This window comes from Brachyhypopomus gauderio, chromosome 1, assembly GCF_052324685.1.
Source record: "Brachyhypopomus gauderio isolate BG-103 chromosome 1, BGAUD_0.2, whole genome shotgun sequence".
NCBI lineage: Eukaryota > Metazoa > Chordata > Actinopteri > Gymnotiformes > Hypopomidae > Brachyhypopomus > Brachyhypopomus gauderio.
In genome coordinates, this window is record NC_135211.1 from 10,773,785 (window position 1) to 11,350,500 (window position 576,716).

Below are 576,716 nucleotides of genomic sequence, written 5' to 3' on the forward strand. Positions count from 1 at the left end.
TGTGTGTGTGTGTGTGTGTGTGTGTGTGTGTGTGTGTCAGGATGGGGGCACTACCTTGTCTTCAACATTCTCCTTGATTTGAGACATCTGCTGCAGTTCTTTGTCCAGTGCTCGGAGCTGCCTGTGATAACAGAGAGTAGTCAGACCAGTCACAACAACAAGAGGACTGCGGTACCCACACACAAGAGAGGACTGCGGTCCCCACACACAAGAGAGGACTGCGGTCCCCACACACAAGAGAGGACTGCGGTCCCCACACACAAGAGAGGACTGCGGTCCCCACACACAAGAGAGGACTGCGGTACCCACACACAAGAGAGGACTGCGGTACCCACACACAAGAGAGGACTGCGGTACCCACACACAAGAGAGGACTGCGGTACCCACACACAAGAGAGGACTGCGGTCCCCACACACAAGAGAGGACTGCGGTACCCACACACAGCCAAATATTTTCACATGGTTCAGAGAACACACAACCTGACCGGCATGCAACCGATGGAGGCTGTGCAGTTTTGGTTTTAATATCTCTTAAAATTTTTGTTGAACAAAATGAAACTTGTACTTACTTCATTGTTTCATGCCTGTCCGGGTGTTGCTGGATTACCTTTGCAAGTGCATCATATTCTAAAATCAAGACAATTAGACAAAGAATATACATTGAATTATGAATCTAACTGTAATTTTGTTAGAAATACTGGTCATTTTAAGAAGTGCCAGTGTCCATTTAGCCAGATTCTGCTGTCTGGAGCCACCAGACCTTGTCGGTTCTTCCGTATCCTCTTGGCCCTCTGGATCTCTTTCTTGCACTCTGCTATTTTCTCGTGTGCAGCTGATATGCTTTGCTCTGCATGAAAGGAAAAGACGCGCCATGTTGACGTATTACCAACACATGCACACGTCTCAAAGTCATGGCAAAGACACCCAGCAATGCTGAGGAAACATTCAAAAGAAACGTTGGTTCACCTTACCTATGTCTGTGTAAATTTTTTCATAGTTTTCCATTTCTTTCAGGTTCATGTCGTGCACCAGCAAAGTCTTCCCCATAGAGAATTCGCACTGTGCCAGACTGCCCAACATCCTCTGGTACTGGGTGAAGCTGAAAGAAGGCACTATCTGTGAGCACAGGCTCATAACATTTATATATACAGAAAAAAAAAGGCTGAGGATTCTGTGATGACTTTTGGAAGTCTACTGCTGAAAAATGTGTCATCTGTGTTTGAATAGTGTTAAAACGTGTTCCAAGTGTGGATGTGTTTTCTGAGTATGCGGTTGTTACCGGCACTTATTTTGGTACAATAAAATTCATTTCCCCATATGAAAAGCTAAAATCGAATCATTTATAGGATGTCATAGTGCTCTAGGTACTTTCACATTAGGTTTACAGCTAGCTGGCTTAGAAAGATGCATCATAAAGCCAATGTCTCCCAGATGGGAAATTACCCTTCATCTGGAGTCACACTAGAGTGACACCACTTGGTGAAGCTCTTCAGGAGCAGGTTAATACGCCGGTCGTCTCCAGCTCCATCGCCATCGATAAGGAGACGTTTCCGTATGACCTCATCTGGAGAGGAACATCCATGGTATCTTATTATTAAATCAATGCTTCATATACAAGTTCATATACAAAAAAAGTTAATACCAAAGCACTTAATTCTTTACAGGGTTTCAGTTCAGCTAAGCCAATCTGCATGTTACTCAGCCTGCATGACAATAATATTTATAAAAGGAAAACTAAATGGAAACTACAGCTACTCTTGAAGGGTGACCTATAAGAGAGCATTCAAGTACGAGTAGTACCAAGTACTGATACGTATTATTAGTAGGCATACAGTCACTCGGCCTTGCAAAAACGCTCCAAATCTGTCAGCTTCTGAGGGCATCTCTGGGACAGAGCCCTCTTCAGGTCATCCCAGATATAAAAACGCATCCCACACATCTTCAACTGAATTTAGACTTTGACTCTGCCCGGTCCATTACAAAACGTAGATCTCTTGATGTGAGAGAGTCCTCTGGGTAATGGTCGTCTTGAAAGATGAAGTTTCTCTTCAGCATTTAGCAGATGCCCTTTTAGTGTTTGGAACTTTTGGATCCTGTCTGTCATTGCTGTGTTCCATGGTCTATCGAATACCTTGTAAATGGTTTTGCACCCCTCGCCTGACTGATACCTTACAAGGAGAGGCATAGAGGCCCAATGAGAGGGTTCACACTCATGCAACCACATAATTTGTTAATATTCTTGTTACAGAATTCTGCGCTTGTGTCACATTAAAAGACAGAAATTACTTTGAAGTAACTTATCATCTTGGTCTGATTTTTACATTACGTTAACCTGCCATTTAAAAATTGTTGTGCATGTTTTTAAATATGTAATTATTATTATTCAGACTTAGAAGCTGTAGTATTAATCAACCAAAGACGAGTTGGCAGTTTCCAGAAACAAGCATTAATAGAAGAGTACAAGAGTTAAATCTGTTATATCTGGCATCAATGTGACGGCATATCAACAAGGCTCTGATCTCGCTCACGACCGACATTTTGTAATTTATAAATATCTTCAAATTTTGTAATCACAATTATATGTCTGAATTCAGAGGTTTACCTTCATTAGCTAGTGAAACAGTTGCCCGGCTAGTCGTTATGCTACGTTGTCTTGCTTTTGTGACCTTAGCAAGCCCACCTGGGGTTAGCAAGCTAGCTATTATGCCTGCGCTTTAGTACCCTACTAGAAGATAAGATTAAATTAACCAACGTATTCACATAATTTAAGAAATTAAAGAATACAGAGGAGACTGGAGTAAGACGCGTTAACTAGCCACAGTGTTTCAGACCATTTAGTGCGTTTACTTCGTTACCGAGCTAGCTAAATTCTATTACCTTCCCTTATCGCCTAGCTAGAAATATTTCAGTTTTTAGTGACCCAGCACCCACTTCTTCACTTAATTCGTACAGACTGGAACAGCTTTTGTTGTGATTTACCTAAACACGATGAACTGATAATTGGAATAAATAAAAAAAACTTAAATAATCGTTAGCGACAAAAATCTTACCATCAGTTATAGTGCCCATCCGTCCCACTGCAGCTAGCTGCTCTACGCGCTGTGAAGTTTCGGCAAAACTTTATTGCGTCTCTCGCGTGAGAACAACAGAGAGCCAGAACGGCGCCCCGCCTCCACATCTGACCACGCTGGCCGGGCGAGGGAAGATCACACAAGATCCACCTGTTTCATTTGCTACCGAATGTATCGTGATTCCTTCTCCTTATTGCGAGACTTGAACACGTTATTTCTGTGTCTCATAAGCATGAATGAAAAAACGAGATCGATTCCAATTCGGTGAAAGTAAGAGGCAGTGTGCGATGACAGGCAGGCCGGCAGCGACGCGCATGCGTGCTGGGGGAGTGACGCTCCTGTCCCAGAATGCTGCCTGGTAAACAGACATGGACGCACCTGGCGAAGACCTCCACAGTCACTGAACACTGCTCTCGCTCTCTTCTTTTAATCCATCTTGTTTTTCAGTCTACTCTATAGTGTATATATTGATTCGGTTTGGAGCCTTTCTCTGATCTCTTGGGTTCAGGACGTAGGTAAGGCAACACAGATGACAACGATATTAGGCGCTAATGGCTGTTCTGCAAGATAGTCAGTTTCATGCTACCAGGCTAACGTTATGGCACAAATAGCTTCAGTAGCACAGTTAGCAAGGAAGCTAACTTGCCACCGCACCCCCCCCCCCCCGAATGTCAGTAACATTTTATTAAGGTGACGTAATTTTTCGCTAAGTTTCATTTGTGCCCTTAGCGCTTTGACATATCTGTCACGTTTAGTCGTGTGATTAGTTTAGTCCTACTTTGTTTATATTCTGTTTCTGTTTTGCCATTTTTGGTTTCACTCTTTAAGTGCACTTGTTCATTTGAGAGTGTTCTGGAACTTGAAAACCATTGACCCATCATCATCAGGCTGAAGATACTGTTCATTTTTTAGTGTCATATAATTTATTAGAGCCTTTATAAGTATTTGATACAAATCTTGCATATCATAGCTAACTTTCACACAGGATGTTTTCATGTTTAGACTTTTTATACACTGATAATTATGCTGTTGTTTATATTTTTTATCAAGCTGCTTATTATACCAAATTTAATTTCAAGCATTTTTACAGTGACTTTTAACTGAAGAGAACAACTTTTTATACTTCATCCTCTCCTAAAAATGTATTCATGGTAGGATATTAATGACGGAAAACATGACATTAAAACAATTGCTGGATAAAACTTTGCTGCCACAAAAAAAGGGTTGCACTAGCATCTCAGCTCTTACCATTAGCACAGTTCACACAAAATGTCGTTTTTACTCTGGGACATAACCTTAACCTACAACACATAGGATAGCTATATGATTCTTTTACATTTTAAATTCATAACTTTTTCCTCTATGTTTTGTAATTGTTTCACTTTATATTTTATATTTAATTGTGAATTTATGTTTCACAATTACCATGTAGACATTTAGTCACTCAAAAAAATGTTGTTGGTATTCAGCTCATTACCCGACTGAAGCATGAAACGCTGTAAAAGGCCAGAGAGTTCAGAGCTTCTGTTTGTCTGGGCGACAGATCAGCACCCTGGCACACATGGGGTTCTCGGGCTGTTAACCAGGGACAGTGCTTATTGGGTTACCCTAGCGACGGGTTGCCCCCTAGGAAGCTCATCTACCAGTTACTGCAGACCTGAAAGAGTGGCCTCGTGCCAAGGAGAGTCTCCCACAGACAGACGTGTGGCTAACTTCCTAAATGGTGACTACTGCATGCAGGCTATGAAAACAAAACCATCGTCTTTCTCCCTCCGCTTGTGCTGCCTGCTGGCAGGTCCTGCCGTCGGCGTGCTGGGCCGACCCGAATCACCGCCGCTGATGACGATCTGCTGACTGCGCAGCTGAATTCCGGTTTTCACTTTTGACCAGGTATGAGATCTTCAGCGCACTTCACTCAAGTTCCGGGGATTTTAACACCAGCATTTTGGACACCAGAACTACTACTATCAGAACTACTGAGTAATCACAGGAAAAGGAAACTGGTAGCAACACTATGCACGAGGCAGCTGCAAAATATACAGATATTTATTTTTCAGGTTTTATACAGTATAATTGGAAATATTACTAGACACATGATAAAAAATGTAAAAGTCTATTTTATCAAGGAACAGTTGTGCATGACATCGAACTGAATGAAAGTATATCTATCCAGCTTTATCTGGACCACTTTTAATTCATTGAACAAAGTTTTTTGTTTTACATATATTTTCAATAATACATTATTGATGCCCTGCACACAGGTGTAATGATGAATACTGAAGTACAATTTTTCCTCTGCCTTATTATGAGAGTGTTCATGAAATCTGATCTTGTCTTCACAGTTGTCATTTGTTCATGTTCAGGTTTCAGTATGGAGTACCAGCATCTTCATTACTTAGTTTTCCATTTTTACTTTTTTATATACATAGATCACATAGTTGAACACTGATCAAGTTACACTTAAAGTCATCCTGACCGACGCTTCAGCGAGTTGTAAATCTGCAAATAGATTTGATATTTAATTGCATTTAAGCCCTTGTCCTACTCTGTTTAGTGAATTGAATCCTTTACTTCCTGTAATAGCTCTCTGGGGAAAATCACTGCAGATGTAGTTCAGGTGCTTTTTTCTGCAATTCCCAAATGGGGCTTTAATAGATGAGGGAGACTGGCAGAGATCAGCAGTGCATATTTCTCTGACTGATGCATGGGGCTAGATGGCCAGCCAGCTCTTCATCATCATCATCACACTTGCTGTTATACTGAAGCTGTTGGCACTGCAGCCTTCTACTTTATTGCTGATACTTAAATCACTGTAAAAAGTTTTTTTTAATGAAGGATTTCCTCCCATTGCATTTAAGACAATGTTCTTTTGCATGATGTGAGAAAGAGCACTGACCTAACACCAGCTTCTGGTTTTCCTCACAGCTGTATTCATTAGACCATCAAATACAAAAACAGATCTTGGATCAGTATTGTATAGTGTAATGAGTCACATTTAAGTAGCTCTATTCTGTCTTGCACATGAGCTTTGATAATGTAACTGTGATGGCTCTTACATGATGAAATGGGTGATGCAGCCATTCTTTAGTAACCGGTCTCCACTTTTTTAGCACACAGATTATGTACAGTCACGTAGTCCTTTACGAACTACGGTCTCGCAGGTTCACAGTTTGGCACTGCACATTTTCTTTTGTTCTAAAACAGCTAATTCAACTTGCTAGTAGCGGTAGTATTATCACAGGAAGTGTGCAGTGCTGCCCACTTCTAGCACTGTGACACTGGCATGGGAGCTCAGGGATAGAGCTTTAATCTGCATAAAGCAGCAGCTACGATAATGAATGTATTATTATACTAGTAGGAATATATTCAAATAGAAGAGAAGTGCTTTAGTAAACTAGCTTAACCCGCATCTGAAGACATGATGCATAGGAGAACATCACACACCACTCACTTCCACATTTACACTGCAGATATGCTACTGTTATCATGCCACTTCATTGCAAGTCCTATGTTGTCTTTGTGGTCAGTTTTACACACAACCACACCCTGAAAAGAGAGTGTAGGTTGGCACATTTACCGGGGCTCCAGAAAGAGGTTCTCATTTTTGGAGTGTATGTGTTATGTAAATATGTCAAGCCTGTCATGCACTATGGGGTTACCGTACTGTTTCATTCACTTTTAATCTTTCTCAAGGATTACTTGGAACTCTGAGAAGTGCCATTCCTGCTAAAAGTTCATCTTTGTCCACAGTGTTGGTGGTGATCCTCTAAAGAAAATGGTGTGTAATTCTAGATCAGAATTTAACAATAATAATCCATGCAGAAGCCATAATTTAATATTAGAGTTCTTACAGTTTGGAGAAATATACCCCATTGTCCATAGGCAAAGTGAACAGCTGCTGAGTGAGTCAGAGAAGTTAAGTGCAAAATGGTAACTAGACTGCTGTTATCAACACTGCTAGTTTTTCTCAACTGGAACCAGTGCATGCACATAACTTCATAAAAGCTTGTTCACTCATCTGATAAAGGTATCATCAGGTTGCTCACACACCATAAGTGTGTGCTGGGTGAGCACCAAAAAAAAAAAGTTGAATGTATCCTGAATTTGGAGGGAAATGCAATTAAGGTTCAAGAAAATAACACCTTTTTCTAGAGCAGTTAGCATGTCCCTATGAGCTGAGTCATCACATTTCCTGGTGATTCCTCCCAGTGCTTCAGTACGGACACATGAACCGCTCGTGTGTTTTCAGCAGCTGTAGGCCTCAGTCTGCTGTTCTCACACTAGCACAGATCAAAAGACCCTGATCCACTTGTAAAGTACACATGCCAAATCATTTGGGCTACAGTAGTGATGAAGGTGAAGAAGTAGATTGCCATGGCTCTAAGGTGTTTGGGATCTTGTGTGCGTAGTCTTCATCAGTGTCATGGGCTGTGAGCCCAGCTTCACACTGGATATGCACACAGGTAATCAGGTGGGTTGGAGAACTGATCAGAAGTGCTTATACACTCCATGCTTTACTCCACTGAGCATACTCACTTCCTGATTATTAGCTAAAGCTCTGTAGTTTGCTGTTAAACATGCGGTATGCTGGATACAGTCATTAACAGGCTTTTATTACACGATGCACACAGGACTATTGCTCTGCCTCTTTACATATCTAACACACATTAAACATTTTGTTAATGACCTGTCTGCTCTGGAGAGCAGTTCTCCCAAGTAACTCGGCGTTAGTAAGCAAATAAATGAAACGTGAACACCGCTTTAACACGATGACAGCTCTACCCTATGGGTTCGCGTGTGTGCCCCATATTCTCGTCAATCGAGTGAAGTTTTTCATTCCTCCGTAACTTTTTTTTTTTTTTGCACCTCCTAAATCTGCGGCGGCCAGGCTGTACGACGCCGCGTTGTAGTGCGCACAACTCCGTACAAGAGCAAGCGAGTACAAACCCGAGGCGCCTCTAGTGCCCGCGCCACGCGCACGGAGAATAGGCGTAGGCGAACGCACGCGACTCCCCCGTCGAGGCTGTCCCTCGATGTGCGCGCGCGACGCGGCCGCGTTCTCCGCCGTCGACGCTCAACTGCTGTCTCGTTGCGCCGTAGCGGAAAGAATGTCGGAAAGGGCCGATGATGACGTCAGGGGGGAGCAGCGCAAGGCGGCCAGGCTGGTGAAGCAGCCGCTCCAGCGGGGAGAGGACTCCACAGCAATGGCGACGGTTGCGGAGCGCAGGTCCCTTCCTAGTCCCGAGGTAATACTGGGGCAGGCTTGGAGCAACTGGGTCGACGCTGTGAAACTCCACGGGAACGACGGTGAGTGGCCGGCGACGATCGTTTGAAATCGACAATAGTCGGGTTTTTAATGCGAGCTTTTCCTGATTGCGTGCAGTTTAGAAATAACGAGCGACACTGCTAGGTAGCAACAGCACGACCGAGCAAGTGTAACTATTTACCTGACGCGTTTGAAATCGCCCCTGTAGGTGCAGAATCGGAAGAAAGTTTCAAAGAGTGCGGGAAAAATCGAGAAGCCATGCGTCTGTGCAGAGACGGTGAGTAGTGAACCTCTCCCCGGGCAGCGGTGTGTTTGTTTAGGTGCTGTATTCACTTTACGCGCACCGGCTGAAATCCGGACGGACTAACCCAAGTGGATAAGACTTTCACACGGCTGCATCTGCCCCAGGGCCCATGTGCAGTTCAGGAGAACGGAGTGCCATTCACAGGCGGAGGTTTGACGTTTTCTACGTGGTAGTTATCAGCCTGCTGCCTGCTGTGTGACACATGAACATGTGTTGGTGTCTCTCTGACATACAGACAGCTGCACAGGGACAAAGTACTTCTTTCGAAAAAAAAAAGTTAGGTTCTCCTTTAACCCTCACGAGTCTTGTTTTTCTGTTTAATTTATGTGCCTGACGGAATGAAAAATGTGTATCATGCCACACAGATCACAGTGATTATGACAGTGATTGTGTCTAAAAAGGGCCACAAGTGTGTTTTTTTAGCTTTGCATTTCCTGCAGCTGTTATGAGATCGAAATAAATAAGTGGAAGCAAACATCAGAGAGGCTTTGCTCACCTGACTCATGGTTCCAAAAGTCTGGGCTGATGACACTTGTGCAAAACTTGACAAAATGTGGTTAGAAATACCTCAAGCCCACGGGCCAAATCGGTAAGATGATACACTTGGAAAATCGTTCTAACACCAGAGGCAGAAGTGAAACATGTTGTTTTTCTTTTATGATTTTTCTTTATTTTTTCTTAACCATACATGTTTGTGGCCTTATTCTGTAGTCACAGTAATTCTCTGTAATTAATATGCTCTTTTGAGATTAAGGAAAAAGCAATTCAGGTGTTGCAGACCAATATTAGTCTTAACCCTAGCGTAAACAAGATAGTAAATCACAGTTGACATATCAAGAGTGAAATTAACAGTGTTGCAAACTTATTGCATATTTGTTGCGTCTTTATGCAAACAACTAGTAAATGACCTCTGCTCTGTGACTAGGAAATCGGATCTGAGTGCAGCTTGTTGGAGCTAACTGATCAATCTTCCTTTCCTTTCTGCTGACCTCAGATCAGCGTGCCAGCAGTAATCCCTGCTGCGTATGGGGTAGTGGCACATGCAAGTCCTGACATTACCAGTCTGTCTCACTTGACCATCCTAATAACGGCTTATTAAACCAAATTAATGATGTTTGCACATTGCTGGTTTTGTCTGAAGCAGACATCAGGTGTCCGCTTTCGTGACCTTGTGCGAGACAGGAGGTGAACCCTACACTCATGTGAGTGTGTCCGAGGCTGGCTTGGGCTTTCTGGGTCACACGGTGCACTTTGGACTTGTGAGAATCCCTTATCTAAGCGCACACCACAGACGCACAGAGAAGCTAGTGTGTGTGCATGACAGACGTGTGTCTGGCCAGGGACACCAGATCAGTCTGAGAGGGCAGGACTTGTCCAGAGGGGCAGCTTCCCAGCCACCAGCTTAAGTTCATTCCAAACGGGACACGGGCGGCATTTGTGGTGGTATTGATCTGTGACGCGAATTTACTTATCTTGAGTGAAAACCACTGAGGTTTAGTCTTGCTGCGAATAAGGTTGCCAAACGTGTGTGTGTGTGTGTAGTGCACTGATCTGTATATGCCTTAATTGTGACGAGGGTGAAAGTTTTGATTCCCCTTAATTGTTAAGTGGGTGACAACGTTTTGCTTTCATGCGTTTGCCAGGAGTGTTTACATTTGAATGTTAGGATGGAGAACAGCCAACATGCCACACCCAGTGCCTCTATGAGCACGCTCTCTGATCAGTTGCCATTCTTACAGTCTGACATTTGATAGTTTGTTGTCAGTCAGAAACAACTGATGGATTCTGTCCTCTGTTGATAGACATTTTTGTCCTCTCTAAGGAAAGAAGAGAGAAGAGCTCTGGGTGTTCTTGTGGTTAGTGAGAGTTCTGGGTGTTCTTTGTCCTCATGGGCAGGACTCTGAGCAATTCGTCCTAACCATGTTAAGAGAAAACTCAGCTCAGCCCAAAACCCAGCTCAGCTAACAGCAACAACATGTTGAATACAGGACTACAGTAATATGGCCAAGTCTCCATCACTGTTAATATGTCTGAATCCAGTCTGGTGTCTAGCATTGATAGCTGAAGTGTGAACTCATTATTGCACTGTTAAATACTCATCAAGGGTAAATACACACATCTATGACTTATTCAGTGAAATGTTACAAGGCGTACCTTAATCTGCATGTGATCGTTGGCTCAAATAAGACAACATTGTGACAGTCTTTGTCCATTTTGTAAGAAACATTTAAGGATGAGACACACCCGATTGTGGAGTGGAGAGCCCAGCAGTCTGGCCTGTCCTTCCACTCTTTATTAATGGTCAGTCAGACCATTTATTAATGGTCAGAAAAGTCTTCCAAAATGATGCAGGTCAGACTGAGCAGTCATGTACTAATAGAACAGGGAGCAAAAAAAACTTTATTTTAGATAGGTGCGATATGTCTGTAATGAAGGAAGATGCAGTCTAAAAGTCACTTCTGTCAAAGTACTCATAGTTTTTGTGGGTTTTTTGTCTTAATAGGTACTTATGATGTGTTTCGGGGGAAGGGGGGTGTGCTGCCTGTTGTGGTCACCCTGTGTTTTTGTGTGCGTGGTGCTGAATACACAGCCAGAATAAGATGTTTCCATGACACGTGCCGTGGTCGTAATCCGCCTGTAGTTCTTAGTCAGGAAACCAGCGTGCTTGCATTTGTTGTTCTGGTCAGCCTGGCTGAGCCACAGAGGGGTCACTCATGATGCTGCTCTACCATGACTCGGTTTTAACACCCGTCTTGGAATGACCATTCCTCTGTATGCACATACAACTAGTCTGTGGACACACACACACACACAAAACTTTGCGCTTCTGTACAGTCATCGGTGGAACATGACTAAAGACTGGTGTGTGTAGAGAGGTGGAGACGCCCACACACAAACACACACTTGCCCACACACTCACAACTAGAGTGGTATATGCACAGGGGGTTCCACAGACGGACATGCCTAGACCATTCATCAGTGACGCAGAAGATGATGGTGAAATGATCAGCTCACAGCCTTCCTCTTTCCTTCTTTCTTGTACACTCTTCTTTTTTTCTCCTTTATCTACTCTCCCTCCCTCCCTACAATATCCTGCATGTTCTTTTCCCCCTCTCCTCTCTCCACCTTTCTCTCTGCCTCTCTCCTCCCTCTCCCCCTCACCTTGCTGCCTCTCTCTCTCTCTCTCTCTCTCTCTCTCTCTCTCTCTCTCTGTCTGTCTCTTTTGCGTACTGGCCTGTTCCACATTCCTAAGCTTCTGGCTCTGTGCCGTTGTGCCCAATATCCCGGGAATCACTAAATTTCCCTAAACACCCTTGATAATATTATTTTTTGTTTTGAGCCGCCTGGACCTCCTCAGGATGATAGCGTGCCTTTTTGGGAGGGATGTTGAGCCAGTGTCTTTCTTATGGGCTGCTTGGACTGAAATTGCCCAAGTACCCTTGATCTCTGAACGAGAAGCCATCTTCATCAGGCCTTCACATCTGCTGAGCTGCCCTGTTACTCATCCTCCTCAGAGGAGGACGCCGGAGGTGCAGCGTCATGACGCATGTTTTCACCCGGAGAGGTTCATCCAGCCCATTTAAGAGCTTCTCTCGTGATGCCTGCAGCATCAGTGGTACCCGTGGTCCTCCGCCGCCCCCCACAGACCCCCCACCTCCCCTCTGAAGCCTGATTAGTGCACAAGAGTCTTGCTAAGCCGCTTGATTTGCTACAAGTGCCACTCCAGAACATGTGAAGTGTGTTGAGTGTGAGCAGGGAGTTGAGTCGTGCACGTGTGCACGTCTGCCCAGCACCGGGGCCGTTTTCCCAGCCTCCTCTGCTGTTGGCGATGGGAGACGTCATGGTAACGCTCGTTAATGGTTGGGGTCCGCCTTCACGCCTGTGATCAAAACTCCACAGCAACAGCTGGTGTGTGGAGCAGCAAGGCTGTCCTAAACAAACAAACAAACAATACTGCCCACTTGACTGTGTTTACCTGCTACATCATGCTGAAGCTTACCGTCACGCCTGGTTGGCTGCCGGCGGGGCGAGGAGGGGCCTCATGACACCGTGTGTGTGTGTGTGTGTGTGCGCGTGTGTGTGTGCGCGTGTGTGTGTGCGCGTGTGTGTGTGTGTGTGTGTGTGTGTGCGCGTGTGTGTGTGTGTGTGTGTGTGTGTGTGTGTGTGTGTGTGTGTGTGTGTGCGCGTGTGTGTGTCATGGGCCTTGGCCTCCACTGTGCCTTTGCCTCTCTGTCTCCATTAGCGGGGCTAATTAACCCCCCCGTGCCCCTAAGCACACGACATCATCGGAGTCTGCTCTGGGCTTGTTCTTGGTAGATAGATAAGGTCATTGCCAGTGCTCCCTTCCGAACGCTTAGAGATACATTCTAATTTACTTCCAAAGCAATGTTCCAAAATTAATAGAACATAATATAAAATTACCAAGGTGCAATATGTTTTCATATCGGCTTGCATTGGACTGAATTTTTAAAGTACGTTTTAAAAGCGTTGTATTTGTAGACTGATATCTGCGCTGTCAGGGCCGTGATGGACGCTGTCATGGAGCTCTGGGGAAGGTGTAGCATCACTCTCCGTGTCCCCATCATGCTGTGAAACCCCAAGCTCATCTATGGCCTCGTAACCTGGCAACTCCTCTTCCAGGCTCAGTGTCACTGCCCGACCGATTTGAATATTTCCCTCCTGTTCGCATGTCCTGCCGTGTTCAGGGTTTGGTGGTAAATGCTTCTTTGTGTGAACCGGGCAAGGCGAAGGTCACAGAGCTCTGGCCATGTTGTTCTATTAATGAAATGTTTAAAATGGATAAAGTGTGTGCGGGCAGGGAGGGCCACACGCTGCCTAGGCCGGCACTTCTGGAGCAGTGCATGCTGGGAACAATTGCCTTTTTATCTACTCCTTTCTTTTTCTTTTTTTATGTCTTTCATCTATTTTTGGCTTGGTTATTTGAGCGGTGTTGTCAGACCTTTTTCTCTTTTTAACAGAGCATAAGCTCTGTTGTCACATTTGGGGCAGATGCTGAAGTGTGTGATGAGTGTGTGAGGAGTGTCGTCTGGCCTGTGTGTGTGTGTATGAATGCTGAGCACAGCTAGATTCAGGTTGGAGCCTACAGATGTCTCACACCTTACAACACTTACTGATTCGCTCCCCCCCCCTCTCCTCTCTCTCTCTCTCTCTCTTTGTGGTGTGGTGTTGGACAGTGCACTGTTGAGGTCTTTCCAGTGCCAGGCTTAAAGTCTGGCAGAATTTTTACTAAAGTGTATTTCTGGTTCTTGAGTTTGCGTGCATGTTGACATTTTGAGATTAGTCACAACCTTTTAAAAATAACTATGATTTATTTGATGGCTTGTTTGCATATTGTTGCCTTTTGCAACATTGGTTTTGGAAAAACTCAAATCGCAATAACCAGTGAAACAAAAGCTGCCCTGGAAGTGTGTGTGTGTGTGTGTGTGTGTGTGTGTGTGTGTGTGTGTGTGTGAGAGAGAGAGAACCAGGCCTACTCCTGCTCATGATTTGTGGTTTCCTCCATCCATCGTTTTGTTGAAGTCAGCACAATTGGTTTTCTGGACTGGCATAGTACTTCTAGTACTTAGAAGTTGCCAGATCTTCACTAACTCTGGAGAATGTGCTTGTCTGTGAATAGAGATATAGGGATGACGTAAACACTCCTGACCCCCCCATGATGGAGTCTGTCCCAGCAGCCTTGAAACCGCTGCCTCACACTCATCTGTCTGCATCTCGGAAGGTTCCGGAAAGCCATGTGGTGGAAATGTTATCTAACAGCTTGAACATGTAAAGCCAAAGAGATTGAACCATGACCTGCTAACTGTGTGTGTGCGCGTGTGTGTGTGCGCGTGTGTGTGTGCGCGTGTGTGCGTGTGTTTTCCCCACAGATATGCCCATTTTTGGCCAATGTCCTGCTCAGGATGACTTTTACCTGGTAATGTGCAGTCACTGCAGTCAGGTAATCAAACCCCAGGCCTTCCAAGCACACTATGGTAAGCCTCCCTCACCACCTACACCCCTATACACTCCTCACCACCTACACCCCTATACACTCCTCACCACCTACACCCCTATACACTCCTCACCACCTACACTCCCATACACTCCTCACCACCTACACCCCTATACACTCCTCACCATCTACACTCCCATACACCCCACATCACCACTGACTACAGTACTGAGAGTGATCCAGATGGGATAGAGAGAGAATGAGAGAATATGAACTTGTCTTTCATTTCCACTTTGTGTTTACAATACTTCAGTATTGTAATATTTGATGTGTTTACTTTGCTTCTGTGGGTCTTTGCCTCTCTGTCTAATCCAGCTCAGTTTAACACAATCATCTGCAAAAAACCTGTTCAGACATAACAAAAAACAAAGTGCGTCACACGGAGTGTGTGTGTTGTGTCTGAGCCCGCGTCCACACAGCTGCCACACATCCTCTGACCAGCAGCGCCATGCTAGCAATGCTGGTGTCCGGCAACACCAGAAGACCTGCGTGACTCAGCAACACGCCTCCTCCATCCCTGCTGGTGCTGTTGGTGTTTATACGTAGTGAAACGTTCCTGCTGTTCCGGCCGTCTGATTGGGCTTGTCGCTCCGTCCGAGTGTCCAAACACCTCCGTGTCCCTCCCTGGTGCTGTCCTGGTGGCCAAACACCTCTGTGTTCGGCTTGCCGGCCCACGGTTACTCCCCCCTGACCAGGGCCTGCTGAGAAAGGTGGCTTAGGAAATGGGTGGGGTGGCCATGGCGACATCAGTCCCTCCTAAGCTCTTGGGTGTGGTTGTCGGCCTCTTCAGTTACACGTTTCAGCCGCCAGTTCTGTGGGCTTGCCATTGTGCGGTGAACTTTGGCGAGGCGGTGAAGGGCGTTTTAAAGCCGGGCAGCAGGTGTGGGTCACTCCAGTCTGAGAGGCTTAGCATCGTGCCTCACTGGAGTCTGACACACCTGCTTCAGCCCATCAGCCCATCAAGCCGAGTCGGAGAAAACGCTGTAGCGTACCATCTCCATCACACACCCGCAGGCCTGTCCTTCTCCACCCAAAATTGGCCACAAGGGGGCGGCACTGTGTCACACATGTCGCGTGGCTGCATCCCTTTGGTGCTTTGTAGTCAAGGTCGAAAAAGTAAATAACTGACTGATATGGCAGTTTGTGGAAAGGCGGAAGGCGTCCCCGGACGGAGTTCCTTGTCCAAACCTCCGTAGCTGCTCTCTTTCTGTCTGAGCCTGCCGGTATGGTATGAGTCATGAGCTGAACATGGTTCTTAGATCTTCCCTATTGTGCTTGACTTTAACTTTAAGGGGGAAAATGGTTTCAAAGCGTGTGGGCAGATCACTGCACTGACTTTGTGTCTGTGTGAGTATCAGGAGCGCTGCTGTGTCTGAGTCACAGCTGCAGTACAAACACAGCCCATTTGTGTTTGGCTGTGCCTAAAGACGGCTTGTTAGGATCTGCTTGCAGACGTCTGGACGATCAGTTCTGGGGATGCGGTTAGAGCCGTCTCATCTTTGCTTCATGTTACATCTGTGAGCTTGAGGAAGCTTTTGTGTCTTAAGCACTGTTGTCCTCCAGTGAGATACGGCCTTGTGCGTAAAGGCCCAGCTGCTATTGCCTTAGTACTCAGCATTAATAACCAATTAACCAGCTAGCCAACCGGCAAACAAATTACTTAATTGAATGAACTTGCTTTACGTGGAATCTGTTAATGTTGTTAATTAGCTTGCGGTCTCATCCGTTTGTCAGGTGTCTAGCTGGAGTCTGGCTGGGGGTGTCGAGGGCTCGTACAGTGGGTGGGGTCGCAAGGTCGTGTGCGTGTGGTGTCCTTTCGCTGGCCCAGATTGCACGGCAGCAGGGAAGCAGCTGGCTACGTCTGCTCTGATCCTGTGACCTCATTGGGTCTTTGTTGATCAGGCATATGAATGTACTCTTTTTTTTTAAGAGATATATTTTGGAACTGTGAGAAAAGTGAGCCTAAGGATTTATGTTTGACTTGCGTTTGTGTGTGTGTGCATGCACGCATGTGCCTGTGTGGACTGGACGAGATCCGCTTCTGAGACCGTCGGTGCGCATCAGTCCAGGCTCTTCTCTTCCTGATGTCTTGTTTGGAGTTTTCTTACCTCAGTTTTTCTCTCCTTCAGTGGAGACCTAGAAGACTCGTCACCTTGTCTTAGTGCAGAGTGTGTTCAGCCTGAGCAAGTAATATTGGGCGGAAGCAGCAAGGCGTGATGTGTGTGTGTGTGTGTGTGTGTGTGTGTGTGTGTGTGTGTCTGTTTGTCTGTCTGTCTGTGCACACACCGCTGACGGCTGAGCTGAGAGAGGCCAGAGCTTGTGTGTGTGTGTGGGAGAGTGTGTGTTAGCACACTAGTTTACCCCTGCAGTCAGGAGTGTTTGGCAGACAGCCCAGACCTGCTGGAGGTTGCGGAGTGTTGGAGCGGAGGTGGATATTAACACCACACGCCACCCAGAATGCCCTGCTGAACAGCTGCTGGTGCTGGGGCCGCTGACGGAACCTGCTTCTCTTTGTTTACTTTAAGACCTAGTTTTGTTTCCTCATTAAGCTTCATCATGGATTGAATCAGAATACTCTTTAGTCTAGACTGTGCTTTCTCTGAGGACCACTCGGTCTTACTGCGGGTGTGAAATGCTCCGCGCGGTTACAGTTAAGCAGTCACCTGTTTTGACCTGTGAAGTACAGAGAATGTACAGTCCTCTCTCTACACTGTTTAACCCACTTTGTGAAATTCATAGAATTCTGTGGGGTTTTTTTCTGCTGTGAGACAAATTGCTTTACATGTTCCCTGCCACTGCAAACAAAAACCATAAGCACTCGACACTCTGACGTGTGTGTGTGCGTGTGTGTGCGCACACATGTTTATTTTCAGTGTCTTAATGTGCTTCAGTTCACTTCCCAAGTCCTTTTAGCTTTTCAGTCATGGGGGCAGTCATGGCCTGGCGGTTAGGGAACTGGTCTTGTGACCGGAGGGTCGTGGGTTCGATTCCCAGACAGGCCATGACTGAGGTGCCCTTGAGCAAGGCACCTAACCCCAACTGCTCTCCGGGCGCCGGGCTAGGGCTGCCCACCGCTCTGGGCACGTGTGATCCACAGCCCCCTAGTGATCAATAGTGTGTGTGTTTTCTGACTGCACAGATGGGTTAAAAGCGGAGGACAAATTTCGATTGGGGTGTAAAAATCACAATTGACAAAATATGGCACATTTCATTTTTCATTTTCACTTCATTGGTGCCTGGACTTAAGGTCAATGCCACCTTCGTAGGTTTTGTGCCCTTTGCCTCCATCTTGATTCTCAACATTAGTCCCTGTTCTCCCACTGACTTTCTACAGCTTACCTACATTAGTGCCTGATTAATACCGGTCAGTACGTGCTGTATAAGAAAACATAATGTGATACTCTTTTGAACTTAAAAAAACAATACATCCTTTGGACAGCAGGGGGGGTCAATAACGAATTTGGCATCGTTTGCTGTTGTGTTCAAGCCGTAGAACAGGGATGGGCAACTTCCATGATAGAGGGCCAAAAATTTTTCAGCACTATTATTGGAGGGCCACATGACCACGCACTTCAAATAATTGGATATGAAAGATACTACAAATTATTCTCAATAAGAACACATTTTAAATGAATTCAGATCTGTTTATTGCACCAACATGCATCTATTTTCTGCATATAAATGCATTAACATGTCCTTAATAAGCAACAAAGACAAAACATTTGCTTAATAAAAAAGTGCAAAAAGGAATTTGAACTCCTTCATATCAAAGAACTGTAAAGCCTGGTTTATACTTTCGCAAGTGACCGTAGTGCGTGACTCCGCCCACCTCGCGCGACCCTGTGCGATCGGTGGAAGCGTTTATACTTTCCGCGTGCAGAGTTCTCCGAAACGATATGTGGTAGTATAAAGAAACACCCCTCAAAAACAGGGCAAGGAACATTTACCTGACAAACTTTAATGTTGCTTTGTGTTTCAGGTTTGAAAATGCTGGAATTTAGGCTAAAGTACTTGAAAATGCTTGAAATTGTAACTACTTCGTTTCTTGTAATTCCAGGGCGAAACATGAGAGAACCTGAAAAAGTTAAGATTGGATGTTTTGAAAATAAACCACCATTAAATAATGTGATTAAAAGCGAATTATTATTGGCCCATCCCTGCCGTAGAACAACCATGTGACACTTGCTGGAGGTGAACCTGCCTACTGCTACTGTCTCATCAGAATAAAAAGGCTTGTTAATGCACAAGCGATATTTGACTGGTAGTAATATGTATTGTATTTGAAACTCATTTACATGTAGCAGTAGCTTCCTTGCTAGCTTCCACACTGTTAGCTCTATGTACTGTTATTTATGCAGATGCTAGTTTTAGTGCTAGCTTTACATATATTTGTAAAACTTGACATTCTCATTAAGTTCTATATATGATATATAAGTTCTAATGTAAGTTCTAATATGATATGGTATTTGACAGAAATTCCAAAATTCATCTTGCATCTCAGCAGCTTATTATATATATAATATTAGGGTGGGCATAGATTTTTTTTAAATCTAGATTCATCTCACTGAAATCTTGAAATTAATCTAGATTCATCTATATTAAAATGGCTCATATGCGTGCTACCCAAGTAATGACTAAAAGTCAGTTTTTGAGATAGGGTTTCTTAATACAGAGGGTGCATTAGACCAGGGGCTCATCTCCTGTTTCCAAAATGCATCAATGACTGCTTGAGAAAGCTGTTCTACTTTGATACTTGAAGAAAAGAAACATGCTCAATAAAATGTAGGCTACTCGTGTTCAACGGTTTATTCAGTTAAACATGAAAATAGTACTGTATGCCTACAAACTTTAAGAGGGCATATTCAGTCAAACATGAATTTGTAAGCCTACATACTGTATATTAAAAGGGGTTGATAACATGTTTATTCAGCTAAACATGAGATTTGAAATGTAAGCCAACATTTCGTACAAGGGTTCGATAACCTGTTTTCGGTGGCAGCGACTCTTCTCCTGGGCTACATCAGTGCTTGACCCAGCGTCAGCAGCATTAGCAAACGGGTGCTTTGCATTTAAATGGTACTTCAGACTGGTAGAACCTCCTACAATAAACTAATTACTCTTTGCATAAGGTGCAAACAACTTTAGTTTTGTCAATGTCTCCATTAGGAAGCTTCTTAAAAATGAATTTTCCATGAAGCAAACCTGGCAGCTTCGTGGCTGCATCCATGTAAGCACACGTGCGATTTGTTGTGGTAATTCACAGGTTTGAAAACTGTGCAATTTGGTTAGGAATACACCTGAGCTAAACTATCAAGGTGAAAGTCATCATAGTTTGCTTATCTATTTTGACCCAGTTCCCAAGCCAACTTTAAAAATAGATTAATGGCGATAATTTTTCTATCGCCCGATAAGATTATATATATATGTGTGTGTGTGTATGTATATGTATGTGTATGTATCTGCCCGGAGACCAAGGCTCAAGTAAACTATATCACAGAGACAAAATGTTGAGGGAAAAACGGCCACCTGAGGAAACGTTATTAGGAAAAAAAGCACGGGGAGATGGTGGCAATCCAGGACGACAAACATTTGTCAAGACACTCCAGCCATAGGCAGGTGATCCAAGAGCTCCAAACTTTGACAGAACAGTCGTGGAAATAACAGCTCAGCTTGTTGGTAAAAACTGGAAGAGGGTGCATGTGGTGTTGAATGTGAAAGATGTTTGATGCTCATCAGGAGAGTGTATTGAGATGAGGTTCATCACTACATTGGAGGATCTTTTTCTCGGAGAAGGAGGTGCTGCCATTTTTAGACTGTGGCTCCAGTATGTTAAAGGAAACGGGTCTGGTTCCCGTGGCAGATGTGAGCCGCTGTGCATATCTTCTGTGAGCTGGCAGTTCACAAGGGAGTTCAACTACAGAGGATCAGCTGGCTAAACTCAAACATCTGTGTTTGAACCCCACAGGAATTGCCCCACAATGCCGTTCAGAGTTTGGCTCACCTAGAATGCTTTGCTCAGGCAGCCGTAAGCTGGAGTTCCATCTTGTGGTTGAAGCATAAGGTAGGACAGGGGAGAACTCTCACAGCACATGTAGGAGATTATGGACATTATACCTGCGCACCCTCTGCTGAGACATCATTTCAGATGTAGCTGATACACTGAGCCTGTTCAGGGAGGTCAGTCAAAGTTGATTTTATTTATATAGTGCTTTGTACAAGATATGTTGTCACAAAGCATATTTTCAAATGTGTGAGTCCAGATCCCTAATGAGCGAGCCAGGGGCGACAGTGACAAGGAAAAACTCCCTAGACGGGGCTTAGGAGGACCAAGACTCAAAAGGGAACCAATCCTCCATTGGGCAGCTCAGCTTGTAGCAGTCCATTTTATAGTTCTTTTTCTAGTCCAAGCAGTCCCTCCAGTGTGGATGTTGGTCAGGGACGGCATTGGCATGTCTGCTGGCAGGATCGGCGTGTCCACAGGCAAGCTATGACATTTTATAGGTGCTTTATGGAATTGTCTTTGTACGAACATGTAACAAAATGCTGGTTAAATATGTACACATTGAATTAATCATCCATACATCCAGCAGCCTTATCTATAGGAGCATAACTAAAGGGATGGGCCTGGAGGTGACCACAGCCATGAGGGATCTCTGAGCCACTGCTTTCCACCCAAATCATCACAAACTAGAGGGCTTGATTAAATAGGTGAGTCTTAAGACTAGATTTAAAGATTGGAACCATTTTTGAATCACTGATTGGAGCTTGAAGGAGAAGAATGCAATGAGCTCACCCAGATATTGTGGAACAAGACCATTTAGCACTTTTTAGGTCAACAAACAAATATTACAGTCAATTTATTTAACCGGGATCCAGTGCAATTCCAAGAGAGTAGGGCTAATGGGATTGAATGTTCAGCCTGAAAATGTTCCACAGTGATTGAGAAGGAGGGGGCTGTCATTTACATTTACGGCATTTAGTAGACGCTCTTATCCAGAGCGACTTACAAAGTGCTTTGCTTCTGATCACAGAATACATCCTAGGTAATAGTACGGATAGGCCAGAATTCAAGACACCATTGAGTCAGACTACTACTACACTACAGGAGTCCTGTCCTTGAAGCCATCTTGATCCTGGAGATAAAGACTGAAGGACAAATTTGGAGAGCACCAAAGACTGGCTGGACCAGGAAGCACTGACCATCACACCATCTGAGAGACCTCCACAGGCAGAAGAGAAACTGAGGACCAGACGTGTTTTGGGCATTCTGGACATCCTCAGTAGCCCCGGGGGCGGACACACCTGAGGGAATTACCGAAGAGCTTCACTGCTGTGGTCTTCAGCTGGACACATGCTGTGCACGACTGGTTTGGTAGTGACTGAAATACAGGATCAGGTTGAATTTTGGCCATTTGATGTGATTTGATTTGGCCATTTTCAGACATTTCATGTGCAGCGTGACTTCCCATGGGAACAGCAGTTGAGTGATTTGATATACAGACAGATTTCTAAAGTTTGAGACGTTGGTCTCATGCTGATTTATTAGTCAAGTGTGTGATTTGGTCCCGCTGTAACAAACTGATATTGGAATATTAATCTGTGATTCTTTCATTTTAGCCACCTCACATAAAACCTGCCTGTGTAATACAATACAGAGTCGAAAAGGATTTCATGACATGGCACAAGTCAGCAAAGATGTGCGCTTTCTTACTCATGTACAGTGTACTACACTTTACTCTCAGGGGAGCCTACAGGTACGAAAGGTCTTCACACCGTGTTTCAGGATTTAAGAGTATTGGCCAGACATGACCCCAACATGCGTAATCCGTATTGGTCCGGCTTTAAAGAGATTGAACAGGCAGGAAAACACCAGCGTTTGGAGTGGTGGCCGCTGAACCGGGTCCAGTTCACACACCTGTCAGCCCCGGCTGTGTTGGGGCTGTCAGCATGATCTGTTCCCTGGGAGTGCGTTATTAACACTGCTGGGAACATTTATGGTGGCACAAGGAGCTCTTTCACTGGGCAAACTGCAGGGACACTGTGCTTCTTACATTACCGTTTTAACCAGAGGTGTCAATTCCAGGTTCAGAAAGTAAAAGTCCTCACCAGGATTTTGCTCAAGCTTGCTAGATTTTCTAATTAGTGCAATCCAGGTAAATTAGTGGAATCAACACAATCCAGGAAGCCTGAGCAAAATCCTGGTGAGGACTTTTACTTTCTGAACCTGGAATTGACACCTCTGGTTTTAACCACGTTTAGGTTGGTACTATTACATTTACATTTAGGGCATTTAGCAGATGCTTTTATCCAGTGTAACTTACAAAGTGCGCACTAGTGATCACTAGGAGGCTGTACCCTAGTCCAGTGCCAGGGGATCAGTTGGGGTTAAGTGTCTTACTCAAGGGCACTTCAGTCATGGCCTAGGCCCTAGGGCCTGGGAATCGAACCCACAACCCTCCAGTCACAAGATCAGTTCCCCAACCACCACTCAGCCAAGAACTTTATGACGACAGTTAATCCTCTCAAAGCATTTCATATTCATACTACACTAGGATAAACTATCACAGACTTTCCATTTTTGCAGACTTGCATTCTCTTCCTGAGCGGTGTGTCAAGGCTTTTATACATGGTGTGCAGGAGCACACTAAGAGGTGGTGCCACCTAGTGGTTTACTATTGCATGTGCAGGATATATGTTTACCTATAAAATTAAGGGGCTTACAGTGGCATTATTGTGTTGGCTTAATATTTACTCTGTATTTATTAATGCTCAAAGGAATTGGTTAAAATACCTACAGTGCTACTGTAATTATTTAAGTTAATAACTTTGAAGTGTGTTCGCTTCAAGAAGTGTTGGGAGTGTTGATAATTGTTGCTAGTATCTACACTGATGATAGATGGATCTGTAGTCCGAGTGCACAAAACCATATTGGGAATATCTCTGTTTACGTGGAAGTGAGAACCGTACCTCTCCTGCATAGCCAAGCGTAACAATTACATCAACGACTCGCTCGAGCTCCTGCTGCATCATGAGACTGACCTGAGACTGCTGTCCGCAGACTGACCTGAGACTGCTGTCCGCAGACTGACCTGAGACTGCTGTCCACAGAGAGATGCAGTGGGGAAGTAACATTGCAAAATATAGATTTTTATAATCGGTAACATAAATTTATCATCACACCATCGAGTGCAGATTTGAGAATATGTCTAATATAATATAAATATAATAAAAATAAGTAATATAAAATATAAGTGCAAAATTATGGCAAATGTAATTGTTTTATTTATTTCATTTGTAAATAATGTAAATGTAAATGTGCCATATTTTGTCAATTGTGATTTTTCACCATTTTAGGGCTTGAATTGTGGTACAAATGGAGTGCCTTATTGTCTGGAGCAGCCCCTGTACCCGAGTGAGGGGCATAGTGTTTAGTGTTTGGTGCTCGTCATGCACATGTACAGAGATTTTAAATGAGGAAGTTGTGCATCCATAATGATCCATTAACTTTGACTAGAGGATCCTGCCACATTCATGTAAATTCCTGTATCGAACTGATGTAGAGTGTTAAAACACGTTCTGTACCTCAGCTGTAGAAATAACGCAGGATCAGTTGGAACTGGATGTGTTTGTTTTTCCCCATGAAGTGGAGAATAATGTGAGATATAATGTTTCTGCTTTAAAGTCAAACTAAGGTCAGATCATGGGTTTTTGTTTTGTTTAGTTTTGTTGATTAAGGTGTCTTCATGCTGCATTAAATATTTTAAAAAGCATTTTCACCTAAACAAACAAAACAGCTGAAGTGCCTAGTCACACATACTGAGGGGTGATGTTTTTATTTTTTAGTGTTTGAGGTCTAAAGTATATCTGCTTCCTGGTGATTTGAAAGGTGTAACTGCATGTCACGCTTCTTCCAGAGAGAAGACATGGCTCCGTCAGCAAGCTCTCGTCCTCCGCCGCCTATTCCCTCCCTGGCTTCTCCTCCCGGGGGCGGAGTGGAGGTGGGGCTGCAGCCGGGCCCCTGGGGGCCTCTTCCGGCGGGAGCAACAGTGCCCCCTCAGCCAAAGAGAAGCTGCCTCACCGGAAGTCCCACTTCCCCTTGAAGATGCTTCACAATGACATGTGAGTACTGTGGGCTTGTGAGGAGCTGTGGGGGTGTGAGGAGCTGTGTCAGGAACAGGGACGGCGAGACTCCCCAGAGTGCAGAAGTGCTCTCTGCGGGGGTGTCCGCTGGCTTTGCCCACCTCCGCACTGCCAGGCAGGTCGTCTGCCTTGGATGAAAATGGATCGTATCTGCTATTAGGAAGAAGTTACTTACTAGCTCACATGTCCTGTTAAGCTGAATCACTTGAAGCATTTTGCTTTAAGGATTCCATTAAGATCCCTGAGGGATTGCTTGAGTGGTTCATTCAGCCGTTTTGTGTAAGCTTCTCCCAAGTGGCGCTGGTGGGACCTTCACCCTGCCAACTTTTGCCCACACCCGATTCAAACCTTCAGCCAATTACCGAGTGTGGCGGAGGCAGGGCAGTGCAGACTGGGCCCTCTGGTTCTGAGCAGCTCACAGCAGGATTGTGGCTGTAGCAGAACTGGGTCAGTCCAGCTTGAGTTGTACAGACGGACCCTGACGTTGGACACGACATCCTTTCTCTCAACGTTCTGCTTTGTTTAGTCTCACAGAGCCGTATGTACATGCACACACGCCTAAGCATGACCAATTGTCTCCGTCATTTCTTCCAACCCAGCTTGACCCCAGCCATCAAAGTGGAGAAGATCCATCTGAAGATGGACTACCCGTCCTCCAAACCTGCCCACGTACCTGCCTCGCCCGCATCGGCGTCCTCCATTACTGTGAGCTCCTCCCCCACAAAGCCAGGCCTTAACACCCCCTCAGTACCAAAGGCTCAGCTGCTGACGCTGGCTCACCTGCCCAACGGAAAGGGCCACCCGGCCTCCCTCGACAAGAAGCAGGACGGGGGCTCCAGCCTGAGCAGCAAGCGACTGTACAGGAGACCGCTGGGTGAGACCTGGGGCAGGAACCGGCCTTTTGTTTGGGGGGGGGGGGGGGGGGGGGGGTTCTTGTCTGACTGAGTGCCATGTTCTGGTTTCTTTCCTGTTAGAACGCGAGTTTAATCCTGATGTCCATTGTGGAGTTTTGGATATGGGAGCCCGTAAGCCATGCACAAGATCCTTAACATGCAAGGTGATACAACCAGCACACACACACACACACGCACACACACACACACGTCACATGCAAACAATTTACAAATCATTCTCATGGATCGTCTGTTGCTTTCATGTTAAATGCTCAGAACTGCAGTACATGTTGGCTTCGTATTACTTTTATACCTCTACCACCGTCACAAACTGAACTCACCAGTTACGAGTAGCTCTTTAAAATCTTTGTTTCTGAAGTGTGCAGTGAGTAGCACAGTTGTAAAGTCTCTGTTGTGGACTGTGATTGAGGCAGACACGAGGCGCCAGTCTGTGGGGCCCATAGGTGCAGGGGTGTTGTGTACATGGCCGTGGGGGTTTTTCACTACATGGCCGTGAGGGGGAAATACTGATTGACTTGTCAGTTGCGTCTTCAACGCTTAGCTGGTACTGATCAGGGGCTACTGTATGATTTGAAGAGCTCCTCCACAGAGAGCTCCACCTCAGCAGAACCTGGCCTGATGCATACTGCGTTTGAAATGTGTCCTGCGGTGAATAAAACCCACACTGGTTGACCCCTGATGTACTGCGGTCATGCACTGCACTACGTCACTGTGATCACAGTGATCTGCATTGAATCAAGTGAACTGCAATGAATCGAGTTGTAAGAGCCTGTTTACCAGTCAGAGGTCAGACCTGCAGACACACCCAGAGCGTTCTGTGCATTCCTAGCAGCATGTTGGAAAGATGTGCTTTGACGTTCTTGACATTCACTACTCATTGGCACATTATTACATTTGCACATTCTGTGTTATGCTTGTGCAGCGTTGTGTTGTGATTCATTTGATGGTTTGTGAAATATAACAACATCCTGCAGAAGCTCACTGGCTCTCTGCCTCCACAGACACATTCCTTAAGTCAGAGGAGGGCGGTGCCTGGGCGGAGCTTCGACGCCCTGCTGGCGGAGCACAGGGGTCGCACGCGCGATAGGGAGCTGCAGCACAGGGCTGAGCCCTCCCTGCAGGCCCCGCCTCTCAGGGACTTGCCGCCGCCCTCTTCCCGCCTCCTGCCCCATGGCAACAGCGTTGCCGCAGACTCCCCCAAGCCTTCCGCTCTCAGCAAACCCAAACCTCACAATCACAGTCTTCCACGGTGAGTTGCCCCGCCCTCGCCGTCCCGATCAAAAGCCGCAGGTAATTTGAAGCTATACGTTTGTAATGTCTCCTGAGATGCGGTAGACTGATGGCTGGACCGCCCTGTTTCTGCCCCAGGGTGAACAGTAGCAGCTACGGTGGGCTGGGTGACCCGGCTGTGGCACACGAGCTGAGCCAGCACCCTCACACCGCCCCCACGCCTGACGGGGTGGGCCACCCGTCCAGCGATGAGGGCGAGCCCGAGGACAGAGAGGACCCTGTGGAGAAACTGGACTGCCACTACTCAGGCCATCACCCGCGACCCACTGCAGTAAGGAAAATGGAAATCCCCAGTCTGGCTCCCAGCATGCAGTGGTAGTTTGTGATTGGCTATGCTGATTGCCTTGCGTGTCGATGATGATGAGGATGAACGCTTTTCCTTCCACCAGTACTGCACTTTCGGGAGCCTGCAGCTCAGCAGGAGCTGGTTCGCGTTTGACCGCCGCTGGAATCGTGTACGCTGCGCGCTGGCGGCCATGATGGACAAACACGTCAACTCGCTGATGTGGAAGTGAGTCTTCATCATCCTCCTCATCCTCTTTCTGCACACTAAGGTCCTCGGGAGTCATCCATCATGGGCCAAAACTGAGCAGGGCAGCGTCTGAGTGTCTGTCCTGCCGTCAGCTCGTCCACGTTTAGATTTTTTAAAGATTATTGTGCATAATTATCAGATAATATCTAGTACATTTGATTTGAAGTAATATCGATGAATGAATACTATTTTTGAAAATAATAAAGAATAAATAAAATATGAGTGATGAATGAATAAATCACTGTACTTTAACTTTATCCACAAAAGCATGCAGTCTTTCTCATCCTGCGTGTGATTTTAATCCTGTAGGAAAATCCCTCTGGTACAGGAAAATTCGTCCTCGTCAGCGGTCCCATTATCTCAACGGTCAAGCGCAAACTCGCTCTCTTCTTCCTTCTCTTCTGGCTTCCTTAGCCCCTCCCCTCCACTGCCCTATGGCCAATCGTACGAGAGCAAGCCTGTGCTGTCATACGGGACCACACTGAACGCCCGGGCAACGCCCCAGAGGGCGGGAGAGCAGCCGGCCTACGGCGGCAGCAGCAACTCATCCAGACAAGTGTCCTCATCATCACCCCAGATGCCTTCGGCCCACTCCTCCTCACTGCCCTCCGCACAGGGCTCCAGCAAGCCCAACAAGTCCCGCTCTGGAACCAAGTCCTTCCGGGTCAGAGAACCCTCGCCGGCGAGCTCAAACAGCGGCGCGGTGAGCGTGAGCGGCAGCGCGGGGGCCACCGCGCTCGGCTCAGGAAAGAAACGCAAGAACAGCTCTCAGCTGATGCCACACGGCACCTACAACACTGAGCCTTCCTCCTCCTCCTCCTCTTCCTCCTTCAGGAAGAACTGCGCAGTGAACTCGGGCACCTCAGGGAGCAGTGGCGGCTTCCACTCCTCGCTCTCCTCCGCCACTCCCTCACCGGCTCCGCCCACCTCTGCCTTTTCCACCTCCTCCTCGCCCCACGCCGCCAGCCTCCCCCTGGGCCGCCCCGGCTCTCTGAGCCTCCGGCAGGACGTGTCGTCCCGCGCGCTGGCCCCGTCCGGCCCTGCCGAGCCCATCAAGCGCATGAGCGTGGTGATGAACAGCAGCGACTCCACGCTGTCGCTCGGCCCGTTCGTGCACCAGGGCAGCGAGCACCACGGCCGCGCCGACGGCCCCCGCCTGGACAGCAAGAGGAGGAGGAGCTCGCCCGCCACCAGCAGCTCAGCCGGGGCAGGCACCTGCACAGGTAGCGCCACACACGTCACACAGGACTTCACCAGGGCTCAAAGCACACGGACACTCACTGCAGGAAGATGGGGTACCTGTTAGCATGAATTTGGTGTAAGGTTTGCACCAGCCGACTGGCTCATGCTAGCACTCCCCATTATTAGCTTCATCAACATGACTATAATCTTTTCAGCAAACATTTCTGTTTTTTTTGTTTTGTTTTTTTTTTAAGGGTGAATGAACACACAGCACAAAGCTCTCTCGAGAGTAGTTTTCTTAAAGCTGAAGTGGTTGCCCTGATTAGAGCTGTTATGGTATATTTAACAAACTCCGTCGATTTGTTTGGGAGCAGAGTCTGAATTTGGTTTTACGGCACGTTGTGACTGCTCACAAAAAACATTGTCACTCCCCGGTTATAAATGACACACACTTCAGCCTCTTCTGGTTGGATTGGCTTTGCTCTGTGGCGCCTGTGTCTGGACTCCTTTGATTGGTTGCTGGCCTGTGTTGTGTGTGAGCCCAGTGATGAGGTCATCTCTGGCTTTGACAGCATCGACGGTAGGCGGGGGAGGGGTGCTGCCCCCAGGCAGACCCAAAATGGCCAAGTCTCCAGCCATCAACAACATCCATGGCAGACACACGCGACCGATGCCAGGACCACCGGGCCTTCCCAACAGTTCGCTAATACATCAGGTGCGTCTCTGATTGCTGATCTGTCTGTACACATCACTTTTGTGTCTCTGCTAAGGTGCCTATACCCTGCAGCCCAACAATATCCAGGCCATAGTAGTTCTGTGGTCAGACACTAGCAAGAGAGAAAAGGCCATTAGATTGCAAACACCCTACATGTTGATGTGTGATTCAGCAATAATGCAGGATTTGAACCACCGATCTGTTTTGCTCCCTGTTGCAGCCGAAGGCACGCCCCTGACACAGGTGGGCCGGCTCTGGGGGTGTGGAGCGGCGTCCCGGAGGTCCGCGGGCCCTCTCAGCACCCGCCACGCCGCACAGCACCAGGCCGCCATCTCCTTCTCCTCTGACTCTCATCTTCCCACAATCCTCAGGGCGGAGAGTGCACTGGGAGACTCGGTGACGGCTGGCTGCTCCACCCACAGGGGTGCAGAGGGCCGGTGGATGCATGCAGCACTCCTAGTGGTAGGCCCCACTCCACAAGGTGGAGGTGTTGGATGGAGCTGCTGGAGGGGGATTATGTAGAGGTACTTATAAGGGCTGGTATGGGCAGCCCACAGAAATAATACATTGAGGCATTGGAGGAACTTAATGGGTGATGTAAGCAAACAGAATTTCTGCTGATTTCTTCCGCATGTGTGGGGTGTGTGCGCACGTGAACGTGCGTTTCAGTTTGCGTGTGTGTGCGTGCGTGTGTGTGTGTGTGTGTGTGTGTGTGTGTGTGTGTGTGTGTGTGTGTGTATGTATGTATGTATGTATGTATGTATGGGTCTGGTTGGGTGATATTCGAATACTGGAAATGGAATTCTATGCCACCTGAACTCCTACGTGCTTGTAGAGGGGGGAAAATGACCAGGAGTGTGTGTAAAAACACACCATGTCTAGCTGTACATGTTTTAATTATTTATTTCCTAATGGGTGGAATTAAAACACAATCCAGAGAGACTGAGGAACTGCTCAGTAGAATAACCTAAATCCCACATATAATGGAGTATGGAAGTCTTAATGATTCTTAAGAAAACATTTTTTTTTTATGCAGATCAAGTAGCAGATCTCTGGAGCATAGAGAACATCTCCGCAGTTGTGCTTCTACCAGCAAAATTGTAGTGGTTTAGCCCCAACTCAAGTCATTTCTCCTGGACTGTGGAACGCTGCTGTGCTGGCCACCCATTCACCCTCACCCTAACCTTCACCCTCACCCTAACCTTCTCCCTCTCCCTAACCTTCACCCTCACCCTAACCTTCTCCCTCGCCCTAACCTTCTCCCTCACTCCTTCACCCTCACCCTAACCTTCACCCTCACCCTAACCTTCTCCCTCACTCCTTCACCCTCACTCCTTCACCCTCACCCTAACCTTCACCCTCACCCTAACCTTCACCCTCGCCCTAACCTTCACCCTCGCCCTAACCTTCACCCTCGCCCTAACCTTCACCCTCGCCCTAACCTTCACCCTCGCCCTAACCTTCTCCCTCGCCCTAACCTTCTCCCTCACTCCTTCGCCCTAACCATAACACTTCACCCTCTCCCTAACCTTCACCCTCTCCCTAACCTTCACCCTCTCCCTAACCTTCACCCTCTCCCTAACCTTCACCCTCTCCCTAACCTTCACCCTCTCCCTAACCTTCACCCTCGCCCTAACCTTCACCCTCGCCCTAACCTTTTCCCTCGCCCTAACCTTTTCCCTCGCCCTAACCTTCACCCTCTCCCTCACTCCTTCGCCCTCACCCTAACCTTCATCCTCACCCGTTCACCCTAACTATAACCCTTGCCAATTCTAGGCCATACTTAATTTCTTTCAAGCAAACTTCGTTATCTTCCTGATGACTTTTCACACTTTTTAAATCAGTCTTGATAAAACAGTTTTGCTCCGATGGTAATGTTTGCCTTGGAAAAGACCATTGTTAGTCTTACAACATTCAGCAGCTTTGAATGTCAGTCTTTGCTGATAGCCTGTGTCAAGCATCCTATCAATTTCTATAAATACTTTAGAAAATAATTATGGAGGTTAGGGGAAAGTGTCAGATCCCCAGCTGCAGGAGTTGCAGCATTTGCGACAAAGCAACACCAGACGCTCGGGTCAGACCCACACTAACGTGGGGATCTATAGACCTGCATATGCCACACCTTTGTTTAGTAATGCGAAGTTCCTTCCTACAGGAGTTGAGCTGCTGATTCAGTAGTTATTGATGGAGGCTTCAAAGACCTGGGCATGTCTGCGAATGCGCGCGTTCAAACACACACACAAGCATCTCATGTAAATTGAGCAGATTGCACCCTGCTTGCGTTCATTGACTGTTAAGATCACTATTAGTAGTGTCTTTACAGTGGGTCACAGTGCATATTGTCGGTGACAACAGAGAACTGCACAACACGAGACACAGTACTGTGAGAAATGCCACAAACTCATAGCTAGCTCATTGATTTTAGCCAAACATGTCATGCGCTGATTAAGGTATTCAGAAGCAATCTCTGCTGTCTTGTATTGAATAACCACTATTCTTTCTATGGCCACTCATAATGGCTGATCCTGTCGGCGGCATGTGCTTTAACTCAGCTGATAGTTTTAACGGGATTTTACCCCCACACCCCCCTGCACTTACTCACCATGACCTGGCAATAGAGCCTCTGGCATTTGGGGGGGAGAGGACAGGGCAGCTTTGGGAGGGGGGGTGTTTTAACCAGTGCAGTTGCCGAGGAGATGTGAGCTTCAGTTCACCTTTCCAACTCCAGTAACGTCCAAACTCCACAGATGTCAGACAGCGATTGTTGCTGAGAGGCGAGAACATTTTTTTCTATCTTTGGCTTTTTTCTATCAAAGAATCTTGGTCAACCCTATTTCAGAGTACATATTTTGTTAAAAGAATTGTACATATTAAGATGTATTTTTGCACAGGCGTTTTCTTACACATGATTTTTGGTACAATTGAGATTCTTGTTATTTATTTAGTGAATGGATCAACTTTTAAGATTATTTGAAGTGGTTCACTGCCAAGCCCATAATGCAATACACCTCTTCCTAGCAAAATGGAGCTTTTATTTAATCCATACGAAGGAATGTGGCCACCATAGTGAAGAGTTGTATGAGATGCAGATGTAATTATTAATGATCATTTTTAAATATGTTGCCCCACCCCCCAATCAATTATGATCAGAAAGTATGCTCAAGATGTCATGTGACACGAGATTTAGTCTGTTTTGCATATTTCAGTGAAGCAAAAATATTATTTACATATGCCTGTAAGGTAGCCCAGTTGCCTATAAGGTAGCCCAGTTGCCTGTAAGGTAGCCCAGTCACGTAGAGACCCAGGGAGATGGAGTTGAGAACTTCATAACAGAAGACGTGGGAGCTGAATACAGACCTTCCTTGCACCTTCGTTGCCAAACACATAGAAGTGCTGCTTTGTAGTTGTGGATTATTTTGCAGCGTTGTGAATAATGACATGAGGAAGAAGTGCCTGCATCAGCCTGTCTGAACGCTCAGCCTGTCTGTTCAGTAGACGTCTGGTTTCATGTTACTTGAATAGGTTTATACCTGGTTTTAGAGGCTTGCTTTTTAAACTTGCCTACAAGTCCAACAGGAGGCGCTCTTCCTGCTCACCTTCTGCAGACACCTGCTTCATGACGAAGACAGAAGACTGACAGCTCGTTGTGACAGCTGCTGTGCGAAAAGCATGTCAGTTTTATTTTTATTTTGAAAATGTAATTTCAAATTTGAAAGATTTTTAATGAACATTGGGTCCCTGTAAATGCAATCTTTTAAATCCAAATTAATGTTCTGTTTACCTTTACAAAACTCTGACTCCAGTTTTCTTATGAGAACTTTGAATATGTTTAAAAGAAGCACAGATTTGGAATGTGAATCTTAAGAACAGCTTTGGTTTCAGTTTTGTTCGAAAAGCATCTACATGAAACATAGCAAATGATGTACAAGTGTGTATATTTGAGTTTTTATCTACATAATCAGAACCTTTTCAGCTGGTTTTTTGTGTGTTGGCTGCTATGTAATTCATGAACAAACATAGTAGGTTAGATTTACCTAATATTTAAAGAAAAGATTGTATAGTCTATTTGTTTTGTAACAGGTTTTCTGTAAATAAAAGTAATTTATACAGTTATTTATAAAAAAAAGAAGCACCCGGTTCTCGTCCTTATTTTGACATGCTTCTTGAACAAATTAACACAAACTACACCAAAGGGGGGAAAAAAACAACAACTTGAATTCCATCGGGGGGAATAGAAAATGTGTGGAAATGCAGAATAGACCAGGGGTGACCAATACGTTGATCGCGATCTACTGGTCGATCGCAAAGGAAGTGTGGGTAGATCGCATGACATTAAAAAGTAGGGGATGAATGACAGGCTATTGTCCATCTGCACTGACATTTGTCTTTTGATTGACATACAGGGTAGCCAATCTGACCTCTGAACTTCTGACCACCTACGCATGCGCGTTAAGCCGCGCTAATTTGTTACTTTGCTGCGTATGTAACGGGTGTGTGTGTCGTGAGTCCTGTGATCGTCATCTACACAGTCTTGACACACCCGTAATACTTCTGTGCTGTGTTCTGGGTGTCCGTAGTAAGCAAAGGGGAAGAATGAACTCGGAGGCTATCAGTGCTGGTAACTATTGCTGCTTTACTTCAAGGATCTCCTCTCAGCTCGTAACCCACGGACTGAGTTACCGTTACTTTAAGGACAGTGTACATAGTTCTCTTCAGATTAGAGGAATGGAATACCATTTAACACAAAATATAATTGATGCAAATGCCCAACTAAAAGGAACACAGTATGAACTAATACAATACACCACTTATGAGACAACACAGAGTTTTAACATATCTGTACGCAAAGAAATAATAAACAATCATTGAAGACGATGTGTACAGCGAGTTTTTTCCACACAAGCGAGCCATCGGCAGACACACTCATGTACCGAGGCCTACAGCTCCCTCCTAGCAGATAACGCACATGGAAAATTAGCTCGAGCACATGTCCGACAGAAAAACTAGAAAAGCAGCGCTTTCCCCTCTATTTACTGATAATAATAATAATAATACATTTTATTTAGTATAGCGCTTTTCAGGACACCCAAAGACGCTTTACAGTACAAAATTATAAGCAGCATAATGACTGTACAATACATTACAATATAGAACAACATTATAAGAAACAAAGAGAATTAATACTAGATAAAACAAATAAGAAAAAGATAAATGTGTAGCATCATAAATTAAAAGCGGATCTGAAGAGGTGAGTTTTTAAAAGAGATTTAAAAGTGGAAAGGTCAGAAGAATCACGGTTGTGTTTGGGGAGAGAGTTCCATAGAGTGGGTGCAGACACTGAAATGGCCCTATCACCCCAGGTACATTTGGTCCTGGACAAAACGTATGTATGACATATGGTATGGACAAAAGGTTTGCATCAGAGGAGCGAAGAGACCCGAGAGGGAGTATAGTGATGGAGCAGATTATTGATGTAGGGAGGTGCCTGATTATGGAGAGCTTTATAAGTAAATAAAATAATTTTATATTGAATACGTTGTGTGACAGGGAGCCAGTGTAGTTGTTGAAGAACAGGTGTGATGTGTTCACGGGAGCGTGACTGGGTGAGAAGACGTGCAGCTGAGTTCTGAATGTACTGAAGTTTATTTAGGATTTTGTTTGGTGTACCATAGAAAATGCTATTACAATAGTCAATTCGTGACGTAATAAAAGCATGGATCAGAGTTTCAGCAGCAGAGAAATTGAGTGATGGACGAAGGCGAGCAATATATAAATGAAAAAAAGCAGTTTTAGTGACTTGCTTTATATGCTGTTCAAATGATAAATGACTGTCAAAAATAACACCAAGATTACGGATGTGTGAGGAAGGGTACAATGTAGAGTTGTCTATGGTCAAGCAGATGTTTTGTATGTTTTTTGTGAGGGATTTGGGACCTATTACGACCATGTCAGATTTATCACAATTTAATTTGAGAAAGTTGGTTTCCATCCATAATTTTATTTCAGTGAGGCAATTTGACAGTGTGGCAAGAGTTATAGTGGAGACTGATTTGGTGGAAATATAAAGCTGAATATCATCGGCATAGCAGTGGAAATGTAGACCATGTTTCCGTATGATGTCACCTAAGGGGAGCATGTAAAGAACAAACAGAAGAGGACCAAGGACAGAACCCTGGGGAACACCTTGGGACAATAGAGCAATATGTGATCTGCAGTTGTTGATACATACAAACTGTTCACGGTTTGTGAGATATGATCTTAGCCATGCAAGGGCAGTACCAGTGATGTTGGTAGAGAATTATAGGTGAGAAAGAAGAACAGAGTGGTTAATAGTGTCAAAGGCCGCAGTTAAATCGAGGAGAATGAGAATACTAAGATTTCCAGAATCAGAGGAAAGAAGAAGGTTGTTTGTAACCTTGATAAAGGCTGATTCGGTGCTGTGTTGGGAGCGAAAACCGGACTGAAATAGTTCAAACACTATGTGACATTAAGTAATAATTAAGCTGAGAGGCAACTACCCGTTCTAATATTTTAGATAGAAATGGAAGATTAGAAATATGGCGAAAATTACTCAAGTTATCTGAATCCAGCCCTGGTTTCTTAAGGACTGGAGTGAGAGCAGCAATTTTAAGGGACTGAGGTACTGAACCAGAACAAAGGGAAGAGTTTATTATATCTGATACAACTGATAATATAACTGGAAAACAATCCTTGACCAGTTTTGTTGGAGCAGGATCAAGAATACAGGTAGAGCTTCGTATTTTTGTCATGATCTCAGACAGCTCAGCCTGAGATACAGGTAAGAACTGGGAGAGAGACTGAGTGGTAGATTGAAGTGTGATCAACGGAAGGACAGGAGGAACAGAAGGGATGTTCAAGGAACTGTAGATAGTCTCAATCCTTGTCTGGAAGCAGGGCCGGAGTGGGCCCCCTTTTCAGCCCGGGAGTTTAGTGCCCAAATCCGGCCCAAAATTATTTTTCCCTCCCAATTGGCCCAAACTAAAGATTGACATGAGCCGGCCCATCGGGAATCCTCCCGATTAGCCACTCAGGCTCTGTCTAGAAGAATGACATGAATGAGTTGCATTTACCAACTGTAAATGTATTTGAGATATTATCTATTGGTTTGAGAGGTTTGTTTATTGTAGAAAAAAGGTCTTTGGGACTAGTAGAATCAGCATGAATAAGGTCAGAATAATATGTAGTCCGGGCTATATTGAGAGCATCTTTATAGAGTTTAAGATAACTAGAGTAAGCCTGATGATGTACTGTTAGGCCAGATTTCTTATAAAGTCTCTCAAGCTGGCGCTTTCGAATTTTCATTTGACGAAGCTCTGGTGTGTACCAAGGTGAAGAGTGGGTAAATGAAACCTCTTTGGTTTTAAGGGGAGCCAGCTGATCAAGACAGGACGAAAAAGTGTCATTATAATAATCAAGAAGAACTGATGGATTATTAGATGAGGTAGGGGAGACAGACATATGACTGATTAGAGAGTCTGAGAGAGCAGAAGGGAAGATTTGTTTAAGATTCCGGTATGAAATTTTACGTTTAGATTTAATAATAGGTGAAGGAATGTCAATATCAAATGTGACTGTCAGATGACACGAAACACCAAGTTGATGGTTGGAGAGCTGGTTGATTATGACACCTGTTGAGCAGACAAGGTCCAAAGTATGGCCTTTAGTGAGAGTTGGAAATTTAACATGCTGCGTAAAGTTAAAACATTGTATGAGATCCAGAAACTCAACAGCAAACTTACAGTCTGGTTCATCAATATGAATATTAAAATCACCCATAACAAGAACAGAAGAGGACAGTGCACTTAGATGAGTGAGAAAGTCAGAGAAGTCAGCTAGAAAGGAAGCGTTAGGCTTGGGAGGTCGGTAGATAAGAGCAATAACCAGAGGAGTACAGCCGGACAGTTTAAAGGCAAGGTGTTCAAATTTTTACATTTACATTTATGGCATTTAGCAGACGCTCTTATCCAGAGCGACTTACAAAAGTGCTATGTAGTTGCTTGGAATCTCCAAGGTAGAATAGATAGTCCTGAACACAAGGTACTCTAAGCTGGAAAAACCACTAGACGAAAGTCAAATGATACCTAACAATTATACCTGAATATACACATCCCCTGAGGAAAAAGACAGTAAACAATTCCTATAACCCAATTATGTACAATACCTGAGGAAAGAGACGATAAAGTACAATAGACAAAGCATAATTATGCAAAGTGCACTTGAAAGAGGTGGGTCTTCAGTCGGCGTCTGAAGACAGCAAGTGACTCCGATGTTCGGACACACAAGGGAAGTTCATTCCACCACCTTGGAGCCAGGACAGAGAAAAGTCTGGATGCTTGTCTCCCATGTGTCCTGGATGATGGAGGGTCAAGACGAGACATACTTGAGGCGCGGAGGGCTCTAGGTATGCATCTGGGTTTTACCATGGCCATCAAGTAAGGAGGAGCTGGACCATTCTTTGCTTTGTAGGCCAGCACCAGGGTTTTATATTTGATGCGGGCAGCTACCGGAAGCCAGTGGAGGGAGGACAGCAAGGGAGTGACATGGCTGAACTTGGGAAGGTTGAAGACCAACCGAGCTGCAGCGTTCTGGATCAGTTGCAGGGGTTTGATGGCATGCATAGGAAGACCAGCCAGTAGGGAGTTGCAGTAGTCCAGTCTTGAGATAACAAGGGACTGGACAAGGACCTGAGTGGCCTCCCTAGAGAGAAATGGCCGAATCCTCCGAATGTTGTGAAGGGCAAATGAGAGGGCAGCAGGAATAGAAATTGACGTAGTTTTAATATCAGTCCGATGGATTACAGCAACACCACCTCCTCGCCATTCCGTACGAGGTTTATCCATATATGAATACCCCATAGGAGTTGCCAGGTTTAATAGGTAATAGTCCAAAGGTTTTTGCCCTATTTCAGTGAGACTAAGAAAATCAATTTTACTGTCATATATAAAATCATTTAAGACAAGGCTTTTAGTGTTTAGTGACCGAATATTAAGCAAAGCCATTTTCAAGTTATAATGCTGTACGGTTTTTTGTGATGACCGTAGGAGAGGACGAAGATTTGCAGAATTTGCAGACGTCTTGTGATGTCGACGTAGAGAAGCAGGCGTACAGTATGACCAAATTGATGGAATAATATTTGGAGATGCCACGTTAGAAGTAATCCAGCGGCCAAGAGCCCTGTTTGGAGGTGGCCGTTGGCAGCCATTACAGTCAGTGAAATCCAAATGTAGCAAAGTAACAGGCAGGGCTCTCAAGTCTCACGCATTGAGCGTGTGACACACGCATTTGACCGTCTTCACACGCCACACTTCCGATTTCACACGGCGAGAAAAAAAAATCTAGTTTATTTACCTCTGATCCATATGTCGCCCTCCACTGGCGATCGATCGCGATATACAAACCCCAACCGAACTCTGTTTCATATAAGTTTTTACTCTTATATAACAAACATAAAATATGCGTCACACAGTATTTCGAATGATTTAACATCAAACTAGTTTTAGAGTTATTTCAGGCCTTACAAAACACCTTTATATGGAGAACATGAAAAAACACGGACCTCCTCTCAGCTCGTAACCCGCGGACTGAGAGGCTAAGTGGAAAAGCAGTTGCATCTAGCTTTCTCTTAAAGAGACAGTACAGGTATTAGACAAACCTGGTCTGAAATGAAATTATGATGTTGCAGTGCGTTTACCAGGATTTGGTGGAGTTTCATCACATTGTAGTGTAGTTTAGTAGTGTTACTTTTGATTGGGTTACATTCACCCCTCCTGAAATCCACAAATATCCTGATAAATTGAATGGAGCACTGACCACAAACCAGCAAGAGACTAGTAAGATAAGATAGACTTTTATTATCCCACATGGGGAAATTGTGGTGTTACAGCAGCTTAGAGAGCATACAAAAAACGAGTTAGAAAAAATTACTTCGCAAGTTTAAAGAATATTGCACAAAGTTCCGATAAATTATAATGGGTTACGAAAAAAGAAAATTGTATACATTATTTACAAATTAGTCTTCTGTTTATGTTTTGGGGCAGTGCTGGTTGTATAGTCTGACAGCAGAAGGAAGAAATGAGCTTCGATGTCTTTCCTTTGAGCAACGTGGATGGAGAAGTCTGTTGCTGAAAGAGCTGCCATGAACATGACAGTGCAAGTAAAAGTGAAGACCTAGTTCACGTCGACTTAATAGTCACCCCCTACAAGGGTTAGGAGAAGATCGAGATTGATCAGGTCACGAGATCCCCTCAGAACAGTATGATGCCTGTTACACCACACCAGACTTGGCTCTACTAATCATAAGTCACCTTACTTATGGACAAGAAAAAAAGAGAATGTCACCTACTTGAGGATAACCCATTTAAATAATCAAAATCAGATTAATAACTAAACACAAAATGCTTGCTCTTCTGCAAGGGTTTCTGAACCATTGAGTCAATTAATCTATTAACAGACTTTACCAGTCTACGTGTTCTTATAGAACACTTTATCTGTGGAACTGAATCAGTGGGAACGGAGTCATCTGGTAAGGCTGAAGTGTCTGGGTATGCATGCATGTTGACACCTGTATCTGCGGCTACAGCAGAAAGTCTGGACAGGGTCGAGCTCCCATGAGACCAGATGCTGGATCATCCATGCTGGTTGTAACTGAATGATTTTCAAAAGGTGAAGTGAAACTCAGACATCCCACATGGCGTCTCACCAGTACCATCTTGTGAGTTACGCGTCACGGTCAGATCGGATGAATCTGATTCAGGACCTGAGAATGAAACATCACCACTTTCTTCCAGGACTGAATCGCCACCAGAGTCATCTTGATCAGCATTCTGAGCATCCTGGAGCTGGACAGGTAAAGGCAAGAAATTGACTTCCAACAGTAAATTCCGGTGTACGACCCTCATTCGTCCAGAAACATCCTTGACCCGGTATACATGAATGTCAGGATTAACTCCAACGACTCTACACTCCATCTTCCCATTTATCAGCCAATTTGTTCTTACCACGCTCAGTCCTATTAGCTACCAGGACATGGTCACCTAGTTTGAGAGAGATGGTGTGTGATTTTGCGACGCCTGCTAGGCGGAGGAGCTCTGCTATCAGGTTACTCTCAAAGTTCGTGCCCTGATCTGAATGGATTCTCTCAGGAAACCCATAAACACAGAAAACATTGTCCCATAACTTTTTAGCAACCTGATTGGCAGTTTGGTTGGTACAAGGAAATGCGTGGGCCAGTTTGCTGAAGTGATCCGTGACCACCAGGACACCGACGGATCGCTGTTTACTATCTTCCGCCGACCAAAAGTCAATGCACACCATTTCCATAGGGGCAGATGTCCGTATGTTCTCTAGCTGTGCGCGTGCGGTGGGTTGGTTTTCCCAACCACACACCTTCGGCAGCAACGAACATATTCCCGTATGTCCCTCTCAATGTCGGGCCAGTTGAAGCGTTGCCTTGCCAGACTTAGGGTTCAATCGTGGCCCTGATGACCAGCTAAGTCATGGATGCCCAACAAAGCCTTATCCTTGAGTTCTTGCGGTAACACAAACTGAAACTGCTTCTGTTTGGCAACTGGATCTTTCGACACCCTGTATAGGATGCTATTGCGAATCTCAAGACGGTTCCACTGTTTGAACAACTTCAGGGTCGCCTCTCTGTTGTCTGGATGGCCTCTTTTTCTCACTCACGAAGGGGAACACCTTGAATGCAGCAATCAACCTGCTGACTTGACTGAAGCACCGGTTCTGAGAGCGCTGGTGAGGCGGCTTGACCATCAGCCAGTTGCTGAACAGACTGTGCCACTGAAATAGCTTTACATTCTGCGGCGAAGGACCAGTCTGAATGCACTCCGTACAAAGCGTGGACCTCTGCACTGTCAAAAGACATTATGGATGGGGAGCTCCGCGCTGCTTGGTGGTCACAATGAACCTGGGTCTGACAGGTGATCTTAAAGACATCCTGCACCGCATGCTCTTGGATTCCACAGGCTTCATTCAAAAGCGTGTAGTAAGGCTTGGTTAGCAGGAAGGTGAGCGGATTGTTATCAGTCCAGATGGTGAACTCATGGCCCTTGAGCCAGTGACTGAACTTCTCGCACACGCTCCACTTTAAAGCCAGGAATTCCAGACAGTGAGTTGGGTACTTCCTCTGTGCTGCGTTCAATGTCTTGCTGGCAAATGCAACCGGTCTGGCTTTGGTCTCTCCTTCCGGTACCTGCGACAGTACGGCACCGAGTCCGTCCAGAGATGTGTCGACTGAAAGTATGAAAGGCCTATCAAAATTTGGATGTGCGAGTACAGTGCATTCCACCAGTGATTTCTTCAGTTCCTGGAAGGCTTTGGTACAATCATCCGACCAATCTGCAGGGGTAAGTTTGCGGAACGTGCCCTGGAGCTTTCGAGCCCTGCCAGCTTTTCCCCTTCTCTTTTGCCCTCCGGTCAGAACAAACAAAGGTTTGGCAATGGCGGAACACTGTGGGATAAAGTGCTGATAGTAGAACACCATGCCGAGGAAGGACTTTATCCTGCGGGCAAATGGTGTAGATCAGTCATCCTCCATCATGTTGCGCACTGCTAGCTTTGTGATGACATCCACCTTCGCAGGGTCAACTGACACACCTCCACTGTTGATAATATGACCAAGGAACCTCACCTGCCTCTGCATGAGATAACACTTACCTGGCAGGGATGAGATACTTACCTGGCAGGGGTGAGACCATGATCAGGAAGGTGGTTCGCCCAAGGTGAGGCTCAGCCATTGCACTCAGTCTGTGCTGACCCTTGCGAATTCCCTAAATGCGGGAATATCGACTGCATAATTTCTGGTAGTGGGGGACTGCGTTTGCGCGCTGCCCTGATATTTTGGGGCAGTCATGGCCTGGTGGTAGGGAACTGGACTTGTGACCGGAGGGTCGTGGGTTCGATTCCCAGACCTGAGGCCATGACTGAGGTGCCCTTGAGCAAGGCACCTAACCCCAACTGGGTTGGTTGGGCAGCTAGGGCTGCCCACCGCTCTGGGCACATGTGATCCACAGCCCCCTAGCAATCACTAGTGTGTGTGTGTGTGTGTTCTGACTGCACAGATGGGCTAAGCTGTACTGAACTGTTGACTTAGACTGGGCAGTAAAACAGCTCACTGAAAGCATGGACCCTTTGAGTGGCTTGGAAGACTAACCTGCATCCGTGAGGCTATTTACCGCGGCTTTGTTCGAACAAGGCTTCCACATAATTGTCATCATCGAGGGTTTCATGAATTTCGCTCACACCGCCCCTCTCCAGATGCAAGCCAATCAGTTTAACTGCTGGCTGTGGGTTGAATCATTACTGCTGGGTGCTGGACCGTATGGAGCACTCCACATGGGACAATTCTTCTTCCAGTGGCCCGGGGACAAGCATCTCAAGCACAGGTTTTCATGTCAGCAATGAGCAAGCGTGGAATCACTAGTGGCACCACATGTTCTGCAGGCTCTATTAGACACCGCTGGAGAAGTGTGACCCGGTCCGGGTGCCTGAGACTGGATCTGAGTTTGTTGCATAACCAGTTTTTCTAACAGACTCACCAAACTTTTCATGCAGTCATTGTCAGTGGCACTATGGATGGGCTGCATCTGGGCAGTGGGAGGTGGCAGGGGCATACCAGAGCCAAGTTCGTGTGCCGGTGGCAAGGAAGACTGTGTATGAACCACATGGTCAGTGATGCTATGGTTCTGTAACTGTGCAGCATCTAGTGTTGCACGGTATACCGATACTAGAGTAGTATCGTGATACTTCGTCATTAAAAATGGTACAATACCCTATTTGCTTAGTATCGGTGCTATAGGACTGAGTGTGTTTTTTTTTTAAAGAGCAGTATTTCCAAAGAGTGCCACACGGGGCAGTGTGCGCGTACAGCAGTGCAGCGCTTGCCTCCTCTCTGCAGAATAAGAAGAAAACGTGTAGGATGGCTGCTAATTCAAGCAATGTTGCGGACCGCCCTCAGCTTGTTGAAAAACTACACGCACAAAGCAAAATATGGAATTCTTTTGCATACATTTCAGACAGTCATGGCAACCCCGTGGACACATCAAAACCGGTCTGCAAACGGTGCTTTAAAGCTGTACCAACCAAAGGAGCCAACACCTCCAACTTAGCAAAGCATCTCTCTGACAGACACACGGATTTATTCAAAGAACGTCAGGTCAGTAATTATGATATAACAATTGCATCAAGTCAGAGGAGTTTGAGTGTTTTTCTGTCAGGCTTTTTCATTATGTGGTTTAGGGCAGTGATGACTGAGTTAACTGGATTGGATTTTTTTCATATAACTACCAATGTGGCTAACTGCTAACGTTATGTTTACCCAAACTTCCATGCTGCTAAATATCAAGCGTTCACAAGTAGATCAGCACCAGTTAAGCCATCATTTTAAATTGTACTGGTGATTCCAATGCTGGCATGAACATTTCTATTTCTAATAAAGGCAACTGCAATAGACGTGTATTGAGTGTTCTTAAATGGATTAGTAAATGAGATTTGGTTGCAAATATAAAGTTAACGATCAAAGAAGGTGGGTAGGAATGCGTTACATTTACTCCGTTACATTTACTCAAGTAGCTTTTTGGACAAAATTGTACTTGTGAGAGTAGTTGTAATATGAAAGACTTCTAAAGAGTAAATATGTGGTGAGAAAAACCTTGAATTTTACTCCGTTACAATCGGATAAAAAAAACTAAAGAAATGTTATCTATTATTCCATTACTTTTCCTGATGTTCTAGTTTTTTGCTGTGGTATCATTTCAGTATCAATATCGAGATATTTAGGCAGGTATTGTATCAAAAGTCATAATTTTGTTATCGTGACAACACTAGCAGCATCACATGCCTTTTTGTCCTGCATATACTCATCTAGTCGCTCCTGAATTTCGGAAGCAAGCCACTTCTCCGCTGCCTTGAACTTGAAAATCCTGGAAAGAGACTCATCAGGACAATGTTTAAGGAACATCATGCTAACTTCCCAGCTTGGATCATCAAGGTTGCGCCCTTGCCGTTTCAAGCACTCCTCTGCCACATCTACAGTTTTATTGAGCCGAATCCAGTATTTCATAGCGTCCTCCCTTTTGTAAGGCAATGTATTATAGAAGTCAGCTAATGGCATATTTGAATAGGTCAAGTCACTGAAATGTCTTAGAATATCAAAAGTCACGGAGGGGTTCTGGAAGTCATCAGTAGCTAGGTTGCGTAGCTTGATCTTCACTACATCGCCTGCCTTGCCCATCAATCTGGCCAGAATCTCCTGAGAATGCTCTTGCAAGGGATAGCACGTTTATTCAGGTACAGCATCATGAGGCTTTCCCACTCCTGGACTGAATATTTATCTGTACTGTCACCTCTAAAGATTGGGGGTTCTTTGATGTCTGGTTGCATTATAAGCCTAATGTTAGACAGCGTTACCTCTGGCTCCTGCTTCGGATTTTCATTATGTCACTGCTGCCCATACCGTTACCCTTTAGCTGAGCGGTAATCGATTTTCCCAATTCTTCAGCCAACTGAGTAATTAGGGAGCTTAAATCTGTGCATTGGTCAGTCCGACTTGGCATAACTCGATCAACATAACGAGTGGACGTTAATGCTGGTGTATCTAACTCAATTCTTTGTCCCGGTGTTCTCAAATTACATTGGTCAGTCTGACTTGGCATAACTCGATCAACATAACGAGTGGACGTTAATGCTGGTGTATCTAACTCAATTCTTTGTCCCGGTGTTCTCAAATTACATTGGTCAGTCTGACTTGGCATAACTCGATCAACATAACGAGTGGACGTTAATGCTGGTGTATATAACTCAATTCTCTGCCCAGATGTTCTCAAATCACAGGGCTGGTTGAAAAAACCCCTCCCTATTCCCAGCAGAATACTAGAGTCAAAATCTACACTACCATTAACATCACCGCTTGCACCATATGTTCCGCTCCCAGCCATTGTGACTTTTGCAAAAAAAATTAATGTTTACCTATACAACCAGAGCAAGAAATAATGTAAAAAAATAAAAAACAGTCCAAAAATAAAACCTTGCTTAAAACTTAATAAGACCAGAAAGACATAGAAAAAAAATGTGTTGCATATGCGAACAAAAATGTATTGGATAGTCTATAGTCCCATGAGTGAAGCAAACCTCGGCGAACAAGCTGGCGTTGTTCTCTGTGTCACTCCATCCGGGTCACGGCACCATTGTAACGGGTGTGTGTGTCATGAGTCCTGTGATCGTCATCTACACAGTCCTGACACACGCGTAATACTTCTGCGTTGTGTTCTGGGTGTCCGCAGTAAACGAAGGGGAAGAATGAACTCGGAGGCTATCAGTGCTGGTAACTATTGCTACTTTACTTCAAGGGTCTCCTCTCAGCTCGTAACCCGCGGACTGAGTTACCTACACAGTTCTCTTCAGATTAGGGGAGTGGAATAAAATGTAAATGCCCAACTAACAGGAATACTTCTAGGGCAAGGAAATACAGTATGAACTAATACAATACACCACTTATGAGACAACAGAGTTTTAACATACCTGTAAGCAAAGAAACAATAAACAATCATTGAAGACAATGTGTACAGCGAGTTTTTTTCCACACAGGCGAGCCGTCGGCAGACACACTCATGTACCGAGGCCTACAGCTCCCTCCTAGCAGATAACGCACATGGAAAATTAGCTCGAGCATGTCCGACAGAAAAACTAGAAAAGCAGCGCTTTCCCCTCTATTTACTCTTATATGACAAACATAAAATATGCATCACACAGTATTTCGAATGATTAACATCAAACTAGTTTTAGAATAATTTCAGGCCTTACAAAACACCTTTGAAAAGGTGAAAAAACACTGACCTCCTCTCAGCTCGTAACCCGCGGACTGAGAGGCTAAGCGGAAAAGCCGTTGCGGCTAGCTTTCTCTTATAGAGACAGTACAGGTATTAGGCAAACTGGTCTGAAATGAAATTAGGATGTTGCAGTGCGTTTACCAGGATTTGGTGGAGTTTCATCACATTGTAGTGTAGTGTAGTAGTGTTACTTTTCTCATAAGTGTGTTTCCCTCATCTGTCAGTGTGCCGTTGCTATTCCAAAGAAGGGAAATGTGGAGCGGTATTTTCAGACTGTTCATAAAAACATTGACTTTCTGTTCTGTTCATAAAAACATGACATTGACTTTCCTCCGAAAAGCGAGCTGAGAAAGGTGAAACAACTAAAATCCCAGTTGTCCGCACACCAGTCACACCAAGACGGAGAGATGATAAAAGAGGCATTTGTTGAAGCCACTAATTCCTTGTTCCGAGACTTTAAAAACAAATATGAAATATTATCTTCAATAAAAGCTCTCCAGCTATCGAGTAATACAGTCACACGGCGCTCTGAAGCTATGGCCGAGGATTTGACCCAGCAACTTTGGAAGGACATTGCGGACTGCGAGTGTTTCTCGCTACAATTAGCGATACTTTAAAATACTTTATAAATATAAATAAATACTTTATTTTTCCTAAAAGGAAAAGGAAAGAAGGAATACACAATATTAAATAGTAAATAATAAATAATGATAATATAGAAGAAATACATTTGTTTTGCATCTTTATTGTAGGTAGATTATTTTGACTTGATTATCTTATGAGTAGCTCGCAAGCTGAAAAAGTGTGGGCGCCCCTGGAACAGACTATGTCCAGATCTCACACAGTGCAGCAGGAACGTCACACCAACAAAACACAACTGCGGGAGCACAGTGCTTCCTCCTGGAGTCCAGACTCCACCTGCTGGTATAACAGCAGCACTTCCACAGTCTGTCTCAACGAACGAGCTTTTCGTCATTATTCAAGGAGCGGATTTTTTTGCTGTCATTTTGGGTGTAGATGGAGTGTGTAGGCTTCAATAGTTTGGTGTGTTTAACAATCTCACCATTTAGCAGTGCTGCACACTATGCATAAATACTCTACCAGCTATATTAACATAGTGAAGGCAAAGTTTTCCTTGAAAAGATTTTATTATATACTGTACATAAAACAAAATGTGAGATCTGCTGGCTCCCAGACAACATACTTGAACATCCAGCGAAGTACAACCCGCTCAAAAGACAGCGGCTACATGTTGATGACCCGAGAGAGTTTCTGCACTCTATTTAAGAGGAGATCACCTTTCTTTATGGTTTCCTGATACTGCCAGTTCTTACTGTCGGGCCTGCGGAGACAGCAGAGAGGACGAAACATCAGACACAATGCCATGGTGAGTCGTTACACTTTTTCATTGGAACATCGTGAGAAGCTCAGATGCCCTTTACCTGTTGGTTTCCACAATCTCGTTCACCTTGTCGATCTTGCAGTGTAAACGGCCTGCAGCAATGAAGCGAGACAGTTCCCTGAGGGAGAGGAGAAAGAAGAAGAACGGGTTTAGGGTTTAGAGAAAAGGTCAGTCTGAACGACTTCCACAAGCAGAAGACTACCAGTGTCTGTAGAGCATCCCAGCCACGCTGCTGGGGGAGCCGGACCCTACACATGCTAATGTACAATGACAGGCTTCATCAGGACTGGGAAACAAGCCTTTTCCAACACGACAGAAAGAGCGCCACATACTGGTCGATGAACTCTGTGCTGACGCCGAAGGCCTCGGCCATGTAGCCCAGGGTGAGGGAGCGGTAGGACTCCAGCAGTTGGCTGTAGGCCAGGATCCTCATCTCACGCACGTAGTAACGGTAGTGCGGGGCGAATAGCCAGTCCTTCTTCATCTCCTGCTCCACGTGAGCTAGAGCAGCACAGGAACACGGGTCAGTAACATACATCTGGATAGGTTGCAATCATACACAATCTCACATTAATTCCATGTCAAACTACATAGTCCATTCATGGTAGTATGTATTTTTCAATTTTCAACATGTTGGGAGGGTGACATGCTTTGGAGTCGGCTCACTAAAGGGACAAGCTATGTCCATTTTCTTCAGTCCTAGACCACTACAGTGCAGGAGTCTTGCTTCAACTAATCAGCTAATTATCCAACCCTTCATAAGGAATGGGGGAGTAGAGAGATAAAGGACACTGAATTGCTATTGTCCTGTGGGTCTAGTAGTAAAGAGTACTTGGCCAAACGGCATGGATAAATACTGCACTCACCAAGAGACTGAAAGAAGATGGAGTATCGGCACTCATAGAGAGAGAAAAGGTACTGACGTACGTTGGGCAGACTGTGCAACACCTCCAAGATCTCTGCACCTTTGATCACCTAGGACCCGCAAGAATTCAGCGCAGTTTAGAATCATGCCCTCACAGATGAAGTCAATGGCTTCAATGGAATTGTTACTAAGAGCTGCAAGGCCTAGCAAAGTTCATGCATAACAACGCTGAATTATCACAACCTATTAGCGTAATATACATATGGTCAGAGATTGTGTAGGTGTGTGAGGTCTTGAATCTCTAACCTTCTCTCTCAGGTCAGGCCTTTTCAGGGCGATCATACACACATAGACTGTGTATGTGACAAAGGTCTTGTAGTCCATTAGCTCATAGGAGGTGAAGGTGGACACGGTGTCGAGGAACAGCTCGGCCGCCTGCTTGAAGTCTCTGATGGCCACACAGTACAGGCCTTGATAGACCTTCAGACGGTTCCGCCTGTCCCAGTCACCCCCCTCCTCGATAAGGCTGTCGAGCAGATTTTAAAAGGTTGTGAGAGAAGCCCTAGATACCCTACAATTTTACTTGATTTGTGCCAAAAAATACATTTGAAACCACCAGTGCAAATACATTTACGGTGTTGTGATTTCCACGGGGCTTTACCTTTTGGCTTTCTCTGTATTACGAGTGATGAGATCATTGTCCATGTAGAAAAGTCCAATCCTTAGCAGGTAAAATACAATATCTAAGCGGTGCCCCAGAGCAACTGTCTTGTCGTATGTTTTCCTGAAGGCAGTCAGAGCTCCATCCTGTGCAAGGATGGGCACGAAAAGAGAAGGTTGTTATCTGGACATTGAAATATAGTTAAATATGGATTCCGCCGAGCTCTCTTGGAACCGTGGGTATACCACTGCACATGTTTCACGCACCTTGTCCCCGATCCTAATCAGATACTCCGCCTTCGCCATCATGGCATCCCGGATCTCGCTCTCCCCCAGGTTCTTCTCCGCGTCCTCCAGAACGGCGCCCAGGCGCTTCAGCTCCTCCTCGTTGGCCTTCTTCATTTTGCTGAGCAGGTCGTTGTCCGCTGACCACTTCAGCTCTTTGCACAATGTCTCGTAGTATGGTGCCATATCTGTAAAAAAGTGATAAACTCGCTATATTGCGTATGGACAATACAACAGCGTAGCCTAGTCACTGAACAAATGATGAGCTAAGCTAACCTCACCCTAGCTGTGCAGCTACCACTGCGGTTCAGTTAGCCAGGCAGCTACGGCGCGATTTCAAACGACGTGCTTTAGTTATCCGACCTAGTTATATGTAATAGATCCACATGTATAGCTATTGCTCACCGAAGAGATCAGATAGTGCACAAATAAGCGGACGGTTAGTTCCAGCGACCGCGAGTCAAATTCAAACCCATTACAACTAGCTAGCTTAGCTAGCTAACAACTCCGATGCTAACTGAAGTAGCCTGTGTTAACCAGTTCATTCAGCGTGCTCGGTGGATTAGTTCGCCACCGTAACGACCAGAGCAGCTGTCTGCATTTTGGATTAACTACACTCTCCGTGTCGGTACACCCGTCTAACCGCCGTGTCGGGACTCGGTTACTCACTGTTCTCTCGGATCGCCTCCATCAGCTCCGTTTTAACGTTAGCATCTTGTCTGTGGCCATCGAGGGTCAGCAAAAATTTTAACTGTGCTATTCTTAGATCGGGGTTTTTAGGTAAACCCTCTTCTTCCAAGTTTTCCAAAGGCATTTTTATTAATGTTTTTAGCGAATAAGAAAAACACTTATGTTGGAGAGAACTGACACTGACAACAGCCAACGATGACTACGGAGAAATCTAAACAAAAAAAAACGCTTGACATCTACTTCCGCTACCCGCAAATCAACGAATATTGGAAAAGCGCGTTCAAGAAACATGCTGCCAGAGGAAGCTCTGCTGCCATCTACTGGTCCGGTTTATGTGCGAAACCTTTGACTAACCCCAAATCCCTTAGCGCACATTCTGATTTGTTCCATTGTTTATAACTAAACTACTTTCACCTCTGTAAGGTTTCTATTTTCTCCGTATCCTGTGCCTTCAGGAAACACTGTGAAGTCAGCCCTCAAATCCCTCCGCCACTTCTCGGTGCTCTGGTTTATCTTTCTTCGGGCCACAGCGTGCATTAAATCTCAGTAAGAAAGATACAGAGTCAATAAGTAGTAACAGTATATATATGTAGATATATATGTCTGTATATATGTAGATTCCCGCCCCAAAACAGGAGACTTGACAGGTATGTCAATAACCAATCTTCCAGTGCCAGGACCACAGGACAAGTGTCATGGGACTGATAGTCTAGGACTCACTGAACATGAGCCATCCATTTAGTGCTGTGGATTATTGAGCTCTATGCTACCTCTGCCCAGGATGGAAAGGGGACCACACTGACCTCTGAGATGTTCACCTTCATAATGACAGACTACACTGACCTGAAGTGTTAATTTCTGTAAAGAAGGACCACACCGACCTCTGAGGTGTTCACCATTGTAATGAAGGACCACACCAACCTCTGAGGTGTTCACCATTGTAATGAAAGACCACACCAGACCTCTGAGGTGTTCACCATTGTAATGAAAGACCACACCAGACCTCAATAATCCACAGCACTAAATGGATGGACCTCAATAATCCACAGCACTAAATGGATGGCTCCTGTTCAGTGAGTCCTAGACTATCAGTCCCATGACACTTGTCCTGTGGTCCTGGCACTGGAAGATTGGTTATTGACATACCTGTCAAGTCTCCTGTTTTGGGCGGGAATCTACCGTATTTTATCCCTCTTTCCCGTCATCCTTCTGTATTAATATTTTCCCATATTATAATTTAATAATTTTTAAAAAGTATTCAAGTGCCTCTCCAAAATGAATTATGTTGCTAGGCTCGCGAAAATGGCAACCTGCCATTCTCGCGAGGTTAGTGCTGACAGTGGGAACAACAAACCCGAAAAACAAATCAGAGATGGATGAATAACGAGACGTTCCTACCAAAAAAAGTGAAGACTTCATGTAAAATATAAGGGGTCCCGGGCCTTGGTTGGGCTGGTGGGAATGCTTGCAGCAGCCAGCGGAAATTTCCCTTATATTTAAATCAAAAACTTGACAGGTATGGTTATGGAGCATGTCTGAGAGAATACCCAGCACTGGTTGCAGTCATTTACCAACAGAACGCCTATGCAAATCAAACGGTCCCAGTCCAGATCTCACCCACACCCCCTTACAAGGGTCCTTCTCACATGTCGGACCTGCCATGCCGTCTCCCTAAACAAAAATCTCCAGTTCCCAAAATCCCATGCTTCAGACCACGCCTGCCAGCACCCAACCATTCTGATACAGAGGTTTTGCTCTGGGTGCACAGCATTAATGTAATGATGAGCAATCAGGATGTGGATGCAGATCCTTAGAAGAGTGAGTAACGTAGTCACCTGAACTGACTAGGGTCATATAGCCAACATGCATATGGGATATGGGGGAATACAGGAGTGGACCCTGGGCCAGAGTCACGGGGTACAGACAAAGAAGAAAAAGAAACCAGGCCAGGAGGAACAGAAACAGAACTGGGAGACAAGTCATGAACAGACACAAGACAAGAAGGATCAGAAACAGAAGCAGATGTGGGTCCTGACACGGGAGTCGACACTGAAGCAACAATGAACAGGAGGACCCCGATAGGCAACTAACAATGATGTCCAAAAGGAGGATGAGGGAAACAAGAACATAAAACAGACTAGCAAAAGAAAGAGGAACAGGAACAAAGACCAACACCAGGATGGACATACTTACAAGAACAGGAACTTGAGATACAGGAACACAACCAGGACCAAAAGAAGCAACAAAGACAAAGGTAAGTATGTGCATCACAATGGAAAATGGTACAGGGATAAAATAGGAAACAAACTTAGGAACAGACATTGGAACATGCACAGTAATTACAACACTAGACACGGCGACAGGAACAGGCACAGAAACTGAAACAGGAGCCAAAACAAAACCAGGAATAGGGGCAGGAAAACAGTAATAGACAAGGGATTAGTGAGGGCAAAAGCATGGTACATAGAAGCTGTCTTAGGTTACTTGAAAGTTACTGGAGATGCTGGGGAGCCATGGTCACTGGAACATCTGGGGTAGCTCTCTGGATGGTCTCTAGAACACTTGGGATGGCCGACGAGACCAACTGTATGGCCTTAGAAACATTCAGGAGACTGGATATATGACGTCAGGAACACTCAGGGTGGCTGGTGAGATGGCTTCTGGAACATTTGGAGTGAGACAGGTTCTGGAGACTTCTGAATGGTCTCAGGAGCAGGCCAGCAGAGTAAACTCTGGAGCTCTGATCCACACCAGGAGTAGGTACTAGCTGAACGGCAATGAAAACCAGGAAGTACAAACCAGAAACAGACACTAGGGTGGGGTAAGAGTGACCGTTAACAAGCTTTTCCCTGTTTATGCATCATTTTGATGAGTAAAAATTTGGGGGGGTTTGGTTCCCTGAATATGAGCCTCTGCCTGTTTGTTAGCTATTGCACTCAGATTTGAATTCTTCTGGGTTTGCCTCATGCAACAAAGATCATTATGGATATTACCTATGTGCTACCTTACAATTTGTTAAAATTTGATGACTGTTTGGGGAGAAACTATTGAACAATCAAAATGTTATTTTGACTTGCAATATTTGCTTTGTTTGAAAAAACAGTGGGACCAAATCACCTCAGTGTTGAGCAGCTAGCAGATGAATTATATTCATATAATATACTGCAATATATAGCATATAGCAATAATTAATTGTGAAATGTAGTCAGCATGTGCTGTTCAGTAACTGGATACACATGTGGACTGTCTGAATAAAGGTAGGTCCACCTACTGTCAGAATATGTTACTTATTATATTTGGATTACAGCTTAATCATCACTGAGATGGGCATGAGGCCAGTTTGTAGTTTATACAAGCTTAGTCAGCAACTGGTTTTACCCAGTGTACAAACAGAGGAATAACTATGGCCTAATTAATCCAGCAGTGCTTCTTATTGTGATAAAAAATCTCATAATTGGCCTTGTCATGGAACAGCATGCTACATATTTAAACTGCAAATTAGGCCATAACCAGTAGTGCCTGTAAAATATTGATAAGGTATAAAGTTTTTCAAAGTCCCTGCACGGAGTCCAGTTGGAAGCCAAACCTCAGTGCTGTATGTGTGGTGTAAATCAATGGATGTTGGGTATCTTCCATACATATAGAGGGTGAGATGAAGCTTTCTTCATTATCAAGAAGAAAACTACTGAAGAGATTCTTAATGTATGTTAATTTTTTTATTTATTTTGGTAGGCTTTATAAACATTATGAGGGAAATATAATTCAATAAAAGCATAAATGTGACATTTGAATAAATGAACAATTGCATCACTTACATTAATGTACATTGTATAAATAAACTTTAGAATGAGGAAACTGGTAAACCAGAAGACTTAAGAGGATCTTCTGTCTTCAAAATTCCAGAATGCAACAATTGTTGTTTCATTAGATTAACAAAGGCAGACAACAGCTGATTTCACATTTGGTCTGTTTTGAAAGCAGTTGTTCTTGCATACTTGTCTTCAAACAGTTATCTGGGAACCAGTGCACACTCGAGAAAAGCTAACTGGCGGTCTGAGTGCTGTGGGAGCAGAGCTGGAGCAGAAAGAACTCAAAACGCTACCCTGAAAACTACTCCTCAGCAGTGTGCAGTGAATGATTTCAAATGTTTTTCCTTAATTTACATCTTACATTGATGAGTTACATAGCTGTGACTCTACAGACATGAACAGTCAAAATACTTCCAATGAACAAAATAATAACTACATGAAAGTCATTTCATAGCAGCCATAATTACTAACATCTGTCAGTTCTCTAAATTATCAGCTATGAGTTTGTGTGTGGTTTTAATGATTTTTCCAGTTTCTCTAAATCTTTATCTTTATCCTTTACCTTATTGATCGATTCTTGTGTGTGCTGTGTGCACATATGGTACCGGTAATTGTAATAGTGATTACTCTCATTAACCAAACACCGGTAAGCAGTTTTTATTAATAAGACTAATTATTGCACTGTTTTATAATGTTGTCGTTGCATTTCTTAACACAATAAAGTTCACTTTCAGTGGACAGGAAGTTATTTCCCAGCATACTCCATCGTCATGGACACGAGAAGTGTCCTACCAGCTCCAGCAGGTGATTCTTCTTAGTTTTGCTGGTATGAGTTTCTGTGGGGGGGGTTGAGTCTCTGTGGGGGGTTGGTTTCACCGTGCTTTCATGGCTGATTTGTCTGTTGTCATTTTTATCATTCTGGCCCTGTGTTGCTTCCCTGTCTTTGAGGAGATCTTGAAGAAAGCTGTTACTAGATCTGTGTCAGTGGTAATACTGGGAAATCCTTCTGGAGAGCTGCTGGGTACTCTATACTGCCAAAACAGATAAGGATCCTGAGTATCTGGGTGTACAATAGCTCCTGGAAGGAAGGGGGGTTGGTATTTGCCTCTACTTTACACCTGTTGTATCTCAGCTAGCCTAGTAACATATCTCCTGTAAATTTTCACGACTGTTTAATTTCTTACTCTGCAAAATGTATTCCATATCTGGTCTAGAACATTAAAGACCAACGTGGCAGAATTGACGCCCAGAAACAAAAAAAATAAAATAAAATAACAAAGAAATAGCTAGAACAAAAAAAAAAAAAAAACACAGGGCTTAATAACCTATTACGTAAAGAAATGAAACAGACAGGCACAACTCTACCCTGTCTCCCTAACAGACAACCAGAAGAAAACAGAAAGCAAAATAAAAGAGCATCGAGTTCTGTTCTCCTTTACCACGTTGTTGTACCCAAACAAATGACTAAACTATGTACAAGCTATATACAAATGTAAATGTGCCATATTTTGTCAATTGTGATTTTTCACCACAATCGAAATTTGTCCTCCGCTTTTTACCCATCTGTGCAGTTAGAACACACACACACACACACACACACACCAAAACACACTAGTGATTACTAGGGGACTGTGGATCACACGTGTCCAGAGCGGTGGGCAGCCCTAGCCCGGCGCCCAGGGAGCAGTAGGGGTTAGGTGCCTTGCTGAACGGCACCTCAGTCATGGCAATCGAACCCACGACCCTCCGGTCACAAGACCAGTTACCTACCACCAGGCCATGACTGCCTTGATATACAGACATATACGTTATAAACACATACATTATATACACACTCTGGTGGTCAGAACCCAGAGAGGACACAGCAGGACCATTAACCGTTTAACAAAGCCAAAGTCAAAAGTCCTAAGCAGCAACACAATTCCCCAGACACCTCAATGAACTCTAATGCTCTCAAAGGTCTGCCACGTCCTCTTTCCACTCTCGCCTCTCTTTTGGATGCACAGCCTCTTTTATGTATCCCCAAGTTGTTAAACTGATCACACCAATCTGAGCATGAGGAACACTCACCACAGGCCATTACAGGTTGACCCTGACCCTCCCTCATCATCACAGATCGGCCCTGATTCTCATCATCACAGATCTTCCCTGATCTTCTCTCTTCATCCATGATCCAGCATTTCCCACAAAGCTCATGTCCATTGAATGCACACCCCACTTTACATGTTACTCCCTAATTCACCTCCCACTTTACCTGTTACTCCCTAATTCACACCCCACTTTACCTGTTACTCCCTAATTCACACCCCACTTTACCTGTTACTCCCTAATTCACCTCCCACTTTACCTGTTACTCCCTAATTCACACCCCACTTTACCTGTTACTCCCTAATTCACCTCCCACTTTACCCATTACATTTGCATTTCAACTGCAAGCTGGGCAGTTGAACACTGTCACTGCTGAGAACATGTACTTCACACTTTAATGTATCTCTGATGTTGTTACATAACTCCTATAATTGCATACCTGACCTGGCTACCTCAATGGACTGATCACTCATTCTATATAAATATTCTTACATATTTACTGGTACCATAGTATGGCCATTAAGCCTTTGCACATACTGTGTAATTTTCAGTCATGCAACTACTGTCTGTGTATGTCTTACTTTCTCATTATCTGCTCATGTAACTATCCTGGAGCCCAGCAGTGGTATATAATGACAAAGCTGAATTTAATAACCTTGGAATGCACATGGAATGAACATGACATTTGCTTTATATGTGCATATATATGCTTTATATGTCATATAATGTGCATATTAATGGATCATCTAACTTAAGAAACATGATTGCATAGCTGGTGAAGGTCATCCACCCAAATCATCCTGATTGTCAAGATATTTTACGTGCTAAATAAAAATATGAATTATACTAGAAAAACATTGTCAACTTACATACAGTACGTGCACATCTAAAATCCAGGGAAAATGTGTACAACTCATCAGCAATAAACAGTAATGACAATAGTAATAGTGGTAGACACACAGATGCAGGAGGATCCAGTAGCAGAAGGTTTTATTATAATCCTGGAGCAGGGTATTTGAGTGCTGAGCATTTGCAAGACCGAGTGTCAGTGGGGGTTGTCCAGGTAGTAGTCCATCCAGCTCAGGGTTGTGATGGCGAGGCAGAGTCCAGGAGGTACAGAGGGGTCAGGCTAAGGCTAGGTCGCACAGGTAAGCACGGTCCGATAACCAAGGCGACAGACTTGCTACTCGCTCAGGATGGGTTCCTGGAAAGGCAATAATTCACAATCAGGAAGTGGAAGCGGCAGGTAACATGGGAGGTGTGGAGGGTTAAATTCAGGTGAGCTTGATCGGCACTGAGGTGATGTGGACAGGTGTGGGCGTGATAATGGGTGGAACTTGTAGATTGCACGAAATAAAGATAAAATATCTATTGAATTATCCGCTCTTACAAGGGGATTGCCCTTCTACTGAAAGCAATTATGACATATTAAACCTAAGTAAAAAATTAATCTTGTTGATGTAAATGCTTAACAGAGTCCAACATGCATCTAGTCAGAATTAATCATCACTTATACAGACGTTCAGTGCGACGAACATGGGAGGCTTGTTACGACAACTGGTAGGTATACTATAATCTTATTTTCAAATGAAAGTTAAGTCCAAAGATAATATGTTTGTATGAAGCCTGTAGTGAATGTGATTTGCCTACATAAAAATTTTTGGAATTTAGCAACAAGGAAAACAACAAAGGACTTGACTAACAAAAAGACCAGAGGGAGGTTACTATTTATTTATGAAATAAATAGTTGTAATTCTGTATTACACTGTTCCAGTTGCACAATATATAGAGCTTCCTCTTGCTAATAAGCTACTAATATCAGAGTTCTACCATTGTATTGAAGATACGATAACAATGTGATGTTTGGATAATGTATGCACAGAGGTGAGATGAGATTGAGGTACTACACAGTGAATTGAAATTCACAATAAATAGTTTTTTTTTTTGGTCTGCTAATGTTTAACTTGCATTTAATATGTTCAGCATTTAGCAGTTGCTCTTATCCAGAGTGCTTTGTCATCTTTTCATAGAACATATTCCAGTTACAGTGGGTTAGAGTGCAAGATATCACTGAACTAGAATATTGCTGAAATACAATGCTGTTACCTAGAAGGGCAAAATAAGCATAAACTCTGTACCAGACAATACATGCAGTGGCAAACAATTCCAACAATTCCAACAATACCAGACAATACCAGACAATACCAGGCAATACCAGACAATACCAGACAATACCAGACAATACCAGGCAATACCAGACAATACCAACAATATCAGATAATACCAAAATATACCAACAATGGCAAACAATACCAAACAATCAGTGGAGATTCTAGACCATCCAAACTGAACTGGGGCGGACTGGAACCAGTCTGTTAGAGGGTCTATGTCCCTGAAAATGTTAGCTTAATTAGCTAAAATCACTAAGTTGCCAATGCTGCTGCCTATTTATTGTCAATGACAAAATGATGTGTCACACCACATCTCATTTAGGGGGCCTTAGGGGGGCCAAGGATGTTGTGGCACCCCCTAGAACCACCTCTGCAAACAATACCAACAATGCCAGGCAATACCAAACAATACATACTAGAGTTTGTTACTCAGTACAGGTGCAGGATCAACAGTCATTTAAATATTCAAGAGATAGATAAGTCTTCAGTCTGTTTAGAATAACCAAAACAACTGAAGTCGAATCACAAGCAAAAATGACTAACAAAATAAATGATAAACAGTACTTCATTAATATGTAAAAACGTGCTTGTGATCTTCTGCTTCTCTTTGCTAAAAATAACTGATATGTAGTAATAAATGTCCTAAGTAACATGAACAGATTGATTTGTAGTAATAAATGCCCTACCTAACATGAACTGACTGATTTGTAGTAATAAATGCCCTACCTAACATGAACTGATTAATTTATAGTAATAAATGCCCTACCTAACATGAACTAATTGATTTGTAGTAATAAATGCCCTACCTAACATAAACTGATTGATTTGTAATAATAAATGTCCTACCTAATATGAACTGATAAATTCATAGTAATAAATGCCCTACTTAACATGAACTGATTGATTTGTAATAATAAATGCCCTACCTAACATGAACTGATTAATTCATAGTAATAAATGCCCTACCTAACATGAACTGATTGATTTGTAATAATAAATGCCCTACCTAACATGAACTGACTGATTATGCTAATAAATGTCTTGTTTGACTGCTGCAGGTCCAGGGCAAGGCTCTGCTCTTTATTGTCGTTCTTGGGCTTGGAGGTTCCTTCCAGCTTGGAAGCCAAATTACTCTGATTAGCTCCCCATCTATGGTAAGATTATCACTGAGTACACTCCTTTCATAAGCACTGTGCTACCTTTGAACATTGTTAATGACAGTTGCTCTTTAATTAAAAAGAAAGATATACAACCCCTGGCAAAATATGGAATCACCAATCTGGGATGAGCACTCATTCTGACATTTTATTCTGTAGAACAAACTCAGATCAAAAACATGATGCAATAATAAGGTCATTCCTAAGTGCAACTTGTTGGCTATCAGGAACAAAAACATTGTGGAAACAAAGTAAATGTTACTTTTATTGTGCAAGCACAGAGAAATATGGAATCACTCAATTCAGAGGAAAAAAATATGGCATCATGAAAAACAGATAAACAAGACATCATTCAAAATACATCACTGGTATTTAGTTGCAGCACCTTTGGCTTTTATAACAGCTTGCAGTCTCTGAAGCATGGACTTGATGAGTGACAAACAATATTCTTCATCAATTTGGTGCCAACTCTCTTTGATAGCAGTTGCCAGATCAGCTTTGCAGGTCGGAGCCTTCTTGTGGACCATTTTTTTCAATTTCCACCACAGGTTTTCAATTGGGTTGAGATCTGGACTATTTGCAGTCCATGACATCGACTGAATGTGTCTTTCTCCAAGGAATGCCTTCACTGTTTTTGCCCTATGGCACGATGCATTGTCATCTTGGAAAATTATGTCATCATCTCCAAACATTGGTTCAATTGAAGGGATGAGAAAACTGTCCAAAATGTCAATATAAACACGTGCATTGATAGAAGAATTGAATTGATGGGCAGTCATGGCCTGGTGGTTAGAGAACTGGTCTTGTGACTGGAGGGTCGCAGGTTCGATTCCCAGACCTGAGGCCATGACTGAGTTGCCCCTGAGCAAGGCCCTAACCCTCAATTGCTCACTTGTATAAAAATGAGATTAAAATGTCGCTCTGGATAAGGGTGTCTGCCAAATGTCGTAAATGTAAGAATTAACCACAGTCATCTCCCCAGTGCAGCCCCGTATCATCAAGGACTGTGGAAATTTGGTCGTTTCTTCAGGCAGTCCTCTTTATAAATCTCACTGTAACGGCACCAAACAAAAGTTCCAGCATCATTACCAGATTCTTGACTCATCACTGAAGATAACTTTCATCCAGTCATCCACAGTCCATGATTGCCTCTCCTTAGCCCATTGCAGTCTTGTTCTTTTCTGTTTAGGTGTCAATGATGGTTTTCCTTTAGCTTTCCTGTATTGTAATCCCATTTCCTTTAGGCGATTTCTCATGGTTCGGTCACATACATTGGCTCCAGCTTCCTCCCATTTATGCTTCATCTGTTTAGTTGTACTTTTTCGGTTTTCAAGACAAATTGCTTTTGGAAATTGAAAGTATGGAAATTGACTGGGTGTGTCCTTATTTTCTACCTCCAATTGGAGTGATTCCATATTTTTTTCCCTGTGCTTGCTCAATAAAAGTAACATTTACTTTGTTTCCACAATGTTTTTTTTTTGTTTGTTTTTTTCTTTTAGTGTTTCTGAAAGCCAACAAGTTGCACTTTGGAATGACCTTATTATTGCATCATATTTTGATCTGAGTTTATTCTACAGAATATAATGTCTGAATGAGAGTTCATCCCAGACTGGTGATTCCATACTTTTTGCCAGAGGTTGTATTAGATATATTGCTGAGTATAGCTATTAAAGTGCAAAATGATTAGTAAAATGTGATTAGTAATCATACTAGTCAGAAGATCAAAAACAGCTCATCTTGTCTCTTTTTGAACTGGTCCACAGTTCATTAAGACATTCATAAACAGCAGCTGGACGGAGCGGTATGGTGATGCTCCAGGAGAGAGTACTGCCAGAATCATCTGGTCTGCTGTGGTGGCCTCATATGCTTTAGGTGGGCTCTTTGGCTCCCTCAGTGTCCGGTCTGTCACCTACTACCTGGGCAGGTGAATATTTCTCTTGTTTCTGTTTTGCTAAGCAGTACATACACATGGTAGGCTAAATGATGATCTCTCAATGGAACTGTGATTAATAAAGACTAACAGTCTTAATCTTGTCAGTACCTGTCAGTACTTCTGAATGTGTTATTACACAAACAAGGGAAGCCTAGTTTTGCTGGACCACTATCATCCAATGCACTGCAAATTTCAAGCAAGTGTCAGCAAAAAACTTGAACGGTATTCCTTATGGCTAGGTGTACAGACCTGCTATCCTGCAAGCAAAACTGCTGCATAGACTGATAGTAGTCCATTTAGTGTTATGCAGTACATATGCAGTCACAGCAAACAATAAATAATTGAGATCCTTTGCGAAATGGAGATGTTAACCTTAGTTAACATTTATCTAAGCTTAGTGTTATTCTTGAGAGAGCAAGATACTCTTTTATTGTCCTAAAATAATTCACATTGTTAAAATCAGCTAATAAATATGCATTTTGACTTGATAATCAAGATTCATATACCAAGTACTTAGTGTCACGGAACAGATCCGGACCCCTCCCTGTGGGCGTGTGTTTGCGTCGTCTGCGTCCTGCCGTCTGCGTCTGTGGCTCCTCGTGGGTGTGGTTGTGTCTGCGTGTGTTCATCCGTCCCACCTGTGGCTCGTCTCGTAATCACTTGGGGCTCATGTGGTCTGTCTATTTAATGTGCGTTCGCGCAGTGTTGTGTGCTTATCGTTGTCTTAGTTTGCTCGTTGTGTGTGTATGTTCGTTCATTGTGCAAATAAAAGCGAGTTACGTTGGCTGCTGCAGAAAGGATCCGTGTCTCGTCCTTCCGCCCACACCCAGCGTTACACTTAGTGGTAGGCCTATATATATTTTTTCATACTGGCAAAGCAGAACATGTTCTTAACTAGATAAATAATAATAACTAACCTTCATTACCATTATTATTGCAAGTCTCTCATGGAGGACTTTTAAGGCTTTATTATTTGGTGTAAAAGATTAAATGAAAGGGAGAACACACAAACACAACAGTGTAACAGAACAACCTGGGGTCGGGTCATCGCCTAGGCTAAACTTCAGCCACTAGAGGGAGACATGGCTTCACAGTAATCAGGACTAATTAGAAACACCTGGCTTTGCTAATAATGAATCGCACATAAACTCTCGTGCTATAACAAAAGGCCTGTGTGTTATGTAGTGAGACTTCAATGTCTTTCTCTTACCTCTTGAGTTTCTTTATACCCTAATGTAATTTTCCTTTTTGGTTAGGAAAGCCAATTTTGAGCAGTTTTTTGACTAGTTTTTAATTAGACATCACAGAACACACTCCTCGGAGGATACAAGGGAGGAAAATACTGAAGAAACTGGGAGTGGGGAAAGACATTACAACAAAAGCAACAAGAAACAAACAAACACAGAACAGAAAAGGTGGAACATGGCTATTTATCAAATAAAGGAGTGCTTCTTATCAACCCCATTACAGTGAAAGTATGTAATAGATAAAGCAAACCTTGCCCCCCCCTTGTTTTATCTACAACATACTGTAATGGGACTGATAAGATTTATAATATATAATGCACAATATTAATTATTCCACATTACACCATGCAAGAAAATTTCCCCATTGATAAAGATAAAACATCTCCAACAGTTGGACGGATATTTTCTCATGAGCAGAGGTGTCAATTCCAGGTTCAGAAAGTAAAAGTTCTCACCAGGATTTTGCACAAGCTTGCTAGATTTTCTAATTAGTGCGATCCAGGTAAAATTAGTGGAATCAACACAATCCAGGAAGCCTGAGCAAAATCCTGGTGAGGACTTTTAAGTGGCCATTTTGTCTAGCTCTAAGAGCCAGCCTTGAATGCATGGTCAGTTGTAGTATGTCCACAAAACTGTTGTTGCTATTATTGGGCTTTTGATGCATGGGTGGTTTTTAATTGTGATGAATAAATGGTAAGTGTGAAAAATGGTAAATCCTTATATCTTTGCATAGGGATTTTTCTACATGTATCTGCAAGTGGTCTGTCTGTTTGGAGTTTTCCATTGAATTTTGTATTGTAGTTGATTAGCATGAAAGTAACACTCATTTGGAGCTTGAAGCCTCCATGGGTCTTGGTATTCTGCCGACTCCTTGGACAGTTGCTGCTCACTCTCAGTCCTCCATGAAAAAGTCATCAAGTAAACCCAGCGATGTGGATCCATGTTAAGGATCACTATGAATTGACACTGAGACCCTTTCCACTTTGTTATAGACATCAAGCCTTTTCCAAGATGACACCAGTGTGTTTGTCAGCTCGCCATCTGTCTTTGTTTGCTCTGTGTTTTAATGTGGTGTGTGTCTTTCTCTATGGTGGCAGTGCTTACAGTGTGCTCGCTTGCTCTGTCCTCAAGATGATGTTCATTTCAAATGACTTTTTTACCACCCATGGGTGGACATGTTGTTTTTAATGGTGACCTTTTTTGGAGCATTGCCCATTGGACTGTGGGTTCCTCAGTGCAACATAGAATGTGGGTAGAGGTGGAGGGGTTGCAGTAGATTTTAAACACTGCCTCTGATGTAAAATGCTAAAGGAGGGAATGTTCAAGTTTTGAAGTTATGGTTTTTAAGGTTCAGTCTATTTTTGCATTACAGTTGTTATCACAGAATTTTGGGATGTTCTGGCCTTGATTGTACTCATGTCAGATAGAATTTTCCTTGTGGGTGATTTTAATATACATCTTTGCTGTTCTGATAAATATTAAGAGTAATGACTTTTGCCAGGTTTTTGGAATCATGTACTTGATCTGTTTTTTCTGCTGGCTAAGTAAGTTTGAGACTGTGTCAGTATTGGAGCTTTCAGACTTAGTGCTGAACCAACCACACCACTAGATGTCATAAGTGATAAAGGAGACATTTGAGATACTAGGACCATTTGTCCTGAACATCATCAGTGTGTCCCTACTACTGGCATGGTTCCTGCTCATTTAAAATATGCTGTAGTTACTCCTCTGCTTAAAAAGTGGAATCTTGATACTCAGCGCCGGTTCTGGACTGCTTTGCTTGGGGGGCAGTAAAATATGAGAGGGCATGTTGATATTCATATTTTTGAAGCCAGAAATATATTCAAGGCTTGATTTGTGCATGAATGATGACGGCCAAACTATTGATACTGGCTTAAAGTGATGTATTACGTAAAGAAATAAAAATGCATGTTTTCGAACTTAAACTTAAAACCCAATGATTAAAAAATACATGTTAATTATGTAAATGGAGAAAAAAGATTATCTAATTGTATTCCATTTCAATACACCCCCTTAATTAAATTTCCATTACTAATAGAACAACTCTATTTTTTGAAAGGCTTTAATGCAAATTTAAGTCAAAGCTGACAAATGTACCTACACACACTGAGAATATTCTAACGTGGAAATAGGAATGAGTGAGAATATTTATATTATTGGGAAATTAAAATATAAAGAAAACAAAAGAATACAAATTCTGTAAAAAAAAAGGGGGGGGGGATATTCGTCACATTTCTATTTTGAAAAAGAAATATGAAAGTACATAAAAAAGTTATTTTTTGACGTGTGGAGGAAGAGGTACCTAATGCAACATAGTAATCACGCCCAGTTAGGTACGATCTAAACCAGTCTAAGACTAAGCCACTAAGGCCTACCCAGCTCTGCAGTTGATCAAGAAGTATTTCATGATCAACAGTGTCAAAAGCAGCACTTAAATCTAGCAGAAAAAGGACTGAGAGTTTGCCTGCATCCTTATTCAATCTCAAGTCATTTACTACCTTAACTAGGGCTGTTTCAGTGCTGTGAAGAGCTCTGAAACCAGACTGAAAAATGTCATTTATTTGATTTACTTTGACATAATCATTCAACTGGATTGATACAACTTTCTCGATGATTTTCCTAAGAAAGGAAAGGTTAGATATAGGTCGATAATTATTGAGAATAGTGGGATCAAGATTTCTGTTCTTTAATAGTGGTTTAACCATTGCAGTTTTTAAAATCTCAGGGAATTCTCCCAATTGCAGAGACTGATTAACAATCGTTACAACTTCCTTAACAAATGAGCTCAGAACCTGCTTGAAAAAGCATGTAAGTAAAGGGTCCAGTTCACATGTAGAGGATTTTAGTGATGAAATCACATCTAGTAGTGTTACTATGTCAACTTCTTGGAAATAAGACATATTAAAGTTAGGCTGAGTAACTGAAATAAGGGTTGATAATCTATTAGTGCTTGTTGCTATGTTCTGCCTTATACTAGTAATACTGGACACACATTACAGTGCATGAAATGTTTCTGGACCTCATGTGATTTACTTTTACCTGTTCTTTTTTACTTTTACCTGTACTTTTACCTGCCTTACATGAATCCTCTGTTGTGTCTGCTTAGCTATTTGTGAGTTGGACCTATGCTTTTGACTGGCACCAAGAAAAGGAGCGTATAACCAACATAGTGCTCAGAAGTTATTCAAAATGTATTCAGCCTAAATACATGCTGAGCACATTCACCTCTGTAGGAATGTAACCCAGTTAGCATGGTTGAACATGCAGTGAGGTTTCATAGGCCTAATATAAAATTACTTTTAGTGAGAAAAGTATGAATTATGCTTTTTTATTTATAAAGAAGATATAAAAATTATATGGTTGAATTCTCTACTTATGCAACATAATCTCTCACTTACAGAAAGAGAGCGATGATCTGGAACAATGTGATTAACATTGTAGCTTCAGTCATCATGTGGACAAGCAAAGCTGCAAACTCGTTTGAGATGATCATGGTGTCTCGCTTCCTGTTTGGATTTGCTTCAGGTAACCTCTCTCTCTCTCTCTCTTTCTCTCTCTCTCACTCCCTCCCTCCCCCCTCTCTCACTTGATACACAGTCTCCTGGACTCAATGATCTTCTTTGTTCTTGATCATAAAGGCGTAGGTGGGAACATCCATGTTTTCTACCTGGGAGAGAGCTCACCCAAGGAGATCAGAGGGATGGTGACCCTTACGGTTGCTACATTTGTAGCCATTGGAAAGCTCACAGCACAGATCGCAGGCCTCAGGTAAAATACAACTTTTACTATGGAAAATGAGTACCTATGTAATGCAAGAGGTGTCATGGAGTGAGTTAGGAGATGGAGATTCTATATGCTGGGGAAGAGCGCGATTTATTTAGAGCCTTGGTCATGGCCCACTGTCATATAGCCAACATGTAAATTCATATTAATACTAAACCAAAATGAAAACCAGGCAAAAACCAAAATACACAGAACTTACACGAGAATACAAATAACCAGCAAATAAACACAGACATACACAGAGCTTAAACAGACAAGAAATAACTAGACACACATGAGAACAATAAACATAGGCGGAGTTAAAGGACCAGGGCATAGCAGCACGAATGACCACAAACATATGTGGCCAAGAGAAAACACGATCACACAACAACAAGGAAACACGACACAAGATATGACAACCTACTGTATGTCGATATGTGACAACCTACTGTAGCACCCAGTGAAGGGTAAATTGAACTTTCTAACAAAACTCACGCAGCTTCAGTATTCCTTGATTATTCATTATTATACATTACTCATATGTACTAAAATGCTGTGACACTGTCCAATGTGCTGTCCCCACAGTGAGCTCCTGGGCCGGGAGGAGTTCTGGAATATTCTGCTGTGTGTTCCAGCATTTTTCTCCCTGATTCAGATGGTAACGTTGCCTTTCTTCCCTGAAGCACCAAGATACTTACTGATAGAGAAAGGGGACACTGAACAATGCAGAAAAGGTACAAATCTACATACATCAGTTTATCATGCCTTTATAAATGTTTATATAGTACTGTGCCAATGTTTTAGGTGAGTGTGGAAAGCAGCGAAGTAGTAAAAACAAAATCAAAGTGTTAATAGTTTATTTTGTCAACAAAATATTGCAGCGCTGCAGTGTCTGTGGGGACCTGGAGAGTATGAGCAGGAGATTGAGGAGATGTTGAAGGAGCAGGCGGCTCTGAAAGGAGACCACAACAAGACTCTACAGGAGCTGCTGAGGGACAAGAATGTACGCTGGCAGCTCCTCACTCTGGTGGTCCTCAGTGAAGGCCTCCAGTTCAGTGGCATATTTGGGGTAAATAATCTTTTCTGCGGCCAAGGGCGATGATTTCATATAATTCAATATTTCACCTGTATTTTGTAACATAAGAACTTTCCCATGATGCTCTGCTCCCACAGATCAGCGTGTTCTCATTCAGCATCTTCCAGGAAGCAGGGATTCCAGTGGACAAGATCCGTTATGTCACCCTGGGAGTGGGGATGTCAGAAATCTTTACCAACATCACATGTGTGAGTTCCAGTTCTAGAAGCTAAGAGAGAGGATGTGTGTGTATATGACATCCATTGAAACCCAGTATATTAGATTGCATTACTATTGACTGTATGTATGCATCATATTGTGGCGATGGTGAGCAATGAGGCAGAGAGTAAGCCATTGCTCATGCTTTTTCTTTTATTAAAGACACCTCGCTTACATCAAACTGGTGTAAGGGGAAAGAAAGGGAGCTGCCCCGCTAGGAGGGCAGAGGGGAGGAGGAGCACTCACACACACAATACACATTCAGGGTGGCATTAACGAACCGCACGCTGCCCTCTGGGGCCTTATTGACCCCGCCCAGAGGTCACTTATTGGCAGATGCTACAACATGCAGTCTGCTGTTTGAAGACAAGTGTGAGGTGTGAATGTCAATGTATGTGTATTAAAGTGTGTTGTACATATGATGTATTATTGTGTGTTGTGCACAGGGTCTGCTGATTGACCAGGTAGGGAGGAGAGTGCTGCTTTGGGCAGGTTATGGAGCTATGGCGATCATTATGGCTTTGATCACTATCACGCTTCTTCTAAAGGTGACTGTCCAGCAGCCAGACACAGTCATATACCCTTTAGACTCTAACTACACACTTTCACGTTCATGACTAAATGAAAAAGCATGACGTTTTCTCAAATCATGTGAATGTTCAGGATGCTCATTCATCACTCATTCACAGTGTTCATCAGTGGACATTCCAGAGTGTTAATGTAACACACCAACAGTGTGGATCTGTTTTATCTCTGTTCTTTCTCATGTGCTTAGGAATACTCGTTTTGGATTCCATACGCCAATGCGGGGCTCATATTTCTGTTTATGCTCTGTTACGGAGGAGGGCCAGGTCAATTGACATATATTAAAACTCATACCATTTATGAAATTCAAACCATTCACTGATGAATAAATAATTACATTTGACTTCATTAAGTAAATATGATTCATTTATGTCTCCCACAGCTGCTGTACGGCCATCACTCACCCATGAGATGTTTGTTCAGACATATCGACCCGCTGCGTCAGCGTTCAATGGCATTCTCATGTGGGCAAACTTTTTTGCGTTTGGATTCATTTTCCCCTTCCTTCTAGTAAGTTTGCTCAATCAGCCCAATATTAATATAACTGCGCTCTATAATTCTGTTCATTATAGATTACCAGAAATACAATCCACCTGCAGATGGGTCTGTTTATCCAGTTGCTTCATAATTATTTGCACTTTTGGATGTAATAACATAAGCAAAGAATCCTTATCACAGGCATCACCGTGTTATTTAAGACCAAAGTGAGCAGATTCAGACACATCAAGTCCTGTAGGGACGTGTCCAGTAACAATTACTCAAACCTTTGGAAATTTCAGAAGAAACTTAGAATTCAATTTGACTTGCGTCTTCTCAGTCAAATGGCTCAGTTCTTAGAGACCTGTACTCTGCCTCATTGATTGAGCAACTTATTATCCATAGTATACAGTATGTAAGTAGGACATATGGGACATAGTACATAGGACATAGTAGGATTATGAATAATTAGGAATAGTAATTATCATCAATAACTAACACAAACACCATGAATATTCATCAAGGTTCTGTTTTTCATTCTTGCATGTAATGCAGTCACATAACAATTTCCTGTAAATCTGTGATTCATGTGAGAGCAACAATCCTCCCAGCAGCAGGGTGTTTACTATCTTCAGTGACCACCATTTTATGTTTAACTCAGCAAGATATCTAGCAAACTAGGTAAGGCACTGAGGCGTTGAGACCTCTTACACACGTGAGCCATCAGACAATTAACAAAAATGCATAATGTCCTAGAACAAACATTCTAGGACACTACGCTTGGCAGGCCGGCAATAGATAATATGGTGTAGCACAAACAGTAGGACAGCATGTGGTTTATCAAGCTATCAGATGATGCAAGGTCCATCATTTTGAATACTGTGAAGCTATTTTCACTAGGGGTGGGACGCGATTAAAAAAAAAAAATCGAATTAATCGGAAGCTTTGTAATTAATTAATCGAAATAATCGCATTTTAATCGCATTTCAGTATTTAACATGAGAAATATTAATTTAAGTTTGAATGATGAATGAATCAATGAACATAATCATAAACTTCAACATCTTGTTTATTTTTCCACCAGTTCTTACGTACGAGGTTAAGAAGTACCTGGCGCTAAGAACGTTTTGGGAAACTCACCCCTGGACGGTAGTTCGTAACTTGCATCAGTTGACGCAATTCGCAGCGCTTCTTGTAAGCATTTATCTTCGACCACAGAGAGCGAACAACACAAATAATATGACACGTCATGTATAAACGCGTGTGGAGTCGCGCGCTACGGCCACTCGCGAACGTTTAATCCAGTCTTAATGGTCTAATGAAGGTAATTTATAAACCAGGACATTTCCTCACTTAAAAAAAACCCCGGGACGCCCGGGACAGGATGTGAATTACGGACGTTTGGTCAATCGTACTAGGAATACATTTAGCAGCTAAGTTATCATTACTGACCTGCGCGTTAAGCTGGGCGTACACTGTGCGATTTTTTACCCATTTTCAGCCGATTTTTCATTCGTTTCGGCTCAATCGCGTGTCGTGCATTGTATAGTTTACACAGGTAAACGAGGAGCGATTCACACCTCACGACCAACTCCCGATCAGAAATCGCAGCGTCGCAAGAACATCAAACATGTTTGAAATTCAAATCGCTCCTCGTGAGAGTATCGCAGTGTTGAAGCAGCTCCACGAGCCGACTCTCCCAGTTTGAGCTGGAGCTGAGTACATGATTTAAAATATTGCACAGTGTACGCCCAGCTTTAGCCGCAACATGTTTTGCGTTGAGGTGGTAACGAAGGGTGGAAGTGCTCCTGTGATAAGCGAACTACTCCTTCCTACATAAAGTGCAAATAACACTATTTGTGTTTGTACTTCTATTTCAGACCTGGGCAAATCACGGCCCGCGGGCCACATCAGGCCCGTTGTGCGTCCCTGTCCGGCCCGCGAGAGGCCAATCATAAATGAAACAAATATCTATGTCGTGCGTGCAATACAACTGTGACGCTTTTATTTTGAAAGCGCTACGTTTGTGTTAATTCCGTGTGGACGTACCTGCGTGTGTGTGTGTGAGCTGTGCGAGAACACTGTAGGTGATCAGCGACAAGTTAAGGCTGAATTTATACTTTCGGGAGTGAACGTTGCACCTCGCGCGAACCTCCGCAAACGGCGGAAAATTTACGTGACGAATTTTAATTGTGCATTGTGTTCCAGGTTTGAAAAGTGCTGGAATTTAGGCTAAAGTACTTGAAAATGCTTGAATATGTAACTGTTTTTCGATTCACAACAAATAGCTGACTGAACAGGAGGTTATTCCAGAAACCGGGTAAGTAAACTCAGAGTTAACGAAAGCTCAGGTTTTCCATTCCAGAAACCGAGCTTAAGAGAGAACCTGAGTCAGCTGGGAAATATTAAAATGGACCTTGAAAGTGCCGTAGAAGTGCTTTAAAGCTAGGTTTAAGCCTGGTTTATACTTGACGCGTGCCAGGGTCCGCGCGCCGAAAATGACGTAATTACGGTGGCCTCGCGCGCTGTCGATTCGCGAGGTCGGGCACCTCTCGAATTTTGTAACTTCGCGCGCGCGCCGCGCTTCAGCGCAATGAACAAAGTCATGTTTGCAGGGTTCATACACCTTTACAAGGTGGAATATACGTCACTTTCAAGGTCCATTTCAATATTTCCCAGCACGTTAAACTTAATTAAGTTAAATATTTATACATATATTCGAAGTGATCCGAAATAATTCGCTTTTTTATCACATTATTTAATTATTGTTTATTTTCAAAACGCCCAATCTGTCTTCACGTTCTCTCATGTTTCGTCCTGGAATTACAAGAGGCTCGTATTTGTTAACGTAATACAAGAAAACTGTTCATTCAGATGGCTATTTGTTGTGAAACGAAGTAGTTACAATTTCAAACATTTTCAAGTATTTAGCCTAAATTCCAGCACTTTTCAAATCTGAAACAAAAAGCAACATTAAAATTGGTCAGGTAAATGTTCCTTCCCCTGTTTTTGAGGGGTGTTTCTTTATACCAATACACATCGTTTCGGAGAACACTGCACAGAATGTGACGCGGAGGTGGGCGGGGCCACTGTGATGTCGTCATTATTGTTTGTGTGGCCCTCTGACACAATTCAGGTTTCTCATGTGGCCCCTTGTAAAAATTAATTGCCCACCCCTGTTCTATTTGGAAGTTTCTTATATTTAAATCTCCCATCCACCAGCGTAGCCTCTTCAGTCATCTCCATCATGATCTTATTGTGCGTCCATATAATCTGTATGTCTGGAACTCGTGCACTGAGGAACATTCCACGGTGCAAAAGTGTCTCATGCGTTAAATGCGTTAAAATGCGTTAATTTTTTTAGTGTGTTAATTTTCCTGTAATTAATTAATCGAAATTAATGCGTTAAAGTCCCACCACTAATTTTCACATAATCTGCATACTAAAACACTCAGGCACCAGGAACAAAATAAACAGTATTGTAACCTGGTGTTTCAGTTGCAACTGTCCAACCACAGGAAAGCTACACTGGTCAAAAGTTAACATGCTCTCATGTTCCTCAGGCCGGGCTGAAGTCCTTCACCTTCCTCCTCTTCTCATTCGTGGGTGTGGCGGCATCTCTTTTCTTCTTCTTCATCCTACCAGAAACAAAAGGCAAAACTCCACTGGAAATCTCAGAGGACTTTAAAAATATCAGAGTATGTGGCATTTTGGCTGATGCCAAGCTTGAAGACAATGCACTGGCAACAACAGGTTACAAAACAGTGGAGACGTGAAATTGTGTCTCTTACAGTGCATTTTAAAATTCAAATTTAATTAAAAGCCTCCAGTTTATAGTTAATCTTTAAGTTAAGACATGGCAGTGGAATTCTTCCCCACTAAGTTTATAAGCTCATTTTATCTTCATGGCTCAAGTCAGAAACTGCAAGTCAGAAACCCAAGCTAGTCATAATGAAAGACTGAACCCATCAAATCAAGGTTTTGTGCATGTCAAATCTTTGCAGCAATTTCTACTAAAAAGACTCATTAACAGTAGTTTAGGCAATTGTTGAGATCGTGAGTACCTTTATGTTTAGTCTAATGGGTTGGTTTGTGAATGCACTTATCTGACTATAATACATCTGCTTTGTCACATGAATATCCTGTCTTCTGATTTAAGAAAGTTTGCAAGTGTGCATTTAAACTGGGAAACTGAACTGTGAAGTGCACTAACTGTAATCTGTCGTAACATCATAAGAATTATGTCTATATTTTTTATTTTCATCACTATACTTTTATTTGTACTATATTTGTACTTATTTTACTATATTGTACTACATTGTTTGAGTGATGTTTTGATTTGTGGTTTGCATCTGTTAAAGGATATTAAAAGGCCTGTATTGTCACAGATGCTCCAAGTTGATAAGTTCACTAGACTTTACATGCACTATAATTGCTATAAAAATCAGTAGTAACAATAGATACATGGTCCATCTTTTCAGAAAACACTATCCAGATGACGAAGCAGTTTCCCCTGTGACCCACCATATAGAGACCTAAAAAGAAGTTGTGCATCTGCAGTTAGTGAACACCTTCTAGTTTGTTCAATGTACAGTATAATAATTAACTACAATTATATATAATTAGTAATGCTTAGTAATGGAAAAATAGTGTAATTACAGTAGCCAATCACAATGCCTTAATGGCGGATTGGGCATAACGTTATAGTTCAATTAAAGTGTTGTCAATTTTGTGCAATAGGCATAACAAATTATTTCATAGTTAACTAATTAGTATGGTAGTAATGGAGCTTTCAATGATAACATTGGAAATCAATACCAACTGGAATCCCAGGAATCATTAAAACATGGAATTTTGAAAGCCCTTGGAATAAATGTGAGATGAGCTGCTATATAATTTGCGTATCAACCAGTTAATCTCCTGTGTTTAACATCACATTTTAAATCCTTGTAAAAAATGTTGCTAAGTCCCTAGAGTTATGGTTAAGGCCCAAGAGTTAGGGTTAGGATAAAGTCCCTATAGGGTTAGGGTTAAGGTCCTAGGAGAGGGGGCAGGAGTGAATACTGGCAGATCCTATGTTCAGGTTTCATGAGGTTATCCATTTCTGCAGCATGAGGGGGTAAATAAAGCTTCTCCAGTTTTTATTTAATCACATTAATTATTCAGTGATTTTTATATGTAGATATACAGTTGTAACTTTATCTTGTAACTTTAAAAATGTATCAAATAAACTTGATTCTCCAGGACTGCAACCAAGGACAGAATATTTAACTTTCCTAATAAAAGTCCTAAAATTTGTACCTAGAAGGACCGTCACTAGTTAATTCCATTAATGAAAATGGCTTTTTCCAGAGGTTTTAACTAATGAAGGATCAAGTGCCATCACCCATTCGTCCTCATGGACCACAGCAGGAGTTGTCTACAGCATGTCTTGCAAGAGATGTAAACAGGTTTATGTTGGAGAATCCAAGAGAAGAAATGCTGAGACTTGCTCAGTTTATTGAACACCTTGAGACCATCAGGATTAAGGATATGTCGTTTCCAATAGAAAGGGATTTTAAAATGAATGGACAATGTATTAACAACATCTGTTTGCATAGCCAGATGTTGCTATGGCAGTACAGAAATTACAAAATTCAAAGAAAAAGAACTGATCTACACTTTGGAACTTTGGAACCCCATGGAATGAATGTGATAATTTAAACATGTAAGTGTTTAAATATAGTTTATATATAAACTGGTTCCTCCTCCTGTCTGCATGTGTGTGTGTTTGTGTCCCAATTTTGGCATGAAAACTACATTGACAATACATAAGATCTCATCTTCATATAAGATGGACCAAAAAGAATCTTTCTGAAAATGCTTTATTTCCACTTAAAGTTAAACAAATTGCAGATGCTTTACTAATATAAAGAAATCCAATTTAAAAATGAAAATCACACTGCACTGCACACAAACTCTGACATGACACACAGATGGAGATGTTCTCCAGGTAAGCGACAGGTGTGCACCCAGCTCTCCTCAAAAAGAAAAAGTGATTCATCAGACCAGCCCACCTTCTTCCACTCTGATGCTCAGCAGCTGTCCATTCTTGGACCATTTTGGTAAGTACTAGCCATTTTATACCAGGAACACCCACAAGACCTGTTCTTTATGAGATGCCATGACTCAGTCGTCTAGCAATCGCTGCCTGGCCTCTGTAAAAGTCTCTCAGATTCTTATCTTTGCCCATCTCTGCTATCGGCTCATCAACTTCCAGAACTGACTTTTCACTTATTGCCTTAACTAATTAATATAATAATTAATATCCGAACCACTGACATAATGTAATGATATAATCAGTGTCATTCACATAACCTGTCAGTGATTTTAATGTTCTAGCTGATTGATGTATAGATGAATAGAATTCAGAGAAGAATGCAATATACTCCAGTAATAAATGTATAAACAAATGAATATGATTTATCAGTTCAGACAGAATATCGAGACGTTCAATACGTACAAAAAAGATTTATTAGCTTAACACTGCGCAAGTAGCACTCACTAATATATAGCATATAGCACATTGAATGAAATGAGGAGAGACTGACAAAGACGAGCACAGGACATCGCTTTAAGGGCGTACTCACACTAAGCTCTGTGATCTGTGCCCGGGCCCGGATCAGTTAACCGTGCTCGGGCCCGCTTGAAGAGGTGGGCCAGGGCACGATTCATGTGGACTCGGGCACGGTTCGCTTCTAGTGTGAGCGCTATCCGTGCCCGGGCCCGCTTGGTGCCTCGTCTGATTGGTTCATTTCGCTGGAACTCAAACATGACGTCAGTGATGCGATGCTCACTTTAAACAGTCATAGCGGCAAAGCGATTAGCAGACAATCGTTGTGTTAAATTATCGATAAATCTGTGCTTGCACCGTGTTTCTGCACTCCCAAAACGACTCCAAAAATACAATAAAAAGAGAATCGTGAACTCCAGTGTTGTGCGAGCATGCTTTTTTTCCAAATAAAGCGGCGTTGTGATGACGTAAGCGTGCTCGGGCCGGGTTGCTGAAGCCAGTGTGAGTGCAGGCCGGAGTGGGGAGGGGGGATAACCGGGCCCCAGCACGGAACGAGCAAACCGTGCCTAGTGTGAGTACGCCCTAATGCACATTATATAGGTTGGAAAAATACAGACCCAAGTGACAACACGAGCCACAGGTGAGATGGATGAACACACGCACATTAAACCACACACAAAAGAAACACATACATAGACGTAACCAGACGTGGACTACACATATGTTACACTTCTGAAAATGATGGGCCAACTCATCCCAGGTGCAACATATTTATTTTGTCTGCTCAACAGAGAAAACGGCAGGTTACCACTCGGTGCGTTCGCTACTGACTGGCCGACTACTACTGTCGGTCAGAGCGACAGTTACACAAGACATGTATTGTAAATAGGCCTGTCACGATAACAAAATTTTCAGAACTATATATTGTCCCAGAAATTATTGCGATAAACGATAATATTGTCATTTTAAAGTGCCATTATAAATTTTTTTCTTGCTTCTGGGCTCCCCAAAGGAGCTTTAAGACAATGTGCCACAATAATAATATAGTAGCATAATAATACAATTACACCAGTTGGCAGTAATGTATTGTAAAGCTCATGTATGGGTTCATATTTGAGCTTGACCACATATCTGTGGTGGCAGAGTAAAATGAGATGTCTAATCTAATTCAGAACACGTGACTTCATTATATAAGGTTGGAATGGCAGTTTGGGAGATAAAGGTTTTCTTTGGCAGTTCATACTGCATGTTAAATCTTTGCAGCATGTTTATAAATGTTTTCTGACTGTATTTAACGGCAGCATCTCTTTGGCTATATAGCGAGTTAAGTCTGGTTTAAGCCTGGTTTAAACTTGACGCATCGCGAGCCGAGCGAGGGTCTGCGCGGCGAAAATTACGTAATCGCTGTGGCCTCGCGCACTGTCGATTCGCGAGGTCGTGCGCCTCTCGAATTTTGTAACTTCGCGCTCGCGCGCCGCAGCGCAATGAACAAAGTCATGTTTGCGGAGTTCATATTCGGGCTATGCGGAGTTTAATTTATAAAGCATTTGTACGTCACTTTAAAGGTCCATTTCAATATTTCCCAGCACGTTAAACTTAATTAAGTTAAATATTTATATATATACTCAAAATAATTCGCTTTTTATCACATCATTTAAGGGTTGTTTATTTTCAAAACGCCCAATCTTAGAACGTCTTCACGTTCTCTCATGTTTCATCCTGGAATTACAAGAGGCTCGTATTTGTTAACTGTTGAGTCAGTCAGATATTTATTGTGAAACGAAGTAGTTACAATTTCAAGTATTTTCAAGTACTTTAGCCTTAATTTCAGCACTTTTCAAACCTGAAACACAAAGCAACATTAAAATTTGTCAGGTAAATGTTCCTTCCACTGTTTTTGAGGGGATTTCCTTTATACTACCACATATCGTTTCGAACAACAACGCTTTCACCGTTCGCGGAGGTTCGCGCGAGGTGAGCGGAGTCGCGCGCTACGGTCACTATAATAAACAACCATTAAATAATGTGATAAAAAGCGAATTATTTTGAGTCCTATTAGCCTCAAATACGTTCACGAGCTAACACATCTCCACCTGTGTGCGTGGAGGCACTGTTATTGACGTTATTGAAATCTAACGTAGTTGCGGTTTATTCTCATGTAAACAAATTTGAGCGGAAACCCAATGGTCAATTATCGACATCAGCAAAAATGATCGCGGTTAAAAAAATTATCGTACGATAAGTCGATAATGTAATTATCGCGACAGGCCTAATTGTAAATGCAAATAATAAAACAGTATTATTTTAACAATTTGCATTATCATCAATTCAATCAATAATCATCAATTACATTAATGTCTCTGCACTTTTACAGTTTTATGTCTACAAACATCGCTATCATGAACTCACTTAATAACCAGAATGTAGTTTACTGTATAAACCAGTATCAGTATAAACTCTTATCCCGGTTTACCGTGTCCTTAACCGCCATCTTAAATCAGTTTTAACCTCTTTAGTACTCTTATGAATTGCATCTTCAAACGAACTCCGTTTAAATTAAATGAACAACAAGTATTTTACATTTCCGCCAGTAAACAGAAAATATATATAGTGCAGTTTTAAACTAAACACAGCTATATCGTTAGCACGGATGCTAATCCCGGCCAACTAACTTAACTAGTTCAGGTATAGGCCCTTTTCACACTTCCGCATTTTTTCTTCCGGAAGCTCTCGTTGCAGGGTAAAGTTACTTCCGTTACACATTAAACAATGGCAGAGTCCAATAACAAGAGCTTTTGCAGTGCACCAGGGTGCTCGATCTCGAAGCAAAAACAGTCGTATCTCAGTTTCTATGGTTTTCCGGCTGACGACGAGCAGAAAAGAAAATGGGTTTGTGCAATTAGGAGGGATGAAGGGGAAAACTTTGTGATACGGAGCATCTTTGTGTGTAGCCAGCATTTCACTGCTGCAGACTACATAGCAGGAAGCTCGCGGCTAAAAGTTGGTGCTGTTCCCTGTTACTGTCCCCAGTACTGTTACTGTTCCCAGTACTGTTACTGTTCCCAGCCGGTTTCAGTGGAACAGTTGCTGTCCGCGTTTGAAAGATCAAGCTCTCGGCTGGGAGTACACGTACGTCCGCTAGCATCTAGCTGTTACCCGCTAGCATCTAACCCCGGTTCGCTAGCTTCTAGCTCCGGTTCACTAGCTTCTAGCTCCGGTTCGCTAGCTTCTAGCTCCGGTCCGATAGCATCTAGCCCCGGTTCGCTAGCATCTAGCCCCGGTTCGCTAGCATCTAGCTCCGGTTCGCTAGCATCTAGCTCCGGTTCGCTAGCTTTTAGCCCCGGTTCGCTAGCTTTTAGCCCCGGTTCGCTAGCTTCTAGCCATCATCCGATAGCTTCTAGCCCCGGTTCGCTACCTTCTAGTCCCGGTTCGCTAGCTTCTAGCCGTCATCCGATAGCTTCTAGCCCCGGTTCGCTAGCTTCTAGCCCCGGTTTGCTAGCTTCTAGCCGTGATCCGATAGCTTCTAGCCGTGATCCGATAGCTTCTAGCCGTGATCCGATAGCTTCTAGCTGTGATCCGATAGCTTCTAGCCCCGATCCGATAGCATCTAGCTAGAAAAGAGCAAGCTCTCGGCTGGCAGTACACCACGAACATCTACTAGTCGAGAGTTTGCTCTTTCAAATGCGGACAGCAACTGTTCCACTGAAACGGCTCTGAAACTAGTTGTGATCCGCTAGCATCCAGCTCTGCTCGGTAGCATCCAGCTCTGACCATCACTTTGCTGTCGACTATATTGGACACTGAATAAACAATAACACGTAATAACTTGGTGCGTGTCATGAACTTTATTGATACTGATGTAAACCAAACAATCAATAGCTGACGTCCCTTGGCTTGCTAAAGCTGGGCGTACACTGTACGATATTTTAAATCGTGTACTCAGCTCCAGCTCAAACTACGACTAAATCGCAGGGAGAGTCGGCTCGTGGAGCTGCTTCAACAGTGCGATACTGTCACGAGGAGCGATTTGAATTTCAAACATGTTTGATATTCTTGCGACGCTGTGATTTCTGATCGGGAGTTGGTCGTGAGGTGTGAATCGCTCCTCGTTTACCTGTGTAAACTACACGATGCACGACACGATTGAGCCGAAACTCGGCCCGATCGCAAAAATAGTTGCACGAGTGAAAAATCGGCTGAAAATGGGCCAAAAATCGCACAGTGTACGCCCAGCTTAACCTAGCTAGATATTGTTAACTAAAGCTGTCAGTATCATTTGTAATATTATAATATATATCATAATAATATAGACTGTTTTACCACTCCGTAGGATGACTAATGGAACTAGCTATACCTTAAATAATAGTTAGTTACCTAGCTAGTGCTAGCTGGTGTTAGCTTACCCTGGTATAAGTGAATAAATTATTCTACAAACAATTTGTAGCCTCTATTTAACTTGGAACCGTTCGTTGTTGAATGTTCTCCAACGATACTGGAAACGTATTTAAAATTCAGTCTCGGCAGCGACGACAGGGATGAAGTAAACACACGCTCCATGCTGAGGTGAATTGACAACAACTATCTTCTGTGAGTACCGGAACTTGTTTTACCCGGCGGTGACGTATTTCCGTTTTGTTGTGAAAAGGGCCTATACGACCATGTGCGCTCCACAGCCTAGCATTAGCCTGTCCGATCATACCATTAGCTTTAGCTTACAAACATAAACCCACTCTGCAGCCTGTTACCACAACTGCCTCGGACCAAGAGTCCACCATTTACACTGCACAAGAATCATCTCATATTCGCTCTCATTTTATATAATTTAGCCTACCACCCAGCTTACTTGCACAACAGAGAAAACGGCAGGTTACCACTCGGTGCGTTCGCTACTGACTGGCCGACTCTTCTGTCGGTCAGAGCGGCAGTTAGTGGTGAATATGGTACCGAGCACCCTCTACTGGTGAAATATATTAAACTGTTAAATTAAAGAAAAGGTACCGAGCCCGGGAGGGGACATGGGTAAAAAATAAAAATTAAACGAGGGAACGTTTTTACCGAGCCCGGGAGGGGACATGGGTAAAAAATAAAAATTAAACGAGGGAACGTTTATACATATACTCGAAATTATTCAAAATAATTCGCTTGTAATCACATTTGTTTAATGGTTGTTTATTTTCAAAACGCCCAATCTGAACGTCTTCACCTTCTCTCATGTTTCGTCCTGGAATTACAAGAGGCTTGTATTTGTTAACCTAATACAAGAGAACTGTTCAGTTAGACCGATATTTGTTGTGAAACGAAGTAGTTACAATTTCAAGCATTTAAAGTAGCCTATTCAAACCTGAAACACAAAGCAACATTAAAATTCGTCATAAATGTTCATTAAAATGCTTAGAATTCGCTTCAGATGCCGTTTACTGATTGTGATTCCCCGCTGTGCAAGGGAAGCTACAATGTCCTCATGACGCATAAGCAAATAAGACCTAATAAACGTATCTCTGTTCATTGTGGCATAAATCTAAACAATCAAAGTATATACAGTTTCAGAGAACTGTTACTGCCTCTCTCCTTGTATCTGCAATGTATGCGCTTAGGCCAGTAGGGTTTGCAAATGAATGAATGAAAACGTGCGCACGATTAAAACAAAACGTGCGCACGAATTGTTAATCGTGCGCACGAATTACTAAACCGTGAGCACGAGTTTAATTAAAACTAATAAATTCGTGCTAATAAATCGTGAGCACGAATTACAGAAAACGTGCGCTCGAATGGTAAAACGTTCCCTCGTTTAATTTTTATTTTTTACCCATGTCCCCTCCCGGGCTCGGTAGTACCGAATGACCTTGGACATCAAAATTAAATAGGGGGCTACTATTTCCATGTATACTACTATTCAATAGTGCCACACATACACCCATGACATCTTACCCATGATGATGTTGTCATGATGATGTAGGCGGATGATTTGTTAAACCAAGGTAGAAAATTAATCTTACTCTAAATAGAGTTCAATGTACACTTGGTTGGTGTGAATCATAACTAATACAAACGTTCAATTGGAGAGACATGAAGAGCTTAAAGCAGCTGGTAAGCTCATTTTAATTCAATAACATTTTCACATACTAGTCATTAACACAAATGTGAGGAGTACTATACACATCTGTATTCATTTTGACTCAAGCTTGTTTAAATCAAACCTTAAGTCATAGTGAATCGTAGTTAAGACATGATACGAGAATGCATATCTCATAAGCTTTCTTAAAATTATGGGTTATAAAGTAGCTCAGATATCTTTACATAATTTTAAAAAATGATTCTGCTTACAATAAGTGATTTTATTTATTTTATTTGAATAATCAATAAAATTCATCTTATCAAATGGCTACAAAGTAATGTCCTTGGTAATATTAACAGACTGATTTGTAATAAATGTCTTGGTTTGACTGCAGGTACAGGGCAGGGCTCTGCTTTTTATCATAGTTCTTGGGCTTGGTGGAACCTTCCAGAATGGCAGCCACATTACTCTGATTAGCTCTCCATCTCTGGTGAGTTTATTACTCAGAACACTCATTTAATGCCACCCCACATTCAAAGTTCCAAAATATGGCTGCTGCACCTGATACACATTTATGAGCAGAAATACAAGTGGAAAATGCAAGTGTTTAAGCTCCTTCTGGGGACTTAAAGGAGAGACTGACTTTTTTGCCATTTGGGCTGTATGTTAGTGTAAAGTTGTTGGTATAATAAGTCATTTAGTCGTGTTGTACTGGTCCACAGTTCATTAAGGATTTCATAAACAGCAGCTGGACACAGCGGTATGGTGGCGCTCCAGGAGAGAACTCAGCCAGAATGGTCTGGTCTGCTGTGGTGTCCTCATATGCTTTAGGTGGACTCTTTGGTGCCATCAGTGTCCGGTGGGTCACCAACTACCTGGGCAGGTGAGCATTTCTCTAATTTCTTGTTTTGCTAATCAGTACTTAATTAATTCTGTGTATTGTTTCACTGAGATGATATATTTTGAAAGGTTGGCAGCATTACCAACATAGTTGTGCTTACAGTACACTGAGGTTGAATATGTTGAGTCAAATCTCAAATAACTTTACATCTATTATTGCCAGTCAACTTAGATATGGATATGCTGTAACATAAATGCACTAAATGAACATTTTATTAGAGACACCTTTCATGATTGAAGCTTAAGGTGAAAAGAGAGCCTGTGGATCAGTAGTGTAGTCCTAAATCTCCCAATCCTAAAATCTCAGTATAGTAAATCAAGGTCCTGTGTCAGGCCCCTCCTACAGTATGACCTATCTGGCCCTGTCTGAGTCAGCTACTGCCTGTATTTTGTCCTGTGAAGTCTAACTGAGCTTACCTAACAGCGGTATATGAGCCTGGGTCAGGAACCCAGTGAGATAATCACCGGCATGTCCGCTGGGGTACTCATTTACCTAAAGTAGGACTAAATGTTCAGGGGGAAGAACTTTTCAAATACAAACTGATGCATTACCAATACCATGTGTAAGAGTTTGTGCCAATGAGAAAAACGAAGAAAAACCTCTATTAGCATCCAACATTTCTTGCATTAGGTAATATACATAAACACTCCCTCACAGAAAGAGGGCCATGCTCTGGAACAATGTGATCAACATTGTAGCTTCAGCCATCATGTGCACATGCAGAGCTGCAAACTCGTTTGAGATGATCATGCTGTCTCGATTCCTGTTTGGGTTTACATCAGGTAATCTCTCTCTCTCTCTCTCTCTCTCTCTCTCTCTCTCTCTCTCTCTCTCTCTCTCTCTCACTCTCTCTCTCTCTCTACACACACACACACACACACACACACACACACACACACACACACACACACACACACACACACACACACACACTCCTGGTATAAACAATATTGTAATTACAAGCATATATAGCTCTAATCCAGTAGCCAGTATGGAATATACAGTCTCATCACATGAAAGATGTCTGAATGTATAATAGGAAATCTTTAAGACCATAAATGTTTTTCAAACTGGAAGTGTCCCAGCTCTCAGAGGCTTTATCCATTCTTGTTCATGAAGGGTTAAGTAGGAACATCCATGTTCTCTACCTGGGAGAGAGCTCACCCAAGGAGATCAGAGGGGTGGTAACTCTTACAGCTACAGCTTTTTTGGCCACTGGAAAACTGTCCGGGCATATCGCTGGACTGAGGTGATGTTGGTTTTATTATGGAAAATTAAAACTTATTATAGTATGTCATGCTTATCTGCAAGTCTTACCTGCAGAATATATATTCTAATGTCTCTTTCATGACCCAGTAAAATCCATTCAGTAGACTGACTATTCCTCTTTACAGTTTTTGACGACTGCTAACGTGCATTTCCCAATACTTGTGATACATTGTCAAAACTCTAAACACAGCAACACATTGACCTCACACAAATAGCCAAATAATTAATATCGTGTTCAAAAGCACATTTTCCTAACTAAATAACAACTCTGCATTTCACAATGCAAACAACTTTGTTAAAATACAGCAAACCTGGTTCAGTATCCAATCATTCTTTCAACCACTAGCACATATTCTCTTTTCGAGATGAACATAGTCGATCACTGCACAACCACTGTAAAAAAACTAACATTTGATGGCAATACAGAAACAGTATTACATGTAATATTTTACCCTCTCCCAGCAAACAACAGACATTTTACAGTAACATCTGTTGTTTTCTTAGTCAGTTCATGTTTACTGTAATCCGTTTCATTTGGACTTTTTTTCAAATGTACATTTTTGGCAACATACTGTCTACACAATGAGTGATATTTACTGTTAGGTACTATATGGAATGTAGATTAGACAAAAAAATGAGTCAGTAACAGTTTTGCAGTAAAGGGTATATTTTACTGTATTAGGGACATTACTGTGAATTGTGGCCTAACCCAAAAAATAATTATCGTAATTGTAAACATAATTAGCCATGGTCCCACACATACAAAAAAATACACATATACAAAAAAAGCCACACAAGGGGGAAAAACAGAATACAAAACTGAACAGTCTTGTTAGGTCTAATCTAAACGGCCTTCAGCAGTTGGCCACATGTTTTCATCCACATCACATCTGATGTTGGCCCTTGCCATGGACCTGGGAAAGAAAAGCTTGGTATGCCTTATTCACCCCTGGCAGTCTTCAGCTGAAATGTCTCTGCAGCCGGGATCCATTGCATGCAGCAGGGACATTTGGTCATGGGGCCGATGATCATACACCTTCCACCTCCAGACTGAAAAAAGTTCCTTAGTGGGGTTGAGGAAAGGCGAGTAGGGCGGGAGGAAAAGGGACATCACTCTTTGTGATGACATGAGAATGACAAAATGCTACATCGTCCCATCACAAATGTCCTCGTGTTTCCTCTCACCTGTTCCCTTTCTGCTTCTGGAACAAGTTGTTGGTAGAGTTCATTCAAAAACGAAAGAAGGAGGTCACTGTTATAGGGACCAATCTGGCATTTGTGAAGGACCAAACCAGCACTTGAGATTGCAGGACAAATTGTTATATTTGCTCCTCTCTGACCCGGTACATTACTGTACTTCATTTTATACTTTATATATATATATATATATATATATATATATATATATATATATATATATATATATATATATATATATATATATATATATATATATATTATACCAGGGGTCACCAACGTGGTGCCCGCGGGCACCATGTCGCCCGCGAGGACGTTATGAGTCGCCCGCGGGCTTGTTTTAAAAACAGCTCACTATATTGCCATGCACCAAAGCGCTGCATCGTTTATGTTTTTGCTGCTATTAGCGATTGTCCGCGGTTGCTAGCGGTCTTCCCGCTTAGCATTTGACACGCGCACATGAACCCAATCCCCCCCCCCCCGCTCAACAACTTTCGTTCGCCGCCACCCCCCCCCCCCCCCCGCTCAACAACTTTCTCTCTGGTAGCCCTCCGCAATAATTGGTATCCAAGAAGTAGCTCCCAACTTCAAAAAGGTTGGTGACCCCTGTTTTATACTATACTTCATTTATCTATATGTGCAAAAAATGTGTACAACAGTAATAACTTTTCAGCTGCCTTTGTTTTTGCAGAACTTGGCATTTTATACGATATTTAAGGTTTTGAACCTTAGGCTTTCATTTTTGGCATGCTGTGTACAAGCAATTGTAAATAAGACAAAAACGATCCAGAATTTTGTTATTGGATAACCTTGTGTGTATAGAAAATTTAAGCATTATGAAAACATGTAAAATGACAGCATTTTGTGCCATAACAACATGAATTGAACTAATAGTATAGCCACTGAAAACTGATGTTGTGTTCACTGTGTTTGGAATTTTGAAAATGTGACTACAGATTGGACAAACGCACATTAGCAGTCGTCAAAAACTGTAATATACACTACTTATATATGCTAAAATGCTGTAACACTGTCCATTGTGCTACCCCCACAGTGAGCTCCTGGGCCGGGAGGAATTCTGGAATATTCTGCTCTGTGTTCCAGCATTTTTCTCCCTGATTCAGATGGTAACGTTGCCTTTCTTCCCTGAAGCACCAAGATACTTACTGATAGAGAAAGAGGACACTGACCAGTGTAGAAAAGGTACAAATCTACACACATCAATTTACCATGCCTGTATAAATGTTTATATAAATGTTTGTTAAATGTTTAGGGGGTCTGGTAATAGAACCCACAACCGAGGGATATTAACCCTCTGGTCACAAGGCCAGGTCTCTAACCACCAGTGTGTGTGTGTGTGTGTGTGTGTGTGTGTGTGTGTGTGTGTGTGTGCGTGTGTGTGTGTGTGTGTGTGTGTGTGTGTGTGTGTGTGTGTGTGTGTGTGTGTGTGTGTGTGCGTGTGTGTGTGTTTGTGCGTGTGTGTGTGTGCGTTTGTGTGTGTGTGTGTGTGTGTGTGTGTGTGTGTGTGTGTGTGTGTGTGTGTGTGTGTGTGTGTTGCAGCGCTGCAGTGTCTGTGGGGACCTGGAGAGTATGAGAAGGAGATTGAGGAGATGTTGGAGGAGCAGGCGTCTCTGAAAGGAGAGCGGAGTAAGACTCTACAGGAGCTGCTGAGGGACAAGAGTGTACGCTGGCAGCTCCTCACTCTGCTGGTCCTCATTGAAGGCATCCAATTCTGTGGCATTTCAGGGGTAAACCACAAAAATTAAACATTACAGTATTTAGTTAATCAGTCATAGTCATAGTGGTGGTAATCATTTACTGACTGTTATGTCACAGTTCACAGTTACTGTCTTCTGGCATACAACATCCAGCATTCAACCCATTAAATCCTTCTCCATCCACATTCCCGCTCTTATATAATTTTTGTTTTTTAAATGCAACATAGTGTCACCTCTGAATGATACAGGAAGTCTGAAATGGCACGCAACTCTTGGGTTTTGAGTGTGATGCAGATTGTGTTATATTTATTTGTTACATTTTGAATTTCAATAGCAATTAACCATATTAAGAACAGTACAACTATATTAAGACCAATACAATCATATTAAGAACAATGCTAAATGAGTTGTGAGTGGTGCAGCTAGTTGACAGTAGTGCCACTTTCAACCTAAAAGTGTTAGGGTCACACTCACTTGCTCACTGTTATTCACTGTGATGAGTTAGTATATGTATGAAACTCAGAACAAAAAGCACCGTATATTAGTTTTCAATACGTAATATTCCTGTAAGAGTAATGTTACTTCTTTCCAATGATGCTCTGCTCCCACAGATCAGCATGTTCTCATTCAGCATCTTCCAGGAAGCAGGGATTCCAGTGGACAAGATCCGTTATGTCACCCTGGGAGTGGGGATGTCAGAAATCCTCACTAACATCATGTGTGTGAGTTCTAGAATTTCTCAGAGAATCCTGAACTTGTATGATGAGAGTTTTTTTGTGCTGACAACAATCCCGAATGGTGTCATAATTATAAGAGCAGCAAACATCAATGCTGGTAACAAAGCATCATGGAAGTAGACAGCATGGAAGTAGGCAGCCTTACTCAGGTATGGCTTACTCAGGTATCTGAGAGTTAGGCACGTGTGTCTGCTCACCAATCTTTGATCTTTGACTATCAACTTGGAAATTGTGGAAGATATTAACTACTGCTGAAGAACAAAACTAACTCTAACTTTACCAGTGAAAACAGGAGGCAATTTGACTTTTTGGCGACAAAGCAGTAGAGCAAATTGAAACAAACAAACTTACATGGGCAACACAGATGACAGGTATACTTTATCCTTGGATTGTATAATGTTTGCATGTGGCATACACCACCACATGTGTAGTGCACAGGGTCTGATGATTGACGACAACTGTGAGAGGTGAGTGTATTATTATTATTATTATATGGTGTATTATTGTGTGTTGTGCACAGGGTCTGCTGATTGACCGGGTAGGGAGGAGAGTGTTGCTTTGGGCAGGTTATGGAGCCATGGCGATCATTATGGCTTTGATCACTATCATGCTTCTTCTAAAGGTGACTGTCCAGCAGCAAAACATTATATTATACAGTATGCCCTGTAAAATCTAACAGCCACACTTATCCATATGTTTTTAAGATATTCTGACTTAAAATTTCACATATGACTTTTGTAAGTTGCTCTGGATAAGAGCGTCTGCTAAATGCCATAAATGTAAATGTAAATATAAATATGACATGTCATTATATTCCACTACAAGCCAACAATTTTGAAAGGAAAATCTAGTCCAGTGTATCCCACTATGTTTAAAGGGAATGTTTGCCTTTTTATCAGTTTATTCAAAGTGTTTTGTAAAGTTTTCGTTGCTAACATGACTGAAGTAAGACACGCGTTGAGACCAGGGTTTCATTTGTGTATTTAATTCAGGACACAAGGACAGACTACCAATTGACAAACTCTTAACGTGGTAACCAGATCAACTGGGCATTTAGATAAACCACGTAATATTGTGGCCGGTAACAAACTCATTACGCAGTGACAGGATCAACATTTGGATAAACCACGTAACAGCAAAGGACTCAGTAGAATCTGGTAATTCGCAAGTAGGAGAGAGAGAGAAGGGAGAGAACATGAGGACTTTGATAACAATAACAATGCAGAGTATTAACCATGCAATTCAAAATAAAACTATCCACCCGGGCATAGGATCTTAATAGTGAAATACTGACAAACGGGGGGTGGGGCTATTAAAGAATGAACAAACACGGGGAACGACCAAACATAACAGAGCCGCGAACTAGAAAAGAAATGTCTCACCAAAAGCAATAACTAACCCACAGGAAAACACATACCTAATACAAAAAAACCACTACAACAATAGAATGTATAATAATAAGAGATAGAGAAGACTGATAATAAAGATTGAAACAGAGACTAGAATAAACCTACAAAAACAAGAACGCGGACAAAAAGAACTCAAAACAACCTGGAAACGTGGAGAGCATGAAACCAAATAATTTAAGAGGCAATAGGGTACAGGTGAAACATATAACACAAAGGGCTGGAACTATGCGGTGAAAGAAAACAATAAAACAGACGAAAAGACGGAAGTGGGGGCGGCACAGCGGAGTAATGCGTTACATCCCAGCAGGCATTTCAACGTTGAATCAACATTGAATCAGCGTCACATGTGATGGTTGAATCAACGTTGGATTTGGTGTCGATTTTGAAAAGTGAATCAACGTTGATATGCCAACGTCATATCAACGTCATACATTCAACCTTGAATGTGACGCTGTGGTGACGGAGGAAGAAAGAGACACTACCAGCGTCTTACGGTGCACACAGAACATTTATTTCATCCACACAACGCAAAGCCCAGCACAAACGGTGCAAGCACGCTGACGCTAGTGCTTACACAGGCATGAACTTTAGACAAAGACGAGCACAAGACACTGCGTGAACGCACATTAAATAGGTGAATTACACGGACCCACGTGACCTCGAGACAAGGCACAGGTGTAACAAACGAACACGCTCACAGACGACCCACGCCCACGGAAGTACAAACATGGACATAACGACACGCAGACAACGTAACGGCACGCCCACAGGGAAGGGTCCGGAGCTGTTCCGTGACATTGAATAAACCACAAAACTCACGTTCATGATGCTCAAAATTGCATGGGAGGGAGGAAAAAAAACAACTGTATGCCATAATGAAAAAAGAACAATTTTATTTTTTTATTCTCTCTGTAAATTTCTTCTCGGAGAACCACCACACAACCTCTCCGGTGCATACTTGAGGTATTTAGCCATCATGTCCATTGCCTCCTGTTGTGTGATTTTGTGCGTGCTGAGAACATTGTCTAAAGAGGAAAAGCAAACACCATAAATACTGTACATCCTGTATACAGTGCCAACTATTTTTAACGAACGAACATCTAAATTTGTAAAAATATAGATTTTTTATCCACTCGTTTCTAATTGCTCATGCTAACTAGTCAGGCATCCTCACCTAGCCAGGAAAGCTAATCAGCTAGCGTTACTGGGGTCGCCTGTTTAGTAACTATGTGTAATTAATAATATTATGCTCCTCAGGTATTGACTAAACTTTGACTTTACTTACCGTAACTTAACTTTAAAAGATGCCAAGTGAGCAAAAATGCCAAACGTACGCCACACCAACGTACGCCAGGCCAAGCAGCCAAGGTCGCCGGGTCTGGAACAGAAAAAATGCCTTGATATTAATATATGATAAGATATAATACCGTGCATATTATGTAAGAAGAACAAATAAAAAGGACATACATACCTTTATATTTCACGCCCTCCGCCTGCATTACTGGTGACACTGCCAGAATCCCTCGAGTGATCACACAAGACTCACAGTTCTGCCTGATGTCGAATACTGTCTCCTGCTCTATTTAAACTAGTTGATTTGTCATTGCGAAGTTTTGTTTCTGCTTTCAAACTATTTCATTGCCTGATGTTGTCTTCCTTGTTAATACCTGCCTGTTTTTGATGACGTTTTTGGACGAATTAATAAATAAATAAAAACTATATTTATAATTATAATAATTATAATTAATACCTCTTTCAAAACCCTCATCCTGTCACGTTGAGGACCCCGGCCCCTCCCTATTGGGCGTGTGTTTACGGGGTCCACGTGCATTGTCTGCGTCTGTGGATTTCCGTGGTTATAGCTATGTCGTGTGATAATCTGTCTCACCTGTGACTCCTCTCGTAATCATGTGGGGCTAATGTGGTTTGTCTATTTAATGTGCGCTCGCGCAGTGTCCTGTGCTCGTCGTTGTCTAATGTTTACACGTCTCTGTATTTATTCAATGTTTCACGTGCGCTATACGCGCTTATCCGTTATAAAAGTAAAGTGTCGTTTGTTGCCAAAAAGGATTGTGTGTCTCGTCCTTGACGTCGCACCCATCGTCACACATCCAATGCCAAAGAGTTGTTTGTACTTTTTTGAACTTGAAATGGTAATACAAAGGCAGGTTTAAGATATTACGTTGATTCACTGTTATTAGTTCAACGTTTGCGCAATCATTTAACATTAAACGTTGTTTCAACGTTGAAACGACAACAGACAGTATTTCAACCATATTTCAACCACATTTCAACATTGAAGGTCGGTCGTGTGCCAGCTGGGATGTTTGTTCTATAACTGTTGAGATTTGTCGTCAGGTTGTCATGTATAGCTACCAATTCATGTTATAGCCACTTATAGTGAAAGCAAACTGGGTCAAATGTAGACACTGCACTTACTTTATATATATATATATATATATATTACCTACATTGGGTCTCTTTTTTAAACTGTGTCCAGAAAACTGTTTATTCATACATAAATTCATGTATTCATTCTTCTTTACTGTATACCTAGGACTACGCTTCCTGGATCACACACAGTACAGTTGGCTTCATATTTCTCTTCATGATTTTTTATGGAGGAGGACCAGGTAAGATATTCCAAACATTAAAGCACAGGTACAATTTATTAATGTTTTATTAATGTAAATATGTCAATGAAGTCATGAAATCAAAAGGAATGATTGTCCTTGGCAGTTGGGGTCACAATGTCACTCATCCATGAGATGTTTGACCAGTCATATCGGTCTGCTGCATTTGTGATCAGTGGATTTCTCGCATGGGCAAACGTTTCCATATTTGGATTCATTTTCCCCTTCCTTCTAGTAAGTTTATTACGTAACCACAGTAACAGCACAACTGCACATCAACATCCCATTATGACTATAGGCAATAAGGGAACTGGTGTATGTATTAGTAGTCCTGCATGGACATACACAACATACAGACTGATACACTTACTCAAGCCCTTGGAAATGGATTTCTCATAAAGGCAAACTTCCATTATGAGATTAATTTTCTCTTTCTTTCTTTAAGTTTTTTACATTCTAACAATGTTAGTATAATTCCACTTTAATATTGTATCATTGCTAATGGCTAGGAAACTGATGGGTGCTTTAGACATACACATACACAACATACATACAACTAATGTATGTACTCATGTACTCATGTATCTCATGTATCCATTAGGCACCACCCATAAGTTACTAATCTTGCACACCAAATGTAAACTTTAAACTTAGAATAGTTGCACTAACTCAGTCAGACACGTCTAACCCCATGTGAGTTCATCTAATAATGTTTTTATACTTTTTGAGTTCAAATTTATGTAGAGAGTTCTTAGGGAATACTAATACTACTGTTAAACTGCTAAATATTCATATAGACAAACAAAAAATTCTAAGAGAAAAAAAATACTACAGAGAAAATAATACTTTTACAGATTTTTACACATTTATTGTTAAGGTTTTTTTTTCCCCACCACCACCCCCTCTCTTCGGAGGACTATTGATACTTTATTGTTTATTCAATGATAAAAACATATATAAATTTTTAGGGATGCACCGAAAATTCGGCCACCGAAAATTTTCGGCCGAAATGGCTTAAATTTGCATTTTCGGTTTTCGGCCGAAATACTTTCATCACCGAAACAACACGGCCGAAACAATGTGCTGTGATGACGCAAGCAAAAATCGCCTGCACGTGTTTATTTGGATAAAGCTAGCAAAAACGTTTTCCAGTGATGGCGCCAAGGCAAAGGACATTACACCAAAAATTATGGAACTCGTTGCCTTAAGCTGGGCGTACACTGTGCGATTTTTGGCCCATTTTCAGCCGATTTTTCACTCGTGCGACTATTTTTCGATCGGGCCGAGTTTCGGCTCAATCGCGTGTCGTGCATCGTATAGTTTACACAGGTAAACGAGGAGCGATTCACACCTCACGACCAACTCCCGATCAGAAATCGCAGCGTCGCAAGAATATCAAACATGTTTGAAATTCAAATCGCTCCTCGTGAGATCGCATGAGAGCGTCGGGTCGTATAGTGTGAGCATATGAATCGTGAGCTGTGAATTAAACCCTGCGATTTAGTCGTACAGTTTGAGCTGGAGCTGAGTACACGATTTAAAATATCGTACAGTGTACGCCCAGCTTTAGACGATCAGCCGTTCTCTGTCATAGGGATTTCGTAGGCTAATAGAGCACATTGAGCCCCGTTATGTTTTGCCGAGCAGACGACATCTCAGAAGTGTGTTTACCTGAGCTGTTTAATGTTGTTGCAACTCACGTCACGTTTTTATGAGAGAATTTATATTTATCTTTCAGGCCAGTCAGTTATAATTAAATTTAACTCGTATAAAATACATATATTTATCCTCTCAGATAAAAACGGTCTGCAAGCGAGTTAAATTTAATTAGTGGTCGGCCGTTGGCAGCGGTATCGCCGTTAACGGCCCACCACTAATTTTACTTTATAATATGCATTACTGTAATGTCAGTGCTAAATAAATATTTTCAAATCAAATTTTGTAGTTGATTTATTCTTTGAATAGCAATGCCTTGATTTTAGTGAGGTTAGCCATAAATCCAATGTTGCTAATAATTGGCATAATGTATTTCGGTGTTTCGGTTTTCGGCCTTGGTTTCCTCATTTTCGGTTTTCGGTTTCGGCTAAGAATTTTCATTTCGGTGCATCCGTATAAATTTTATACATTTTAAATGTGGGGGGGAGGGGGGGTGTAAAGGGGGACAGAAACAAAAGGAAGAGGGGGTTAAACATATATACAGATATATAATATGGTATAATGCAATATAGTATAATATAATATAACATAATATAATACAATAATATATAATATACCCTATTGCTTATCAGAAGATAGGAATGTACTAGAATCATAAACTTGTGATTTATTTGCTACAGTTGAATTTGCTTATGTTGTGATGTAATATTTGTGTTAGTTGTGTCTAGATTAAGTCTATATCTGTATTTATTGTAGGCTCTAAGTGTGTATCTGGGGGGATATAATATATTACAAGATTTTTCCAGTGATTGATGTTTATGTTATTTTTTGTTTTCCAATTTATGAGGATGACTTTTTTGGCAATGACTAGCGACATTAGGATTGTTCTATTGTTTTGTGGTGTTGTGTTAATGGTTGATATGTCTCCTAGCAGGCATAATGAAGGTGTTGGGTGAATTTGGGTATTTAGTGCTTGAGATAGATGAGTAGTGACTTCATTCCCAAACTGGTTAACTGGAGTGCAGTGCCACATAGCATGGATATAATTATCAACAGTGTTCTGATTGCAGTGTTTACAGTTTGGTGAGTTTGTGAATCCCGTTTTATACATTTTGTATGTGGTATAATGCAGTGATTCTCAACTGGTGGGTCGCGACCCAAAAGTGGGTCGCGGACACGTTCTGGGTGGGTCGCGGACAGCTTGTTAAAAAAAGTACTCTTCTGATTTTGTACTCGTCTTTTATCTTGAAAAAAGACAGAGGCACATGCCACAGCTCCAGATTGCGACTAAAATGGTCGTTGTATTTTAAAAGTTAACCGATATGCTGTAGTTCCCACTCTCGTGTTCGCTCTGCCCATTAACAAAAGCGGGAATCACCAGCATGACTCGCAAAGCAGCGGAGCCGAGCTGAAACTTTAGCACTAAGCGTTAGCTTGATGAAAATAGCGAAGCCAAAATTATTGGATTTTTTCACACAGTCTACATTTCTGTCGGACCATAAGAGGACACACTCCTTTATAACTGTACATAGTTTTAAGTAAATTTTAATGGGATCAAAAGTCACTCATACTAGGAAACTTGGTAAAGTTCGTTTCACGTTTGCATATTCGGAATTATTTCTTCAATACCTTTAAGTTAAAAGTGCCAAAATATGCAAATTTCTATTTCTGGCACCCAAGACAAACATCTACAACTTTGTTTACGTCAGGAATATATGTATTTTAAAACATGTTATTTTAAATATACTGCTGTCACCGCTGCAACATCTAAGGCACCGTCTACAAATGACCTTAACACGGACGCAAGTGGAGGTCGTAAAGGCCCCAGAGCACTGCGCACTCCGTTTTTTGCAATAATTTCAATAACTTTTAAACGGTCCATCTAAGACCACCAAAGTAGTTGGATTACATTAAGTTCATCTTTAGTAACAACCTACAACTAAAATATGGGTATTTATACCTTGCACCAATGTGTGGTGGTAAGTTTTTGTCAAATATTTCAATAGCTTTTAAATGGGCCACCATAATTCCACAAAACAAGGTTGTTGATTAGGATGCACTTAATGTACTATAACTTGTTTTATGCTCTTATGATGGACATTTTAAAAGTTATTGAAACATTTGACAAAATGTGCACTTAATATTTATACAACTTGTTTTTATCTTATGAAGAATCATTTAAAAATTATTTAAATCTTTGAAGAAAAATAGAGTGCGCAGTGCTCTGGGGCCTTTACGACCGCCACTTTCGTCCATGTTAAGGTCATTTGTAGACGGTAATAGTAGAACATTTAAAATGAGAACATGAAGCCAACTTAACCACAGTTACAAGGAAGAGAAAGACATCAGGCATGTTGGACGACAGAGATCCTAAATAACAGCTGATCTGATGTGTGTTGCAATGTTTATTAGTTTGTATATTATTATGGAGCCTAGAAAAAGTTATTGGTGTCTCATTTTTTCTTTTGGGACCAACTGGCTCCTTGAGTATTTTTTTTGTCTGGAGCCCAGCATGAGAACCATATTGTTGCCATGGTAACCACCAATTGTTTACCCTTTTAATTTGTTATAACCAGAGGTTATAACATTTGTACTGTATAAAACTGGGTCGCGACTTAATGACAATGAGAAAATGTGGGTCCCGGGCTGAGACCAGTTGAGAACCCCTGGTATAATGTACTCCGTGGATAACTTTATACTGGATTAGTTGTAAATTAGTATTTGTGATAATGCTATAGTTATTATTACATATCTGTATCCAGAAGTTGGTATTAAGAGTTGTTGATAAATCTTCTTCCCATTGCTTGTACGGTAGGCTAATGTTAAGATATAATTGAGATATAATTGTATATATTTTGGATAATGTTTTATTTGCTGTAGTAATGTTAAGAAGTTCTGAGATTGGTGTAGGGAGGGCTAGAGTATTTGGCTTGATTTTTGAACTGATGAGCAGTGATGGCATAGTTACCTTGAAAAAGTAATCCGATTACTGATTACTGATTACTCCTTTTAAAAGTAACTTAGTTGGGTTACTGATTACTTTATTTTAAAAGTAACTACGTTAGATTACTTTAGTAGTTCAGCAGCAAAATAAAATTTTCCAATACTCACTTTATTGGAAGAGCATTTTTTAACAGTAACAATGTATTGAAGCAGGTTCGGTAACCGAGGCAGAAACTGCTTAATCCAAAAATCCAGAGGAGGGAAACTTTATTGATAACGCAACCCTGACGTGCGCAGGCTCCGCCCCCCAGTGTCACTTAAAGGGCTAAGACACCTTGAGTGGCCAAGTGTCTGTCCGTTAGGGAATTCACCGTGAGCAGTAGTAGTCGCTATTGCGCGGTATTATTTGTAAATTTATTTGTTAACGTAATACAAGCGAACTTTTCAGTCAGACAGCTACTAGTTGTGAAACTAAATACCATTACAATTTCAAGCATTTTAAATTAGGCTACGTTAGTCAAAATTCCAGCACTTTTCAAACCTGAAACACAAAGCAACATTAAAATTCTTCAGGTAAATGTTCCTTCCCCTGTTTTGGAGGGGTGTTTCTTTATACTACCACATATTGTTACGGGAGGACACTGCACAGAATGACTTGTAAAACGTGCTCGCGCTCTCACAGGGTCGCGCGCAGCGTGCGGAGTCGAGCGCTACGGTCAGACACAAAAGTAGAACTGAGTCAAGAAGAAAGCAAAAATATATATTTTTACTAGGGAAAATAAAAATAGTAACGCACAGTTACGTGGATAAGTAACTTTAATCTGATTACTGGACTGGAAATAGTAGCGCGTTATATTACTCGTTACCGAAAAACTGGTAAGATTAGAGTAACGCGTTACTAAGTACTGACATCACTGACTGATGAGTGATCTTAACTGGTGATATTGTAAGAACTGAGTTCTTTCGATTGTTAAGGTATTTTTACATAATCATTTGAGATTTCTGAATGTTTCTGCACAGCTATAACCCCAGGAATAAAGATATAATTGAACATGGGGTTGCTGTTCTAGTTATACATGGTATAGAAGAGCTCAGCCAATCAAAAGCTCAGGATAAACCCCAGGGATAAACCACATACATAAACCCAAGGGACAAATCCCAGTGAAAAACCCCAGGAATAAAGAGATCATTGAACATGGGGTTGCTGTAGCTATACATGGTACAGAAGAGCTCAGCCATTGAAAAGCTAATACTTTGCTGTCTTGTGTTCCTCAGGCTGAGCTGAAGTCCCTCACTTTCCTCCTCTTCTCGTGTGTGTGTTTGGCTGCATCTGTCTTCTTCTTCTTCATCCTACCGGAAACAAAAGGCAAAACTCCACTGGAGATCTCGGAGGACTTTAGAAATATCAGAGTATGTGGTTCTCCAAACAAAGACATATGCTTGGAGTCAAAGCTGTAAAAACAAACTTTTAAACACTTCACATGTGGAAAACAACAGTACAGATGTGAAATGGTAGCTTGTTTGTTTCTGACTACACTTAATATGCTAAGCAGTTTGATATTAATTGTGATGTAAATTGTGTAAGAAGAGTTCTACTTCCAGTTTGTTGTAGCTATTGTATAGTTCACAGATCAGCTCACAGTCAAGCAGAGAGTGCAGGTCACATGGAGACATGGCACTGATACCAACTAGCACAGTTGTTATGGTTACATTTTTGTGCATAGTAACAGAAAAAGTACCTGCAAGAGCCATCTGAATGTTTTTTTTATGTATTGGTGCCTGTGTCCCACATTCCACTGACAGTATTATGGAAAATGCACTGATGTCTTAGGCAGATGTTAACACATTTGTGTCTTTGCCTATATGGACTAGATTATGGACATCTGATTTTGCATTTAAAAATGGTCCAAAAAAAAGTGATCGTTCTTTTAGTTAATCTACCATTTCTAATGGAAAATATTTTTTGTAGATTTAGAAAGCTTATGACGTCAAATAGTTTAGACACTAAAGTGTTTTAACATAAACAGTACAGATTTTTTTATACATTAACAGCACCAACAAAATTTTGGATAGAATGTATGAATATACTATTTATATTAAAAAAGTTCAGTGAGAAATCTCTGAGAGAAAGCAGAGAAAATATACTGTTGGGTAAATGTATCGTACAGTTTTATTGCTTTGTTGCCCCAATGAACTTTTATGTGTATGTAGCCTTAAGCTTAAAGAAAATGTATATATTACTACCAATGGCAACCAACTCTTAACACAAGGAAACCCCAACCACCCCACCCCACCCACCAAGCTAAAACTTTCACACAGTTATTTGAAGTGTACATATTTGGTTGATGTATCCTGACTTTACATATTAGCTGCCCAATAGAGGACACTAATAAAAATAAATAGATAAAAGCATGTCTCCTCTTCCTAAGCACAGCTACCGTCCTATTCTAAAAATGTGATTTGAAGGGGGAGCTGGGGGAAGGGGGAACCATATAAACTCCTCCCTTTAACCATATGTAGTATTAATAGAGTACTTGGAGAATATAATTGTCTACATGATTTTACCGAAAAGCAAGCAGTGTCAAAGATAGCATTGTGTCCTTGAGCACTGCAAAAATAAGTTATGTCTATGACAAGGATGAAAGGCTCGTCACTGGACTCACTGTCTGATTTGTATTTGATGCTGTGAGGGATACTGTGATGCTTCAGGAACTTTGAAGATCTTGGAAGTTCGACCTTGGTAGCAATCTTTTGGCTTTTGTCCAACTCTCCTTATCTCACTTCGTGAAGTTCTGTTTAATCATCTCTTAGGGCGTGACCATCATAGCTATGATTGGTCAGTTACAATGCTGACTGTCCTACCTACCTACTTATATTCATATGGATGAATATACTGATTGTAACACACCACACAGTCCTTGGCCTTTTTTTAAGTAGTCTCATTTGAAAAAGACTCATCATACGATTTGTTCCTCCAAATATTCCCCATCCAATTTAAGGAAGCATATAGAGGTAAGATAATTTTTTTGGCCTACTGGTCATTTATCTTAATGAGAAATCTATCAATATCTTGCAGCAAAATGTTTCTTTATGTATGTTAAAATAAGTCTGATGTTGTATCCATGGTTAGTTAGCAAGCTAGCTAAGTAGGCTATTGCTAGTACTCAACCGAAAAATGCCTTATAAACATTTGAATATAGCACTTTACGATAGAAAACAAATTATATTTAGTAGGTTTTACATGCAGAGCATGGTGCTAAAATAGTTAACAGGTAGCTGCTAGTTGATATGTCTTAAATTTTGTGCTTTTGCATATGCTAAAACTAAAGTATTCTGCAATACCTAAATTATTCTGTACCCTATTTGGCTGGTGCAGTAAAATACAGGAAATGTTTATTTTATTCATCAAATAGAAGGAGATTGATATCTGGATTTGCAATTGCAAATAAATCTTAAACAAAATTGCTTGTTCGCAAAAAGTTACTTCATAGCCACTTGGTCCTAGCAAATAGAAATTACATGTCTTCTGTGTTTACTGCTTATGACAATAAAAAGAAACTAACACTATAATCATAGAATTAATCATTTTAAAATGTTTGTGTACAAAGAGTTGAGCCTGTCCACATAAATTAGTTGATTATGCAAGAGTCATTGTATAGAGATAACAGGATATTAGGATATTAAAGCCTTATTGCTAGAGCCTAACTGATGGAACGTTATCAATACTTAAGTACATTTGAAGGCCAAATGTATGTAAAAGAAAAAAAGTACGTTTGTACTTTTACTCAAGTAGAAGTCTAAAGGGAGGACTTTTACTCAAGTATGTGGTTTGTGTACTTCGTCCACCACTGGTTAGTGCCCTTCATTGGCCTGTTAGTGTTCTGTGCTCTTTCTGATATTTCCCCCGGAAGCCCTCATTTTGTCCTTGGTCCTACTTTGTTTACTAAAAAGTCTCCTTTAATTATATAATCCATTCATAATCATATTGTCACTGTGTGAGTAATGGCAGGATGCGGAGATGAGAATCCAACAACACATATGGTTTTATTTAACAATAAAGCCATTACTGCACGAGTAGTAAACACTTAACATAATGACTCACAAAGACAAGCATGGGATATGACTATCACACACAATATATTGTCACGGTGAGGGGGCCGGGTTGCGCGCCCTCTGGTGGCGACGTCACGGCCGCCCTCGCCGCTGCAGTTGCGTACCTCGTGGAGAGGTTACTGGACTCGAGGCGCAGAAGAGGTGGCTTACAGTACCTGGTGGACTGGGTCGGATACGGACCGGAGGAGCGCTCCTGGATACCGGCCTCTCAAGTGGTAGGCCCCTCCCTTATCGCCGACTTCCACAGGGAACATCCAGACCGGCCAGCTCCGCGGCGACGGGGAAGACCGCGTGGGAGTCGACGGGAGGGGTCCTTGGGGGAGGGCTCTGTCACGGTGAGGGGGCCGGGTCGCCACCAGAGGGCGCGCAACCCGGCCAGCAGCCGATCCCAGCACACACCCCCGCGCACGCAGCCACTCCCACAGTCGCAATCACCATCATACTGAGCACCTGTTTCTTGTTTACTTTGCACTTCTTAAGCCCGCAGGTCGTCTGGTCCAGTGCTGCACATTGCCGCTACACGAGCGTCTCTGGTTGACTGCACGTCCCTACCGTGTGTGTACGAGCGTCACCTTGCATCCACTGTGTATGCGCTACGAGCTTTACCTTGCATCTCCAGTGTATGCGTTACGAGCCTTACATTGCGTCTACAGTGTATGCGCTACGAGCTTTACCTTGCATCTACAGTGTATGCGCTACAAGCTTTACCTTGCATCTGCAGTGTATGCGCTACGAGCTTTACCGTGCATTACGTACTACGAGTGTTACTGGTTGCCATGGATAATAAACCACCTTCTGTCCAACCCACGTCTCCGGCTGCCTCTGTCCCGACGCCCCCGGCGTCACATATATACTAAACACATAACATATTATGTGACACATTAGACTGACAAGATGGGTAAACACTTGCATAAACCACACCCACAGGAAGTACATATATGGACAGGGACTACACACACCCTAAAGGAGGGGTCCGGGCTGTAATGTGACACATATAATGGTCATTTGGTCTTTTATTCTTTTTCTTTTGATTTACGCTAGTTAGCATTAGAATTAGCTACTCTACTGAGCCAAATAACCCCACATATTATCCTTTGTAATGTTTATAATTGTGATATTAATCATTCAATAAATACGTATGGACATTTATTCATTCAATTGATTGATTGTGATAGTAAATATATACTTTGGTTCATGGTATTAGGTCATGGTGCAGAACCAGAACTTCATGCTTCTGTAAAGAGACTGATATAACACTATTCCACCTGTTCCCATTATCAAAATATATTTCCCCAAGAGTTCAATGTGGTGCTCCATATCATAATTCATAATTAATCAATATTCCTATACCTGCATTTTGAGTACACAGCAAGCAAGATGGGTTATAGTTTGCAATGAGTTCACTCAGATATTCTGGTGTAACGGCGAGGGTGTTAGAAAGAATCTTTTATTAGAATAATGACAAGTGGTAACATTCACATAAGTGCATGAAGTGCACAGTCACGACATTCAACGACTCAGACAAAGACGAGCACGGAACACCATGTAAACACACATTAAATAGATGAACAACACTAGCCTCGCGTTATTTAAAACATTTTACATTCTACAGCATCAAAACTGTAGGCTTATACAACTTATGTGAACAAACTACATGTAATATTATAAATTGCACACCAATTTGTTAATAACAAATAAGAGGTATTTAGACATAAAGTAGGCAGGGCTGTTTGTCAATGGTTGTATTGTACTGAAAAGTCCCAAATATCTAACCTTTAATTAAATAACACAATATTTAAATAAATATTAACAGTGGTCGAATACTGGGTAGACCATCTCTTTGTAACGCGGGGGTGCGGGAGGAATGACAAGGCACAGACTCCAGCTCTCACACTCACGCGTCACTTTAATGAGCATCTTGGAACAGCGCACATATAACATAAACACAGACGTCTGACACTCCGACACGCGTTGTTCACACTTAACATATAGCGCGTAAAGCACACGGAGAACATGAAACAGACGTGGTAACGTGTAAACAAAGACGAGCACGGGACACTGCGCGAACGCACACTAAATAGACAGACCACATAATCCCCACGTAATGACGAGACGAGCCACAGGTGAAACTGATTAACACATGGACACAACCACAACCATGAAGATACACAGACGCAGACTACATGAACACACGCCCAGAGGGGTGGGGTCGGGAGCTGTACCGTGACACTCTTTTAATGTGATAAAAATTATTTCAAATCATTTCGACCATATGTGTATTTGTATAAATATGTGTTGTGGAAATTTTCTGAAAATGAATGAGGACTAATGACTAATGATGAGTGGTTAAATGATTAATTTATTACAAATATATAAATATATATAAATAGGACAAAGACAGACACAGACATGAGAGTCTCATTCAAGCATGACAACTCTAAAAGCAAGGGGGCAGTCCCCCTGCTTATATACAATCTTAAACACAATTCAGCAGTTCTAACAAGCAGGTTATCTTTAGCACAGCATGTTCCAAAACATGGGCGCCCAGCAGGCTACTTTGTCTCACATATGTGTATCTCCTAATATGGACTTCCCTAGAGTTAGCGGAAGCAACTGATGTATCAGTTGAACACAGAGAAAGCTAAATGACCCAAGTATAGTAGCCTAGTGACTACCAGTTAACAGAGTGCTCTTACCCTCTGCACTCCCCTTGACCTGGGTCACAGTATAGCACACATATGCATAATATGAACTAAACATGGCTACACTGAGTCACACTACGTCATTATTGTAGTCCTTCTGCTTAGTCAGAATGACGTACTAAATCATAAAGTTCATAATGATCTCTTATAATAACTAAACATCATCTAATCAATCATTTCTGTCATAATATGGTACTTAATTAAGCAAAAGGTGCTGGAAAATATTGACAATGGACCTTGAAAGTGCCGTACAAGTGCTTGAATTCCACCTTGTAAAGTGCATAACACAGCGCTGAAGAGTGGAATTGAGAGGTGCACGAGCTCGATACACCACAGCCGAGCCACCGCGAGTGTGTCATTTTTGCCACACGGACCCTCGCACCAGTCACGACGCATCAAGTATAAGCAGTTTTATGGGTGGTGCAGCGAATTGCTCGTTACCACCAGCCGCGACAACTTTTGTTCGACAGCATTTGCAGTAAGTGACTGTTCCACATCCGATCTTTAAAACCCTATGTACTTCCTGACAACAGACACGGCTACTTTCTTTGGCAAAAGTTCCATTGGGGCATCATCTTTTGAAATGAAATGTGCCATTTTTGTCAATTGTGATTTTTTCATTGCATTCAAAATTTGTCCTCCGCATTTACCCATCTGTGCAATTAGAACACACACACAAACAAACACTAGTGATTACTAGGGGGCTATGGTGCACACATGCCCAGAATGGTGGGCAGCCCTAGCCTGGCGCACGGGGAGCAGTTGGGGTTAGGTGCCTTGCTCAAGGGCCTGCCCATCAAGGGCCTCAGTCATGGCCTCAGGCCTGGGAATCGAACCCACAACCCTTCGGTCACAAGACCAGTTCCCTACCACAGGACCATGACTGCCCCATTTACTTCAATGTTTGGTAGAATCTGTGTTTCAGAACGTCCCTCGTTTTCAGCAAGCTAGATTTGCGCTGTGTTGCATTTGTGCTTAGTGGCACAGCAATAAAAAGCGTCCCTTGAGAAACAATTAACAACCGTGCTGCGTTCCGGACACGTTTAGGCTATTTAAAGGCTTCTTGCCCTTCTTTGGCTTGTTCTTACTTTTATATCCTGGCATTGTCTTGTGTCTCTGGTGGCTCATCGTTCTGTAACGATGGCGCTGGCGAGAACGACGAGACACGAATCCAACGTAGCAGTAAACGTTACTTTATTCACACTTAACATATAGCGCGTAAAGCACACGGAGAACATGAAACAGACGTGGTAACGTGTAAACATTAGACGAGCACAGGACACTGCACGAGCGCACATTAAATAGACAAACCACATTAGCCCCACGTGATTGAGACAAGTCACAGGTGAGACATATATCACACGACATAACCCTAACCACGGAGATCCACTGACGCAGACAATGCACGTGGACAACGTATACACACGCCCAAAAGGGAGGGGCCGGGGTCCTCACCGTGACAACTACATTTAAAGATAATATAATATAATTCAATCCCATTGTCTAACACAATGATTGTTACTAGTTTAAAAACTAGTGTAATTCCCTTTGTCTCTTACCAGGTTATGTTTAGTATATTTTGGTGAATCGCTTTGAGACATACTGTATCATTTATGTCACCCATGATAAAAACGCTTACTTATCACTAGGTATTCACTGCTTATATCACGGGTAAAGAGCAAAATGCTCTTTAAATGTAGCTAGCTATTTAGACAGAAACTAAGGTTTAAAAACCCTTATTTAAAAATCCCATTTAACACAACTTACTTTCTATCTAAATAGCTAGCTAGCGGACATAATTAATAAAGCTCTAAAAATATAGGTAGCTAGCATCGCAATGGGCTTTCCGGGCCACCGTAAATAAGGGCATTTGGTGTTATTGCCAATAACTGATATGTAACACGAGTAAGTAAATGATTGATTTGTAGTAATAAACACCCTAAGTAACATGAACTGATTGATTGTGCTAATAAATGTCTTGTTTGACTGCTGCAGGTCCAGGGCAAGGCTCTGCTCTTTATTGTCATTCTTGGGCTTGGAGGTTCCTTCCAGCGTGGAAGTCATCTTACCCTGATTAGCTCCCCATCTCTGGTGAGATAATCACTCAGTTTTAACGTTTTAACGAGGACTCTGCCACCGTTAAAATCTAACAAACATTTTATTGGGGCTGAGCACAATGCTTTAATAGAAGAAAAAGGAAATTTATACAGCACAGCAAATAAAAATGGTGGATGAAATGCCTCATGGATGAAACTATTAACTGGAAGATAATGACATGTCCTGCATCTATGCTAAAACAGATAAAAGCTAGGTCTGAAATGCAAGCAAAAGATTGACTAAAATGTATCCATCATGCTAATTTGGTCAGAATAGCTAATCCTATGGTGAGGATAATAATAAAAACAGTGAACTACAAAGCTGGCATCAACGCAGCATTATGAATGAAGGTGGCCTCACTCAGGGCGAGAGTCTTTCAGGCCTGGATGGCTGTCCACTGGTGCTGGCAGGAATATGTGGTATTTTGAGGTCCAAAATGAAACCACGCATACTTTTTGAAATTATACCAAGCTCTGTCAGTGACCCAGCTGTACCAACATTTTGTTGAAATTTTGCGACTATGTATGAGCAGATCTGTTCCAGAACTGCTATCCACTTGATTGAATAAGCAAGCACCTTGTAGACTTAAGCAGGCGTGTGCGCTAGCCGATCTTCTCGAAAAATAGAACTAACCCTAACTCTACAAATGAAAAAGGGAGGCAAGATAACTTTTGTGACAACACAGAGCAAGTTAAGTCAGTATAAATGTACTCACACTCGCACTAAACAGATGTCAGGCTTTAAAGAGTGTAAATACTTAATTTATCAATAAAAGTATTGATCCGAGGGTGTTTGCAAGAAGAGAGAAACTAGCCGTCATGCTTATGAATATTCAAAGTTAAGGCATTTCTGTCACGGTGAGGCGGCCCCCTACCGGCCGCCTCCGTCCACAGCGGCTGTTGTTGTTGTCTGGTGACGTCATGTGCGTCCTTCAGGTGGGCGGAGCCCGTGATCCGTCTCACCTGAGGGTCGTTTGTTTGCCTATATATGTCTTGTCTTTGTACCAGTTGACTGCTGGTCATTATATCCTTAATTTGGAGATAGTGCACGGGTTTTAGGTTTGCACACTTTCTATTAAACCATCATTTTTCCCTGAGACTTGGCGTGATCGCTTCCTTTTCGTTGCTCACCCCCGCCCGTCACAGAATGACCAGCCACCTTTCGGAAGCCGCCGAGTCTCTTTTTCTTTCTCCTTCGTTCGTGGTCATGTCTCGTGGTAAGTGTTTGTCTGCGTGGTGTTTTGTGAAGAGTTCCGCCGTGCTTTTGTGTTGTGTGTGCACGGCGAGGACCAGGGCTGTCTGCTCTGGGAAAAACTCTTCGTGTTTGTTGTCTGTTTGTTTGAAGAGCTCCGCCGTGCCCGTGTTGTGTGTGTGGCACGGCGAGGACCAGGGCAGTCTCCCTGGGTATGCTCTTCGTCTTGTGTGGTGTCTGTGTACGTATGAATGGTAACGTTGGTCAGTGTGCGTCGCTCGTTTGTGTTTGTGTGACGCGGGTACCGCTCATCACCGTCGCCTCGCTCCCCCGTCGTCTTGTGTTTAATGTGGGGGAGCGACTGCGAACCCGAGCGGCGCGTCAGTGTCTACCGAGCGTGCACGTATGGATCCCGTTCCGTTCGTTGTTTGTGCACAGTGTCACGTAGGGCAACGCCCCCTCTCGTAGCTGTCACTCTGGGTTCCCTCATGTCCGTGTTCCCTGCCTGTTTGTCCCACCCTGCTCGTTTGTCTTCGTGTTTCCTTGTTTGTTGCCACGCCCCAGTGTCATTGCCATCACCTGTCCTTAGTTAGTTTCTATGTATAAAGTCCCAGTATTTCCCCAGTCCAGTATCCGTGATTTTGTCTACTTTGTCCATGCTGTTTCTCCGTGCTTTGTTTATTTTGTCATTCCGTCGGTTCAATCAATCAATCAATCAAAGTTTATTTATATAGCGCTTTTCACAACACATGTTGTCACAAAGCGCCTTACAGGATTTAAAAGGTTAACAATACTACGGGTCCAGAACCCTAATGAGCAAGCCAAGGGCGACAGTGGCGAGGAAAAACTCTGTCAAACTCTTGTTCTGTCAACCTGTTTGATCCCTAGTCCGTAAGTCTTCCCTGTTCTTGTCTCAAGATGTCAGTTCGTGTTTCGTGTCTGGATTACTTGCCTGTTATGACCCCTGCCTGTTCCATCGACTTCGATTATGGTATTCCCTGTATTAAATCTCGCTCATCTCAGCGATTGTGTCTGTCTCCTCACTCCGTGGCGCGAGCCTCGTTACATAATCACGGATCCAACCAGGACACAGCGAGAGAGCGAGACTCCGGTGAGTTTAGTTGCTGTAACGAGTTGTTGGCTGCTTCCGTGCAGTTTAACTCTCATGTGTTACAGCGCGAACGAGCCGGAGACAGGAATACCCCTGGCGCTGTGGGAACACGGAAGTCTCGACGCGCACCCACGAAAGCCCAGACACTTTCGGTTTCGTCTGGCTTTCGCGTCGAGACTCCTGTTGAGCGCTACGTGTCTGCCCGGCTTGATCACTATAGGGAGGAGAACCCTGTAATACAAGTCGCGGGCAGACGGATTGAGTGCACAGACAGGCATTTGCTTAACCCTCGGTTGGCTCTCGATGGCTTCTGCGAGCTCCCGACGCCTCAGAGGAGGCGGAGCCATCGCAGAGAGAGCCACCGAGGGGCTTGTGTGTCTATGTGTTCTTCCAGGCTCAACCCGGACCCCGTGGAAGAGGACCTCCCTCCGCTGATCCCGAAAGCCGCTCCCCGAAGGCCCCCCAAGAATTTTTTGGGGGGACGCAGTAGCCACTCGCCCCAGGAGTGGCCGGCTCAGAACCCGGAGGACGTCAGCGCGGCGGACACGCCCCCCGATGACGTCAGTATGGCGGACACGCCCCCCGATGACGTCAGTATGGCGGACACGCCCCCCGAGGACGTCAGTGCAGCAAATCCGCCCCCCGAGGATCCCGAGGAGGTCGTCCACGCCAGTTCCCGTTCCCGCTGCCCATCGGCAGTCCACGCCAGTTCCAGTTCCCGCTGCCCGTCGGCAGTCCACGCCAGTTCCAGTTCCCGCTGCCCGTCGGCAGTCCACGCCAGTTCCAGTTCCCACTGCCCGTCGGCAGTCCGCGCCAGTTCCAGTTCCCGCTGCCCATCGGCAGTCCGCACCGGCTGCCGTCCCCACGACCCAGGAGAGGTCGTCCACGCCGGCTGCCGTCCCCGCGACCCAGGAGAGGTCGTCCACGCCGGCTGCCGTCCCCGCGACCCAGGAGAGGTCGTCCACGCCGGCTGCCGTCCCCGCGACCCAGGAGAGGTCGTCCACGCCGGCTGCTGTCCCCACGACCCAGGAGAGGTCGTCCACGCCGGCTGCCGTCCCCACGACCCAGGAGAGGTCGTCCACGCCGGCTGCCGTCCCCACGACCCAGGAGAGGTCGTCCACGCCGGCTGCTGTCCCCACGACCCAGGAGAGGTCGTCCACGCCGGCGCCTGTACCCGCTGCCCGCCGCCCGGCCGCGCCTGTACCCGCTGCCCGCCGCCCGGCCGCGCCTGTTCCCGATGCCCGCCAGCGGACCCCGCCTGTTCCCGCTGCCCGCCAGCGGACCCCGCCTGTTCCCGCTGCCCGCCAGCGGACCCCGCCTGTTCCCGCTGCCCGTCTGCCGGCTCCTGTTCCCGCTGCCCGTCTGCCGGCTCCTGTTCCCGCTGCCCGTCTGCCGGCTCCTGTTCCCGCTGCCCGCCGCCCGGCCGCGCCTGTGCCCGCCGCCCGGCCGCGCCTGTGCCCGCCGCCCGGCCGCGCCTGTGCCCGCCGCCCGGCCGCGCCTGTGCCCGCCACCCGGCCGCGCCTGTGCCCGCTGCCCGCCGCCCGGCCGCTCCTGTCCCCCAAGAGACTGTGCTGCCCCCTGTTGGGCATGGACTCCGTGTACTGTCTGCTCCGCCCTGTGTTCCTGCTCCTGTGCCCGGGTTCCCCATGTTCCCCAGTCCTGTCCCTGGTTTTGTTTTGGTTCCTGTCCCTGTGGTTGTGTCTGTCAAGGTCTGTGTTCCTGTTCCCGTGTCTGTTTCTGGTGGTGTCGTCTCTGTCCCGGTCCCCGTGTCTGTTCCCCAAGTTGTTACCCACCTTGTTCCTGTCCCCGTCACCATCGTCCAAGCCGTGTTTGCCTCAGTGTGTACCTCTGCCCTGTCCCCTGGCCCCGCTCCAGTGTCTGTCCCCGGTCCTGTCCTGTCCGGCCCTGCTCCTGTGCCTCGCCCTGGCCCTGTCCGGTCTCCCTGTGTCCCGTGTCATGCCTTGTCCCGGCCCAGCACTTGGCCTGTCTCCCTGTCTCCAGTCCCTGCCATGTCCCGGGTCCCTCGTCCCTCGTTACACACAGTTTTGTTTGTCTAGTATTTGTGTGTGTGTTTTGTCCTAGCGTGTTGTCAACTGTTACATGTAATTCCACGCATGCTCCTCCCCTTAAATGTGTGTTTGGGGGGGGACCGGCTGTGGTCCCGTGCCATGGGGTGTGGCACGGAGGGCGTCTCTCCCGAGGGAGGCCCTAAATAGGGTAGGGCGCGTTTGTGTTTCGTGTTTGTATAGATGTATGTGTGTGGTGTGTGTGTGTGTGTGTGTGTGTGTGTGAGGTTGTGTTCTTTGTGCAGGTGCTTCTCCTTGGCAGTGTTCCTGGACCTTGTGGGGGTCTCCACCTGGCAGGAGCCCCCTTGTGTTGTGGGGTGACCGGAGCCCGGTCGTGAAGAGCCCCTCCCTAGAGGGCTGGGGCCCCCGGATGTTTGGGGACCATGGGGCTCCGGTCTGAAAAGCTCCTGCTGGGGATGGAGATCCTCCCTCCTGCCCGGGGTGACCAGGAGGCCCTTGGGGCTGCTCCCTAGCCCGCGTCGGGGGTGCTCTGGGCCTCGGTCTCTGGCGCTCCTGGGTTGGGTGGAGGAGTCCACCTTGAGATGAGAGGCCCCGGGAGGGGTTGGCTCCCCAGGAGGCTGGGGTGACCCCTAGCAGAAGGCAGGGGTCAGCTCTGGGAGGAGGTAGGTCCAGGAGGTGAAGTAGAATCCAACGTAGCAGTAAACGTTACTTTATTCACACTTAACATATAGCGCGTAAAGCGCACGGAGAACACGAAACAGACGCGGTAACGTGTAAACATTAGACAACGACAAGCACAGGACACTGCGCGAGTGCACATTAAATAGACAAACTACATTAGCCCCACGTGATTACGAGACAAGTCACAGGTGAGACATATATCACACGACATAACCCTAACCACGGAGATCCACTGACGCAGACAATGCACGTGGACAACGTATGCACACGCCCAAAAGGGAGGGGCCGGGGTCCTCACCGTGACAGATGCCCCCTCCAAGGGCACTACCCATCCCGGGGTGCCAACAGGACCGAGTGCCCCGAACCCACGACGATGGGTGGATCCGACGCGCTCAGTCCTGCGTCTGGGAGGTGACTGCCCCTGGCGAAGCGTCCGTCATGAATCGCCTAGCACACCCCCCCTGGGAAGACGGGGGAAAAAACGTTAGACACATTAAACGGTACATTTACAAACATACACACAGGAACACTTACACACAGAGGAACAAACGGGAAAAAGGGATTCGGTACACATACGGGAAAACAGACGAAAACTGGGACGGACACACATGACAGTGGCGCCAGGCTGCGCGCCAGGTGCAGCGCGGCTGGCCGACGCGCCAGGTGCAGCGCGGTTGGTCCCACCCCTCGGTGGGCCGTACGGGAATCCCTCTTCACCCGGGGATCTCCCTCTGGACCTGGCAGTGGGAGTGGCTTCCTCTGCTTCAATCTCCTCCTCACTGCCACGGCTCCAGCTCATGGGCTGCCACCCCGGGAACAGTCCATCTCGCTGGCTGGGGAGCGCTCGGGGGATGAGCCCGCTTCTGGACACCTCCTCCCCTTCACCGTCCTGGCGGACAGTTCCGAGGGGGGAGGGCTCTCCTCCTCCTCCTCAGTATAGGAGCCCTCTTCCTCAGGGTATGCGGAGCACTCCGACGGAGGGTATTCCTCCTCGTCGTACTCCTCCCCGCCTTCCTTCATAGTGGTAGAGGGACCTACGGGCGGAGGGAGGTAGTCCTCTTCCTCGGACTCCTCCTCCTCCCCGTAGTCGACGGTGGACGCGTCTTCTAGCGACGGGGGGGGGGGGGGGGTAGTCCTCTCCTTCTCCACCGTAGTCCATGGCGGAGGCGTCGTCTAGCGACGGAGGGTAGTCCTCTCCCTCTCCACCATAGTCCACCGTGGAGGCGTCGTCTAGGGATGGAGGGTAGACCTCCTCCTCGTCCTCCTGCTCCTCCACCTCGCTAGGAGAGTCCCCCTCCCCGAACTCGCTCTTGGGGGTCCTCTCCGTTGAGCAGAGTTCGAGGTGACCTACCCCCAGGGGCGAGGGGTCTCGGGATGGAGAGGGGTGTTGCTGTCTCCACCATCGCTCCGCAGCTTCGCGGAAGCTCTCCGCCTGCTCAGCGCTGCTGGCTTCTCGAGCCTGACGCAGCATGGCTCAGCAGAACGTGTCCTCTTCCAGCTGCACCAGTGTCAGCGGTACTTCGCGGCGCGGGAGAGAGGATGAAGAGCGGTGATGCCGCTTGCTGGGCTTCTTGCCCTTCTTTGGCTTGTTCTTACTTTTATATCCTGGCATTGTCTTGTGTCTCTGGTGGCTCATCGTTCTGTAACGATGGCGCTGGCGAGAACGACGAGACACGAATCCAACGTAGCAGTAAACGTTACTTTATTCACACTTAACATATAGCGCGTAAAGCACACGGAGAACATGAATCACGTGGGGCTAGTAATAAACACCCTAAGTAACATGAACTGATTGATTGTGCTAATAAATGTCTTGTTTGATTGCTGCAGGTCCAGGGCAAGGCTCTGCTCTTTATTGTCATTCTTGGGCTTGGAGGTTCCTTCCAGCGTGGAAGTCATCTTACCCTGATTAGCTCCCCATCTCTGGTGAGATAATCACTCAGTTTTAACGTTTTAACGAGGACTCTGCCACCGTTAAAATCTAACAAACTTTTTATTGGGGCTGAGCACAATGCTTTAATAGAAGAAAAAGGAAATTTATACAGCACAGCAAATAAAAATGGTGGATGAAATGCCTCATGGATGAAACTATTAACTGGAAGATAATGACATGTCCTGCATCTATGCTAAAACAGATAAAAGCTAGGTCTGAAATGCAAGCAAAAGATTGACTAAAATGTATCCATCATGCTAATTTGGTCAGAATAGCTAATCCTATGGTGAGGATAATAATAAAAACAGTGAACTACAAAGCTGGCATCAACGCAGCATTATGAATGAAGGTGGCCTCACTCAGGGCGAGAGTCTTTCAGGCCTGGATGGCTGTCCACTGGTGCTGGCAGGAATATGTGGTATTTTGAGGTCCAAAATGAAACCACGCATACTTTTTGAAATTATACCAAGCTCTGTCAGTGACCCAACTGTACCAACATTTTGTTGAAATTTTGCGACTATGTATGAGCAGATCTGTTCCAGAACTGCTATCCACTTGATTGAATAAGCAAGCACCTTGTAGACTTAAGCAGGCGTGTGCGCTAGCCGATCTTCTCGAAAAATAGAACTAACCCTAACTCTACAAATGAAAAAGGGAGGCAAGATAACTTTTGTGACAACACAGAGCAAGTTAAGTCAGTATAAATGTACTCACACTCGCACTAAACAGATGTCAGGCTTTAAAGAGTGTAAATACTTAATTTATCAATAAAAGTATTGATCCGAGGGTGTTTGCAAGAAGAGAGAAACTAGCCGTCATGCTTATGAATATTCAAAGTTAAGGCATTTCTGTCACGGTGAGGCGGCCCCCTACCGGCCGCCTCCGTCCACAGCGGCTGTTGTTGTTGTCTGGTGACGTCATGTGCGTCCTTCAGGTGGGCGGAGCCCGTGATCCGTCTCACCTGAGGGTCGTTTGTTTGCCTATATATGTCTTGTCTTTGTACCAGTTGACTGCTGGTCATTATATCCTTAATTTGGAGATAGTGCACGGGTTTTAGGTTTGCACACTTTCTATTAAACCATCATTTTTCCCTGAGACTTGGCGTGATCGCTTCCTTTTCGTTGCTCACCCCCGCCCGTCACAGAATGACCAGCCACCTTTCGGAAGCCGCCGAGTCTCTTTTTCTTTCTCCTTCATTCGTGGTCATGTCTCGTGGTAAGTGTTTGTCTGCGTGGTGTTTTGTGAAGAGTTCCGCCGTGCTTTTGTGTTGTGTGTGCACGGCGAGGACCAGGGCTGTCTGCTCTGGGAAAAACTCTTCGTGTTTGTTGTCTGTTTGTTTGAAGAGCTCCGCCGTGCCCGTGTTGTGTGTGTGGCACGGCGAGGACCAGGGCAGTCTCCCTGGGTATGCTCTTCGTCTTGTGTGGTGTCTGTGTACGTATGAATGGTAACGTTGGTCAGTGTGCGTCGCTCGTTTGTGTTTGTGTTGAATGTTTCATGTGTGACGTGGGTACCGCTCATCACCGTCGCCTTGCTCCCCCGTCGTCTTGTGTTTAATGTGGGGGAGCGACTGCGAACCCGAGCGGCGCGTCAGTGTCTACCGAGCGTGCACGTATGGATCCCGTTCCGTTCGTTTGTGCACAGTTTTGTTTGTCTAGTATTTGCGTGTGTGTTTTGTCCTAGCGTGTTGTCAACTGTTACATGTAATTCCACGCATGCTCCTCCCCTTAAATGTGTGTTTGTGGGGGGACCGGCTGTGGTCCCGTGCCATGGGGTGTGGCACGGAGGGCGTCTCTCCCGAGGGAGGCCCTGAATAGGGTAGGGCGCGTTTGTGTTTCGTGTTTGTATAGATGTATGTGTGTGATGTGTGTGTGTGTGTGTAAGGTTGTGTTCTTTGTGCAGGTGCTTCTCCTTGGCAGTGTTCCTGGACCTTGTGGGGGTCTCCACCTGGCAGGAGCCCCCTTGTGTTGTGGGGTGACCGGAGCCCGGTCGTGAAGAGCCCCTCCCTAGAGGGCTGGGGCCCCCGGATGTTTGGGGACCATGGGGCTCCGGTCTGAAAAGCTCCTGCTGGGGATGGAGATCCTCCCTCCTGCCCGGGGTGACCAGGAGGCCCTTGGGGCTGCTCCCTAGCCCGCGTCGGGGGTGCTCTGGGCCTCGGTCTCTGGCGCTCCTGGGTTGGGTGGAGGAGTCCACCTTGAGATGAGAGGCCCCGGGAGGGGTTGGCTCCCCAGGAGGCTGGGGTGACCCCTAGCAGAAGGCAGGGGTCAGCTCTGGGAGGAGGTAGGTCCAGGAGGTGAAGTAGCCACGCCTTGGAAAGGTAGCCTGCACACCCACACACACACGAGGGACGAGAGAGGAGCCGTAGCCCCTCGTCCTCACACCCATGGGGCTTACCAGCTGAATGCCGGTTAGGGCGTGAGGGCCCTGTGACCGACCGGGGCGTGGTTTTGTGTTGTTAACGGCCCGGTCGGTCCAGGGTCCCACCCGGGGAGGTGAGCTGTGTAATGTTTTGTTTTATGTTTCAGCTCCCGGACGGCAGGAGGTGTGTTCCTGCCTGTCTCTGCCTTCCTGCCCCTTCATGTTTTGTGTGCAGCCGCTGTGTGCCACACACCCAGTGGAGGGGAGTGCAGCTTGGTGGGGGGGTCTGTCACGGTGAGGCGGCCCCCTACCGGCCGCCTCCGTCCACAGCGGCTGTTGTTGTTGTCTGGTGACGTCATGTGCGTCCTTCAGGTGGGCGGAGCCCGTGATCCGTCTCACCTGAGGGTCGTTTGTTTGCCTATATATGTCTTGTCTTTGTACCAGTTGACTGCTGGTCATTATATCCTTAATTTGGAGATAGTGCACGGGTTTTAGGTTTGCACACTTTCTATTAAACCATCATTTTTCCCTGAGACTTGGCGTGATCGCTTCCTTTTCGTTGCTCACCCCCGCCCGTCACAATTTCCCTTCAGTTATGGACAAAGGAATGAAAGAACTAAGCCATAGACACATGGCAAGGATAGAAAAAAACTACATAACATATCAACAGACACTGAAAGTGTATACTGCAGGTGCCTCATTTAGGAAAAAAGATTAATTGGTTTATCAGGATAAATTAGCTAAGGCACTTTAGTAGCATTCACTCTTCCAAAATCATGTATGACTTAAAAGGCTTCCTTAATTCACCATACTGGGGCTGAAGATGTAATCAACTTTGTAGTAACAATATCCTTTCCTTTATTTGGTTTCTTTAGATTGGTCTTGAATAACTACTTCCTCTAGGAGGGGTTAGAGTCCAGTACCTAACCTCAGAATAGAATCATGGTCAATTTGGCATTCTTAGATATAGGCATGTTTGTCAATTGCAGAGAGATGGCAGTTGGTGGTTAAACCTTGGAGAGTCAGATAATGTTGGTTCCTCAAATTTATAAGGAACTGTCCTTCCTGGGGTTGTGATCTTTGGGTCCCCAGGTAGAAAACCTTTTTGCATTCTTACACACTACATGAACTTTAGTATCTTCAAACTTTACGAGGGGGTTGTCCTTCCTGTAATTGTGATCTGTGGGGCCTCAGAGCAAGGGATAAGAGCATCTTTTAAATGTCCTAAATATAAATGTAAACATAAATGTGTAATAACACCATGTAACAATTTTCAAAAAAAATTTTTTTCCCAGTTGTTAAGTGTGTTTTCCTGATTGTTTGTACCCTAAAGGAATAGAAAAACATTATTATTCCCTGTAAACTTTGCTTTTGTGGTCAGCACAATGATATTTTGAAATTTATCTATTTTTAAGGATTTTCGCCATATTTCAAGATACTTAAGAAGCTTCTGGAATTGTGAGAACTATCAAGAAGTTTCTAGAACTCTCCAGAATTATCTAGAACTTTCTGGGACTGTACAGAATGGTAGGTAGCTGTATAACTACAGTTATATAGGGCCACTATAGCCCTTCCTGAGAGACGGAGAGACATGATCTAATTGATTGGGATTGCATAGTAAGTGGGCAACAGCCATCACAGACAAAGGGGAATTGACCTAGATAGACAGGTGTGAATTCAATATCTATTCAGATTCTGATAACGACAGTATTCACACTTCACCCCAAACCCATTACATTAGGAGCTTAGGATGGACCACTACTTTCAAATGTATATATTACTCTGCTACCGGGTGATCAATCTTGCTCTGCTGAATCCTCAGTACACTCTTGTACTTTGATACTGCATGGAATAAAGATTGACCATTTTTATCGAGTTTGGAGGGACATCCTTTTCCCTTACAGTACACAGCAACTTAGTCAATTTAGATGACATCAAGAGGTTGCATACATCCAGCAGACGCATTTTGCTATGTAGGCCTATGTGGCCATTTTATAAAGACAAGAGTGAAAAAGTACTCTGCTGGTGTCAAATGGTGTCATTCCTGATGGGCCTCCAAGGTGGTTTTACTAAGTATCCTTGCTTTATTTGCCTTTGGGACAGCCGGGATACTAAAGCGCACTATCACAGGCGGGACTGGCCTCAGCGGACAGAGTTCACTGTGGGGAAGAACAATGTAAAGTGGGAGCCACTGGTGGACCCACGCAAGATGCTGATGCCACCACTACACATCAAGTTGGGGCTCATAAAACAATTTGTCAGGGCTCTAGATAAGGAGTCGAGTGCTTTCAATTACCTCCAAGATCTTTTCCCTAAGCTGTCTGAAGCAAATATCAAAGCTGGTGTCTTCGTCGGACCACAAATCAAGAAGATCATAGAGTGCAGTGAATTTCCCAAGAAGCTGAATAGGAAGGAGAGAGCGGCTTGGAACAGTTTTGTCACAGTGGTTCGCGGCTTCCTAGGCAATCATAAAGATGAAAACTATGTACTGGTTCAGACTCTGATAAAGAACTATGCTGCAATGGGCTGCAGGATGTCACTCAAAATCCACATCCTTGATGCTCATCTTGATAAGTTCAAAGAGAACATGGGAGTTTATTCAGAGGAGCAAGGCGAGCGCTTCCACCAAGACATTATGAACTTCGAACGCGGTTACCAAGGACAATATAACGAGAACATGAAGGGCGACTATACTTGGAGACTGATTCTTGAAACTGATTTGCAGTATAGTCATAAATCTCGGAAAACCACACACTTCTGAACAGTTTTTGGTAATCTGTGTAAATTTGCAATGCCTATAGTGTTCTTAGTCTGTCTGTATAAATGAGAAGATGCAAAATTGTCTGTTTCTATAATAAAAATTCATAATTATCGTTGCCGTGGTCACAAAAGCAAGGTTTATGATAAATGTAAGCAATTTTTAATTTGTTTTAGACATAAGCAATTGGAATATAACATTAAAAAGCTGGGAACAAAACTTGTGTTACATAGTGTAATCAGCTCATAGTCATTGTCACGGTACGGCGGCCCCCTACTGGTCGCCCCCGTCTACAGCAGCAGCTTGTCCTGTGGGTGTGGCGTTGTGTTCGTCCCTCAGGTGGGCGGAGCCCGCGATCCGTCTCACCTGAGGGTAGAGTCCTGCACCGGGTCGGGTACCCGCGGGTACCCACGGGTACGGTCAAATAGATGCTGAAACGAGTGGGTTTTACACATACCGAAATTTTACGGGTGGGTATGCGGGCGGGTAAGTTAAAATACGGGTGGGTATGCGGGCGGGTAAGTTAAATAAGTGGTCATTTTTAGTAGGCTTTTATTTGCTACGTAATGAACATAGTGTTACATTTTGCCTGATTAGTGCCTCCCGATGGTGGTGGCAAAGCTCAGGGGAGCTTACTTATACCGTAGCTCCGTTGGCCAGAGCGGGCTGAACTTTACTCTTCACCCGTTCTGGGGTAATACCCAAACTTCGGTTCTTTTCCAGCGGAAACATGAGCAGAGGCTGGTTATAACGCAGTACCGGTGTCACGTAGGGCAACGCCCCCTCTCGTAGCTGTCACTCTGGGTTCCCTCATGTCCGTGTTCCCTGCCTGTTTGTCCCGCCCTGCTCGTTTATTTTGATGATTCCTCGTTTGTAACCACGCCCCTGTGTCATTGTCATCACCTGTCCCTAGTTTAGTTCTGTGTATAAATGTTCCTGTGTCTCCCATGTCCGTATCGGTCTTTTTGTTCCTACCTGTTCGTTTGTATATGCCTGCTTGTGAGTTTACGCCGCCGTGTTATTTGTCTTCTGTGTGTTTTGCCTGTTCTCCCGTTCTTAGTCTGCCTTGTTGTTTCCCGTGCCCGTTACCATGTCTGTTCATGTTTTGTATCCTGATTGCCTGCCCGGTTTGACCCATGCCTGTTACATCGACGCTGCTTTTGGAATTTCCTGTAATAAATCTCGCTCTCCTCAGCGTTTGTGTCCGCCTACCTGTTCTGCGCTTCGCAGACCGTTACATAAAGACCGATCTCACAAGGACACAGCGAGGGAGCAAGACTCTGGTGAGTTTAATCGCTGCGATGAGATGTTGGCTGGTTCGGTCCAGTTCAACTCTCCGATATCACAGCGTGAACGAACCAGAGACAGAAATTCCCCTGGCGCTGTGGGAACACGGAGGTCTCGACGCGCACCAACGAAAGCCCAGTCACTTTCGGTTTCGACTGGCTTTCGCGTCGAGACTCCTGTTGAGCGCTACGTGTCTGCCCGGCTTGATCACTATAGGGAGGAGAAACCTGTAGTACAAGTCACGGGCAGACGGATTGAGTGCACAGACTGGCGTTTGCTTAACCCTCGGTTGGCTCTCGATGGCGTCTGCGAGCTCCCGACGCCTCAGAGGAGGCGGAGCCGTCGCAGAGAGAGCCACCGAGGGGCTTCTGTGTCTGTGTATTCTTCCAGGCTCACCCAGGACCCTGAGGAGGAGGACCTACCGCCGCTGATCCCGCCAGCTACACATCACGACACCCCCAAGTATTTTTTGGGGGGGAGTACAAGCCACGTTGGCTTGGCGGTCCCGCCCCCCGATGACGTCAGTATGGCGGTCCCGCCCCCCGATGATGTCAGTATGGCGGCTCCGCCCCCGATGACGTCAGTATGGCGGCTCCGCCCCCCGATGACGTCAGTATGGCGGCTCCGCCCCCCGAGGACGTCAGTATGGCGGCTCCGCCCCCCGAGGACGTCAGTATGGCGGCTCCGCTCCCCGAGGACGTCGGCTTGGCGGCTCCGCTCCCCGAGGACGTCGGCTTGGTGGCTCCGTCCCCCGAGGACGTCGGCTTGGTGGCTCCGCCCCCCGAGGACGTCGGCTTGGTGGCTCCGCCCCCCGAGGACGTCGGCTTGGTGGCTCCGCCCCCTGAGGACGTCAGCCCGGTGGTTCTGCCCCCTGAGGGTGTCTCATCCATGCCGGCTCCTGTCCTCGCGACCCAGGAAGGGTCATCCGCACCGGCTCCTGTTCCCGCTGCCCGCCTGCCGGCTCCTGTGCCCGCTGCCCGCCGCCCGGCCGCGCCTGTGCCCGCTGCCCGCCGCCCGGCCGCGCCTGTGCCCGCCTGCCGGCTCCTGTTCCCGCTGCCCGTCTGCCGGCTCCTGTGCCCGCTGCCCGCCGCCCGGCCGCGCCTGTGCCCGCTGCCCGCCGCCCGGCCGCGCCTGTGCCCGCCTGCCGGCTCCTGTTCCCGCTGCCCGTCTGCCGGCTCCTGTGCCCGCTGCCCGCCGCCCGGCCGCACCTGTGCCCGCTGCCCGCCGCCCGGCCGCGCCTGTGTCCCCAGAGACTGTGCTGCCCTCTATTGGGTCTGGACTCTTTGTGCCCCCTGCTCTGCCCCTGTCTCTTTGTCCATGTTCCCCTTGCTCCCATGTTCTGTCCCTGGTTTTGTGTTGGTCCCAGTTCCTGTGTGTGTACCTGTTCGTGTCCTCGTACCCGTCCCTGTGTCTGTGTCTGGTCGTTTCCTCCAGGTCCCTGTCCCCGTGTCTGTTTCCCAAGTCCTGACCCACTTTATTCCTGTCCCGGTCTCAGTAGTCCACGCCGTGTTTGCCTCTGTCCTTGTCTCTGCCCTGCCCCCTGGCCCCACTCCTGTGTCTGTTCCCAATCCTGTCCCGTCCAGCCCTGCTCCCGTGCCTCGCCCGGTCCCTGCCTGTGTTGCCATTCCCCGGCCCAGCTCATGGCCAGCCTCCATGTCCCCTGTCTTTGTCCCTGCCATGCCCCAGGCCCCATGTCCTGTTCTGCCCGGTCCTGTCCCTCTGGTCTGTCCTGTGTCTGCTGTTCCTGTCCCTCGCCGTGTGCCATAGTTCCCTGTCCTGTCCTGTCCTGGTCGGTGTCCCTGTCCTGTCTGCCCTTGCGTGCCCCACGGAGTGGCACGCTTTGAGGGGGGGTTCTGTCACGTAGGGCAACGCCCCCTCTCGTAGCTGTCACTCTGGGTTCCCTCATGTCCGTGTTCCCTGCCTGTTTGTCCCGCCCTGCTCGTTTATTTTGATGATTCCTCGTTTGTAACCACGCCCCTGTGTCATTGTCATCACCTGTCCCTAGTTTAGTTCTGTGTATAAATGTCCCTGTGTCTCCCATGTCCGTATCGGTCTTTTTGTTCCTACCTGTTCATTTGTATATGCCTGCTTGTGAGTTTACGCCGCCGTGTTATTTGTCTTCCGTGTGTTTTGCCTGTTCTCCCGTTCTTAGTCTGCCTTGTTGTTTCCCGTGCCCGTTACCATGTCTGTTCATGTTTCGTATCCTGATTGCCTGCCCGGTTTGACCCATGCCTGTTACATCGACGCTGCTTTTGGAATTTCCTGTAATAAATCTCGCTCTCCTCAGCGTTTGTGTCCGCCTACCTGTTCTGCGCTTCGCAGACCGTTACAACCGGGCATTTATTGTAGCTTGCTTGGTGGTTACAAAGCAAATGGGTGGCCGTGCTAGAACAAGGAAAAATGACGAGAGAGAACTTGGGGTTTAGGATTTGTGATCCAAGAGCGCAGAACGCAGCTCAAACCTGGGACTGTGGACGATATACTGTTCCTGCGCAGTAACCTAGGATAGATTTGTGAACCTATGCGATTTTATTTAGTTGTTATACTGGCATTTGTTCCCTCTCGTTTTGCAGTTGCTAATTTTAGATAGGAATAGCCATACTGTTCCTGCACAGCAACCATATTTTATTTTGTGTTGTACTGACGTTTTTTCAGAGGCGCATTGAAAAATAAAGTGCTCTATAGGAATACTTTCGATTTGTGTGATTTTTCACGGGCACGGGTGGGTAACGGGTAGAATATTAACGGGTCCGGGGGGGTACGGATTTAACTTTGAAATAGCCACGGGTTCGCGGGCGGGTGGGTGCTGTACTCTGCGGATATGGGTGGGTACGGGTCTCAAAAATCGGACCCGTGCAGGACTCTACCTGAGGGTCGTTTGTTCGTCTATATATGTCTTGTCTTTGTACCAGTTGACTGCTGGTTATTATATCCTTAATTCGGATCAGTTCACGGGTTTTGGTTTGCGCAATTTACATATTAAACCATCCTATTTCCCTGAGACTTGGCATGATCGCTTCCATTTATTTTCGCTCACCCTACCCGTCACAGTCATACAGTGACCATAGACAAACATAATCAGCTCATAGCCATGCTTTGACCATAGACAAACATAATCAGAAGAATGATAACAGACTTAATGCAGTCACAAGATGCCACCTTTGCCACCCGGACATGCGGTGAGCTACTTTGTGACAACTGTTGGAGTAAAAATGCAGCATTTGAATACATTTCAGTTTGCCTTTTGACACAGTTCATTAAGGAGTTCATAAACAGCAGCTGGACACAGCGGTATGGTGGCGCTCCAGGTTATTCGCTCACCCTACCCGTCACAGAATAACCAGCCACCCTTCGGAAGCCGCCAGTCTCCAGTCTCCTTTGCTTTCTCCTTCGTTCGTGGTCATGTCTCGTGGTAAGTGTTTGTCTGCGTGGTGTTTTGTGTGAAGAGCTTCGCTGTGCTTATGTGTTTTGTGTATGTGTGTAGCACGGCGAGGACCAGGGCAGTCTGCCCTGGGAAAGCTCTTCCTGTACATTGTCTGTCTGAAGAGTTTCGCCGTGCATTAGTGTTGTGAGTGGCACGGCGAAGACCGGGGCGTCTTCCCCGGGAAACTCTTCATGTTGTGTGAGTGTAAAGTGTGTACGTGTGAACGGGCGTCTGGATCAGTGTGCGTGCTCGTGGTGTTGAATGTTCAATGTTTTGTGTAAAGCGCGGAAGCCGCTCCTCACTGTCGCCTCGCTCCTCGTTGTGTTGTGTTTCATGTGGGGAGTGACTGCGAACATGAGCGGCGCGTCCGTTCGTCGTCTGTACACCGTTTTTGTCTAGTCTTTGCGTGTGTTGTTCTCGCGTGCCTGTGATATGTTGTATGTAATTCCACACATGCTCCTCCCCCTTGAGTGTGTGTTGGGGGTGGACCAGTGATGGTCCCGTACCACGGGGAGTGGCACGGAGGGCGTCGCTCCTGAGGGAGGCCCTGACCAGGAACGTGGGGGGTTCTCCTGAGCAGGTGGAGGTCCCCTGCTAAGACGGAGACCCCTCCCCCATTGTAAGGGGGATCAGGGCAGTGCGCGTCTATGTTTTGTGTTGGTGTGTGTGGGTGTGTGTGTGCATTTTGTGTTTTATGTGCAGGTGCTTCTCCCTGGCGGTGGATCGTGGCAGTCCTGGACCTTGTGGGGGTCTTCAGCTGGCAGGAGCCCCCTTATGTTGTGGGGTGACCGGAGCCCGGTCGGAAAGAGCCCCTCCCTAGAGGGCTGGGGCCCCCGGATGTTTGGGGACGATAGGGCTCTGGTCCGAAGAGCTCCTGCTGAAGATGGAGATCCTCCCTCCTGCTCGGGGTGACCAGGAGGCCATTGGGGGCTGTTCCCCAGCCCGCGATAAGGGTGCTCTGGGCCTCGGTCTCTGGCGCTCCTGGGTTTGGTGGAGGAGTCCACCTCGTAAAGTCAGGCCCTGGCTGGGGCTGACTCCCCAGGAGGCTGGGGTGGCCCCTAGCAGAAGGCAGGGGCCAGCTCCGGGAGGAGGTAGGTCCAGGAGGTGACTTAGCCACGCCCCAGGGAGGTAACCTGCACACATACACCCCGGACGGACACGGAGCCGTGGCCCGCCGTCCTCGCACCTGTGGGGCTATGCGGCTTAAGGCCGGTTAGGGCGTGAGGGCCCTGTGACCGACCGGGGCGTGGTTTTGTCTTGTGGACGGCCCAGTCGGTCCAGGGTCCCGCCCAGGTAGGCGAGCTAACCTGTGTTTGTGTTTTGTGTTTCAGCTCCGGGACTACAGGGGGTGTGTCCCTTGTCCCTGCCTGCCTGCCCCTTTGTTTTGTGTGCTGCTGCTGTAGGCCGCACAGCCGGTGGAGGGGAGTGCGGCTTGGAGGGGGGATCTGTCACGGTACGGCGGCCCCCTACTGGTCACCCCCGTCTACAGCAGCAGCTTGTCCTGTGGGTGTGGCGTTGTGTTCGTCCCTCAGGTGGGCGGAGCCCGCAATCCGTCTCACCTGAGGGTCGTTTGTTCGTCTATATATGTCTTGTCTTTGTACCAGTTGACTGCTGGTTATTATATCCTTAATTCGGATCAGTTCACGGGTTTTGGTTTGCGCACTTTACATATTAAACCATCCTATTTCCCTGAGACTTGGCGTGATCGCTTCCATTTATTTTCGCTCACCCTACCCGTCACAGTCATACAGTGACCATAGACAAACATAATCAGCTCATAGCCATGCTTTGACCATAGACAAACAATCAGTAGAATGATAACAGACTTAATGCAGTCACAAGATGCCACCTTTGCCACCCGGACATGCGGTGAGCTACTTTGTGACAACTGTTGGAGTAAAAATGCAGCATTTGAATACATTTCAGTTTGCCTTTTGACACAGTTCATTAAGGAGTTCATAAACAGCAGCTGGACACAGCGGTATGGTGGCGCTCCAGGAGAGAACTTGACCAGAATGGTCTGGTCTGCTGTGGTGTCCTCGTTTGCTTTAGGTGGACTCTTTGGTGCCATCAGTGTCCGGTGGGTCACCAACTACCTGGGCAGGTGAGAGTTCCTACGTTTCTTAAACTCGTTTCTTCTAGTTTATTGATCAGTGCTTAAAAGTGAGTTATGATGAGTAGGTTAAAAGGGTACGTTATAAGGGGCAGGTAGAATAACACTGTGTGCCTTATAATCATTGTTTCTCAATGTATCGCAAAGGTTATTAGTTACCGTAATTGTTAGCTAATTGTACAGTATGACAATAGAGTTCAGTAATAAAAATTGCAGAATAACTTTACTTGCAGAGCTGATGAAGTACTTCTGTCTGAAACATCCTGTTTCTTCTATGCATAAGTAAACACTCATTATAACTAATATAAACTCTTTTATTCACAGAAAGAGGGCCATGCTCTGGAACAATGTGATCAACATTGTAGCTTCAGCCATCATGTGCACATGCAGAGCTGCAAACTCGTTTGAGATTATCATGCTGTCTCGTTTCTTGTTTGGTTTAGCCACAGGTAACTCTCTACAGCTGACATAGCTAGAGACAGTCTTGTTCAATAACACTAATACAAGTGATGCAGTCTTTTCATATCCCACATATAATAATGTATAATAATCTTTTCATATCCCACATATATATGTGATATAATCATCGAAGATGGTGAACACTTTAATCTTTAATAATGGAAATACTGATCTTGATTAGGGTTCGGTGGGAACATCCATGTTCTCTACCTGGGAGAGAGCTCACCCAAGGAGATCAGAGGGGTCGTGACCCTTACTGTTGCTACGTTCATGGCCATTGGAAAGCTGACGGGACAGATCATGGGCCTGAGGTGAAGTATAATGTTAGTTAATGTTAGTACAATGCCGTTTCTGTTTATCCCCCTGTGGAGTTTAGTTTCAACTTTAACACTATCTAATGTGCTACCCACACAGTGAGCTCCTGGGCCGGGAGGAGTTCTGGAATATTCTGCTCTGTGTTCCAGCATTTTTCTCCCTGATTCAGATGCTAACGTTGCCTTTCTTCCCTGAAGCACCAAGATACTTACTGATAGAGAAAGAGGACACTGAACAATGTAGAAAAGGTACAAATCTACATACATAATTTTACCATGCCTGTTTTAAATGTTTATATAAATGTTTGTTAAATGTTTAGGGGGGTCTGGCAATCGAAACCACAACCATCTGGTCACAAGGCCAGGTCTCTAACCACCAGTGTGTGTGTGTTTGTGCGTGTGTGTGTTTGTGCGTGTGTGTGTGTTTGTGCGTGTGTGTGCGTTTGTGCGTGTGTTTGTGCATGTGTGTGTGTGTGTGTGTGTGTGTGTGCGTGTGTGTGTGTGTTGCAGCGCTGCAGTGTCTGTGGGGACCTGGAGAGTATGAGAAGGAGATTGAGGAGATGTTGGAGGAGCAGGCGTCTCTGAAAGGAGAGCGGAGTAAGACTCTACAGGAGCTGCTGAGGGACAAGAGTGTACGCTGGCAGCTCCTCACTCTGCTGGTCCTGAATGAAGGCATCCAACTCTGCGGCATTTCAGGGGTAAACTGCAAAAATTAAACATTACAGTATTTAGTTAAGCAGTCATAGTCGTAGTGGTGGTAATCATTTACTGACTGTTATGTCACAGGAATAAACATTTTCCCTCTGTGCATCTCTACATGCAATCACATGCTTTGCATGATTGGACTTCATATATTCTATTTATATTATTTTTTTAAATGCAACTCTTGGGTTTTGAATGTGAAGCAGTTTGTGCTATATTAATTTGTTACAGTTTGAATTTCAATAGCAGTGCTACCACATTACAAACAAAGCAACCATATTACGAACAATACAACCATAATATGAACAATGCAACCATATTAAGAATAATGCAAAATTAGTTGTGAGCAGTGCGGCTAGTTAGCAGTAGTGCCACTCTACTACAGGATTTAGGGGTGCCACTTTAAATCTAACAGTGTTAGTGGGCCTATATGTATGGAATTCTGAACAAAAAGCACCATATATTCGTTTTCAGTACGTTGAAATATTCCTCCCACAGATCAGCGTGTTTTCATTCAGCATCTTCCAGGAAGCAGGGATTCCAGTGGACAAGATCCGTTATGTCACCCTGGGAGTGGGGATGTCAGAAATCTTTACCAACATCACATGTGTGAGTTCTAGAATTTCTCCTGAACCTGAGAATCCTGAACTTGCGCCATTGTGTTTGTGTTGATCAACAGTTCAGAAGGTAATCAATAAAGAGCCAAAAAGATTGATTACAAAAATATTGATTCTGAGTAAGATGTTTGTGCACAGGGTCTGCTGATTGACCGGGTAGAGAGGAGAGTGCTTCTGTGGGCATGTTTTGGTGCTAAGGCAGCCCTCATGGCTTTGATCACCATCACGCTTCAACTAAAGGTGACCAAAACGGCTTCATTCAGTAGCCACACTGATACTCACATAATTTAAAGATGTTAAATATGTTGTTTAACTGACATTAGAAATATATTAGGCTAAAAGAGTCAGAGTTTGATCAAGTGCACCTCGTGTTTAAGACATTGACACCAGAGTTCATAGCTCCACAAAGATCCATGCCTCTGATTTTGATCTCTTGCCTTACTAGGACTACGCTTCCTGGATTCCATACAGCACTGTTGGATTCATATTTCTTTTTATCATCTTTTATGGAGCAGGACCAGGTAAGATAATACACAAATATCACAGGAATAATCCAATGAAAAACGTACACAATTTACAATTGCAGTCGATCAGCCTAGACAAGGTTGGTATTTCTGTTATCAGTTCAGCATTGAATCCGTAAGGTACATGTTGCTAGCAACCATTTCACCCAAATTGTTAAAATACACAACAAAATCTTCATATACTTGATACAAAACAGTATTAATCTCATCTCATCTAAAATGGCTTGGATAGTCCATATTTAAAAGTGGAACGATCATCAACTGGTCTGTGATTCCGGTTGCCCAGGATGGATGCTCCTGTAGTGTTATAGCATTCAGCATTGAGGTGAAGTCGTGTAATCTTCATGTAATATGCAGTAAGTCACCACCACCAAGCCTGTGTGACATTATTTAAAGACTGCACATGGTTTAATAACAAACATCAGGTGAACACGTCTTGGCTGTTGGACTATTTTTAAAATAAGTGGACAATTTTTGACAAAGTGGACAAATCATTGCTTCAGCCCCATCCACTGATGATAATGTGTGAATATCTTCACTTCAGTTATGTCATAAAGGACAAATGTGTCATGAATGTCTTTGACAGCTGGTGTAGCTCCACCCCTGAGCCACGAGATGTTTGTCCAGTCATATCGGTCCGCTGCATTTGTGGTCAGTGGATTTCTCGTATGGGCAAACTTTTCCATATTTGGATTAATTTCTCCCTTCCTTCTAGTAAGTTTATTACGTAACCACAGTAACAACACAACTGCATGTCAACATCCCATTATTACAGGCAATAAGGGAACTGGATGTATTCCTTAGTACTCCTGCACAGACACACTAGACAGACTGGTGTACTTATTCAAGCCCTTGAAAATTATTTACCCTACTGAATTCAGTAATGTTCAAAAAAACAAAGTAAAACCACCTCACAGCAGGATCGTTATTCTTTTACTAACTTCCAGAAGGCCAAAGGCAAAGCTCTACAACCCTGATTCAAGCAGGAGTTGATGAAACAGTTTACTTAGTGCAGCATACGGTGAAATAGGGAGTTTTTCCCCGCCACTGTCGCCTTTGGCTTGCTCATTAGGGATCTGGACCCATATGATTGTAAAGCTGCTTTGTGACAACGTGTGTTGTGAAAAGCGCTATATAAATAAATTTGACTTTGAATTTGACTTTGAAATCACATGCTAAAATACGACAGCAAGTAACTGTCTAGCCAAAATTCATAATTCTAGCTATAATGGTTCCTGCATATTCCATCTAATCATTATTTGGTGTCTTCTGAAAATTTGTATATGCACTTATGTATAAGGAAATGCAACAAAGTAAAAAAAAAAACAGCTGTGCAGACATACAAAAGCTCATACGTTGGATAAACTCCAGGGATAAAGTACAGACATAAACCTCAGGAATAAAGAGATAATTGAACATGGGGTTGCTGCAGTACAGGGGTGCCCATTATGTCGATCGCGAAGGAAGTGTGGGTAGATCGCATGACATTACAAAGTAGTGGATGAATGAAAGGCTATCGTCCATCTGCACTGACGGTTGTATTTTGATTGACATACATGGTAGCCAATCTGACGTGTGTGTTCCCCCCCGTCAACGATCGACACACATCGTGCCCATCCCCCGGTCAACGATCGACACACGCCACTAAAAAATAAATAAGTAGATCTTTCGGTCATCTTATAAGTAGATCGCAAGCTGAAAACTTGTGGGCACCCCTGCTGTAGTAGCTATACAGTATGTGGTACAGAAGAGCTCAACCATTGAAAATCTGATATGTTGCTGTCTTGTGTTCCTCAGGCTGAGCTGAAGTCCCTCACCTTCCTCCTCTTCTCGTTTGTGTTTGGCTGCATCTGTCTTCTTCTTCATCATCCTACCAGAAACAAAAGGCAAAACTCCACTTGAGATCTCAGAGGACTTTAGAAATATCAGAGTATGTGGCTCTCCAACCAAAGACATATGCTTGGAGTCAAAGCTGTGAAAACAACCTGCTAAACACTTCACATATGGAAAACAACTCGTTAAACACTACAGATATGGAATGGAACATTATACAGGCCTTCGTCACTTTTCCTCTTGTCCGTATATGCAGTGTAGGTATTCCAGTAGATGGCCATGAGATGTAAAGAAAAAAAATTATTGATACTAATGTTCTTAATCACTACGTTAGTATTAATGCTAGCCTATTAAAGAAACTCCAGAATGTGCATTGTATGAACACACACCCTGTTTACACCTGGCAATAACATGTCTTGGGTGATCTGATCACAAACGAATGCCGCTTACAACTGCATTTTGAATGCGTCTTAAGTGACCACTTATGAAAAGATCTGATTGCTTTCAGACAGAAATGTCCTATTCATCCTTACTCGTGTTCCAGTATGGGGTTTCCCAAACTTTTCAGTCATCTATTTGATTGCTAGGAATGAATTTAGGAATGAAAAGAGGCCTGAAAGAGACCTAGCAAAGAAAGCAGTGCTCTTCTGCAAGAGCATCTTTGTTGTCTTAAAGTAGTATGGTAAAAGGTACAGTTCATTCAGATTTCTTAATTTATTTATTAAGAATTAAAATAAAATCTCAAGGGATTCAGTTGTAGGTTGCAATGACATACATTGGCATAGCAATACTTAATTACTTTCTGTTAGTACAAAACAGAGAAAAACATTAATATTTTGTGTACTAGCCTGCCAAATCCTTACTGTTAAGACTGTACTGTATATAATAAAAATACATAGTATAGTATTAGTGTTTAGTTTACAGCAGGGATGCCCTATGTTCTTCTATGCCCTTATAGTCTAGTGCTTAACATACAAAGCGATTTCCAAACTCATTATTTTCATTTTCATAATTGTTGCATAATTATTTTCTGGCTTGGGAATTACGCTGAGAAGCTACAAATATGCAGGTGTTTATTTATTTATTTTTATTTTCAGTAAAATCGCTGTCGGACTAGCCTGAATGCATGAAGGACATGTTTGCTTATTTATAAGATTTAAATTGACATCAAAATGCTATGTAAGTACAGGCATGAACGTTGGAAAAAAAAAAACACTGAAGACAGTCCAGTCAAACTTTTGTGCATGTCAGATTTTTACAGATGTTGTAAACACTAACAATGGCTATATGATATGGCTATGCGATATTTACATGTTGTAGCCTACTATGTGCTGGTGTGTGCTTGACTCATACAGCTCTGATGTTGATGCTTGACAATAAACATACCGACTTTGTTAGGCAGTCCCTCTATTGCATGATGTTGCCATATTACAACAATTACTTTATCTTGGATTTAATGAAAGTCTAAATATAAAATCCATGTTACTATTTAATTGAGGGTGGGGGGACTTCTACTTTGACAAGAACACTAACTTTTAACTGTAATGTTTTGGTGAAAGCAACGGACGAGACAGAATCCTCTTTCCAGACGTTACGTTTATTACACTAATTGCGCAGACAGCGCACATAAAACACATTTACACTGAACGTGCATCACACAAACCCCTCCTTTTGGGTGTGTGTTTACGTCGTCTGCGTCTACTAGTCTGCGTCAGTGGATCTCCGTGGGTGCGGTTACGTCTTGTAATGATTCGTCTCACCTGTGGCTCGTCTCGTTATCACGTGGGGATTATGTGGTTTGTCTACTTAATGTTCGTTCGCGCAGTGTCCTGTGCTCGTCGTTGTCTGAGTGAAACACGTGTTTCAGTGTTTCATGTGCGCTGTCTGCGCTATTTGTTCTATTAAACGTTACGTCCGTTCAAGTCCAGAAGGATTCTCTGTCTCGATTTTTCGCCATGCTCCGGACGTGACAGAAGTAGGCTATTCTGAGACTTACAGTTGTATGCTTACAACTTTTTATTACATTTAAAATGAGAAAAAACACTTTTATTTACATTTTGTTATTCCCTAAGCCTAATTCTAACCCTAACATTTTTTAACTGCAACATTATCTTGATTATAAATATCACCACTGGAAAGCATAGGAATTGTAGACTGCATTTTGGCTGTATAGCCAGTTTACATATTGTAACGTATTGATCAGGCAGAGAGGGATCCAAATGCGAAAGAATACGGCTTTTATTGAAATGAGACACTGGTACAGAAACAGGCATGTGTATCACTAACACTGGGATCAGTAGCAACAGCGTTTTCTTGGTGTGGTCAGGATGGTCCAGGGTCATAATGGGGGAGCAGAAGTCAGGAGGTACAGAGGGACTAGGCAGGAGACAAGGTCGGGGACGTAATCGAGGGTCAGAACACAGGAGAGCAGACAGGTAATCGAAAGGCTTGGTATGCGGCATGTGTCGGCAATACTTCGCGACTAGGAAGTGGAATGTGGGCGTGTAAGTATAGATACAGGGGGTCGTGGTGATGAGCGTCAGGTGAGGCTGGTTAGGTGGAGATCAGGTGGCATTCCTTACAACATATGATGCTTTCTTCCTCAGAAATGGTGAAATCTTCTATGTTAGAGAGAAGGTGAACAGGATAGAGTTGCTCTTCCACAAGAACAGAATGAGGATGAACTAGTGAGCAGTGATGAGGAGTTGGTGTGAACCTGAATAAGAGTTGTAACAGGTTAGAGTCAAGTTCAGACACAGAGGCAGAACCAGAAGAAACAGGTAGAGGTATTTTATTTTAAAAGTAATAAATGTTTCATATATTATGACATTCTGTCACAATCATTTATATCATGATTCTTTATTTTACATTTCACCAGGTGGGCAAGTCATTTCTATGACTGCACATTCTTGCCATATGGCAACAATTTATCCCCCTAATTTTATTTTATTTTTAATTTCCATTAAAAAGCATTTTTACATAGTTAAAACACATTAAAACATTTTTATCATGGTTAAGTAATAAGTCGTGCAATAGAGGGTTAAGAAAATTATTGCATACATTGTTCTGAAAGATCAAGGGTGAAGGTCATCTGAATTTTCTCTGCCTCTGCATTTGTACTATATTGTATAATCAGGACTGTAACATTCTGCGTAGCGCAGTACGCAGTAGTACAAGAACAACAGACATTTTTTGGGGGAGATTCACATTTACATTCAGCACTTTTATTCAAAATAGAAGCTAGAACGGTAAGCAGTCTGTAAGGAGGAAATGAGGCTAAGGACCCTGGAGAATGTGTGGTAATATCATTACTGATGTCACGTTGAGGACCCCGGCCCCTCCCTTTTGGGCGTGTGTCAACGTTGTCCACGTGCTTTGTCTGCGTCAGTGGATATCCGTGGTTAGGGTTTTGTCGTGTGATTAATAAGTCTCACCTGTGAATCGTCTCGTGATCACGTGGGGCTAATGTGGTTTGTCTATTTAATGTGCGCTCGCGCAGTGTCCTGTGCTCGTCGTTGTCTACAGTCTGCATGTTGTGTGCTGTGTGTGAGTGTTTATCATGCGCTGATTGCGCAATACCTGTTGTTAAAAATAAAGTGACTGTGAGCGAACAACCGGACTCGTGTCTCGTCCGTCTCTCTGGCGCCACCGTCACAGAACGATGAGCCGTCTGAGACACCAGGAAGATGCCAGGCTATACGACTCGGCCGAAAAAGAGTCAGCACCCCAGTAAGCGGCATCACCGTGCTTCTTCCCCTCCACCGCGCCGAGACGCCGTCCCTACACCGGAGCAGCTGGAGTCGGACCGGGTGTGCTCGTTCATGCTACGCGGGGTTCAAGTGACCGAAGATCCCGCGTTAAAAGAGGAGCTCTACCAGGGAGTGGTGCGCATGTGGAGGAAGCGAAACCCCTCTCCTTCCCGCGCCCTCTCTCCTCAGAGGGTGGGCGCCTGCACAGTCGGCGCCACCGCGTCGACCCCGGAGGAGGAGTTTGGAGAGGGGGAGTCCGAGGAGGAGTCAGAAGAGGAGGAGTACCGCCCTCCACCTGTGGGCCCTTCTCCCAGCGCGGGCTTTATTTTACTCCGCTCCCACCATCGACTATGTTGGGGAGGGGGAAGAGGATGAGGAGTACCCTCAGTCCATCTGCGACGACACCACCGTCGACTATGCTGAGGATTACCCTCCGTCCATCTACGGTGAAGAGGAGGAGGAGTCAGAAGAGGAGGACTACCTCCCTCCGCCTGTAGGTCCCTCTCCCAGGGTACAGAAGGACGATGCGTCCACCGTGGATTACGGTGCAGAGGACTATTCCCCGTCCGTGAGGTCTGGTGTATCGGAGAGCGACCCCTACACGGAGGATGAGGAAGAGAGCCTTCCCTCCTCCGTGGGGACTGTAAAGGGGCGGAGGACTCCGGGGGAGAATGCGTCCTCCAGGTCTTCCAGGGCCAGCCCCATGGACTGTTCCTGGGGTGAGAGCCCGGCGGAGTCCATGGAGGGGATCCTGGAGGGTGAGGAGGAGAATATGGACACGGCGGAGGAGCTCCCTCGCGCTGCACCTGGCGCATACGACAGCCGTGCTGCACCGGGCGCGTACGACAGCCGTGCTGCACCGGGCGCGTACGACAGCCGCGCTGCACCGGGCACGTCCGCCCGCCGCGCTGCACCTGGCGCGTCCACCCGCCGCGCTGCACCCAGTGGAGGGTTCGCAGCGAAGGCAGGAGGGGGACTGCCCAACGCAGCGCCAGCAGCACCAGATCTCTCTCCCCTACTCGCTCTCCTCCTGGCGCGAAGCCTGGCGCCCATGTCGTGTGTGTGTGTGTTCCAGTGTTTGTCAGTCTTCCCCTTTGTGTACCTAACCCATTTTTCGCTCTTGTGCCACTATGTGTAAGCATGCCTGTGTGTGTGTTTGTGAATGTTCCGTTCAGTGTGTCTAACGTCTTTTCCCCCGTCTTCCCAGGGAGGGTGTGCTAGGCAATTTGTAACGGGCGCTTCGCCAAGGGCAGTCACCTCCCAGACGCAGGACTGAGCGCGTCGGATCCGCCCATCATCGTGGGTTCGGGGCACTCGGTCCTGTTGGCACCCCGGGACAGGTAGTGCCCTTGGAGGGGGCGTCTGTCACATTGAGGACCCCAGCCCCTCCCTTTTGGGCGTGTGTCAACGTTGTCCACGTGCTTTGTCTGCGTCAGTGGATATCCGTGGTTAGGGTTTTGTCGTGTGATTAATAAGTCTCACCTGTGAATCATCTCGTGATCACGTGGGGCTAATGTGGTTTGTCTATTTAATGTGCGCTCGCGCAGTGTCCTGTGCTCGTCGTTGTCTACAGTCTGCACGTTGTGTGCTGTGTGTGAGTGTTTATCGTGCGCTGATTGCGCAATACCTGTTGTTAAAAATAAAGTGACTGTGAGCGAACAACCGGACTCGTGTCTCGTCCGTCTCTCTGGCGCCACCGCCACAAGTGATATTATTACCAGAAATATGACTAACATGCCTTTTGCAAAAAATCGTAATAGTAATTGTTATGTTGTTACAATGTTATAATATTATTTTGTGTTGTTATCATGGCTGTTGGGAGGTTAAATATGTAAGATAAATCAGCTGGAAGATAATACTTTGAATTTCTCTCTCTGTCTGTCTGTCTGTCTCACTCTCATTAAATGTTAGATGTGTTTTAAACGTGGTGTAATTTGTATACTATCTTACCCTTCCTGTTTCTTAATAAACATTGTGTACAATGTAATGCACCAGACAAAATACACGTGTATATGTACATATATTACCAGGAGACATAGACAGTGTAGTTTAGTAATAGTTGAAGATGAACACTGTGTCCATATACACTCCACGGTGATTGTCCTGTTCCACTGATAGGATGAAGTTGTGACATTTTAATCCCATGTAAAAAATTAATCTTATTTCCATGAATGTTTAACACAGACAACCATAGATAACTTGAGTCATCACTGTTACACAGGCTTTCATTCAGACAGACATGGAGAGCATTTTAACACAACTGGTAAGAGTTTTATATAATTTAATATGACAAAAATGATAGAAATTTTTGAAGTTTCTTACGTGTCCACAGGCACCTACTCAGTACCTTTTCAGTTTTATTTATGGGATGATTAGGTCTGTTTGCTTAATACAATTAAGGTAATCTGATCTAATTTGGGGCTGCAAACATGCCAGTTTCTGCTGCTCTGGATGTGTCTACGTTGCACCAAAGTGCCTGTAGCACCTTGTGGAGAATTTCTGTAGTTTCGATCCAGGGCCTAGAGGGGCTTTATATGTTCATTAAATGTGGAGAGGGACTAGGAAAAGTATTGAAGCTCTGTAAGTCATCAGATTTGTCTGGGTTACAAATAACAGAGGACATTTTGACATGACATTTTGAGTTGTTAATTTTTTTATTCTGAAAGACTGACTCTTTTAAATTTAAAGATTTTTTGTGTAAGAAAATATTCTGTGTTTTGACTAACTGAAACTTGAGTTGTTAGTGCATGTGCTGTAGAAGCTCTATGTGATGTTGGGGACATGACGGGGAGCACAGACGTGTGCAGATGCAGGACGGCTTTTATAATGATCCTAATCAGAATACACAAGAGGTCAAATACAGAGAGCAGATGATCCAGAAAAACATAATCCAAAGAGTCACAAAATGGTCCAATATTGAAACAAGCAGGAGCAGAAATACCATAAGACAACATGTAATTACAATCCAAAAAATGTTGAGTATGCTTACTAAGTTTTGGCAATATACAAAATGTCACAAGGCAGAATCCAGGTATATACACTATATATACACTATATAGGTATATACACTATATAATGAATATAAGTATTCACTCACTGATCCAAATGATCAGAATCAGGTGTTCCAATCACTTTTGTGGTCACAGGTGTATAAAATTAAGCACCTAGGCATGCAGACTGTTTTTACAACCATTTGTGAAAGAATGGTTCGCTCTCTGGAGCTCAGTGAATTCTTGTGTGGAACTGTCATAGGATGCCACCTGTGCAACAAATCCAGTCGTGAAATTTCCTTGCTCCTAAATATTCCACAGTCAACTGTCAGCTGTATTATAAGAAAATTGAAGTGTTTGGGAACCACAGCAACTCAGCCACGAAGTGGTAGGACACGTAAACTGACGGAGTGGGATCAGCGGATGCTGAAGCGCATGGTGTGAAGAGGTCACCACTTTTCTGCAGATTAGCTCAAGAACAGTGCGCAGAGAGCTTCATGGAATGGATTTCCATGGTCAAGCAGCTGCATCCAAGCCATACATCACCAAGTACAATGCAAAGCATCGGATGCAGTGGTGTAAAGCACACTGCCACGGGATTTTAGAGCAGTGGAGGCACGTTTTCTGGAGTAACAAATCGCGCTTCTCCATCTCGCAATCTGATGGATGAGTCTGGGTTTGGCAGTTGCCAGGAGAACGGTACTTGCCTGACTGCATTGTGCCAAGCGTAAAGTTTGGTGGAGAGGGGATTATGGTGTGGGGTTGTTTTTCAGAACCTGGCCTTTGCCCCTTAGTTCCAGTGAAAGGAACTCTGAATGATTCAGCATACCAAGACATTTTGGACACTTCAATACTCCCAACTTTGTGGGAACAGTTTGGAGCTGGCCCCTTCCTCTTCCAACATGACTGTGCACAAAGCAAGGTCCATAAAGACATGGATGGCAGAGTCTGGTGTGAATGAACTTGACTGGCCTGCACAGAGTCCTCCCCTCAACACAATAGAACACCTTTGGGATGCATTAGAGTGGAGACTGAGAGCCAGGCCTTCTCGTCCAACATGTGACCTCACAAATGCGCTTCTGGAAGAATGGTCAAAAAACCCCATAAACATAGTCCTAAACATTGTGGACAGCCTTCCCAGAAGAGTTGAAGCTGTTCTATCTGCAAAGGGTGGACCGTTATATTGAACCTTATGGATTAGGAATGGAATGTGTGTGTCAATAAACCCTGGTCTCTCCAGCACTAGTGTCCGCCCCCTACCTCCACACTGTTACAGACTGATAGCTTACAAATAAACCTAGATCACATGAAAGTTAACATAAACACGAGAGTAGGAGTATCTTGGGGAAGGCAACACACATATGAAGCTAATGACATGAAACAACCACAGTAGACTTACAATAGAGGACGGAAACACACAGAAACCAAACCAATTACATAAAGACTAGAACCAACTGACAAGACAATGGGCGAGGAGACAGAAAAGGCGTGAATAACAGGAGGGAAGAAAAAAACAAGGAGACCGAAGCGAAGACGAAACTAAGGGAACATGAAAGCACGATACATAGGAGGGGGTGGAGCTAGATTTGGAGCTGACAATTTGTAGTAATAAATGTAATCTTAATGTAACTTAATGTAAGTAAACACCCTAAGTAACATGAACTGACTGATTGTGCTAATAAATGTCTTGTTTGACTGCTGCAGGTCCAGGGCAAGGCTCTGCTCTTTATTGTCGTTCTTGGGCTTGGAGGTTCCTTCCAGCTTGGAAGTCATCTTACCCTGATTAGCTCCCCATCTCTGGTGAGATAATCACTCAGTTTTAACCTGTAATGAGGACTCTGTCACTGTTAAATTCTAAGAAATGTTTTTATTCAGGCTGAGAAATATGTTTTAATAGAATGAGAAGGACATTTATAAATAACTGGTTAAACTAGAAATTAGTTTATATAGACATATATGATGATCTTAGATTACTGTATCATACTCTGATATGCGGGATCTATCATGGTGTAGACAGGAAGAGAAATGGAGTAGGGGTAATCCTGAAGGATGAGTTTAGTAAGAGTGTAGTGGAGGTAAAGAGTAAGTGACAGGGTTATCTGTGTAAAGTTGGAGATTGATGGGGTGATTATGAATGTCATCAGTCCTTATGCACCTCAGGTAGGTTGTGATTTGGAGGAGAAAGAGGAATTCTGGAGAGTTAGTTGAAGTTGTTTTGCAGGTTCCTAAAGAAGAGAGCGTGGTTATTGAAGCGGATTTAAATGGACATGTTGGTGGAGGGAAGAGTGGTGATGAGGAGGTGTTGGGTAGATATGGTGTTAATGAAAGGAATACGGAAGGACAAATGGTGGTAGATTTTGCTAAAAGGATAAAGATGGCTGTAGTTAAAGAAAAAGGAAGAGCACAGGGTAACGTATAAGAGTGGGGGAAGATGCACACAGGTAGACTATATCCTCTGTGGGAGACGAAACCTGAAAGAGGTTAGTGATTGCAAGGTGTTACCAGGGGAGAGTGTAGCTAAACAGCATAGGATGGTGATATGTAGGATGGTTTTGGGGTGAAGAGGAAGAGAGTGAGAGTGAAACATAAGATCAGGTGGTGGAAGTTAAAGGATGAGGACTGTGGTGTAAAATTCAGGGATGAGGTGAGGCAGGTACTGGGTAATGGTGGTGGTGTTCTGGATACCTGGGATGAGACTTCAAATGCAGTGAGGGATGTGGCTAGGAAGGTACTTGGTGTGACCTCAGGATAGAGGAAGATAGACAAGGAGTCGTGGTGGTGGAATGAGGAAGTTCAGGAAAGTTTGAGAGGAAAGCGGTTGGCTAAAAAGAATTGAGATTTTCAGCGAGATTAAGAAAGTAGACAGAGGTACAAGGAGATGTGTCGTAAGGCAAAGAGAGCAGAGGCAGAAGCTAAAGAGAAGGCATATAGCAAGCTGCATGTGATGTTGGACATTAAGGAAGGGGAAAAGGATCTGTACAGATTGTCCAGACAGAGAAACCGTGATGGGCAGGATGTGCAGCAGGTTAGCATGATAAAGGATAAAGATGGAAATGTGTTGTCTGGTGAGGAGAGTGTCTTGGAAAGGTGGAAGGAGTATTTTGAGGAACTGATGAATTAAGAGAATGAAAGGGAAAGTGTGATGTTCGTGGGTCGGCGAAGGACGAGACACAGAATCCCTCTTGACTGACGTCACTTTCAGTTTTATTAAACAAAAATTGCGCAATAGCGCACGAGCAACATATACTTCACACACACAGCAACGTGTAGACTCTAGACAACGACGAGCACAGGACACTGCGCGAGCGCACATTAAATAGACAAACCACATTAGCCCCACGTGATTATGAGACGAGTCACAGGTGAGACAGATTATCACACGACATAACCATAACCACGTAGATCCACTGACGCAGACGATGCACGTGGACAACGTAAACACACGCCCAAAAGGGAGGGGCCGGGGTCCTCAACGTGACAGACGCCCCCTCCAAGGGCACTACCCATCCCGGGGTGCCAACAGGGCCCAGTGCCCCAATCCACGACGATGGGCGGGTCCGACACGCTCAGTCCTGCGTCTGGGAGGTGACCACCCTCTGTGAAGCGTCCGCCACAGACCGCCTAGAACACCCTCCCTGGGAATACAGGGGAGAAGACATTAGACAAACACAACGGAACAGATACAAACACACAAACAGGCACGCTTACACACATAGGCACAAACGGGAAGAGGGGGTTTGGTAAACATACGGGCAGACTTACAAACACTGGCACACACACACACGAAACAGGCGCCAGGCTGCGCGCCAGGAGAAGAGCGATGAGGGGAGAGAGATCGGGAGCTGCAGGTGCTGCAGCGAACGGTCCTCCTCCAGCCTTTGCTGCGAAGCCTCCGCCCGGTGCAGCACGGCTGGCGGACGCGCCTGGTGCAGCGCGGCTGGCGGACTCTTCCCCCAGCTGGCCGTATGGTACGCCCACCTCGCTTTGCGACCGCCCTCTGGAGTCGACAGTGGGCGCGTCCACTTCCATTTCGGTCGCCTCGCTGCCCCGGCTCCAACTCATGGGCTGCTCCGGGTTACCACCCCGGGAGCAGTCCATCATCTCTCCTCCGGAGTGATCGGAGGACGGGGTCCACTTCCCTTTCTCCCTCCCGGCCGACAGTTCCGAGGGGGGAGGGCTCTTTTCTTCCTCCTCGGTATAGGAGCCCTCGGACGGAGGGTAATCCCCGTTCTCCTCCTCCTCCCCACCGTCCTCTACAGTGGGAGAGGGACTTACGGGCGGAGGGAGGTAGTCCTCTTCCTCTGAGTCCTCCTCCTCCTCTTCACCGTTGTCGATGGTGGTATCGTCGCTCACCGATGGGGAGTAGGCTTCCTCCCCTTCCCCACCGTAGTCAACGGTGGAGGCGTCACATAGCGACAGAGGGTAGGCTTCCACCTCGTCATCTTGCTCCTCCTTCCCACCATAGTCGACGGTGGAGGCGTCGCATAGCGACGGAGGGTAGGCTTCCACCTCGTCTTCCTGCTCCTCCTCCTCGGAGTCCTCCTCCCCGAACTCGCTCTCTGGGGTGGACTCGGTAGCACCAAAGACGCACGAGCCCACCCTCAGAGGCGAGAGGGCGCGGGCTAGAGGAGCGTGTTGTTCCCTCCATATACACATCGCGCCCTGGCGGAGGGCTTCTGCCATCTCGGGGTCCCTGTTCTCGAGCCCCCGGGCTGTGGCCAGCTGGTAGGCACACACCGGGTCCTCTTCCAGCTCCTCGACCGACGGTGTGGCCTCTTGGTCCGTGGAGGAGCCCTCCTCCACAGGCTCGCCCTCTGGCGTCCGTGTTGACCCGTAGAACTCGGGGACGCTTACACGCACGGGCGAGAGTCCCCGGGAAGGAGAGGGGTGCCTCTCCTCCCACACCCGCGCAGCTGTCCGGCGGTATTCTTCCGCCAACTCAGGTATGGAGGTCTCCCGAGCCGCGCACAGCAGGTATGAACACTGGGTCCTGCATAAGCTGCGCCAGAGTCGGCGGGGCTTTGCGGCGCGGGGGGGAGGAAGAAGAGCGGTGGTGCCGCTTGCTGGGGCGATGTGCCTTCTTAGGCCGGGTGGTGTAGCCTGGCATGTTGGTGTCTCTTCACGGCTCGTCGTTCTGTGACGTTCGTGGGTCGGCGAAGGACGAGACACAGAATCCCTCTTGACTGACATCACTTTCAGTTTTATTAAACAAAGATTGCGCAATAGCGCACGAGCAACTTCACACACACAGCAACGTGTAAACTCTAGACAACAACGAGCACAGGACACTGCGCGAGCGCACATTAAATAGACAAACCACATTAGCCCCACGTGATTACAAGACGAGTCACAGGTGAGACAGATTATCACACGACATAACCATAACCATGTAGATCTACTGACGCAGACGATGCACGTGGACAACGTAAACACACGCCCAAAAGGGAGGGGCCGGGGTCCTCAACGTGACAGAAAGAAGGTTAGAAGAGGTAGAGGTTGTGAATCAGAAAGTGCCCCAGGTGAGCAAGGAGAAAGTAAAGGCTGCAATTCGGAGAATGAAATGTGGTAAGGCAGTTGGACCAGATGATATTCCAGTGGAGGCATGGAAATGTTTGGGAGAGACAGCAGTGGAGTTTTTGTCTGGGTTATTTAACAGAATCTTGGAAGGTCAGAAGATACCTGTGGAGTGGAGACGAAGCATAATGGTGCCAATAAGGGTGACGTTCAGAGCTGTAGTAATTACAGGGGAATAAAGTTGATCAGTCACAGCCTGAAAATCTGGGAAAGAGTAGTGGACAGAGGTGGGACCAAGTCAGTGTTTTGCAAGTCTCAAGTAAGTCCAAGTCTTTATACCTCAAGTCCCGAGTCAAGTCTCAAGCAAAGACACTCAAGTCAAGTCAAGTCTCGAGTCAAGACAGGCATCAGTCAAGTCAAGTCCCAAGTCTGAAACTTGGAAGTCCTTTCGAGTCTTTTTTTTTTTTTTTTTTTTACCAATGTTGCAGGTATATTTTAAATGTAAATAATAGACATGCGTTCTTTTTAAAATCTGTATTCTCCTCAAATCTTGATAAAACATGTGCAACTGAAAACACGAAGTATTAAAAAAAATTAAAATTACACCTCTTTATTGCACAGTTCAATTTGTTAAACTTAGCTGCAAAAATATTCATACTTTAAACTACAATTTTCCAGAAATAAATATTCTGTGAAAAAGTCATAAGTAGAACTCCATGTTCAAATAAAAAGTGCTGATATTTTCACAGTACAATACAAAGAACCATAACAGCATTTTCCCTCTCTTCTCTTATCTGGTTTCTTGGAGAACATGTGTGAGTGACACAAGACAAACAAATATAAGAACTGAACAATTAACAGGAATCTGCAACTTTAGACATTTCAGTAAACTATTCTGCATTGCATTTCCTGGCCAAAAGTCTGTATGTCATTTGTGCACGATGAATGATGTCCCCATAGCTGAAAACTCGCTCCACTTTTGTCAATATATTTTTTTCTCGACGTAGATGTCTTCAAATACACAATCCATGCTGAGATAGAACTGGATATTATGATGGTGACAGAGAGAGGCTCTCTTCCCCGAGTTCAGATACAGAACCCAGGGTTGCCAACTCTCACGCATTGAGCGTGAGACACATGCATTTGACCGTCTTCACACGCTCTCACGCCACACGTCCGATTTCTCACGACGGAAAAAAATCTAGTTTATTTACCTCTGATCCACATCTATGATTCAATGAGTTACTAGTTCGCTCTGGCACCAACCCCTGGCGATCGATCGATCGCGATATAATACTTAATTTGTGTCCATTTTACACCCCGCCCGGTAAAAATTTACGTTCGCCAACCCCCCATTTGATTGGTTGTGCTGCAGCTCATGCACACACACGTACAGAGTATGGAAAAGCAGAGGACTGGTCTGCGTCAGAAGGACGGAAATGAAATTAATGGGGCGCACTTTATAAATATTAATATGCGTTTTAAAATTTAGATTTGGTGTAAAAAAAAATCAAGTCTTTGCAAGTAAACAGGTTCAAGTCCAATTCAAGTCCCAAGTTATTGGTGTAAAAGTCCAAGTCAAGTCTAAGTCTCTGAATATTTTTTCAAGTCAAGTCAAAAGTCTTAATATTAATGACTCGAGTCTGACTCGAGTCCAAGTCATGTGACTCGAGTCCCCACCTCTGGTAGTGGAAGCTAGGCTTAGAGGAGAGGTAGAGATCTGTGAGCAGCAGTATGGTTTCATGCCAGCTAAGTGCACCACAGATGCTATGTTTGTTTTGAGAGTGTTAATGGAGAAGTATAAGGAAGGACAGCAGGAGTTACATTGTGTGTTTGTTGATTTAGAGAAAGCTTATGATAGAGTACCGAGACAGGAGCTGTGGTATTGTATGAGGAAGTCAGGAGTAGCAGAAAAGTATGTGAGGGTAGTGCAGGATATGTATGCGAACTGTGTGACATGAGTGAGATGTGCGTAGGAATGACAGATGGATTTAAAGTGGGGGTAAGACTACATCAGGGATCAGCCCTGAGTCCCTTCCTGTTCGCATTTGTCATGGACAGACTGACGGACGAGGTTAGGCAGGAGTCCCCTTGGACTATGATGTTTGCTGATGACAATGTGATCTGTAGTGAGAGTAGAGAGCAGGTGGAGGTGAGCTTGGAAAGATGGAGATATGGTTTGGAGAGCAGGGGAATGAAAGAGAGCATGAGTAAAACAGAGTACATGTGTGTGAATGAGAGGGCAGACGGTGGGCAGGTCCAGTTACAAGGAGTTGATTTGGTGAAGGTTGACGAGTTTACCTACTTAGGGTCGAGGTTACAGAGTAATGGAGAAAGTGAAAGAGAGGTAAAGAAGAGAGTGCAGGCAGGGTGGTGTGGATGGCATAAAGTGTCTGGGGTGATCTGTGATAGAAGGGTGTCGGCTAGAATGAAAGGAAAGATCTATGGGACAGTAGTGAGACCTGCTATGTTGTATGGACTGGAGACAGTGGCACTGACAAAGAGACAGGTGAGGGAGATGGAGGTGTCTGAGATGAAGATGTTGAGATTCTCATTTGGAGTGACGAGGAAGGATAAGATCAGAAATGAGTTTATTAGAGGATCAGCACATGTAGCATGTTTTGGAGATAAAGTTAGAGAAGCAAGATTGAGATGGTTTGGTCATGTACAGAGGAGGGAGGAGAGGTATATTGGTACATATTGGTACATTGGTACAGAGGTATATTGGTACATATCAGAAGGCCATACTCAGTTCCTTGTGTCATGCTTTATGACTCCGGGTCCAGCACCAGATGGGTTTCAGTCACACATGTGTCACGTTGAGGACCCAGGCCCCTCCCTTTTGGGCGTGTGTATACGTGGTCCACGTGCTTTGTCTGCGTCTGTGAAACTCCGTGGTGAGGCCTATGTCACGTGATAATCTGTCTCAACTGTGAATCGTCTCGTAATCACATGGGGCTAATGTGGTCTGTCTATTTAATGTGCGCTCGCGCAGTGTCCTGTGCTCGTCGTTGTCTACAGTCTACATGTTGTGTGCGTTGTGTTGCTGTTTCTCGTGCGCTGTTGCGCAATATCTGTCTAAAATAAAAGTGACGTCTGTCGCCACAAGAGGGATCCGTGTCTCATCCTTCACCACGACCCCATCGTCACAACATGCAGTCATCGAATCCAGACTAGGAGTCATACAAACCCAGAAGACTTCTGTTGCTTATTGTGCAATTTCTTATTTGATTCCTTTGTGCTGTCCTGTGTCAACCAGAGGACAATAGGTCCCCCTCAGAGTCTTGGTTCCTCTCAAAATTTCTTCCTCATACTGTCATAGGGAGTTGCCTTTGGTTAGTTCAATGGGGACTTTATGACAGCTGTTACTGTAAAAAGCAGTATATAAATACATTTCATTTGGACTTTTTTTACTTTTGACAGTTCATTAAGGCGTTCATAAACAGCAGCTGGACACAGCGGTATGGTGGCCCTCCAGGAGAGAACTCAGCCAGAATGGTCTGGTCTGCTGTGGTGTCCTCGTTTGCTTTAGGTGGACTCTTTGGTGCCATCAGTGTCCGGTGGGTCACCAACTACCTGGGCAGGTGAGAGTTCCTATGTTTCTTGATCAGTGCTTAAAAGTGAAAGCAGTTATGATGAGTAGGTTAAAGGGGTAAGTTATAAGGGGCAAACAGAATAACACTGTGCGCCTTATAATCATTGTATCTCAATGTATTGCAAAGGTTATTAGTTAATTGCTAGCTAATTGTACAGTATAACAATAGAGTTCAGTAATAAAAATTGCAGAATACCTCAGTTTCCAGAGAAACATTTCAGACACTTTACTTGCAGAGCTGATGAAGTACTGTCTGAAACATCCTGTTTCTTCTATGCATAAGTAAACACTATAACTAATATAAATTCCGTTATTCACAGAAAGAGGGCCATGCTCTGGAACAATGTGATCAACATTGTAGCTTCAGCCATCATGTGCACATGCAGAGCTGCAAACTCGTTTGAGATGATCATGCTGTCTCGATTCCTGTTTGGTTTAGCCACAGGTAACTCTTTACAGCTGACATAGCTAGAGACAGTCTTGTTCAATAACACTAATACAAATGATGCTGTCACGCTACAGCCCCGAATCCCTCCCTTCGGGCGTGTGTTAATGTTGTCCATGTCTTTAGATGTACGTCCGTGGGTGTGGCTGGGTGTGTGTGTGTTCACTTGTCACTAATGTGTTTCACGCGGTGCTTGTTAGGCTACGTGTATATAGTGTGTGTGTTTGTATCGTTTGGTGCTCGTCTTTAATGTGACATTGTGTGTAGTAGACTGTTTCAGCACGCCATGAGCGTGTACTGCTGTTACGATACGCCGTGAGCGTGTCCAGCGTCAAGCCTAATAATCGTAGCCTTTGAATGCACCTCGTCTTTGCATCCTCGACTCCCTCGCACCCGTTACAGATGCAGTCTTTTCATATCCCAGATTTTATGATATAATCATCTAAGATAGTGAAAACTTTAATCTTTAATAATGGAAATACTAATACTAATACTACTACTACTACTACTACTACTACTACTACTAATAATAATAATAATAATAATAATAATAATAATAATAATAATAATAATAATGGATCTTGATTAGGGTTAGGTGGGAACATCCATGTTCTCTACCTGGGAGAGAGCTCACCCAAGGAGATCAGAGGGGTCGTGACCCTTACTGTTGCTACGTTCATGGCCATTGGAAAGCTGACGGGCCAGATCATGGGCCTGAGGTGAAGTATAATGTTAGTTAATGTTAGTATAATGCTGTTTATGTTTATCCCTCTGTGGAGTTTAGTTTCAACTTTAACACTATCTAATGTGCTACCCCCACAGTGAGCTCCTGGGCCGGGAGGAGTTCTGGAATATTCTGCTCTGTGTTCCAGCATTTTTCTCCCTGATTCAGATGGTAACGTTGCCTTTCTTCCCTGAAGCACCAAGATACTTACTGATAGAGAAAGAGGACACTGATCAATGTAGAAAAGGTACAAATCTACATACATAATTTTACCATGCCTGTTTTAAATGTTTATATAAATGTTTGTTAAATGTTTAGGGGGGTCTGGCAATCGAAACCACAACCATCTGGTCACAAGGCCAGGTCTCTAACCACCAGTGTGTGTGTGTGTGTGTGTGTGTGTGTGTTTGTGCGTGTGTTTGTGCGTGTGTGTTTGTGCGTGTGTGTGTGTGTGTGTGTGTGTGTGTGTGTGTGTGTGTGTGTGTGTGTGTGTGTGTGTGTGTGTGTGTGTGTGTGTTGCAGCGCTGCAGTGTCTGTGGGGACCTGGAGAGTATGAGAAGGAGATTGAGGAGATGTTGGAGGAGCAGGCGTCTCTGAAAGGAGAGCGGAGTAAGACTCTACAGGAGCTGCTGAGGGACAAGAGTGTACGCTGGCAGCTCCTCACTCTGCTGGTCCTCATTGAAGGCATCCAATTCTGTGGCATTTCAGGGGTAAACCGCAAAAATTAAATATTACAGTATTTAGTTAAGCAGTCATAGTCGTAGTGGTGGTAATCATTTACTGACTGTTATGTCACAGTTCACAGTTACTGTCTTCTGGCATACAACATCCAGCATTCAACCCATTAAATCCTTCTCCATCCACATTCCCGCTCTTATATAATTTTTGTTTTTTAAATGCAACATAGTGTCACCTCTGAATGATACAGGGAGTCTGAAATGGCACGCAACTCTTGGGTTTTGAGTGTGATGCAGGTTGTGTTATATTTATGTTACATTTTGAATTTCAATAGCAATTAACCATATTAAGAACAGTACAACTATATCAAGACCAATACAATCATATTAAGAACAATGCTAAATGAGTTGTGAGTGGTGCAGCTAGTTGACAATAGTACCACTTTCAACCTAAAAGTGTTAGGGTCACACTCACTTGCTCACTGTTATTCACTGTGATGAGTTAGTATATGTATGAAACTCAGAACAAAAAGCACCGTATATTAGTTTTCAATACGTAATATTCCTGTAAGAGTAATGTTACTTCTTTCCCATGATGCTCTGCTCCCACAGATCAGCATGTTCTCATTCAGCATCTTCCAGGAAGCAGGGATTCCAGTGGACAAGATCCGTTATGTCACCCTGGGAGTGGGGATGTCAGAAATCCTCACTAACATCATGTGTGTGAGTATAATTTCTCAGAGAATCCAGAATTTGCACAGTGTGTGTGTGTGTGTGTGTGTGTGTGTGTGTGTGTGTTGACCAACAGTACAGAAGGAAACCAATAAAAGGTTTTGGAGACAAAAAGATTACAAAAATATTGATTCTGAGTAAGATGTTTGTGCACAGGGTCTGCTGATTGACCGGGTAGGGAGGAGAGTGCTTCTGTGGGCATGTTTTGGTGCTAAGGCAGCCCTCATGGCTTTGATCACCATCACGCTTCAACTAAAGGTGACCAAAACAGCTTTCAGTAGTAGAGAGACAGACCAAAACCTTTTTGCAAATATTTTACAAATGTCTGAACATTTTAAAAAATGTAACTTACACTAGATATATGGGAGAAATAAATATTAAATTCGTTGCTTAGCTCCAGAATTTAACTTGCAGTATAAATTAATTAGGCTAAAAGAGTCAGAGTGTGGACAAGTGCACCTAAAATTGTGTTTAAGACATTGACTCCAGGATTCATAGTGCCACAAAGATCCATGCCTCTAATTTTGATCTATTTGATCTATTTCTTACTCTCTTGCCTCACTAGAACTACGCTTCCTGGATTCCATACAGCACTGTTGGCTACATATTTCTTTTTATCATCTTTTATGGAGGAGGACCAGGTAAGATTATATACAAATATCACAGTTCAGTGAAATGCATGCACAATTTACAACTGCAGTCAATCAGCCTTGACATGGTTGGTATTTCTGTTATCAGTTCAGCACTGAAGCCGCAAGGCTCATGCTGGTAGCAATAACCAGAATCCATTTTACCCAAATTGTTATAATACATGACCAAATCTTCATATACTTGATACAAAAGACGGTATTAAACTATATAATCTAATTTCATGTAAAATAGTTTGGACAGTCCACATTTAAAAGTGAAACAATCATCCATCAGTCTGTGATTCCAGTTGCCCAGGATGGATAGTGTTATAGCATTTAGCATTGAAGTGAAATCGTGTAATCTTCGTGTAATATGCAGTACGTCACCACCACCAAGCCTGTGTGACATTATTTAAAGACTGCATATGGTTTAATAACAGAAACATCAGGTGAACACGTCTTGGCTGTTAGACTATTTTTAAAGTAAGTGGACAATTTTTGACAAAGTGGACAAATCATTGCTTCAGCCCCATCCACTGATGATAATGTGTGAATATCTTCACTTCAATTATGTCAAAAAGGACAAACGTGTCATGAATGTCTTTGACAGCTGGTGTAGCTCCACCCCTGAGCCACGAGATGTTTGTCCAGTCATATCGGTCCGCTGCATTTGTGCTCAGTGGATTTATTATATGGGCAAACTCCTCCATATTTGGATTCATTTTCCCCTTCCTTCTAGTAAGTTTATTACATAACCACAGTAACAGCACATTTGATTATCTTTCCTTTTTATTGTTTTGGATCCTCCTAATTAAGGGATGTGTCAATGAAGCAGTTTACTTAGTGCAGCCAAAATTCATAATTATAGCTATATTGGTTCCGTCATACTCCATATAATCATTATACGATGCTTTTTGAATATTTCTTGTATGCAGTTATGTCTACGGAAATCACTATGCAACAAAGTAAAAAAAAAAACAGGATTATTTTAGCTGTGCAGACATACAAAAGTTCAGCCAATCAAAAACTCATACATTGGATAAACCCCAGGGATAAACCACAGGCATAAACCCCAGGAATTAAGAGATAATTAAACATGGGTTGCTGTAGTAGCTATACGTGGTACAGAAGAGCTCAGCCATTGAAAATCTGATATGTTGCTGTCTTGTGTTCCTCAGGCTGAGCTGAAGTCCCTCACTTTCCTCCTCTTCTCGTTTGTGTGTTTGGCTGCATCTGTCTTCTTCTTCTTCATCCTACCGGAAACAAAAGGCAAAACTCCACTGGAGATCTCGGAGGACTTTAGAAATATCAGAGTATGTGGTTCTCCAAACAAAGACATATGCTTGGAGTCAAAGCTGTAAAAACAAACTTTTACAGATGTGAAATATTTCTGACTGGACTTAATATGCTAAGTAGTTTGATATTAATTAGTGTAAAATACACTAATGAAAAAGTCTGCATTGGACATTTTTTCCTTTTTTGTAATTTGATAAATTATCTTCAATTATCTTTGGTGTGCTCCATTCTGTTCTGTACACAAGATAATATTTAACAACGGTGTGTGACGGCTGTGACGGTGCTTATGTGATGTTTATGTATAAATGTAGCATCTGTAGCCGCATGTGTGGTATGTTCGTTTATGTATAAATGTAGCATCTGTAGCCGCATGTGTGTTATGTTCGTTTATGTATAAATGCATCATCTGTAGCCGCATGTGTGGCAGAGTCCTGCACGGGTCCGTTTTTTGAGACCCGTACCCACCCGTACCCGCAGAGTACGCACCCGTACCCACCCGCGAACCCGTGGCTATTTCAAAGTTAAATCCGTACCCGCCCGGACCCGTTAATATTCTACCCGTTACCCACCCGTGCCCGTGAAAAATCACACAAATCGAAAGTATTCCTATAGAGCACTTTCTTTTTCAATGCGCCTCTGAAAAAACGTCAGTACAACACAAAATAAAATCTACGGTTGCTGTGCTAAGGTTGCTAAAAGTAGCAACTGGTAAAACGCAAGAAAAAAATGTATGTAGCCAACCAGTGCCATAACACAATACAAAACGAGAGGGAACAAATGCCAGTATAATAACTAAATAAAATCACATATGTTCACAGTGGTAGTATCTGCTGTGGCGGGAGCAGCACACTAAGTTCACTCTTGTCGTTTTTCCTTGTTCTAACACGGCCATCCATTTAGCTTTGTAACCACCAAGCAAGCTACAATAAATGCCCGGTACTGCGTTATAACCAGACTCTGCTCATGTTTCCGCTGGAAAAGAACCGAAGTTTGGGTATTACCCCAGAACGGGTGAAGAGTAAAGTTCAGCCCGCTCTGGCTAACGGAGCTCCGGTATAAGATCCCCCTGAGCTTCGCCACCACCATCGGGAGGCGCTAATCAGGCAAAAGGTAACACTATGTTCATTACGTAGCAAATAAAAGCCTACTAAAAATGACCACTTATTCACGAGCTACCCGTGCTACCCACCCGTATTTTAACTTACCCGCCCGCATACCCACCCGTAAAATTTCGGTATGTGTAAAACCCACCCGTTTCAGCATCTATTTGCCCGTACCCGCGGGTACCCGACCCGGTGCAGGACTCTAATGTGTGGTATGTTCGTTTATGTATAAATGTAGCATCTGTAGCCGCATGTGTGTTATGTTCGTTTATGTATAAATGTAGCATCTGTAGCCGCATGTGTGGTATGTTCGTTATTTCACAATTAACGAGCACATTCGGAGCGTCAACACCAGCGTCTGTGTCCGAGCTCCCCACATCGCGGCTACCCCGAAACACTCACTCCGGTTACCAAGCGGTATGTCTTCCTTTCAAGACGTTGGACTTGATCAGTTCGGCCATTAACGATCCTATAGCGCCAATTACGATTTTAATTGTCTCTAGACCAAGGACGGATTAAGGATAGTCTGGGCCCCTGGGCAAAGGGTTGCACAGGTTTTCACCACTGAGTGAGAGCGTGGGGGAGGGGTAGCCACTATCTACTACAAAAATGCTGTTTTGTGTGTGTGTGTGTGTGTGTGTGTGTGTGTGTGTGTGTGTGTGTGTGTGAGAGAGAGAGAGGGGGGCATGGAGAGGAAGACAGGGAAAAGGTTTTGAGTATATTAACAATGCTGTGTTAATGATATTAAATCAAGTTTAATTATTGTCAAGACCCCTTCACACTGCCTTGAAACATGTCAAACTGTCATTGAATGGTCATTGAATAAGAAGCTGAATAAAATGTTTTGCAATAAATAATCCTCAAACTAAATATCAGGGTTACACGCATATGCAGCCACAGCTACTACAACAAAACCCACTTGCTGTTTCATCATCTGTCACCAAACCAAAATTGTGCCACTCAGTAAAATTAGCTTGCAGTTCTGTTGTATGAAAAGGCACTTTTCATTTCATGCATTCCTTCAGAACTAGAGTGACCACTGGTCTCTTTACTGTTGTTTATTAAAGGGGAAACATGAAACTAGTCAAATGGCTTGTTGTTTTCACATAAGTGAAATCACCACCCTTGGCCAAATTCACTAAATTTAATCGATGTCAAAGATAGCATTCATCAGACAAATTGCTTGTCTTAAATTTAAATAATTTCCATCCATCCATCCATTATCTGAACCGCCTAATCGGGGTCGGGGTCACGGGGGGGCTGGAGCCAATCCCAGCAACTCCAGGCGATGGCAGGGTACACCATGGGCAGGTCGCCAGTCCACCGCATGGCCAACACACGCACGCACGCATGCACACCTACGGCCAATTTAGAGTGACCAATCAACCTAACACGCATGTCTTTGGACCGCGGGAGGAAACCGGAGTACCCAGAGAAAACCCACACAGGCACAGGGAGAACATGCAAACTTCACACAGAGCAGCCCAGACCGAGAATCAAACCCAGACCGCCTTGCTGTGAATCGAATTCAGAAACATTAAGTAAGGGCCTGAATTTGTAGGTCCCTAGAAAGTCAAGGAGCTATGGTAAACGACTTCTATGGAAGTCAAGGGTAGGGCCCCAAAGAGGCCCTGGTGTCAAAGTCCCTAATAGTCAGAGGATCCTTAAAATGGAGGGCCCTAGGAAATAAAAATATATTGTACCATAAATGTTGATAGGCATCGCAAAAAGTTTTTGTCCAGGGCCCTCCCAGGGCCCCCTGACCTCAAGGGCCCCTGGGCGCTGGCCCCACTGGCCCGGTCAGTAATCCAGCCATGCTAACTAGCAACTCACAGCTTTTTTAAAAGCTTATTGTTATTTGCATATTACAGTATTGATAATAGTAGAAGTGTAAGCTTTATAATAGTACATACTTACAGTACATTTACAATAAAACCAATTTATAGCTAAATAGTTATAGGTCAGCCTTTTTTTATTACATATTGTATCTGGTTCAACAATTTTGTGATTGTAGCATTATATAATCACTCCAGAGGCACAGCAACAATTGATGCTGATATTGTCAAACAAATTGACACAGAAAGACAATACTGGCGGGAAGTTTTGAAAAGAGTTGTTGCAGTCATCCAGTTTTTGGGGGAGAGGGGACTTGCTTTCAGGGGAGATGATGAGCTATTAGGATCAGCCCACAATGGTAATTTTTTAGCCAAATTTGACCCATTCCTAGCTGAGCACCTCCAAAGGTTTGGAGGTAAGGGAAAAGGTTCTGTGTCCTACTTATCATCAATAGTGTGTGAAGAATTTATCCATTTAATGGGACAGAGAACAAAGCAGGCAATTGTTAATGAGATCAAAGAATCAAAATACTTCTCTGTTATAGTTGACTCCACTCCAGACCTTGCTCATGTGGACCAACTTACTTTTATTTTCAGGTTTGTTAATAATGACGGACATGTAGTTGAGCATTTTCTAGCTTTTGAGCCTATTGAAAACCATAGTGGGGACAGTTTGGCAGAGTGTGTCGTTGCTATGGTGGAGAATCTGGGCCTAGACTTATCCAACTGTAGGGGCCAGTCATATGATAATGCAAGTAACATGTCGGGAAAGTACAATGGAGTCCATTTACAGTCAACCTTTCCAAATGTCTACATAGCACTTAGACTTTTTTTGACTGTGCCTATCACAAATTGTGAAGGGGAACCAAACTGGCAACTCTTTGCCCAGGGGCCCAGACTATCCTTAATCCATCCTTGCTAGTTAGCAACGTTACACTAGCCTTGAAAAAGGCTGTGAACCTTTCAAAGTTTAATATAGTAAATATAGTAATGTAATATTATATCATGTAATATAATATATTATATAAGCCTTTGAAAAGACTATGAAAAGAATGTAACAGAATATATGCAATATAGTATAGTATAATATAATGTAAAAATATTTATATATATTATAAAATAATATAATGCAGTATAAAGGGCAATGAGCCTTTAAAAAGGCTGTTGGTTGCTGATCTGGTAATAGCAAGGTAAAAGTTGTAGTAAAAGCACAGAGCAAGTTCACAAGCTGAACTGTCTGAATGTGAGGAGTTTTGATACTGGCAGGGGGTTTTATATAGATCTTGCATACTCACTTGGAAGTTCTCGCAACACCTGATTGGCTCAGCCCCCGTGGGAATTTAGGGCAATGTAACAATTTTTCACCACTGAGTGAGAGGGTGGGGGAGGGGTAGCCACTATCTACTACAAAAATGCTGTTTTGTGTGTGTGTGTGTGTGTGTGAGAGAGAGAGAGAGAGAGAGAGGCATGAAGAGGGAGACACGGGAAAGGTTTTGAGTATATAAAAAATGCTGTGTTAATGATATTAAATCAAGTTTAATTATTGTCAAGACCCCTTCACACTGCCTTGAAACATGTCAAGTCATGTCAAACTGTCATTGAATGGTCATTGAATAAGAAGCTGAATAAAATATGTTTTCCAATAAATAATCCTCAAACTAAATATCAGGGTTACACGCATACGCAGCCACAGCTCCTACAACAAAACCCACTTGCTGTTTCATCATCTGTCACCAAACCAAAATTGTGCTACTCAGTAAAATTTGCTTGCAGTTCTGTTGTATGAAAAGGCACTTTTCCTTTCATGCATTCCTTCAGAACTAGAGTGACCACTGGTCTCTTTACTGTTGTTTATTAAAGGGGAAGCATGAAACTAGTCAAATGGCTTGTTGTTTTCACATAAGTGAAATCAGACCCTTGGCCAAATTCACTAAATTTAATCGGTGTCAAAGATAGCATTCATCAGACAAATTGCTTGTCTTAAATTTAAATAATTGCAAAATTGCTAAATTAATTTGTGTCTCTGTGCTTAAGAGAAATCGAACATAATAATTTTGAAACAATACAAATTCAGAAACATTAAGTAAGGGCCTGAATTTGTAGGTCCCTAGAAAGTCAAGGAGCCATGGTAAACGACTTCTATGGAAGTCAAGGGCCCCATAGCAGGGGCCCTCGTGATCAAGAGCCCTCTAATGGTATGCCCTGCTCTTTTTTAGGGCCCCCTGGTAGGGGCTCTCATAACCAGGGCCCTCTAAAAATATGCCCGCCTCTTTCCTAGGACCCCTAATAGCCAGAAGTCGAAGTCAGAGCAGTGCCACAACGCCTCATCCATTTTCCTAAGGGGCCCAAAAGCATGGCTAGGGCCCCCAAAAGCATGGCTAGGGGCCCCAAAAGCATGGCTAGGGCCCCCAAGAGGCCCTGGGGTCAAAGTCCCTAATAGTCAGAGGATCCTTAAAATAGAAATGAAAATATATTGTACCATAAATGTTGATAGGCATCGCAAAAAGTTTTCGGCCAGGGCCCCCCCGGGGCCCCCTGACCTCAAGGGCCCCTGGGCGCTGGCCCCACTGGCCCGGTCAGTAATCCAGCCATGACAGAGACCTGGCTCAGTGTAGGTGAGTCAAGCCAACTTATCGAGCTCTGCCCTGCACATTGCACCTTTTACAGCACGCCCAGATGTACTGGACGAGGTGGTGGAGTGGCTGTGGTTTTTAATAACAAGTTTAGATGTCATGTTCATCGGCGCAGATGGAAATTCTGAAGTGAGGGGGACCAAGCTGTACAATATATATGTTTATGCTTGTAGATGCTAGATTTCGGATGGGGTCAATATAAATCTGGAGGGGACATGTCCCCCCCGTCCCCAGTGCCATCTGCGCCCCTGGTCATGTTGTTTAAGTTTTATCATATGCAAGTTTTGAGGTCCAGCTGTAAAAAAATTATTCATCTAAACCGACTCTTTGTGCTGTGTTATACAGACCCCCTAAACCAAATCAATCTTTTCTAGCTGATTTTTCAGATTTCTTGTCTATTGTCTTGCCAACGACTGATCGGTTACTGATACTGAGGGATTTTAATATACATGTTTGTTGCCCTACAAAGCCTATGGTAGAGGATTTTAATAATCTTCTTGATTATTTTAATCTTAATCAATGTGTAAATGGTCCTACTCATATTCAAGGCCATACTTTAGACCTAATTATTACTTCTGGGCTGGCTATACAAAATATTCAGATAGAGGATGCACCTTTTTCTGATCATAAGCCAGTGGTATTTAATGCGGTGCTACCCCCCAAAAAACGTGAACACTAAGGTGCATGGTCACACCTTTCGTCCAATAAATTCTCTTACTGTCTCCAAATTTTCACTAGCTTACTTGAAGAGTTCTGTAAATAGCATTATAGAGGCATCGGCTCCTAATGTAAATGTGGATGAACTAGTAGGTCTGTTTCATTAATCTTGTTCCACTATTCTTGACTCTGTTGCTCCCTTTAAAACCAGACAGATTAAATCTAAATCTCAACCATGGTTAAATAATTCCACCCAGGCCCTCAGACGTAAATGTAGATGTGCTGAAAGGAAATGTTAAAAGGATAAGCTGCAGGTCTCTTTGGACATTTTAAAACACTGTCTGACTGATTTTCAAAAAGGCTGTAAAAGCAGAGAGGAAAACATATTTTTCAGAAGTCATAGCAAAAAAATCACCTTAGACCTAAAGTTTTGTTTAATACCTTAAATGCTGTCCTAAAGGCACCACCCGTCACTCTTGTGGAATCGCCTGAAATTTGTGAGGATTTCTTGCAAGTCTTTATTGATAAGATTGATAACATCATGGCTAATATAGCCCCCCCCCCCCCCCCTCGGAAATGATAAACCAGTAGAGGTAGTAGGTTCTGCTGTTTTTTTCAGTTTGAACCTGTCTTTCTTTTGGATGTTAAAGATATGGTCTCTCAGATGAAACCCTCAGCATCTCCATGTGATATTATTCCTACCCGCCTTATTAAAAAGGCTTTTGATATAATAGGGCCAGGTATTGCAGTAATCCTAAATGCAAGCTTATCTTCGGGCATTGTTCCAGCCTGTTGTAAGCAAGCTGTCATTCAGCCAATTTTGAAAAAACAAAACCTAAATCCAAACATCCTCAGTAATTTTCGGCCAATCTCCAAATTAAGTTTTATTTCTAAATTACTTGAAAAATCAGTCTTTCAGCAAATAACATCATACCTATTAGAAAATGACATCTTTGAGGAATTTCAGTCTGGTTTTAAAGCACTTCATAGTACAGAGTCTGTGTTGCTAATGGGTGACAAATGACTTATTGTTAGCAACCAATTGAGGAAATTGTGCAGTTTTGTTTCTTTTAGACCTCAGTGCTGCGTTTGATACTGTCGACCATGGCATTTTGCTTAAACGCCTTGAGCATATGGTTGGCTTTCAAGGAACCGTCCTAGATTAGTTTAGATCTTACCTGAGTAATAGGACTTTTAGGATAAATGTGGGAAATTGTTATTCATCTACCGGCAGTCTGAGATGCGGAGTTCCACGGGGTTCTATTTTGGGGCCTGCCCTTTTTTCACTGTATATGCTTCCTCTTGGCAGTATTATTAGGAAACACAATATAGCATTCCATTGTTATGCTGATGATACCCAGCTTTACATGCCCTCCAAGCCTAATGATCTCACAGCTGTAACTCGGCTAAGTGAATACTTAAAGGAGATAAATTCATGGATGGCTATTAAAGCACAATCAAATGCGCTTACGTTATGTTACATGGTGTTATCTGACTTGTCCAGTATGGCAACTAAAGCTCCATTTAAACTTAATTCACTGTATGTGGTTTATTTGAACTATATGAGGTTTAGTTGTGTGGTGAAGTTGGCATTCAGACCACCGTATGATCTGACTTACACAAATAAACCTAATTCATGAAGATTCCTATAGAAGCTGGCTGCAGCCACCATCCAAACTATTTTAAAGGCTATTAATTGTACTACAGATGGTTTGTTTGGCTTTTGAGTGGCCATATGATTCTGATTTCCTGTGGAATAAGTTAATGTAACATGAATTAAAGAAATTAGAACCTCAAAAACCATAGCTTACGATAGTTTTAGCACTTGTATGAATACAGAAACAGACCACTGGACTCTAGAATAACCAGAGAGTTGGCGGTGTGTTTCACACACCTTGCACACATTATTTGAATATACATTTTATAGAGTTTAAAGCAAAGGTAAATAGTATCAGGAACTGCTCAGTACTCAGACAGTGTTAAGCTTCTTGTAAGAGGTTCTATAATGTGTTAATTAGAGCCAACAGTAAAATATTTGTTTGTAGCCTCTTCAGGGTATATTTCTATACTTCAATTAGTCTCCTCATGGTTGTGTTTTCTTTTAGTCCTCTGAGATTAATGAAAGTTTTTTTATTCATGGTTATAATTGTGTCACGGTACGGCGGCCCCCTACTGGTCGCCCCCGTCTACAGCAGCAGCTTGTCTTGTGGGTGTGGTGTTGTGTTCGTCCCTCAGGTGGGCGGAGCCCGCGATCCGTCTCACCTGAGGGTCGTTTGTTCGTCTATATATGTCTTGTCTTTGTACCAGTTGACTGCTGGTTATTATATCCTTAATTCGGATCAGTTCACGGGTTTTGGTTTGCGCACTTTACATATTAAACCATCCTATTTCCCTGAGACTTGGCGTGATCGCTTCCATTTATTTTCGCTCACCCTGCCCGTCACAGAATAACCAGCCACCTTCGGAAGCCGCCAGTCTCCTTTGCTTTTTCCTTCGTTCGTGGTCATGTCTCGTGGTAAGTGTTTGTCTGCGTGGTGTTGTATGTTTCATATGAGAGTGAGCTGGGTCGGTCTCCACTCGTCCCGCCGTGTTTAAATGTTCGTTTATCTAGTGTATTGTTTGAAACACGGCGAGGACTGGAGTCCGTTACCCCCGTAAAGCTCCTCTTTTATGGATGTGCGTTTCGTTTTTTTTGTCGTAATGTGTGTGTGTGTGGACAGCGGGACCGAGGCGTGCTGCACACACACGTTTGAATGTTGTGCGTGTGAGACGCGAGTGCCTCTCGGCATTGTCGCCTCGCTCTCTGTGTTGCGTTTGTATGTTGTGAGCGACTGCGAGCTGGGGAGACGCGTCCCTGTAAGCCGTGACGCGAGTATCACTCGCTTTTGTCGCCTCGCTCCCCATGTGTTCCGTGTTGGAATTGGGGAGCGACTGCGAGCCGGAGTGGTTGCGTCACCATTTACAGAGCGCGCGTGTGTTGGTCCTGTCCATTTGTCTTTTGTATTTAGTCTTTTCGTGTTCGTTTTGTTTTAGCGTGCTTGTGAACTGTTGTGTGTAATTCCACACATGCTCCTCCCCCTTGAATGCGTGTGTGGGGGTGGACCAGTGATGGTCCCGTGCCACGGAATATGGCACGGAGGGCGTAGCTCCTAAGGGAGGCCCTGACCAGGGAGTCGAGGGTGTTCTCCGGAGCCGGTAGGGGCCCCTCTCCTGATGCATCAGGTGAGTTGTTTGGTGTCCCCTCCTGCTGAGATGGAGACCCCTCCCCCCGGAAGCGGGGTGCCGAGATGGTCAGGGTAAGTGCGCGTATGTGTTTTGTGTTGGTGTGTGTGGGTGTGTGTGTGCTTTTTGTGTTTTATGTGCAGGTGCTTCTCCCTGGCGGTGGATCGTGGCAGTCCTGGACCTTGTGGGGGTCTCCAGCTGGCAGGAGCCCCCTTATGTTGTAGGGTGACCGGAGCCCGGTCGGAAAGAGCCCCTCCCTAGAGGGCTGGGGCCCCCGGATGTTTGGGGACGATAGGGCTCTGGTCCGAAGAGCTCCTGCTGAGGATGGAGATCCTCCCTCCTGCTCGGGGTGACCAGGAGGCCCTTGGGGGCTGTTCCCCAGCCCGCGATAAGGGTGCTCCGGGCCTCGGTCTCTGGCGCTCCTGGGTTTGGTGGAGGAGTCCACCTCGTAAAGTCAGGCTCCGGCTGGGGCTGACTCCCCAGGAGGCTGGGGTGGCCCCTAGCAGAAGGCAGGGGCCAGCTCCGGGAGGAGGTAGGTCCAGGAGGTGACTCAGCCACGCCCCAGGGAGGTAACCTGCACACATACACCCCAGACGGACATGGAGCCGTGGCCCGCCGTCCTCGCACCTGTGGGGCTATGCGGCTTAAGGCCGGTTAGGGCGTGAGGGCCCTGTGACCGACCGGGGCGTGGTTTTGTCTTGTGGACGGCCCAGTCGGTCCAGGGTCCCGCCCAGGTAGGTGAGCTAACCTGTGTTTGTTTTGTGTTTCAGCTCCGGGACTACAGGGGGTGTGTCCCTTGTCCCTGCCTGCCTGCCCCTTTGTTTTGTGTGCTGCTGCTGTAGGCCGCACAGCCGGTGGAGGGGAGTGCGGCTTGGAGGGGGGATCTGTCACGGTACGGCAGCCCCCTACTGGTCGCCCCCGTCTACAGCAGCAGCTTGTCCTGTGGGTGTGGTGTTGTGTTCGTCCCTCAGGTGGGCGGAGCCCGCGATCCGTCTCACCTGAGGGTCGTTTGTTCGTCTATATATGTCTTGTCTTTGTACCAGTTGACTGCTGGTTATTATATCCTTAATTCGGATCAGTTCACGGGTTTTGGTTTGCGCACTTTACATATTAAACCATCCTATTTCCCTGAGACTTGGCGTGATCGCTTCCATTTATTTTCGCTCACCCTGCCCGTCACAATTGTCCATAGTCATTTGCTGAGAAACAATCACAATCTTTCAGTTTTGGGTTTTTCTTTTTTGTACATTTCTTAAATGCCAGTTTTGGTAAAGATCTATGCACAAAGATGCATAGATTATTAGATTATTGATTTTTTTTGTTTGTTTGTTTTGTTTTGCTTAGTTTGAAGAAAGTTTACTTTAAAACACCATAGACAACATCACATCAGAGGTTCTTTGCTGACTTTTTTTATTCTGGAACAGAGATTAACATGATTGAAGAGTTTCTGGATGAATCAAATCCTAGAGCAGCGAGCAAGCATTGGGTAGGAGATTAAGACCAGTTACAGCACGAGCAGCTGCTGTCGAAGACCAGGCCGGCGGCGCAGTGCTCTGCGTAGGTCTTGCCCTGGTCACAGTTGTAGAACTGGTTCTTGTTGGTGGGGTCGGGGTACAGTCCGTTAGCCTTTCCAGCACAGAAACCACTGCCTCCACTTGGGCTGCTGCCACCACTGCTGCTTCCGCCACCACTGGGTGGTGGGGGAGGGGGTGGGGACTTGGTGGGTGTGACCGGTGCAATGGGTTGGCTCCGGGAAGTGCAGCCTGCAAACAGAAGGGTAGAAGAGAGATGAGTACCAGATGAGTTAACAGATCCTAGAGCTTTTGGGTTTGTTGGGGGTGTGTGTCCATGTGACTCACTCTGGCTAATTCCCAGACCACTCTTCAGGGTGTTGATCAGAGGGTATTTGCCCTGCTTGCAGAAGGTACCAGAGAAGTCATCCAGGTCCAGAGACCATACCATGGCACCACCAAAGTTGTTTTTCTTCAGCCAGTCAATCTGCAGGAAAATAAATGAACTACCTTGATGTCTATGTACTCTACATGCCTACTTGTGCACTTAGAAAATATCTTTGGACCAAAACATATTTAATCTAACCTTCAAAAATACCATAGTCATAGTCAAAAATATTCTTGAAAGCCAATTCAATGGAAATTATTTGTATGTAACAGTCAAAAATATTAACAGACTTCAAAATCTACCTGTAAGTAATTAGATTAATATTACTAGCACATGAATCCTTGAAGAGAGTCATTACCTTGATCTGGAAGCTTTTGATGTTGTCGTAGCCCACCCAGATGTTCTGGCTGTTGTAGGCATAAGGTACCTGCTGAGGGGCATCCCATGCCTGAGTAGCTCCCTGAGCCAGGAAAGTACAGATCTAGGAAGAGAAGAGTGCATTAAGCAGCAATCCGAACCTGCGTCTTCATCTTTCTTTATACCATGCAGGGCAGATATTTAGTGCTTTAGGGCTTGATCTCTTTGTGAGAGCCTAACCTCGTAGTAGGCCCAGAATCCAGACTGTCTGGAGTAAGGACCAGCGGGACCAGGTCCACTCGCAGGAGCTCCGACGCCAGTGTTGGAAGCGCTGGCCAGCCTGAAGGTGTGCCCATAGGTTGGGAACCCGACGAGCAGTTTCTCAGCGGGAGCGCCATTGCTCTTCCAGTAGTTCATGGCGTAGTCCTGAATGATCCAAGACAGGCATTAAAAAAGACCCTGGGAATCAGACAGAAATTGCTGTTGCCAAGGATTTGAGGTAAACATACCACATTGAAGTAGATGTATGCTCCCTGGTCAGCTGGTCCTTGGTACAGAGGGCTGTTCTCCCCTGTCTGCTGCTCCCAAGAGCCATGGAAGTCATAGGTCATGACATGGAAGTAGTCAAGAACCCTGTATGGAGAGGAGAGTGACTTTGTGAGGAATATGTAGTGGAAGGTATTGCTTGTGTGTCAGAATCACTGGACTGAATACGAACGCTCCAATCTGTGCGATCTGGTATCCAGAGTCGATGGTGCTTTTGCCAGCAGAGACGGCAGCAGTCAGCATGAGACGAGGGCGGTTGGTCTTTTTGCCCTCAGCCACAAAAGCAGCCATCATTTCCTAGCATAAAAAGACCCATTCAGCAGTGTCAAAAGGTGTGCCTGTGTGAAGGTCATTAGAATCTCACCATAATATCCAACTTATCAGAATGCCAAGGTCATCAAACAGGGCTTCAGTTGTATGAGTGAGTTCAGTTAAAGCTCTAAGCCTTATTTTGTACACTGTACAGAGGTGTCAATTCCAGGTTCAGAAAGTAAAAGTCCTCACCAGGATTTTGCTCAAGGTTGCTAGATTTTCTAATTACTGCAATCCAGGTAAACTTAGATTTTCTAATTACTTCAATCCAGGAAGCCTGATTTTTACTTTCTGAACCAGGAATTGACACCTCTGACACTGTATCATCATTGCAGTGTCTACCTGCACTAGTGTTGTGAAAAGTTGCTTGTCCTGAGGAGGGCTGCCACGAGAACCAGGGTACTCCCAGTCAATGTCCAGACCATCAAACTCGTACTGCCTCAAGAACTTGATCACGGAGTTGATGAAAATCTGGCGGGTAGCTGAGCTGGATACCATAGCAGAGAACCTGTGAGATACAAAGAGAGAGAGAGTCAGTGAAGTAATGAGGGATGAGCTGCTTTATACATCAGGTGGATCAAATCATAATAAGGGTTTAACATACTTGGCAGTCCCGAAATTCCAGCCACCAATAGCCAGAAGGGTCTTCAAGTTGCTGTTCCTATTAAAGATACAAAAGTGTCTAAGGTGTTTAATCACATCACTTGATGGTGAACACATAATTAAGGTTAAACTGGAATTTTCTTTTAAATGACCATTAGCTTTGGTCTGCAATTATGACTTATAGATTTGGTCAGAGAAACAATTTCATCTTAAATGTTGGATATCTGAGATGTAAATGTGAGTACTGGTTCTTCAGGGCCTGGAACTGTCCGTAAAGCTTCTCATCATCCCACTCGTAAGTCGCAAGCTGGTTGTTGTTCATTCCAGCAAAGGCATAGATTAAATGGTCACACAGGCAAGGGTCAACATTGGCGGGGAAGTATTTTCCCGCTCCAGGTCTGTACTGCCCCCAGTTGGTGAAGTAGCATGACATCAGGTAGGAGGATCCTAGTGCAGCATAATGAAAACTGGGAATTCATGTAAACTCACAGCAGGAATGAACTACAACAGGAACAGAAGTACAACTGAACAATCTTATGGTGGTTTCAATGAAATATCAGCTTACACGCCAAGGACCAGGCAGGGAATCAATACCATGCAATCTATGGTCAAGACTCATTCCTAACTCCTTTGGCTATATATCTTTCATATTAGTTCAAATGAAGTTAATAGACAATTACAGCGTCTACTGAATAATACGTATTAGGATTAGTGGCAGCAGGAAGAAGTAAGTGATATTTGATGGGTATTTTTAAGAGCTGTCTTACCTAGCTGTGCATGCAGCAGGAGAGCTAGTCCTGCAGATGAAAACATAATTTACATCAAAATCATAATTAACATCACAATTATCATTTACTTAACAATCATTTACATTTACAGCATCATCTTTGTTAAAATGGATGCAGAAATGAATTCTAGCTCACATAACTAAAATTGTCTGTGTGAAATACAAAAATGTTAACAAATCATAGAGTGTTGGGACCACTACAAAAAAAATCTGCTGTATGTTTTTTAAGTTCTTTGCCATATCCCAACCTAGCTAGCATACAGTCAAAGACAAGTGCATGTCTGAAAAAAAAACACATAATAAAATTTGTTTAGAGGTAAGAATTCACTTAAGCATTAGCATGAAGAAGCTTACATTATTCTATATTATACCGGATAATTTTTGTTCTTTGTTCAGCATTGGCCCAAAAAAGGACTATATCTATTTTATTCCGCGAAGCATATGCCAGTGTTTCCATATCCTGTTGCATCCTATTGTAGCTTACATTGCAAGAAACACATTACTGAAAAGCATGCAGGAAATCCAGCTTACCAACGCAGATCAGTAGCTTGCCCATGTTGCCTATGTGCAATGAATTGTGGTCCGCTTCACCTTTATATACGCTTTCCCCAATCGCTTGTCTTCTTCCCCTCTCCTTCAAATGTATTTACCCAGTCACAAATCCGATATCCATCAGCACTTTTAGAAAAACAAAGATGTTTGAACAAAGATAAGTTTGCAGAAATACCTCATGACTAGAAAGATAAACTTAATTTGCCCTTGTGTGAACGGAGCAAGCCATAAGTGATCTTTCAACAAACATTTTAAATACCAGCACTTATGTGTATCGAAGGTCACAAATGCATATTATTTTCTAGTTAATTTACCAAAAGTAAAAACTGGAGTAAAAAGGAGTAACAACTTTTTTAAATAAAAAACATAAAACAGTGAATTCAATATTCAGTTTCAGAGAAATTAAACGCAAAGAGCTAAAGCTTTTGATGATCAGATGAAAGATTCATCTAAAAGTATAAAAGTGAAATAACGTTTTTTTTAAAGAATTATTTTTAATGAGCATGATTTGATTTTAAAAGGCAAAAGTCTTTCACAATTTTTATGATTGATTATAAAGATGCTAAGCATGCAAAAAAAATTCAGAGACAGAAAATCCTGGGTATTAATTCATTTTACTGAATTTTAATGCAGTCCAATACTATGCTGTGCTATACTATGATATACTGTAATATAACTACGGTACAGGTCTTTATTAAGATCGGGTTATTCCACCATGAAGAAATCCAGTTTTTACTCATACACATGCCACACGACTGTTTGTAATGTTAGGTTTTCCATGACTCTCTACTCACAACCCCCACATTTCCTGGACCAATTGAGACATTGTAGCATGGAACCCATTGAACTGTTGCTAGGGGCACCTGTTCCGAAGAGGGCTAAGTCCTATCTGTTGTCACGGCCTGAAGACACGGCTATGGATTCTTATGTAGAAGATGTCCTGAGGAATGGCTTCATTCACCCATCTACTTCCCCCATCACGGCAGGGTTCTTGTTTATAAAAAAAGAAGGGAGGTATATTGACTATAGAATAAAATTACTTCAAAGTAGGCATATGCTCTTCCTCTTATTGCTGCTTCACAGGAATGGGAGCACAGATTCTTACCAAGTTAGACTAGAGAATCTAATCAGAATCCGAGAAGGCGAAGAATAGTAGACCATGTTTGTTACTGCAAGAGGACACTATTAGTATTTGGTGATGCCATATGGACCCGCTAATAGTCCGTCAGTGTTCCAAGCTTTAATGAATAAGATTTTCCATGATTTGACTGACAAGTTCATGCTTGCCTACACTGATGATATCCTTTTTTTCACCCACTCTCTCTCTGAACACATTCAACATGTAACAGCAGTTTTGGCTCTCGTGTGTCAACACCACCACCTGTATGCAAAGGGAGGGAAATGTGACTTTCACAAAGCATTAATTTTTCTGGGCTGCATTGTCTCCCGGGCGGATCTCCATGGACCCAGACAAGGTTTCTGCTTTGGTCAGTTCCCTAAGATATTTCAAAGAATGATGTCAATTTCTAGGCTTTGCCAACTTTTTCCAGAAATTCATCCATAACTTTGTAACCATTGCTGCCCCCCTAACTATCCTCCTTAACAAAAAAGAGAGGAGAGATGTCAACTGGATACATGACCAGGCATTCAACCGGCTCAGAGAAGCATTTATATCTGCCCCTGTTCTTCACTAACCTCTCCAATGTTTCCGCAGTAGGTGTTCTATCTATGGGAGCTGTTCTATCACAGCGGTAGGGGAAACCCTGTTATTTCTACACTAAGAGACTTCAACCGGCAGATCGTAATTATGATGTGGGAAACCGGGAACCTCTTGTTATAAAACTGGCATTAGAAGAGTGGTGACATTTGGCTGGAGGGAGTTTGACCTCAGTTCATTGTATACACAAGTCATAAGAACTTGGGAGTCCATAAAGAAGCTCTCTTCTTCTCACGCTTCTACTTTTCTGTTTCCTTCAGGACACGTTCCCGGAGCAGTTTGTCTGGCCACCCAAAAGTAACCCGCACCACTCACCTGTTAGCCCAGAAGTACTGAAAAAAAAAAAAAAAATGAAATGTGCCATATTTTGTCAATTGTGATTTTTACACCCCAATCGAAATTTGTCCTCCGCTTTTAACCCATCTGTGCAGTCAGAACACACACACACACACACACTAGTGATTACTAGGGGGCTGTGGATCACACGTGCCCAGAGCGGTGGGCAGCCCTAGCCCGGCGCCCGGGGAGCAGTTGGGGTTAGGTTCCTTGCTCAAGGACACCTCAGTCATGGCCTGTCTGGGAATCGAACCCACGACCCTCCGGTCACAAGTCCAGTTCCCTAACCGCCAGGCCATGACTGCCCCTAGGACAGGTAGGACTGGTAGCCCTCTCTTTTTGATGATGTCCGAGATGTCTTAACTTGTGCTGTTTGCACCCAATTCTGTACTCCCTGCACTCTACCTACAGGACAACAACATCATCTGCCCATTCCCCACCACCCGTGGACTCATATTACAGTGGATTTCATGACAGTTGCCTGTGTTTGAAGGTAATACAGTAATCATGGTGGTGTTCACTTATTTGTTTACTCATCTATATTTATTTGTTAATTGGATTTTCTTTTTCATTACTTGCTCTTTCATTTTCTTTCTGTTTGTTTCTTCACAATCAATGTTTATATTCAAGATATTAGAATCATCCATCCATGTAAGCAGTTTTGAGTTTTTACTGTTCGTATTAAACAGAAAATCACTCTGCACCTGTCACAGTGACAGTTCCGGACTCCTCCTTGTGGGCGTGTCATTACGTTGTCTGTGTGTAGTTATGTTCATGTTTGTAGTTCCGTGGGTGTGGGACGTTAGTGAACATGTTCGTTCGTCTCACCTGTGCCTTGTCTCGTGATCATAGGGGAATGTGTTCATGGACGAAATTTTGATTTCATAGGTGGGGGACACACAAATGGCTTGAGAACTGGGGAGCGGGGGGGGTTTGGGGGGATTAGATGTGTCAAACGTTGACGGGGGGGGGGGGGGTGGTGTGTGTGTGTCAAATGTTGATGGGTGGGGGGGGGGGGGGGGGGGGTGGTGGTTCAGCGTGAGAACTCGGAGCGGTCGTTTTCTGCATGGTCCTAGCGCTTTATTCGTTTAAATGTTTGTTTTTAACCGTAAAAACTGCATGGCACCAAAACTGGCTTTTGAAAAAATGGGGGGGACATGGATTCGTCGCTATTTAAATATTTGTTTTAACCGTAAAAACTGTAGGGGATCAAAACCGGCTTTTGACATGTCCCCTCCATCGCCCCCCCCCCCCCCCCCCCCCCCCCCCCCCCCAATACATCCATGAATGTGTTATTCACCTATTTAATGTGCGTTTGCGCAATGTCTCGTGCTCGTCTTTGTCTAAAGTTTGTGCTTGAGTGAGCTACGTGTTTAGTGTGCTTGCGCTACCGCGCTGGACTTCACTTTGTCACTTAAAATAAACGTATGTGTCAGCACCATTGTGCCTGCCTCCTCACATCATCACATAATACAGAAGAAATACATTTGTTTTGCATTTTTATAGTAGGTAGATCATTTTGACTTGGTCATCTTATAAGTAGCTCTCAAGCTGAAAAGGTGTGGGCACCTGTTTTAGACAGTATCTCATTGCATGGGACTGAATTAGTAAAGCTATTTAAATGTAGCTAACTTGCTAGATCATTTTACTTCTGGAACGTTGGGAGTTTTGAAGGGTTGTGGCTGTAATAAAAATCTGTAGCTCGATTGCTACAGCTCAGAAGCTACAGAGAGAAAGACAACAGCTCAAACGCTTCACAGCTGTAAGCGATAGACATCACCTTTGACATGCACATCCATTAGGCCACAGCATAAACTTACAGTTGCCTGGAGCAACCTGTGTTTTTGAGAGGAGCACTGGTAGTCATCCACATGCTCGTCGGAACATTGCAAAAATGTTTTGAATCAATATTCTATGCACCTTTCCCACCTCGCATCCCACTTTCAGTCTGACAAACAACATTCCGTGGAGAAGCTCTTCCAAATGCACTGTCCAGCCTTACAAGTGGTGACCTCGCTCCCATGTCTCTCTCTCAGATGTTCCCAGATGCAGTTAGGAAAAAGACCATAACAAGTGGAGAGGGAGAGTCTTTCACCTATCCAATTAAGAACCTCTTCATTTATTCCCCTGTTTAATAATCAACTCAAGTAATTTTGTCTTGGGGAAGAAACATCACACAACACTGTCAACTCAATGATTCAGGGGCCATCTGTAATTTTCTAGATAGTAACCTTGCACACCTAAACATACCCACAGTTCCAGTCCAACTGTGCTTACAAGTTAACGAGTGAAGTACTGACCATGCAGACTCCACAGCCACCTGACTCCGCTGCTCATTCTAACCTGGTGCCCAGGGCTAGACTGGTAATCTGGCGTACCGGTGGGCCGACAGTCCTCAGGGGCCGATGGATTTTTTTTCTTCCCTTTTTTTTTTAAGAGACCGACCCACTATTTAGAGGGGGCAGCCCATTGGCCCATCTTCAATATAGACAGTGGACTGAACCAATCAGGATTTAGGACGAAATAGCCCCACCCTTTCTCTGCATGGTCCGCTGTAACTCCCGCTATGTTCAGTGTTGAGCGTGTTGTTAAAGGAGAGGCAGCATGGAGCAACAGGAGCAGCAGAAAGGGGGAGCGGAGAAGTTACGTGAGAAGAAACATTCTCAATGTAGATGCTACAAAATGTGCAAAAATCACAGACATGTTCGCTACTCTAGCCTCTGTAGTTGAAGACAGCAGCAGCAGACAGGGAGAGCAGCAGCAGAGATGCAGGCTTGTGAAAGAGAAACCGAGGGACAGACTGAGAGGGGAAGTGTAGTATGTAAGCAGGTAGTAACGTTAGGATAACACAGGGACTTTATTAAATGACAATGATTAGCAGCCCCGTCGACAGGGTGGGACAACCGGGTCTGTTGTCCCGGGCCCCAGGGCCAGGGGGGCCCATCAAACAGCCCAGCAATTTATTTTTTATTTAAAGTCTATAATTTTTTATATAATCTTGAAATCTTTCATTAATATAAAATTCTGTACTCAAAATAAGCTCAATGGCTAAAATATATATGTTTTTTACCTATCTGCATATTTTCCATTAAGTGCCTCCTACTGAAAAATGGTTTGATCCAGCACCGACCGTAGCCGGCTGGTACCCGCCCAACAGCAGGAAATACAGTGGTGGATAGTTAAAGTAAATACAGAAATCTGGAGCGCAGAAAAGAAAGGAAAAACATTTACCTGACGAATTTTAAAGTTGCATTGTGTTCCAGGTTTGAAAAGTGCTGGAATTTAGGCTAAACTTGAACATGCTTGAAATTGTAACTACTTCATTTCACAACAAATATCTGTCTAACTGAACAGTTATCTTGTATTACGTTAACAAATACGAGCCTCTTGTAATTCCAGGACAAAACATGAGAGAACGTGAAGACGTTAAGATTGGGCGTTTTGAAAATAAACAACCATTAAATAAGGTGATAAAAAGCGAATTATTTCGAATCATTTCGAGTATATGTATACGTGCTGGGAAATATTGAAATGGACCTTTAAAGTGACGTACAAGTGCTTTAATTCCACCTTATAAAGGTGTATGAACCCTACAAACATGACTTTGTTCATTGCGCTGAAGCGCAGCGCGTGCGAAGTTACAAAAGTCGAGAGGTGCATGACCTCACGAATCAACAGCACGTGAGGCCCTTGCCTCGTAAATGATTACGTCATTTTCGCCGCGCGGACCCTCGCCCCGCTCGCGACGCGTCAAGTATAAACCAGTCAGCTGTCAGAAACAGCTTTGATGTGTGGCTATATTATATACTATATGACCTAACTCAAGGATTGTCTGCTACAGAGAAAATTCAAATGACGTAAGGCGGGGGCACATGAAACTTTCTTGTCCCGGGCCCCAGCAAGACTGTCAACGGGCCTGATGATTAGCAATGGTGATTGATTAGCAGGGGTGTAGTGGGGGAGAGGGTCGCGGGGGGACCACTTATTTTAACTGGATGTTGCTTCTGCTGAGACTGTTACGTCAAACTAGGTTTGACGCTAGGTTTATACATGATGCGTTAGTAATTCGCCAACTCCTGTTGATCGATCGCGACCACCCCCCCCTCCCCCTCAACAAAGGTGTGTTGAAAAGCTGCATAGTAGTTTAAATTTGTAGCCTCTATGCTGTGGTTCAACATGTTATAAAAAGCACTCAAACAAATAAAATTACAGATTTAAAAACTTATAAGCATGACTACAGTAAGTGTAAAAAAATATAAAAGTAATATTAGCAAAAGATATGCCCACACTGAATAAGAGTAAAACGGTGTCAAATGCTTTAAAGACATGTTTGCGTTGCATGAATTCATAAAGCAGCTTTGTTTGTAGCCAGATACAAATACATGTTATAGCTGTTTAAAGGAGGGAGCACCTTTAACCTGAAGAATTAGAATTGAGCTTTTAAATTGGAGAAATTCAGAAAATACATATTAGAGATGATTTCAATAAAATCATAAAAGTGATTGTGATATAATAATGCTAAGATTGAATCCAATTACTTTAATGAGTAATTTTTAATTTTTTATTTTTTCACATCGTACCCCACATACATAAATTACAAGACAGTTGTGCTCCGCTAATTAGGAGGGGCCAGTCTAAACCAAAAATGCCGGGACCGATTTTTTTGTCCCAGTCCAGCCCTGCTGGTGCCTGTGGCGTCACGGAATGTGCAGCCTAGAATAAGCAGTGCAGGTGGCGCTGAACTCTCAGCTGTCTCGGTAGCCCGGGTCGCTGCCTTTGGAAGGCAGTAACAGGAGCTTGGCGAACTCCCGTCCCTCCTGACCATCGTAGCCAGCTGCATCCTGCAGCCAGCAGGCGGGTCAGATCAGCACTACAGCCTCTCGGGCTACTAGCTGCGTACATTGCCTCATCGCAGCACCTGTACGCCGGTAACCCCGAACAATGTCAGAGGTTTGTGGTGCAGTGCAACTGTACTTTAATTATCAGTCGCACATGCCAGACCACGCCAAAGTGGCATTCATAATATCTCACCTCACGGGAAGGGCTCGCTGATCTGGGGCAGCTTTAGTATCTGGGTCCTCTCCATTGCTGCAGGTATTCCACGATCCTCCCTAGGTTAAGGTGTGCAGACAGTCCCTGTTCTGTCTCCGACAGGGCTCCCACACAGCAACAGAGTTTGCAATAGAATTCCAGACTTTGGCGGCTAAGTACTACAAGCCGAACTAGCCTGCAAACGAGGCAACCTCTCTGAATGAAATTGTGCAGTTGCCGATTATACAGTGCTGGCCAAAAGTATTGGCACCCCAGAAATTATGTCAGATAATGCTCCATTTCTTCCAGAAAATGATTGCAATCACAAATGCTTTGGTATTAATATCTTCATTTATTTTGCTTGCAATGAAAAAATACAAAAGAGAATGAAAAAAAAAGTCAAATCAATTATCATTTTACACAAAACTCCAAAAATGGGCCGGACAAAAGTATTTGCACCCTCAGCCTAATACTTGGTAGCACAACCTTTAGACAAAATAACTGCAAACAACTGCTTCCAGTAACCATCAATGAGTTTCTTACAATGCTCTGCTGGAATTTTAAACCATTCTTCTTTGGCAAACTGCTCCAGGTCCCTGAGATTTGAAGGGTGCCTTCTCCAAACTGCCATTTTGAGATCTCTCCACAGGTGTTCTATGGTCTGGACTCATTGCTGGCCACTTTAGCAGTCTCCAGTGCTTTCTCTCAAACCATTTTCTAGTGCTTTTTGAAGTGTGTTTTGGGTCATTGTCCTGCTGGAAGACCCATGACCTCTGAGGGAGACCCAGCTTTCTCACACTGGGCCCTACATTATGCTGCAAAATTTGTTGGTAGTCTTCAGACTTCATAATGCCATGCACACGGTCAAGCAGTCCAGTGCCAGAGGCAGCAAAGCAACCCCAAAACATCAGGGAACCTCCACCATGTTTGACTGTAGGGTCCGTGTTCTTTTCTTTGAAGGTCTTGTTTTTTTCCTGTAAATTCTATGTTGATGCCTTTTCCCAAAAAGCTCTACTTTTGTCTCATCTGACCAGAGAGCATTCTTCCAAAACGTTTTTGGCTTTCTCGGGTAAGTTTTGGCAAACTCCAGTCTGGCTTTTTTGTGTCTCTGGGTCAGAAGTGGGGTCTTACTGGGTATCCTACCATGGAGTCCCCTTTCATTCTGACGCAGACGGATGGTACGGGTTGACACTGTTGTACCCTCGGACTGCAAGGCAGCTTGAACTTGTTTGGATGTTAGTCAAGGTTCTTTAGCCACCTTCCGCACAATCTTTCGTTGAAATCTCTCATCAATTTTTCTTTTCCGTCCACATCTAGGGAGGTTAGCCACAGTGCCATGGGCTTTTAACTTCTTGATGACACTGCGCACGGTAGACACAGGAACATTCAAGTCTTTGGAGATGGACTTGTAGCCTTGAGATTGCCCATGTTTCCTTACAATTTTGCTTCTCAAGACTTCAGACAGTTCTTTGGTCTTCTTTCTTTTCTCCATGCTCAATGTGGTACACACAAGGACAGGACAGAGTTTGAGTCAACTTTAATCCATTTAAACTGGCTGCAAGTGTGATTTAGTTATTGCTACCACGTGTTATGTGCCACAGGTAAGTAACAGGTCCTGTTAATTACACAAATTAGAGAAGCGTCACATGATTTTCCAAAGGGTGCCAATACTTTTTGTCCACACCCTTTTTTATGTTTGGTGTGGAATTATATCCAATTTGGCTTTTTGACAATTCTTTTGGTGGTTTTCCATTGAAGACAAATTAAATAAACATTTTAATATCAAAGCATTTGTAATTACAATCATTTTCTGGGAGAAATGGAGCATTATCTGACAGAATTTCTGGGAATTTGGCCAGCACTGTATACGACTGTATAGTTTACTGTGAGACCGTGAACCTCTCCCAGGTAGACAGCTTGCACAGCGACTCAAGACAGCTACTCCAGTCACAGTTGTACAAGTCCTCATTTTTTGCCCTAAGGTATTGCGACTGCCCTGTCTGACTTTCAGGCTTACATCAATGAGGTCCTCGGGAGTTCCTGGGTAGATCTGTCATCGCTTATATTGATGACATTCTGGTCTATTTCCCCTCTGTGCATTCTGAGCACTCTGGGGGGCGTTGTCCGGGGTCTCTCTCTCCTGCCTGTGGGGGCGGGCATGCGTGGGTCACTGGGAAGTGCAGCCCTGGGGCTCCACTGCTCCTGGGGGGGCCGTGGGCGGGTGGGATTCCCGGGTCTTTCTCTGCCTACCTCTGGCCTCTGGGGGAATGTTGTCGCAACTTTCTACCCTTGCTGGTAAGTACATTCCGTACATTTATCCTATGTTGCACTTTTATGTTGCACATAAACACACACTCACATATACACATACATCACAGTCATTTGTGCTATATGTATTGGGTACACTTTCTGCTCTTCTTTGCAGTGGTCATTTGAGCTGGTTGTTTTTTTTTTTCTCCCTGCCCTTCAGTCTTTTCCCTTCTTATTCTTATTCTTATCTCTCCCCCTCTTTTCTTGGTCCACCTAACCCCAATAATTATCACTTTGCATATTGTTATCACTATATTATACAGAATTGTTATAATTGTCATTTGATCTGTACATAAAAACAAAGTTGTCCTCCAAAGATGGGGGGGTGGAGGTGGGCCATTTAAAAAAAAAAAAAAAAAGAAGTGAAGGATGTTGAGAACAGTCAGCGTCAACCCACAGACCAGCACCAAAGACCTACAACATCGTCTTGCTACTGATGGAGTCACTGTGCATCGTTCAACTATTCGGTGCACTTTACACAGGGAGATGCTGTATGGATGAGTGATGCAGAGGAAGCCTTTTCTCCACCCACATCACAAACAGAGCTGCTTGAGGTATGCTAAAGCACATTTGGACGAGCCAGCTTCATTTTGGAGTAAGGTGCTGTGGATTGATGAAAACAAACTTGTTATTTGGCCATAACAAGGGCCGTTATGCATGGAGGAAAAAGAACACATCACTCCAAGAAAAACACCTGCTACTTACAGTAAAATTTGGTGGTGGTTCCATCATGCTGTGGGGCTGTGTGGCCAGTACAGGGACTGGGAATCTTGTTAAAGTTGAGGGACGCATGGATTCCAATCAATATCAGCAGATTCTGCAGAACAATGTCCAGGAATCAGTGACGAAGCTGAAGCTGCACCGGACTGGATCTTCCAACAGGACAACGGCCCTAAACACTGCTCAACATCTACTAAGGCATTCAAGCAGAGGAACAAGTATAACATTCTGGAATGGCCATCTCAGTCTCCAGACCTGAATATAATTGAAAATCTGTGGTGTCGCTTAAAGAGAGCTGTCCATGCTCGTAAACCATCAAACCTGAATGAACTAGAGATGTTTTGTAAAGAAGAATGGTCTAAAATACCTTCAGCCACAATCTAGACACAAAATATTAAGTTAAGGTTTTTTTTTTGGTGCCCAAACTTATGCACCTGCCTATTTTTGTTTAGACAATTATTGCACACTTTCTGTAAATCATATAAACTTTATTTCACCTCTCAAATATCACTGTGTTTGTCCTTTATATGATATATTTAACTGAATTTTTTAATCCAAACTGTCACGGAACAGCTCCGGACCCTTCCCTGTGGGCGTGTGTCTACGTCGTCTGCATCTTGCCGTCTGCGTCTGTGGATCCTCGTGGGTGTGGTTGTGTCTGCGTGTGTTCATTCGTCCCACCTGTGGCCCGTCTCGTAATCACTCGGGGCTCATGTAGTTTGTCTATTTAATGTGCGTTCGCGCAGTGTCGTGTGCTTGTCGTTGTCTTTAGTTTGCACTTTGCATGTGTGTGTGAGTTTCTGTGTTTTCTGTGCGCGTATTGCGCAACACAACTTAAATAAAGCAGTGACGTTGGCTGCGTATGCAAGGATCCGTGTCTCGTCCTTCCCACTGCACCCCAGCGTTACACAAACATTCAATGATTTATAAAGGTAAATCAGGAAAATTAACAAGGGTGCCCAAACTTTCGCATCCCACTGTATAACACAAATAAATGAATGGCAACAGCCATGACATTTGACCGGTGTCGGCCAGAGGAGGATGGGTTCCCCCCCTGAGTCTTGGTTCCTCTTAAGGTTTCTTCCTCATGCAAAAAAAAACTAGGGAGTTTTTCCTTGCCACTGTCGCCCTTGGCTTGCTCACTGGGGGCTAGGACTCTGCACTTGTAAAGCTGCTTTGTGACAACAACTGTTGTAAAAAGCGCTATATAAATAAAATTTGATTGATTGATTGATTGATGACATCCATTTCAGTGTCGCCCTATATATTTATTTTTATTTCTTTTTATGTTGCAATCCTGACTAGCGAGCCGGGTTCATCTGGGTCATAACACTGTTCCTGTCAGTCCCTCCTTCTAATCTATTACTCCGCCCTCCTGTCCCACCTGTTTCAATTTGATTTCCTTTGTTTGTATGCCCTTTATAAGCCCTGTCTTTTCCTTTGTTCAGGGCTGATTATTGAATATATCAATGTATGACAATATTTGTACTGGTGTTTCTGTGACTCTGTACTCTGTGGGTCACTGTCTTTTTACTGCTTCTGTTTATTCCCTGCCGGTTCTGTAAGTTGTATCTACAGTCTCCATATTACTTATCCCCTCCTGTTTGTTCATTTCCTTTTGTTAGTTAGTTCTGTTCCATTTTTTACTACTGGAGTATTCCTGGTGGCTTGTTGACCCAGGACCGTCACCTCGACTCTCATTATGCCCTTAATAAACCTCCCTCTGCTCAGAGCATGCATCTGCCTCTTTGCTCAATGATGCCCACCACATTACAGCCTGGACACAGGCTGTCACTGACCTGCCTGTATCTGAAGGAAACACCACCATCCTGGTAGTGGTTGAACCTTTCTCCAAAATTTCAAGATTCATTCCCCTGCCAGGCCTTCTTACAGCAGCAGATACCGCAGGCCTGCTCTTTCGCCACATATTCTGTCAGTTCAGGCTCCCTGAAGACATCGTCACCCTCAAGCCAATGGACAGGCGGAGAGGGTGAACTAGGAGCTGGGTAGTTTCCTAAGAACTTACTGCAGTGTAGACCCGGACAATTGGTGCACGTATCTAGTATGGGCTGAATATGCCCAAAACTCTCCATCATGCCAGCATAGGGCTCTCAGCCTATGAGTGTGTTCTAGGTCACCAGCCATCACTCTACCCGTGGAATCCTCCCAGAATCCTCCCAGAACAGCCCGTCATTGAAGAATGCTTACTTCAGTGATGGCTTCAGTTTAAGAGACTGCTTTTCTTTTGTGTCGCTTATTGTGTGTAACTTCACTGATGGAAAGAAAAGACCACCTGACTCTGCTGCTTATTCTAACCTGACGCCAGAGTTGTCACAGAATAATTACGTGACTAAGTGATAAACATTTTAAAAAGTTATTTACTTATGTTTTCCATTCAAGGTTGCATATGTTGAAACATGGCTTATCTCGCATTTGAGTCATGCATTAGGTAAGTTAAGAGTAATTAAAAAGCAAATATTTAGTTACAGATATTAAATAACACAAGAGATCTCGCAGGAAAGCATTGAGACGTTACATTTTTACTCCTGACAGCAACTATTTTCTATTTTAAGTTACAAAATTCATAATACTTTGTGGAAATAATGAATAAAGGCAACAAAACTGTCATGTGTATGTCAATAACAATAACTACTTTCCCTAACCTCTAACTGACATGAGATTCCTCTAACTGACCCAGAGTCCTAGTTAGTAGGCTATCCATTCCTGAGAATTTACTCTAAACTTAACTAGTTATCCATTATTTTCCTGATTAGAATACATTGTACTGATGACTACTGGTGAAGTTTACTTCATAATGGGAGAGATTTTGCAGTGTTCTATGGATCATTATGGTCAACACATATTCATTATGTATTTATGTTCCAACCATATGTATTCACATATTTAAATACTTATTTATTTATAAAGATTAGGGCCATATTGTTTTGGGTTCTGCAGTTACTGGTGAATTTTTTTGCAACTTTGCACATCATTAACATTTTAAGACCCACACAGGATGCCTTTCACATTGCTGCACATCCTTTAACAACCAAGCTGACCCAGCTTTTATCTATTAGTAGGTAAACAGTGACTAAGCCGACTTCATGTTTGAATTATTAAGATATATTTGAAATATATTTAAAATGTCACACAGTTCATTCTCTGAACCTATTTATAACTGATGTGGCAGCCAACCTGGAACATTTACATTTACATTTACATTTACGGCATTTAGCAGACGGTCTTATCCAGAGCGACTTACAAAAGTGCTAAGTGTTTAGTCAGAATATGACTAAACTAAATGGTTCCAGAAAAAGGAACCATTTCTAACAGAGCTGAAAAATACTCTAATGCAGGCTGGTAACAAAATGCAAAATTTGAATGTCTATTATATCCTGATGTTGAATGTGTTTGTGTTGTTATTGTTTGTTTGTTGCTTTCTTAAAGCAATACTTTGTTAAGATGGAAATTAACAGGTGCAGAGGTTGGCATTCCTGATTCAGAAAGTAAAAGTCCTCACCAATATTTTGCTCAGGCTTCTTAGATTGATAAGATAAGATAAGATAAGATAAGATAAGATAAGATAAACCTTTATTAGTCCCGCAATGGGGAAATTCACAACTCCCAGCAGCAAAGTGACAGTAGTACAAAGTGACAGTAGTACAAAGTAACAGTAGTACAAAGTGACAGTAGTACAAAGGACAACTCCAAACTTACACGATACATATATACATATAGAATATAAGCAAAGGAACTATAAGCAAAAAGTGTATTATTATCGAGAGCAGTGCTGATTGTACAGTCTAACTGCAGCAGGGGTGAAGGATCTCCGGTAACGCTCTGTAACACACTTTGGGTGATGCAGTCGGTCACAGAAGGTGCTGCCCAGAGCTGATAAAGTCTCATACATGGGGTGGGATTCATTGTCTATAAGAGTTGCTAGTTTTTTTAGCATCCTCCTATCTCCCACCACATGTATCGTGTCCAAGGGTTCTCCCAGAACAGAACTGGCCTTTCTAATCAGTTTGTCCAGTCTGTTCCTGTCTGCATTAGTGATGCTACTGCCCCAGCACACTACACCATAAAAAAGGGCTGATGCCACCACAGTGTCAAAAAAGGTCTTAAGGAGTGGCCCCCGTACTCCAACGACCTTAGTCTTCTTAATAAATAGAGTCTGCTTTGACCTTTTTTTGTAAAGTGCAGCAGTGTTGTCCGACCAGTCCAGTTTTGTGTTTAGGTGAACTCCCAGGTACTCCCGAGTTTGATGTCCGTCGATGTTGATGTCCGTTCCATGGATGTTCACCGGTGTTGGGTGAGGGCGACTGCGCTTACGGAAGTGCACCACCAGCTCCTTAGTTTTCCCAGGATTTATCTGAAGGCGGTTAGCTTGGCACCAGTCTACAAAGTTCTGAATAACCAGTCTGTATTCTCGATCGTCCTCATCCTGTAAAGTGCTTTGTGACAACATGTGTTGTGAAAAGTGCTATACAAATATATTTGATTTGATTTGATTTGATTACTGATGAGACAGATAACAGCTGAGTCATCTGAGAACTTTTGGAGCTGACAGTTCTGTGTGCTATACCTAAAGTCTATAGTGTACAGGGTGAAAAGGAACGGTGCCAGGACAGTTCCTTGTGGGGCCCCTGTATTGCATACCACCAAGTCCGACACACAGTCCCACGACCTCGCATAATGTGGCCGATGTGTAAGATAGTCCAAAATCCAGTCAGACATGTGAAAGTCCACACCTTAAATCCAGCTTGTCCCTCAAAAGTTCAAGTTGGATGGTATTAAAAGCACTTGAGAAATCAAAAAACATGATCCTCACAAATGAGTTGTGTTGATTGAGTAAAGCTTTAGTAAAATCCTGGGAAGAAGTTTTACTTTCTGAACCTGGAATGCCCACCTCTGAACAGGAGTATATATATTAACTAGACAATGCATTTCCTGAAGGAAATACTATAGGGCTTGAAAAGGTGTGCCCTAGCCCCTCTGCTCCATCTGCCCCTGTGGAGTGGGTATGAGAGAGATGTATGCAGGGCCGGAGTGGGACACTTTTTCAGCCCGGGAGTTTCATGCCCAAATCCGGCCCAAAATTATTTTTCCCTCCCAATCGGCCCAAACTAGAGATTGACATGAGCCGGCCCATCGGGAATCCTCCCGAATCTCCCGATTAGCCACTCCGGCTCTGGATGTATGTATGTATGTGTGTGTGTGTGTGTGTGTGTGTGTGTGTGTGTGTGTGTGTGTGTGTGTGTGTGTGTGTGTGTGTGTGTGTGTGTGTGTCTGTGTGTCTGTGTGTCTGTGTGGCTGTGTGTCTGTGTGGAGTGGGTATGAGAGAGATGTATGTATGTGTGTGTGAGAGATGTGTGTGAAGTGGGAATGAGAGAGATGTGTGTGTGAGAGATGTGTTGCACCCTCCGAACAAACGATCGTAGTTCGGCAAATGATTAGATATCCCGGCGTGCCAGAAATAGGGTTGCCATCTTCCATCTAGGTCTGACAAAAAACAAGGACACTGTCATACTGAGCGAGTGTAATCTGTTGACGGGGGAGGGGGGGGTGTCGAATGTAAGTTGTTGAGCGCGGGGTGGCGAACGTAAACATAACGTAAAACGTTACCGGAGGGGTTTAAAATGGACACAGCGAGAAAAAAACAGATTTAAAGTGTGCAGAAACAGTCTGAATCATGGTTTGAACTAACCTAGTTTTTTTGCCGGGACCGAATATTAAAAAGACGAAAAACCGGGACAGTCCGGGAAAACCGGGACAGGCACGTGAAAACCGGGACAGTCCCGGGAAAACCGGGACAGGTGGCAACACTAGCCAGAAAGGACAAGTTTCTCTCCCATTTATAATTTAAATGGAGCTTCTAGGTGAAGGCGTAAGGATTTTACAGCAGTTTATCCAGGAGAGTTTTGATAATTTTTCATGCCTGCACACGCTCTAACTCACACTCTACTGTCAGGTGTAATTTGAAACCGCCATTTCATTTCAATGGGGGGCTTAAGAAATTGTAAACTTAAATTTATTAAAATCTATAAATCCTGTCGTCTCAAAAAATATCATAGCACAAGTCACAGCGACGAGAGCTTCGAAACGCATTTGAATGGAGTACGTTAAGCGGTTCGGACTGTATTAAAGGCACAAATGTGTGGAATAATAATAATAATAATAATAATAATAATAATAATAATAATAATAATAATAATAATAATAATAGTAATAATAATAAGTATGTGGGATAACAATATATAAATATGTAAATGTACATACCTCTGTGTTAATACTAAATAAATAAACCGGCTTGGTATACTAGCTCCAGCTCAGAAGGGGGCGCCAAGCACCAATTACTATCCGATTATCGCCATAATCCATCGCATCGAAGAGGAGACCAGTAAGGAAAATTGTTCGTTTACACGGAGTCTGCAAAATGAATAGTTTGGAGTATTTAAATACCTTTTTGACAGAACGTCTAATGACAGTCGCTGGAGAAATATTTCAGGTCTTTAAAGACACCGTGACTGAATATCAGGGTGAGATAGAACGAATTAGACACGAAAATCGCTGTCTAAGAGAGACGCTTGCTGAAATTGACGGTAATATCGTTCAGCAACGACCAGGTACAGTAGCTAAGTTAGCTAGCTAGCTTACTAACGTCAGATTATCTACAAAAATAAAATTAAAGATAAAATTGTTCTTTTTCACCCGTTGTTCGTAAAACCATACTTGTGCTCACGACCACTATTTTAACCAACCCCGTAATCCTTGTGCCGTTCATTACTTATTTATTTCCATACGTAGGCTGATTGTTTATGCTTATGTTGTTGTGTAATGGTAAATTGGCTCTACTGCTTTGTTTCCTATTCCACAGGTGCTCACATGAGCGATGCAGAGGGAGATAAGAAACGCCATTCAAGCCAGGGATCTCTGGACTCCGAGCACTCGTTAATACAGGTGAAGCTGGAGTTCGCTACTTTAGAGCAGGAGTGTGAACCGCAGCAGTCTTCAAGTGATCCTCACGTGTACACCTCTAATGTTACAAAGGGTGTTCGTGGCCCTGTGCCTGACCAGTGTTTCTCTGACAACACCGTTGTCCTGGATGACATGGAAGACAGCGGCCTACAGGTGAACTCGGCTGTCACAGTCAAGGTGGAACCGTGTGCATCCAACGCGATGTGCTCTGACAACACAAGCAGCGCTGAAGTACTGAGTGATGGTGGAACTGACCAAGCAAGGTTTGGACAGGACTCCTACTGCGACGGGGCATTTGATGAGGTTTCCCATCTAGCGTCTCACCTGCAAAGTCATGGGGACCTGTTTAGCTGTGAGGTGTGTGGTAAGTCCTTCAAGAAAAAAGGCACCCTTAAGACACACATGATAGTGCACCAGAAAGAGAGGCCCTATTGCTGCAGATTGTGTGGGAAATCTTATAGTTGTGCTAAAGTGCTGAATGTGCACCTCATAAGCCATACAGGTGAGAGACCCTTTGCTTGTGGTTATTGTGAAAAGCGTTTTAAGCTAAAGAGTCATCTGAAAGAACACGAGAGGATCCACACCGGTGAAAAACCTTTCAGCTGTCCGGTATGCAGGAAGTGTTTTACCAGATCGAATCCTGTGAAGATACACATTCGGAATCATCATCGTGAGCAATCACAGTTTCTGCTGAACCAGTAGATGAACACAGTGTTTTTACTGTAAGGATACAGTCTGTAAAAAAAAATCCAAACATTATTGTCATTTTCAGCTTTATTTTTCAGACTTTGCTTTTTGGGTTTGATGCTCTGGAAGTTCAGAGATTGACTGCTGGTACAAACAAAAATGGATTGTTTACCAACCCATGTCTATATAGCTAATTCTTAGTATTCCTATTATAGTATTGATCATATGACAAACACTAATTCCTTGTTCCACATGTGATTATTGTTTACTTACCTTTTATCTCAAGCAAATGTCAGAATCATTGGTTGCTTTTACTTCTCAGTCAGCTTACTAACAAAAACTACTGCACAAACTCAAAATTAGAGTGCAACTGCAGAAAATCACAGAGATCTTTTTTTCTGGATCTATCTATATTGGTTTTAAATCTTGACTACAGTTTTTAAAGCACTGAAAATTACATTCTGTATACTTAATGAACATTTAAAATATAGTATAAACATTTTACTGTATTATCTTTTTTCTTCCTTTTGAAATAGTTAAATTTTATGATAAATGTTCATAACTTGTAGAGTGCATTTTTTTCCCAATAAATAATATTCAAAGCAGAAAATGATTGATTGTTTACATATTTTTAGTATATTTTCATTTTGACAAACATGAATACAAAATATTAATCATTATTTTTATTGCCTGAAAAAAATTACATTTAAAATGTGCACTATGGATCAAAATGCACATAAAGAAACTCAATTGTCATTCCTTCTCAACACATTAAGTGCACAAAATGTAGCTTCTTGAGGACATCCTATATTTGACAGTAATGCAAATAAGGTGTATTACTAGCCATCAAAGGGCACTTATAAAAATAAATCCACCTACCTCACTGCCTACTGTCTAGTCTACTGTTATAGGCTTAATGATTGTTCAGTCTATTGTACAGTTTTGTAAGGGCATTGGGATCCTATGCATAAGACTATGAGCTCTCAGTTGGAAGGTTGGGGATTTGAATACGGTCGTGGCTGGGTCCTTGAGTAAGGCCCTTGCCCTTCTCAGCTCCAGGGGTGCTGTACAATGACCCTGTGCTGTGACCCTCATTTCCGAAAGAAGTAATGACAAGCACTTCATTGTTCTGTATATGTATATGATCAAATGAAGGTATTTCATCTGACCTATACAAAAAATCAATTGTTAAAAGAATATGTGGTAGGATTTTAATGATAATCTCTTTGCTCTCCAAATTGTATAATCTATTTTCAGGGTGCAGAGTGTATGATTAATAAAAATGTAAATATATATATTCATAAATAAATAATAAAATAAAAATATTTAATTAAGACAGAGTAATAAAACATGTATTGATTAAAACAAAACGAACAAAAAAAAATATTATGAAAAAAAAACAACAACCATGATAAATATAACGTGTGAAAACAGACTAGAGGTACAACTGGACCGGTCACATGACTTCTGACGTTTTATTTTATTTCCGCAAGCGTTAAATACCTTTGTTCATAACGTTAAATTATTTAAAATGAAGAGATTCACGTAAAAAAAATAAGGACAATACTATTAACTTTCTGGCAGATGGCAGTAATGTTCTAACATCACTGATCTTGTTAAAACAAAGAAAATACCAAAGAAGAAGACTCCCTACCCACGATTTTACCATGGCCTGCACTGAAAAAATGGCTCAGCTAGAGATGCTAAATTCATTTTTCTGTGAGCGTTTGATGGCAGTCGCTGCAGAGATATTCCAAGCAGTTAAGGACACTCTCTCTGAGTACCAAGATGAAATAAATCGCTCCAAACGGGAGAATGTCCATCTGAAAAAAATGCTAGCAGAAGTTAGCCTCAGCAGTGGATCAGGTAAGTCGTTTGCTCTGTTTTTTTAACGGTGACCTCAGTTCAATTGTTAATATATTTAACGAGATAAGTTGTATGTCTTAACTTAGCAGTATCAAGCTAAATATACGCAATATATTGTTAAATAATTATGTATAGTTTGACTTTAGTTAAGCAGTGTTGTGATTGAAACCTGCCTGACAATCCCCCAGTTCCGTTTTCATCAAATCATGAAGCTACAGAAGTGCAGTCCAGCCCGCGACATGCACTCCATCTTGTGCAGTTGAACAGTGACAACAGAACACTGGACTCAGAGGCTTCAGTTATACGAGTGAAGCTGGAGCTTAGCACCACACAGCGGGGTGTTGAACCACAGCGGGATGGTGAGCCACAGCTGCCGCTGAGTGACTCCTCATCATTCTGTATCCCTGGAGACACTGACAAGGCTCAGGAGGCACCAGGCTGCAAAACCATGGAGAAAGACAAGGATGAGGATCTATGCTTGAACTCGCGTGCCACAGTTAAATTGGAACGCTGTGACTTGCAGGCTCTGTGCATGGATGAGATGGACTCCTGTTTCCAGTCTGGAAGTGCGTGTCCAAGTCAGTTCCGGGTTACTGAAGATGATCAGGGACCCCACCCTTCCTCCCAGTGTGACTTTTCTCAGCTAACATCTCATTCGCAACGCACCACTGCAGAAAATTTTTTTAATTTTAAGGCTTGTGGCAAGCCAACGAGAAACAATGGCCGTGTTAAGACACATGTTTTAATGCATAATAAGGAAAGAACATTTTGCTGTGATCTGTGTGGAAAGTGCTACAGCGCTTCACATGGACTTAAAATCCATCTCCGAACGCACACTGGAGAGAGACCTTATCCCTGCAGGTTCTGCTGGAAGACTTTTAATCAGAAAACTCATGTGAATGAACATGAGAGGATTCACACTGGTGAAAAACCCTACAGCTGTTCTGTGTGTGGAAAATGTTTCAATCGAACTTATCAGGTCAAAGTACACATTCAAAATCACCATCCAGATCAAATAGGCCTAGCTAGTATTATCAAACATCAGCAATATACATGATTGTTTTGACAGCTCTCAGCCTAATATTTAATTTGTCCCAGTTAGTTCTAGTGGCTTCTTCCTGTACATGTCAAACCTTTTGAAAAAACATGTTTTATTATATCAGATTTGTCCTTTTGTACTTGGTCATATTTAGACTATTTTGGTCATTACTTCTAAAATATTTACCATGCGGTGTGTTCTTACCAAAGGCAGGTTGAGTTTGGGGTGTTCTTATTCAATCCTTTGAAACGTGCGACCGGAGACACGTGCATAACTTTCTGAGATGCAATTCATTCTTTGCTTTCATTAATGCACATGGCGTGATTTGCGTCCTCTTAAATTCCATCCTTATCTGGTATTTGTTTCATGTGGATGTAAGATTTATTTATAGTGAACACTGGACTTTTTCAGTATTGTCATATTTGAGCTTGTCACCATGATATTTTTCATTTTACTTTGTGTGTTTAAGTAAAAATTATTGATTAAATGGAATGTTTCTCTTATGTTGATAAACTGGAGATTACCAGAGTTCAAACAAATAGATATTTATCTTGTTTTTTTCAATAACTGTTATTAACAATTGTAGGTCATATAATCTTCAGTTTACACACATGATCAGCTTACCCTTTCAAATAATTTTTTTAATAAACCAAGTCATGATTTACAAACATGTGCAGACTGGAAAAAGAGTAAGGTTTTACTGAGAAATCAGATTACTGAGCTAAAATCCAGTTCTCTATCGGATTTCTTCATCTGATTTATGGGCCATATTCCAATCTAAGAAATCGGAGTGTGCTGTTTATACAATAATCGTATTACTGGAGAAACCCGATTATGATCAGATTATTAGCTGCATGTGAAACACATTGGGTGTATTCCAACAAAGATATGAAGAACTGAGTCCAAAACATTGTATACCTATCTGAGATGTTTACAACAGTGGAGCTTGCCAAAATGGAGGGTGTTGGGCATTCTGCAGTAAACATCCCATGAGTCTGACCAGTAGAGAAAAATATAGGAGCTTGATGGTAGTCATACTTCATGATGACTCTGTTCAGAACCTTGAATCAGTTTGGGAAATAATCGTTTTTTTTTTTTTAAAGCAACAAAGTAATCAGATTGTTATTTGGATATAGTATGTTTTATATACTTTATTTTACACATTATAATTAATACAGATAAGTTTGGATTAATTTAGTTACATTTTAATAGGTAATCAGTACAGTATACTATAACGGATTCTCCCAACCCCAATCATTTTCAGCGGTGATTCAATGATGTTTAGTTTAAAACATTTTACATGTACTAACTGCCTGCATGTTGTGATACTACTAGGTTTAGATAATCATTAACTATAAAATACAGCTTCATGGGTTCTTACGTACTGGTACAAATTTGCTATAGTTGTCCTAAAGCAAGAGGCGTGCCAACAGTGTAAAGGATGTGCTGTTACGATACGTCTGTTTGATCTGACGGGTTTAGGGATTTGGATGTTTGCTTGTTTAATATGGGACGGGGACTACGTCATGGAGGCCGCCATGTTTAACATTACGCGCTCGGCTGATCCAGAAGCGAATCTATTCCTAGTGGCGCACAATCGTGGTACTTCTGCCATGGATTCTAAGACTACAATTAGTCAGTTAGACTCTCTGAATGATTTTATACACAAACGACTGACGGCCATTGCCGGAGAAATATTTCAAGTTGTTACCGATACCCTCACTGCATTCCAGGAAGAAATGGACCGCTCGAAGCAGGAGAACGTTTACCTGAAGAAAATGCTAACCGACGTCGGCAACGATGCACCAGGTACGCTCGCGCACTCCTTATACAGCTAAACGTGCTAGCACGCTAGTTTTTTATATTGTTATCTTTGAATGAAATCAAATCAACATTCGCTTAACGACGATTGTCAGTAGGCGTTTCACTTAAATCCACGAATGAAATTTCTTCCCGGTCTGTCTGGCGAGCCTTGGCTCAATTTTCGTATCTAGCCATCCGGCTAGCTAACCTAGCAAGTTAGCTATAGTTCACGGCTTAGTGTTTAGTGTAGCGAGTGTTTTTCTCACCAGCTCGGGTACATTACAAATCTATTCGTCCGACTCAGAACGGCTGATAGCCAAGATGGAAACTGTATGATAGTTTTTTTAGTAGCTTTGCAATCTGTTAATTTGTTTACGTTTTTCAGACACACCGAATAAGCAAACGGATATATCTCCGCCCGAGCATCAGAAGTCCAGCCAAGGGCCACCGGACTCGGAGACCTCAGTGATACAAGTTAAATGGGAACTTAGCAGTGCTCCGCAGGATCCAGAGGCAGAGGAACAGTTATCCACTGCGTCTACACTCGACTCTGTGCTTGCTACCAGAGATCAAGCCCCACGTCACATTTTCTCAGGTAAAACGGATGACTTTGAAGGGACGGGTGATGATCGTACGTGTATGGACTCGTACGTTACAATAAAATTAGAGCGTTGCGACACCCTCGTGGTTTGCTCTGAAAAGTCACACTTAAGTGAAATCCAAAATGGAAATGGTGATCAGTTGGGAGTTATAAAAGATGAATGTAGTCTACAGCCCTCATCTCACTCTAATATCTCATCCACTGATGTTTCTCATCCACCACTTAATTTGCAAAACGATGTGACTCGAGCATTAATTCATTGTGGGCTTTGTGGCAAGAACTTCAAAGATGACAGGCTGTTGAAGAACCATGTATTAAAACATCATAAAGAGAAACCACACCACTGTGAATTTTGCGGGAAATGTTTCGCTTTTCCATATATTCTCAAAATGCACCTGAGGTCTCATACTGGAGAGAAACCATATCGCTGCAGTTTCTGTGGCAAGACTTTTAGTCACAAAGGTCATTTGAAGGACCACGAAAGGATACACACTGGTGAAAAACCTCACTGCTGCTCAGTATGCGGGAAACGTTTCCGCAGGACAAGTCACGCCAAATTGCACATGCAGAATTCTCATTTTAAGAAAACTGCACCAGCTGTTGAATCTACAAAACAAGGTGAATCATTGAAAGCTAAACAAGGATCCCAAGATGCTTGCTGCTGTAAGTTGTGTGGGAAACGCTTTGTTAACCAGCAAGCAGTTAGCATCCACTACAGGATTCATACAGGGGAGAGACCGTATCACTGCAGATTCTGTGATAAGACTTTCAGGCAGAAATCCCATGCAAAGGACCATGAGAGAACTCACACCGGTCAAAAAATCTATAACTGCTCAGCATGTGGACAGAGTTTTATGTGGTGGAATCAGGCTAAAACTCATATTAAAGAGCACAGAGATCAGATTGTGAAAATTATCAGAAAATAGGGGGGTTTGGGAGGGTGTGTCAAATTGTCATGCATTTGCTCAATTTAAAATACTTTTACTCCAGCACAATTGTACTGAAAACTGGAAATAGTATTTAGTGACCTACTTGGGTTTGTCCAACTTCTCCTTTGTCAGATCATTGGATTAATCTGGCTATTGATCTGGACAATGTTGAATTGCAGATATCTGATATATTTTGCTGAAAGTATTTAATTTAAAATAGAAAACCGACCTAAACAGTAATGTTCTAGGTTGGGGTCAGTCTTCAAGAACTCCACAGTTATTTCTGGATTTGTTATATTTGCACCATCTAACTATTGAGACACAAACATTGTCTGGTTGCAATCACCATAATTGAAAGTCTAACAATATATTATATAGCAGTGGTTCTATTTCTATAGGATATTTTGTTTCTAGGAAAATTGGACTAGTGTCTAACAAATGGTGCTCTTATTGTGTTTTGATACTGTTTGTGTCCCATAAATGTTAATTATATAATGCAGTCTTTTTTTCTTTTAAAAATGTGCATCTGTATATTCTGTTATGTTGCTGTTATTGCAGTGTCCACTAAATTTCACTTTTGGGCAAGGGATACAGTGATCGCTCACCACTTGTTGCTTCAGCTTTTGCGCCTTTACTCTTTCGTGGGTTTTTATAGGATATTAATGGGAAAAATTATTCACGGATATTCACTTTTTCACTGGGTTTCTGCGGAATTTGATTGGAGGAAAATATATACATTATGAATTTTTACATGAAAAAATCCCAAAATGTATAAAAATGTTACAAATATTAATTCTAACAATAAAGAAATGTTATAATAAAATAGTGCATATTTACTCTCAGAAACAAGAACCAGCATCGCTTGCCTGAGACGCCACAGTGTCTAATTTACTTTTCGTCTGAGCACAGTTTCCTCATTTCTGGGTCTATGTGCCTTCTACGCTCTCACTCGGCCATTTCACAAGGAGCATCGTTTGATCGTGGGTTGGAAGTTTTTTGTCTGCGGTGTTGTGATTTTGTTTTGTGGTTTTCTCGTTGAATACTGCAGTTAATTCAAGCCCTACCATGCCACCCAAACGTCCTGCAAGTTCTACGACTTCTGACCCGGAGCCTAAGCCTAAGCGCAAGATGTTGACGATCCAGGAAAAAATTACGCTACTCGACATGCTTAAGGAAGGGAGATCGAATGCAGCAGTTGGCCGCCATTACGGACTCAATGAGTCTACGGTACGCTATATAAAGAAGGGGGAGAAGAATATCAGGGCTATGGCGACTGTTACGTTCAGCAAGACTGCAAAGAGGGTAGTTACTCCACGTAATAAATTGATTGTGAAGATGGAGGCTGCATTAGCAATATGGATCCAAGATTGCAGAAAGAAGAACATTGCTCTGGACTCAAACACGATCAGGACGAAGGCCAAGGCTATCTATGACTGCATGTCAGAAAAAAGTGACTACCGCAAAGCCCTGAAAGAAGAAGAGGATGACGACAACAGTGAACCCCGACCATCAACATCATCTAGTTCTCCCACCCCCAAAATTGGATTTACTGCAAGCAAGGGGTGGTTTGAGAAATTTCAGAAGCGCCTTGGCTTGAAGAGCGTTTCGCTGCATGGAGAGGCTGCCGCTGTGGATAAAGATGCAGCCGACTATTATGTGAAGGACACGTTCCGTGAGATAATAGAAGGAGGGGGCTATGTACCAGAACAAGTCTTCAACATGGATGAAACCGACTTGTTCTGGAAGAGGATGCCGTCACGCACTTACATTATGAAGGAGGAAGCCCGAGCCTCAGATTATAAGGCTCAAAAAGATCGCGTGACCATGATAATGTGTGGCAATGCTGCTGGATTTATGATAAAGCCAGGGTTTATTTATAAATCCAAGAATCCCAGAGCCCTGAAGAACAAGAACATGTTGCCTGTGTATTGGATGCATAACCCGAAGGCGTGGATCACAAGAAAACTGATGAGGGACTGGTTCCATCAGTGCTTTCTCCCAGAGGTCAAGGATTATCTCAAAGACAAGGGCCTTGAGTTCAAAGTGCTTTTGTTGCTGGGCAATGCTGGCGGCCATGCTGTTGACATTACGTACGATGGAGTCCAGATAGAATTCTTGCCAACGAACACAACTTTGTTGATTCAGCCGATGGACCAAGGTGTTATTCGTGCCTTTAAGGCCCTATACATGAGAAATTCGTTACAGGACCTCGTGGAAGCAATGGATTTGAAGGAGGGCAATTTCCCGCTAAAGGCGTACTGGCGTGACTACACAATATTGTCGTGTCTAAAGAACATACAGAAGGCCCTCGTTGAAATGAAAAGTGAAATGCTGAACTCGTGCTGGAAAAGATTGTGGCCTGATGCAGTGCATGATTACAAGGGATTCTCTCCGGAAGAAATTCAACATTCTGCTCTCAAGAATTCTGTAATCCTTGCAAAACTACTCAGCGGAGAGGGTTTCAGTGATATGACTGCCGAAGACGGTAATGATCTGCTGGACACACACTGCCGGCCATTGTCAGACGAAGACCTGGACGAGTTGACCAAGTCAGCAAGTGACGAAGAGGAAGATAATCATGATGTTCGTAACTCATGAGAAGAAGTTCAATCCTCAGCGCCTTTAGCAGACGTCCCTGCTGCCGAAGCGTCCGAGGCCGAAGAAGCCCCATCTGACGAAGTGGTGCCTCAAGAAGCCCAGTAAGCTCTCCATTCATCATCATTGTTGGCAATCATTGCCGTCATTGTCGGAATTCATCGTCATCATCTGTAAATATTCATCATCATCATTCTACAATGCACAGGCTGGAGCTGTACTATGGTGAGTACCCATAAAAATTTGCATTGTGTGTGGGCAAGAGAGAGAGTGATTTGTTACTTTATTGTTTTATTATTGTTGTTGTTGTTCTATTATCACATGTTTGTACTTTTATTTATATTACAATGTACAATTTATTACGTTGTGTGTGACCGAGAGAGAGAGAGATTTTGTTGGTTTATTGTTCTATTACTGTACAGTATTTGTTCCTTTATTTACTGTACATATTATTACAATGACAATGTACAGTGTTATTATTAGCTGTGTTGTCATTTAACCAGACCACTGCGGTGATATTGTCTTATGTATATATGGTACCTACGTGTTTTTTATTTTTTTATTTTTTTAGGAATTCTAAACATTTTACAGTAAAGTAAGTGTAAAGGTACAATACATGCACAGAACAGTGTGGGAATGGTTATTAGGGGAATGGGAAAGGTTTATGTAGTGTAAATGTATGGGGAGGGTTTATAAAGCCTTAATATAGTGTATAAATACTTAAACATACTGTTTCTACTTTGAGGATGTTCGGTTATCTGGGGTGGTTCTGGAACGCATCTCCCACGATATACGAGGAATTACTGTAAATATTTCTTGGAATATTTTTTTTAATCAGAAATAAAGATACAAATCAACAAACATCACCTTTCTGATTTAGAGCGCCTTGGGTATCCTGAAAGGCGCTATATAAATTGAAACATTCATTCATTCTGCATCTTGATTATTGATGTACTGGACAATAACACTAATCTAAGAAGGCATATGCCAAAGTGAATAATTTGATACAATTTGATGCAGCTATTTGAACTCCTGGGCACATGTTTACTTATACTTACACAACTTATACTGTTGTGATGGCATTTAAAATAAAATTGATTTGTGAAAAATGAAGAATTGCATTGATTTGCTAAAGAGATTAATGAGTTAACAGTATATGATATTCTTGTAGCCCTAAGAACAACTGCTTGAGGTATGCACAAATAATTCTTTGCTTAACCCATTAAACCATTTAACCCAATTCAGATTGTGTTGGGCCAGACCCATTAGTCACAAGGCCAACTAACTTTAGACATGGTGCCAATCCATCGTAGGATATGCGCACGCACACACACCTGTACATGTACACGTTTGGTTTCCAGTCTCCTTGTCTACACGATGACCAAAAGCAGTGGAGATGAGCATATGCTGGCGTATGCTTCTTAATGCATAGTGCTGTCTACTATAGTCAAGCCATCAGGTACATTTTATTGGAACAGTCTGAGGGGAAAAGCCTGCAAGCAATCCAACCAGAAAACCATACTAAGTACAAACACACAAACCAAATGTTCTATATTTCAGTGTAATTTCACCTTAGATCAGATACATTAATGTTTAATTTGTTCTGCATTCTTAACAGATGCGCTGGGAAGTACTGCAGAGCAACAGGACCCTGTCCAGGGCCCACAAGACACAGATTCCTTACTAAGACAAGTGAAGCTGGAAACGTCCAGTGTTGGCGAGACTGCCATCCTGCAAAAATCGTTCCATGATACCTCTTTATGCACTGCTTCATTTGTAAGGACTACTCAAAGTCAAAGGTGTCCTCCCTCCTCAGTTAAAGCTCTCAGTGTTCAGAAGAAAAATCACAGTCCAGCCCTTCACTCAGCAGTCCTGAGTGAACAAGAGACTTGGAAACTGTCATGTGTTCACTCTGATATTCCTCACTCAACTGTGATGAGAAGTGGAGGTGACGGTCGTTTTCTGGCTTTGAAGAAGGAACCGGACTCCCATCTCTCTTCCAAATGTAACCAATCACTGATTGACTTTTCTCATCTGAAGCCTGGTTTACAGAGTCGTGCTACTGATAGGTTGTTTTTCTGTGAACTCTGTGGCAAACCTTTCCAAAATGAGCAGGTCTTGAAAACACATTTGGTAATGCATCAGAAAAAGAGATCTAATCACTGTGAACTGTGTGGAAAGTCCTACAGCACCACACATGCACTGAAAATCCACCTTAGAACTCACACAGGAGAGAGACCGTACAAGTGTCGGTTCTGTAACAAGACTTTTAGCCAGAAAGGCCACTTAAAGGGGCATGAAAGAATCCACACTGGTGAAAAAATATACAGCTGCTCAGCTTGTGGGAAGCATTTCACCTGGCTTAGTCAAGGAAAGGAGCACCTTCGTAGTCACCCTGGTCAGTTGGCTAGAGTTTTAAGAAAAGTAAGTTAAAGATTAAAAAAAGGATTTTGTTTGGTTTGTTCATTTGTAATCTGTTTTTAATGTGCCAGAATATTCTTACAGTATTTTTCTTTTTAGTCTTTCTCCTAGTGTTTGTTTTATTTATTTTTTATGAATTACTTAAAAGCTGTCTACCACAAATTTGTTTTTGAGTGACTAATAAAAATATATTATGCCTGCCTTTTTGTTTTATTTCTTCTATTATTTATTACTTTACCATGATTATCATTAGCTCAGTATAATTATATGTCAAAAATAAATGCCATTCTTGTAGATGTCTCCTTTCACAGCTGTCCTGAAATCCCATTATCCGTTTCCGTTGTCCGTTTCTGATATAGGAACTACTTTTGATGGTAAGTGGCCGCTATGTGGCACTTTATTTTGAGCTTGGTTTCCAATATACAGAAATATTCTAAATTTAACAGACTGTTGTAGGAAGCAGTATTTGCTTCCTACAACAGTAGGAATTCCTATTCTATTCCAAAATTGAATAGGAATGTTAATATGAATTAATATTAGCAATAGGAATGCAAATACTGCTGTTTTTTTTAAGTCGCTTTAAAAAAAAACATCGAATCTTTGCAGGTTCTGTAAGATGCTGTCCTTAGTTTTCTAAATGACACTAGAATGCTTTTAAATTACAACCAATGTACATTTTAAACAGGCATAGGTTATATCTGTTCTCACTATAGTTATTTGGAGCAAGCAACACTGGATAATTCTTTTCAGATAATGTTCGCTTTTTGTGGGGGTGTGTATTATATGATCTTCCATTAATGTCCAGTTGGTGGCGATAAGAAAAAAAATATTGTAGTTAAACCTGCCTTTTCATGGAAGAAGCGAGTGTTTTACCATGGCGTATATTGCCAAAATGTCTAACCTGGAGTCTTTTAATTCATTTTTGTGTGAACGATTGATGGTTGCTGCTGGAGAAATATTTCAAGCAGTTAAGGACACTTTCTCTGAATACCAAGAAGAAATAGATCGCTCCAAACAGGAAAATATTTATCTGAGGAAAATGCTAGCAGATGTTAGCATAAGCGGTGTCCCAGGTACATCCTTGTTAAATTCTTTTACTGTGTTCTGGTGGATAAGTCCAAAGCTGATGACAGTGTTTTACGCGCATGATGGTTATGTACACAATGTTATGGCATTCATAAACAATTATTTTAAGGGTAAGGCTGTCAGAAAATTTGCTTTAAAATCTTTACGTTCACATTTTTACATTTGTTCTAAATACATTTCTAGCTAATATTTCATTCTCTATCAGTATTCTTTTAAAATTATATCGATATACTACCTTAATGCATGAGGTTTTAATTAACACCCCGTTCTTCGCAGATTCACACCATTACTGTGCTGATGGAGATTATCCTCAGCACACACGGCAGGTCCCGCTCGACTCCGAGACCTCAGTTCTACAAGTGAAGCTGGAGCTTAGCACTGTGCAGCAGGAGACGAGGCCACAAGAGACCGTGAATAGTCTATCTGCAAGTCCCTCTCCCTATGCAGTGAGAGCTTGTAGTCAAGAGACTCGTCATTCTTTTCCTGCTCAAACTCTGGATGTTGATGAAAGCAATGTTGACTCAGCAGAAAGAGCAGAACTGTTTGACCCTCAGCTCACCTGTTCTGATAACTCCAACTCTGATGTGATACAGTCTGAAAGTGGGTGTGAGAATCAGTTGGTAGTAGTAAAAGATGAACCAGAACCCCAGTCCTCGTCCCAGTGTGAAGTACCCTGGAATGACTTGGCTCGGTTGGCATCTCACTTACACGGTACAGAAAGACAGTTTTATTGTCAAATCTGTGGCAAGGCTTTCAAAAGTGGTCGACTTTTGAAGACACACATGGTAGTGCACCAGAAAGAGAGGCCATATCGCTGCGAGTTGTGTGGAAAGTGCTACAGTTACCCTCATGTACTCAAAATCCATCTCAGAACTCATACAGGAGAGAGACCGTATCACTGCAAGTTTTGTGATAAGACATTCAACCAGAAGGGTCATGTAAAGGGTCATGAAAGAATTCACACCGGAGAAAAAATCTACAGCTGTTCAGCCTGCGGGAAACGTTTCACTTGGTTGAGTCAAGGAAAGGAGCACCTAAGGACACACCATGACCAAGTTGCTACTGTTATAAGAAAAATAAATAATTGTTAGTAATTGTGCATATATGACCTGCTGAAGCTGAATGAAATATTCTGGCCTTCCTACTTGTCTTCTTTTGGCCAACATTGTTTTATTGAAGACTTTTACCATAAACATGCTAATAAACATTTCATCAACCTTAAAGTTTTTGGTGCATATAAAGCTTTACTTCATGAGATAGCCAGACAAACATAAAATATACTGATCTGATGTTGGAGTTATTGCTGTACAAATTAAATTGGACTTTGAATGTTGTATTCTTTCCGTATTATTCTACATCGGCTGTACCTTCAATGATTTAACTATGATTTTAAAAATCCAAATTATGATCTAATTTGTGCAAATCGTATTAGTTTCTGGTGAATTCAGTGTAATGTGGATGTAAGTGATTGATTTTATATTTTTTAAAAATTATATAAAAAAAGTAAGGATGATACTGTTTCTAACATCTAACTAATGCTTCTGAGATGAGACTGCATGGTTCAGGTAAGCAGTTTAGACCAGAGCCGTCTTCTGTTCTCTTTAAAATCATTCTCCATGTGATCTCTTAAAATTGAAGCTTGACTGGGCATTAAATTAAAGTGGCAGTCAACGTCTGGCTGAACATGAATCAGGCCACAGCCTACATATGTTCTAACCGTTGACTCTTCTATTGTGATTTGTATTTTTTTTTCCAATCACATAAAGTAAAAAAACGCTCCAAATTCGACCGTAGGCCATGACAGCAATTACATTTTATTGTGGCATGAAAACAGTGCTGTTCTTTACTGAAATGCAATAAATAGATGCTTTGTTGTTCATTTTGCCATTTATTCTGCATGTTACTGTTGAATATGTGTGTTGCATTTCGCCTTTTCCACTGTTGTAACTAATTCAAATGGACAAATACCTCTGTGTGCAGGCTGTAGGAATGAGCTTTTCAGTACATCTGAATCAATTTTGTCAATTTTTAACAATGTATTTGTGATAAGAACACATTACTGGGTTCACAGTTGTTCTCCTTTTGCATTTATGATGTTTAATGTTTTGCCATTGGGTTGTAGCTAAATGCACTGAACAGGTAGCTTATCTATATAGCGGACAGTGTAGATTGATATTTCACAATGCAGCTGTTTAGCAAAAGATGAACACGGACTAACAGTATTCAAATGTTATAAGACTTTGATAGTTTTGCTGCAATTGAATTAAAAATGAATCATGAAAAAAGAAAAAAAATGCTGTCAAAAATGGAAATGAATGATTAAGGTTTGGCCACTTCTGTGTACCTAATTTAGACCATTACAACATTATTTGCTTTGCATTGTTACACTTATATTACTGACACTTGTAACTAATTATAGGCCTAATTGGTAGTACCTGACAGCCATAAATGAAAATTAAAGTAAATAGCCTTTAAGAATTAAACTAAAGCTGAAATGTCTGAGATTTTGGATCTCATCGCTGGGTGGCGGTACTTGTTGACTACGTTCTCCGTTACACAATGAAAAGAAGAAGAAACCTCTTATTTGCTAATGATGGAGTCCCACGCGAATATGGCAAAGCTTGAGTTTTTAAATTCGTTTTTCACTGAGCGGCTATTAGCGGTTGCTGGAGAAATCTTCCAAGTAGTTAAGGACACCATTATCGACTACCAGGAAGAAATCGATCGTGCAAAACAGGAAAATCATCATCTGAAGGAAATGCTTATGGAAAAATGCATCAACGATGGATCGGGTAATTCGTGCAAAACTTGTGTATTTGCCTCACTACAACCTACGATACATCCACTTCTTGAAATCGATTGAAGATGTTTATTGTTAACTCTTACGTTGAACAGAGCACGAATCACTTTCTGCAATTACAGACATTATGAATAATGTAACTACTTGAGAAATTTGTACATTTGCTGCTATTTATATTTTAATCACCTTTACCGGAAAATAGGCACTGTTAAACTCCAGCTGTCATTGATTGATGTAGATGTTTTGTTTGTTTTTACTAAAGGCAAATATGTGTCATTCATTGTGTTTGTTTGTAAATTCTAGTTTTCTATTGTCCATTCATTCTTTTACAGGTCATCACAGGAATATACAAGCAGTACACGAAGCAGCTGATTTTAGCCAGACTCCAGACTCTGAGTCCTCAATAATTAAAGTAAAGCTGGAACTTTGCACCGTGCAGCAGGATGCTGAGCCACGGGAATTCTTGTGCAACTCTCCCTCTCCGGTTTGTAATGGGGCACCGCAGCACTTTTCAGTAAAGACTATAAGTGATGAAAAAGAAGCTGATGTTCCTTCTAACAACTCGGGAGTCGCAGTCAAAGTGGAACCACCGGACTCGCGGGTCATATGTTCCGATAACTCGGGCTGTGATATGCAAGGCGAAGGCGTACCCGACAACCCTGCGGTAGGTTTCACGGATAGCCAAGGTCCCTCTGCTCGGTGTGGCGTGGAATCGGTTGATTTTTCTCAAGTCAACATTCACTTGCAAAGTCAAAACTCCGAAGGAGCATTTTGCTGCGAGTATTGCGGAAAGCATTTCAGAAATCGCGGGCAGCTGAAGCAGCACATGCCAGTCCATCAGAAAGAGAGGCCAAGACCGTACCGCTGCGACTTCTGTGGGAAGTGCTACAGTTACGCGCAAGTACTTGAAGTCCATCGCAGGACTCACACGGGGGAAAGACCATTTCATTGTAAATTTTGCGGGAGACGTTTTAATCAGAAAGGTCACTTAAAAGACCATGAGAGGATTCACACTGGTGAAAAACCTTTTAGCTGTTCAGTTTGTGGGAAACGTTTTATTCAGTCAAGCCAAGTCAGGAAACATATTCGTAACAATCATCAGGCTAAGTAACCACCGAAGAGTGATGTGTTAATGGATGAGGTTAAATATGTTGGTTCGTGTTCTTTTTGCACAAATACAATGAGTCTGTTGACTGCATTTTATGTGGGAGATTCCTGGAACGATTGTGGGGTTAAACGTTCATGGAGACAGGAATTATTTTCTGAGATTCAGTCATGTGGCAATTCAAGTGGTATGTGCACTTTAACACGTGCTGAGATACGTGATTGAACATTACAAGTGGTTTATCCATCTGCATTTGTGATCCCGTCATAAAAGGAGAGACGTGTACATCATATAGAGGTGGCTATAGTGAGAAAATAACACATACGCATTAAAATGCTTCCACTTGGCTATTTTGCCCAATGTAAACTTATATCAATACTTATCAGCAAATTAAAAAAAGTTAATGGTTGTGATGTTTCTAACTCACTTATTGAACCATTATTTGTAGGACACTAATGTTCCAGTAAAGGAAAAAAAATCATCAGTTGCAAAATTGATATTTTTAATGTGAAGTTATAAAAACAAGTTAAAAAGCAAAATTACATTTTACGGTAAGAATTTAAATGTTATAAATGAGTAATTAAACAAGGGAACTTTCCTATCGTTCGCCCTAGCGTTCGTTTTTTAGGAGTAGTTTTTTTAAATTCATAGCTAGAAACTTGTCAATTCATACTAGCAAATACAATTATATTATAATAACTTGCTGCCGTTTGCCGCTCTATCAGAAATGCAATTCACGAACTAGACAACGTTAGCGTCACTGTTGGCATAGTGCCTCAGGAATGGTTATCGCTGGCTAGCCTCATTTTAGCTTTGTCTAACGCTAGGAAACATGGAGACACTTGGCTTGTCTGGAATGAAATTCAGCAGTAAACCTGGCCTGTTGTGAATAGGTTTGGACAGCCCTGAATACAAATATGCAGGCTCTTTCAAATATGAAAAAAACTATATATTAAAAAGCATGATAAAGTTGGACGCTCAGTGGATAGGTAACATTATCTCATTAAGAGGTTTTTTTTTATTAAATAAACAAATCTCTAAAAACTATTGAAGAATGGGGACGTGACGTCAGCAGACACGAAAGACGCAATGCATTATAGGAGCTTAGGACACAGAAGCTACAGTAGCGACTGGTTAACCAAGAGGCTCAATTTTCTTTACTTTAATCCAGTACGAATTACGATGAAATGGTGAATGTTATCAAGTGCCACACACACGCATGCCATGCATGTACATTGTGAGCAGTCCACTTGGCCACTAGAACTGATGATCACTCATGGTTTGAGCGGAGGTTCCCTGAGGCGCTGAGAGTGCAAAACCTACAAAACAATTTGTCTAAACAATCAATACTACTACTACTAAAATAATTGTACACATTGTTATACTATATTATATACTATCAATACTACTATAATACTCAGTATATATAATGTATATACAGTATATAGAAATGTGTACAATCAATACTTCTACTACTATAATAATAATACATAATACATATTGTATATAGCCACTATCCTACAAGAATAATGGCTTAAAATCCCTCTGACCACTATGTATGTGTGTTTCACCTACCTTTGTGAGAATTACGGTTTTCTGGTCATTCACTCTGAAAATCTGAAGGTCCTGCCATTGATCTACTGGATTGGACGTCGCCTGTTGCCGCTATAGCTAGCGATGCGCCGCCCTCTGAGCCATTACTATGCATTGAGTCATGTCAGCAAAGCAGTGTAGTTCCTATGTGGGATGTGCATCCATCTGTCACAAAAATAGTCCTAGCGCCCTTATTTCTTATCCGATTTTTATAATATATAGCTTAAATTAAAGGTGAGAAAATTGCCGATGTTGTGATATGTAAAACTTTGTATTCTCCCAAGAGATGAATTTATAAGCAGTCTGGGAATTTTTCAATTTAGGTAAAAAAAATTTAAAAGCCCTGCATAAAGCCCCTTTCTTTCACCTGGCTAAAACTAAATAACACATGTATGTCATGTTTTTGATATTCAATCATAATTATGGTAAAAAGTTTTAAATAAATAACTTTGATAAGTTTTGATAATCACAATGATAATCACAATTGATGATAATCACAATTCTGATAATGAAAGTCAAATTTATGAGTTTATCTCTTTATTTGTCAACTCTCAAATCAAATCAAGGTTTATTTGTATAGCGCTTTTCACAACACATGTTGTCACAAAGCAGCTTTACAAGATTTACAAGGTTAACAATACTATGGGTCCAGAACCCTAATGAGCAAGCCAAAGGCGACAGTGGCGAGGAAAAACTCCCTATGACTCTCCCCGTTATAGCTGTAGTTTTCATAAATTCTTTAAGTGCAATACCTCTTATATATGTTCAAGTATAATATGAGATGGCATCAGTGTGGAGGAGCATCTTTGAGCACTACATGGCTAAATGTGGGTGAAATTAATTATGAAATTATGATAGAGAAAATAATGAGTTTGAATCTGAAATTTATGACAAAATTTGTCAATTTTTTTTACCTTCAAGTAGCAGAAAAGAGCTTACACAATTCAGTTTCCCACAAATACATAATTAGATAAATTGACATTTTCAAAATTTTCAAACTCATTTATTGCAGCCACTTCTCATTGGCTACAGAATTCCATCAACTTTAATAAAATATTTACTTTGCAGTTCAGATTTCCTGACAATAACAACACAACTTTGAAATCCAAATAAAAACAAAATCATTCTTCTCAGAACTTTACTGGCCTTTAAAAAGAACCAGTTTTGTGCACTTCTGATGCAGCTTCTGCTTCTGCAGCAAGGAAGAATGTATCCATAACTATCCATAATGTATCGAAGTATCCATAATTTATTAAATTAAACAATGTGTTTTTCTGTATAAAACATTACACCATATTTTGTGCTGTCCTTTAATGCTTACTGTGCAGTTTATGTACCTCTATATGACTGCAGCTGATGCTCCAGTTCAGAGTTTATCAGGTCTTTCTCTGAAAGCTGTTGCAGCAAAGTCTTGCAGAGAGACTTCACTCTTTTTTCTCTGTCTTTGGCATTTTTTGCCTTCTTCCTGAGCCTTTCCAAGTCTTCTCGTAGCTTGGATACCTGATTGCTGCAAACTGAATCTTGGTCATCATTTTGATAGGTATGTTCCTGCAAAAAATGACAGTATGATCAAGAATACTTGATCATTAGTTGTAAATGCCAAGCATAAAAGCAGCTCTCAGAAAGAGGTCTAATAAATGATAAAAATTGTTTGAAGTTCTAATTCTGGTGTCTGCCAATCTTTGATGCAGATCTGAGCACTGTCATGGATGGAGCAAATGTTAGTGATGGGCTAACCATTGCTCCATCTAGTTGCTGACAATAAAACACAACCCTTACCACACATATGTATGAAGTACCTGGCTCACTGCATTGAAGGGGTATCAGGGCACATGCACTGTTATGGCTCCTTCTCCTAGCTGGTAGCTTTTGCTGACAGAAATATGAAATAACATCCTTAAGTTGTATGATAACATGGATGACACCAGCAAAAATATTAATAGTTAAAAACACGGTAAAAATGTTAGGAATACTACCTGCAAATGGTGTGGAAGGTTGAAAATCTGCGGCACTGCTCCTTCTCTAACATGTGCCCTCTTCAGTGTACGGTTGATATCAGTGGGCAAGAAGTGAGCACGGCATATCCTTTCTGTAGATGACGGTCCTCTCAGATGTCGACACTTTTTGACCCACAAATTGTACAGCTGATATTTTCTTTGTTTGTTGGGAAATCTGTGTAGAAAAATGGCATTTATTTTTAAAAAACCTGTATTAACCTGAGGTGAGTTTCCCGAAATGTTCTTAGCGCTAAGTACTTCTTAACCTCATACGTTTCATACGAGGTTACGAAGTACTTAGCGCTACGAACGTTTCGGGAAACCCACCCCTGTTCATTTAAAAAATAATTATGACAAATTTAATTGACTTAAATTTTCATTTGGTTTCATTATTTATTCAGTTTGTGTGAGAGAGTATCTATGGGACATAATGCCAACTGGACTGAACATCGGTCCCAGTAATACAGATTTAGAGATAATTTTAATGAACATCGTATTTACAACATTATCCTAACATGATAACAATATTAATAACAACACATAATAATTTGTTGGAACAGAAAACTTGTTTTAAGAGGGTTTACTTGACATAGCTTTATCAAAATCAAGCTAGCATGGACAGTCAACATCCCTCATCTCCGCTATTATTTTTTTAAAATAAAAATTGTTTTACTGACCTGTGAAATGCGATACCCTTTGATCTTGTGATCTTGTTGTAGTTTTGACAATTTATGGCAAAACATTGAGTCCCTCGTTGGTTTTTCTTACGTGACTGCTAAATCTCATTTTTATGTCCATCCATGGATGCTCCTCAATGCACGACTCAATGCATAGCAATGGCACCTGTGCGGCGCATGCTAAGTCACGTGATGTCCAATCCAGTAATATAGATCAATGGGTCCTGCACCCATCTGTGAACTGTAGATGAGCTTCCAGAGATTTATCATTTTTGAACTGCTCAAACGTGTAGGCGCTCACGCCACTAACGAGGTAGCTAAACACGTCCGGAAATGTTCATTGCGGTAGCTCATTATAATCATTTGTTCATTGTGTTCATATGGATCAAGCCCATTAATGCCCTTTATTTTCTCAATATGTTTTTTTTTTGCTTCTGTATTTAGCTTGTCACGGTAAGCGATATCAACGACAGTCCATTCATTCTTAGACGCGAGTCCCAAGAAATGGCAGTCACTACCCAGCATGCAACGCGTCGTGACGTAGATTCCCAGACTCAAACCTACACTTTTCTCACATCTGAGATAACGAATAAACTAAGTGAAAACTATATTTACCTTTACTGAATGTAAACAGTGTGCTTCATAGACAAAGTCAGGAAATTTGTAAATTGACATTTCAACACGCAGGATACAGATTATGTAAAAGTGTTCTCTGAGTGATGCAGCAGAAGAACCACTTTTGGTTTATGTTGACAACAAAATATTCACTTACACTGCAACAAATTTACATTTATAAATGCATTAATTCTGCACAGGTTTTGAATAACTAGTGGGGGTTTAATGAACTATTATATATTTAATCTTTACACAACTTTCTGTGTTGTTTTAGGTAATCTGCATTGCAGCTCATGTATCCACAATAATGAGCAGCAATGCAGATGACCTAAAACAATCCAGCAAGTATAAAGATTAAATATATAATAGTTAATTAACTAGAATGGCATATATTAAATCTTGAGGCAGACAAACTGATATGACAGAAGTATATGATCAAACTGTTTATATCTCTCCCATATTCTGGATCCCTCTCAAAATACAGCTATAAACAAAATTATCACAACTAGCATATGACAAGTGACTCCAAACATTTCATGGTATAGTGATTAACAATGTTCAGGATGAAGATCAATTTGCATAAAACTTATTATTTCTTTTGTCAAAGTTAAAGTAATCACAGAGTCTAACATGGTAAGATTATTAACTACAAGTCCCAAAGTACTTTTGTCACGACCTCCGACCCAGCGGACTCCAATTCCCAGCATGCTCAACCACGACGGCGGAGATCCGCCTCCCCGGAGTATTAGCCAGCTGTAGCCTATTACGCTTGTTTTATATAAGACCAGTCATGAGTGTGCTACGTTGCGAAGTATTGCCGACATTCCATTGGAAGCGTACCAAGCCTTATTCGTGTATGATACCCTGGTTTGACCTGTATTGTGTGTTCCGTGTTCCCCTCTCTTGGATTAGCCCTCTGGTACCTCTGCTCGTTTGTATTGCTGTAGTGTATGAACCTGGACTGCCCCCGACCTCTCTTTGGATCTCCCTGTTATCATTAAATCTTACTTTATTGAACGTCTGCAAGCGTCTGTGTAGCGTCATGTTTCCAGCATCACAGAATACTTCGCCACCTCAACAGACGGCAGACTCCGACGGTGTGGCACGGGCTGTCGTTGCTCAAGGACAGCTCCTGGGACAGCATCAACAGCACTTCGGTGAGATCAGTACGTCCTTGGATAACATCTCAAGACAACAGGACGACTACCAACAGCAGTTGGCCAGTATGGCACAAAACATGCAGGAGATCACCTCACAGCTACAGAGGATGGCTGTTGCTGCACCTGATGCCCCAGCAGAGGTACCCACCGAGAATCCGGCCCCCGCCCTGTACTACACCGTTAGCAAACCCGACAAATACGACGGAAAACCGGAAGCCTGCCGTGGATTCTTGCTTCAATGTGAGATCTACTATAACAACAACCCCCCTAGCTCTGATCACAGAAAGATCGCCTTCTTTATCTCACGTCTCACCGGAGAGGCTTTGGAGTGGGCCACAGCCACTTGGGAGAATACGAGGGGGCTGACGTATGACCAGTTCATTACACAGTTCAAGGCGGTATTCGATCACCCTCATGGAGGAAGATCCTGCGGGGAACTGCTTCCCAAACTGAGACAGGGCAGGCGCTCAGTAGCGGTTTATGCGAGGGAATTCCGCACCATAGCAGCTGGTAGCGGATGGAACGAGGCGGCTCTCATGGTTACTTACCGTAACGGATTGAGAACGGAGGTCCTCCAGGAAGTGGCCTGTCGGGACGAAGGGCTCAACTTGGACCAGCTCATCACACTCACGATCCGAATCGATCATCTGCTAAACGAGCGTAGGAGCACCCAGTCCAGGCAGGTCGTCCCTTCCTCACCTGCTGTCACTCGGGAGACTGAGCACCACAGGGCGGACGAGCCTATGCAGTGCGACTCCTCTCGTCTCACTCCGGAGGAACGAAGAAGACGCTTTGAGGGCAACCTATGTTTGTATTGTGGGGAACCCGGGCATGTGGTGAGGAACTGTACCCAGACCACCAGAAACAAACCCGGCAGCCAACTCCGGTCCACCAGGGTGAGTGTTGACCAACCAGAGCTGTGCAAATCTCTCACACTACCAGTCGTCATACATTCGCCTGCTACTGCGTATGCTTCCACAGCGTTAATCGATTCAGGAGCCGAGGGAAACTTCATACGCGAGGCTCTCGCAGTGGATTTGGGGTTCACGCTTGAACCCCTCGTCCGAAAAATCTCTTTGTCCGCTCTGGATGGGGCGCCTGTAGGAGGGGGTTTTGTGTATAAGCAAACAGTACCCATTAAAGTTCAAGTTGGTGCATTTCACACGGAAGATATGTCGTTCTTTGTGGTTAGTTCATCTGTATTCCCCATTGTGTTAGGCCTGCCTTGGCTTCGCAAACATAACCCACAGGTTTCCTGGAAGACCCGAGAGCTAATCAAATGGTCCTCCTACTGCTTGGAGAATTGCATACACACCGCTTGTCTACGGCTCCTGTCCACTAGTATTGAAAGTCCCGAGACGGCGGAATCCAAGGCTTGTTCACTCCCACCAGAGTATCATGATCTGAAAGCAGTGTTCAGTAAGGAGAACGCTACTCACCTCCCCCCTCATCGACCTTACGACTGTGCCATCGACCTCTTGGAGGGAGTCTCCTTTCCTAAAGCGAGGATTTATCCCCTGTCCAGGGAGGAGGAGAGAACTATGGAGGAGTACGTTACTGAAGCCTTACAGCAGGGTTTTATTCGCCCTTCCACCTCGCCTATTGCATCAGGTTTCTTCTTTGTGCGAAAGAAAGACGGAGGACTCCGGCCTTGTATCGACTACCGAGGCGTCAATCTGATATCCAAGAGGTATCCGTATCCTCTACCACTCATTCCCGCAGCACTAGAACAACTCCGTGAGGCCAAGCTGTTTACAAAATTGGATCTCAGAAGCGCCTACAACCTTGTGCGAATAAAAAAGGGAGACGAGTGGAAGACCGCTTTTCACACCACCAGAGGGCACTACGAGTACACGGTGATGCCTTACGGCTTAAGTGTAGCCCCTTCGGTCTTTCAAGCTTTTATCAACGATGTGTTGCGAGCGTTCTTAGGGAAATGCGTTATCGCTTACATTGATGACATCTTAATATACTCCCCAGACATGAAGACACACATTGAACACGTGCGCCAGGTGCTACGTACCCTACTACAGAATCAACTATATGTCAAACTAGAAAAGTGTTTGTTTCACCAGTCATCAGTGTCGTTCCTAGGCTACGAAATCAGCTCAGGGGGCGTGACCATGGACGACAACAAGATCCAGGCTGTCCTTCAATGGCCCATACCACGTACGGTACGTCAATTACAAAGTTTTCTAGGGTTCGCAAATTTCTACCGACGTTTCATCCGCAGCTACAGCTCCGTGGCGGCGCCCCTCACTGCTCTGTTGAAAGGAAAACCCAAGCAGCTCCAGTGGACCGCGGAGGCAGAACAAGCCTATAGGAACCTCAAGCGTGCTTTCACTAGCTCACCTGTGCTGAAGCATCCTGACCCATCGGCTCCGTTCATAGTGGAAGTTGACGCCTCCAACGTGGGTGTGGGTGCAGTCCTGTCGCAACGGGTTGGTGAGTCTCGAATGCATCCAGTGGCATATTACTCTCACAAGTTGTCTGCGGCGGAGAGAAACTACGGCATCGGGGAACGTGAACTCCTGGCGATAAAGTTGGCGTTGGGGGAATGGCGTCACTGGTTGGAGGGAGCTGATCACCCATTTCGTGTCATTACTGACCACAAGAATCTGGAATACATACGCAACGTGCAGAAGCTGTCTCCACGTCAGGCGCGGTGGGCGCACTTTTTCGAGAGGTTTAACTTCACTATTACCTACCGTCCTGGGCAGAGGAATACAAAGGCAGACGCTCTGTCGCGTATGTACCAAGAGGAGGGGGAGGCTAGCGACGGTAAACCGGGAACCGTTATCCCGTCCGAGCTCATAGTCTCTTCTATACGTTGGGATATTGACGAGGAAATTACAGCACTACTGAAGGACACGGAAATACCTGCAGAATGTCCGCCAGAAAAAACCTATGTCCCCCCGGCATGTCGTGACCGGCTTTTGGCATGGGCCCACACATCTCCCACTACAGGTCACCCAGGGGAGACACGCACACATCAGCTCCTCACCCGGAGATATTGGTGGGAGAGCATGACCGCGGACGTGCACAGGTATGTCGCCTCATGTTCAACGTGTTCACAGTGCAAAACCCCGAAGTCTCTTCCAGCAGGCAAACTCCACCCCCTGCCCGTGCCGGTGAGACCCTGGACCCACTTGGGATTGGACTTCGTGACTGACCTGCCGGATTCGGAAGGCTACACCACCGTACTTACGGTGGTAGATAGATTCTCACGGGGAGTACGCTTCGTTCCCTTTCCCGGTATCCCAAGCGCTTTTCAAACCGCTGAGGCAGTATTCCAACACGTCTTTCGCAATTATGGAATCCCAGAGGACATAGTAACAGACCGGGGACCGCAATTCACCTCTCGAGTATGGTCGGCATTCCTAGAACGACTCGGAATCGCGGTGAGTCTCACTTCCGGATACCACCCTCAGTCTAACGGTCAGTGTGAGCGAATCAACCAGGAACTCGGGAAGTTCTTAAGGATGTTCTGTCTAAATAACCCTACTGATTGGTCTAGGTTTCTCCCGTGGGCAGAGATGGCCCAGAATTCGCTAACCAGCTCCGCTACAGGTCTTACGCCGTTCGAATGTTGTCTAGGTTACCAGCCGAACATGGCACCATGGACAGCGACACAATCCGACGTCCCCGCTGTTGACGACTGGATCACGCGTAGCGAGAAAGTCTGGGAGGAGACGCATCGACGCATCAACACGGTATTACAGCGCAACAAGGCGAAGGCTGATCGTCGGCGTGGTCCCAACCCGGACTATGAGGTGGGGGATCGGGTATGGTTATCCACGAGAGACATACGTCTGAGAGGTTACTGTCACAAGCTCAAACCCAGGTTCATAGGACCGTTCCGGATCACCAAGCGTGTCAACGAGGTGACATACAGAATCGAGCTTCCACCACACTACCGAATAAACAACTCCTTTCACGTGTCCCTGCTGAAACCTGCTACTACGGGTCCCCTGGACGAGGCTGCTATAGAGGACGTTCAGCCTATAACCATTGATTACGACGGTACTCCCGTCTACACCATACGTGCAATTCTAGACTCCAAACGTCGTGGTAATGTTCTGCATTATTTGATAGATTGGGAGGGATTCGGCTCGGAGGAACAGCGATGGGTGCCGGCTAAGGACGTCTGGGACAAAGGAATGGTGGCGGATTTCCACCGCCGGTATCCTGGGCGACCGGCGCCTCGCCCCCGGGGCCGCCCCAGGGGTACAGCGATCCTTCCCCCTCCTGCGGCTGGTGGGCGTCGCGGACGTCCTCGGCGCTCGGCCGTTCCGGCCGCCTCGGGGGAGGGTACTGTCACGACCTCCGACCCAGCGGACTCCAATTCCCAGCATGCTCAACCACGACGGCGGAGATCCGCCTCCCCGGAGTATTAGCCAGCTGTAGCCTATTACGCTTGTTTTATATAAGACCAGTCATGAGTGTGCTACGTTGCGAAGTATTGCCGACATTCCATTGGAAGCGTACCAAGCCTTATTCGTGTATGATACCCTGGTTTGACCTGTATTGTGTGTTCCGTGTTCCCCTCTCTTGGATTAGCCCTCTGGTACCTCTGCTCGTTTGTATTGCTGTAGTGTATGAACCTGGACTGCCCCCGACCTCTCTTTGGATCTCCCTGTTATCATTAAATCTTACTTTATTGAACGTCTGCAAGCGTCTGTGTAGCGTCATGTTTCCAGCATCACAACTTTTTTCTAACACTCAATAATTGTCTCTTTTTGTGCAGGTTGACTTGCAAGACAGGTGCCGCCTTCATCCAAAAAAAGGTATGAATTGAAAATACAAACGTTCCTTTAAATGGCTATGACAAAACAGACTGAATATGACAATGTTTTGTATGTTGTTTTATTGTGTACAATACATTATTTAATTTTTGGACAATTAAACAAAGAGCGAAAGAATGGGATGATAGAGACATACAGTCGATTCAGGCAACAGGGCGGGGGCAGAGCCCAAATTTAGAAAAAGAAAACAATACAACAGGTCTAGATGGCGATGATGACAACATAGAATTCATGGACTGTCAAAGTACTGTGTGTGACAGTGACTTTGGTTCCTGTAATAATGATTTACCTGAATTTAATTCTGGATCTGACTCTGAAACGGAGTGTGACTCTTTACAGGATGAACTTGCGAAATGGGCCCCACATTATGCACAATGCCGTAAATGCCCTGCTAGATGTCCTTGGCAAGCATCACCCAACTTTACCTAGATATGCTAGGACACTATTAGGTACAAGTGAATTTGCAATTCAGGAGAAAGCCAGTGGTCAGTACTGCTACTTTGGTGTGCTTCACTCAATAATGCACATTCTACAAAAAAACAAGTATTTATTGATCAGTGACAAACATTTGAAACTTCTAATCAACATTGATGGGCTGCCACTTTTCAAAAGTTCACCAACACAACTATGGCCTATTCCTGTAACTGTTGTAAACTTACCACACCATGAGCCTGTCACAATTGGACTGTTCTGTGGTGCAAGAAAGCCTGATTCAGCAAGTGAGTTTCTTGATGACCTCGTATCAGAGATAGTTTAACTGGAAGATGGGTTTGACTTTGAGGGAATCAGGCTACTCTTAAAGGTCTCCTCTGTGGTTTGTGATGCACCGGCACGTGGTTTTGTTAAGTGTGTAAAAGGTCACACGGTACCATGGGTGTGAGAAATGCACACAGGACGGAGTTTACATGGACAACAGAATGACATATCCAAGAACGGACATGCCACTCAGAACCGATGGAAGTTTAAAAAATAAGACAGATTCAGATCACCACCTTGGTATTTCACTTTTAGAAAGAACATCTTCAGGAATGGTCTCTGGGTTCCCTCTTGATTATATGCACCTTGTGTGCCTAGGTGTCATGCGGCGACTTCTTCACCTGTGGCTGAAGTTAGGTCCTCTCACTTGCAGGCTGTCTGGGTTTCAGCAAAACCTATTAACAGAACAACTGCTGGGTGCTCAGAGCTGCATGCCTCTAGATATGTGAAATCAAGTTTGTTTCTGCATTTGATTCTGATAATGGCAATATAACTAGACACATTGTATTGTATTGTAGTTTTCGCCCTTAGAAAATTCGACGTTTCCTATAACGATTTTCCAATAGTTTTTTCAAAGACATTTCTTTAGATTTATTTGTTAGTTATATGATCTCCATCTCAATATTGTTACAATGAAGATCAAATGTCCACATGTCAAATTATATTAACAAGACAATGGTTTTCATGTGTCCTAATTTTTCACAAAAAAGTACATTATCCAAAACATAATCAGATGTTATCCATAGTCAGATCGTTTTATACAAGCTAAGAATACACAGAGCAAAGTCCTGTTTTCTAGGCAGTGACTTTTTCCTTAAATTTCCATGTTAACAGCACCTACACCACAACAAGGGCAAACAAGGTGGAACATGCCCAATACGTACACATGGCCATCTCAGGACACAAGACAAGGCCAGGATGTTCTTCATCATACAAATGGTGAGTTTACCTTGAACTTTACAAGCCATATACACCCATGCATCTCCTTGTATCTATGCTTACTGTCTATAAACATATTTACAATCACTTCTTAGATTACTCAAATTCACATGTTTATTTAAACCTTGTACTGTAAACAGCACCCACTGCACAACAGGGACCCTCAAGGCGGTTCATCAATAACACAGGTCAACAGCATTTTTGGGGCCAAAGATATTTCAACGAATTTAGGGTAACTTTTGGGTGCTGATTCTGAATATGTCATCAGTTTTGCCAGATTGGCTCAAGTTTTTGAGATTTTTCGTGAAATGTGTAAAAAAAAACACACTATTTGTGGTGCCCAAGACTTGTCTTGGTCCCCAAGCATAACCCCAAAATAGGCCAAATACACTTTTTTATGAAGTCTGTTATGTTTCTTCTATGTTTTTGCAGTGTATATTCACCACAAATGTAACAGAATGTGTCTGGATCGTTATTACAACTTCTTCTTGGGCTATAAATGCTATATGCTAATGCTATATAAGTGCTATAAATATGATACCAAAAATCTCAAAAACTTGAGCCAATCTGGCAAAACTGATAGCATATTCAGAATCAGCACCCCAAAAATACCCCAAATTCATTAAAATATTTTGGGCATCAGTAAATATATTTTTTTTGTTGACCTGTGTAATCAGTGCACACGTAAGTTTGGTCTTTAAGACAAAGTAGTTTATAAATTGCTTACAATGAGTAAAAGGATAACTTCTATCTTATTTTTGCAGCTGTAGACAGAACAGAGGCACTGAGAGAGATGGACCTGAAGATTACTTACCTTACATCACTTGTTGAGTCTCTTGTCGGTGGCAGGCGAATTTTGTCCCCACAACAGGTCCAGGATGAGGAGGAAATGAATGTTTTCCCACTAAATTCAATGGAGGCCCTAGAAGATTTAGAGAAAAGACTGTTAGACAATGGGCTGAAGCAAAGGATGGTAAGTTAATTTATAGATGATTTCTCATTACAGTATTTCTCAGTCGATTTGGTTCATTTCTCAGATCAGAACTGAAATTTTCAAATCTGTTCATTCAGTCTCCACATCTCCTTGTCACTTGTGCACATCATAATTGCATTTCTCATTGTGTTTCACATTTTGCAAATGCTTTTGTACATTTTGCAAATGGACATGGAAAATTGTCTTTTGTTTTTTACATTATCAATTGCTTATGTTATGTTTATCAAAATGTGTTGTACGGATTGTCTGTTGAATTGTCTTACTCCCCAAAACATTTAGTCTTTAGGTCATCGCCTAGGTCATTACTTGCAAAAGTGCTGAACATGTTGTCATAATCTCTAAGACAAAATTGTACTTTTTTTTGTTGTCGTTACATTTTGGTAATTTTATCCTAACTTGATTAAATTATTTGCAGGTGAGCATTCAGTTACAGTAAGTAAGGGAATTTTCTGAAGGTTTAGATCAACCAATGGTCTCAACCACAGGTCAGAGGTGCGTCTCATGAACCTTTACTGTAATTGACAAACATTTATAGACGCTAAACACTACAGTAGCCTACCCCTCGCTGCAGAAGCAAAAGTCCAGGGGGTGGAGCTGGATCTAGATCCAACTCCTCCTCTTTTGGTCATTTAAATTCATCACATTTCAATTGGTCATTAAGCTAACATGTGTCGCTTACGTTTTCCGACCAGGAAATATAAATCCAATAAATTCACCCTTAAGACTTTTACCGTTTAAAGATCAAAATGTTCTTTAAATGTTTTATAAATTACACAATACACATTTTTTTAAGTTTACAAGGAATTGTAAAAGTGGACAGGAATAATGATCTATGCAGAATGGACAGTGGTATTTACTGCAACATGTAGTGCACTGCACAACTGAAAGCGTCTGCTTTTTTCAAAACCGTGATATGCATCTATAGTTGGATGGAAAAATATAAATAGCATTATATTAGTTGTTGTGAAGTTTTTCGGTGAACTGGTTAATGAGGATCATGGCCGTTACATGCATGCACTACTGAATAACAATCCCCCTTGAAGTGTCCATGCGGTACTGAACAGCACAACCATTATAAATTATAAGTAACTACAGCAAACACTAATTAATTTAACAGTTTATGTCCAATATGAAGAACACAACATACATAAGTATTTAATACATCTGTATTCTGTTTAGCTAACCCCTCATCTTCTAACATCAGTTTTTACCGTCACTTACTTAGGCACCTTGATTAGATAAACTTAACAGCGGTTGTTCGTGCAAACAGAAACAGTCAGATTTAGTATAATCACCAAAGGAAACTAGTTACTAGCATTAGCAAGATGAAAATTGGTTTATTATGAACTTACTTTCACATTCGTGATTGTTCACATATGAACGGCAAGTGAGTAAATAAGAATAGCAATTTAGGATGGCAACAGTGATTTGGAATGGCTAATCTGATACAACTCCTCCTGCGTAGTGCACGACGGTGGGAGGAGTTTTGCTTCTGCAGCGAGGGGTATCTCCAAATAAGGGCAACAATTGTGGACCATATTGTACATGTAAGTCATGGTTTTATAATGGCTGAATCTGGTCACTGGGTGCAGCTGAATATTGGAAGGACAAACAATATTGCTGTACAAAATTGATTCCAGGCCAATTTCTTTCTGTCAGTCTCCCACATACAGTCATGTGTAAATTTGTGTTCTGTGTAACTGTGTTTTGTGTGTAACATGTATTGTTTCATTTGATATACCACAGAATGTGCAGCATTCTTGAAATCAAAAGCTTAGTTTCCATCAGAATATATTTACAGTCTGCACTGACTGTGACTTATTGTTACACTGACAACATGGCTAAGTATTTTGACTGCCTTGTTCATAGGCGTTGGCAAACAGACTAGATATTCTGATGGCACTGACAAATTGACTGACCTAAATATTTGCTTTTGAGGCAAAAACAAAGAATTTTGAGTGAATTATGTGTTTTTGCCGGTATTTCATTGAGTTTTGCTGTTTTGAGAAATGCACTTGTTGTGATGCCAGTGTAAATCATGATGTGAGAAATGTACCAAATCGACTGAGAAAAACTGTGAATCAAATTTAGCTACCACCAACTCCCTATCTCCACAAATATGGACTTGTGCTAACGAGCCGCCCAATGGAGGATGGGTTCCCTTTTGAGTCTTGGTCCTCCCAAGATTTCTTCCTAATCCCCACCATCATAGGGAGTTTTTCTTTGCCACTATCACCTTTAGCTTGCTCATTAGGGAACTGGACCCATACGATTGTAAAGCTGCTTTGTGACAACATGTTTTGTAAAAAGCGCTATATATAGATATATATATTATATATATATTATATTACATTACACACACACACACACACACATATATATATATATATATATATATATATATATATATATATATATATATATATGCAGTTGGTGCAGTGAGATTGCTGTTTATCCATTTCTATTCTTATTGTGCATTATTTCAGACCAACACGCTGTCACTAAGTGGAGGCCACACAATAAAGAAAACGATATGGCGTATAGCCAGCAAGGTCTTCACCCAAAACCTGGCAAAAAGCCTTAACTGGTGTGGCAGGGGACACAAGCGAGGATTAAAACAGACAGCCTGTGGACAGCTTATTATTGGTGAGTATATTGGAAAGACTTACATGTTACATTATTAGCTTTAACATGAAGCGCATAGCATTTAAGGATGCTTATAGGTCATGTGGTTTTCATGCGTTTGACAGCGAAATGACCGGTAAATAACAACATCTTTGTATATTTTGGAAAATACTAGTCCCCCTACAATTAATTACTATGCTTGTAACCTAATACATTAAGCCTAGCCTAATACCAGATACAATAGATGATTTATTACATGCATGTGATGATGTAGACCTACACATCACCAATAGACATAATATATAGTACGTAGGGTTGCAACGGTATGAGATTTTCACGGTATGATAACCGTCTCAGAAAATACCGCGGTATCACGGTTATCACGGTATCACAGTTAGTTTGTATATTATTAAAAGATACACTGACCCTTAAAGTAATTACAACAAGTTTTTTTTTGTTCAATTAACTATTTATTGTAGAAACCTGGAACAATTGTATACAAAATGTCTCCTTAAAAAAAAAAAGTTGTACACATGTTTATATAAGTACTGCAAAATTTGAGAAACCTAAATCATGGATTTCAGTAAAATTATTTAAGTTTAAATAATTTAATATCTGATAAACTGAGCCTGGGTCAGTGTCTGATCAACAACTGTTGTAAACGTCCGTTTTACTGCCAAGTTGGAATATAACCAGATACTGCAGAAAGAGAGGATTTATTTCTGACATCATCACAATAGAGATTTCTATTTTAAGGCTTTCACACCGAGTCTGGTTTTAACATATGAAAAACAGGCACGTTAGTTTGAAAATGAACGCACGTAAATTAATGGCGTCTTTCACATCCAGTGAAAGCAAGGACCATAAAAAGCTAGGTTTATACTTTCACTAGTGACCGTAGCGCGCGACTCCGCACAGTTCTTTTGTATTACGTTAACAAATACGAGCCTCTTGTAATTCCAGGACGAAACATGAGAGAACGTGAAGACGTTAAGATTGGGCGTAAACAACCATTAAATAATGTGATGAAAAAGCGAATTATTTCGAGTATATGTATAAATATTTAACTTAATTAAGTTTAAGGTGCTGGGAAAGTGACGTACAAGTGCTTTAATTCCACCTTATAAAGATGTATGAACCCTGCAAACATGACTTTGTTCATTGCGCTGAGGCGCGGCGCGCGCAAAGTTACAAAATTGGAGAGGTGCACGACCTCGCGAATCGACAGCGCGCGAGACCCTCGCGCACGGGCGGAGCCACCGCGATTACATAATTTTCGCTGATTTTAGTTTAACTTTTTTTTGTTAAAAAATTTAAGTCTGATGCACTTTCTGCCATTCTCACCGCTATGTGCTGAGTAGCTGAACCGGAGCGGAGTTGCGCATGCGCGGGTCAGTTTCTCCGCTGGCTTGCTTTTTACCGGTAATAAGCAAACACACACGGTATGGTAACCGTGCATTTTAATACCCTGGTATACCGTGAAACCGGTTACCGCTGCAACCCTAATAGTACGATTATGCTTACCTATGTCCAGTCTGCACCCATTGGAATTGAGTTCAAAACTCAGGCTTTTACTTACCTGGGCAGGTGTAACCTCTACAGAAGAGGAGGGATGAACATAAACTGTGCAACACTGATTATATATGTATGTGCACATGTGAAATGGAAATCCTGTAAAAAAAAGAGTAATGTCATAACATGAGAAGATGTGACCAAAGATGTTTATTTAATTATGTATTAATAGCAATTAGAATGTCTTATATTCTTTGTCCCTATGTTACCCATAACATAAATGGAATATTCTGTTTTATCTGTTGTCATGAACTCGCGTTGTAAATATGTATATAGCTGTGGGTGTCTCTTGTATGGACTTATTCCAGGCCACAAGGCCCCTCGCCCGTCCCTACCCATAGAGTGTGACTCCCTACATCTGTACACTTAAGGAGTTTCGGGTCGCGCTTTATCACAATGCAGTTTAATTAATGTATTCAGGGTAATACAGCTGATAAATGTGTAGCCCTTATGCCTCTTTAACAACAATAGTAATAGGCCTAATATTCTACATTTTGACACACAGCTGCCGCAGTGAAGAACCCAGCACTACCAGCTCCAACGGAAGCAGAGGCCGAAAAATGCCTAAAGGACTACCTCCGCCTGGCACCAGCAAGACGCTAATCTTTAATTTGTTAATTACACATTTGTTGCATGTTGTTGATTTTTCTGTTAAATAAACATGTTAAAGGAAAATCCCTTTCACTTAATTTTGTTTTGGGGTAATATTTATTAATTACATAAAATAATATAGCATAATTTTTCCAGTCTAGATTTCTATTTGAGTCTTTGGGCTTCTTAATGGCTCATACGATCTCACTGCTTGTGTATTTCATAGCTTTAACTTAGGGAGGAAGAAAAATATAAAATCTAGCTTTAAATGTAATTCAATCTAAGAAGGTTTGATTTTAAATGGCACATTCAGGTATGTTCAGATGCTGCATTTTAGCTATAGGCTACTGTACATATAAGTCTCTGGAATGCAGCGTATGAACGTCATTTTGGCATCCAAGCCTGACGTTTAAAAGATGTACTGCAGATCATTAAACGCAGTATTAAATAGTCTATGAGTCGCAGGCGCGATGATGACGCAGCCAGGTAGGTCTGGAACACAGCTGCTGAAGGTCTTTCACAATCCACCAGAGACGTATCAGAGACGTATTGCCAATGAGCACAGGCTCTATTAAATACGTACTCCAGATGAACCGTGTTAAATCCAACAGACGTCTCTGAGATGTATGTGCTATCAGGGTCCCTGGCAATAAAAGCTGTATCCAGCTTCACTAACACTGTTAATGTAAATTTATTCTTGCCAGTTCCATGTGGATTCTATCCTCTATGCCACCTAACTCTCCCTAACATAGCAGCTCCATACTGACCTGCGACTAAGGCCACCCCCAGAAGGATGTGGCAGAACCTATAAACCCCTAGTACCTATCTCATAAAATCAGTAATTTTTCACCTGTCACCCATGCTGTCTGAGTTACTTACTTTCGTAAGCTTCAGCAACTACACCCTCAGATCGATTTACTTTGTGTGCAACATATCCAGGCCTCAGTACCACATAACACTACTACTACTTTTCATCTTACATTATTACTATTTTTAATACGGATTTATAATATTGCAATAATGATAATCTCTTGTGTCCACAGTTAATAAATAAAACCAGTTCTCCTGCACAGACTATATCCAATGGCAGTCCAGCATTCAGCCTTGACTCAACTGTGAATTATCAGGCTCACAAAGCCTCTCAACATATGCATTATGTATTCAGAACTGTGACTTTCAGTCAGTAATTGATGGCTTTATGCATCTTTAAAGCACCTATATACCTCTGCAGAATAGATAGTCTGGGTAGTTGTAACGTGGCTCGCGCCACGGAGCGAGGAGACGGACACAAATGCTGAGATGAGCGAGATTTAATGAAGGGAATACCAAAATCAGGGTCAAACAGGAATGCACTGGTCAAAGCCGAAAGGGAGTCCGAACACGAAACACTGAGCGACATGACTAGAGACTTAGAAAAACAAAACACGGGTAAAACGTAGAGTAACTGAAACAAACAGACAACAGGGCAGCAAACGGGGAGTACTCACGAGACAGGATAACGGGCAGGACACAGAGACAAAGCGCATAGCACAAGGCATAGACAAATAGCATGAACAACTGAATAGACAAAACCACGGATACCAGACTGGGGAATGACGGTACTTAAATACAATGACATTAAACGAGGGGGCAGGTGACGGTAATAACAAGGGGCGTGGTAATAAACAAGGAATCACGAAGACAAACGAGCGGGGCGGGATAAACAGGCACGGAAACACAGACACAAGGGAACCCGGAGTGACAGCCAAGGGAGGGGGCGAGGCCATACGTGACATTAATCATGATAGTTATCATGAAACCAATAAACCATCAAACATACACCATGCTGGTCAACCAAGTTTTGTTCAATCAGCTCAACCAGTTTTAGCTGGCCATGCTGTATTGTCAGCAGACAGTGTCACTATTTGTTCTCAGTTGGACAGATAATTTAGGGACAAATCAGAATTCCTGCGTATTCTTGCGTATAAAAATAAAATTATACCACAGTTAGTTCCGACCCTACAATGTGATTGGCTGAGAGGCGATCTAGGAGTGCCGATATTACATGTTATAGCACTGTAACCGAAGCTCTCCATGTATTACTCCGCCACAAACAGGTAACCTAGCAACGAAGCAGCGTTTACAAGCCAAACAGCGCAACTACAAACAAGCAGCAACATTATCAAAATGAATTACAGGGAGTTCGTTAAATCTATTGGCTTCGAAAGCATTTGTTTCGATCTGAAACTGGAGGATGAAGCTATAAATGACCAGCCTGATTCCTCCAATGAGCCAAGGTTTGTCACGCTTACAAACAATGATTTGGATGAGCTGGAAATTCAGAGAAACGAAGTTAATACCGTAAAACAAACGTCCTGGGCTCTTAATATATTTACATCCTGGTTAAAAAGCAATGACATTGCAGTCGATTTTAGTATTATCAACAAAAATGAAATGAATCAGCTTTTACGCCGTTTTTATGGATCCGTCAGAAACGTGAAGGGAGAGTTATATAGCATCAGCAGCTTCGTTGGTTTAAGAGCTGGACTGAACAGATACCTGAACGAACATCCGATCAGCCGTGGATGGACAATAATTGTTGTACTTTATTTTTAATAAATTCAACTTTATCAATAGTTGTTTTTGTGTATATTTACCTCTATAATATTTATTGGGTAAGGCTATTCCAGTGTTGTGTAAGTTTAGCAGCGAGCCATTGAATGGAACTATTTTAACTGGCGGAGTATTTTACCAAACAGGTCGTATTTTCTCATCCTCTTTTACTCAAAATCTTTCAATAAACAGCGATAATGGAACTGTGGTATAATCGCAATAATACACTCGAGGTTCGTGCTATAACGGGTAATATCGGCACTGCTGTGCTGATCTACGGCACTCGGCCTGCGGCCTCGTGCCTACGACCGCAGCACAGCAGTGCCGATATTACCCGTTATAGCACTCCCTCTCGTGTATTATTGCGTCAGTAAGTACACCAGCACTTTGGGTAGGTTTGGGTAGGACTTGTAGTTTCCTACATAAATAGAGAACCTCTACATTGTGGAAACCCACTGATCTACAATCAGAAATCTATTGTGTTTAACTAGCTAACCATCTAATTAGCTAAACTAGCAAACTCACTTTTGCTAATTAACAAAAACGATTCCACTATACTGCTAATGTAGCTATTTTCTTCCTTTACCAAACACTTAGCAATTTCAAATGTAACGCTAGTTAACTACTGATGATGAATCTGTCAACTTTGCATGATGGTCCATTATGGTGACAACCAATTACTCGCTTCTACATGGTGGGTCTACACACCTTTATGAATGGAGCATTTGTGTGTGGATCAGGTGCAGAAATGCAAAAGGAAAGTCTCAAAACCCAAAATACACAAGAGGAAATTACCAAAAAATAAAAAAAAACCAATCCACAAATGCAAACGCACCATTTTATGAACAAATTATATATATATATAATTTTACTTGCAAAATATGCAAGTAAATGTAAATGAAATGCATTTCGTTTCACATACAAATTATGATTATATATAAATGTATATAAACTAGAAATTAGTGTTTGAGTTAGTGAACAAATTTGTACAAATTTCAGGTTGTGAGACACAAACTGAAATGTATTTATTTGTGAACAGTGAAATGTATTTGTGATGTGTAATTTATGTATTTTCATTTACACATTTGTAAAGAGTGTTGAGAATAATTTCTCATCATACTACTTACTGGACACTAAACCGGGTTCGTTACTTATTGCTGGTTGCGCGAACCGTGTGAGTTATTTTCCCCAGTTCAAACAGACAGAGCATAATCTTAGGATAGTGACATCTAGTGGTTCAAACGTTAGACGTCGATGTTCTGCTGAATTAATTCGTTAGTTACAGGAATCCTAGCAAAAACGATTGGTTTGTCGAGCTGATCAATGCTTATCTATAGTTAGATAAGTAACAGAGATTTAGCAGCCATACATTACTATAAATGAAAAAAAAACAAACATGACGTTATTATATAACTGCGCTAAGATATATATTTCAATAGAGGTACATCTCAGTTACGGTGATATCATGATACTATTTAAAATATCTGGAGATTAAGGCATCGAGAAAATGTGTAGGCTATTTAACTTACGTTTTGAGAAGCTGCAATCATTTCTGACCTATAAAAAGTTATAGTTATTTATAACTATATAAAAAACTAATATTATTAGTTTTTAACTAATAATAATATAATAATAATAATAATAATAATAATAATAATAATAATATAATAGTTATAACTATTATAACTAATAACAGTTTACCTTTTCATCTCTGGAGTAGGCCTATCTCTTCCGATTCAAGCTTGATCCTGATCCTGCTGAGGTGTTCATACCGTCACCGAAGTCTAAGAAAGAAACTGTCACTGACTTGGTCCTAATCGTTTATGGTTACGTTTTTGAAGGATATACTTTTAAATAAGTTAACCCTCTACAGTACAGTGTTGCCCTCAGGGAACAGCATGTTTTCTTAAGCCTATTTGTTTGTTTAAATGATTTCAACCAATCAGAATGATCAAAATAATATTAAAGATCAGTCCAGTAAGGTGTGGGAGTCACTATGAAGTATCATTTGAAGGCTTCCTTTTCTGACACATGGAGCACATGGTGTGAAAAGAAGATTATTTGCTTTAGTAATCATATTTAAAATTAAATGAACTATAAATACAACATGTTCATGTGTATAAAGGTGTAAACAAGCACTTTGTCAGCTTTTTTTAATTTAGCATGTACAGAAATTAGGTTTATCTTTTCGTTGCCTCATGGCAACGTTATGCAAGACAAGGTATTTTCAGGGATGTATTTGCTGGTATTTTTCAGGGATGTATTTGCTAACCCTAAAATGTTATCACATTTTACATATTTTGTGCACTAGCTCTGAATATGTATTGATGTATTGATTAATTTTTATATTGTGGGTCCTTCTAGGAAAAAACAGCCTGTGTTGGAGATTTCCGGCTGCATGCAGTCAAATGGTATGACAACAGGTTTGTCACCATCCTCAGTACCTATAGGTGCACACCCTGTTCCAGTGTGGAGAGATGGGATAGAGGCCAAAAGCCTCTCAATCAAGGTCTCATGCCCTGCAGCAGTATACAAACCACATACAATCAACACATGGGAAGTGTTGACTTATTGGTTCATTGATTGCTATATATCACACCAACATCCGGTCAAAGAAATGGTACAACCTTGTCTTCAATTTGATAGATCTGGTAGTGGCCACATGTTGGCTCATCTACAGACGGGATTGTGCTGACAATGCAATGGTAAGAAGTGAACACATGCGTCTGTATGCCTTCGAGTCATAATTTAAAAAGTTGCCAGGAAGAGAGGGTGAACCAGTGGTGGGATTTCCCAACAATATGAGGAGAAGAGGAGAAGACAGGAACCCACAGCTCACATCCCTAACCAGGATGTCCGCTTGGACAATACCTCACACTGGCAAATAATGTGTGAAGGTGCAGGGTCCCTGGGTGCACAGGAACACCCAAAGTGATGTGCAAAAAGTATAACGTACATCTCTGTTTCACAGCAGAGAAGAACTGCTTTCTAAAGTTTCACACGGAGTGAAGTTTCATTACACAAAGTACATGATATGGCAATAAACTCTACAGTTTTTGTGGTTTTATGCTGCTCTCTGAGCACTGTTCTATGATATGTGGATTAAAATAATTGTTCTCTTCAATTTTGTACCATTATTGCACATCGTTGCCCGTAGGCAACAAAAAGAGATTGAGTGGAGGGGTTCTGAAGAAAAAAAACCTTTTATCAATACAATGCGTCAAAATGACCTAAAAATGATGTGGAATATTTTTTATCATGTGAAACTATCAAAACGTTTATCGATACAATATTTCATTATTTTAACCAAAGTACCAACTTTAATTCCCTATGCACAACAAGCTCTAAACACGTACACAAATGTGCATTCGTACACGGTACAAAACTTTTTAAGGTTTCGACGGATTTCTGCACGCTTTATTGCAATATATCCTAAAACAAATGCTACCAAAACTAGTTTTAAACCAAAGTGGAGAATTTTATAACCGTGTACTTTTCAAGTAGGTGGCGGTACATATCTTAGAGTCCACTGTCATGTCGTGGTTACGCTGAAGAAGAATGCTTCAAGGAACCGAGGTTCCTGACATCGGCCATACAGGGAACGCTAGCAGGAAAGCTAAAGATCTGTTGCGTTTCATACAAAATGTCTAAAATGGAGTACTTGAATTCTTTTTTTATTAACCGATTAATGGCGGTAGCCGGAGAGATATTCGAAGCAGTGAAAGACACTGTTTCTGAATACCAGGAAGAGACTGAGCGAACTAAACAAGAAAACCGTCGCCTGATGAGTATACTGAGTGAAATTAATGCTAATTTTAGCAAGGAGAGGCAAATACCAGGTAGTTGGCCACCTAGCTAACACGTTATCGTCTAAGTTACATAGCTAAGTAAAACGTATTAAACGACTGGCTTTCCGAAAATGTTTTATATAAATTATTCTAGCTAGCTTATTCTTGGCTAGCTAGCTAAGGTAACTAGCTATGGATTTAGAGTTGGATACACCAGCTAATTGGCTAATCGTAGGAAAATTCTTAGTAGAACTAGAGATGTTGGGAAACATAAATGACAGTGAATGTCTTCAGTGACCCTGCAACTTGACAGATGTGCAGTGTTCATGGCCATTTTCAGTGTCATTGCTTAGAGTCCAAATCCCTGAAGATATGTTGCATCTTGCAGATAGACCATCACTGATGTTTGCAGATACAGGCATTTTATGACCACGCATTTAAACTAATCTTTTTTTCTGTTTCTTTTCTATTAAGTGTATCAGTCATTGACTTTTACTTGTGTTCTTTGTTTACCTTAAGATGTACAAGAAAGCAATGCCAGTAGAGCTATTTCTGAGCAACAAAACATCAATCAAGGTCCACTGGGTTCAGATCCCTCACTAATACAGCTGAAACTGGAACTTGCCACTGTGAAGCAAGAAGCCGACCCGCACCCGAATGAAACACCCACAAGCATGTCTCCCTACGCAGAGAATGCCCATGGTGAGGCCTTAAAGTGTTTCTCAGTTAAACCAGCTGTTGAGGAAAAGGAGGAGGATGGTTTGCATACGAACAAAACAATCACAGTCAAATTAGAATGTTGTGACTCCCAGATCATCCCCCCTGATACCCCAGCTGCATTGCAGCGTCTTGGCCCAAGTGGAGATCCTATGGGAAATGTTGGTCTTCAGCATGGCCCTTGTCTTTGTCCTCATTGTGAGGAAACATTTGATGACTTGACATGTCTAACAACACACCTGCAGAGTCACACAGACACACTCTTTGATTGCAGGGTTTGTGGTAAGCCTTTCAGAGATTGCAAATGCTTAACAAAACATAAAAAGGTTTTACACAAACAAGGTAGGTTGTATCGATGCAAGTTGTGCGGGAAGTCATTCAGATACCCGAAATCACTTACTGTCCATCTTAGAACACACACAGGTGAAAGGCCATATTGCTGTAAGTTCTGTGGAAAAGGCTTCAGTCAGAAAGGTCACTGTAATGAACATGAGAGGATCCACACAGGTGAAAGGCCATACACTTGTCCAGTGTGTGGTAAAGGTTTTGTTCAGTCAACTCCCCTCAAGTCACACATTCGCAATTATCATCATGATCAGCTGCAATTATTAGAAGGACATATAAGTGAAAAAGCTAAAATAAGGGCACTCATGAAAAGAGGGCACTTCTCTCCAAATTTTCAATAAGCTCCTTTCAGGTGTGTTGATTAGCCCTGGTATATTCCCATTTGTGTCATTGTTCAGTGGTTCTGCATTAGTGGTTAGAGAAAGAGAGGGCATGTTTATTGCATTATAGTGACAGCCACTTTTCTAAAAGCAACAAACAGTGGATCAGTAAATAGTCTTTTACAATAATCATCTCAGTAGCTGGATTGTAAACACCTCACACTGATCTGAAGAGTACACACAGGCTTAAAAATGTAAGGAATGTGGAAATGAAAAGTGGGTTGTCAATTGTTAAAAATGAGTCAATCTGGAATGCCAAGTAATTTTTTTTCATATTTTTTAAAGTAATTACTTATTAAATATTTGTATCAGTAATTGTAATAGATTAAACATATTTGTATAAATGTTTGCATGTGTTCTTTTTCTATTTATTATGGACAGTGTGCCACTCCTTGTATATGTCATGTAGCTTTAAAGAGTTTGTTTTTATTTTACATTTTTTTTTATTTTGTCTTTCTTTTGAAAAAACATTTGATATTTTTAAAATGAAATTTAACCTTTATTTTTCAATTTGGTTACTTTAGAATGTGATTTCCTTTTTCATTTTGTGTTGCTATTATTTTGTCCACCTCTTTAGACACACAGACTAGCCATGCAGATGGAGTTCTTGAACAGCAAATCCCCTGCCAGGGGCCACAGGATTCAAAACCCTCACTACTGCAAGTGAAGCTGGAACTTGCAACCATAGAAGACAGAAAGGTGTCCCAACAGCAGTCGAGCTTAGGAATACATGATCAGGATCCAGCTGATTCAGGTGCATTCACTGCTCTGGATGCACATGGAAAAATCAGTGATGATGTACACGCAAATTCCTTTCTCTCACCTCAGTCAGCATCATGTGACTCTGAAGCCGGGTATCACAATAACACGAGCCTATCTGCAACTGTGCTCCAAAGTTTGGAAAGAAACCATTTTAATACTATGAACAGAAAACAAACATATGACCAATTTTCTGATGCGCCAGCACATTCACAAAGTCATTTATCCAAGGCGTTCGGCTGTAATGAGGCCTTCAGACGTGCTTCCTCAACAAATAAACATGTGGCTCTACACCACGAAGACAAGCAGTACTGCTGTGATGTGTGTGGAAAGTGTTACGGCTATGCCCGTGTACTCAAAGTTCACCTTAAAACCCATACTGCAGAGAGACCCTTTCACTGTGGCTCTTGTGGAAAAACATTCAAGCTGAAGAATCATTTGAAGGACCACGAGAGGACCCATACTGGAGATAAGCGTTATAGCTGCTCTGCATGTGGAATGAGTTTCATTTGGACAAATCAGGTCAAGGTGCACATTCGAAATCATCACAGAGAGCAGCCAGCTACGGTTATAAGCAAATCCGTCAGACGAGGAAAACACAATATTTTTTAATGCCAATTTAGTCTGTATTTGGGATTCTGGAAATGTTCAGTCGGACCTACTAATTATGTACTCCTTTTAAAAATATATTTTACTGTCTGAAATGTCATTGTTTTTAGTCATGCTCTGTCGTCTGCCCAGTTCATGGTCACGGCTGTGAACTGCCTGTTTATTATAAAATGGGAAAAAAATCTGCAGGCCTGCTTTGTTTCATGTTTTGATTATTTTGGCTGGCCAATAACATTGCACAAGATAATTGCATAACTAATAACATTTTATATTACTCTGTTTTATAGTATATCCTTTGTCTTTATTATCATAGTTTTGATGTGTAATTAGTTTACGTATTGTGAAGGTAACTGTAGGCCTAAGTGGGGCCCCTAACCCTCTACTGCATGGTGTTGCTTCAGGGTAACAAACCATTTTCCTCTTAATATCACATGCACAAAAGAATCAAAAATGTCTTTATGAAAAGGGAGGGCTTAATTGCAACCAGTCATTCACTTATATTTGGTCACCTGACTTTTATGGGGTTTTTTCAAACACATTTCCTGGACTTGAGGCTTGTGTGGCGGCCATATTTTTTGTGTTAGAAAATAGGTCATAAAAAGCATCAATTTGAAGGTTTTTGTCAATGAAAAAGATATGTTCATAATGTGAGGTAAGTTCTGATTACATTCTCTACTGAAGAGACTGCACTGGCTCTGGGCTCCCAAATAAGGAGCATCTAAGCTTAATGGATATCAAAACAGGTGGCAAACTTTCTCTGCAAACATCAAAATGTCTACAGCAAGACGGGAAGGCCTTCACTGAGTGTAGAGGCTGGCATTGATGAGAATTTGAGAAGAGGTCCGGCTGCGGCCATACCAACAGCCCCAGAGGCACATACAAGTTCCCTGAATGCAAGAGCATCAATAAGGTTCAATGCACCAAGTGTGGAGTGTTTCTGTGTTTCACAGCTATAACAAAAAAATCTTTTTTTCCCCTTTCATACACAGTAAGGTTCTACAGTCAAAATTTCCTTCACACCAGCTGATGAACAACACTTCATGTTGTTCATAAGCGGTTTTAAATCAACTGCAGAATTAAAAGTGTTTTTCAGTATTCAAAAGTTTAGGGGATATACTATATGAATTGAATTGCAAAATGTTTGTAATGTTTTTATATCGTTCATTTGTTGCAGTGTTCTTTTAGGTAACGTACCTACATTAAAAATAAAATAAATTACCTGGTTATGGGGTTAATGTAAATGTTTTTTTGGTTTCATATTTCTTATTATATGTTTCATGCTTTGTCACTTTTAATAATTAAATCAAACATGATGTTTTCATAAAAAAAATTTTGTAAAAAATTTAAATTTTCTAATTATTACCATTGTCGCACATTGTTGCCTCCAAGCAACCTACCCCAAAGTACCCCACCAAATATTTTGTAATAGGTTATAGTGGTGCATAATAAGTGACCAAATATTTTTTAAGCAAAGATTTTATAATGCATGCAGAGGGCTAAGTCTAGAAATTCCGGCGAGCAATGCTTACCAGTAGGTGGCGGTAATGCAATAAATGTATTTCCTTCCAACCTCCATAAAAAAGGAGGAAAAAAAGAGAAAAAAACCCAAGAAGAAGAAAAATCAACTTTCGCGGCGTGCTACAAAGAAGGAGCTCAGCGCTCAGTATGGCTAAGATTGACGCATTAAATTCATTCCTTATGGATCGTTTCAGCAGTATAGCAGGAGAAATTCTGCAGTTTGTTGAAGCAATCGTTTTGGAACAACAGGATGAGATAAAACGCACCAAAGAAGAGAATCGTAACCTGATGAACATGTTGGCAGAAGCTGGCGTCAACAAAGAAAATTCGGGAGCAGGTAATGTTTATCAGATAGCTAAGATGTAGTCTGCTCGGTGCATTTTATTTTTTAGATATTTAGATGGTGGTGTTAATTAGTGTGGCATTTTTTGTGAACTCTGACAAAAGAAATCCTTGTCTTGCAATATTGGCTCCATTCTCGCGTGTAATTTGGTAGCGAGCCAGATATCCTAGCCTGTTTGTTAGCTAACCTACCCTAGCATTACCAGCTCATTGAGAATGTTTGTTAAAACTGCAGCATGGAGTGTTTGAGAAGTTACTGAACACACACACTGTTGATTCCACAGCAGCGGACCTCTCACCATTTGCTCTGTCGGACTCTCCCCGACTACCCCCAGGCTGTGTAGACATCCTTTTAGGAGTACTACCTCGTTTAGATACATAAGAGACGAGAGACAGTTATCTGTTGAACTGGTAGCCACACTACCCCACTGCAGCTCGCTCACACACACACACTGAGCCAACAGTGTACCGAACGCAGAGGGGGAGGGGCTCCGCCTTTATTATAACCTTTTTAGTATAACCTTCCGCTTGACAAAGTAGTGTCAAGTTAACCACAGAAATAAATACAACAGTGACATACATTGCATTCAACACACACACACACAAACCCACTGGCGAAATGTTTGGCGACATGATGGCTTATACCCAGGGCTTAATTTATTTGAGGATCCGGGAACTCTTTCATTTTGAAGGGTGCGTTCTGGGAACCGTCTGCCTCGATCCGGTAACTTTCAAGCCTACTAATTATAAGTTATGAAGAAATCTGCGTTGAACCAATTAATTGAACAAATGATTCTATAAAAGACATTTTTTTAAACACAAGATCCACATTCAGGCTTCCTAAATCACATAAGAGCTCTCCTTTTTAGCGATGCCTTTAGGCGTCTTCCCTATAAAGCTAGTTATACTTTCGCGAGTGACATAGCGCGCGACTCTGCCCACCTCGCACGAACCTGCGCGAACGGCGGAGGCGTTTATACTTGCCGTGTCACATTCTATGCAGTGTTCTTCGTAACGATATGTGGTAGTATCAGGGTTGCCAACTCTCACGCATTGAGCGTGAGACACACGCATTTGACCGTTTTCACACTCTCACACGCCACACTTGCGATATCTCACGCCGAAAAAAAAAATCCAGTTTATTTACCTCTGATCCACATATATGATTCAATGAGTTACTAGTTCGCTCTTGCGCCAACCACCGGCAATCGATAGATCGCGATATAACACTTAATTTGTGTCCATTTTACGTTCGCCACCCCCCTCCTCCATGTTAAAATCTCACTCCAAGCGAACGTCAGAAGTTGGCAACCCTGTAGTATAAAGAAATACCAATTTTAATGTTTCTTTGTGTTACAGATTTGAAAAGTGCTGGAATTTAGGCTAAAGTACTTGAAAATGCACTTATGCACTTAAAACACTTATAAAACACACTTAAATCATTTAAAAGTAATTTATATATACGAATTGGCTTGTTATTTTGACATTTGTGCGCCTAAGCGTTGCGTTTTGTGTGCGATCCGCCGGTGACGTTGTTGGCCTCAGTGACCCCTTGTCTCATGCCGCTGTTTGCGTTCCGGCATCGTTTGATTTACAAATTAAGCACTGCTTATACCTACAGTACTTCTGTGCAACTACCAGCAACACCTTAAGTAATCCACTGCTGTTGACTTGTTGGATAAGTAGTAGTTATGGGTTGCTTCATCTTAAGTAACCCTGAATACTTACACTTCAGATGGATATCACTGGGGTTCAGCTCGTTCATGATAAGCATTTGAGTCACACACTCCAATTTGTGACACGCGAGTCTACACTGGCGACGTAGAAAACTATAATTAGTGGTTAAAAAGCACTGCAAAATCACATGTTGGTTCTTTAAAGAAATATTATAATTTTTTTTAGATCCTCAGATCAGCTTTTCGGAGGGATCACCTGTTGATCAACAGAGCTGCTGCTATGAAGCACTCGATGATTCATTAATACGAGTGAAACTGGAGCTTAGCACGCTTCAGCCTGAACCTGAACCACAGCAGCTGACTGAGGCACCAGCAGACGTTGCCCCGCACCTTAAGAAAACCAGCGCTGAAAAGCAACCACAGCGTTTCTCTACAAAGACAAAGCAGAGTGAAGACCTGCAGATGAACTCTTATCTCACCATCAACTTGGTGCCTTGTGATGCACAACTCATCCCTGACAAAAACTCAAATTCAGTGAGTACTGAAAGTGCGAGCGATGATTGTGACAAAGGTGTAAAAGAAAGTCTTCACTCTTGTCCCCATTGTAAGGAATCATTTACAGAGTTCTCAATGCTAATGTCTCATTTGGATAGTCATGAGGGTGCTCTGAGTCCTTTCTATTGCCACACCTGTGGCAGGTATTTTAAAAATCGTGTGACCCTGAAGAACCATATGATCGTGCACCAAAAATTAAGACGATTCCGCTGTAACTTTTGCGGCAAAGGCTTCCATCAAAAAGGCCATCTGAAGGAACATGAGAGAATCCACACAGGGGAGAAGCCATACAGCTGTTCACTTTGTGGCAAATGTTTCACCCAGTTCAATCATGTCAGGGGTCATGTTCGCAATCATCATCAGGATACAATTCATCAGTTAGAAACGTCACAAAAGAAAAGGTGAGCAGGATGTGAAAGCATGTAGTGATTTGCCATTTGGATTATTTCAAGGTGGCAAAATTTAGCTATTTTACCATTTAATCATTGCAATTGAAGTAATTGATGTAACTTCTTTAGTCATGACCAGATATGTGATGTGATAACACTATTGTAATATGTTGGATATAATGAAGGTTTTAACTGGATTAGAGCAGCAGTCCAAAGTAGATTTCTATGCTGATATATTTAAAGTATTTGTTGTATGCCTGCCATTTACAGCTTGAAATGTATGGGGAAAATGTTCATCCTATGGTTTATATAGATTAAGAATTTTGGTACCATGGAAATGTCATTTCAGTACAGAAATTTGTTTTAAACAAGAGTTTTCTTTGTCTCATGACAAAGGATAAATGTTTCCTTGTGTTAATCTCATAAAAAAAATGGAAACTGAACCAACAATCATAGCTTCCCTGTGTGGGCTAATTCATCTGTACATTTGTGAAAATGTTTAAACTTTGTTGTTGGAGAACCATTGTGAACCACCAATTATCTTTTTAATGCCTTAGGATATTTGTGGCAGTTTTGAAATCCTGTACTTGATATTGTAATCCAGTTTTCACATTCAATTAAATGTATATTTGAATTTGTCTGCTTTTTTGTGTGTCATGTAACATATCTGCAGTCTAACATTGTCAATGTTGTCGTGTACATCTAATAGTCTTAGACGTGGCGATTTGAACTTTTTCTCTTAAAAGAAAAGTAGAGACCTGTCTAATCTCTACTTTTATTTTGAAATACTGTACGTAATATGAAGTTCTTATACACGTTAAAGGGGGCGTTGAATGTTTCTGGAGTAGTTTGGCAAGCAAACAAGTAAATGACCGGTAAATGGAGAGAACTTTTCGGAATGCCCATATGTAATTTTTGGAAAGTTGTTTTTTTTTTTTAAGAACGTATAATGGCCACAGCCATTACTACATGATACGTCACATAGCTATCTACGTTTTGTCTTGATCTAAGATTTCTTATTTAGATGTGCAAGACGAAAATTACTTCAATGAAATGCTGGCGAAGATCAACTGCCAAAAATAGAACTAACGAGTTGTATTGCTAAATATTCGGCTAATCGTAGTAGCTCACTAGCTGGCTGACATCAGTTACGCAGAATCTCAGAAAGCTTGCGTTAATTACACCTAACTAGCTTAATATTTTTATTTAAACAATTGGTATAAGTAACTTTATTGTATGAGTATGGAACCAGAAGCAAAACGTCTTGGCTGCAAACCTAGACAGGAATCACTAACTGCATTTAGATGCCTGATTATCTCGATTATCCTGAGATTTGATTAACTGCGAAGCTTCTCATACCTCTGACTAGTAGCTCATTCGCTTAACACAATTCGTCACAAGGGGGCGCTGTTGGCGCTGAAATAGTTTTGATGTATGAGTGACGCTGTGTGATGGGAGTTAGGCTACCTCATTCGTAATGGACCGACACAAATCGCAGTTTTTCAGCCAGGCATCAGCACCCCTAACTACTTGGCAGGTTAAAGACAGAATACTGGAAACAGCTGGGCTCGCGGTTAAAGGGAAGGCCTGCAGCCATGATGGCTCTTTATAGATAACATTTCCTGTCTTGGTAGTTCGCACACAGGTCATGTTTTTTTTTTGCACGTTTGTTATTCTACATTTACATTTATGGAATTTAGCAAACGCTCTTATCCAGAGTGACTTACAAACCTTCAGAACCTTTTTTTTTTTTTACAAACCTTCAGAACCTTTTTCTTCATGTTAAAGCAGTACTCTCAGTCATGGTAGCTGTTCCTTCCACACTACACATGGAATCACTGTCTGTGGTCTAGGATCACTTAGCAGTCTCCCAGTTAAGTTAAAGAAGAAGGTATTCCAAACAGGCACCTATTCCCTATTAAAGCAGAGTTATGTGACTCCCAAGCTTTCTGCCTCAGTAACACGAGTTCATTTGCAGTTCAAACTGAACAAGTTCCTCTGGGATCCATGATGTGCAGTACAGATTGCTGAATACACTGCCTCACCAGTCTTGCACACAAAATGATATCAGAGAGAAAATTACTGCAATGCTTGTAAGAAATCTTGCCCAAATTACCCGTGTCTAGAGAAAGGCGTGGCTAATCACAGAAACGAGGGATGGCACGCCGGTCACCTTAGTGGCGGATGTTTAAAACATGCAGACAGTCTTGAGAATCTAATGAAATCAAATGTATTTATTTATATAGTGCTTTTTACAACAGTTGTTGTCACAAACCAGCTTTACAAGTGTCCAAGTCCAAGCCCCCAGTAAGCAAGCCAAGGGCGACAGTGGCAAGGAAAATCTCCCTAAGAGCATGAGGAAGAAACCTTGAGAGGAACCAAGATACTGTGGGGGAACCCGTCATCCTCTGGCCGACACCTGTCACCATGACAACAACAACAATTTAAAGAGCGAGCCAAAAAAAAGGAAAAGATGTGAGGGATAAAGTCCATCTTGGTGTAGATTTATAAAAACGAGTTCTTTATGTAATTCCTGTACAGTCCCAAACGTCTTGATGGTTGGTAATATTATACATGAGTCCTTTATGTAATTTAATTTCTGTTTAGTCCTATCCATCATCCTTTATCCATCATCCACACTGGTTTGTCAGGGCATTGGGTTGGTCCTCCATCATACCTGGTTAGGCAAGAGGTGGCCGGCCCAGGATGGATCTCTGAAAAGGCTCGTCTCTCCTCATCCCAGTGTTCCTCAAGTGAAAATAAGACAAAAGTTCTGCAGCAGACTCAACCATCAGTTTATTGTAACATGCAGAACTGTAGTTGTAATTTTCTTCACATATGTTCCTTTGATATGTCCGATGTGGTACGTGACTGGGCAGACTTTTAGTTTGGATCATTTTATATAGTGTGCTGTGTGTTGTCTGTTGATTATCTAAATGTAAATGTAAATGTGCCATATTTTGTCAATTGTGATTCTTACACCCCAATCTGTTACCACTGTCTGTCAAGTTAACAAATGTGAATCAAATTTCATAATGTTCAGATCTGATTGCAAACAAGACCAAGCACTCTCTGCATTTTGATTTTTATATACGCAGTATATTTGTAGTTTAAGCCTAGTCTGATGATCTAACATGAAACCCAGCAGTACCTCTCCACTGCAATTTAAATGATTTCCATGCTTTGCAGCTGTGACATGATTGGTTATTACCAATCACGATAATTTGATGTAGGTTGTGCTGGTAGCAGAGACATCGCTGAAGTATTTAGAGCAAAGGGACTTCAGGACCAGGATGAGTAAGTAGAAATTTTATGTGAGTAAAGACAGCAAGTGGACAACTTTTGTAATACAGATACACAAATCCACTACACCATTGATTAAACAAGTGTTCTTTTAGTTTCATTTTGTTCCAGGAATCTAATGTTTCCTGCTGAATAGGTGTTTCAAGATTTTACTGGTGTCTGCTTTATTACTATGACTTTATTTTTAATTATAGTCTTTTTAAATGCAGTACTGAGTAGTTAACCAATGACCCAATCCCTATGTGAATAACCTAATTATAAGTATTTCAGTAAGATATTGCTGTACCACTAGAGGGCAGCAACATTTAAAAGTCTGGTTTCCTTTCTCTGTATCTCTTTTTGGAATTTTTAGGGTTCACACACATAGTATGGTTTTATGTTTGTGTTTTCATTAAAGTCAAAAAGGGAATGGGTATTAAAACTTCCATTGGCTTAATGGAATCTCATCAAATTAGCTCGTAGGGGAAGTAATGATGCACAGATGATTATGATGATGGTTTCACTCAGAGATCATTGTCTGAGGCTAATGTTGTACAGTTCATGATGCATGATGCACATGATACAGTTGTTTGTGGGTTTCGCTATGAATGTCCTAAAATATCAGATATTTGGTCAGATTGTATATCTGTTAGGCCTTCAACAGGCATTCTGCTCGTCTTCTAAAGAGGCATTCTGGTCTCAAGCAAGATTGTGGCACACTACATAAATATATTATCAGTCACAAAAGGGAGATGTAACAGCCTTTTACGGGTGCAGGTGTAAATCGGAGAAAAGGCTGTTTGCACTTGGCCAGTAATGCTTGCTGGATGTGAAGATAGTCACTGTGACGTCTAACTGTATTATAATACAGGTCATGTGACGTCTAACTTCCCTGTGTTAGAATACAGGTCATGTGACATCTAACTTCCCTGTATTATAATACAGGTAATGTGGCAGGTCTGAATTGTCTGAAATTGTCTGGTGCTGCTGTTTAATGCATAGAGCAGTGATGACGTCATGGGTTAAAGTTCTCCGTCACTACGACGGATTTCCGTCATTTGATTTTTTTGGGGAAAAAATCCGTCAAATCATAATAAACAACACACGCGCGTGCTATCTGTTTTGTGGCCGAGATATGATTCTCACTGGCGCTCATCAGCGCTGGATGGATGACGGCGGTGTCATTTGATTGACTTGCGGTTCATTCCGCCTTCAGATTTGCGGATGTTACGTAGAAAAGTTTTTACCCCCCTCCTGCCTGGCGTGATCGTAGCGCGCGACTTTGTACACCTGCGCGAACGGCGGAGGCTATTTGCTGCGTCACATTCTTTTTGCAGTGTAGACCGAAGCAATATGTGGTAGTATAAAGAAACACCCCTCAAAACAGTGGAATGAACATTTACCTGACCAATTGTAATGTTGCATTAGTGCTGGAATTTAGGCTAAAGTACTTTAAAATGCTTGAAAATGCAACTACTTCGTTTCACACCAAATATCTGTCTGACTGAACAGTTATTACGTTAACAAATACGAGCCTCTTGTAATTCCAGGATGAAACAGGAGAGAACGTGAAGACGTTAAGATTGGGGAAAATAAACAACCATTAAATAATGTGATAAAAAGCAAATTATTTCGAATCATTTCGAGTATATGTTTAAATATTTAACTTAAATTTAACGTTGAGAACGCGTTGAAATGGACCTTGAAAGTGACGTACAAGTGCTTTAATTCCACCTTATAAAGGTGTATGAACCCGGCAAACATGACTTGGTTCACTGCGCTGAAGTGCTGTGCGCGCGAAGTTACAAAATTCGAGAGGTGCACGACTGCGAGGCTCTCGCGCACGGGTGGAGTCACCGCGATTAGGTCATTTTCGGCGTGCGGACCCTCGCGCTGCTCACGCCACTCGTGCTGCGTCAAGTATAAAGGCTTAAACCAGGCTGAACATGGATGGTGTTATTCTGTTTGTATTTAAAAGCTCTATCCAGTGGTGTTAAATTTTTTGTAACATACCTACTTAAAGCATGTAATCTTACGGCTTATGTTTTTGCGATGGTGAATCTGATAAAAACGAGAGCTTCATACCTCTCACCAGGATTCACTAAATTTGACTTGATCTTTAAATAATTTTCTGGAAGAGGACCCCCAGATAACTCCATTATATAAACATTTATGTACATTTATTGCTCAGGTGTTCATTCTCTCTTCTCTCCTTACACAGGCTGTTTAGATAAATATACTTTATAAATGTGTTTATTGTGTAGAATTAGGCAAAAGAGGCCGTGTCCCAACTACACCACATTTTCAGTAATTGCTGGCATTGTCTTTTGCCAGGAAAAATTTTTCAGTCAAATGAAAATTTCTTGCTTTAACCCATGGATGACGTACAGGTGGCATCTCTGCAGAGAATAATGTCTTTGAAGATATATGGGGATGGCATGGGAAATATTTTAGGGCTTTTTTCTGTCACTGCTGCCTGGAAAATGCATCTGAACAAAAGATCCCTCTAGCAGAGGTGTCAATTCCAGGTTCAGAAAGTAAAAGTCCTCACCAGGATCTTGCTCAAGTTAAATGTCACATGACTGGTGCCAGTCTGTTAGATGTCACATGACTGGTGCCTCTAGTCTGTTAGATGTCACATGACTGGTGCCTCTAATCTATTAGATGTCACATGACAGGTGCCTCTAGGCTGTTAGATGTCACATGACTGGTGCCTCTAGTCTGTTAGATGTCACATGACTGGTGCCTCTAGTCTGTTAGATGTAACTATTATCTTGTGACCTTCTCACCTTCTCTTGAGAAACCCCTCTCTGAGGCTTATGTGATATTGTTGTGTGTTTAATCTGCTTTCAATTTATCATCTGTATCTCATAATAACGTCATGAGAAAAAGCAAATGACTGCCTGACTTTCCCCTCTCTGTGAATATGTAATAAATCAGTGATCCCTCATAGACTGCAGGAGGAACATGAGCTGGTTGGTTATTTTTAATGGACACATTCCTGTAATTGGCATTTGCCATTTGTCTTACCTACCCTATAGTGAATTACGATGTGCTGTCAAATAAAAAGGACACCGTCTTCCATAATATGAATGTTATCGAGCCAGGAGCAGTAAGACTGTAATGGCAGGAGAAGTGTGTCTGCGTTCGCCTGTCACAGTGTTGGTGAAGGATGAGGTTGAGACCTCTTTCCAGGTAGTGTTTGTGTCCCACATCAGACTTGGTTCACATCTGAGACTGAGGAGGCTGAATATCTCCATTCATCTTCTTGCATTGCTTAATGAATTGATTTGACTGAAGTAGATATAGCATTGGCTGTCACAGACCCCAAAAGGCCATTTTATTGCAGGCCTATAAATGTGATACAGTGAAAAATTGAAACAGTGATCCACGTGGCTCTCAGTGTCCACTGGAGAATTTGTTATTTTCACTTCTTTTAAGGTTTCTCATGGAATATTTTGTGAATGTTTATGCCTTTCTTAGTTTTTGCTGATAATATGTTTAGTTAACAAGTCTGTTATCTGGACCAACTCATTGGGAGTCTGGACATGTGAATCTGCCGCCTTAAGGATGTTATGGTGGCATTATGATTTCATTATCATGGCTTTGAAGTAGATGATAAGTGATGAAACACACACACACACATCCAGTTGTGTGGTGGTTCTAGCTTGACCCAGATGGATTTGCCTTCCTTTTTCAAAGCATGTGCCTTCTTTATAGAACATGCCTACAGTCTTGTTCTCCGTAGGTCGCTTGACTTCCAGTTACACCGCCATGTATCAACAGGGCAAGCTAGCACTGCTGTGTTGGGTTAAAGGTTATAAAATGGTTATATGGTCTCAGTCTTTGCTCTACTCCTGTGTTCCATGTGGGTTTCTCAGGTTCTCCAGATGCATGATGACCCTCTGCAAGCTTCTCTGGCTGTTAGTCTGCTGTTTCTGCAGGGGCTTTGTGCTGTTTTGACAAAGGTCCAGTTTGGGGAGTGTGGTGCTCCTGTACCTTCCATGACAGGAAGTACTCTTTATTTACCCTTTATCTTTCAACACTGTGACCATTCATTCATACTGAAGATCACACTAATGTAGTATTGTCCTGCAGACCTTGGCTATCAGACTAAAGCTCAAACTAGCACTTGTCAAATTGTTGACTCAGACACTTCTGCAGAAATACAGAAAGAACGTTATGATGGAGCAACGTTATATAGCACCTTTCATACACATACAGCCAAAGTGTACGGAAAACACTGCCTGAAGATACTAAGCATGTCTGCACAGGATGGATGAAACACCACCCACCCTGACCATGGATGAAGCACCACCCACCCTGACCATGGGCTGTTATGTCCACCAAGCATGTTAAGTTATGTTAACAGTTAAGTTATGTTAACAAGCACCATTCTTCATGCATAACATTCAAATGAATCAGTGAGGGATCAATATTGAGAGATTTGGTGGATGATTACATGGAAAACAATGGGCTAATCATAAGGCAGTAATGAACACAGGGTCCAGAAAAATCTCGCCCGATTCAAAACCCTCTGCACAAATACTCTGTATCTGAATCTGAATAATACCAGAAAAATGTACTTGGCAGAGTATGTAAAGGGACTAGGGGATTTCCACAGCTCCTAGAAAAGACCACGTTTCACCTTATAAATCAGAAAGGAATTGATATGGGGTTTCTTCTGTAGGCAGAAGGATAGCAGAAGTTGTAGTCATTCTACTGCGTTGCAAGACTAGTATGACAGTTTTGTTGAAAGTTAATTCAACCCACATTCAGGGGTGTATTTACCCAGGAAGACCTGTTCCTGCATGAGCTATTTGTATTCCTCCTTTATAGTTATAACTCAAATGCTTTGGACCTGCCTGCTAAGCTCTCTGCATGACAAAACCAAATCTTTATTTCCACTGTGGGATTTATAAAAGTGCATAGCACTTAGTCACTCCTGACAGGTCTATGTGTCTGGCCTTATCGATGTGAGCTGTGAGTAAAACACGACTTTTCTTATGTTTCCTTGTTTGTAATTAGAAGGTTCAAGGCAATAATGTCTCTCTAGCGAGATGGTTCAAACAACCATGGCTCTCACCGCAACCTGGTGGCACACAGACATGACGGGTGTGATGTGCCTTTTTATTAGGAGCATGTACCTGGACTCCTTCAAGGCTGCCGTGTAACTGTGAGTACTGTGAAGTACACTATACACACCAAACTGAACCGAGCACCTCATCTTTCCTGATTGTTCTGGCACAAGAAATATGCCTGGACAGAGGACTTATTTAATATTACTGGTGATCCACGTGTGCATAAAAAACAAAAAACATGACACATGATGTCTTTTATCACAGGTTTAAGTGATGATTATACAGGGCCGGCGCCACGGGGGGTTGAGGGGGCGTTGCCCCCTCAGGCGAGGTGTCCCGCCCCCTCAATGTAAATAATAAGACCCATTTATTAATATTATATTATATATTATATAATATATATATATATATTATATATTATATAATAGACCCCCCCCCCGCTCAACAACTTATGTTTGCCACCCCGAAATTTTCTGACACCCACACCCCCCCCACTGTAAATGTTCTGGCGCCGGCCCTGTGATTATAGCAAATGATGTACAGAGGCCTATTTATTTGGGTATTAATTAAAGTGTTTATCCAAAGAAGATATCGGTGTTACTGGCACAGATGATGCTAACACCACTGAACAAATATCCTTGGATTGGAGGCCGTGAAGTTCATCTGTGCAGCCGCGAGAGAACTAATCAAACATCAGCAGAGCCATGCTTGAATGTTGCTAATACCACTGATCTGAAGAGGACTCTTTTATCTTACCACCTCAGATTTTTATTAGCAACACCAAGTTAAAACATGCACTAAACAAGTATTCTTATAAAGGCTTGTGGGCCTTAATCTGCAAAATCATCACTTAAATGTAAGACAAAGTTAAAACAACCACCTGAATCTGTGCAAAATGCAGCACACACTGAGCTCCATCTGCATCATAACTAAAAGATTAAAGACGCAGCATCCATGCTGAAACACAGATACCGTTTACCACAAACTTGGTGATGTTATTGTAATGTAGTTATTAATAGAATGCCATCTGTTATCAATACTCCAAATAATACTGTGTATCTTTATGAATGTAGTTTATTTAGTCTTTGGTTGTCTCTAGTCATTGATTATAGGGACCACTCTTCCAGAAATGATTTTATTGAAAATAGTGAAACCATAACTTTTAAATGCAATGGTTGCAGAAGCAACAGTAGCGGAAACTTTGCCAAGTGTGATGTCCTTTTTAAATGTCAGTGTGCATAGAACTCTAAGACACAATGCTACACATTGTCACAAGTGAAATAAATATCCCAAGCCTGTTTGTTTGTTTGCTGATGTTTTGAAAATTAAACTCAATGCATCATAGCAACGGGTCCAAAGTAAAGACTCCCAGCCTTCAGGAGGCATGCCTGCCAGTTCAGAGAGACATTCCAAGGAATCTAGAGATCATTTATGGAGCTGAAAGATGGCCACACTTGGACTTGCACCATGTCCTGCCAGCTGGTCTCATTCTTCTCGGCCTGCCGAGACCAAAACAAGCCAAGATGGTTGCTGGGAGAATCAAGTTTTAAAAGGCTGTTTGTGAAAATCTGCATATGGTGAGTGTAGTGTGAGGTAATGATGAAGATGCTGGTTGTCATTCTGAAGTGTTGACAGAGGACGAAAACATCCTGAAAATATGTTACATCAATAACTGATGATCATTGTTGATTATGTTCTCTTAACCAATTTATAAGCTATTCTTTGGGTAAAGGAATTTAGTATATTTGCCATATTTGTCATAAGTATAAGCCATGCTCTTCTGTTTTATACTTGTAGTGAGAGTAATCATTTGTAAACATATGCACAACCTTTTCGTTTCATATCTACGTGCACTTCATCTAGCTGCAATTCATCCACCTGCTCAGCACTGTAGCTTAGGAATCTACAGAAGCAAAATTTTGCCATACATAGATAAACCTAATCTCAACAAGACTTTAACTATAGATCTGAACAATCCGTATGTGCTTGGAGTATTGCTGTGCAGACATAAAAATAAATGTAAAATGATCCATCTGAAACTACCTAAGACCTCACAATGTCAAGAAAAAAGAATGAATTTTTTTTAGATCCAAAAATACATGTTAAAAATATCTGTGAAAATCAGGCTGGAAGAAGATGCCTAAATGGGAAGACAATAAATAACACCAAACCGGTCACCTAAAGTGGAAAAACATGAAATAGATTCTGGAATAGCGGATACTGATTCAAAAAGAAGAATTCAGGGTATGGATGACTCAAAGCAGTATGAGAAGGCAGGCCAGGGGCGGAGAAGATTAGAGCGAATTTTCTAACTGGGTGAGCTGAATTACCACAGCCTCATTAGAGCAGAGCCAGGGACGATGACACAAACCGCATACAGCCTCCTAACAAATGAAGCAGGAGCCATTAGTAACACAAAGGAAATGCTGACCATGAACACCAATTGAATGTCCACATTCATTTCCATGATGTAATCACTATCACACACATACTGACCACTACTGACAGTTCTAGCCATTTTGCATATTAAAGTTTTTGCATTAAGGAAGGTTTTTTGCATATATATTTGCATATATATTTGTCATATTTATTAGAAACTCTAAACACAACATTGTCACCTGATAGCTGAAAATGTGATTGGTCAGAGCTGGAAACCATACAACTCATTATAGAGTTGCTCTCAGAGCTCTGTGTGTCAGTCTGGACCGCTGATGCACCTCCTTTAGCCGGTGACTCAGAACGGACCTGCACACCTGGGTCACATGTCGAAAATCAATCGGAAATGTAACCCTGAAAGCCCATAACCATCCTGCCATGTGCTCAGAATGCAAATCAGAATGATCAGAATTACACAGCATGTTTCTTACTTCCATGTATTCCTATTTCCTGAACTTCCATGTTACAGCATGTATTTTGATAGTACTGCATAAACCGTTCTTTGGTTGTTAGGCAGGCAAAAACAGCTCTCATTTCAAGATCATTGTCATAAAAACGGGTGCATGGTGAAATAAGGTTGACTAACAGAGTGACTGGATCAGAAACATGCTGTGCCTCCACAAACCTCAAGGATTCTGGGTGCAACTCTTCCAAGCTTGTAGGTGGTGGAGGAAATGGCAAACCACTGTGACTGGGTCCAACACCAATCAAAAAGGGCACAGTAATGGGGGTGGAGAGACAGGAAATGTCCATGTGAGTGTGGTATGTAAGGGAACAAGCCTGATCAGCAGTCTGACTGCCTGCGGAAAGAAACAATCCCTGGGGCAGCCGGTTCTGGTTGGTAAGCCTTTGAACCGTCTGAAGGACGCACTGAAAGGTCTCATGGGATCCTCTCTGACTTCGTGAGACAGCGTTTGGTGTACAACTCTGGGGTGGGATGGGAGTTCAACCACAGTGATGTGTTGGGCTGTCCTCACCACCCACTGCAGAACTTTGCAGTCCAGAGCAGTGCAGTTCCCGTAGCAGGCGGTGATGTGGTTACCGTAGCAGGCAGTGGTTCAGCCTCACATTAGGAGAAGTGATGCTTTTCTTTGTTTTGTAACCCAGTGAAGGACATCAACTCTGCTTATCTATACAATGATGCAAGGACTCCTATAATATACTCTTAGGATATATACTCTTATGATATATACTTTTATGAAAGCATATATTGGTAGAACAATTTGTGTTATCAGAAATTATGTGATTGTGATTTGCATATACAAACATTTTCAAATGACAGACGGAAGATCTCAAGTACGAAGCAAAAATGTAAGTTGTAAATTGTTTCCATGAAGGTAAGATGTCTTATGTCTTATGTATGTTCTGACAGTTCCAAGCCTAACAGTTTAAACCTTTTTTTGTAATATGCTTGTTGTTGAATACCTTATGTGAGGATAAGGCCTTATATATGTTTGAGATTTGGGTCAAAGGTCCAAGATTATTTCACACGCTTCAACAAAGCTTTAGCAAAGCATGTAATTACATTGTTAAATACGAGAAAGCAAAAGTCTAGTGATCCTGCGCATGTTGCTTGGTGACAGTCTGAGTATGTGAGAGCAGCTTTGCAAGTTAAGGAACGTCTGAAATGAGAGTGCATGCATGAGGTTTGGCTGCTGTACAGCTGTGGACAGTCCTGCCCCAGTCCTGCGCCTCAATCTCCTGGGACAAAACTGTCCCCAGCACTCTGTCCGATGCATCTGTTTGCAAAGACAGTGGGAAAGAGAAATACAGTGACTGCAACCAAGGCCACCTGGTTAAAATCTTATTCACGCCGTCCCATCCACTGGACCGTGTTTCTTGAGCTCAGACAGCATGACATCTGAAAAATGAAACGTAAACCTAAGAGAATGGTCAGCCAGCCCTAGGAAGCAGGTCTCACCTTCTTTTTGGTCTAGGAAAGTTGTTTTCCTTATTGCTTCTGTATTGATTCTGATACTGTACTGTCAAATGATACTCCACCTATCAGATTGCACACTTCTGCAGGTTAGACTCATCTCAGTTAATTTAGGACAGTCCACAGGTGCTGAAAATGCCACTGCTAGTCAATACTATTATGATGTAATTGACAGTGGCATATGCACTCTGAGGTCTGCAGATTTTGCCTTTGAATGGTGCTGAGGTTTTTAAAAACCTCTTGTCCTAAACTCATCTCTCCACCATTGAACCACTATTGCCAGCACAACAGAAACTGGACCGATCCATGGTTTTAGGAAGCGGAGGTAGTAACATTTGTATTGCACTACCATATCTCATTGCTGACCTCCCTTATATTTTGTGTCATCCTTTGCCACTTGCTAAGTAATCTGGAGCTCAGTGCAGGGTGCAACACAAGCACTTTGTCTCTCAGTGTAAACTCAGGTAGACGGGTGCCTCTGATGTGTGAGATTGATATTCTTGAGCCTGCAGCAAATGATCCTGAGCTGACTGCCCTGAGATGAGTTTTGCTGAAAGGGCAAGAATGTATCGCATTCTAATTTCTGTTCTGAAAATCTCACTATTTTCTTGCATGATGCGTAAGACATCCTGAGGCTTCCACCCATACCCACCCGACTCTTTTGGGATTGCAACTTGGGAGATGATGCAACACTGTGTGCTTAGATTTTGTGGAGCAGTGCTACTTCAGATTGTATCTTGCGAAGAGCTTGCACTCTTGGGATGGCCAGTGGGATTAACCATTCCATCATAATGTACCTCAAATGCCTGGCTAATAGAAGTGGGCCAATAAGTGGTTTAGTGTTTTTCCTGTCCTAAATGTCCTGCCATGGGATTATTATGGGCTGTATTTCCCTGTGGCTCCTTTTTGCAACAGCAGGTGTGTAACATGCTCAACTATCTGAGTGTCCCAGTCTCCACTTCCAGCTACAACATCTGACCATACTCCCACACACGATCAGGCAGGACTCCAGCCCTGCAAGGACCCAGTCCAGAGTACCTGCGTCCGTGTGAGAGCACTCGTCCTGGAAACACTCCTGCAGGAGCCTCCTGGGGCTTTGTACCTCAGCCCTCATTGGCTTAATCTGGCAAACCTGTGGGTACAGAGGGAGCGAAGCAAACCATCACTAACTTGGGTTTTAAAATGGACAGTGATTTTAAATTGGACCGCCAAATCGGTGCAGCAGCTGGCAAAGGTAAAGACAATTATTTAGCACGAGCACTTTCAAACGGTAATCCATGCCTTCATTACGTCTCGGCTGGATTACTGTAATGCACATTATTTTGGAGTCAGCCAGTCCTCTCTCAAACGTCTTCAGTTAGTGCAAAACGCTGCTGCCCAACTTTTAACGGGATCACACAAGAGAGAGTACATAACTCCTTTTCTGGCCTCCCTCCACTGGTGCCTCTACCTGTGCATTTTAGAGTTCATTTTAAGATTCTTTAATTTGTTTTTAAATCTTTAAATGGACTCGTCCCGCCTTACCTCGCCGAGCTGCTCCATCCCCACACCACTGCTCGGTGCCTCAGGTCAGCTGATCAGCTGCCCCTGGAGGTGTCGAGGTCAAAGTGCAAGCTCAGAGGGGATAGAGCTTTTTCCATCGCTGCTCCTAGATTATGGAACAACCTACCACTGCCCCTTCACTGTCCATTTTTAAAACAAGTCTTAAAACCCACTTTTATTCACTGGTTTTTAACACAGCATGAGACTTTGTATGTTTTTTAGTTTTTACTGTTTTAGTTTTATTCTTTGATTTGTTCTATTAATTCCTTTTACAGTTTTATTTAATATTGTTTTATCCATTTTTTGCTATTAGTTGTTTTATATCTAAATGTTCTTTTCTTATGTACAGCAGTTTGTTTTTGGCTGCCATTCTTAAAGTGCTCTATAAATAAAGTTGAGTTGAGAATCCATGCAAATGTGGAGAACAGACAGAGAAGGCCAGAGGGGGGAAAAGAAGGAGGGGAAGAGAGGAAAAGATTGGTGTGTGAAATGACAAGCAGAATGAGAGAAGGAGAAGGGAAGGAATGGTGGGCTGGCCCTGAGTACACCAGGAGATGGTTCTCCACCAGCTGGACGGCCTCCTGCAGGGACTCAACACAGTCACCACTCTGCGGGACGGTACTTCTCACCACGTCGTGCTCCCACCATAGGCTGCAGCTCGGCTGGGATCTGGGCCTCCACAGAAAGCAGGTGCAACTAAGCCTCAATCTGGCCATCTGCCAGCAGTGGCTCCACATATGTCACGAGGTCATCCTGATGGGGTTGTCTTCAAGAGGAGCAGAGGCGACACAGATCATGTTCGGCAGTAGGCTTCAGAGAACTCGAAGGTTCCTCGGTTCGCTTCTTGGCAGTGGTCTGAAAGCAAAGGAGATGCTCCATTGGTAGGTCGACAAGTGCCTCACGTCGGGTGGGTTGCAGGCTAGCAATGGACTTGATAACTTCAAGGGTTTTGATAACTGGAGAAGACTCAATCGTCAAATGTCGTCCAAATCCCACATATTTTCCCTTGAAGGAGGGAATTTCCAGAACAGGTAGAGAGGAACATGATGGAAGATTCTTTAGTTTTTAACACAAAAGTGCTTATTGATTTTCATTGTACATTTCTGTTTTTTGCTTTAAGGTATAAATACTACATATTGTACATACATTTTCAAATGATAGAAAATTGAAATAAAAACGTTTTTTGGAATATGATGATCAATGCACGTTAGTGAAAAGTCTAATGTGAATGTAAGGCATTATGTATAGTCAAAGATTTATGTGAAGGGAAGACGTTATGGTTCAGAAGTTCAAGGGTTATTGAAAAAAGTTACTGAAGCTGTGACGGGCAGGGTGAGTCTCAGGGAAAAAGGATGGTTTAATTGAAAGTGTGCAAACCAAAAACCCGTGCAATAGATCCAAATCAAGGATATAATGACCAGCGGTTAACTGGTACAAAGACAAGACATATATAGGCAAACAAACGACCCTCTGGTGAGACAGATCATGGGCTCTGCCCACCTGAGGGACGCACACTACGCAACAAAACAACAACAACAGCCGCTGTGGACGGAGGTGACCGGTAGGGGGCCGCCTCACCGTGACAAAAGCATGTAAAAGCATTTTCAAATGAGAAAAGTAGTGATATTCTTCTCAAGGTATATGTTTATTTTTTCAATATGGGCAAAGTAATATATTAAAATAAACTATTTTTTGGAATATGCTTATGAATTAATATGTTGATAAAAATCAACATGTATTCTCAGAATATCGAGGTAAACCTGCAAATTAAACCTGTGATTTTCATTGTGAAATTGGAATTTTGTTGCTTTATTAAAGCATTAAAAAAAAAATTTTAGATGAGAAATATCCATATGCATCATCAGAGTTTTGCATCAATAGTGATATGATATTTGATATCTGTGACAACTGATGATACCGCCAAATACTTAAATTGTACTTATTTTACTGTAGATAATTCCCATAATAACATTATGGTGGACCTTGGAGTAATAGGGTTCTCCTCAAAGCAATCGATGTAGGTACAGCATTATGTCATGGCTACTGAATGTACAACAATGATGTGCTGTGCAGGAATCACAAGTCATTGCTGTATGCACATCCTGTTCTCTGTCCCATCCAGTTACATTAGATTTAAAGTTCTCAGAGGAATGGCTTGCATGCACATTGATCTTCACCATCTGGCATCACCTTCAACATCTTTTTCTGCATGGTCATGAAGTGAAGCAGAAAGGGTCTTCTGATTATCTATTGCTCGAAATAATCAAGAAGCCTGATCTGACTGCTATTATCAATGTGACAGTAAACCCCCCAAAGCGTTGGACGACAAAAGCCATTAGTAGGCCATGTATCATGCTGAATAACCTCTCCAGTCGTTAAGACGATCTTCACACTCTGATGCTTTGGAGAACCTGGTCCTTTGTTTTCTCGACATTATTTCAAGCACATTGGAGCCATGTGTTATCAAATGAAAAAAAAAACTCACTAATCTGGTTCACAGTAAATGGCCACAGTGTTTCCTAATGGGTGTAAATGTGGCCTTAGGGGAATATTCCAGCTCAGGCTGATTAAGTGAATAAACAAACGTCAGGTTAATGGCGCTGTTAAAATCCATGTTGCATGAATCGATCATGTTTTATCTGTCTCCCTCATTTGGCCTCTCTAGAAGACATGTCTGGGAGAGGAACATTTAGAACATCTGTAAACTCTTCAGGTATTCTTCTCTTATCAGTACGAAACCATGCTCATTTATTTTCTGTGACTCTTACAAAATATGACCGTTTGTCTCAGTCATCTAACATTTCAGTCGTGCCCATCTTTGCTGTTTGCCAGAGGTGGCACCAGATGGTGTGGCATCAAACTTCTCAATAATGAAATGATGAATCAGTCAACCGCCTTTCTGGACTCCTCCCTGTTCGATAACGCTCAAATTGTTTTTGATTATGTATGGTGCTCCATCTGACAAACGTTCTGATTATGCTGGACTTCTTCCCAGGCGTTTTCCACAGAAAGCGGAGGAGGGATCTTGTCTCAACAGATCAGAGGAGCGCTATGATGCGTTCATCTACCATTAGTGTGAGAGAGGATCATATTGCAAAGTTTATGTTCATATAGTCAAGGAACAGAAACAATTCTGCTGTCTCAAAGTAAACATGCTGGAACACCATAAAAGATTTGATGCTGGACAATTGGACTTGTAAACTAGAGAGTAAGTCATTTTGATGGTAAATCAGAATTTCAGACTAAAATGAGTGTCAGTCAGTTTTTGATGTAACTTTTCTATATATTTCCTTTCCAAAAATGATAATACACTATCATGCAAGGAGGTTGACAAAAGTGAGCAGTAGTCCTGGATGAACAGAAAGTTAAATGAAGCCAGTTGCATAATTATGCATATTTCGACTAATCACAAAATGACTGGCTTGCTTCAGAGGTAACAGGCCAATAAACAGCTGCACAGCTCAGTGCTAATTCACTGAGGACAGCACCATATGGTGCTTACTTGTTCCAGATATCTCAACACAAGCTGTAGGCCCCAATTCTGGAAGATGTACAATACCTCCCATTGCACCCACTACCAGGAACTGCTGTATTTTTACAGTTATTACACTCGGAAATTATCACATGGTCATTTTAAAAATTTATATTCGCTACTCTAATACTTAGGGATATACTTTAGTAAACTAGAAAAAGCAGATGAATCAGAAGAACATCAAATCCTTCTCTTAACAGTGGTCGGGCCAGCAATGATTATTATAAAATATGTAAGGGAAAACCTACATGGTGCAATATTAGAATAATTGCTTCATAAAGGCTTGTTAAATGTTAATCAAAGAACAGAGCCACTGATGGATAGAGATCACAGGTGCGATTGAGGGGGGCTTTGTTTTGCCTCTTTTGTGGACTCTGAACAAGCGATGGTCATCTGTCCATGTCTGGAGGATTTATCCTCCAGAGTGCATGGATTAAGGAGACTGAGTGGTTTACACTAAATAGAATAGCAAAAAGATATATTTGTCATTTAGGAGAGTCCAATGTTTGCACAATGTTTGCTGTAAGTGGTGCATTTGGGAGTTGGTGTTTATACCTATCATTTACTTCAGAAAATGTATTCCATTACTGATCAAACTGTTCAACAATGATTTTGCCATATGCAAACAAACACACAATATTATGTATTTGTATACGTTTGTATGCATACTAACCCTAGTATGTTTTCATAATTTATCAATCGGCGGCAGCGTGAAGATAAAAGGTTTTATAAGCGAAACACACATAAACTTGCAAGAACGACGCACACTTAAATACACAAACCCAAATCAGACATGGGTGCACCACATCACGTTAACAAGACAATGAACAGGTGATACAAATGACAAAGACAAGCAAATACGTGTGCTAAAGCACACGCAAACAGACGTGTAGACACGGACAGACAGAAGTAAACAGTAACGCTCGAGAGAGGAGTCAGGGGTCGTACCGAGTGTAAAGCATCCCAGGTAGGTATGTATGGCACAGTTGAGAAATGTATTCATACTGTGGTGGTTTGTTGGAATGGACTGATTAAATGAATTCCTCCGTCGTTGAATATTTTAAAAGAGATTCTAATCCCGTTAGGAATTGCATAGCTCTTGGTGGATAATTGGGCGTATCTTGAAAAACATTGTGTTTTGGGTTCTTCCAGCTCAGAATAATTATAGGAGTTTGCGCAGGAGTTGATAAGATTGCGAGACATTTGAGGGAAACGTCGGCCTCAGTGACTCACTATTTGAACTCCAGCAATGCAAAAAAATATATGATTTATTATCTCCTAAACACAAAGTGTAAATCATTTACTGGGTATAGATTTTAATATACTTGGCTTTTGTTAAAGAAAAAGAAAATGCCCCAGTCCTATACATCCTTACAGGCCTACAACCAGTGCGACAACATGGGAACCGTTCACTTGGTTAAACACAAAGGAGTAAAATAAATCAAAAGAACTGGTGGAGGGAGTGCGTGATCTATGTTAGCTGTAATGCAATCCTGCTAATAACAATATATTTTAAATGTATCCTGGAACTGTAATGAAATACAATTGCCTTTTTAATATCCAGATTATTGCCCAACACTGTTTATACAGGCCTAGAGGTGAATATAGATGTGAAAAATGTGTTCGAGAAATTCACTGTATTCTAGGACATGCAGAAAACAAAAAAACACCAAACAAAGAATTTAACTGTGTTATTGGATTCATAGGATCAAGCAATTGACACTTGCTAGTTGTATTCGGGGGACTTAAATGCAGTTTTGTACCAGTCTCTGTCTGAGATATATTGATTTATCCAGCAATGTAACTAAGCTGAGCATTATTAGAATCCTGAGCATTGTGGATGCCCATTAGGTTTGTATGTGACTGCATGCAAAGTAGGTCTCCGGTACATTCCCAGTACGCCCAGTCATTCCTCCCCTTTGGCAGGGCAGTTTATGCATTTTCAGGTTAGGGGTGTGTGACAAAGGTAATTATACTAACAAATGTCTAGTCACAGCGCAATACCACTGGATCTCACTTTCCATGTCAGGAAAGAAAAGCAATGCAGAAAGAATGCAGTATTCACAGGCTTTGTGGGAAAGAGATAGACGATCAACCATGCTCTGGGAATAATCACAGAGTTACTGCAGTAATAACAGTAATGTGTATTTAAAATACATATAGCAATATTTCTGGGAAATTAGCCTATAGGCTATTTATTTGGAAGCATGTGTTTCTCTGGGGGTCACAGTTAATTTTGCCTGTTTTAAATATTAAATATAGGATTAATCAAATCTCTGCACATTCCAGGCATAGACAAAGCAAGGCTTGTATTTGTTCAAGCTCACATAAATGCTCCCACTGAATACCGAGGGGCTTTACAGGAAGTGCCACAAGGTCAAAGCAGCTGCTGTCAGCTGGGCTGTATGCCAACATAAACAGCCAGATAAACCCCAGAGACCTCAGGTGGGATTCAATGCAAGCTTGTGTGCACAGACCAGCGCAGGTCAGTTCAGCTGGTTAACGGAAGATTTACTGCACACACTACGTGAAGATACCGCCCCTGGATAGTCACATGTGCAGTGGGGTATCCTCCAGCTGGAGATCCATTCTGGAGATGGGCATAAAATGTACAACATTTAACTGAATATTCTATGTGTTTGGCAGTGATTGGGATTATGAAATGTCACAAATGTCTTCACGTGCAATTCATATATGAATGCAATGCTAGTTGCAGATTATCCTCAACTCTTCTTTGCATGCACTTTCACCACTTTCTGTACAGTTGAGACACTTACTGTTTTCAGAAACACTGCTCTTCAAACAGCACTTGAAAGTTGAATATCTTGCTCTTGTGTGTGTATTTTCCTCCACTGGCAAAGCTTTAGCTGGGTGGTGTGCCTGGACTATGCCTAGGTGACCTAACATAAAGAAGAGATCCGCAAAGTCAGCAAAGCATTACTATACAAGCAATATAAGAAAAATAAGGTGTGCCTTACTCAACTGTTTAAGGTTGTTGAGTTCTTTTCAACTCTAAACTTTTCCCTGAAAGTGGATCATCTTAATTATTTTGACAGTACTGACTTGGTTCATCCTTGGTTCAAGAATAGATGCATCACAGAGATGGAGTCTCAAGTACCAATGTATTAACAATATGAACATAAACACTCAGTGCGTATTTGTTATACAGCCAAAAAGCTTTCAAGATAACAGTTTATCTTTTATCCTTTATCCTTCTCTCTCAAATCCTAACAAGGAGCATCTAAAAGATATTTATCACTCAGTGAAGGGAATTTGTTTTGTGTGAGATGTAGTCTTATCAATACATAAACAGTATTATTCCTGGGCTGGTTTATATACACTTTGGTTGGAATTATTATAGTTACAGACAAACAAAGTCTTTCTCCAATTGTTAATTACTCCTTCCACTAAGTCACTGATAGGATAGAAAGGAAGTGACCTCATTCCCAGAGACAAGGATGTTATATTTGTTCCCCACAAATGCCAATTGCTTATCCATGGCCGAATTTCCTTTCATTCCAACTTTCCTAAGGGGATAACCCTGAGACAATTCCTTTCATCTGTGAATGTATTGTGTTGTGAAATGAAGCATCTTTGCCTATACCAGTGTTGGTGTTCAGCTCAGTATACATGCTCTGAACAACTTTCCTTTTGTGATCCTCTGATTTCCAATGTTTTCTGTCTTTGACCTGCTCAGTTCCTAGCAACATCCTGTTGTGAAACTTTCCATAACTCGTTTTTCATGACACGTGTTGATTTTTCAATCTGCTTCTGTGTTGACTGCCTCTTTAACAAAGCCAGACGATAAATTAATTATTATTTTTAAATAGAATTAAAGCATTCTTCACAGACCTGCTGCTGGCTGTATATGAATTTCTACACGTAATGAAATACTATTTGAATCTTTAACCCCTTCACTACACTGGATGATATTCTGAGGAAGCCAAAGAAAGCTTTCTCATCAAAACTCCAAAAACCACCAATCGTTTCCATAGTTCCAGGTAAGTACAAGTATATAGGGAGATAAGTACAAACTGTTTGTGCAAATTAACAATTCAAGTATGCAGACGTGATGACCCCTCCTCCAGATTACCTGCATGCCAGGGATTCTGGTGCTAAATAGCACTTTGCACTCGCTGTGGTAGAAATTGAAGCACGGTCCCAAATGATCACTTTGGGCTCAAATGATCCTGTAGGACACAGTACATTTCACAGGGCAAACAAGCCTGGAGGGGCGTATGTATCTAAGTCTAAGACTCATTGACCCAGACAGTTGAAACTGTTAAGTACTGCACTGAAACTACATATTTTCATAGCTAAAGAATGAGACAGTAGATGGAGGAAAAAGTGTGGTTAACACTTTCAAACCAGGTTCAAATCATGTGTTTTTTTTATGATTTACTTAATATCCGAAAGGTGTTTGCCTTTAGTGCAATAAACCCAACATTAATGCATTGGCTATGATGGGGGAAAATGAACCAACATGCTTGTCTTGCCTCATTTATCTCTCTGCTAGCCATTAGACACCCCCGTGCACAACAACACAAACACGATGTGTAAAGCACAGCATCTGCACGTCACCGCTTAACAAGGGACATCTCATCTGCTGTGCCAGTTAATAATTAAGACCATTAGTGTCACTGTGCATTGTGTGGTTTGAAGTCCATGTCAGACACCATTTCTGATGTTTTGATTCTGCACTGCAGCCAACTAGAAGTGAAATGAAATAGTAACCATAAGGTTAAAAGTGCTTTGCTATATTGGGTGATCTATATGGAATTCACCCTTTACATACCATTTAGAAACTAATCAAATAATTTAACCTATAAATACATTTTATTGCTATAGGTGTAAAACAAGCCAGAGTTGAATATGTCAGAAATCCTCGCTTGGCAGAATATATCCAAGGAATGCATAGGCCGATTTCTGTCAGTGATGGCTTACCCTTTCCTTCGTAATGTTTTGCCAAGCGAGGAATTCAGACATATTAAACTCCGGCTTGTTTTGTCTTGCCTATATTAAGTAAAAGGCAAGCCAAGTTGGTGAAATTTGGGGTGAATGACTTGGCAAGTTATGAACATTCCACTTAATGGAAGTAAAACAAAAAACAACAAATAATAAAAAACCCAAAACCAAAGCAAAACATTGACAGCTGGAACATTTAGTGAAATTGCTCTGCTTTTAGATGGAATGCTTTCTAGTTTCCTTATTCCATCACTCTGGAAGAGATTAAAGTAGAAACCATTTGTCCATAAGCCATATAACTACTATAAGCTTGTCATGGATTTTCCAGCAAACTTTAATTTGGGATTCTTGGTCTTGAGTGTTATGGGTATATATGAGTGGTTCTGTTTGTGCAAATGTCAAACATTTTGGTTTTTACTGTGATTTTTACCTTCATCTACCTACCAGGTCATTTACTATTGCTGAGAAATGGTGTTCCTGGTGCAGTTCCTTGTGTGTTCCTCATGTGGAGAGACAGTTGGATAAAGTTAAAAAGCAGGATATAAGTACAGGTGCTCAGATCATACAGGAGAAAGTTCAGTTGAGCTAAGCTAGTGGTCAATGGTAGAAGTGTGAAAGAGACAATGAACTACTGAATGTGTTCATCATGTATAGGATATTGGAATATGATAAGAGATAAGACCTCAATATTAGCTTGAGGGAGGGTTAAGACACCAAAACCTGTGTTTGAGTCGGTATATGAAATACCTGGAATATCCAAAAAGGTTATTAATCACATCAGTTGGGTGGATGAACAGTGCAAACAGCTCCAAAGCAATCAAGCTGGTCCCAAGGATGGGAGGAAGTAGAGGATGAGACTGGTCTAAATCAACCCACGACTCATCTTCCCACTACCCTGAACACCTCTTCTGATTCATCATAGCACAAGCAAGGCAAAAATAGGTCATACTGGACTGTGTGGCTAATGGCCAAACCACTACAGGTACTTCTAGCAAAGACTATACAATAAGTAATACTATTGTAATGCTCTGAACATTTATTCAGATGCATCCGCTGTTGATTCTTAATAGGCTGTATGACGCAGGGCATTAAACAAACTGAGCTGTGTCCACCATGAAGGCAAATATGTAGTGATTCACTGTCTGATGTTTGGTCTGTCATAAAGTTTATACAACAGATGATAAATTGGTCATCCATAGTACTTCTTGCAACAAAATGAAAGCCAAAACACTTTAAGGCAAAGCAACACCCTATAATGAAAGGGTTTAATGAACTCTAATCCACTTGTAGAGTAATATGTTGTAGAAACATTGTTTTCATGCAGAAAACATCAATTCATGTCACTTTTCAGCTGCCTGCCTTTAGCAGCTCACATTTGCTAACTCATCTGAGACCCATGAAGGCCCGACCTCGATATAAACATGGTGTGTGTGCATATATATATATATATATATATATATATATATATATATATATATATATATATATATATATATATATTTTAGTGCTGTCAATTCCAGGTGCCGCGATTAAAAGTCCTCACCAAGATTTTGCTCAAGCTTGCTAGATTTTCTAATTAGCAATCCAGGTAAAATTAGTGGAATCAACACAATCCAGGAAGCCTGAGCAAAATCCTGGTGAGGACTTTTAATCGCGGCACCTGGAATTGACAGCACTAATATATATATCTCTGTAAACTTTGTGCACTATAATTTGATTTGGAATAATATTTTAATTTTATATATATATATATATATATATATATATATATATATATATATATATATATATATATATATATATATATATATATATATATATATATATATATATATATAATATTCTAGTGCACAAAGTTTCCAGAGAAGCAGGATGAGAAACGGGATGTTTGCTCACACAGTCTGTGAAGATACACAGTGTTGTTCATCAGGAAAGGCAGAAAAGGTCTTAACGCTCATTTGCTTTACTTCTGAGTCGTCCTGTATATACTTTATCTTTATCTCTCTCTCTCTATCTATCTAATATATATATATATATATATATATATATATATATATATATATATATATATATATATATATATATATATATATATATATATATATATATATTGTGTGTGTGTGTGTGTGAGAAGGTTGGCTCATGTCTCAGCATTCTCCTGGCGCTGTAGCTTACAGGATAATGCATTCAGTCAGTGCTCTGCCCTTGATGCACGCTACACTCAGTGATCTCCAAACGATCAGCCAGGTGAGGTGATTGCTTGCAGAGTGAGGCTGTCCAACATGGCCCTAGATAGTGGGGCAGACAGCTTCCTGATGAAAGACATGCAGTCTGTGGTCCATTATGTGAAAGATGAAACCTTGGGATAAGCTTGAGAGAAAACATCAGTGCTGAAAATGGAAAGTGCAGAGGTGAAATACAGCATGAGTGAGAGGTCTATCAGAAACAGGTGATGGGTCTGTGTAGAATACAGCATGAGTGAGAGGTCTGTGTCGAATACAGCATGAGTGATGGGTCTGTGTAGAATACAGCATGAGTGATGGGTCTGTGTGGATTACAGCATGAGTGAGAGGTCTGTGTGGAATACAGCACGGGTGAGAGGTCTATGTGGAGAGGTCTGTCCTTGCAAGTAAGTGGAACAGCTGATATTGCTGTCACTCAACAAAATGTAAATGTGCCATATTTTGTCATGTGTGATTTTTTTTTCACCACAATCGAAATTTGTCCTCCGCTTATTACCCATCTGTGCAGTTAGAACACACACACACACACACACACACACACACACACACACACACACACTAGTGATTACTACGGGGCTGTGGATCACACATGCCCAGAGCGGTGGGCAGCCCTAGCCCAGTGCCCGGGGAGCAGTTGGGGTTAGGTGCCTTGCTCAAGGGCACCTCACTCAGTCATGACCTCAGGTCTGGGAATCGAACCCACGACCCTCCGGTCACAAGACCAGTTCCCTACCACCAGGCCATGCCTGCCCCAACTGTGTATTCTCCAAAACTGTGGCAACTCTCTGTTTTTTTATGTGAGTAAATATACAAACGTTTTCATTTACAAATGCTAAAACTAGGGTTGGGCTGATGCCAGCGTGACAATGCCAGCGTCCATCAATGACTATATATGTATGTGAATAGACATCACAAATTAGCATTGTGATGCTACACCCCCCAACAATATCCCACAGCCCTGTGTTCCAGCCAAACTGACACTATACAACCCAGCCTGCTATACAATTCTTGACTCTGTTTTAACATAGAAAACTATATTTATTACTTACGACTTACACATGGATCTGGTGTGGGTTTCCCGAAACGTTCGTAGCGCTAAGTACTTCGTAACCTCGTATGAAACGTGAGGAAACTCACCCCTGATGGATATCCAGATGTCTGACAGATATGATCTACCATCGGCATAAGAACTGATAATTATGTATTTTAACGAGTGTGTGGGTAATCAGTTATTTTCGTTTCATTTTAACTTTGTATATTTTACATTTATATTATTGCTTTCATGTTGTAGAATGGATATCAAATTAACTGCAGTTGAAATAAACAGTTACCCTGATTTGTGAATGCTTTATTTTAATCAAAGGATGTGAAACATTGGCATACCAGGTTTCGGTTACATATAACGCTTTCAATTAATTATTAGTAATGAATAAATTAATGTAATGAACTAAATAGTCATTGATGAAGAAAGTTTATAGAACCTATATAAGACTATGGCTACCAAACCCCCCAACCCCCATCTTTAAGAGACAAAAGCTGATTAATTGCATATATAGGACTGTTACAGAAGCATTCAACTACACAATAAGATTCTCCCCTACAGTGTTTGTGTGATGCACAGGCTTGATTAAGTCTGGTCAGTTTGGAATGGGTGTCATTTTCCTCTTTCCTTCATCACTCACTGGTCGTCATGACCACCCACGTATCACATTGATAAGACAAACACATCTGTTTCAAATAACAAGACTAAATGGGGACTGCAGAGAAAACAACACTTTCAGTTCAGTTCATCGTGATGTATTGAAAATGCCAGACAGGACACTGCTTTAAATACTCGTGTTTTTCAAATCTGGATGGATGGATGGATGGATGGATGGATATATTCTTTATAAGCATAAAAACCCAAAGTTCTATTCCAAATAATATTGACGGCAAGTCCTCCTGTCTCATTCTGACACCCCTTAGTCGATATGTATTGGCAGAACCACACATGCCTGAGCAGAGACAAGTGTGTGTGCTGAGCCCCTGAATAAACATGAACACCTGTTTCTACCTGTAGACTATAGAAACCAGCCCCTGTGAAAACACGCACAGAGACCCTTGTGGTGCTGTGGAGAGGAAACAGATGAGATTACCTATTTTCTGCTACATTACTGCACACCTTGGTTCTTCATGGCATCTGCTGTGGCCAGTGATGGCTTAGTTACCTTGAAAAAGTAATCCGATTACTGATTACTCCTTTTAAAAGTAACTTAGTTATGTTACTGATTACTGGATTTTAAAAGTAACTACGTTAGATTACAAGTTACTTTAGTAGTTACATTCAGCAGCAAAATAAATTTTTCCAATACTCACTTTATTGAAAGTGCATTTTTAACAGTAACAATGTATTGAAGCAGGTTCGGTAACCGAGGCAGAAACTGCTTAATCCAAAAATCCCGAGGAGGGATACTTTATTGATAGCGCAACCCTGGCGTGCGCAGGTACCGCTCGAAACGAAATACCATTACAATTTCAAGCATTTTAAAGTAGGCTACGTTAGTAAAAAATTCCCTGTTTTTGCGTGGTATTTCTTTATACTACCACATATCGTTACGGGAGGACACTGCAAAAAATTACTTGTAAAACGTGCTCACGCTCTCACAGGGTCGCATGCAGCGTGCGGAGTCGAGCGCTACGGTCTGACGCAAAAGTAGAACTGAGCCAAGAAGAAAGCAAAATATATTTTTTTACTAGGGAAAATAAAAATAGTAACGCACAGTTACTTGGATAAGTAACTTTAATCTGATTACTGGACTGGAAATAGTAGCGCGTTATATTACTCGTTACCGAAAAAAGTGGTGCGTTACTGACATCACTGGCCATGACTTATGGCATCATTCTCCAACAGAAGTAAACTTAACAATAAAACCTCTATTCTTAATTAAATAAATCAAATACCCAGTCTGGTAGACACTTAGGAACTTCAAGTATTTTCTTAAATAATGTTTATATCACCACCTTGAAAATGCTAATTTTTCTTCAGCTTACTCCTGACTCGCCATTTCTGCCTCTTCTCCGTTTGTGTCGTGTGTCGCTGGTGTGCTTCAGCGCACATGTAACAACACTGGCTCTGATTGGCTACCATAACGCTGCCTTAGCCAATCGTTTACTGACTTGTTAAATTAAACAGGTGTTACACTGAGAACTGTGACCTATCGAGATCTGTTACTCCTCACTAGCCTGGGCAGGGGTCTGCTCGGATTACTGTTAGTATATCAATATATAGTAACGCACCACTTTTAATGACCAGTAATGTCAACGGTATGTATGTGTGTGTATGTGTGTGTGTGTGTGTACATACGTACATACTGATAAATAAATATATCACACATACATATATACAGTATATGAATCTATACATGGCACGTAGTGTATATGACAGCTTTCATTGTCATATGGACTGTAACGCTGGTGGCTGGACGAAGGACGAGACACGGTCCTGTTCGCAACAGACGTTACTTTATTTGTACACTTATGAATAGCGCAGACAGCGCACGTAGAACACTATCAACATGTAGACTCAAACAACGACGAGCACAGGACACTGCGTGAATGCACATTTAAATAGACAAACCACATAAACCCCGAGTGATGACGAGACGAGCCACAGGTGAGATGGATTAACACAAGACGTACCCGCACCCACGGAGATCCACAGACGCACACGAGTGAGAACTCGAGGGAGAACCCGGGAGCTGTGGCAGCTGCAGGCGCTGTGGTGGGCAGTCTTCTCCCCGCCCTCGCCGCAAACCCTCCACCGGGTGTGACGTGGCTGGCGGATGCTCCTGCAGCCTTACCGGTGGGCACACTACCGGCTTTTGTGGAAGCCTTCGGGGGCCTGCCGCGGGGTAGGTCTGCCGACCTGCCCTCGCTCTCTCAGGGGGACCACACGGGGGGAATCCCCCTCCTCCTCGCGCTTCCTCTCGGGACCGGACAGCGGGAGTGTCCTCGAGCTCCATCTCCTCCTCCTCACTGCCCCTGCTCCAGCTCATGGGCTCCTCCGGGCTCTCACCCCTGGAGTAGTCCATGACGCTGGCCTCGGAGCGTTCGGAGGACACGCCATCCTCAGGAGACATCTTCACCTTCACGGCCCCAGTAGAGTACTCCAACCGGAGCGAACTCCCCTCCTCCTCTTCCTCCGTGCACTGTTCGCTGTCCATGTACTCTGTATAATCCGAGTACACGTAAGGGGGACGTAGTGTTTCTTTATACTACCACATATCGTTTCGGAGAACACTGCAAAGAATGTGACGCGCCAAGTATAAACGCCTCCACCGCTCGCGGAGGTTCACGCGAGGTGTGCGCTACGGTCACTCGCGAAAGTATAATCCAACATTTAAACAGCAGCGTGACTACGGGCCGGGGCTGCAGTGCGCGGCAATGGCTCCTCCACGGGCTGAATTAAACCACCGGCGGTAATAATGGTAGTAATGTATGCCAGTTCGCCCCTGCTCACATATCAGTTCTCTTCAACGCAATCAGTGGTTTTAGTTCATTGGGTTCGCTCTATATAAGAAACTCCGCGGTGGAACGTTCGAGTCCTACCGCTACACTTCGACGAGCGAGAATAAAACAGACGAAATAGTTGATAAAAGGGGTAAGACCAAAGGTGTCAAGAGTATTCACATTCATTACTTGGGTAGATACTAGGTTTAAAAATACTTCTGTAGACGTTGAAGTATCAACTCAATCTTTTGAATCAAGTAAAAGTATAAAAGTAAAAGTAATGTAAGGGGAAAATGCCAAAAAATGTTTTTTTTTTCTAAAATCCATAATGACTGTTATTTTAAAATGTCAATGCTAAAAAATATGGATGCACTAGGCTAACTGTTTCAGCCTCATATATTAGGGACTTGGATATTTCCGCATGACAATGATTGAGCCGCGGCCATTTTTCTCCGGTCGCGCTGTCTAAGCGAAATCAGTCATCGCAAGCGCGCGGTAAAAAAAATTGCTGTTTTCATCGGTTTGTAGGAGGTTTCTTCCCAGAGTTTTGGTAATATGACATAACTGAATGTTCACTTTCTTTTCACCCGTTAGAAGAATTCGCATTTCGCGCTCCTGTTTTTTTAGCCTGGTTGAATTTTAACTTTGCGTTTGGACCGTTCAAAACCATCGTGGGACTGTTCAAAAATATTAATAGATACGTGGATACGTTACATTATATTCTTGTTTATTGTTTCCTTAAGTTTTATCCCAGTCTGTACAGTTTAAGGTAGTTTTTTAAGGCTCCCAAGACAACGTGTTGGTCCAATGAACCATGATAACGGCGGGCACGGACTAGCCACATGCTAAAACTAGCCAGGGTTGCCAGGTCCTACAAAGATATCCCGCACAAAGTCGATGTAAAACCCGCCCTTCAGCAGCCTAAACTAGCCCAAACCCCAAAGTTATTGATGGGGAGGGGTGTGGCGAGTGTTTAAAATGGAGACAAATTTAGTATTATATCGCGATCGATTCTTTGTGTTGACTTGTAACTCCCGCGGTGGCCCAACTCAAAAGTAGCCCAAAAAACCGCACCCCGCGACCCCAGAATTTTTACCCGCGGCTGGATTTTCAAACAAGCCCAATTTGGCGTGAAAACCGTGAACCTGACAACTATGGCCACATGCTAAAACTAGCGCACATTTCTTGATCACAAGATTTAGGTTAATTGCATTAAAAAAATAGGGCCGATTTAAATGTGAATATCTTTGGACTGGCTTGATCAAATTTGACAATTGATCCATCTTTTTCTTAGTTAAGTTGTGCTGCATCTAATAAAGCTATTTTAAATGTGATTAAATAATTTTGAAAAAAATGTCCAAGTCCCTACATATATGCCAATTTAAACAAATGCATTTTAGTAAAATGCAATTTTATTAAAACAAAATAGTCACGGTGGTGAGGGAGGGGCAGCGAGGAAGTGGAGCATGACACAAAACATTTATTACCATGAAGATAAATACACAGATGGCAAGACAAATATTTCAAAAACCTACAACGGAGCGTTTTGATATAGGCTACAGTATGGGTTAACTGGTCTTCCTCCTCGCTGGTGCTTAGTTGGGATATTTTGCTCGAGTTCTCGAGTCTCTGTCATGAACATCTTCATACTAAGCCACTCATGTCTGCTGCTATTTCATTGGTGGAGTGTGACTTGACGTGCAATGTATAGTGCACAAAGCAGTAGGATGTGGGAGTGGGAGTGTGGGAGTTTATACTTTTCTGGATGAAATAATTACTCCAGAAAAGTATAGATACCCAAAATGTCTAAGTAAGGTAACAAAGTATTTGTACTTTGTTACTTGACACTGGGAAAGATTAATTCTGTGGTGTGGAAGTGGTTCGGATATGGAAGATATTAATACTGACAAAGCCGATGAGTTTGTTTATTTGACAGTGATGATGTGCTTCATAGGCTATATGAAGGCTGAATACAAATAAAAAAAATAAAAAATTGACATTTGTACTCTTTTTATTTCTAAAGTAAATATAGTTTTATAGGATGATGTTTCATATACTTAACATTAATTTTACGACATTTGTAGGTACAGACATCCGTTGTGGGCATTCTTGGCAGTTTTCTGTGGCTTTTATATTGTCCATATCGATATCTGAATTATATCGTATTGACCAAAATTAATAAATATATCATGATATAAATTTTGCCCATATTGTCCAGCCCTAGTATATACTGTAGAATTGATGGCAGGAAGAAGGTAGGGTTCTCTTAAAGGCCGTCTTCTTCTTAAGACTCAACAAAGATAAGCCTTTTCTGCAGTTTTGATCTCATTAAGCCAGGTGGTGATGCTGGCTGTTGTGGAGCAGGCCTGTTCACTGTTTGTTTACTCAAGGAGGTGTGCAGTTATTTTTGTGGTCATGTTTAAGTCTATACAGTGAACATTCATTTAAATTTTTATTTTTTTAAGGGTTGAAAAGGGCTGGCATTAGATACACATGGGTGTTTTTGGTTTGGGTGACAGAAGACAGAATTTCTCTCTCTCATATAATATATATATATCATATAAATACGATAATGAAGGACCAATGTTTGAAACATCCTGTTTCTGAAAAACTTTCTAGAAACTTTGTAAACCTCACTATTTTTTTTATATGTATATTAATTATATATATTATATATACTGTATATATACAGTATATCAGAGTTAAGGCGGTTCTGGAAAATAATGGTGGCCAAACAAAATATTGACACTTCAGCAACTTTCACTAAGAGGTGTACTCACTTTTGTTGCCGCTGGTTTCGGCATTAATATATATATATATATATATATATATATATATATATATATATATAGATCCAGTCATTTGCTTTGAGCATGCAGAAGACCACTTCTAGGCACTATGGAGATGCCTGTGGCAGAGGCCTGGGAAATTAAAGAAAAAGTCTACCGTCTTAAATGGTATTAAAAAACATCTTCTGATTTACTTCAGGTCTTCTTATTCTTCCAATGTCCTGAGCAAAGCTCCCAAAATTAAAAATTTTTGGTCAGAATTTCCAGTGTTCTGAAAACTGTTTGCTCTGTTTTCTGCACTCATCTATTGGTCTGTGTAGTAGACTGGTGGAAAAATAAACAAGATGTTGAAGTTTATGCTTATGTTCATTGATTCATTCATCATTCATCATAACAAAGTTATTGTGTTTGTATATTTGTATGTTTTATGTGTGTCTTGTCTTTTAATTGCTGGACAGCACTTTGTTCAACATTCCGTTGTCAGAAACGTGCTTTATAAATAAAATTTACATTGACATTGACATTGACATTCAAACGTAAATTAATATTTCTCATGTTAAATATTGAAATGCGATTAATTAATTACAAAGCTTGTAATTAATTCGATTAATTTTTTAATCGTGTCCCACCCCTAATATATATATATATATATATATATATATATATATATATATATATATATATATATATATATATTCCGTTCCTCTTTGCACAACCTCTCTAAATGGTCCAGAGTCCTGAGTCTTCCCCTATGCATTCTTCCCCTCAGCTCACCCCATAGGCTTCTATTGGGTTGAGGTCTGCGGACTGATATGGTCATGACAGGAGCTTGATTTTGTGCCTTGTGAACCATTTTCAGTAGATCTGGCCACATGTTTAGGGTCATTATCTTGCTGAAAGGCCCAGTGACGACCCATCTTCAGCTTTCGGGCAGAGGCTACCAGATTCTGATTCAAAATGTCTTGGTATTTCAAAGAGTTCATGATCCCATGTATCCTTACAAGGTTCTCAGGTTCTTTGGAGGAGAAATAGGCCCACAACATCACCAATTCTCCCCCCTATACTTAACAGTGGGAATAAGGTGTTTTCCTTGGTGTGACCCCAGACCCACTTAGAGTGTTTGTTGCCAAAAAGCTCTATCTTGGTCCCATCCGACCAAAGCACACGGTCCCAGTTAAATTCCCAGTGCCGCTTGGCAAACTCCACCTGTTTATGAGTATAACTCAGAAAAGGTTTTCTCCGTGCATGCCTCCCAAACAGTTTGTTGGCATGTAGATAGTGCATGATGATTGTTTGAGAGACCTCATAACCCCAAGATGCTACTATTTTATTTAATTCTCTTATGGTGCGCTTTGGAGAACTTTTTACTTCTCTTACCATCCTTCTCAATGTGCGTGGTGGCAAGATACACTTGCATCCTCTTCCAGGCTTGTTTGTTCCAGAGAGAGAGAGAAAGGGAAAGAGAGAGAGAGAGAGAGAGAGAGAGAGAGAGAGAGAGAGAGAGAGATTATTAAAACCACGCATCTGTATCATCATATGAATAGTCTTCATGTGAAAACATTCTCTCTGCTGGCTACAATACTGATGTGTATGGTTGTAATCAGGGGCATTTCTATTCATAGGAGAAGATAAAGGCAGATACTCCTAAGGCAAAGCTACTCCTTTTTTTCCATTTTGAATATATTGCAACATATTTTTACAGATTATACACAAAGTTATATATAGCTTCTTCCAGGCTTGTTTGTTCTAGATGTTTTGAACTTTTTTATGGTTGCTCTGAATGTAGGTAAGGGCACCTGCAGGCATTTCTTGTGGCCATTGCCTGATTTTTGAAGGTCAACACACATCTGCCCCTTACTATATTATATACTGTATATAGTCTGTCAGGAACAGTGTTGCAAATAACGCCGTTAAAAATAACAGCGTTGGGTAACGGCGTCATTTTGTCAGTTTTTCCTGTCGTTACAACGCCATTGACGTTACTGGTCATTAAAAGTGGTGTGTTACTATATATTGATATACTAACAGTAATGCGATTGGACCGTTGCCCAGGCTAGTGAGGAGTAACAGATCTCGATAGGTCACAGTTCTCGGTGTAACACCTGTTTAACTTAACAAGTCAGTAAGCGATTGGCTAAGGCAGCGTTATGGTAGCCAATCAGAGCCAGTGTTGTTACAGGTGCGCCGAAGCACACCAGTAACACACAACACAAACTGAGAAGAGTCAGAAATGGCGAGTCAGGAGTAAGCCAAAGAAAAATTAGCATTTTCAAGGTGGCATTATCAACATTATTTAAGAAAATACTTGACGTTCCTGAATGTCTACCAGACTGGGATTTGATTAATTTAATTAAGAATAGAGGTTTTATTGTTAAGTTTACTTCTGTTGTGAACAAACCAGTTGTCTCAGGTTGAGAGAATTTAATTAAATTTGATAGATGTAAATGCACTTTATATAGTGTAACTGTTTACTTTTGCTTTTTTTTTTAATACAAAGATTTGGGATTTTAAAGGATTTGATCCTGCACTGGTCTGTTGATGTGTAATAAATATCAAAAGTTAAACACCTTTCTGATCTACTCATTTCAACTGACTGTGAAAACTGTTTTTTTCAAAAAATCCTTATTCATTGGCATATAATTTTTTTAAAACTGTAATGCAAATAGTTACTTTGCCTGGTAATGAGTTACTTTTATTATTGAGTAATTCAGTTACTAACTCAGTTACTTTTTTGAACAAGTAATGAGTAAGTATAACTAATTACTTTTTTAAAGTAACATTCCCAACACTGGTCAGGAACTCCCGGGCCACTTTTTCTCCCCAGTCCACCCCTGTACGTGAGCTTCCCCCGGTGGCGACAGGGAGAGCCATGCAGGAGTCCGACCTGACGCGAACCTCAGTCACGTTTGCGGTCAGCGGTACTCATTTTGCAGCTAGGACGTGTTACGTTGGAGACAAACCATAACTAGAATAGTCTGCTGTTGCTGAGCACTGGCTGCATGCACATAATGTACATCAGTCACTGCGGTTTGTTTTTTCAGCTCGGCTTGAATGCAATGAACAAATGGCGGCGTCATGTTATGAGCATTGTAATGTTGCAAATAGCGTTTATCGAAATATTGAAAATGTGTTTAAAAATCATATCACCATTATTGAAACATTTTCTGTCATGGTATATATTGATATTAAGTTATTGTCCAGCACTAGTTTTGGAGCAAGGTATCTGTAGGTGAGTGTAAACAGCCAAAGAGCTAGTCAGTCCTACAGCTAGTCAGTCTTACAGTAGAAAGCAACATAACCCTGTATTTATTGTTTTATATTCAGCAAAGCTTCAAACAGATGTTTGCTAGGAAGACAGGAAGACAAAGAGATGCAGGCCCCAACACCTCATATAAACGATATAATTACTTCTAACTTGGATATGATTAAGGTTGCCACCTGTCCCGGTTTTCCTGGGACTGTCCCGGTTTTCACGTGACTGTCCCGGTTTTCACGGGCCGTCCCGGTTTGTCCCGGTTTTCCTTCTTTTTAAAATTCGGTCCCGGCAAAAAAAAATTCATTTAATGTCCCGGCTTTCACTAGGTTCATGCAAACGACTATTTAGACTGTTTCTGCACACTTTAAATCTGTCTTTTTTTCTCTCGCTGTGTCCATTTTACACCCCCTCCCCCGGGAAAAAATTTACGTTCACCCCCCCCCAACAATTTACGTTCGGTGTCAGTATGACAGTGTCCTTGTTTTTTGTCAGACCTAGGTGGCAACCCTAGATATGATCCAGCACATACATCAGAACTGTTATCCTGAACAGCCATTGTTTTCTTATCAAGCAGATGAAAGCTAATTAGCAAATCATTCCAAGATGAAATTAGAGTATCCAGGAACTTTTACCAGAGAAAGAATTATAATGAGAATAAGATATTATGTTCCTGTAAATTCAGTTCTTATTACATTATTTGTATACTTTGAAGTCTGTACAATTGCTGTTCATGCCTTTCCTTAATGTGGTGTCTGGGACAGGCTGGGCGAGTCTGCAGGATCGTATGTCCAATGATGTCTGACTGCAAGAGACCAGCAAGAAGGTAAACAGAGTTTGTTTGAATTCCTATCCATGATAGCCATCTTCTACAGATTCACTGCCAGATATCCCAGCTACAAAGAAAGAAATCTGATAATCAAATTGAAAGGTCATTCCTCACTTTCATTTTAGACCAATAAACCAAATATATATTTTTTATATAAACTGACAATGTATTTAAATTCATTTTGATTTATTTTAATTTATATTTATGCAATATGCAATATATTCAAAATGTAAAAAGAAAAAAAAAGAGTAGTTTTGGTAAAGTCAAATTATGCTGATACGATGGTTTTACTTGTTTTTAATGCCTTTATCTTCTCTTATGAATAGAAATGCCCCAGATTACAACCATACACATCAGTATTGTAGCCAGCAGAGAGAATGTTTTCACATGAAGACTATTCATATGATGATACAGATGCGTGATTTTAATAATCTCTCTCTCTCTCTCTCTCTCTCTCTCTCTCTCTCTCTCCCTCTCTCTCTTTCTCTAATTCAGAAAACTATGCATAAGCTTTACTCATTCAAATCCAAATGCATTTTCCATGGTACGTTTTACAACAAAAGTCACAAAAGTAATCCAAAAGCAACAGTTGTGAGGAGAAACTCCCTACAAGCGAGGTGAAGGGACCTTGAGAGAAGAACCAAGGCTCAGGAGGCCAACCCATTTTCTGGCTGACAGTGAACGGCACCTAATAATAAAGTCATAAAAATACAAAGATAGCTGGCCCTGCTTAAAGTACACTGGACATCAGAGACTCCAGCTGACCCAGATATAACGGCTTATCAAAAGAACCAGAGTGATGAACAAGCATGAGAGCTCAGTGAGACATTTGGGGCCCCTGTACTCTGCAGAGAACTCTGCCAAGGAGCACATAACATAAATGAAAATAAATGAAACAATTTACATAACAAAAACACCCACCCCCAAAAAACCCACCACACTTACACCACTCCCCCCCCCCCCCCCCCCCCCCACTTTAGTCAGAGTTTTGTCTGTCTTCTTGACACCTATCCAGCATGAGGATACGTTTTTGATAGATACTACAAAGTTGCCCTGCACGCAGGCACCTGACTGACACACGTAGATGTAACTATAATGTTCAGGATTTGAGTTGAGACTTAGACAGAGTGTCTGAGGCCCAAACACTGTCAGGAAAGTTCAAAAAGGAAAACGTCTGAAAAATAACTAGCCCTTTTTTCATTTAGGTGCAATTTTTTTGCAAAGCTGCTTTGTAACAATGTCAGTTATGAAAAGTGACATTTAGCTAAAACTGAATTGAATTGATCTGAGCGGAATTTATTTGTGTAAACATGAGATTGGAATTTAGTGCATGCTATATTTTGTGCTGTCTCTTGTCAGTGTTCAGACTGTAATTACTGTTTTGCATATTAATGATTATTTAAATATTGCTTAATTCATTTCAGTACATATTTTTCTCAACGCTGTCATGAACTGAATTAGCTCAAAAAGAAGAGACCTGGATCTCTGTTCACAATCCTCTCTATCCCACACTACCGAACAAGCAACCGTTTCTAAAGTTCCTCTTTTAAAGGTCATACTGCAATCTGCACTCCATCACACAATAACAACATGTTAGCACAAAGCCTAATCAAAACCACATCTTATGAGGATTATAAAAGCATGCAGGAATGCTGCTAAAATCCCCCATCCAACATTCTCACCAGGTATGAAACCACAAAATAATGTCTAGAGCTTCTTTACACTGATATTTCATATTTATTTTATGCCATTTTTACTGTATTTTATTCATTTATTTGATGTTTACTATGCTTTTATTTTCCCCTCATAAACAGCCAGAATTTGAATAATTTCATAAAAGTTTTACTAAGCTTTACAGCTAGGGACATCGTGCTTTTCCACCTCTATGTACATGTAATCCAAGCGTATTTATACCATCCTTGGACTTGGTTGAAGCAATGACTGAATGCTGTAGAGATTCTTTCTGTTTGTGCTGTTTTGACTAACAACTCCTACTCATCCAGAAAAAAATGGCTCTAGGTTTACAGGTCACAAACCACCATTTTTATGATTGTACCCTGTAGACCATTTTTAGACAGATAGAGAAGCAATATCTCAGCCACTCCACAGATTCTGACTTGGTCCACTCTCAAAGCCCTTTTTGACATTTACACTGAGAAATACAAGGGGGGGGGGGGGGGGGGGGGGGGGCTCTCAACCTCTTCCTCCTCAGAGCAAGATATGAGTCACATGTTTTGTCTTATGATGGTACCTGATTGCACCGGGACCTCTCACATCCACTTTGTCTGCCCACCACAGAATTATTACTTCTTCTTCACTCTCCTTCACTCTACACATTACCAAGCCATTTGCAGGCGCACACAACCCCCCGGGAGTGAACCACACTATCAGCAGGGACTCTCTACTGCAAAAATTATTATTGTTTATGTAAACTTAATCTCTGTCTGGAAAATTGGACCAAAATGTTAGATCTTATGGGAAATGAAAGTAGAAACAATGAATGGTTAATAAAGCCGTTAGCTCTTGAGATTTTCCCATACTGTTTGTCATCTACTTCTGATTCCTGAAGCTGATAGTGCCTATGATAACTCTGTCTTTAAAAATCTCCAACAGCTACATTAAATTTTTTATTGCAACATCAAAGGAAGGGACACTGAAAAGTGTCATCTAATTAGCTAATTTGCACAAACCTCTGTGCATTCTCAGATGTTATGTAAAGTATGTTATGTTATAAAATAGTCATGTAGGCCCAGTGAGGAGCATTTTAAAGGTAAAATTAATCATTCTTTGCATTGGCATTTGAGTTTGTTGATTTGAAAATACATTCCCTGTGTGAGAAAAAAAAACATGAAAACATTCCACCCATTTCAATTTCCCCATTATTCTCATAGTCAATCGAGTTATACTCATACATTGCACAGATAACACTGCTGGTGCATTTTTAACGAGGGCGAAATTAGAAAGCAGTGAATGAGCAGTGAATGAAAAACTGACACATTTCTTCCCAACACATGGTTAGATGAAACAGAATACAGTGAGTTGCTATGTGACCACACAGCTCCAGCAGGAGCCAGTATGACTAGCAGGGCTAAGACCACATATTTTGATGAATCAGAAATGAGGACGTGGAGATGGAGCGCTGCTTATTACCGCAAACCACCAAGATTTAAGTGATACACAACCCTGGACACAGAAAAAGAGGACTGTGATTGAATCAGAGACTAAACTGAATTGATTCACAATCCTGACCCTGGACCCAACTCAATGAGCCCTGGTTGCTCTCGTCTGATATTCACCCGAGTCTACTTTGTGGCGTCCCTTCAAGTCATTTGTGAGTGTCAACAAGAAAAAGAAAACACTTCACTGACAAGAATCCTGGATGCATCACACATTCCACTTTGCATTATCACAGTCATGTTAATGAGGCTGCGTTAATGGAATATGTTGTCTGCACAGTGTGTTCTTATGAGTAGGACCTACATGACACGTAGAGAAGACAATTAAAGCACTTTTGTAAGTCGCTGTGGACCTGAGTTTTTCCTAAAAGCCATAAATGTAAATGTATTCAGAGCACAGCAGAAACCAAACACCGTTTTTCCATGAAGAAAATATTACTGATAACACGAACAGGCTTGGCTTACTGATTGGGGATTTTTCACTTTGCTGCTTCTTTGGCTTCTGACATCAAATAAGACCAAGGACAAAAAAAGGTAAGAAGCACACCTGCTGTGTCCATATAACGATCATCATATCAAGGGTCCCATCCACACAGCTATGCCATTGAATCCTCTTGGCAGCCAATCCCAGCTCAGCAGCAGGGAACCCATTCGTACTCACCCACAACGGTAAATGTGACACGCGCCAGGTTGCCCATCTGTGACTCAGTGTTTGAAAACAGAGTGGCACAAATAGTGAAGAATCATCGTGACAGGACCCAAATACTTCAGGGAAAAACGAAAACGCTGGGTGACAACAGATTTATTTCAGTCTTCCTGATTGCTAGAGTGATAGCAGAAATGGAGGATGCTTGATGGCCTTTTTTCATATCCAGGTGGATGGAACTGTTGTAAAACAAATGAGGGAAGTGTCTGTGAGACAAATGTGAGAAATGAAAGAGAAATTATTGGCATTTTCATGCCCTTCCCCCAGCACGCATTTACACCAGCTGGAAATCCATGTCCAGGGATTTGCAAAGCTTTTGTCTCCATTATCCCTCTTCCCAGCTCTTCCACTTTGTGTTTTCCTTCCATCTGAAGATCAGCTCCCTTGTTTCCCTCCCAAATGAGTTTGCCAACCTCTCTGATCACATTTCCACTCTTGTCAGTGGAATATGTAATTCGTCTGGAAGTCGACCGAGTCTCAACCTTCTTCCTTTATCACAGATGCGGGTCCTTGTAAATGAGTTTGAGGTGTCCCTGTGAAAATACTCTGCCCATGTTTAATTACAATTACAATTACAACTGGCATTAGGGCTAGAAAGCAACAGAAGTCATCCATGTTACTTTGGGCCCAGGGAAATGCATTTAGGCCACACCTCCTAGTGTTAAATTAAATATATGATACTTATATGATGCTCACAACTCTCAATGCAGATAACAAATGAGAGGAATAAGGAGACAGATCTCAGATCTAAGATGGCACACACTCTCAGAGCTCCGTTGCGGAGCCTGCAAATTAGCTTCCTCATTTATGCATATACTTATATCTAAACAGCCTCATCTCATGAAAATATAACAGTAAAGGTTCACTAAGTAGCCTCAACAGTGAACTCTGTTTTGTCTATTATGCTAGAACCCAAATGTGTGCAATTTCAGGACATTTTAGAATGAAATAGGCATGTCTCCTTACATAAACAATTTAGGAATAAGTAGGCCTACGAGAGAGTCAGGAAGAGAGAGCAGAACGAACCCTCTAACCCCGAGTGCAGACAGTTATAGAGCCATGAGTACCCTCTGCTTTCGCTGTCCTCTGGGAAAAAAAGGCATGAAGTCAATCCCTTAGTATCTGACATTCAAAATGAAAACACTGTCCACTCAATATGAAAAAAAGCGAAAAGCGCTATACAAATATATTTGATTTGATTTGAAACTGAAAATGTTTTCAGTTGGCAGGCATGTGTATTTTTAAGGGCAATTTGGTAATGATTTGAAGTTGTGAGGTGACTAGTATGATTGTGACTTCACATTTTCTCTTTGAAGGGTCTAATAATAGAGACTGGGTTGTTATTGATTCTCTTCTTGATTTAAAGCATAATTGATGTTGCATGAGGTGAAGTACAAGTCATAGGAATTTTGGTCAGACATGTAGCTGGCGTTACTCATGATGTGGACCCAACCCTGCACATTCTCTTCCAATGAAAGCATTGAATCACCTGTACAAATATCCTTTATTACTGTCTCAGAGCAAGGTCTTCTTCAAAAAAGATCTTGTGTTCTTTTTTTACCCAAACAATCATTAAACATATTTTGTCTACAGTGTAGATATTTCGGTGGCATTTAAAGAAATAATGCGATTTTGAGCATATCAAGATTATTTGATGACAATTCCCAAATTATGGAGATAACACATTGCCAAACAGAAATATGAGAAGCGGCATCTTCAAGTAATCTGTGAATCACAGTATTCACACGGGGCACATTCGGCATATGTACATGCATAAGATAAAATAGTTTTCCGCAGAAAACTGACTGTCCCAGGCGTCTAACGTTTCAGGCTATGTGCATCTGGAAACGACCGGATACGCGTGAGAGAACACACAATCCGCACAACGAAAGGAAGCGATGCGTTGGAGCGTACCTGAGTATACCGACGGTGAAGGAGTCCGGTTTGGTCGAGTGGTTTCACCTTATTCTGGAATGAAGCCCACACATATTCAGATGCACCCGGCGTCATTGAAGGACGTTAAGCGCATCGGGAAATTAAGAACTGGTTTTTCCTCGGGTAGGCAGGCGGGCATAGTCTGGTCTGTATTGTAGACTGCTGATACTTTCGATCGCGGTTTGTAGTAGTACAAACAAGTGTGTCTCGTGCTGAGCCGTTAGTTACCGGTGGGACGGGACTGCTGTTTCTGACGTGACTACGCAGATGTATTTCGGGGCGCAGAAGGAGCATGTTTCCAAAGTGTACACGGTGGGCTCAGAGTGCTGGTCATTCTGTTTGTCTTCATCCCACTATGATGAAGCACGTTTATTTCATGGTTGTGGGAAGTAAACGAATACGTTCTGACAACGTTTTTGTTTTTAACTGAAGAAATTTAAAGGTTATTTATTCCACAGTCGCCTTCGTCGACACCAAGGATGACTAACGAACCACCTGCTCTTTACTTGGGAATGGAAGTGCTCATTGCCCTCTCTTCTGTCATTGGTAATGTGATGGTGGTCTGGGCAGTAAAAATCAATCGTTCGTTACAGGACACTACCTTTTATTTCATCGTCAGCTTGGCTTTTGCGGACATCGCGGTTGGAGCTCTCGTGATCCCTCTGGCGATAACGATCAGCATCGGGTTGAAGACATATTTTTACAGCTGTTTACTGGTCGCTTGTACTGTGCTGGTCCTGACGCAAAGTTCTATCCTCGCCCTCCTTGCTATTGCCATTGACCGCTATCTGAGGGTCAAGATACCTTTAAGGTAAGGTCGAGCAAAACAGTGCAAACATCGCGTCTAGCTGTGCAAAACATCGTTTTATATGTCCTGTTTGTTTTTTGTTTCCCCCCCCCCCCCATCTCTTCAAATGCTAGGTCATTTTGAGGTGCGTTATGTTCTTTACTGGGGAACCAGCAACATGCCGGTCCTCACGTGCCCATATAACATTTAAACAAGGCGTATTCTCTTCTATCCCAAGTTTGGTAAGGGTACGGATATAAAACTGCACGGTTTTCCTGGGATGAGAGGCACTGGAACAAAATGGATTTGCCGATGGGAAAACTCAGTTTGACAGTATATTAACATCAAAGTCTATGCCTATTTTTTGTCTGGGGAAACATGTCGTTTGATGGTTGGCTTTCTCATACTGAAAATGGACTCAAAACTATAGTTAGATTACAACATTAGATATTAAATAACTGAAAACTGGATTGCAAAAATAATATCCAGTGAGTATTCAGCATAATTTATGGTACTTATTAAATCCATGATTCAATATAATTTTGATGCTGTAACTTTTACGTATTTAGTTATCTATTTAGGTTGCTTATTTTGTTTGTTTATTTATTTATTTGTTGTTCTGGTAGTTGTCTTATAAATGGAATCACTCTGCCTGGATTGTAAATATGGCCACTACTCGCTATTCTCTATAGCCTACAGTTTTTGGAGTAAATGAAGGCATTGTCAAACTTCATCTACTCCATCCATCAAACTGTCCGGGAAGAAGGGGGGGGGGGGTGTAGTGAAACCCTGCTCTTGTATTCTCAAAACCTGTGTAACCCACAGGGATCTTGAGGGTTCATTTTTATTTCCCTGGCGACAGTGTGTGATACAGCACCTCAGCTACCAGTTATCAGTCTCTGCCCCAAACAGACTGCTGAGGACAGCTGGTCTCTGTAAGATTGCCAAGGCCTGTCACAGCTGTAGAATTCCACACCGGTTTGTGAGCGTTCAATCTAACTCCTTTCACGTCACCCAGGGCAGCCCAATTTATGACATAAGAGTCTTTATCATCTATGAAGGTTACAGAAAGCAAAAAAGAGGCTTAAATGTAGACTTTGTTTACTTGGACAAGCTAAAAGGCAAAGGGTGATGACATCAGAGTGCATAAATGGAAGATGATGAGAGGGTTGAGATATAGTAATGGCCACAAAGTGCAGCTCTGGCACTCAGATTGGTTCACATAATGTGTGAATAAGTCACATTTTCTTGATTATTTCCAGTTGTGAATAAATTATTGGTAATAATCTGAGTCAGTGTTAATACTTCATATAACACATAGCTTGCCTGTGAATCCATTACATTGACTAGTTCTACAGAAACTGGAATTATCTCTGATTATTGATCATTAAAACGGTTCCTATAATCCATGGATTTTTCCAGTTAACTAGTTAGTTACTCCTTTCCCGGTGTAATTTAACACAAGGCTGTGAACAGAAGTCCAACATGTTCAGCAGAAACAACATGATAAATGACTGTGACTAATGAGGACTTGGTTTAAAAACCTCAACTCATTTCTTAATCATGTGATAGATTGATCCTGATTTTGAAAAAGTAATGAGAAGAAGATGAGACACAGTAGCAGTATGTCATAGTCCCTGTGTCATATATCTGCATTCAGCGGTTTGGCTCGTCACTGCAATGGTGATAACAGACACTCTCGCACTTCAGCCATTACGATGAAAGGGATCTGGCTTAAAAGCATGTTAAAGGATTGTCAGCTAAAGAGAGGAAGTTTGGATAATTAAAAGTGGAAACTTTGCATATATTTCAAAAGCGTCATGTGTGTGTGTAGTTTTATTTATCTACACATTGTGCATACTAATTCCACTATTTAATGGTCATATTTACACTACTTTAATGCATTAGGAAAAGGGTAGTGTAATGAATACAGATGTTGACGTTAACTATGCCAGTTAGCCAGTTTATACAATTCATAGTCTGGAAGATCCTGGTTGTATACATAGGATTCACTGGGTCGCCTTTGGTATGTCTGCGTGCCACACATTTGTAAAGTGTAAAAAAAAAAAATACAGAAAACACTATGACAGTAGCAAGTCAAGTAGATGAAATGTTTTCTTTAGAAGGATTTTACTTAAATTTGTTTTGGACCATGTATCAAAACCCTTGTTTTAGTGCAGATATAACAGCTCTTCATCAGTATATATGTGCAAGGCTAAATTTTACAACATGGCTATTTTGAGCTTAACCTGATTTTACACTATCTAGGTGTTATATTGATAGGAGATTACAAAGCTCACATTTCATTCTAAATAATTCACTGTTCATACTATTCATAAAATACAATTATTTACCATAAACAGAGAACCATATTGTGGAGGACTGTTTTTAATAAAATTAAACTAAACTTAAAAAACTGAAATGTTTTAAGTTGGTGATTGTTTTTCCAAATATTTTTTGAAAAAAAGATTTTCCCTTTTCAGTGACAGATATATGGTAGGATTCAGTTGAAGGATTTTTTGTTTGATCTATTTATCTATATAATTAAAGACAAAGATGTACACTTAACATTAGCTGCCCTTGTTGAAACATGTTGTTAATCAAATTAGTAGCACTCAGTGCAGCTAGGTGCATTCAACCAGCAGCAATTTAATGGCTGACAGAGCATTACGCACGAGTGTTGACATTTGTTTTGTCTGAAAGTAACTGTCAGAGTCTATACAGAGGTGAACTAGAACAAGCGGGACTGAATACAGTCATGGAGCACATATAGCAGACTGCTCTCCTGGGGGAAACACTGTTTATGACCTACACACTGGAATTCATTTATTAAGCTCTAGATGAGAGTTTTGACCTGGTTACTGTTCTCTGCTTGTGCCAGTTAAGAAACTTCCTTCTAGAAGTCCCAGTATTGTGCCTGAAACATGTTAAGCTGCTTGTGGATTCACTGTTATGACGACTGTGGTAGGGATCAAACTGTCCTGATATGTAGCATGTGTGTTGTTCTGCAAGGGCCACAGAAGCGATGTATCTTATGGGATGCTGTTCTTTTCCACCTTCTGTCTTTCCTCAACTCCCCCCGTGCAGCTACAAGCGAGTGGTGACACCCAAGCGAGCGGGCAGCGCCGTGGTCTTCTGCTGGAGCGTGGCCTTCATCGTGGGCCTGACCCCCATGCTGGGCTGGAACAACATGGACAACCTAAAGGAGCCCAACGGCAGCGGCATCATCACGTGCAAGTTCGAGACCGTGGTCAGCATGGAGTACATGGTCTACTTCAACTTCTTCGGCTGGGTGCTGCCGCCGCTCATCTTCATGCTGCTCATATATGCCGAGATCTTCTACATGATCCACAAGCAGCTCAACAAGAAAGTCTCGACCAGCCATACCGACCCTAGGCGTTACTACGGCAAAGAGCTAAAGCTGGCCAAGTCCCTCGCCTTCGTCCTCTTCCTGTTTGCCGTGGGCTGGCTGCCCTTGCACATCCTCAACTGCATCACCCTCTTCTGCCCAGAGGCCCAGAACATGAACCTCATCTACGTCGCCATCCTGCTCAGCCACGGCAACTCTGCAGTCAACCCCGTTGTGTACGCCCTCCGCATCAAGAAGTTCCGCAGTGCCTTCCTCAAGATCTGGGAGCAGTACGTGTGCTGCAGGGGACGCTGCGTCCAGGCACACGCAGACGCCCAGCGCAGGGAGAGCAGGGAGAGGAGGCTGAGGCGCAACATCGACCTCTGACCCCGCACTGCTTCCCGGAGCCGTCGGGGCTGCTGTGTTTCTGCACTCTGTGCATGGAAATGAAGTGATTGCGAGCTGCTGTCAGTTTGTTCTGCATCTGGGCCTATGAACCCATGATAACCTCTGACCCTGCTGCATCTTTATGAGGATGTTATGGCCAAACATCAGTTGAAAAATATTCATGTACACTGTCAGCGGTAGGAAGAACCGTCTGCAAGAGCCTATTAAAAATATGAAAACTCACTGTTATAGAGGAATATGGGTCATGGGTCACACGTGTGTGAACACTGATCGTCTGGGATCCTATCTGCTGATGAGACAGCCTAACTGTGAAAGGCTAAAAGCAACGTCAAGGCGTCCGAGCTGCTTTGGAGGAATGCTGACAAGCCAGTGGCCCCGTATGTAATAATAATTCTTCTAAGCCAGTGGCACTGCACCACTGTGAGGCCTAAAAATGTGAACATTTCTGATACTTAACTAGATCTCCTTGGGAAAGGACTGAGAACATATGATGTGAATTGATGAAAGGGCATTTGATATATTCATCCGCATTGACAGGCAATACACTTCATTGGTCAGCTGCAATTAATTCTACTGCAGATGTCAATTATCTTACAGGTTTCTTTGCCTTAAAACACAACTTTGATCTGCTTGGTTCATTCTTTTGCTACTAAAAAGACGACTACAATATCACTTTTTAAGTGTTATTTTATACCGTTTATGATTTCTTACAGAGAAGATTCTCATGTCATTAGTTTAACAGCGGTGCCTGATATAACCACTCAAAGATCGATTTGAACAACTTGGCGAGTGTGATGTTTTTGTCGATGTTCATTTGTGTCAATCTTCCTTTTGTGAGCCATCAGAAACACAACATTATAATAACTTGAGCTCTTTTCTTCCCACGGTACTGTTAAATTCACAGTGTGCTGAAACACCATTTGACACCTGTACGTGGAGCAGGCCAACTCAAAATAAGTGTGCAACAACGGACAATCCTGAACCACAAATAAATCTAACCTGAGTGATACCAACGCGCACCTGTCATTTTCATGCTCTACAGGATGACGGTTGCTGGTGCCTTCTGTCATGCTCAATTTGCAAAGAAGCAATTTCTGTGTTTCTTAGCACTCGTCATCACAGAATATTGGAAAATATTTTTAAAAGATATCAGAATGCATACAAGTAACTCTCAGCAGGTTCTTGTTAAGATAAGAACTATGACAGGGGTTGGGACTGTCAAAGGTAGCTCTGCAGAAGTAACGATACTGCACTCATGAAATGAACAGTCTTTGTTTCTCATGTTTGCTTGTCCGTCAAAGGCGGAGGATATTTTTGGATCACTTGCCAATGTCTACCCCATCTGACTCAGTGAGCATGCTCAGAGATGCTATGCCATATCTGCAAGATGTTTACGTATGAAACTTCAATATCATTCAGAGCACATCATTTTTAAAAATGGCTGAAAATATCAAGGGCAAATATCTCACAGATAATGCACTCCAGATCAAACCACTGATTACAAATGTAGGAGCCGATCCCTCAACACAAACACTCTATAAATGTGAAATAAAAAAGGTTGACTAGCCAGCCCACCCTGCTAACCCGTTAGGTATACACGATGCTCAGCTATGGCACACAAGCCCCAGGGCTGTTCCACACGACACAAGAACATGATGCAGAAAAGTGGTCCAGACAAGCCATGCCATGTCTTTTCAACTGAAGCTCTTCCCCCATGTCAAACAAAACCTCAGCTTCCTACTTCCCAGCAAGTTATTCTAAACTGCCCTGTGTGACGGTGTAGCTACATTTTACACTGTGGCATCTCCAAAAACAACAACAAAAAAGTCAAAGTAATGAATGAGTTTATCTTTCGCTTAAATAATGCTAATAGTAATTCTCTCTAATTAGCATTCGATGGAAGCTAGCCTAGCATTTTTTGATTAGACATTTACAGAATCAGTAGGCACTATGATTCAGCTGGAGTGTAGTTTATTCACATTTACATTTTCCTGCATGTGTTTATTCTTAGAAAAGACGTTCGCATAAAGGCAGAATTGTCCACTCCAGTGTGAGTGTTTGCACTTGTGTTTGGACTTGGCACTTCTTATGGAAATAGGATAACTATTCATGCTAGTCCCTGCAACTGTATCAGTCTATAATAATGGTAGATCAGTAATTGGTCAGCTGCAGGTAAGGTTGGTGCTGCCCTCTTCTGGTGTCAGATGTGACAAACAGATGTTCAGAGTCTGTTTCTATCTACTAAATAGTCCATCTACTAAAGAACATAACACATGGAAGGGACTCCTTTCTCTTCATCTGCACAAAAGTCAACATGAGAAATAACACGTGCATACACTCTTTGTTTGTTTGGAATGTGGTATTTTGAAAATGTTTCTCCTTAATCTAGTGTATAATGCATTCTCTCAAACTGAGCTCTCAAAGTGAATTTACTATAATGGACATTTACAGTATAAACGGCCAATCCTAAACACAGATTCAAACAGAAAACTTCGGTTCTCCAATAAGACAAAGAATGGCAACTCAAACTAAAAGAACTACATTCCAGACACAAGTCTGAACAGTCCCTATGTGAAACACAAACAACGTCATAGTTCTGGGCTTCTAGAAGGACAAAAGTCCAGAGTATTGCTCTGCCCATAAAAACACCACCACTGATCACATTGACTGGAAATTACAAACCACCACCCATGATTACAAATTACAAAACCAGATATTACACAACCCACCTATGTAACAGAGACTTGCTGCTGTAGTATTATTAAAAGAATATTATAGTTTTAAAACTTCAAAAATGAATGTTCAGCATTTAGGTTACATAGTTTTACAGTATATATATTGTTCAAATGTTTATTTTTAGAGTTATAGTGCAAAATAATATCCCACCCCAACTGTAGAAGAATTCAATAATGGCATAATTTCAAAATAACAAAATGCTTCAATACCCCACAATTACATTTCATGGTGAGACTTCACAAGTAGAAAGCTCTAATACTCCAATATATGCATACAGATTTATAGGGAAACTTAATCTCATGGTCAACAGGTTTACATGACAGCACAATGTCTCACATGTAGAGAAGCTTCTGTAAGACATCAAACATCTTACAGATGTTACAACCTCAGGGTCTATGCAGAGTCACTGCCGAATACTTGTAAATAATGATTTTGTATTACGGTGGGGGTGTACATTACAATACTAATACTAATTCAGAAAATACAGGGTGGTGATTTTGGCAGTTCTTAGATCAGAAAATTGAACACAAAACTGTACAACCTGTTAAAGTGTTTTTAACTTCCTGAATGCTGAAAAATATTCAAGTTTGTTGCTGGAACACTCCTTTGAATAAAGCTGGATTGCTACTTTGCCTTCTGTTGCATAGGTGAAATTCCAGGGCAAGGTGTGGCTCTTCAAGTTCAAGTTCAGGTAATCATCTGTGTTTATTGGAATTCATAAGCAAGAGGCTTGTTCCTGAAAAGTGAAACAAACACCAAAAGCCCAGTCATTATTATATACACATTTATGGTGTACCAGCAACAAAAAAGACAGAGAAAGTAATCAGATTGCAAATCTGTATAAAATGTTTATTTGTTAACACTTTTAACAAGGAACTTTTTTCCACATCCACAATACTGCAATATGAACTGTAAACACAACATCAAAACTGCAGCACACGTCAGTGAGAGTCACTTGCAGGGCCAGTGTGACAGCATTTCAGGGGAAACGTGCAGGAAGTGGTTCAAGGTTTCAAATCCTTTCACAGTGTGAGCTTATTATGCAATCAACACTCGTCTCTTTCGGTTTCTTTATCCTGAAAGTCACCTTCATATATGGACCAGCACGTCTACAGGTCAGACAACATATGACCAAAGGAATGACCCTTCATGTAATCTTCATGGACAGACAATGGCATTGGGCCAAACTGAAAAGCTCAGTGACTTAAAGCATGGCATAAGATGCTTTATGCAAGTCGGCTCATGAAACGTCTGTCGTGCTAGATGCGCCCCAGTTGTTTGCAAGTGCTTTTACTCTGGTATGAAAGAGCAAGAATGATGTGAGCAAGTGTGAGAATGATGAGCAAGAACAGTTCCTCCATGATGCGGTACGCCACATAGACTCACACAGTTGCACCTCTACATGTGCCACATAGACTCACACAGTGGCACCTCTACATGTGGCACATAGACTCACACAGTGGCACCTCTACATGTGGCACATAGACTCACACAGTGGCACCTCTACATGTGCCACATAGACTCACACAGTGGCACCTCTACATGTGCCACATAGACTCACACAGTGGCACCTCTACATGTGGCACATATATTCACACAGTTGCACCTCTACATGTGGCACATAGACTCACACAGTGGCACCTCTACATGTGGCACATAGACTCACACAGTTGCACCTCTACATGTGGCACATAGACTCACACAGTTGCACCTCTACATGTGGCACATAGACTCACACAGTGGCACCTCTACATGTGGCACATAGACTCACACAGTTGCACCTCTACATGTGGCACATAGACTCACACAGTTGCACCTCTACATGTGGCACATAGACTCACACAGTGGCACCTGTACATGTGGCACATAGACTCACACAGTGGCACCTCTACATGTGGCACATAGACTCACACAGTTGCACCTCTACATGTGGCACATAGACTCACACAGTGGCACCTCTACATGTGGCACATAGACTCACACAGTTGCACCTCTACATGTGGCACATAGACTCACACAGTTGCACCTCTACATGTGGCACATAGACTCACACAGTTGCACCTCTACATGTGGCACATAGACTCACACAGTGGCACCTCTACATGTGGCACATAGACTCACACAGTGGCACCTCTACATGTGGCACATAGACTCACACAGTGGCACCTCTACATGTGCCACATAGACTCACACAGTGGCACCTCTACATGTGGCACATAGATTCACACAGTGGCACCTCTACATGTGGCACATAGACTCACACAGTTGCACCTCTACATGTGGCACATAGACTCACACAGTTGCACCTCTACATGTGGCACATAGACTCACACAGTGGCACCTCTACATGTGGCACATAGACTCACACAGTGGCACCTCTACATGTGGCACATAGACTCACACAGTGGCACCTCTACATGTGGCACATAGACTCACACAGTGGCACCTCTACATGTGCCACATAGACTCACACAGTGGCACCTCTACATGTGGCACATAGACTCACACAGTTGCACCTCTACATGTGGCACATAGACTCACACAGTGGCACCTCTACATGTGGCACATAGACTCACACAGTTGCACCTCTACATGTGGCACATAGACTCACACAGTTGCACCTCTACATGTGGCACATAGACTCACACAGTGGCACCTCTACATGTGGCACATAGACTCACACAGTTGCACCTCTACATGTGGCACATAGACTCACACAGTGGCACCTCTACATGTGGCACATAGACTCACACAGTTGCACCTCTACATGTGGCACATAGACTCACACAGTGGCACCTCTACATGTGGCACATAGACTCACACAGTTGCACCTCTACATGTGGCACATAGACTCACACAGTGGCACCTCTACATGTGGCACATAGACTCACACAGTGGCACCTCTACATGTGGCACATAGACTCACACAGTGGCACCTCTACATGTGCCACATAGACTCACACAGTGGCACCTCTACATGTGGCACATAGACTCACACAGTGGCACCTTTACATGTGGCACATAGACTCACACAGTTGCACCTCTACATGTGGCACATAGACTCACACAGTGGCACCTCTACATGTGGCACATAGACTCACACAGTGGCACCTCTACATGTGGCACATAGACTCACACAGTGGCACCTCTACATGTGGCACATAGACTCACACAGTTGCACCTCTACATGTGGCACATAGACTCACACAGTTGCACCTCTACATGTGGCACATAGACTCACACAGTTGCACCTCTACATGTGGCACATAGACTCACACAGTGGCACCTCTACATGTGGCACATAGACTCACACAGTGGCACCTCTACATGTGGCACATAGACTCACACAGTTGCACCTCTACATGTGGCACATAGACTCACACAGTGGCACCTCTACATGTGGCACATAGACTCACACAGTTGCACCTCTACATGTGGCACATAGACTCACACAGTGGCACCTCTACATGTGGCACATAGACTCACACAGTGGCACCTCTACATGTGGCACATAGACTCACACAGTGGCACCTCTACATGTGCCACATAGACTCACACAGTGGCACCTCTACATGTGCCACATAGACTCACACAGTGGCACCTCTACATGTGCCACATAGACTCACACAGTGGCACCTCTACATGTGGCACATAGACTCACACAGTGGCACCTCTACATGTGGCACATAGATTCACACAGTGGCACCTCTACATGTGGCACATAGATTCACACAGTGGCACCTCTACATGTGGCACATAGACTCACAGTGGCACCTCTACATGTGGCACATAGACTCACACAGTGGCACCTCTACATGTGGCACATAGACTCACACAGTGGCACCTCTACATGTGGCACATAGATTCACACAGTGGCACCTCTACATGTGGCACATAGACTCACACAGTGGCACCTCTACATGTGGCACATAGACTCACACAGTGGCACCTCTACATGTGGCACATAGACTCACACAGTGGCACCTCTACATGTGGCACATAGACTCACACAGTGGCACCTCTACATGTGGCACATAGACTCACACAGTGGCACCTCTACATGTGGCACATAGACTCACACAGTGGCACCTCTACATGTGGCACATAGATTCACACAGTGGCACCTCTACATGTGGCACATAGACTCACACAGTGGCACCTCTACATGTGGCACATAGACTCACACAGTGGCACCTCTACATGTGGCACATAGACTCACACAGTGGCACCTCTACATGTGGCACATAGACTCACACAGTGGCACCTCTACATGTGGCACATATGGCGCATTTCCACTAGGGCCTGCTTGGCGCGGTACGGTTCGGTACGGGTCGGTTTGTGAGTGTTTCCATTAGTACCAGTACCCTGTGAGCCGGCCCCTTTGGGTACTTTTTTCGTACCGACTCGCTCGAGGTTCTAACCGTTCCGAAGCGGTACAGTTCTGTGACGTGGAGGGACAGCATGACACTGATTGGCCAGGGAGTGTCGTCACAGGTTGCGTCAGGAGAGCGACTCCTCCGCTATGCTATGGACTCCTCAGCCATTTTTAAAACCCAAGGAGCGAAGTCTGTTCCCTGGTCAAACGCCGAGGTACAAACCTTTCTGTTAATAATCAGCGATCAAAAAATCCAGGGCGAACTGGACGGGGCCACTAGAAATGTAAAGGTTTTTAGCGAGGTTTCCGCGCTAATGGCCACTCATGGCTACCAGCGGTCCGTTCAGCAGTGCCGGTCGGTCCAAGCTAAAAAAGCTTAACGCGATTACCGGGCGGTGAAGGACCATAACGGACACAGCGGAGCAAACCGCAAAGACTGGAAATGGTTCCAGCAAATGGATGTCATATACGGTCACCGGCCAGCCAGTAACGGAAGAGAAAACGTGCTGGACATTGTCGGTGCTGGAGGCCACGGAGAATGGTGAGTGTATTGTGATTTCACAGTTTTACTACTAGGCTCGTAAAAGATGTAATATGAACGTAATATGAACGCATCTATTGTAAACGCAGGAATTTAGAGCTGTGTTTGTAGTTAATGTTACCACCACAGTCACTACTGTACAATAGCTAGCTCTTAGCCTTGCTAGTTGCTAGTTAGCTGTAGCCATAAACACAGCATGAGCAGCGATGACGTGCTACACATTTTGTGCAGTTACGCTATATTGTTGTTGCTTTCACGGGAATGCTTGTGTTTAATATTTGTTATTTTTTACGTTCAAGATTCCCCTTCCACTGACGAGGCGAGCGGAGTTGGCGGAAAATGTTTCCTTCAACCGGGCTTTCCTCGGGGTGCTTGGCGAACTTGTGAACACCATGCGAGACAGACGCCAGTAAAAGCACACAAAATGTTGCTTGTAGTACTATAAATATTTATTTCATATAAAGCTATACGTATATATTTGCTTTTTGCACTTTTTTAAAACTATAACTATATTATTTACATATGTTGTGCTTTAAATATCTATATTTCATAATAAAGTTTGATTTCATTTGATTGTATGACTGATGCTTTTTATGCAGGGTGTGTTCAGCCTGTTTGAGTAATACCAAATTATTATCAATAATTAGAGCAACCACATACAATAATGAAGATAAAGATAAATAAGATACAATAATGCTATGTGTTAAGGGGCGTCGACCGGTGTTGTGGTCGTATACAAATGATGTCACGACACTACAACCCGCGCGCCAACAGCGACTCCACCCACATTGGGGTGGTTCACCATTGTAATGGAAACACAACGCGACCGTACCGTTCCGTTGCGAATCGACCCGTACCGAACCGTACCGCGCCAAGCAGGCCCTAGTGGAAATGCGCCAATAGATTCACACAGTGGCACCTCTACATGTGCCACATAGACTCACACAGTGGCACCTCTACATGTGGCACTCGTCAGCAACCATGTCAGCACGGCACATCGAGAGTTTCAGGAAGTTAGCAAGAGAATTGAACGCAGAAGATCATACAAGGCACTGCCAAGTGATGGCTGGTCAAACATCTCCACCCAGAGCTCAGACGCAGTGGAAAAGATCAATCTGGGTTCTGAGAACGCACCCTATCAAGATGTAACAGTAGCAATACAGAATTGTGGTGCAGAGGAAATGGCTTGGTGCTATTTTTTAGGGTTTTGGGACTTGGCTTACAGCAAAGATTAATGATAATGCCACAGCACACAAAGACATGTTGTGAAAATCCCATGCTTGTAAATTTGGGATCCTGAAAAGAAATCTGTACCTGAAAAGACCCAGTGTTGTTCCCACATGGCGGTGGCTCTATTCACAAAGCAATGTCCATAAAGACGTTTTGATAACGTTGATGTGGAGTAGGCTGCACAGAGCCATGACCTCAACCCTATTGAAGCTCATACAGGTGTGATGGTCATGTATCCGCATGCTTCTTACTAAAATATGTATCTCTGTGCTTCCTATAATGAACCGTGATGACAACAATCATCATGACAAGAACTGTGGTGTCATGCTCCTTCGGGACACTAAGAGGGCTTGGTAATGATTGGTTAAATGGTTCACTATGGTTGTCTGGATAAGCACAATCACTAAACACTACAATGTTGCAAAACAACCACCACCTCAGGCATCTTGTTGAAGAACCAATCAAGGTACTCAAAATATAACTTACCCAGCCTCCTTGCTGTGTGATCCAGCTTCCTATCTGGTTGTTGAAGATGCTAAACGTAGCAGCCCGTATGGTTGAGGTCATGTCAGGGCAGTTGTTCTTGACGTAAAGAGCTAGGGCGACTGTCGCTTTCAGGATTTCCTTCTCAGGAACGATCTCAGGTCTCTCGGCAGCCCACATCTTGCACAAGGCGTTGACACTCTTACCAAAAACACTCACCACCTGAAAGAACGTTCAATAAATAGCAAAACTGTCACTGCAAAATAAAGGAGCGTCTGGAAGAAGTCCGCATCCAAATTGTCCCTCTTCACAGTAATGTCAACTCAACATATAGCCGATAAATTCACATGACAAAGAACAGGAAACAGGTGAAAGTGAGGTGTGTGGGGGAGTCTACCTGGTCGGCCGCGGCGTCCTGCACGTCTTTAATGAGCGGCTTTATCACCGTCTCGTCGTAGTGGTCGCCGAGTTCGCGGAGCTTCGCAGCGATCTTGACTGGGTTAAAATCGTCTGGTAGGTAAAAGCGAAAACAACCACTTAGGGACAACCAGCTGTTTCTCCACATATTACGCGAATTTAGTTTGACAAGCACACGTCGGTACTTGAAAAATAAATTGATTAGTAACCTAACGTTTTTTTTATTAGCTAATTTCCAATTTTTATATAAAAAAATGTTTCCAAAAGCTAACCCTATGTAGCTAGAGTTCAAGAGTACACCAGGCATGTTAAAGCATTTCAGTTAACCAGAACAGGTCGCTACAGCCTACAGTTTTCCTATATTTTCTGACAACCTGAAGAACTTCAGGGTAGCTGCTAGGTAGCGCCAGCAAACACAGAATCGGGTCTTACCGTGTTCCGAGTCCTCCAGGCCATCGCATTCATACACGTCCTCATCCTGAAAAAGGCAATCTATAATTGCTAAAGTTTGTTGTTTAAAGTTATTATTTGAAGAGTCCATTTCTAATGCACGTTAAATAGGTTATCTATGTTATCTCTGCAAGAGACAGGCCCTAAAGACACCTGCGCTGGTTTGACAGGAATGTCAGGGTGCGCCCAACAGACCTTTCCTTTCACGAGTTTTTTTTTTTTTTTGACGTCTAAGCTATAAAAAGATTCACTGATCTCTATTCCGTGCTTCTGGATGTCAACTTCCGTGGTTCTGACCTAAATGCGCTACGCTTCAACTCGCTACAATCGTTACACGCTTTTTCAGCGATAGATCCCGCCCTTGTTTTGATCTCATGCTGTATATTCAGGGATAAGTGTTTTGTCTCCAACAGACCACAAGATGGCGATGTTGCAGCAGGGAAAAGAGCTACTGGTTTGCATATCCAGAGCGGACGACACACCCTTATGTTCAAGATAATGAATGAATGAATGGCAGTGAAACGTTGGAAGTTACAAAATGGAAGTCAGGTAAACATAAGAGTTTTTTGGTAGCCTTTGAGTTGCAGTGATTTCAAACTGAACGAGGAAAAGAGTTTGACATGTGTGTGATGAGAGTACATCTGCTGATCCCTTTAGCCTGTTGTAGTTTGACTTTCACTTGAGACTGACCCAATTAATAGAGAATGGCAGAATTATCTGATTTAAACATAAGGGTACATGTGTGTGTACATACACATATTCAGTAAATGCCAGAAGAGGAGTCAGTCACATCAATGATACCAACATCTCATTCATAAAGTGCTATATTAGAACAGAATCCCCCATAGGTTTCAGGTTTCTGTAAGTTTCAGGTTAAAATATGGGAAAAAAATGGGAATATCCTCCTTTATGACCATTTAAAACACACAAATGCGCTTTGACTGTCACGTCCAAGGTCTGAGAACACAATGCTAACCAACCTGATGATTAGTCAGGGCTCCAGTAGTCCTGTGCTGTTTGTCTACTACTACTAGAGCACAGGAGTAAGTTTTGAGCCAGGAACATGGCAAATCTCTGACCAGTCTCCTTATGAGAGTGGGAGCTTCTAATTGTGCTGCAACAGAGGCCACCACCAGCTCGAGTCTCCCAGGTGTGTTGCTCCGCTAGGCAGTGAAGCCTTTCATTAAAAATGCGTGCAAGAGACAAAGGAACAAAGACCCCCCCCCCCCCCCCCCCCAGGCATAAACAGAAAGAAGCAGAGAGAGAGATGGGCTCTTTTGTGAACTAGCATTTCCCAGGTGTTGACCATAAATAACACATGGAATTCATGGTGGAATTCAGGTCTTTGAATTTTGCAGCTCTCCCCATTCAGATGACTGTTCAGGTGTGATGACAGCCCCAGACAATGCGCCCGTCTCTCTAACTGTCCACCCAGCGGTTTTCAAGCATCATCCACCAGAGAACATATGATTAATCAACATTCTCAAGCGCTCATGTTCACACACACACACACACACACACACACACACACACACACACACACACAGTCAAAGCTTAATCTCACATTTCCCAAATTCACTTTTGTGCTCTGAATACTTTTGGTGTCTATTCCATTGAGAGACATGTGCCTTCTGCGCATGTAAAACAATGTAAATGACGTTGTGCTGGATAATCTAAGCCCAGTAACGTAATTCCAGGTGGATGCTGGATGTGAGTCCACCTTGCTTCAGCATACTTTGATTGGCATATGGAACAGGAGTCCCAGAAGCCCTGATAACTTATGTATGCTGTGCATATAACTTGGCTCTAAGCATCACTGCTGTGTTGTGGTGAGTCCAGGGCTGTTTACTGGGTGCTGATCTCAGTCAAGCTTTGGCATTTCCATTGCAGTCGTGCAACGTGCAACCACGTGACTTGAGATCAGCTGCATGATTGCTAAGCTCTTGAGCCAGTGTCTTAAGGTTTAATACAGGTTTAAACTATACTCTACAGGGCAGTAGCCCTTCACATAGAGGGAGGGAACCCTCGTGATCTAGAGGGCTATTAAGTTTTTTGGGCAAAATGTTGAATCTAATTTTATGAGCATTTCAAAACTGGGTTTCAAGTGCTTCCTAATGATCCCATAATGGGTTTTGCACACGAAAAGGTTTGGACAGGGTCAGGAAACCCGATTGTAGATAAAAAAAAAAAAAAAAGATTAACTGTTTTTTTTATCCACAAATACTGGCACTAGTGTTCATCTGAAATGCTTCTCACATCTCCTTTACATTTCAATTACATAACTAGTTTCAAAATTTCAATCTATGTAAATTAACAAAAATGTATGCTTTATTTGCAGTTAAGATGAGTCAGTTAAGAGTCAATGCTGTTTATATCTGTACATGAATTCATTCTGAATTATAAGAGCTGAGTACAACACACAGCAGTAGTCAGCTTATCTGTGTGTGTGTGTGTGTGTGTGTGTGGGGGGGGGGGGGGGGGGGTAAATTACACCATACTGCGAGATGAGATTGAAGTGTTAGATTTCTGTTCCTCGTGCATTGGGAAGCTTATGTCTGAGGTTTTGAGTACTAAAGAGCCTGGGAGAATGGGCCTCTACATCTGCCCTGTTAAAGAGGCAGATGTAGAGAATAAAACAATGAAATATGTTGCCCAGGGTTACCAAGAATCACCCCAGAATCACTCAGAGAATTAACATGTGTAAAAGAGTTTGTCATCTTTATTAATTTTCAGTTAAGGCAATCCGATACAAAGCATTTCACAATTCACTGTTATGACAACAATGTACAATATAGTTCATTTGGAGGGGTAAAAACATACCAATGAAAATAACAACAAAACAAAACGGAACCAAAAAAAAAAAAATGATTTGAGGACAAAACCATATAGGCATTTAAAAAAATATCAAAGCATAAAAACAAACTATATCTGTGACATGCTGTGAGACTGCCCGTCCCCAGACCCGCACACATCACGACATCTCAGGTTAGGTACGGGAACAGCGAGAAAAGAAGACAGAACAGTTCACTAAAGCTGTTGCTATAGTTACATGCACAATTAATCACTGAAACTGGTTCTACCGTATGTTACAGATGTCGGCACTGAATGTTCAGTGTGTATCTACATCCTGTCAGAGTAAATCGGGAGTGGTTAGAAAGATTGGTACAGGCGCCACTGGATGTAGGAATGCAATCAAAGCCTTGTCATATGTTTTAGGCAAAAATAAGAAATAAATAAAACATGATATGAGAATCATGTCAGAAGGGAACATGTAGAGACATAATGTAGATCAGCAAATGACATCTTTGTAATAAAGCACTTCCCTAAATGTGTTTAGAGGAACATTAATTAATCATTAAAAGACTTACTCCAAGTGAAGATTGTAGGTCCATCCCTGCCCCATATGCACACGCGTACGCGTACACACACACACACACACACACACACACACACACGGGGGGGAAAAGAGTGACTCACCTAATTGATTTTAACATCTGTCAATGTGCCCTTCATAAAAGGTGGCAATCAAAGCTCCACTCGGTGTCCATGAAGTGTGATATGGAAACAACTAAAAGGAGTGATAATGCAGCTTTGTGTGTGTCCTTACAGAATCACACATTATACTTAAGAGGTGTGTACTATGCGTACTGTGTACTATGCATTCAAATACAAATGCATGCTATGCCGTATTGTAAGGCCTTGGCGAGGTGGGGAAGCGAAACAGCACTAAAGTCTCCATCTCGTCTCTGTTACGAGCCTCTCGAGATGACACACACGTGGCTTTTAGCTACTGCTGAGCTCTGGCTGATGCACCATGTATAATGGGTTTCTGCAGGAATGTGAAAGCAAAGGATATCATGAACCAGGTATATTACAGAGAACTGATGAACAGATTAATGGTTTGAATGAATGCGGTAACTGAATGAGATCCTTTGAAAGGCATTGATGCATACTTCAGCCCGAGGCAGCACCTTGTTTAGGAAATCTTGCAAAATCATCTCCATGGAAGAGTGCCCAAGGTGACCTGTGAACCTTCTTTAGTAATGATCTATGAAAATCTGCTGAGCATATTAGCCGTCTCCTAATTTATTGAGGATAACGCAACTGATGTCATTTATATTTTCATTAAAAACTTTCCAGAAATGTTGCATTTTAATTTAAATGTAGAAAACACTGGTGGGCTAAATGCCTCGTTCAGTTGAAGGCCTAATAAACTTGAATGTGCTGTTCACCCATGAACAGCTGTGGTGGAATAAATATGCATAGTTAAGTTCAACTGACATCACTCGTGTCTTCAAAGACAACTGAACATGGGATATCGAGAACGGGGATTCATATTCGCTTGTCTGTCCCATGTCAGAAACGGATCGCTCTGTTCAGAACGACACGAGCCCGTTAGGTCCGCTTCTAGCTTCAGCTCAGCACCGATGACTCAGTGCTGCAGCGTTATCTCGAGCGCAGCCGCGCACTGGAATTGCCACGTGTAACATCACCTGTGTCTCACTAAATCTGTATAGAGGACCATACGGAGGGTAATGCCCGCTGCTGTTCTAAAGAGCCAAGGCCTGCGCTCACGATTCAGCCCAGTCGGACACCCGGGTCACAGGACGGCCTTGCCCTTGTTTGATTAAAGGCCTCACCACTTTCAGACTGCTACTGGTGTGTTGTCATTCTGCTAGGAGACAAAGAGAGGGCGAGAGACGGAAGAAAAGCAGTGGTGACACTGGCTGAACTGCAATTAATCCTGGCTTGTGCAATATGACAATATGGGTGACATGGCGGCCCGGGCAAAACGCAACACAATTCAAGAATATCTGTTGTGAATACACTGCAAAATGCAATAAGCGTATAGAAAACAACCCGCAAGGGGTTTGGAGAAGGCCTAGTGTCTTTAATAGTCACTAAATCTTGATTCAGCATATTTTGAAGGCTTTCACAGTTCGATTTTCACATTATATACCAATCTTTTTTGCCTAGAAAATATCTATATAGAGAAAAGTTAAATGATCTATCTTGACTCGATCCAGCATGCTTTCAGAATGTATTTATGGTTTCAGACAGACAAGCATCAAGATCTATGATAGAACGTTTTGTCTGAAAAACTGCGGTGTGCAAAAGTGGCCAGTCAAATGTGTACAAACAAATCTCAATCCAAAATAAATGCCACTGAGATAGTTATCTAGAAACTTCACCTGAATGCACACACATTCTAAAACACCAATATGGAGAAAGGTCAAAGTTCAGCAGAGTAAACTCATCCTGGTACACTGAGAAGACCACATACAGGCACACGCTGACATCACAAACATCTTCCTCCTTCCTCATACTCTTCAGCGCTCCTCAATTCACCACTCCAAAATAGAAACAGTCACAGGCCAAGGGGTTTGTTTTTTTTTTTTTTTTTTTTTCTTTTGACAAAAATGGATAAGAACGTGAGTCTCATCCTTGGATCATGCTGTCCTCCCAGGGAAAAAAATAGGGACGTAAAAAGCACGTACAGAAATTCATCAGCACCTCCGAGTGTCCTGGAGTGTCCGTACATACAGCCACGCAGGACGCCGAAGCTCCTGCGTTTCACCACGCCTCTCCCGTCGTACCCAAGAGGCTGATGTCATCTTCAGCAAGCTCTCAGAGAACGGAGGCCTCAGATCTGTGTGTGGTGTGTGTGTCCCGGGGGTGTGTATGGCGGGGGTGACGGGTTGGGTTTAATGCCCCGGCTCTTCATGTAGGAGATGAACTGGTCTGGAATTTCAGCCAGGACGTCTTTGGCCAGTCGTGCCATACTCAGCACGTGGTTCCCAGTCCGGTCCATGTAGTCCCGGAATGGCACAAACTAAAAAAGGGCAAGAGGTTTTGGCTCGTTTGGTGGCAACATCTTGACTTAGCGGTAATTTATTCATCTATGCATCTGTTGATTCGTTAATAGCAACAATTGCATCAAATTTCCATTAGAAGCTCTAATTGATTCAAATAAGGCAAATGAAGTTAATTGTGCAAATAAATAAAATGATAGATTTTTATTATGATTGATTTAATTATGCAAATAAATAAAAGCCCCATAAGCATCTGTAAGAGTATGAGATTAGTGGTTACTACACATTATCAGTGCTAACGACACAGACTAAAAACACTGAAAGCACAAGCAGAAATCTTGGAGCATTTCAGAAGTGTGTTTGGGATCTGTCTCACTAATTACTTTATTATGGTTTGTGTTTTGGTTTGTGAGCCAGCTGCCTAAAAAACACCTAAAAACATAAAAGAACTGTTCAGTACTAAAAAAACACAAATTAAACAAGCCTTATTTACTCTGATTTTGCATAAGAGAGTCACCACAATATCAAAAGGATTCAAACTGCAATAAGGTAATTATTTCATGTAGATTTGTTTGTTTCATGGACTTTCAGAGCTCCATGCCATCATGGCGTTCACATCACCTGGACAATATCCCGTTCTGCTAGCTTCCCTCGCGACGAGATTCTGATGTCGTCCCCGTCCAGCTCCACCATGGCTGAAACAGAGAGGCAGCTCCTACCAGTCAACACCGGCCCGTTTTCACCAGTCATCTTCTACCAGTCAACACCAGCCCGTTTTCACCAGTCAGCTCCTATCAGTCGACACCGGGTCTGTTTTCACCCGGCCGCAATAGAAGAGACTGACGCTATGTCTCATTGGCAGTGCTGTGATACATTGGTCTTTTGGTGCTGCCTTATGCAGGAATTAGAGGCTTATAATGAGTCTTAAGGAAGGCATATACTGTACATACACCACTTAAACCGATTGTCCTCCTGCATTTCCAGAGCTGTGTGAAATAATCTAAGACAAAAACATGCCATTTCTGACATCATCACACTGCACTGCAAGCATCTGTTTTGTGCTACTAATTTCTGGTGAACTGTTTCTACCTAGAATGCTGTGGTTTGACGAGGTGCTGATGTCCATTATTGCACGTCCAGATTTGTACATTTGCACCCTCACATCCAAGCACTTCCATCTGCTCTTTAGTGAAATGTTTTAAGCTCTGCCCCGAACACTCCATTCCCGTTGGGGTTAGCAGCCCTCCGAAGGTATGACGCACCTAATGTGTTTGGCTGAGAAATTAACGACATATTAATCACTGCTCCCTCCTAAATTTTTTTCACCTCGCCCATCTTTTCTGCGTAGAGCTCTTACGGATGCACCTGCCTAGAAAGTCACCGTCACCGGACATGTTCCCGGGGTTTATGACTTATGGCCACGTGGTTGAGACCCTTGTGGGACGGTGAATTGAGCATGCCTGCTCTCATTAAGCTAACAAACTCCCCAAACCTGAACTGGCATCTGACAACGGAACTAGTGTGAAATCATCATTTCTACTAGCAGAAGCTATTATTTTAATACTTTCACTGTAATACGTACTACCCCACTAAAGATTCAACCAAATACAGACATTTTTAACACTGTAATCAAATAAAAATGCTCAAAAATGTCATAGTAACCATACCCTGTCAGACTAGAGCACAACCAGGGTGTCAAACAGTGTACAGAACTATACATATGATGACGGGTAACCTGAGACAGCAAGTCCATTACTGTGTTAATCACAGTTTATTGCTTTGGTGCTCTCTACAAAGGTAATTGGTGCCCATAATGAAGGAGCACTTTGAATTGTATTACTGGCTTCCAGAACGGACTCCTCTCTGCGTGAGAAATGTGCAGTTATTATTGGCCTAGGCCTTGAACATACTCTCAGTGCGGTGGAGAACACCATCAGGGCACACGTTACAACTGCTCGGTGTCTCCAGCTCCGCCCACCAGTGGGTCCCTCACGCGGCCTCGCGGCAGGACGACGTGACGGCCCGCGCCCATTACTGGATGCGGCACGCTAATTACAGCATCCACCATGATTAAGCTGTGCATTTCTAAGCGATGCCCCCTGTGACCTGTCTTCCCTGCACTTTCTCCGATCATGCAAATGAGCTGGTAATTGCTCTTGGAGCGTCTGTCTGCCTAATTGCTAAAAATGAGCCCAGCAGATCTTACCTGTGTGGATTTTTTAAATATTATTTATTTTTTTAATTCAATCCATTCATTAAAACTCTGGTAGGGGTTGTCCTTGTTAATGAGGCAAGGGTAAATAAACGCGATTTCTTATACACGAAGGAGAAAAGGCAGAAGCTGCTAGTGCTTACACAAGCTTACCGTCAAACTCTGCTTGTCCAACTCCGACGATAATAATGGACATCGGCAGCTTGGCAGCCTGTAAGCAAGAAGGAGATTAATGTCTCCAGGGGCAACAAGAACATTCCATTTTGCTCCCAATACATATAGCAAGAACTTATGAAGCAAATCAGTACATTGTGAATAGCTTAATTTGGTATGTCTTCTTAACAATGGGATGAATTATTCAGATGATTTGAATGGGTGAATCTAGGGCAGTTGGTATGTATATTGTTTAAGATTCATACTGCAGATGATCTTTCTGATCAAATGATCTGATCTTTCTGGTTCCCTTTAAGGTATTCTTGTGTTCAACCCGGTTTTAAAGCAGCTTTACTTGCTAACATTTGCTTGCTAGAAAAGTGCCTTCGGGGTTGAAGTTAAATATAACATGTCATTCATGTCATTCATTCAAGTTATTTACCATATCGGCAACATCAGAGAACTGTCCAGAAAACAAACCACATTGTAACTTATTGTCTTACATTGTCGAACAGGGATCTATGGCGACAGTGATAATCAAGGAAATGGTTAGGTCTGTGGATAACAAGGTAAGGGTTCACTATGATGTTTATGAGTTTCAGAAGAAATAGGCATCTCAGGATATTCAGGACAGCTGTGAGTTATCTTTGATATATATATATATATATATATATATATATATATATATATATATATATATATATATATATATATATATATATATATAGTGGTGGGCCGTTAACAGCGTTAACGGCGTTCGTTAATTTGATACTCTTATCGGGCGATATAAAAATTATCGCCGTTAATCTATTCTTAAAGTTGGGTTGGGAACTGGGTCAACAAAATGGGTAAGCAAACTATGATGACTTTCAACTTGATAGTTTAGCTCGGCTGTATTCCTAACGAAATTGCACAGTAGGGGCGAGAACGAGTTTTCAAACCTGTGAATTACAAATCGTACGTGTGTTTACATGGATGCAGCCACGAAGTCGCCAGGTTAGCGGAGCTTGGAGCGGTCGTTTTCTGCATGGTCCTAGCGCTAGATTCGTCGCTATTTAAATATTTCTTTTTAACCGTTAAAACTGCAGAGGACCAAAACCGGCTTTTGAAAAAGTCCCCCCCAAATTACGTCCGTGAGGTTAAATGTACTAAATGTTGGCTTACATTTCAAATATCATGTTTAGCTGAATAAACATGTTATCAACCCCTTTTAATGTACAGTATGTAGGCTTACAAATTCATGTTTAACTGAATAAACCATTGAACACGAGTAGCCTACATTTTATTGAGCATGTTTTTTTTCTTCAAGTATCAAAGTAGAACAGCTTCCTCAAGCAGTCATTGATGCATTTTGGAAACAGGAGATGAGCCCCTGGTCTAATGCACCCCCTGTATTAAGAAACCCTATCTCAAAAACTGACTTTTAGTCATTACTTGGGTAGCACGCATATGAGCCATTTTAATCTAGATTAATTTCAAGATTTCAGTGAGATTAATCTAGATTTAAAAAATGTATCTATGCCCACCCCTATATATATCCCTATATATATATATATATAATATATATATATATATATATATATCCCTATATATATATATATATATATATATATATATATATATATATATATATATATATATATATATATATATACATATATATATATATATATATATATATATATATATATATATATATATATATATATAAACACCATTAGAAAACGTTTGTTTGAATGTCCTGTTGGATATCTGTTTTGTCCTTCTAGCAGAGGTGCACGTCAGCTGTAGAGCGGTCTAGGGTGGGAATAGAGGGAGAGGGAGGCGGGGCCAGTATGATCGCCATGACACCCGCTGCTCCAGGATCCCGCCCAGCAACTCCCACTCTGGATAAGAGATGAAACTGTCATGGCAAAAATGAGTCACGGTGCACATTAGCAAACATCCTACTGTATAGCCATCTCAGAATCACCAACGTGCACACAGTCTTATTTGAACTTTCCCTTATGTAATCAGAGACCCAAACGAATGCTGTATTTTGAGATTCATGAGGCTTTATATAACAATCTGTCCTCACATTGCAGTGCTGTCTCAGACATCAATTTTGTTTGCTGGCTTCAATTTAATGTCTCAGAACAGAGCCGCAAACAAGAGTCCCCAGATGCTGGTGGGTGAAAGTTCTTTCTTCCGACGTCTCAAATGATGTGAGTACAACAGAGTTCACGACGTTCCATGTCAGGGGTGTGTGTCATGAGCATCATAGATAATTGAGCTCTGTTGCCCCATTTGTGCCATTGCCTCCCAACTTGAATGACAGGACAGATCCAGCATAATGAGAAAACAAAAAAGTGTCTCCATTCACAACAGTTGCCTTGACAACAACCAAAAAACAGCGGTGAAACAGCAGACAGACATTTATACCTATACACAAACACAACACAAACACACACAGTACAAAAAAGTATATTGTGAATATAACATCTGGGTACATGTCATACTGTCATATGAACTGTCAGCGTCATATAAACCACCCACCCCCCTTCATTTTGTGTCTCTTCGTTACATATTCAAATACCTACAGCTGAGTCATGCCCAGCAGATGGTTTATGAAATGTATTTAGAGCCACACAGCTACACTCAACCACTGAGATGGGAGACTTTGGAAAGGTGGAACTTGTTGGGGAAAACAACATCATCTTTGTTTCTGCTGGGAGGCCTCTGTCGTTCTCTTTGCCTAATGTACAGCCTGTACCATGTACGTGTTGAAGGAAACACAACACACACTGTCACTTAGTGTCCCAACTGGCAGCTTGGGGATGGACTAATGATGTTGAAGAAGTAATGGAGAGAGGGAGCAGTCCTGAGAAGTTTGTGCACAGTGACGGCGTGTACATGCGAGGACCTTTGGATCGTCAGACAGCAGCTTAAGTCGTTTCCATTTGGGTTTCTCATCAGACACTGAGTGAGTGGCTGGTTCAATGTGGAAAAGGGTTGGTTGGCTAATTAGTTGTCCCGCCTGTCACGGTAACAGTGACATCTAATTGGCCAAAGGAAGGTCTATGTGGACATTGGGTGAGCCCTTAGCATTCAAGTAGCTGTTCCCACATGGCCAATGTTGCCAATTTAGAAACTATGTTGCAGGATTTAGTGAATTTTCAGTCCCCTTTTAGTCCCCTTTTTAATCTAAGGATTGGCCCCAGTGTTGGCAACTATTTTCAATTCAAAGTAACTAGAATGTTAGTAGTACAGAGCAGTAGCTTTGAAATGGCTAGTAAGTGACTGCTGGTTAACACGCAGTGTTCATGGGCCATGTTTCATCTACTTCAAACTCGACGTGTCTGACAGCAGACACAGAAAAACACACCAGTCAGTACAGCTTTAATGTGAATTTGGCTAAATTAACATACAGCATAGAATAGGGGAGAAGTGGGGGGTATAATCAGAAACTACACTACATGCCTAATGAGAACCATCAGGTAGACTGCGATGTTTTTTTAGCAGAGTGCTGATGAGGAGAATCAGGCGTGTACAAAAATATATATATACACTTTTGACTGTTGAAAAAAAAACAAAAACTCTTAATAAGTGCAAACTGCCTATCTTCACTTATTCCTAGGCCATATTCCACTACTAACGATTCACCACAGGGCCGAAATTACACCAACCATGAAACGGCTACAGTTGGCTGAAGCAATGAGAGCTTGTGCGGGAAACACAGTTCCGGACAGCATCCTGCAGTTCGGAGGATGTTCCGCTTTTAAAATGGCGGGGTCAGAGAGCAGAGACCATGAGCAGCTGTTTATGGGAATGCCATGTTCCTCATAAATGATGCATGCGGTCCTCCCTGCTGGGGTGCACCATGCTCAGATCGGATAAGTAGGTCAGCGGTTCTCGACGGGATGCCACAGCATGCCCCGCAATCTTTGAAGGAGCGGCATCAACGCAACGCCGCAGTCTGTGCCCTCCCGAGTCCTGCGCGGCACACCTACTCCAACGAGCTATGGCATCTGCACCTACGTCGCCATCGCTCAATTTGAATTTCGTCGACGCTTCTCAGTCTCGAATAGCGTAGCCGTGAAGTGTTTGACGCCAGCGGGCGTCTCGTCACCTCCTCGACTAGAAAGCACAGAAGCTAAAAAATTGGTTCAGAGGTTTAGCTATGGTCTTCGTTCCTGACACCATCTTTGGGAGTGAACAGCAGGAGATCAGATATTTTAGGCGTAGCTTAGCATGTGTTAGAATGTGTTCTTGCAAACCAAAAAAATAACTAAATCATAGGATTAATCATAGGAGAAACTTATCTACTACCAACTATCAGTGTTTATTTCATGTGAAATTTTTAATCTGATTTGCTTGGTTTGCGAGGTATTCACTCAAGAAGTGTTGTTTTTATTTTTTAAAGAATTATTCACACTGTTTGCTCCCGTACTTCCTTTTATGTCATGCATTTCAACCATCACTCCTCAAATGCTCAAATGACTTTGATTAAAAATGCATCGAGATAGCTGTGGAAAAATGTGAACATCACTCTTGCTGCATGTGTTTCATGGTTGATACAAATTTACACACTCAAGATGCGAAATACAAAAGAGACATTACTTCGGTTAATGTCCATCGCTGCGGTTTGTTCTTTGAAGCACACCAAAGGAAGACATTCCGGAGGACATTCCCAGTGTGGACGTAGGACACGAGAGACCGAGCAGCAGGCAAGATCTTAAAAGGAAGGTGTGGCTGTTCTAATGATTTGATTAACAGTCGCAAATTCCCTTTAAATCCAGTCTGCTGGGAAGTCAGGCATTTTCAGCCGTACGGGCGTTTTGCTCCAATGATGCGATGTCAGATGTAGGAACACACCTGTAGATCACTTACCTGAATTCCCAGACTGTGTTTGAAGATCTGAAACTAGTCTGTTAAAACCAGTGTAAAAGGTGCAAGTCCACATTACGTGCATAGGATGTAACTGCCCATAAGGACACCTTTCACAGTGTGGGTCATGTTTACGCCCCTACTTACATTTACAATGGCTTCTTTGGTCTGGGACATGTCTGATATGACACCGTCTGTGATGATGAGGAGGATGAAGTACTGTGAGCCGTCCTGGACAGCCGCTGCATACCTTCGGAAATAACAGACACTTTTTGGAAAAGTGGAAGAAGAACAAGGTCAACTGCTCCTCGCTACATTGCTGGCCAGAGTTCCCCTTTCACCACATGTAGTAATGATTTCCAGTGCACCACACAGCCATGCCTACACGTCCTCAGAAAGTGAGCTAGGTGTTTCAAAGAGATTGATTTTGTCACAGGTTCCAAATCTCTAAATTTAATTTACACGCTATTTCCTCCTCCACCTTGCCTGCTGTAACAATCCTTTTAGAATGTAAATGACCCAGCGTGGCAGGCTTTGTATAGCCTGTGCAAGTCTCTTGTATTTGTCAAGGAATAATCGGACTCTGTAGGTATCTGCCTCTCTTAGTGCCAGGGCGCACGGAGGCACATCATGTTTTAATTAAACAAGTATAATTCAAGTCTATCGAGATGGCATTTTTAATTACTTTGGAGGGGATGCATAATCAGATTGAAAAAGATTTTTTTGCTCGATCCTGAAGAACTGCCTGTACGGTGCAGAGAGACATCAGAAAATCATTTGCCTCCTTCTTTTACCGGACACATACTAACCATGCTGTGAATTAGTCAAATTGGGAATATCAGTGTGCACCATATCGAATTATAGTAAATAATTAGGACAGACACTAAATTTGGTGTTTGGGTTCAAATAATTTGAATGGATTTTAAGGTTTCAACCAATAGTTTCTCCTAATGATACTAAAGTGTTTTGTTCATCATGTCTAGTTAAAATTTGTGAGAAATATCAAATATTCAGAGACAATAATTACAGAGTCTATTGATATACCATTTTGACAAACCATTTTAACCTTACAGAAACTAAAGGACAGCATTACCGTAATGGTAATTAGGATAAAAGACCAAGTTTACATGAAGTCAGAATGAATGAAGGGAAAACAGCAGTGTTGTTTTGGTATGAAGCTTCCTTTCACAATCCCTAAAATAAATACCCATACACCATTGTCTGCCCCCAGCACCCTTATAAATGGTCCACTATTAGATGTGTTGCTTATTTAAATAGCCACTGAGCCTCAAAGGGCAAGGAGACTGCAAAGTGTGTATTTGTGCAATGTGTTGGTCAGAGTAATATGCAATTGCCATCTTCTGCAGAGTTGAACTGCAGTTCACACTGGTGTAACGGCTTTCTTTACTGTCATGATGCATGTCTCCATATATTTTTAAGTCCACTATAAATTCAACAGGAGGAGCACAATGTTGAAATGTGTATTTTAGAGAGGTAACTAGTATATAATGTAATGTAACAAGGAGACCACTGGAAATATGTCAAATTCATGTGTATGGTGGCAGTCTTGTGATAAGGAAAACAGCTACCCAGAGTCCCTGTTTGCTCTGATCTATGATAATAGATGGCATTAAATACATTGCGCTGGAGTTTAAAAATAGTTAAATAACGAGTGACTGTTCCATTCATGCAGAAAATGACATTTACAAAGCATGATATCATATGCTAAAATGTCTGTATGCAGTCATTAGTGTAACTACGATATGCAAGCTGACATTTGAACACTTACATCCCAAATAAATAAAGTTCTCAAATGATGCAGTTGTGCATAAAACAATTGTGCTAAGGTTAACTGTGTATGAAAATGCACAGTACTTGTAAAGTATTGCAAACATAAAGTTAAATGCAACAATACATTATCTACAAACTTCATGAGGTAAAACCAACTGAGGCCAGTCATAAATGCTTTCTCCTGTCTGACTAGTTTGAGGGTGATGGGGCACTTAATTGGATGACTTTGTTTGCTGATCCCTAAGCTTACAACACCGTAGAGGTTTTCCCCAGAGTGTTCTGTGAGAGGTACCTGGCCACATGGTTGACAACAGGAGCAAAGTTTGTGGGCCCGTAGAGCTGGACCTTCTTTAAGCTCTGGTGGTACGCCTCCAAGATGCCCTCGATCCCGTTACAGTACGGGTTCTCAATGTTGCCGTTCTGGCGGAAACATTAATGAACGTTTGTTCAGCTAACAAGAAAATGCTTAAATCGGCATGAAGCTAATCTACACATCAGTATTATGTGACCGCATATCACTTCCATTAAAATCCATTGATTGACTTAGTATCGAATTGAATGACAAACAAACAATGTGCTGAGGCAAGAAAAACACACATAATGTATCAGGCAGTCCAAATGATGCCCATAATTATTCAGCCAGTGATTTCTAATTAGTCTACTAAATGCCTTCGACAGCCTAATAGAGTTTCAATTGTTACTGATGTGTTTCCAAACTCAATTAAGACCTTCTGAGACATACACCATAACGAGCATGTGAAACAAATGATGCCCTAATTGCATTTCAATTGTTTTTAGCAATTTTTTTGTGAGTTTTTGTGGGTTTGTACAATGCAGTGCTTAAGTAATGGGACAGTGCATAAGTAATGAGACAGTGATACAGTACTTCCTTTGGTTTCATTTGAAAATGAAACACTGTATGACCATTTTTATGTTAGTTACCCCAAACATACTGCTCAAGTTATTTATATCCTTAATGAGATATGTCAGGATTAACCTTTCAAATGTTGTCTAGTGACTCGTAATGAGTTCTTAACTGTAACAATCAATGATTATGGATAATAAATACCAAAGTTAGAAAGTTTAATCATTACTGAAATGTGTATATCATTAAAGACCTTCTGTGATCATCTCATTTTTAAATTGGTGTTTTTTTTTTTTACTCATTCTCTTCCTCACTGTTTGACTGTTTTCATTCATCTACAAAACACATTTTTTACATTTTGGAAATGCAGTAATATTTTTTTTCCTCCTCTCACACAGAAAACTGCATTACAGGACTATAAAAGTGCCACTAAAGTAATACATTCTTTAGAAAATGGAAAGAGGTGGTCTTACCTACTGGATAACAACACATTAATGGATAATTTTACAATTGGCAGCCCCTAATGCAATCTAAAACTCTCTCTTTCTCCCTCTCTCTCTCTATATATATAGTATATACACACACTATATTGCCAAATGTATTCGCTCACCTTCCTTGACTCACATATTCATATGAGCTCATGAGCTTCAGTGACATCCCATTCCTAATCCACAGGGTTCAATTTGACATTGGTCCACCCTTTGCAGCTTGAACAGCTCCAACTCTTCTGGGAAGGCTGTCCACAAGATTTAGGAGTATTTATTGGGATTTTTGACCATTCTTCCAGAAGCGCATTTGTGAGGTCACATACTGATGTTGGACAAGAAAGCCTGGCTCTCGGTCTCCGCTTTAATTCAGGTGTTCTATCGGGTTGAGGTGCAGGCCAGTCAAGTTCATCCACGCCATGTCTTTATGGACCTTGCTTTGTGCACTGGTGCACAGTCATGTTGGAAGAGGAAGGGGCCAGCTCCGAACTGTTCAAACAAAGTTGGAAGCATGGAATTGTCCAAAATGTCTTGGTATGCTGAAGCATTCAGAGTTCCTTTCAATGAAACTAAGGGGCCAAGCACAGCTCCTGAAAAACAACCCCACACCATAATCCCCCCTCCACCAAACTTTACACTTGGCACAATGCAGTCAGACAAGTACTGTTCTTCTGGCAACCGCCAAACCCAAACTCGTCCATCAGACTGCCAGATGGAGAAGCATGATTCGTCACTCCAGAGAACACACCTCCATTGCTCTAAAGTCCAGTGGCGCCGTGCTTTACACCACTGCACCCAATGCTTTGCATCGCGCTTGGTGATGTTTGGCTTGGATGCAGCTGCTTGACCATGGAATCCCACTCCATGAAGCTCTCTGCACACTGTTCTTGAGCTAATCTGAAAGCCACATGAAGTTTGGATGTCTGTATTGATTTTCATCAGAAAGTTTGCGACCTCTTCACACTATGCGCTTCAGCATCCGCTGACCCTGCTCCGTCAGTTTATGTGGCCTACCACTTCATGGCTGAGTTGCTGTTGTTCCCAAACACTTCCATTTTCTGATAATATAGCTGACAATTGACTGTGGAATATTTAGGAGCGAGAAAACATGACTGGATTTGTTGGAATTCACTGAGGTCCTGAGAGCGACCCATTCTTTCACAAATGTTTGTAAAAACAGTCTGCATGCCTAGGTGCTTAATTTTATACACCTGTGGCCATGGAAGTAACTGGAACACCTGACTCCGATCATTTGGATGGGTGAGCGAATACTTTTGCTTTTCATATATTGCGCCGTAAACCGATTTTCGGTGTAAGTTGGAACATACGTACATACTGTACATTAAATTGTAGATGTGTCGTAACCACAAAACATCGTAACTCAGGACTGACGTATATTATATTCAGGAGTATTGAGTGCCTTTACTGTACATACTTTACAGTAGGTCAACATTTCTGAATTAAAAATCTTTTTTTTTTCAGTTTGTCTTATATAATATTCTAGTTTTCTGAGATAATGATTTTGGGTTCTCAAGCCTTAACCATCAACATTAACTAAAAAAAACACTTGAAATAGATCATACTGTTGTTTGTCATCATGAATCCATATTGAACTGAGATGTGACCTATAGCGTCTCTGCAGCATAGAGATACATAGATATTAAATATTGTAAATGCAGCATAGAGATACATAGAGATATTAAATATTGTAGTAAAGTACACAAAGTTTCCAGACAAAACACACACACGTCACACACACACACACGTCACACACACACACACACACACACACATACACACACACACATACACACTCTCTCTCTCTCTCTCTCTCTCTCTCTCTCTCTCTCTCTCTCTCTCTCTCTCTCTCTCTCTCTCGTGTGGTTTTGGTTTGGAGTCTATCATGTGCTGACAGACACTGCAGCTTCTGAATTCAAGAGAGAGGGAGTAGAAACAGAAACAGAGGCTCTGATCAATTTAGACTTTTGGCTGTGTTGGACTAGCAAGAGATGCCAAAGCCATAATCTCCCTCTGAGCAAGCATTACTAACCAGGGGAAAATACAGCATATTTCGCTCACACACATTGTTAGGACAGACATAGTTTTTGAATATCCAACATAGAAGAACAAGGATTGGGGTTGTTTATGTTGGTAAAATGGAAACAAAGTAATGGACTGGTCACAGAGGAATCCGTCTTGGCTTCAGAAGAAAGGACATGTGGACATGGTGGCCCACCAACTCACCAGGGGAAATTCATGGGACACGCGTCCATCAGGTGGTAGCTTGGCCCCAAAGCCCAGTGCCGGGAACATCTTATCACTGTCGTAGTCCTGGATGATCTCCCCCACGGCCTTCAACGCCATGGCATAGGCGTTCATCTGGTACGGGTTCATGTAGTGGAGGGATGTGGATTGGGATGGATTACCTAGAGATCAGCATTAGTGTTATACTACAGTGGAAGAATGACACGGGTCTTGGTGAAAGGCTTTTTCCATGCCCTGACACATCTGGTTGGATGCAACCAATGCTTCACTTAAGCAGAGGTTGACGGTCAGTCCGTGGGGACTTACGGCTCCTCCAGGTCTTTAGTTCTAGCTCCACATACAACAAATCACTTGGTCAGCTCTTGATTACCAGGCTAAGGTATGTTGGAGAGCTGAAAAGTAAACATGTGAACTACCTACAGGTCCCCAAGACTACATACACAGTTAGTATTGGGGCTGATCTCACTTTTAGATATCATATCTAAATCAGCATTGTATCACATCGATAACAATGATATCAATTAAACCAGACCTAGACAAGCTCATCCATATTTTTATTTTTAACACGATTGATTCGTGTAATGATCTCCTAACTAGACTCACTAAAAGATAATCTTTAGTTTGTTGTTGAAGAATCAATCACTCTAAAGCAGGTATGTCAAAGTCAAATGCACCAAGGGCCAAAAAACCAAATTTGCTACAAGCCAAGGGCCGGACTGGTTCAATGTTTATTAAAACATACTGAAATGATTGCACATAGCCTATTGAACCAAGACCCAACACAGTGTATATTATTTAATGCTTAAATGAATAAAGCAATATTTTCTTATGGATCTGTCAGTAATTTCAAGTGAAAACATTTTTCAACAAGCAAACAGATAAAAACAAACTTCCTTCAAAGAAAACATGTTCTGTACGGTACATTAAATGAATAAAGTAATAAAGGTATTAAAAGTGCTGGAATTTATGCTAAAGTACTTGAAAATGCTTGAAATTGTAACTACTTCGTTTCACAACATATATCTATCTGACTGAACAGTTAACAAATACGAGCCTCTTCCAGGACGAAACATGAGAGAATGTGAAGACGTTAAGATTGGGCGTTTTGAAAATAAACTATTATTTAAACTATTAAATAATGTGAATAAAAAGCGAATTATTTCGAATCATTTCAAATAAATGTATAAATATTTAACTTAATTAAGTTTAACGTGCTGGTGCGCGCAAAGTTACAAAATTCGAGAGGTGCACGACCTCGCGAATCACAGCGCGCGACTCCCTCGCCCACCGCCAGAGCCACTGCGATTACGTCATTTTCGCCGAGCGGACCCTCGCCGCTTGTGTGCGCTGCAGTGACTTCGCGGGCTACCGTTGCATTGTGGGGAATGTAGTGTTTGTGCGTGCAAAACACCAGCGGGCGGCTGTGGCCTGCGGGCCGGTTCTAATAGTAATTAAATATAATCCAGGGGGCCATAGATAATCAATTCGCGGGCCGGATCTGGCCCGCGGGCCTTGATTTTGACATATGTGCTCTAAAGTATTACAACTGGACTATAAATTGCTTAATGGTGTAGGTCCAAGGGTCTCTGTCTGAAATGCAACAGTGATATGATCTGACCAGAACTCTCAGATCAGTAGGAACTAATCAGTTAGTCCTGCCCAAGGTCAAGAATAATTATGGAGAGGCAGCGTTTAGCTATTATGCTGTTTTATAATGGAAATAGTTGAGAAGAGCCCCGGCAGTGTGAAACCTGTATTAAGAATGTTCTTCTTTGACAATGGTTTCAGCTCAGTTAAACACAGTTCTTTCAGCTCCTGATGGACTACACTTTAGTATTTCATTTTCACTACTGTAATGTACTTTTAGTTCTTTTTTCTTTTATTATTTTTTCATCGCTTGGAACTCTTTTAGCACTTCTAGAATTAGTTTATTTGTATTTATTGTTCTGTTGTTTAAATAAATTGTTTATCATTCAATCATTCTCTATTTGCCACTGTGTATGAAAAGTGTGACGTAAACAAACTTGCCTTACCTTATATAAGGGTTCAAATTCAAATACTAATCACACCTACAACAATGCTGTTGTCTGTGTTTACAACTTAATAGGTAAGAAGTGCATTTAGTGCATCCTGGCCTGCTGGGAGGCTATTGACGTGCTTCTCGCTGTGTTATTGAGTGTGGAGAGTTCCAACAGTTCAAAGGCACACGAACTGCCAGCCGGCATTGTTTTGTTGAACTGCTACAAATAAACTCAAAATAGCAATGAAGTACCACAGGCAACCATGCTCAACAAATCCCCCTGAACCACAGCCACACGTCCTACCTCACATCTTCATGCTCACTAACACACCTTCTTGGTTGGACCACATTAGGTTTGAATTCTTAATAGTGCTTTCAGAAGTGCAGTAATTATTCCTAATTGCAGTAAGTAAATCTTTCCATGCGACAGGGGACCACATTCATTAGCAGCTGGTGTCATTCAGCCATTCTGCAGACTATTCTCTACCTGGCTGCCCCCAGGACGTACTGAGAGTCCCAGATTGGTGTTCTGTTCAACCTGGCTGAGCAGGGGTCCAGCCATTCATAGCCATTAGACCAAACTCTGCTGAGTGGAAGAATCATGGTGTTAAGAGGCTCCGCTTTATATATATATATTTTAAAAACTAGTTAAGGAGTTTTGGAAGTCCTCAACCTTTTCTCAGTTTATTGGCTACTTTTTGTTTAATCAATTAATCACTTACCGTTAGAGGCGGTGAAATCAATGGCCACTGTGAAATTGATCTGGGTCCTGGGGAGCAATGCAAGACAAAAAAAAGTGTCAGCAAAACTGAACCCACCAATTCTGAGCCCAGACAGATATACACCTATGCTTACGCATGTGCCACATACACAGACAGATGCACATACACATGCACACGCACACGCACACGCACACACACACACACACACACACACACACACACACACACACACACACACACACACACACACACACGTCTGCTAAGCAACGGTTAGCATCAGCTCCAGCTGCACGGATTAATTGGGATGAATGGGCTCGGTGATTCCACTGAACTCACATTACTGGTTTACTGTGCGTCAGCAACAGACCACTGCAGACTGGGAAGGGCTGTGTCGACAGTCCCTGCCACCAGTGATCCCACTTTCACTTTACTCTCACCCCCCAACCTGCATTTCCTATAACCACACCCACTTATGGCTTCCCACGCTACATGTGAGGGCTAATATAATTCAGATTGTATTATTAAGGTCTAGAGGTGCTGAAATGGCAGGCTAAATGTAGACCACTACCCCCCCATTGGAACCAGATTCAAGACAGTCATGCTGGCTACATGGACGCACTAATGCATTGTGGATTGTAGGCTACTTTAAATATCACCCAACCCCTCACCCCGCCAAAATATAGCAAATACAAAAAGTAACTGGATGGTGAGATGGTGGATTGTAACTACACTGTATTGTGTTTTGAAAGCAGCAGTCTTGGTGTTACGGATCTGAAATTTGAGAGCACGCTGAGGCAGAACTTAAACGTGCCGCATCCATTCTGAAGCTTTAAACATCAGACGTTTCACAAGCAACTTCAACCACACTATGTCTCAGCCATATGTTTACTGCAGTAAAGGAGCTTCAGAAAACCCTGGGACAAAACACAGTATCTACTGCAATATGTCAAATCTTCACAGAGCTGCACTGAAACATCTCTTCTCATGGCTGATTCAATAACCTAAGAAGCCCAGGACAGGTGTACATTAAAAATTAATTGCACGTTTTCCAAAATACATAATATTTCTTTTAGCAGAGTCATAATGCAAAGCAAATCGTGATCAAGCACTTAAGGAGGAATCTTAAAACAGTTTTTAAAATGATGGAATGTGTGCAGCGTTAATCTTTCATATTAGTCATGCAAGATGAAACTTAAAGAAGAAAAATACAGGACAGGAGACCCTTAGAGATTCAAAGGGTAAGAGCTGGGAACAAAAAGCAAAAAGAGAACTAATACATTTGTAATGAAAAGGGGAGAAAATTGCATTAACCTTTCAAATCCCTGGCTAATACCAAGACTCTTGCCCATTTGTAACCTGGATAGTAATTATCTCCTTTATTAATTCATGAAAAGTCATGTGATTTGCAAAGCCCTTTCTGTATTCATGCATGTATTAAAACACCATTCCCACAATTCAATATTATGGGTTGGATGGCATGCAGATATCGGACCTGTCTGATAAATGACTACAGACCCATATGTGAGAGGGTGGAATGACCTTCCAACAGCTGTTAATGATTTTACCATACCTGACTATACAAATACCTATTCAGAGTGTGTAACAAAACCATGCCATCTTCAGGTGTGGAAAAAATGCTAAAAAAAATGCTGTTAAAAATAGTGTTAATAGTTTCATTTTGTCAATTAATAAACTGCAAAATGAAAGATCAATAGAGAAATCTAGAACAAATCAACATTTGGTGTGACCGTCCTTTTTTTTTGTGCCATATTTTGTCAATTGTGATTTTTATTTTGTCAAATTTGTTTATTTTATTTTGTCAATTGTGATGGGGTGCTCAAGGGCACCCCAGTCATGGCCTCAGGTCTGGGAATCGAACCCATGACCCTCCGGTCACAAGACCAGTTCCCTACCACCAGGCCATGACTGCCCCTTTCCTTTGTCTTCAGAACAACATCAGTTCTTATATGTACACTTGCACAACGTCAGGGATTTTGTTGGATTACAGTCAAGTGTGTGATTAACTGATTATACCAAGCAGGTGATTATGATAATTTTCATATATAGGTTGAAACACACTCATTGGCTGAAACACAAACAGCTGTGTTGGAGGCTTAAGGCTGGGTTAGGAACAGCCAGGAAGGAAGAGCAGAGGAAAAGGAGGAGCAGAGGAAGTCTGCTACGAAGGTGAGGCTGTGGAAGACGTGGACCATGTAGAGGTTTCACATGAAAGGTCATACATCATGACAAGACTGAGCACAGCAACAAAAGGCAAGGTAGTTCTACCAGGTCTGCAAGGTTTCCCCCCCTGGCAACGATTTGAAAGCAGACTGGGGCATTAAGATATGCTGTGCAAGCTCTTCTGAAGAAGCACAAAGCAACAGACATCGTTGAGAAGTGTAGACGCAGCGGTGGGCCAAGGAGACCTACTGCAGCAGATGTAAAACACATCATGCTTGGGGAGATGTCCAGCAGAGTCATCAGCTCACAACTGACATAAACCAGCAGGACCCAGGGACACCATCTACTGTTGGAGGAGTCTGACCAGAAGTGGTCTTCACAGAAATAATGCAGTCGCCATGCTAGGACCATGCAGAAAACGACCTCTCCGAGCTCCGCTCCGGTAACATTTTACGTTCCTAAAATGAATTTTCCATGAAGCAAACCTGGCGACTTCGTGGCTGCATCCATGTAAAAACATGTACGATTTGTAATTAACAGCCGAGCTAAACTATCAAGTTGAAAGTCATCATAGTTTGCTTACCCATTTTGAGTTCCCAACCCAACTTTAAGAATAGATTAGATAAGAGTATCAAATTAACGACCGCCGTTAATATATATATATATATATTGCCGTTAACGTCATTCGATAATATGATACTCTTATCGGGTGATACAAAAAATATCGCTGTTAATCTATTCTTAAAGTTGGGTTGGGAACTGGGTCAGAATAGGTAAGCAAACTGATGACATTCACCTTGATAGTTTAGCTCGGTTGTATTTCTAACCAAATTGCACAGTAGGGGGCAACGAGTTTTCAAACCTGTGAATTACCACCCACAACAAATCATACCTGTGCTTACATGGATGCAGCCACGAAGCTGCCAGGTTTGCTTCATGGAAAATTAATTTTAAGAAGCTTCCTAATGGAGACATTGATGAGACTAAAGTTGTTGGCACCTTATGCAAAGAGTAATTAGTTTATTGTAGGAGTTCTACCAGTCTGAAGTACCATTTAAATGTAAAGCACCTGTTTGCTAATGCTGCTGACGCTGGGTCAAGCACTGATGCAGCCCAGGGGAAGAGTCGCTGCCACCGAAAACAGGTTAAAATACTAAATGTTGGCTTACATTTCAAATCTCATGTTTAGCTGAATAAACATGTTATCAACCCCTTTTAATATACAGATTGTAGGCTTACAAATTCATGTTTGACTGAATATGCCCTCTTAAAGTTTGTAGGCTTACAGTACTATTTTAATGTTTAACTGAACAAACCGTTGAACACGGGTACATTTTATTGAACATGTTTCTTTTCTTCAAGTATCAAAGTAGAACAGCTTCCTCAAGCAGTCATTGATGCATTTTGGAAACAGGAGATGAACCCCTGGTCTAATGCACCCTCTGTATTAAGAAACCCTATCTCAAAAACTGACTTTTAGTCATTACTTGGGTAGCACGCATATGAGCCATTTTAATATAGAGTATATATATATACACACACACACACACACACACACACACACACTACCTGTCAAAAGTTTTGACACAGCATGTTAAATTGGTTAAGAAGACCAAGAGCATGCAGAGGAATGAGCAGCTCTGAAGAACTTCACAATCTACAGCAAATACCACTAATAACTCTTTTCATTCTTAATTTTGTGTTTTTTTTCCTTTCATGTTTGCTTATTGTTTAATTTTAACATAATTCAAATAGAATTCTACTTTTTTGGCAGAAGGAACCACCACTATTAAAATGATTAATGCTAAGTTTCTTCTTTGGTTTGGATAATTAATGTCCTGTGATGATCTATGACTAAATCACAGTCGTGATGTAATTCAGGAAAACACTCCCTTATGTTCTACTGCTTTCTTATTAATGACACACAGAACTATTTGTGAGAAGCACATCTGACTGCACTGGACTGGTAATAGTGTTCCATTGTGACACTGTACAAACAGGGACACTGTATAATAAACCAAGCAACTATGTGTTGTTTGGAACTCAAGATCTTGTGATGGCTATATCATGAATGCACTACAGCATCATCTATTGCTCAAAAGGTCCTAATACTCTTAGAATTTTATATAGAGAATACCAGTTCTCTGAGGACCTATAAACAGAAGTATTTTTTCAAGCATGGGGCTTGTCCAAGGTCTGGAAATCCACTAGGGAATGAGTTAGTAACGCTGGGCACTCTGTACCAAGCACAGGGCACTACAGAGCTCTCCACTGTGGAGGTGTCTGAGGACGGTGGGCCCAGCGACCAACAGTGATGGATGGGATGGAGGAGGAAGCTTGTGTCACTCCGCAGTGGGCCGTCATTTATCAGGTGGAATGCAGAGAGAGAGAGAGAGAGAGAGAGAGAGTGTGAGTGAGTGAGTGAGTGAGTGAGTGTGCGTGTGTGTGTGCAGGTGAAAGATCCAGTCCAATTACGGCTCATAGAAGCAGGCACCCTCAGCTACGGAGTGGGCGTTTCAGGTGCTATAGCACCATCACAACGGCTGCTATGTCCTTCTGGACCAAGGGCCACGTATTTTTATTAAATTCCTGGTGTGTACACACACACACACACACACACACACACACACACACACAGTCTAACAGTGAATAAAGTGGTCTTTGATTGAAGGCATGCCCAGTGCCTATTGCTAAGGGTTGTAATCTTCCATTAATGGTACATATGTTTTGTTTCTTCTTCATGTTCTGGTCCCATTAGGGTCCAACTCCTACAGGGGCAATCTGAGTCCTTTAACCTTTACTAGAAACATCACTGAGGGGTTTGGTGCACATGTGGCAATGCTGCCGGTGACGTAGCATAGCCCCCCACTGCCGCACCCCCCCCCCCTCCCCACCACCACCCCCCACCACTTTTTAATCAGACCACATAGCTGCTCAGCCAGCAGGAAGGCTCATTTCAGATCCCTGCAGGAATTCATGTATATATATTTGTGTGTGTGTGTGTGTGTGTGTGTGTGTGTGTGTGTGTGTGTGTGTGTGTGTGTGTGTGGGCGGACATGTGCATCTGTGCAACCACAGAAAACAGAGAGCGTGAGAGATCATCTCAGCATGGAGAGTGTGTATGTGCGAAGGGAAACGGAGAGAAAGGTGGTGGTGGTGATGGTGGTGGTGGGGGGTGTTGGGGGCGAACCCTTCTACCAGTGACTGCATAATCCCCCCCCACAGGAGCTCATGCACTAGGGTGATGCCCCGTTCCTCATTACCGTTTCCTGTTCAACTTCGCCACTCTGTGATGCCACACGAGCGAGGCCGTGCTTGATTCCCATCAGCAGTCCTGCAGGGCGTTGTTAGGCCACCACAGAGTCGGCATGGCTCATCTTGGCCTCCTCCTTTGCCGCACACACTCTAATAAATGCACACTCCCGCTCTGCTCTGGGGCAGCACCGGGTCCTCCATGTACTCCGTGCTCTCCACACCTTGGCCAATGCTACTGCAAGGGCCTAATCAATGTAGACAACGAATATCATCGTGCAGGAAGCAGAGAATCCAAGAATGACCAAATGTGTATGCTCCCCACCCTTCCCAAACACACACACACACACATTCACACACACAGGTGAGTGTACACTCATGCTTGTATCGTCAGTACCACGGTGCGTGTCATATGTTGCTAGGACTTCACAGCCAAGCGCTCTATTGTTTACACACTCCTCCTGTGATGGGAGCTCTCCTGGTGGGTCTCTCTCGCCATGTGATGTCTCCAACTCCGTGTGACTCCTCCCTTCATCTCCCTAGCGACGGGCTCGCCTAGGTGTCACCTCACATTACACGCAAGGCTAACAGACTGCTCAATGGTGCAGACCACTGATATTTGCATCTCCTCAGAGGGAGATGCATCATATGGCAGGACGTTCGGCATTAAGGTCAAACAGATCGAGGAAAAATCATGTTTTACATGCCCGAGCTTGTTTTTTTGTAGGACAGGAATACAAAACTGTTAATACGGGTGACGGATTGACACTTTTGCAAGCAGCTTTCTTTGCTACACCTACAGGACTCGATCGCTGTCTTTGTGCGGGGAAAAAAGAAACAGTTGCAGGTTTAGATGGGAAATGGAGCAGGAGACAAGAGATGATAGGAGGACAAGGATAAATGCTGCTCGGCCTACCTGCATTAAAAACAGACACCTCGCAACGCAATTATGCACTTAATACATTAGCCTGGTATTTATACGCCATTCACCGATGTGCATCAGATACTGCTGCCTTTTGTTAGATGCACCTGCTGAACTGCATACTAAATATGTTACGCTGCCTACTGCATAGTCATGACATGATTGTTATCTACAGCAACCGTGAGACTAAACAGAATTTCACCGATATAAGCCGAATTCTACGTGAAGTTTATTGCTTGCAGCACGCTATTGTAAAAGGACACTATAATATCAGCTAGAACCGTAAATATGTTTTCCAATTCTTGCTCATGGAAGCAATCACCTTTTCCTGCTTTTCAAATCATGTGTGATTAATCAAATGGTGCGCTGCATGTTAAGATTGTTATACCTTGCGTAGAATTGTCAAAAGTTCTCTTTCCAGGCATGCTGTCAGGGTGTCTGAAGGTGACCTATCTCTTTCTCAGCACAAGCATTCAAAAGCAGTGTATTTAAAAAGGACCACTTCAAAACATATCAGTCACACAACATCCAGGCCCAAACGCTTTCCTCAGAAATCAATCCGAGTTTGGAAAGGGGGCGTCTAATGTTCACTCAAGCGTCCTCAGACGCGCCGACGGCAAATTGATTCATTCGGCGGGATGACAGGAGAGCCCCGCCCCATCCACGCAGGAAAATGTCAGGCCACTTAAAAGAATTAGCCAATCACCACTCTCGCTGGTTTCACCGGGATGTACAGCTTCGATAAAACAAGGCTCCTGCTGTCACATTCTGTTCCATGACTTGGACACATAAGGCCAGGTACCCAGCTGCTTATTAGGTCCTGGACTAAATATTGGTGTGCCGCTATCCTGTATAATCCTGTCTTAATCGCAATTTATGAAATGTTAATATAAGCAGCTGCTCCCATCTGTTGACGTGTAAGCAGGAACATGGCAGGACACAACAGGACACGGCAATGTTGCAGGTTCAGGTGCTCTGCAAAGATTCTCATCCGCATGCTTTTTAAATAATCTCTACTCACCCTCCTTTGATGTAATCAAGGAATGTGAACTCTGACTCCACAGAGAATGACAGCAGGGTCACCTGTATGAGGACATGAACAGTAACAGTTGCAAAAATGTAAACAATGACGATAAACAGAAACAATTATGTAAACATTCCTATTTAGCACAAAGCTAGGAAAGCTGCACAATACTTCACAGTACACTTAAATGCCTGCTGTTCCACAGAATGGTTCACTGCAAAGGCTTTCCTGTAGCCCGATGCCAAGAGAATTCCCCATAGGATTGCTCAGGGGCCATTTCTGTGAATATTTACCATTTATTTGCTCAGAAGCACTAATTATAACTACAGATGTTTGAAATGTTTGTTTTGCTGCCATAACCACAGATAAGCGACTGCAGAATTAAATGGACGTGGGTATCTCGTGAATTAGCAAACTGCAGAGTCTAAATTGTGAGTGCAATTATTATTTTAATTGATTGGTTGTGGCAGCATGTTTTTTTGGAATGTTTTATTGTGACTTTCTCACAAATGGAATAAGAGATAATGTTCCCATATCAAAAATTGCCTGCAATATTACATTCTGTGCAATAGGAACAAGACAATGACTGATGGCAGCAAGAAGAGGAGGCAAAGTTAGAGGATGCTGCCAGATTTAGTTTTTATGTTGCAGGAGAGAAAATGAGGCGTCCTTGCTGGAACCATCAGTCTATGTAGTACACTCATGTCATATTAGCTGAGCTACAAATTTCCACTTTCATATCCATTTTCAGACCCTTCATCCACCCACATGTTACTCTTTCTCCCTCAAACACAAACACACACACACACACACACACACACACACACACACACACACACACACACACACACACACAACACAACACACACCACATGCACACTCAGAGGTTATGAATGGCCTTTAGCCTACACCATCTGTTAAACACAATGAACAATGTACACTGTATATTTTCCAAGAAATCCACTGGAAGAAAATCAAAAGCACCCAATCCTTAGGTTGCTTTACTCATTTAATTAGCAAGGGTGTGAAAGGAAATACCAATGAATGCAGAAAGCCTGTGTTCTCACAGACAGAAGTCACATGCCTTTGTTTCACTCCCAACATAAATGAGCAGAAGGCACCATCATAATTAAAGACTTTTGGGAGTGGGCGTGTGTGTGTTGTTGCATGGATTTGTTTGTGTGTGGGAGCAGAATAGAGTTGTAAGTAGATTCCATAGCTTGACTCACTGTTCCAGAATTTACGTATTTCTTCTTCTTCATCTTCTTCTTCAGATTCACCACCTACGAGCCAGCCAGGAGAAAACAGTTTAGGAACCAGCTCCAAATAAGCTCACTTGCATAGAGGTTCTGTGGACTCCCTGAGATCTGGACTCAGTAAATGCATAACTGGCCACGCTTTGTGCACAGCAAGGTGTCTTGGAGAAGAAATCAATTAATATTTTATCTTGACACCACCTCCATCTGTGGAGGGTGTAGCTAGCAGGTAAGACCTAGATGCTTCCGCAATGTTCAGGGAAATGTGATGTCACATAGAATTCTTCAGTAGCCCAGATGAACCAAGAGGAATTACAGAGAGACAATGAATAATCTCTGCTCCATTCTCCAATTTCCTTCTTCCGTCTCACCCACTTTGACCAGTTTTTCTTCCAGCTGTTCCCATCTCTGCCTCATTTCAAATGTAGGAAAAACATAATGGAGGGAATTGGGAAGGCATCGTCCACCACACACACACGCATTTGACTCCACATGCATTGTGATGGTAGGCCAGAGAGTCAGATATGGCACTGGGGTCATCCATATTATTGACAAAGCAGAGCTGGGAAGATGGATGTGGTGAGGCCCACCGTCTGTGCGCACACAAAGACTGAGGGAGTGCTGATGACCAGACAAAGCGGAGGCATGGGCCACCTGCCAGGGAGGGGCAGCTAGCAGTGGGTGTGGGAAAGACCACTAATGCAGGGCAACTCTCCGAACCCTGGCCAATCAATAGCTCAGATGGGCTCTTTCATTTTTTTTAAATCAAGGTCAGGTGTGCTAAGGGAAAATCTGAACTTCTAGTCACGCTTTTATAAATCGCTTGTCATGGCCGTGATCTGCACAACCAGATGAGTTGGGATTTTTATGTTTTATTTATATGCCAAATAAGGAAATACAGTGTAAAGCAAAGGTAAAGACTGGTTGAAAGAAAAAAATATATAAAATAAATATCATAATCTGTTAAATATAAAAATGACCAGGAAAGGATGAATACATTTCTGAGTTTAGTGTTCCGGTATGCTCCAGCCTGACAACCACTATAAATGCATTGCCTACCAGACCTCATTGCACTCAAATCCTGAAGGTGCTGTCTGCATGTTTGAAGGTTAATATAAAATGCCTACATACTATAGACTGATGGCACTATCAGGAATCATTCTCATGGGACATAGCCGCACTCGAATAATTCTCATTGCATGGGACACTTGTGTACTAATCCTTATTCACAGCGCTTTTTAATGCCTCTGACTGCTATCGGTTCTGGCAATTAGAATTGCAAAACAAATTCTAGGACCACGGGGTGGGGAACACTAATGAAACCTATATTCTACCTGGCAGAAAAAACATCGAAACAGCACAGGAACAGTTCAGAAATATGCTGTATTAATGCATGGAATATTTTAGCGGTACTTGAAGAATGTGGGATCATTCTTTTCAATAATGGGTAAAAAGCTAGGGTGGAGCTACGAAAAAGAAAATCAGAAGTCATATCTTTTAATACATTTACCAGCAAACCAAAGGTGGGCGCTACATGTGAACTAGTTTCCAAATGACTTGGCATGCGAGGCCAGGCAGGGTTGCCAACTCTCGCGCATTGAGCGTGAAACACACGCATTTGCCCGTCTTCGATCGATCGCGATATAATACTTAATTTGTGTCCATTTTATATCCCCCCCCCCCCCCCCCCCCCCAGGTTAAAATCTCACTCCAAGTGATCTTGAAAAGTTGGCAACCCTGCCAGGCAATACGCTAAACTGTGTGCTAGCTGCAAACTAGCTGTGCGCTAAATTGTGTGTTAGCTGTTCGCCAATCCATGCACTCGCAATGCAATAGTCTGGAGCTAATGTGATGACCTGGGATGCTTGGGAGGAGCTCACCTCATACACGTTGAACTGGCTCTGACCTCGGGCTAGCTCTCGGTAGCTGGTAGTGAATTCACCTATGAAATCGTGGCTGAAAGCAAACAATGAACAAAAATCTAACAAAACTGCAAACAAAGAGTCCGCCGAATCCAAAATCCATGATTTATTTGTAGTTACGCTGACAAACACTGGCCGGTAAAATCAATGTAATAGAAACATGGTGTCTTGGTGACTAACCTTCCATCTCGATCCCAGTCATACACCTCCACTTTAATAGTTCTGAAAGAATACAACATTCAACAAAATGAAGCAATTGTGAAGGGGAAACAAGGGCTTTCCAATATTCACAAAAGAAAGGAACAGTGTAGATGTAAACTAATCTCTCTAAAATAAAGACGAACACTCCAACTTGTCTGATCATCATGCTTATTCATCCACTTTCGATCAGTACTCGTTTAAAGCAGCACTGAAGTGAGCCGCCACGTTCATTCAGCCGACTTGTTGAAGCACGATCCTGAACGAAGTCTTCTGTCAAAGTCACACCCACAGAGATGGTGTGCTGGTTACATGTTAACATCCCTCAGCAGGTGTTCTTCTCTGCCTCCTGCTCCAGCAATACCGGGATATTAAAACAATATGCAGCCCATATCAATGAAGATAACATGCACATTCTCTTCAGACAGGCTCATTAGTCTAGGCAGGATGTGTTCCGGAAAAAAAAAAACATCTTAAAGGGCGAATCCGAGCAGCATCAAAGAACCTCATTTTGATTCTGCTTCATTTCAGGCTTTTTTTGGGAGGTGGGCACAGAAGAAGCAGAACACACTCACAAGTGATTATGGCTGTTTTTGAAAAACATGACTAATAGCTGCATTCCATGGTCCCTTTACTTTTTTTATACGCAAAGTTAATGATTATGCCAAAAATGTCATGCACTTCAGCTGGAACTAGAACGGCAGAACACAGGCTGAGATGGTTTGGACAAGCTCTTCAGGAGTGAACAAGAGGATCTTTGGAGCACACCACTTAACAAGTCCCTCCAGTGTTATCGTTAAGTAAGCCTAATGAGGTGTTATGTATTTCGTTGATCTCTGAACTGCAAAATCATACAGTAGTAGTAAATTGTTGAAACACAGCCCTGTGCGATCCAAGAAGTCTGCTCTGTGATCCATGAAGTGCTGTCAGTTCAGGGTTTTTTTTCCCCACAAAGAAAACTTTCCCCAAATACTTTTATATTTGCAAACCCTTAAAACTATCACCCGCCCTACTAGCACCACATCACAAAACTGCAGAATACCCCCTCCCTTCTCCTCAAATGAGAGCAAGAAACATCAGAGAACAGACAAGGAGAAGAAGGATGCCAAAAATACATTCTCCTCGTGTGGGTGGTGGCAACCTCCCATGTTCATTATCTTCAAGGTAGTGAGTCAGCACCTTTTTCAAAGGCCAAATCACCTTAACACCGTGTTTTCTGACACCAAGAGAGAGACGTTGTCAAGGCATACCCCTGGGCAGCTGTCAATCAACAATCAAAACATAAGAGCTGAAATAAACCACTCTGTTCTTCACAAGCAAAATGTGATTTTGGGTTTGAAGGAATATTTAAAGCTGTTTCGCACTCCAGTGCTTGGTCTTCAAACCACAACTGACGATGTGAGGTTGTGATCACTGAGGTAATATTTAAGGAGTGCTTAAAAGCTGTGATTGAAATTAAGAAAACCAACAAGATTTAGTACACGTCACTTCACAGCACACTGCAATTTACTGTACTGTAAGCAATGCACCTTCTCACGCAGTCTATTTGCTATTTAAACCCCATGGTCCTATTTTAGACACTTATCCTGTAAAAAACATGAATCGCATGTAACTGAGGTCCCTATATTGGTCACCAAGAATAAAACTAGTTATTGCCCAGATGTTTGTCTGAAGCCTGAAGAAAAAGAAGAAGTAGAATAACATGTTTCAAATGAATCAAGCTAGAAATAAAAGCCATGGAGGCACAATGGTCATGGATGATGCCTCTCTTATCTTTGGACTGGAAATAGCAGCTGCCAGTACATTTCTGACAGCCCTGCTGATGGCCAAGGGGGTGTAATTTTTTACCATGTTAGTTAATGGCGCCCCCTCCCCCCCCCTCCATCTAGCCCTTATTCTCTCATGGGCTCCTTCATCTGCAGGGTGCTATAGAGGGCCATTTATCCCCAGCCAAAGTGAAAGGGTGACTAAAGTGCCCCCCTGAACACTAGGGGATTGGGACTTTGCTCTATTTCTAGTCTAAGTGGAATAAGCCCTGCACTTACTACAACTCCATGACAACCAGGACCTTTCTGAAAAGTGAGTGGTTGATGACAGGCAGCATGCCAGAAGACTGCCACCGATGGAGATGTGCTCACTGCTTCACATGGTGATATGTGGAAGGAATGCATTAAAGATATCGAATTATTGCTGTGTAGGAGGTAGACATTTAAATATATATAAATCTAAAATTTTTAAATAAATGTAAAAAATAAAAAACTTGGTCAGTGAATCAGTTAATATTTACATTTTAGTTGGTCATAAAATGTCTAGTCTGTACCTTTAAAGAAATTATGTCTAGTCTTTACCTTTCAAGAAAACAAGTTTAAGAAACTCGTGAATTTGTTGGTCACTGGAAGCTGTATTTAACACCCCCCATTTGATATTACATGGCATGGGCCAAATCCCCCCCACCCCCTCACCTCTTTGATATCACATGGCACGTGCCACATTTCTGTGATGTATGGCAGCTCTATTCCCTGTCAGGGGAGATTAACCCAAGAGAGCGGACAGGGCACACGATGAAGATAGAGTTCTAAGAAGCACCTCTTCTGACATTCCGCTCAGGTTCCTGCAGCTGATTGGCTCTGACAGGGTGTCGACCCCTGCTCAGTCAGGCATGTACCAGGGCGGTTGTGGCACACACAAGCCCTCCGGGTGTTTTTAGGTGGTACAATGTTGTAGCACTGACTTCCTTTAGTGGGGGCATCCGGCAAGCCACCAAGACGTGTCTTTTTCTCACCGCAAGACAGCCGATTTGCCAGATACTAACACTCCTACATTTAGCTGTTCTTCAAGTATATTTCTTTGTTCTTAATGCAGTGTGTTATTAGAGAGAAAGGAAAAATGGCCTAAGTGACCTGTTCGTATGACATTCTGCCTTACTGAACAAAACAAATTAATGTTACCTATTGCTATCCACTCTACAGCCCCCAACCCAGGGTCTTCCTAACCAGTAACAGCTCCGTGTCTCTAACACACTTGGACCATGTAAGCAAAGATTGTATAACACCAGTTATACTGAAAAAGAGAAGAGAAAAACGTATGTTGAATGGTTTTGGATCCTGAGGCCATAACTGAAATCCTCTTCAGTGTTTCTTTGAGGGACTGAAACCCCAAAGCTTTTAATAGGACCCAAACATGCAAAATTTATAAACTGGACCTCACACATAAAACTTGTACTGAGTATTCAAGGTTGTCTTGGGCATCATCTGGAGGAGTCTTACCGGTCGTAATCCCCATTGCAGAGTGCTCTGACAGGGATGGTGAAGGACTGCCAAACTGGATTGAGGGTGTTCTTTACTACCTCTGTTTTATGGCAGATGGTGAACCTTGACACAAGGAAAAACATAGGAAAAGTCTGCCAAAAGAGAAATATTACATGGAAGGAAAACACGGCACGGTTCATGATGTCATCTATTTCTCCTGAGAAGCTCAGACGGGACAAGCCATAGAACCCCCATACTCAAATAGTGGCCCGCGGGCCACATCCGGCCCGCGGGCTATCTATTTCTGGCCCGCGAGCTTCTTTTGAAAAGTGGGGGTTTTTTTTGGAATCTTTTTATTTCAATCGCTCTTATTTTGAAATCGCGCACCGCGATCTCAAGACGATACCGTGGATTGCCTTTATGGCAACAACAAACAGGTAGCAGACGCCCAAATGCGTTCAAACCCCACCCCCCCCCCCCCTCGACAGTTTACGTTCGCTACACCCCACCCCCCCCCCGTAATCGGGCCCCTCAGTGATTGAGAAAATAAAATGTGGCCCGTCATCATTTCTATTTGAGTACCCCTGCCATAGACCATGCCGTGTTCTCTACGTTTGGGTGTATAGATTAAAGACGAGATTAAAGAGGAGATTAGCAAGAAGTTCACAGAATGCTGCTGCGGATTCCTTTTGTTGTTCTTAACACTCGTGCCATCTGGGTCACGGTTTAGGTGATATTAACAGCTTTTAGGTTGAACATTCGTAACTGAATACTAATCCAACACTAGGACTAGGACTGTTCAATTAGTTTGATTTCTTCAGCGTAATGCTAAATATTCCATAATGTTTATGTATTTCATTTCATTTGAGAGAAGTTAACAGTATTCCTTTAACCATTTGCCTTACTCCGCTAGAGGGCAAATATCACAACAGGGTGTAATTGTTTTGATTTGGTATTAAAATTTGTTAATTGAGCCAGTGTTTCAGAAAAGCATGAAATCATAGCTTCTATGGGGTTTCTTTGTTGGTGAACGTGTGAGAGGGAGAGTTTGTGTGTGTGCGTGTGTGTGTGTGTGTGTGTGTGTGTGTGTGTGTGTGTGTGTGTGTGTGTGTGTGTGTGTGTGTAGTGTGTGTTTATGTATATTTTTTTTAGGTCAGCAGAGAGATCTACTTCATGATTCAAAAAGACTGAAAATGGATAAACTATGTTATATCCAAATCCCATTCTCAGGAGGGATGGAATGAGAGCGGAGGCTGATGTATCCTCGATCTGCACTCTGGTTAACGCAGGGGATGCAGACTGGGTTATATATTTCTCCTCGAAAACAGATCCATTAACAAACTATGACGTTGTTGTAGAGCTGGCTGTTTACACTTTGTCATCCTCAGTGTAAGGGCGCGGCGGGCAAATGGATTCTGAAGTATTGCAGTAGGGTGCTTATTCATATTTGGCTCAGCATGGGACCTGTACGTGTCCCAGAGATGCTGAAAACAGGGACCACAGGTGTGTCTCACAGTCGTTAATTCCCCCTTAAGTTATGCACTGGCTCTGGGGTACCTAGTAATGATACACACAGCTCAAAAACTGGTGAAGCAAGTGTGAGTTGATACTACAAATTTCCAAATGGAAACAGCTTGTGAAATTTAAGCCTTTGTTTACAAGCTTCTGGGCTAACAAGGTGTTTCAATTAGTTTTAATTGCAACTTCTAAATTCTTTAAAAGCAATGCACAATATTCAAAAGCCAAATACAAAATCAAACTTACGTTCCATCCTCATTACTTCTGTAGAAGACCATGAAGGGGTCAGACTTCCCAAAGAAGTCCTTCTTGTCCAGCTTATTGGCACAAAACTGCATAGTCGCACTATCCTGTAGAAATATGAAGCATTTGTGTACAACTGAAGCGCTGCTGCAGAGTACCAACTAGCAATATTAGAATAAGGACATCAGATTCACATCAGTTTCAGTGACTGCAACTGCAAAAAATAACACATTTTATCAAGTTCAACAGGGGAAAATGGATGGTCATTATACTTAAATCCAGTCATTTCTCAAACTGTTGACATACAGTGAAATAGGGTATAATGACACCTGTAAACTAACTAAGTAAGGGAGCTGATCTGGAGTCAGCTACATCCTCCTGTCAGTATAATTGTACTCATTAGATATGAAATGCAAACACTTGTCTGAGACCATATTACTCTGTGAAGCTCTATAAATACAGAACTCAATTCCTGGTAGCAATTTGAGCTGGGAGTGTTGGGACACCAGTTAAGGCTCTTCAGTTATTTACAAAAATAAAGGGCAGTGGATGGTTAGTTCTCAAGAAAATCATAAATCATTTATAACCTAATGTTCTGGATGTTCAAATCAAGATTATTTCTGGTAATAAATAATCAATTAATTAAGACAATTTTTAATAATTAAACAAGCAAAAAAATGAATATCTTTTATTCATTTTTTTTGCTTGTTTAATTATTAAAAATTGTCTTAATGCTAAAACACTGATGTGAGTGTATGTATATTTCCAGACTTTGGCAGACATACATATTTATCAGGACAACAGCATGTTTGTTCTATGGAAACTGTATCCACAGCCTTGGGGTATTTATCAATATGCTCTACCTGCTCTACAAGCTGAGGTATAGGTGTTATGGGATTTACATGGGGGATATAACACAGATTACATCATGTACAATACAGTTTGTATATTCTACATTTCAAACATTCTGGGTTGTTTTTGTCAGTTTTAGGATGGTTCCCAAAAAAGAAGTCCATGTGGGAGATCTTTCCTGAAGATCTCACCTTCTTTGTTTACTGACGCTCCCTCCCCCCCTTTCTCCTCATAGCAAACAAACAAGCATAACCCAAGTGCCATAAGTAAGGAGAGCTGGTGTGTGTGTGTGTGTGTGTGTGTGCGTGCGTGCGTGCGTGCGTGCGTGCGCGTGCACAGGACATTGAAAAAATGTATTTCAAGCTGGTGATGACCACCATAACCAATCAGGAGAAGAAAGAACGAACAGCAAAAGCTGTCAAGCTAATTCCTGCTGAAAAGTGTCAAGACCAAACTGATCCCAGGCCAAATTGCTTCTGGCAGTCACATTTTCCAGTTACTCTTTTCCCCCCTGCTGCTTGCTTTCTATTAGCACTTCTATTAGTCTTTTCTTCTTGGAAAGGCCGCATTTCAAATGCGTGCCATGCCTGACATTTCTTGGCTCTCAAGCCTTCCAGGAAAATCTTCATCCGGTTGTTCTCTGGCTTCTCAGAATATTTAGTTCTCACAGCCCTGAATCGACTCCCCTTCTCGTTACCCTGTAGTTTACGACAACACACCTCTACTCTGCAGGTGACTGGCAGGCTGCCGCCTCAGTGGTATTATTCAATTGAAAATACGTGAGCTCTGTTCTTCTGCTAAGCGCCGGTCTCCGCCAGGGCCCCGGCAGTCAGATGACACACTCCTGGGCAAAGGCACTTACTGCACTGAGAGTGCGAGAACTCAGCAACTGACAGGTAGCTTATTTGTTTGGTGCTCTTTTACAGAGATATCCACAATGATTAAAAATCAAAAGAGATTTCTGGCAGTGTTAAAAACTGTCACAGAACCATGGACAAAACAGTTAAAAGTAAAGAAAGTAAGAAAGGTATGGAGATAGAGAGTCAGTTATTAACAATGTTAGACTGCAGGATCATTGAATTATTGTGCCGAATATACTATAGTTAGCTTCAACCAATTTCAGCTCCATTTTGTAGCTTAATTATCAATGCTCCTGTGCACACAAGTGAAATGAGCTACAGTGCCAAGCTTGGTGTAGTATGTGAAGCTCTCGCAGTTTCTGCAGTAAATGGTCTCAAAGGAAAATCTCAGTAAACTATGCAACAGACTCGATAGACAAAATACACAAGGAAGTGTTTTGTGTTTGTGAAATGTAAGCAACAACAGCACCGCTTGGTATTACGCTGCTGCCCATACTGTATGTCATACAGTTGTTATTTTTAGTCTTATTTTCTTTAATTGATTCTATTTTTGCCTAATAGTTGTGTGAGCAGTGTACTCACAAAGTAAGAATTTTATTGTACAGTGTAACTGCCTGTTTACGGTTACATGGCAATAAAACCTTAGAATCTTGAATATTATTTTGGATTATCTCTTGGATTCCTCCTTCACAGTCATTAAGGAGAAATATTTTCTCATCGAGCTTCAGCAGAAACATATTCTGAGTGTTGAGACCTCTCAAACAACAGCTCCTAGGAGTGCTGCATGTGGTCCTCTTAGTGGGCAGTGTAGATTGCCAAAGCAGGGAACGGCCTGTCTAATCTAACAGCTGCAGACGAACGGTTCCGTTATCTGAACCACACTTAGTCAGAACAGTGCCGCTGCTCTCTGGGAGCATAAAGACTGCTAGCGATATGCTCCCAGGTTCCTTTTAATGGGCAGGCTTTGCAGTAGCTCTAACTTGTTTATGAGTACTGCCACTGGGGCTCACCGTGAGACTGGGTGCTGACAGAATCTATCAGTGCTAAAGACTTGCCTCTCTACCTCTAAAAAGCAGCCATGTGCGTTGTGACAGCTCCGCCTACACTCAGAACTGGCCGGAAAGCTCTGTGGTGGCAGACCCGAGAGCGGCTTCCCCCTTGGACCCCCACAAAAAGCCCCGTAGCTAACAGCCCTGCAAAAGCAACCTTCCGTCAGCTGTCAGCCAAGCCTGGATATTACAGTTTAAGAGCAGCTTTACGGCTTTATTCACCTTATCCTTCTGGGCATCATCAAAACCCAACAGAAGGCATATGAATGCTAGACTGCAGTGCTAGGGCACTAAGTAGGGCACTGCATGTGAGAGGGGATAGGGCACATAGGATATAAAGGGGCCACATGGGGGACAAAGCTCATACGGCCCCTCCACAACCCAAATCATACAGTTCGCACGCCGCAGTGCTCTGAATGCTTATTGAATGGATCATTATTTTGCGCAGGTTGTGTGTGCCGCGAAGACGAGAGGAGCATTAGCTCTTGTAGGCAAATACAGGCAGATTTGCCTTGCCCTGGCAAACCCTGATCATGGTAAATGCCAGACGTTAGAGGCTGTGAGTCACAGCGAGAGCTTTGGGGCTGAAATCTAGCAGCGGTGGCACTGCAAGTGCGTCCCTGCTGAATACCAATGTTAACGGCGGCATGAAATACCAGGCGAAATGTCTTGTGCGCTGAAAGGTTGAAGGCAAATCGCAATTTCAGAAGGCGTGTGCGGAGTATGCCTCCAGGGTAATTCTCTTCACAGGTACATCTGTGCAACGTCCTGCAGGAGAAATATTACTTTCACTGCCTTGACCTCATATACCTTAATCTAATACGGCATGGCTGAAATCTGCATGGGAAAAGGTAGTGGACGGCGGCGGTGTGAAAGCCAGTCTGATTGATTAGCCGGCCACTTTGTTCTAAAATCCAAGCTATGCCAGGGCTCTTTCAGGGAAGAGACTATAGGTGAATGTATCGGCCGCCGCGGCTAAGCCTCCTTCCAGCCTGAGTGGTTTCCACATGTAGACGCACTTCTCAACGCATGCAAACGGCAGCCATGTAGCTGGGAACAAACTAGACATCACTGCCAGCCAGACTGGGAAATCGATACTATCAGTGTTATCAGAGTGGCGTTCATTCAACTCATAAGCCCCCTAAGCCTGTGTACACAGGGGGCCAAGATTGCACATCAATCTGCACTGCTTACGTAGATGGAAGAGAACCATTGACCTGAGAATCAACGCTCAATTCTCTTCCCAAGCACCTAAAGATCCCAGGTTAAGGGCCCAGGGTAGAATGGGGTGAGGGAGAAGACAGAGAAGAGCCCGCCTACAGATACAATGTAAAGGTTTATCGCTGTAAAATGACTACTGGAGCAGCACCCTGACCCACACGTGGTCTGTGATCAATGGCTTGACATATCGCAAAAGAGGTATCATTATTCATCAACCTGCAGAAGGCATACAAAAGCATTTAAACATAGACCATATGGCATTCAGATTGGTTTAGACCCAGGTTAGGCAGAGTTTAAGATTAAATTCAGATCCTTCTACCTTTGCAAATGGGAAACATCCTCCCCCCTCCCCAAAAATAAATTTAATTAATAAATATATGCAAGAACTTCAGTCTCTGTAAATAGTACAACCAAACCAGACCAGGCCGCATTTTCACAAACACACTCTCCCAGGATATTGCTCAGCACCAGGCTGAATCTCTCTCGGGGAGATACTTTCATCTTCTCTGAGTGCAAAGGCTCTGAGCCCTAAGCTAAGGATATTCAAATCCACACACATGCAACACATGCCCACACATATTCTTAGGCAAAAATATGTTCACTGACACCCACACATATTACATATGCATATTTACATATCCTACTGATTAGGAACCTGCTTCCCTTAGCAGTATTGCGGACATCACGATCACATTCGCTTCCATCCCTGATAGGACACTGAACGTTTCTTCCCTTTGCTTATTATTCCAAAATAATATATTTGAAATTTCATCAGTGGAGACCCTGCATCTGACAATAAAGCTACAAAGACTAGGTCCAAAAGACAAAATCCAGAAAGCAAGGCACTTGTATGATGCAAAGAACTAAACCTGTGATCAGATTCTGTTGCAGAAATCAAACTTCCATCAGAAACCAGGCCAAATTACATGTCTCTTTATTTATGTGCAATCATTTTTCATTGCTTGGAACGGGAGTCACAAATTTACAGATTTAAGGATGGATGGTTGAATACATGATGGTTGGACTAGTTGTGCAATGCATATACTAGTAATATTATAAATCACTAAGGTGCTAAGATAGGATTTGGTTTATATGTCTGAACTGTATGTCAGAAGAAATTTGTTACATATCAAAATAACTTTATGTAAACATCTTCATTCTGTCTTTATAAGAGACGTCCAAAGATTCTATTTGAAAGCTCTGCTGTACCTAAGGGTTAATGCTCTCTACACTAATTCTTTCCTCCACCGATTTTCACGCTCCAGAAATATATTCCCCCATGTGCACAGCATATCAGTACAGTCTAATGAGTTTGACAGCTGAGATACCTTAATTGAAACTCATTGAAGATGTGATTAATCGTAAAGGTGAGGAGAAATGCACTTGATGGTGGCACAAAAAGCATACATCAACTTAACAGTGTTTCATACAAACTGGTACAGTGATACCTATATAAATCTATGTGACCCAGTTGTTGAACACAGAACAGGCCAGTATACTCACCCTGCAGTTTCCTAGTTCCTCTGCTGTCAAGATGATAGTGCCACACTTCTTCCCCGGGATCCCTCTGCAATCAACAGTGCGTGTTAACTCGTACCGCAAAGTGACAATTAAACAGATGTAGCACAAGACAGCATGGCTTGCCCAGCTGTGCTAGGTGTCCACTACCGAGGCCAATTAGAGGCTTTTCCCCAGTGCCGACTCCCAGAAACACACTGAACCTCCTGCACGATCTGTGGTCACAACTCGGTGCCTCACATCTGAAGAATGTTTTAGCATAACGAATCGGACACAGTGGGTTTCATCTCTCTTTTATTGCAACACTTCCTTCCCATTAGCTGTGAAGACATTTCAGCACTAACCATTAAGCATGCACTGAGGCCCCGTGGACAGGAGCTTCATAGAGCTGTAATCTCCATCCTCCGGCTCTCGGCATGCGAGAACGAGGACGGGCGAGCAACTGCCTGGAGGCAAAGAAGGGGCGGAGGTGGGCGGAGGTGGGGGGCGGAGGACCGTACCGCTGGGTCTGTATTCCACTCAGTGGCCAGGCGCCTGTCGGCTTTGCGCCTGCCGCTCTCCAGACTCAACAAAGCGCGCCCATCCCTGCTCTGGTTGCATAACAGTTTCATTAGTGTGGTTTTCCTCCGTATGGCTGGGCTCATCCCACTGGGAGCCTCCGGGCAGCATGCGGGAGGCAGACTAGCGTAGTGGAGGCGCTCCGGGCACGCGGTGCTACCACACCGGGCCGGATCTGTGCGGATCGCCCTCTTTCCTTTCCTGGTTTTTTTTTTCTTCCGTGAGAAAAGCCTTAATGGCCCCACATGGCACATGTCTGCAGTCACCCTGCTCCCTGGATACCAGCTCTACCCAGCAGCTGGCGTCTACGGTTCCCCTCGAAATCCAGGATTCATTAAAATGTTTTAATTACCTGAGGCTGGTTAACAAGAGAGCATATTTTACAAGGACACCTTTTCCTCTGGCTGGCTGGTTTGGAACAGGTTCTTTCTATTAAAGGGCTGCTATAAGAGGAAGAAGGTTCTCTGCTAGACCTGCATGAATGCAATGACACCTGTGTCATCTTTGACCCTCAGAAAAGGTCACTATATAAAAATAAGTAAGCAAACTGAAACACTGCTATTCGGGAGTATAAGACAACCAACTGAGAAAGGTCAAGTCTACGGAGACACACGGGAATAGTGTCAGTACAACCTGTAGGCAACTGGACAGGGAAAAAATATCTGTATATAAAGATGCAGCAAGACTGAAAAAAAATTGCAAGGGGAAAGATGCCAAATATTGGCTGTCATATCCAACTACTATCAGCACTCTTTCAGGACCACTTAAGTTATTTTGTGTTCCTGCTTAAGCTGTTCGTTCCTGGCAGGCAAAAATAAACCATGCACACATAACCCGTTTGTATTAAGATCGCGGGGTAAATGGACTGAATGGCCTGCGTTTTATTTGAGCTATAGATTTGAGGTGAACCTCATTCTGTGACTGTTTTGTGATATCACTGACACTTTAATGTCCCCACATTGGAGAAATATTGTCATGGTGAAGCTTTGTTAGTCCTAATACTTCAAGGTGTATGAAGGCACAGCATCTCGTTCCATCTTTATATAGACTCTAAGTTTCTTGCAGCCATCTGTGTGCGGTCTAACAGGTTTGTTATTCGAGCTTAATATTCATTCAGTTCAACAAATGGCTTACATTTTATTGTCACATTAGCACAACAATGCACCGTAAAGGCCGGTAACAAAGACTTCTCCATGGAGACACACTCACGGCTTTATCTCGTTGTTATTGATATTATTCTGGGGTCTGTTGCTCGCCTCAACCTCTACAGGCATTTTTCCCCAACCCATAGACTGGACGACAGAGGAAAATTACGTTACCAAGGCGAGCGTGTCCCTGCTGTGACTTGCCCATTAAAAGGTCTCTTCTACTTTACGGTAGAGCTTTGGTTCGGCGCTGCCGTGCGGCTGCTGACGGACAGCCAATGTTTTTCTGTCTTCTCAGAGACTGGAACATCAATAAGCGACTCTCTGCTGATTGGCTAAGAAAAGGTCGGGCTCTCTGTACCACAGCTGCCCACCAACTGCCATCACATCCTCACAGAACAGAAATCATTCACCACTCACTATTGACTGGCTAAAATAGCTGAAATAGCCTGCTCCCCTGGTCTTGATCACCATTATAAACCTGACTTCCTCACGAAGAAATCTGGGCAGAAGGCCATAGACACTCGATGACCTGACACCCCATCCAAATGCAATTTCAGACCCAGGTGGAGAAGAACAAGCACAATGAACCTTTTGAACCATTACGTTTCAGAATCGGAGAGCTGTGGGTTCTTGGCAAACCCTGGTTTCTGTTATGTACTCTCTACAAGACTTTCCTGTCCAACATTTATGACACATTTTGGACTGTATTTTTGGGGGGGGGGGGGGGGTCTTCATTTACAAAGCTTATATTACCTGTGTAAGTATGCTTTTAAAAATATGGAATTGTAAAAAAGATAAAGGCCAAATAATGATAACTAAGAATAATTAATACAAATAAAATGCCACAAAAGCTTGAGGAGTTTTTTTTACATTAAAACAGCCAAGGCTCTAGAAGAGAAGCTCAAAGCCAGGATGTAACGTGCAAGAACTAGGAGAAGGACACAAATGCTGCTGAGAGTCAGATTTATTAGTAGGAGGGGGAGTTTCCTCCTGTCTCCTACTTAGATTGGCTCAAATCGGTCTTGAACGGCGAGGCATTACATTCACGTAAACACTCTGAGCTTTCAGACACCGAAACTCTGTGAATGTAACAGTAAAACTCTTAGCGTGTATACTAGTACACAGATTACTCAGGTAACACCTCTCAGGCACAGCAGAGAATACACATATGACGAACAGGTTCTTATACAACCAACAGACAAACAAAACACACTCTAGATGGAATATACAATAAACCGAAACACCGCCAAATAGACCTTACAAAAAAGACTAACCGTACTGACTAACACTCGAAGGGCCATAACGAGCGAACTCAATAATGATCACAACACCCAACATGGGACGATCTATAAAGCAACACAAAACAAACCTGATACTATCATCCAAACACTGAACACGCAATATTCACAGTTTAAATACCAAGGACAGGTCCAAATATCAAAACACGGGGAACAGAACATACGAACACTAGCAACAGTACACACCAGAATGACTCACAAGCAAGGACTGGACACACGGGAATATAAACCAAACAAATCAGGACATTAAACGTAAACAGCTGATTGAGACTAATAATGGGCGGTAGGATCAGGGGGCGTGACAGAAGAACACTACGGAGATGCAACTAAAACCAAAACTAAGGAAAACAGATCTCACCCAGGTTGGGGCGGAGCAAACGTTACACAGGAACAGACCTCTGCCACCCTGGACTCCTTCACCATGCAAGTGTGATGGACTAGAACACCAGTATGCACTAGAAAGAAGTGAAATTGACTCGTTCACCTAAACTATTTAACATGTACTGTGTGATTTAGAATTTCATACTGATATTCTGGAAAAGGACTGAATCTGGGAAGCTGATCAACATGGACTGGCTGGCTCTATTTGTTCTGTTTAATAACTCAACTACCATTGTTTAATTATTATTGTCCAACAAATACATTGCTCATTAAAGCCATTTTTCATTGCTTGCCATACAAAAGGATATCCAACACCAACGGGGCAGTATCATCTGCAGCTTTACCTGCTCTAGTGTGGCTTCCATCACTAATGCTCTTACAGATACGTGTCACTCTCTGCTTTCTGGATCTCTCCTGGTTTTTAAAACTTCACTTTGCTCACTTTCTCTCACTTATATGGAACATTTTCAGTGTTCTTCTGAGGATGATAATTAAACACTACACCTGTAACAGCGTTAAAGAGTCTGACTTTCTTTTTTGCTTGAATCTTCTCTGCATGCAATACAATCATTATCGCATAAAAGTATTAAACTACTGGGTGCCTTCCAGCTATGTAAATGAACATATATGGAAAGGTAACATCATTAAATTCAGCGGCATCTAGAGAGGTGTAAACTTTGTGCACAGGTTTTATGTTGTGTGGAAGGAGGGCACTGAGTTCACTCACTATCCTTGTTTAAACACCACTCAGTGGTTGAAGAATGACTCATATAGCTGTCAGGTTCTCCTCATGGGCTCTGGGCTACAACATGGGTCTGGTTTTAAACTAAAATATGTGCAGTGTCTTCTCTAGGCCCCAGAGCCTTAGCTGGGTTGCCAGATAATAACCAGCTCACTTGTGTTCTCTGCTGCACCTAGAATGCCTTAATTACAAAACCCTACCGGGAGACAGAGAGAACAAACAGAAGGGAAAATGCAACGATGGAAGATCAAGAGATCTGGATGGGGTATGCAGCAGAAATCCCGAAGGCTGGAGCACGTGGAGACCAGACAATATTATTACAGGATCAGTCTTGTGATCTTCACCTAACTTCTCCAGGTCCCACCAAATAAGCCGTCTGTGCAAACTGCCTGCAGTGTGCAATTTCTGTATTTACAAAAAAGAAAAAAAAACATATTTCCCTAAAAGTGTTTGCCACAGGGAAACATTGTGCTCAGTCGGCTGGAGTTTATGCAACCAAACCCCTTGCTAATATTTTTATGTCTGTCCAAAAACTTCCAATACGTATAAAAGTTTTGCAAGTAATGCAACACATTTTATTCCTCGGGGACATAATGGAGAGAACAGCTGGCCGCCGTTAGCTCGCGAACACACTCCACAGTGGCAAATAAAACCCAAAGATGTGGCCTATCACTCACAGAAACGTGGTGTGAACGCAGTGTGAACACGGTGCCATGCACTCCACTGGCTCTCTACCCTGTACGGCAGCTATCGCTGAAGGCCATGGCAACTATGCCATGGTGGTAATGGCCGCAGTCCCAGTGTTAGGGAGAGAGGCTGGACGGCGTCGGGCCCGAGAAATGGATCTTCACCATGTGAGGAGACGGCTCGCCATTCAGGAGGATCATCTCCGGTGGCAAGGGCTTTAGAAAACTCGCGGGGCCAGGTAGATCCCACCAGTAGCAGCAAGTCTGTGGCTAAACGCTTGGAACGGGAGTCACGGATTTACAGATTTAAGGATGGATGGTTGAATACGCAGTTGGAGTTGTGGCTGTCTGCTGTGTACAGTATAAAAGTAAAGGTGGTATGTATTATTGAGTTAGAGGGATTTCTGAAAGGGCCCAGCATCAGTGTAGGGCTGGCAGTGTGAGCTTAACATTGAGGTGAAAGGATTTACACTCATGTTAAGCAGTAGCAGCTATTCATCACGCAATGGTCTGGAGCAGTTGTCCGATTTTCTCCAAAAATAAGAAAGAACAAGCGATCAAAACAGCTCAGAAGTTTCACGCTCCGCTCATCCTGTGATATCCAAGAATACACGAACACACAGCCTCAGGCTGTGTTACTGCGCGTCACTGTCAGAAGACAGGGAACCACAGGAGGAAAAGGTGAGTGATATCGTGTCCACGTGTGCAGCGAACAGCATCCCGCAGATGTTCGCCAGGTGCTCAAAAACCAGTGACGGCCTGACACGCCGCCTTCATGGAAACAATAATTGAGGCTTCCGTGCTACTTCCGTTGTAATGACTGCACGCAGGAAACCACGGCAAAGGCCCTGAAACGACCGCGTGCCTTCTCCCGCACGGACGAAGGCAGAGGGTGATTATTGCACCCTGCTACTGGAGCACACCTATCCGCACACATCTAATTTCACGGGTGTTTGCCAAGTGATTTGCATTGATGCGAACTCACGCTGACATGATTGGATTAGCCAGTTCACATAAAGAGACGTTTCGGTAATGGCCGTGAAGTCTCCGGCCATTTCCGCTGATGGCTGTGATCCATTTAGACTGAAGACCTTTTCTGGAGGATTAGCAAGAGCCGCACCGGTACGAGTTTACACGCCGCAAAGGTGACTCAAACACAAACTGCTTTCTGCTTATTTATCGACTACTACACCTGTCAGAAAGTTTACATTCATGCAGATTTAAGAGTCATGACCCCTTCAAGAGATCAGCAAGTGTTTATAGAACAGGGATAAATAAGTCTGCTTTATCTGACTAATCTCTTATTGAGACAAGTAGAAGAAACAAGTTTTCTTCCTCAATTAGTGGGGCGGGAAGAGGAGACTTCATTAAGTCGTTTATAAAGGAGACAGCAGAGCTTGGAGAAGTGAGAGCAGCTAGGCCAGGGGATTAATGTGTTAGTACTGAATTAGGCTACTTGGAGAATCTGCTTTTAAGAAGCTCTTACAAGTACAACACATAAAATGAACCATCTCCCTAAAAGGGTTTGAAATTCCACCTCCTCTTTTTATGAAGAAAAACGAGGAAAAAGTACAGAGATAAAAAAAAATTAAGAAGTCCGACTGTGTCCCGTGCTTTTAGCACCTTTACATTTCTTCTGGTGCATTACCTGCAGACGCTGTGACACATATACAAACACTGCGATATACATGATAAATGAAATATAATTTGAGTAGCTCTCACATAAAACCCAGATTTTTCAGAATAAACTGTCATTAAATGTTGAATCTCCTGGTAAGCTCCGTCTTTCCTCTGCCAGAGGAGATCGCTTTTATCTTTCCCTTTTCATCTTTTTTTCTCCATCTTTTCCTTTATTAATCAAACGAACACTCTGGAATTCTCTCTGCCGAGTGAGGAATGAGGACGGACTCCATCTTTACGACATGTTTACATAAAGCGCTTGTTTGAACAATTTCTGCCAAGGACACCCGCTTGATTTGTGACAGCACTGCGTGTATGATAGCCGCGTATTAATGACCGTTTAGTCATAAATCTCATTATTGTGTTGTGTAGTACAGATGATGGGCATATGAGGCTGAGTAGCATCCAGCCATCTGGTTTGTTTAGGGACCTGCTGGGGCCGCTAATACAAAAACGCAGCTCCAGACTTCGATGGGCAAATCACTCCATTTTATCCATTGGCACCGCACGTGAGAACCCTTCTCCCTGCTAGCCCCTCCCACGACTCTGACCTGCGTCTTCCCTTCAGAGTGTTTCCCCGTCATATTTCTGTGCCATCTCATTTAATTTTTCCTGGAAATGAAATAAACATCAATTATCCTATGCGGCACAGGCAGACTGCTCCTTTTTTTTCTTTTAGTGGCATAGTGCTTGATGTTTAAAAGTGCAGTGCTCATTAAGTCATTCATTCATGGGCACACAGTTCTCTTGAGTTGCAGTGATCCAATTATGACCATCATTGTGTGGAACTTTTACATCCACATTACTGTGATCACCACGTCTGTCATGCAGTGCACCCAAAAGACCAAAAGAAAAACAGCACATTAAAGCCAGAACAGTCTTAAAGAAAGATGTCACTTACAGCGCAAACAAATGTACTGTTCTTTACCAACCCACCGCACCAAAGGACTGAAGTACTGCCAACTATAGCAATTCATCTTATGGGTACTTAGAGAGAAAAGAGGAAAGGATTCAGAGGCAAGGAAAAAAAACATTTCCTCCAACAGTAATTACACACATGAACATTAGTCTTCCTTAGGTGTGTTGTATATCTCCAGTTTATGTCTTTCTCCCTCTCTCCAACTCTCTACCCCTCTCCCTACTCCTCTTTCCTCCTCATTCTCTTCACCCCCCCCCCCCCCCCCCCCTTACACACATCCCACCCGGCTAAGACATTCTAGTGTATGATGGAACTCATATCTTCCATTACATAACAGGGCTCTGCCTGATGGCTCCAACCTGTAGGGCCGTCTTGCAGGGGCTGATGGGTAAACTGGGAGCGTGGCTGCAGCCAGCATGTGCAGCCACATGACCCCTTGCTGAGGGTGATGTCTTCATCGATCCACAACAAGCCGTGCCACCGCCTGTGGGGGATGTGGGTCCATTAAACCCCCCCCACCCCCCCACCCACACACACACACACACACACACACACGACCGGAGGGCCACGGGATAAAACCCCGTCACTGCAGGACAGCAGCGTCACAACAGCAGGTGTGCTGGTGAGCTGGCCACTACTGCTCACTTCCCCACAACCCTCCTCTATGGAAGAGCCTCATGACCACCAGGCAAAGGATAAGATGCATCAAATGATACATAAAAAACTTCCCCTGACACAAAAACATCATTCTTTCATCCAAATCTGCCACTTTATGCATTAAGTCTGTTTACTTGTTTGTTTGCTTTGGGTTGTTTTTTCCCCCTACATATGATAACCATCCTCATAAACTAGCTTCACAAAGCCCGTTATTTCAGTTAAATACAACACTAGCGGCATCTAACAATGCAGAGAAATACGGATAAACAGCTAAACAGTCGCAGCACGAACCCAAACCTTTCCCATCCTCCGGCACATAAGATGACCTGTGACAGCCGTGCTTGGTGATCCAGTGTTCAGGTCTACACCAGCTACACTGCACCTCAGCCCTTAAAGTCAGGGTGTGAGAACCAGGAATGAGCACAATAAAATGCCATCCCATTTTAAAAGCTAAAAATACAGTCCTTATCAAGCCAAAATACCAGTCTGGGAAAGGGACCGTTTTAAAAGCATCCAACAGCAGTGCATTGTGCAACTGTGCCGTTGCACATTTACATGTAAAAGATACACAGTGGCAAATCTCCCGTGACAGGTTTCCATCTACGAGCAGTCTGAATTTAGGCCAACTAGAACGCAGGTTTGGCTGAGGGAACGTGAGAAAAATCTTGCCTGAAAAAAATAACTAACGCATGCATGTGGTCAATGGTAGAGTGAGGGAACCTTGTTTTGAGAACTGATAGACGCACTGCATATGATTCTGAGGCATGAAAAATAGCTCTCCACAATATAATCACATTGTAACTGAAAAATCTAATTTGTCTCCTCCTTCAAAGCCTCCTGCATTAACCAGCGAAGGGAAAAAAGCGTTATCTGCAATATGTCGGCACCGTGCGGAAACAGCCACTTCAACGGAGATTAATCAGAAAGCAGCGTTTCTCTTTACCGCTGCAGACGAGACCGGGAAAGTGTGGCGGGGCCCTTCTGTGCATGTTAGCGTGCCCTCGTCAAACTCAAATCACGCATCTGATTTCCGTTAAAACTCGCTCTTTCGCTCCGTGCTGACGAAATTGGTTCCGGCGCGGCTGGATCGCCGCTAGCCGTGAGACGCATTTTTAAGCGACGCCGTATCGACTCGTCCAGTGCGATTGTGTGTGTCATGTCACCATGTGTCACACACCATAACAGAGACGTTGCAGTCCTGTAGTCTACCTGCTCCGTTACAAGGAGACAGGTAACAGTGAAAATTAACATCGGTCTTAGTGAATGTCAGTGGAATCAGATTACAGATGTTCTGAGTCGTTACAGACAGTGAGCCTCAATCTATCTCTCTACACTTTTTACTTTTTATCTGTGAATGAACCCTTGTATCTTCAGGCTATTGAACAGTTTTTTATTCATACACATATTTTGTTGAAAAGGAGCACATCAACAGATTCTTCAGGTCAAATTTTTTATGGGGTTCAGCTAGTCCATAATGACTGTGTTAATGGAACAATTCATAAATGGACTCCAAGCACAGACTTTGCAATGACCTCTACACTAATAACCAAGAAAACATACCAATTAGTTAGAATGCTGCAGTAGTAATATGCATTGGACACAAATGGTTGATAAGACCATAATCTTTACAGTCTATTAAAATTGAAAATGATCTACAGTGCAGAAGAGCCTTAGTTAAACCAGTAATGAAGAAAAGTTCTCAAAAACAACTAACGTTCTTCATATTATACTGTTATATTCACATTGATCATTAAAACACTAGTCTAAAAACTGTATTTCAAAGTGCAGCTCAAGGTTTAAGGCCATGAAACTCCATATCCCATTTTAGAGCACCAAGCCTGAATTGAGAATGCAACAATTTAGAGACTTAACACATCATACAAAGGCCCGATGCGGTCTAATTCAACTATTCCCCAAAATCTGAATATCAGGGCTGGGTTTCTGAAGAGCAGCACTCAGCCCTGCAGCATAACACTGTTTTTAATAACTGACTGTAGTGCTAAGGCTGAGTTTTAATAAACCTGAGAAATAATATATACTGACCTGGATTACATATGACCTGCTCTGCTGTATGCAAACACAGCGGTGCCATGATTTAAAAGAATAAATGATCAGATAGTTAAGGGACTATGACAGAGGGTGTAGACGAGAGTTTGATCTAAATTACATTCAGGTCAAGAGATGGTAATTATTCTCATTGCATTACAAACCCACTATCGATCCTGTGGTACCATCATTGAATTGAAATGAATTCGGAGCTGCATCAACATATTTAATTACAGCATGTAATCGTTGACGTTTTACAAATCCATTTTGATTATTCACCGTTTTTACCCTATTAAGGTGTTACACAACCTCTGACACAAAAAGAATTAAATTCCTCCACCTTGTCGCAAGTTTATTCAATCAAGCACAATTTAATTACCAAACCATTCAAATAACCATATAATTCTGCCAATGCAGCCATTTGATCGTTCCAAAGAGCATATTATAATAACTTCAGCGTATCTTGTAAACCTCTTAAGGTTCTGTTTGCAGCAACTCCTGCAGAGACTTTGCTGATTGAAATTATTCAGCAATTACAATAAAACCCCCCACAACTGCAGCTTCACCCAGCGAACAGCAACTCCGTTATTAAGCCACATGATTGTACTGATATTAGCGAAAGCAAGGCAGAAGAATGGAGGCAAGACTTCTTCAGCTCTTGGTGGGACTCCTCTCCACTCCCAGTTCCCATCATAAAACACATACATGTGAATGCAGAAATTAAGGAAGATGCTTTATTTTCTTTTTAAACCCACTTTGCTAACTGCATTCCTGAAAGCAGGTACCCAGAGAGACTCCTGGGTAGGGAGGAGTCTGAAAGCAGGTACCCAGAGAGACTCCTGGGTAGGGAGGAGTCTGAAAGCAGGCACCCAGAGAGACTCCTGGGTAGGGAGGAGTCTGGATATGATGCCAACTTCTCTCTTCTTCCATTTCATAGCTCGCACACCTAATTTATCTACATTACTATGTACCATAGACTAAATCAGGAAATGTAGGTTGATTTCTTTTGTGTCCTGGTCAATACTGCAATTTAGTTACTGATGAAGATTAGTTGAAGCGTGTTCCTGACTGACTGAGTCAACAGAGTTCTGAAAACTAAAGAGGAAATGTATTATTTTTCACCCTGCATTGATAAATGAAAGACGTACAACATAGAAAATGCAGAAGAGCCGTTAGACTCTGTTATGAACATAACAAACTTTATTTTAGGAATTATTAAGAATTAGAACTGATACACTTTTTGTTTGATAACATCTATGGTTTGTTGATAAGCTACAGTATGATCTGTGTCTAAATACTAACCTTTGACTAATGCATATACTCCTGCACCACACACATGCTTGTGTGCACATGCACGCGCACACACACACACACACACACACACACACACGTGCACACAAACAGTGCTATTTTAAACACTCTTCAGTCTTTTCTTCACAGCTCCCTTCTTTCTCCACACAAGCCTCTTTCATCATCAAAACCCGACTAGCGCTTCATAATTAATGTGTGGTCCAATTTCCTGTAGATTAAAGGCAGTGCAATTAAAAGCAGCAAAGGGAGGCAGCGGAAATTGAAAACACAACAAAGACAGAAGCTTTTTGTCTGGGGAAGACGAGCAGGGTCCAAGGTGCTGCAGGGAGACATGCTCACAGCGCTTGCCAAAAAGAGCCTTTTGCCATGCACGGCTTTTGCAGGGACCTGCTCCTTGCATTTTAGCATGAAAAAAGGCATTTGCTGAGCTGCTTCTTAGCGGAAAGAGATTCACCTTCCTCAAATGCTACACGAACAGCTGATGGAAACAGATAACAGGCATCCTAAGCAGCCATGGGGTAAATGTGAAAAGCAGAAAGTTGAGAGAGAAAGAGAGAGAGATACAAAAAGAAAGAGAAAAGAGGAAACAGATGCACAGAGCAACAGAAAGAGAAAACAGGCATAAAAGAGCATCGGAAAAGACGGTGGAGACGACACACAGAGCGGTGTGCTCTGAGCACTGCTCCCTAAATGCTGATGGTTAGCGAAGCTTATTGAAGAGATGGAAACAGATTGCATGCGGGCGCTGGGCCCTCTCCCCCGAGAGCCAGACACATGCTCAGAGCGTGTGCAGTCACCAGGGGCCTCGTGCGAGGAGGAACGTTTAAAGCTTCTTCACTGCTCACCCTGCTCGTGCCATTACAGCCACTGACATTCACACCTACTACATGTAACACATCCGAAAACTCAGATTTATTTGCGCTTTGGCCTTTCTCTCAACAATGTGTCAGTTCTCTGGTAATGACAACCCCAGAGAGTTATTTATCCAGCCTGCTTGAAATTGGAATTCCTGATGCCGGTTGCTCGTTTCATTTTTCAGACTAAGTGTGAAATAGGGCTGATGTTGTTGATTTGATAGGCCACATACACAGACATCTAACAAGATCTTTTTTTTACTGCAGTCAATTCCCAGGATAGTTAGGTCTCTGTGTCAGTCATTCTTTCAATAGCAGAGGTAAAACATGTGCTCCCTAAAAAATATAACCTGCCATCTCATCTTTTTGAAAAAGGACCCACGAAGCACTTTAGCACAGCATGGCATATCTACAATCAGAGAACACAATGTCCTACTTTACCAAGCCATCATGAAGACATGATACAGCAGATCCCACATCATCCACAGAGGGAGAGAGACAAAGAGAAAGATACATAGAGACAGAGTGAGAGAGAGTCAAAGAAGGAAAGAGAGAAAAAGACAGATGTGAGAAAAAGGGACAGAGGGAGAGAGAGACAGAGAAATATGTACAGAAAATGACAGAGAGAAAGAGACCGGGAAATACAGATACAAACAGAGAGAGAGTCAAACTCAGTGAGAGACAGAAAATAACAGAAAGAAATAGGGAAAGATAAACAAAGAGAGAGAGAGAGAGAGAGAGAGAGACTTCTCATTCCAGTTATAATGCTACACTGTATTCTTGGAAACCCCTGGGTGAGGGAGACAGTTCTTGGTGCAGGTTCTGTTACCCCTTCATATCTCTGCGAAGTGCAGGTAGAGTGAGGAACAATCTAACCTGTTTTCAGCATCCGGTGTGTTAGTCCTCTGAGTAAAACCCTTAGTTTTGCACATTAATCAAGGACACTTTGTCCACACAAGCTCCAAAGTTTATAGTATGCACATACACACAGCTTTGTCACACCCCATGAACTCTGAGGATGCACTTATGTTTACAGGAGTAGTCAATGTCTGCTTGTACCGTAGACATGCTGTTACACCACGATCACCTGGAGAGACAGAACAACGTGGAGCAGGTACAGAACCACGGAGCTGCAGATCTCAGAACTGAGCGACCCAAGGAGAAGCTCAATCTACACCATTACTGACAACAAACCCTTCTAAACCTCCTGCACGTCTTTAGTTGTAATAGGTTGATTTTATCTGAGCTTTGTGGTTGCTCAGTTTCTATATACAGTATATATAAACATGGCTTCACCAGCAAAACATTTTTTGAAAGCATGTGTACTATCTACTACAGAGTTTTTTATTTATTAAATTCCAACCTGACCCTTCCAGTGTGTGGTCACTACCAGAAAGAATATTTTTGAATATGGAATATTTTTGCTGCTCCTGCCTGAATTGATTGTTGACATTGACAACTGCATGGACATGTCTTGTCTCTGTTATGCTTTTAAATATAAAAACTGTTAATGGACCAGATCACTTCTATGTTTACCAGAACCTGGCCAGATGAACATGAAAACCCATGTAGCATTATCAAGCACTCATATGGCAGCTGTATGATTCTTTGTAAGTGAGAAAACAATTATGGGAACCTGATGATCTTATAGGCAATGTGTCTGGACTGAATTTACAGATCTAGATCTACAGATCTAGTCTACTGCAGGTACTTCTGTCCTAATTCCACCAATGCAACTAAAACATACTAAAAGGAGCTTTCTCTCTAAGGCACCCCACCAGCTGACCAATGGGAACACTTCATTATCCAACGTGTCACTCACCCGAGCGGCTTCTCCAGTCGACTTGCTGGTGACCCCACAATCTCACCCAGGGTGCAGAACATTTGCCCAAGGAAGTCCTGGAGACACACACCAGGGTGGATGAAGAGAAGAGATAGAGAGAGAGAGGGAGTGAGAGAGAGAGAGAGAGAGAGAGAGAGGTTAGAGAGTGTGGGAGGGGTGATGTGGGTTAGAGGCAGAGAGATTGACATGTTCCCCACTCCCCAGAGCTCCCACAGCTACGGTAATAGATTGAAAGGCTTTGACGTACGTTGAACTCTGAGGGCTTCCACGAGGAACGGCAGGCAGCCATGTTAACAACAGAGTACAGCATGTAACAGAAAACATAAGACACAAAACAAAATGGTGGCCGTACCGAGGCCCAAAAACTCCATTACTGCACCACCAAAGAGGGTCAATTCAGCACAGATGACCTAACCCACTGCTACTGCAGGCAAGATGCCAAACACACATGCATCAGACAAGACGACAACAGAAAATCATAAAGGAGACCATGCAAACCAGAACGTATCCAAATATATTCTACGAGGATCGACAATATGAGCATATTGAGTAGTATGAATGACTAATGCTGTTTGCCGCCACTTTGGTCTCCAAACGAACGTGGTAAAAAAAAGCATGTGTGATACAAGAGAGAGACTGGCCTAGATACTGAAACAGACCGTGTGGATTCAAAGAGCATCAATAATAAACTGCAATAATGTATATTGCATGAGGACAGTTTAGAGAGCAAAGCATTCAACTAATAAATATGTACAGCTTAGGATATAAATTGAAGAAAGTTTTTACTCTATAGCATTCTTATTTATAAAATGTAACACAAATTGTATTTTCAACTATAAGGGGTTGATTACATTCAACAATATATTTGGATACTGATTACTGAGTTTGATTTGCATGTATAAGGTTGTGAAACCAGTCTCCACTGGTTCCGATCAGTGATACTCACATGTTTTGATAGGTCTGGACTTTTAGAATCAACATCGTATCTGAAAGACAACATTGGGAACATTTTAGCTCATCTTTGGATTTAAATCTTTGGATTTAAATCTTTGGATTTAAATTTTGGCGAACTCTTTGGATTACAGATGTTGCATCTCTGAATGGGTGAATCTCAGTAACTCTCTGATTAACATGTAAAGCTCAAGACGGCTAACATTTTCTTCTCATATCGAGCTCATGAAAGTTCAGTGAGCAGAACCGTGTCTACATAAAACCTTCTATGAATGAGCTGAAATGCATTTTAAACATGGAGGTTCTTCACAACTAGACTTGTATCCAGCATTCAGACTGTGACCCATCTTCAACACAGTGACCCATCTTATTTTTGAGCGGACCAAAAAGAAATAAAGCAACAAATTAAACTCAACAGAAAGGGGCGGGTAATCCTCTTGAGCAGGGAAGATAAAGACAGAGAGGCTCTACACATGGAGATGTGTGTGAGGAACAACTCACAAGTCAAAACGAAGGTTCTGTTTCTCCTCGAAGAAATAGTCTAGGATGAACTTCCTGACAAAGTCTGGATTTAGAGTGTTGTCAATCACCTCTGTTCTTCCAAACTAGAGAAGGGGTCAGGGCAGGGGGTGGGGGTCATAAGGAAGAGGAAGAACAGGAATTGAGAAGGTAGGCATACAGAGTAATATTACAGAAGAAAGTGAAAATACTATAGTCAGATTCAGAATAGCAAAGAGATGAGTGCTAAAATAGAAATCAAATCTCTTTTCAATAGTAATAAAGCAATACCCCCCCCCCCCCCCCCCACACACACACACACACACACACACACACACATACATCCAGTGTACATGTGTCTTGGTGTGTTAAGCTGAGGCGTCTTGTACTGACCAATGAAAGATGTTCTGAAAGCACCACTCCTGAGTGCCAAACCTAATTGCAGCTGTGGACCTGTTCATCAAGTTCAACAACAGGGCATCAGTGACAGTTCTGCCTGCTAAATTAGCTGCTCTCTTTACCCCAAACTGCAGTGAATGCTCGTGGAATCCAGCGTGGATCTCTCCACTCCATTATTTAGCCACATTTGCCTTCGCAAACCAGACAAAATAATTGGGACGAGACCCTCCCCCTCCTCTTGGCACTATGTTCACTGTAAAGTACATGAATTCAACCTCTGCTACGGAACCAGTAGGCTCAGAGTGGATTACAGCGCTTTGCTTGTGAGCTGTGGGCTTAGCCAGAGGGCTAACGTCTGCCTGTTCATGCAGCAGTTTGTGTTAGAAGTGAATTATTTAGTGCGAGAAGCATGGCTCGGTAAATAAATAAAAAGGACTTCCTTTGACCCCGCCATCGCAACTTCGTTTAGAACATAGCAAGTGAGCTTTACAACAGTTGGTAAGAGATCCAGAGAGAGAAACTATTCCATTCAGATCTGATCACTTAGGCTAGGCCATTGTGCTCACACATCAAGATTGGCTCCTGACAGTATCAAAGGATCTAGAGCATTGAACAGACACCAAAAGACCTGAAGTGTGTCTTCTATCTGATGCATCTGACATATCTGTTGCAGAAACGCTGACTTATTGCAGTGTCGGTGACACTTAAAACGGTCATATTCAATATGTTTTAATAGAGGTCACCCATTCTTTCCATGTCCCACTCTGCTCACAACCGCCCGACCTCTTTCATTATTCTCCAACCAGCCTTTCAAAACGTGCTGCTTACACTGCCCTGCACCCTGCAAAGCACAACAGTGATCTCTGCCCACAGACCTCGCCTTAACTATTCATGCCATTCAAAACTCCACACCACATGTTTGCTTTTTTTTTATAAAGGTATAATTGTAATCACGCCTTCCCTTCCACAAACCACCACAGTCCAAAAGCAACAAAGCTATAATTTCACAGCAGTGCCAGGGATACTTGTGCTTGCCTTAGAGAACTCAGCATTTACAAAGTGGTAGGCAGGTTCTTAGCTCCTTAATGAGCAACAGCTAATTAGAAAATAAACAGTGGTACAGTGGTAAACAGCATGGTACACAGAACAGTGCATTCACTCCCCAAGTGCTAAAGCCTGCGTGATCTTAAAGTGCCCTCTGACTATTCTGTGATTATCGGTGCAAATTCGCTATCGTGTCATGTAATGACTCATGTAATTAGGTCTGAGCTGGAACGAAGCTGAAATCAAACACAAGAGCTAGCCTTGCTTTTACCTTAGCTGCAAAAAAGGTTTATACGTACATTCAAAAGAAAGGGTTCAGTAGAATGTTTCACTAAGAAATTCAGATTCACTGGACTTGTGGGTTTGAAATGCATGAGCAGTGTTCCTGAGAACCACTGGGACACAAAGGCAATTCAGTGAATTAAGAGTTCATTAGGTACCCACACACTGTGAACTAATCTGATGAGAAGTAGACATGGAACTCTGAGGTTTCACTACACAAACAGCCCCGAGCCACAGAGCCAAAAACAGCTCTCACTCTGGGCATCCACACACATACACACACACACACACGTACACATACAACCCACAAAAAAAAAAAAAAACACACACACACAAAAAAAGTAGTCATCTGTCTCCGTGCCTACAAGCCCCACACATAATGTCACCTAACAGAGTAGGCGGCAGAGCTGGGAGCAATGTTTCTGTTCCAACAAACCAGCCCACAGGAGAGAACAGTCTATCTGTGGCCACTAAACAGTGGTCCATCATGAATTCTAACTTATAAATAGTGTCTATGGTCAAAGGAAGAAATAAAATCTCTTTAGTGACTTCTGCACTTGCTTCTATTCTATACAAAGCAGTGTACTTTTCGCTGGTTTGGCAGGCAAGTCAGCTGCAATCCGTCTTTGGAAACGACACAACTATGGACATGTTACATTAATAAAAAATGTCTGAATGAATATTTATTTTTCTATGAAGGTTACTGTAACAATATTTATCAGGCAAAGCTGGCTGCTATGCCTTATGAAGATTCAGTTCAGTGTCTTATTAACAGGTACAGAACTCATTCGTTTTCTCATAGGAAAAAAAACAGTATTTTTCAGTTGTGCACTTTAATGTAGCCTATATTAAGAACTTCAGAAGCATTTGCACACAAAGCTCATCATTTATTTGATACACTGGCTCAAATACATGCTGAAATTTTATACTTGATAATGAATTGATTCAGCAAGGATTTAAAAGACAAAAAAATGAAGGTAGTCAAAACTGTTCAGTTGTTCTTCCCATGTTGCAGAGCCCTGGACTTCCCCAGAGAGTTCAGCGTCCACCCACCAGAGTTCCTGAAAATACTGTGGCAAAATGTGAGTTCTAGGCGGCTCTGACATCACAGGCACTACCTCTCTCCTCGCTGATCACCCGAGACGCTGTTTCTGTACTTTAGTTGCCATCCATATACCTTAAGGTCTGACACTGCATTCTCTCATCGTCTTCCCTTCTCTCTCTCTGCCAAAGCACTGCTTCTGTCCTCGTACTCTGAAGGCTGTTCGAGTGAAGCCCACTCTTACACTCTGACATTGCATTCAAGGTTTTCTGTGGTCCTCGGTGAACTTGTGGAGTGTGATGTTTTTTTTTTTTCATTTTTGGTTAAAGCAGTTGCAGCTCATCATTATTAAGGTTCAGCTCAGGTCTGAACAGTGATTCAATCCTGTGGCCCAGCCCCCAGAGACCCTAGTCATGACTGTTGAAAGTGCAGAGCAGATTCAGACAGAACAACTCTCCAAACCCCACTCCCTTGTAGGCTGTTGTGACAGGACGCAGGCATCTTGCTTGGAGATTGCACTGGCTGTGCACTAGATTGCATAGGGAATGCTACAATAAAACAGTGATATAACACCATGTCTTTAAGGAAGGAGGAACTCAAGGTGCACAGGAGAAAAGAGGGGAAAGGTCTTGTGAATGTGATTGTCACATCTATAGGAAGCAACAGCACAGCACTGTGTGTCTAAAAAGTATCACTGCTATTGCATGAGAAAAGAAATCAACTCACAAGACTACATTTAAATGAAGTTCCCCTCTCATAAGAGACAAATAACAAACAGTCCTAAACAAATTACAACAAACTAGCCCATTAAGCCAATGATTTTCCACTCCAATCACTCCACTTATTTAATGGCACATACCTCTTCTCTAATTCCCTCTGAATGCGGGCAACCATCTAATAAAAATAGGCAGCATGGGCAGATTTATTACAGTAGCAACCTGTCATCACACACACCCTCAAACACCCCTCCACCTACCCACACACACACACACACACACACACACACAAATGGCCTGCAGGTGAACAACCCTTTGTCTGCCTTTCTTTACAGCCCACACAGCCCAAGGGATATCGAAGAAAGCCAGAACATCTCTCATGTCAGATCAGGAGCAGAACCTCTGAAGCGTCTCCAACTGGGGGTTATGGCTTGTGTACACGTCCATCCCCACTGTTCTAGTCGGGAACCACGTGTTCAGGTCCTGGTCCCGGGCGGGTGTTTCCCCCACACACGGTGTGCCTGGACGCCCTCATTCACACGCATGTTTCTGAGTATTGGAAATGACGAAATGTGCAGGGCACGGATACTCCGTGACTAGAGTTAAGAAACCTTTGAACATTTTTATTTTAATTCTCAATAATCTGCTTCTCCATTCCTCCATTCCTTTCTCCAAGTCTCTTTGCTAAGAAAAGCTGTCTCTACCCTATAACTTATTCCTTATTTCCAAGTACATTGATACTATGGAAACACTATCATACAATTACAAACCCCATTATACTATACAAAGAGATCAAATAAAATCAATAAAAATGTGGTATATACACATCTATTGGTATATCGTTATTATACACGTGTGCCCGAATGAGAATGCAAGTTAAACCATTGGATATCTAAATGCCCTTTGCTGCAGACTGCGTTTTTCGCCTTTTATTCTGAGGGCGTTTGGGAGAGAGTTACTTTTGGGAGGCTTAAAAGACACCCTGGCCTTTTCACTTGGGACTAAAAATGCAGCGTTCAAAACCATAAAGCTCCATCATTAGCACCGAGCCAGGCCGACGCTTCAAACCGACGAAGAAGGTCGTTCGATTCATCTCCGCGGCGGCGCAACGAGAGGAGGAAAGCGTGTTTGATATGGCGGATCGCAGGCGGAAAAGACCGGATGGAGTGCTGCTTGTTAGAGGGAGAGGACTGCACGGTCGCCATGGCGAGGATGGCTGTGAGAGACGGAGGCTTTCCCTCGTGCTGCTGGGGTGCGTTTGACTTCATTTACCCGCTAAGCCCGACTGAGCTGAAAGCCAAGCCGAGCTCCAGGGCACAAAGTAGGAGCCTCTTAATTGAAAACGGGTGTGTTTGAGTGAGCGTTTACCTCTCTCCACTGCTTGGTCTCCACTCCTTGTGTGTACAGGACACACACTGCGGAAACAGGAAATCAACAAAGTTAACACATGGTTCGTAAATGGGTGCGCTGAGATACAACAGCAATGGTTTCAGTTTGAAGAGAATAGTGTAATGAGAAGGAAACAAGCAAGAGACAGATCAACATCTCCCTTATCTCAATAATATAACTGTCCCTGGTCTAAATACTGTTACCGTCCCTGGTCTCAATGCTGTTACTGTCCCTGATCCCAATACTGTTACTCTTCCTGGTCTCAATAGCCTACTGTTACTCTTCCTGGTCTCAATACTGTTACTGTCCCTGGTCTCAATAGTGTTACTGTCCCTGGTCTCAATATTGTTACTGTCCCTGGTCTCAATATTGTTACTGTCCCTGGTCTCAATAGTGTTACTGTCCCTGGTCTCAATACTGTTACTGTCCCTGGTCTCAATAGTGTTCTGTGCTGGTTCCAGCATAGGCTAATTGACTTCTCCATAAAACTCAGAAGTGTCACACCTACAGCAAAAGTGTCCACTTTAAATACAGGTTCGAATCTTTCCATTGGTAGCACATGCAGTCAACCAACTTGGCAACTTAAGTTAAGCAAGGTAATGTTTTTTAAAACATTAAGTAGCTGATTGCTCCAAATAGAACTTCTGAGCAGGTTTGCCTGCTTTGCCTTTTTTGAGAAGGATATTGCATCAAATCACAGCATGTTCTGGGCCAGACTTTGGTTATACTGCCTCAGCCTACCAGCCCTCTGAGGACTTTTTTAATGAACTTCATTTAAAGTGATAAAGTGCTGGGACAAGCCTTCGGGGTGGTGATGAGGATTCCCCTGAAGGGACATGATGACGGCCAGCTGACGATGGAATGTTAAAACCAGTAATGAAATGTGGGGCTCTGGCACTAAACCCTGTCACTGGGGAAAAAATACACTGTAGAAAGAGACACCTGAGGAAACCTACCACTGAGCTGCCTTCGACAGTAGAAACTAGTAACACTCTCTCTCTCTCTCTCTTTCTCTCACGCACGCACACACACACACACACACACACAGTCTCTCTTTGTCTTACTTCCATTCTCAGTCTCACAGACACCACAAACTCTCAACTCTCAACAAACTCTCCATCTGTCTCTTACATACACACACACACACATGCACAATTTTTCTCCCTCGTGTGCAGACACACTCTCATTAGCAATCATCCTTCCCCCTTTCTCCACATCAGTACCCTTTTAAGCGCCTGTGCTGTGTAAAGACGCGGACGGGCTGTTCCAACCTGCCCCTCCTGCGCTCTGCTCCTTTGCCTTCAAAGTCTCTCTGATGATCTGCCTAGTTTTCCAAAAGCCTCATTTACACTCCAGAGTCGAGCGAGAACGCTTCGTCCGACTCACGGCGACTGCACCCTCATTTGAACGCCATGCAGGTTTTTAGTGGGCGGAGAAAGGAAGGAAACAGTAGACGTTTACCATCCTTGCCCGCTAATAAGGGCATGTCTCTGTTAAACCCCCCGGTGGTAGAAATCACAGGTGGCATCAGGGTAAGAGATCATGTGCAGAGGTTTGGTAAACCTACTCCTTACTATGGTGAGGCTTTGTACGTTTTCTGGTAGTCACAACAAAGTCATGCAGGGAATTTATGTTAGCTCATTCATGATATATGCAGGTCAATAACACTGGTCAACAAAATCCAAATGTGTTTTCAGATGTGCTCTTTTATGAGTTTTATTTGTTTGTTTATGTTGGGAGTGGGGGGTTGTTCCAGTTTGCCTTTATATCATTGTATATGTATATTACATATATCATTGAAAAGTACCAATGGCAGTACCAATGAAACTGGAGCCCTTCTACATTGGCAGAAAAGAATACATAAAAGTTTGTACATATTTGTACATATATTGTACTAAGTGTAATATGAATATTATTGTAACATTTAAATTGCTGTCTATCTGTCTGATAATGTACATATATAATTATAATGTCTAATAATGTCTGATCAAATATTTTAGAAATACATTCATTCAATGTAGATGGTCCACCTATTTTAGTTTGTGGGTCAAAAACACCAATTGTATTGCTCAGTACTGTTGAGTATCTATTGTATCATTTAGACAGACCACACAAGAACCCCATGCTCATATCTAATATGATATTTTTCTCTATAGCCACATGCTGCAGCAAGGCAGAATGTAAAGTAATGCTTAAATTCCACTTTAAACCTGCGGTAACCCTGCGTTAAACCTGCGTTCAATAGGTCATTGCATACTTGTAATGTGCTTGAAATCACAAATCAGAGAGCAGACCACATGAGTACAGAGTGTGTGGAACAGAAGAAAGCGACAGATGGGGGGTTTCCATAGATGTGGCAACAGGATACTCACTTGGGTCTGATTTGGAGAATGTATCTTTATCTAGAAGATTCCTAGGGAAAGAAAAAAAATCAAACCATTAGAGAATGACAATGAAATATCAGCCGTAGCTAATGTTTGAAATTTGCAGCTTATTGAATAGAAAAGTGATTTTTTAAATTTTTTTACAGTCCCATGCATCAGACAGCATCATGCATTTAAAGGTGCACATAATCTATTGTAAACTACCTGAGGAGACCAGGTTAAACACTAGCATTTAAGAAATCACTTTTGAAATATTCAGTTTCTTTCATTTAGCGAAATAACATTCTGTGAAAAGAACAGCTATAATTTAACTTACATCTTGACAGCTTTATAGAAAATGCCAGTGTACAAGATTTTCAGTAACCTTGTCAAAACTGCTTAAGTTACTACATGCTCCAGTAGAATAAATCTCTTATATAATTCTCACCGAAGCACATATTTGCTATAATATGAATATAATAAAAAATCCAAAGATCATCCTCTATACAGTACTTTAATATTATAGTAAATTTTATCAATACCAGACATTTCACGATGTGGGTGCTGTCACAGGTATTTTATCAAGACAATTAACAATACTGCAAAACTACCTCACAAATATATCATAATACATGAATAAAAAATACCAAAAACAACCAATTGCACTGTGCGTTCAGTTGTTTATTACATTATGCAACGACCAAAATGCAGAGGATTGAATCATTGGCAATGGACTTAAATATGCACTGATATTGATTTTTTTAACCTTGACTTTCAGTCCTGCTGGAATGCACAGGAACTTGAGTAATCTGCTTGGCCCTGAGTGACAAAACCGTCATCACACTGTAACGTCTAGATCGGAGATGACACTTCTGTCGGGGGGCATGGAAGCAGGGATCAGATGGACGAGAGCTGAATAGCAGTCATCAGAAAATGTGGGGGTTTGGTGTAAGCAACAAAGCAGCTTTGATAACGGGCTCTTATCTACGTGTTTGTTTCATTCCCATGACATTTCCGACATCTTCGAAATCTTCTCCGTCTTTCGCCGCAACCCCCTCCATATCACCAGGAACCTGGTGTCACCAAACTCATTCACCTTCTCCAATCATCAGCATTTACTTCCCCGCCAAAAATAAATATGATGATGACACAAGTCATAAGATGACAGGAAACAGTAATGATGGGAGAAGAACCAGGGGCTCTTTCTTCTCTCTCACACAAAGAATTTCTCTTTCTCTCCCTCTCCTCAGAGTTGCTCTTCAGTTTCTTTTCAAGCCTTCACACCTACCAAAAAAGTTGTTTTCTTTCCCAGATAAAGGTGCTGCTCTCAGAAATATATATAGTGTATTGACATCACCCCCTGTTAGTAAGAGCACCCAGACATGACAGGACTGCTCAGTGTGAACATGTTTATATATCCATGGCATTTAGAGCAGCAAAATGAAAGTTGGCTAAATGGTGCATCACACGTTTGATTAATGAACACCTCCACGTCTAACTTGAGAAACAGATCTGCAAGTGGAAGCAAAGGCATCAGAACAAGGCCAAAAAACATGGTGATCACAAATTCCACAGATGCGCACTTGTCCAAATGTTTGTACTGTAATACTGACGGCCTGTTAAGAACAATCTTTCTCAGAGCCAAAGTCGCTTTATGATACAAATTGTACAATTAATACAGAAATTATTACACACATTACAAAATTATGAATTTTATTTCAGATATTTCTCTAGTTGTCAAGACCTTCAGGATGTCAGAGTGAGTGCACAGTCTCTGCTCTGCTGACTGTTGTTGCCACAAAGCTCAAATAATAGTCCAGCAGTGTATGCAATTACTTGTAAATAGCTGGTTAATGCCCCTATTTCTGGACTATTATAGGATTTATGCTTTGAACAGACAAAATCGATCACTAGTGATACTATAATGTGAACAAAATATATTATGCACTGAAAAAAAATATATCACTAGAACCAAATCGGAGAGTTCCACTCTGTAATGAGCACTGAATCATCAAATGCATTTCCGTGGCGATGGGGTGTTCCTCTTTCTGTTCTCCATCAGGCAGCCATTGTCACTGCTGCGGGTTCAAGCATTAACGCACGTGCGACGCAAGTCCTGGTCTCACGCGAGTCTATTGAAAATCAGAGCATCTTGTCTTGAGCGGGGCTTCCTTTCTCTGTGGGCAGCGGGGATATGTGAGTGTGGCACTCAGGAACCTGCACGGTGTGCTCCAGGAGTTTTAATTACAGCCATTATGAGCTCCAGAATAGAGCCTGACCTGAGGACATGTTTGTAGAGGAATAGGCCATCAGCTACTGGATGGAGGAAGGAGGAGTGGGGGTGTGGGCGGGGTTGGGATTGTGGGGTGAGGGTGGGGTTGGGCTTGTGTGTGTGTGTGGGGGGGGGGGGGGGGCACATAGCACTCAGTGTTTCTCTCCAGCTTCGGTTACCCACTTCTGTAATGTAAAAGCTGGAAAGGTCTAATTAGAAGCTCAGTGCCCTTGATCCGCGAGGAACAGAGGTCAACGGAAACGTGATTAGCAATTAGCCAGAAACAGCTTCACAATGGCGAGGTCCTGGCTGAAAAGGGCATTGAGCTACATAGAAATAGCAGGGATGTTCAATTCGTGCATCACCTTAGCAAGTGTAAATGCAAATTAATAACCGCACTGTTGAGCTTGGGCCCATAAGGTTGGCAGTTTGACCACAACCAGTAACCAGCATGGGCAAGGCACCTAACCCCACCTCCATCTGTTACCTAGGCACTGCTGCAGGCTGCCCACTGCTCTGGGTATGTGTGTGTTCACTAAGGGTATGTGTGTGTTCACTAAGGTTATGTGTGTGTTCACTAAGGTTATGTGTGTGTTCACTAAGGGTATGTGTGTGTTCACTAAGGGTATGTGTATGTTCACTAAGGTTATGTGTGTGTTCACTAAGGGTATGTGTGTGTTCACTAAGGTTATGTGTGTGTTCACTAAGGGTATGTGTGTGTTCACTAAGGTTATGTGTATGTTCACTAAGGTTATGTGTGTGTTCACTAAGGGTATGTGTGTGTTCACTAAGGGTATGTGTGTGTTCACTAAGGTTATGTGTGTGTTCACTAAGGGTATGTGTGTGTTCACTAAGGTTATGTGTGTGTTCACTAAGGGTATGTGTGTGTTCACTAAGGGTATGTGTGTGTTCACTAAGGTTATGTGTGTGTTCACTAAGGTTATGTGTGTGTTCACTAAGGGTATGTGTGTGTTCACTAAGGTTATGTGTGTGTTCACTAAGGTTATGTGTGTGTTCACTCCGGGTATGTAACGTGTTGGTTCTTCACTATAGCTGTATTGTCACATGCACTACTGAGAACTGCTGTGACAAGGAACACATCTAGAACATCAGACGAAGTCACCAAAGACCAAACCGCTTGCTAACTCAACAGAAGATGCCAGCACTATTGTTAGGACTCTCTTGGCTTTAGATGGTTTACTATATCAACGTTCTCTCTACCCAACCTTCATCTTCTCCGTCGTCAGTCTCCCTGCGTTACGGACTCTTGTGCTTTGATCTGGGAAACACTCAGTCTTCACTCGCCGCATGTTTGTGCATCAGCGTCCGTGTAAATGTGATGCTGACATTTGGACAAACAAGACAGGGAGACGAGACAAGCCACTTTAAGCTATAAATTGTCAATCAGCACTTTGTTTTCTTCCAGTTAGGCCACGTATCTGTGTGACAGACTGACAGAAAACAAGGTTTAGTGAAATATCTAAGAAGCAAAGCCTGACTCGAAAACCCTCAAACGCGAACAGAAACCTCCTCCCTTGCGAGGATTCCTCGGCCACCGTGCTCACATGTAGCTGGGTGGAAATGCCTCTAGGCTAGAATCCTACTTCCACGAGCCAGATCAAAAGGCATTACATAATATATTGCAGAACCGTTATGAATCATGCATAAAAGTGCCGGGGCACGTGGGAAGTCTTCGGGGGGGGGGGGGGGGGGGGGGGGGGGGGGGGGACCATCTACGCCAATCGTTTGATGATTTTGCGGCATTAGCACAATGCGTCTGCTTGAAGGGCCCGCAGAACAGCTGCGCTATGCTCCTGTGTGACTGCCCTCATCTCCGCTCACGTCAACCTTTTCATCTTCCACTGATCTCTGTGTTTTCTGTTAAATCAATACAGCGCTCAGGTCACTCTGGATTGATTCAGTATTCCGCAAACGGCTCAAGCGGTTCTGGACAGGGCTTGGGAGAGTGAAACGCACTCCCAATGCTTGTACATCGCCCTTCTCAGTGTTCTGACCCGATCAGAAACACGTGCGGGACATCAGAGCAGGACAGCATAGAGCCGGCTGCAGCCTCAATGCGGGCCGACACCTCAACACATCCATCCCACTTTGAGGCATCTGGCAGCACTCTCTTGTGTTTATGTTTACGTGGGTGAGCGACACCATCAGAATGAAATGCTGCAGGAAATGATCTTTTAAACTATGATTTATTGGGTTAGCACCTCGGTGTCTGCAGTGTTATTTTTACAGATCTTTAACAACAGATCACCACAAAGAACTTCTAGTAAGAACTCAGAGAACTGAACATATTTAATAAAAGGTGACAATTGGGAGTAAAATATATATAAATATTTAACATCGGAGCAGAGATGATGGAGCTTCTCCCTCCTGGTGGTCAGAGTGTGTGCCAGTGGTGTACTCGCCCCTGAGAGACTGACAGACCGGCTGAGTCAGAGTAAGTTACTGCTGCTCCCTTGTAAACAGCAGCAGCTAGACCAATAACACATGTAATCTGTGCTCAGAGGTCAATCATGCTGCTAAAATGGCACTTTAGCTACTTTTAGACTGGGTTCTTCTGCCACCGAAGAACCTGCATGGCACCTTGAAGTGTCAACACACAGTGGTTATAAAATGCATGCACACACACACACACACACACACACACACACACACACACACACACACACACACACACTTGCCACCTCGAGGGCAGCACAACAAGTCCAGGGGCTCTATTAAGAGAGGCCCATTCTAATCCTGGTGCTGCTGATATGGGCAGTGGTGCTGTCCACCACTTGGATGGGTGCGGAGGGAGCAGAACGTGGGATGACAGTGTGTTAGCAATCAGTGGTGGTGGAGGGTGCACACACCAGACAGAAAAGAGAGAGCAAGAGAGGGAGCGAGAAAGAGTGGGAGAAAGAGAGGGAGACAGATACAGAGAGAGCAGGAGAGATTGTGCCTAAGACGGAGGAAGCTTAGCAGTGTTCAGTTAATGATGAAGGCTGGGTTATGAGCACCTTCTGTTTCACAGCTGAAGGGCGTGGGTTCAAATGATTGTCCTCACTCACCACCAATAGCATCCCCATATCTCTCTCTCTCTCTCACACTCTCTCTCTCTCTCTCTCTCTCACTACACCAGACATTGTAAAGAACAGAGAAAATAACAGAGGAATTGAGAAGGTGGACATAAATAGTAATATTGCAGAAGTGAAAATACAATAGTCTGATTCAGAAGAGCAAAGAGATGAGTGTTAAAGTGGAAATCACAGCTCTTTTCACTAGTAATAAAGCAATATAATGTCTCTCTTTCTCTCTCTCTCTCTCTCTCTCTCTCTCTCTCTCTCTCTCTCTCTCTCTCTCTCTCTCTCTCTCTCATTCTCTCTCTTTCTCTCTCTCTCCAACAACTATCTACACAGTTTTTCACATTAGCCAGATGCGCCTTGCTCTTGCACTGAAGTCCCCAGTGAAACATGAGCCCATGACTTCACAACAGACCCCTGCAGCCTCCTGTGTGTGTGTCAGGCGAACGGCACACTCCTGGGTTTGCCTCCTAACACACACCATCAAATGCCTCCAAAGGAGCGAGCGCACCACTCGCCACCAGCCTCCACTGCACAGGCAGATCTAAAGCTCAAACCGGCATTCTTCAAGCTCCAAGTGCAGCAGATCCCCACCCAGGTCCACACACCTCATGGAAAAGGCACAAACCCAGCGTACTCAACGACTACACGGCCCCATGCCCTCACCCATGTCCTCCAGTTCAGGCAGCGTATCTCCTCCACCCTACAAGCACTTGTGCGCTTGGCCCAACACGGGAACACAGCACCCCTGCCAACCTCAGCGTCCGCGGCCTCTTCTCATTTCACTACTTCCCAGCATGCCAGGGGGATTCCGAGCAAAGCGTCACTCACATCACACGGGGAGACAGAGAGGCTTCACTCAGAATATCTGAAACCACTGCAGGTGTACACAAGCACCCTGGTGCCCAGACCATCCTACTAACACCGCCAGACTGGGTTTTATATGAGAGAGTCGCCATCAGGGGGCTTTGACTCATCAATGTAATGAAACATCACCAGACAGGGATCTACTGAGAGGCATCATAAATATGCATCTGTGGCCACAGAGTATATTATGACGTGGCAATTAATGCAGACTCCGTCGGCGTTTGTCAGTGAGGATTCAGAGTGGCTCGTAAATAAAAACAGTAATTTCCCGCACTGGAGACCACAACACTCACACCACGCTGTCTTTTACAAGACAACCTGTAAACAAACAACCTCTAAACACACACGCTGAGGGTCAGGGAAAGGTGCGGGAGTCGATTTCTCTGCATCGAATGATAAACAAACGATAGAAAATACAACGAATGCAGCCGCAGATCAGATGTTGACTCCTGTGGAGGCAGAGAAAGGAGCTGCTTCGGCTCCGAAGGACGTGTTTATGAGCCTCAGCCCAGGACTGGAAACCATTGCAGTGTTGATTAGAGCAGACCTTTGCGTCTCTCCAGGCTTAGTGTCAGTGTTCTCCATATGAGGTCGACACGCTCCCGCAGCTGCCAGCAATCACCTCATATTAGAAATAGATCTCCGATAATACCATCGCTATAAATTGCACATCGGAATGCCAGGAGAATAATGAGATTCTGTGAAATTGCATTAGATAGCACCTCCTCCACAGGCTTGTCATTCAGTTATAGGGCTCAACCAAAAGGCATAAAAATAATTCTAACACAGTGCCGAGAAACGGGACGGCCCTTTAGAGCACTCGCTGTCCACCGAGGTATCTGGCGGGATTACATGAGCTTGTCACAACTCATGCCACTTCCTGTGGTCAGCCTGGTATGTGGAAGCATGCACCAAGAATCATTTCATCAGCGTTGGAAAAGCAGCTTCCAGTCCAATTACGCCTGCGGCTCCCTGCGGCATCGGTGCAAACACTCCCGCTTTTCAATTAGGTCCAAATCGATAGGCCAAGTCCTCCCCTCCAACAGCTACTCACAGAAGCAAAGACCCATGGGAATTAGGAGAGCCATTCCAACCTCACTGCAGCAGGAAACTCGGGCTGATTATTGGAGCAGCCGTCAGTCACCCACCTGCATGTAGATTGCTATGGATTCCAGGGGAATTCTCCATGTTTGGAAGCTGAAATCCACTATGATTCTGAAGATTAGAGCCAAAAATGTTTTCTCCATTTCGGATGAGCTATGCACATGCCAGCACTGACATGCTTGCTCTTGCCTTCTTCCTGAGGTCTGAGTCCACGCGGGTCAGGACTGAGGGATCGATAAGGCCTGGGTGCAAGTTTACCAGCACTGCCATTGGGACAAATTGGCTTTTATCTCTTTTAATAAAAAACACCCGATCCATGTCTGCTGCAGAGACCCCAGGCAGCATCCCTGAACTCAGGCATGGATGATCGATCGGCTCACAGGCTCGGGACGCTTTTCCCACTGACTGTTTAATTATTCAGGTCAGGTGACCTGGGGAGGTCAGGATGCCCCCCACCCTCCCCCAGACGCCCCAGCCATACTACTCCAGGGACTTGGCTACGCATTGCAAGGCTGCCACGCCTCTGCTGAGCTCCGAAGGGGAGGAGTTACTCCGCCTCTGCCTGCACACTATTGGCTACCTGAACTTCTGCTCAAAATGGGAAGCGCCCACTATATTGCACTGGCTTTGAGGATTTGTTTTGGTTTGAGTTTCTTCGCTCTGCACATCTGTATCGATTATCACTGGGAGTTTCAGCATCACGGGCAAAAGAGCTCATGTCTTCAAAATATGTCTACGGTTGGGATTGTTCTCTCCAGTGCTGAGAACTGTGGGGTTAACTAGACAGGATCACTGTAATGCTGTTCTCAATCACATCAGGTAGCAAATTGATCACAATTCGTTACATAAACTTTTGTTGTTGCCAGAAGCCACACATGGGGGATCACATCACATCACCTTATAAATCTCTTTGTGGATTTCCCGTGTCTGTCTACTGTCTACTTTAACATAATCATTAAGTTCATAGACCACCATTGTTGTTACATACTGGTTATGAGAACTGATTGAGTAATGAGGATCTGCTGATTACCATAGCGTCAATACCTGAGAGCTTCTAACACACACTTTCATAGAGAAAACTAAGATGTATTTGTGTGATATTGCTTTTAACAAGGGTTACAATTATTCTGGTAAACCTAACTTAAGTTTCAATCTGAAAAACTTCTGTTAACTCTACTTAAAATATATATATATATATATATATATATATATATATATATATATATATATATTTTTTTTTTTTTAAAGTAGAGTTAACAGAAGTTTTATATATATATATATATATATATATATATATATATATATATATATATATATATATATATATATATATATATCTTTACTTCACATTCAGCTCTTTACATTGTGTTCTACTCCCCGCTCACTGTCTCTTGCACACACACACACACACACACAATGTACTCGCACCTCCCTCTGTGATCAAACACCTCTGCCACACGCGAACACACTGCACTTGAGATCTCGCACCTGTCAGCAGCTTCAAAAAGACTCTGTTTATAACGAAGAGCAAGACCAGCCAACCTCCCCCGCCACTGCATCGCCAGCAGGCCAGCAGGTGAGCAGGCGAGCAGGTGAACAGGTGAGCAGGCCAGCAGGTGAGCAGGCGAGCAGGTGAACAGGTGAGCAGGCCAGCAGGTGAGCAGGCGAGCAGGTGAGCAGGCCAGCAGGTGAGCAGGCCAGCAGGTGAACAGGTGAGCAGGCGAGCAGGTGAGCAGGCGAACAGGTGAGCAGGCGAGCAGGTGAGCAGGCGAGCAGGCGAACAGGCGAGCAGGCCAGCAGATGAGCAGGCGAGCAGGTGAGCAGGTGAAAAGGTGAGCAGGCGAGCAGGTGAGCAGGCGAGCAGGTGAGCAGGCCAGCAGGCGAGCAGGTGAACAGGTGAACAGGTGAGCAGGTGAGCAGGCCACCAGGCCAGCAGGCGAGCAGGCCAGCAGGTGAGCAGGCCAGCAGGTGAGCAGGCGAGCAGGTGAACAGGTGAGCAGGCGAGCAGGTGAACAGGTGAGCAGGCCAGCAGGTGAGCAGGCGAGCAGGTGAACAGGTGAGCAGGCGAGCAGGTGAGCAGGTGAGCAGGCGAGCAGGTGAACAGGTGAGCAGGCCAGCAGGCGAGCAGGTGAACAGGTGAGCAGGCGAGCAGGTGAACAGGTGAGCAGGCGAACAGGTGAGCAGGTGAGCAGGTGAACAGGTGAGCAGGCGAGCAGGTGAGCAGGTGAGCAGGCGAACAGGTGAGCAGGTGAGCAGGCGAGCAGGTGAACAGGTGAGCAGAAGAACAGGCAAGCAGCCCTATATAAAGACATAAGCTTTTAGCAGCATTCTCAGCTGAAAATTGCACTGCTTGGACAAGTGAATTTATTCCAATACCACAACCTAATGGCTCTAATTCATCATCTCGCCGGGAGGGGCACCATGACAGCTTGGATGACTATGTGCGTCTGCCCATCTGGGAACATGTGCTCCCTGCAATGAATGTCGCCGCCACCAGAGAAAACGATTAGCATATTAGCCCTCTGGGTGAATGCAAGCTAGCTAGTAGGTGAACACAACGTCCCAGCCCTGATCTCTCCTTCAGGAGAAGTCATGAGATAATGAGACTATTCAAACCAGTGATTCACACGGTTCAGTGGCATTCATATGTAAGTTCACCTTAAGCTTGTAACGCCATGTAACATCTGGTTGCATTTAATCATTACAGTGGGATTGTGATTAATGAGGCCAACTGTATTAAAAGCACAATTCTGCTTTAGAAAAGTAACCATTACAATGCATGAGTTGGTATGAAACCTGGCACTAGAGAACTGAACATTATTTATTACATTACCATAATAACAGAATGACAGACATAATTATAATCTAATCCAAACCCAATCATAATTTAGATGTTTGACCTTGGACCACTCAGATTATATGCAAAAGCTCTGCTAAGACTGCTTAAACAATTTGCCTTGCCTCAGCAGCAACTGTTTACCTTCACCATCAGTGCTGCCCCAGCCACACCCTGCTCCAGCCACGCCCCCACCCACACCCTGCTCCAGCCACGCCCCCAGCCACACCCCAGTCACACCCTGCTCCAGCCATGTCCTGCTCCCACCACACCCCCAGCCATACCTTGCCACAATCACACCCTGCTCCAGCCACACCCTCCAGTCACACCCCATCAATGCCCTGCTCCCGCCACACCGGTCCACAGTCACACCCTACTCCAGCCACACCCTCCAGCCACACCCAATCAATGCCCTGCTCCAGCCATGCCCCCAGCCATGCACTGCTCCAGACACACCGGTCCACAGCCACACCCTACTCCAGCCATGCCTCCCCATCAACGCCCTGCTCCTGCCACACCCTGTTCCAGACACACCCTGCTCCAGCCATGCCCCCAGACACACCCCAGCCACACCCTGCTCCAGCCACGCCCCCAGACACACCCTGCTCCAGCCACGCCCCCAGACACACTCCAGCCACACCCTGCTCCAGCCACGCCCCCAGACACACCCCAGCCACACCCTGCTCCAGCCACGCCCCCAGACACACCCTGCTCCAGCCACGCCCCCAGACACACTCCAACCACACCCTGCTCCAGCCACGCCCCCAGACACACCCCAGCCACACCCTGCTCCAGCCACGCCCCCAGACACACCCCAGCCACACCCTGCTCCAGCCACGCCCCCAGACACACTCCAGCCACACCCTGCTCCAGCCACGCCCCCAGACACACCCCAGCCACACCCTGCTCCAGCCACGCCCCCAGACACACTCCAGCCACACCCTGCTCCAGCCACGCCCCCAGACACACCCCAGCCACACCCTTCTCCAGCCCTCTGCAGACACAACTGCAGGATCTCACCTGAGCCTGTTGCTGCATGTCCAGCTGCCTATGTCCACGTGACCTGCCCCATCTGGCCAAACACACACACACACACACACACACACACACACACACACACACACACACACACACACACACACACTTCTGCCATCACAGATTCCATCACTGTGCCACACTGCTTAGCCCTGGCTGGCTTCAAGTCCTTATCAGCCAAGAGAGGGTCCAGTCCTGTATCCTCTCTCATAGCCTTCCAGCAGACAGGGACAAAGACTCTCTGTGCCACTTGGACCCAGGCAGCATGTTAAGGAGTGTATTAAAAAGTAATTGGGCAAGGGAGAACTACAGAGGCAATAGGAGGAGAACAGTCATTTTAGTCTCAAGAAGTCATGGTGTACATCAAAGATGAGGGTTAGCAGCCAGGGCAGAAAGTTTGGCAACTCGTTAAAGTTCCCCTCAATGGCACTCATCAAACTCACATAATTATGACATCATATGAGAATGAACCAGCAGCCTATCAAGTGCTGCCTTAAGTCAGGGGCACAAGATGAACCTTTATCTACATGAAGACAGTGTGAAGATTACAGCTATGAAGACAAGCTAGCCTGGGAATTGGTTTATTTCTTCGTTTATTATTATTGCTCCAATCACTGAAGCTTTAAACTTATTTTTAATATAACAGCAACTACACAGAATTGTCATGAATTAGGTAATAGATTCAAACCACGCATGTGCGCAACAACAGCATCCTTTACAAGCTTGGTGATGCATGCGCTTCAACAGACAAGATATTCCATTTCATAACCCCAGACCTTGGCGCCATGGCAACAATGAGAGAAGAAAGAATTTAGATGCAATTATTTACAGTTTCTGGCAGGCTCAATAGAAGGTCCAGCCATGTGAATCTTTTATGTGTTTGTGAGAGGCAGGTCCAACCAGACGGCTGCCTTACGTCCGCAAACATTGGCAGGAGAAGAGGTCATGAGAGGAGTTTGGGCAAAAGTAGATCAGCACTCCCCAATACTTCCCCATATGAGCAAGCAGGTGACAAGACCCAAACTGGAAACTCCTCCACAAAGGCTGTGGTTGGAACTGCCATGGCACCAGCTTTTAACAGTGAGGCTTAGCGAATCTGACAGGTTAAGTTATTTCTGAGTGCCTGTGACCATGTGACGAAAGGAAGATACAGCCACAGGGCGTCTGACAGTTTCAGCAAAGCCTGCACTAGCCGAGTGATAGCTCCCAAAAACCTGTTTTTTTGGGGTTCTGTCTTGGGAGTGGGCTATTTTGGCACATTATCTGCATTAAGGAGGCCACTTTACCAATACATCTTCCCTCCTGCAAGCTCCAGCTACCAACTTTAGCCACTAAGACTGCTAGCTTGTGGGAAGATATTGGAGAAGGGAGAGCAAAACCCCAACACCAAAAGACATGAACCTGAAACTGCCACTAGCATTAGTTATGCTGAATATATACCATACCAGCAGATGTCCACAGTCCACAGGCAGTACATTGGTTGGTTTTCCCCATCTCAAGGAATTCTCACACCACACGTCCAGTCTGGAGGCCCTGCTCTCTTAAGCAAACCGTCCAGACGTCCTCAGGAGGTGGACAGTAGGCGGAGACCTACTCCAGGTCTGTCTCTGTCCATGCCTGCCAGGTCCTCTCTCATTATCTGCTTCTTTCTACCATGTCTGTGCTCTCTTAATGTCCCCCAGTTTATTCCTTCCAACTCTCTTTCTTTGATTTTTTTTTCCTTTCTTTCTTTCTTTCTTTCTTTCTTTCTTTCTTTCTTTTTCTTTCTTTCAATAATTCTCTGCAGAATGAAGCCCCCCATCGCTGCGAGGAGAATGCAGGGGGCGGGCACCTCTGGGTAAGAGGAATGGGAGGGGGGAGACGCACCCAGAGAAGGTGTAGAGACACAGAATTCAAAGAGAGAGTGAGCAGGACTATAGGAATAAAACACACTAAAAAATGCTTGTAATAAAAGAGTTCCTTTAAAATAAAAGTCCCTGGAACATTATGCTCGAGTAAAGCCACCTTTACACTGTACTAATATTCTCTGGTTACCATGGGACCCTGTGGAGAGGTAGTTCATCTGAAGAGAGCAAAAAAAATAGATAAACCTCTTCTCAAATACACCACAACACTTAAATGTTAAAGGCATATTGAATGGCTGGGAGGTCATTTTGAGACTGCATCACCAAAGGGACCACTATATAATTAAAAAATACGTTCTCTTAGCTAACAGCAGAAACTGAGCACTATTGGTATGTTAGCAAAGGCAGATCACCACTTATCCTGCTGTGCTATGTGATGCTTATAATCTCTGAGCTTTGTGAGCTGCTTAGAGCATCGCTCTCAGATAACACAGCGAGGCCCCAATAAAGACATCAGGCCTCTACTGCAGACAACACTTGAGAATCCCTGAGGTCTCCATGGCCCAACCTGATTTGCCCCTTTTTTCGGCTGTGGTAATCTTGCTATCACCTTGCCCCCTTCCTCTGTCGAAAACATATCATACAAAAAAAATAGTAAAAGATTTTTTACAGTCTTCATGCCTTATCCTAGTGACAGCAATTTTAATGAGAGAACCATTAATTGCTGAAAAATGACTGTAATTACATAAAAAGACAGGGCACAATTTTTATTCTCTCTGGAGGGTGCAGGGGAAATAACAGGGAACATGTTACTGTGTTGAATTGTTTGTGGGGGTAACAGGAGGAGGGGTAATAGAACACGTGAGAACTCACCATGGGCCAACTGTGACATTCCACAGTGGGGCTTCTCACTGTTATGACTGGATACTCAAAGTCTGAGTCACCTCACAAGGAAAACATTGAAACACATGTACAGAGAACAGAAAGAGACGAGGGCATCACAGTCCATGAATTTTCAAATCACTGAAGTTCAAAAGTTTCCTCCATAGAAGCATTAACTCAAGCGCACCCTAGTGTGTGTGCGTGTGATGTCACATTTCAGGAGTAGATTTGGTTTGATTTCGGCTTCTAAGATAGAAATACTGTTCGTCAGCTTTTAACTTCTGCCTTAACTCTGCTCTAGCACAAGACAGCACCCTGAGACCCTGAACATTCATCTGTTGTGAAAGGAGTCTCAGCACAGTTTTGCTTTTGAAGGAGCAAAGCCATGCATCTACACACACCTTGAGGAGAGCTTCTTCGCCTCTGCCGACTATAGCGTCATTGCGCACACATCGACGTCTGATGCCTTCCGGGCCAGGTCTTCATTTTACGTTTCCATGCACCTTTTGCATTATTTAAGAACTGCATCCGCAATCAGAAATAGCTGTAGCAGGTGGAGGAGGTAAGATCTACATGCACTGCTGGTGATGAAAGATGGAGGAATCTTTACCATTCCTTTATCAGCCTACCATTTACCTGATCATCACTTAGTGTCTGGTAATTCTGTCTGGTAATCCTTGTAGGACCTTATGTTTGTTGAGTCCTATCTGTCTTAAATTGTCTGTCTTAGCTATATGTCTTAAGGTGATGGTCAGAGAATGATTATGTGGTTGAAAATTGCCAAAAGTGTAAAACTGCTTCAAAATATGGACTTGAATGGTTGTAATAGGGTGGAATTGTGATATGAAACCTCATAGATGAATGGGAACACCCAGCAATATTATTCATATGTTGGAGAAGATGTGTGATCTTTGAAGACTGATATGTATAGAGAGTTATGGAGTACACTCTGGGATGTAAATACACAACACTTCATATGATTTGTCTGCCTGTTTCCTTACCAGGACAGTGGCAGAAAGGAGACTTGGAGGATTAAAAAAGGATGATACCGGCAACATCAAGAGATCTAGAAGGATGCTCTGAAGACACTCTTAAAACAAACATATAGCTTTGATCCAGCAAACTGTATAAGACTATCAAAATGACATCCGAATGTTGTTTTCTCAATTATAAAAGGCCAATCATAACAGCTAGTTGTACCTTTTGATGGTATTAATTAGCTGGCCTTGCAAATACATTACAGTTTGAAAGACCACCTAGATTGTTTAATAATCTTTTGCAGTGATTCATGGTCCCTTTATGCAATTTTGGTCCATTCCAGTAATCTAATCAGTCTCATTAGTCTCTCTCTCTCTCTCTCTCTCTCTCTCTCTCTCTCTCTCTCTCTCTCTCTCTCTCTCTCTCATTCTTTCAGTCTAAGGTCAGAAAGGCTCTTTAATTTACACTGCTATCACAATATACAACTTCATGTGTGAATGGTTTTATATTTTAATATGTTGACATAGAACATTCTGGTGTTAATGGTACATATTTATGAGCACAGATTGGTCTAATGGGAGCCCTTAAACAGCAGTCATGACCTCCTTTATGCATTGCTATAAAGAGCATGCGATGATAACAGAAATAGCTATGTTCCAATGTTCTAGTCAAAGATATTGTGATGGTGGGCTCATACAGGAATGCATGGCTGTTATTACACAGGAGTCCTGAGAGTTGTGTAATGAGCATGGCACTTTATCCATTGCTGTGCTTTCTTATTATTCATTGGTACTGTAACTAGAAATGTATCCTCAATGGAGATGATAATGTACTCCAACAAGTCCACATCGCCACGTATCGATTACAGATATGTTAGCTACAAACTAAGACCGTGTATTCAAGTAAAGAATAAAAGGTGGTACACACACCGAGGAATCCACAAACACTCTCTCACAATAAAAAGGAGAAGAAATTGACTACTCTCAACCTCATCTAACCTCATCTCTCAATAATCATCAGAAAGTGACTTTTGCCTGAACAGAACTAACCAGATGCAGGATCAATAACCTACATAATTTCATTATACCTCCTCACCACCCAGCTGAACCAATGAAACACGTTTCTCCTTAATGCATTGGTAAACATTGTAATTTAAACGTAGGTTCTGCATCAAACGTTCACAGCAGGGTGTCCCAGCAGAGTGCTAATGCTGCACGGCACACTGTCGGAGGGGGTTGGCTTCCAGCAGACCAGCCCATCCATAATGTATAAGGAGCTTGTTTGGTAGAGTGGTCTTCCTCGGCTAGATGGGAAATTCTAGGCTAGAGAGAAAGATCAGGAGCGCATGTGCTGGACTCTTCTTAAGGTAGCACTGAGGTGAGCTGAGTAAAGTTATACCCCATTCAGATGAGGAAGCCATTAAATCTGGACAACTACGAACTAGTGAACAGCCATCCCTCCTGGACTCACAGTCTTGGTTGATGAAGTTCTTGTTTATGTTAATCTGAAATGAGGGGTGATGTTGATCTTTGGAAGAGGTCAGGACTTCGGAAGCCGCTGCTAGGGCAGTGTTAACAGGGAGGCTGTGAGGTGCCTGACCTTGGCTGCCTGCATCTGTAAGTAGGAAGCATTGTTACAGCAGTGACTTGTTTGCAATGGGGCCAGTGCAGACAACAAGGCCAAAAGCCAGAACAGCCACACTGAAAGTCTCATTAAGAAGAGGAGGGACTGTAAGGATGCTATTCAGCTCTACGGTGATATATGGGGTGATATATAATTACTTTAAAATCTTTGGAGGAGGCGGTAAGAGTGAGGCGACACACAGCTCCCTAATGAAAGAAGAGTGCGCAACGCATGCACAAATGTGCCTCTCAGATCTCAGTTTGTGAAAACGAAATCAGAAAGCCAGATGGACGTCAAAGTAAAAATATGAACTTCTGCATCAGTTGGCTCATCAACCGTGTTAGCGCTGAAACACCACATGCAAAGTGGCACATGCAACACGCACTTGCGCGCGTGCACGCACACACACACACACGCACACACGCACACACGCGCATGCACGCACGCACGCACACAGACACACACACACACACACGCACACACGCGCATGCACGCACACACACACACACACACACACACACACACACACACACACACACACACACACACACACACACACACACACACACACACTCGCTGATATCCACTGCTTATCATGTAGAGATTTTAAGCCTGTCCCTTCAGATAACATATGCAACCTCTCCCATTTAAAAGCAAAAATACTGCACAGGCAAAAACATTTAAATATATACTTATTCAGCATTGATAGTAATGTCAAATTAAAGTAACACTGCAGGAGGTGCGTTTAATCCCTCCTTTCATTTGACACATGGACTTCATACCCATCCCAGTGTGTTTTTCGTTTGAAAAAAAGTAAACAGTTACATCAATTGAACAGGCATTAGAACTAAACAGATTACAGTCAATACAAACAATACAAAATGCTAAATAAAACGCCATATACGATTAAGTCAAACAGCGTCTAATATATATATATATATATATATATATATATGAACGCCTCAGTTATGTAATATTTTATACCCTAACACGACGCAGGAATTCTGTTCTAAACAAGTACAGTAGTGTATGCATAATTCATGGATACCTTGGTCGAATGCGGACATCTGTCCACACCCATAATCAATCCATTTCCTAGGAGGACTTTCTAATGCAAAATATTTAATCGAAATCTGTTAATCGTCCGACGAGTTATAACCTAACTTATCGATTGTGACCTAGAAATAAATCTTTATTAGTATGAACACTACACCGTACACTACGGAAGATAACCTAAATGCGAATCCTGCGAAAAACACACTACTTAATTAGGTAGCTACTTTGAACTAACTTTTCAAGTGAAACATAGCTGAACCAGAATAAAGAATATCCATCTGAAATAATCGGACACGACAGTCTTTATTCAGTTGCTTTCTATAAGGAATTTCTGTGTGCGCGCGTTCTTCCAGACGCGCACGGGCGAGATGACAACGTAGCTGCTCGAGGAACACAAACATTCTTACCGGCAGGAAACAGTGATTTCCACTTTGGTAGCAGGAATGTTGCCTGTGAATGGGTCGAACTCGTACACTGAAGCCACGTCATCCAGTTTGTCCATAACGTCTCCTTCCATGTGTACCCGGGGTTCGCACAGCCTGGCCGCGTGCGGGTTACCCAAATCACAAATCACACAGACCCTTCGGTCCCGATCGCACCACCGAGGACTTACTTGGGCCTCTCCTAAAACTGAAATGACCGAACTTGCAAAAGGGCGCAAAGTCGTGGCCACGATTACAACTGTTATTAGGCAACAAAGGACAAAGAATAGTAACTCATCGCAGCGGCGCGAGGACCGTTTCTGCGCGTCAGGTGCCGTACATGTGAGTGGGAAAAGTGTGCGCGCGCTGAGGACCATCCTCCGTGTAAAAAGCGTTGTACTCCACCCCCTTTTCACAGTGTGTGACAGGCGCGAGAGCCTTGCCCATGCGTGCAGCTGTTTCATCCGAATAAACATTTGTTGGCTCGCAGTGCCATGCAGTAACTTTTCATAAAAGAAAACAAAACAATTAGAGGCAGCGAGTAGAACAACAAAGTCGAATTGACGCGGATTTGACAATCAGTTGAGTAACTGTGATTCGATTATAGAGTATTATCTTGTGCAGACAGTTCAAACATAAGCATATTATATGAATCAAAAACAAATCAGAAGGCAGTTCTGATTGAATCGGGGGTTTTATCGTTACATAAGATTAAATTAGTAAAGCAACAGGATGTTATCAAATATTTAAAAACAAAACGTACTGTTTTATCGAGGGATATGGCACCTTATTCCGTTCAGTTCAGCACCGACACGATGGACAGCTCCACAGCCACTACTGTTTTGGTTTTTTTTTTTTTTAACATGCCAGGGAAAGAACATGGTTTAACAATTCATGCGCTCCGTTAACATTCATTGTTGAACAACTAAACAGTGAGAAGTATTATATTCATGCTATGCTAAATGCCCCAGGAGGCCAGTAGCTGATTTGTGGATTCTGTCGTTACAAAACACTCCGTCATTCATTCGACGCGACTTCCACTCAAACGATACATTTTTTTCACTAACATAGAAAATTCACAATATAAATATTTTTTAAGATGACAAACCAACGTTGTGAGTAAACCAGACACGAACCAATGAACCAAATCATTGAATTCACAAAAGAAAAACAATGAAGGCATTTCTCCATGCGTGCTAGTAATCTGGTCACGGGGTACTGCTAAACGCTGCCAGTGGTGTGAGCAGATGAGAATGTTACGCGCCGCTGCTACCCCACTGCCCTTGTTTACCCACAACGAGGGGCAGGAAAACATGAGAAGGAGTTCAATTGTTTCCAGCCTCTTTCTGAATGTGTGTGTGATATCCGGGCAGGTCCTGGGGGAGAGGCAGATGTATCAGATGAACTGTGGAGATCAGAACACTGGCAGAGTCTTGGCTTGCAACATTGCCTTGCCTGCCGCCCACCTGCTCCATCCCGGCAGAGCGAGACTCTATCCGAAAGGCCGTGCGGGCGGATGGAGGGTCCGGTGGGTGGATGTCGTAGGGATGAGCAGATGTGTCCCTGATGAAAGGCTGGCACTGCATGAGCTTGGAGGAGGAAGAGGAGGGGGGAGGGGGGGGGGGGGTGGAGACGAAGAGGGACCTTTAAGTCTAATAGTTCACCATGTGGCGCCATCCGTAAAAAGGCATCCTGAGGAATCAGCCGTGTTCAAGCTTCGCCCCCCGCTGATTTCTGTCCACGTCTAGGCCCCGCCCTCTTCCTGTACCAGGATTGCCCCCAAGAGGTGGGCAAAAGGAACAGTGAAGCGTTTACTGTGAATTTGGCAGTTGCGGTATGATAGCAGGGATCACAGCTTTGCACCAGATGGGTTGCTCTTTGTCAGATAAGACAAAGATGAGGGGAGGGAGGGGGGATATTTTCCACAATGCCAACCAAATGCCACCATTCCCTGTGATTTTGGTGCTTTAATTACTGTATTTCGGGTTCATTGCGTCAAAGGGGCCAAAAATATCCCTATTCTGGGGGCAATTAAGTGCTGCAAATTGAAGGGGTGGCAACCAAATGAGACCCTCACAATATCGTGATAAGATGATTAACAAGGAAGCAAGGGTTTGTAGAGTTAGAGCAGGTCTGTCATATCCTGTTGGCTTTTGTGTGTGTGTGTGTGTGTGTGTGTGTGTGTGTGTGTGTGTGTGTGTGTGTGTGTGTGTGTGTGTGTGTGTGTGCGTGCGTGTGTGTGTATCATCATAAGTATTATATTACCACCATCACCACAGTAAACTAAGATATCAATCTAACACTCTGTAGTTCACAGGTATATAAATGGCCATGAACAACTGCACAGATCCTGCTTACTAAGAAAATCATGAATAAATTATGTTTTAAAAAATTCATGGCAAGTTTGCACATCTGTTTTGCTTCCTGCCTATCCATTTTCTCCAGTCTTTTTTGAGAGAAGAAATGGTTGAAACTAAATTCAGAGGGATCTCTTGGCTGCTAATCTCAGCCAAACACACCACCCTAGACTAATCCTGACTTGGATGAATCTTGGATCCCTGTTATGCCTCCTTTTATATACATTAAATGTTAATTCCACCAGCCACATAGGTGCCTGTTGGCTCACCTGAGTGAGGTGTAAAGGTCAGTGCTACAGGGGTTGAATGATACTGCCAGTCAACTTTGCACTCTGCAGCTCTGTGCTAACACGTCTGCTGCACCATAAAGCAACAGGAGGCTAATATTTTACCTCCGCCTGAGATTAAAGGTCGCAGGAGTTCTTGCTCCTCTTTCTGTAGAGAACGCGTGCAGTCTGGCTGTGTGAACCACCACTGAGTTGACCAGCATGGTGGAACTGGCTTTTTACCCTGCCGTGGCACTGATTTATTTCTTCGGGGTGCTACAGGCAAATAAGGAGGGCCGCGTGGATCTGCCCCAGAGTGCCTCCGTCAACGTCTTCTGCCTGTTTGTGCTGATGCAGCCGCTGTGTTTACTTATAGGCGGCTACACCGGCATGGCCACGTTTCTGATCACCGCCGTCCTCTCCTACAACTGCCTGCACTGGAAAGATCCGGCCACAAGCTCAGGGGAGGCGTCCGAGCCTACGGACAAGAAGAAGAAGAAGAAAAAACTGCACTAATTAAAAGGGCATTTGGTCAGCTCATTAGGCCCGAGGACTCCACTCAAACAGGAATATAGAGCCGACGCACAAATAAAAGTCCTCGTCTCGGGAGCATCTGTTTGGTTTCCCCACTAAAGATGGCAAACTGGTTTATTCTGGCCGGAGGAGAGTGCTGCAGTTTTTGGCTGCGTACCAGCAGACCGAGAGAGGTTGCCTCAGTGAGATGGATGCCACACTTCATTCTCCACAGTACATTAGCATCCAGAGGAATTTACCAGGGCAAAATCCCTCGATAAAAGTGGCTGTCATCAGAGCACTGGCCCACGGGCGTCCCAGCCATTGCTACAACCTGCAGCCATCCGTAATGTGACTTCGATCCACTTCATTTAATACCACAGACAATAAGGGGAGTGCAGAGACACTGCTGAATCAGAACTGAAATATAACTCATGAATGACAACATCTAAATGGATCTCATTGGACATCGGTAGCTTTATATCGAGTCTTGTGACTACTCACTTGTTCAAGTATACTTGATCAGGATACAAATATATTTTGGCTGAGCAAAACCATACAACCTTGATGTGAGCATTCGTCTTCCTCTTCCTTCTTCCTCCATTATCTGAATAATGTTGTTTCTTGTAATTGTAATACTTTTTGCAATTCTTAACAGCAGAAATTTACCAATGCTGTCACTTAAAATAATTAGCTATGGAACAAAGCTTAAGCGCACCAGCAAAAAATAGTGAAAGGACTAAAATTAATTAAAATACAAATGATAGCTGAGTAGTGTAATAAAAACGAATCCCCAGTACACGTGTGCTTTGTATTGGCATAAAGGTTAGTGTGATCTGCACGAGATGTGTAAAGGAACCAAAGAAATGGGGGCTAGTGTGCTGTGGTGCAGACAGGTGGTTTGTTTGCCCTGTGTTTATCCAACTGGTGCAAAGGATGGCGTAAAGGTTGGAAGTGCTTGAGGAGCTCTTAGTGGCAGCTGGCATCCAAGCTTAATGTGAACCCCAGAAAGCCCCGTTGCCTCCTGTTTGGTGATCCCTGCCCTGCTGTGTCAATCAAAACAGAAGCAGACCTCACAGCAGAGCTGCAAGGACCTGCAGGAAAGGCAACCCTCTTCATCACTCCTCCTCTCCCTCAGTCCTTCCCTCCCAGCTGGCTACTAAGCCCCTCTCTCCCTATCGTCTTCCTACTGCTCAGACACTCAATGCTGCAGATGTATCTCAGTTATCTCTTTGTGAGCATCTTTATGTCTCAAGTGTTCTTCCTCGGTGGGCCCGGTGGGTTCCTACAACCACAGGGCTACGCACTTCCCTGCTGCCCCCTCAGTTCAGCCCTGGCTTCTCCACATCATGAAGTCATCAGTATCCTCCATCTCACCATCGGGCCAGTCAGCTCCGGAAACAGCCTCTTATCGGCTCCTCCCCAGACTCCTCAGACCCGGCCCAGCCAGTGAGAGCAGAACCATGGAGTGGGCTCACCAAGTCTGCCGAACCAGGCACGTTAGAATCTGCAGCTGCTTTTACAGTGTGAGCCATGATCCGAATCCAGGTTCAAAAGTGAGCCAGTCCATGTATTTTGATGTGGGTTTGGCAGGTCTAGGTATGTTTAGAGCGAGAAGGATCAAAAACCTGGACTGGATTTCCATATAATTTCACATTTATTGTCAATGCACATAAACTACTCACATGTTAGAGATATTTGGCTTTCAGGTGAAATTTATGGAAAATGTAAAAAGTTCATGCTACAGTGATATATAACAAAAATAGGGCATGCAATGGTGATTGTGTACCCCAACAAAAAACATCAATGCCTCAATAATGCCATTATTGGACTTATTGTCTGCTGAGTCATGGTGTCCCACTCTTCTTGAAGTGCCCTCAGGTCACTGAGGTTCTGGGGTACAGAGTTACGAGCCTCTACACAGTGACTCAGCTCATATGTTTTCTATGGAACTCACATCTGCAGAAAGAGCAGGTGACTCCATTTGAAGCACCCCAGTCTCCAGCAGCCGTTACCTAATGATGTGACCTCCATGAGCTGGAGCAGAGTTGTCCATGAAGATGAAATTAGGCCTGTGTTGTTCATGCAGAGGCACAGGATTAATGATGTTACTGAGTAGTAGTAGTACTGTAGTACTGTAGTACGGGCTTGTCACTGTACCATTCACAAAGTGTAGGGCAGTTCTGTATTGACAAATCACACACCACCATCACCACCACTACCACCAAAGGGTCAAGTGGGGACAACAGTGGCTGATACATAGAGCTCTCCTTGACGTCTCCAACATCGCTGGTGGTCATCAAATCTACTTTCATCAGTGAACAGCACGGAGGCCCACTGGTTCCTCGTCCAGTGTAAACTCTCCCTGGCCCATGCAAGATGATTACACTTGTGCTTGGTGGTGTGGTCTGTTTAAATACCAATTCTAATTGAACCAGGAAATGTATTAGTCGATTCATGGATCAAACACTGTTGTAAATTTTGCTGATAAGTCCCTTTATTAGAGAACAGCAAGTTGTGCAAAAAGTACATTCAAAAGTTTAAAGGTGGTCAGATTAATTTCACCTGTAATGGTTATAATGCATTTTAGGTTAATCCCGAAATGTAACCCGAAACCAATTATTCCCAAGTTTTTGTGAAGTGTTCGATGAAATGAGCTGTCCATGACATTCAGTCTTTTCTCAGACCCAACTCTTTATTCCTATTAATTTTTCATCCTATTCACCTTATTATTATGTTTACTAGTACTATTACTAATAGTATACTAGGTAGGTCTGCCCTTTCTGGAGTCATATACAACCTGACATTAAAGCTCACTCAGACTCAAACATAATGCAATGTTTTTTTTGCTGGGAGCTGTGGAGGTTTTGACTGATTAATACGGGTTCGTGTTTTCCTTGCACAAACACACCTGACTTTTATAATTCAGCCGAGCTGAAGGTAGGAAAACAGTTCCAACCACCCGAGCAGCTCCGTGCCTGGCAGAGCAGAGCTCTCTGGTTTGAAGTATGGGGGCGTGAGATCAGAGGACGGCTCCCTGGGAGAACGCCACTCCTGCGGTCCGCTCCCTCTGCCCTGCCACCACTAATCCCCACATTCCGTCACGGCCACTGCGGGACCCGCCGCTGAGGCTAAACGATAACGGTACGTGTGGGGAATGAAGACACATCGCCCAGGCTGGAACAGTGTTGCTGTCTCAGCAAGTGGCAGGATGCATGCAAACCCTAGAACCACAGGAAAGAGAGTACCGGTTGAGGGTGCAATCAAAAGCACCGAGAGAGTGTGTGGGTGTGTGTGTGTGTGTATGCATGCGTGGGTGTATGCACATTTTTATGTGAATGTTCTTGGCATTTCAGAGGCCGAGGAAAAGGGGAACAAAAAACTAATCAATGTCAATTAGAAGATTCGAACGCTCATTGCAATCAAGCATGCAAATATCAAAGTTGCTAAGAAAGACTAAACATTTTCAGGACTAGCGCTGTTGTGAATGTTCTAAATGGCTGATTGTGACATTTGGGACCTCCTGGAGTTCATATGTAAACGTCATTATACGTGTTCTTTATCATCGAACCCTGAAGGACGACGGCAAAGCAGTGATTCGGCATGACATATTATTAACTGAAAGGGCCTCCCAGGTGGGAGAATAAGAAGTAACTGAAGTGTGAAATTCTCTCTTAGATGGATGATTATTTTTAAAGCAAACCATGAAACCTGAACCCTGGAAAAGGTTTGGTGTGCCCATACAGACAGCAGACAGACAAGTCCGACCATCAAAAAAAAAAAAAAAGGCTTATTTCAAGAACGTACCATTTTTGATAAAGAAATGTTTGATCAGATTTTAAATAAAACTTTAATACATCATTTACAGTCAAGTATTTTACACGCAGTTTGGTCACATGCACATGTAAGAAAACAGACAAACAGAACGGTAAAAACGTCAACATTCCTCAGGAGTCTGGGCAATGAGAAGGCACCTTAGACCCTGTTCTCCTCCACCCGCCTGACGTAGGCTCTCTGCACACGCCTTCACCCACCGTCTGTGAAATCCGCCAGCAACACCCAGCACAAAATCCACCAGGTGGACTTTGACAGAAAATGTCATGATGTGTCCCTTTTTTTTACTTGGATTTTGCTCGCGGATCTGTCAGCTCGCGTGTCTGTTGATGTGGCATCTGGGAAGCCTCCCACTGGAACATGCACGTATTACAAATGATAATCAACAGAAACATGAGTCATGACAGTCTGCAATGCAAAAAAAAACAAAAACAAAAAAAATCGGCGTCAGTCAGTTGAACTTTAAACCAATTTTTTTCTGACAATGACTGACGGCCTTGTCCTAGGCAGAGGCAGACGGCTTCTCTGAGCCATCGTGGGGTATTTAAGAGGCGGCGCGTCTCACGCATGTCCGCCTTCTTTGCTACGATGTTCCGTATCGCTGAGAAGTGTGTGCACACAAAAGCAAACGGCTGAGTGCAGGTGTAAGGCCTTGGGGTTCCGGCAGAGAGGCAGAGGGTGGGGCCAGGCCGGGCGGGGTGGGGCTTAGTGGGCGGACGGCCCACCCAGAGCAACAGCAGCAGCGGCGCAAAGCCCAGGTTAGTGCACGAGTAGAAACAGACACCTGCAGGAAGGTGGCGCCGTCCTGTATGCAAACAAACATTAACTAGGTACAGTTTATAGAACTACCGCATGTACACGCCAAGCTTCTCTGGCCTACAAGATAAAAAGAAGCACCGTAAACAATTAGGGCTCTGCAGAAACCACTGTTAAAAAGTTCTGTGGCACAGCCGAAAGCTGGAAGAAAGACAAAAGAGGATGGATTTATTTACACTGTAAACTGTGTAGGTAGGCAGGAAGGCAGAATCTGGGTTGAGCACCAAGGGCCAAGCCTGTAGCAGACCGACTGGCACGGCCATTAGAACAGCTTCACTGCATGTAGACCAACGCGCTTGGTTCTGGGACATGGTCCAAGACAAGATCAGGACTAGAGGTCATTAAAAACTACTGCTCTTATTTAACACAAACACAGAGGTCATCCACATTACAGCCTCTGAGTGGTAGCAAGTTTCACAAGTTTCCTCTCTTCACAAGTCATACCATGACCACTTAAAGCAAAAAATGTAAAACAAAAACCCAAACGGTAATGTTATTCAGAAAGAAATGCTTTGATTCCTGTCATTTCTAAAATGAAATGAATAAAGACTACTTAGTCTTTTCAGCTCACTAGCGAGGGGCACTTACTGGAAGAGACTTTGCTCTAAAGCAGGGGCGTGTGTTTACTTTAGCATAAAAGATTGTTTGCGTTATCCGACAGTACCACCAAAGAAATACTGGAGGACCAGGGAAGACGAAAGTAATAAACCAAAAGCTAAATAAATAATTTAATACAAACTATTCAACATTTACAGAAAAATGATCGGTTTAAAGCCTTTGGCAATGAGTAACAATGTGTATGTCCCCCACTCTGTTCTCCTTCACCACTGTAAAATTTGAGACTAAGGAAAAAAAAAACAGCAAACAAAAATAAAAATAAACATCCATGGAAAAAAAGCCGTTTCAGTCAGTCATTCTAGATCAAATCTCGAGTGTAGATCTTTACACTTTACAGCTCTCTCTGGGATCTAGGACTGTAAAGAATTAACAGGTTTATTTGGTCCATCATAGCTTGCAATGCCCAACATTTATTGGGCAAGTTAAAAATTTTATATATACATATATATGAAAATTACCTTTTAAAGAGGAAAAATCGCTTTGGCAGGGGAAGAACTCACACTGGCTCAAGTTCTTTACTTCTGAAGGGATAACTTGGTCATTAACGAGTCCAAAATGACACAGCACTTTCTCTAGATCACAGAGTTCTCCATTAACACTGTGGGTGTGGTGATCATCTGCTATGATGGATGGATTATTTGGGTCTTACATAATGAATTTATATAATCTCATGTCAACCATTTTGGGTAATTGTGAAAAGTCGAACAGTAACTTCAGATTACAACAACATCCTTTAGGAAAATAAAAAGCAGGAAAAACAGACAGATGTAGCCACGGACAGGAGCAACAACACAGGACCCTCTCGGTCATTCGGCCATTATAAATATTTAGGAATAGAAGAAGGCAGCAGCGGTGTGGGGATTTAGCAGTACCACTGCTTAATGTGCAATCATGCACACAGGGGGTTCTTCTAGCAGGACACAGCCATCCCTCACTGCAGCAAACCTGACGCATCGCCGTGACAGCGGAGCACCCACGGACAGCTGCCACGGAGACCCGCCGGCCGTCGCCCGGGAAACGTCGGACAGATTAGGGTGATAAATATGTTTCATTAAATCAGACAGTAAATCTGGGGGCTGGGAGTGCAACACTGCCCCTGGAAGAAGATGACTGACGGTCTAAAAATACGCCGGCGCGTAGCGGCGTCGTGTGCCAAGACGGACACGAACTCGCCCACGTGCAGGCATCAACCGAGCTTCCTGCGCACGTACGAGACGGCTTTCACTTTCATTTAAGACGAGTGAGATTCCTGCTCGTTTCCCGTGGGTATGGTGGGCAAGACGAGGTTGGGGGGTGTTTAGAGGGGGTGGGTGAATGGTGGTTACGACAACAAAAACTGCCCCCAAACCAGACCTATTTCCTACCCCTGCTTTGCTGTATATAATTAGCTGCTTTAACAAGAGGGAGGCAGTAAATGGAGATACTGCAATAATTGGGACGGATCCTGTGAGATCATTCTGGGTGAAGTCACATTTAAATACCATCCGGCGTGTGGACGGTGCAGTGTCCAAGCAGCCGAACAAAGCATCTGATGTTCTGCCAAAGCCCGTTTATGTTGTTTCATATTTGAGCCGTTTTAAAGGGAGAAACAGGTTTCTGGGTTCTTGGCAGATACTCATAAAGGCCTGCAGAATATCAATATTTATAAAGATTCTTTACACTTCGGCTCAGTCCACACTGAGGTTTTTATCACAAGTGCTGAAAAAGCCGTTTTTTTATTAGCCCACTAGATGTTTCTTTCTTTTAACAGATTAGTTCATGATTGGTACCACTGGGTGCTGCACGTCATCCTCAAACACGGAGACGACGTGGTGATACAGAAGGAGTCACAGTTCTTTAACAATCATTTGAACTGTGTCGACCCAACCAAATATTAATTACCCATTTGCCGTTAGCACATCACATTGTGCAATGCAGCGTGTTTGATATGTTCAATGTTCATGCACCAATATGGAGTGTATCAATAATGATGGACGAATTTCTAAACTTGCCATTAGTGCTGGACAATTCAACAGTTCGACCGCCTGACGTTTTATGTAGGGGGTCAGTCGTCTAGCGAGGCCGGTCCTCGCCACATCCCGCTTCTGGTGCTCTGGGGTCCAGCTCGACTTCTATGCACCTGGACCCCCCATTGAGGTGGACAGGAAGTGATGAAACACTCCCAGATGGCCCCACTTCCTGAGTCCACTGCATGAGAGTCTCATCATGCCTGATTTAAACACTGTAGCCTCCACAGCGCACAACAAGGCCCATCAGAGCCAGGCATTCAAAGCACCTGCCCAGCATCACACAGACACAGCACCACCTGGAGGTCGGGGGAACACTGGGCATCCAGATAAGTGATATTGAAACAGAGGAATCGGACGTGAGCCCCATCCCCGAATGCAAAAGCATGGGCTTCTCACCCCGCTTCAAACCTGAGGTAGAGGACATAAAAGATCACAGCACAGGAGAAACCACAAGACAGAATGTCCTTTCAAAGCAGAGGAAGGTGGAGAAAACAATGTTGCAGTGTACGAGATACTGAAGGGGTACAAAGGGGAAAAAAACCACACTCCTTGGAAGATGGTGGTGGCTGAGGGAGTGCGTGAGAGCTATTGCACAGTACAAGTTCCAGAACTGCATTTGTACCCACACACTGATCCTCCACCAGATGGCCAAAGAGAAGAACCTTCATCTTCCTGCTTCCAGAATGTTCTGAACACCGACTGTTCCTTGTACGTACTCCCTATACAGTTAAACAAAGACCAAAAGCATATGGCTCCCCGGGGGGTTAAGAAATAAAAGTGCTCCCCCCCCCCCCACTTGGCTCAGAAGTGGCTCCCCGGGGTCTTTCCTTTGACCGTTTCTCATACTTGAAATAAATAAAAAAGGAGTACCAGCAGCTACATCTAATGATGTGATGAGGATTTTTTTTATACCTTCAAAATAAATAGGCACAGAAGGACACTTTCTATAAATGCATGCCATATGAAATAACACATCGTTTGGTGTGGAGTCAAAAATACCAACATGGCACAGTGGGAGGGAAAAAAAAAGTGTGGCTTTTAACAAAAAATGCCACCTTAGATTCAGTATTGCCTTCATCTTCTTAGAACATCCCTCTATTGCACCGCCTTCATGCTACACAAACTCGTCTGTCCACTGCTACAGAGCACGAACTCTGACCTCCGATGATGAGGAGGCTTACATCTGGCAGCGGCCAATGGGGCGGCAGGGTGAGGTGTGAGGGTACAGGTGATGGTCGGTGGGGATCTCCGGTCGTCACCTTCTCTTCGCCAGCCTCGGATTCCAGATCTTCACCGTCCTGTCACTGCAGAGAGAAAGATGACAGGGTGACGGGAGGAAAGGGAAGATAAAGACACAAGATGAAGTGAGTGCAGGGGACCAGAGGAGCAGACGAGCTCCGGCACCGAGCACCCAGACGCTGAGCCTTCAGGTGCACCAACAGCTGCTCCCCCGCGGCATGGGTGGCACACATCAAAACTCCAGCGCTAATAGCGATTGGCCCGCTCCAGGTGCCCCACCCAGTCTCTAGAAACCACATGGCTTTACTTTGTATCCAGAAGGCTGTTTATCTCTGCTGTGTGAGCCCCCTCTCTCCCCCTGGCACCCTCATGAATTTGAGGCCTCTGATGCCCAGATAATCTCAAAGGTGCGGATGAGATGTTGTCCCTTACGACATGCCATTTAGATGTTGTACTGTGTGCTTAAGGTGCATTTGGTGTGATTTGAAGTAAATTAATTGAATACCAGATGTGCAGAAGGGAACAGAAGCATAAGGCACTAGAAATCAAGCGTGCATGAGGCTACAACTCTCAGAGCTGGAGCGTTATTAAGAGGATTTATGCCACAAGGGTTAGTCCCAATTAGAACTGCAATAGATTTTGGAATTCTGAAAGGAGAATCCTCTCATCACATCAAGTATGGAAAAACCTAAACTTTGAGATGTCATCTAGCCTAATTGGGTGAGTTCCTCACTGAACCAAAGGGGGGGGGGGGGGGGGGGGGGGGGATGACAAAAGCCCTGTCATCCCAAAGGATGCAAAGCAAAGGAGAGTGAAATGAGAAAAAGTGAACTCATGAGAAGAAGCAAATTTAAGAGTCTCAGAGAAAGTTGGGGAGAAAAATAAAGAGCAAGGGAGAGATAGAAAGAACAAGCCTTGAAAAATAGAGGGAGATGTTTAGGAAGACTGAAGGAAAGAGGGAAGGAAGGGAAAAAAGAAAGAAAGGAAGTTTAGGAAGTACAGAGAAAAGAAGGAGTGAAAGAGAGGCAGTACCAGAGGGCACGAGAGGCGGGAGGTGTGAGTGGAGTCTCAGGGGAGGCTGGTGGCCCGGCCCTTGATGGCCAGGACGCGTCGGGGCAGACAGGGCGTAAGCCCCGGGACGTAGCTCCACAACTTCACCCGGCAGTCGCTGCAGACAGTCCCACAGAAGAACCACAACAGGGAGGGGAGCAGGAGCAAGAAGACAGAGGAAGAGAAGAAAGAGAAACAAGCAAGCAAAAAATAAAGGAAAACAAAAGCAAGGAGAGGTGTTGAAGAGACAGGAGAGCCCCATTAGTGACAGCTCAGTGGAGATGTAGCAGACATTCATACAGCCCCATACCAACTTATGCACTGACCAGCGCGGAGGAGACTTCACATCTTATTTCAAGCTGAGCGTAGCCACCAGTGACCCAAAAATTATGCAATGGAAGGGCTGCAGAATTAATAGGCTAGTCTTTAAGTAGTCTACAGTCTAGAGCAAAGGATAACACCAGTGATTATAGACCACGAAGAGCAGTCTAAAGTGATTCTCAAAAGAGCCAAACGAGAATATACTCAAGGGCTAAGCACTTTATTTCATAAAGAACCCACTCTAGTACCCCACCCACAGACTTCCACGTTCAGCCACACACCCGGCCTGCCCGTACCTGGACGCGGTGAAGATCTGCTTGGAGTTGGTGCAGATGGCATTGATGGGGCTGTCGTGGCCCTTGATCTCACCGATGGGGGTGAAGTTGTCCACGTTCCACACCTTCAGCAAGCCCCCACGGCAGGCGCTCAGCAGCATCGGTCTGCCTGGCAGGCAGGCCAGGGCGCACACCCAGTCCTTATGGGCATTAGGGATTTGCTGTTGGGCCACACAGGACACTGTTTGTCACAGGAGCGAACAGACTGGTTTTATGACTGCATATCTCTGCTCTGATTTAATGAGACATGCTGCACGGTGTGGATACAAATACTACGTTATGATTAATGTGGCGATTATATTGCATTGGATTATATGCCTACACGTCACAGCAAACACGACCTGTTAAAAGATTGCTCTGCAGTATTTTCACCAAATGTTTATTGAACTGATCACATGAATATTAGAACATTTATGTATTCGACTGTAAGATCTGAGTGAGTCAAGATCTCAACAGCACACAAAATTTAGAGACTTGTTAGATTTTTGTTCATTTTGCTATATCAGATAAGCAAACATCATATTATGCAGACCAACTCCAAAGTGCATATTTTGTAGTTTACTAATGAGCTTATAAACCAACATGTCCTAATTATAAAACAATTTTACATTTGCTAGGTAGCATATGCCAAGAACATCTGAGACACCAGACACTGTGCAAATATGCACTATACATTACTGATGAGTCACAGCCTGCATTTTACACAGAAATATGAGAAGCATCTTAAAATGAGCATTAACGTCTGTGCTTAGAACCTAGAGCATGTGTTGCATAAGAATTTAACCACCTTCAAATTCAGTGGGATTACAAATGACACTGATATGTTGTGCTGTCATATGGTTTTATTTTATAAGAATAACCCTCTAAATTAATTCATTTGAAGCAATTTTGGTTTTATGTAAGAAAATATTCTGTGAAAAAATACTATCTGAAAAATTTGGTGTGGTTTGGTTTGGATAAGCACTCATTGCTTGCATTGTGGAAGCTTCAAGTCTGGAAAATGAAAGCCCTCGCTCTAATGAGGACATGGTCAGCTTCTGGTGGGCCTCTGCCTGCAAGTCACTAGAAACATTCACATTTTCTGGACAAAAGGCTCCCTTAAAGTAGCACTGGGCAGACTGTGAATCTGAATGAGAAAGTGAAAACTAAAAGGAGACAGAGGTTAAGACTAGAGAGAAGCTCCACCAGCCAACGAGGATCAAGAGCTCTACATACAATTGGAGCAAACCTGCCCAGAAAAATGGACCAAGATCATTTCCAAACATTGTGCAAAACTGGTCCAAACCTACCCTCCAGACTTAAAGCTGCAGCAAAAGATGGCTCTACCAAAGTACTGGTCTAAAGTGGATGAATACTTATGTAAGCAGTACTTTAAAAAAAAGATCTGCTGGGAAATAATGAATTTTGACTTTGAAAATGTACTTGCAGAGCATAGTGGTTAGCAATAAAAGATTCAGCTGGAACAAAATGAGTCGTGCAATCCAGATTAATCCGACGCCTTTTAAGGGGCCCCAAATACTTTTACAAGGCACTGTATATTCAAGACTTCTCTCAGAGTAATTATTAATAAAAAAAATCATATATCTTAAATTTTTACATGACACACACATCATCTCATACGAAGATGATGCACGACCGTAAATACTCATTTTAACAGCATACTCAAGGACCCCAATTATAAAAAGACAGGACACAAACACCAACTTGGCTGCCCGGTCCCTCCAGAGGCTCAGGTGAGGTCCGCAGGACAACAAATAGGACTTCTCGTCAAAACGAGTTCTAAACCACTTTAGCTCAGCAAATTTACCCAGCCGTGTAAGCAAAGAGCATGTGGCAGCTTATAGTGAAGGCAAACACGCTCTGAGAACAACGCTGGCAGCGCCCCGGGACTTAAACGTCCGGGAACGCCACCGAATCTGAGGGAGGGAACATGCCGTGTCGTCTGGAGTGGCGGCAAAGTGGAATTAATTACACGGAATCTTACACGGATTAAAGATTCCCTGTGTAAAATTTTGTCTCCACGTTTAAGCAGTTGAAAAGAATCACAGGGATGGACAAAGTGATCTTGGTAAACTGCCCAGTCTTGGATCTTTCCCCTCCCGTACTTTGTCCCAAGTATAAGACGCATCTAGATCACGCCATAGAACCAGCAGCAGCAAGTTCGGTGACCATCTCCACTCTGAACACTGACGTCTGCCCAATCAACAGTGGACTGACAACACACCTCAGTCATGGCCGCTGGGACACGGTGGTCCTGCTCTTACAATACGTCACATAATTGCTGTATTTTTATTAAAAAACAATTTTCAGAGCCAAATTGATTGCTGATTCTTGACAAAGTGGTCATTGCTTCACTGTGTAATAATCTGCAATTACTTTTGCCCTTTTCAGGTTGCGAAAACCCAAAGAACAAAAAGGCAAATATAGAAAATCTGGATGACTGGACTTTAAATGGCTCCTTAAGTGGAAAGCCAGTCAAAATTCTCCCGGCTGTCAGAGCACTGTGACCATCAGCAGTTGCCCGACGACCGACTGGTCTCACCTCGACTCCCACCAACAATAGACCGAGTATCAGCTTAAGACCATAATTGGCTTTAAGAAGAAGCAAAAAAAGGTAAATATTTTATCAGACATCGAATTCAATTTAGTCGCTGTCAGTCAAAAAGCTGAGAGATGCAGTTATTCACAGCTAGCTGTCCAACTTGTGCTGTGGCCTCCAAGCCGTATTCACAGTATTCTTTGCCATTCTTTGGGTAGAAGATTCCTCAGATGAGTTTACTCTCTGTGCTGGTTTAAGCTTGAAAAAGATTTTCACATGCCAGCAGAAAAAAAGCAGGACTGCTTCTGCTGAGCTGATGACTACATAAGCAAAAGACTGCAGCATATTTTCATGTTGTGCATGAGAAGTTACGATAAAATGACTGCATCGTACAACAGAACAGACAAACACAGACACGTACACAACAACGTAAAACACCCTTTGCTTCGTTTTCATCGTAACATTGCATGGCAGGTTACAAGAGAGCAGAGAAGGTCAGAAGAAGCAACTTGACGGCTCTGGGGTTGAGCGGATGGTCAATGCTAGCGCCAACGCTCGCCTACCTGAATCAGTTCCTGCTGCTCCAGGTCCCACTTCTTAATGCCGTTGTCACGGGACCCACTGAAGAGCACATCACCGTGGACGGCCAGGCACTCAATGCCATCGTAGTGGGGTGGCTCGAAGTTGTGGGCGGGGCCAACGTTGCCCTGTGCACCCTCGGCGACGTCAAACACCTGCAGGAACATGGCAACCGTGAGCCCCCGTCACCCCCTCCCACCAAAGTCTTGCAATCCTGGTATCACGCAGCCCTACACGCGAAAGCTGCTTTTATTGGTTCTCACTGCTTTCACTGCTGCGTGAGATAGATGTGTGCAGCGGTGTTTCAAGAAGGAAAGAGACAGAAACAGCTACATGCTGAAGCAGTAAGCGTGTACTGACCTTGACGTAGTGGTCTTTAGAGCCAGTGATGACCTGATCTTTGCCTCCAGCAGAGTAGCCCACAGTCAGGCACATGACTGAGCCAATGTGCCCCGTCAGCTTACCAGTGGCCTGCATCCTGCACACACACATACGTGTTTTCAAATTACAAAAGCACAAGTTACAGTAAGAGCTTATAGTAAGTGTAAGCTTCAGGCATGCAGCCTGTACAGTTATGATGACATGAAGTGTCTGCGTAGCTTCAGTTAGCCGGACCACCCCTCCGTCAGAATGTGCCGTGGAGGTGTGGGCCGTACCTGTTCAGGTCCCAGGTCCGGACTGTGTTTCCCGCCGCAGCATAGAGCACGGAACCGGATGGGTTCAGCGCGATCTGGTTGATCTGGTACTCGCCCTGCGCGGTGCTGATGGTGCGGGTGGTGGTGCCCGCGCACGCATCACCAGACACCACCTGGCCCGAGGAGCTGGGGACCGAGACAAAGGGACGTGGCGTCAAGATGGACATTAAGGAGGAAAAAGCCCCATATAGCTCAGATGTGGTTGTAAAAATGTAACATTTAGGTTGCAAATAAGTTTATATTTACTAAATCACTGATTATTGTTTAACCTCTCAAAAAATTCAAAGTGGTTTTCTTTTTTTATACTGTTCCCTCTTCAGGATAAGAGCAGGAAGCCTTGGACAGTTACTATCAGGGCCACCCAATGAATGAGTTCCCTTCTGATTCTTGCTCCTTCTTCCTAATCCCCACCTAGGGAGTTTTTCCTCGCCACTGTCGCCCCTGGCTTGCTCATTAGGGATCTGGACCCATGCGTTTGTAAAGCTGTTTTGTGACAAAATATGTTGTGAAAAGCGCTGCATAAATAAAAATGACTTTGACTTTGGCCTGGGGAGCTCTCGGGCTGACTGCAGCGGCCGGGTTCGGGTGAGCCCGGGGAGGTACTCACGTGAAGGTGCGCACACACTTGGCCGAATCACGGATGTCCCACACTTTGATGTAGGAGGTGGAGACAGTGAAGACCAGGCCGGAGCTGCTGCAGTATTTCACTGACACCACGTTGTTGGGGTGCCCCCTCAGCGTGGCGATCTCTTGCCCGGTGACCAGATTCCACATCTTACAGGTACGGTCTAACCACACACAGAGGGTCGGTCACAAACACAGCAGGCTATTGAGTCTACGTTAGTAAGATGATATCATTACACCCAAAGTCCTTGTGCTTGTGTGTGAAGAAGCATGCTTGTTGGAGAATGCTACACCAGCTTGACTCTTTAGGGCTACGAGTCTGTTCTCCACCCATGATGTCCATTTAGAAATGTGATTTACAGGCTATAGATACGCATGCTAAGATAACCATAGCTCAATGAGCAGGGCTAATGGAGTCCTCCAGAGCACCCTGACCCACATGGTTCAAGAGCCAGCCAACAAGCCTCATTAGGGGGACGGTCTCCGCTCAGGCTGCAGGAGGCCATTAGCAGGACCAGGACGCCAAGAGAGCAGGACAGAATACATGTCACCCCAAGCTCCCCTGAGGCCTAGACATATGGTTTCAAGAACATTCACTTTACAGCAGGTGACGGCCGGACTGGAAGATTGCAGGTGCAGCAGAATAATGAACACCCGCCAGATCTGTGCCTGTATAATGCACAATCTGTCCCTCACTCCCTGGATGAGGAGCCCGTGAGGTACGAGTCCAGGAGTCGTCGTCTTGTTCTGGTCTGCTGGTTCCCACAGTTCACATGGCCTGTGATTCGGGCCGAGCTGGACTGTAAGCACACGTTCAGAGGCTATGCCAGGCATGCTGAGCTTGACCCAAAAGCCCACGGAAATGATAATCTGTGTGTATGTGTGTACCTTTGGATCCAGTGAAGAGCAGTTCATCAGTGGCATCAAGGCAGAGTACAGGTTTTGAGTGTCCCTCAGCCACTGCTATACACTGCAGTGGAGCCGTCCTGCCCCCCTTCAACCCTGCCATAGGGCTTATCACACCCCTACACACACACACACACACACACACACACACACACACACACACACACACACACAATTCAAAACCATACCAACAGTGAGTGTGGGTGTGATGGACAGAAGGTATGCTTGCCAACGTGACCCCTCCCAAACCCTCCCAAGACGGACTTTTGCTTTTGTGCATGTGCATGTGTGCATGTGTGAATAGCTGCGTGTTCCCCTTCCTACTTACAATGGCCACGTTCAGTCACAAACCAGTTACTCCCATTCTCTCCCTGTTCAGCTGCAGCCCCTGTGCGGCTCCTCAGAAGCACCACCTCCCCCACCACCTCCTCCTCTGCCACTCGGAGTTCATTATCAGTACAGTGCTCCTTAATCAGCTTCATCAAACCCCCGGGAACCGAGGCTCCCCACCACCGGGCTGGGGTTGCGGGCGGCGCTCGTCACCCGGGATCCTGTCGTCGAGCCGCACGACAGATTAAAGTCGACCAAAAACAATGGAAGCGGCTTCGTATCTGGGGCAGGTGCTAATTAAGGCCCGCAGTGCAGGTTCCCTCCACAGAGCGAGTGTGAGCTGAGGAGTGGGAGGAAACCTGGGAAGTGCACAATCTAGAGTCGAGCAGGAATCATCTCTCCAACATTACCGGCAAATTACTGCAGGCTGTGTGCAGGGAGAGCTGTAAGTTTTACAGACAATAAGGCTTCAGGCTCTGGGCCAATGGCCAGGATTCGCCTGTAGCTATGCAGGTCTGCCTGGGACTGAAAGAAGAGAAGGATCATCTCTAAGTATATTAGGCTGCCAGGGATCATGACTAATGGTGACATTGAGAATCTTGGCTGCATTTCCCCGGTCCAAAATTAAACTAATGCAAGCAGACGACACCAAGTTTCTGATCTAAAAATCTCTTGGCTAAATGTGTTAGTTTAAAAGATTTAAAAGAAATTAACATTCATACGCATATTGCCAAAGCCAACCATGTGGATATGTGGTTGTGTGTTGGAGATCGTGTGTGTGTGTGTGTGTGTGTGTGTGTGTTGGAGATCGTGTGTGTGTGCGTGTGTGAAAAGGTAGAAGTTTTCGGCAGAAGCCCTTGTGCTCCTTCAGTGATAGAAAGAGAAATACGATAACAAGCATCTCAGGACCAGACGTAGCACAGGGCTTTAAAAGCCTTATGTGTTTGTTTTTTATTTATTTAATCCATCAAGGGTTCAGAAGGAGCTTTGCTGGAACCAAGCACCAGGCTCTCTCCTTCTCAAGCTCGCCTTTACCGAGACGCCCTCCACCCAATTAAACACCACCGAGCTTCTCCGCCCACTCTCAGAAGACCCTTCATGCTTGTTCAGTCTTACACCTCCACTTCTGCGTATCTGCAACTTCCTTCTGAGCGGATGCCGGCATTCAGCCCAGAGACAGGAGCAGCCGTGTGGTCGAGCCAGATCGGTGGGGGTGAAGTCTGGGTGGGGGTGGCGTCGGGTTAGGGGGAGTGGCCGGGATGGAGGCGGGGTCAGACAGGGGGCAGCGAGGGCCATTCGCCTCTATTGTTCCCTGTTCCCTGTGTCAGTCAGTCACAGGCATGACAGATTTAGCAAGAATGCCGCATGACGCCCGTCATACTCAGTAACGTCAAAAGCTGGGGGGAGGCAGGCATCTCCACTCCCTTCCGCCATGGCTAAGAATAGCTCTGGCAAGCTTCCAAAATGACTGGAACCTAAATCTCCACATCTGTCTGAAAAAGGAGGAGGAGAGAGCACCAAAAATAAACATGATGCGTTCCTGACAGAACAAATGTTGAATCAGTAAGAGCATCAAGCTACTACAAACTCCCGCCAAAGAACTGATGGTGACTGGGAAGTACTCGGTTCCATCCAAACATAATAATAAACAGTTCATTCATATTTCAGTTGTGCATGTGTTTTGTTCTTCTGCATCCATTTATGGATCTAGAATGATGCACATCAGTGATGAGGCAAAGTTCATGTGGCTCATCTCTGCCCCCTAATGGGTGAATGAGGAATAATATCTAACTGCAAACAGGTGTGACCATGATCCTATGAGAGGAACAAAGAAAAAATATATAAAACCCTTGGTGGTGGTGTAGTTCTGTTGTCAAATCTTCCTTGGTCCAAAAGCTTTCGAGACTCCCATGCTATAGGCTTTCCTGCCAATTAGACCACATACCTCCATGAAATCCATCAGCAACCTGGCAGGGCTAAACAATCCTTCCCTTCTGAAAAATAATGAGGATCTCCCCACTGGGTTGGCAGCGTTCCCCGTGAGCTTGGCCACGGAGCGCTTGCTCTCCCTCCCTCTCTCTGGGAAGCTGTCCGAGTGAGACGGAGTTTCGGGGTAGATTGGAAAATTGGTCTCCAGCGGACAAGCGTCCAGCTCGTCCGCTCCCCCGGTCCTAATAACTGTGAAGCCGCCATTCCGGCTCTGTTGCACGAAGGTGACAGGCGGAAGGCTGATTAAAGGGGAAACTGGGACAGGATTGGAGAGTAGGCTGGAATGGGGGAACGGGCACAGTCTAACACCATTGTGTGTGTGTGTGTGTGTGTGTGTGTGTGTGTGTGTGTGTGTGTGTGTGTGTGTGTGCGCGCGCATGTGTGTTTTGGAGGGGAGCAGCTGGTGAGGCAGGCAGGGCATTGTGGGACATTAAAGAGCCGTCTTTGTTAGTGTTATTGATACACTTCACATAATGTTTTAGATTTTTATCCCATGAATAAAGATTCCAAAAGCCAATTAGGTTTTAAAACATGTCCTCTGAAAAAACATACAGCTACAGTGTCCACAGTTCTTATGATTACAGTTTTTAGAAGATACAGTTGTACAGTGCATCCAAAAGTGCATGGTTGATGTTATGATTACAGCCAGATGGGTGATTACATCCGGAGGGATGAGGTTGAGGGCATTTTGTGGTAATTCGATACTGTGCCCTCGCATGGTAGCATCAGCCAGCCAGTTCGCTCGACACGTCAGGTGGGTAATAACAGAGAGGCTGAGTAGAATTCTGTTGCCGCAGGTCTCTGAACCTCACACATTCAATCACACCCACCCACCCAGGGCCCCGAGGCAGTCGACTCAGGCCAACAGCCTCCCGAGACCCCCAACACTTCCCAGACCCCATGGGCACCACCCAAAACCCCTGCATGCAGCCGCCCACACCCAAATGAATAAACCGCCCCCCACACCACCCCACCGACCCAAAACTAAACACATCCACAGAGGCCAAACACAGCAGATCCACAGCACAGCAAAAAGCCACAAAAAAAAGAACAAAATTTAAAAACAACTAAAAGCAACTCAACTCAAATCTCCATGCAGTACTTGAGCGGTGGTGGTGGAGGAGGAGGCATCAGCGGATTCAGAAACAAGGGAGAGTGGAGTGGGTGGGTGAACGCGCCCCCTCCATCCTCCGTCTGTCTTTTTCCTCATATCCGGAGGAGGTGGGGAGGTGAGGGGACGTGTACGGGGGAGTAACCTGCAATGGCGTGGCGGGTGGTGGGAGGTTTCTGGTAAGAATGAACCTTATCGGTCCGCTTCCATGATGAGATTTAGGGAAGAGCCGTGCTGTTTGCCGTGTCGGAGGCCCGCGGCAAGTTCCAGGCGGATCCAGCAAGCGGGTGTGATCAAACGTGTGGGATTAGACAGCTAGTCGATGTTGAGGACTTCATGCGGCGGTAGCGTAATGAGAACGCTTAACACTGCCGCACTATGTCGCACGCGGGATGGGGGGGGGGGTGGTTTGGGTTTGGGAGGTTTACAAACGGTGTGTGATCATCTGTGGCTCTGCTGGAGCCACGTTTTGGAAAAGAGGAGATAGCAGAAGACTGGTGCTCCAGCCCCACCTCCCCCGTGTTCCATCACAGCACCATTAGGCTCTAATGGGATAACGAGAGCGCTCCTCAACAGGAGACTGGGAAACGCAGAGGCAGCGTTGGGGTAATGTGGGCTGAGAGAGGTACGGAGGAAAGGCACTACAGCCTCTATTAGATAAGGCACGGAGAACCCAGAGGCACCGGAGGGGCGTCTGGCATTACGCCACGGTGTTTAGGAGTCTCCCCTACCGAGACGAGAAAGAAAGCACAAATTCCCGGAGCTGTATTCATCAGCCTCCTTGCTTATGTGAGGTTAACGTTGCTCTCTGTAATGGAGGGGAGGCAGCAGGCCTGTGTTCGGGCACAGACGAATATTAAAAAAAGAGATTTAACAATTTCACAAGCTGCTGTCAAATAATGTTTTAACACGCTTACTCACTATATGAAATTTAGGACAAGGTCACTGCCAATTCACTTTGTGCCTTTCATATTATCATATCATATCATATTAGTTTGTGCCTTATTTACAAGACATTCGATTATTGTTTACGGTAAGGCCAACTGGAACTAGTCCATGGCTGAATGAACATGCCAGTAATTAAGTTGTTTTTTTTCGGGGAAACTGAATCTCTACGAAAGCAACGCTTATATAATTCCGGCTGTTTTTGCTATACAAAAGTGATTCTAAATGAGTCCTGAATGTATGTTTTCTAAGATTAGACCATAAGGTTCATTCAGAGCTGTCAGGGTTCACAGCAAACACGCAACAGAAATGGAAAGGGGGAGGGGCCTGTGAGGATTCAGCATGCTCAAATATTGGCCACGCCCTCTACATGCATGGCCTGAGACAAACTAATCAGGCAACAGGAAACAGAAACAGAATGAAAGACAGACAGACAGAGATCTCTACCTGAGGACCTCCGAGATAGAGGAGTCGCTGTCATCCGACCTAAAGGACAGAACAGCAGCAGGGTTAGGGGAGGGTGGGAGGAGTCAGTTACAGAGAGGGGGAGGGGCGTGTGGAGGAGAAGGCTCAGAGGAAGCAGGCAGCAGACAGGATTGGAGCAAGAAACATAAGGGAGGAGTTAACAGGAGAGAATATGCAGTTGGTCAAGAAGGGTTAAATGATGTCCAAACTGAACATCACAGGAAGAGGAGGAGCTTACTCGTGGCTTCAGTCTTCAAAACATTTGCTCCAGCACTGCTAACACCAATCAAAAACATTTTGGAATTATGTGTTTTCACAAAGTTGTGCAATTATTGTCCAATACGTATTTTACAGTGGGATTCCTAAAACTGTCCTTTTAAAGGGAGCTGTTTTATTTGAGACACACAAACACATGAAACGCTTTCCTGCCTTTCCCTAAAACCCCACTGCCATGATAAATGTATATTATGCTACTTCGAAATATGTTGCTGTTAATTAAGACTATCAAATGAAGGGAACTGTTGACTAAGAAGATATAAAGAGCTAATCACCAGAGTATATGAAAAACAAATGTTACAATTGTCAGTGGTGTGATTTTAGCCTGAAGGATTACACAGAGTTGTACAATCAACTGAGAGACTGGGAGCAAATGTTTTCCTGAACATAAATTGTGGATGTGGTGTGTTTCAGAAAAAAAAATTGAATAAGAGCAAGTATAATTGAACACGTTCATCTTAAGTACTAGGAAAGGCATTTGATCTGCTCTCTGTGAGCCCAACAGTGCTTTGGGGACATTGGGACGTTTCCTGGTGAACTGCAATCTGAACACTACTAAATCTGCAAGCTTCTTCTGCGTTCTGCTCTGGAGGTCCAGCTGACCGACACGACAGACGCCAGCACTCATAAGCATGCAAAACATAAACAAAACCCGTTTCACAGTGAAATGATGCTCTTCTGACGAACTACGGTGTAAGCTCAGCTGACAGACGAACAGCCCGACTCATCAACATCATGGGAGCCAATCAGAACACAACTAATGGAACAGCCCAACTCACCAATGGCACGGGAGCCAATGAGAACACAACTAATGAAACGGAGCACAGCGGTATCTCCAGACAGCCATGAACATCAACCGACTCAAAGTCACTCGAAGCCATCAGTGGATTCAGGTTGTTACTACAGTGTCTGTTCTCATCAGAGTATTAGAACCACATACTCAGTCCACAGTCCACACTAAACCATAACACTCCATAACATTTAAAAAAATGTGTGTACTTGTGTAAATCTGATGTACTTCTGACCAGCTGAATTCTGTTTCGACAGAAACCAAAGCTTAAGTATTCTCTCAAATAATGAATAATTTCCTCATTCAAAGCACATCTGATTGCGCTGTATGGGGACCCTGTAACACGGAGCTACCCCACTGAACTCATTCATATCATAAACTGGGGTGAAAGGAAAGAAGACAAGAAGAACAAAGGTGTGTGGCCATCGGCGAGTGAGACAGAGGTTAATGAAGCGCTCCACTCCAGGTGTCCACCACGGATCAGCAGTAGTGAGTGAAAAGCTAATCAACATGACATTTATTACTGCACTTGTGCGTGAGCGCGCACACACACACACACACACACACACACACACACAGCGCAGAAGGGATGACTCACTGTGTGAAGTGTTGATAGGTTAGATCGTGTTCCCTACTCTTCCCTGTCTTACACTGATTGTTATGTTGACACAAGTCCAACTTCTAATCACCACTAATCCTAAGAAAACAAAATCTAAATTTGCCTCGAGTCGAGTGACTATGCCAAATAATTAACATTAAAAGCGCAAAAAAGGCCCAAAAAACAGCTTAAAATTTAGTATGCAGAAACCAAAGCAGGAATGTCAATTCTACAGAGCACAGAAAAGTGCGACACAAACCAAAGTGTTCAGACAAGCGGCAGAGCGAACACACCCTCAAACCTCGTCTGACCACCAAAAAAATAATACATCATGACAATGGCCTGTCAGAAACTGCGACGGGAGGCAGCGGGGGCGTGCACAGCCGGAGGCGGAGCGGGGGAGGCCGAGCTGACGGCCGCGTCAGGCCTGCGCTGTAATCTCACGCACCGCCGATCCGATCACACGCGGGCAAAGACTCAGACTGGCCTTCTTCAGAGGGTGGAATAATTGGTTGTCCTGCCCTCGCCACTCTATAACGGGCATCCTCGTTATCCCAGCACCCCCTGCTGGCTTGATTGGCGCCAGCTCACGCAGGAAATCTTCACGCCCGGCGAGTTGCAACCACGTTGATGAACTCTGGTTGTGTCTGCTCGTGTTCTCGCTTGCTGATCAACCATACAGACAGTTCTACATTGAAAACTACACCGGGTACCCGAACAGAGGCAACAAACACCAGAAATATACACTGAAGCACAGCGGTTTAGCAATGCATCGTGTGACTAATTCTTTTTATTATTAAGGCTGTGCTTTAGGCAACGTTCATCTAACCGCTGGCCACAGAGTGCTTTTATATCTTTAGACGTAAAGAAAGAAAACCAACGCATGATGGGGGAATCTGAGGGACTAGCGATTTAGTACAGAGACAGTGGGATACTCACTTGTCTAGCGCGGACCCTTGGCTCTGATTACTGGTGAGGCGCGAGAACACGTTGCGGTCGTTGCGTGCTCGGAGGGGAGGGGAGGAGGGAGGTGTGTACAACACCTCAGGAGGCCTGAACACAGCATGACAGACATCACAATCAGGTCTAATGCATGTCAACCTGGTGTTGAGATCAAGTCCTCACATCCATATGTAATAACACGAGTCAATCCACTCAAGAGAGCACACACATATGCTTCATATTCACATATGTCGGTTTACAAGCAGAAATAGCCTTGGTTGCTTGGTCACCTGTACGACTGGCTTCTGTCATAAGATGGTCTCCTGGTCAGTGGAGATGCCTCTGAGCCTCTGGACTGTCTGGGACTGAACAGCACACAGAGAAGGTGACGAGCAACCCCCACCACACCACACACGAAGCAAACGCCACACTCAAAGCAGATCTCCTTCAGGAGGGCTAGATTACACAGATGATGATGAGAGCCACACTCACAATGTGTGTCCTCGGACCGGCAGGCTAATGGTGCGTGACACGCCCTCTCTGGAGTAGAGCTCACGCAGGCCCAGGCCCAATCCGTTCTCCTGAATCTCGGACAGGGAGGCTAGAGATTTAGTGATGTTCTTGGTGGCGTAGTCCAGGACGGGGCCCAAGTGTTCGGCTGAAATAGCTTTCATCTGGCCAGAGATGCGAGGCTCCGTCTGGAGGGCACATAAGTGTGAGGCAAGACATCGGGTCAGAGAGCAGTTTTGGAATTTACTTTCTTGAAGAGCAACTCTGTATGGGCAGAAAGGAGCTGATCCTAGATCCAAACTTCTACTCTAAAGATTTGTATGCCGTGTTCCAGACCGAATGCAAATTTACACATTCCTGCCATCTAGTGGCCATTCTGCTAAAACACACTGTGGGGATAAAAAAACCAGTGGTTAACAGGTAAAAACATCAGATAAATGATAATCAGGTATCAGATCACCAGGTAATTAGCATCAATTACATTTAGCACTTGAAAATGAGCAATAACTTTCTCCATATGTTAATGGCACAGGTTTACCTTGAGCTTGAAGTCATCTTGACTGGCCGACGACTTCATGTGGGAGTAACTGATAACAAAATGCACAGATGCGTCACAGGTAAACAGGTATAACAGGTACAAAGAGTGTACATAATCGTTATGAAATGCAGGAATCACAACAGGGATCTTACCTGGGCTCGGATGTCTGACTGAACTCAGACACCTCCTCATCTGTGCTGGCATAGCCATTCTCTGTAGAAAAAAAAAACACCCTTCTAGAGGTAATTTCTAGAAGGTTCTAGAAGATGCCATGTGTGTGCAGTCACTGAACAGTGCTTGAACAAGAGGTTAAGGCCTCTTCAAAAACGAGAGGGTATCTGTCTTTGATTAACATTGTGAGGTGAACCAAACACAGCATGCTAAGCAAACACAAGAATGAGTAAGTGAAGAATATTATGAAGTTATGAAGAACATTTTTAAACACTTTGAACGCACCCTGCTGCACATTGTGAATAAGAGCCTGCAACTCTGGGATACACTCCGCCTTCTCCCTCAGAGCATCCAGGATCATGTGATTTTGGGAAGAGCCAATCACATCCGTCTGACGCAACTGACCCTCCAGCAGTCTAATCTGGGCCTCTTTCTGAACCACTTGTAAGTTCTGAGGACACACACACACAAGTTTAAATCAAATGTCTGCAACTTATAAGTTGCACCTGTTCAGTTCACCTAGGATCACCAGTTAAAAGGATAATCCACAACACTTTATGAGTTCTGTGCTCAAGAAGGTGTTGTGGGTTATCCTTTTTAAAAGAGATTTTATACGTAAACAAAACCTCTGTGCGAAACTGTAAAAAATGTTTCACCTTGTCTATAGATGCCTTCAAGAAATGGTCTAGGAGATGGCGAGCTTCAGCAAGAGAGCAGGAACTGATCACCACAGAGGTGTCCACAGAGTCCAGCTCATCCTGATGGAAACACCCAGTCTTTTAGGCCTCATTGTGGATGTATGAGAAGACATTTCTGATGCCAGCTTTACAAAGTTCAAGCTATGCAGTTGAGATGGTTTGAGATGAGTGACCACTAACTTTGGACTCCTCGATCTGCACGATGGTGGCCTGGCAGTCCGAGAGGCTGTCATTGATGTAATCGATGTTAGCGTTGAGAACCTCAATTTCTTCGTTCATCTCCAGGACGACTCTGTCGTCCTCCTCCTCCTGGGGCCCCTCGCTCAGGAACCTCTCTCGTTTACGCAACAGCGTCTCCTGCTGCACCGACAGCTCCTCCCGTTTCTGACGGACACACAAAAAAGTAATAAATAAGGCAGAAAACAGAACAATGAGAGAGGGAGAGAGAGAGAGAGAGAGAGAAAACAAACAGATGAGCTCCAGGAAGCCTCTGGGTGCTGTCCCACGGTGCAGCTCATGGTTAGGGATAAGGGTTTAGGGCCCCCATACTCAAATTTGAGTATAGGGGCCCTGTTTTGAAAGGGGCCCTGTTTTTTTTATGATTTTTTTTTTTTCAATCTGCTCTTATTTTGAAATCGTGCGATCTCAAGACGATGCTGGGGGCTGGGGATTGCCTCTATTGCAACAACATCATTTCTATTTGAGTACCCCTGGTTCAGGGAGTGAGGGCCGCACCTTTATGAGGCGGTCCATGTCGGCCTCCACGTTGGAGATGGTCATCCTCTGCATGACTATGTCCAGGACCCTCCTCTCCAGGGCCTGCCACTTCTGCCGTGCCGTCTTGGAGGAACTGCTGCTCACTCCCTTCCTCTGGAACTTCTTCCTGCTACGTCACGCGGTGGATGTTGGAGAGGAAACAGTCATCAAATGACAACTACAGACCTTAGATATCTGACCTTTTAAAATGTCCCTCCTCCACCTAATGATTTGACCAATTGGAGATAAAACAGTGAAATCAAGCTTTGTATTTAAGGGCTTTAATCTTCAGAATGATCACATGACAACCTTGATGGCATTAAAACCAGCTTCAAAATGAGTGAGCCTTCCTACGGCTAATTTCTCCAGTGTCTTTCAGCATCCTTCCTGCTGGGACCGCTGTGGGAAGTCTCACCCCATATCGGCATCATCATGAAAACCCCTAGAGATGGTCAGTGAGGCCACATTTAAACCAGCCCAGACCGCTGGTTCCCCACTGCCCTACGCACCTGGCCAGGACGGCTCCTCCTCCAGCTCCCTCGCTCTCCCCCAGGTAGCCGTTCAGCTTGGCGTTCCACTGCCGCACGATGCCAGCGACCGAGCGGGCGGTCTCGGGCTCCGACGAAGCCGTGCTGGTGGTGGTTCCGGCAGAGAGCTCGGCCCCGGAGTCCAGGCTGGGCGGGCGGCGGGCCACGCGGCCGGCCACGCGCTCCGACATGGGCCTGGCAAGCCGACGGAGTGCGGTCACCTCCTGGGTCTTCCTACGCAACACAATCTCCTGCTGCCGCTTCTGGGACTCCAGCGCACGGATCTGATACTGCCACAAACACATCGTTTCCTTGTGGGTCAGTGCCGCGTACAAACCAGAGCAGATTCGTGCACCCTGATTGACGTACAAACTTCTTCTTGGATGATTAATTAAACTTTTGCATAAGATAAAAACTAGCAGTGTTTCAACTGATGAATCAGCACCAATTGCAAGGAAATTTGCATCAGAGCACTGGTACCTCATTTACATATTATCTGCAATATACACACACACCCTAATGTCTACATATGCATAATATTAAAATTCAACATGTCCTGCATGCAGGTGTAGTGCTAGTAAGCCAAAAAGAGGAAAGAAGTTAATGCACAGGGAAATGTATCCAAACCAATGTGGGCTGTTAAACTGTTGATGAAATTGTCTTGCTTTCTGACTGCCTTGATCTGAACTGATGAAGAAGTGCCAATGTGCAATAAATAGTGTTACATGATGACAAATATATAAATAGTGACGGAAGGTGTCATGTGTTCTGAAGTGCAATGCAAATAAACTGGACTGAACGGGAAACTGAACCCAAAGGTGTCAGGTGCAAATCTCCTGTACATTACTAACCTCCTGGCGCCGCTGTTCTTTCTTGAGCTGCGCGATCTCTCGGTTCCTCTTGGCCTCAATCATCCTCCTCCTCTGCTGCTCCTCTTTCATCTGCTTCATTAGCGCCACCTGTGGCAGGAGGTCCACACAGCACAGTGAGAATGAGGTCAGAGCACCAGTCAGTCAATTCAGGGCTGCTGTTTAATTACCCCTCACTAACAACACACTTAGTCCGCTCTACATCCTCTGCAACACCAGCAGTTCTGGTTACATACAACAAGAACCTGAGAAGGTTTTTTAGAAGACGTTAAGGTCAGTTTACCTAAAGCCCCATTTAAAGAAGTATACATTACACACACTTGCATCAAACAGTAACTAATGTTTACACGTCACTGTCTACGTTTCACCGAGAGGGGGCAGCATTTCCTTATTGTTCTGCTCATCACGCTCTACCTTCGCTTTCTTCATCTCAGCCACCTCGGCCTGCAGTTTCTTGAGCTCGCGTTCATAGCGGCTCTGGTTCTTCAGCAGGCGGGCATGCTCCTTCTGGGCCGCCTGCAGCTTGGCCAGGTCCCTGTTCATCTCCTTCAGACGTTTCTCGTACTCAGCCTTGATCCTGCTGGCCTTCTCCTCCGTATAGTTCTCCATGGACACTATCATCACAACACACGGTGTAAAACAGCCCGCCCGCCACCCGGACCCCTTCCGCGCATTAAACCCAAGCCCGAAGATAGGAAGACCGATACGAAAGAAAGGGCACGGCCTGCTCACTGAGGTTCTGCAGCACGCGGTCCCGCTCGAGCTGCGTGTCGCGGATCTTGTTCTGCAGGAGGACGAGCTTCTCCTCGTACTGGAGCTTCAGCGTGAGCAGCCGGCGCTGGCTACCCTCCAGCTCGTCGATCAGTCTCTGCTTGATCTCGATCTCGCACGTCAGGTCCGCCAGGTCGGCCTGCAGGTTGGCTGGGGTTGGCGGGGGAGGGGAGTGTAAGGACAGACATGCCACCATTAGTACGTTTGCTAAAGCTTCCGCTCTCCTCCGACTGGCCCTCCGATCTTGGTGGATGTTATCTATGATGTTGGTAAAAGGATGTCTCCACAAACCTTTCTCATCTGAGTCCGAGTCCGAGTCCACCAGGCTCTCATCGCTGTCAAACTCTTCCTCCTCCCTGGTCTCCTCTTCCTCATCCTCTTCATCTTCATCACAGCCACTCTCCTCCTCAGGTAGAGGGTACATGCCATCCTGAACAAGGATAAGCAATAAACAGAGGATAATTTAAGCCATAAATAACTTTTTTACTGAACAAGGTTTATGTTCAAAATGCTCTGGAGAGTTCAAAGAGTTCAAAGTTCATTAGGCTCATTAGCCTTCATGGTCAAAGCCGACCAGGTCGTCCAAGAACCTCATAAAGCACATTTGGACTGCACGGACCTCCTCAGGGTCGTTGTCAGAGTCTCCATCTCCGTTCTCTCTGGCCAGAGCAGTATCGCCGGCGCCGTTCGACCCATTCTGCCCGTGTTCTGGAGCATGGAGTTTTGCCCTCTTCTTCAGGCCTTTCTCCCTCTCCGGACTGCACACACAGAGGAAAACGCAGGTGATTCAAACCTCATGCCCTCGCCAGCAAACGGGCTGACTAAGAACATCAGAACATGGCACCCAGTGTCCATAAGAGCAACATAGTGACTCTTCCACCAACACATCACACAACTCACAACTAGCACTAATGTGAAGACTGGAACATAGAACCAGAAATCATCAACAGCATTATTAACTAATGAACAGATTAACTAATCTTGACCCTTTTTATACAGTGTGTGTAACATAATATGGATATTGAAGAAGTGGAAAAGTTTGGTAAAACTGGATACTGTGAACACTGAGAATTTTTACTCGATATGGGCTTAGGAAATATGCTATACTTAATATCATGTGGATAGGGCTTTCTATCCACACGCTATTAAGCATAGCCTTCTTAATATCGTGTGGTTTAATAGGATACGGTCACTCCAGCACACACTTCCAGCAAACTCGAGCAACCAAAAAGCTTATGATCTGACCGAAGGGACCAATAACAGCGTAAAGGAAGCACACCAGGGTGGAGCCCCCGGCTGGGCTCCGCCCAAGACCCATCACAACTGCAGGAGCTCCCAGGATCAGAGAGCTGATCCATTAGTGGGAGCCCTTCTCCATTAAAGCCCCATTACAGACCCACAATGCCGCGACTCTCCCACGCTCGACTGGGAGTTATGGGGGGTCGTTGTATCTGTGCCAGCTTCTTGTCCTTGTGCCTTAATGGCAGTCTTGTACGCATTCTCAAGCGCTCACACACACATGCGTGCGATGAATGTAAAAGCCGGTGGGTTGAAGAGCCAAAACCAGACAGGGGGAAGTCCCGACTCATTCACTCCCAGTGCACCAGGAGACATGAGAGCTAAGAATGGGACACTGAAGCAATTGACCCACTATCATATTATATCATAATGCATCAATAAATACACCATAATGGAAGCAACTGTTAATGTTTCATTTCACTCGTTCTTTGAGTTCTGCTTAATTCCCATTATGTTTGTCAAATGAGGTAAACCTTTGACCACCTCTTCCGCCTCTGGTTCCTTTCTTTCTTCTTCAGCCTTTCGATGTCCATCTTGGCCCGGCGAATCACATCCGTGATCTCGGACTCCATGGAGACGGAGGGGGAGGAGCCCAGTGGGTGTCCAGGAGGGGCAGCATGGATGGAAGGGTGAGGAGAACGGGAGGAGAGACGAGACAGGCTACGTCTCAGAGATTCATTCATGGCCTCGCTCTCCAGAAACTTAGATCTGAGACACAGAGACAGAGAGACAGACAGAGAGAGACAGAGAGAGACTTGAACACATACATTTTGGATAAAACTGGCACTTGCTGTCCTTCATTACTACAAGTGAAATGATACAAACAAAAATTAAGACAAGGACACATTGTACAGTCTCACCGGAGTTCTTCAATCTCTCTGATGTAGTTTTGGATCAGATGACCAATCTCCTCGTTTGTCTCCCCTGAACAGAAAGCGTGAGACTGTAATAGCAGGCTCAGTTAAATCAGCCTCCGAATCACAGTACAATCAACGGCATGAGTTGAGCTCTCTGTGTCAAAAAAAAAAAAAAAAAAAGAACAGGTGCAATAAAGTTTCCGCCGTACCCGTCTTGGTGAGGAGAAGGTTGACTTCGTTGGTGAGGAGCTGCGTGACCCTGGTGTTGAGGTGGTCAATGGTTTCCTGCATGGCCTTCACGCGCAGACGCAGGGTGTCGCTCTCTCTCTGCAGCATGGTGTTCTCCTGGAACAGGTCGCTGAAGCCCTCTGATCCATCCTCACAGGCTACACGCTTCCCCTACAGAGAGGGACGAATTGAGGGAGGGGGAGAGAGAGAGAGAGAGTGTGAGTGAGTGAGTGAGTGAGTGAGTGAGTGAGTGAGTGAGTGAGTGAGTGTGTGAGTGTGTGAGTGTGTGAGTGTGTGAGTGTGTGAGTGTGTGAGAGATAAGTAAAATCCCTCAGAAGCCATCATTCGTCCTGAGTCTGCTCCACTCTCCTATCATCCCTGCTGTGTGGAGCTCATATCTGAGTACTACTGACGGCAAAGAGCTAAATGCTAAGGGCTAACAGCTAACGCTAAACCCGGGCTCCTCTCCTCCAGGTCCCCACAGGGCCCATTATTGTGCTGCCTGCCACTATCCTGCCGCTGGAGTAAGATCCCATGAAGCCACACGCCGCTAATCGGTCCCCTTACAAAAACAACCCTACAGCTCTCCACATGACCTATGACCTTTGAACTGGCAAAGTAAAAAAAAAAGAATGGAGTGGAGGTGCAACCTTTCAACAAGGCTTTGTTCGATGGTCCAGATTAATGCTCAGCTTCTTCTCAAGACCACAGCTGAACAAGACAGTCATTTTTTAATGGATTTTGATGGACAAAAAAAGCTTTGATTTCATGTTGTTGTGCACTTTGTGGTAAAGGAAATAAGCAACAGGATCTCATCCTGCCTTCTTTGCTTCTTTGAAACCAGTGCCAATTACTATGAGACACCCTACATCAACACACACACACACACACCCTACATCAACACACACACACACACCCTACATCAACACACACACACACACACACACACACACACACACACACACACACACACACACACACACACAGGAAATGGACAGAAGAACTACAGAGGGTATCATGGTCTTCCTCACTGCTTTGTACTCCATGAGCTCCATCTGCAGGCGGGCGATCTCGGCCCGCAGGGCGCTGATCTGCTGGCTGGTCTTGTCCTGGTTCACCACCACCTTGTTGCGGATGTTGCGGGCGCGGTTGGCGTACTTCAGAGTGTTGAGCGTCTCCATGAAGTCACGGTCAGAGGGGCTGACGCAGGCGATCATCACCGTCCGACTTGGGGAAACATCACCAGAAGATTAAGAAATGAACACTGCTACTCCAACATCTCAATGTTGAAAATACACCATTGCCCTCTCAGACTCTGGATGAGCACGTTCTCTTTCTCCGTGTGTGTGTGTGTGTGTGTGTGTGTGTGTGTGTGTGTGTCAGGACCGATTTGCATGCTCTGGCCATGTGAAAAGAGGACCTGTGTCTACAGATCCTTCATGTTTAATTCAGAACGCCCCCTCGGAGACCAAATAACAAACATGTGTTGTGTGTGGCCAGCCTGCACTGTGGGATAGATATCTGCACCCTGAAGTCACACATGTACACACACACACACTCACACTCAAACACACACAACTTCAGAAACCGCAGATGGACACGCATAGCCACATGCACGCACGCACGCACGCACACACACACACACACACACACACACACACACACACACACACACACACAGTAAAGCAATAAACTGCAGTGGTTGCATGCATTAACCTTCTGAGGCGTAGGAGCAGTGACAATGCCTTCCCTGTAGACAGTGGTGGGGCATTAGTGTGGTCCACCACACATGACGCATTATAAACTTAGTGTGTGTGTTTGAGTGCATCAACTTTCACCAGGTAGCTCAGAACATACAGCTCTGTATATGCACGATTCAACAGACAGTCGGACCATACTCAAATGACATGGCTGCTTAGGGCCCCCACACCACCAGAGGGCCCCCAAGAGCACTAGGAAATCATGATGAGCCTATGAATTACAGAAGACTTTGGTGATGAGGTGGTGGCATGGGGGCCCCCAAATAAAATTCTGTTTGGTTTGTGTCTGTGTGCAAAATGTGAACAAATGGTGATTCTGGATCATTACCTGTTCCCTCCCAGCGAGTCCTGCAGAAGGCGTGTAAGTTTGGAGTCTCTGTATGGCACATGACCCGCCTTCTTACTCTGGTCTCCCAGTGCACTGATCACATTTCCCAGAGCCAACTGCAACACACAGACACACACACACACACACACACAGACAAACATTCTGTCACTCGCCTCATCACACTCCATCACATTCCCTGCTCACTGTAACATGAGTGAGATTAAACGCTTTTCAACCGCACCACTTACCATAGATCACCGACCTACAGAAACAATAGCTCTGCCTGGCTCTGCTCCAGGTCAGGAGATCTCAGCTCTGCTGGAGCGTCTCTACCTGCGACCCGTACGGCCGCGTCTGACAGCAGAGTCACCGTAATGAACCAAGCTAGTCCCAGAGCTCACCCAGGTACCACCACATCATCGCAAAGTGCTGACTGCACCTTTAATGATTAATTCCTTCAAGGAAACTTCGGTTGTAAATAAACCCTGACAAAGCAAGATTTCTGCATAATGGTTAACTTCGAGATCTAAGTTAGAGAAGCTTGTTCTAGAAGTTCTTGAAGTTCCAGCTCTAGAAGTAGAATTGGCTCTAGAAGCCTGCGTAGCTCTCCAACCCAAAGCGATATGGGTGTGACCCGAGGGTGCTGGGGTCCCGTACCAGGCCGCAGTTGATGGAGATGCCCTCACGCGCCCGCTCCCCCGTGGCCCCTGTGCGCTTCAGCCGCTCCGATCCAGCCAGGTCCACAAAGTGGAATTTGGCAGTGAGGGTCTCGTACTCAGGCTGGGTGATGGAGCCGTCTGCGTCCCCTTCCCCGCTCGCCGTCCCGCACGCCGTCCCGCATGCCTTTAAACACAGAGAAAAGACCAGGAACATGGCATAAAAACCCTTACAAAGGATTCGGGCCAGTTGTCGTCTTATCAGTCAATATTGCAGTGCGTAACAATCTCAAAACACTCCGTCGAGGAGGATGTGACTATAAACTGGTGGCAGGGACCCAGTCAGCTCCGTTTCCTGTGCAGTGCAAGCCTGGGTACAGTGTTAGCGTGCCCTAACGGCTGGGCTGGTTATGGAGGGTGGCAGGCCGGTACCGGCGGTGGCTGTGGACACACCCTCATCTGGCACAGGTGCACGGTGAAGATGGCATGTGAGCGGGAGCTCTGGGCGTTCATCTGGGTGCTGGCCGTGGTCCGGGACAGAGCACCCAGCTTCAGACACTGCAGGAGCTGAGGACACAGCACACACATGCAGGGGAGGAGTTAGCCTGAGTGCACGTGTCTGTGTGTCTGTCTGTGGTTAAAACGTCATAAAGTGTCTCGTTAATTCTATCAGGCAAGTATAACCTTGCTGATTTATCCTAAAAACTCAGGCCCATCCAAATATACATGATCACTGAAATTTGGGCAGTCTTTCTCTCTCTCTCTCTCTCTCACACACACACACACAGTTATGTCACTAGTGGGATGGTGCATGCATGTTTTGTTGCAGGATGGAAGTGGATCCAGATTCCAGGTTGGGATTTGTTTAAACATCTTTCCTAATTGGGATGCTGCTCTGTCCTAGGAGGGGAATATAAGGACGGCAGACAGGAAGAGGAGGAGGCTACTACGGGTCAGCTGCTGTAGTTTCCAGCTTGGGGGAACGATTGATAGACTCTGTGCAGACTTTGTGTTGCATTGGCATGACTTGTTTGCGTGGTTGTTGAGTAAGAGTGTATTATATTCATGTGTCCATTCATGTTATGTTGATGTTTATGTTTTCCTTTTCCTCCCTCCCCTCTGGTTAGTAGGAAGTGGCTGCCATTTTATTTTGGGTTGGTTGTGTCTCTGTTTGTTAGTAGGGAGATAGGGACTTGTGTATTTTCATTTCTTGGTTAGACATATTTACTTTCTAGATTGGGGTTTTGTTTTTATTTTGGCTTATGTCACTTCTGAAATAATACCAGAGTTGTTTACATTTACGGCATTAACATTTTTAGTTTGTATAAGTATTTTTTTCGTTTATATAATTATATAGATACCTTGATGACTAAAAATACCTATATATAATACATCCACATTAAACATAGAAACCTGTGAGTACTGTCTTTACTCAGTATTATTACTCTGTTTTTCCTCCTTGGATGCTGTGGTGGCCTATGGCCTAGAATGGGTCATTAACACACTCACACTCACTCAATCACATACACACACGTAATAATACATCTTATTCATGAAGCGCTTCACAGTGAGTTTAAAGGGGAGGCTAAAAAAAGAATAAAATGCAAAGGAAGGACCAGTGAATAAAACACAAAAGAACAGAAAAACACAAGCGACACCGTATGACCAGATATTTCAGTGCAGTATTTAGGGGTTGTACACGCTGACCTCCTCCTCTGAGCTGACGAGCCGTGAGGTCACTCCGGACGTGTAGATGCCTCCGGTGCTGTCCTCATGGATCTTTATGTTGGACTTCCTGCCGCGAGCTTCCGGGTCGCGCGCGCTGTCAAATAGGTCCAGGATCTCCTCGTTATAGAGCTACAGGGGAAACACACACACACACTCTGACCCGCTGCTAACCAAAGGTCAAGGAGGTCAAAAGGCCAGAGAGCGAGAGGCCGACCTTTGGGCCACGTGAACCACAGAGGCTACACAATGAGCTAAAGAGGTGCTGACTATGATAAATACTGATAACCACGCTGACCTCAGCTGAACAAACACGGTACGTGCATTGGTGTGTGCGCGTGAGTGTGTGTGTGCGGCTCTCAGACCGAGAATGAAAGAAAGACCATTAAGGAAGTCACGGAGGGGAAGATGTGCCAGAATCAGAAAGAAAAAGGCAAATAATGGAGAGACAGGATAAAAGAAAAACACTTAAAGAGAAAGGTGTGTGTGTGAGACCCAAAGGAGTCTGATAGTAGATCACTCTTAAAGAATAAGGCTGCTACTGGAGAGATTCCATTTATTTACAGCAGCAGAGAAGCTATGGAGACCTCCTTATCCAGGACTCTGTCAGACAGCCAGCCTGAGAGAGGACGGGTCCTGCCCACCAATGAGACCAGCTCACCCAGCCTGAGAGAGGACAGGTCCTGCCCACCAATCACACCAGCTCAGCGAGCATGAGGTGTCCACACACACGCTCACACGCACAGTGCCTGCTAGGTCAGATGACTAAGAGAGAGATGTGGACAGCCCTCCCTGACGGCCCTCCCAGACAGTCATCACCTCTTCTGTATCTCTCTTCCTATTTCCACTTCAATTAGTCTCTCACTTCACTATGTCTGACTCAACACACACACACACACACACACACACACACACACACACACACACACACAACTCCTCCATACATGTGATTTCAGTCATCTATTCTGGATTTACTCATTATTCCATCCGGGGGGTTTAAGGGGATATATCCCAGAGGCCACGCCTTCTATATCCCAGAGGCCACCCCTATCATCCATATGCCATGGTGGGTTTCATCAGCAAGGTGACCTTGTCACACAAGCGTGTATAACGCAAGCAAGGTACCACCCGTCCACGGCGAAGGCCTCACCTCCAGGAACTGGGCACTGACTTTGAACTCAGGCGGGGCCGCACCACCCTCCTGGGCCTCCAGGCGGCGCTGCTGGATGCCCTGGAAGAGCTGGCGCACGGCCCGTGGGATGATGCCCTGCTCGCCAGCGCCCACGCTCACGTCAAAGCCCGTGCCCATGGTGTACGTCTTCCCCGAGCCCGTCTGCATCCAGGAGAGAAGGGCGGAGCACAGAAACATACTTAAATACATGCATACATACATACATGCTTAAAAGCACACAGGGATGTCAAAATAAAAGCCACAGCTACTCAAGGACACAGGCTGTTTCTCCAAGCATTTTCAGACTGATTACATGCAAAAACAAAAACCAGGCCTTATAATAAGCACGTTAAAGCAAATAACCCAGCCCATAAAACTCAGTTTTTAAGATTAAAAGATAAACCTTCCCTGATATCTCTAATTCAATCAACATCTAAACCCCATGTGGCTAACTGTGAAGGGGGCAAGAAATCAGGCTAGCTGGTTAACCTTTTGAGGGTTTCTATGGAGACTATACCTTTAGGCCTTTCTCGTGGACCCTATACCTGATGGGCTTTGCCATGGAGTCAATACATATTGGGCTTTCTGGCTTCTGGGCCTTGTTCTCATTATAGTCCTTCATAAACACTCTATGGGAAAGCCCAATAGGTATAGACTCCACGGGAAAGCCCAATAGATATTGACTCCATGATGCTCACACAGGCCAGCAGGAGCACCACACAGGGGCTGTAATCACCTCTGGCCCAGTTCTGGAGAAGTGTGGGGCCACATGGGGACTAGGCACATTACTTAACGAGGTACTGATGAGATGATCACCTGAACCTCACCTGTCAGCTGTGGGAAAGAGACGGCAAAGACACAGCAAAGCCAAGACTGAAAATCTGGGCTCTTCCCCCACAAGGTTTAGGTCAATGTCAAAGAAACATAAAACATTAATATTGCGTTGTTTATAAAATTGGTATGAATTTGTTCATCTTTTTTGTTATTTTGTCATTCTCTGCAAATAAATACTCTAAATGAAAATATTTTTGTTTTGAATTTGGGAGCAGCAAACAAAATAAAACAAACAAAAAACTAAATAAAACCTGATAAGTTTGCAGTGGTGTCTATTTTCCCAGAGCAATACAAGTGTGCATGTGTGTGTGTGCGTGTGTATCTCACCTGCCCATAAGCAAAGACTGTAGCATTGTAACCCTCAAAGCAGCCTTCGATGAGCTTGTGGACACAGGCATTATAGATCTGCTGCTGCTCCGTGTCTATGTCAAACACAAAGTCGTATGTGAAGGCCTTGTCCTTTCCCAGAAGCACCTGGGGTTCCCCGGGGGTCACCGAGGTGCAGATGTGGCAGCCCTCGATCTTCTCCTTGGCCATCTGCGGCCGTATCCTACCACAGAAGCAAACACACTCATGACTGCTAGTGCGAACAGAGTACGGCCGTAGTTTTCACACAGACACGCTTCAGAACAAGCTCAGAATAATGTCTACAACACAAATGAATGTGTTTCATTAGCTGGAGTTATTTTGGGGGGGGGGGGGGGGGGGGGGGAGCTTGTGATGGGGCAGGGCCAGCTGTGGTGTTCCAGACCCCATCCGCAGCCTGCTGGGTGTTCCTGCCTGTGTCACCACAGGGGTCTGCAGACTGAACACGAGCCCCACACGTATGCATGCACACTCACACACACACGAATGCACGTATGCCCGCACAAGCATGTGTGCACACATAAATCTATGAACACTGCACGCTGAGGATCAGAGCTGCATGCAGGCATGGTTTATAACCTCAAACCTGCCATAGAAGTGTTGCAATGACAAAGTGACACGATCAGTAATCGATAAAAGCATGACATAGCACACGCACATTGACCTTACAATGACACCATGAACAAGCAGTCATAAAGCCCACGTTAAAAGTATCCTCACAATAAAACTTCTGCTCACACACCCCCCCCACACACACATGTACATATCCAGCCCTCCCCCGCACTCATAACTTAAGGAGTTGTTCAGGTCCTCCAGCATGTAAAAAGCTACTAGCTGTTGGGAGTACTGGTTTCAGCCAGTAAAGGAATAACAGTATTATCAAAAATATATTTTTTTATTAGATCTTTAAAGAACCTTATAAAGACACTTCATGACAAACTGGCCAAGATGGAGGTTATTAAAGTCATTCTACATTATGTGATATTAAATAATAACTTGCTATTAGAGTGATATCTTTGGATAAGTGGAATCAGTTATGTTTGGATGTTGCAGCTGTGAGTTATAAGGCTGTAAATGAATACAAGGACACACACACACACACACACACACACACACACACACACACACACATACAAAACAAACCCATTGTAAACGCATCAGTGCAGTCAATGTTGTTGCATCAATGTATATGTTTCACTGAAAAAACCCTACAATACACAATCACACCAGGAAAACTGAAGGAGACAGTTACAGGATCTTAAGAGATTGTCAAACTGACCTAATGTGACAGGAAACAAAGCATCCATGAATAATCAATTTGCACATGCACACTGGCACCCATATGCCCACACTCAGAGTCCCTAGAGAGCAGCCCAGACCCCCCTCTGCTTCACACACGCCATACCACAAACGTCCACACCCTCACTGGCCTGGGATCACCCCACCCAACCCCCACCCACTCCCTCCCCTCTGCTCAGACCTAGCTGGCCCCCCTTGGCCGTCCATCAGGTCGTCGCCACCCCCCCCCCCCCACCCCCACCCCGAATGGCTGAAATCTAAAGCGCATTGATCTGGACCACAAACATCCCACGCATCACTCACTCCGCCTGCTACTATGGCCGCTAAAAATAACCCAGAACTCTGGCAGCTCAGACACCCAAACTGCCTGCCTCAGACAACCTAAATCAATTGGAATGAATGTGATTCTTCCTTTAGATTCTCTCTAATCCAGAGTGTTCTGGTATCTTATTCCAGAAAAGTTCCTTTTACACAGACTCTATAGTTTTAATCTGCATGACATTATGCACCAAACTGATCTCAGAACAGAAGGGAATGTTAACTTCTTCCCACGTCTTCCTGTTCTAATCTATTAATCTAGTGAAGCTGGTAATTGGCTGGAAATGTGATACAATAGATCTTCAAAACTTTATTAAAAGTTTTCCTGACAGCGTATCTTATTATTTGCTGCTTGCAGAAAACTCCCCAGGGGTAAAGCACAACAAAAGATGGTAATTAAAGTAAAGACAGACGGTGCTATCTGTCCCACTATCAAACTACAATTATTCATGAGGATTAAGTTCCAAACATAATCAGCATCTTCAAATGAGCCAAGGTTTCATGTGTGTGTGTGTGTGTGTGTGTGTGTGTGTGTGTGTGTGATCAGTTCACTCCTTTTCCGGCCTGCAGGCTGCCATTTTCACCACTTCCTCGCTGTGAGCTGACTAACGGTGCGATGCTGCTATGGAAACCACAACGAGTCACCAATGACAGCACAGCTTCCTGCTCAAATGGGAGAAAAAAATGAGAAAAAAGGGGGGGAAAAGACCAATAACTTTTCACCACCATGTGCACTATTGAAAACGGTTTTACGAAAAATTATGCGCTTCATATTTTGCACGGTCCGCACACAGTGAGATCAACACTGTTGTTGGAGAACGTCGTGAGAACGTCGTACTGATGTGTTTCACTGCAGTCTATAAGGGCAGGAAGAGGCCAGGCACTACAGAACTGATGACATCATCACCTTCAGTCAGTTCAGGTGCCCCTCAGTGCCTGTGTGTATTCACACTTGACACACCAAAGCGTCTACAGCTGGCGGACATCACGCACTTATAAAAAATACATTTCTGTTCAGTAACCTCAAAATCCATTCAGTAACCTCAAAAGGTGACTAACCCTGCTTGCCAAAATGGTGCAAGAATACTGGTTGTCTACACAGTTAGCAACAAGACAGCTACTTTCTGCTTGGTAAAATGTTACACCAAGCCACATGGCACCTCGTTACAGCAAGCCACAGTGCAACAAGAGAGACACGCAGTTTATGTCTATATTCGCTCACGTCACATCTAGACTGAACCGTTCAGAAAACCCTCCCTCATGGCCCACAGCTGGCACTGATACAACATGCACAAAACATCACTGACGGGGACCAGCTAGAGCCAACAGGGCGGGACATACTGCACTGAGGACAGAAGACGGACACCAGCGTCCTCCAACAACCTGACGCTGCTCGACAGCCGGGTCCGTGTGTCCCCAGCTTAAAACAAAGAGCTTAGGTTACGTCCTGTCAGAATGCTATGAGGGATAGAGCAGGTATGATCAGACTACAAAACCCAGAGCAAACCAGTTAGTACAAAGGAAACTAAAAGCTCATACAGGCATACAAAGATGCCCACGCACACGCACACACAGAACTATTAAAAGGCTTGATTTAAGTGTGATGGCTGAACTGGGATGTCCTGGGATCACCACCAAATGCACTGCTGGGGGGAGGGGCTCTAATGGGCTCCACCTACTCAAACTAAGCCAAAATCCAGAGGAGAGGCAATAATCCTGGCACGGGATCAGTCAAGCCATTCAGCACACTGCCAATCGAACCACAATAGCATGGTCATAAAATCCAGGAGAAGCAACTGTCTAGTGTACTGCATATAATTGAAGGATTTAAATTATTAAAATGGGAGAACACAAGCGTGTTATATAATGCCTGGCCACCTGCTTGGGTACAGTGAATATCTGGTGTATTCAAATGACAGAGGATAAGAGAGAAAGTGCACGTGTTAAACACCACCAGGGTTCTGCCCCACACCGTCGCCCAGAAAGAGTCTCCTCCTCCGTGGACGAGTTCAGACAGAGAACGCTCACACCCTAATTTTCTCACAGCAAGCATCGCGGATCAAAATGAGAGACACTGGTGTGACGTACACAAACGGTCTCTGACAACTTGCTGGTTTGCCTTATACTGCCTGACATAAAAGGTGCCTAGTGTGGAAGGAGCTCTGAGGGAGGCTCCTCCTCCCGGGACATCAAACATTATGTTTATCATCACTACTTTGGCACCCCACCCCCAACCGAGGAAAACAGGTCAATAGGTCAGGAGGGCGGGGCTGCAGCACAGGAAATGGACCTCATTTGCTTCCTCTCACTCAGACAGTTAGAGTAAGGCAGTCTCTCTACCTCGCACATACATATATACATTTGTACACACACACACACACACACACACACAACTCCGATTGGGGTGTAAATCACAATTGGGAATTTAACACATACATTCTAATTAAGTTACTTTTTTGTTCTTTTTTTAATACTTTTCACACTCATTTGACCTTTTACCGCCTTTCCTTCCATCTCTTTTGTTCTTATTCTGTCTCAATCCTTCTCTCTCTCTCCCTCTCTCTCTTTTATATTCATCTCAGTGCTCTGGCTGATCACACACTAGACCACTTCTTTAAAAGCACTCTGGAGGGGACAAAAGACCAGGGATCAGGGGTGTGTTAGTGCATGTATGTCTGCCAAGCCACAGGCTCAGAACCTGAGTCCCCACAATCCATACAGGCCAAACACCCCCAGACTCCATACAGGCCAAACACCCCCAGACTCCATACAGGCCAAACACCCCCAGACTCCATACAGGCCAAACACCCCCAGACTCCATACAGGCCAAACACCCCCAGACTCCATACAGGCCAAACACCCCCAGACTCCATACAGGCCAAACACCCCCAGACTCCATACAGGCCAAACACCCCCAGACTCCATACAGGCCAAACACCTCCAGACTCCATACAGGCCAAACACCTCCAGACTCCATACAGGCCAGACACCCCCAGACTCCATACAGGCCAGACACCCCCAGACTCCATACAGGCCAGACACCTCCAGACTCCATACAGGCCAAACACCTCCAGACTCCATACAGGCCAGACACCCCCAGACTCCATACAGGCCAGACACCCCCAGACTCCATACAGGCCAGACACCCCCAGACTCCATACAGGCCAGACACCCCCAGACTCCATACAGGCCAAACACCCCCAGACTCCATACAGGCCAAACACCCCCAGACTCCATACAGGCCAAACACCTCCAGACTCCATACAGGCCAAACACCCCCAGACTCCATACAGGCCAGACACCTCCAGACTCCATACAGGCCAGACACCTCCAGACTCCATACAGGCCAAACACCTCCAGACTCCATACAGGCCAAACACCTCCAGACTCCATACAGGCCAAACACCTCCAGACTCCATACAGGCCAAACACCTCCAGACTCCATACAGGCCAGACACCTCGTGTTCTGCGAGTCTCTGGAAACCCCACCTCTCCACCTCTCCACCCTCCACCCCATGCAGACTTCTGTTGCTATTTTTATGGTGTAGTGCCATTGACGTTTGTATTATTGTCACTAAACAATGCTGAACCTAATACTGAAATTGGCCTGCGTGACCTTTTGTGTTTTGTTTTTGTTTGTTTTGTTTTACTAGAGCCATTTGGTCTCCAGAAAGAGAGAACCTTGCACTACCAGCCACCACACAGTGGGACCTCAGCATACCCAACCACACACACCTGACCACACCCAGCCACACACACAGAGTGGGACCTCAGCATACCCAACCACACACACCTGACCACACCCAGCCACACACACAGTGGGACCTCAGCATACCCAACCACACACACCTGACCACACCCAGCCACCACACAGTGGGACCTCAGCATACCCAACCACACACACCTGACCACACCCAGCCACACACACAGTGGGACCTCAGCATACCCAACCACACACACCTGACCACACCCAGCCACACACACAGTGGGACCTCAGCATACCCAACCACACACACCTGACCACACCCAGCCACCACACAGTGGGACCTCAGCATACCCAACCACACACACCTGACCACACCCAGCCACCACACAGTGGGACCTCAGCATACCCAACCACACACACCTGACCACACCCAGCCACCACACAGTGGGACCTCAGCATACCCAACCACACACACCTGACCACACCCAGCCACACACACAGTGGGACCTCAGCATACCCAAGCACACACACCTGACCACACCCAGCCACCACACAAAGGGCGATGACACCGCCTCAGTCACGCCTAGAGAGGGCGGCGTCTGCATCCGGGGGGGCAGGACCACACCTCCATCCCCAGGGTCATGCTGCTGGGTGATGAGGAGGTGCTGACGGGCCGACAGACTACAGATGTCAGAGACTACACACACACACACACACACACACACACACACACACACACACACACACACACACACACACACACACACACACACACACACGGCAGCAGCCCATAGAGGGTGGCCCACCAGGAAAGCATTTGGAATAAATAAAGCATTTCTCCACCACAACATCTACCTGCTTCCCACGGCATTCACGTTCACCGTGGTGAGAACATGGAGGGAGAGGCGTGAAGATGGAGTGCAGGATCGCTCCTCGCTGTTTGCTCTCGATTCATTATCGGCGCTTCACCGTCCACCGATTTGCATGAAGAAGCAGGTGATTTGCATGAGGAAGCAGGTGCATGTGACGTATGGTTACAGTGAGCAGCTCCACGCCTCAGTGTCCAGGCACAGGCAGCCGGTTCACACCGTTCACATGAAGTTCCACACGCAACACTGTTGTTGTTTTCTTTTTATAAATCCGTCCGACGCAAAGAGGTTTCTTTTCAAACAGAAACCAGCCTGCTTTGCTCATGCAGAGAACTGTGCTGGACGTTAGCAACTGCACTCCATGTGAAATTATCAAAGAGCATGCAGAGACATGCTTACACACACACACACACACACACACACACGCTTACACACGCACGCACTTATCCCACACACTTGGCTGCTGCTCAGATCATAATCATTAAAATGAACTTACGGCCTGGCACAACAGAATGTGGGTGTCAGTGTGTGACTTCAGTGTGTGTGACCGTAACAGCTCAAAGGAGTGACATTTTGTACAGACCATAGTAAAGCTATTTCTCTCACTCTCACTCTCTCTCTCATACACACACACACACACACACACACACACACACCTCATGACTCTTTAACACATAAGCACCTCTCCGAAACCAAGTGTCCGACCGACCCTGGTGCTTTTTGGGCGTGATGCCCGTGCAGAACAATGTGGCCAGGTTTTCACTCTTGGCTCCGTCTCCAATGTCCAGTCCAATCAGGGCGTCCTGCACTCAGCCGGTGTTACCTGCGCACCAGCCGCACAACATTACCTACGCTATACTACTGCGGGACAGCAGGACACACCAGCCACGCCAGAGCAATTAGCTTACACGTACGCAAAAGGCCAAATATCAGCAAAGACAACAGCCGTACAGCTTTATTATTCTGCTGATATGATATTAATAAAGTATATAAATAAGTTCAGCTTGCAAAGCAGTGACACTTATTGCATTTCTCAGTGTGCTAGCTCAGATGTATCGAGTTTCTGAAAGTAGGAGTGAAATCTACAACCTCCAAACGCAGCCACACAGCTCAGAGCTACAGAGGAGACTCACAGTCAGAGGGAACATGGGACATGATCAATGAGGAATTCACTCTCCGCACCTAAAGTGTTCGTATTTCAATCTCTTTCTCTTAACACACACCCACACACAAACACTTTCACACTCTCTTAATGAAACAAGAAACCGATCCTGTCGAATGATGCAAATGTATCTGAGAGATTAGGATTAGTCTATTCCATTATACACATGCGCACATGAATAACACAGATTAACAAACTCATGTGCCAACACACTCTCACACACATACACAACCAAACACACACTCTCATGCATACACCAAAATCCATCTCATTTGAGGAAGTGTTTGTTAAGACCCAGGGGACTGAAGAGACAATTTTCCACCACCCTATGCTATTTTTCAGTGTGTGTATGTTTGTGTGTATGTGTGTATGTGTGTGTGTGCACATATTACCCTTTAAGCTTGCTTTGGTTCTGAGTAAAACAGTAATGTGTCTCACAATACAAACATGCATGAGATCATACATGATGTGTGTGTGTGTGTGTGTGTGTGTGTGTGTGTGTGTGTGTGTGTGTGTGTGTGTGTGTGTGTGTGTGTGTATGCGTGTGTGTGTATGCGTGTGTGTGTATGCGTGTGTGTGTATGCGTGTGTGTGTGTGTGTGTGTATGTATATGTCTCACGGCTTTAACTCTGCAGTATGTTTTGGGAGACAGCAGCGTGTCTAATGTGTAAACTCGGCCGAGTCCACTTCCTTCCAGAGCTGGTGTATTTAGGGCTGTTCTGAGGTCAGTCAGAGGGAGCATTTCTCCACACACCTCCATGGCTCCAACTCCAAAGTGTCTCCTAGAAGCAGTGTAAGTGAGCGCCAATACTCCTGCATGGCAAACTGTCACCACTACCCTCCATTACGCTTACATAACCACAGTCTTAGCACTGCCTCCAGGGTCTCGACGCAACGAGACAGGAACACACACACACACACACACACACACACACACACACACACACACGTACAGTAGCAAAGGCAGTTTTCAGGTACTGAAAAAGATGTGGGGGGGGGGGGGGGGGGGGGGGGTTATAAAACCCACAGAGGTCATTTCTCTGATGAATGGAGAACAGGTTGAGAAGGTCTCTGGGCGTCTTCTGCCTGCTGCGATCACCGCACATGTCCTTGGGCTCCGTCACCACAGCGCTGATTGGTGTGAAGCTTCATCCGCTACCCAGGAGGGCGTCTGAACCATCTTCTCTCCTTCTGTTCATCTCGGCGGTAGATCCCGCCGGCGGCAGGTAGGCAGGCCCGACCCGCCGCTGCTCTTCCCGAGCGGGACATCTGTGCATGCTGCAGCAGGCTGTGTTTTGACTGCCACCACCAAGCCCCAAACCGCAAACAATCGCACGGCAGCAGGACGCCCACCTGAGCGAGAGACGTCGGCCCGCAGATCTGGCTCAGAGATCAGACCACCCTATGCTACTGCTCTGTGTGTGTGTGTGCATGTGTGTGTGTGTGCGTGTGCGTGTGTGTGTGTGCGTGCGTGCATGTGTGTGTGTGCGTGTGTGTGTGTGCGTGTGTGAGAATGCACTGACTGCATTACTTTGAAGTCACAAGACTGAATTTCATTCGCTCAATTCATTTAATTAATTATTTATTTTTATTGAGCCTTTAATTTATCCAGGCAAGTCATTACGATCATGTTGTTATTTACCATGGCAACAGAGAACAAGTGGAATAAAATGAATCGATGGCAATGCAACACACCAACCAAAGAAAGTCAGTGTTAGTGTGTTGTGATGCAGTTAGAAGTGAAGACAGAAACAGACTTGTAACCCTACAGATACACTCTTCCTATTGTAAAATGTCAGTTATGCTTGTGATAGAAAAGTGAAATAAATTTGAAATAATAGTGCAAAGCAGAATGATCCTACAAGAAAAGTGATTTCTCCCATTTTAATTTGCTGGCAACCAACAGCTGATCCACTCACGTCAGATTACAAATGGTGGAGGACCATTACAGAAGTCACCATTCTGCACCAGCGTGGAGGAACGGTTCCCTGAACACTCGTCCAGTGATCCGTCCCCTCTCCCCGTGATCCGTCCCCTCGTCCAGTGATCCGTCCCCTCGTCCAGTGATCCGTCCCCTCGTCCAGTGATCCGTCCCCTCTCTCCGTGTCCGTCCCCTCTCTCCGTGCCACAGTATTGATCACATTGATTTCTTAGAGAAACACGAGATGCTCCATTCACACACACGTAAACAGAAGGAGGGCATTCGGAAGCCCATGTATTGTTACAGAGCCCGCGCAAACGTCCCCGACCACCGGGGGCACTGCTGCCAGCGCCCCCTGCGTTGGCTGACGGGACGTGCCAACATCTGCGGCCAGAGACGCCATATGACCTGCTCACTCCACAACCATCTCCAAGGTGACCGGCGCCAGGGTGACCGGACTCAGACAGCAGGGCCCTCGCTGGGCAGCTGCTCCAAGCCCCGCCCCCTCTGAGGGGTTCTGGCTATCCACGTTTCTGCCAACCACAAGGTGGGTGGAGATGGCATTGGTGGGCGGGGCTGCAGCAGGTAGAGAGTTGAGAGACTCGCTAACTGGAAGACGGTTGTATGGCACAGACAGTGGGCACGGACCCCTGAGGTCTGTACCACTGCCAGTCTGGTATGACTGACACCAGCCCAGGCTGGCAGACATCACAGATGAAGAAAAACCTCAAGTTTCCCGTTACCGCACATGAAGCACTACAGCCTATAGGTTCTGGTCATAAGTCTCCCTGCACTGGGCTGTAATGGAAAAGCATGCAGTACACGGTCAGGCCCTCTCCACCACACAAGCTACTCTGTTAGATTGCACTGCCATGTGTCCATAAGTCACTGGCTGTCTAGTGCATGTGCACACGAATCCTGCACAGACAACAAACTGGCACATGTGTGCACAGACACGCGCGCGCGCGCACACACACACACACACACACACACACACACACACACACACTAAAAGGATTGCTTCCCTGAATAACACCTATGAGGCCTTTATGTTTGCCCATCTCCATTAATGCTGAAAGACATCCTTTAACTTGTTTATCTTAGCAGTTCCTCCTGCTGTGAAATCGTTACTTTAACACACACCCTGCTCACCTCACCTCACCTTCTGCTCTCCAACACAATCACTTAACCGAAAGCCAAGAGGATCGAGTTCCTGGTCCACGAGCCCAGACTGAGGTAGACTACAGCTCCCAGAAGGCCGTTCTGTGGCCGATGGCTGAGAAGGCCCTGCAAGATGGGATTACAAAGACCTAAAGAGTGTTCTGTACACGGTGTAGTCATGCACTGGCAGGCTGGGGGAGCGAGAGTGCCTAGCGTGCAACTTTAAACGAGAGGGATAACAGCCTGCTAGATAAACCACGGGTTAACCCCAGGGGGCGGGGGTGAGAGGGGCGGGGGTGAGAGGGGCGGGGGTGAGAGGGGCGGGGTAACCGTGACACTGTGTCAGAGGGGTGGTGGCTGTCGAAATGGAACAGAAGTGAGGATGTGCTAGACAAAGAGACACACAGAGAGATGGGTGCAAATTGTGCTTGGATGAGTTTATGGATGTGTGTGTGTGTGTGTGTGTGTGTATCCATGTATGCATACATCTACAGTGAGGATAATTATTTGAACGCCCTGTGACTTTGCAAGTTCTCTCACTTAGAAATCGTGGAGGGGTCTGAGATTTTCATCTTAGGTGAATGTCCACTGTGAGGGACATAAAAAAGATGGAAAAAGATCAACTTGGAGCAATTATTAGAAAATGGAAGAAGCTAAACATGACTGCCACCGTCACTCTCCCTCTGACTGGGGCCCCATGCAAGATCTCACCTCGTGGCGTAGCAGTGATCCTAAGAAAGGTGAGGAATCAGCCCAGAAATACATTGGAGGAGCTGCTCAATGACCTGAGAGCTGAGAGCTGGCACCACTGTTTCCAAGGTTACTGTGGGTAACACACTAAGACGTCATAGTTTAAAGTCATGTATGGCACGGAAGGTTCCCCTGCTTAAATCAGCACATGTCCAGGCCCGTCTTAAGTTTGACCATGACCATTTGGATGATCCAGAGGAGTCATGGGAGAAAGTTCTGTGGTCAGATGAGACCAAAATAGAATTTTTTGGTCTTAATTCCACTTGCCGTGTTTGGAGGACAAAGAATGATGAGTACCATCCCAAAAACACCGTCCCTACTGTGAAGCATGGGGTGGAAGCATCAGGCTTTGATTTTCACAGGTGTTCAAATACTTATTTGGACCCTTCCATGATTTCTAAGTGGGAGAACTTGTAAAGTCACAGGGTGATTTTTCTCACTGTATATGAGCATGTGTGTGTAAGAGAAGAATTTCCCTGCATTGTGGAAGCATAATAGCACACACAAGATATACCAACTGTCTCCTCCACCAGCTTCAACCAGTTAAAAGATCTCGTCTCGTTAATGATAAAGGCACAGAGCAAGCACTGGGTTTATGCAGACCCACACATGCACACACCCACACACAACAACAACAACAACAACACACCCCTATTCCACATCACAGGAAGGACATGACTGCATCAAACGGAGTCCTTCACAGAAAACAGAGGATCCTTTCAGCAGTCTTGCTGTGAGGTGCTGACAAAGCACGACATGCACGGACTCAAAACATAAACACACGGAGCCAACGCGTAAACAGACCACGAGACAGCGAGGTGAAGGACCAGGACAACAATTTAAGGAAATGCACAATACAGAAAAAGAACCAAGTGCAGACATTTAGAGGAAACAACCCCCCCCCCCCCCCCCCCCCCCCATACACGCACACACACGCATGACATGCGCACACACACGCACGCGCACACACAACTCCATGGAAGGAGTCTCAGGAAAGTCCCAGTGGGCAGGTTCAATAGCTCCTCTCACTGCCTGTGTCAAAGTCAGACTGCCATTGAGTTAATGTAAAGCATAGCACTGTGTGTGTGTGTGTGTGTGTGTGTGTGTGTGTGTGTGTGTGTGTGTGTGTGTGTGTGTGTGTGTGTGTGTGTGCGCACATGTGTGTGCGTGTGTGTGTGTGTGCAGAGAGAGAGAATAGGAGAAATAAAACAAATAAAGCATTCAAGCAGTATATGTGAGTGATTGAGTGTTTAAAAAGAACACACAATTATTCTACTGGATCTCTTTCTATAAATATGCCTGAACCCAACACCTAAAGCCAAACCCCTAAACCCAAAAATCTGCCATTTTGTCTGAAGATGTTTGGCTTATGTAAGCGGATACCAGGGTTAGTCAGCTTTAAGCTACGCATTAGCCCCAAACCATCAAACATTAAGAAGCACGCCACAGGCAGACAGTAATTAAGCTCTACGCAAAACACACCGCTAGCGCACACACACACACACACACACACACACACACACACACACACACACACTATACTCTCGACTCCCTAGCCCTGCTCAGGCTGGCTAACTTGGCTCCGTAGCCCAGGACGACGTCCTCGGAGCCAGGGGGGACAAAGGAGACCTTCTCCTCAGTTAGGTTATCCGCAGCTCCTCCCTGGGGGACAACCTACCAGATTAGCTAAATGCCAACTCTGCATATGCAGTGGAGGTTTGAGGTGTGTGCGTGTGTGTGTGTGTGTGTCTGTCTACTGTGGGGAGTCTACTGTGCTGGTTTAAGTGCCAGCTAAATAGTCCGTCAGACGCATGCACACAAAAGTACGAACACACACACACTTCTCTCTCTCTAAATGTAATGTTTGTTACATTGGTTCAAGGTGAGAAGGTGAACCGCTACCTTCAGTGTGAATGGCCGTCTCCCGCCTCCCAGACTACTACCGGTGACTCCATCAGCATCTCCACCCACACTTACACCTCCTCTCCCTCCCCGGCACATCGCACGGCTCCAAGATGCGGCTCTGTAAGCACGTAAGCTTCTTAGTACAAGAAAGGGTTTAATTAGCGTCTGCTCGCCCAGCTTCTAAAGACCTGCCCTAATTGTCCTCTACCTGCAGGGCAACACGAGGGCCCACGAAGGTGAGCTCTGGGCAGCCCTGCACCGCACCAGTCATGCCAGTCGTACCAGTCATGCCAGTCATGCATTGTGAAGAGCCAATAATGAGCTTCCACAGAGAGCCACGCCCATGGCCAGAAGCCACACCCTTTGCCTCATCCTGCCTTCTACCCCCGTTCAAAACCTGGCTGGGAAAAGTGGGTGTCTGGGGGGAAGGGTCAGGACCAGTGGGGAATAGCAGTGGCCAGCAGCAGACATAGTCCAGCCAGATTGCGCACATAGTCCAAAATCACTTATGTATCTACAAAAGAGATTTTGACAGACGGGGGGGTTCAAGAGGCCAGAGTAGAGGCGCCTCGCTGAAGAATCACAGGATCACAGCACGTGGCCACGTCCGCAGGCCTCTGGACCCCAGCAGCCGAGCGTGACGGCGGGAGAAAGCCCCCCGATGGCACAGATCTGAATTTCCAATAAGAAGGGCCTCATTGAAACGCACCGAACCTTCAAAAGCTGCAAAAACGGGCCACTGTCAGCAAAACAGTTGAGAGAGGAGGAGAGCGCAGCACCAGGGACGCTTCAGATCAATTAAAAGACAGCGGGGGATGCGGCCCTGCGTCTGCAGAGCAGTCCCTCTGTGAGAAAGACACGTGTTTCAGAAGGATAAGCTTGGAATTACGGCTAGCTATCAAAATGTTTTAACACATTACAACATCAGCGCAAGAATACATCTGTCTGTGTAGACCCAGGCCAAAAAGCACATGAACACACGCTTCCATTAATATACAGTTGTTACATCGCTGTTTTAATGTGTGCTTCCTAGCCTCATCTAAAAGCATCCATCTTTGAGTGTGTGAGACAGTAGCTGTTCAGTCTCCTGAGGGGTTGCCACCTGGTTCCAGACTGTAGCAATGATTCCCTGACTGTTCTGCCCTTCTGCCCCCTGTCTCACTGCCCCCCTGTCTCACTGCCCCCCTGTGCCACACTGTCTGTGGGAGGCTGTAAACGTATCACAGCTGTGCATCTCTGTCATCTGTTTATTCACTCAGACATGACTGTATGTGTGTATCCCTAATAAAATGTTCACACACACACACACACACACACATACACACACACATCTGTGTGTCCTCTACGCTACGGCACACTGACAATTAACAAAACCTTCTTCTTTGTCTACTTGCAGTCAGAGCTAAATGTTTATTTTTATTCTGTTGCCCTTTTGACACTGAGAGAGAGACACTTCCTGCTCACTCACTCACTCACTCTCTCTTTGTCTCCCTCTTTCTCTCTCCGTCCCTCCCTTCCCCTTTTCTAACAACTGCTCTTTTCATCCTCACTCGGCAGTGGAGTCTAAAAGAATAGCATCTAATCAACCAGGACATCATGGATTGACTCTCGCTCTCTCTCTCTCCCTCTCTCTCTCTCTCTCTCTCTCTCTCTCTCTCTCTCTCCCTCTCCCTCTCTCCCCATATCTCGTTCCCCTACCTCACCGAGTTAAAGACAGGAGAGGTGACTTAACACCAGCGTTCAAAACGAGTGCAGCCGGGGTCCTGGAGCCAGTCGTGGTGGCTGCTGTTGGTGTGGGCAGAGCTGGTCACTGAGCATCCTCCATTAGGCTACTGAAGGCTACAGCCTACTGTAGATGTACTCTACAGGAAAGATTAGTGACACTAATGGGTCACAAAAACATAACCTTGAGCCCTCTAAACCTTACTTCCTGTACAGTGCACTCCACTCCCCGAAATGACACAGAATGTGCAGCATTGTCAGATCACTGGCAGTATTTCAGTACCGAACCACCAGAGGACACAGGGTTTCTACAGAGCACTACTGATGCTTCTTCAGGAAATAATCCTCCACTGTTTTAAAGAAAGAACCCCAGCTCGAAATGCCATGCTTGGCAGATACTTGCACATAAACTTGTGTTTTTGTATTAGACTCGGTTGGCCAACGGCCCTGACACGAGCACGGCTGGATGTCAGAGGCGCCTCTGGTGCCTGCTTTTGGAGAAAGCTTTGGTAGGCGGAGCTTTGTGAACACTCGGGGCAAGCTCCGCCCATCCTGCCCCCAAAGCAGACGAGATGACAATGCTACAGCAACAGGAAGCAGCACTGAGGAGTGGTTCCGGGGCGCGTGGCCAAGGGGAAGTCATGCTGCTTGCACACATAGTCCAAAATCACTTACGTATCTACAAAATAGATTTCGACAGACAACACACTGTGCCACAAGACATATTACAAAGCATAAAAAAAAGAAGTGTCACCACCCCCCGTAGACCACCAAAAATGGTTTGTCCCATATACAGAGTAATGAACCACTGAATGGCTTGTTTATTCTTCAACTTCATTATCATTTGATTTGGTATAGCCCAGAGTGGTCACTGTTTCAAATATAGCTTTGAGGTTTGTCAGGGCTACAAACACATTTACATATTCTTTTATTGTCCCTTTTTTTCTTACAGCACCACTCCATACACGGAGCGTAGCATGAAGATTACGAAACAGTCAACTATATACTGCAGTGCACACGTCTGGTGCACCTCAGCACTGATCTGAAAACATTCGCACGATTTCTTCCCTCTAACGGTTAAGGCTGGAGTCTTGCATTCAGCCTGGTTCTAGGTCAGCATTAAAAAAACGAGAACTCACAGGGCACCGAAGGGCCTCAACATGTGACTTCAATGAGGAAATAAAGGGCACGTCAGTAAAGCCACCATGAAGCCCCTAATCAAGCGGAGATCTTAACAAGCTCAAATCCTTCACGCTTTGCCCCTGCGGCCTTGAGGAAGGGGGCCATTCCCATAACTACAGCCATTATGAGGCTGGTTCCCACACAAATCCACCTCTTAAAACCAGCTCCCCCAAGGTCACCCCACAAATTCTCCGTCTGGCCCAAGTGAAGTTCATACCGCGTCAGAAGGAAACAGACCGGACATATAAACAGGACATACATTTTTCAAACAGACAGCCCCCTGCCCTTACCACTGAAATGCGGCATCAGTCAAATTTGGCCATTTGGCAACTATTAGGCTCTGTGTCATAGCACGAGGTTATTTTAGCAACATATGATTATACATTGTAGGCAATTCCCAATAGAATCATGAGATACACTTTATCTCTGGTCTCCAGAGACATTTTGTGAAGATAGAGAAGAGTCTCACGCACACACAGTGTCTGAAACTATAGACAACCATCCCCCATCACTCTTAAATCATCAGCACTTCCCTCCAAATACATTTATTCCCGGTGTCTGGGTATAGATGCACTGTGTCTGGGTATAGATGCACTGTGTCTGGGTATAGATGCACTGTGTCTGGTCAAGTCAACACATTCTGGAGAACCTCTTGTGTACAGAGTGAAGAAGGTAGGACGCACACACGCGCACACACACGCGCACACACACAGACCTACACACACGCACACACACAGACACACACGCGCACGCACACAGACGTACACACAGACGTACACACATGCGCACACACACACACAGACGTACACATGCGCACACACACACAGACGTACACACGCGCACACACACACACACAGACGTACACACACAGGCACACAGACATACACACACAGGCACACAGACATACACACACAGGCACACAGACATACACACAGACTCCGATACTGCCCACCCCAGGGAGGGGAATCAGTTTATTTTGTGACAGGCATTAACAGTAAAAGTACAGATGGTTGAGAAAGTGCTGAATTTGGCAAAACATGGGAGGAGACTTGCACTTAGAAGTGCATAAATTACACACAGGAGGGTGGGCCACGCGATAAGCACGAATGTCTTTGGAGAGAGGGGCTTTGGGGAGAGTGTCGTATGTATGGTACAAGATTAGAGAAAGGTCCTGGACCGGCTAGTTCTGGCAGAAGTCTGCAAGAGCTGTAAACTCAATTACACTGCTATGTATAAGCCTACACACATAACGCTGACTTTCATAAACGAAAGAACCATGTCTGCGCACCTTACTTAACTCTGTTAATCAGTGTTTATTGAAAGAATATTAAAGTAGTTGGCAGGAAGGAAAGGAAATTCTATTTTTTTATCACTCTGACTGGGCTGGTGCCATGAACCGTTTGGCTCCAGCCCATGCACTCCTGTCTGGTTCTATTAGCGCATGGTTCCGATAGCAGATCACAAAAAAAACAGAACAGGCGAACAAGCAGCACCCGAGTTTCTCCTCACAAATGATTTCTTGGGTTACGACTTCACGACACGATCGTTCCACGTGGTGTCCATGGCGAACGTGCGAACAGATGACGTAAACCTTTGAAGCCGAGCAGCACCGGTCACGCCTTTGTCGTACCCAGAAGAGCACGTGAGCCGCACTTCATTCATGGACGCATCAAAACACTCCCATCTGCAGGTGTGACCTCCACGACGCGCGCACACCGGCCACGGGCGCGCGCATCACGCCGATGTAGTTAGTCCATATGCGAGCACCTGCCGCTTTACTTCCTAATTTGAAGGCCATCAACAGACTTGGATCAGCCTTTTCAGCATTTAGCAAATAGTGGCTGCTCTTTGTACAGCAGCAGAGCACAAAGGGAAATACAGACGGGGCTATAGCCTGGGGAAATGGGGCTGTCTGTCACGGTTGGCTTCAAAAGACTATTACACCTCTTTTTACCACAGACTAAACTGCGCTAATTCTTCCCTCAGTCAAATCTCAGAAGAGTGGCGGGTAGACAATGGACAGACCACCGCCTATAGCTTCAGACTGTACTCAACTGTTCATGGTTGCTGACATGCGACACATTTTTATGAACTAGTCTACCGCAGTTTACTAACTTGATTAGTAATAAATGCGGCTAACATCCAAATATTCGGGCGGACTAGGTTCGCGCGTGGCCAAAGCAGGGAGCGGTAATTACATTGAACACCGGTCAATAACGGATCGATCCTTGTACTGATGAGCTACCGGCCATTAACAAAGGATATGACATTGCACAGTCTCACAAATGGAGACGCAGAGAGTGCATATGCCATTATTTCACAATACAAATCATTACTGTCTGTCAAAAATGTTTTATTAGTTAAAAAAAAACTCGTTATACGTTACTAAAATCATGAGGTCAATATAGCGACGGCAACAGAAGTATCGAAGGAAAAATACCAATAGGCATAACCTATGCGGGAATTATGCGTGAGAAAATATTACGGGACAACGTAAAATATTTCATAATAGTCTATGGTGTGCAATTTTACACACAGAAGCTTCAAGCCCATACATAGTTTTACATCGCGCCCACCCGGATTACCTTGAACAGCACCACCCAGAAACTGCAAGAGCAACGTCTGTCTCTGAAACTCTTTATTGAGCAATTTCACGACCGCACAAAGACTACACGCAGATAAGGTGTGTGATACTTTACCTCTTATTAAAGAGATTACTGCACGCTGACAGACAACACGAGCTAGCTAGGACGTTGGTGGGAACGATTTCCAACCGTCCGAAAACGTGTTTGACTTACCTTACAGAGACCTTGACACAGCAGTCGTTTTGCGTGGCCATATCTTCCGCTTTCACGGGGCGTCTTTCAGATGAGGAGTGCTGTAAGTTCGTCTATTTATGTTAACAGTAAGAGAGTTGTGCCTCGCAAACGCACAACACCATTTGTCGGTCACGTTGGAACAATAATCAACAATACAAACCCTGGCATCGTCTGTCGCCGTACTACCTCTCCTGCAGAAAATAAATTACGCTTTCTGAACCATCGCAGTCCTGCTATATCCTTCTGAATTTCACCTGCGTTGTGTCCAGTCATATATGTGTGCGCGGTGTCCGGCTCACATCCGAAGCCACGCACCGTTGTCTAGCGTTTTCTCACGCCGAACGCTTCTGTTTGCAGAGAGCGGAGTGGGCGTGTCCTTACGACTGCGATTGACAGTCATCCAACCACACACGGCCGCTATTCCCGCCCACTCTAAGGAATAATTGGCCAATTAGACGCCAGCAACCGCTTACCAGAAACCAGACACAGTAGTCATGAATTCAGCGCAACTGTGGCGGCAGCATCTGAGTCGCATTTAACGGCTGTAAATTGAGAATGTCCCTGAGAAGGAGAAAAGTTCGAAATCCAGAATTTAAAACCTCAGACCCTTCTGGGGACCCTTCTGGGGACCCTTCTGGGTCTGAGGGCTGACACAAGGCTGGATGCAAAGAGAAATACTCAACAGGAATGAGCTGTCTGTTGCTATTACACTAAAACAGGTTACAGTCTGTAAAAAAAACATTAATTCCTGAAAAAACTGCAGCATTTTGACATAAGACCTCTAAGCAAGCTCACAGCCAGCCCTGTCCCTCGGGAACTCACTCCTGTTGGAACAAAAAAGCATAGTCCCAATGCACATGCCATAAAAGATTAGGCTTTATGACTCTGCTTTGTAGCCAAAATTGGGTTAACGCGTGAATGTATGCAGCATCTCAGGGGTTTAGGGCTTTAGCGGACTAGTGCAGGATCCAGAGCTACATTCCGCCCCGGTTCACGTGGTGAGTACTTTCACTAGGGTAAATTTTCATTCTGCACTCAGACCTCTTTAAATGACTAATGTGTAAAAAAAAGTGCTGATGTAGACAGAGACATACGATTTGCAGGGTTTACTAACCAGCGCTCAAAGTTGGTTATTGACATTCACCTTAATGTTCTATTCTAACACAACATATGGAAGGAAAAGTACGTTTGTGTGTTAATGTGTGTTTGTGTATGCGTGTGCAGCCATGTGCACACAAACATGCTTTTGAGGGCTTTTTTTGAAACCAATATGCTTGGACATTTCGAACACCACATGATCTTAGAAAAGATGCTGGAGAGATCTGCGGCTTTGCTCCTCGTGTATCTTGTGTCTGCGTATGACCACATTCACATGAGCCTCCACTGCAGCTTTTCGGTGTGTTGAAGGTGTTCGCTGGTATCCAGGTGCATTCAGTTCATTGTATCTGTCTTCTGTCTGTATTCACATCTGGACCCATTCATTAGCTGCCTGGATGGAAGGTGGAAATACAGAGGTGATGTCTACTACAGCTGTGTGATGAGGAAGATGTGCCTATGTCTACAGATGTGTGATGAAGAAGACGACAGAGAAGAGGGAGAGCGACAGAGCAGAGACCATGTGACCCTTTTTTCTTTAATCTTTCTTTGATGTTCCTGTAATCCCCCAGTGTAGTGTTTCTAATTTCGTCTTTAGATATATAATCTGATTCATGTTCTTTAATAAACCCAGTTCAAAATTAAAAGGAATTAAATTAGATTATGCAGTTGCTTTTTGCCAAATCACTGTTCAAGAAAAAACATGGGAACAGGTCAAATACCGAATGTCTCAAAAGCCTTTTACTATATCAACAGTATGGTTCATTGCATAAGTGTGTGTGTGTGTGTGTGTGTGTGTGTGTACAAAACACTGGTCAACAATAGCACATTCTGTGCAATGGATATGGCCTGCTGTGCTCGGCATCATAAAATAAAGTTGGCTATTTGACAACCAGGACTTCAAAGCTTAAAAAAGTGTGTGGGAGGGTGTATGTGTGTGTGTGTATGTGTGTAAGTGTGTTTGGGGGACAGAATACACAACCCAGCCTCAGACCCACTATTACAACAATTTGTCCGCACTCCTTTGCTCTGAGCTCAGAAACACATTTGGACAAGAGAGACGGAGCCAGCAGGCACACGGTCAGCTGCTTCTGACTACATCTAGGTCATCTGTGTGATGAGCATGCCCTTGAGCTCCACTGCAGAGTGCACATGCACACACACTCCCACACACCCTGTCTCACACATCCATACCACCATCTGTGCTGAAAGACAAACCTGCCAGTAGGTTCGGGTTTGAAACCAGCACTCATCCCTGTTTTCATTCAGTGTATTCTTGTACATATAATTTGGATAATGCTTCCTTGCATTCGTCTGTGTGCATTATAGTACCATTTAGTCTCTAAAATTAGTACACATATACCAATGATACATTCTGCCTCAGGCCATTCAAATAGGTGCTATTTCAGTTGATAAATGGTTCGTTCTATTTAATGTCGTGAAATGAGGTCAGTGTTGTTAGAAGAGGCACGCTTGAGGTCAAGTTCTTCTTATCAGTATCCTTTTTATAGAGAGGCTGTCTCTGTTAGATACATGTTATTTACTTTTCATCAGCGCAAAAGGCATTGCTTTAGCCTGCAGCAAAAGAGACCCGCATCACGAGTACACAGACAATAGATGCTTGGTTGTTGTTTGAGGTGCCTGGTGGTCGAGGGCCTTTATGCACCTCCACCTAGTCAGGCTTACGGAGATCTGTCTTGTTTGTGTTGCTGCCTGAGAGGGAGAGGCGTTCCATGTGGCCTTTCAGAGGGCGGAGCTAATTGACTAGGTTACTCTAGCATGCTGGACAAAGAGGCCCCATATGGAAGAAGACGCATTGTGAGGTCACAGAGGATCAGCTGGGGAGTTCTATTAGCTCTGCACTGATGAGCAATGGGCCATGGGAGAATTAGGAACTGCTGTACACTATTGCTCTGACCCCAGAGCACAAGTTATGAACAGCCACCTATGATTCCAAGGATACATGTAAAATATAGAGCGTGTATCATTACACTGTGAAACACTAACTAAACATATAATGCACAGTTAAGACCTTGAAAGGCAAAGTCACGGTTATGGCAGCTATGTTGGCAATAAATAATAAACCCCTTATGGATTAGTGTATGGTTAGAATCATGCAGTCTGTTTTGTCATATCCTATAGCTTGTTTGTGTGGAAACTTTTTAAACTAAGGGACTCCTGAGGATGTGTGCTGGTCGTAAGATCCTTTGCACAACCTGAGGTGCAGCAGATCAAGGGATGAGCATCTGCTTCCTGGTGAGTACTTTCAGCAGCACTCTGAGTATTGAAAAGCTCTATAAATACTCATGTCTCATACAATGTGAGTGCACTCTTCTGTGCTAAGGGATGCCAATCAAGTCTTGAAGCTGGCAGGAGCAATGCAGAAAGGTTTGAGTTTTTAGGCCAACTGATACCACAACACATTGAACTAATAGTCTCTCTCTTGCCTTAGATCTTTAAGCTCTAGGTGTGTGTGTGTGTGTGTGTGTGTGTGTGTGTGTGTGTGTGTGTGTGTGTGTGTGTGTGTGTGTGTGTGTGTGTGTGTGTGTGTGTGTGTGTGTGTGTGTGTGTGTATGGAGGCACTTGTGACCAACACTGCCAAACAACCAATTTTGTGAACAAATATTTAACCTATAATTACTACAATACGAACTGTACCCAATTACATACTGTCTTTGACTGCTGCTGTAAATGTGCAATGCTTGTATAATTCGTCACCCTTTGATGAGTCTAAGTGGCTCTAAGAAACTCCATATCCCAACTGTTAATCATAACAGTTTTAATTATTATAGTTTCCCGTGAGGCTCTCGCCACTGTGGGTACGCCATACTGGGTCATTGCAGGATAAAATTTCGTGCCACTTTGCCACGCGCTTTGGGAGGAGCTTAATGAATAGAGATGAAGAGGTCATTTGAAGTCAGGGTAGGGGGCGGGGATGCTTCGGTGTTACACAGCAGGCTGCTAGATGCTTAGCAGAACTCGGTCTACAAGTCAGGTTCTGTGGTAATGAGTACGTCGTTTCAATTCAGATGACTGCTAGCCATTGCAACCACAAAACGAGTGTGGTACAGTTGTGTCGAATGTGAGTTAGAACAAGACATTGTTTGGACTGCTTTGCAGTTCTAAAATACTGCTGAGGTGGTAAACTCATTAGCGGTAATAACAGGTTACTAAAATCTAATATGTTAACGTTATTTGGGCCTAATGCATCCATAATATGTGGGCTAGCCACTTAGTTTTAATTAGTCAGCAAGTGACATTTTTGTGCGTCGCTTACAGAAAACATGGTATCAGCAGAAACAGATGGCAGTTTCCGTGGGTCGCTTGGAGCTATTCATAACAAAGGCTACGGGACAGCTGAATTGACGGGCGCTTCATTGATTTCTTTAGGCGAACCCATGAGACCAGTGCATTGTTCCGTTGTCTTACTGCCGTTGATTCATATATTTTAATAAGGAATTATTGAGAAATTATGCGTAGTGGCAGGTGATGGCAACAGAGTTGGTGGCATTACGTCCCCCTAAATGACAGTGTTATTTGTCCTTTTATTTTTATAATAATGGTACCAGCATCAACAATTATTTAAATTGACAAGGAGATTCCTCACAGCGCGGAATCAAAGAATTATGAGTTAATGTAATGTAATTACACCATACAAAAGTCAAACAATACACAGTCAAATAACCTATGCCTAGACAAATGAAATTCTAAACTGAAACTGGTTGACAACTTGCGTTCAGACTCCCGCTACAGGTCTACTGTGAACAGATTTGCGATGGATTGTTTTTTTGTGTATTAATGTTGGGCTTTATGATGACGAGAACTTCAAAATTCGAATCGTTCCGTTGCTGCTCTGCTATCGCACTTTCTACAATATTATAGCGACTCCTACTGGATAAGTACCGCAAATAAGTCTATAGGTTAGTACTATGTTGCAAGACTACAGTTACTCTGCAGTTATAAAGTCTTTTAGCAGTCTAATTTAGCCTACATTATCATCAGCATTTTGCACAGAAATGTATCTGGGCAGTATCATAGTCCAAAGGAAACGGATAATGATTTTGGTCTTTTTTACAACTTGGCCTAAACGTTTAAGGGTAAGAAAAACATTTCTTATAGTATTACCGTTAGAAAATGTCATTGAGTACAGAAATTGGGTTACAATATTTCTTTTATGTTATGAAACACTTAGATCATCTGCGAGTTTATCCTATTCATTTCCGTCGTCATAGCTTACTGATAATTACAAGTATGAGGTTAACAACAAGCCGCCACTTACCTTTACAGAAGCCTTTTACCCGTAATTAAAACATTCCTGAAGTGCAAATTCACCATCTGGCACAATACTGACTGGATAAAATGAGGCGTAAGTGGATTCTACGGGTAGGCTTACCATGAATTAGTCATTCCTCAACTTCACAGGAACAAAGTGAAAGTTGTATGTGAATAATAAACGAACCTCCACAACCTTATAATCAGTTGCTTCTCTTATGACACTGTTTACCCATCGCCACTTCTGAACGTCTTTTAGAATTAAGACAACCGGGAAATAACTATTGGCTGGTGTTACTGTCGAAAAGCTATCAGCACCTGGAGCTGTCCACCAACACGTGCGCGACTGGGCCGCGGGAGATGAACCTTAGCTCTTCTGACAGTTTGAATCGATAGGTTGGGAGCTTTTTTGCAGTAAAGAAAAGCTTCACTGAAAGTAAAGAGTGGACGCAGTGTAAGAGACGGTAAGGGATACGCGTAGGCCTCGAATTTTAATCTTTGTTTTGTTTTTTGTTCATTGGACTGCATGCGTTTCGGCACTCGCGTCACCTTCAGAAATGGCCAAACTTATCCCGGCTCAAGAAGCCGCCAGAATTTACCACACAAATTACGTGAGAAACGCACGAGCGGTTGGCGTGCTTTGGACGATATTCACGATTTGCTTTGCTATTATCTCCATGGTTGTCTTCATTCAGCCCTACTGGATTGGAGACAGCGTGGACACTCCTCAGTCCGGCTATTTTGGACTCTTTCATTATTGTATCGGGAACCCCATCACTGGAGAACTAGTGTGCAAAGGAAGCGCTTTGGACTTTGGCTCCATTCCGTCTGGAGCATTCAAAACCGCCATGTTTTTCGTGGGCATTTCGTTCCTTTTGATCGTTGGAACAATCGGTTGCTTTAGTTTATTTTTCTTCTGTAATGCCGGTAGTGTCTACAAGATCTGTGCGTGGATGCAGCTTGCGTCTGGTAAGCGCCACTGTTTTTTTTTCTATCTACTGCTTTTTCATGACCCTGGCAAGCCAACAGACTCGTTTGACAGTTTTATATGCAGTGTGAGCTGCCCAGTGTCTTTAAATTATGTTCCTAAAAAGTAAGAATGCCAGACAAGAGTAATAAATATAAAACGCTCTCTTAAAGAAGAAACGAAATTAAGTATTCAGCACCATGGTTAGTTCCAGATATAGCTTGCTATATTATGAAATTATTGCTAGTTTAGACGTTTGGATACTAAACAGGCAACAATTAACTGGATCACTCCCTTTTTGTCAGTGGAGCAACACTGAAGGAGTTGATATCTGATCCCTTGAGTCAGGAAGAGAGAAATCTCCACTGCTGAATAAAACACGCAATCTTAAATGAAACTTTGCTGTGTTTATTGTTGGAGAGATGGATGTGCTGCAGTCATATCTCATTTCAATGCTGGCGATGTTGCTGTGTTGTGTAGCAGAAAGAAACAACACAAATCAGTGCAAAACTTCAGGACTTAAAGTCCAGAACATTAAGAGTTAAAAAGCAAAACATAAGGCTCACTTAAGGCTCACTTAAAAGACATATAAAAAGTTTTTACTATGGTGTGAACCATTCCTATGAACTCCATAACAACGTATTATGTAACATATTTACCTAAGCGGCATAAGAGAAAGCCAGACTGAAAGATTGTCCAGTAAGCCAACACCTGAGCCTACAGGGTGGTTGTCCTGGTAAATGGAGAAAGTAACAAATATAGTATGACACTGCGCTAGGTAAATAATAGATATCAGCTTATCCAGTTCCCTACCCACAATACATGACTAGCCAGAGTTGCCTGGCAACTCTGAGGTCAATGAAGTTTGGAGTCGCACCACAGTGCTCCATTTTATAAAAGATAAATCAGGAACAGAAAGACAACAAAAAGAACAGAAATATATTTTTCTTTAATAATTGTACACATGGGAACATTTTATGTCCGTTATAGTTTTCTTCATAGGTAATTTCCTTGTAGCTGAGTTAACTTTTGGACAGGAAAATGTAGTTTCTAGACAATTCAAAGCATGTCTGACAACAAAACTGTCCACGATACCAACAGCAATGGGTCACATCTCTCCGGCTTTCTGCTCTTTGGCTGTCTTGAAATCATTTCTCCATGTTTATGAAACGGTGATGTCCGTACCCCCCCTTCACTCCCCAGCCACATGTATGGTTGTAGGCTGCATGATCTACCCAGACGGCTGGGACTCGGAGGAGGTGAAGCGGATGTGTGGCCAGCGTACAGATAAGTACACCCTGGGCAACTGCACAGTACGCTGGGCCTACATCCTCGCCATCATCAGCATCATGGACTCCCTCATCCTCTCCTTCCTGGCCTTCGTACTGGGCAACCGGCAGGACAAACTACTGCCCGAAGACTTCCAGGTGGAAGAGAACAAAGGTAGTGAAAAATTAGATAACTGTACAGGATTAATTATGAATCTATGTATTCTATGTATTGTTTGGCAGTGTTGGTCGCATGTGGCTTATCTTGGCCAGATGAGTCAGTTCAAAATGATTGTTTGCATTCTACAGCAACTTAATAAATGCTGTTTTGGTATCAAGATGAGCAATTGATAGAGCAGACTCCTCTTTGAAATGGTTGTGCTATTACTACATTTTTATCAAGCACAATTAATTTATGAGATAAGAGGCAATAATTACGGGAGGAAAGCATTTGATTTCTTTTTGAAGTGGCAGTTAATACATAAAGAGTCTTTTGTGCAAGATTTGTGCTTTAAACAGTTGTTTTGCAAGACTCATGTCAAATGTTCTGTTTCAGAAGAAGCATGATGCCTCCGACGGATATCTGAACCATGATGGGACATCTGAACCATAACTGGACAATCTGAACCCACCTGAATTATGTGTCCCAAATACCCCCACCCCCCCACGCGCACACACACACACTTGTCCTTTATCATTCTCTTCAAGTATAATCTGTGAAATTTGGAATATTCTTGTTTGACAAGCCAAACATTAGAAGATGTCCTAATTTATGAAATGTGTTCACTCTGGGATCTGCACTGTAGCCTACATATTAATGTACACTGACCAGTTCTAACATTAAAACCACTGGATTGATATTGTGTAGGTCCTCCTTACGCCACGAACACAGCCCTGAACCTACGATGCATGAACTCCACAAGACCTCTGCAGAGTTGTCAGTAGCGGATCCTTTAAATCCCATACGCTGTGAGGTGGGGCCAATCTGGACAGGACGTTGTCCAGTCCTGATGCTCATATGGGTATCAGCATGCCTCGGTTCACCATTGTCCTACTCTGGGACCACTTTCAGTAGTAGAGTCAGACCACTGCATGCTGGGACCACACCCTGCAAGACCTACCATTTTGGAGAGGTTCCTCAGTTTCTCAGAACCTTACATTTGCCCAGATTTCCTGCCCGTGTTTCCTTTAAGAACACTGTTCACTTGCTGCCTAATATACCTCAGCTGTCCACAGGTGCCATTGTAATGAGAGGATATTAATCACTTCACCTATCAGTGCTTTTAATGTTATGGCTGGTGTGTATACACTACTGTGCAGGGGAAGGCTTCTCTCAATGCTAAGTGCATATGCTTTGTGAATGTGAAATACAGGTTGGTTGTTTTTTCCAAACCAAAAGCACAGTGAAGTAAATGTTTCCATTGTTTTACCATTGCTTGGACTGGTCTGACAGGTTTAACCGTGTGATTACAGAGTAGCTTTATGGTATTCAGTTACTGTTAATATAATACATGCATGTACTAATACATGCTTTTAAACAGGATTATTCTTCTGTCCTTTGTTCTTTCATAATGATTCGAGGTATTCTGTCTATACAGGGTATCTGCACATTTTTAAATCTCAAATTCAATGACTTTTAAGACCTTTTTAATACCTCTCACAAGAAAAAATAATACTATTACCGGGGATGCTGGTGTGTTCCACATCGTTGAGGGGGGGGGGGGGGTGGTTGGGGGTGGCGAACGAGAATTGTTGACGGGGGGGGGGGGGGGGGTGGCGAACGAAAATTGTTGACGTTGTTGAGGCCGTATTCTCCAACGCTAGAAATCTAGCACTAGGACCCTGGAGCGGTTATTTTCTGCATTAGCGCTAGATTCGGCAAAGTTCACATCGCGCCAGAACAACTGAACAACACACACTTATAATAATTTAATGCCTCCCCTCATAAAATTCCAGACATTTTAAGACATTTTTAGGCCTTGAATATGGAAAACTAAATTTAAGACATTTTAAGACTTTTTAAGGACCCGCGGGTACCCTGCTATAGTGCAAGCATTCACACTTGCTAGACACAAAGTGTATCATGACCTAAGTGCTGACAACTAGAATGAGGAGCCAGAATAGGCCACACCCCTTGGACATACAAACAAAAACCACGGTAACCATGTTAGCCTCGTCAACACTTATGTCCACTACAGAGTGCTTCTTGATTTGAGCTGAAAGTCATTTAAGCTAACGTAGAAAGAGAAGGCGCAATTGAAGCAAGTAACAATTAAAAAAAAAAACGAATCAGCAGTGATCTAGCTTTTCAAAACCTTTATTCATAATTACAGAATAATTACAGAAATGGTTTTAGTTCAGCAGTAACAATCAACAGCAGAGTGTCTGAAGGAGAGAAAGCTGAAACGACAAGAACTGTGCTTGTGGGGACTGGAAAAGGTCAAAGGTGAAAGTGTCTCATACAAAAGAGAGAGGGAAAGCCAGGGTCCCTCACAGTACATGACTCCCGCTGTCCTCATTCAGAAGTTTAAAAAGAGCCAAAGTGATTTTGCCTCAAGCAACATCAGCCTAATCTCACGAATGCACAAACGCACGTTTCAATGCATCTTTGTACTGGTTACTCACACACTGACCCTCGAGCCATTCAGCAAAGCCGTGGCAGAAAACGCAAAGCAAGTTCTTTAAAACTGTACAATTCAGACAGCACGTGTGAAGAACAGAGCCACCTTTGGGACAATAATGTACAAAACATGAGAAGATTTAACTGCTTCTGTGTTTGTTGGAAATGCTACAGCAGTTCTATGATGAAAACCATTTTATTTCTTATTATGCTGACTTAATGAAATGGATGCATCACTGCAGTGACCGTACAATACTTCTGGTAATCATTAAAAAAACCCACGTATTTATTTATTTTTTATTACTTTTTTCCATTAAAAAAACAGTTTTATTCTTGCACTGAGCAGCAGCTCTTCTGAGTTTAAGCCAATAAACTTGCAGTTCAGGTCCTCTATGATCTTATAAATCTCCAGTAATCTGACGAGCGGTTGCTGATGACCTACAGCCTGCCTTAGAGAGAAACATTCAACGTAGTCGGGGCTTTAACAGCCTTTTACTGGAGAAAGAGCACAGAACAGTGTCACTAGGTCCCTGCGTCCTTCAGTACTGCTATCTGAGCATGAATATTTCAAACAAAGAGACAGACACCTTTCAAACAAATCAACATCTGGTTAGACATTTACTACTGACACACAGGAGAGAGAGAGAGAGAAAGAGAGAGAGAGCGCAATCGATTGAAACGAAGGCTTAACTCAAGTTAGACCCAGTACATAAAAAGGAATATGAGAAATAGATAGATTGGCGTGCTTGAACTCCTCACATTTCAACACTAGCCAAGGTGTCGCCTCAGCAGACGGTGTCGCTACAACTCGTAGTCTCAAACGAGGCTGAGCATCGATGAGAGTGAGCTCAGAGTCTGCCCGGGTTACTACGCAAAAGTTTGAGATTGTGTGTGTGTGTGTGTGAGACAGAGAGAGAGTGTGTGCTGGAGGCTTCTGGCCACTAGGGGGCGATCCAGGCGTGGCGGAGGCACTCGGCCGCCGTAGCCCGTTTCTCTGGGATCAAGTCGAGCATGGGGAGGAGGAAGCTGGAGAAGCTCTGCGCCTCCTCCTGCGGCCACTCGTATTTCTCCACCAGGACATCCATCAGACCCCACGGCTTGAGCTTGGTGATGTGTCTCAGATCACCTGAGGCCAAGACACACACACACACACACACCACAGAACAGTTAGCCGCTAATTCATTGGCACACACACAGATAACTGGACAAGCACACTCGCCACACGGGACTCTTGTGCCACAGAGAACGGAGTAGCAACACATGCCCCGTTCATCGGCCAGTAAAACTCGCACAAACCTGCCAGACACATCACGCGCTATTCCTATGCAGGGGAAGTGAGCACTGGCTGGGCCGGCAGGTGTGTGCAGGATTGAGGGAAGGCAGGGAAGGTCTCTCGGCTCACCTTTCTTGGTGAAGAACTCCTTGGAATATTTGCCATTCAAAATAAGCTTGCGTGGAACCTTCCCCAGAAGTTCAATTATCAGTGCAATGTGATCTGTTCATGAGAAGAAAAGTTGGTGTATGTTATTATTATGCAGGTATTTTAGCATACTCACACACTCACACATGCTTGTACACACATACACAAACATGTGCATGAGTGTGTGTGTGTTTTTTCCATGTATGTAGACGTATTATTATGCAGCGGTTCAGCCTACTTATGCCAGTTGATTGCAGTGTGCGTCATCCCTGGCAACATGCAGCATAAAGTCCACACTGGCCCGGGAGTTTATGTATTAACTGCTCTTATTAAACATGCATGCGAGTGTTAATTATGGAGCACAACACGCTTTAACATTGAGCAGCATTGTGCCTGTGCCCCTCAGCTGGGGGTGGGAAGTGAATGAAGGCACGCTACCTTCTCACTGAAGACACACAGGAAATAGGAGGAGATCATGCAGAGCAGTGTGGGATGATTTAACCAGAGAGCACACAAAGTAGGGGTGTATTCAACTAAGGATTTTCATAGTCGAATCTGATTCGTCTGCTTTTCCCTTTAGTCGACTAATAGTCGAATCGGGTTTATTTTATTTATTTTTAGAGCGCCTTAAACGGTCGTTCTCATTCAGGACTTTTTTCCTCTTAAAAGTAAAAACCTAAAACACTTAGATAAATGAATAAACACGGTAGGTTGGCTTTATTCAGCTTTTATTTATTTACTTTTTTTTTATGAAACGTTAGAGAACATTAACAGTCAGAGCGCATTTCGCATATCGAACTGTCCGTGCAAAATGTCAAGAATATTTTAAATAAAATATGCCTGCCTGAAAATATTTTTAAAATTGCCACACAACAGCAAAAAAATACAAGGAAAGGTTCAAGTAACGGGGTTTAAAAGCAAACAACAACAAAAAATGTTTATAGACCTACTTGAGACGCACCGCGACGACACGACCGAAACGACAAACTTTTTTTTTCGCCTTACGCGTTTTAAATGGTATGCCATGTTGGTTGTTGTCGTGCGAAATGAAAGACGTTGATGACATAAGTTGCACTTTACTTTGTTTGATTCATCTTTATGTTTTTCAAAATACTTTTGAAGTTTTTTAGTAGCCATTATAATCTCGGCAGATGCTGCGTATTCTGTAGCGTGTTCAGCTCCGCTCGTTTGGATTGTGCAACAGCAGGGTGTGATTTATTAATGTGTAGTAAGGAAGATGCCTATTGTTAATGCGCAAACATCATTTTTTAAATATTTATTAACAGAAATTTGGATGATTTTATTTGACAAAAGGCTATATATAACGAAAACAAAGACATTTCATGTAACAACTAATGCTTAGCTGCATCCTTGGGCACCCCCATGCAGTCAGAATGGTACATTCGACTAAGACGTTCATAGTCGACTAGGGGGTATAGTCGACTATAGTCGAATCAGCGACTATTGCAGGTCACCCCTAACACAAAGGTTAAATTACCTTCGTCTCTGGAGTAATCCTCTCCAGAATGAGGTTCAAAAAGGTAATCGCCCGTCGCCAACTCAAATGCCTGGAGAGAGAGAGACACACACACACATACACACACACATCACCATATCACCACAGTAGGTCTCTAAGGCCAGATGTACAGTATACGATCACATGACACATAAGGGTATAAGATTGTTTGTGTATGACTGTGGAACATGCGCTTTGTGTGTGTGTGTGTGTGTGGGAGCTAAAGGTCAGGCTGCCCTCCGAGCCCTGCAGTGACCAGCCAATTGATGTAACTGTGTGTCTCTCCATTGTTTGACGGAGTGGGTTTGAAATGGCGCCTCGGAGAGAGACGTGTGTGTGTGTGGTGAAGGGTGCTGAGGCGGGGCTCAGAGTGGAGGCCGTCTGGCCACATGTGGGCCGAGGCAGCACGGGGGGCCTGTGGAGCTGCACTGACTAAAATAACAACACTGACTGGACCAGTGTTACTGGCCTACACACCCAGTCACACAGCACCCTGTGGTGCCAAGATGGTGGTGCGGCGTGTGGCGTTTGTGTATGTGGGGTGAGCGTGGTGTGGTGTATGTGATGGAGGTGGGATGTGGTGATTAGGTATACGGTGTGTGTGTGTTGTGCGTGTGTATGTGCTGTGCCTACCATGCATGCCGTGCTCCAGATGTCTGCGGGCGTGCCATAGCCCGCTCCAATCAGCACCTCCAGAGAGCGGTACTGCCGTGTCTGAATATCATCGGTGAAGTGCTTGTGCTGAGCACAGTGGAAAGGGCAGAGCAAGGGAGGACAGGAGAGAGAGAGAGAGAGAGAGAGAGAGAGAGAGAGAGAGAGAGAGAGAGAGAGAGACACTCAAAAATAAACCCAACATGCTGGTACTGCAGAGAGACAACCTCAAGTGGAGGGTCCAGAAAGTTCTAGAAGAACGATTTGAGAACATGATCATTATGCGGGTCGTCTGCTCCACTCACCACCCAGCAGGCGTTGCCCAGGTCAGCGATTTTGACGTGGATCTTATCAGCGTTCAGCGGCTCCAGAGGGTTGACCAGCAGGTTCCCGGCTGCTAGTTTAGCTGCAGGACAGTGAGACAGGAGAGTGCAGAGGCATCATTACGACGGCTCCGCCCCTCACGCCCCTGCAGCAGAACGCCAGCCGTCTTCACTCGTGCAGCATTTAACCGTCCACTCAGACGCGGAGCTCTGGGTGTGAACTTCCCAGCCAATCAATAATGTGGATCAATGAAGGTGCTATAATGACTCAGCAGATACCAACCATCTAGGAACCTGACGCTGCAGAAAGGAGGACTGGCAGACTCTGCAAAGCGCAGATATGAGAATCCAGCCATCGTCCTTTCCAGCCAGTCTATTAGGGATTGGTTTCACATTTATAACTGGATTTAAAGGGGTAAAGCAAAGACTGCAGTTTGTTCAGTCCAGAGAGTGAAGCAGCTCCAGTCCGTGGGCATACAGCAGGCAGCACAGTGACTGATTCATTAACTACACTGACAGCTAGAAGATATCGATCTATAAACAGTCTGATGAAAGTTTAGTTTAGCATTTGACCTGATTAACCTCCACATCAATAAATGTCAATTTCAAGTCCAATAATGATTGCATTATTTTGTTCAAGGGGAGAGAGTGAAAAGCATCCAATCCCTATAAATTACAAGAGCAGTAATATTTTCCAGCATGATCATACAACACAGCTGATTTGAGGGTAGACCCACTCCTGAGAAGTCAGCTCTGGTTTATTTGCTCCAATGATGGTTTTGCAAGCACACGACAAAAACACAAAAACAAAACCTTAAAGCTTAATTAAAATATGAAAACCACAAACACAAAAGCAATTAGTTAGAAGTGTGTTAGAAAACCCACAAGACCCAAAGACAGAAAATCTGGAGGCCATCTCCATGGGGAAAGCACAACAGAAAGGGAGAGAGGTGGAGGTTAGTAGAGAGCACACGGTGCAGGGTGGGGGAGAGAGAGCACCTCCTCCCACAGCGCTCCTCACTGACCGTCCTTCAAACTCTCCTCTGCGCCTGCCTGCAAGCTCGGCTCCGCCTCCAACGCGGAGTCCGCCTCCTCCTTCAGGGTCTTCTGTGCGGTGAGACCCGGCTCGGCCGCAGGGCCCTCCCGACCCCGTGTGCCGGCAGGGCGTTTTGTCCCCGCCGTGGGGCCCTCCTCCGCTCTGGGGCCCTCGTGACCCCGCATCTCAGCCGGGCCCTTCTGCCCCACCGTGGGGCCCTTCCCGTCCTGCGACACCCTGGGGCCCTGTGACTCAAGCACATCGCATCGCAAAGGTCCATTACCGTCTGCGGTGGGGGCGGGGCGGTCGGGCTCGCCTTGGGCCGCACCATTGCATGCTGGGTAAGGGTTAACGGGCTGCGGGTCCGAGCACTCGGTGCCACTGTCGTAAGGGTTGGCGGGGGTCTCGCTGTTTGCCTGCTGCTGAGCGTGGGGGTCTCTGTCATGCTCAGGGCCCTGGCTGTGGCTGCGAGTGTCTGTGGCACGCTCACTGTGCTGACACCAGCCGTCTGGAGCACCGTCTGCATTAAACACCAAGCACAGAACGCACTACTGAGTGTGTGCCAGTAAGAACATTACAAAACTATTTCTGTCTACTACTAATGCCCTTTGTCTAAATCAATCCACTTAAATATGCCATTGTTAATAATGTAGAAAATCATCGAGAGACACAAACGTTACATCAGTTCATTCTGAGGTATAATCAGCTGTGAGTCAGACTGGAGCTCCGCCTCACCAGACGGAATAACTTTACAGCTAATAACTTCACAGCTGAGCTACAGGTGCATCTGAGCGCTGGATGATGGGCTATTCCTGTCATCCAAGAGACACGTCCCATGAAGTCACTGTCACTGTCAGTGCAAGTCTTCATTACCAGCATACGCTACTTGAACATTCCTTTTCTAGGCTAACTTCTGAATCTGTTCTCTCTCTCTCTCATCAGTCCATCCCACCCCCACGCACCCAGAGTGGTCTCGGCTGGGATTTCCTGCAGGGTCTGACTGTTGGGAACTGACGGTGTGCTGTCGGGGGTTTCGGCGTCTTCGTCCTCCTGGTCCTCCGGCCCCTCATTGGCTCTCTCCAGCCCCTCCATGTCCAGGACGCGTTTCTCCAGCAGCTCCGCCTGCCGTCTCTGCTTCTTCTTCAGCTTCTTTCTCTTGTTCTTGGACATCTTCACTGCCTGAAAGGGGGTGGAGGAGTGGGGGTGGAGGAGTGGGGGTGGAGGAGTGGGGGTGTGATGGCACCTCCACCTGTTACGTAATGGCAAACAGGTGCAAAGCAACACCAACGATCCTCGAATGCACACAAAGGCCTTGTGCTAAGGGCAAACCTCGCCACCCATCAAGCACTTTCAGCACAAGTGTCACAGGACGCAGTGAAGGGTGGAGTGAAAGGTGGAGTGAAATCACTGCAACAGTTCGTACCTGTTTAGGGACTGGAGCTGTGCTGACTGTAAAAACGAGAAAGAGAGAGAAAAGAAATCCAGCTATTAGTTTCAGTTTAGCACCAACGACACCAGACAAACTGAACCACAAGTGTAGTTGTAGCGTGTGGAGACGTAGCCTTGGACCAGCTGGAGAGCTGCTTCACCGAACCTCTCCGGAGAGATTGAGACGAAAGGGACTATCACGCACTTGACTGGGGGACGTGTTTATTTCTGAATCCAAGCAAATGACTCACAGCGTCCTTTTTTTTAGATGTGCACACTCGATTTAATGTTTGGGTGTTTTGCACGGTTTTCTCTACAGAGGCACGATGCACTACTTTCGCTGATTAAAACAATGCATCAAAAGCTGGAACAGCAGGGAGCTTGTTTGGTTTCTACAACCAGTAATGATGCAGCTCGTCTCACAAACGCGGCTCAGAGAGGCCAAACGAAGAGCAACACATTCAGTGATGTGTACCATCAGATCATCATTTAATATATTAACCTCAAAAGCGTGCAACTTCAAGATCAGAGAACTTGTTTGGTGTCAGTGTAGCGAATGTGCACACACACACACACACACACACACACACACACACACACACACACACACACACACACACACACACACACACACACACACACACCCTGCTCCTGGAAAGGCACCTTCCAGTATCCCAGACTTAACCTACTATTGAAACCCCAATAGCAGGGCCAGACACATCAGGCATATGCAGCACATACAAGTGGGCGTCACCTGCGGAGCCGGACGGAGGCGGAGCTCCAGACCTCTGCCACTCAGTAGCCTCGGCAGCCAGCCGCTTGATATAGGACTCGTTGACGCTCATTAAGATATTTTCCGGCTTTATGTCCGTGTGGATGATCTTGCACTTGGTGTGCAGGTAGTCCAAGCCTTGCAAAACCTACACAAAACAATGTACAAAGACCTTTATGCTCAACACGTCATCAGTTATAAAGCTGTACCTTTCAAGCACATAATGTACAATCCACTGCAGGATTGACCATAAAATCAAATATTGTATGCGAGATCTGTACCATCATAATGAAACACTCTAATTTGACAATCATGCCTTTCCAGATCCTTCCATTAGAAAATGACCAGCTCTCTTCGCCCACATCTAAAACCCACTTCCGTTGCCACTTTTATCTTTGACCTGTTGTGCAGAGAAGTCTTTAAAGGCTCTGCAGAGCTATGATGAGTCATTCTCCAGACCATCCCGCCCTGCGGCCCAGAACACGCGTTACAACGTGGGAGGTGCAGAAGAGCCGTGTGCCTGGCGCTCCGTACCTGACGGATGATGCTTTTCACACAGGGTGGGGGCAAACCCTGGTAGTCAGACTTGATGATCCATTTCAGCAGGTGGTGACCGAGGACCTCGAACACCATGCACACATCTGCGAGGGGCCGAGTCAAGGTCAGCGGGAAGGTCAGGTGAGGGAAGGGCCAGCAGTGGGAGGGGCCAGCGACACCAGTTCTTATTAAACAGTAAAGCAGATTTATAATCCCACACGAGAGAGCAGAAGGTCTGGGTTTTAGCGCCGCTCCGGAGACAGCGGAAGGTCTTTGTGAATTACTGCAGTAATAATGGTTTGTACGTGCAAACGCTGCATGCAAAATACTCTAAACCAACAAATGAAACCAAAAATAGATGAGAAACTAAACACAGCCATCATTCCTGAGTAGAGCATCTGTGCTAGCTGACTTTCAAGCACTCTTAACACGAAAATGTCATATATGCAGATGTCACAGATGCAAAGCAAAGGATACGAGTACCATTGACACCTGAAATTTTAAAATCGTCTAGCAACTGCACCACTTTCTCTCTGCTGGGATCATTGGGGTCGTTGTTCCTCACCTAACCGGGCAGACAGGAAATGCAGATTTTCTTTAGACAGCTTTCAAATCTCAAAACATTTTACCACAGTTTGCTTTTTATTACAGCTTAAATGTTAACAGCTTTTCTATTCAGAGGAAATTGCTTCGGATATGTGGGGGGACTGCAGGGGTTGTTCGTTATTTCCGAATCTCAGAGTGGAATTTAGTCTAGAATGTGCTGACGCAAAAGGGCTCCGGTGAATCATCACAATGGTCACCATGGCAGCAGGGGTGTTGGAGGCAGCTCACCGCACGCAGGAGTTTGATCTCGTCCAGGGCCGTTTCCGTGTAGTGCTCTGCACTCTTCACCACCTTCATGGCCACAAAGCGCTTCGCCCTAACACACACACACATCCGCTGTCACTGGACTTTACTTCATACTTTACATAGACGTAAATGAAGACTGAACGAGATGAAGGAGTGAGTGCATGTGTAATGAACAAATGCACGTAGAGACTCCAAGTGTACAGGAAAACAATCACTTGAGAAAACTGGACTAAGTGGACAAGACCAGAATAAATGGAGCTGGAACTCACTGGATGTCCCATGAGAGCCACACAGTAGAGAAATGACCCCAGCCCAGCTTGCGGATCACATGGTAACGGCTGTTGAACAGGTCACCGATCTTCACGTGGTGATAACCACCTGCGCGGGATCACCATCAACACCAAAGAAAATCATGACAAATACCGAGAACCCCAACTCGGTGTCTTATGCAGTTAGTCTAAAAACGGCCTGCGTGTGAAACAAGGCTGTGTGAGAACTTCATGTTCCTCCTAAACCCTTCACCTTTGCAGTAGTCATTGGGGTCTTCTTGCTCCTCGTCGTCCGAACCGAGGATCTCCTCCTCTTGGTCCTGCAGAGCGGAGTGCAGCGGCTGGGTGGAGCCCCGTGGGTGGGGCTCGGTCCTGTGGGGTGGAGAAGGTGTGTGGTCAGCACACAGAGACAGTGCAGGCAGCTGCATCCTGATAGATGTTGGGAGTTAGGCAGGGGCGTCCCTGCAGCGTGCAGGACACGAGGAGGGTGGACGGATCACATGCGGCTCGTCCCATTACTGTTACTGGGTTTCAAACAACAGAGGTCCTGCTACTACGACCACCGCTGCTGCACCTCCATTACTGCTCATTTACCGCCTCTCATTCGTCTCTGTGAAGACAGGCAGCAGTTGTACGTGGGGGATTATAGAGTGAGCAGTGAGTAAACCAAGCTAAGGGGTAGGGGTGGGCGATATGGGAAAAAAATAGTATCACGATTTTTTTCATAAAATCACGATTTCGATTTTTTATCACGATCTTCCATCCAAAAAAAAACAAAAAAAAAATGGGGCTACAAAGCTTCTTTTTAAGCAGATTTAAATGAATGATATTGCAATTTTCCATGTGCAAACAAAAAATGTAAACAACACACGTGACACTGTCACGTAGGGCTACGCCCCCCTCTCCTAGCTGTCACTCCGGTTTCCCTGTTCCTCATGTCTGTTGTTCCCTGCTCCTTGAACCCGCCTTGTTGTGTGTTTCTATGGTTTCCCCACGTCTGCCACGCCCATGTCGTTATTGTCTTCACCTGTTTCCATAGTTGCCAGGTTTGCGGTTTTCACGCCAAATTGGGCTTGTTTGAAAATCCTGCCGCGGGTAAAAATTCTGGGGTCGCGGGGTGCGGTTGGGCCACCACGGGGGTTACAAGTCAAGACAACGAATCGATCGCGATATAATACTTAATTTGTCTCCATTTTAAACACTTTGGGCTAGTTTATGCTGCAGAAGGGCGGGTTTTACACTGACTTTGTGCGGGATATGGGACCTGGCAACCCTGCCTGTTTGTAGTCGAGTTCAATGTATTTATAGTCCCCGTGTCTCCCATGTCGGTATCGGTTATTTTGTGCTACTTACCTGTTTATTCTATTGCCTCGTTCGTGCTCTAGTGGATTTAACTGTTTCTGTTTCGTCTTCATCGTAAGTACGTTCAGCCTAGTCTTTGTTTCCCCTGCCTTTTGTTCTTTGTGCCACCATGCCCGTTTATATTTCATGTTCGTGCCTTGTTTTGTTCTTTGTGCCACCATGCCCGTTTATATTTCATGTTCGGACTGCCTACCCGTTGGCCCCTGCCCGGTATTACGACACTACCTTTGGAGTTCCATTCAATAAATCTCGCTCTCCTCAGCTTTTGTGTCCGCCTCCCTGCTCTGTGTCACGCAGTTGCTTACAATGTTAAAGTGCACTATTGCACTAAATATTTTCCAGCACTTTAAACTTAAAAGTTAAATATTTATACATATAGTCGAAATGATTAGATATAATTCGCTTTTTTATTCACATTATTTAATGGTGGTTTATTTTCAAAACGCCCAATCTTAACGTCTTCACGTTCTCTCATGTTTCGTCCTGGAATTACAAGAGGCTCGTATTTGTTAACGTAAAGAGAACTGATCAGTCAGACAGATATTTGTTGTGAAACGAAGTAGTTACAATTTCAAGCATTTTCAAGTAGGCTACTTAGCCTAAATTCCAGCACTTTTCAAACCTGAAACACAAAGCAACATTAAAATTCGTCAAGTAAATGTTCCTTCCTGTTTTTGAGGGGTGTTTCTTTATACTACCACATATCGTTCGCGCGAGGTGTGGCGGAGTCGCGCGCTATGGTCACTTGTGAGACGGCTGCCCGCATTGTTTCACTTTCGGCATATTACTTGGGATGTCTACGTCTCAAGTGATTGAATAAATTTGTTGTACTGGCATCGGACGTTTTCACATGTTCTTTGCACACTTTACATATCGCTGTAGTTTGGTCTTGGTCAGTGGAAGAAAATCCGAATCAATTTCAGTTTATAGAGGTGGATTGCCTCTTCTTTACCAGCTCCTCGGTTTGGCTTTCAGCCATCGTTGTCCACTTTTAGTTTTTACAAACACAACATGGAGGCGTGGAAGACGCACAGTTCGCTGTGATTGGTCAGTCCTACGTCTGACGCATCGGTGGGAACCAGCATAAAAAAGTAATTGCACTGATTGGCAAAGGCGATCTATACGATTTCTCTAATTTGGTAGATCGCCTGCGATTCTCCACTCGTTATCGCCATTCACGATTTTATATCGTCATATCGTGCACCCCTACTAAGGGGGTGTCGAACATTTGAGCACATCTCCACTTTATGCATATGAGAGGCAACCGTCGCTGGACAGCAGCCAATCAGTCAGTGCGTTCAGTCATGGCACAAACTTAAACCAGCGCTGTGACTAGTTGGATGAGACTAGTTCCTGTACTTTTCAATACGGCTGTGCACAAAAACAGATATGTTATACACTGGCTGAAGTATTTCTTGCGTCAGCGTTTCATTAAGACTATGGGTGTGTTTAAAAAATCGATTTTTCAATTCGAATCGATCTTCATTTGAATGATTCGATATCGATTTATTAAACCTGAGATCTATCTTTAGAATTGGCCAATTTTCCCCGCATATGCGTACCGTTTTAACATCTCGCGTTTTATCTTGTTTAGGTGTATGAACCCTGCAAACATGACTTTGTTCATTGCGCTGAAGCGCAGCGCGCACAAAGTTACAAAATTCAAGAGGTGCACGACCTCGCGAAGTGACAGCGCACGAGCGGAGCCAACGCAATTGCGTCGTTTTCGGTGTGCAGACCCTCACGCCGGTCGCGACGTATCAAGTATAAAGCTGTGACGTTTTCTCAACAGCTGACAATATTGTTACTGCAAAGGAGCTGTCTCACTCCTCAACATGTTGATCAGCTCATTTTCTTGCAGAAAAATTTGACAATCTCCAAGATGTCAGAAAGCAGTCATGAATAAATCTTAGTTTTTGGACCTTAGTGTTTACACTTTAAAGGGCTGTTCAAAACCGCTTTCAATGCCTTATCTGGTAAAGGAGCTATGTGGAAGTGTGTGCATTAATTGATATAAAAAAGTTGTTCACAGTATAAACACTAATATCTTAATACATTTTAATAAAGTTTGAGTGTTCCTTGTATCATTACAACATTTCACATTCAAACTACACTTTTTATTGTAACTGAAATTTCCCTACAAGAATCGAATCGAATAGAAAATCGAATTGAATCGGGACCTTGTGAATCGGAATCGAATCGAACTGGGAAATCAGTGGTGATACCCACCCCTAATTAAGACAGAGAATGTCCCTTACAACTCTACACACACTTGCTGTGGACGGATACACCTGCGATTTTAGTGACACTCTCCCAAAATGACCAGCAGGAGGCAACACAGGTGTTTCACTTCACTGTGGTGTAAATGTGGTGTTGGAGCAGGCAGAGTTCTCAAACCAGAGTGTGAGGACAACAGCACCGTGATGATGGCTGCTTTAACGGACAACGCTGAGGAACGACTCGCACATGGTGGTCATCATCTCCAGCCACACGTCACATGGTCCTCTCATCTCAGCAGAACTCTCTTCCTCCTCAGTTACACCAAGAGCTTATTATCCTCTTATCCCGCTACTGCTCAAAGAGCCCTGGTCACGCTCGAAGGAGCAGCGCTGACAGACAGGAGCACGGGGGGGGGGGGGGGGCGGCGCGACTACAAGTTACAAGCTCCTCCCCTCCGCACACAGAGGAGGTCATCTGGATATGGAATCAAAGCCGCCGGGGCATCCCGGGGTAAAAAGGCAGCTTTGTCGGGGCAGTTGTGGTCAACGGTCTCGGCGAGAGACTCGAGGCACGTTGCTTTGAAGATGGTCCTTAATTGTGCGGTTGGCACCCCGTGGGTCCCCTGAATTTTTGTGTCTGTCAGAAAAACCCCCAAGGATGACACGTCACATTCCTAACTGTTTGTTTTGGTAAGAGGACAGACGTGAAGTAAAAACAAGTCAGTGATTCAATTCTCTGAAACAATTCCCCATAGAGAAGGAGTGGGTCGTAGGGTCACTTTGAGGAATGCTGGCTATCACAGTAGAATCTCTAAAAGCCAACCAGCCATTTAGTTGTGGAACCAACTGTCGAGTCCACTAAAAAAACATAAAAAAATAACCAAGTAATTTTGTGGTATAGTTAAAGAGATACTGAAACGTGATTTCACCTTCAGACTTCGTTTGGGCTGTTTTGGTTTTGTGGAGGCGTAGCTATGTCTACAAACATAGTGCCACCTCCACTTTACCACAAAGGAATACTGGACCCTTAATGTTGCTATTTCAGTAAGATGCTGTGTCTTCCATTAGATCAAGATCTGTACTCAGAGTTTTACAGTTTACACTGTTTACAACAGTGCAAGGAACAAACTCTTGAAGAGCATCAAATCTGCTCTTCAATTACCTGAGCGGACTATTTGACCAAGGGATAGATATACTGATGAGCCTTTGAATGTTCAAAACACTGAAATGATGCAGCAGACATTTCACGTCAGTCTGTGGTGCAACAAGGTGGCGTAGCTGCTACTGTCAAACAGCAAAGATGACTGTGGCTCTAATCCTGCAGCGTTCATTCATGCTAGCATCTAGCAGCTAGTGTGGGGAAGAACTGACACTGCATGCCCTACTGCTGGAGATGAAGCTGCAGTCAACTTTGAACAGACAACCAATGAGCTTTCATAAGGACAGATCAGCTTCAGAATAAAAACAGGCTTCCTCGCACATGGAAACAGAAATCAAGAATTTTACAGTCTACAAATAAAATTATTCCATTTTGTTGTTTAAGTAAAAACTTATCTGTGTGGACTTAGTGACTATGGGAAATGATTTCATAAAGGAAACTGTTGGAAAGATGTGAGGAAGTGCCTGAGGCAGAGAGTATGAGTACAAATCCAATGGCCAAAGCCTTCCCCTGCCCAACACCACCACGGCTGAGGTGAAGGTCTATTCTGTGAAGACCCGTGCGTAACCCACACAGACTCCGTCTCCGCCGTCCCTGTGTGAGACAGTGCAGCTCTTTTCTGCACATCCACATGTTTTCAAAAACCAACAAGATGGAAGCGCAAAAGCTACAGGCTCATGAAAAACACAGCAGAGTTCAGTCCTCCGTGGGTTTGGAGGAGGGCGAGCAACAAAGCATCTCCGCCAAAGGCGATTCAGTCACGGAGAAGATCGATAAAAGGCAAGACGTGCACACGAACACAAACAAAAGTGTACCCTCGTGCTCCTCGCCCAAAATAGACTTCACCTCTCAGAGAAGTAAGAGTTCTGTAAAAGATACTCAATGCAGCTGCAACGCTGCCGAGTGCCAATACCTCGGTTCATCCATCAGAGACCGTAACGGGCCCCTAACAGCCAACCCAAACCTGGAGGTGGTCGTCAGCGTACAGCCCTGACAGGAAGTGAGTTTGAGTTCAGTCATTAATGTGCAGCATTCTGCAGGTTAACAAACGAGTCTATGAACATGAGGGGGAACGAGACGCAAACGAGGAGAAGGAAACGGTGGACGGCGGTAGCGCCACACCATTCAGTGACACACTGATACACAGATAATTAGTTTCTCATGATTCTTGTGACGGAGTTGACGAGTGAAGGCGGCTGAATCTCAGTGCTTCTGCCATCCAGAAATAGTGTCAGCAGTGTGGAAATACAGCGGCCTGACACCAGGCAGAAGAGAAGCCATTACTCCCCGCTGGGCCCATGCATCCCGCTGCACCACCCGCTCTTATCTCCAACCACCACAAAGCTCAAATCTGTTCTCCCCTCTGACAGCGATTTCATGCAGCCCACACAAACAAGTCAAATCACCTCTGTGCTTCCCGAAACAGTACGATCCTGGGACGGACCCTGCGCTACCCACATGGAGAAGCTCTGGGGGGAGGCTGGAGCTGAGATGGAGAGTGAACATGCATGTGTGTGTGTGTGTGTGTGTGTGTGTGTGTGTGCTGGGGGGGGGGGGGGGGGGGGGGTGCGATTACATCAGCACGTATCATAATGTCAACACTAGGGCGGGTGGTTGTGTGATGAGAGAGCCGCTGTGGGTGTTCCCATTTTCTACTGTTTACGGTAGGGACAACAGACACTTCTGTACATTGCCGAGATTCCTTGAATTTCATTATGGTGAGTCTGGTCTGCCGCTCACCCCCACACTCAGCATAGAAAATAAGCACCACTAGTCTTACATAACCTGCCATCTAAAACCACATGCACGTTTACATCTCGCTCTCTCATGCATACACACTCGCATATGATGCATCTCGGTAGATGCTAATAACTCTGCGATAGTAAACGTGGAGTTAAATGCACCTCTGACATGACAGATACGAGAGCCGCTGACTGTCGCTCAAAGTAAAAGCTCACTCCAGCACACACATCAGAGACCGTCTGACACAGAAGGGGAGAGTCGTGACGTGCACTCTGCCAATGCCCCAGCCTTCAGGAAGGCTGGAGATGAGACCACAGAGGAAACCGAGGAGCGAGACCAGGAACTTGGGCTTTTATTTTGATGACACAGAGAGGGTGTGAGTGTGGCTTGTGGGCGGGTTCCAGTGAGGTAACTCCCTCAGGTGGCCTTGTGACACAGACCTTGTGGGTGGAACATCGCAATGATGTTTGCTGCAGGTTGGAAGGTGGAGCTCATGTCCATCCATCCATCCGCCGTTATGGAGGCATACAGAGAGTTCGCTGCAGAGCACAACTTTCTGAAGTTCAGTATACACCCGCACGAACATGCACGCAAACATACACCATGACAGTTTAGATATTTGCACGTTTTCCGTCAGACTCCCTGGAAACACATCCACGCGTCGCCCAGCTACAGACACCCACACACAAACTGCTCTGGCTGCTTTAGAAAAATGACTAAATGATAACGCCGTTTCTAAAGAAAAAATAGAAAATGCCAGAACTTTCCACATTCCTACTGCAATGCAGTAGTGAAGGCATGAGCAGAGGAGATGCCTGAGCAGACCGACAGAAAGCTGGACCATATCTCACACGTACTGCAGCTTGCATAACAAGAGCAGTCTTAAATCAAAGCAGCACCAATTCACTGTACCAGATGTGTGAATGTAGGAAAGACAGATCAAGAAACAAGAGAGACAGATGAGTTAGACAGAGAAAGTCAGAGACATAGAAAAGCATGAGAGAGAACCAGACAGACTCAACAGCCTTGATACAGCAGCTTGTTACATACAGATTAAGATGGAGAGGCAGTGGAAGGGAAGCTACTACTTGGGGAGCTTCTGCCCTCACCTCCACCCGTCTCCAACCCCTCCACCCCTCCGCCTCTTTACCTGCACCCCTCCACCCCTCTGTCTCTAACCCCTCCACCTCCCCGTCTCCAACCCCTCCGCCTCTTTACCTGCACCCTCCACCTCCCCGTCTCCAACCCCTCCGCCTCTTTACCTGCACCCTCCACCCCTCTGTCTCCAACCCCTCCGCCTCTTTACCTGCACCCCTCCAACCCCTCCACCTCCCTGTCTGCAACCCCTCCGCCTCTTTACCTGCACCCTCCACCCCTCTGTCTCCAACCCCTCCACCTCCCTGTCTGCAACCCCTCCGCCTCTTTACCTGCACCCTCCACCTCCCTGTCTCCAACCCCTCCGCCTCTTTACCTGCACCCTCCACCTCCCTGTCTCCAACCCCTCCGCCTCTTTACCTGCACCCTCCACCTCCCTGTCTGCAACCCCTCCGCCTCTTTACCTGCACCCCTCCACCTCCCTGTCTCCAACCCCTCCACCCCTCTGCTGGCGGTCCCCTGATCTCCAGCGAGTTCCCAAAGACCCAGCTGCACATACGTCACAGCTACTGATTGAGCTGCGATGGAGTCGTGAGAGGCCGGAGACACGCCAAACACGCCAGTAGGAAGGAGTGTGTGGGGTCCTGCTCCTCCAGCTGTGCTCCATGACGAGGGTCTCACTCCCTGCCCTCCTCCCTCACCACAGCACACCCCACCACAACCACATCAACACATCCCGTGCAAGATCAAACAAACAAAAAAAATCCCACAACAACAAACAAAAGACAACAACAAAGCGGCGCCTTGGCGCTCTGGGGGGCGTCAGAGGTGCCAGGGGTGCCCGCTTACCTGCAGGACGCTCGGATGCCCATGAGGTACGCAGGTGACTGAGGCGGCTGGCGGGACAGAACCAGAGCCATGAACCAGAGGCAGCGGCCAGGCTGCACACGAGACCGGCTGCGCTCACAGCCGTGTGCCACCACACGCCGACGGTGCCTGAGCGCCCGACGCAGCTGCTCACACACACACACACACACACACGCGCGCGCGCGCTCGCTCGCTCGCTCTCCCTCCCCCTCACTCACTCACTCTCCGGCTCATACACATGCTCCTCTCTGTTACAAACACCCTGCCTTTCATACACACTCTTCTCGTTTTCTCTCACACACATATTCCCTCTCTCTCTCTCGCTGCCATCCACTGCTGCCGTCAGCATGGACAGCCCGCCCCCATCTCTCAAAACCCTGGAATTCCATTGGCTAGAGCAGCACAGCACTGCATTGCAGGTAAAAAAAAAAAAACATAACTATGAAATGTTATGATTTTCACATTTGGTTTTTCTAACAAACTGACTTCACATCCTAGAACAATATATGCAGTTTGCTCGTCAAGCTGATGAAGGACCATATTACAAAAACAATTTCTCTGTAAACCTTATGTACATTGCTGCAGTATATTTATAGATATGTATACACACACACACACACACACACATATATATATATATATATATATATATATATATATATATATATATATATATAAACACACATTTCAGCAGCTGTCTACTGACATTCTGCTTTACACTGGAGAAACCAACAAAGAGTAATGATGGTTTTGTTGAATCCCTGCAGACCTTCAGAATTAAGTATGTCATTACCAATGGCCAAGTATTTCAGTGCTGCATTAATGACACATCTGTTTGCATCCCCAGTTGTTGCTATGACAGCAGCGAAGTTTTACCTGAAACTCCAAGAAAAAGAACTGATCACTGTCAGAAGTTTAGAACATCTGATCTTTCTAACACAAGCTGGTCCCACCCTCCAGAGCTTCAGAAGCACTTTGATTGCACAGCTGATGAAGGACCTCTGTCTGAAACATGTTTCTCCAGAAGTGGTGTGAACATCTCTCTCTCTCGTTTGCCAGCCCCCTTGTCTCTGGACCCTTCAGTCCTGCACCCCTCCCTCCTCTCTAGCGCCCTCCTCTGTTTTCTCTCTTACTGGTTTTCGGTACTTTTCCTTTGTTATTTTAGACTTGCTTTACTTTCCCCTTGAAGAAGGATGGAGGGTTCACTTTACATGCATGTCATTTAAGACTCTGACTAAACTTAGCTCAAGACAAAGGCTTTTTCATCTGACTCACTCTAAAACAAGCAGCCAGGCACCAAACGTGATACATCTGTTTATACAATTGAAATAGATGCATTTTGGTCAAGAGCGCCATAATCTTGCTACTTAGAGGCGCAGAAGGAAACACACCAGGTTGAAGAAGGTCCTGCATACAACCAGAGACTCTCTGGAACGTCTGAGCCCTGACGTGTGTGGAGAGACCCGTCGGTTAGCAGTGGCTGGGCATGACAGTGGACAATCAGAGAGGCCATGCCCACACACTCTCGGCATTTACTTACTGTAATAAGAACGAGGTCAGTGACTCCAGGGGAAGGGGGGGGTGAAAGAGTGGGGGACAGAAAGAGAGGGAGAAAGAGGTGCAGAGAGGACGTGATGCAGAGCTGAATAGCTAGAGAGAGATGGATAGAGATAGAAAGAGAGAGACAGAGAGATATGTGAGGGAGAGCAAGAGTGTGTGTCTTATAAATCAGATAATATTGAACTGAATCCAAAACCACTCCTTAGTGCAAAGCCAAGCATAATCAAGCAGGGAGACGAATCAAGAGAACAGAAACCACAGCCATGACCCAAACTGAACACGCAAAGCCTCAACGAACACTCCTGAAGAGCCGCATAGCCACATCCGCAATGGAAAATTACTGCAAAATACAGGCCACTGTCAACAACACAGTCACACTACAGACAGCTGCTATAAAAGTTTTCGGTGATATACTAACTGGAGGCCACAGGGCAGAACCCTATAGGGACCTATAGTGGACACAGACGCATGCACTTTACTCAAAACATCTACCACCTGAGATGCACACAGGTGCAATGGAGCAGACTCAAGACTGCAGAACACACCGGACTCCTGTGCAAATATGCCTATGCCACTATGCAACCTTTGCCACCAGCACAGAGAAGGCGTGGACACGACTGGTCTGCTGGAGACGGGACAAGCCTGGGTGTGTCTGTGCTTGCTTACAAACTTCAATGCCAGCAGCAGGTCTGCAGTGCCGTTTGTCCTGCATTGAGGAACCTCATCTATCCATCTGCCACACCTGGTCCTGTTCAGTAGGGGCCCCTGGTCCTGTTCAGTAGGGGCACCTGGTCCTGTTCAGTAGGGGCACCTGGTCCTGTTCAGTAGGGGCACCTGGTCCTGTTCAGTAGGGGCACCTGGTCCTGTTCAGTAGGGGCACCTGGTCCTGTTCAGTAGTGGCAGTTATCAAGGGAACAAGTCTGACTACAAGTCCGACTTCTCAACATGTCTGCCCATGTTTTACAACATCAAACGGCACTCTGAGATAACTTGGCAGACAATAAGGTCAAAGCTACTCATGTCCAGGGGTAAATCAGCTCTCTGAACAATTTCACAACGTCTTCCGTGTGAACGAAACATGAATCTGCAGTGCTGAACAGACAAAACCCCAAATCTGGACCAGCATCCAAGCATTAAGACACAGGTGAAACCTTACATGGAAATGCTTTGGTCACCACAAGCAGCCACACACAAGCAAGCCAAGGTTCGGCTGTGCATCGTTATAACCTTCCAGCAACACTGTTGCCACAAACCCCTCCAAAGGCAGGACAGCGCGGCGTCTGCAGGACAGCGCAGCGTCTGCAGGACAGCATCTCCCAACTCTGCTGGGAGCCCGTGATGAAACAACGATGAGCTCTTCACACACCCAGAACAGCTATGGAGCGGGCCAGTGCTCACACAGCCCTCCCTGCGGAGCACAAGCGAAACCAGCAGGCACACACAGCTCCAAATGATGCACAGATGGAACACGCTGCACCGATGATGCAAAGGACCAGTGGGCACGGAGAGGAGCGGGTGTTTGTGGGGCCAATGGGGAACAGGGTGGCTCCAACTTCACACCCTCAACCCACGGAGAGGAACAAAGGAAGAAAGCAACCTGATCAAACCGATACTGGTGCGGGTGTCAAGGACAAGTCAGCAAAGTCAGGGTTGATCTCATTCACATCATGTATGCTTACACACACACACACACACACACACACACACACACACACACACACACACACACACACACACACACACACACACACACACACACACACAGCCCATCCAGAACTTCAGCAGTCCAATTAATCAAGCCAGCCTCTTGGCCACCAGTGTTTGGCAGTTAAAAATAAATCAGCCCAGCAATAGTCAGTGATACCATCCCATAGCTGCAGCACCACTTCAGTTCTCTTTCCACACACACACACACACACACACACACACACACACACACACACGGCCACTCACTTGCACCTCAGGCCGCTGGCCAGCTTCACCACAGCTGTGTTGAGGGAAACGATCCAGTCCAGGAGCCACATGGCCTCCTCTTCTACCGCTGTATCTTTTCCTGTCTGTCTGTCTGCCTCACACTCTCGCCCCACGAACGAGGCTGCCTGCCTGCTCTGTGACTACTCCGGCACTGCTGTGCACCACTGAGGCAGGAAACAAGGATGGGAAGGTGTGTGTGTGTGTGTGTGTGTGTGTGTGTGTGTGTGTGTGTGTGTGTGTGTGTGTGTGTGTGTGTGTGTGTGTGTGTGTGTGTGTGTGTGTGTGTGTGTGTGTGTGTGGGACAAGAGTACAGGAGGAGTTGGTTTGGAGAAGCCGGGATGGTGGGGGGTGGCTGAGCCTCACAGACTGACACACTTGCGTGCAGAAGGGGCACGCGGGCACGTCGTGGGACACGTGCAGAAAGCAAAAACAGCCAGCCAGCGAAATGCGGCAGTACTGCGATGAGAGAGCTGAGCAGGGACCTGGGTACTGCTCTCCACACACTGACGAGTCCTACACCGGACCTTGGTACCCTGACGACTTTACCATGGGACCTCTGTTCTGTTCAATTGACTCGCTGTGCTTTCCTTCCTCAGCCTTCCTCCAGCGCCAGAGCAAGTGATTGCGTTTAGCCGTTTAATTAACAAGGTGCTAAGCGAGATTTGATATTTAGCCAGGCAACAACAAAAAGCCCAAGTCAAACTAACATTCAGCATCAAGGTCAGGGATTTAAGGGCAGTAAGAGAAGACAAAACGTCACACTGCACCAAGAACCAGCAGTGTCATACATGCTCCAAACACCAAACACATGTCAAGTGAGGGGCTTAACCTTACACTCAATCAATTAGAACAATAAAAACATGTGACAAGAAGAAGAATCTGGGTCTTGTGACCGAGCTTTTTTGGAACACTGTCTCTGCAGTCCTAGTGGAGCCCTGTATGTCCGTCTTCCCTGAAGCACTGACATGGACGTGGGGAGAGGGGAAAAGACAGAAGTGAGAAACAGAGAGAGACAGAGTTGTGTCTGTCTTTACCACTGCTGAGTTTTACACTCTGACTTCACTACCAAGTCTCCTTCCTTTTAGTGTCAGCATCCCACTGCCTCTGCTGTTCAGGAGTACCTCAGGGATCTGTCCTTGGACCTCTTCTTTTCATTTGATGTATTTCTCGCCTAGACCATTCATAATCATGGGTTTAAATTAAGGATGCAAATGATTAATCGACTTTCGATTAATTGTCGATCAAGAGGTTACTCGATCAAAATGTATTAATCACGATTAATCGTTAGAGAGCGCTCCTGTAGTAACTTGAACAGAGCGTAAAAACGAGAGGCGAACACGTGTCGCGAAAGACCAGAGTGGAAAACAAAATGAAGCGGGCGAAAAGACGTGCGGTGTGGGACCATTTCAACATTGTTAATTTAGGCAAAGAAGTCAGATGTTCTCTGTGTAATGCGGTATTGAAGTACAACAGTTCCACTAGCTCACTCAATTATCATTTGAACACTGTGCATGCAGCTGTCCTGCATATCACCAGTGCACCTGGTCAACCTAAAATCACAGCTACACTGGGAAGGCGAGCGTTTTCGAAGCTCGCTACGAAAAAAGAAGAGTGAGCTAAAAACAAAGCTAGCTACTGCTACTACTGTAGCCCTTACAACAGATTGTTGAACGGCTCTAACAACAGAAAGTTACATTACCGTGACGTGCCACTACACTGACGAGAACTGGCAGCTAAAATCTGCAGTGCTGATTACGACGAACATGTCGGATAGACACACCGCTGACAATTTAGCTGACAAGCTCAATTATGTTGTGGAGACTTGGGGACTCTCCGGTCGCATTACAGCGTGTGTTCACTACAACGCTAGAAACATTGTCCAAGCATGGGCTCAATAATATTCTGTTTGGCTCTCTATTTAATTTCTTCTTAAATTTTTTTTTTTATGTCTAATGTTTCAAATGGAGCCAGTCCTTAATTTATTCCTTTTTTTTAAATGAAAGAATGTGTTTTGTTATACCATAAAAATTTCCTAATGCATAATTACTTGAGCAATATATCATATAATACAATATAATTATCATAATATAATATATACTTTTTGAACAAAGTGTTTTAACTATTTAGCTGATATTTTTAAAGGCCCTATTGAAACACTGAAATTCAGGTGGAATACGCCGCTTATCGATTAATCGAAAGTCGATCGATAAGATCAATCAACTAATGATTAATGAATTAATCGATAATTTGCATCCCTAGTAGGGATGCAAATTATCGATTAATTCATTAATCATTAGTTGATTGATCTTATCGATCGACTTTCGATTAATCGATAAGCGGCGTATTCCACCTGAATTTCAGTGTTTCAATAGGGCCTTTAAAAATATCAGCTAAATAGTTAAAACACTTTGTTCAAAAAGTATATATTATATTATGTGTAAGTGTCATGCAAATGCTTCTTGTTCTTATTCATAATTTTTGTGATAAAATTATTTTGTATTTGTATTTGTAATGCAAGTTTAAAATATGTTACGGTTAAAATACAGAAAGTTACATTTTCTTATATCTCGCGAGAGTACGCTGCTGCGCTCACCGGAACTCAGAATTCATAATTTTTTGTTCTCATGAACTGCAGCCTAGCGACGGTCTATCAAAGGGCTCCGTCAGCTCATTACAAGGCCTTACTTTGATGGCAGAAAAGCAAGACAGACTGTTAAGAAATGCGAGAATCATTTGAGAATTATTTTCAAGGTTAAGAACCTCTTTTCATGACAAGCGGCCAACGAGGTATTTGCCATTTCATGTTAATTCTATACATGTTTGTATTAGGCTAAGACTAAGCGTTATGTTGTATTCGTTTGCAAACTGGATTGTACGGTTTATTGATGGATTTTGTACTGTGTTTTTTGGGCATGTAGTTCTCACGGCGTGACCGGAGGCATGTATCACAGCGACTAGACGTGTCCAAAAAATAAACGCCTGTTTCAGAGAATCGACCTGTGTTCGTGTTGTTGTGAAGAGAGCTACAGTGAGAACTCGACTGCTCGACACGGGTAGGAGAGACGACGATACCGCGACGAAGATCCAGCACGACGACGAAGTAAGAACATAGCTTATGGTCGGCATAGTGATTGCAATCAACGGCGAACGGACTGTTTTGAAGACGCAAGCTTTCAAGCTATTCACGAGAGGCTCTACCACAACCGTCAAGTTAAGGTGGTGTGAGAAGCGGTTTAACTTGGAAAATTGCAACTGAAAACTCGAGTTTAGCCTTGCATACCGTGCTTAGCATACAACTATGGAAGAATGTAACGTGCTGGTGCTGCGGTCATAATATTAAAAGGCAATTTAAGTAAAGTTTAAAGGGTAATTATACTGATTTAAAAACTTTCTTAAAACAGACCTAAGTGATTTTCTGCCTGTATAGGTATATTCTTCCTGCAGTAAGGTTTATGTTTTCCAGTTACTTTGCCTTGTTTGAGTTGGAAGTCAACAGAAGGTTTGAAGGTTTGATAAGTCTAGATAAAGCTTAAGCATAGATACAATTTTGAACGACTTTCTTAACTGCTTACAGTTACACTAATCCCAATAGAAATTAATTTTAAACATACATACATTACATATAGTTCATAGTCATTTAGTTTATCCTAAGATGTCCGACCCAGGCAACGAGACCTTCCATAAAAATGTTAAAGAATCTAAAATTATGGATTCAGAGCTTGCAGAAAGGGTAGAAGGGCTACGACGAAGTGAAAGAACTCGAACCTTGACAGAAAAGGGAAGAGAACTTCAAGAAGAAAGGCTAAAAGGCATACAACGTCGGTACAGAATAATTTATGAGAAATGGAGATGTCAGGCAAGAATAGGCAAGGAAATATTGAGGGACAGAGCCTCTGAAGACGAATTAAATGAGTTGATTAAAAACATGGAAGACGCCTCTTCTAATGTAAAGGACATTTTTGAAGAGTTACGTCAAGTGCAAACCCCAGAATCTGATCTGCGGCGCAGAGTTGACACGTGCATAGCACTCTCAGAATTTATTATTCAAAGAGCAAAGGGCCAACTTAAGGGCCATACATCAGATGAAGAAGAAAAAGAACCCTGGCCCGATGTTGGCTCTGTCCTAGACTCAACATGTTCTTTATCAAGACCAATGTCTTATAAATCAAAATGTAGTTCCACTCATTCTAGCATTGACTCAGTCAAAAGAAAGGAAGCTGCAGCTGAAGCTGCCGCATCTCAAGAAGTTTTGACAGTGTTGGCTGAACAAGAGAAAGAAGTTGCAGAACTTCACAGGTTAGAGACAGAAAGTACACAACGGTTAGCACAATTTGAATCTGAGAATCTAGCTAGGCAACAAGCAATACAAGAGAAGTGTAGAAAGCTCGAACGCTTAGAAGAACTAAAGAAACTTAATGCTGCAAGAGCTCGAGTTAAGATCTACGACCAAGTCGATGAAAATCTTGAAGAAATTTCCCTGCCACATCATATTGAAATGGCAACAGAATGCCAAGCTGCCCATGTTTCAAATCTTCCATTAATTTCCCAATCCCTACCAGTCACAACCCAAATCCTGCATGCTTCAAGTCCTGTATTCATCCCTCAGTCCCTACCAGTTGCAAGTCAAGCTACTGCTCCACGAAGTTCGCAGCTGGGACCTCATACTCCACCAACCTCAATACCCATGCCTTGTGCACAGAACAACTCTGATTTAATCAATGTACTATCAGAAGCTATAAGCTCCAATCGTCTCCCAATGCCAGAGCCTGCATTGTTCACAGGAGATCCCTTGAAATTCAAAGACTGGCAATTATCATTTGAAACATTAATAGATAGGAAAAACATCCCAAAAAATGAAAAACTGTATTACTTAAGAAAGTACTTGGGTGGCGTTGCAAAGAAAGCTGTTGAAGGATTTTTCCTACTAGGCAGCGAAGCAGCATACGACTCAGCCTGGCAGCTGTTGGAAAAACGATTTGGAGACCCATTCATAATTGGGAAGTCCTTCAGAGATAAGTTACACGGGTGGCCAAAGATAAGTTCTAAATATGGCTATGAACTGAGGGACTTTGCAGATTTTCTCAAGAGCTGTGAGGCTGCAATGCCCCATCTTAAGACATTAGAAGTTCTCAATGACTGCAACGAGAGTCAAAAAATTCTGCTGAAATTGCCAGATTGGTTAGTATCCAGATGGAACCGGAAGGTGATGGAAACCAGACAAGCAAACGCTGGATATCCACCTTTCAAGGAGTTTGTAGACTTTCTCTCAAAGGAAGCAGATCTTGCTTGTGATCCAGTATCCTCAATACAAGCACTTAAGAACATGGAAAATGAAAGACCAAAGCACTCAAGAAACCAAACCATTCAAGCAAAGACACTGTCCACAAACACAACACAAAGCAACACCCCATTATGCATTTTCTGCAAGGGAACAGGACATGTCCTTGCTAAGTGCAGAAAGTTTAGCGAAAGGACAGTTCAAGATCGTGTCAGGTTTGTGCGTGCAGAGAAGCTTTGCTTTGGATGTTTGAAGATAGGTCATCATTCAAGAAGGTGTGATAACAAGAGCACATGTGAAAAGTGTCAGAAAAGACACCCAACATGTCTGCATGATGACAAGTTCAAGGAACATCAAAGATCTACACCTCCTAAGAGAGATGAAATTTCAGAGAACAAATCAGAATCAACAGAGATAGTTGCAATGGCAACTTCCAACACGGTCTCGCAAGATGGCCTGAGCACACAAACATCCTCAGTCATACCCGTATGGGTCTCATCCATAAAACAGCCAGAAAAGGAAGTCCTAGTTTATGCACTTTTAGACACACAAAGTGATACCACATTTATTTTAGATGAAGTGGCCCAAGACCTCAACACAAAGAAAGAGAGTGTCAGTTTGCAGTTATCCACAATGTCTGCAAAATCAACAGTCATTCCCTGTCATAAACTTAAGAACCTACAAGTGAGAGGATACAATTCAGAAAAAAGGATTCCATTGCCGCCAGTTTTCACACGAGAATTCATTCCAGCAAACAGGTCACACATTCCAACTTCAGAAACAGCTCGAAAATGGCCGCACTTAGAACAATTGGCAATTGAGATTCCACCACCACTGGATTGCGAAGTAGGCCTTCTAATTGGTTATAACTGCCATCAAGCACTTCTTCCAAGAGAAATTCTGTCCGGCAAAGAAAATCAGCCATATGCACAGAAGACTGATCTTGGTTGGAGCATCGTCGGCTGCTCGCATCCAGCAAGTGACTACAGTGATGTAATGGGAACCAGTCATAGAACCATAGTGAGACAAGTAACACCTGCTGTACAACCATCAGTCGAGCTAAGGAGAGAAGTACACTTTGTGTGCAAAACTCATATCAAAGAGATCATTCCAACAGACATAATCAAGGCTCTCGAATCTGACTTTACCGATCACACCACAGATAACAATCCAGTCTCTCAAGAAGACCTTCTTTTCTTGTGTAAAGTAAGGGAAGGCATAAGGCAGAAAGAAGATGGCCACTATGAACTCCCACTTCCCTTTAAGAAGGATGAACCTAATCTCCCAGACAATAAACAATGTGCAATTCATAGGCTTACCTCATTAGAACGACGACTGAGAAAAAACGAGCAGTATTACAAGGATTATGTCCAGTTCATGAACGACATTATAACCCGAGGAGATGCTGAAAGGGTTCCACAGCCAGAGCTTGATAACCAACCAGCGTGGTACATTCCACATCATGGAGTATACCATCCCCACAAGCCCAGGAAAATCCGTGTGGTCTTTGATTGTTCCGCACGCTTCCAAGAAACTTCTCTGAACGATCATCTCTTGACTGGTCCAGACCTGACTAACACATTAGTTGGGGTGTTATGCCGATTTAGAAAGGGCCCCATAGCCATAATGTGTGACGTCGAAAGGATGTTCCACCAATTTCACGTTGCAAAGGAACACCAAGATTATCTAAGATTTCTTTGGTGGGACAAAGGCGATCTGGATTCCAAACCCGCTGTGTACAGGATGAAGGTGCACCTGTTTGGAGCAGCTTCATCCCCTGGCTGCTCCAACTTCGGACTCAAACATCTGGCATCGCAGGGCCATGGAAGATTCAGTGAAGAGTCTATCAAGTTCATCCAGAATGGTTTCTACGTCGATGATGGCTTAACGAGTGTGAAATCATCTGCTGAAGCCATACATCTGGTGGAAGAGTCAAGAGCCTTGTGCAGAACAGGGAGGCTTAGACTGCACAAGTTCGTATCCAATGACAAAGTAGTTATTGCTTCAATACCACCTGAAGAATGTGCCCAAACCAGAGATCTGAACATGGCCTTGGGAGAACTCCATATCGAGCGAGCACTCGGAGTTCAGTGGTGCGTTGAAGCAGATGAATTCCAATTCAGGGTCACAGTCAAGGAAAACCCACTGACAAGGAGGGGAGTTCTATCCACCGTTGCATCAATTTACGATCCGCTAGGGTTTGTAGCCCCCTTTGTACTAGTCGGCAAACAGATCCTTCAGGCACTATGCAGAGACAAACTAAACTGGGATGAAGATCTTCCTGAGCACATTTTGCCACAATGGGAGTCATGGCTTAAAGATCTACCTCACTTGGCTGCCCTGAAGATTCCAAGAAGCTATCTACCATCAAGCTTTGGTGAGGTTGCATTATATGAGCTCCATAACTTCTCAGATGCAAGTCTCAGAGGATATGGTGCATGTTCATATCTCAGAGCTGTAAACAAAACAGGACAAATTAGTTGCTCACTCGTCATGGGGAAAGCAAGAGTAGTTCCTACCAAATTAATGACGATCCCAAGACTTGAATTGTCGTCAGCAGTGACTTCAGTCCGCAACGGTGATGTTGTAAAAAGGGAGCTCGACATTGACATTCTTCAAGAGTATTACTGGACAGACTCAAAGGTAGTCCTAGGCTATGTAAATAATGATGCCAAGAGGTTTCACACATTTGTGGCCAATCGGATCGAACGCATAAGATCAAGCACAAACCCTCAGCAGTGGCGACATGTCAGCTCAGAAAACAACCCAGCCGACTATGCCTCAAGAGGACTGAATGCAGTTCAGCTGAAAGAGTCTAACTGGCTGACTGGCCCTGGCTTTCTGTGGCAGCAGAATCTTCCATGTGAAGAGGAAACGGTGGGAGAAGTAGAATCAACTGATCCTGAACTTCGCAAGGCCCACGTTCACACAGTCAAGATGAGAGAATTTCAATCAATGGTGGACCGCTTCGCTAGATTTTCTGACTGGTCCAGAGCAGTTAGAGCTGTCGCCAGGCTCAAGAGGTTTATTAAAGAACTAAAGAGACTTCAGCCAAGAACAAATGAAACAAGTAGCCTCGAAGAAAGAAGAGAAGCAGAAATGGTTATAATCAGGCTGGTGCAAGAAGAGGCCTTTGCTGAGGACATACAGAAAATCAAGCTCCAGAAAAAGGACAGCTTGGGAAGGCATAACAAGTTATACAAATTAAGTCCCATCTTGGATAAGAACGGTGTCCTTAGGGTGGGAGGACGGCTGTCAAAGTCAGCCCTGCACCATGACATAAAACATCCTGCAATTCTCCCAAAGAAATCTCATGCGTCTGCCCTGCTTGTCAAACATCATCACGAACGCATACACCATCAAGGGAGAGGCATGACCCTAAATGAGCTACGTGCAAATGGAATTTGGATCTTAGGTTGTGGAAGTGTGGTCTCTTCACACATTTATAAATGCATAAAATGTAGGAGATACAGAAGAACTACTCAGATCCAACAAATGGCAGATCTACCAGAAGAGAGAACTGAAGCATCACCTCCCTTTGCTTATTGCGGTCTTGATTGTTTTGGCCCATTCATAGTGAAAGAAAGAAGAAAGGACTTAAAACTATATGGATTGCTGTTCACCTGCTTGTGCTCCAGAGCAGTACATATAGAAACAATAGAGGACTTGACAACCGATGCTTTCATGAATGCACTTCGAACATTCATAGCTATCAGAGGACCTGTGCGCCAATTAAGGTGTGATCAGGGAACAAATTTCATGGGTGCTAGGAGAGAGCTTTCTGAGTTGCTCAAGGGAATGGGTCAAGAGCGCCAACAAGCAATCGGCTGCGAATTTATAATGAATGTCCCTTCCGCAAGCCATATGGGTGGAGTCTGGGAGCGCCAAATTCGAACGATTCGAAACATCCTGACTGCTATGCTTGACAAGTCCGCAAGCAGGCTCGACACGACAACTTTAAGAACATTTCTTTACGAGACAATGGCTATAATAAACAGCAGACCACTCAGTGTTGAGCATCTTCATGATCCCAATGGTCCAGAACCACTCACCCCCAATCATATACTAACCATGAAATCCTCAATTATTCTACCCCCTCCTGGACAGTTCTGCAAGGAAGATCTCTATCTGCGTAAAAGATGGAGAAGGGTGCAGTTCTTAGCCAACGAGTTCTGGAAAAGATGGAGACGAGAGTACTTGCTAAACCTCCAGCAAAGACAGAAGTGGCAAAAACCATCACGAAACTCTCAAGTAGGTGACATTGTGATTCTTCAGGATGACAATGTTCCAAGAAACGAATGGAAACTTGCCAGGGTTGTAGAAGTTCATCCTAGTGCTGATGGCCTGGTGCGAAAACTGAAACTACTAGTTAGCGACACTAAACTTGATAAGGGAAAGGTACTCACAAGAGTATTTAGTCTTGAAAGGCCTGTTCACAAGGTAGTAACTCTGCTTGAGGCCAGCTAAGTCATACACATAATATCACGTTAATGTTGTTGACTTCCTTAATGATTTTTGTTTAAAATAAATCCCACATTCAGAGTTATGAGTGATTTGGTGGGAGTGTAAGTGTCATGCAAATGCTTCTTGTTCTTATTCATAATTTTTGTGATAAAATTATTTTGTATTTGTATTTGTAATGCAAGTTTAAAATATGTTACGGTTAAAATACAGAAAGTTACATTTTCTTATATCTCGCGAGAGTACGCTGCTGCGCTCACCGGAACTCAGAATTCATAATTTTTTGTTCTCATGAACTGCAGCCTAGCGACGGTCTATCAAAGGGCTCCGTCAGCTCATTACAAGGCCTTACTTTGATGGCAGAAAAGCAAGACAGACTGTTAAGAAATGCGAGAATCATTTGAGAATTATTTTCAAGGTTAAGAACCTCTTTTCATGACAAGCGGCCAACGAGGTATTTGCCATTTCATGTTAATTCTATACATGTTTGTATTAGGCTAAGACTAAGCGTTATGTTGTATTCGTTTGCAAACTGGATTGTACGGTTTATTGATGGATTTTGTACTGTGTTTTTTGGGCATGTAGTTCTCACGGCGTGACCGGAGGCATGTATCACAGCGACTAGACGTGTCCAAAAAATAAACGCCTGTTTCAGAGAATCGACCTGTGTTCGTGTTGTTGTGAAGAGAGCTACATTATGATAATTATATTGTATTATATGATATATTGCTCAAGTAATTATGCATTAGGAAATTTTTATGGTATAACAAAACACATTCTTTCATTTAAAAAAAAGGAATAAATTAAGGACTGGCTCCATTTGAAACATTAGACATAAAAAAAAAAATTTAAGAAGAAATTAAATAGAGAGCCAAACAGAATATTATTGAGCCCATGCTTGGACAATGTTTCTAGCGTTGTAGTGAACACACGCTGTAATGCGACCGGAGAGTCCCCAAGTCTCCACAACATAATTGAGCTTGTCAGCTAAATTGTCAGCGGTGTGTCTATCCGACATGTTCGTCGTAATCAGCACTGCAGATTTTAGCTGCCAGTTCTCGTCAGTGTAGTGGCACGTCACGGTAATGTAACTTTCTGTTGTTAGAGCCGTTCAACAATCTGTTGTAAGGGCTACAGTAGTAGCAGTAGCTAGCTTTGTTTTTAGCTCACTCTTCTTTTTTCGTAGCGAGCTTCGAAAACGCTCGCCTTCCCAGTGTAGCTGTGATTTTAGGTTGACCAGGTGCACTGGTGATATGCAGGACAGCTGCATGCACAGTGTTCAAATGATAATTGAGTGAGCTAGTGGAACTGTTGTACTTCAATACCGCATTACACAGAGAACATCTGACTTCTTTGCCTAAATTAACAATGTTGAAATGGTCCCACACCGCACGTCTTTTCGCCCGCTTCATTTTGTTTTCCACTCTGGTCTTTCGCGACACGTGTTCGCCTCTCGTTTTTACGCTCTGTTCAAGTTACTACAGGAGCGCTCTCTAACGATTAATCGTGATTAATACATTTTGATCGAGTAACCTCTTGATCGACAATTAATCGAAAGTCGATTAATCATTTGCATCCTTAATCCCTAGTTTAAATCCCACTTTAATCAATCAGATTTATATTAGTACTGCTTCCTCTGAGCTTCTGCCCATGTACTGACCTCATGCATCAGAGGACTACAACTCTGGCTGCAAGAGAAAAACCTGAAACGGATTTCTAATAAATCTGAAATGTTACTAGTCGGGCCTAAATCGCTTCTTTAGTTTCTCAAAGCCCACTACTGATATGGTCCTATGAGGTCCCATTATTAATAACCTCCAATTATTAAAAACCTTGGTGCTCTCTCTGATTCATCACTCAGTCCCATATGAAGCTGCATTTAGTTATCTGCCCGTGTGCGGACAGCACTCAAGGACACAGACGCAAGAATGCTGATAAACACCTTCATTTGTTCCTCCACACCAAATACCATTACTAAATTAATCAACCATCTTCAGTACATGCAAAACGCCTGGTAGCTGCAGTCCACACATGGCCTTCAGCAGCTGCAGTGACTACCTGTCTTCTCCTGCATTAATGATAAAATCCTTCCTCTTACTTTCAAACCTCCAAGTTGTCTTGTGCCTATGTACTTCTCCAGTATGGTCCATTTCCACCAGCTCTCTCATGGACCCTCTTAACTCTGGCCTACTTGCTGTTCCACAGACTCAGCTCACAGCCACGGGTGGCGGATCCTTTAGTGCTGCTACTCCCAAAATGTTGGAACTGTCCGCCTCAATCTCTTCCCAATTGCTCTACTCCGTCTCCCTTTAAAATTCCACATTAAAAATATCCTCTTTACTGCTCATTATTCTTCCTAGTTTTCCCCCTCCTGCCAAATGTGCCCTTGGGTTTGTGAAAGGTGTTATATAAACTGAGCGTAGTTATTATTATTGTCATTATTATTATATTACACACAGAGTGATGGTGAGAGAGACATGTAGACAGAGAGAGAGATGGAAAGAGAGAGAGAGATGGACATGTAGGCATTAGCTTTGTTGTGTTCCATAATGTGTGACATAATGCGACTCCACATGGTTGGTGGATCTGTTGGACAGAGTCCAAAAGGGAAAGTCAAGAACGAACACCACAATCACACACACATACACCCTCACACCCACATGCACACACTACTAGTGGAGTATGGGCAGCACATCACACTATTTTGGGCTGTCGCAGTCAAAACAGTGCCATGACCGCAAAACCATGACAGCTTCAAATTGAGTGCAACCTCTGAAGACATTAAACCTAACACTGGCTAATCGTTTGTGCATTTTTAGATGAATTAATGTGACCAAAACCTACTGAAACACTGGGCTTCTGTGCAGAGATGCTCATTTCAAAGGAAGACGTGACTAGAGTGAACTCACAGACACTGAGCCTGGAGTCGGCTCAAAAATCCTGCTTCAGAAGAAAGATTAGTGCTGGGCATGTGACACGGATGCGTGTGCAGCACAAACGCGAGACACAATGGTGGCAAGAGCAGCTAATTGAGCCAATGGCTTCAATAACTGGCAGGGGTTTTAATGGAGCATTCCACAGGGTATGAGAGAGGTGTGCAGTGAGCAGAGACCCTGAAGAACTCCATCAATGTGACACACACACACACACACACACACATGCACACACAGGCTCAACAGATACAACTTTCAAGGATTTCATTCAGACATTTCATCAGTGGACATTTAAAACTTCATTAAAGTATTGTTTGGTTATCAGCATATTGCCTATAAACACCACAGACACTTTCTGAGGAAAGAATAGCAGTAAAATGACTTTGTAAACTGGCTCCAAAGTAAACAATAGAAGACTGTTACAAAAGGACAAAACATCCATTTGAGGCATGCTTTTTGTGTTACATACCTATACTAACAACTTGCCTGTTGTTAACCTGGGTGTGTTAGGTGTGAGGCAGCTGTGGTGGTCTGTCACACTTGCTAGTCCACCCGGTCCCTACAGTGGCCCCCACGTAGGGCACAGGATCCCCGCTTCATGTCTGGACCGTACCAGGAAAACCACATCTTACCTTTTGCCAGGCTTCTTCGGCTTGTTCCTTTTCTTCCTCGCTTGGAGCGCAAGCACTAAAGAGACAGGAGAACACGGGAAGCCCACTTGAGGAGGATGGAGAGATCATTACAGCCGCCCCAGCAGGTCCATTCACTGAGAGGAGGGCGAACCTCAACACAACCCAAACGTTAGCTAGCTGGCTCATTCTGACAACTAGCCAGGTGACTTGTACATCCGTATTGCACTGTGCACATTAACGACAACAAAATTTTTTATCTTAATAGTGAAATCCGAACAACCAGCTGGCTCAAAACCTCAGGAACAATATACATGAGTAAACTTAGCTCCCGCAGTTCAACTTTGCCCAGTAGCTAACCTGGCTAGCTGGCTAACACCCGTTACCTAGTTACGCTAGCTCGCGCGGTCCAGCACGCGCTGGCGGTGAGTGCAGTAGTTAGCGGTTTAGCAAGCTCGCTGTTCGGTGGAGTCGGAGTTGGTTATTTTCTTATAAGATGTGCTTGACATCATTTGATGTCAAACCGCGGACATTAATTAGTGTTACGCCCGACAGTCTGTTATATTCTGCTTATGACTGTTAACGAGTTTTTTGTCACTTGCTAGCTGGCAGTTAGCTACATTAGCCATTTAGCTTCGCCAGCTCACGTTGCACAGTGTGTGCGGGACCCAGCGGGACAGCAGGATCACGGGCTATTGTTCAGCAACACAGCTGCTCTCTTTGTTTTGCAGTTGTTATTTTCAGCTCTGCCACAAACACGACGCAACATTGTCTACGATAACGGAACTAGTTTTTTTATCTTAATGCTCACCTTTCTTTTCCATATTGTAGCTAGTTACCGGCTTTGCCGCGTGTACACTGTCAACTTCGGCGCAGGCGTCGTTCTGCAAAAACTTCCACAAACAAAACTCTCCTCTGTTGGCCACGCCCACTCACTTTAGCCACGCCCACTCACTTTCCGCGCCCTTAGTCAAGGCAGAGAAATCCTGATATTTCGGATCTTTTCAATATTGACCAATTTCGTGTAAAATGCATCATGTATATCATGGAACGTGTACTGTTATATATATATATATAAACAGTACACGTTCCATGTCCCCATGACAAATGTTGTAATCATGTGACAATAAAAATAAATTTTATTATTACCAATCTATTAGCGCCATCTCCTGGAATGAAGTACCAAGACGTGACATCGTAGACAACGGCTGAATCCGAAACGCTATACTTCCCTCCTATTCAGTACGCCAAAGCAGTAAGAGATAACATGTAGTACGTCCGAGGTTATAAAAACTGCCCAGTCACCTACTGAAAGAACGCACTGCATTGAAATCTAGTGCCTACTGCTTAAGTACAACGTCTAATCAGCCAACACGTCAACGTCTTCCCATGACCAATTAGAAGTATTTGAGGTGGTGAAATAGTGCTCATTGCCAATTACACATTTCCAAGATTTTCACGTAATCAAGATGCTCGACCACTAGGTGGCAGTGTTGATTAATCAAACGATCCCACGGCACGAACTGAACTTTGAATAACAGTGCAATGACATGATGCAGTGTTGAAAAATAATTGACTTTATTTTACTATCAGTGGTTATTTACAGGCCGTCACCCGATCTGACTGATGGACGAGTCAAATTTGTTACATGCAGTAAAGAGGACAAGAGTGTACTTTCCTTTCGGTTTACAAGTCAACCATGCAAAAATAAAAACAAAACAAAACAATAAAAACACCCCTGGAAAACGCTGCTGTTTCCACCACAAGTGATCCCGGTTTCTCCGGTGTTGACAGGCTGGTTAGTTATGTCATTTTGCAGAAAGCTGTAAACATATAAACAGCCATACATTCCACCACACCTTAAAAAGGCCATGCCAATCGTGCCCAAATAATACAGAAAATATTGCTGAATAAAATTAAGTGATTACATACACATATATCATGGAGAACACACTCTAAAACAATCTTAAACAATATAACTGATAAAATAAGTTAGGTGCTGGCATAGTTTACTGTTCTTGATGTCCATCTTTTAGTTCGGGATGCCAATACGGGCTCACACTTGGTTACTGGCTCAGATTGCGATGGTGTACCAGGACTCCTCTAACAGCACCAAGACCCGTCGCACATACCAGCCAACATCGAGAACGGGGAATGTGCTCAGAATCAGGGCAAAGGGTAGCGGGCAACCTGAATTGGGATTATCACGCCAACATGGACCTGGAGAAGCAGCTCTTCCCTCACACTGGAAAAGTCTGCTGCCAGTGTGCTAAAACCGCCTGAACACCAGTACGTTCCCGGTTCGGCCGAACACCATCTTCTACAGACATCCATCCTTTGTCATCACTTCTATAAATAATAATTTAAGATACAGCAAAAGAACCTGTTTGAAGAACAGGGAGGGGAGGCAGATCAAGAAGCCAGAGGTCAGATGCACCACTCTCCCGAGGACCCACAACAGACACACAAGAGAATGCATTTTAAGATCAGGCCACAGGCTCTATATAATATTAATGTAAAAATCTCACAGATGCTTTAAATATGAAATTGGACCTACACCATCATATCAGAAGTCACCTTTGTCTTTATGTAGCACTACTGGAGTTATTATATCTGCATTTTCAGAAGTTCGGAAGAACAGCAAGTCTGGCAACCCTTGCTGACACCCATAAAACTGCTTAGGAGATAAAAGGGAAGCTCATATATAAATAAAATAAAACAGCCTGGACACAAGCATTTCCTGACATTTCCAATCACATCACACATACTTTACATTCTCACTGACAGCAGGAGATCCACAGTTGTGGATCAGAGAGGCCGGCGTGGTCCGAGCGGCAGTGCTGATAATGTGTGGCACCGCAACACTGTAAAACTGCAACTGCACAATTATGTATTTACAAGTGTGGTATTTACATAAAACACTAGAAAGGGCCTTTTAGGGTCCTTTATGGTCGTTATGACTGTACAGGTTAAAGGTCATAGTAAAGGTAGATTTGAGCTTTTTTGATATTCTTTCAGAAGCAATTAAGTCATGGAATTGCATGTCAACATCTTTCATACTGGGATGTCTATGATTGTATTTTCCAGATTTAAATACATATGTAAATTATATTTCCACTGATTATTCTAAAGATTTCTGGCCGTTTCAGCAACCAGTTAAAAAAGTACAAGAACAAAAAAAAGTCAATAATACTCTACATTCTCTGTGTTCAACTGAACATCATTGTAGAAATGTTGGTGTATCCTCCATCTATGACGCATGTAGATGGAGAATCAGAGTTGTCTAAACTTCAGGACTTTAAAGCAACAACTTAAACAATGCTCCCACCCCCAATAAAACTAACTTTACTAACACATAATGAATGCTAGGAGCTACCAATTAGCATGACCTAATTTGCATAATGCTAATGAGCAGCTGTTAGCTCTCAATCGTGATTAGAAATGTTAGCAGTTCAGGCTGCTTTAATATCAGTCTGTTCATGTTTCCTTATTTGATGGAGGGGAGGTGAACATTGCCATTGTTCCGGTATGTGTGCCTGGGTGTAGATGTGTGTGTGTGTGTGTGTGTGTGTATGGAGTGGCAGTTCTTCATGACTCCATTTCATCTGGGTCAAACACGGGTGGCACGAAGCTCAGTACCTCCTCATAGGTCAGCCCTGAAAACAGAGGCACTCTTCAGACTGTGTCCAGAGGTCGAGGTGTTTGATTAACACTCTCAAACGCCTGTAGGAATGTTCTTATTAAACGTTCATTACCAGTGAACATTCCGAGTCAGTCAAGGTTTCAAAAAGGTATCTTGCATCAGCAGCTACGCTGAGCTACTCTGAATATCGTCTGTGTGTACATCTTGGGTACTTATGGACATAATTAACGTCTTTATGTACATGTAATAAAAGTAAATAAGTTATAACTGATATTAATACTCTATTTCCTACAACACTGCATACCCCACATGGACTTACTTTTCCACTCCTCAATGTCCAGCTCACGGCTCTCAAAGCTCTGGTCAAACGGATCGGCCTCTGGCTCGTCATCCGGGTCGTGGTACTGGGCGAAGTAGGGGTGGGCCAGGGCCTCCGAGGCCGTGATGCGCTTGTCCGTGTCCAGAACCAGCATTTTCTCCAACAGGTCTACAGCTGGCCAGCGGGAGGAGGGAAGGAGTCATGAACACATGAGCTCTTTAATGCGAGCATGTCCATGCACAGGGAGGTGCTGTTGAGTGTTTCAGTGGTGTAATAAACTCTTCACCTAGAGGGTTTGCGCCGATGAAGACGTCAGCGAAGTTCCTCTTGGGCATGTAGGCCATAGAATTGATAAAGTTCCGAGCCTGCAAAAGAGCAACAAACCAAATGGGCCAATCTGTGGCAGCACTGCTGTGGGCAGGAGTCACCTACACCCAGTGTTAAGGCTAGAGTCATGCACTCCACGATGCCAGCGTGATTCGGGAGGGGCTGCTTGTGGCTCCGGCTCTGCAGGTGCTAGCGGGGTGTTGGGGACTGGCTCGGAGGCAGAGATCCAGGGGAGGACAGAGTGTAGAAAGATGGAGTGGGGGTGGGGGGCAGAGGGCGGGGCGGAATGGAGGAGGTGGAAGGGGGCGGGCAGGGAGGAGGGGCATACAAAAGGGAGATGCTGAACTTTATGCTGAGGAACATGTAACTGAACCAGATGAGGTAGACCAGGTCTGAAGACCCTCAGTTACTGGGGTCATGAGTGGACATAGCCCTGCTTAATGGAAAACCTCCCCTCTAATGATGTTGCTAATGCTAACATATCTAAGAATGAATGAAAGTTACTTATGACCAATTAGCATTCTTCTAATTGTAATAATTATTATAATAATAATTTAAACTAAGTGACTATTGCTGGTTTTCATTTCCAGCTAGCCATGGTGGTGTTAACAAGGGATGCTGTGGGTGGGAAGATCGGGGAGGAAGGTGTGGGTAGGGAGGTGTAGTTGGGGAGGAGGGTGTGGATGGGGAGGTGTAATTGGGGAGAAGCGTGTGGGTGGGGATGAGGGTGTGGAGGTGTGATTGGGGAGAAGTGTGTGGGTGGGGATGAGGGTGTGGGTGGGGAGGTGTGATTGGGGAGAAGCGTGTGGGTGGGGATGAGGGTGTGGGTGGGGAGGTGTGATTGGGGAGAAGTGTGTGGGGTGGGGATGAGGGTGTGGGTGGGGAGAAGCGTGTGGGTGGGGATGAGGGTGTGGGTAGGGAGGTGTAGTTGGGGAGGAGGGTGTGGATGGGGAGGTGTAATTGGGGAGGAGGGTGTGGATGGGGAGGTGTAATTGGGGAGAAGCGTGTGGGTGGGGATGAGGGTGTGGGTGGGGAGGTGTGATTGGGGAGAAGCGTGTGGGTGGGGAGGTGTGATTGGGGAGAAGCGTGTGGGTGGGGATGAGGGTGTGGGTGGGGAGGTGTGATTGGGGAGAAGCGTGTGGGTGGGGATGAGGGTGTGGGTGGGGAGGTGTGATTGGGGAGAAGCGTGTGGGTGGGGAGGTGTGATTGGGGAGAAGCGTGTGGGTGGGGATGAGGGTGTGGGTGGGGAGGTGTGATTGGGGAGAAGCGTGTGGGTGGGGATGAGGGTGTGGGTAGGGAGGTGTGATTGGGGAGAAGCGTGTGGGTGGGGATGAGGGTGTGGAGGTGTGATTGGGGAGAAGCGTGTGGGTGGGGATGAGGGTGTGGAGGTGTGATTGGGGAGAAGCGTGTGGGTGGGGATGAGGGTGTGGAGGTGTGATTGGGGAGAAGCGTGTGGGTGGGGATGAGGGTGTGGGTAGGGAGGTGTGATTGGGGAGAAGCGTGTGGGTGGGGATGAGGGTGTGGAGGTGTGATTGGGGAGAAGCGTGTGGGTGGGGATGAGGGTGTGGGTAGGGAGGTGTAGTTGGGGAGGAGGGTGTGGATGGGGAGGTGTAATTGGGGAGGAGGGTGTGGATGGGGAGGTGTAATTGGGGAGAAGCGTGTGGGTGGGGATGAGGGTGTGGGTGGGGAGGTGTGATTGGGGAGAAGCGTGTGGGTGGGGAGGTGTGATTGGGGAGAAGCGTGTGGGTGGGGATGAGGGTGTGGGTGGGGAGGTGTGATTGGGGAGAAGCGTGTGGGTGGGGATGAGGGTGTGGGTAGGGAGGTGTGATTGGGGAGGGGGCGGGGTTCTTGCTCACCTCGTGACTGGGCATCCTGCTAATTAACGAGGCAGGTGGAGTTCCAGTCAGGCGCATTATCTGCTGAAGCTGGTTTATATCTTAAACACCCAGGTCAAGGGGTTTACATTAACAATACACGTAGAGAACCATCCATGGCAAAGTGCCTTCTAAATCCATCTAAACCCCGAACCTGTGCTGTCATGGTGAGGAGAGACCATTCAGAGGGAGGAGAAGGAAGTGGAAGAAACCATTGATGGGTAAGAGGAGGGGAGGTGACTACATGAGCTCAGGTTCTTGCAGTGTTAGATGTGCCACCTCATGCACGCACACACGCACACCATGTTCATTAACCCAGAATATTCAGATATGGTGGGAAAATGGACAAAAGGATTTGAAAAAAGCAACAAGCAAGACCAAAGACAATGCACGTGAATGACCTGTTCACAGCCATGTGAAAGTGGCTCCAGCAGAGGGCGCTAGTGAGTGACAGAGGCCTTCCCAGCATGCCAGCTGTCCAACTACCAAGCCGAGTAGCCATGTAAACGCGGGACTACACTACCCAGCAATCAAGCCTCATGGCAGGCCATGGTGGCGTTCATGCCAAGATGGGGAACAGGACTGAAGGCTGCTGCAAAAAGCACACAGAAGGACGCTCCTCGGAAGGAACCCAGAGTGGTGGGGGTGGACGGGGGTTCACACTCAGGCAGGAGGGACCCAGGCCAGGGAGAGGGAGAGACGGCTCACACTCAGGGAGAACTCACAGAGTCTGAAGATATTTTCATTAAGAGCTCGGGCCCTGGGTTTCCGATGAGCATCATGATTAGCTTCAACTGATCAATATCTTCAGGAGCAACATAAAGGAAAAACATGGGGAGAGGGGATGGATAATGGTAGCAGAACAAAAACATGAAAAATACTAAAAACAAAAACAAACAAACAAAGAGGAGGAGCATTCCTTTCCCACAAAAACGCAGTCCACTAAATCCACTGGATCTAATAAACCACGCATGTCAGTTTCTACTGTCCTCCCACAGAGCATACGACCCTCCTTTATTCTAGTGCTTTACCATGGCATAAAAATGCACCATTAAAGATTAATATTAAAGAATAATAATTACCAATACTTATCCGTTAGTAATAATGAGAGCAAGGAGGGATATGTACAGGTCATCAAAGACAGTGGGGGTTACAGACCCATACAAACAGGACCAGCACAAACTCATCGGCTTGTTTAGCACTGCTGCTGACCATCCGGAATACAAGACCACAAAGAACTCTTTTGAAAAGGGGCCGTGCTCACTAGCTCCACCGTGTGGTCAGCTGCAGCACTGGCGCTCTTAGGCGCAACAGTCACGGTGGGAGTCCGGCGGTGCCTTCAAACCAGTGCAAGTCCGAAGCAGAGTGCCCCCCAGGCACAGTCAGCAATGCGTGCACAGCAGGCAGAAAACGAACATATGGTAATAGCAAGATGGTGGTTAAAGGCAAATGAGAAAGAGAAGACATGGGCTTATGTTTAGTCTCCATGGAAACCACACAGGGTCACGCACCCCCATGGCAGCAGCAGTAAAGCATGAACACAGACTGAACTCAGCACACAACCAGAATGACCCGACAGAGCAACAACGCCTTCATGGGCTACGAACCACCGTGTGGAATACCTGGAACAGACAGGGTCAGGACTGTACACACACACACACACACACACACACACACACACACACACACACACACACAACCACACACAACCACACACAACCACACACAACCACACACACACACAACACACACAACACACACACAACACACACAACACACACAACACACACAACACACACACACACACCACACACCACACACACCACACACACCACACACCACACACACCACACACACCACACACACCACACACACCACACACACCACACACACACACACACCACACACACCACACACACCACACACACCACACACACACACACACACACACACACACACACACACACACACACACACACACACACACACACACACACACACACCACACACACAAACACAAACACACACACACACACATATATATACTGTGTATATTAATAATATAATAATAATTAATATATGTACACACACAGTGCTGCTTAAAAATTGTGATCCACCTACAGAAGATGGTAAAAAACGGGGGGGGGGGGGGGGGGGGGACACACACATTAATTATTTATTCAACAGAAGTGCAAGAGTTTGTGAACTCTTATAATTAGTAGCTTGTGCCTCCTCCTTTTGCAGACATTAATTCAACCAAACATCTTCCGTAACTACAAAGTGTCTCATCTGCTCTGAGGGATTTTTGCCCACTCCTCCTTGCAGAACCAGTTGAGAGGATGAGGGACACCTGGCACATACTGTCCTCTTCAGATCTTGCCACAGCGTTTCTATAGGAGTGAGGTCTGAACTTTGACTGGGCCAATCTAGAGTACAAATCTTCTTTCTCTTAAGCCATTCCTTGCTAGTTCACTTCTTGGTGTAAGTTTACAGTGGATGGATGGAGCTGGAATCTTTTGGAGATGATCTTGTAACATTCCCCAGACTGATGGGCTGTCACCACCTTCTTCCTGTTATCCTCAGATGTCTCCTTTCCTCTCAGCATTGTTGATCTGTGTCCTCTACCCCTTGGTTTGGTCGTTTCTTCTCCCTTTAATTCAGTGTGGCTCAATGTGGCTCAAATCTTTTCCCAAGGTTGTCTCATTTGATTGGTCTGCTTAATTGATTACTAGATCACGTGTTTCACCTCTTTACCTAACTTACTTTACCAATGTGATGTGTTTCATTTACTTCTGCACATGCTCTGATTCTGTTTTTCATGTAGTCTGCTGGCAACTCACAGTTCCCTCAAAAGATGTAAATTGAATTGATTAACAAACCAGACGTTTCCTAAACAAAAAATGGTGATGATAAAATAAGAGAATCATGATAAAACAGAAAAACTACTCAGATTTCATAAACCTTCAAGCAGCACTGTATGCATATACATACAAATATAGAGTTATTTAAAATTGTAGTGAGTTTCCAGAGAAACAGGATGTTTTGGACAGAAGTCCTTCATCAGCTGTACAAGCTGTGCTTCTGAAACAGTAAGAGTAAGAAGTGTGTGTGTGCACGCGTGTGTGTGTGTGTGTGTGTGTGTGTGTGTGTGTGTGTGTGTGTGATAGATAGATACACACACACACACACACACACACACACACACACACACACGTGACCTCATCATGAGAGGTCTATTTAAACAAGAATATTACAGGCACACATGAACACACCTCAGCAGACAGAGACAGACATGATGCAGTGTCTTCACATCAGACATCAAAAACACAAACGCATCACAACACCATTTAAAGGCAGTGAGGTCATAACTTAGCTCATGTCAACTGGAAACATTTCTACACAGCTGCTTTCTTTGATCCGCATATTATATTTCATTTCTGTGAAAGGCTGGGATCTCTCAGCGGGTGTGTGGGTTCCAAATGCCAAAATGGCCATGGAGTTAGGCGTAGAGCTAGGGAGACTCTGGGATTCCCCTCATGGCGTGTCTGGGCTGGTGTGGGCCGCGCCAGGCACTCTGGGTGCAAAAGCATGAGCAAAGATTACATCGTTGTCAGCAGAAACAGGTACAGTGACTCACCAGGCCGATACCGGCTTCGTCTGAGTCACTCCCCTCTGCCCAGAGCAAAAAAATAAATAAAAATCCTGCCCCCTGCAGTTCACAGCATGAGCCGCGGCATCTACTTCATTTGAGGGAAAAACCTCCCTAACCGGAAGTGTAACCGAGCAAACGGGAACCTCGAGTCTCTACAGTCTGGGGGATCGTCCAGCGGCGTGCCACTGTGGAAGGCCAGGAAGAGCGCTGGGGAAAAAAGGATACGATCCGTGCCAGGAAACAGGGTCCGGCCCGTGAGCAGCTCAGCCATGATGCACCCCACGGACCAGATGTCCACTGCAACAGATGACAAACACACCAACACGTGAGCTCCTGGCTGCCCTCGCCACATCTCCAGCACACAGCGCGCCCGTCCCGACGCCATGCCCACAATCATCCAGGACGGCCCTGACCTGTCATGTTGTAGTGCATCCAGTTCAGCATGATCTCTGGGGCACGGTACCACCGCGTGGCCACGTAGCCAGTCATCTCGTCGTCCGTGTGTCTCGCAAGACCGAAGTCCAGGATCTGGGGGGGGGTTAGCCATAAACCGATAAAGGCCTGTAAGTGCGTTTAATCAGACATCGTCTTGCCATCTGCTAGCTGGACTATAACGGAAGTGTTGGTCAACACAGACTGGCAGTTATAGTGCACTCGATAACACGGGGGTTCAGAGAGCAGTCACGCCCAGACTTGCCTTGAGCTCACAGTCTTCATTGACCGCCAAGTTACTGGGCTTCAAGTCCTGCAGAAACAGAGACAAATCAATCAGAGCAGAGAGAAAGAGAGGGACAGAGAGACAACCACTACAATACTACACCATTATGGCTACTTTACAATGGCTAATTAAAGTCCTACCTTACCCTAAACAGCACAGGTGAAACCGCTTTATTTTTAGGGTCGTAAAAGTAAGCATACAAAGCCAGTGACGTCAGACACGCTTCCACGGTGGGGTCATGTGACACAGTCATGAGCAGCCATAAAAGCTATGCACCAGAGCAATGGTGAAATGCAAACGAGGCCCAGGTTACTGGGGCGACACGCCACGGCGACCTCGCGAGCTCCGTCCATCAGAGAAGAGACAAGACAAACATGCATGGAATGACAGAGGCGAGGGTTGGTCACTTACCCTGTGTATGATGTCCACGGAATGAATGTACTAGAGAGAGAGAGAGAGAGAGAGAGAGAGAGAGAGAGAGAGAGAGAGAGAGAGAGAGAGAGAGAGAGAGAGAGAGAGAGAGAGAGAGAGAGAGAGAGAGAGAGAGAGAAAGGGAGAGAGAGACACAGACAACTCTATCAACATCGACCAATCACTGATAAATCAGCAAAAACGCAGTTAGTTACAAGAGTTCCGTAGCGGGACAGGCAGTGGACAGGCCGTGGGACAGAGGGCCGAGCACTTTGTGTTCATGTATTATTCATATCCATAATCATGCTTGAACTGAAAACTAATCCAGAATCGGCAGCATAAGCTCTGGGAGTGGTAAGTGTGGTGATGTAACCATGAAAACATCACCCCATGTTTACTGGCCAACCCAAGTCAGCGTTCCGTAAGGAGAACTGGAAAAGCACACATTTGTGGCCACACTGCTGCAACAGTCCCGGCCCTGCACTGACACGCCAGCTCGGGCTGTGGGGACCCTGAGGAGCACCTGGCTCTGAGCGTCAGGCATGCTGGACATGGTTGGAAGGAACGCCTGAAGCAGACATCTCCAACTGCCTTACAGGGGCCTCACACACACACACCCACACCCACACACACACACACACAATCAGCTCACTCAAAGTCAACAAGAGACCTGTGACGCACAAATATGATGTGAACCCCCCTCCCGTATCGTGGAAGATAAGGTGAGTGACGCGTTTGACAGCGGCAGTGACGGGGTGAAGTATGGACACCAGCTTCTTCGTCCCGAGCTGCTGGTGCTGCTGAAGGTAGCAGCAGGAACTGACCTTGAGGCCTCGGAGGATCTGATAGATGAGGAACTGCACGTGGTCATCTGTCAGCTTCTGACATTTGACGATGTTGTTGAGGTCAGCACCCATGAGATGAGTCACCAAGTACCTAGGACACACAACACCAGCACCTCGTTCACATTCTACGTATTTCAGATGGGTTTTTTTTTTTACCAGTAAAGAACGTTTGTGTATGATCCTGTAAACAAATACTGCCAACTGCTTTTGTTCAACACAACCACTCTGGCAAACAGGGGAAAGGGGCGGAGCTGCAGCCGCCTGGCCTATCAGCTCCCACTTCCTGCCCAGGAGCAGTGGAATGTGGCTGTCGCCAGGCCAACGGGGTGCAGCTCTCCATGGTGACAGTGCCAGAAGCTCTAGCCTAAACAAGCAGGAATGCCTCTTTGCATACACGCAGGCCAAGTTGCTCAAGGGTTGTAAAATGCTTTCCATTAAAAGGTAGCTGTCTGTAAATGGGATATGGGTTGGTTACACACACACACACACACACACACACACACACACACACACACACACACACACACACACACACACAGATATGTCTTGCTAAATTAGCTCTGTACTGCTCCCTATTGCCCCGTCAGAAGTGTGGGGCAGTAGTATTTTTAAGGAGTGTACTAGTGCCTGTCTGGTCTCAGGGTAAAAGGGGGCACGAACTGTCACAAACAACGGTGCTCTCGGGGTACAACAGGCAGGCGTGTGTGTGTGTGTGTGTGTGTGTGTGTGTGTGTGTGTGTGTGTGTGTGTGTACTCATGGACAACGGGGGCACTCCCATGTCCAGTCACCACACAGCCTGCCTCAAATCCACAGTACTGCCCTTGTCTCTTCTTCTGGATGTGTACACGTGTGTGTGTGTGTGTGTGGTTATAACCTCAGATGGCCTTCACCCTATTAAACGAAACAGAAGGGTGCACTGCTCTGGGAATGTACTGGTCAACAGCTCCATTACACAGGGCAGTGTGGCCATCTCTCCTCAGTGATGCGTGTGTGTGTGTGTGTGTGTGTGTGTGTGTGTGTGTGTGTGTGTGTATAGATGCAGGAAGGCTGGACAGAACAGATCTGACAAAGAGCACACAACCTTTATGAAGATCCTGGCACATTCTGTCCAAGTACGTTTAGATTTCCAATAAAATCCCACTTGGGAATTTCCGATATTCTTTGCCAGGAAATTTCCCTCCAACCTAAAACACACCAGCACTGTGTTTTTGGGGAGAAGACACACACACCAGCACTGTGTTTTTGGGGAGAAGACACACAGTCCAACAAGACAACCCACCGAGCTCTCCACGTACTCCATCACTAACCCAATCCCTCCCTCCCTCTCTCTCTCTTTCTCTCTCCCTCACTCCAACCCGCCAGTCTGTTCCCCATACTAAACATTTTGCTCAGAGAGCTGAAGGTTATTGTGCATCCAAAACTCACACAGAGCGGGGGACGAAGGTCTGTTGCTATAGTAACTGTAGATATTTCCCAGCACGTGCCCGTGGCGTTCCTGCTCATGTCTGTCACGCGGCACACGCAGACTTGGACTGAGAATTTGAGGCATCTGTTACGACCCCACGACGGGGGGGGGGGGGGGGGGGGGGGGGGGGGGGGGGGGGGGGTTCTGCCTCCACCAGGAGAGTGTTGCGTTTCACCACTGAGGTATGTAAACAGGTCCCCACCCAGCCCACCACCAGCTCCCGTGCACACGGGTGGAGGAGCTGGTAGAACGGGGTGGAGGAGCTGGTAGAACGGGGTGGAGGAGCTGGTAGAACGGGGTGGAGGAGCTGGTAGAACGGGGTGGAGGAGCTGGTAGAACGGGTGGAGGAGCTGGTAGAACGGGGTGGAGGAGATGGTAGAACGGGGTGGAGGAGATGGTAGAACGGGGTGGAGGAGCTGGTAGAACAGGGTGGAGGAGATGGTAGAACGGGTGGAGGAGCTGGTAGAACGGGGTGGAGGAGATGGTAGAACGGGGTGGAGGAGCTGGTAGAACGGGGTGGAGGAGCTGGTAGAACGGGGTGGAGGAGCTGGTAGAACGGGGTGGAGGAGCTGGTAGAACGGGGTGGAGGAGCTGGTAGAACGGGGTGGAGGAGCTGGTAGAACGGGGTGGAGGAGCTGGTAGAACGGGGTGGAGGAGCTGGTAGAACGGGGTGGAGGAGCTGGTAGAACGGGGTGGAGGAGCTGGTAGAACGGGGTGGAGGAGCTGGTAGAACGGGTGGAGGAGATGGTAGAACGGGTGGAGGAGCTGGTAGAACGGGGTGGAGGAGCTGGTAGAACGGGGTGGAGGAGCTGGTAGAACGGGGTGGAGGAGATGGTAGAACGGGTGGAGGAGCTGGTAGAACGGGTGGAGGAGATGGTAGAACGGGTGGAGGAGCTGGTAGAACGGGGTGGAGGAGCTGGTAGAACAGGGTGGAGGAGATGGTAGAACGGGTGGAGGAGCTGGTAGAACGGGGTGGAGGAGATGGTAGAACGGGGTGGAGGAGCTGGTAGAACGGGGTGGAGGAGCTGGTAGAACGGGGTGGAGGAGCTGGTAGAACGGGGTGGAGGAGCTGGTAGAACGGGGTGGAGGAGCTGGTAGAACGGGTGGAGGAGATGGTAGAACGGGGTGGAGGAGCTGGTAGAACGGGTGGAGGAGATGGTAGAACAGACGCAGCCAAGCCTGAGTCACTGCTGCTGGGACACCACACAAGTCAGCGTCCCGTCAGCTGCGACCCGTCTCTCCCAAGCCTGCAAGGAACCTCCTCCTGTCTTTCTTCGTGGAGACAGAGAGCACGTTTTTATGTGCACACACAGACACTAGCGCACACACTTGCGCGCACACACTCGCTGTCGGCCAGTGCGGGCTGGCACGCGGCTGCCCTGCTGCTCAGAGTGGGGAGTGGAGGGGTGCAGGTGCACCACGTGACTGAGGTGCGTGTTCCAAACAGGCGGAGGCTACTGAGCCCGAGCTGCAGTGCCGTGCAGCCGCGATCTGTGCAGCATGCCAACGCCTGTGTGGGAGGAGCCTACCGCCTGTGTGGGAGGAGCCTACCGAGTCAGTGGGCTTCGCCTTGAACACCGTCGTCTATCGGACATCTGCACAGTCACTGACCAACAGCGTCAGTCTGCCCCATATGTGCATAAATCAAGGTTCACTGTGCGTCACGTGAATCGAGAACTTAATCAACGTGTTTACAAATAAAACAACATGCAAAAAAAAAGGTTCATCTGCAGGAGACTTTTGGTGCAAGTCCAAGGGCTTCTATGGTTGCCACGGCGACAACAGTTGTCAACAAACGCCTCATTTGAGATACAGAAAAGGAAAAAAAGGGAGGGAGGCCGAGTTGTGTAAGAGCCAGAGGAGAACAGTGTATGAACAGCCACAGGTGCAGGTCTGTGCTCTGAAGAACTCGTTTACTCACACGTCATTAAATCCGTCCAAGCTGGTGGCAGGCGTGAACACATCCAGAAGGCCGATTACCTGAAAGAAACGCCACATTCAGAATCAGGTTCACACATCGCAGTGTTCTCAATGGCCTCCCACACCATGTTTTAAAATCCATTCAATGTAAAGTCACACAACTTTGACAAAAGACACAGACAATAATATCTGCACAAGTCAAATTCATAAAATTAACATTCAAATCAATAAACATATTAGCAGGATAAGATTGATTGATTCCCTTAGTGCAGCTTTTAAAGATCTGCAATGTCTTTACAGAGCGTCAAGGTTCCAGGCTCTCTGATCTGGCATCCATTAATCCTGCCTGCTTACTTGAGTAAGCCTTCAGGGCATGGCTGCACTCTGATGTTCAGAGTATTGCAGTGTGTGTGTGTGTGTGTGTGTGTGTGTGTGTGTGAGAGAGAGTGACAGTGAGTGTGTTGTGGGGAAGCCCCTCTCTGTGACTAGGCTGTAACCGTCACCAAGCTGCACATCTGATCATCATCTCCACGCACACTTCACTGAAGAGGGGAGGAACGGCCTGCAGGGGCAGGTAGTGGTAGTGCAGGGGCAGGTAGTGCAGGGGCAGGTAGTGCAGGGGCAGGTAGTGCAGGGGCAGGTAGTGGTAGTGCAGGGGCAGGTAGTGCAGGGGCAGGTAGTGCAGGGGCAGGTAGTGGTAGTGCAGGGGCAGGTAGTGGTCGTGCAGGGGCAGGTAGTGCAGGGGCAGGTAGGTAGTGCAGGGGCAGGTAGTGGTAGTGCAGGGGCAGGTAGTGCAGGGGCAGGTAGTGGTAGTGCAGGGGCAGGTAGTGGAGGGGCAGGTAGTGGAGGGGCAGGTAGTGGAGGGGCAGGTAGTGGTAGTGCAGGGGCAGGTAGTGGTAGTGCAGGGGCAGGTAGTGCAGGGGCAGGTAGTGGTAGTGCAGGGGCAGGTAGTGCAGGGGCAGGTAGTGGTAGTGCAGGGGCAGGTAGTGCAGGGGCAGGTAGTGCAGGGGCAGGTAGTGGTAGTGCAGGTAGTGGTAGTGCAGGTAGTGGTAGTGCAGGGGCAGGTAGTGGTAGTGCAGGGGCAGGTAGTAGTAGTGCAGGGGCAGGTAGCGGTAGTGCAGGGGCAGGTAGCAGATGTGTGTCCACTGAAGATGACACAGACCCACCACAGATTTTCTCTTACTACCACACACAGCTACAGTAGGAGCATTTCGTTTATGCAATAAAACACGAGGGTGCCATGACAACAGCTAAGCCAATCATCACGCAGGAAGAGGTGCTCAGGTTTGGCCGTTGGTCAGAATTATGCCTCGCTCTCTCCAGCAGTGCTTTTATGCAGCTCCAGCGTGTTGCAGGGCTATTTTAGACCCTGACCGACCGGTTTGCAAAGTCGGACTTGTGTCTAGAGCATTAATGACAACCCTGGTAAGCTGTGAGGATGGGTAACGTCAATATCCCCGACAGTGCAGAAGCAAACTGGAGAGACGAGACAGGAAGAGCATCTATTCTCAACTGGCTGCTTTGAATTGTCAGAGCTCTCTGAACCCTGTTACGGCAGGCACACGCTGCATCGAGTTGCAAGAACGAACACCCTCGCTACTCTGCTATTAATCCCACACAGACAAACAAACACACACACATACCGCCAAAGAAGATGACATGTGCATGCAAGAGAGAGAAAAACACTTGCAGCAAGCACACCAGAGCAGAAGGCCAGAAGTTTTCCACGGGCATGGCTCACGCAGGGAGGGCATGCCCAAGACCGGGTTAAGGACCCAGGGGGGAAACCCACGGACAGACCCCTCCCAGTGGGGGTGGGGTTGTCCAGCCGACATCACACTGCTGAGCCCTTCCCGTTACGTGTCAGCGGCTCGGTGGGTCGGCACTACTTACGTTCTCATGCTTCATGTGCTTGAGCAGACGCAGCTCGCGGTACGTGCGCCTGGCGTGGACGATGGACTGGAAAGGCCGAGACAGCTTCTTCACGGCGATCTTCAGGCCCGTCTTGACGTCGTACGCCGAGCTGCAGAGGAGAGCACGGGGTCAGCAGCCTGATATGCTCCATGGCAGACTCGCATCACAACATGGCCCCGCCCCCATCTGCAACTCCACCTCCTCTCTCGATCACATCACCACATGGCTCCGCCCACAGCTCTCTTATGTGGTGGTTTACAGATACGGGTTTTTTAATGACCGATGCAGACATTTAGAGACAGAATGACCGATGGACGATATAATGCTGATATCGCAATGGTTGTTTGATATTAATGATTCATGCGACACTAAAGTGAACATTTATTTACATAAAAAGTTATTTCTTATTTGTTATCTGGACTGTCTTTGCTTTCTCTCTGCAATGCACATATTTTAAGTAAAAACTAAATGCATAGACACAGGTACTAAATCAACAGTTCAGTGTGCGTAATGACAAACATCTCTTTGTATCTGAGAAAACAAAAATGACAAAGTGCATCACCCAGCTGCACGTCTTTGTTTGGGTGTACATGAACCTTTATTTAACACTATGTAAATAAATAAAAATAAATATCTTTAAAATGGCACTGATGAGCCGCCCACTAGCTCTGAGGAAGTGAAACACCCATGAGGTTCATGCCTGCTACACCCCCCCACCCCAACCCCGTTACCATAGCAGCCAGGTCAAACACCAGGGAACGGGGTTTCCAGAAAGTTAGAGCTAATGTAGATGAAGGGGGTGGGGGGGTGGGGGCATGAGTGTGTATGTGGCACTAGTAGAACCACAGGCTAAACCCCCAACCCCTCACCCCTCCTCTGCTGAGACTCACACACTCCCTGGGAAGTGAAGATGTGAAGGTTTCACCGCATGACACGAAAATGGAAACGCATGTGCCTGCTTCCTCTCTGCAGCTCCCTGCCAGGCGTGACCAGGCGTGACCAGGCCTCAGGAGGCGGAGCAGCTCAGGGCAGGTGAGTTCCACCCAGGGCCAACTTACACGAAACGTGAATCACTAAACAAGAAATGCGGCAAACGTGTGAAACCTCGCGCAGACGGCAGGATGGTACAGTCCAGCAAGAACAGCAAACAAAATGACTCCTCTCCACGCCCACGGGGACTCTGGAGACCGCAGTGGCAGGGCCACAAACGTCTCCCTGTGGTGGCGTGCTCCCCGCTCCCCCGCAGGCCCCACGTGTGAGGGAGGTCCAGAGAGGCGAGTGAGAAGGGGTTTCTCCACGAGGTCTGCCTGGGGGTTGGTACAACTCAGCTTGGGGAATTTGCATAACGCAATGCACGGAGTCTAACGCAAAGTTCAGAAAGCATGAGACAAAATTGTGAATATTGTGAAATCTGGGAAAACCCCCAGGATTCGACAGCCTTCATTTCCTGACCCAGGCAGGACACGTCACTGCATGTCAGTCGCCCAAGTGCATGATGGGCAGTCTGTTTCAGCCGAGGCCCAGCATGCACTTCTCCACCACTCTCCCTCTGAACCGTTTACTTATTTCCTTTGTGCTGGATGTGGTGTTTCTTGCACCATTATAATATGCACGACTCCAAAGCACCTCTCCTGAAGGCAGGTGCATTCAAATCGCTTTCAGGAAATTAACCAGCATAACGAACCTCTGCACGCCGAGCTGTCCCAGTTAATATACTTGATCACAAGGCAAAGCAATGACAAAGTACCAAAACCGAGAACCAGAAGCAGCTATGAATATCCTCCACACAACCTTGGTGAGGTTGCAAGAACACATGCCAGAACTAGGTGAAAAATCCCCTCAAGTTCCTGCAAAAGGCAGCACACACTGCCAGATGGCCTGGGCCCGATCAAGGGAATCATTAACACTGAATTTCGTGCCTGGTGCCATCAGGGTCCAAAAATCTGTGGTTAAGTAACAGCAGAAACATAACAATAAAACGCAGTGCTTATGAATGAGTTGTAGCAATGCCGTCATGTGCACATACTCAGTTAAAGTAATCGCTTCGGGTTATGTCAGTTATGTTCTGCACATGCTCAGATAAGGGTCATTTAACTTCTGACCCACACATGCAGGGATACGTCTCTCACGACTCCGCACCCAAGTCATGCCCTAATTTACGGACCAGATTAGTCGGGTCGAAGCCTACGGTGACAGCCTGCAAAAAAAAATGAAATCGAAGTAGGACCTTAATGACATTCCCCTGTACTTCACAAAGTGCAGATCATATTACTGCACGCTTCCACAAGTGCTTATTTACGCCACTGCCCTCAGGAAAAAACCACAACGTGCGTTTGCTCCAACACAGTACGATCCACGCGTTCTCGACCCGCAGCGTCATTTTCCCGCTCAAAACCCGCAACGGGACGCTGCGGTGCGGGACAGCGTGCGGTGCGGAGTGTCCTGTACCACACGTCAAACCCTGATTTTCCATGGTGGCGCCAGTAAAACTCCACGTTATACATTTTCCGACAACTGCTTTGTTACATCTGTTTAATAAGAAAACAAACGTTAACCTCACCCACCCGCACCTTTGGAGTCAGTTACCTGCGTGGCGAAATACGGTGGCCATGTCTTAACTGTACAATCATGTGAGTTACGGTGCGGTTCCCTGCATCAAATCTGAGTGGTACTGTAAAACAAATCGTATGTGAGGGATTTCGTGTCGGGGAGCCACGTCGTGCATGACTAAGCGAGTGGAAAGAAGACCACCTAATCCTGGAAGGATGAGTCAGACCAGCCATGCTGGGTGACATCAGTGTCCACCATGGCGAGATCATGGCAAAACTGCCACAGCACACAAATGCGCCACTTCCTCAGTTCCCGCACACGTGATACCAGCCAAGACGTTTTGCGCCACTAAGTTAATATCAAACAATTAAAAGTCCAGTTTCCACATTTGTGTGCACAGGAAACAGCTGGCTTCGCTCATTTGCGCCTTCCAAACATGGGCTGTAGCATCCTCGAAAATTGAATTTGACTAAACATACTGAAATATATTTGACTAAAAAAAACACAAGTAAACACAATCTCACTATTCCTGACTATGCGATCTGTATGTGGCTAATACAGCCAACTAGCAACGGCAGCAAACAATGATGAACGATACTGAATCTGAACTCCACCACAGCCGGACCTTAAACATTTAAGCACATCTGTAAACGACTTCCACGCTAGCTGATCAAGAAATGTTCCGATTATAGGCATAACAGAGCTGGCTGCAATGCACGCATTAAAACAAATGAGTGTCTATTCAGAAGCGAAAGAGTGCAGCTCGTGCCATAGCACTACAGCGATCCACCGTGCACATGAAACCAGACGCATGCACAACAACCAGCTAGCTATGCTAGCATGTTAGCTCACTTGGAAGCGTACAAGTGTACGGATATCGAAACGAAAATATGAAGTAACGTTTATTTTTTTGTCGTGCAAATCAACGGGGGGTAGAAAAGTGGAAATGTGCATAAGAAATACTAAGCATAAACTGAGGTAGGGATGACGTCAATACCTGCACAAATGTTTGAAGTGTTTTAACTTTAAGCAAGTGTGCAACTGCATTGATGACCAGTTTAGCAAGCACTTACGAGCTACTGATTATTATGCAATGCTAGAGAGCAGAGTGCACCGCATACTTCAAAGCAAAAATATTTACCAAACGGATCCATAAGCACCCGAGCCCACCGGCGATAACTTCTGATATCGTTGCGGAACCTCCCATATCGTTTTGTTGAGCTCCTGTCGATAAAAAGTGGGTCTCTCCTTCTGGGACATTCCTGACGAACAGCCAGACCCTCACAACAAGCCTGGCGAAAGTTCTTCTCTCTCTCTTGTCTGCTGTGAAGCTGTTTCCTGAAGCGAGATCAAAACTTAACAAAACAAGAGCTGTTGCTTAACCGCTCGCCAGAAAAATCTATAATCGTGCATTGAAGCGATCCGATCCCTACTACAGGTGCAGTTTCTAGTCGTGCACATTCAGATCCTTTAGCGAAGTTGCCGTACGTCTCGGCGTGGGATCTTTTCTGTTGGAGATTTTTCCGCGACTCCAAGCCGCGTTCAATACGCAAACGTCTTGTGACGACATACAGAGTTTCCCTTATGAACGGTGCGACCGGTGTTCAACGTAAGGCAGGGTTTCGCAACAGCTGTTCAAGATACTCAGATTGCACTTGTGTCACGAGGACATGGGAATAGTTTTGCAACTATTACAAAAATAAATGGTTAACATAGAATGCACTTGCAGTGCTCCGTTCTTGTTGGAAATAACGTAAGCATTTTGACACGCGTCTTAAATCATATATCATATATGTTAGTATAGACTAGTTTAACCTCATAATTCATAATTCAGGTCAGGCCAAACCCCACAAAACATTGCATCAACATGACTTCGTTTGTCATCTTATTTAACTTATCTTCAACAACTTACTTAACCACTAAACATGTTACGTGTATTCTACAGCATGTCACTCAGTAAAGTACTGTTTTCAAAAACACTTCATCACATTCCTGTTTGATTGAACACAACACTAATTTTCGTGCTTGTCGTCACTGTACGCGCGCTCGCTATTACGTGATCTCGCGTGAAGTGCGCATGTGGTCGTGAACATACGGAATAAATACTGTGGGTGTGTCACTAAATAGAGCCATTTTTATGTACATAGCTGGTAAACTAACCGGGCACCCATACATTTGGTAGCGTGTCCCAGTGTAAATGTTATACTTGTCCTCTAATGACATCTCGCAGTTCCTATGAAACTGTAGAGTACGAATATGCACCGCAACCGAGATCCCGAATCTCAGATTACAAACCGATGCCAAACGGCAAACAGCGGATTTACACCAGAAGGTGGCGTTACTAGTTAACGTTAACGGCGGAAAAGATTATATTCAGTATTTGAATTACTTTTAGTACAACTAAGAACGAGCAGTTCTGAAATCCCCACACTTTACGCACTCACCAGGGGCGGACTGGGGAGAAAAAGTGGCCCGGGAGTTCCTGACAGACTGGCCCACTAATATATATATTTAACAACTTGGTGGACTATTTAAAAGCCACTATGTGGCTTTGTAATCATATTATTGCTGGAATTAATATTGTCCATATGACAATAAACGCCGTCATATACACTACGTGCCATGTATAGATTCATATACAGTATACACACACATATACATATATATACACACACACATATATATATATATATATATATATATATGTGTGTGTGTGTGTGTGTATGTATATATATATATATATATATATATATATATATATATATATATATATATATATATATATATATATACAGTATACACACACATATACATATATATACACATATATATATATATATATATATATATATATATATATATATATATATATGTGTGTGTGTGTGTGTGTATATATATGTATATGTGTGTGTATACTGTATATGAATCTATACATGGCACGTAGTGTATATGACGGCGTTTATTGTCATATGGACAATATTAATTCCAGCAATAATATGAGTACAAAGCCACATAGTGGCTTTTAAATAGTCCACCATAAGACCACCAAACAAGTTGTTAAATAGTCCACCATAAGACAACCAAACAAGTTGTTTTACGCAAAGTGCATCCTAAAGAACAACCTACAACTCTAACGTGGGTATTTCTTCCTCTTACCTATTTGTGGTGGTTAGTTTTAATCTAAGAATTTCAATAGCTTTAAAAAAACAGTGCACAGTGCTCTGCCTTGAAGACCGCCACTTGCGTCCGTGTTAACCGTGTTAAGGTAATTTGCCTTAGACGTTGCAGAGGCGACAGCAGTACATTTAAAATAACATGTTATCTACAATTTAAACTGCTGTATGTTTTCGTGGTCCGGCCCGTATTTTCTGGGACAAGTTGGTTTTTTTCTGATCTCCGCTGCATACTGTCAGCCCGCACCAGCTGGCCCAGTCCGCGGCCGCGGTCCAACTTGTTAATGTGTTTACAGGCTCAGACCGCGGCCGCGCTGAGCAGGTTAGTCTGACTGGAGCGGGGGAGGTATTAACACCGTTAAACAGCAGCGTGACTACGGGCCGGGGCCGCAGTGCGCGGCAGTGGCTCCTCCACGGGCTGAGTTAAACCACCGGCGGCCCACCGGCCCACTAACCCATTGGCCCACCGGGGAAATCCCCGGTAGCAATGTATGCCAGTCCGCCCCTGGCACTCACCACTTAGCCTAACGTTGCGTGTGATATTTTATTATGTAAAATACATTTCTCGTTGTAGATTACATACCTGTAAAAAATGGATTCCTGAATGCAAAATGCTTTTCAAATATATGTTTGCGAAGCCCTTTCCTTTAACAGTAGCTATATAATATTATTGAAATGGAACAGGAAATTAGTTGAAAACCAAGAAAAACAGTTTACATCATGTCAAAGTTTGGAAAGCATTTTTTTCTTTCAGTGCAATGTTGTCTTAAATTTTTGTTTGGTTTCATATTCAGATAGGCCTACACTAAATAACGGTTTTGTCCTCTACAATTTAGATTTATGTACCTACAAGTATGTAACAAATTACGATTAATAGCATAATATTGCTTGGTTTATAGATAACACTGTCGAAGCACATCAATCAGAATAGGTATGCGTTACTACATATACACAAACAAATTTATATATATTGTGTGTGTGTGTGAATTTAGACCAGAAAGGTGGAAAATACAGACGAAGCATGAATGTAAAAATGAACCGCGTGATTTGTTTACACGCAACATAAAAGGTTTTCCGGAAGTGTTGCGTCTTATTCAGTCTCACGGAAGAAAGCCACGAAGCTCCAAGAAATTAAAGAGCACAAAGCACTAATAAATTGTCATTAGCCTATCATTGGCTTTATTCTAACTTCTGCAATTTCACCACTAGTTTGCGTTATTTACTAGATGCCTTTAATGTTTAGCTATAGCCAAAATGCTGCCGATTGGAACATTTTTATGTAAATTTAAATCTAATAAAATCTCAAAGTAATTGTCTTATGTAAGCAGTACATGTAGAATTGTGGATCGATCTGAGAGACTTTTTCGCGTTTCTTCATTGTGCTATCTACTGTACAAGGCGAGGTTATGGCTGAGAAGACACCACCCCTACTTTTCCTTTGCCTGTTTGTTCTGAAGTCATCTTCAGGATTTACCGGTCCTTTACATTTGCTACAAGCAAACCTTCAGTTTGCTCCTATGTCTGCACCATCAGGAAATAAGGTAATTGCCAAAAAAAATAAATTCTCCAAAAAATGCTAATGCTTCATCAGCACACATTTCTGAGAGTTTTCTTATACTTTACTTAACATGATCAAGAATAGATGAACACCAAAATAAGAGAAGTATACGCTCTAGATGTGTATTCTTTCAAAAACAATGAAAATGTTTATATAAATTATTTCAATACAAAGAAAAGTGCTCCAAACCCATATTCTTCATAATTCAACACTACTGAGACAGCATAGCGCAAAAGGCCATTAGAGTATTTATTATATAACCATGACAATAACCGCAACTTAGCTGACAATAACAGGGTTTCAGTAGGTGTGTTGGTTTAATCCAAATATCAGCATGATGACCATGTGGTCATAAGTAACTGCCAGAAAGAAATTAAATGGTAGGAAATCCTAATTAGTAAGAATCTGATTTGGTGAACAATGAAACACCTTGCAGATCTGTAATCAGACCTCATTCAGTTAAAAGGTATTGCTTCAGTTTTCCATAATTTTTGCTATTACATATTTACAATATCAACATTCAACACTGATCAAAATGTAAAGAACATTTTGAACAATTAAATGATATGGCTGTGTGTATTTACAGGGAATCTGGAGGAAAGGATTACATTTAATTTCATCTTCACTGTGATGAACAGGAAATGGAAAAAAGTATATTAATGGCACATACATATTTAAAGGAAGAGAAAATTATGTAGATTTGATACCTTTCACCAAACTTGATTTACTTGATTTTTTGGTCTACATTTGAATCCAATTTATACCAACAAACAATTTCTATCCAAAAGGAACATTTAAGACAGCAAAAAACCTGAACAGGACTTAAGAGAATATAACTTACCATGTTAAACAATTGTTAAAAGATATTATAATGTACAAAAAGACTGAGGCCAATTATAAGATGTGATAAACTGTGTTGCCAGGCCAAACCCCACAAAACATTGCATCAAGATGACTTCGTATGTAATCTTATCTTCAACAACTTACTTAACCTTAAGCTTTTTTTGTTTAATTCAGCTTGAACTGTGGTTCAGGATCACCCAAAGAAACAAACTGAAGAGAGTGTAAATAATATTCAAGAACCAGAAATGGAACGTATGGAGATCCTCACCAGCAGATGGCAGCATTTACCAATACCCAATGTTCTAATGGCATTGCAGGGCACATTGTCCAAACAGAATCCATCAGATCGCCTCATTTCAGAAATATCAGGTAGAATGCCATACACAAACATGACAGCGCCACGGCAATATGTAGTCGTGTTCCGATTACTGCAGCTGTGGATGGAATGAAAGTCATTACAGGGAATACACCACACATGTGATTTATACAAATAAGACCATCATTACAGGCACGTAACACTATGTTAGGTGCATTTAATGATGTGAAGACAACTCCTTAAAGTAACTTCATCATCTTAACTTGATATCCTGCTTACCTTTGTAAAAGACCCCCCACACTCCCCTTTTCTCCGACAAAAGCCAGTTATTGAGGCGAGGAACCTTCTTCAGGTACGCACAGGTACAAATGAAGAGGATTCCAAACACAAGAATGCCATCAAAGGAATACACTGTGAAGAAAAATAAGTCATTCATACCTTTGTTCCTCAAGACAAACGTGTTTAAACATTTCGAGCCTAAAAGGTATAGCAATGTTTTCAAATAATTTGTCTAAACTTCGAAACATGAGTAGCCCGGACATTAATTAGAATCCACCGGCAGTTATGAAACCTGTTGTGCAGCTGATACAGAGACAACTTTGCTAACGTTAGCTAGCCACTTACAAAATCAACTGTACAAGGTAGCTAGATAGTTAATTAATTGATTTACTAATATATGGGAAATGAAGGATAAGAACCTAAAACAGGACGCTGGTGTACCAAAAGGGTTAGTTATCTAACCATCTAGACTACATTACTCGATATATGTTATGATATATTGTTTTCACGGTTAGCCAAACTACTTAGCTAGCTACCCAGATGACGTGTAGGCAGTAGCTCCACCAGGAGCTGTAACTGTTATCATCCACCGAACACATCAACATAGTGTTAGTTATCTGACATAATGGGTCCAAACGGAGCCTGGACGATACCGGACACGGTACATAAACCTGATCCTAAAATACGCCACGTCCACCAAGACCGAGTTAGCCGTCTCACCAACCACCTCGGTAAAAACCACATCTTATTTGTGATTTTAACAGCTACTGAAACGATAGAACAGTGTCGCACTGAACCGTGTTTAACGAACCCACCATTTGTCATGGTCGCAGCGTGCTGTGTTTCTGTGAAAGAGTGAAATGCGACTACTGCCCAGTTATCTGGTCGCTATTTGCCACCCATAGTACGCGTCCATTCCAAACCAACACCAGAGACGTCGGTGATGCTTCCGGGATCAAGGAATTGTGGGAAAATACAAATAAAAAGTCACTGTCGCGTATGCTAAACTTAAAATTTCTTTTAGTACTAAGAATAATATCTAATCTATGTCAGATACACGACTTCACAATTAAACGTTTTTAAAGTGTTTAATTTGAATTAGAAATTTGCAGCCAAATTTTAATGTTTACACTTACTAGAAAAAGCTATCTGTTCATTAGTTTCAAATAATAAAAGCCCTATAACAAGCTGGAAAAATATCTTTAGAGACTAGCGGACCCTGCATGCAGAGTGATGCAATTATAGAAGTATATAAAAATGCTTCATGGCATGTTTCCTAATCAGTAATTTGTGAGCTTTGCTATATTAACAATGATAATGTATACACATAATTATAAGACAATTAGCAGCTATCAAAATCCATTCTGCATGTATTAGATAACTGCTTGTACATTGTTCCTACTTAATCACATTTTGATATTTCAATCAAGGACCATCAATGACTTCCTTGGACATGAAGATAAACACATAGCCTACAGAGTAGTCACCTGTCATCTGCCTGTTCTTGGAACCCACATTTTCAGTTTGCATGGCACTTTACCTGTGGATGTCTATCTGGATGTCACATGGTCCCTATATGACAGCTAGTCTGATTTACCTGCACTCGATGAAGAGTACGAAAAGCCTTCGTCACTGTTGCAAAGAGAAAACTGGGGACTGGATAGCAAGACAACAAGGAGAATGAACAGAAATCATAATTGTCCATTACATAACTGGTAGAATACATTTGAATAATTTAAATAATATAAATTCAGGAATCCATTGATTGGATTTGGAGAATTCAATGGCGTGTCAGCACTGGGCTTGTGCTGGAGTTTTACCATCTGTTCCATCTTCAACAGAACTGCGCTTCGTTTCAAAGGCGTGATTAGCTGGGGAATGTCATCCTGTGCCTGTCCTAATGGTCCTACACATCTCCACAGTACAACTCAGTGTGTCTGCATGTGTCTAGAACTCCTGTGGATATGACGACATGCTTTTATACTGCCCAGCACAAGCAAGACTCCATTCATACTCTATACAATCTCTTCAGGTATAATATGTCATGTCCATAATAAAGGCTTGCATGTGATTCTTTTTCAAGAGTGAACTCAAACCTTTTACTCATATATGCAAATTTGTATGGACTTTTACCCACCCAGTGCCGCAACGTTTTTGGACTACTGTTGTAGATTAAAAAACAATCTCTACTAGAGAGAAAGTTTGGTGTCTCGTCTGAAGCCTTTGTTCATGTTTATTCCTTTCATTCTCCATCGGAAAGTGATTTCCTTCAGCATGTACACAAATGGGCAGGGGATGCCACTGGGATGACAGCTTCTCACCTTGAACACACTATGCCACACACCACGAAGGCAGGCTAAAGCAATAGTCAGACCAAAGCAATCGCCAGCCAACTAGCAATTGGACGGTAGCAAAGGTCACAGAGTTTTGCTCTAGCACATTCTACGTGCCTTGATATGTTAATCATTACTGTAATATTTCCATTTGCAAGAACACTGTTGAAGGTTTATTTTTCACATGTAAATAAACCCTGTATACAAATCACTTGATTGTCCTATGCTTTGAGCACCCTGGTCACTCTGACCTGACTTTTTAATTTAATTTTTTGATGTATCCCTGCTTTTCAACATAAATATTTCCAGTAAAAATAATTCAGTTTCTACTTCAACGATGTCACACTAAGAGTTTACCAATGTATTTGTAATATAGCTCAAGGGCAACATATAGCAGTAAGTACACTTGGTCAGGACATCCCTATTTTATTTTCTTACAAGCGCCCGTAGCATGCAAAGGAGGAAGCGTGGGGTATTAATGTGAGCTTCTCCTCTGAGCTGGAGGGCCAGAAGAGGCAGACGCATCAGGGTACCAGAAGGAAGTTTTGCCCAATGGATCCCAGGACAGTCCACTGGACCATGCTGAAGCTTCAAGGACACTTTTTTTTTCTGATTTTTATATTATTAAAGTGAAAGGATTTGGATGGATTCTTATCTGGAAATGCAGGTGCACAGAGACCCATGAGTTTTAACAGAAGGGACTGATCAGTCCAGGAGCAACAATGCCTGTGGTAGACCTGCCCACGTGCCAATAAAGTAACGATCAGACACGATATGTAACAAAAAATGTTTTAATAAAATCACAGAGGTATAATCTACTGCTCATTTGCAGCAGCTAAAAGGTGTTATTAACTGGGCATGTTGATGAAGTACCAATGTTAAAAAGATTTGGGCAGGGAAAAAAAATTAACTTTTTTTTTTTACCAAGTAAAGCAGAAATAGTCAATTTTGGTTTCAACACATCATTACCTGCTTCTCTCTAATAAATGAAGAGGATCACATATCCGCCTTGTAGTGTAGTATGCTTAAAGTAGATCATTGTGTGTGTGGCCAAACCAGTTTAACTTTGAATAAAAATGTATTATTTGTTAGTGTGCAAAACAAAGGGTTTGAGCAGACATTCATTCATGACCAAGCCTGGAGGAAAAGGTCATACAGCAGGCAAATCTGTGATCTCAGTGGCCTCTTCACAGTTTTCTACAGCCAGTGAGTAAGCAAACAGCACAGTCATACCAGTGACTGACAAATCGCTCCTCTTCAAAGGTAAAGGAGGGCAACTCAGCCATGCATCCATCCCACAGAGAATGTAAACTTACAAAACAGCCTCCAAAGTGTCCATGTAGGCCACAAGGTTTGCGACACGCAGACAACACTGATAAATAAATAAATAAATAAACAAATAAATAGATAGCAAGAGCAGCGTGCAGGAGTCAGGGGATGCCGTCTTTGCGCTGGCAGCACTGGGATGGCGGTACGCTCCAGTCATAAACGTACGAGAGGCGGAGCTTCACCTCTTCCTTGCACAGATGCCCCTCCTTCTGAAGGGTCTGGTGCTTCTCCAGCATGTCCTCCAAGCTCTGCTTGTGCGTCACCAGATACTTATTGCTGCAGCCCCGCGATTTGTACTCGGTGTCGAAGCGCGGGTCGTGCACACGCTTCACGTCGACGGGGGCCAGCCACGCCCCCAGCGACACATCCTCGCTCTGCCACGCCTTCAGGAAGGCGGCATTGAGATGCACGTAGTGCACCAAGTCCGCCGAGAGCACGTAGCCGCCGCCCAGGGCGTACGGGAGGTAATAATCGCAGAGTTCCCACGTACTCTCCTTCCACTTCCCAGCGGTCTTGACGCGGCCGCGGCCCGAGAAGAAGCCCCAGTAGAGGCGGCGGGTCTCCTTCTCCTTCAGCTCCTCCTTCAGAAGGTCCAGGCGTGCGAAGGTATCGTCGTCTGCCTTCAGAACAAACCTGAAGTCTACGTTCTGGTCCAGCCAGGAGTACATGTGAATGAGCTTCTGGGTGAGGTTCTCGTAGGAGTCGTGGAGGTCTGGGAGGAGCAGGAGGTCACGGTGGCGCGCGTGCTCTGTGGCCAGGCTCCGAGCGTCCTCGGGGGGCAGGCCCTCGGTGCCAATCACGAACAGGGAGAGCACGTCTGGCTCCGCTTTGGCCAGCCAGGTGTTGCGAATGATGCTGCGTCTCTCAGTGTACTTGGGCCCCGTGGTAATGAGGACCACCAGGAAGGCCGAAAGCTCCTTGGCACGTGGCGCCACCGGCAGGTGGTCTCGTCGAGCTTCAGCCCTCGGCGCTCTGCCCGGTAACTCAGCCGGCTTCAACGTCTCCGAGGTGCATTTGGCAAGAAAAAGGAGGACTGTGGCGAAGCAGCAAAGGACGCCAAGGACCAGGGCAGTCTTGTGACGGCACACAAGACGGACAAAATTCATGATTTCACAGCTGGGGGGAAAAGCAAAGGTAAATTACTTTGTCAATTTGTTCTATGCATTGTGTAAAAATTGTCAGAAAGGCTTTTGAATATCTGCATGGTAGCACATTGCAAGCATCATTGCAAATACACGATTTATAATGCACCTACTGTGTCCTAAGCTAGTCACCTGGCTTCACCGTGACACACGTATTAAAAAGCCAGAATTTCCCACTGATCCCAGATTCAAAATGAAGTGCCATGTAACCGCTAGGTAGCTAACTGAGTAACAGAAATGAAGTCAGTCGGTTAGTCATACTGAGGGCATCATTACTAATAAGATGTGCCTCGCAGTTAACACAGACGTCCTCGTCACCAGTACATGTACGGATTTAGTACCGAATTTCAGATGTTGTTAACTAATGAAATGTTTCATTTCATTTTTTCATATGGCACATTTCATCTAACTAACTACCCAGCTAGCATAGCTAGCAGGATTGGTTCGGTAAAATGTCTGCTTTCTGAGTGAACTACAGTGCGTAACTGTAACGTTAGCAGAAACGTAGACGGTAAATGCTGCATTAGTCTCACCTGGTAGATAACTGCCGCACTGCTCTCAATACTGGGTTCTTATTTCCTCCCGGGCATTCCTGCTACACCGCTAGCTAGCTTGCTAAACTCAACGGACAATATAGACAGTTAGCTATGTTGTGTGCACAATAAGTAACCCGTACATTAGATGGACAAAGAAACAGCTGGTTACATCTGCCAAAAGGCTAAAAATGATGACAGCATAATCTCTCAATAGATGTTCGTGTCATTTCTTCCAAACAGAGCTAGCGATGCTACTCCTCACGACGGTACTACATGAACACTGACAGTAGAAAGCCAGTGATGACGCAGGCAGTAAACTAGAACATAGAGGGAAAAGTGAAGACAAATAGCGACCCCTAGTGGAGTGAAGACAAATAGCGACCCCTAGTGGATGGCAGAAGCGAGAACTTATGTTGAGGTACGTATAACTGTATGGCGTCAAAATAGGTCCTATAGTTTTGAGAATCAAAAAAGAATCAATAACCAAGAAATTACGTTTTGTAATTGAGAAAACTGTCGTTAATATTGAGAGTTAAAAAAGCAGGATTGTAAACAGAATATTTATGTTTTTAATAGTCTATTTTGGGTTTAATATTCTTGAAGAATCCGTTTTCGTTTTCGTTGCGCCTTTTCTCGCTTGCGCTTCTCTCAGTCTCGGTCTCGCCTCCAGAAGTTTCTCGCTTTTGACTTTTGGACCTGATTTTACGGGTGGGTGGGATTTACACAGTCACTGGCTGATGGAGTTAAGCCCCGCCCACCCACCCCATTCTACACACCTGAGCCACTTTAAAAAAAACATTTTTGCTGACAACTTCAAAAGCCAATTTTAAGATTTGAAACCAGAATGTGGATTACGTTTAGGTTAAGCATCAAGTGCCTTGTGCATTTGAGCAATGATAGAACGTTGTCTATGAGAAAGCAGCGAATTATCCAGAATCATATTGTGTTTTGACAATGTCACCACTAATCCACCTGCCCAGTGTGCCTTCCCCCCTGCTGACTGACTCATTCAGAGACGCAGAGAGGAACACAACATTCATAAGGAGCTAAAGACCTTTAGAGAGGCTCCGAACTTATATCGCTGTGCCCCTTTGCAATTTGGAGTCTCAGGAACTGAAGATGTTAAAGAATATGCGAACAATGGTGTATGGTTACTCTGAGAACATGACATTAGCCAAGGAAACAGCACGGACGGCACGTGCTTATCTTTGTTCCAACGAAAGAGTCTCTGGAACACAGAGAGATGCAGATCAAGGGGACCATAAAGAACTTTGACCTGTACCTCAAGGTATACCTCACTTTACAATTACCCAGGTATAACGTGAAGATGTTAGTCAAACTCATACTTGGAGAGAAATGAGTGCGTGCAAAGTATTTTCATGGTGAGTGAAACTCAGTACTCATTCATTAATTCATTAAAACTGATTTCCCATCATTTCCAAACTCAGGAAACAGAAGTGAAACAATGCCAGGTTCAGGAGAGAGCAGGGCGGGAAAGAGAACTAGCTGTCCAGAAAGCAGCAGACTTGCAGGCTCTGAAAAAAGAACTGAAGCAGCTCTTGACTGAGAGAGACAGGCTGGACCAGCTGGTGGAAGATACAAGATTGATCCCAATTATTTAATAACTAGCGTTGTAAACAACAGGTGAGACACACGTCTCGATTTCAGGATTACTGTCCAGTATAAATATTAGTTTCCCACAAAGAACCCGTTATGAATCGTCTGGAGTGCTGCAGTCCCCTACCCGGTGACTCAGCGATACTGACAATGGAGACAGACAGTTAATGAGATGTTTTCCTTTCACGCTGGTTTAGTTTCAGGAGCCCTGGCAGGTCAGGTCATGTCTGGACACGCTGAACCAGATGAGGCAGGAGCTATTCAAGAGCAGGCAGCAGGACCAGGCCTCGGTCGACAGCATGCGAGCCCAGCTCAACCGCTACACGGAGCAAAGAAACGACGCTATCCTGCACCTCAGCAATAGGCTGGCCCAGCTGCGAAACACATTGGAGAGCCCGCAGGGACTCCACACTCTGGGTGGGTAAGGCTCCACCGCTAGGCTCCAGCAGGGGACGACACCTGCTCCACACTACAGAACTGAGGCTTGTTCCTGGCTTGGAGTTTGTCCCAGCCTAGATAATAATACAGACTGCCATCCAGTTTGCTGGGTGTAGCAGGTAACTTTATGTATCCCTGGTATAGGAGTCAAAATGGGCCCATATTCAAAACACAGCAGCCAAGAAGACACTCTTGTTGGGTACAATCAAAATGCCAACTTTGAACATCTACCAAACCACGTGCAAGGTGACAAAAAAGAAGCAGTGAATGTTGACGATACTCTAAAGCAGTGGTTTCCAAACTTTTTCTGCCGTGCCCCACTTTAGTAGATGAGAATATTTTTGTGCCCCCCCTATTGACACATGTGCACGTTTTACTTCCAAGCTCCGCGCCCAACCTAGGGGACGCGCCCCCCACTTTGGGAACCACTGCTCTAAAGCAACTGGACATGGTACTACTGCAGCTAGATATATATAAGAGTTAATGATACATAGGACAAAATGACTTGGTTAAAAAACTGTGTGTCTAATTTATGTTTGTCTTGTTGCTTGCAGATCCAGACATTTTTCCTTAAATTGCGTTCAGTCTGGCAGGAAGTTAACAGAGGGTCAAAACCCAGAGCAGAACCGGGAGTTCTAATATAAAGATGATCACTTGTGTATTTTAAGCACTAAAGAGGACAAGCGAAATGGAACTGTTGTTTATTTGATGGTATTACAACGGAGGCATTTTAATGTACTTTCATAATTCGACATTACAAAATGCATACAGTACTTTCCATGGTCGATGAGAGAATGTACTCTTGACTTCAAAAAGCACTGCCAAACGGCCAGAGGAAGAACGTCAAGGCACATTATCTTATTTAGAGTAGAAGAAGAAAGACTATATAGTTCAGCCAGTGTGCTTTTGAGCAAAGAAAACTAACTTGCAAAAGGGGTTTACACCAAACCAGTACTGGGTCATCACAGATCATCTGCATTATGACATCAAAAAGTGCTCAAAAGTTCACCGCCACTGAACCCTGATGTTGGACAGGTCCATTTGTTTGTTTTGGTGTCAAGTAGCTCATTTTGCAAAGTTACTTCTACTCCTAACAGCACAAAAAAAACCTTAACAGCACGTCAATTCAGGAAACAAATCGACAGAATGTGACCGCTGTCCTCCCGATGCCTTGAGCGAAAAAGGCAGAGGGTTACTCTAGTAAGTACATATCCATTGGCTTTGACATGATCACAGTTTTTTTCCCCCTCCAAGAGCAATTAATGGACTCCACCAAGATAAAAACAACTCTAGACAAAACCAATAAATCATCTGATTTCTATCAGTTTACGTTCAACACATGTCCTACGATTCTACCTTGTCTTTGATTTAGCTAACACGACTTAAATAATGAAGCCACGGGTGGCTACGTACATACGTCTGCTTTTTTTTTTTTTCCTTTTTCCCCTCCAAGCTTTTCAGTCACTTCAATACAGATCTTTTAGTAAATTAAAAGCCAACATGATGGAACATAATTTAAAATGATAGATTTAAAAAAAACCACAAAACACACACAAAACATTAAAACAAGACTAAAAGGGGTCTAAAGGGGTCAAAAGTGGATTAGAGGATTAGTGTGGAGGTTTTAGTATTACACACAGAGACCTGCAGGGGGCGTGCTAGGCCTGCCCTCTGGTGTCCCTGCCTGTCAGCATTTCAATAGTGTTTCTCTATTGCTAAAGAATGTCATTTCTAAACACCACGTCACCACATTTCTTGTGCTAAGAAATTAAACATAACCCTAACAAATAGCAGAGGTCCGGGAGGAGGACTTTCCGAAGTAAGGATACAAACAGAGACTGGTAAAATATAATATTTCTAAATATCAACCATAAAAAAAAGAAAGAAAAAAAAAAATCTAAAATAGTTCAATTAAATAGTTAATGTCGCAGCAGTTTCAATGGCAAGTCTATGGAGAGTAAAGTCTGAGGATGTGGTCCTACATGGTAAGGGCCCCAGTCCCTTCTCTGGCGTATCTCATATGTACGGATACTGAGCAACTCTCCTAGGACTGAGCTGAAAGCCTCCATAAGCTCCGCCTCCTCTAGTGGTGCTGGTATTTGTGCCAACATAGGGGTGGGTGGGGAAATGCTGCTGGTAGTGGGTGGGCAATCCGTGTACCACACCACCCACCGAGTCTTTGGGGATAAGACTGGTTGCATAGTGACTGGTGGGCGGGACATGTATGGAAGGGGAGGAGCCTTGGACAAGGAGCTGTTCCATGGTGTGGGAGGCAGAGGCCAGCGCGGCGGAGGCGGGGTAGGTGTACAGGCTGGGGGCGCTGGTGAATGGCAAAGCCTCCTGGAGGCGGTACTGGGAAGAAGGAGGCGGGTACGTCTGCTGTCGGCGCAGTGAGGGGCCACTGGTGTGGTCTTGAGATGATGAGACCCCAGTCTGTAGGAAACAAAAAGGCATCGTTCAGTTCCACTAATACACGTCACTCATTCAGTCAATCTCAACTGATGTAAAATGCTTATTCTTAAGGTCCACGATTACTGAATAGCGATTACTTCATGCCCTGTGTAATTACACATACGACAAGGAAAGCTCCTGCACCTATGTGGATTTACAGGACGAGAGGAAGAGCGATTACTGCATAAACCTTGAATGCTCTTCATCACACGAAGTCTTGAGCTCACCTGACTGAGGTTAAGTGGTTGGGACCTGCTGGGCTCCTGATGAGCGACACTCTCCCCTGAACTGCACGGCTGCCGCGTGGCCGCCCTCTTAGGCTTGATGTAGGAACTCTGTGGTACTCCTGCGCACATCCGTAACAGAGTCAGGACTCCAACACTGCAGCAGAGATGACTACTCTGGTTTACAACGAGCAAAAAGGGTTACTGCGCTAGCTTGGCTATGCTAAACTCTCACCGGCAGGTACTCTGGCCGACAACGAGGGCCCCCCTGGCTGCGTTTTCACCGAAGGGGCAACAATCGCGAGGGTTTTTGCCAGCCGGGAGTGCTGAGTTAACAGGGGCCCATTCCGGGGCCGGGGGGTCAGGGGGCTAGCGCTGGAGGAGTCAGAGTCATGCACCGTCACACAGCTGATGACGTTGGTTCTCTGACTGGGCCCACAGCTACCGTGGTCAAAAACAATGCAGCTTTTAAAGTGAAGCACAAGGTACGTCATTTACACACCCAGCACATGCTGACTTCACAGCCAACATTAAGACATGTTCAAAGGAGAGAGAAAGGAAAAACATTCTGTAGTCATCATGGTGGGAAGTGACCTCACCTGGCAGGATGGAACTTCCTCTCGTCCTCATCATCGGAGTCGCTGTGGATGGTGATGACACTGATGGCCGGGCTAGGTGTGTCGGAGATGACTATTGGTTGGGAGAAGGCAGCGCTGAAGGAAAGACCACTGCAATAAATCAAGAGAGCCAATGAGCATGAGGCATGAATTCTTACTCCAAGCTAGTGTGAATTCTACGCAAGAACCACTCATATTTCATCTCATTTGTTGCCTGGCTTGTTAGGGAGATGCTAGAGTGAGGAGGGGAACCAGTCTCATTGGGGCAGTACCCAGTGCGAGGCTTGGTCTTCTTGCTCTGGGATGATCGAGTGGCACCGGACCCTCCGTGTCCGAGGGAGTGAGTGGAGTCGAGAACATGAGGGTTCTGCTGCAAAACTGAACTGTGGGAGGCCCTAGAGAGACAAACAAACCATCAGACCTGAACCCTCCTCTTACTTTAACTTGCTTACATTATTGACTGCTGACTGACTAACCTATTTTTAATGTAATATGTTCTTTAATGGAACATTGTTTATTTTTAAACTGTGTGATAGTGTGGTATTGTATGCAAAATTATCCCATTATTGTAATTTGATGTTGCTCCTCAATAATAATAATAAAAGACCTGGGCCTTCAGCAAGAGCTTCCCATAAAATAATCCTAAAAAGCAGTGACATCAGACTGCTTAGCTAGCCCAGTGACTTCAAACACTAGGGTCAACTAAGGTCAACACTATCCAACCAGTGCATCTCTTCTCAAGTGAGAAAATATTTAGAGCAAGAATGATCCCGTCCCCTTCAAACGCCGTCTGCCCGCACCATTTCCTGCTCTGGCCCGCCAGGCATCCAGAAGCAGAACTCACTCTCTCTCCTACATCAGAGTCCACACACTCCAACTGGGCTCTCAGCTGTGGCCCTATTGCAGAAGAAAAGGCCAACGGCGTGCGTTTCCCCCCACATGCGCCTCACCTCCAGGCGGGGGTCTGCTGCGTAGAGCCGTCTGAAAGGATGGGATCCAGGGGCGAGTCTGTGAGGGCAGTCGCAGCGCCCACGCCGTGCACAGCCACGCCCGGGACCTGTGGCCAGGCCGAGGGGAGGAGAATCTGCTGTGTGCCCGTCTGCCAAGCCTGCTGTGGACACACACACACACACACACACACACACACACACACACACACACACACACACACACACACACACATTATGCAGATGCCAAACCACTTCCAATGCCGAACCAATAAGGAAAACATTATTCTTTAACTGTCTGAAAATGTATATTTCTGGTTATCACTGAGACTCTCTGCAAGAGGAACTGCACGTTGGGGCCCAAATGAAGGATCGGGTGAAGAAGAATGAACACGGCACGGTCAACAACAGTATGAATGGGTCCCTCAACCAGCATGCTCAACACACACAGGCAGTATGAGCACAGCTCCACTCAGACAAGCACAGGCCAAACTCTGCCACAGTACAACAACGCTGCTATTCTGTGGAAGAAAACAAGAATAACAAAACCAGCCCAGGGCTTTGCAGAAGCGCAGGCTCACGTTGTTAATGTTTAAAAGCCAAGGCCAACACGCCGTGCAAAAACCTTCTGCAAGCATTTCATAGGGGAAAAGGGAGCATGGGGGAGGGGGAGAGAGCGCGTGGTCAAAGTCCGTGGAGCTGTTGGAGAAGCACTAGCCGTTAAAACGCTGGAAAAGGACGACTGTGAAAAAGACCATCTTCAGAGGGCAGTCTGTGTGGAAGAGTCTACGCCAATGGAGATGAGACTGGAAGACCTGTGGGCAGACAGGTCTGTGACGGAGAGAAGAGGGCTTACTGAGCTGCGGGGAAAGGCGAGGTGAGCTTCCTCCCCTGGGAGGAAGAGGAGGAGGAAAACAGGGGGCAGGGGGGATGGGGGAGGGGCACTTGGTAACGAGAAGCTGCAAGCAGTAGAACGGGCGAGTCGGCACATGCGTCCCATGGAGCAGACCTGCACTGAGAGAGAGTGGAGGATGGGGGGATGAGAGAGAGAGAAAATGAGAATATGAAAGAATGTGAGAGAATGGAGGAGGGGAGAGAGAATCAAAGAATGTGAAAGAGAATGTGAGAGAAATAAAGTGAAAAAGAGAGAATGAAAGAATGAAAGTGAAAGAGCATGCATGAGAGTTAACTGGTGAGGGCAAAAAAGACAAAATGAAAGAGAAAGAAATACCAGTACAAGAAAGCTAGGAGAGCAGAAGAACAAGAAACCAAGAGAGCTGTAGAATGAATGGGGGTGTAGCAAACACCATGGGAGCAGGGAGGAGGGGAGGGCAGGATGGAGGACTGTTAGTGCGTCAGATCCTGGGTGGGTCTCTTTACCAGCACCGTGGCTGTCTGCTCCAGAAGGGATGGCCTTCCTGCCCCACAGCCCAGTGCCAGGGGCAGCGGGCACTGAGAGGGCACGCCCGCCGCCTGGGGGTGCAAGGTGGCAACCATCAGCGGCGTGCAGGAGCCCTGCGGAGGAGGTTCCCCCATGGAGGGGTGGGGAGGGAAAGGCAAAAGCAGGGGCAGGTTAGAAGAAGAGGTCCCAAACAGGCTTGAAGGCCACAAGGTGGCGCTGTCATCAGCAGTCGCGCCACTGCCAGCGACATCCACCTTTCTTCCCACCACCTCATCAGCAAAAACCGCAGTGATTCAGAGGGTTTGGAGTTAGACGTCGACCGTCAGGCTGCTGGACGGCGAGAGATGTGCACGTGTGTGTGTGTGTGTGTGCGCACTCACGCAGCCTTACCTGGGTGAGCATGCCTGCTTGTAGTTGGAGAGGCTGTGCATTCTGACCCTGCTGGACAACAGGAACACCATTTTCCATTCTTACTGGATAGCTGGAGGCCTTACTGGAAGATGGAAGACCTTCAAGAAAACAAGAACGCACTTCATCTCAGGCACAAAAAGTATCTCAGTAAAGCTTCTAGAAAGGAAGATGACAAAAAATAACCCCATTCATCATGTAAGCTAATCAAGCTCATCAGAAGCGGAAGCAGATATTTTTGGTGTGTGTGTGTCTGCGAACAGGCTTAAGGAACGCCTCCCAAGACCAAACATCGTGTGAACCTCAGTATCTATTATAAGGCCCAAGCTATTACAGCCCCAGCAAAAACGATCCGATTGAACCCGGCGCTCCTTGGGTCTCCTTACCCTGTATGGTGGTGGGCGGGCAGACTATGAGGGTCTGTTGGAAGGGTTCTGTCTGGCCACACAGCTGAGGCGGGCGGCTCTGTAGGGGCAGGCTGGACTGGGCCAGCCCGGGGATGTTGATGGTGGCCTGCTGATAAAGGGCTGGCTGGTAGTTGAGGAGAGGAACTGTTCCTGCAGCTGAGGGAACCTGAGAGGAGGACAATTTAGAATCTTGCATCAAGAATTGTAGACAAAAGCTACTCTCATTCATGTACGCACACAGAGAAGAAGCACCACCACATGGCATCTAATCTCATCACTGCCAGAATACTAAACACAAGACCCGTATTTATAGAGATCCACAGATCAGGTCCACTGGTTCCAGATCAGCTCTGCTTTAGAGCACTCGATACTCCACAGTAGGTGCTTATGGAGGAACAATCAGATTCCAGATCAGCAGGTGATGTGCACCTGGTTGTTCTGGTTGAGCTGGCTGCTGAAGGTCACGGTCAGGTTGCCTGCAGTGCTGGGAACAGTATTAGCAGCAAAGAGGGCCTTGTTGTTGTCATAGCTACTGCTCCTCCGCTTACACAACTCCATGTTCTGGAAGCAAGACTTCACACTGAAACAAACAAACAAACAAACATCAATTAACCATCTTTCACTTTCACGTGGGTATATAAAGATAGTTATCGGACTTGTGTGCACACACAAAAAGAAATGGGGCCATTTCACCATGTGTGGTTCTGTCACAATACCCCCCCAGCCAAGCATCTCCCTCGAGTCCTTACTGTGAACTGTGCGGGAAGTCCAGCAGATGACACATGGTGACGAAGGGGTGACCCAGGGTCTTGGTGGGCGTGATTCTCTTATCAGCGTCCAGACGGAGCATCCTCTTCAAAAGGTCGATGAACTCCCGCCGGTCCGCCTTCTCTGCCAGCATGTCCGTGCCCTCCAAGTGAGAGGACAGGTTGACCTGGAAGAGGATCCGTCAAAGGGGAAGGTCACAGAGGGGAACCTGACGTGTGGATATACAGTTCGTGCAGCTTTCGGACAGAGTGAGTTTGGAATACCTGCATCATGTCATCCAGGCAGTTGAAGATGTACTTTCGTGCCTCTTTGGACTTGATGCCCATCTCTGCTTCATGCTCCGCTGGTGTCTGTTAAAGGAAAAAAAAGAGTCATACGCGTGAGTGGACATTACGTAATATTGAGTACGGAATGTTACGCAGTGACAAAACGACAACAGAGAGCTGGATAATCGCATTCTCTCTACAAGACTTTGCATCAATTTGCCAACTAATTCAAAGACAAGTTACACCACAAAGACAAGTTACGCCCACCTTGAGCCTCCACAGTGGATAGCTGGAGTCTGGCCCTCTGTGGAAGAAGCGGCTGGTCTTGGTGCCGGCGCTGAGCAGATACTCTGCCGGCAGGCCCTGTGTCTGAGAAATGTACCGGATCTGGGGGGGAGAGGACATAAAAGTCTCCAGCACATCCAGTGTGACTGCGCAAAACCACTGAACTGGGATTATTATTCCCCAGATCAGAAAGCATGATGCCCATTGACGTAACTGGGTGCCCAGACCTGGTCATACTCGGAGGCTCCGGGATACAGTGGCCAACCAAGGAAGAGCTCCGCGATCACACAGCCCAGTGACCACATGTCGATGGCTTCGCAGAACGGCAGACCAAGTATGATCTCGGGAGCACTGTGGATTGAAAAAGGAGAAGAAACAAACAAAGCACAACAGGCATAAGATACAATACAGTTACATGCTCCCAACTACACAAGATACTGACTAGCTATGAAAGAATTTGGCAAGGACTTAAATTACAAACTAAGAATATTAAATTTAGAAATTATACAGCTACATAATAATACAAAAATAACACGGCAGAATCTTCGTAATTGATCAAAGTGATTATAAGAATCTAACATCAGGGTGAATGTATGCAGGCCAAATACTATACAATGCAAACTGTGTCAGCCACACAGGCGACTCGCCCATGCCCAAACCTCTTCCTCACCGGTAGTATCTGGACTGCAGGTAGGTGGAGCACACCGCCTTGGAGACGTGGCTGGCGGAGCCGAAGTCGATGACCTTGACGCGGTACGGCTGCCTGACCGGGTCCACCAGCATGATGTTCTCGGGCTTGAGGTCGGCGTGGATCAGGCCCAGGCTCTTCAGCTTCATGAGCGCCGTGGCCACCTGCTGTAGAACGGGTCGGATGTGGCGAAGCGGCAGTGGGCTGAACTTGCTGTGCTTCAGGAAGTCGTACAGGTTCTGCTCCAGCATCTCGAACACCAGGCACGTGTGGCCCTTGTGCTGGAAGCACTCGTAGGAGCGGACGAAGTTGAACTCATCCGCATTCTCTGCACTGAGCCGGTTCAGGATGCTCACCTAGAGGAGAAGGGGATTTAGGAACAGAACCCCACACAGTGGATTTGAGATACACACATATACACAGAGCCACTGTTAAAAGTAACAATCCAGTGCATCCATTCAACACAATCAGTTAGTTGCAAGTAATAATTACTGGTGATACAATTTAATTCTTAAGGATGTCATATTCTCCTACATTTCCCAATCCTAACAGCAATGTATCCCTTCACATTATAGAGTTCTTGTGCTTGTGTTCAACTGAACAAGTAAGGACAGATTTGCTATTTAGCAGACTGGAATTAGATTATTTGTTCCACGTGTTTAGAAAGTGTGTGCAAATCAGTCGTGCAGAGGAATTCCAGGCCTGGGAAACACTGCTCTACCTCTATCTGTCCTTGACGTGCATATGAAGGATGGTTCTTCAGGATTTTGATGGCCACAATTTCATTGGTGCCCCTTTTCCAGCACTTGGCCACTTGCCCGAATGTACCGCGACCAAGGAACTCCAGCACCTCGTAGCTGCTGGATACTGAGCAAAGAATCTCATGCTGGACCAGCTGGTAGTCGCCTTCACAGTTGGAGCTGCTGCTCTTAGTGGTGGGTGCGGAGTGGGGGATGGACTGGGCTGTGTTGCCGCCGGCCGCGCGGGCGGAGAAGGCCGGTGCCGACAGCTCCTCCAGGATCTGCACGCTGCCACTACCACTACCGCCCTCCACTGCTCTCTCCACCTCGCCGTGCTTACGCTTCACCCCGAACCTGTGGCTGCGGGTGGCGTGGGAGTCGGAGTGCTGGGCGGCGTGTGAGGTGCGGCGGGCCGAGGCCTGTGGGACACTCCCGGTGCTGTCCGCAGCACGGACCACCACCTGGCATCGAGAGGCTGGGGGGAAGACCAGGCCAGAGGTGCTGAACGGGAGGGCTGGCGCAGGGTTGAAACTGTAGCTCTGGCCCCCGGAGCCATAGGCCTCGCTGGCATCCCACGCACAGCTCTCCACCTTCATCTTTTTCACCCGGCAAAAGGCACTGGAAGACACGGACGGAGGAGAGAAGACCTGCAGCTGGGAGGCCATGCCTGGGATGAACACAGGGGAGGGGGAGTCAGAAGACGTCTGCCATTTAATAGCCGTGGAAGTCAATACAGTTACAAAGAACGAGATTTACTGAAATGCACAGGTCAATATCATTTCCCACTCCATGCTCAAAAACCCACCAATATTTGAGTATGACCACTATGAAGTAAACGTGTAATGCAATTTAGCACATGAATGCTAAATTCTCTTCAAATCAATGAATATTTAAATTACAGAATGGTCCATTGTGAGGGGGTAACGCGAGCACTTGAAATGCACTCAACATAATTTCTCACTGCATGCAGCGTTCAACTGTACACTCTTAATCTATTCATTCTGCAAATTTCAGAAATTCCGTGGAGCAAACTAAATTCAGAAATTCCGTAGCGTAAACAAACAAAAACCACCACACATTGTTCGCAATTTGCAAGTAAAACAAAAGTCACCGACTCTCACAATTACAAATGTAGGCTTTGAAACACTTTCGGAACATTTCCCCCATATTTCCCCTTCACACCGCTCCTTCCCAGAACTAAACGACGTGCATCAACTTTAAGCGTAGTGTTTACTGTAACTACCAAATAGCTCCACCCTGTCCTAAAGAACAGGACGATCTGCTCCTATTCACGTCCACCACCAAAGACCTAGACGAGCCCTTCATTCTTAGGTAGACATACATGAAACTCAACCACTAGTAATGTGCCGATGTCGCACTCCGCCACTCTACCGTCCACAGCGGGCTAGTGTTAGCCGCCGTTTCCTCTAACACACGGCGCTCCAAATAGCCACAAGCACACACGATATGTTGCTGCCATACGTTAAATAAATCTGTACCAGGCAATATACATCAACAGAACAGCGTTTTAGTCGTGCCAGAGGCAGGTATACCCGAGTATCTTTGTCCTCGTTTCATGGACCAGTTCAGCGAGGTTTAAATCCCACAGGTTTCGGGTTAGGCCTTCATTGTTAGCTAGCTAGCTAACACTGCTAGCATAGGTGTCTTTCAACATGGAACCGGCCCTCAGGAGAAGCCTAGAAAACCAGTCGAAACAAACGACGATTAGTACCAAAAATGTAGTTTGGCGACCACGGAGGTAAGTTAACCGAACGTTATTTTAATATCCGAATTCGTAATACTTAAAATAAATAAGTTCTAAAAAACAACATAACAGACGCCAGCTCCCCTCACCGGAACATCACAAGTCCGATTATCAGCTGCTTGAGTCAAGCTTCCTGTCCGTAGAACGGCGCATGCGCGCAACACCCCCACCCCTACCCCCTCGTTTTGTAACGTGAACCGAGACGGAATGTTATGCAACCCTTATAACTGGAAAATACCCGCAAACATCCTTCACCGGAATCTCTTTGCTCGTTGCTCTAAACACTGTTTGTCACGCAACTGACTAGTGCAAATATCAAAAGGAGGCAAAAAGTCTCATAGAATGAAATTACATGTTACAAACCTCTAAAATGCAAATATACCCCAACCTAATAATACATAACATCAATCAATCTTATCAACTGTAGACATGTTTAAAATAAAACACACGTCTCAATATTGTGTGTGGAACTAATGCTATATTAAGCTTAGCATGGGAGTTGTAATAAATCAGACAGGTGCAGATTTAATTGGTCACTAATCTTTATCCAAGGGGAGATATGGTCGGAGTGGTTAGTCGCACATGTCCTTTAGTCATCTCATATACTATTATAGAAGCATTTATTCAGTGAAGAGAAGTGTTTACAAGATGCATTTTTACATGCTGCTTTTACTGGGCAAAACGTTTAGTGTCTGTAATCATAACTTACTTTAATATGATGATTTAATTTCCTGACATGTCTACTTCTAAAATGAACAGGGTAGAAGTCCAAAATATACATTCTGGGAAAAGGCTAAATATTTCTAGCAGGCGTGACTAGTATCATTACAGGCGGGAATGCCACATTCCTTCTGATCACATCTACAAATATTGTATGTATATACATGTGTGTGTATATATATGCACGCACACGCACGCACGCACACACACACACACACACACACACACACACACACACACACACACATGATGCATACTACATTTTTAAGAATGAGAATTTTCTTTATTAAACTATGAAACTGATCAAATTGTATTCAGAGTGCAAAGGCTAATTTGCCGATATGGATTCCTGCATTTAAAAACTAAATAGGCAAAATGGATATTTTAAACACAAGTTTGTGAAGATCTGGATTTTAAACCATTTATTAATAGAACTTTTTACCTCCCACATCTCTTTCGATAATGTTACACACAGAATAAATTCTAAGCAACTAGCCATAATATAACAGATAATGGCTGCATAAAAAATAAATAAATACAAAAAGAGGGCTTTGCAAAGCTCTATTAAAAACAAACCCACTTTAACACTTAACCTCCAAGCAAATCACACAACAGAAAGAATTTGGTGTTTACAGAGAGATCTGCCATGCAAGCATCATTAATAGTGGTGAACTGTTATGTCAAAACAGTGGAAGGCTACATGGAGACAGACAAGACACACCATAAAATACATGGAGTTCTGGTGGGAACAGATAATTCAATTCATATTGGTCTGTGGTTATAAAAAGTATAATAAAAATGGCAGAACACTGGTCTTTTTTTCTGTAACATGACTGATCAGGGAACATTGCCTCAGGTATTTGGGCATGAGAGTACACCGTCTCCATGGTAATGTTTTCAAACAAGTGACCATGTGCCAAGTTCTCTTACGTCCGCTGGAGATTGTGAAGTGTGTTCAGAAAAAACTTCCATCTTCCATCACCGTTATTGTTGTGCACTAATTTCACAGGCTCCCTGATATTGTTCAGCTGCTTATAAGGGATGATCGCATTCGTGAGTCCTTGCAGTTTTTACTGGCCAGCATGGGAGCTCCAACTGGTCCCGGTCCCAGTCGGTCTTACCTCATTCCTGGGCTATGCTTCGAAGCACGTATTTCACCGTGTACGCGAAGGCAGCAAAGCCAACGATTACAAAGAAATTTGCCAGAGCTCCTCCAAGGAGTCCATGGTTGCGGTTGGCCTGCTGCAGGGCGAGGGGCGGTGGAGCTAGCGCTACCCCTACAGGCACGTGCCCGTTCAGGGCTGGGAGTCCGAAGTGGCCCTGGTGCCCATCTGGAACCACGTCTGGAAGCGGGAGGGCCTGTGGTCGCGAACCGACCTCCTCCTGAGTCCTGAGCTTCTGCTTGATCTCCTGCAACAGAGGAGTTAAAGCTCAAGTACTGTGGCAGACACAGCTGCATAAACCAGGGCAGGTTTCCTAAATGCAGGCAAGGACATGCGTCCTTAACAGACACCTTCACAGCTACATGGAGAGGAAAGGCAGGTCATTATTTCTTCAGTTAACAGGAGCAGAATTACTGTCTGCCACACCTATGATGGGTAAAGGTTCTGACTGACAGTTCTGTGTTTCAGTACCTACATCAGCAACATATGGAAACAGTTCACAAAAGGTTTTGTCCTTCAAGTTGAAAGCCAGGCTTTGTGCAGATAACTGTCTTTTCTGGGAAAGAAACAAAAAAGAACCATTGCTCAGAACTTTAGAATACGTAAACACTTAGCTGAAAGTACCTGCTCATTTCCTTAAAACATTACACATTGCAAAAGCACTCAATGTTTAAACAGCTTACAAATATTGGTAAATCTTTTCTCTCTGCAAGCTTCTACCAGCTTTGACAAGGTGGTGTGAACAACTGCACTCACTGTGTACTCAGATGTCTCGATGCTTCCAAGTGTGGGGCCTTTCTCCACCATAAAACTCAACAGCCCCGTCAGAATGGTGGAGACCGACCAGGCAGGATTCCATGTGTCCGGGTGGAAGTCAGTAATGGAAAGACATAACCTGGAAAAACCAAAACACCAAAGTGCCATGAGCAATGAAGAGCTGGCTTAACTAAAATAAGACATAATAGTTATATGTCTGTTATTTGGGTAAAAGTCTTACCTTGTATTGCACTTGAATCTACCATTTGGAGTAATCATGTAAATACTAGGTGGTTTGAAGGGAAATTCACGTGGAAATATCAATTTTCCATGATAGTAACCCCCTTGAAGAAATAATGGTGAAAAAATCTCAAATTAAGCTAGATACCTAGTATTTCTGGAATTGAGTAAAGACTGCAAATGACATGAATGACTATCAAATACATAATTTAAAAATTCACCTTCATATGGCGTTTTCTCCGGTCCCCGAACCACATAGTGCCTAGATCAGGAAATATGGCACATTTTGAAAATTTTAAAGGCATAAACTGGCTCAGTTTCTATCTATTAAAGATAGTTTACACCATTTCAATCATCAAACCTTTGGCTAGATTTTTAGGAGTTTGGTAAGGCAAAACAGACACGATAAACCTTCAACTCAAGTCAGCCGGATGTGACAAGATGTGGTCGAAGACCTTCAGTAAGGTGGTGTATTACCATTCTAAAATGTTAGAGGCCAGTGGTTCAGCACAGACGTAAGGCACTGGGTCTTTCTTGATTCTGAGGTAGTCCTGTTTAAGACGTTGTGTTGCTGTTGATGGGGCTCTCTTACTCCCGTTACTACTCATCTGAAATAAGCACAAAACATACAAAACGGAATGTGAAACTGGTTTTCTTTTCTATAATCTCCATTTTATGTATACATGCACGCATTTATGCTTGCAATCGTGATTTGGCACATAGTAAATGCGGAAATGGGGGAAAAATCTGATATTGCGCTGCCACCATTATTTATGACTTCCCGATACTGATGTGATTAATGCAGTCATGGGGAAACTCGTTACTGTGGTGGTTCAAACGGTGCCCTGCCTCTCCTCGCCTGCGAGTGAAAAGGCATGTAATAACTTGGACAATACTTTAGTTGTCAACTTTGAGTAATATAAACTGAGGCTGAATTGGTGATTAGTTAGTTGGGTACGTTATTTCAGCAATAACGCAACGACCCCAGAACAGTTTCATGTCTTCACTCAGGAAGGCAGCTAACGCAACCTTTATGATGAAGGAGTTTAAAACACAACAGTCACGTATCTACCTTAGTTTCTGTGGTACTCTGGGCTTTCGGGCTGTTATCTCAGGAACATCGGACGAATCAAGTGCACTGTCCCAGATATCTACTGCTTCCTCCCTCCCAGCTTGCTGCTTGGAAAGTTGGATCTAGCCGGTTAGTTAGCTGACTAGCAACGTTAGCTTGGCTAACCTCACTAGCTAACGTTAGTTTGCTAACTTACCTGTTTTGTTATCTGACCATATTTGGAAAAAATCTGGTAAATACATACCTCTTAAAATCATCGAGATCTAACAAGAGACGGGCGTTATTTTTTAATCTCACTGAAGTAAGATGTTTGATGACTTGGTTAGCTAGCTAGCTAACTTGGCATTTCCATCACGGCTATCTCAGCCGCTTCCCGTAGCCTCGTGCACGACGCGCGCGACGTCGCTCTATCCGTTCAGAATGTCGTGCACGTGAGCCCGCGAGCGCGGTTCGCCGCGGAGAGGCTGCGATGCTGCCGAGCTAAACGCAAAGCTGTGTTGCATTACAGGAAGCGTGTTCTTCCAGGTCTGTGCAGTTTGTCACATGGTTGGCAACTGTTTATGCAAAACGTCGCAATTTTATACCAGATCTTATATCAACGGTAGGTGCCTAATAATTCTTTAGGTCTTTGCCAATGAAACACCAGATGACACTATCGCAATGGTTCACAAAAAAGTCAGTTCACATATGTCGGAATGTTTGTTTATTGATTCACCTTTCCAGAAAAGTAGAAGTGATGCAATACAATCTCCATCTGAAATGTGGCCAGTGTGCTAATGACATTCAAATATCAATATATAAAGGTAAAAATGGAAGTGCAGTAAACAATGTTTTCAGAGAAATCGGTCATTTCAGACAAAATCAGCTGTGCAACCAACAAAGTGCGTTTTAAAAATCCGTTTACTTCAGAAGCATTTTGCTTGCACAGCTGATGTGGGACCTCTGTACAAAAGGTCCCGTTTCTTTCTTTGGAAACTGCGTACTACAGTGGAATGTTTTACTAACTACACTGCAGTCACTCCCTGAATCACAGGAGATCATCAGTAGTTAATAAAAACCCAACCCAACATATTTATGACATTTTGTCGAAGAAAACAGTTTTATTCAGACTACATCTAGTTTCTTTGATTAAACATTTTAAAGCTAAATTATACAAAATATGTCACTACAGCAGTGCTGATTGTCTATTTAGGCGCGTCACGGGCGTTTAAGCACGTCACTTCGACTGGAGGAGCAATCTGTTCAACCCCGTGGCGCTCACATTTTCGGGCTTGTCTGAAGCCACGTGCGCAGACTTCCGAGAGACGAAAACGAACGTGTTGACATCTAAAACAGGATTCAGAGTTAGTACGTCAGATCGTTTTTTCTAGTAAACACCAGAGTTAACTAAGACGTGCTCATTGACGGATCAAAGAAACTGATAGTGTGTAATCATACAACTGTGTAAAAAAATAATAATTTACTGATTTTTTAAAAAAATCTGAGACTTAGGGAACTGATTCAATAGATAGAACGATGAAACGGACAGGAATTTCCATTTATTTTTTTCAACTTCTAACCTGTTTTTGGTACTGTGACAGCAGAGATCCATGAACGATAATTAGTTAAAACCATATAAAAAGCAGCTAATGTCTCTTTACTAGAGTCATAGCCTCCGTGAGGTTTATACCAGCCCTGATCTAGGTCTTAATATTCCAGACACCAGACCCATTATAAAAGGTAACTCCTAAGCCATATTGTATGCATGTTATAACATGTATTTTATATTTTTTTGTTTTTCAGAAAGGTGACAAAGAAACCCCAGAAGTGTCACAGACAGAAATCCATCACCCGATAAAACCTCATAACACCAGGTAACCTCACTCACTCTGTCCTTCTGCTTTGCTTTCTGAGGACTCAAAGGATTACTGGAGTCTGTGAAGAGAATGAAAGATACATCAAATATAGAAGTCTCCAATCCAGGGTGCAAAAACGCATAGCAATAAATACAAAATTTGCCACACAGTCAAAAGAAACTCAGAAGAACTGCTGCCTTTTGAGATCAAGCATGTCAGACAATCTCTGAACCAGCTTACTCCATTACTATTATTAGTCTTAGTAATTAGACAGAATGAACAACATTATTATTCTGAAAGTGGTTTGTGGTCTTTACCTCGGAAGCCCCCCCCTATGGAAACTGCACAGAATAAGAGCATTGACCCACAGACCAGAAGAACAGAGAGAGACCCTCCAACTCCTGACGCCCAACTCCTGAGCTGGGCTCACTCATAGCAGATCTCCCAGTGCAACACCACTATCCAGAGCCACAGAGAAACCCAGTTTGTAGAAAGGAAAAATAAATACAGAACCAAGGGAGGAGTTTATGAGCATCAAAGTTTTATTCTTTCTGCTTCTTTTCAGTGTTTCAAAAGACAAACGAGTGTTTAAGGTTTTAGTTGTGTAAATAATGCTGGAATTTGTCCAAGTGCAGGACTTTATCTAACAGTATGAAAACAGATTGTACAGACTGTTGCAAAGAGACCAGCAAGAGGACCCACAGTTGGAGAGTGCAAGCAGCCAAGAAGAGTTAATACATATTTACAACACAGTTGTTCAGAAGCAGAGTGTAGAATTGACACCGAACACACCCCCAAAGACACAACACTTTTAACGCGATCCCTTAATTGGCCTCACATGGTCTCCATTCATTACCATCATCTATTACTGCTTCACTTTTTTTCAGGAGGCCTTTTCTATTTCAGATTTGGGATCCTTTGTTTTAGGTGTTTGCTCTTGAATTTTGTCATACTTAGAACAAGTACCTTTCAACAATATGTTCATCACAGTCCTGTCAAGTTTCTATAAAACCTTTTGCAAAAATGCCGAAGGTTGCTCAGTTCAAATGCATTTTTCAGTCGACCATCATCAAGATTTCAGCTGACCAGAAGAAAGCTAGAAGAAAAACACTCCTTATGTGTACAGCTAGGAGGCGATACTGAGCTAGACCAAAGTCCATGCTAATATGCATAAACATCTTAATCAACAGTGCCCCAAATTGGATGTAATCAAAAAGCCATGCATCACAGCGATGAATCCGGAGGGTCACCGTAGGGGGTCATGCTTGTAATCATGTGCAAATCGCGCACGTGACCTTTGAACTGAAAGCATGCAGAAACATACTGCTGTTCTACACACTAGCTTACTGCCTGAAGCAGCTGATTTTGAGAAGAGCTCTATGAACTTAGAAAAATAAGCCACGTTACAAGAAGATCTGGGGCGTGGAGGTACAAGTACAAATATATAAAACATACCACTGTTATCATAGCTTCTATAAATAATTTAGATTCATCTTCTTTCTAAAATTTTAAAGGGCTCAAAAACTAATTACACCACATGAGGAATTGCATGTGAAAGCCAGAATCAATCATGAGACAAACTGAGAAAGAGAGTGCAGTTAGTAACACTAAAATATCTAATGGGTTTGCCTAGTGGAGAAAAATGTACATGGATACAGGATTTCTGTATTCCAGTTACCATTGCACTAGTCCTCTGGGTGGAATACTATAAATATAAAAGACACAAAACACATAGTGAACAACACTCACGGAAGGCAGAATAATGCCAGAAAAAACTAAATTGAACTTAAAAACAAATACTGTCGGTAGGCAAAGTGCACACAGTCATATTTGTACATGGTGACCTCGTAATGCTACAGAACCGTTTTGATTTTGTCCGCTCGTGCGTACCGAGGTACCTCTGAGTCACTTCTGTGGTATTCAGCTGTGTCTACTTTAAGGTTCTACTGTTGTTGCTGGTTGGTTAACATCCACATCCATTCAAAGCCTGAACAAAAAATGAGGTCTTGAGTATCAGCCATTGCTTCTGCAGCAACAACAGCTATTACAGTTTCATTACTCCTTTAAATACTTTGTGTGTATGGAATTCTTAATGGACAGTACCGCGTTGATAATTGGAAATGAGTCATATAATAAGGGACACAACTGTAAGGAGGAATGTGACCGAAGATGATATTTCACAACCAGAGGGTGATCCTCTGTGAATAACTCATACGCCCTTCGCCCTGTTCCCTGCTCAGGTGCTCCCTCTAGCAGTCATCTATGGTAAGGCAGATAAACTCCTGAATGCACTTTCTGTACTGCTGCTCAGTAGGACTGCTGCCTGGAAATTGACCTGGCTGGCCGAGGGGTCCGTCTGCTTCCCGCATTTCCTCGTTCATGCGAGCCAACCGCAGCCTAAGTTGAGGGAGGGAGGTGGAGGGGCAAAAAGAGGGGTGGAAAGGGGCATTAGAATTCACAAGGAGCACAAATGCATTATGAGATCCACCACCAAAAACCAGAAGATGAGAAATAAAGGATCGTGCTAATGGAGGCCCTCACAGCGTAACAATGTCAGCGTTGGCGGCCTGCACAGCGATGCTCAGAGGGTCTCGTCCGTCCTCGTCCACCTCCGTCTGACACGCCCCTCGTTTCAGAAGCAGACACACCTGCCTGCGTGCGCAACAGTCCACTGGGTGAACAGTAGCAGACGCACACAGAGCGAGCGCTCTGTATGTATGAAAGTGAAAAGGTGGGTGAGGGAGTTCAGGCCTTTCCTGCTCACCCTGTGTGGCTCAGACACGTGGCGTGGTGAAGCGGGCTCCGCCCCCTCATGTCCCGCTGATTGACGTCAGCTCCGTTCTGCAGCAGGAACTCGCAGGCTATCAAAGAGCCCTGAGGCAGGCAGAGAGAGAGAGAGAGAGAGAGAGAGAGAAACAGAGAGCAAGAGAATGTTAGAGAGAGAGGGAGAGAGAATGAGGATTGTGGGTGAGTGCGAAGGAACCAAGAGCCACCGAGGGAGAGATATGAGAAAGCAGGCCAGCGTTATGTAACACTTCCAAATCAATACGCTGTAAGTGATAGTTCCACAAGGGGAGGTGACCCACCCCTATGACAGCCTGGATCAGGGGAGTCTTGCTCTCATTCTCGTCGTGGGTGGAGTTGACGTCAGCTCCGTGCGCCAACGCCTCCGCCATGGCCGGCAGGTGCCGGGCATGTGCAGCCTTACGGAGCAGAGCTCCTGGGTGCAGATCATGGGGCTCCTCAGTGTCGGAGGCCTCCTGCTCGATCTCCACCTCCCCACTGGACTCCTCAGAGTCCTCACACTCTGCAGAGAGAGAGAGATTAATAGATTGATTTTGGATTAGAATAGGTTATCCTAAACAGAAGTTTATTCACGAATAAAAACATTCCCAAAGATTTTCTCTCTTTCAATTGCGGGGAAGTAAATGTTTGAAATGTATTTGAAGCACAGGTTGTAAAGTACAGACACTCGTTGGGGGGGGTGCTCACCTTCCTCAGTGACGCTGTCCACCACTGAGCCGAGCCCCAGGACGTCCGTGCTGCCGTCCGTGCTGCCGCCCAGACCGCTGTCACTGCTCAGACCTGCAGGGCCAAGGGACGCCACGCCAGGGACTCGTTACTCATGACAGCGGCACATGCCAAAAACACACTACAGCCTACTCACACACCACAGCCTACTCACACACCACAGCCTACTGTACGAACTGCAATTTTCTTGGTCGGTTCCAATTTCTGACTTTTTTCAATCTGATTTTCTTTCTTCCAAAGAATTAACAGCAGAAACTTAAGATGCCTAATACAGTCACTATGCTGTTCATATGTGGCTGTGTTTGTGCCGCTGTCGCCCTCGTGTGGTGAACAAAGTGCTGCCGTCGCCCTCGTGTGGTGAACAAATGTCAATGTGACTGGCAAAAAATACGGCATTTGAGACTGATTAGCCGGTCACCAGGTATGGTTGATCACACTGAAAACGGGCGAATTCTGGTCACTGGCTGATTTTACATTTTACATTTACATTTTATGGCATTTGGCAGACGCCCTTATCCAGAGCTCATTTTTATACAAGTGAGCAATTGAGGGTTAGGGCCTTGCTCAGGGGCACCTCAGTCATGGCCTCAGGTCTGGGAATCGAACCCACGACCCTCTGGTCACAAGACCAGTTCCCTAACCACCAAGCCATGACTGCCCAATTAGCTGATCAATTAGTACATCTCTGTCACACACCACATGCCACCACCTCCTCACACACTCATACCACTACCTCCTACACACCTCCTCACACTCAACCCACACCACTGTCTCCTCACACACACCACCCCCGCCCCCCACAGACACACCGCGGCCTTCCTGTATGTCATTAACGTCATTAATTGTTCCACGCTATTAGCTTGCCAAAAAATTCTAAATGACACTATTAGTTTTTGTTATCTGTTGGCTGAAATTTTGTGAAGTTATACCCTTAAGACAGTAAGTAACTAATTGAAGTAACTAATTTCTCACATTCCAGTTTGCTATATAATATAGCAACACAATCAGAAAACATACAAAGATGGAACTTATAGGAAATGCAATGTAGAAGGGACTGGGCTTTTCCACTGAGATTTGAAAGGGGGAGGCGCAGGATGTGTGGCCTCACGGAGAAACTGCGGCACGACTTACTGCGTGGCCCGGAGCCCGTGTCGAAATAGGAGAAGAGTGAGTCTAGCTCATCCGGACAGAAGAGCGATTCTCTGCGGAACTTCGCTGCAGCGGCTGACGAGAAGGGAGACAGCAGAACTCAGCGCCTTTCACACCAGCCCCATGTCACACGCTGTCTCTCTACCTCCTTTACCTCGGCCATCTTTAGAAATAACAAGCCGGCTACACGACGGTGTGTTCACAGGTTACCTATTTACCTATTTAAAACATATTTAACACGCTGTATCTAATTTTCCTTAGAGAAAACATACAAACCAAACGTTCAATCAGTGAACTAAGCTTCTCTAGTGATGGAACTTCAGATGTATTTGTAAAACAATTACTTCATTTATCTCTGCATGTCCTATTATGTTCAGTCCTGCTATGGTATTGTACAGGGCTATGATCACTATTAGGTGTGCACACACTGGAACAAGACCACACCCAGAGCTCAGATGATCAGTTCATATTTTATCATATTATGTGTATGTGTATAACGTGTGTGTGTGCATGTTGGCGTTTAATGCTAAAATGATTGAGGTTCCTTTAAATCAGGGGTGCCCACAGTTTTCAGCTTGCGAGCTACTTATAAGATGACCAAGTCAGAAAGATCTACCGGGGTGTCGGCGAACGTAATTTGTTGAGCGGGGAAGGGGGGGGGGGGGGGGGGGGGGGGGGGGGGGTGTGCAGGTCAGTGCAGGTGTGCGATTCATCTACTACTATTTTATGTGACGCGATCTACGCACATTCCTTCGCGATCGACCGACACTTCCTTCGCAATCGACCGGTCGATCGCAATCGACGTAATGAGCACCCCTGCTTTAAATCAAACAGCACCTGACCTATGACCTATGAGGGCAAATGTGTGGAAGTCTAGTTGTCATGGGGGCACTGAAGCATTACCTGCCGCGAGGTTGCCCGGGGAGATCCCGCCGTCCTGCCGGTATTTCCGGCGGGTCCTGGGTACCTGCGCCGAGCTGTTGTTCCTGCGGCACTTCCTGACGTGCCAGTGATGCGTTTTCCTGCTGCGGGCGGCCAGCGCCTCAGAGCCACACATCTTCTTCAGGAACTTCCTCTCCACGTACTTCGCCTTGATCCAGGCCTCCTTCTCCTGCCTGTTTGATAAAAAGGCAAAAAGTCCAGACCCGTTCCTTTTAGGGATGACACTGTTAACGGGTGACAGCGTTTTCTGCAACGTGGCCATCTGGTTGGATGAGGGAAGGGTGGGGGGCGGGACCCACCTCGAGGTGCTGGGGCCTGGTTTCTTCAGACCTCTTTCTTCACAGGCACCTTCATAGATGTGATTAATTACTGTGTTGCCGAGCTCACACATTAACTATTTTGAGAAGAGAGAAACGGAGCCAGGAGGGGAAGAGATTAGTGATTCAAACAGCGGTCAAAGAGTCCGTAAGGAACCTGATACCTGAACGGAAATCATACCTTAATAAGCTCTGGGTCCCAGGAGTCCAATGTCAAAGACCGCACTTTTGAACAGTGAACACCCAAACTCCTGCAAAGAGTGACATCATCACTAAAACGCCACCGAAAAAGCAGTGGCTTTGTAACGCCATCCCAGGACTCTGTGGTGATTTCCTCTAGAAATGCCTCACAATCTGGAGATGTAACAGCACAGAAGGACTCGGTATTGGTATGTCTGTTAGGGACAAGGTGGCCCTCTGTCTTTGTGCCATTTGTTGTGTCTGTGAGTGCTAATACGGAATGTCTCCGGATGTCTTGGGGACGGTCTCTTGTGTGGGTGCAGGCAGGTGGGAGACACTTAATCTGATTAGCCAACTGGCGCCGCTAATCTACACACGAGGTGAGGCTGATGAGGTGGAAGAGGTGCTCGAGACAGACTGATGCGGAACGTGTGTGTGTGTGTGTGTGTGTGTGTGTGTGTATAGGTCGGTATGTATGTTTGTGTTTTGTTTGCATGTGTGTGTATGTATTTGTGTGTGTTTTTGTATGTACAGGGTGTCCATAAGTTTCTGTTTGGGCAGAAGACTGCGTGTGTGTATGTTCAGGAGAGTCACATTCCAGGCAATATGAATGTGGCCTCCTGTGTAGCCAGTCTGTTGTCACAGATGACTTCAGCGGCCATTATCATAACAATCTTGGTGTGAGCTGGTAAAATGAGCTAACCCTGTGTTTGATCTTGGCTGATGTGCCCCCATATTTCTGAAACATGTCTCTACAAGCTTATCTAAAACAAGGCATTCATTTAAAACAATAGATGATGTTCTTTAAGAGTGTGTCTGCAGGTATTTCTACATTGCGGCTAGTGTACTGGTCGTTTCCTGGTTACAGTCATTTTGCTGTGAAATGTAAAACGTGTTGATGGCAGGCATTACCTGTGGATGCCGGAGCACTCGATGCAGAGCAGCACGCCCAGGTTGATGCTGGCCCAGCGCGGGTCGGCCTGGCCGCAGTCGCAGCACAGATCGTTGCCCGGGATGGACTGCATCCTCTGCAGGAAGGTGTCGCCCCTCACGCCCCTGTCCCGTGGCTCGCTGGCTGAGTCGATGCTGCTGGTGGAGGGGGATGCCGTCCGGTCCAGACGCTGAGAGGAGAGCAGGGGAGGAGAGGGGAGGGGAGAGGAGGGGAGAGGAGTAGAGAGGAGGAGAGGGGAGGAGATGGGAGGGGAGGGGAGTAGAGAGGAGGAGAGGGGAGGAGTGGAGAGGGGAGTAGAGAGGAGGAGATGGGAGGGGAGGGGAGTAGAGAGGAGGAGAGGGGAGAGGAGGGGAGGAGTGGAGAGGGGAGTAGTGAGGAGGAAAGGGGAGGGGAGTAGTGAGGAGGAGAGGGGAGTAGTGAGGAGGGGAGGGGAGTAGTGAGGAGGAGAGGGGAGGGGAGGAGTGAGGAGGAGAGGGGAGGGGAGTAGTGAGGAGGAGAGGGGAGTAGTGAGGAGGGGAGGGGAGTAGTGAGGAGGAGAGGGGAGGGGAGTAGTGAGGAGGAGAGGGGAGGGGAGGAGTGAGGAGGAGAGGGGAGTAGTGAGGAGGAGAGGGGAGGGGAGTAGTGAGGAGGAGAGGGGAGGGGAGGTGGAGATTACACACTGTGGACACAATTATAGCAGTGATGGGTTCAGAACCACACACTATGCTACAGTAGGATTTCGCTACTGTAGAGCCGTTAAGGCATCAGTGCTGCTCGTGGTGAGACTCCTGGTGTGGTGAAGGGGGGTGTGGTTGCTGGAGCTGACCTCTGTGTACAGGCCGTCTGTGATCTCCCTGTAGGCGGAGGCGATGCTGGCCTGCACCGCCTCAATCCAGGCCTGACGCAGCTTCTCTGACTCTGCCTGTAACATGCAGCTCCTACGGAAGGGGGCGAGCGTCAGTATTGCACACGCGTGCACGCACAAACACACGCATGTACATACGTACATGCAAATAGACACGCCCATAAACACGCACATGCACCGCCCCGTGTACCTATATGAACATGTGTGTGCATGCAGTTGTATGAATACTTTGTACTTACTTTGAAGGGGAAACCACTTCAAAGCAGAAGCGCCGTTCAGTGTCTTCACACGGCTTGACCGAGCAGAGCCGGAGGTCCTCCACCACCACCGTCAGAGTGTCCTGAAACAGCCAGCCAAATGGAACCATGCCCAACTCACAGAGCAAGATAAACATGCATGACTTCACAGCAGTTTCACAACTTCACCCTCTAATCTTCACCCTTCTGTCTGAGAACAATACTAAATCAATTGAGGGAAAGGAACTTGGTTTTACCTTTAGCCTCTTCTGATACACAAGCTGGCTGTTCTGTATTGAAAACCATCGCCTGGTGTGGGTGGGGAACAGGAGAAATATTAGCCAGTTCTACTTTTCACTGTAAGCAAAGAAGCAAAAGAAGATTTGTGCTCATTTACCTGTTCCATGTCTTGAAAGCATTACTGGCTCTCTTAAATAAGTATCCCTCCATCACAACTCCATTAGGGGCATCCACATTAAATTCCACTTTTGAATCATCATAGTCCTGTCAATTGATAAAAATATATATCATTATTCTGAATAGGGTAAGGTAGAGTAATGTTAAATGGTCAATGTGCACAAAGCATCACTTCTCAGTAACAGTAGTCACTTAAATCCACTACCAGATAGCCAAAAGCTCAGAGCTCATCCTCTCTGTCACTCACAGACAAAGCTCACAATTACACCAAGTAATTAAGTAGAATCACACTTATCCTTCTACTTAATTCCTGTCTACCAAGTTCTAAAAAACACAGGCGGACTGCATTCCGGGTCCTGTCCTGATGAGGCGCGAGTTGTGGCCAACTGCGGACAGGCGCGTGTTGAAACACGGTGCCACAGTGATGTGATGAAACTCTCGACGACTCTTCAATCAATACGGTAATGCCGGCCCCCGTCTGGAGCCAAGTCTACCGTCTGCAAACAGGCATGTCAGCGGTATATGGGGAGTCTTCTTTTTCAGAACCATTGCTTTAGGTTTTGTGGGACTGCCAATAATGAAGTCCTAGCAATCCTGAACATTTCTGGTGAGGCACAATATGTCTCACATCAGACTGCAGAGTTTGTCCAGTGACCCTAAACAGCCAACACCTCCTGTGATATACAGATGTGTCCCTCAATGGGTCCCTGTACCTTCACATCTTTCTGCCAAGACAAAAGTACTGATTCTGATCAAAAGTACTGATTCTGAGCACAGATGTGCCAGAGCACAAGTGGCTATGTGGTGGGATTCAGCACCTTTAACAACAATGTTGAGCAGACAGACACTTGACAACTAGTTCCCCAAAGAAACTTAGAACAGAGGATCTCTCACTCTTCACATAAAAAACAACTAAGAACTCAGCCTTTTTAATTCTAGCCACAATAACAAATATGTAGTCAAAAAAAAGTTGCTGTAGTGTGTCACAGTCTTGTATTTCAAACCAATATATGTCTTGAAAACATCTCATTTGGTGCCCTAATGCCTTCTCTCAAATGTACATACCCAAGTGTACATGCCAAGAATAAACACCAGTTATTTATGCCACAGTTCCAAAGCTCTTTTTGGTTTGCTTTGATATGTCTCCAGATTGAGGATGACTCAAAAGCAATGTGAGAAAGCATATACAGTATCTATAACCTCTCCCGTCCCAGAAAAACACAAAAGCAGCTTCTCATGTGAAGAAAGAGGGCAAAGCCACTCACCAGAGAATAGTCAAACCTCCACCATGTCCCAAACAACTTCATTATCTTCATCTTTAAAAGCCTTTTATCCAGATGCATTGGTAAATCAGATTCCAAATCCTCAATATTGTCCTATAATTCTGAACTTCTGCAAATAAAGTCACAGGTCTGACTGTTACAGCGCTGATATCATGTCCTTTCACGCCCTCCGGAGGATCTCGTGCGGGCACCACTCGGTGGCACAGCATCGGCAGGAATGACAACACCAGCCTCGTGCTCTGCACTTCTTACCCTCCACCTGCTGCACCCTAACCCCGCCCTTGCCCCGCTGGCCTGTGCCGGGGCTCCGCCTCCACTCGATTAGCATACAGCTGCCGATTCATGCGCGGTGCTCTTGGGACGCCCTATGACCTCCCCAGAGACCGCACCTCGCACGTTAGTTCGCAACCGCGAGTGGCAGCCAGCGCTTGCCGCGTGGATTTACGAGACCCGAGGCCAGGCGTGCTCTCACACACCGCTCAACAGGAGGACGTTCGGTCCTCGAGTAGCTGGCGTCCATCTGTCCGAGAGTCCACGAAACAATTCCTGCTTAATCAAGCAAACATTATTGCCCCTCGTCAAACGCCACCCCCCTCAGTGCAAGCGCTCCTCTTACAGACTGCCCTCACTTATGGACGGGTTCCCAAGCGCAACTGAAAATAGCTGCTCCAACTTTTGGCTTTCCTAACTGAAATTCCTCTTACAAAGGTATGAACTTATACAAAGGAACTTAAAAGTAGCACTAATAATGCACAGTTAATTTCACTACTTAAGTTCATTCATCAATGACGGATTCATTCCACTCCGCAACAATTTAAAATAGAAACAGACACAATCTTGTCACAACACGTAAAAGTATCGGCCACCTCTGCGTGTTTTTTAATATTTTCTTTTGTGTCGTTTTTGAGCGCCTTGTTGGAGCAGCTCATCACCCACATGTGCTCGCGCACAGCTGCTGTGTCTTTCTGAACATGCCGAAAGTCTGTGGAAGAGTGGGGGGGGGGGTCCCACGGGTGCCACAACGGGCTCAGCCTCGGATGAAAGACCACTGCGGGTATTCTGCTGTCTGTGTGTGTTTAGACGAGTGCGTGTGTGTGTGGAGAGGCAGATGCAACTTGAGCAGGAGTGGGGGAATGGGAATGGGACAGCCGGAAAGATCGTAACTCTGCCACTGGAGACATGCTGAGGCGTCAGAGACAGAGAGGGGGGGATGAAGAGAGAAGAAATAAGCAGAAGGCCTGCACAGTAATCTCCACAGATAAATCAGCTGAATAAATCACACAGACCTCCCCATCCACTGATGGGCTGAGGAAGTGGAATTAGTGAGGGAACAAAAGCAGCTTCATACCAGCTGTGGGAAGCTGCACGCTGTGCCATTTCACTGCGCGTTTTTCCTCTTCGAGCCATTCGCAAGAGTAGAACGTCTGATCCGTGTGCCGGTATGTGGCGTCAGAAACCGGAGCGGGATGTTCGGATGAAACGAGGACACTGCTTGTGGTTCATCCCTTTAGTTTCCAGAATGCCATTGTGTGGGTTGGGGGCCCTATACGCTCACACAAAGCTGTGAGGTCGTTGGGGTCAAAAAGGTTGCGACCCCTCCACACGTCCTTCCTCTATTAAAGGGCGTGGACAGAACGGAGGCCCCCCAGGAACATGCTGCTCTGTGCCGGCGTTCCTTTGTGGGCCAGCAGGAATCAGCAGCAGTAACGTGACGCTGTGCACATGCCCCTGGCCTCTTCTACATGTCTCTATGCAACATGTCTGTCTCTTTTAGCCCTTCATCTGGTTCTTGCTCTTTCCTTCTTGATTTCAAATACTGTCTTCTTCTTTTAGCTCCTGACATGATGTTTCCTCGTGGCTTAAAATGCTGCTCATCTGCTGTGATTCATTCCTAATTCCCAATTATGAGTCTCAGTTCTCAATTATGAGGTCATTAGTTCCTGATATCATATCTTATTTAGGTCTTACAGCCATTGTGTATGTTCCTATATGACTGCATGTTTATGTCTTGCAGCTAGGATCAAAACGATATCTCAGAAGAACAGCCTACTCTTATCTAATCCTCCTCCTCTGTGGCACCGAGGATTAAAAATTGCCATTTCAGTGCCAACTGTCTGTCTGTTTTCTCCTCCACATCCAAAGGTTTGTCAAAGTCAAAATATCGCTCCTCTTTAGACCCTGAGGAAGCAGGTGGCAGGCTTCACCTGGACACCTTTATCTCAACAACACAAGCCTAGCCCTAAGACAATTCAACAGCACGCATCCATGTGGGCATGGGTGTGTGTGTACGAGACCTGCCTCCAATCGAACAGCACATGTCCGGAACAGTTGGCGGCACAAATTCACCGCCGATGTGTTTTGGCGCGCCACCTCTCTCTCTCGGGCACGCTTAGCCCTACGCTTCGGCCATCTGCTGCCTTTAGTGGGGCTGGCCAGGGGAGAGAGCTTGGCCCCATGCCCCAGGAGGGACTTCCAGACATGGGCTAACCGGGAGACTCTAATCCCAAATCCACCTGCCGCTCCCGTGTCTGTCCATTCATACAGCACAGGGAGAGATGGTCCTGCCAGCCAGCCCAGTAATGGCAAAGCTACATGGCTGTGTTCTATCTCCCTGCAAAATCTAGAGGTTAACATTCGTCTAATCTTCTATCTCAACTTGCCTCTGAGCAGATGAAATCAGTAAACAAGGGGCCTCTGCTGGCTTGGGAGCTGTGTTGCTCACGGTGTTGAGAATGCCGTCTGAGTCTCAGTGTAGTGTGGCTTAAATAAACAGCACCCCCATGTAATACTATATATCGATAAGTCATATATTGATCGCTCTGAGTCCAAACTGCAGTTTGGTGGGAGAGAGAGTGGAGTGAGAGAGTGAGAATAATGTGTAAGAGAGTCAATAAAAATGTGTGTGTGGTACAAAGGGAATAAGAGTTAAAGTGACTCACAGCTTTCATTCAAGAGCCTTGACACATATATATGTGTGTATATACGTGCACTTTTGAACTCAACCATTTTCACCTGTACTGAAATTCACATTCATAAGAATATCTTTATGTTCAAGTGTATAAAAATAAATGTTCTCATTTGACCGCACGCTGACTCTCACGAGGACAGGTGAACAGTGGTTTCTCCTGGCGCCTAACCTTGCTGGTGTGTTCACACACGTAACTCGATCGCAGCTTCTGCTGAAGTTCAACATCAGGACCAGCCCTGAACCTCAGATGTGCGCGGAACCTCAACATCGCCATTTGAAAGCCCATGACAAAGACTGACCTGGTAGGACATCCTGTTTGGAGCTCGGATCTGTGTGGAAATGTGTTTACCTTAAACAGCAATGGGGCAACCCCAGGTACCACGAGCAAACCAAAAGTAATGGCGGAAAGTAAATAATGTCTTATTTTCAGCAGAATGGTATTTAAGACATCCAGCATTAATCTCCACAGTTAAGATGATAAGGAGAGTGTCTCAGGAGTCTCAGTGACATGTGGGAGGACTAGCTACCCTTCATCACATGCTAGAGACTCTGCACACATGGCCTAACCTCCCTGGACCTCGTTTTAAAACAGTGAGCCAACTTGTAATAAAGTGTGTTTGCGATCTGCTGGTTCAGTTCAGACTACTGAGTACAACTGTAAATCTGTAAAAAGCAAAGCTGTATTCATACACAGACAGTGGTCTGCCATACCATAGACAGTGGTACTGGTCAGAGAACTGGTACACTGCTCTGTTGTACTGGTCAAAGTACTGGTTCACTGCTCTGTTGTACTGGTCAGAGTACTGGTTCACTGCTCTGTTGTACTGGTCAGAGTACTGGTTCACTGCTCTGACATACTGCTCAGAGTATTGGTTCACTGCTCTGTTGTACTGGTCAGAGTACTGGTTCACTGCCCTGTTGTACTGGTCAGAGTACTGGTTCACTGCTCTGATATACTGGTCAGAGTACTGGTTCACTGCTCTCACGTACTGGTCAGAGTACTGGTTCACTGCTCTGTTGTACTGGTTAGAGTACTGGTTCACTGCCTTGTTGTACTCGTCAGGGTACTGGTTCACTGCTCTGTTGTACTGGTCAGAGTACTGGTTCACTGCTCTGACATACTGGTCAGAGTACTGGTTCACTGCTCTGACAAACTGGCCAGAGTACTGGTTCAATGCTCTGTTGTACTGGTCAGAGTACTGGTTCACTGCTCTGACATACTCGTCAGAGTACTGGTTCACTGCTCTGACAAACTGGTCAGAGTACTGGTTCAATGCTCTGTTGTACTGGTTAGAGTACTGGTTCACTGCTCTGACAAACTGGTCAGAGTACTGGTTCAATGCTCTGTTGTACTGGTTAGAGTACTGGTTCACTGCTCTGACAAACTGGTCAGAGTACTGGTTCAATGCTCTGTTGTACTGGTTAGAGTACTGGTTCACTGCTCTGACATACTGGTCAGAGTACTGGTTCACTGCTCTGTTGTACTGGTCAGAGTATTGGTTCACTGCTCAGTCACTAAGAATGAAAGGAGGGGCAGACGGCCTCATAAACAACACTCAACACAACAACACAGCACTCACCACCCTCCGGTGCACATTCAAAGCTTCCGACTTACAGAAAGAGGTCATTGCCCTTGCACTACTGTGCTATCTCTGTATCCCCCCCCCCCCCCCCACACACACACACAAGGATGCATTGATCTGGTCGAGTGTGCTCAGCATGTGACAGCTATGAATCAGCTCTTCATTGATCAGGAATCGACGGCCTGCTGAGTGTGAATGACCCTGGGACTATGTGAAGGACATGAAGCACAGAGGACACCAGGATGATTCAGTGAATGATCCGACTCATTTTATCATGAAGCACAGAGGACACCAGGGTGATTCAGTGAATAATCCGACTCATTTTATCATGAAGCACAGAGGACACCAGGATGATTCAGTGAATAAACCGACTCATTTTATCATGAAGCACAGAGGACACCAGGATGATACAGTGAATGATCTGACTCATTTTATCATGAAGCACAGAGGACACCAAGATGATTCAGTGAATGAACCGATTCATTTTATCATGAAGCTGAGAACACACCAGGATGATTCAGTAAATGAACGAACCAACTCATTTTATCATGAAGCTGAGAGCACACCAGGATGATTCACTCACACGAACTGGCTAGCTTAATCATGAAGTAGAGGTCACCAGGATAAATCATGACTTCACCTTTTACCATTTAAGTAAATGCAATTTATGGCAATATTTATTAAAAAATGAAATTTCACTCACCTGCATCAAAGTCTGTATTCAGTTATGATGGAGAACAAAGCCAGATGGAGAGAATGCACAGAGAGAAAAGATCGTTATTAGTTACTTAAATAGTAAAAAAAAAAGTTCAGAAAAGGTTACAATGTAAAGTCTGGATTTTAAAATACACATAAAAAATGTGTTTCATTTTTGTAATCTGATTTTTGAGGTAGGCAGTGATACAATTAATATAGAAGACTATAGAATGTAGAATATTTAATGTATTGAACCATTCTGAGACCCAAACGGTCATTCCTGTCACAGATGCCAGTAAGAGGAGTCTTTCCCTGCTGCTTTACTGTCTCTGCTTTAATTCAACACCTTGAATTTGTAATCATCTGCTAGTACGTCAAATCCAGGAGTACAACCTGCAAGAATCTGAGCTTCTGGGCAAACATAACGCGCTCTACACTGTGTCCAGGAGATCTTCTGTGTCCTACACTAAAACACTTGGGGGGTGGATTTATCAGTAGAAAATGTTTTAAGTGCAAGACAGCTTAAAGGATGCACTGGATCACTCTGGCTGTGATGTGTGATGCACTGGTAGCAATGCCCTGTTGGGCTGACTATGTGCTAACAGATGGTTAGTGCCTTGGTGGCAAATAGAGAGAGAGAGAGAGAGAGAGAGAGAGAGAGAGAGAGAGAGTGAGTGTGCGTGTGTGTGTGTGTGTGTGAACATGTGTCTGAAGAGCTGAAGTCCCCATGCTGGTCAAAGAACTGTACTATATTCATATGTTGATGAACGTCTTCACAAGGACAATATACAAGTCCGTCTACTGCAGCCATATGTACACAACCCCCCCTCGGTCAAGTTTACCGAGATCATGAACCGCGTTGATGGGACTCACAAAAAGTGGGAAATCTTTGAGTGAATGGATTAATGTTATGGCGTAAAACACAGCTGTGACTGGACGTGAAGTGGTCAGAGGTGGTGGGGGATGGTGGGTGGTGCTCACCCTCTGCTGGATGATGGCGTGCTGGTGCTCCATCAGTCTCTTCTCCATCGCCGAGTCGATCACCAGCTGATCCAGCTGCAGAACGGACACAGCACATCAGGTGAGTGGAGCAAACACACTCACACACACATCAGGTGAGTGGAGCATACACACTCACACACACATCAGGTGAGTGGAGCAAACACACTCACACACACATCAGGTGAGTGGAGCATACACACTCACACACACATCAGGTGAGTGGAGCATACACACTCACACACACACATCAGGTGAGTGGAGCAAACACACTCACACACACATCAGGTGAGTGGAGCATACACACTCACACACACAGCAAGTGAGTGGGACAAACCCACACACCTCACACAGTACAACGTCCCTTTTAAAGGGCTTTGCTAGTCTTTGGGCTCTGGTGCTGTTTTGTTTGTACTGTAACAGGGTTTGTGTATGTGCACTGCCATGTTCATCTGTCTCCTTCATAGCTCAGTCACTCTTACAGGCCTCATTCTGTCAGTTCATGAACATGATCTGGCAAACGGTCAAAGGAACAAATCTATTGTCACTGTTCCTCTAAGGTGTATTTAACCTTCTAAAGGTTTGCTTCTTCTACAGACCTGCACTCATTAAAATTCTGCATATCCAAATTTTGTTTGGATTTTTTTTATGTCACCTTATGTCTCACACACACACACACACACACACACACACACACACACACACACACACACACACACACACACACACACACACATGGTCCTCATAACCTGCCAGAACACAGATTATGCCCACTTTTCACTCATTAGGCCTGCATGACTCTGAAGCCCTGGGGCTCGCCTGGATCACGTGCCCGACGCGAGGCGCAGGTGTTGGGGCAGAGCAGATGGTGCAGCGGGGGCCTAATGAACATGGCTAACGGGACGCCGTGTCTGTGGGAGCAGGTGTCTGAGGAACGTGACACTCACCTCGGCGGCCAGGTTCTTCATGTACGGGTTGAGCTCGTCCAGAAGACTGTAGCCCTGCTGGAACATAGAGTACTGAGCCTGCATGAACGACAGCATCTGTTAAGGAGACACGGGGGAGACAGGTCAGGAATGACAAGGCCATCGCGGAAAAGACGCACTGCCACTGATACATCGTACACTGATACATGGTCTTTGGCCAATATAGAAGGGAATCGCTCACCGAATCAAGGATTTCAAACTTCTTTTTGGCCTGTAAAACGTTGATCTGGGGAGACAATGAGTGTGGTTAACACAACCTGGCGTCATACACTGAGTAATTAGACCTACTTTATTAACAGTTTTACAAACATGGCAGTGCCACCTTGTGTTTTGTTGATATTAAGGCAATATTTTGTAATAAAATTTTTTTTTTAATTTTGTAATGGTTTTTTTCAGGAGCAGATAAGCTAACCATTCCTAGTCCCTTCAAAGCCCATTAAACAGTACTAAATAAGGGCTCACTAGTACCAGGCTGCTACAGCACAGACATTTTGAAGAGGAATAATCATGTGTAATTAGTCACACTGCCACCAGGGGCTCCAGAGAGCCAGACAAGAGGCTTAAACCCTCCTGACAGGATAACCGAGGTTTCATTAGGGACCATATAAAGCCAAATGGAATAAAAGGCTTGGAAATGCTTACGTCTAACCACAGTACTGGCAATGGTTTCATTACATCAGTGTGTCTGGTTCAGTTTAATATTACCATTTTAATGTGATTAAGCATTTAAATAAATCTGATAACATAGCATCTTGGGTTTTTTTTTTAGCATTACAGCTGTGAGAGGGTAATTTTTGGGACTTTTACTACAAATTAACCTCTTACTTTCCATTATGTTCCCTATATAGAGCCTTGGTGGACCAGAAGCACTCTGGTCGGTTACCTGTAAAACGTAGTCAAGGGCGAGGTGGCGGAAGCATTTGCGGGTAGTGATGAGTGTGCCGGCGGCTTCTTCGGCCTCGTGGGGCTTGTTGCGCGGGGCCTGGGCGTTCTTCACCTGCGCTATCTCCATGTCCTCACGCAGCCTGTCAAACTGCTTCTTCGTTTCCTTGAACTTGCGCACGTCCCTGCACGGAAGACAATGAGTGAACCCACCACATGACACCGAGAGAGAGAGAGAAGCAAGAAAGACGAGAGTAGCACTAGGAAAGGTGAAGCGGGTGGTGGTGCGTGAGAGCTACTTACTCTTTCACAAAATTGTGCAGTTGCTGCTTAATGGACCTCTGGGCCTGGTCACACAGGATCTGAACACAGAAAATCACAGTGAAGGTTCAGACTCGTCCACTGATTCACAAAAACACAGTGAAGGTTCAGACTCGTCCACTGATTCACAAAAACACAGTGAAGGTTCAGACTCGTCCACTGATTTACAAAAACACAGTGAAGGTTCAGACTCGTCCACTGATTCACAAAAACACAGTGAAGGTTCAGACTCATCCACTGATTCACAAAAACACAGTGACACAGTGGTAATTACTCTTGGCACCCAAGACTAGTAATATCATCATCAACCACAAAGCACTGGCATACTTTTTTTTTGCTCCGACCAAATAATCATACACTTGATCAGATTGAGAAACCAATAGTTGTCTTAAACATTTTGATGTTATTCAATGGCTATAACAAAACTCCAGTGCCATGTAGCTGTTTGAACCACTGTTCAATATTAACACCACCGCAGTAAATGTGAAAGATAATAGTGCATCTGTACGCACTACTCACTGTTGACCACTAGGTGGCAAAGTCGCAACTGAAACTGCAGCAAGTCATGACACACCCCCTTATACTTGTTCACCCCCATCCCTCTCTTCCGCTCTCCCTCTGTCTGTCTCTGTGGGGAGCTGATGGTCATGTCGTGAGACGGAATCATGGAAAGGGTAAAATAGGTTGCCAGAGCAGAGAGGGGCAGAGTGCTGGGATTCACACAGAGAGAGGCATGACGCAACACACACACACACACACACACACACACACACACACATACATACACACACATACACACACACACAGAAAACATCTCATCAAGCATTTTGAACGATTAGGAAATTTTGGTGCAGCACGAACACACACACCCATAGACGAGAGGCCACGGATGTCACCATGGATCACAACAGATCTCTCTCTCTGTCTCACGCTCTCTCTTATGCAGACACACACACACACACACACACACACACACACACACACACACAGTGATTGCAACAGGGAGTAGATGAAGAGCCGCGTGCTGTGATCATCTCAATTCGGGCGTTGTTAGAGACAGAGGGGCTTTACATCTGAGATAAGCAGCAGGAGGACATGTGACATAGAGCAAGAATATAACACAGCTTATGTGCAAAGCCTTCTAGAGAGAGAATGAAAGAGACTGAGAAATCAGACACACCAGAAAGGCAAAAGGCAACACTGGTTCATCTTTGTATATAAAGCAGTTGCCATCATGTAGGACTGCAGAAAAATATATATCATTCTTTACTCACAGCTGTGGCAATAGAATAAATAGAAGCTGAATGCTATGGGAAACAGAAAACAATGTTCTCTATATACGTACGTGTATGCAGGACATTTGACTGGACGCCTGCATTACGCTGGACTTCTGCACTGCATTTACATTTAGAGAATTTAGCACTTTTATCCACGGTGACTTACAAAGTGCTTTGCCATCTGTTCACAGAATCCATCCTAGATAGCAGCCCTGAAACCGATGTCTACTAAACTACAGGAATCAAGCCTTCAGGCAAATCTCAAACAGCTGCACCTACATCAGGAGACCCATTTGTCCAATCTTAAACCAAGCAACAGCATGATGGGATTCGAACCCCCGCGTGCAAAGTACAATGGATTAGCAGTTTGTTACACTGGACGCCTTCCCCACTGGACCCCTGCATTACGCTGCACTCTTCCATTACGTGGGGCCTTCAAGGTCTGGGGGCCCAGCGCTCCATCTCAGCTCATTAGCAGCACGTGTCGATCTAAGCAGCTAACAGCTCCCTCCAGTCTTACTGCATCCTCTCTTTCTCTCAATCCCTCCCTCTCCCACTCACTCCCTGGTTCTCGCTGTCTCTTGTTCTCTCTCTGACTCACTCATCCTCTCACTCTCTCCCCTCACTCATTCCCTCTCCCTCTCTCCCTCTCTCCCTCACACACACACACACACACACACACACACACACACTAAAGGTTGTGATGAGAGCCACTGAACTGTTTCCTGAGGTAAATCTCAGACATTAAGAACACATCAAATCTGTTCTGACTCACGGCACCTAGAGACAGGTGGTTGAATTGAACCATGCACTCAGGAAGGAAGAAGTGTGTAAAAGACAGAACGAGAGAGAGAAAGAGAAACATTGAGTGAGTGAGAGTTTAATCATGGCCTGAAGCCCAGACCCTCTACAGAGAGCAGTGAGACCCTTTAATGTAGCGCCAGTCACTAGCATGCTGTAGTCGACACGCTGCTGTATCACTGTTCTGAAGGCACACAGCAGAGATGAACCTGAAGCTGCTCGGGGCTTCTAGCAATTTGGCTGACCTTCAGAACAAGAAGGAAATACTGACAGAGAGAAGTGGAGAAAGGGAGAAACAAAAGGGAGAGAGAGAGAGAGAGAAAGAAAAAGACTCGGACAAAGGACTTCAATCACAGGTGCTCAGGTGCTCAGCACATGAAAGCCCTCCTGCCCTGAGGCAGCCAGGTTTCCTGAGGACAGACAGGAAGTGGTACATGTTGGCAGCAGGTGGCAGGTGCGGTAGCTGGTACACATATGTTCGCCATGTGATGTGCTATCTGCACCACGACAAGAGAGGCCTGGTGCAGGCATGAGACGGCATGAAAGGCCCCGCCCACTCCGCCAGCTCATCTGGAGCGAGCACACTTCATTGGGTCGAGCTTTAGATCAAACAGACAGACAACATAACAAGCGCACGGGAAAACTCCATATCAGCAAGAAAACACACCTTGTGAAAGTCTACAATGGCCAAAATAAAAGAAAAACTAATCTGAAACACAGGTCCAGCTGTAAGGCAGGGCCAACGCGGCCAGAGGAGCCCTGCCTCAGTGAGACTGCTCATCTGGCTGGATTTGCATCTGCTGAGGAAAGCAGTTTGTTACGTAACGAAGCTGATGAACGCCCTTCCTGCTGCCGGCCACGCCGAGTCCTGCACAGCTGCACTTATGACATGGACTGGGCAGATTCAAATCTAGCCCTCCACGCAACCCCGAAAACCCGAGAGATTCCCATAGGGATTCCTGTGGATCTGTCTGCCTGCCAAATTGGAATCCCAGTACAACAAAGGCCACAGAGGCCCAAGTCCAAGGCCCCAAGTTTGGCGTATGAAACCTTATACCTTAAACTGAAGAACAGAGTTGATGTGAGTGCCATAATCACAGGTCTGGGTGGGCGTGGCCACCTTCCTACTCTCTTCTGTGGGATTACTGATCGAGGTGCTCCATGGCAAGCTGTCGGGTACACACTCCCCACTCGCTCCTGCCCCCAGCTGCAGGAACTACACGATGGTGATCGCTGGCACGGGGATCCCATGCAAGATCCCCCACTTCACCCACTCCCACACCATCAACCCCACTCTCCATCTTCTCCCTCCACCACACACACACACACACACACACACACACACCAGAGTGGAGAAGACACCGCAAGGGTCAACATCAGTTCCAGATACACACTGTTAACACACAGCTTGTACCAATACCGGACAGCATAGGCAACAGAGTGTTTAAAGGTACACTAGAGGCAGTACGTATATTAATGAGGCAGTATATGCTCAGTGGGAATAGGACTCTGTTTCCTGGAGGCAAACGTGCTATGAGATCAGTAGTGTTATCACCTCTGCAGTCAGGGTGAGAAACATATTACACCACCCCCCACCCCCCTCGCACCAACAACTCCCTCTTGCCACCACCGTCTCTCTCCTGGCTGACAGTGTGAAGACAGCAGTGGTAATTCCACTCGAGCAGAGAGGAGAGAGACTGCTTTCATTTGACCCTGCTGTTCCTAATGAAACACTCCTCCTGTTGGGGACAGGTAGCCACTCCCCCAGCCTCGATCAGGAACAAACCCGCTCTACGCTTCAGATCCCAAGGCAGAACAAGCCGATCCACCGAGCAGCTAGGCCTGTCACTAGTCTGTGTGTGTGTTATCTCCAACATCTTGCACTGCGTCCTGTGTTATCCCATATGATGCACCATAAGCTGTGATGTATATCATCATATTTCACAGATGGGCATCAACACCTACCATTCACACACACATACAACACACACGTTTCCAGCTTCAATGTGTGAAATGTACATCAAACCGAGGTGTCTGGATTGACGACGCAGAAGGATTAGATGTAGCGCTAACTGCACAGGAATCTCATTGTCAAAGTGGCAGGTTAGCTACATTACCCAGGCCTGTGGTGTGGGAGACAGCTCTGGGTCCTGGGTGCATAGATAAAGACACCCAGAGTGGGCAGCATGAAATACAGTCATATAGGAGCCCATGTTGTCTGAACAGATGTGAAAACCCGCTAGTGGTTCTCATCCTCATCCACACGCTTTAACCAGGTCAACCAGGTTCTGCTTTGCAAATGTTATGAGTGCTTTCGAGGTCATGAGCCCGTGGCCCTGTGGTCAGCTAACAAGAATGCGGTCCTCTCCGCCACAGACAGGCCACCGTGGGAGACGCATATCTCAGGACCCAACTGTAAAACAACCGCAGTGGCAGAAGGTGACTAGAGGCGAGCGGAGCTGACCCGGAGTGTGGTGCTGACCCGGACAGCGCGGTGCTGACCCGGAGCGAGAAGGGAAAATCTCAGCACGGACGCCGCACTGTTTGCATCTGTAACCAGGAAAACGAGCAGCTGACTTGAGGCTGATGATTAAAAAGCCGCTGTGGTCCTTTCTGCCCCGACTGTGGAATTTCCTCTGCTCCAGAAATGCCCCGGTGCTCACCCACAATTACAGCACACGCCACTACATCTTGTAACTTTGCAGAAGAGAAACACAGCAGCCTAATTAGTGAAGTAAGGTGCATTCCTGATGTAGTGGGCATATAATCGTGCAGACAGGCTTTGGCCTCAGAACCCATACAGGAAGGAAAAGGTGAGTGTTGTTAACTGATATATAGTCCCTATAACTCCTTCTTGCTTCTTCTCCTCTCCCCCTCTTCCAACTCTTTTTCTTTGCTTTCTCTCCATCTTTTGTTATGTTTCCAATTACCAGAGTCCTCAAAAACAGGAAGGACGTTTCTCTGCCTACGACACACGTCCCACGCGTGGCTATTTTCGGGCGCGAGAAGGTCCAGCACCTTCGTCCTTCCAGGTTCAGATCTCACACGAGGTGTCAATTCTAAACTGAGCTGCTGGCTGGAGTCAATGAAACAAGGCATCGTCTTGCTTTAAGTGTGAGTGCTAGCACGATACATACACTGGCTCGCGAGTATTTTCCAGATTTTCAGAACAAAACAGCTCATGGAAAAAGCCTATATGTTGATCTTATGTACTGAGGCGGCTAAAAGACAGCCTTTTATGAAGCCTATAGCCTTTTCTGATCTAAGATCAGTGTTCTGCTGCCAAATCGTGCATTAAAACAGTCTAAGGCAAACTGTGAGTCTGAGTCTAGATGGTCTGGCCTCATGCAGCATGGCTGTGAGCTTGTTCAGAAATGGGGGCATGTGGAAAGCATCAGTGACGTGTGACGTGAAACCTTCCGTGTAAAGAGATTAGGCTCCTTGGGCTTGAACTACCCCACAGTCTGTCAGCCACCCGGGAAACGGCCATATATGCTCCCCTCTCCTACATATTTTTAATAAACATCTATAATAATGCCTATAAATAATGTCTATAAATAAACGTATATATAGGTTTATAATTTCACTATCATGAAGCTACATTTTGCAGCATGCATGTGTGTTTTATTAGGAATGCACACATGTAAGTGCGCACACACACACACACACACACACACACACACACACACACACACACACACACACACACACACAATTGTGGCAACTCAGGGAACCATGTCTCACCATGTGGTAGTTGACGAGTTCCTGAAGGCTCTCTCCACATTTCTCTAGGCACTCCTGAAAAACAACACACACACACACACACACACACACACACACACACACACACACACACACACACACACACACACACACACACACATTATGCATAACATAAGCAAGTTGTATTTCTCATTGAAGAGAACATATAGACAGTTTTATTAGTACACAGGACACAATGTCAAGAAAAGTTTTTTTTTCTAATCTTAAATCTAATGTTCACAAAAGTAACATTTAGTAATGTGAAATCAGTGGTTTTAATGCTGTTCGGGTTTTCGGGGAAACCCAAGAATGAATGTATGATATCTCACCGAGATCATTTCCTCTTTGCAGTGGTGGGACAGGTCTCGAATGCCATTTATAAAGAGCTTGTTGGCACTGACGTACGCGCGGCCAGCCTCGATCATGCCACTACACAGCTTCACCAGCTGATGGGGGCGGGCCAGGGGGTGGGTCGACAGAGCACACACAGACAATGTTTATTGCTTAGCTTTATTGGCCAGCCTCACAAGGCTTAATTTCAGGACCTAAACAGCAGAGGGAAAATTAGACTTGACACTGAAATCACAGCATTGTGTCTACTTCTGGATCACCCTGCAGTTATCACCCCAGGGTTAGTACACACACTAGTGTAGGTGCTAGCCTGCAGTCTAGGTAGTACTCTTACACACACAAACACACATACACACACACACGCACACACACACACACGCACGCACACACACACACACACACACACACGCACACACACACAAGCACACACACACGCACGCACACACACGCGCACGCACACGCACACATACGCGCACACACACGCACACACGCACGCACGCACGCAAACACGCACACACGCACGCACACACACACGCACACACGCACGCACACACGCACGCACACACGCACACACACACGCACACACACACACACACACACACACACACACACACACACACACACACACACACACACACACACTTTTACACAGGTTAATGTGAATAGTAGGGCATGCCAAGTGAAATTAACACTGCTGTACTGGTTCATTCCATAGCTCTGTATGAAGACGCTTCTAACAGAGTTGTAGCTTAAAAGACTCTCCCAAAAGTGTCTAGTGGATTAATCATCTTTAAACCCTTCTGACATGTTTCAGCCTCATGGGTTGGACTTATTTTCAAAATATGTTCAGGCATAAAAATGGATCATGAAGATGCTGTGAGTGTGATACAGACATTACTGCCCCCACACACTGGGTATGAGTGTGATACAGACGTTACTGCCCCCACACACTGGGCATGAGTGTGAAACAGACGTTACTGCCCCCACACACTGGGCATGAGTGTGATACAGACATTACTGCCCCCACACACTGGGTATGAGTGTGATACAGACGTTACTGCCCCCACACACTGGGCATGAGTGTGATACAGACGTTACTGCCCCCACACACTGGGCATGAGTGTGAAACAGACGTTACTGCCCCCACACACTGGGCATGAGTGTGATACAGATGTTACTGCCCCCACACACTGGGTATGAGTGTGAAACAGACGTTACTGCCCCCACACACTGGGCATGAGTGTGATACAGACGTTACTGCCCCCACACACTGGGCATGAGTGTGAAACAGACGTTACTGCCCCCACACACTGGGCATGAGTGTGATACAGACGTTACTGCCCCCACACACTGGGTATGAGTGTGAAACAGACGTTACTGCCCCCACACACTGGGTATGAGTGTGATACAGACGTTACTGCCCCCACACACTGGGCATGAGTGTGATACAGACGTTACTGCCCCCACACACTGGGCATGAGTGTGATACAGACATTACTGCCCTCACACACTGGGCATGAGTGTGATACAGACGTTACTGCCCCCACACACTGGGTATGAGTGTGAAACAGACGTTACTGCCCCCACACACTGGGTATGAGTGTGAAACAGACGTTACTGCCCCCACACACTGTCAATAGCTAACAGTCCTAAACCCCATTTCCATCTTCACTATTTTTCACTACACAGGAAGTGCAACGTACATCCACTCTATTTAATATCAAACACCACTTACCCTCTTAACCTTTAATTTGTGAATGGCATATTTACCTTAGAGCACTTCCATGATAATGGAGCACTTCAATGACAGCTATCGGCATCACAACGTAATATATTTAGCATTCTATACACTGATGCGGCTGAGCAAAAGCAGTTTGACTAATGTTAACGTGTCAGATCCATTGAAGGTCTCATGGCCATATAGAAACATATGGAGTGGCCATATTGGTCCCTAATGCGGAAGGAGACTCTGATGTGACCATGTTCTCTACTTGCACTAGATGCTCTCCACTGGCTGTGGGGACACTGAGGTTCCTGCTTCTATCCTACAGTGTGATCTAAAGCCTGGCTTCACCATGACTCTATCACTCCAGAACCTCAACACACTCCAGAACCTCAACACACTCCAGAACCACAACACACTCCAGAACCACAACACACTCCAGAACCTCAACACACTCCAGAACCTCAACACACTCCAGAACCACAACACACTCCAGAACCTCAACACACTCCAGAAACACAACACACTCCAGAACCACAACACACTCCAGAACCACAACGTGATCACACAAAGACTTGCTGCCTATAACTTTACACGTCTCCAACAAAGAGACTTTGAAAGGAGTTTACATCACCTGTACATGGTGTACTGAAATCAGAATGACACAAAGTGACCGCCATTGGCGGATGAAAATGACCAGCGGATTGGTTCTACATACCTTGTCTAGTTTGGCCTCGACGTCCACCACATCTGTCTCCACCTTGTCGATGTTCGCTCTGAAGGACAATGAAACAGAACATTTTTGTTAGACAGAGATGCAACACCATCAGACACAACAGGCAGTGTGACCAAGAGTAACACTGGCAAACATCTGTCTTTGGCTGTAGCCTTAATAAGCAGTCCTAAGCAGTAGTGTTAGCTCTCAAATAACAAGAAATATTAACGCGTAATGCATTTAGACTTGTTCCAGGTGTTTCCAATGTCCTGCAAATGCAGTGCCTAGAAATCAAGGAAAAGAGAAGATAACTCACTAACTAGCCATAAAGAGCCCCCATAACAATATCTGCTCCTGTAGACCTCCTCTCATTGGTGTAGAGTGGTACAGTTACACAATCACAGCTACAAGACCGTCAAGAGAGAGACAACTCAGGGTCCAGCAGGCCTGTTTTCATTACCATCACTTAAAGCTGCTGTTGTCATTAAGCCCAGTGAACAGTGAGCAGAGAATGCCAAGCCCTCTACTTGAAACTATAGGAGCCATTTGCCACTGAAAAGCCCTGCTAAGATCCAGCCCCCACCCTCATAGCACAGTCTGGTAGTCACATTTGTACTGTTTATATCTATGCATTTGGCAAACACATTTGCAGCATTAGCTAAAACATTGGATCCCAAGAATCATCAAAAACAATCAAATACAGAAGGAATTGTACACCCGAGAAATGCACGAGTCAGTGTCCTCCCACTGTGTCTGTGGGAGTTATTTTGTGATTAAAATAAAATAACCGGTTGGAAAATTAATTATTAGAAAAAGACACTCCAGTTTCTCTCCAGCTCTGTTTCCTTGGCTTGAATCTTTTAATGCAGAGCTGTGAATTCTGGAGAAAGCCCATAAGGTTATCCCACGCTCTCAGAGACAGGAGACTCACTGAAGTAGCATCTGACATCGTCTCACACACACACACACACATAAAACGAACACCTTTAAAAATTAAAGTAGCATAGGCCACAAAGGTTCCTGGACATCTTCCCTCTACTTTATGTGATACGGTTATGGGGTCGTAACTAATCAATAATCCCCCAGCTGTGCTCTGTGTGCGCTGCCATGGCATGGGGCCAATCCTCTGCGTGTTTTAACACAACATTTTTAACACCACTAGAGGGGAAGCTTGAAACACAGGTGGAGACGGACCCCAGGGAAAGGGTGGGCGGGAGGCAAAAGGGAATTCTGCACTCTGCACTATGATGATGCAACGATGACACAATGCAGTGATCCCAACTCTGGTGTTCCCAATACCTGGAGCCCAGAGATCCCCATCCATGTGTGTGTTTCGTTTCAGCCCTTTGGCTAATTCGCCAGCTAAATCCAGCAGTGCTGGGGCGAACACATGGTCTTGAACAATTGTCATGCAACGGTGTAAAAGGGGGTGAAAGGTCATGACCTTTGTTATCTGTACTTTGACATACAAGGCAGCTGAAAGACAGGAAGAGCAGCTCACAATGCAACAAGCCCCTGGACTGTCAGTGTTGGCCCAAGTCCCCAGGGACATCACATTCCCATGATTCTATTGTTAGAGGCCCCATAAGCATCCCAGACAGCTGAGCTCTCCTTCCTTGGTTGAGATGAAAGACAGAGGCCTCCCTGATACCCCTTTGTGTGTGTGGTGGGGTAAGTGGAAAACGTGCACTGCACTGATGCCCCATCTGAGGCAGACAATTAACGTCCCCAAGACCGTAGTGGTGAAAAATTCTATTAGCGGAAAGTGTCACTGTTGGAATGAACAAAGGGCTACTGCAAATCATTTTAAAAGTGGCTGTGCAGAATGGCATGTTGTTAGTGTCAAGATGCTGCCAGTGAAGTGTAATAGAGCCGTGTACCATATGAGGGCAACCCTCAAGCCCATTTATGAGGAGAGGATTGATCTTTACCATCTGGTGGCTCTCTGGAGGAAGTGTGTTGCAGCTGGATTGTATTTCACAATTATGAACTGCTGTAATTTGGTGATGACACTGATATTGTCAGAAAATCAAGGGCACATACACATTTCCAATTCAGTGTCCTGCTAGTGGTTTAAATCTCCTGCTTTAGCTGGAGCGAGCAGACATCAGGAAACAGTACCAAAGCTGCTCCGTGATTTGTGGTTAAATCTGTGGAGATTAAACCTTGCTCCCTTACTGTCTCTTGCTGTCTATTTGCAGGAACCAATCCAAAGAGGCTCTGTGTGTGTGTGTGTGTGTGTGTGTGTGTGTGTGTGTGTGTGTGTGTGTGTGTGTGTGTGTGTGTGTGTGTGTGTGTGTGTGTGTACTGTCAAGAAGCCTGATGAAAATGGGGAAAAGGTTTTACGAGAATCTAACTTATCAGCTTCCTGGTCATCTGAGGACTATACTTAGCCTCATATTTGCATAAGACAGAGAGAAAGAGAGAGAGATCACGGTGCTTCAGAGCACACAGTATACACACAATTTTTACATCTTAGCTTAAATAACAGTCAGGATACAGATGAGTAAAATCAGTTGAACAAAGTCTGAGAGAGAGAGCACAGGTCTGATGTTAGGTCTGAGAGAGACAGCAGCAGTGTATTGCACATGGCAAAAATCATGAAAACAACACACAAAAAAAAACCACTTCAGGCTTTGCAATGCTGACCTGAACACACATCATTACAGCGACAACTGTGTAGATTCCCAGTGGATTCTCAACACTCCACTTGTTGTTAGCATGTTCTTATTTATTTACATCATCTGTTTAACCCTAGTGTAAAAGTCCTGTGATGTTCTTTCACTGGTAATTACACATCACACACAAACACAAGTAACCTCTTTGGCTTATAATTAGTAAAATATTTTCTGCCTTAGATTACGACGGCAAGCAGTCACACCATTGCTCTGTTTTTCTCAGCAGTTGCTGTACTGAGTAACAATTTGTTGATTTTTAAAGTTCCTAAATGGGCTCTCTGTCTGTCTTATCACACACTTGTTTGTGGCCAAGACCAGCATGTTTTTACAGGCAGTTATAGTGTGTGTGTGTGTGTGCGCGCGCGTGTGTGCATGTGTCCAATCTTAATGCTAACGCTGTGAGACTATTGCAATGGAAAGACCAGAATAACACGACATTTTGTACTTCAGGTAAACAGTTTACTCCGAGCCCAAAACACCATCTTTCATCACTTGTTTACTCAGGTCTTTCTCACCTGGTATGGAAATACTGTGACACCATGACACTCCCTGTCTGTTCATTCTGTTCAGCCCTCACTTGACTTGGTCTAATGTCCCTGACCCACTTTACCCAAACACACGCCTGCACTTCACAGCCGTTCGCCTTAAGTCTCCATAACACCCAGAAAATCACCTCCCCTTCTGACAGAGACAGCTGCCTGGTCCCCACCATGCCTGTCACGCATGGTGGTTTGAAGCGGGACCGTGGTGCGGGACGGGAAGCCGCCATGGCACCAGCGCGTAGCTGTCAAACGCCCCCATTGCCCCACCCGCCGCTTGCCGCCTAGAGCGGGCGGCCGTTTGGCACTGTGCCAGAGCCTGAGCTGCTAGCGGACCAGCTCGGCGAGGCATTACAGCGGGCCGTTCTCATCCGGCCCGTGACCAGCGCCTTCGGGGCCAGGCCGAGCGTCCCGCGGAATATCAATCCATGTCCAAGTGCGTCCGCTTTCCACAGACATCTCTTTATAAGCCAACGAAACAAAAGTGTGGAGAAAAAAAAGGAACAGAAGGAATAGAGGCTCTTTTGGACAGACTGGAGATGTGAAAGGACCTTGTGGAGGGAGAAGAGAGTGACTGGTATGGACTCAGAACACAAAGACCAAGTCCATGCAGGACCTGTATTCATTCCCTGCTTTGCTGGGCTGACTGGTTAGCTGCTCTGTTTTATAGCTTGTCCCACAGCTAGAGAACAGGAAGTATGACTGTACGTGTAGTGTGAGTTCTTACGTTGGTATCTGAACGCAGTCTCACTTTCCCTGCGGCCAAAGAGCACTTGGATCCACGTAGCACTGATCCAGTATCATTTGTTAATGTGTCTGAACATGTTACCAGTGAAAAAAGCAGCTGGGTTTACAATATCTTCACACTGTCTGCTTTAAAATCTTACCTGTGCTTTAAATTGTTACTTGGCTGACATTTGTTTGAAAATACTAGTTTAAATGTTCAAACCAAGCCCACTGATGTCAAAATCAGAATCGGCCTTTCCCTTGACACGTGTGTGCTTTCCTCCAGTAGTCACGGGAACCAGGTCAGGTCGTAGGATTCTGTCCATAAAACGTCATCAGTGGAACCCCGTGCTCTGGTCAGGTAGCATGGAGAGCTCCCTATCGCTGCCAACTGGCCAGTCGTCAGAAATGTGTTTCTTTTGTTTCTCTACAATAAAAAATAATTTCTCTGAAAGGAGGAAACGATGTGTAGCCAGCCAAGGATATTTCCAAGGGGAGCGATTTGCTGATATGGGAATCTTCCGGGGAGCCAGTACATTGCAACATCTCCTCACATGGGATGAGTGTGTTCTAAAGTGTTTGGCACTTCCTGTGTCACAGGGACGTGTGCATGTGTCATAACACTTAACGACAACATCAATTTCTCATAGAAGAAGAAAATAAATAATAAGTAAGTTGTTCGCAAGCTTCACGAGATGCTCATACATTATTCATATGCACACGTATATACTGACTAATAAACAATATCATTGGTTTTCAGGTTTTAGTAATATATTTTGCCCATGCAAAGTTAATAAAAGCAATTTCAGGCTTCAGTCAATAAACAAGTTTATAAATTCATATGTACAAACAGTTTTGTTGTAGACTTTTAGAATCGAGCACGACACTCTTTGAATAGTTGGGGAAGCTGAAAAAACTCTCCACATCCTCCCCGTGGGCCTCAGCGCAGCGGAGATCAAAGGTCAGGATGGCTTTTTGATCCCGCGCCTATTACAAGGTGCCGTTTGAAAATCAGAGTGCTATGGCATGAGATAATGACAAGGATCTCACCCCACCCTCCCCGTTCAGGGTTTGGGGCTCCGCCCGCTCAGGGGGCCGCACGCTAACCGCGGTAAGCCGACGGCGGCGCGCTAAGCTCTGAAGCGGTGAGAAGCCGTAACAGCTGGGGCTCTTTGCTGTGAGAACGTACGGATGGTCAGCACCTGGCCTCTGACGGGCTGCCGTGTCACTCATCATGAGTATATCCGGTCACTGGTTTATAATTTGTTTCACATAGCGTGAAAGTGAAGATCAAGCAAAGAGCCAGGACCGGCTTTCACACTCGATGTTTAATTGTGACAGAAGTGGGCAAAAAAGCTTGAGATATATGGCTGCGGGTGGGTGAATAATTGAATAATGTCCACAGTGGTGTGTGTGTGTGTGTGTGTGTGTGTGTGTGTGTGTGTGTGTGTGTGTGTGTGTGTGTGTGGCTGGGTTACATGCCATAGGCTGCAGGTCATCTGTCAGCCACACTGTAGTGAGAGTGGCAGTAGGCGGAGACGCCCCGATCTCTTCCCACACTTTTCCTGAGCCATGAAGCTGGGGCAAAGAGCCCTCAGGGAAGAGGAAAAAAATTAGCAAAAAGGAAGTAAGGGTTGCCAGATACTCCCACTGTCTTGTACAACGACTCCCACTGCCGCCTCTCCCCCCAGCGCCCATGTTATTACAGCCAGTCATGCATGGGCGCTGGGCAAAGGGGTCCAGGCCCGTAAGGGATATTTCCCTGTCTCTGCCCTCCATCCACCCTGGAGATGGATGAACCCAAGGCAATAGAGAAGCAAGATGAGAAATTGACAGCCCCGCAAACGCCTTTCACAAAAAACGGCTCCCCCAGGGAGTGTCGACTGTTTACTTGAGACAAAGTTCAGAGAAAAACCCAAGTTCTCGGACGCCGTTTGTGGTGAGAGAAGCAGGCGCTAAAACTGCTGACCAAGCTCAGTTTGCTTTGGCTTCACTCATTGCCCACTAAACTGAAAAAAGGGGGGGGATAGCACCTTCTCCCCAAGTTAGCTAAAGATACAAGCCAAATATGTGCCACTGCAACCACTACAGAACCCGATCAGATGCTCAGCAGAGGCACTTGAACAAGCTGCATCATGGCCATGAATTCGGGCTGCCCATCACTGATCAGCCAGAGGCCCCATCTTGTTCAGTGATATGGTGTGAGCTGGCTGTTTGCTCTAACTTGAGCGCATTCACAGTGGGGTCTGCAGCTGAGAACCATAACCTCCCCTCTCCAGTGGCTTCATATGTCCAGTGAACAACTCTGTCCAGTGATCTCCTCTCTCCAGTGACCACACTCCAGTGATCTCCTTCTTCCAGTGGTCTCCTCTCTCAAGTGACCTCCTCTCCAGTGACCTCGTCCATGCTATGACCTCATCTCTCCAGTGACCTTCTCCTTCCAGTGACCTCATCTCTTCATTGACCTCTTCTTTCTAATGAACTCTTGTCTCCTGTTACCAGAGATGCCACTGTGCATTTCAGATCACGCATATTTTGTTTCTGCCAGACATTCAGTTTAGAATAAAGAGTGCCCAATAAAATATTACATTTTTCTTTTGTTTTCACACTATGACAAACAGATCTCTGCCATTGTAATGGAAATGTACAATGTAAAATATATAAAAACCAGCTACCACAAACATCTTGGCTTATGGTCTAGGGTAGTCACTGACAGATGTAGACATGTACAGTGGACATGTCTCGGAAGCATGCTTAATTGGGATGGGACACACATTCTCCCTGGGAACTGTTTTACTTACACTTATGATCCCTTTCACTTTGGAATGAAACACTTGAGAATTGTCATGCTCTCCAGATGAGTGTATTTCAGACTGTTGCTCAGTCACAGTTTCCCATGACCATGAAGGACATGCTACCCCTTATCCAGACCTCCACTGCTGGCCAATAGACACAGCAATTTGGAGAACTCACCAGCCAATGGTAAGCAAACCTGGGGCCAGCTATTTGCATGATGTGCCCTTTCATTTTGGTATTCATGAGCATATGACAAGTCCAAACTGATCTGAGGTCAGCTTTCTTGTGCTGAGAAGTTGGATTTGGTCATCGGCTTGGTGGGGTGTGCTAGACCCCCTGCTGAGTGGCTGCCTCTAGAAACTGTTAGGGGATCTAAAGGAAAGTTGTGTATGTTGTAGGATCATGTAATTTATTCAGTTAGGATTGTAAAAGTGTATCTGAGCATACACTTCAGCATTCACATACACACATACGAAAGCTACTCCGTAACCCAACATTTTCCAAACTATTATATCACTACTAAACTCTACTAAATGTATTAATCTATTAATCAAACTTGCTTGTGTATTACTGCCATGAGTGATAGCCATCACAAACTAGCAAATACCAACTGACCATAAACACAAGTTATACCTATCATAAAAAATAATCTAGGAGGACATTTAAAATGGCACACTAAACACCAAAGGGTAGCAAACCCTGGAGCTGTCCGCACTGCGGCCACCCATGAGATGTGTGCTCGCAAGCCAGATGATCTGAACCTCCACCGGAGAGCCTGTGGTCTGACTACCTCTCAGAAGGAGCAGCAGACAGAGAGACGGATAGAGAGAGAGAGAGAGAGAGAGAGAGAGAGAGAGAGAGAAAACTTTGAACCTCCTCTGATCAGGTTACCACAGGAGTTTGCAATAAGAAAAACAGCAGTGTGCAGGGGCTGCAGCTGGGACTGAATGTGGAGTAGAGGTGTCTACCTGAGGATCTGAGCAAGCAAGGCAACACCAAAAACTGTATGTCATAAACTTACTGCCTATTTTGTAAGTGGAAGAAAGAGAGAGAGAGGGGGGGGGGGGGGGCTGTTTATGGGTGGTCCTCAACACTCCAAACATTCCTGTTCTCCAGCCAAGCATCAGAAATCACTGTCTATGCAGTTATGAACACAATACACTGGCCCAGAAGAATATCTATACAGTTATAAACACATCATACTGGCCCAGAAGAATGTCTATATATTTATGAACACATCACCCTGGCCCAAACGAATGTCTATACATTAATGAACACATCGCCCTGGCCCAGAAAAAGGTCTGAACAGTTATGAAGACATCACCCTGGCCAAAAAGAATGTCGGCAAGAATACACAGGCCACATCTTCAGTTTTAATCCTCAGAAACAAAGACACGCTGGGACCGTGGAGTGATGCTACTGAACTTAAAAAGCCCCGCAAAGCCCTTCCCCAAAAAACGAGCGCTGTTCCCTGAAACACGGCAAAACCAGAGGCTGCATCTCAAGGCAAACAGGCTGGACAGGCCTCTGTTACCAAAAGGTGGTGGTGGAGGTGGTGTTGGTGGGGGTGGTGTTGGTGGGGGTAACTGTGTTGGCAGGGGGTTGCGTGAGCTGGGTCAAACCAAAACCCTAGATAAACCCAGAAATGTCACTGGGTTTGAGTGAAGGAAAGTGAAGAAAGACCTGGAGCCAGAGATACAGAGTGAAATATATGAAATACATAGAGATTATTATTATTGTTGGTGCTTTTTATTATTTTTGTTGTTGTTATTATTATTATGTTAAAAATATAAACATTTTTCGATGCTTTGGCAATATGGTACTTTGTACAGTCTGGCCAATAAAGCCTCTTGACTTAAAAAATAGAGAGAGAGACTGAATGAGAAGAACTGGTTCTCCTTAACTCACAACAAGCTACAGGATTGTTGAGTTTGGGTCTGTAGACATCTTGGCCGCGATTATTCTCCTGGTTTCTCTCTAGAGAGAATGTCTTCACCACAGCGAAGGGAGAAGAGAGAGAGAGAGAGAGAAAGGCGTCCTGTCTGAGTCAAACTGCATTAGCCTCCAGGAACTGGTTGGTTCCGAAACCTTCAACTGAGTCATCCGTTGGAACTGTAAGTAAACACACCCAGCTTGCCTGTGACTTTTGGAACCAGGGTCATCCATCTTGTGAGGACATGCTGAACATGACGCCACTAACGGGAGCCTCGTAACGGACAGCGAGGCTGAATCCAGCAGCCGTCGGAGCACAGCCGAGACTCCCAGGACCACGGTGCCTTCGTGCCAGAGAGAGGTCACCGTATCTCAGCACGTGCGTCCGCTCATTGCACATCTGGGAGGTGAGTGTTTTAAAAAGACACAGATGTTCTCACAGAAACTATTATTGAAAGATATTCAGTAAAAAATGTGCTTTCCTGAGGCGGGAACAAGAAATGAAGGCACAGGACGTTCCTCTGAGTTACAGGGCGGCGTGTAAGACTGATGAGCTGTAGCTGCGAACACGACTGACCACGAGAGCCACGTGTGAAGCACGCATCACCGGCGCACGTCGTGCCAGGACTCTGCTGTGTGCTGTAATCTGACAACAGGGCAGCTGGTCGTGGGCCGAGGGGACCAACACTATGACTTGCTGGCCCACGTCAGCCAGATGAAGGTCTTTTTTTGCATTTCAGGAGAAATAGAGGGTGAAAACACAGTGAAACTTCTCCATGCAGGCTTACACAAACACACACGGTGGTCTGTAATAAGCTATAGAACCAGCAAATATATGAACTTAACAGAACCACATGTGCATGATACAGGTCTGACAATGTGTGTATACATCTAAGCGTTCAGGCATGGGATAAAATAAACTTGTGATCATCTAAAGCTGATGTTTTGAGCTACAGGCAATTTTTGTGTGTGTGTGTGTGTGTGTGTGTGTGTGTGGGTGTGTTTGCATGCAGCCACACTCCTGGCATCCTTCCAACTTTCAATTACCATCAGTGCAACAGGCATGTAGCACGTTCATTATCTCTCCTGGTGACCTTTTGTCCTTTAGTCACTTTCCCAGCCACTGCATCCTGCTTTCTGGCCTTGTCAGAACCTAGCAAATAATTCCAGACAGTCTCATCCATTGCACCCACCTGAAACCTCAGGCAGAGCCATAGTCAGTGATTGACTCCTGCGGAGCTCGGACGACCCCTTTGCTCTTTCTTTCCTCCGCTGTTAAGACACGGCAGAGCCGCTCGGTCCTGCCGGCAGCCGTGCTGGGTCCAACCCCACAGAGCACGCAGGGCCTGGAATCGGACGTGGAGGGGAGCGTGTGCCTCTGTTCGGCCACTGAGCCCATCCATCAAGACCATGTCTCGGCACTTCTGATTTTCCAGTGGTGGGTCCTCACGGAAAACCGATGATCCTGTTGTGGAACGCATGAACCCGCTGCAACGTGTCAAGGTTTTGGGGACTTTTTGTTTTGGTCTCATGAAATTCCTTCAGTGCTGGCCAGTTTAAAATAAGATGTAACTGCTGACATCGGTCAGAGAATTGAAGTGGGTAGGTTCACATTGCAATGTCAAAGCTGGATGTATTTCTTTGTGTAATTTAAGCTACAGGGCAATAGCCAGGAACACCAGGAGGTGGGAGAAAAGAATAAGACTCCCACATCCACGCACAAACGCACACACACACAAACATACACACGCGCGCACACACACACACACACACACACACACATACACCCACGCAAACGTACACACGCACGCACACACGCGCGCACACACACACACACACACACACATACACCCACGCAAACGTACACACGCACGCACACACCCGCGCACACACACACACACACACACACCCACGCACAAATGCACACACACACCCACGCACAAACGTACACACGCGCACACACACACACACACACACACACACACACACACACACACACACACACACACACACACACACACACACACACGCACAAACGTACACACGCACACATACACACACAAGTCTGGGACAGATGACTAAGAAGGAATTCATCTGAATACACCCAACAACCAGAGAGAAAAACACACAGATAAGCCACAGATACACCAATGACCTTTATAAATCTAACCCTAACCCTAAATCCATATATACTAATGAAAAGTATGAACGGTCTGGAAAGGCGTACATTATAGATGGTGTCCAAAAGAGAGGGCTGGGTCTGAGAAATAAAGCAACCAAGATGTGCAGCGCTGACAGTAATACGCGAGGTAGGCAGAGCACGTCTACACTCCCTTACACTGTTCACTGCAAGGGCACATGGGAAGGTCAGTACTGCAAATCAACAGTGCCTTAATAGCTGCCATCTGGTGGACTTGGTAATATGTTCAATAAAGAAGACTGCACACTTCTTAGAGGATCTATCCAGATGACTGAGCTATCAAAACAAACAGCTGCTGCATAACACCAAACTTAACGCACACGCTAGAGTCCTTAAGCCCTCGGAAAATGCTTCCTGTCAGTCACTTTAACGAGACGCCGTTTTAGCAAACTGGAACGTTTTATTTTATTTATGTGTTGTCTGTGAGTATGCGTGACAATTTAGCATGTGACTATTTAACTCCCGAGCAATGCGTTTAAGCAGGAGAGGTACAGGCTCTTGCCAGAATGAATGAATGAATGAATGAATGAATGAATGAATGAATGAAAATGTTGATGAGACAGAGAGAGGAAGAACTCTGAAGTGGCTGGGCATATTCTGGTACAAACCCACACAGTAACAAGGCAGAACTTACCATGCAAATCCTCCTTTCAGCAGACAACACCCACATGCAAAGCATTCTGCATGTAAAAATCACTTATAATCATAACTTTATATACGTCGGTTATTATAAAACAAGTTATTTAATCCTTTCCTCCTCTAGCTCAATGGACAGTTCTGTTGCACTTACATCATCACTAGTAGTGACATTTGAACGGCTGGTTTTTAGAGACCCAAAGTCTGTGCCTGCTTCACACATCCTTTTCACTTTGCGTTCAGAGTGAAGAGATCTGTGGATATGCCATACATCTGGGCCTGCCGTACATCCTGGAATATCTAGACCTCTGTCTCACATGCACCACAACAGTGTTTGTTTAGCTCAGAGAACTTAATCGTTTCCAACTTGTTACTGAGCAAACTTTTCCAAAAGGAGTCCAGTCGGTCCATCCGCAAGTAGTTCTGTGACCTCCGAACTCTAAGCGGCACATTCGAGAGCTGGTGAATCTATCAGCGCAGGTGCGGTGTGGGCTGTGAGCTCACAAATCACCTCCACTCTCCACACTCCAATGACCTCATCCCAGCAACCTCTCAGTGACAGTACGACCTCACCCATACAGATCTAATCACAAACAGATAAGGTAAGAATTGACACTGACCATCTCCTAACATAATGTGTCTCAAGCAACCAGAACTCCAGCAGCACTACAGCTGTAGAGCTGATAGTTTCTAGAGATAAGATATATTCTGAAGCTCACAAAACTCTCAATTTCACACCCTCTCCTCACACAGTGTTACAAAGCCACACATATTTGAATATATATTGCATGCAAAATATTTTTATACTGTAAATGTATATACTGTAAATCTTCATTTTGTAAACAGCATGTTTATCATTGTTACTACGTACATTGGGTAAACTGTGCTTTTGTGTGATGCTTACCCATCTTACCCATCATACCCAAACAAATTCCTAGACTCGACAAGTTCTGGCAAATTACAGTGATTCTGATTCATGTGACTTGCTACTTATTATTCAACACATAGCCTACACATCTTTGACTGTATAAATATGGATTTACTGGCATGGCATATATGTGATGGAAATATTATTATTTTAGCCTGAAATGCACACATCTGTTCTGCATGTTTATTATTGTAAATGACGTGTGGTTCTTAAAGACGTTTTTACAAAGATTTTGCACACAAGCAAATTACAATATGCTACACTGCTGAATTTACAATATGCTACACTGCTGAATTTCAGATGCTAGAGCAGATTTCAGGAAATCTGCCTCAACTGTTGCTCAAACCATTTTTTGGGTCAGAGTTTGTGAAGTTAGCATGTTAGCAAAGGCCATGTTAGCAAAGGCCATGTTAGCAAAGGCCAAGTTTCACATGGGCTCCTCATGCCATAGTCTGTTTAGCCATCTGCACATTTTGGGTGATTTGTTTGCGGCCAAAGATGCAAAAAGAAAAAGGGCACGTGGCAACATGGTTTCCTCTCCACACAGCGTCTGGATGCCTGAGACCAGTGGGCAGAACAACCTGACAAAGCAATCCAGCCATTTTGGGTTTGGTAGAGAAGTCTACCAAGCTACTAATCTCTACAACAACTCCCCAGACGTTTGTTTTAGTAATGGCAAGATAGAAGACTGAAATATGATGGAAGGAACTTTTTTGAGGGAAGATTTTTTTTTGTTTTTAGGGGGATTTCAGTCTCGTGTATAGTACACTGCCAAAATTCCATTACAGTCAAAAAAACCAGGAAGCAGCCACGGTCTCTTCAGACTGTCCATGTGATTTACACAGGATGGGTGATTAAAGTAAACTTTTTAAAAGTCACGGACAATTTGAAGACAGTCACACTGAGAAAACAGTACCAGATGGCCAATGGACATTGGCCCACGTCTGGACCATGACTCATGTATGTAACATATACATGCATGCATTTTAGACTGAATTCATATTCTTATTTCAGGATTTCAGCCTATAACTACAAAGGATTTCAAGCTATACCTGCACAGCACTTCAGCCTATAACTACACAGGATTTAAGGCTATAAGTGCACAGGACAACAGGCTATAACTGTGAACGTCCAAGACAAAATATGCGGCTCCATTACCAGCATAGACTTAATATTATTATTTGTTTAATAACAAAACAATGACTTGACAAAATTTCATTTGGCTGCCTCAGTGGGCTACTCAGGAATTCCACTTGGCGGAATTCTCGAAGAACGGATGTTCTACTGAACTACCTTTCGAGCTCGGACATGAGCAGGCACCTCTGTGTTTTTACCATCATCTCTCAAAAAGCTGACAATGCCAGATGGATTTAACCAGAGGCGGTCTGGGTATTTGTCTTCATAGTGCAATGTATTGCAAAAATGGTTTAGAAACTAAACAAACACACCCAGGAAACTGTCATCTAAAACCAAGCTCTTTCACAGATCTACATCAGATGGCCACCTTTCAAAAGATATTGCAGTGTTCAAATTCCAGACCGAAATTTAAGCATTTAACAAACAAGACTGAATCCATAGTAACCATAATAAAGGAGACCGCTATTGTGAATCTCATCTCCAGGGATTAATATTATATATGAAGCCATTAGAGTATGAATTAATCTTCCTATACTACATTAAAAACCTGTTGGCCTATTTTTGAACGCGTCATCAATATGAGACCCCTGGACTCGGTTATGGCCTCATTCCAAAATGCAGATTTCAAACTCACAGGCCGCCCTGATCAGCAGAAACATGCAATCATGTCCACCCATCATGTCCACACTCCGTTCCCTGAAAAATCACTTACGTTCTTTTGTTACATGTGAGCTAACATACAGTATGTTACCCTTTTTGCAGCCTCTGTGTGGATGATGATGATGAAGGCATTGCTATCTTCAGTAGAATTTGTGAATGACCATCATTTTACATCATTATTTTCACAGCATGGCTGTGGGAGGACTAGAAGAAGAACTGAAGCTGGTTGTCATGGTGTGGTATTATGGTGTGTTGCCTGAAATTTCTTTAGAGGAACTAAACAGATACAGTTATATGATAAATAACAGATTATGTCATTCAAGAGAAATCAGTGTTATGAGTCAGTAAATTCACCTGACAGGCAATTAAAAATAAACAATCAATGAAAAACATTCCTTTCTTATTGTGTGGCAGTGGATGAAAGGACGCCCTACCCACACACACACACACACACACACACACACACACACACACACACACACACACACGCTCACGCGCGCTTAGAAGTCACGCCTTCTTTCTAGAAGTGCTTATCACTCAAGTGCAAGACACTTACTTCACTGGCCTACCATTCCGGTTTCACTGTGTTTTTTTAAAGGTGCACAGGAACACAGAGCTTGTATTGTCTACGCCAAGGTATGAGATGTTACGTTGCTCTGTATGACTCAGCAACAGACTTTAGGTCTCTCTGCTAAAGACAAACACGATGGTGTTTGTGATTCTTGAACTACTTTTTGGCCCGTGGTTAAATAGTGTCTTCCTGGTTTCTATAGGACATGGCAACCCAACATTCTCAGTGGTGTCTTCCTGAGAGGTTTCTATGAGACCTGGCAACCCAAGTTTCTCAGTTGTGTCTTCCTGAGAGGTCTCTGTAGGACATGGCAACCCAAAGTTCTCAATTGCAAGTTCTATGAGGTCAGCATGAGGACAAGCTAAGCTGCTCTAAGCTAATCCTGCATCCCAGCTCAAACCCTTTGCAAGGATGGGCTCCTGTATCACGGCAAAACACACTGCACCTCTTGGTAATCTCGCATCTTCAAAGACCTGCCGCATTCTTACACAAAACTAACAACCTGGAGCAACAGACAATTATGATTATTATGATAATCCAAGCATCATCAGTATGTAGAATTGCCAGACTAATCATAGATAACCTGAGAAGTCTGCTGTAATGAAGCCCTGACTGTGCCAGGCCATTGTCCTGGGTGAACATCAGTGGCCATGTTTAAACACTGGCTCACACCACTGATATTCTGGAATACTGCACTTCACTGGATGTATCAGCTCTTCAGCATCTCATTTCAGTGAACTCAAGCAGATCGGGATGAATGATCCACGTGCTGAAATGCTAAGCACTGAGGGTGGAAATCCTACTGCTCTAGACCCACCTCAGCACAGCCCGTCCCTCCCCGACAGGAGAAATCATCTCCAATGAAGACTGCCCAATAGGGCTGAACATAACATAGTATAACAACAATTACAGCACTGCTCACCTACGCCAGAATGATGTCACACACACGTCCAAAAAAAGCTCACCACAACATCACCCAATCTGTTCATCCTGACAAATAACTCCAGGAGTTTTCTTTGGGTGGTCTCATGAATCACCACATCAAAAGTTGAGTGATTATTTTTAATATATTTATAAATAATACAATTCAGAATATAATTCACACTGCATTCTGAGTTTTCATTTCATGTACTTTTCACGTAGTTTTATATTTACATATTTTTGTTTCATATTTATACCATTCCACAAGTCTTGTATTCTTTCATCTGATCATTTTTTTGCATTCAGACAACCATCCGCACATACACACACAAACACATTCATAAACCTTAGGGTGTCTTAAAGCTCTTTTGTATGAATACAACAATGCCATACAGACGTGTATCATGACAGGAGTACGCTCAACATAAATACATCAAACACAGAGGACGTAAACCCATATGAAATACGAAACCATAAGAAATAGGGCTTTACACTTAGAGGGTAAAGGCTTACACCCCATCTTCTTTACATTTAAATATTTTGCAATCATGAACAAAAAATGCACTGTTTCTGTAGCAAATAAATAGCTACTTCTAACAAAGTCCCCATTAAGGAAAGGCTTGAAGGATACGATATATGAAAGTGTCCTAAAGACCACTGGACCCATATCAGCTGAACCGTCCACATTTTTCAGAGGAAACTGCAGGTTCTGATTGGACCAGTGTATTTGTGTGCCACAGCATGGGTAGGTCATAGAGTTGTTAGCCATCAGACTTAATGAATGCGCATGTGTGCACACACACATACTAACACACACACACACACATACTAACACACACACACACACACACACACACACACACACACACATACACATTGTAAAGCGCCTTGGGTATTTAGAAAGGCGCTATATAAATCGAACATTCATTCATTCATTCATTCACATACACACACACACATGCACACACAGAGAAGCCAGCATCTACCTCCAACCTAGAAAGCCTGTTGCCATGGCGGCCAGTGATGACGAATCTACTGCAATAAGTAATACCTCACTGTCTTGCATGGCACTGTAAGCTAAACATTTATACATTCTTTGAGCAGCTTATTTCAAAGGCACATTGCATCCTGAGTAATTTGAGAAATTTTAGTAATTTGAGTAATTTCAACTCAAAATATTAAACATGACAAATGTCTCATGTCTCATGACAGATGTCAGGTACATAGAGCTCTTCTGAACCCGCATTTCATCTCAAAATGCAACACCCTTGAACCCAAAATCACAGTCCCGGTTGATCCACACTCCGTATACAGATAACACACCCCAGCCAGGGCTGCACGCATTGTCATTAGTCATAAATGTTTCCTTGCAGTCCAGAATGCCAATAAAGGAAGAGCGTTCATTAGAATCATGCGTTGCGCTCTGGGGTCGTGACCCGCAATCTGCCGAATGTGCGGGGCAAGAAAGAGCTTGAACGTGAGGTTGCCTGTGAACCGGCCCAGCCTGTTTCGTCGGGTGCACTATGAGATCATCGTCTCATATGCTACCGACACTGCGCAAACCTTGCGGTCGGAATGCCATCTGTGGTCTACACGAGATTCTGTGATAAATATGCGTTTTGGGTGCCATAATGAAATGGCAGATGTCTCTCCAAACTGAATGGACCAACTGGCATGACACCACATACCAGGAGGAGTGACAGTGATATTGTGTTTTTTAATGTGTGCAGAAGAACTCGTGTTGGTCTGCTTTCATGTGAGGAGAGGTTGTGGGCGTGGGTGTGTGTGTGTGTGTGTGTGAAAGAAAAAGAGAGGGGAGGGAGATAAAGACTAATGAGAAGGTCATGCGGTAGGTCATTCTACCTACTCTTAATTCTTCAGTAATAGAACATGGCAGTTTCACAGTCAGCTCCATGTTCATTAGGAACCCAAACTGTTGTTTAGAAGATGCAGAATTCTGAGACGTGACACTGCAAGGAGAGGCTTCAGTCTCCATAACTACCCGACTCACGTGAACCTGAAAGCGAACAGCAGTCCAGGCCTAACGGGCTGAGCAACACGGTCACTCCACAGCAGCGACAGGCTGTGGTGAGGGCGACAGGCTGTGGTGAGGGCGACAGGCATAGGATGACCAGCAACATGCAGCACCAACAGCCTGTGGGCTTCAGTATTTAAGGGGAACAAGAGAGGGTGAATAAAAAACAGGCATGTGCAGTTACTAATATGTGGGTGATTGGGCAGGGATGGTGTGTGTGTGTGTGTGTGTGTGTGTGTGTGTGTGACACTGACATGTTGTAACTCCACTTACAAGTGTTTGGCAAACAGAGTAATGATACAGGACATTTAATTGATAAACAATGCTGCTGGAGTTTGTGAACAACCCAAACATGGTCATTGTTTTCTTTTAAAAAATGTAAATAATCTTATGAAATTAACATCCAAATCTGAATTTGTAAAGCAGACCTTCCAAGTAAGGGACACACAGAAAAAAGATATATATATATTTTTTTTATCATTTTTTCAACAAAAGTAATTTCTCTCAAAAAGTATGTGAACTATTTTAGTTAGTAGCTTGTGGCACCTCCTTTTGCAGCCATTACTTCAACCAAACGTCTTCTGTAACCACAAACGAGTGTCTCACATCTGCTTTGAGGGATTTTTGCCCACTCCTCCTTGCAGAACTCCACCAGTTGAGAGAGGCTGGAGGAACATCTGGCATGTACCGCCCACTTCAGATCTTGCTGCAGCGTTTCTATGGGAGTGAGGTCTGGACTTTGACTGGGCCAATCTAGAGTACAAATCTTCTTTCTCTTAAGCCATTCCTTGGTATGCTTTGGGTCCTTGTTGAATAGTCCATTTCCGTCCCAGCTTCATCTCCCTCACTTATGGAAGGAGATTCTGGTCAAGAATTTGTTGATAAGAATTTGTTGATGGAAATTGATGGTTCAGGTTCAGACCTTCACAGTTACACCACCATGCTTCACTGTTGGGGGACGGTTCTTCTCTTTATAAGCAGTGTTGACTTTTCTCCCAACATGGCACCTGTGATTGTGGCCAGGTAATTTGATTTTGGACTCTGTCCAGAGAATTGTCTTCCAGAAAGCCTCTGGTCTGTCCAAGTGCTCTCTAGCAAAGTTTATACAGACGTTGTTCTTTCTTGAGAGCAGAGGCGTCCTTCTAACATCTCTCCCATGAATGGCATGTCTATTGATTTTTTGCCTGATTCTAGATACATTTAACCCAGATGCAGCCAGAGAGGTCTGCAACTCTCTGGATGTGATGTGTGGTGATGCCTTTACCTGAATGATTATTTTTCTGCTGATTCTTCATGTAGGTTGTGATGGCCGTCCACTTCTGGGCAGAGCTGATAATGCTGAACGTGGTGTTGCTGAGTGCCCTCCATTTGTAAACGCTTTCTTTGTCTTACAGTGGATGGATGGAGCTGGAATCTTTTGGAGATGATCTTGTAACATTCCCCAGACTGATGGGCTGTCACCACCTTCTTCCTGGTGTCCTCATGTCTCCTTTCCTCTCAGCATTGTTGATCTGTGTCCTTTACATCTTAGTACAACAGTGGTTTTTTCCTCTCCCTTTAATTCAGTGTGGCTGAAATCTTTTCCCAAAGTTGTCTCATTTGATTGGTCTGCTTAATTGATTACTTGAGCACTCACAAGTGTTTCACCTGAGATTTTTACCTAACTTTACCAATGTGCTGTGTTTCATTTACTTCTGCACATGCTCTGATTCTGTTTTTCATGTAGTCTGCTGGCAAAAGATGTAAATAGAATTGATGGAATTGATTAACATAAACCTGACGTTTCCTAAACAAAAACTGGTGATGATAAAATAAGAGAATGTAAGAGAAGCAATGGAGGCCCTCCCATCTCATATTAGACTTTCTCTCAATAGGTCAGGAACATCTGCCCATTGGAATCACAGATCTTCCGAGTTGCCTGATATGCATATAATCCCCCATGCTCCACCTTAGCCTGCATGGTTCCTGCTATCTGGCAGGTTCAGGCCTGCAGGTGGAGGAAGGTAGAGGTATATAAACATCAGGCAGTTTGACAGGTGACATTCAGTGCGTGGGAAGATCATTCTAGAGCATTCCTTAAGATTTTCAGTGGCTCAACTTCAGTGCAGCATTACACAACAGCCATAGGAGTCTGTCTGTCTGTCTCTCTGTCTGTCTGTCATACTATACATGCAAGAGCCTGTCAGCTCAGGGGCATTGCAATGTGTTTAAATATTCGTAAAACAACTGGTGAAACTAAACATGTCATGAACATTGCTGTTCCTAAATCTGCAATCATATCTGAAAATACACAACAATCTGTCCTAATCTGCTGGATTCTGTAGATTATATCTAATACTGTAATATTCACTAGACTATGAAACATAAGTATAAACTTAGATGTAAATTGAAATTGCAGTGTTAATGCAAGTTACTGCATTTAGGATCCGTAAGGGAGAGGAGGCACTTGAGTAAATATTCCCCTATCTCTGCTTCCTGTGAACAGACTGATAGCAGACACATGGGTAGAGTAGCCACGTGTGGAGGTCTGCTCTCTGATCCATGGAGAGATCCTCATTCTCAGTAACTGAAACTAGTACAAAGGAATTATATCTTTCTCACCAACAAGTCAAAAAGGATGTAGCCTTGTCTGTTCATGTCAATGAAAAAAAACCCACCACACATTGATATGGCTTCCTAGACATGACTACAATCCATCCTGTGTCACTTCAGCTGTGACATGAAGGTATCGTGTCACCATTAACCAAAGTGGTGGCACCAGCCTTCCAGTTGCTGTGTTGTGTTTGCCTTTATGCATCAGAAGAATGTGTGCTGTTTCTCAGAGCATCCACCTCCCCATGGACACTCCCACCTCCCATGGCCTTCAAAGGATTCTCTGACTGCGAGACCCCTCTGCAGAGGGGTTAAGAGTCACGGCTCTAGAGGCTGAGGCAGACATGTTTGCCTGTGAAGTCTAAATGCCGTTGGGTTTGTTAGAAGCCCTAGCCGCATCTTTGGTGGGAACAAGAACGCAGAAACACAACCTGCATATGATTGGCTCACTCATGACCTATACACAAACTGAAAGAGGGATAGAAGAAGAGAGGCAGAGATTGATAGACCTGGTTCCTGGCCATCCATGCATCTTACTCCCTACACTCTACAAAGTGAAGACTGCATGAAGAACTTTTAAGAGCTCCTTATCAATCTCTGCGTATTGAATTTCTCAGAATGCATTTTTGAGTTGCCTCAGGGCAGGGGAACTTATCAGAGACCAGCATCCAATGTTCATATTTATTAGGACATTCCATATGGACATCAAAGGCAAACCCTGAACCTAGGTCAGTATCTTCACTGAAAAGTTTGGTAAGCAAGATAGGGATGTCCACAAAATATGAGCCTCATAGCTATTCTATCTTAATAAGGAAAAAGAATGATCTCACCTCACAACCCCCAGAGTATAAAGGAGACATGAGAAAAAACAGTCATAATTGGAACCATGCTTTTAAGGGTGTGAGGGTATGTTATAATGAAAGTGTTTACCGTTGAACTACAACTACAATTAACCATGTTTTTGTGTGTTATATCATACATGGGACAACTCTGAAAAAGTGACACAGATTTGAAATGCCGGTCAGGAGGTAATGTTGACCACCAATATAATAATACAGATGTGACATCTTGATCCTTGTATCTGACGGACTGGAATTACACGTTTTAGTTTTTATTTTTAAGATGGTATAGTTAGTAATAACTCTCTCCACTACCATATTCCACATTAAAATGCAATGTAACAACCTTGTAACAACATTGGCAAACAGTAGGTTAGCGCTGTTAACTCGGGATCGATCTTGTAGCTTCAGTAAGGAACAGTCCCTTACACGAATTACGTTGAATATAGCCAAATACATTCTGTACGAGAACGCATGTTAGGACGTTGATATAACTACTATCATTTCCATTCATTCGTCAATATCCATACAACTTCTTATTCATTCCAATTCCAATTTTGTATTACAAACCTAGGTTTGGCAGTAACAACCTAGATAAGCTCCCATTTAACGAGAGCTTTCGATCTGAAACATTTGTGAGTAATGATTCGGTTGTTTGAATTTGGATGCATCACTACGAGATCCACATTAAGGCGCGTTCATGTTCAACTGGTTTCTTGGTGAAACATAAGCATTGTTGTGTTCCAAACGGACGGGCAATATAAAGCATGAATCACAAAATCAATCCGCGAGGGAAAATTTATTACATTCGTTAAACCTTAAAATTGACAGGACTCGTGAATTACCAAAAGTAGTGTGTTTCCTAAAACTCACGAAAATTCGTGTCCAACAGGCGACGGCTGTAGAACAGTGGTTTTCTGAGAGCTGAACATGCGCATAGCCTACGGTGTCTTACCTGAACCGGGGTGAATCTTTGATACAGTCCTCAAAATCCACCGTCATTTTTGCTTCTTAGTCCGAATTCAGTCAGAAATGTTAAAAATCATTGCATGCGTTCTTGTCCGTTAAACTGCCCTGTAAAATGGTGATTCTCTTCGTGTGCGCTGAGCTTCTCTACCCCGCTGAAATAGTGACACTGTGACACACTGCTCAGAATTAATGCGCTTCAATTTCATGACTGGCCGCCGCGCCGCCTAAGTAAGGGACTGTCGTTAAAGTTAGGCGATAACTTAGGGATCATGGGAGACAAAGCGACTGCATGCTTTCTCAAATTCTATTCCTCTCACCGCTCGCCGACAGACATGACTGGAGGTGAACAATCTTCCTAAACCTGCATCTTGCACAGATTGTGGTGTTGACAGGTAAATACCACACTGGCCTCCACATTAACCAGTATAATAGGCTACAGTACCACTTTATTAGACAAGAGGTTGACAATGAAATGGAAAACAATGAAAATTGTGAATAAGGTGTTATCAGTAAGTTTAAAAGACCACCCTGGAAATTCAAAGCATAAATAAAACATTGATGCAAGAATCTAAACAATCTAAAGCCAAATACTTCATTAAAGGTTTCAGGATGTTATGATGATGTTTGTTCGTTTGATTTGTGGTTAAACAACGAAAACAATGCTATTATCTATACTAGACTATTATCTTAAACAGCTGTCGAGTCAGGAATAACACGTAGGCTTGTTTTAGAGCGACTTTTAAATAGCACACCAACTAAATTGTGTATGTACACATACCAGCGCGTGAACTCACTTTGGCGTGTCTTACATCAATGACTAAATACATTTAAAGTTAACATGTCTGTTCAAACCTCTTTACAGAAATAACTTTAAGAAAAAGTGTTATTCGAACACTATTGGGTATTATTGTTGTTGTTGTTGTTGACGTTGTACGAATTTTAGCTTTTAAAAAGCTCATTCAAACAAACAGACAAGACCAGACTTTTCTGTTGAAAACAAAAAAATTACAGAAGAACAAATTTCCTACAAAATAAAATAATGTTATATATTGGTGCTTGCCACACTACAATGAACGTTCGTAAGAGTTATAGGCTATTATCAAACTACATTGGGCGCAACCCTCTATATTTACGTCATCAAACACAGCAGAGTCCTGAAGGACCCTGAAAGCGTTCTTAGCCACATTAGAATATGCCGTTTGTTTACCCACAACGTATTATTGAGTATTTTAAAAAATTTATTATATACCGAACATAAAAATGTTAGCTGTCCTGGTAACATATCTTTAGCTTGAATGTTTTTTTGCATTTTAATATCGATAAATATAACTGTTTTTTTCTCTACAGGCACTGCCCTGGCTTCGAAGTGTCTGAGAGCAGAACATGTTTGACTCTAGTCCTAGACTATCCACATGTTTTGTTAGAGGCTTGTTCCTTAAGAGCTAGATAACATTGAGCTAAAGTGTTCACATTGAAAATTTACAATGCTGCTGAAAACAGGCTTTGTTTAAATTTAATCTTGCTGGGTTTTAGTTACCTAACTTGCTAATGGTCTCGTGACATTGGATTTTTCTCATGTTCCATTCAACTCACCATGCAACAACACAGTGCTCGATATCTCATTTTTTTTCAGTACATCGGGTCCAAATACAGGTCAGTTAGCGAGCATATATTTCCTGAGTTTAAAATAAACACTTAGTTGTGAAGTTGGTATTCACATTTTTGGTATGCTACACACTCCCTCCAGTGGCGTGATGAAGGCTCCGTCCCACCAGCCAGTGGAAGGTGTGCAGAATCACTTGGAGGTCAGATGCAAACTTTTCTTATAAAGACCCGTCATTAATTTCCACGTTTAGTCCCACCTTTTATCTTAATTAAGGAGAAAAGTCTGTTCATTAACGCTTGTCATTGTACTTTGAATTCAAGAAATGGTAGTTTTGTGCTTTTCCGTTTCTCTGCGTTAATGAGTAAATGACCACCCGAACGCGTCTGCAGGCAACTTCGACATTTAAATGCAACATTAAACGGGATTTCCCCATTGGGTAGCCAGTACGTTTCTTTTAGTTGATGTCTTGGACTGCCTTGGAAGCCTGAGTGTTGTACTGTTGGACAGCAGTGCTGTGACCGCCTCAAAGCTGAGTCTCAACTCCAACACCAAATGTTTTGCACATAAGGAGGGACAGCACTGTGCTGTTGCCAGCACTGAAGGATGTGATGGATTACCACATTCGTGCAGAATGATGTCACCCACACTGAAAGAAGAGGATGGTTACAGAAATCCTGTTTGCTCAAATAAGTCTGTTTAGACATGCAAATGGGTTATGTTAAGACATTTCAGTCTACAAGACAAGGCTGAAATGTTTGAGTTTGGATGCTCAAAGGAAATTATTGAGTTAAATATCCAAATGACACAAGCCAAGTACCTGTTCAGTCATGGACAGAAGAGAGGGTGAAATAGATCAAAAATGGACAGTTATATGTACTGGTATGACAGACAGATGAGCAACTATTTTAATTTTATACAACAGTTAGCTCAAAATGGCACCTAATGACCCATCTGTTTTTGCATTCAATGCATTCCCATGTGAATTACACGTGGTGAGGATGTAGTTTAATCTATTTCATGAATTGCTAACTTTGCTGTTCTTGGTAAATTCTTTTCTTAATTTCTCATGTTGAGAGAGAGAGAGAGAGAAAGAAAGAAAGAGAGAGTGTGTAAGACAAACATTGTAGAGTTATAACGATATTTTAACAGTATTTGATGTTCTGTAGACCATGTCATTGATGTACAGTTAACTTCTACTGATGTTCTGCCTGTGTGTCTAACAGATCTTTCACCATTTGTGTGGAAGTTGCTGGGCCTAAGGGATATTTCTTTATTTCAGCTGTTTATGCTTGTGTAAAATGCCTGGGTTTGTGTTGTCTTCTGCCCACTAGAACGCAGTGAGAAAGTTAAAACCTCTAAATGAGGTGTTGGTGTCTATCTCCAGTCGAACCGACACAGGGGTGCACGCGCTGTCTAACTCTGCACATCTAGACATCGTGCGGAAGGCGGGCCAGACTCCTTTCTTGGAACAAGTGTTGATGGATGCTTTAAACTTCTTTTTAAAGCCAGAGCCCATCAGGTGGGAGGATGACGTTTGATTCTATGTTCTAAGACTGATGACATGAGGATGTTGTTGCATTAAATTGCATTAAAATTCATTTTCCATCTATGCAAAACCTGTTTCTTTTCAGTTGGAGTAGACCACAGCATTAAACGGTTTAGTCTTTTCTTGAACAAACAATGTTGAACACATTTAAATGCGGCGTGTTTCAGTTTGAGGATACAGGTTTAAGGCTTTCTGACCAAGATTAAATTTGATCAGTTTCATAAGAATTATGGGGTTGTTAAATCACAGCACTCAGAAACTGCACAACTCTAGTCCTTGGCAGCTCAGGTAATACTGTCAGCAGATATGCGATCAAAAATATTGACTATATTGCTAATAAATGATATTTTGGAATATTCCTTTAATCCTAGGTCAAGTTAACATGCTGTTTTAAGTTTCTGAATGTATGTCTCAAATTCATTTTTAATTCAGTTTGTTATTTAGAGAATTGTATGTTTTTCCTCTGGTGGTGAATGTATGATTTAATAACTGAAACATTTTCCATATTCAGACAGACGAGAGTTATGTGGTGTCATTAATTGTGAGTTTTTTATGTCAGGTTTCTTCTCTCCCACTTCCTCTGCACCCCCCCCCCCCCCTTCTCACTTTAGATGCTGATCGTATCTCCTAAAAATATGTCTGTTGTCAGGCAGTGTTAAAATTACAGGGTATGTTTATGTGGTCAGTTTTTGGGAAGCAAACCTGGAACGTTTCTAGCTGAATTTCTTGTAATGAATTGCTGGGGTTACTGCAATGTCATTTTTAACTTGCCTAAAGACATTCCATCTGAAGGCACATTTTAGGCCTATTAGAGATAGATTTACAGATGTTATATATGTATTTACAGATTTACAGATGTTATTATACACACACACACACACACACACACAGCATCTCCTCACATGAAAACAGACTGACCGGAGTACTTCTGCACACATTAAAAAACACACAATATCACTGTCACTCCTCCTGAGCAAGGATGAGTTTAGAGGCAGATGAGTTGTAAGCAGGGGTGTGTTCGCTACAGCGTTAGGCTCGGATCAAATTACTGTTAGCTACAGTGTAAGGCTCTGATCAGATTACAAATATCTACAGTGCTAGGCTCTGATCAGATTACAAATATCTACAGTGTTAGGCTCTGATCAGATTACAGCTGGCTACAATGTTAGGCTCTGATCAGATTACAGATAGCTACAGTGTTAAGATTCTGATCGGATTACATATAGCTACAGTGTTAGACTCTGATCTAGACGGCTACAGTGTTCGGCTGTCCCATCACGACCCTACAGGCTCAGTGTTGGTCAGTGGGGGTCTTTGGGTTTAAGATGAGATTTGGGTTTGAAGAAAATGCTTATACCTCAATGAAGAATGTTTCTTAAAGTAGGCCCACTAAGATGGACCCATTCTTCTGCAGAAGATTGCGTTAAATTACAAACTCTGTGTGGATTGTTCCTTTAGACCAGTTGTGGTGAAGGAGAATGCATTTACCCATACACATTGTTGTACATACAGTTTGTGTCCAGAAAGTCCAAGTTCATAATTGGTGATGTAAGATGATTGTTAACTTACATTTACCACCTCACGCTGGTATAAACATGGCATTATCAAATATGCAGATTAATACCCCAGGTAAATTACTGCTAATCAAAGGTACAAACCTTTTCAGTAGTGAGTGCTCCATAAACGGTAATGTCAGCCATTGTGTGACAACCTTTATTCTTATATTATAAACAGGTTTCCGGGGGTCTGATGCCAGGGTGATAGACAGGTCATTTCCTAATGCCTCATGAGATTTTGTTGTATAACTGTTGAATGTAGATTGACTGATATTGTCACCCAGTAAAAGGCTCTTGAGATGTCATAGGGAAGGATGCCCGACAGATGCTAATGTTGAGAATACTAATTATGATGAGGACCACCAGCAGCAGAGCTGGCCGTAACTGCAGTCAACATTTTATATGTTATCCAGATGCGTGCACTGGGTATTGTAATGTACAGACCATTCTTATAGACAAACTCACCAGTCTTTACTCACAGCAGTCTTTA

The 576,716-nt window shown here is 44.0% G+C and overlaps 27 protein-coding genes, 2 long non-coding RNA genes and 1 other non-coding gene across 76 annotated transcripts in view; 15 read left to right on the forward strand and 15 right to left on the reverse strand.

Moving 5' to 3' along the window:
- The window catches only part of thoc7 (THO complex 7), a 3,867-nt gene extending 507 nt beyond the window's left edge, over positions 1–3,360 (reverse strand). Inside the window, exons 1-6 of the mRNA XM_076992342.1 lie at positions 3,051–3,360; positions 1,444–1,564; positions 972–1,099; positions 761–847; positions 570–627; positions 55–121 (exon numbers count right to left, since the gene is read on the reverse strand). Of these exons, the coding sequence (XP_076848457.1) occupies positions 55–121; positions 570–627; positions 761–847; positions 972–1,099; positions 1,444–1,564; positions 3,051–3,069 (480 nt within the window). The 5' untranslated portion in view covers positions 3,070–3,360. The remainder of the gene's footprint in view (positions 1–54; positions 122–569; positions 628–760; positions 848–971; positions 1,100–1,443; positions 1,565–3,050) is intronic.
- Positions 3,361–3,415: 55 nt separating this feature from the next.
- atxn7 (ataxin 7) lies at positions 3,416–33,551 on the forward strand. 6 transcript variants are annotated; one of them, XM_076992208.1, is made up of 15 exons: positions 3,416–3,586; positions 4,867–4,961; positions 8,172–8,378; positions 8,546–8,614; positions 14,530–14,634; positions 24,569–24,773; positions 25,394–25,668; positions 25,769–25,851; positions 26,710–26,957; positions 27,077–27,269; positions 27,388–27,509; positions 27,840–28,233; positions 28,365–28,753; positions 29,258–29,427; positions 29,648–33,551. In XM_076992208.1, the coding sequence occupies exons 3-15, from the start codon at positions 8,180–8,182 to the stop codon at positions 29,947–29,949; spliced, it is 2,754 nt and encodes a 917-aa protein (XP_076848323.1). In that variant the 5' UTR covers positions 3,416–3,586; positions 4,867–4,961; positions 8,172–8,179; the 3' UTR covers positions 29,950–33,551. The 6 variants fall into 6 exon arrangements, with proteins under 6 accessions (XP_076848323.1, XP_076848332.1, XP_076848339.1 ...); XM_076992217.1 differs by having other exon boundaries at positions 29,285–29,427; positions 29,648–33,550; XM_076992224.1 differs by having other exon boundaries at positions 27,840–28,753; positions 29,648–29,799.
- An 8,583-nt stretch (positions 33,552–42,134) lies between these two features.
- Positions 42,135–42,298, forward strand: LOC143528201 (U1 spliceosomal RNA). Its single transcript, XR_013134396.1, has one exon. It is a non-coding gene; the product is annotated as a U1 spliceosomal RNA (small nuclear RNA).
- A 4,741-nt stretch (positions 42,299–47,039) lies between these two features.
- psmd6 (proteasome 26S subunit, non-ATPase 6) lies at positions 47,040–50,437 on the reverse strand. Its single transcript, XM_076992356.1, has 8 exons — positions 50,171–50,437; positions 49,484–49,689; positions 49,218–49,363; positions 48,863–49,082; positions 48,558–48,666; positions 48,024–48,192; positions 47,732–47,809; positions 47,040–47,631 (listed from the first exon to the last, which is right to left on the reverse strand). Exons 1-8 carry the CDS (start codon positions 50,313–50,315, stop codon positions 47,535–47,537), a joined length of 1,170 nt encoding a protein of 389 aa, XP_076848471.1. The 5' UTR covers positions 50,316–50,437; the 3' UTR covers positions 47,040–47,534.
- A 1,177-nt stretch (positions 50,438–51,614) lies between these two features.
- Positions 51,615–74,443, forward strand: LOC143494770 (solute carrier family 2, facilitated glucose transporter member 11-like). Of its 3 annotated transcripts, XM_076992388.1 has the most exons (15): positions 51,615–52,445; positions 53,836–53,893; positions 54,201–54,804; positions 57,564–57,648; positions 59,318–59,413; positions 61,180–61,340; positions 66,018–66,142; positions 66,256–66,385; positions 66,968–67,116; positions 67,264–67,451; positions 67,556–67,666; positions 68,123–68,224; positions 68,452–68,527; positions 68,644–68,771; positions 72,302–74,443. In XM_076992388.1, exons 4-15 carry the CDS (start codon positions 57,625–57,627, stop codon positions 72,512–72,514), a joined length of 1,503 nt encoding a protein of 500 aa, XP_076848503.1. In that variant the 5' UTR covers positions 51,615–52,445; positions 53,836–53,893; positions 54,201–54,804; positions 57,564–57,624; the 3' UTR covers positions 72,515–74,443. The 3 variants fall into 3 exon arrangements, with proteins under 3 accessions (XP_076848503.1, XP_076848494.1, XP_076848484.1); XM_076992379.1 differs by having other exon boundaries at positions 51,615–53,893; XM_076992369.1 differs by lacking the exon at positions 53,836–53,893.
- A 6,814-nt stretch (positions 74,444–81,257) lies between these two features.
- LOC143495130 (solute carrier family 2, facilitated glucose transporter member 11-like) lies at positions 81,258–99,925 on the forward strand. Of its 2 annotated transcripts, XM_076992438.1 has the most exons (12): positions 81,258–81,378; positions 81,741–81,836; positions 82,069–82,229; positions 82,905–83,029; positions 83,367–83,496; positions 85,768–85,916; positions 86,274–86,461; positions 87,043–87,153; positions 87,689–87,790; positions 91,135–91,210; positions 91,317–91,444; positions 97,085–99,925. In XM_076992438.1, the coding sequence occupies exons 1-12, from the start codon at positions 81,358–81,360 to the stop codon at positions 97,265–97,267; spliced, it is 1,470 nt and encodes a 489-aa protein (XP_076848553.1). In that variant the 5' UTR covers positions 81,258–81,357; the 3' UTR covers positions 97,268–99,925. The 2 variants fall into 2 exon arrangements, with proteins under 2 accessions (XP_076848553.1, XP_076848621.1); XM_076992506.1 differs by lacking the exon at positions 91,317–91,444 and having other exon boundaries at positions 97,085–97,218.
- Positions 99,926–124,254: 24,329 nt separating this feature from the next.
- Positions 124,255–126,328, forward strand: LOC143527912 (solute carrier family 2, facilitated glucose transporter member 9-like). The gene is made up of 7 exons (XM_077023293.1): positions 124,255–124,371; positions 124,475–124,623; positions 124,885–125,072; positions 125,575–125,685; positions 125,832–125,933; positions 126,139–126,214; positions 126,318–126,328. The coding sequence occupies exons 1-7, from the start codon at positions 124,331–124,333 to the stop codon at positions 126,326–126,328; spliced, it is 678 nt and encodes a 225-aa protein (XP_076879408.1). The 5' UTR covers positions 124,255–124,330.
- Positions 126,329–134,016: 7,688 nt separating this feature from the next.
- On the forward strand, positions 134,017–149,796 carry LOC143495317 (solute carrier family 2, facilitated glucose transporter member 9-like). Of its 2 annotated transcripts, XM_076992519.1 has the most exons (12): positions 134,017–134,062; positions 136,494–136,589; positions 143,727–143,887; positions 144,219–144,343; positions 144,933–145,062; positions 145,166–145,314; positions 145,590–145,777; positions 146,357–146,467; positions 146,633–146,734; positions 147,042–147,117; positions 147,716–147,843; positions 148,284–149,796. In XM_076992519.1, exons 1-12 carry the CDS (start codon positions 134,039–134,041, stop codon positions 148,464–148,466), a joined length of 1,473 nt encoding a protein of 490 aa, XP_076848634.1. In that variant the 5' UTR covers positions 134,017–134,038; the 3' UTR covers positions 148,467–149,796. The 2 variants fall into 2 exon arrangements, with proteins under 2 accessions (XP_076848634.1, XP_076848643.1); XM_076992528.1 differs by lacking the exon at positions 146,633–146,734.
- A 9,549-nt stretch (positions 149,797–159,345) lies between these two features.
- LOC143526682 (acidic mammalian chitinase-like) lies at positions 159,346–163,068 on the reverse strand. Of its 2 annotated transcripts, XM_077021256.1 has the most exons (11): positions 162,887–163,068; positions 162,336–162,365; positions 161,814–162,015; positions 161,570–161,626; positions 161,308–161,473; positions 160,826–160,950; positions 160,617–160,740; positions 160,348–160,533; positions 160,109–160,231; positions 159,711–159,849; positions 159,346–159,614 (listed from the first exon to the last, which is right to left on the reverse strand). In XM_077021256.1, exons 1-11 carry the CDS (start codon positions 162,909–162,911, stop codon positions 159,346–159,348), a joined length of 1,446 nt encoding a protein of 481 aa, XP_076877371.1. In that variant the 5' UTR covers positions 162,912–163,068. The 2 variants fall into 2 exon arrangements, with proteins under 2 accessions (XP_076877371.1, XP_076877364.1); XM_077021249.1 differs by having other exon boundaries at positions 159,346–159,849.
- A 16,307-nt stretch (positions 163,069–179,375) lies between these two features.
- Positions 179,376–181,288, forward strand: LOC143496690 (uncharacterized). 2 transcript variants are annotated; one of them, XM_076992864.1, is made up of 3 exons: positions 179,376–179,647; positions 179,899–179,981; positions 180,072–181,288. In XM_076992864.1, exons 1-3 carry the CDS (start codon positions 179,458–179,460, stop codon positions 180,699–180,701), a joined length of 903 nt encoding a protein of 300 aa, XP_076848979.1. In that variant the 5' UTR covers positions 179,376–179,457; the 3' UTR covers positions 180,702–181,288. The 2 variants fall into 2 exon arrangements, with proteins under 2 accessions (XP_076848979.1, XP_076848970.1); XM_076992855.1 differs by having other exon boundaries at positions 179,377–179,647; positions 179,899–181,288.
- A 1,065-nt stretch (positions 181,289–182,353) lies between these two features.
- Positions 182,354–184,227, forward strand: LOC143496511 (uncharacterized). The gene is made up of 2 exons (XM_076992703.1): positions 182,354–182,552; positions 182,741–184,227. Exons 1-2 carry the CDS (start codon positions 182,354–182,356, stop codon positions 183,607–183,609), a joined length of 1,068 nt encoding a protein of 355 aa, XP_076848818.1. The 3' UTR covers positions 183,610–184,227.
- An 835-nt stretch (positions 184,228–185,062) lies between these two features.
- Positions 185,063–192,133, forward strand: LOC143495733 (uncharacterized). Its single transcript, XM_076992551.1, has 3 exons — positions 185,063–185,400; positions 185,780–185,989; positions 191,138–192,133. Exons 1-3 carry the CDS (start codon positions 185,082–185,084, stop codon positions 191,950–191,952), a joined length of 1,344 nt encoding a protein of 447 aa, XP_076848666.1. The 5' UTR covers positions 185,063–185,081; the 3' UTR covers positions 191,953–192,133.
- A 428-nt stretch (positions 192,134–192,561) lies between these two features.
- LOC143496587 (uncharacterized) lies at positions 192,562–194,905 on the forward strand. Its single transcript, XM_076992798.1, has 2 exons — positions 192,562–193,013; positions 193,303–194,905. The coding sequence occupies exons 1-2, from the start codon at positions 192,815–192,817 to the stop codon at positions 194,115–194,117; spliced, it is 1,014 nt and encodes a 337-aa protein (XP_076848913.1). The 5' UTR covers positions 192,562–192,814; the 3' UTR covers positions 194,118–194,905.
- Positions 194,906–195,530: 625 nt separating this feature from the next.
- LOC143496047 (uncharacterized) lies at positions 195,531–215,327 on the forward strand. Of its 5 annotated transcripts, XR_013125601.1 has the most exons (8): positions 195,531–195,818; positions 196,159–196,490; positions 207,721–207,760; positions 209,369–209,473; positions 210,238–210,446; positions 211,933–212,014; positions 212,954–213,113; positions 215,170–215,327. XR_013125601.1 is itself a non-coding variant. In XM_076992575.1 (7 exons), exons 1-7 carry the CDS (start codon positions 195,617–195,619, stop codon positions 215,265–215,267), a joined length of 1,146 nt encoding a protein of 381 aa, XP_076848690.1. In that variant the 5' UTR covers positions 195,531–195,616; the 3' UTR covers positions 215,268–215,327. The 5 variants fall into 5 exon arrangements, 4 of the variants coding, with proteins under 4 accessions (XP_076848690.1, XP_076848711.1, XP_076848721.1 ...); XM_076992575.1 differs by lacking the exon at positions 211,933–212,014; XM_076992596.1 differs by lacking the exons at positions 211,933–212,014; positions 212,954–213,113; positions 215,170–215,327 and adding an exon at positions 210,883–211,922.
- Positions 215,328–221,253: 5,926 nt separating this feature from the next.
- On the forward strand, positions 221,254–225,633 carry LOC143495888 (uncharacterized). The gene is made up of 3 exons (XM_076992563.1): positions 221,254–221,686; positions 222,155–222,337; positions 223,655–225,633. The coding sequence occupies exons 1-3, from the start codon at positions 221,491–221,493 to the stop codon at positions 224,446–224,448; spliced, it is 1,173 nt and encodes a 390-aa protein (XP_076848678.1). The 5' UTR covers positions 221,254–221,490; the 3' UTR covers positions 224,449–225,633.
- A 5,548-nt stretch (positions 225,634–231,181) lies between these two features.
- Positions 231,182–271,188, reverse strand: LOC143497424 (uncharacterized). 2 transcript variants are annotated; one of them, XR_013125882.1, is made up of 6 exons: positions 271,098–271,188; positions 262,597–262,647; positions 249,512–249,634; positions 242,699–244,057; positions 231,603–231,673; positions 231,182–231,344 (listed from the first exon to the last, which is right to left on the reverse strand). It is a non-coding gene; the product is annotated as an uncharacterized LOC143497424 (long non-coding RNA). The 2 variants fall into 2 exon arrangements; XR_013125881.1 differs by having other exon boundaries at positions 231,182–231,673.
- Positions 271,189–271,322: 134 nt separating this feature from the next.
- On the forward strand, positions 271,323–276,671 carry LOC143497222 (adenosine receptor A1-like). 2 transcript variants are annotated; one of them, XM_076993199.1, is made up of 3 exons: positions 271,323–271,430; positions 271,712–271,929; positions 274,993–276,671. In XM_076993199.1, the coding sequence occupies exons 1-3, from the start codon at positions 271,386–271,388 to the stop codon at positions 275,639–275,641; spliced, it is 912 nt and encodes a 303-aa protein (XP_076849314.1). In that variant the 5' UTR covers positions 271,323–271,385; the 3' UTR covers positions 275,642–276,671. The 2 variants fall into 2 exon arrangements, with proteins under 2 accessions (XP_076849314.1, XP_076849247.1); XM_076993132.1 differs by lacking the exon at positions 271,323–271,430 and having other exon boundaries at positions 271,598–271,929.
- A 945-nt stretch (positions 276,672–277,616) lies between these two features.
- On the reverse strand, positions 277,617–286,253 carry LOC143497346 (bcl-2-like protein 15). The gene is made up of 4 exons (XM_076993281.1): positions 285,877–286,253; positions 285,425–285,537; positions 285,031–285,249; positions 277,617–279,134 (listed from the first exon to the last, which is right to left on the reverse strand). The coding sequence occupies exons 1-4, from the start codon at positions 285,983–285,985 to the stop codon at positions 279,114–279,116; spliced, it is 462 nt and encodes a 153-aa protein (XP_076849396.1). The 5' UTR covers positions 285,986–286,253; the 3' UTR covers positions 277,617–279,113.
- A 4,981-nt stretch (positions 286,254–291,234) lies between these two features.
- cpne5b (copine Vb) lies at positions 291,235–369,524 on the reverse strand. Of its 4 annotated transcripts, XM_076992877.1 has the most exons (21): positions 369,142–369,524; positions 351,167–351,207; positions 348,774–348,820; positions 343,926–344,029; positions 343,420–343,459; positions 342,721–342,735; positions 342,453–342,529; positions 328,336–328,399; positions 322,854–322,957; positions 321,108–321,212; positions 317,824–317,865; positions 317,602–317,677; positions 315,695–315,748; positions 314,463–314,524; positions 307,087–307,133; positions 304,324–304,505; positions 301,022–301,149; positions 299,086–299,188; positions 294,073–294,130; positions 292,329–292,402; positions 291,235–291,727 (listed from the first exon to the last, which is right to left on the reverse strand). In XM_076992877.1, the coding sequence occupies exons 1-21, from the start codon at positions 369,249–369,251 to the stop codon at positions 291,539–291,541; spliced, it is 1,722 nt and encodes a 573-aa protein (XP_076848992.1). In that variant the 5' UTR covers positions 369,252–369,524; the 3' UTR covers positions 291,235–291,538. The 4 variants fall into 4 exon arrangements, with proteins under 4 accessions (XP_076848992.1, XP_076849001.1, XP_076849061.1 ...); XM_076992886.1 differs by lacking the exon at positions 342,721–342,735; XM_076992946.1 differs by lacking the exons at positions 342,453–342,529; positions 342,721–342,735; positions 343,420–343,459; ... (2 more) ...; positions 351,167–351,207; positions 369,142–369,524 and adding exons at positions 335,745–335,830; positions 336,122–336,163.
- On the reverse strand, positions 366,645–369,081 carry LOC143497569 (uncharacterized). The gene is made up of 3 exons (XR_013125884.1): positions 368,727–369,081; positions 367,526–367,669; positions 366,645–367,377 (listed from the first exon to the last, which is right to left on the reverse strand). It is a non-coding gene; the product is annotated as an uncharacterized LOC143497569 (long non-coding RNA).
- A 5,237-nt stretch (positions 369,525–374,761) lies between the features above and the next one.
- On the reverse strand, positions 374,762–428,530 carry kif21b (kinesin family member 21B). Of its 8 annotated transcripts, XM_076993403.1 has the most exons (36): positions 428,342–428,530; positions 428,161–428,240; positions 409,329–409,551; positions 408,147–408,329; positions 406,979–407,128; positions 405,704–405,838; positions 405,273–405,458; positions 404,616–404,731; positions 403,559–403,754; positions 402,509–402,698; positions 402,303–402,366; positions 401,926–402,150; positions 400,763–400,901; positions 400,435–400,573; positions 400,105–400,293; positions 399,787–399,986; positions 399,355–399,462; positions 398,486–398,793; positions 397,956–398,106; positions 397,401–397,604; positions 397,179–397,280; positions 396,808–396,973; positions 396,504–396,564; positions 396,352–396,400; positions 395,796–396,001; positions 395,594–395,668; positions 395,301–395,414; positions 392,680–392,718; positions 387,840–387,976; positions 386,935–387,115; positions 386,289–386,453; positions 385,993–386,110; positions 385,617–385,787; positions 382,476–382,675; positions 381,841–381,976; positions 374,762–380,873 (listed from the first exon to the last, which is right to left on the reverse strand). In XM_076993403.1, exons 2-35 carry the CDS (start codon positions 428,199–428,201, stop codon positions 381,877–381,879), a joined length of 5,031 nt encoding a protein of 1,676 aa, XP_076849518.1. In that variant the 5' UTR covers positions 428,202–428,240; positions 428,342–428,530; the 3' UTR covers positions 374,762–380,873; positions 381,841–381,876. The 8 variants fall into 8 exon arrangements, with proteins under 8 accessions (XP_076849518.1, XP_076849672.1, XP_076849593.1 ...); XM_076993557.1 differs by having other exon boundaries at positions 405,725–405,838; positions 428,161–428,530; XM_076993478.1 differs by having other exon boundaries at positions 397,956–398,103; positions 428,161–428,530.
- Positions 428,531–433,472: 4,942 nt separating this feature from the next.
- Positions 433,473–436,999, forward strand: lhfpl5a (LHFPL tetraspan subfamily member 5a). Its single transcript, XM_076993743.1, has 3 exons — positions 433,473–434,517; positions 435,719–435,958; positions 436,340–436,999. Exons 1-3 carry the CDS (start codon positions 434,106–434,108, stop codon positions 436,348–436,350), a joined length of 663 nt encoding a protein of 220 aa, XP_076849858.1. The 5' UTR covers positions 433,473–434,105; the 3' UTR covers positions 436,351–436,999.
- A 1,085-nt stretch (positions 437,000–438,084) lies between these two features.
- Positions 438,085–473,435, reverse strand: srpk1b (SRSF protein kinase 1b). 4 transcript variants are annotated; one of them, XM_076993715.1, is made up of 16 exons: positions 473,299–473,435; positions 472,491–472,545; positions 447,461–447,579; positions 447,208–447,316; positions 446,921–447,008; positions 446,564–446,651; positions 446,084–446,190; positions 445,532–445,697; positions 444,773–444,798; positions 444,312–444,528; positions 443,339–443,869; positions 442,296–442,396; positions 441,973–442,080; positions 441,322–441,391; positions 439,806–439,898; positions 438,085–439,529 (listed from the first exon to the last, which is right to left on the reverse strand). In XM_076993715.1, exons 1-16 carry the CDS (start codon positions 473,309–473,311, stop codon positions 439,345–439,347), a joined length of 2,076 nt encoding a protein of 691 aa, XP_076849830.1. In that variant the 5' UTR covers positions 473,312–473,435; the 3' UTR covers positions 438,085–439,344. The 4 variants fall into 4 exon arrangements, with proteins under 4 accessions (XP_076849830.1, XP_076849823.1, XP_076849817.1 ...); XM_076993708.1 differs by lacking the exons at positions 472,491–472,545; positions 473,299–473,435 and adding an exon at positions 459,166–459,351; XM_076993702.1 differs by lacking the exons at positions 472,491–472,545; positions 473,299–473,435 and adding an exon at positions 455,635–455,991.
- A 608-nt stretch (positions 473,436–474,043) lies between these two features.
- Positions 474,044–493,711, reverse strand: mapk14b (mitogen-activated protein kinase 14b). 2 transcript variants are annotated; one of them, XM_076993844.1, is made up of 12 exons: positions 493,268–493,711; positions 489,556–489,685; positions 487,664–487,722; positions 484,256–484,367; positions 483,432–483,461; positions 483,000–483,047; positions 482,716–482,830; positions 482,528–482,599; positions 478,633–478,712; positions 476,736–476,814; positions 476,450–476,623; positions 474,044–476,143 (listed from the first exon to the last, which is right to left on the reverse strand). In XM_076993844.1, the coding sequence occupies exons 1-12, from the start codon at positions 493,384–493,386 to the stop codon at positions 476,076–476,078; spliced, it is 1,086 nt and encodes a 361-aa protein (XP_076849959.1). In that variant the 5' UTR covers positions 493,387–493,711; the 3' UTR covers positions 474,044–476,075. The 2 variants fall into 2 exon arrangements, with proteins under 2 accessions (XP_076849959.1, XP_076850029.1); XM_076993914.1 differs by lacking the exon at positions 478,633–478,712 and adding an exon at positions 479,376–479,455.
- A 3,371-nt stretch (positions 493,712–497,082) lies between these two features.
- tmem167b (transmembrane protein 167B) lies at positions 497,083–499,268 on the reverse strand. The gene is made up of 3 exons (XM_076993995.1): positions 499,111–499,268; positions 498,296–498,427; positions 497,083–498,134 (listed from the first exon to the last, which is right to left on the reverse strand). Exons 1-3 carry the CDS (start codon positions 499,118–499,120, stop codon positions 498,052–498,054), a joined length of 225 nt encoding a protein of 74 aa, XP_076850110.1. The 5' UTR covers positions 499,121–499,268; the 3' UTR covers positions 497,083–498,051.
- A 2,135-nt stretch (positions 499,269–501,403) lies between these two features.
- On the reverse strand, positions 501,404–503,948 carry b3galt6 (UDP-Gal:betaGal beta 1,3-galactosyltransferase polypeptide 6). The gene is made up of 2 exons (XM_076993966.1): positions 503,633–503,948; positions 501,404–503,073 (listed from the first exon to the last, which is right to left on the reverse strand). The coding sequence occupies exon 2, from the start codon at positions 503,061–503,063 to the stop codon at positions 502,059–502,061; it is 1,005 nt and encodes a 334-aa protein (XP_076850081.1). The 5' UTR covers positions 503,064–503,073; positions 503,633–503,948; the 3' UTR covers positions 501,404–502,058.
- A 3,124-nt stretch (positions 503,949–507,072) lies between these two features.
- hipk1b (homeodomain interacting protein kinase 1b) lies at positions 507,073–516,832 on the reverse strand. Of its 8 annotated transcripts, none has more exons than XM_076994140.1 (18): positions 516,748–516,832; positions 516,447–516,590; positions 514,875–515,560; positions 514,136–514,509; positions 513,693–513,816; positions 513,448–513,567; positions 513,178–513,264; positions 512,896–513,080; positions 512,576–512,726; positions 512,126–512,312; positions 511,722–511,840; positions 511,310–511,444; positions 509,933–510,090; positions 509,255–509,377; positions 508,965–509,093; positions 508,601–508,830; positions 508,369–508,487; positions 507,073–508,123 (listed from the first exon to the last, which is right to left on the reverse strand). In XM_076994140.1, exons 2-18 carry the CDS (start codon positions 516,469–516,471, stop codon positions 507,707–507,709), a joined length of 3,369 nt encoding a protein of 1,122 aa, XP_076850255.1. In that variant the 5' UTR covers positions 516,472–516,590; positions 516,748–516,832; the 3' UTR covers positions 507,073–507,706. The 8 variants fall into 8 exon arrangements, with proteins under 8 accessions (XP_076850255.1, XP_076850265.1, XP_076850137.1 ...); XM_076994150.1 differs by having other exon boundaries at positions 508,601–508,806; positions 509,933–510,093; XM_076994022.1 differs by having other exon boundaries at positions 509,933–510,093.
- A 953-nt stretch (positions 516,833–517,785) lies between these two features.
- Positions 517,786–521,147, reverse strand: LOC143500629 (ubiquitin-conjugating enzyme E2 J2-like). 4 transcript variants are annotated; one of them, XM_076994730.1, is made up of 8 exons: positions 520,854–521,147; positions 520,610–520,713; positions 520,015–520,145; positions 519,759–519,799; positions 519,539–519,641; positions 519,298–519,436; positions 519,017–519,097; positions 517,786–518,788 (listed from the first exon to the last, which is right to left on the reverse strand). In XM_076994730.1, the coding sequence occupies exons 3-8, from the start codon at positions 520,143–520,145 to the stop codon at positions 518,501–518,503; spliced, it is 783 nt and encodes a 260-aa protein (XP_076850845.1). In that variant the 5' UTR covers positions 520,610–520,713; positions 520,854–521,147; the 3' UTR covers positions 517,786–518,500. The 4 variants fall into 4 exon arrangements, with proteins under 4 accessions (XP_076850845.1, XP_076850853.1, XP_076850838.1 ...); XM_076994738.1 differs by having other exon boundaries at positions 520,610–520,716; XM_076994723.1 differs by lacking the exon at positions 520,610–520,713 and having other exon boundaries at positions 520,854–521,145.
- A 150-nt stretch (positions 521,148–521,297) lies between these two features.
- acap3b (ArfGAP with coiled-coil, ankyrin repeat and PH domains 3b) lies at positions 521,298–571,807 on the reverse strand. Of its 4 annotated transcripts, XM_076994341.1 has the most exons (26): positions 571,505–571,804; positions 549,363–549,420; positions 546,900–547,016; positions 546,553–546,606; positions 540,713–540,771; positions 540,411–540,594; positions 539,709–539,753; positions 539,489–539,584; positions 538,524–538,598; positions 537,550–537,561; positions 530,993–531,099; positions 530,853–530,904; positions 530,599–530,699; positions 530,321–530,432; positions 529,476–529,684; positions 528,565–528,634; positions 528,366–528,460; positions 528,028–528,239; positions 527,106–527,199; positions 525,937–526,037; positions 525,531–525,751; positions 525,209–525,318; positions 524,986–525,096; positions 524,780–524,841; positions 522,477–522,523; positions 521,298–521,935 (listed from the first exon to the last, which is right to left on the reverse strand). In XM_076994341.1, exons 1-26 carry the CDS (start codon positions 571,549–571,551, stop codon positions 521,867–521,869), a joined length of 2,520 nt encoding a protein of 839 aa, XP_076850456.1. In that variant the 5' UTR covers positions 571,552–571,804; the 3' UTR covers positions 521,298–521,866. The 4 variants fall into 4 exon arrangements, 3 of the variants coding, with proteins under 3 accessions (XP_076850456.1, XP_076850377.1, XP_076850317.1); XR_013126749.1 differs by having other exon boundaries at positions 522,477–524,841; positions 525,937–526,029; positions 527,107–527,199; positions 571,505–571,801; XM_076994262.1 differs by lacking the exon at positions 521,298–521,935 and having other exon boundaries at positions 521,947–522,523; positions 525,937–526,029; positions 527,107–527,199; positions 571,505–571,807.
- An 87-nt stretch (positions 571,808–571,894) lies between these two features.
- pusl1 (pseudouridine synthase like 1) overlaps positions 571,895–576,716 on the forward strand; it is a 9,993-nt gene continuing 5,171 nt past the window's right edge. Inside the window, exons 1-4 of one of the 3 annotated variants that reach the window (XM_076994659.1) lie at positions 571,895–571,910; positions 572,866–573,171; positions 573,266–573,323; positions 574,456–574,643. In XM_076994659.1, the coding sequence (XP_076850774.1) occupies positions 573,113–573,171; positions 573,266–573,323; positions 574,456–574,643 (305 nt within the window). In that variant the 5' untranslated portion in view covers positions 571,895–571,910; positions 572,866–573,112. Of the gene's footprint in view, positions 571,911–572,490; positions 573,172–573,265; positions 573,324–574,455; positions 574,644–576,716 lie in introns of those variants that run through there. The other 2 variants (XR_013126836.1, XM_076994579.1) reach the window with 2 other exon arrangements.

Coding starts and splice junctions, on each gene's coding strand:
- psmd6 (XM_076992356.1), bottom strand. CDS start 50,315: ATGCCTTTGGAAAACTTGGAAGAAGAGGGTTTACCTAAAAACCCCGAT. Junction 49,083..49,217: donor AATACAGAGAAAGCCAAAAG/GTAAAGCCCCGT, acceptor TCTGCTCGACAG/CCTTATCGAGGAGGGGGGTG. Junction 47,632..47,731: donor GAGATTGTGGAAACCAACAG/GTAAAGGGCATC, acceptor CTGTCTCCGCAG/GCCCGACAGTAAGAACTGGC.
- srpk1b (XM_076993708.1), bottom strand. CDS start 459,236: ATGTGGCTCCTGGACTGGATCGTTTCCCTCAACACAGCTGTGGTGAAG. Junction 442,397..443,338: donor AGAGGAGAGTTTGAAGGACG/GTCAGTGAGGAG, acceptor ACTGTCCTGCAG/CTAAACTAGCAGCCGGGAAC. Junction 439,530..439,805: donor GGAGTTCTTCACCAAGAAAG/GTGAGCCGAGAG, acceptor TCTTGGCCTCAG/GTGATCTGAGACACATCACC.
- LOC143496511 (XM_076992703.1), top strand. CDS start 182,354: ATGGCCTGCACTGAAAAAATGGCTCAGCTAGAGATGCTAAATTCATTT. Junction 182,553..182,740: donor TAGCCTCAGCAGTGGATCAG/GTAAGTCGTTTG, acceptor ACAATCCCCCAG/TTCCGTTTTCATCAAATCAT.
- LOC143496690 (XM_076992855.1), top strand. CDS start 179,458: ATGAATAGTTTGGAGTATTTAAATACCTTTTTGACAGAACGTCTAATG. Junction 179,648..179,898: donor TATCGTTCAGCAACGACCAG/GTACAGTAGCTA, acceptor CCTATTCCACAG/GTGCTCACATGAGCGATGCA.
- LOC143527912 (XM_077023293.1), top strand. CDS start 124,331: ATGGCCATTGGAAAGCTGACGGGACAGATCATGGGCCTGAG. Junction 125,073..125,574: donor AACTCTGCGGCATTTCAGGG/GTAAACTGCAAA, acceptor TTCCTCCCACAG/ATCAGCGTGTTTTCATTCAG. Junction 125,934..126,138: donor CCATCACGCTTCAACTAAAG/GTGACCAAAACG, acceptor TTGCCTTACTAG/GACTACGCTTCCTGGATTCC.
- atxn7 (XM_076992208.1), top strand. CDS start 8,180: ATGTCGGAAAGGGCCGATGATGACGTCAGGGGGGAGCAGCGCAAGGCG. Junction 8,379..8,545: donor GAAACTCCACGGGAACGACG/GTGAGTGGCCGG, acceptor TCGCCCCTGTAG/GTGCAGAATCGGAAGAAAGT. Junction 24,774..25,393: donor AAGATGCTTCACAATGACAT/GTGAGTACTGTG, acceptor CTTCCAACCCAG/CTTGACCCCAGCCATCAAAG.
- lhfpl5a (XM_076993743.1), top strand. CDS start 434,106: ATGGCCAAACTTATCCCGGCTCAAGAAGCCGCCAGAATTTACCACACA. Junction 434,518..435,718: donor GTGGATGCAGCTTGCGTCTG/GTAAGCGCCACT, acceptor TTCACTCCCCAG/CCACATGTATGGTTGTAGGC.
- hipk1b (XM_076994022.1), bottom strand. CDS start 516,471: ATGAAACGAGGACAAAGATACTCGG. Junction 515,561..516,446: donor ACGAGGACAAAGATACTCGG/GTATACCTGCCT, acceptor TGTTCATCCCAG/GCATGGCCTCCCAGCTGCAG. Junction 513,568..513,692: donor GAGCCTCCGAGTATGACCAG/GTCTGGGCACCC, acceptor TCTCCCCCCCAG/ATCCGGTACATTTCTCAGAC.
- LOC143495733 (XM_076992551.1), top strand. CDS start 185,082: ATGTTTGCTTGTTTAATATGGGACGGGGACTACGTCATGGAGGCCGCC. Junction 185,401..185,779: donor CGTCGGCAACGATGCACCAG/GTACGCTCGCGC, acceptor TACGTTTTTCAG/ACACACCGAATAAGCAAACG. Junction 185,990..191,137: donor CCCACGTCACATTTTCTCAG/GTAAAACGGATG, acceptor CATTCTTAACAG/ATGCGCTGGGAAGTACTGCA.
- b3galt6 (XM_076993966.1), bottom strand. CDS start 503,063: ATGAATTTTGTCCGTCTTGTGTGCCGTCACAAGACTGCCCTGGTCCTT.
- kif21b (XM_076993403.1), bottom strand. CDS start 428,201: ATGGCCACGCAAAACGACTGCTGTGTCAAGGTCTCTGTAAG. Junction 400,902..401,925: donor AGGAACCAGAGGCGGAAGAG/GTGGTCAAAGGT, acceptor CTGTGTGTGCAG/TCCGGAGAGGGAGAAAGGCC. Junction 399,987..400,104: donor CCGCGTGCTGCAGAACCTCA/GTGAGCAGGCCG, acceptor TTGTGATGATAG/TGTCCATGGAGAACTATACG.
- cpne5b (XM_076992877.1), bottom strand. CDS start 369,251: ATGGAAGGAGACGTTATGGACAAACTGGATGACGTGGCTTCAGTGTAC. Junction 301,150..304,323: donor TGTCCCATGAATTTCCCCTG/GTGAGTTGGTGG, acceptor TGTTTCCGCCAG/AACGGCAACATTGAGAACCC. Junction 294,131..299,085: donor CCAAAGAAGCCATTGTAAAT/GTAAGTAGGGGC, acceptor TCTTGCTTACAG/GCTGCCAAGCTGCCGATGTC.
- LOC143526682 (XM_077021249.1), bottom strand. CDS start 162,911: ATGGGCAAGCTACTGATCTGCGTTG. Junction 161,474..161,569: donor TGGAATTTCGGGACTGCCAA/GTATGTTAAACC, acceptor TGTATCTCACAG/GTTCTCTGCTATGGTATCCA. Junction 160,232..160,347: donor GATTCTGGGCCTACTACGAG/GTTAGGCTCTCA, acceptor TTCTCTTCCTAG/ATCTGTACTTTCCTGGCTCA.
- LOC143495130 (XM_076992438.1), top strand. CDS start 81,358: ATGAAGAGCTTAAAGCAGCTG. Junction 83,497..85,767: donor GGGCATATCGCTGGACTGAG/GTGATGTTGGTT, acceptor CTACCCCCACAG/TGAGCTCCTGGGCCGGGAGG. Junction 85,917..86,273: donor CACTGACCAGTGTAGAAAAG/GTACAAATCTAC, acceptor TGTGTGTTGCAG/CGCTGCAGTGTCTGTGGGGA.
- LOC143495888 (XM_076992563.1), top strand. CDS start 221,491: ATGTCTAAAATGGAGTACTTGAATTCTTTTTTTATTAACCGATTAATG. Junction 221,687..222,154: donor CAAGGAGAGGCAAATACCAG/GTAGTTGGCCAC, acceptor GTTTACCTTAAG/ATGTACAAGAAAGCAATGCC. Junction 222,338..223,654: donor CTACGCAGAGAATGCCCATG/GTGAGGCCTTAA, acceptor CCACCTCTTTAG/ACACACAGACTAGCCATGCA.
- LOC143497346 (XM_076993281.1), bottom strand. CDS start 285,985: ATGGACTCTTCAAATAATAACTTTAAACAACAAACTTTAGCAATTATA. Junction 285,538..285,876: donor CCTGGAGGACTCGGAACACG/GTAAGACCCGAT, acceptor TTTACCTACCAG/ACGATTTTAACCCAGTCAAG. Junction 279,135..285,030: donor TCACACAGCAAGGAGGCTGG/GTAAGTTATATT, acceptor TTCACTTTTCAG/GAACAAGCCTCTTGCTTATG.
- tmem167b (XM_076993995.1), bottom strand. Junction 498,135..498,295: donor GTGGGGGGTCTTTTACAAAG/GTAAGCAGGATA, acceptor TTCCATCCACAG/CTGCAGTAATCGGAACACGA.
- LOC143495317 (XM_076992519.1), top strand. CDS start 134,039: ATGGAGAGCATTTTAACACAACTG. Junction 134,063..136,493: donor AGAGCATTTTAACACAACTG/GTAAGAGTTTTA, acceptor TGACTGCTGCAG/GTCCAGGGCAAGGCTCTGCT. Junction 147,844..148,283: donor TCATTTTCCCCTTCCTTCTA/GTAAGTTTATTA, acceptor TGTGTTCCTCAG/GCTGAGCTGAAGTCCCTCAC.
- LOC143497222 (XM_076993132.1), top strand. CDS start 271,598: ATGACTAACGAACCACCTGCTCTTTACTTGGGAATGGAAGTGCTCATT. Junction 271,930..274,992: donor AGGGTCAAGATACCTTTAAG/GTAAGGTCGAGC, acceptor CCCCCCGTGCAG/CTACAAGCGAGTGGTGACAC.
- LOC143500629 (XM_076994730.1), bottom strand. CDS start 520,145: ATGAGTAGTAACGGGAGTAAGAGAGCCCCATCAACAGCAACACAACGT. Junction 519,642..519,758: donor GGAGAAAACGCCATATGAAG/GTGAATTTTTAA, acceptor TATTTCTTCAAG/GGGGTTACTATCATGGAAAA. Junction 518,789..519,016: donor TGTTTCCATATGTTGCTGAT/GTAGGTACTGAA, acceptor CCTCTGTTGCAG/GAGATCAAGCAGAAGCTCAG.
- acap3b (XM_076994202.1), bottom strand. CDS start 571,551: ATGACGGTGGATTTTGAGGACTGTATCAAAGATTCACCCCGGTTCAG. Junction 525,319..525,530: donor TGATCCAGGCTGTCATAGGG/GTGGGTCACCTC, acceptor TGCCTGCCTCAG/GGCTCTTTGATAGCCTGCGA. Junction 522,524..524,779: donor CGGACCCCTCGGCCAGCCAG/GTCAATTTCCAG, acceptor TTCTCTTCACAG/ACTCCAGTAATCCTTTGAGT.
- LOC143496047 (XM_076992575.1), top strand. CDS start 195,617: ATGATGGAGTCCCACGCGAATATGGCAAAGCTTGAGTTTTTAAATTCG. Junction 195,819..196,158: donor ATGCATCAACGATGGATCGG/GTAATTCGTGCA, acceptor ATTCTTTTACAG/GTCATCACAGGAATATACAA. Junction 196,491..207,720: donor GCGTACCCGACAACCCTGCG/GTAGGTTTCACG, acceptor CTTTTTGTGCAG/GTTGACTTGCAAGACAGGTG.
- LOC143494770 (XM_076992379.1), top strand. CDS start 57,625: ATGGGAGGCTTGTTACGACAACTG. Junction 66,143..66,255: donor CCTGTTTGGATTTGCTTCAG/GTAACCTCTCTC, acceptor TTGATCATAAAG/GCGTAGGTGGGAACATCCAT. Junction 67,117..67,263: donor CACTGAACAATGCAGAAAAG/GTACAAATCTAC, acceptor AAAATATTGCAG/CGCTGCAGTGTCTGTGGGGA.
- mapk14b (XM_076993844.1), bottom strand. CDS start 493,386: ATGTCCCAGAAGGAGAGACCCACTTTTTATCGACAGGAGCTCAACAAA. Junction 482,831..482,999: donor ATGAAGACTGTGAGCTCAAG/GCAAGTCTGGGC, acceptor ACCCCCCCCCAG/ATCCTGGACTTCGGTCTTGC. Junction 478,713..482,527: donor CCTGTTTCCTGGCACGGATC/GTATCCTTTTTT, acceptor TGGGTGTTTAAG/ATATAAACCAGCTTCAGCAG.
- LOC143496587 (XM_076992798.1), top strand. CDS start 192,815: ATGGCGTATATTGCCAAAATGTCTAACCTGGAGTCTTTTAATTCATTT. Junction 193,014..193,302: donor TAGCATAAGCGGTGTCCCAG/GTACATCCTTGT, acceptor CGTTCTTCGCAG/ATTCACACCATTACTGTGCT.